Source organism: Vanessa atalanta, chromosome 18 (assembly GCF_905147765.1).
Source record: "Vanessa atalanta chromosome 18, ilVanAtal1.2, whole genome shotgun sequence".
In the NCBI taxonomy this organism is placed as follows: domain Eukaryota; kingdom Metazoa; phylum Arthropoda; class Insecta; order Lepidoptera; family Nymphalidae; genus Vanessa; species Vanessa atalanta.
In genome coordinates this window covers 5169895-5695310 of record NC_061888.1, presented here as the reverse complement: position 1 = coordinate 5695310, position 525416 = coordinate 5169895, and the positions used below count along the sequence as shown (strand labels likewise).

Below are 525416 nucleotides of genomic sequence, written 5' to 3'. Positions count from 1 at the left end.
GGAGAAGTTCCTCCAAGGTTATTTTTAAAAAGCGTGACGTCAGCATTGCTGACGTCACTTTCACCAACATGATCTTGATGGCTCATTTTGCAATGAAATAATAAAACTATTTCAGCAAAATAATAGGTTTATTCAACAATCGATCAGGACACAACGTTCGTCTGAACAGTCCGACGGCTCGAATGAGAATGAACCCCGAGCAACCGTCGCACTGCTTTTTATAGCAAACATCATAATAACAACACAAATTAATTAGAAATAACTTGATTAAATAATCAATTTAAAGCGTTTGCGCCGACACGGCCATTCTGACAGGCGGTGCGTGCTCTGCACCTGCCTGCGTTGTGCGATTTGAAATCTGAGAATCAAGAAAATGATTTTTGAAGCAGGTATCTGTAAGCAACACATGTTGGTCTTTGAAATAGTTTTGTAAAAGCAGTACACAAAGAAATCTCTCATGCACCGGTTTAATAAATATGGGCAGATTTTATGAGTACCACTCATAACTGTCATAATGTCTAGGTCATTTAATAATGTAAAAGATTCTGGTAGATCTGTGGTGAATACATGTCTATCACGGCTCCACAAGGCTTCCCAACGGTATCTCATGGTTCTCTGTGGATACATCAAGGATCCGTGGTTAGCTCGAGGGTAACACGTGGTTAGCTCAGAGGTATCACTCTCCAGATTATGTTGTGCACATGTCTGGTTGTGATTCCACCAGGTATTTCAACGGTATCTCAGGGTTCTCTGTGGATACATCAAGGATCCGTGATTTTGGCCAGTGGAAACACAACCAGCTCAGAGGTACCAATCTAAAGCCAGTGTGTAAGTGTCTAGTTACGGTTGCATGAGGAATCTCAATGGTATTGAATTGTCGTGGTTTATAGCACAATGGTAGCACATTACTAGCTCAAAGGTACCACTTTCGTAGATATTGAGAGGTAAAGTAAGTAAATTTTGCCTCACAGTTTTAATGCGATGATGAGTGCTCGTCTTTGTGGACCACTGGATCGGAATCAGTTGTGGCAACACTGAAGAATCTCAGCATCTTCTTCCGCCGACACGGTACCTTGGTTGCCCGGCTGCGATGCACGACGAAGCTGATCACGAGAAGCCTGTCGGAGACGCCCTCTGCCGACCACCGTCTGCACTTTCGTCTTTTTTATGAAACCTGAAAATCTCAAAAGGCTCACTGAATTAGTCAGATCAAGTAATGGTTAATTACGTGAATTCTTAATCTTCATGCTGAAAATAATAATTTTTAGCTTTGTGGGAATTGAAACGTTGTCCGTTATATTACGAGTCATTCGTTGCTGAACTTGTGTTGTTAGCGGTTCAATGTCGACCGTTTTATTATTGATGCCGACCAGGAAGCTCAAATGCTACGCAATGTATTCTTTACGTAATGAATATGAGCGGCGCAACTCCAGTTACTCGATGCACGTTGCAATTCATTGCCAACTGTAGTTAGTCCAGTACACTGTGCCACTGTTCGGTCTCATAGTTCTTGATTATTATTAAAGCGTTTTTTTAGTGTAGCGACAACTCTTTCCACATAGCCATTTGCTCGGCTGATTCCTGGCGTATTGGTCATCTTGAGTGTACTATTTCCCCGTGATATCTATGTGAATCATCTGGAAAGCTTCCGATGGTTTTTCAATTGGATAAAGAAGTGCTCACATGATGAACCTTCGGTTGGTGCTTCAGTTTGGTACTATCTGATGTTATTAATATGCTGAGGTTTGTACTATGAACCACAAAGAACAGTATTTGTACCCTGATGGAGTCAATGCTATAAATCGTCTTCAACTCGATCAATGATATGACTGGATATTGGCCAAACCCCTTTAGTTGGTTGAATCCATGAAGATGTGGCTATTAACCAATCATCAATCCACATCTTGGCACGTCCTTTCATTGGTCTTGGGTCTTGGAGCCGATGAATGATTTATTGGAGCCATGGCTTCCGGCATTTCCACCAGGCAGGTGTGTGGTGCTTAGAGATACAGCACGTCGTAATATGGTTCTGTCTTGTAGTGATAATGATGTGACAGGTGGAACCGTAGCTGATGAGGATGTGGCTGAGATCGGAGCTTGTTCCGATCCCACTTCTGATGACGGAGAAGTTCCTCCAAGGTTATTTTTAAAAAGCGTGACGTCAGCATTGCTGACGTCACTTTCACCAACATGATCTTGATGGCTCATTTTGCAATGAAATAATAAAACTATTTCAGCAAAATAATAGGTTTATTCAACAATCGATCAGGACACAACGTTCGTCTGAACAGTCCGACGGCTCGAATGAGAATGAACCCCGAGCAACCGTCGCACTGCTTTTTATAGCAAACATCATAATAACAACACAAATTAATTAGAAATAACTTGATTAAATAATCAATTTAAAGCGTTTGCGCCGACATATATGTACGAGTATGTTGTATAATAATTAATTAATCATATCTAAACGACAAAGATGTGTCTACAAGAGTTTAGTATCCCCGAATGTATGAATATAAAATAATTATTGTAATATATCATTGAGTTTAGATGTAATTGGCAAATAAAATTCAGTGTTAGTTCGTCAAACTTAATGAGATGCGATTAATTAAAAGTTGAAAATTAGAAGTCCAAAGTGAGACCCTACTGGAACTACTGTAAGTATACTTAAGGTATCAGGAGAGAATCTTTTCACTGCTAATACAGTTGACTTTCTGCCAATTAAATATGATTTAAGCAAATTTAAATAAAATATTATATGGAAATTCTTCTTAAAACTAACCCAATCCAAACTTTTGTCACATTCACTTGACAACTTCGCACTGGGTGCTATAAAGCACTGCCCGAGAGCTATTAAAACTTCTTTTCGTCTCCCCATATTCAGAAAAATATATTGAATCATAATACCACACATTTACTTTTAATGAATAATATATATAAATCATTTGGTCATTTTTATTACAATTATTATGGAATATAACAGTAGGCTTACAATATCTAACTTGCCTTGTCTTGTCTTAGTAACAAACAAACGTTACGTTACACGTTAAACGCGTTCTAACCACTGGACCATATGGTGAACGAAGAACGCGTGAATCTGTACCGATGATTGTGGGTTCAAACCCAGGCAAACACCATTGAATTTCTCTATTTATAATTCATCCCGTGCTCGGAAAAACACTGTAAGAAAACCTACACCATATTTCAATAAAATTCTACCACCAACATGCATTGGAGTAGCGTGATGGAATTAGCTCCTAAACCATCTCATCAAAGAGCACCATCTAGCACATCATCATCTAGCACAGAACTAGAAAGTTCATGCTGTACCTTTACTTTATGTAAACGTTGAAATTAATATATTTTTATATACTGTCTTAATAAGTTATTCTTAAGAGTAAAAGTCACAGGCAGGAAATATTCAATGTTAGCTGGTAATCCGACACCTGACTCATACAGATTTCCTCAAGATGTCTTCTGTCCCTACCAAGTGCGTGAGATAATAATTATAAAATCAAAATATGACAAATATGTGAAACCTTCGGTTATGCCTGCCAGATCCACGAATCTCTGGCACATTTCTTAAATATAATTCAAAATACAACATAATTATTATTAACATTAAGCCCTAATTATATACAAATAAAAAAAAAGTTACTGTACAAATCATGACCACGTGGAATGATAGCAAGAATGCTAGCAGCATTTCTCTGTTGAATCGCAATTTCGATCCTCGGCCCAAAAAATGATCCAGCCCTTCTGTCATCTGTGGAGGTAATAAATTAATGTAATTGTTTATGTTATTGATGTGATTATGAGTTGTTACTTTTATTTTGTAGGCTGTTTATTGCAATTTATTGCTTATTAATTTCAGTGGTACCTTATTTTAAGGAAGTATAATGTATAATGTTTTTTTTTTTCCTTGATTATTATGAATAAAATAAAAAAAATAACATAATAATAACTGTGTGAAAATCAAGTTACGTAGTTATTTAAATTTCTTATACATGCTTACACATACATAAAAAATCAACACATAAAACGATTTACCTATCCCCTAACAAAAGGATTTGTAGTCTAAAACAATATTAAGGTGCCGAAATTGTTTTCAAAGTCATTAAAAGGTCAAGTTCACTGAACCGTCCCAGTCTGACACGGAACAAAACCTAAACGCTTATGCTGTTATTCTCATATAGTTAAAAATATTTTACTTATAAGTACTCGTAGTACAATTAAAAAGAGGTTTTATAAGTTTAGTTAATTTTCAAAATGATAATGGAAGAATTTCCGTTACAGTATCAAAAATTTTGCTTTATTTATCTAAGATATCTCAAGGGCTCAACAATGCTCTACGATAAAATTATGAGCTACTTCGTACTACTGATCAAGAGACGAAGAAAGGATATTACTTTTAGAATTTGTTCTGCGAAATCTTTGTGCTGGCTTTTAATTATAAACCTCTAAGCAAACATCGTAAAACCGCTGTATAATATTTATTAATATATTACATACTAGCGATCCGCCCCAGCTCCGTCGTGCAATCTATACATATTATAAAATTGGAGTGTCTGTTTGTAATATAAAAATAATCGCTTTTTAAATGCATTTGTATGTATACACGGTACATATACCAAATAACATTTTTTTTTTTTTCAATTTTGTCTGTCTGTCCGGCTAATCTATGGACTGTTCCATCGACCGATTTTGACGAGACTTTCACTGGCAGCTGATGTAATAAGGAGTAACTAAGGCTACAACAATAACTTTTTGTTAAATACAAACGCACGAAGTCGCAGGCACAGCTAGTTTATTAATAATAAAAATATAAGTGACCTAAGCAAGAAAATATTAAGTAGTAACATGAATTACTTTATTTTATGAAGTTTAAGTATTAATTTAGTACTTTGTATAAGTGTAAATCGATCAGAACGCCCATAATTGTATTATTACAGCCAGTTATTAAACGTAATTTATCTATTTTTAATTAATAAAATATAGCTTAGAATTCTTATCGTGATTGTGGTACATTTACTTGGTGGTAGTGGCTTTTTGCATGCCCGTCTGAGTAGGTACCACCCACTAATCAGATATCGCTAAACAAGATTACTCAGTATCGTTGTGTTCCGGTTTGAAAAGGACATAATATCTGAGTTCCCAAGGTCGGTGGCACATTGGCAATATAATGAATGGCTAATATTTTTTACAGTACCATTATGTCTATGGGCGGTGGCGACCACTTAACATCAAATGGCCCATATGCCATGGTGTATGCAGTGGGCATATAAATATATTTGTAATTGATTTTACATGCATGGTGCATGAAAAAGAGTAACGATAATTACTTTTCAGCTTTTCTCTTTAAAAGTTACATTATCAACAAATTCTTTTTTTCTGTGATCCTGTAAAATGTCGATTCGATAGTGCTTGTAAAAGTCTACTTGAAGAAAATATGACTTAAATTTTGTTAAAATAAATTCAAAATGGATCTCAGCACACTATAATTGTTTACTGGCGTTTGAATATTAAACAAACGTTTGGGTGTTGTTTAATGGAGTACGCTGGACGCATGAAAATTACATCTAAGAGACCCTCCCTAATGTCCTTCCCTTATCTTTTCCTTCAGGATTAGCGAGAGAATTTATTACTTTAATAATGACATAACTGAATCTCCACAGATTGGAAATGTGCTAATGGTGTTTTTCTTTTCATTTTATATTTTTTTAATTTATTTTCTGTACATAGAAGAATCTATATTTTTGTCAGAAATCCATAATATATTTGCAAAAACATAAATCGGGAGGGTAAAGCAAGCAAAATTGAACGAAATCAAAATTACTTAACGAAAAAAAACTGAAAAATATTTATTTGTATTTGTATTTAGTAAATATACTTTCTCAATTAATATGATAATTAATATGACTTTTTATATGTACTTGCAAAACAAATTACAATAGTCTACTTTATTAGCAGCCTGCTAAATATCCCACTGAAGGGCTAAGTTCTGCTCTTTTTAAGGTTAAGACATTTCTCCGCTACGCTGCTCCAATACGGGTTGGTGGATATTATTGTATGTTTATATTTGAGCAAATATAGTGTCCATTGAAATCCGGATAGAGTTAGGTTAGTTGTATCAGCGGTGTGTGTTTCATTCAGTAAGTTGTATATATAACTCACCGCATGTAAAATTGTGGGTAGACGTTAATAATTGCACCCAAGAGACGTCTCAGAATTATTGTTAGCCGCACATTGACAATTTAAAATATGTTTAATACTTTTTGTTAAATTAATGTATATGGGAAGAGATGACCAATTTTTTGGCTCATTAACCCGATTTTAATTTAAAACGACAGCATTGAAAATTTCCGTATAATTTTTGTATTATTTATAAAAGGAGAAAATAACACATAGTAGTCGAAAAGTATACCGTTAATTTTCCCTCAAATAATTTGGTAAAATTCGATACAATGAAGCGAATCCTGACCACGGAAGATTTTTGTATAAATCTCGATCTGGTTTTAGGACTATATGGCGTAGATACGAACATATATCGGATGAAGGTTTGCCACAAGTATATTCAACACGTAGCTGAAGTAGCGTGATGAAATAGGGTAATACCCTCTCTTCCAGAGGCTAGAAGCACTTTCCCAGAAGTGGAAAACTGAATGGTTAGGTTAGTTCCGTTCAGGTTATATAGGCTTATTTTTTAAATAGTAATTTATTATACACCAAAAAAAATAACATAATAAAATATCATTAAATTAAATATACATAATATGTCATGGCATTTATAAAGTTATCATTGATTTTCGTTTTAATAATAATAATTCTATTGTAGTTTATAAATGTTTTAAATATTTTAAAAGTAACAACCGGTTTTCGTGACAATTTCTCTCGATATAATCTGCATCCTAAACTGGCGGTAAGATAAAATTTAAATTAATCCTACAAAATGTAATATCAAGGGCCTACTTGGATAATGTCTGTTTTGGTTTCGGTGTTTGATTGGAGAAAATATAGATACAATTAATCTTTTCAAATAATAAAAGCGTTTCAAAAAAACCGATGACATCATCATAAGGACAGGCCCAATAACATCCACACTAACCTAAGAATCCAAAGTTCCACTAAGGTCAATTGTGTTCCAGTTTGAAGGGTGAGTTCGACATGGTAACGACAGGCACATGGGCATTGGTTATGTAATAAATGGTAAAATTACATACGCTGCTAATGCTTAGAGGCAGCTGTGACCATTTACCATCAGGTGGCCCACATGAGATACCGCCTACCGATGAACTTAAAAAAAATGTCACAAAATACCACAGGAGCAAACTGTAGTCCTGGATTTTTTATGTTTAGTTTAATAACAAGAACATGTAGGCACATCAAACTTATAAAAAAAAAAAAATTAAAAATACATCGGCAAGAACAAAACCTATGTGAAGAGTAGAATGTTTTTTTTTTCAACTGTATATATAAATATGTATATAAAAGACTTTAAAAAAAGTCCTTAAAATAAACGTTTTTACTTGAAACAATATAAAAATAAGATTGCATTTTCCTATTCTTACAAGCGTTGAAAGTAAATTCCTTAAGAGGCCATAACTAAAGATTAAACCAATTTGGGGTGATATCAGCTCATGTGACCCATTTGGAGGGTGGGGCAAATGGCTTTCTGAACATCACTGGGCCTAGGGAGCCTTTATTGTGAGGGTTGATTTGAAAATAATACTACGCTATGTGTGGCGTGCGTAAAAGTGTTCATTTTAAGGTAATATGTAGTAGGGATGGAAGGGTATTTACATTGGCTAGTTTCAATGTTGTGATAACTAATCGTGAAAATTCGTAACGTAACGAAGAAGGAAGGTTATACAGAGTGTTTTATTTTACTAATATTTAGATTTGTTATACGGTCTGTTTTCTTTTAAATTTGTTATGAATTTGAGCCGAGATGGCTCAGTGGTTATAACGCGTGCATCTTAACTGATGATTTCGGGTTCAAACCCAGGCAAGCACCACTGAATTTCATGTGTTTAATTTGTGCTTATAATTCATCTCGTGCTCGGCGGTGAAGGAAAACATCATGAGGGAACCTACATGTGTCTAATTTCAACGAAATTTTGCCACACGTGTTCCACCCACCCGCATTGGAGCAGCGTGGTGGAGTATGCTCCAAACCTGGAGTAGTTTAAGGGAGAAGAGGCCTTAGCCCAGCGGTGGGAAATGTACAGGCTGTTAATGCTCATGTTAAAAATGAATTTTGTGTTTTTAGATTGATTTACTTGATCGCACAGATATTTTACTTTTGATGTATACTTGTAATCGTATGCGGGTTTATTTATGATATAAATAAAAACTGTCATCTGAAATTTACCAGCAATGCTATACTAATATATGCGCTACAATTCCACACTCTTATAAACTAACGGTGGTGGTAATTATTTTTTCTTGACAACCAACAACTAAGTGTAATGCTTCTATTGTATTAAGATTTTTGACATTGATTTTCTGATCAAAGAAGCCTTCTGGTTCCAAACCCATAACTTTTTGTTCCAATTACTTGGAGTTCGAACTCGGACTCGGAATTTATGGCTTTATAATAGATTATGAAGCAACAAATTCCGAGTCCAGCTAGAGCTGGAATAAGAAGGTACCTTTTTTATGATATTTGCCTATCGCAAACGGGCCACCTGATTATGAGTGATCAACACCGCCCACAATCCATGCCGCTGTAAGAAATATTAACCATTCCTAACATGCCAATGCGCCATTAACCTAAGAACTAATATGTCCCTTGTGCCTGTTACACTGGCTCACTCACCCTCTAAACCGAAACATAACAATACTGAGTACTGCTGTTTGGAGGTAGAATATCTGATGAATGTTTGGTACCTACCCAAACGGACTTGCACAAAGACACTGGACAAAATCAAATTCAAAAATACTTATTGAACATGGCATAATATACAAGATTGATGAATGGAATAATCGTGTCAATAGAAAATAACAATTTAACGTGTTCAATCGTTACGTACATGTCAGCTACATATCTAGAACGTTCTCCAATATTCTAGAAAATGTTCGATTTTAGTAACATTATTGCTATCAAATTATATTCAGCAACGGTAACTTATTTACCGACACGAAGGTATTATTGCTTGCTTCTCATCAGTGACGCTTGATTGAATATTAACTATAAATGATTAGTTTTGGATTAATATTGAAACTTCGTATGATATTGGTAGATGATTAATAATAGATACAGGGAATAAAGCCTTGTTAGTATTAGCCTTGTCATTATTATGCAACATTTTGATTTTGATTCAGGGCACACTAATCTTATAAAACAGGGAATGTCCCAGTAGCTAGAACACGTGATTTTTTACGAAAATAGCCTGTTCAAAACCGGGCAAGCGCTAATAAGTTTCCATATGATTAATTTGTGATCAGATTAACAATTCTGCCACATGTGTATCTACTCCTCTATCTACCTGCACCATTGCAGCAGCGTGCTGAAATATTCCACCAGTTAAGTTTATGCTACTGAAAATTGGAGAAGGTCTTTGCCCAGCATTGGGACAAACTAAGACCTTTTTATACATAATCAATAACCACAAATAGTTTTTACAGTAACCTCAAAGCTATTTTCTATTTACTTGGTGGTAAGGCTTTGTGCTAGCCCGTCTGAGTGTTTTTTTTTTATTTACTTTACAACATCCACGGGCTCACAGTTGCCCGTGCCTTTTTTCACATTTTATTTTTATTAATTATGGCGTTATTTTATATTTTAGCTGAACATTAGCAGATCTTCGCTGGACTTCGAGCTTGTCGTCTTCTTGGAAGATCCCCTCTGAGTGTTGTTTTGTTCCAGTTTGAAGGGTGAGTAAGCCAGTATAACTACAGGCACAAAGGACATAACATGTTATTCCCCAAAGTTGGGGGCATATTGGCGATATAAGGAATGTTTAATATTTCTTACAGCGCCATTGTCTATGGACGGTGGTGACCACTTACCATCAGGTGGCCCATTCGCTCGTCCGCCTTACTATATCATTAAACAAATCGAACATAGAAATAACAAGTATTTATTCTTACTGTATAATTATTGAAATTAATGGAAATATCAAACTTCTTGGTCTAGACTTCCTACTAAATGTATTTTTTTATCATAACTCCAAATTTATATACCATGTCGTGATAAGAGCAATTTAATGTGATTGTAACTCGTCATAAGGAAAATTTATTTATTGCGTAACGCCCAAAAAGCTTCGGTATATTAGCAACGGACTTCGCAATAATATAAGAAATAATCACGTAGAAGTATAGGGGTTGCCTTTTGGGAGTGGTACTATGCCTTATATTTAATATCGCAAATAATAGCATATTCTAATTTACAGCTTAAATATAACCAAACTTATACCTCGTCAGCCAGACAAACTATATCTTTTTGGATGAATTCAAATAAAACTATGAAAATAAAAACTTCATAAAATTATATTCCCCGCGTGAAATTTTCAATGTTCAGCAATGTTAACTAGTTATTAATACAATACGATAAACGTAAGTTAGATCATCGATTGGACTGTGCAAAACTTGAACTGAGTTCCTGACTTGAACTGAGTTCCTGTTTAGAACATATACTACGCTCCAAGTTTGGAGATAGTAGTATATGTGCTAAACAGACTGTGACTCCTCAAGACGAGAAACACTTAACCAGTTGTACTTGACCTTTACTTAAATGTAATTCCTCAATTGACGATCTCACATCTAATTGGTTCTGTCATATTATCAATATAATATGTATATATAATGTACATAGTTTCATTGTTGTTCAGTAAGTGTGTATTTTCATTATAATCATTATTTATTACTACATTGCTTAAGTTTAGAGCGGAATGAAATATTTCTTTGGAGTTACGTTCGTTATATGCATTTGCGTTAATCGAATCCACTCAACTGGAAGAGACGTTTACATTTTCAACTTATTTATTAATTATTATTTTATCCTACCCGTGCGATTTAATTTAACAAATATTATGTAAAAAAAAATTATAATTTTGTAAACATGAAATAAATTATTTTTTTCATGTCTATTGAACTACCCTACCAATTCTTCTCTAAGTCTGTTAATATTTGTGTCTGGAGGTTTCAGAAATGAAATCTTACACAGAATAACTTTGTGCTTTTCCTGAATAGTGAACGAAACTGAACGGTTACGTTCGATTCGATGACGCTGAATCGGATATACTCAGCCCCATTACCACCAATAAATGTACCACTTCAGAAGTGGTATAAGCATCTTACCATCAAGTGGCCCATTTGCTCGATCGCCTACAAATTAAATAGTTATTGTATAAATGTACATACACTAATTAATTACAAGAAAGTTATTAAAAACATACTGGCTGGTACAAATTACTTAAGTGAATCTACTTAAGTTATGAGTCAATAAATTGTGGCGATATTTCCATAAACATTGGAAAACTCTATACATTAATTACTGTAATAAAGTTTAATCACGATGATTTAATGTAACAATAAAACCACACGAGAATAAAAGATCAAACGAATAAGAAAATAATAAAAGTTGCAGTTCTGTACAGTGAAAAACCTTCCCGCAAGAACGCGTTGTAATGTCTACGGCGACCACCAGATGGTCTCGTTTCCGAGAGACATTATACTCTTTTGTCTTAAAATTAATCCGTCCTTATTAAAAAGAAATTCTATTTTTATCGTGCTAAGGTCTATTATTGTAATGTGATTGCAATCAGACACAATACACTATATTATTGAGGTAGATAATGGTTCAAAACTGCATCGGTCTGGTCATTTTCGCAACCCTAATAGCTCAAAATAGGAATAAAGCTTTGAACTGAATACTAAGCTTCGTAGCTTGGAATATTTAAACAGTGGTACAATTATCCCTTTAAATTGTAACCTTAATTTTACAATAGATTTATTATTTTTTTTTTTAATAACGAATCTTTTTTAACGATCTACGAGCTAGAACTTGTAAACTTTAACCAAAGATTTGAAAGGTTCAAACCCGTCTGAGTATGTTGTACCATGCGTGGTGAAATAAACCATCGAGAAGTAGCCTAAATCTTTTTTTATCTCGCTGGAAAAACGTGTATCGCGTTTTCTCCACGTCGAAGTAGGGGGGGGGGGGGAGTGTTACTCACCGGCACACAATCTTCTTACACACATCGGCGCACCCTGTTAGAATAATTAACAAAAACTATCACCTCAAGAGAAAATGTCATGAAAAGGTCTGTGGGATGTCCCATATCGTAATTTAATTTTATATCTTTCTCAGGTTTTTTCTAAGCATGACTATAGAAGCAAAAACTTAAGGTTAATGAAATACATCCTTTCTCTGTAACCTGTTCCGAAAGACACTGCCACTCTTTCTTCAAACTTTTATTTATTCGTTAGTATGTGCATTTCAAAACTCGCAAATGAATTTTAAACCACTTCCATCCAAACAATTGAGCAAAAATATTACAAACACTTTTGGTGCAGCAGACCGAGTTATACATTATCCTTATACTAAGCAGGTTAGTGTGCTGTATTTCTCAATCGAAAATTACGAATGCAAGTATTATGTACATTTAATACAAAAAAAAAAAACTTTTTAATATATTTTTATTAAAATTACGTTGATTTATCTTTCTGATTAAACTAGATGTGTTATCTTTTATATGAAAATGTTATCGTTAATTCTGTCATATCCATAAACCTATCTTTAAAGGTTAAAATTTTTTTGTGAATTCGTAAATACAACCAGAAATCCTTGACGAATACCGTAAATATATTAATATACTTTGTAATGCAATTTCATTAGTATTATATAAAGTTTCATAAATATCATAAATATTGATTGTTATTCAAAGAAACCGAAACTTAATTACAGAAAATGTTTCGTTATATCGACCGTGTCCGTAGCGAAGTTTGCTAAACCCGTTCTTAGTGCTTGTAAGCCGATAACACAAAGCCTTCAAATCAAACAAGTGTTCCCAACAAAGGCAATTCCTTGTGTATCTCCTATATACCTACGTCTGACATCCATAGTACAATTAAAGTGATCCAAATCAAATCGAAATATTTTTATACAAATAGTATTTATTTCCTTTTGCTCACATTTGCTTCCTTTTGGTAATTACTTCTCTTATTATTACTTTTTTTATATTGTTTCTTTATTATTGTTGTACCTTAAATATCTTGTATACTTGTATCTAATTCGTGATATGGAAGAGCGGAGTTTCCTGGCACAGGCTTTTCATATGCTTAAAAGGAGACTCCAACAACTTTATATTTAAGTACAAACTTGTTAAATAAAACATACATTAAAAAAAAAAAAAAAATTATCAAGAACGCGAAATTACGTTTGTTTATTTGTTTGTTTGTGTTACCGTAAATCATGAAATTTTGCATAGGTACACGTTTTGTTGGGAGTACAATTCCAACGTACAATAATCGAATATATTTTTTAAAAAATAGAACCTTATAAATTAATAACATATTTTTCTTTTTATTTAATTTTCTTGGTGGTAGGGTCTGGGTAGGTAAGTACCACCTACTTATCATATATTCTACCGCCAAGTAACAGTACTCTGTATTGTTGTGTTCCGGTTAGAAGGGTGGGTAAGACAGTGTAATTACCGGCACAAGGTATATAACATCTTAGTTCCCAAGGTTGGTGCATAGGTTATGTAAGGAATGGTTAATATTTCTTATAGCGCCTTTGTCTATGGGCTTTGGTGACCACTTATCATCAAGTGGCCCATATGCTAGTCAGCCAACCAATACCATAAATAAAAAAAATATTCAAATTTATCCCTTGAAAATATTTATGAAATCAAAACAGTAAAACAATTTCTCTTCTAAGTTCATAGAATTCCATAAATCAACATCATAATAAGCTGTATTATACAGCCCGACACGGAATTCGCTCGTAACACCTAAAACGCGAAGCAATTTCGGGATCAGAACTAAAAATAGACCTATAACAATTTTTATTTGACAATAAAATTACTAGTAAAATTATTTTTACGGACTCACATCTCAAGTTAACGTTGCATTGAAACACTGACTGTATATGATTGTATAAACTTGAAACAAATTGACTGCGGATTAGCCTGTAGACGTTTTTAGGACATTCGTCGGTTCATCGATGTGTTTCCAAACGTCAAACTCCAATTAAAATTCCTTTATTCAATAAAGAAGCATTAAACTTACTTAATGATAGTCAAATTAAACACTACCACCGTTTCGGAAAAGGAAACACCCTGACCTGAGAAGAACCGGCGCAAGAAACGGTTTTTTTTTTGTCAACCTATTTAAATACATATATTGAATATAAATAGAAATCGTCTAAGCCTATATGCTGTATGAACAGAAACTGTTGTTTGTAAAATTATGCGCATTTTTGTCTCAAACGTAGTTAATTTATATCATTGTGTCTATTCTATTTAATACATAACATATATATATATATATATATATATATATATATATATATATATATATATATATATATATATATACAGTGGCAACAACTTAATTCCAACCAGGTGTCCAGCAACACCTCTTATTTTTTTTATTGGTTTTTATCCAAAAAGCTCTGAGGGAAAGTCAAATGCCTTTTACTTAAAGATAATAAACTTAATAATCAACCTCGGACGTAATCGATTCAGATTATCATAAAAACAAGCAAGGTTGCAAAAAAATACATTGAGGTATAGCTGACTTCCAAATATAATTAAAATAGCATAATCGCAAGAAGAAAATCGTAATATATTATTCAGTTAAAGAAATACTCTTTTGACACAAACCATCTGTGATTAACATTTAAAACGCAACAAGTCGTTGCGACAAAAGGTAGGTAGTTTGTAAAAATCTTAATCAAAATATATTATAAGAGGCAGCGTAGATCATCCTATGCGTCATCATAAGCAAGGACTCACCAGAAAATCGTTTTGCTGTCGCCTGGGTGAGATTAAGAGATAAAGAAATTTGAACTTTTACCAAGATAAACTTACTAAATTAGGCGATGCGGTTCAAGGAAAATGACCAAATTTAAGAAAGGCCTTCAGATATTTTGTCTCGCTCCACATATAGACAGCATTTCACATCCTTTTCGCGATAGCTTGTCTCGGTAATCAATCTCCTATTATACGTACTCTTGTAAAAAAAAACTTTTTTTTTTTGAAAAAAAGGAGATCTTTTATTTATCAATCAACAACAAATAGATTTGGCTGTTTTTAATGAATCTGAATACAACTCCGATCTTAAATTAATTTTAGAGGCTTAAAAATTAGTTACATTTGTTTTTTATAAATCCATAATGAGAGATGAAGTCAACTATACACATTTTCGGTCATTTGGGATAAAATAACATTTGAAATATCAATTTACTTTAAATTCAAATAATTGATCATATCGAACATGAATATTTAGGCACCACTGACGATAAAATGATTGTATATTTAGTAATTTAGGACACCAGACCGGTCATAACTCAGTTTGTACGATGGACTATAAAATTAAAACAGTATACCTAACACCAAATTTCACAGGGATGACCTCCTTGGATTAACACCAGCAGTCCATAGTAACTAATTTGGATACCCTCAACCTGCTAACTGCAGGCGTTAACACTGATGTATCAAAACTGAAGAAAGTTCTTCTTGAGGTTTAAAGTTTTGCTTACAATAAATGACAATTTCATGTCCATAGAATCTTTCCACGGGGCACCGTAGATGACAGAAAAAGCGTGACTACTATTTTTGCAATTGTATAGAAATATTTTATGCAAAAACAAGAATGATAATCTTGCGCTTGTTTAGAAATCGGTTCCTATCGAGTATTGAAATTTGATAAAACTTTTTTAACTCTTCATTATAAATATATTTCAAAATTAAAATACTATTCAATCATGAACTTCTACAAATTTTGAATGGCTTAGGGAGTGTGAAAGCGCCAATACAGAGATATTCTAAATGAAATGGGAGTTATGAAAGAAAAAAAATATGTACTTAATAGCCCAGTGGTTAGAACGCGTGCATCTTGACCGATGATTTCGGGTTCAAACCCAGGCAGGCACCACTGAATTTTCATGTGCTTAATTTGTGTTTATAATTCATCTCGTGCTCGGCGGTGAAGGAAAACATCGTGAGGAAACCTGCATGTGTCTAATTTCAACGAAATTCTGCCACATGTGTATTCCGCCAACCCGCATTGGAGCAGCGTGGTGGAATATGCTCCAAACCTTCTCCTCAAAGGGAGAGGAGGCCTTTATCCCAGCAGTGGGACATTTACGGGCTGCTAATGCTAATATACTTAATAGTAAATTAAATAAATATAAACCGATTATAAGGCAAATTAATCTGTTATAATATGTACTACGCCATTTGTTCATACAAACACTAACCTTTGTGATATATGACGAGAACAAGCGATCTAAATCAATGCAAAATGACAACTAAACTAAAGAGTTAATTGAATTAGTTAATAAAAACGTATTACAATTATAATTTTACTGAACCATTAAGATAAATTGAATTTATTTTATTATTTTAATTATAAGAATATGTAAAAAGAAAAAGTCAATTAGCAAAACCAGATATTATTATTAAAAAAATTGTTTTTAACGTAACGTAATTATAATAATTAAACATCTATTTGATTACCTGGCTTCGATATATAGGAGCTTTATACATCTATAAGCGAATGATCGAGCGTGATCATGTTTTGAAACAATGCAAGTCATCAACATAACTTATAATATTTATTTTAATAAAAATATAATCTATATAAATTTGATTATTAATGCATAAATGCCGGTAAATATTGAGCATATTTCAAGTACAAAATTTATAGGACGAAAATTAATTCCCAGTTTGAATTTACCAATAATTCCGGGAAGTTTGCAATCAGTTTACTTGTATCGAAATTCTGATGCATCACAACACGAAACGTAAGTCTAGATTGAATATCCCATTAGGCAGTAATATGCCTTGTTTTTTATTTCTCTTATTCATGGTAGGACTTTGTGGAAGTCTGTCACTACTTAGGATTGTTTTGTTTTGGTTTGAAGGATGAGAGCCAGTGTAACTACATGCAACAAGAGTACACTACACTTAACAATTTAGTTCCCAAACTCAGGGCCGCGTAATAGATACCATATGGTAGATCCAGCCAAGCCAAGTTAATTCAAGTAAAAGTCAAAAATAGACAATAATGCGAAAGAACCCATAACTTTATTAAATTAAACAGATCGTATGGTTTGCAGCCCTGCGAGTCCTGCAATTAATCAAACCCATTCAAATAATTTAATTCAAGTCTTCGTTAAGATATGTCTTAGGTTAGGGCCCCCTAAACTAACGGTCCGGCTCTGCCCAAACTGATTGCGCTTTGAAAATTTAAAGAATACTTTATACTTCTCAGTATTGACCACTTACCATAAGACGGCATAGTCAGTCTGCCTACCAAACTCTAATTGAGTAATATTAATTAACTTAGAGAAAATAAATATGTCAGATCATTTGTTTCGCAAACTGACACAATCCCTGATCCTTTTTCATTTGAAGTATACTCAAAGTCTACTTGAAGTTTACTTGGTAGTAGGGCTTTGTGCAAGCCCGCCTGGGTACCACCCACTTATCAGTTATTCTACCGCCAAATAACAGTACTCCGTATTGTTGTGTTCCAGTTAGAAGGGTGAGTGAGGCAAAAGGGACATAACATCTTAGTTCACAAGGTTGGTGGCGCATAGGTGATGTAAGGAATGGTTAAAATTTCTTACAGCGCCTTTGTTTATGGACGGTGGTAACCACTTACCATCAGGTGGCCCATATGCTCGTCCGCCACCCAATACCATAAAAAAAAAGTTATCAATCCTGGTAGAATTCATTTGAATTCACTTCTCCAATCAGACGTCATTATCCACATTTTAACTTACGCGTATAATATTTGTGTTGCCAACGCATGCCTCTTTAATGACTCGATCATAATACGTCGGTGCGCAAATGATTGAAATTCCGAAGTATTTCTAAGTTTAAGTGACGGTATGGTACGAGCAAAGCACAAGGGAAATGATTACCATATTCAACGTATTTCAACGCCACCGGAGGTAGGCTTCGGAGGAAATTATTTGTCATATTAACGTCACTCGCGCCGAGTTTCGAGGCTGTAATGTTAATATATTAAATCATGCCAACGTATTCTAAAGTAATTTGATACGTATATATCAAGATGCATTTTCATGTTGCGAAATTATTTTATACTCGCGTGTAATACGAGTAATTCATAATATGATTATTCTGTTACGAATATTCCCGTTGATCATATGAAAATGTTTATATGACGTAATCTCGTCGATGTTCAGTGGCAAAAAGTAACTTAACACAATTTATTTTTACTTTTATATCAAAAGTTTTACCGGCGATTTAAATTGAGGAATAATAGTACATTTTATTACATATTCATTTTGTTAGAAGTACGATTGTAATATTGTAAAAGCTTAAGCAAAATGTTTATGTTACGATTCTGGTCAATTGGTCGTAAAGTACCCATCTTAGAAGATATATTCAACAGATAATGCTATCCAATATCGTGACGCGGCCCTCAAGCATCACTATTACAAAGTAATTTATAGATGTTTTTAGGGCAGCCTCCGTTGCGGTGGGTCTATTAATCTCGCTTTATCGTCCATCTGTCTGGCGTTTCACAGGACGAGCGCTAACAAACCGTTACTTGGTGAAAAGTGGTCGTTGTCGGCAAACGAGGAAAGCATAACAAGGTAACATTTTTTCCACTTTAATTAAACCACAGTTGCCGCTACAAACAAAACCACGAAGCCAACAAATCAATTTCGCGTCAGGAAATTACTTTGTAAAGTTGAAAAGGGTTGCGCGATACGGTACCAAATTGAAATTCTTTTGTGCGTCGCGCCTATACGTGTCCGAAACGCTACCTGTTCCAAAATCATAACGTAATGTTTTTCAGTAAAATTATAAAATAAAGTAGACTCGAGCAACGGAAACGTAACAAACTCCGTTCATACGTTAACGTAAAACATCATAAGTTGTGGAAATTTTACTTAGCAGGAAAGTAGGTCGGAGAACGTCACGCGTATTTAAGTTGTGGTTCTTTTAAAAGTTGTTTAATTCCCTGAGAAAACCTAAAAAAACTACGTACATTTTTGTTCTAATTTTATTTTTAAATAAATTTATAGATGTTATGTAAGTACAACGTTTGAATATTAAACGTTAGCGACGAAATCTTTCTTATTGTAGATTCTATTTTTATTAATTTGAATATCTTTTATATTTCTCAAGACTACTTTTGACTAAGAATAATTTAATTCATATAACGAAATGATTTGCTTTTACGATATAATTAAATTCTTAGTATATTTAGCAAGTTTAGTTATATATTTTGAATATGTATGCTCATGATATTTATATTAAACTCAAAAAGTCGTGACTTGAAGGGAAAAGTTATGACGTTCTGTAATTCATTAACAAAATAAGCAATTTCACTAAAAGCATGAGCCTATCGAGGTAAAAAGCAATTAAAAAGTTATGGAGTTTTCTTGTCGATTACGTCTTCTGTAATACTTGATACCGCTCCGGCCTGTCTGAAATATCTTATCACAATATGCTCGATTCTTTTGTCTTATGTTGACGTGGAACGATCATATGAATATTATATTTTTGATAGAAGCTCAAAAGAAAACATTAAGTCATTTCTATTTTTTGACTGATCGCGAATGCCAAAGTATGTTGCCCGTTAGATTAGACCTCGGATCGGCGAACACAGCGTAGGAGACCCTTCAGACAGGTAAACGGCGACCTAAAGAAGTGAGCGTGACCCATCTGAATTCACGTGGAAGGCTATAAGCTTTAAGGTACTTTTTGCTTTGGTGGGTTGATGATTATGATAATAAATATTCAATTTGTGATTAATAATAATTGTACCTTTTTCTCTCCTACTAAAAAATGAGTTTTTTTTTGTATTGTATGTTTCGAAGATTTAACTATTATCAAAAATATACCTATTTACATCTAATATTATGATATTATTAATTATACATAATAATAAAACCGATCAAAAGCATTTTATTTATAAACACAAAGAATATATATCAACTCAAAGAGGTCAACCACCTAGTTTTTACTTGGAATGTAATCAAATCACACGAGTAACAAAAAAGACGTAAATATTTAATAAACAACAAAATAAATCAAATGAGAATAACCACTTGTGGCTAAAATAAAAATGAGTAATGAACATTTCTACACAATAAAGCGACAATCATTGGAAAATATTGGCGTCTTTACGAGAACCGTCGCAGCGGGGTTTAGCTCCCAATATACGTATACGTCGTCTAATCTTTGTATCTCCTTGCGCAAACTTAATGTGCTTAATACCGGATTCATTTAGAACCGACGATAAACATTTCCTTTCCGTTTGTACGTCTAGAGCTGCTGAAAAGTGCACTACAAAAATACATCGTGAGAACTGAATTTCAACGTTCAATATTTGAGCTGAATATAAAAGGATGTTTGAACGTTTCTTTCAACATATTTTTTATACGATCTTATTTTACGTTCCATTACATTATTATAAAAAGAATCATCTTTAGGTGCGATGTGGATGAGATTTGAATTTAAAGGTTAAAATTTAATATAACATATTTGCAGATAATGTGTCTCATGAAAACAGTTTGAGTTAATTCCTTCGTGTCGATGTCACTGAGATATGGATAAGTTATTGTGTACAAAATTGCTTGTCAAATTCGTCATTAAAAATATTACTTTGATTATTTTCAACACGTTAAAGTAAAAAAATTAAAATCCGACTTTATTTTTATAAGTTTAACGTAATCATGGAATTAATTAAAGCAAAGCAACAAACAGGAGCTATATAATATACAATATACAAATATTTATTAAGCCCTTTCATGTAATACCCAAACAGCACATTTTTTTTAATACAGGACCTTATGTATTCTATCAGGCGGCCTATTAAATTCAAAATGACGTCACATCGTCTATAATTAGTGGACGCACAAGACGCTTCTAACAATACCTCATTAATTGAATTATGATTAGTTAAGGTATAATCCGGGATCAGGTAAATAAACTTACATACATATATGTCTGCCGAAATCATATACCTTGTGTGCGGTAAAACTAATCAATAGACTAGACGAGTAGATATCCTTTCGGATAAAATATTCGGAATTCAACCGGTTTTTTTTTTTTAAGTATAAGGTTAGTTTTTATCCTCGTTTTACCATGACACACTATAACCCTGGAAACAAAAAAATTACTGCAATTAATTAAATATAAGAATCCACGGAAATTTTGATCCCAGATTTGGGAGTAATTAGTAAGTATGTGTGGTAGTGTCCGAGTACACTACCACACATACTTACTAATTACTAAAATGCTAAACCGAAAGGAAGCCTACTTAGTATACGTATCAATTTACGGCCAACGATAATCAAATGACGACTGAAATATGATCGACGTCGATATTTTCACACCCCATTTCACCCTTCTGAAAGGGTGAATTTTCATAAACAGTATAACTATTGCCTATTATCCCACTCATTCATAATCCACATCTCATCAAAAAAGCCTAAGCAGTGATTTCCAGGTTTCGATGTTTCTAACATTAACCTGTTCCTGTAACCAGAACTAAATTCGCTAAGATTTCTTTCATTAATAGGAGTTGTTCTAAATATAACCAGATGTTTTTAGATTGTGATATATTTTATGTCTCTTTCAGTAGCTTTAATCGTTATATCAATAATATCTTATCAAATGGTAGTGCTGATTGAATTAGTTGTCATTAAATGAATTTGTCATCTCGCCCAATCTCTCTTTTGTACCTGTAATCTCTGATTGATCGTTAATTTTTTCCGTTATACTATGCATCTACGCCTGTTATGTGTTAATTATTGGAAACTATTTTTGGTAATGATTTGTCAATATTTTTGATATGTATAAAAATTATTATGTACTGTTTGTTTCCATTAAATAAATAAATAAATAAATAAATTAAAAATGACAAACTTCCATCCCTCATCATTTCAACGTCAGAGATGAAATTTCGAAAAATACACCGACAGTTTATTTTGAAAACAGAAGCCTGAATACTAATTATTTATTTATGAATTTAAAAAAAAGGATAATATGCTTGAAATGTCATATTACTGACTGTCAAAAATGACAAAGTACCAAACTATCTTTCATCCCAAATTTCGGTGCTGAATAAGCTTTTCATAAAAGCTTAAATGAAAATGAGCCGAGATGGCTCAGTGGTTAGAATGCGTGCATCTTAACCGATGATTGCAGGTTGAAACCCAGGCAAGCACAACTGAATATACATTTGCATAATTTGTGTTTATAATTCATCTTGTGCTTGTAAATGTGTAAAAAAATATCTTTAATAGCTCAACTCATTAACAATACCTTACGTTTTAGACACCTCAGCATCTCCATATATCCATATGACTATATTATTAAAAATGGACGGCGTCGCCGGAGTTGGTCATGAAGAAATCATAACATGTAGAGAACTCAATAAAAAATACTATTCGCAAGAAATAAACTGAATCAAACTCATTTTTCATTAAAGGTAACCCTAAGCGGATTTTCTTAATAAATCATTTTGGAATTTAAATGCAAAATGATATTGACGTTTATCAACTTTGACTTCAGATTACCTCACGAACATGTTATGAAAATTATAAATTCAAATCAGTCTGTTATTCCACGCCGTCATAAAACTCGCGACGGCATTTCAAGTCTATAATAAAAGGCCTACGGGATGTCTACAACGTATTAAATCAGATATGCGTGATTTGAAAATTTTATTGTTTCTCGCGACAGGAAGGACGATGTATGTTTACGACTTTCGACTTAAAATACTCGATTCTAATTAAAAAGAAAAAAGGATGTATTCTGCGTATGTACGTGAGAAATTGTTTTTCTACTTTTTCTATTAATAATATTATTTTTATAAATAAAATCTCTTTATTTTTTACAACTACCATAACACTCACAAATTTAAACATTCGAAATTTAAATTTTTAATAAGATAAGGTGTGAAGTTGTCTATTTCGAGCGACTTCACGCTTAATGGGCGGTTAAGCGAGCAACTTCATCATGTGGTAATCTTGTCACCCTGCGCGCGCGCATCGTAAAAATAATTCTCATATTTTTTCATAACGCGCCAAAAGAATTATAAACAATTCACTGACCTTTCTTAATTTAACATATCTATGTTTCCTCGTATAGTGGAAATATTATATTATTAATATGAGAGACTTACATTTGATGCCAGAGATTTCGAATATTCAAAAGAATTATTTTTAATGTCCATATCAACTCAAATATTAATATCAACGAATCCTAAATTTAAGAAGCGAAATTCTAAGAAATAGCCCTGTAAAACATTAAAATAAAGATTGAATTACGATCAGTGTCGGAATGTAGACACAATCAATCAACAATTCCCTCTTTTTATAAAAAATGTAGGCATACGGCAAAATGGGCCATCTGATGATAACCGCGGCCCATAATCAATGGCACCGTACATCACTTGTGCGCTACCAACCTTGAAAACTAAGATGTTATGTCCCTTGACCCTGTAGTGTACCATTCGACCTGTAAATTAAAATATATCGATACTTAGTATTACTGTTTGCTGGTAGAGTGACAAGTGGACCAGACTGGATTTTACAAAGAGTAGACCTTTGTAAAATCCATTCTAGTCCAAGTGAGACCCTCATTATCTCAATTTATAATATGTATATTTATTATTTACATTTACTTATATGTAATAGTAAATAAATGCACGTAAATGAATCCAATAATGTGGTCGTGTACATAAATCCACGATTATTAAAGTTGCAATGTAAACATTAATCCCTTAAGGGGATTAAATAGACGGTTAAAGTTCGATACAGAAATATTGGCATTTTTTAAATTTAGAAACTCACGTGTGGTTCTGTGTTTTTATACCTACCTATATAAAAAAAAAATCCAAATATATGCCATTCCTTATATCACCAAAGCGCCACCAATTTTGGAAACAAAGATGCGATGTCCCTTGTGCCTATAGCTACACTGGCTCTCTCACCCCTCAAACCGGAACTCAACAATATTGATTACTGCTATTTTAGCGTAGAATATCTGATGAGTGGTGGTACCTAACCTGGCGGGCTTGCACAGAACCATACTACCGAATATGTAAATGAAAGTTAGATCTATAAGCATTTTTGAAAATTAATATAATAAGAGATTAAATTAAGTTTGCACAGAATTGTGTCAATTTGTAATTAGAACAGTGGATCTAACCGATTTTTTTTGTTTTCTTTATTACCTTTAAGTCTTTTTTAGCTTATAGTATTTTACGTAGAACTATATCCGCCGACCAGAATTGTAAGTTATAAGACTGGGTATAGGCAGAGCACGTTACCCAAGAATTATAGAGAAATAACATTGAGTACAGTCGGAGAGCCAATGAGAAATCCCATTGGGCGTACTGCTAATCTATATACATATATAAAAGCGAAATACTACTCACTGATTAATCACGAAATCTCAAAAACTATAACATCTCCAAACTTGAAATATGCCAGGTAGGTTCTTCTTCTTCTTTATATGGGGGGGGGGGTAAAACGGGGTTTGGAAGTTTTTATGAAAGTACTGTAGTCGGGAACAGCTAGTTTTATATAAATGTAATACCATTTACCTTGGGTAACTAAGTTTACAAATTTTAGCTTAGTTACGTCCCTTTTGTCTGTAGTTATACTGGCTCACTCACCCTTCAAATATGAACACAACAATACTTAATACTGCTGGTTGGCAATATAATATATGAATAATGACTGGTACCTAGCCAGACGAGCTAACACAACTAACCTACATTATTTATATAGAATATGATGTGATTTTCCTTACCTACTTTACTCCACAGTTTATAATTAAGATATCCATATATTACATTATAAAATCTTCAAACTTAATTAACCATCGTAAAAGGTCCTAACTGTAGTTCGTCTCTCAAATATACTTCAGCAAAGCGACCATTAACAAGCTGTCAGTTGAAACAATGCTAATTATTGTACACAACAGAAAACACCAAGGAAGCTCAGCAGGCACATAACTCAACGTCAAGTTGCATCGCTTTCGTAGCATGTAGCAGGTTTAACTGCAAATAGTTTAAATCTTTAACACAATGTTATCCGGCGCAAGCCGCAGGAGTCACACTAACAAGCTTCCAGATTCGAACGGCGGAAGTTAGGCCAAGTCAGACGAACTCGCTAATGCAAGCGAACCGATTCCCTTTAGCTGTACCAATAACTCAATGTCTGCAATAACATCAATTATATATCCGATCAAAATTGAGTATAACATAAAAAAATACTTAAAAAAATATATAAATATCATTAAAAAATGAGTTGATATAAATAAACATAGAATAAAGACTTGACTTGAGAAAAGCATGAAAGCATTCGCTCAGATTTTTTAAGTCCTTCTGCTATTAACGAGGTTTGGATTTTCGAAGGAAGGTTTTGCCAAAATTTTGCCAACGCTTTGATTTTTCCGGCTGTTTTTCATTTAAAAATAAAATGAACGGAGCAAATACAATAAATACAATGTCCAGTAGCAAGTTAGATTGGAAATTTAAGATACTTTACTTTAACAGTGATTAATTGTTAAACGTATTTAAGTGAATAAAAGTGTACTTAAATCAACATAAAGAAATAAAGTTCACATAATTTTTTGCAAAATAACTTTTTAATTAAATAAAACACTTTTGTTTTACTTACTTCAACTTAATCGTTATTAACAAAACTTGAACAAAAGTTCTTAACTTGTATAGATTTATTAGGTACGTACACCCAAAAATTTCTAAATCGCAAGACAACGTCGACTTTAATTTTTTTTAATATCACATTTTCATTAAAGATACTTCCATTATCAAAATCCAAATATACTTTATTCAAGTAGACTTTTACAAGAACTTTTGAATCGTCATTTAACAAACTATTTAAAGTGAAGCTACCACCGGTTCGGAATGTAGATTCTACCGAGAAGAACCGGCAAGAAGCTCAGTTACTCTTTTTCAATATCTAATTACGAAAAGCATATCATATTCAGATTAGTAAAACGGACTAATACCAAAAAGGCTTTCGTAATTTAAATCAGCGTTATACGAGAATAAAGTTAATCTCTTCTACCTATTGGGTACTTTAAAGACGGAGCTGAAAAGTTTCTGAAAGGAACGAATAAATCGAACGCTTATTCGATTTCGATTCGTGTTTACGAATAAAAATAAATTACATAGAAATGTGAAACGGTTTTTAGGAATCACGAGGATTTTACAAATATATGAATATGGGCTTTCATATATTCTATTTCGGACGCTGATCCGAGCGCGTTCCGACCTCTATGTTCGATCGAGCGCACACAATGTAATGGCGGCCATTAGGAACATCAATTTGCTCAACCGTGACGCTACACTTGTCCAACTACTTTCATTCTTTTACATGCTCTGTTAAGCTCGTATTACAGTTTTCAGTGACATCAAGGGGATACTGAGTGTATTTTATGTTGACACATCTTTGCCACAATCGTCAAACGTACTCGTGCTTCAATAAGGTGCATAAATATCGCTATAATAAATTGATTGTGGTCGTAGATTTCTTTTTTAATCTGTTTTGTTTTTTTTCTGTCGATGATCTAAAATTAAACGTGTTATAAAAGATTCAGAAACATTGACTATATTTTTCATTCTCTTATATTCTCACCAAAACCTAAGTCCGAACTCTTTAATTTCTTAAAAGTAAATTAAACATCATATACAAATTCCAGCTTCATCAACATTGCTCATATTGAGTTAATAGAAATTCTGTAAAATATGGAAATACGTATAGATATATTATTATAAAATTATACAGAACATCTGATTATTGTAGTTCGATTCGTACTTTTATATACATTCGTTATATTCGTAAATTGGATGTTAGGATCTATAGTGTCAATATCCAATTGATAAGACTTACGGCCGTCTCCCGAACGTAATAAGTTCAAGTCTTTGAACGATTCTTCATGACCAGATAATATGACAGTAAGGGTCGTACAAGTTAAGCAATAGGAAAATCTTATAGATAAAAAACGTGGTCGAGGAGTATATCAATCAAATGAAATCGATTACGCACTAAAAAAGTAATCCATAGAATATTCAGTATTATTTGGAGAAGAGAACTGTTACTGTTAGCACAAACTTAAATGTGTTGTAACGATGAAAAAGACTCATATCACTTATGACATATTACTACTATACAGCAATAATGAGTTTTGCTTCGATTTTAAGTGAGATTAAGCAAGTTTAACTAGAGGTACGAGGGACAAAACGATATCAGGGATGATAGAATGTTTATGCGCGGTGACCATTTAGGGTCTATCTTCTCGTGGGAAGCAAAAGTCGGGCGGATTTAATTTGACAAAAAAATTCAGATGAGATTTATTTAAAGTACAAATTTAACTCAATCAGTATCAGCTTAACACTTTGGTATACCACATTAGTTAGCTCGTTTGCAAGTCTCCTACCTAATTTAAATAAAAAACAAAACGGAAAACTGCGTTTATTACGCAGTCACCTAAAACGATACAAATGCTTTCTTCATCCAGAATCAACATTATTTGAAACAACGCCACAAGAGATCACGAGATCCATATAACCCTAAAGGCTGTGGTCGAGAAACTTACTAAAATCTTCGCGTTAATCTCTTTGCGAGGCATCGGGCACATTGAAAACAAATGTTAGTAGAACTTAAAACGTCTTAATGATGGCATAGATAAATAATGTATAATTTGTTGATATAAATATTAAGAAAAAAGAGAGTCGTGCCACAAAATCAAAAATCAGAATATGAAACGTACGGTTGATTTAATGATTGATTTATATTTGTATTAATGACCTCTAGATACGTTAATGAAATGATGGCGAAGTTCGTTAATCTCATCGGTCTTTGTCGTCGTCCGGCTTATTCCAATAATTTATTTACAACTCGATCCAATTTCGTGTCTCGTCATAATTAATCTTTATTTATTTAACTTCTTTCAAACCTCGTATAATAATTACTCGTTTAATTATTTTATATATAAACGGATAATAGGTATATTTGTAAATAAAATACGTATATGATAAAAGGATCCAATTTTGACAGGTCGATTCAATTAAAATTAAATTATAGTTTATTCAAATAAGGTTATATAATATTTTCAAAATATGTTCCAAAGTGATCGAATTTCAAAGTTTTTTACAATTAGTTCCTGCATCGAGTGCCTGTTATTATTTGTGTACAACTTCATAACTCTCGTAATTACGGAGATCATTATTGTTCATAAATATTTGACCTATTTTCTGCAAGAACATTTATACCTTCAGTGGAATGGCAGAAACATAATAGTTTATTTATTTAATACGTTCACTGCACGCGCCTTGCATTAAGTGCGTTTTGGGATATGGTACGCCCCGTATTTTTATTTCACTGTGGGCTACAAGTATAAATATAAACCCAAATGATTTTTTTTTTCATGCCGATATGATACTAGCCCAATTGGTCCAGCCGTTCCTGAGTTTTGTGTTTAGCAACATTAATTTTTATATAGTTAAAGTGGACTGACTGATCCAGCGTTCGCGTCGCACGGTTATTCCCAGTAATATTTAAGGCTATGTGTATACACACGAATTGTACCCTTACCGGTTACGTACTTATTAATTTACCTCACTCTAACGTAAATATGTAAGTACGTCTTTTATCAAAAATTAAGATAAGTAGATTATTTTCTTACTTGTGTACTAAATTTAATTTATTATTTATTTATTGAAAAAGTTACATCATAAACTTATCACTAAGCACTTAAAATTAATATCTGATGTGTGTACCATTCAAAGTGATACGTATTTAAAGGTGCAAACAACATAAATACATTTTATAACATTTTTTTTCTGTAACTTTAATTTGGCAATTTAAACAACAACAACATCATCAAGAGTACATTGGTTAAAAATTGTTTTAGAAAGTAATGCAAGTGCACCATGAGAGCATCACGCAGTTACAACCGTAATTAATTTTAAGAAGTTCCGTGCGATACTGTAAATAAGTAGCCTAAATCTACTTAGCATTCTAATGTGCAAACCCATAATTACCAATTTTGGTAGGATTGACACAAAAGGATAAAACTGATAAACAGAATGATTATATTTTTATAATTAACACTTTATTGATAAGTAAGTTAGTAATTTATAAACAATATTTTATTGACGTAGTTGTTATGTTACGTTAATAAAACATTGTTTACAAATTACTTGTTTTAAATATTTTGTTTTTATGTTATACTTTTTATTTTCAATATAGACTGTTGTTACTCAATGATTTTTTTTTATTTGTACTATTATTATTCATACACACTGTATGTAGTATTTGATTCACGCTATTTTACAGTAACACAATTTAAAAAAAAATATTTTTTGCTCATGTGCTAACCGATTTATAATAATGACGTGTGCACTGGCCGCCCTGAGTTTGAACACTGGCCGAACCGCAATAAACCGCTCACGCACACATGCGTCTTGTCCTGTGTTTAATGTCCTTGAAGAATGTTCACGCCATAGCGAACTATACTATATAGCCTTTGAATTGTTATTTTGTTGAATTATTCATAGTTTGAAGATTATTTTTTAAGGATGTTTAATTTTTTCTTTTTTATTTATCAATGAATGGTCTTGATTGATGAAGCGAGTAAATAAAATCGTGATAAAATGGTACCGGGGCGCTCCTACAAAGGACAAATAATCCCGCTATGATCGTAACGTAGTAAGTGATGACTGATGCGGCATTGTTGTTTCTATAGTTTAGTGAAGTAACTAGTTTTACTTTGTTTTAACTTTCATGTAGTTTAGTTCCATCGTTCCACGTCACCGCCACTCCGTATACGTAAACCAAAATTTTTCTAACCCCTATAAAACCGGCAAAATTTTAATGAAAAATCACATGATCTAGCTATTATGCTATTTCAGTTCGCAAATTATTATACAATAATTTAAAAAATATTTTATTTTCTCATTTATTTAAAGAGATGAAACAAATGTAAATACTCTTAGATAGTTGAAGGATAGCTGGTATAATATATTCATAATACTTAACTCGATGTGACCAAGTTTGTTGTTTGTCACTAATTTTCTTCCTGAAATCCAACAATAATATTAATAATTTATCAACCAACTTTCTTACAAACTTAAGGGAACGGATTTCAGAGTGATAAGTTTTGATAGATTGAACCTTAGAATGCTTTGCAACACTGACATTTGACACCAACTAAATACAGTAGATATAGCTATAACCAATTACCAATACTTATTACCTTCTTCTTATAATTCTCTCGAAAACTCCAATAAAATCATTATTAAATATTGATGCAATTAAAGTTGTTTATTGATTGTTAATAATCTACTAACGCGTATTAGCGGTCTTGTAAATTATTTATATAGCAAAGCTAAAAGTTTAAATCAGGATGTTTCTTTACGACTTCATATCATTACATAGTATAAAACAAAGATTCCAGCTTTCTGTCCCTATGTATGCTTAGATCTTAAAAACTACGCAAAGGATTTTGATGCGGTTTTTTTTTCATTGATAGAGTGATTCGAGAGGAAGGTTTATATGAATAACAATCATTATATAGTTGAGAAATACTGATAATTTTAGAGATCTTCAATGTGATGTCGTAAATAAGCACTTTTTTGCGCTTAGATTGCAAACACTGGCTGAACCCTACGAGATAGATCAAAATAATGTACTTCAGTTTGGACACCATAAAATGGTCTTCAAAAAAGTCCGCGATGGTTATGGTCCGCCTTAGGGATAACCACATTGCACCGGTGCGAAGCTGGGGCGGGTCGCTAGTTTAATTATATAAGAATCAAGATCATTACAATCTCGCACTTCGCAATTGTTAATACTGATTAACAAAAAGAAAAACAATCGTTCATTTTATGTCCTGTTAGATATATTTTTGGAAAATAGTAACTACTGGGATTCTTGCCAGCTTGTTGTGTAAAATGTCGATTCAAAAGTTCTTATAAAAACATACTTGAATAAAGCATATTTTGATTTTGACTTTGATACATATTGGGAAATATTTTTAAATAACTAAAATTTTAACAAAAGTCTTCAAAGGAAAGAAGATTTTAATTTTGTTCAACAAGATGTTTTTCAATGGACATCATTCGAAGGTGACGAAGCCAGCTTATGTGTGAAATTTACTCTCATGAAATCTCTACATTAACATAAATAATAGCGAGCAAGTTGTTTAACTATTCGTGATTAATGAAAATGTACAACCCAAGCCCAAATTTTCGACTACATATAGCAAAACTACTAATCAGGTGTTCCGACTGGCAACCGCACCTCAAAATCCGCAAAGGGGCTAAAGTGACCCTTTGGCAAATTATTCATCCGTTGACCTGTGATGGCACTGGCCCTTCCTCTCGGGTGATTAGTCTGAAACTAATTGATTTCGGCAAGCGTCGAACACTTGAAAACGGTTCTGTCCGCTAATGGACGAGGTTATTCACGGATCACTCAACAATGCGGTTTTGTATCGTTAACCGATATCAAAATTGGTTTCAAAGGTTTAAACGATAATTACATTTAGATATTCTAGAATATTCCGATAAATTTCCGATAAATGACAACGATGTGAAATTCGTTTTATTTAGATTTATTTTAGCAATTGTTGATAAGGATTTTCAATTTTGTGTTATCAGTCTCTGTTCATGAGTTATGTCTTACTCGATCAAGAAATTAAAAGATAATCAAAGAAGCGATCCTAAAATTCGGATATTAAGGTGATATACGGACAAATAACAAAATTCTTAAGAATAATTTATCTACATCTCAATTAGAACAAAACAAAATTCATTCGAGTTTTGAGTATTTTTTATCACCATAAAACCTTGAATCGATATTAAAATAATAATTGTGTTTGACTAAATTAAAATAAGCGTATGATATGGCTTCGTAATATTTACTATCAACGTTATATATGAATAATTTGGGTCATTAGCATTATATACATTAACAGCCTGTAAATTTTCCCACTGCTGGGCTAAAGGCCTCCTCTCCCTTTCAGGAGAAGGTTTGGAGCATATTCCACCACGCTGTTTTAATGCGGGTTGGCGGAATACACATGTGGCAGAATTTCGTTGAAATTAAACACATGCAGGTTTCCTCACGATGTTTTCCTTCACCGCCGATCACAAGATGAATTTTAAACACAAATTAAGCACATGAAAATTCAGTGGTGCCTGCCCAGGTTTGAACCCGAAATCATCGGTTAAGATGCAAGCGTTCTAACCACTGGGCCATCTCGGCTCTTATTATTGTAATTTGGATCACGTTAATATATGATAATTATCAATATAAAAAAATATCGAACCATAACAAAACCTACCCTAATTCCAATCTCTTATAATTAAGTTAAGGTTGACAAGGGTTATTAGACTTATGACTTTTCCTTATATCTTAGCATTTATTTATGCTATAATAATAACAAAATTGTCTCGATCGTGTAACGATACACGATCACCTGCTGTATCAATAACGCATTTGCTTCTCGCATTTTCTCAACGCTTTAACAAACTACGTATTGGATATCCACCGTGGAAGGAACACGATACCAATTATAGTTTATAGAAGTTTATTTATATGCAAGATTTAACAACGATTTTGAATTTACTGACGTACCGTAGCCTAGGTGACCTAGTTATTTAAACAATGGGAATCTGACCTTTTGCGCACTACTAGATTCCTATTTGTTAAATTTGTGTTAATAATTCCTCTCATACCTGCACCTTCATTCGTCGGATGAAATTCTGCTAGATGTGTATCCAACAGCTAGAGTAGCGTGGTGGATTAACACTAAAAATCTCCCTCTGAATACAAGTTTTTTAATTAAACAAATGAATAAAATTGAAAAAGGTTTAAATTTAAGGAATGGAATGGCTTCATCGTCAATGCAATGGAATAGGTTCATACGTAATCCAGTGGAAATATTATCGTGGTTACAAAAATTTCAATCATTATAGGTGAAAAGTTTCGTAAACTAGACAAAGATCTCACTCATCAGTAATTTATGGTTCATTTGAAAACATATGAATGTTAAGTGTCATCAAACAGACGATCCTGAATTCCAGAACATATTTGAGAAGCCTTTAAAAGTTTCCCAGCGCTTGTGATGCAGTCGAAGTTTTAATTGTTTTACTATTTCATAAGGCGGAGGCCGACAAACTCGGCTATGAATTTATTTGTAGAATTAGTTTTTCAAGCTCTTTGAAATTTACAGGACATTCTGTACATAAACAAAGTATTTTTTTCTTTTTAATGTTTCTTAAAAAGATAACCGGCAGATTGAAAGCAAATAAAACTTGAATAAAGTAAATGAAATCTTTAAAAAAAAAGGATAAAAATACAATACAAGTTTTTAAAAAAGTCATTCCAAAATACATTAAAAACGTTAAATAAAAATATATCTAGCGATATGTTATACTTTCAACGAAATTTAATTTATTCTTAAAATGATAATAAAGACAAATCACGATGTAAAATTGTATTCAAAATTACAGCGATTTACATAAAATTTTATTCGTGGGACAGATAGTTAGTTTTAAGGGTTAAATAGCGAAAGGTGCTGTCATTAATTAAATATCATGTTAAGAATCTACCTTAGTTTCATACCTGTATTAAAGTTTATTTTAATACATTTATATTTTTTATACATTCATATTTCAACGAATTTTCAAGCGCGGCTTCGCCCTGGTATTGGGGATTTGGTGTTTGGTACGCTATGGTAATAGGTAAGGTGTTAGTTAAGTCGATGTCCTTCCTTGGAGTTTAAATTACATCAAACTCGATTCAGTAGTTCAGCCGTGCAAGCGTAACAAACAGTTACTATTATACTAGCTGTAGCCCGCGGCTTTGCTCGTGTGAAAGTTGAATATATTTACAGATTAAACAATAATATTACGTTAATTTAAGATCTCTTTGTGTCCCAAATTGGTGCGTAAATCACCCCTTAGGGAAGAAAATCTAGAAACGCTTAAATACGTATCTACTCATGTTTAATCAGTATCCCAAAATTAAAGTTTCATGTTTCTTACTTAAAAAATGACGGACTTACATACAAACTTTCAACACCTTAGGGGTCGAATTTCCAACATACCTTTCTTAATGATGTCTACTCAATAAAATGTTCCTACTCACCTAATTTCATGGCCCTAACATTAATAGTTTATGCTCTACGCGATGATGAGTCAGTCAATCAGCACAGGACAGGATTATTTTTTAAATATAGATATGTTTGAAATTAAAAAAGTGACACAACGAAAATGTTTAATTTAAGAATTTATAACTAAAGATTATAATATATATATTATACTATAAATACGTAATAAAATTAATAAAAATATAGAGTTTAATTACTAAAGTAAATATATAGCAACGAAATACTAATAAGTAGTATAGCATGGGTGGTACTACCACCATGCAGGCACAAAGGAGTATAGGCTGGCGCTGGAGAGTGAACTTCCACGGTCAAAGAATCAATCTTAACCCCAGATCTCGCCATGAACATACGTTTCACATAAAAAAACAATTTCTAATCATAATATCGTAATATTATTAAAAATAATGTCACGGGGTAATGCCCCAGTTTGTCAAATGCTTTACTACCCGTAAATATCTCATAAATAATATAATCGTAAAATATCCCTCTAAGGGCTCTGTAATCTTCAGATTACAATCTGACGCCAAGACACCGAATGCAGCATCGCCCCGCTTCGCACGGGTGCAAATTCTAAATAAAGAACATTTTTATTTGTTATTATTACGCTTATTATGTAATTTATTAAGTCTGCCATAAGTTAATAAATATGAAAAATTGTTTGAGTAGTAATTTTACTGTAAAAAATAGATTAAAATTTGTCCACGGCTTAAAGATTCAAACTCGGATAACGTTCACAATTTATAGCTACACCCATTTATCCGACCATCCGTTTTAATTTGAATGTAATTTAAATGTAGTATAAAATACAATCAATTTTTAATATAAATTAAAGCGTTGTTAATTCTGAATAGTTATTTTAAAGTCACGTACAAAATACGGGTAATTGAATATTATAGTCTCAGACACCTTTCCAACGGGCCCATTAAAGTGTGTACGCTTACCGTTTAATGAGATTGTGTTAAACAAACATGCTAATAGGCGCTCGGCAAACAGCTAAATACTCAACTCACGCGCGGGCGAGCGTTGAGCGACCCTCCAGCAGGGTTGCTTGCATATTCTTTGCAATTATAAATTTACGTAATTACATTATAATTTATAGTAAAATATTATACATCGATTGACAATCACAAAGAATCCATTTAAAGCTATTGTAATCCAATTATGTTCTCCCAGAAACTGTTTGTAATGTTAATGTTGCCAAAATAAAACAGAAATTGTTAATAAACATTATGGACGCTCACATTGGAGATAAAACCATCGAGATATTAAAAAAAAAAACCAATAACAATCAATTTATTATTTAATATAACATAATTACGATAATTCATTAAAAATATAGGATATATATTCAAAATCAAAGTATTATTTATTCAAGTATAATAAAAACTATCTCGAACCGTCATGTTACAGTAAATTAAATGTAAAAATTGTTAAGGAACGCTTGTGTGCGAAAGGTTACTATACAATTAGTGAGTTTATGATTGATAGCACACCTTGGGAATGAAACGATCGCCTCCTGGCTATTTCTATTCATATTCAATATATGTATTTAATTAGATTGACAAAAAAAACCCGCTGAGTTTCTTTCGCCGGTTCTTCTCAGGTCAGGGAGTTTCCTTTTCAAACCAGTGGTAGTATTTAATTTGACTATCTAAGCGTAATGCTTTTATATTTAATATAGGAAAAAATTTAAAATCGTATAATATAAATTCCAATAAATAATTACAAGCAATAATTCATTATCATATAATAATTACATATATATATAGTTTACAGAATTAAGTTCTGCCAGCCCTGCCCTTTCGACCCGCGATGGTAATTACGTATGATTCCCACATTAATTCATCAGACATTTTTAATAAAACAAAAGGAATGAACATAGCTAGCCACATTCAAGAGATACTCTTTTGTTTGATTGTTTTATTGTCGAATGTCTAATAATAAGTATTTTGGATATCGTTGTCATTCATTAAATAAACGCTTATAATTGTTGGAACGATCGTTTTGAAAAAAAGATAAAACTCCTAAAACGTATGTGACTAAGGCAGATTATAGTAGAACTATTATAAAATATTTACATTTTCTCTTTCCTTATGTACATAAAATATTACCAGTAGAGTTTTATAAGTTTTAATATCAGTTTCAGTATTTTCTCATTACAATAAATATATCTTAAACTACGCCCTGTATGTAGTGTATGAGTTTGTAAGTTGTAAGGAACCATTTCTAAAAACTCTATATAAATTATATTTATATTTGAACTAAATAAAAAGAAATACTCAAAATCGGACGAGCAATGGGCCACCCATAAACGTAATAACCATAACGCCACCCATAACACGCTGTAAGAAATTTTAACTACTACTTACATCGATAATGCACAACCAGTCTTGGGAACTAAGTTGTGACGTATCTTGTGTCTGTAGCAACGCTGACTCACTCACCCTTCAAACCAGAACACAACAATAAATATCGCCGCTTGGCTTCAGGATATATGATGAGTGGCTTGTATCTACATAACTGAGCTTGCACATAGCCCACCAAGTATATTATTTTAGTGCGTGATATAATTCAACAGTTAAAACATAACTTATAATATTGCCCGTATTAAAACAGTCAGTTTCAACACATGCAGAATATAACATTTTCCAACACAATATTGCAATAACCGTTTGTTCGAAGTATGTAATTTCAACAAATCTACATTTGTAAACATAGAGTATCACTGGCAGCTTGCAACACGCTTACACATTACGCGAAAGCTCGAATTTATCGCTATATTTAGGTACTAATAAGCCTTTCATTATTACGTTTTAAACATTAATAGATTTATTCGTTGTTTTTTTTTCGGTAAAATTTTATTTTAAGTGTCCCTAGACTAGACTCGATAACTCGCAAATTTACACGAATATTACATTACTAAGATATATCATAATAACACTTTTATTGTTATAGTTTGTAAAAACTATTATTAATAAGTTTGTTCAATATATGCTTAACAGTAGAATGTGTATTAGTTTCAGACGAACACAAATATCCTTACACCAAACAGACAGTTTTGTTAGTATGACGTAGTAGCGAGTTCCATCCATTCAACATTTATTATATAGTAATAAAATAATGACGTCATGTCCCACGGTGATACTGACATATATTCATTTTAATATTCCTACATATATCGTTGCAAATTTCCATACGACACAGTGTGTTATATAGGTTTTTTTACGATGTTTTCCTTTATCCTTAAAGCCGCCATGCCTTAAATCTATACTAATATTAAAAATGCAAAAGTACCTACCTACGTCTTCCCGTTTGTGTCTGTTTGTTACTCCTTCAAGGTCAAACTAGTAAACCGATATAGATAAAATTTGATATGACTTGAACCTCAAGAAAGTCTGATTCTATTCGTAGAGCTCCATCGCGCGACTCCTTCAAGCGCCAAGTAAAAGAATTTTATTTGTCGTCTGTCAACACTATGTGATGTCTTTTCATAAATACTATTATCATAATTGGCGTCTCAACTTTGTTCGGGTAAAATAAGAATTTTATTAATTTCCCGATTGTAGCGCCACCTACTAAGTATAATTTAAACCATTCGGTCCATTCAAATATACACAAAAAACAATTGAAATTGATCCGGTCGATGATTTATTTATTTTATTTTAGAGAAAGAATACAATTTAGTGATACTTATAACGTATACATATATAAGCTATAGCGCCTAGTATACATACTTATGTATATATGTTAAATATTTATGTACTTATATATGTATATGTTTGTGCATATTTATGTATATTATGTATATGTATATTTATGTATTATATATTATGTATAATATCGAAATGTACTGTATTATTATTATATATTTTTATAGGCATGTATTGCTATGTATATATTTTTTAAAATTATTCTTTAACTTCTGTGCACACCCTACTGACTACTCTCCTACACTATTCTGGGTTGGCTGGCAGAAAATGCTGTTATAGCGTTAAGTCCGCCCTCTGTACATGTTTTATTTGTACAATAAAGAATAATAAAAAAAAAAAAAAAAAGTACACCACTACACAAGACAACCAATCCCAAACCTAAGGGATTGAGTCGTAGACCAGTGAATAATAAATACAAATCAAGTTCATAAAAACTCAGTGAAATAATTACTAAAAAATCTGTTTTTGGCTATTTTTATAAATTATATCATCAATTTCAACTATAGTATAAGTATATTTATAGAATCATTATAAAAGAAACCGCGTTAGATAAAACTAAAAGTAATTCTTCATCGAATAGATTCCTTGACATTTGATATATATGGCTTCGTTCTTCAACCGAAATTGATGTGATATAATTCCATGTGAGCTATGTGACTCAGAAGCCTGGCGTGGTGACGGCGACATCTTTCGAAGAGTTCGATTTTCAATTTCAAGGAATTCAATCAAATCTGAGTGATGTCTTTCATGATCCCGTCATCTTACTTTGAATGAACGATTAGGCCTTTATTTAGATACAAATTTAAAAATAAATTCTCATTAGAGAGACATAAATATTTATCGACTACATTGAACCATTGATCTCTAAAATAGTCACAACAATTTAATAACAGAAGTTGAATTTTACTATAAAAATATATTATTATTTCTATCTAGATTATAAGCCTGCTTTGCTAATTGTATCAATTCTTTGTAATGCTTGTACCGACGTTAGTTAGCCAGTGTAATTACAGCTGTAGTTTGTTTGTAGCATCAAAGAACCCGTTGTTGGAGAGTCTCCTTACAGTGATTATATGTATAGGTAAACGTGATCACTAACCATCAGACAAACATTTCCTAGTCTACCTTTATACCTTATATGTGCGTATATATGTATACGTTATAATTATCACTTAATTGTATACTATCTCTAAAATAAAATAAAGAAATCATCGACTGGATCAATTTCAATTGTTTTTCGTGTGTATTTGAATGGACCGAATGGTTTAAATTATACTTAGTAGGTGGCGCTACAATCGGAAAATTAATAAAATTCTTATTTTACCCGAACAAAGTTGAGACGCCTAGTTATACATATCAATATCATAACATACATACATACATACGTTTCAAATAAAAACGCCATTTGGACAACATACATTTCTCATTTGTACCTTTTTAAATAAATTGCCGAATAGGTCTTTCAAACTCTCGATCAGGCCAAAATCGATGGTGACGATATCATCATATCATCATCATCACCTTCATCATCAATAGATCAAGCTTCGTAATTTCTACAAGCCCACCAGGATAGATATAACGTAGTTGTCACAAACTCTATCACAAAAATCTAATACTGGTTTGAAGGGTGAGCGTGCCAGCGTAACATTGTACACAGGCAAGGAATATAACGTCTTAGTTCTCAATATTAAAAGCGTATAGTTCAAGAAATTTGGTTTATTTTCTCACAGTGCATCTGTGAGCGGTTGGATCGGCTGCCTATCTAATGTAGATAAAAAAAAACTATTTGTGTATGATAAGTACAAAAAACCAATTCATTTATATGAGATTTTAACTATGTAAATAATTTACACGCAAGCGTTTACAGGTCACATGTGGAACAGCGATAACCGAAACAACCCACACTAAAAGTTCACATCGTGTAATAAAGAACTGTACTTGTTACGAATAATGGGCAATAACTCATTAATACCGCCCTAAAATGCTACAATTTTCCGTCAAAGAGATTGTTGAGACATAACGGAGGCTGTTATCTGCAACGAGCTATCATTCGAATGGGAAACCATTACAAGTTTATGTTCAATGGTTATTTACAACTCCTCATAAATTAGTATCGTTTTATATTTTATAATTAATCCCGTGTTAACTAAATTGTCCATTATTATGAACACTGTACAAATTACCGCAATAAACTCTTCGATGATGGTAAAACAACATTTTCATATAACAAAAGACAAGCAACGGTGAAGCTCCAAACGCACTCTTAGAGTAAAAAGTAGGTCGTCCAAATGTATCGACTTGATATGATTTTAATTTTAAAAGAATATAACTAACATTATAGTATTAAAAAACATACATTAACAGTCTGTAAATTTTCCACTGCTGGGCTAAAGGCCTCCTCTCCCATTGAGGAGAAGATTTTGGAGCATATTCCACCACGCTGCTCCAATGCGGGTTGGTTCAATACACATGTGGCAGAATTTCGTTGAAATTAGACACATGCAGGTTTCCTCGCGATGTTTTCCTTCACCGCCGAGCGCGAGATGAATTATAAACACAAATTAAGCACATGAAAATTCAGTCGTGCTTGCCGGATTTGAACCCGAAATAATCGGTTAAGATGTAGGCGTTCTAACTTTATCTCGGCTCAGTTCTAAAAACATAATTACCGTTAAATTATAGTGTAAATAGCGATAAGCTTGATGAATAAATAATGAGTAATATTTGTTAACGAAAATTCACGATATGGTGATAGCGAAAAAACTGAAACACAAATCCTTATGTCACAACGTATGAATTCAGTAGCCCTAGGCCATGCATCGCCCGCTCGTTTGTTATCATCGTCTGGCTCATTCCCTACATCTTTTATATTCTTCTATCGTTTATTATTCGCGCCCAAATTCAAATTTCACATAATATAATTCCTAGTCGATATCTTCGTTGAAATCCTATTTTAGGCCGACAGAAGTCAGAAATAAAAAGCTTAGTCTATAATTAGCTCAAATTATTCTTCTATACAATATTAATGTGCTGAAATAAACAAATAAAAACGTAGATACTTACCTTTTTTTGACGACCGCTGTGGTCGAGTAGTGTATACACCGTTTTTCATGGGTACGCCACTCCGAGGTCCCGGGTTCGATTCCCGGCCGAGTCGATGTAGAAAAAGTTCATTAGTTTTCTATGTTGTCTTGGGTCTGGGAGTTTGTGGTAGCGTCGTTACTTCTGACTTTCCATAACACAAGTGCTTTAGCTACTTACATTGGGATAAGAGTAATGTATGTGACGTTGTCCAATATTTATTACCTTATTTATTTTTTATGATATAGGACATGCTAACGGTACGCCTGATTGTAAGTAGCCACCACAGCCGATAGACATTGGCGTTGTAAGAAATATTTAACATTCCTTTGATTGGAAACTAAAATGTCATGTACATTGTCCCTGTTTTTAACTGGCCCACTCATCATTTAAACTGGAACACAATAATATTAAGTATCACTGTTTTGCGGTAGAGTATCTAATGAGTGGATGGTACCAGACAGACCTAACCTCGACCAAATTCGGTCACAGCTATGCTACAACAAACCGACCCTGTATCGAGATCAGCCTATCGACAAACCAACGAGATAAGATTTGACCTTGAGACTGCCATATCTACAGCAGCACAAACTAGCCACTAGACTAACAAGATATTTAAATAAAATATAAATTAATTGAATCGACTATGAGCGACTAAGTAAAATATACAATAGCGAGATCAAACAAGTTGATTTTAGTCGAATAATTACTGCCAATTCGTAAGAGATTTCGACCAACTGAATAGAATTTTAATTTATCTTATGAAATTTAGGACACAAATATATTACTTCGTGCAATAAATATTCCATTATACATTCAATGAAAAAACAAATTCTTAACGCCTGCCAAATTAATTCAACTTTATACAGTACTTTTTTTACACATAACATACACTACTAGTAATTTCTAAAATAGCATACAGATGTGACTTTTACACAGTACCTTGATTTTTTTAACGTAACATCATAATTATAATCTTTTAGCCGAAATGAAATATGTCTAATTTCCAAATAAAAAAATCTTCTACATAAATCTTTATTACTTTGCTAACTCACGAATATGTAAATTAGAAAACATTATGCAAACCGTACCGCATGTATCCAACCTATTCTGCGGACGGTACTCCATTTTAGTGCTACTTTTGTTTCCACCAATCTCCGCCACCTCACTCGGCTGTTTTAAATTTAAGTGCGATATTGGTCTTTCGCAGTAGGAAAATTTAAAGTGCGTCCCGCGAATGAATGCTCCTAGCATTGTGTCGCTTTTCTCGAGATATCGTCGGATTTACTGCGTCGAAGGCTTTGTGCGGCTAAAATAAAACGGTCCACGGAGAAATTCGCATGTGAAGAAAAATGTTTCATTTAAATCGTCTATTCAATTTGTGTGAAAGCTATCGTTCCGAGTGGAATCTATATTGTATATTTGATACGAACGAAATTAAACGAAACTTAACGTTTTTTTTATTATTATTCTCTCTAAATTTATTTCGCGAAGCGTTCTACGTTGTGTATAAAACTTAATGGTCTCATAAAGTTAGGAATGAAAGTATAAAACAAATAACCTCATATTTATTTAATGTTCCTCTTTGAAATATGTATTATTTTAACAAAATACGAGCTCCAAGCGCTGCCATCACGGTGTAGTCTCTGCGACTTATTGCCGTTTTGATAGTGTATATTTATCAGCCTCATCTCGTTTGAAGCACAGAACGGTAATTCACTAAAGTCATCGAAATCGGACTATTACTAAAGAAATGCATTCGGTACAAACAAAGGAGTATAGGAGAGTAACATACTTGGTTATAGGGCTTTATACAGGGTAGGGTGGGTAGGTACCACCCAGGCGGACTTGTTTTTGTGTTCTAGCTTGAAGGGTAAGTGAGCCAGCTTAACTACAGGCATAAGGGACATAACATTTTAGTTCCCAAGGTTGGTGGCGCATTGGCAATGCAAGGATAGGTTAATATTTCCTACAGCGTCAATGTCTATGGGCGGTGGTGACCGCTTACCATCCGTGACCCATTTGCCTGTCCGCCTTATTATGTCATAAAAAATTAGCAGAAGGTTCTCCTGATGGAAAGTGACTACCACCGCCCAAGGACATCTGCAATAGCGGGGTGCCTTGCTGGTGCGTTGCCGTCCTTTAAGAAATGAATACGCTCTTTTCTTGAAGGTTCCCGAGCCGTAGCGGTTCGGAAAAATCGCCGACGAACGCTGGTTCCACAGTGTTGTTGGGACATATTTAATATCTATTATTATTGGAACCAATAAATAAATATTAGGTAAAAATAAATATAGAGTAAGGACTTTGGAGTAGAGCTAAGGGCATGAGCGCATAATAAAGTGTCAAGCCGTTTGCTAGTAAGACAAAATATTTTACCCGCCAAGGCGTGCCAATAAATGTATCATATAAAAATATTGTAACTATCAGAGTCTCAAAGGCGTTTGAAAGCGTTAGCAATTACTCGCTCATATTGAGATGAGTGTTCTTAATCTGTTCTCTTGTTAAAGCAATTGTTTTCATTACCGCATCACAATAAGCCTCACAAAGCTCAAGGCAACGATAAATGGATGAATTGAAATCTGTCAGTATTCGTCAGTATTATTGTTTGAATATGTATTGCTGTACATACATTTCTTTTGTTTGATTATTTGTAGTAGTTTATTTTAATAACAATGAATTTATTTTTTCAGTATATATATAAGGTGCACGTTGCTCTAGTGGCTGGTTTAAAGGCAGCAGATTCCAAGGTTCTGAGTTCCAGTTCTGGAAGTTACCACTGTCTCCACTCCTGTGTCTCGAAAAACGCGTAAAGCCTTTGGTCCAGCAACTCTGATCTCATTATTAGTGTGGCGGAGTAGAATGCACTAATGTTTGTGCACTCACTTATATACTTACTGTAATTTGTCCTTTGCAGTTGGCTAAGCTCTCTTGGAAAATGGCGGTTAAAAGGACCTATCACATTAAGATACTACATGATTTGATACCATCTGCTTTCTGCGACTCCGCTCATATTGAATTTTTCGCTTATAATCTATAATTTATTTGACTGTTTTTATTCAGGTTGTTTTCAACTCAGTAAGATAATTTCAGTTGCTTGATATTATTTTCTATATTATTGATGAACACACAAACATAGCTACTTTCCAATTATAAAGCAAATTAAAATATAAATATATCTATTATTAATTTTGTACAAACGATTTCATTGCTTTTGTTTATTGTGAGATCAATAAGATCTTATTAAATGTTCGATATAATTCCGTAATAGTCTGGTATAATAAATTATTACTTCCCAGAGTACTCAGTACTTATGTACTATATTTTTATTCATATTTATATAGTTACATATATATATTTTTAATGATATAGGTTCGGACGGTCGGACAAATAGGCCACATGATGGTAAGTGGTCACCAGAAATACTATTCCTTGCTTCGCAAATGCACCACCAACCTCAGAACTAAGATGTTTATGTCCCTTTTGCCTGTTACACTGGCTCACTCACCCTTGAAACCACACCACAACAATATTGTGCACTATTGTTTACCGGTAAAATATCTGATGAGTGGGTGGTACATACCCAGACGAGCTCGGACAAAGCCCTACCACCAAGCAAAAATGTACTTGTTTATCGTTCTAAAGTACCCTAATGCGGTTAAAGTTTTTCCGACACATGTTTCCTAACAATGTTGTACTTAGTTGAGCGCGAGTTGTATTAGGAACCCAAATTAAGGACATAAAAAAGACAGTTGTGTTTGGACGGATTTAAAACCATTCAATTAAATTCTACACGTTATTTTCACTAAATCTTATCGATCCGTAATCAATTCATTTTAATTTTAGTTAACAATACTCTAATATGTTTATCTAAACACTATAAAATCCCACAAAAGCTGCTTATTTCAAAAGAAAATCTAAACAAATAAACTCTCTTTTAATGTAATTAAGACATTTTTTTTGTATAATTAAACAAAATAAAACCTTTGATGGCAAAAGATTAGTTAAAATTGCTTTCGAGACGTCTATAAGTACAATTTCTTCCAATTGTCTTTTTAATTATCAATTTCCGCGGAACAATGAAGTTGTTCAGAGCGACGTAGAGCGTAATCGCTGCTCTATTGTTCTTAATACTTCAATTATGTCTCGATTTTAACGATTGCGAAATAATCTCAAAGTGCTTGAATTGTAAAAAGTCTAATTAAAACACAAACTCAACTGACTTCTTGGTCTACCTTAAACAATCCGGATGTCCGGAGTTCCATATTCAAAACCAAGATCAAACAAATAAAAGTTAACATTTATTCTATAAAAAAAAAAAAACACTAAAAGCCCAGACTTAGAAAACCTGGAAATCAATATTTATATCGGTTCGACTTGTGTTTGAACCTAGGATTGATCTGCTTTGCTTACTCTACAGGAAAACGCATTAAGTTTTGTATTAAGTGCCAAACTTGGGGACCAAGATGTTATGTCCCTTGTGCCTACACTGGCTCACTTACCCTTTAAACTGGAACACAATAATTCTGAGTACTGCTGTTTGGCGATAGAATATCGGATGAGTGGGTACCTACCCAGAGGTGCTTGCACAAAGATAGCAAGAGTAGATCTATGCATACTTACAAATATAACTTAGGGAATGTTTATTTTAAGAGAGATTGATGTCTTTTTACTTGGTTTTATTTATTTATTTAATTAAATAATATTTTATTTTATTTTATATTGTACTAAAAACAATGTAACAAAAACATTTTCGTCATCATTGTTTTCACATTCGAAAGAATACACAATATTGTTCAACTAATCACCCCTCAACAACATTTTAGGTAAAGCCCGTAATCGTTCGAACATAAAACATAAGATAATGACCATTATTTCAAAATCCGCTCCCCAATATAACCGAAGCGTTACAAATTAGATAGTTAACAATAAAATAGTAATGGTTTCTCATTCCAATAATAGCTCGTTACAAAATAATTACTTCCAGAAAGAGTTTCGTTAGAACGATATAAATAAATTGCCTTTTAATTACTACATTAACTGGTATTTATGTAAGCCTCGTCAAATCTACCACAGTACTTCAATACTTTATGTTGCTGCATTTAGGTTTAAGGGTGGGAGAGTTACGTCCTAGGGTTTTAGAAACATTTAACAAATTACCACAGGTTAGATTATTTTCCAAAATCCAGTAACAAATACAAACAAAAAATATCCATCACGGAACATTCACTATATTTGAATCATCAAAATTCATGGTTATTAAAATAGTTTATTATATTTATCATAAATAAAAACACAGAGTGCAGTTACTTAAATAAATATACATATTCTAGTATTATTATAATATATAGCCCCCGAAGTAAATGGTAATCGCGCCAGACAGTGGCAGTGTGGGGGCTAAAAATGAGTGTGATGTTTTAAGAGCACGTCATGCCAATAGCAGCTCAGCATTTGATTTTACCACCAAGACAAGCCAATAGAGATTTCGCATCAAAACACAATAAACCTGTATTATCTACGGCACCAAATATACACTCAAACATACTAACTACAACATTATAGCAGTTGTATTAATAATTAATATTTCGTCGATGTTATTCTAACACTTCGATGACTTACAAATTATATTCTTCATGATATTTTCTCTGATAACATATCGAATAATAATCATCTTAGCCGTTAAGGAAAAAGACACGTTAATTATTATATATTAATGAGTATATAAAACGAAATGAACCTTATACCGTTGTGATAGAGTCATTTATATCTATATTATTCCGTACATATTGATTTGAAATAAGGCACACATCACGAATTTTCCAATATCTACCCCTTGTGACAACATAATTACGCCTGCTTTGCAACGGGGTTGTAATTAGCTGATAATGTAATCTGAATATTAGCCTAAAAAGGATTCAAAGTGGGTCAATTAGTAATGAGCGAAATTGAAGTATGATACACCAAAATCCACTGACTCTAAGCTATAGTATACTAGTTTCTAGCTGCGACTTCGCACGTATTCGTGGATGGTGATATCCTTTGTGCAACTGTCTAGGTGTTTGTAAATTTAAACGTAACAAAAAAACTCATTATCACTGTAATATAATAAGGATTTTTTAAGTATAGTTGTAAAGCCCCATTGTAAGGAAGAAGAAGGTTACTAATATTAATCTTTACTCTTTCAATTAAGCTAAGAGTTCGTGGTAAGTGTGGGGACGACACGGTCAGGATCCTGTGACTTTTAACGTCGCTAGGCGGCCATTGCGCTATTAACGCTTATGATGTACAAATTTTATTCCCGTGGCTTCATCGACTCAGATATTCTCCTCTCAGGTACTTTCATATGACAAATTATGAGATATTTTTTACATTGATCATACTTTCTTATAAATGACTTAAAATTTCTTAGAAAAAACATCTTATTTATAACAACGACACTGGCGTTTCCTGAACGTCAAAATCCAAAGTCGAAATGACTCTGTGATGACATCGACTGTCACTTCTCAACAATTTGAAAGAGTAAATTGCAGCAGCAGGACGGTTCCGATGAAATTATTAAAAAAATATATATTAATATATTGTTTATGACATTAATAGCAAACTGAAAATAACAATCTCCCCTGGACATCTGCAACACCAAAGGGAATCTTCCAAATGCGTTACCGGCCTTCAAAATATGATAATAATATAATTCCTCGAGCTTGAAATACTTATTATTTAAAAAAATTATATACTATCAACATATAGCACTGGTTGGAAATGTATATTCTATCGAAAATAATCGTCAAGGGACTTAGTAGTTACTGTTTTTCTTAACATAAGTACAAGTTATAATAATATATAAATAAATGTAATCTTTATTTTCTTCTAGAAAAATCGTCGAATACTAACTCCAAGCTCTTTTATCGTACAATATCTGGTACAGAACAATATGCCTTATTTATTACGATTTGTCTAACACGAGCTATAAGTATATAAGTAAATATATATAAATAATCAATGTACAAATTAAAAACAATTACATTAATTGCTTACAGCGGTATAATTTATCAGTAAGATATGATTTCATGACAGGCAAGTTAGTTTGAATCCGTTTATGAAATGGTAAAACAATTAAAACTTTGACGGCGCCCTAACCAGCCGGAAGAACTTGTAAAGGCTTCTTAAATATGTTACGTGCTTAACTTCGACGATCAATCTCCGTTTTAATTGCTATTTTAAAACATCAGGAACTTTGTATAGTTTATGTAAATGTTATCGATGACATAAATACGCGTTATTGACCGTCTTTGATGTTTCGTTTACAAAGATTCGTGTAATATCTAAAATTTTAATGATGAATATCTTTTTTTATTTTTGTTTTAGAGTTGATTTTATTCTAGCGTGTTCCCGATTAAATATCCCATCAGAAACATTATTTGGAAACCCAATTATTTTTCTTAACTATTTGATTTATTTGATAAAGCACATTGGCACAACATTTGTGTATTAACAAAATGACTGCAATTAAAAAATAGATTCCACGATCATCATTTTCTAGTCATCACATCAAGTCTAGATTCGGGAATCAACCCCACATTGATCGTTAAATAATACGAAGAAACGGCTTTATAAACTTACAAAATGACAAAACATATATTATGTTTCACTTCTACACGCAACTCTTAATACCTTATATATATTTTCATGCTATTAAAATAAAAATGTCAAACTGTTAGAAAAACCTCCGTAATTTCACACGCTTAGATGATTTTTTAAAAAAGTCTAAAGTTATAGTAAGTCTTATTCTCACAAATAGAGGCCTAAACACATAATTTCAATTTTATTATTTAAAAAATGGCAAGTTCAATCGTACGTACAATATCAACCTTTAATTTTAACCTCTTAGGTGATTCCCAAAATAATTTGTTGCTTATGCTCCGTACGCTCCATCTGGCTTTTGTTTTAGAATCTGAGATAGCCGTATTCAATTCACTGGACAATATCAACTCTAACGAAAACTTACTTTGAAAAACGAATCACGTTCACAGTCCAATATACATTATTTTATTAAATCTATCGATTTAATAAATTGGTAAGTTCTCACACATTAGTAAATAATATAATAACACATCGATAAGAAATTGTATTAGCGATAATGTGTATTATAACAATAGAGTTAAATGTCAATATCGCGTGCTTCGAGCAATCTATTAATACTTATCACTTCGATCCCTGTTCGTTACCAACTTTACTCGATAATCTATTCGTCTTGCCCTTATATAAGAAAGTTCGTTGATAAATTATTGATCTTATTGTGGATTTCAGACAGGGAGCAATTAGCGTGACTGACACAATAAGAGTACAAACTTCCAAGAGTTGTAAATGAAGGACGCGCTTCTATGAGGCTGGAATACAATAACTTCTTCACTTATATGTATTTGATACATATCATAGAGCTTTGTACAGGTCTCAGAATACCACCTGATCATCATGAGTTAACCAATGTACTTGAAGATACAATGGACATCTTATATGCCGACTAGTGACAACTCAAGGGTGTAAACAGTATTTTGAGATAATATACCTACAATACCTGTCAAGAACCGGCAAAACTCAACCAACGGTACTGTTATCTACATGTGAAAGTACTTACCATCAGGTGATTTGTGAGCTTGGAGAATAATAAAAAATAATAATAATATTTATCCGGTTTCATATTAAATTTGGACAACAAGTAATGAATCATAAATTATTTGTTATGTGTAGATTACTAACTAAATACTGATATAGTTCACCAGACTGGTTGACGTTTATGGTCTCCGCTCCGGTCCTTTGAGTCGTAGCGTTAAGTTATATAGCCTATAATCTTCCTCAATAAACAGGCTATCTAATGCACAGATTATTCTAAACTGCAGCAGTAATATATAAAAAATCAACGCATATCTCACTAGGAAATTTTGGAAAACTTACGGTGATAAACGATTTTGATGCATTTGGCCTTGAAATTTTATTAGTATTATATTCAAATTTGCATATCGATTGCTATTACTCTTAACACTTTTTTGCTATTTCTAAATATTTTTCCAAATTCCAAATCTTACAGCACAGCTATTCTATACTGGTAGATCTTAAGATTGGCTCAAATATACGAATTTTCAAACTAATACTTTTATAATTGTACACATATATTTTAAAAATTACTCACACATAAAAACATTAAGATAAAACATTAGCATAAATCTTCTACGTCTAGAATATTCCATTCGTAAATAAAATTTGAGAACATTTTAATAAAACTCAAGAGTTGTAGCGAGGAAGGGTCCCGAAGATAAGCTCGGTCGTCCTTACGAGTATGACAAAGCATTGATTCCTGTGGGCGCACAAAGTTTCTAGGGCGCTTTTTCCCGTTCATCTGGGTCCGGACGCTCTCGCCGTTTAAGGTCTCTAACGAGCGATAAAATTCCCCCGAATTCCTTTTTAACTGCAAGCGAAGTTTACCTGCGGGTTGGTAAATACAGACCCACATTTGGTCGCTGAATTGTGATTCACAATCCGAAAATAATAAGAAGAAATTTCCATCTATTCACTAGTCGCTCACTGTTCTTGAAAATTTCATCATTTCACGCATTCGCTTATTACCTTTGAGGCTGATTGAACCTTTGGAAAAATTACGCTTTGATATATTCATTCGGTATAAGTATTTCTTTTAACTGGAACGTAATTAAACAGTTACTCGTAATTAGTTCTATATCATTTAATTTCATTAAAACATTATATTTTACGTAATTTCAAAAACAAGAAGATACTAGTTATATTTTTGTTATGCTTTTCATAAATTCATACAAGAGTATCCTTTTTTTATTACTATTAATACGAATAATTTCGTAGTATTTAGATTGAGACTTGCAAATGACTGTCATTACAGAAGACACGTGGATATTGGTAGTGTATACTAAACACGTTAAAAAGAAAATATTTGGACATATGAATCGTCACGCTAGACTAAATTGATGATTCTAATGGCGACTATTACATGTATAAGTCCGCTCAACCTCATAAAGGTCAAAGAACACGCCCGGGTTTGAGACCAAAATAGGTTGTATAAAAGCGGTAGTCATATAACCGTACTTATTTTATATATACTTATATATATAGCTTTGTGACTTTTATTTAGCGTATCTTTAACGTTATATTGACTCAATAAGTCCCCTTATATCTCATTATAATGCCGAAAAAAATATTTATTCCGCCTATAAAATATCCGCCGATTCAAATAAGACATTATCTTTATACGAGAACGCTGATTAAAATTCCGAGTACCTGTTCGGTCTTTTGCTCCATTTCCTCGATCTGAATATGATAATTTGTGCTAAAATATATTCATGTTAAGCCCGCGTTACGAGAATGTGACTAAGTAATAAGAGTTGAAAAAAGAACGTTGCAACGAATGGAACTAATTTAAGTTTTGTGGAATATCGTCACAACGCTGAACAACGCAGCGCGCTGTAAAATGAAAGTCTTGTTTAGCTCAGAGTGGCAGATAAAAGTTATCATGAGAAGTCGTCGGCCGCAACAAAGTTCCCAACTGTCTTCAGGTAGGATAAGAAAAACTCGATTAAAAGAAGTGGAAAAAGTAATTGGGGACGACGAAAGAACAGTTCGGCAAGTATAACTTTAATTAACCATTAACAGGAACGTGGTCTGCAATAGAGTTCGCACGTGACGTATATTTAGTAAAACAAACGATATACGCTAACGAGCGTCAACAAACCGAAACAAAAAATATCAACAAGACAAGAGTATACCGTGATGTGCCAGTATTTTTTGTGATCTTTGGTTTAGTATGATAATATTGTAATGAAACTTAAATGAGTTTAAACTTATAATCAATTCCAAATGTGAATCCCGCAGTAAATGGACTAAGAACCAAATTTTAAATATTAAAGTTCGTCTACTTTTTCGAACCGATGAAAGATTCTTGGGGCAAACGCCTCATCTTCAGTTAGGGGGGAGGAATAGAACTATTTCGGAAAGTTAGTCATTGTTTTCTCTTATGACACTCGTATAATTCGTGAAAACGTCAAAAATATATATATGAAAAGTTATAAAAATTTAAAGCAAGTTGATTTCGTTCGAGTATTTTCTGGATTTTTATACAAAGGTGTGTATTATTCCGTCTATAAAATTGTCACAATAAACGAGGAAGAAAACGACGTAGTCACCGAGCTAAGTCACGTTTGTCTTTGAGTTTTCTCTTCAATTTTCTCGATACAATTCGTTTTTGATCTCTATAACAAGAACAAAATTTATGTCGTTTAAACATTCTAGATATATATTATATACATTTTTATCTTTGTCCAGCAGTGAAAAATTTACATACTGCTAATTAAATAATTTTTTAAATCATCTAAAAATATAATCAGTATAAAAAAATCGTATATAATTTTATCATCACAAGCGAATATATGCATCAAATATATGCATATAGCATTTGACTTAAATTACACACCTTTACATTCAATATAATTTTCACAACACATACATAACATCAACAGGCCTTTGAGGAGAAGGTTTTGGAGCATATTCCCCCATGCAGCTCCATGTGGTTGAAATTAGACACATGCAGGCTTCCTCACGAAGTTTTCCTTCACCGCCGAGCACGAGATGAATTATAAACACAAATTAAGCACATGAAAATTCAGGGGTGCTTGCCTGGGTTTGAATCCGCAATCATCAATTAAGATGCACGCGTTCTAACCACTGGGCCATCTCGGCATTTAGTTTTCATTTAGCATAAAATAAAAGATATGATTAAATTTTATTTAACAAACGACATAATTCGGAATGACTCTTAACAGTAATCACAAGTTCATACTCTAAAATATAACTAGGTATAAAAGACACAAAAAGAAAATTCGAAAGAGAAACTTTTCAACAAAAGTAGCTTACAAACTAAACACAATTGCAATTGAAAAATGAAAGCCGTAGTTTTCATTTTATGAACGGCAGCGGGTTCCTGAAGTTATTTACGGAATAAGAAAGTTGAGGTTGAAGGGCTATTATACATCCATTGCTGGACCCTCTCGTCTCTCATCCTTGTTAAAAGTAGCTTCATCTGCATTTCTTCAGCTCTATATTAGATCACTGACATTGTTTACATTTTTTAGCATTAGCAGCCTGTAAATTTGCCACTGCTGCGCTAAAGGCCTCCTCTCCCTTGAGGAGAAGGTTTAGGGCATACTCCACCACTCTGCTCCAATGCGGAATACACATGTGGCAGAATTTCGTTGAAATTAGTCACATGCAGGTTTCCTCACGATGTTTTCCTTATATGTGCCTGCTTGGGGTTGAACCCGAAATCATCGGTTAAGATGCACGCGTTCTAGCCACTGGGCTATCTCGGCTCTTTATTGTTTACATTAACACTTAAAAAAATCATCTATGTTGCTTACAACCTAAATACAATACTTTTGGTATTTCCCCAGTAATGGTGATAACTACGGTACCAGGTACGGTGTAAATACATTTTAATTCTAAATCTATAATTTATTTTTTAAGATTAATGAAAAAAGTGTATAACGTATAATTGATTTATCATTTTTACTATTCTTACAATGTTCAACTAGCGGGAATTACTTTATAATAAGTGTATTCTGACGAGACGTTCGTTATAGGAGTTCAGAAATAGACATTTGGCAGTGTAATACGCCCGTACCTCGGAAAACACGGAAAGTTGTGCACCCGTTCTATATCCGATTGTGTCGGCTTACTCACCAATCGAATTATATTATCATACAAAATTATCAAATATAATAACTGAGAACTTTGTTAATTCCTAAGATTGTTCGATTTGGTCGAATTTCATTCATGAGAAATTCTATGCCAAGTTCGGTATAAAAAAAAATCAAAATATACTATATTCAAGTAGGCTTTTACAAGCACTTTTGAATCGTCATTTAACAAACTATTTAAAGTAAAGCTACCACCGTTTCGGAATGTAGATTCTACCGAGAAGAACCGGCAAGAAATTCAGTAGTTACTCTTTTTCGACATCTAAAAATACAGTCATGTTAGTTAAATACAATTATGTATGTTATGTCTCCTACCTGGAGGTCAACAAGCATTAACTGCACGCTTTTTTATCATCAATATAATCTTGTATCGAATAATATGCCTTCTTATATAATTTATAGTATAAGTTGTCTATAATATAATTATAAGTAGTCAAATGCCTAGTTTTACTCCGTATTTACTTGTTATATTCATTATCTTAATATCAACAAAATATTTCAAAATATAAATATATTTTAATTTTTGACGTACATCGATGACTCACAACACCGACCTCATTTTCCCTTAAATGCACCGTAAGCATCCTACATGCATATTTTTATCGAGAGTCACCTACTTAGAATACATTTTCTGAAATTAAATTCAGTTCAATTTTAAGCAGAGTATGACACGGTAACATTGTCGTCGCTTCTTTGAAGTCCTTTTATTACAAACTAGACTATTTTAAAACATCACTTTATACATATACTACTATATTTTAGTATTCCGTTATTTCAAATAAGAGAGATCTTGCAGTTAACTCGGATATTTTTCTTAACTATTATTTTAAGTAAATGATTGGGTACGGTCCTAACCTACGGTGACCCAAAGTTGTATGAGGCTTAAACTTTGATATGTAAAGCTAAGAAATATTTCAGCTTCAAAATATCAATGAACACATACAGATTTCCTCGCAATAATTTTATTCGGAGGTGAACACGTGATTGTAAATACCAATGGTAGAATAATCCAGGCAGGATTTGACTTCAAAATCTCTCCTTAAGTGACGTATTTTATCCACTGAACCACCTCAGCTACAATCATATCCAATTCGTATTCATGTTATTACAGAACAGCCTTCATTAGATAAGTAGAAAGCTCGGACATAGTAGTTGGCTTATATTTGCGAGTTCGGCTTACTTACCCAAACTTGCGCCGCCCTGATCTGGAAGCTTGTTAGTGCCACTTCTGCGGCTTGCGCCGGATAACATTGTGTTAAAGATTTAAACTATTTGCAGTTAAACCTGCTACATGCTACGAAAGCGATGCAACTTGACGTTGAGTTATGTGCCCACTAATCTCGCTTAGTGTTGCCTTAAACGATAATTACGTACTGCCATAAAACAAAATTTGTTTTCTATTTGTAAAAACTTTTTGAAGAAACAACATAAATTGCATTATATTAAAAACTAAGGTGCATAATTAAACGTTAAATTTATTACGTACCCATACGCCTTTCAGCGTCTATTGTACAGCGGATAATCGTTTCAAGTCGCTCTTATCTCTATATTGTATTCAGCTCTCTTCAATTTTACTCGTTTGTAATTTCATTAGACATCAATAAAGAGAGAGATATCCTTGGCATTTAAAAACAAGTAACAATTACGGCAAAGTGAAATCAAAACTATTTTATTGTTCAAAGGTTGTTCAAATACTACTGAATCGTTAAAGGTTACTTGAATTCTTTATTAGAATTTGGGTGAAACAATTTAAGTAATTACTAAAAAAAATACAAACATTTAAATTATTTATGAAATATACAAAATTAAATTGTTTTATTTCGTATATTTATTATATTATTGTTATTTTTAACAGAGTAATAGAATTTATTGTTAATTTAAATGCAAAAAAATAACGCTGCTAAAATATAATAAATAAAAACACAAAATAATCTTTATTAGAGTAAACACATTTAAATTACATTGATTCAAGTCATATTTTCAAGATGACATTAACTTTAAGGTATCACTCGGCATGGCATGTAGATGTGCTCACACTTAAATCTTAACCGAAGATTAAGGCGACACAAGAACTGATTTTTCATGTACTCGACATTAGCCTATAATATTTCATCTCGTGCTCAACCGTAAACTAAGATCGTAAGGTCTACACGTGTATAATTAGAATCTGCCACACATTTATCTACAAACCCCATTGGAATAATGTGATGGAAATTAAACTAGGCTTACGCGTCCTCGTTAAAAGCAGAGGATTTAATCAAGCAAATTTTTTACACATCATTTACATTAGCAGGCTGTTAGTGTAAATTTAAAAAATCAATGAATACTAAAGCATAGTCTTTAAATGTTATTAAACTTTAATTCCAACAAATGTTAATATGTTGTAACTTCAAATATAATGAAATATTTAAATTTTTTCGTGTTGAAATAAGTCGACCCTTGACGAAATCCGTCTGTTACCAATTGGGAAAATGTAAATTTATATCGTATATTTAATTTGTGGGAGAGTCATCTGTCCTTAGGGAGCACAACATTATCCACCGTACATGTTTTATTATAACTAATGTTCGTCCATTAGTATAAAATCGTGTGAGAAAACATACGTAGAGGAATTTTTAGGCAATTATTTTTCTTGCAAATCGCTTGACGAGCAGAGAAGAAAAAGTTACTTAACTATTTTAATTTATCTTTTTATACGTTATTATTACAAATATACAGACCAGATATGGTCCAGAAAACTAAATAACAACTTAATGGTGCGGGTTCAAAACCAGCAAGTATCAATGAGTTTTCCTGTAAAAATGATTTGAAAACATGCGTAAGTCGAAGTCAAAAACATTTACTCAATATAAAAGCATTACACTTACTTATTGACAAACAAAAAAAGTCTCCTGCTGGTTCAAAAAGAAACCCCTCGAACCTGAAAAGAACCGACGAAAGAAACTCAGCGGGAGTTTGCTTTTTTATATAAAAAGTTCCAATGTTAGTGGTCCGAAGTGTCAAAAAATTTCAAAGAAACTCCATATAGCCCATTCCAACCACAGAAGAAGCAGAAGACGGATTAACAACCTACTATGCATTATACATTATAAAAGATGCGATATCTGGTCTAGTCTGGTCGAGAACTGGTATATGATATTTATTATGAATTAGCGAAAGAATTGCATTTTGGAGATCAGCAAAGTTATAATCGGAACTTTGGAGGTAAAATTTAAATAGATAGAAGTAGTGATGTGGATTAGTCTTTTATTATAATAAAATATATATGAATCTACTCTTTGTAGTTCATAATATAGAAGAGCTATTATGCAAATCTTAGATTTGTTTATCGTTAATACTTCTTTGATTGGAATAGGCTTGAGCTGCTTCTGAAAAAGGGATTTTCCCTTTTTTTCCCTTTATTAATTTACAAGCACTTGAGTAATTTAATTAAAATAGTTAAAAGACCTCGCCTTATTGCGTGCACTGGCGACAGTGGGCTGGTTCATTTTTAGCCCAGAGGATCGGAATTGCGATTCAACGGGTAAAGCTGCTAGCATACTTGGCACAATTCCACGCGATCATGATTTTTTTAGAAGCTATTTTAAAAATTTATTATATATATTTGTATATTTATATAAGACCTCGACACAAATAATTCTTACTTACCTTTATAAATATAGACGCAAGGTTTAATATACTGTGAAAAAATAAATCAAAAATGTTCCTCATCGACAGTAGATTAACTAAAACTTATCCTAGTCAATTTTAATATATAATATATATAAACCACTGGCTGATTACGTTAGGTACATAACGCTACGAATATTGGATAATATTCTAAATGTGTAAATATGACAATTACTGCTTCGTAGCTTAGCTTAGCTTGGTAGCTTTATGAAAGCCAGTCTAGGTAGGTTGGTCGCATCGCGTGGTAGTAGATGGTCCCAAGCATCTGCTATCCTGCCACCAAACAGTAATACAGTATTTTTGTATTCCGATTTCAAGGGTTGAATGAGCCAGTGTAACTACAAAGGACACAATAACTTAGTTTCCAAAGTTTCCGTTGTAAGGAATGATTAATATTACTTAGAGCTCCAAACCAGAACACAACAATTTTAATTATAGTTTAGTATTGAAAGATATTTTCCCTCACACAATCCATTACTTTCATATTAACGGTATCAAATGTATTAATCTACGAAAAAAATAGCCTCATCAAAGCGTTATTCAGTCGTGAAGAGGTCCACACTAGCATCTTTTCCGAGTCATTTACTCGGTTCGTGTCACATATACGATAACAAAAAGCTTCTATATAATATGTCAGACGTCGCTAATTCTACCATTATTGGAGATTCAGCAAGAAAATTATACAACCTTGCCAAATAAATATTTTTTAGCGCTTATGTAATGCAATGCAATTTCATTAATGAATTAATCAATAATATTTTATATATTTACTAGCGACCCACCCCAGCTTCGCACGGGTGCAATGTGAGTAATCCCTAAGAGATAGACATATACCATCGCGGACTTTTTTGAAGACCGTTTTAAGATGTACAATACTGAAGTACATTATTTTGATCTATCTCGTAGGGTTCAGCCAGCGTTTACAATGTAAGCGCAAAAAATGTATAAATTTACGACATCACATTAGAAACTTTTAAAATTATCAGGGTTACTTAACTATATTTTGTATGTATTATAAACAAAAACCTATCTATTAAAAAAAACCGCATCAAAATCTATTGCATAGTTTTAAAGATTTAAGCATACAAAAGGACATAGGGACATATATAGGGGAAAGCAACTTTGTTTTGTACTATGTAAAGATATAGCCATGGAATAGAGAAGAAAAAATATATATCCAAATTTTATCGCTACGGTGTAATCGTTGTTCGTTGAAATTACTTATTATATTTAGTACATTTTAGGAAAGTTTTCAGCGTCCGAAGAAATTTAATAATACAGGATTTTATAATAAGGATATATATTTTTAGATTAAGGTTAGTTTAGTCGATTTTATCAATAAGAAATAATCATAAATAGCGTATTAATTTTTTTTAAGATAAATATAAAATTTGCTATTTTAGTTTCGTCGTCTCGCTTGAAATTGAATTAACAATTTACGTTCTGCGACCGTCTGGCAGTAGTTGCAACTTTGTACGTATTGACCATACTGTTATTTCCGACGTCGGTCGAGATCGTTACTGCAAAACATTTTACTAATTGATATCTAATATGAATTTCACTAAATTACCATTTTTTTATTTTTATGGTTTGCATAAACATAATTAATACATGATATTAATAGATGATAAAGAGCTGTGATGGCGCAGTGGTTACAAGACGTGAATCTTAACCGATGATTCTGAGTTCAAATACGTGGCAAGCATCACTGAATTTATATGCTTAACTTATATATATATATTCATAGATATATATATATAGCCTATGTTGGATGAGAATCTGACACATGGGAGCAGCTGCAACACCTTATGTTCAAGAGGGAAACGAGGCCTGTGATTACACTGGTTCACTCACCCTTCTAACCGGAACACAACAATACAGAGTACTGTTATTTGGCGATAGAATATCTGATGAGTGGGTGGTACCTACCCAGACGGGCTTGCACAAACCCCCACCAAGAAAATCTATATAATAATAAAAAAAACATGTGTCTTATTCGCTGGAACATCGACCTAAAACAAAATTGTCCAAAATCTGAACAAATATCGAAATGAAAATAAGTCGAAAGAGCTCGGATGATAAAAACGTATGTTATATCGATAAAATAACGATAGAGAATGTAATTTAAATTAGACTGTAGTTCCGTGTCGTTTGCCTCACGTAGCGTCGCTATGCTCAATAGAAGTAAGCGTTCGTCACTGACATCGTTAGCTCGAGTTGCCTGCGTCGCCGAGTCACGAGTTATTGGAAAGAAAATTGTGATGAATTCGCTATTCTCTGATTTTACCTTCCATCTACTAGATTCTATTATAATACGTTGTCGCGACTAAATTTTCTAGGATTACATAAGCAAGTAGGTTTCAAAGAAATTATTATTATGTTCATTCGTTTTAGTGGTTAACATGTAGTCTACATACATAGGTTTAATTGTGACATATGACGTTTTAAATTGTTTAATAAAATATTTTTTAAAACGTTCAAATGGCCAATAAACTATGAAAATCCTAAAATAATCGATAAAATATTTCATCGTTCTTGAACATGTTTTAAAGTTGAAACATAAATCCATAAGATTTTACAGAAATTACTTTAAAAGCTGAAGCTTTCATTGAAAACTATCCAAACAAATTTGCATAATGAAAATTCAGAGGAAACCACAGCAGAGGCTGAAGAATTTGCTATCCCTTGATAGTAAAAGTTTAACTCCTTAAATTTATCTCTCAGTATGACATTTACCTTCAGTATTTGACGTAATAGACTATGAATATCCGTCTGCTGGACTGTCTTCTTTTAAAAGAAATTCTTGGAGTTCATTGAACCACGCTGCTCCAATACGGGTTGGATACACAAGTGACATAATTTTCATCCATACATGATTCCACGCAATTTTCCTTCACGTCCAACTCAAGAAGAATAAAAAAAATTGAACACGTAATCTTTTGTTTAGACTGAATTATTTTATTTATCCACATAAATTTGACTCCTCTTGTTTCTGAAATAGTTGTCAAATTCAGATCAACTAATTTCATAGCTCACTGGGATGGTATATGCTGAACTCGTTATGCGTCACTGGCTGCATGGACCAATGACCATAAAGATTAAAGTCGATTTGGTTAATTTATTTTTGATCAACGCTTCGAAAAATAACAGACTAATAATAAAGAAAAATTGTACCTCACAAAAAGCTCATTAATAAATATTAATTTAAATACTAACATTTTTAATTTTTACCGCTTAAAAAAAATTACCTTGAACAAAAAGGCGGACAGAATTAAAATAAAAAAAAAAATTTAAATAGATTTATTTATTTTAAAAATGGAAGTTATTTTAAAATAATTTACACAAACAATATTACAATCTAAGTGTATTACATACCTACGATATAATACTTACAAGACTATGTCGTCGAGGGGTCGTGTCGCTCCCTCTCAATAAACCACACCTGAACTTTTGCTAATGACTTGTTTAATATTTGATTATGTTTACGAAATTTTATTGAAGGTATCTCATCCAGAAATGTTTTATTATTATAATAAAATAACAGCTTATAAATAATATTACAATACTAACTAAAATAACTAAAATTGCAGGTTTTATACTCATCCAAGAGAGCTAATGTCGTAGCCAGTTCTAAAACAATTTTCACGATCAATTGCAGGGAAAAGTAGAAATATTAATAAGTCCAGACAAATAGTTTTCTATAAAAATCGGTGTAAACTGTAACTGTGTGTGTGTACATTACTGCTCCCTGTGCAATACAAGGTTGGAAATTAATTCTATATTATATTTTCTATATCGATATGTGTTATTAGTTAGAACTTCGTCCGCGCGTAGAATATTGGCAGGTACCGTATATCCTTTTTTTCTTTGAGCACAAGTACACCCTCTATACCATATAGACCAAGGGCTCTAAGTTCTCTCAGCGGTTCGAGTCTGCAAAAATATCACGATGGAAAAATCCAATGACTTTTTCAGTGGCCCAACCAACATTACACATTTCTAAACACCCTTGATAAATAATTTCATTTATATTCATGCTATTGTAATAAAAGTTTTTGAATGCTAAAATCGAGCCCTCAATCAAACTAAATTCTATTTTAAATAGACATTACACTAATTAATTTATATCAATATGTTTATATAATTATAGATAGTAAATTACTTTTTCACAAAATGCCTCTCGTCGATAGCGTCGACACAAACTACCTGATGTACCTTTTTTAGAATCTCATTCGTTATGCATTAAGCCTTAGGTTGATAACAGGTTTAATCGACAGCCTATTTACATGCATCTGTATAGAATTAGTTTAAGAAAAATAAATTCGTTAATGTATATAAAAGTTAGATACAAATAAATTTTATAGAGTATACACTTATCAATTATTCAGGAATACAACAATACTGAGTTTGGCGGTATAATATCTGATTAGTGGGATATCTACCCAAATCGGCTTGCATAGAGCCTTACCACCACGTAAATTGTATTATATGTATTATGGATAAAAAAATATAAATACTCTACTGTTGCTGATCTGAAGATATTAAAAGGTCGGGTGGATATAATACAGAGTCCCATCCGAAGATTGCGAGTTCAATTCCATTTCGAATTTGCACGGTTCCTCTCAATATTTTGCCTTATAACATACGCAACATACTAGATCAATTATAGCTATATGAAACCTATCTGCCCAAATTTCAAGAAAATAGACAATTAACTCACTGGGATAATAAAATCACCGTCAACAATATTGCAATATATGTGTCAACAAAATATTAAGCAAATAATTTAAACAAAGGGAATTTTAACACTTGAAATTCAGTGATCGTCACGGCGACCTCTGCTTTTTTCCAGATCATTTGCGTGGGTCGTGTTACGCTTGGATAACACGTTCGTATCTGTTTACATATCACTATTAATACCTCGCAGCGCTGAAGATTCAGCACTTAATCTTGTCAACGATGCTTATTTTTATTACGAAATCTTGTGCTTCCGTGATTCGATAATTATTTAACTAATAAATATCATTTTTTAAGAACCAGTTCTTACTTAAAGGTTTCCTTACACAACCGTCTTGTCAAATATATATATATAAAATATACGTGTACGAAAACACAAAAAAAACGAAAATTGCATTCCTGAAATGTTCTTTACACTTTTATATCGCTATGTGAAGAAAAAGCGCTATGCCCAAAGCGACCTTTCTCTCATTTTGCCTTTTTCTTTCTATTGTACATATATAGTTTTATATTATATCATTTAAATTTATTTTTTGCTAATTTTTTTAATTCACACGGGATTTTTATTAACATTTTTATTTCTTATCATACATTACATTACATAATACACATTTAGAGAAAACGACTTCTTTCTAACCAGATGCCTCACGACCCCTCTGCTTTTTCAGAAATATTATCGTAATTTATCACAGTCGACCGAACTTATGTAAATACATTCATTTTACTATCCGTTATTTCTAATATATTGTTGTAAATTATATAATTTCTCTTGTCTAGATCAGAGATAGTCTTCAATTAATCGCCGTGTCCGAATTTCGGTTAGAAGCTATATTATATATTGACGGCCTTACAAACGCCGTTTAACTGGTGTTTGGTGAAACATGGTTGACTCTCTTTCTGGTAATATTGATTTCATATTCACCAGAAAGGAATAGTATTATTTAATTAAACACAACATTATTAATTAAAACATAGAGCCGTTAATCTTTTAACATAAGCGAATAATCTAACAATCCACAATACTATGTAAATAAATAATAAAAGTTCGTTTTAACAAGTAAATATCAACAAATGAAAAAATTATACGAGGAATGAAAATTTAGGATAAAATCTTTATTGGATTTTTAGAAACCGGGGTATCACTGGTTGATAATAATTATTTCTGCCACATCAATCTCTATGTTCGAATACATTAAACTCAAAATTTCTGGAGAGAAAGGAGAGATTCATGAAGAAAATTTAAGTATCATTTTAAATTTTATTTATTGATTGTTTAACTTCTTATGGGAGTAACCCTCCCATAAAAAGTCATCATAGAAGGCTTCGCAATAGGCAGTCTGTCTAGCTTCCCTTTTTCTTACGCATGCGGCAGCGATTGGCAGCCAATAATTATACTCGTAATATACAAACACAAAATTCTAATATACATATTCAAGAGACGTAACTAAGAATAAAATATGTTTTATAATCAAAAAAAGATTTTATTAATAAATAAAATTTCCTTACATTATCATAATAATTTACTTAAAATTCAAGAAATAACTTTTTTTTTAATCTATATATATATGCATTGAGGACCTTTTAAACTATCCACTTTTACTCGTTGCTAGAGGGCAACTAAACAAAATCGATTGATTGATTATAGACCGACCATGTAAACCAACCGCTAATTATCGTCTAGGTGTTTTAAATGACGGAGTTATTTTTAAAACAAGTAACGGTTTTGTTAAACAATTGTTGTAGCATAGCATGTTTATATATAAATCTATAGCTTAGCTGCTGGCTGTCATAAGCTTGTAAGTATTCAATGAGGAAAAGCATGACTGAAGAGCTGAGTTCAAAAAGATTTAGTGTCTTACGAAAACTGTATTACACATTTACATTTCGTAGACAAGACAATAGAAGTGGAACCTTATTTCTTCTACTTTTGCATCCATTTTTTTTAATCGTTGCAATCAAATACGTTGTTCTCAAAGTTTTGATTGGATTCATATGGATTTTAATTAATTAAAAGAAAATTTGTGCCACATAATATTTATATGTATATAGCTTAAATTAGCTCAAATTACACGTAACGGAATAAAATTAAATAAACTGAGATTAGAAGAAAAAATATATATTGTCATTATATTAAAAATTCATTAATTAATTTATTTATTTATTAGATCACCAACAAAATAATACTAATATATTACAAACAACATATTTACTGAATAGAAAGTACAACAAAATATAAATGTAATCATGAACAATGAACTACAAGTAACTAAAATCAATCTTCTCTCCGCATTGCATTTCATTGCATTCTGTATAAAAAGGCGTTAGAAGTACTTAAGATCGTCAATCAACTGTAATTGAAAAATAGTAAGAAAAAGAAAAACTGAAACCGTATAAGTTCGCCAATTAATTTCATCCCAGTATTTTTTTTAATTTAAAAAAAAACGAAACGCAGATAAAAAATACCGAAAGTATATGTAACAGAGTTTAAATTTCCCAATTTTAAATATATATTCTCCATTGTAAAAAAAAAAAATATTTTTATTAAATATTATTTGTTAATATTATTACACTTCTGTATAATATTCTTCATTACTAAATAATAAAGATACCAGAAGTATTTTATACAGTCGACTTTACAATAAAAAATAATTAAAGTTTTGATATAATAGATATTTATTTTAAGTTAGAATAAGAGCCAAACCTCTATACTTGTAAGATGAATTTATAAATGTAGGCACTGAATTAGCAGTAATTAGAATTAACTCTCGCTTTCCAGCTATCTGTGAGAGTGATTTCGAAAAGGGACGGAAGTGTGTAACAGAAAGCCGGGGAAGCGCGCGCTATTTGATTTAACCAATGAGCGCGCGCGATTCTAGATTTGGCTAAATTCAAAAATTATATAATATAGATTAATTTCAAGGTAAGGTGTTAAATCTTCCAAATCTCACTCTACTCGTATTTTTTATAATTGTTTTTTTTTATATTATTTGGTTGTATTATTTTTTCTACCATCATTAATTTAAGTTTAGTGTAGCATTAATAATTGTATTAAAGTATAAGCGTAGCGTCATTTAAATATATTTTTATAAATATCTATATTATTGATTTACCTCTCTATTAGCCTTCGATTTTTGGTCACTTTGTGTATGCCTGGCTATTCTATATCAATAAGTAAATAAGAGCATTGTAGTGGTTACGGATAGGTCGCAATAACTTAACGGGTGCACCTTAGTTGGCTTGCTTTAAGTTCAAATGCACACTTGACATAATCTGAAGACAAAGGAAGCACCGTCCGTTTTACAGTACCACAACATTCTACAGCCTCAAAGCTAATTAATTATTTGCTTTTAGTCCTGTCTTCACAAGAGCTAGATGAAAGAGAAATAATACTCTTAATGAATTCATAATAATATTATTTACGTTTAAGGTTTATATAAGGACTAGAATGTCTTCTAAGTATAATACAAGAATGCAGTCGAAAGAATGGCTTCTTATCGTGTGAAGTACCGGTATGATCTATGTTAATGTTTTGTTTTTACTTTTAGTTCAGAGGTTTAATCACAGATACGTTGTGTAAGTAAATTTGTTTGTAGTTATTATTAGAGATTCTATTAAGGAGCTAATCAATAATATATATTAAGGCTCTTTGTATGTTTGTTGTGCAAGATCTGCATAAATTCAACCAGTTCTACTCCAACCAAGCCGAACTATTGTACATATTTTTTGTTGTTTGCATTGCAATTTAAGGACTTGAAATAACTTAAATATTTTTAATATGGACTTATTTTATGCAAAATCTTTTTATAGTAAATCTCCTAATTTAATTTAAAACTTTGATTATTCTCTAATGATAGTAGAAAGTATTGTTTGATATGGATTCGTCTGTGACAGTTAAAAGAATTATCAGTTTCGATATAAAGACGATTTTTTTCATTAATTATTTTAAAACTATATAAATCTAATTATAAGAAAAAGAACTTTAATAAATTGATTTACGTATTGTACAATCACAAAAATAATTTAAAATAAAATTTATTAATTCTTACAATATTGATAGATTAAATAACTGTAAAATTCTATAAAATATGTCTATTTTAATTATTTTTATACTTCATATACTAATAAATCAATCCGAATATATATTTATTGTAAATCAATTTGGATATAGTCTGATAAAAAAACAACACACAATTCTGTTCCATCTCGAAGAGGCTGCTTAAAACAATATAACATACTCAATAAATATTGATATACATTTGAATTCCGAAGCGAGTACAATCAAACGGAAAAGAATAAATAGTCGCGTTCGTGTCGGTGAAAAGACGTAAAGATCGTTAGGTGCTTGCATCAGTTCCGCATCATTTGCGCCGAGCCGCGCTCACTCGCAACACTCCAATGGATAGGGTAAGCGTTTGTCACTGACGTCGTTAGCTCGCGTCATCCCGTCTCTCTTGTCACCCGCTTCGTCCGTGTCGCCAGCGTCGCCAAGTTATTGGAAAGAAAATTGTCCTGAACCGATTGTCCGTCACCTCTATCCGGGTTAAAAATAAAGTGTTGTAAATTGTTCGCAAATCGACGATTTTTTGACGGATTAATTGATCCTCCAGTTGGAAGTTATTGCAATAGGACATTCTATTTTCAAATATCAGAATGTATATGTCCATGTTGTACTTTAACCAATTATTGTCTCACTACAATTTGTATCGTCATAGAACTGGTTTAATTTGATTATTATATTGTAAGGAGTTTTCATGCATGTTTAAGGAGTTTTTATGCATCGCCATTAACCACCCGAAGAAAAATAACTCAGAAATAACGTGACATTTGGTTTGTCATCGGTGGTATGGTACGGACTATGGTGATAATTAGTGTTAGTCGTGATTAAGGTCGCGTACGTCATTTTGATTTGACTTGATGTTATTTTATTATTGAAGTTTGCAGTATTTTTTGTGATATTCTTTCTGTGTTACCTTCTGTTTGCTACAAATATTATATTACTAGCTGTTACCCGCGGCTTTGTTCGCGTAGTATATAAATATATATTAACAAATAAACTTAAAATATTACGTTAATGTAAGACCTCTTTGTGAACCACATTGGTGTGTATTACAGCCCTTAGGGTAAAATAACCAAAAACGCTTAAATGCGAATCAACTCATTTTTAATCGGTAGCCCAAAAACAAAGTTTCATGTTTTTAACTTAAAAAATGACGGTCTTCCATAAAATTTTTCAACCCTTATTTCATCCACATAGTGGTAGAATATCAAATAACACTAAAATTCGTATTTACTCGTTTTTAATCAGTATCCCAAAAATAAATTTGCGTGTTTTTAACTTAAAAAATGACTGACACCGATAAAATCTTTCAACCCTTATTTCACCCCCTCTGTGGTAGAATATCAAAAAACACTAAAATTCGTATTAACTCGTTTTTAACCAGTATCTCAAAAATAAAGTTTCATGTTTTTAACTTAAAAAATGACTGACTCCCATAAAAACTTTCAACCCCTGTTTCACCCCTTTAGGGATAGAATATTCAAAATTCGTGTGCCATGATATGTTAGTTTATAAGTATACAGATTAAAATATAAGTTTTATGCTTCTAGTCTAAAAATAACAATACTTTCAACAACTTACAACCTTCCATCCCTCTTTTCAACCTTTTACAGCCTTTTTTTCCAAATAAAAAGTAAAGGCTCTAGACTATTTGTGTACCAAATTTCATTAAAATCGGTCCAGTAGTTTTGGCGTGAAAGCGAGACAGACAGAGTTACTTTCGCATTTATAATATTAATTTAAATATAAAAATATATAATATATAAAAATAATATGGATAACAAACTAGATTGTTTTTTATGCAAAAATATCAAAATATGAAAACAATTGTAAATAAAACAATTTAAGTAATCGCATATGTTACTCCGTCAGCTATTATATAATCTACATTTTAGCATTGATTTTATACTAAGAAGTTTCAGGCCGATAATCGCTTCAATAATACATTAAAATTAATTTAATCTTTCTTCATGATTAAAACTTACTTTCTTTATTAATAAACAATGATGTATATTTAAAATACATATGATTAATTTTATTTTTAATACACAACAAATATTAATAAACAATTATTGTCAATAAAATCTTATACATAAAAAATATGTATTGAAAATCGTTCTCAGGAATCCATGATACAGATTAGCGAGTACGCAATACTATGCATTAATCAAAATTAACTGAATGTCTAGCTTTAATATATAATATGCATTAGTCCTTATTTATTTACACGAATAAAAAAAATGATAACAATAACTACGTTAAATATAGGAAAGTTTTCAAGTTCTAGTTCGATATTTAAGTGAAATTTCTGGAGCCATCGTTTTGTTTAGCTAAGCTTTAAAGCTGACGTAACCTGAAAGTTTACGGTAAAAGAAAGCTATTTTTCTCACGCTGCTTTAAAATATCGATACAAACTTCGTGTAATTTATTAGTAGAGGTAATCTACTTAAGTAATTAAAGTATCACACTAACGGACTGACTGATACAATGCATAGCTAAGGGTACCTTACATAGAATGGTTAAGTATCAAGATAGGATTTTTAGATGACTCAAATTTAAAAAGGTACATAATTTTTTAAATTTAGTAACTTGAAAGTCTCCGCGGAATTCTTTTAAGACCTTTTACGTGTTACTGATTATTCATCGCAGAGAAAAGGGTAGAGCAAATTTTGTAAAAATGGCAAATTTGAGGAAAAAACCAGGCACGGCTGTAAAGAAATCAGAATTAACAAACAATAAACAAAAGACACTTAAACCCTTTTTTACTTACACTTAATTGTTTAATAACGTTTTATATTTTGTTTTTAATTGAAAACATTATTTAATCATAATAATGTTTTATTTAAATAGAACTTACAAGAACTTTTCGATCATAATTTTACAAGTAATATAATATAATGTTCAATAAAAATTTACATTGACTTAAATTCAGCTACATATGTACTTATTTACTAATCCGCATTGAAGCACATGGAAATACAGTTAATGACAAGTTCTTGGTGGTAGGGCTTTGTGCAAGCCCGTCTAGGTAGGTATCACCCACTCATCATCTGAGAATATCTATTCTACCGCAAAACAGCAGTACTCAGCTTTGTTGTGTTCCGTCAAAACATCTTAGTTCCCAAGGTTGATAGCGCATTGGTGTTGTATGGAATGGTTAATATTTTTTACAATGCCATTGTCTATGGGCGGTGAAGACCACTTACCATTAGGTGGCCCATTTACTCGCCCGCCTACCTATTTAATAAAAAAAAAAAAACAATAAATGACATAAGAATAAAATAACCTGTTTTTTTTAACACGTGTATATACTCTTACGAATGTGATTTTGATATACCCCTTGGGCTATCGTCGTCCCCACTGCTAACACAAGTGATAAGCCTAAAAGGAGGGGTAAATAGGAGTATTAGTAATTATTCAAGACCTAAAACTAAAACAGGTAGGTCTATAATCTTTAAGAGTGATATGTCGTTTTCAATTGTAAAAATGTTTTTATTTTCTGAAGAGGGCGAAAACGTCCTGTTGGTCAGATAAGGGTTAAGTCAAAAGTTCATTAGCACTGCGCATCGCTTTCAATCTAACGCTACACATCTAACGTAGCGACAACTAACGAGTTATTCTTGCTTAAGACGAAACATTAAACTTTGATAGACTTTTCATAGTCTAAGGGGCAGCTTGAGAACGTCGTTAAGTTTAGTGTTGCCACAAATCGACCGCTCATTGCCTTGCAGAACACTCATGGGTCATAAAACCCACCCGTATAGACAAGACACATTACTGCCCTCATGATTCTAACGGAATTTTAAACTTTTCATTTCGTTATTATTGTATTAAATGTGGCACATCGTAATCGCGAAATTGTTGACTTATTATGCTATCCAAATACGGATAGGAACGTCCATGAGCTCGACCTGTCAACTGGCACTTGACATGTACCGTTAGCAAAAGAATATTTTCTTTAGATATGCATGTTATCAAACAGCGCTCCCTTGATCATTTGGTCTTTATTTTGTCTGTCATAACCATACGTTTACATATTCGTTTATGATATACGTTTTGTTATTTAAGAAGTTTAGATACAATTTCATTGTTGTAGAATTCATTTAAATAAGTCTTTGTCTTTGTTTCTGTTTTTTAACAGGATCTTTAAAAATGTAACGTATTAAATAATACACAAATAGAACTTACTAGAATAGTAAACACACCTTACTTCCATTTCGTAATTTTGTATTTTTATAAAATGTAATCTACAAGAAAATGTTTCAAAAATAATATTTTACACCCGACCGTATTTTATTTTTCACATTTCGCATTAATTTATTGAAACAGAAAGAAAAATCAACTTTTAATATATGTACATATTTCACAAACGCGAAAAAAAAATTATGTCAGTTTATTTTACTTAACACTACGAATGGTGGAATACACTATACAGAATTGGTAAATATTTTAGTGCATAAGGAGCAAAAGGACCTCAGTCGATACTAATATTATAAATGAGAAACTAACTCTATCTTTTACGTTTACACGGCTAAACCACTAAACTGAATTCGATGAAACTTGTTATGAAGTAAGCTTGAATACCTACTTTTTTTGGTGGTAGTGGTTTGTGCAAGCCCGTCTGGGTTCGTATTGAATATTCGTAGTGAATCACCCCGTCCATAGATGACTACTATATGAAAGTCAATTTTTTGTTTCTTGAGTTTATTGAAGATGGATGATAGGCATATATTTAATAGGATTTTGTTTTATTACAAAAGCCCTATTTTAGTGAAATTGTAAACACACAACTATCCGTAAGAGTATAAACATTAATTACAGTCATCATCATGCAACATATGATTGACATACATATAATTTGATTGTTGAAAACGATAACTATTGAGTTTCTTGGCTAACCCATGTTAGTAAAACTTTTGCTGTTGAAACACCTTTAGACCTTGGAGTAGTTGTGCAAAAAGCTTCATTAAAGTATAACACCTCGTCTCCACTGATGACAGGAGGACTAGTTCATTTCATAGGATCGGAATTGCGATTCACGCGGTCGTAATTTATTAATTAAATATTTTAAATTCATATCTGTATATATTTAAGGACTTAATGTTAAAAAATCTTGTGATTAAAGATTAGACCAACTATATTTAATAACGCCGGTAGTAATTACGAAAATGAGGATTTTTAGGAGCCTACTAATAAATAATAGTGTATTTTTTTTATAGTATAACACCTCGTCTTATTGCCTCTATTGTGACAGGAGAGCTGGTTCAGTTTTTTGTCCAGAGGATCGCAATTGCTATATCGCAACGGGGGAGTTCTGTTAGGGTTCTTGCCACCATTTCACACGGTCTACATTTGTACAGCAACTATATATATACTTTTATTTTTTATGTGTCTCAATATGAATATCCCTTTAATTAGTATAAAGTATAATTAAGATAATTTCAATTTGGAATGTTATCATTAAGGTACGTACATAACTGAAATTATAAGAGATAGAAAAAAATCGTTCCAAGAAACCACGTCCTCGATTTTAAAGTTAAGAAAATTTGCATCCAAAGATTTTCATAAAAACTTGATTCAACTCGGGAATTGCATCCGGTAGTTTTTTTACAAATAGATAGTAGTCGAAGCGGAAATTGATAGTGTAAGCTATAAAACAATCCCATTTCTACAGTTTAAATAAATTATCGGAATAAAAGAAAATAGAAAAAATATATTAAGGTGTAAATATACCGTTAAAAGAAGATACATTAATCTCAATAGGTAATTTAACAACGGCATTAAATAGAGTCATCTATTCATATTTGTCAAAATTACAGACCGTGCTCTACCACAAGTATAATAGAGTTCTCAAACTTCTTGACGGTTTGCACACAACTGAAACTATTAATTACATTTTCTTTCAAAGCAACACAAAAAGTACGGCAATGCAAAACTCACCCCCCCCCCCCCTCACTTCGGATAACTGTAACTGGATTAAAAGCTCTATAAAAGCCAGTGCTGAGTTGCTTCAGTTTCGCGGCAAAGTTTTCGACAGATTGTTACGAAATTAATTAATTTGCTATGAGTTTATGTTTAACGAGAAGCTTTGTGAATTAACTTTATCGTCATCCTTTCAATGATATTGCAATAAATCATAATTTTATTCATTGCTTTATTCGTATTATTGCGTTACGTTATATACAAATACAAATACAAATATTAATACATAATATAATTAATCATAAAACCAACATAAATATTACAGGGATTACAAACCGGATTGATAGCATAATATAATTTTTCATCACAACATTATTATTTGAGACAAACAAGGAATGTTTTCATAAATATTTACTACGAATAAAACATTCAAACTAGTAAAGATAAATATACAATAAGTAGCTGATTTTCATAGTTTAATTCGCGTTAAGCGTTACTGCTCTATGACTGTTCTCAATAAATTGACTTTCTTTCTTTCTTACTTGCTACCAAGAGGTTTTTTTTCAAATAGTATTGGTAGATCTTGAGATTACTCTTCAGCTCCAAATACATAATAAAAATTCATTATATATATATATATATATATATATATATATATTATAAGCATTTAAATTACTTTTATTGTATAATTAACTTCATTTACAACAACTTCAGAATACTTTCAACAAACCAGCATAGAACTTGTATCAAGGAGCCACATAAATGTTTATTTTATTTTGTTTTTTGTATTTGTTGTTACAGTGGCAACAGACATGGATGGTGGAACAGATGGTACCATCTATGATAATTTAAAGTGTCTGACTATCACGGTTGATGAGATACAGTCTGATGATAGACGGACAGACATCATATGCAATGACTGTTAAATCGCAGAGTTAGTTGATATCAGATTTATTTTATTACTTCCTTTATTTGCCACACATAACTATACTGTACTGATACTTTCGCAATTTAAAATACAACTACATATATTTAGAGACAATATACAAATTCATTCATAGTATTCAAAATTAATCTGATACGAATTAGCTGTAAAAAAATAATACAACATTTTTCCGTTTAACGATACAAACGTATAGCTTTAAATAATGCAGTCATTTTTAATATTGATATCACTTTGAAGCTGCTTGCAATTTTTTTACGTTAATCACGTTTCCTATAATTTGAAAAATTTAGAGATCAACCGCTGTCAAGAGACATTCATTATTTTTTAATTTATTATGAGGTCGTGAAGAAGAAGGAATAAATAAAATAAGGAATAAAAACAAAGGGCCTATATGCAATCCTTGAGGGACTCCTAAACAAGTATTGCTATTTATAAGCATTAAGTAAGATAAGATTTTATTCGACGTAGAAAGTCTTCATGTGAACCAAAGATTAACAATTTCAGACATAATATGTCATACTCGTATAGAGTTAATCATATCAAATGCTTTTAAAAATCAGTATAGATTTCATCTAGTTGTGTTACATCTACGTAGTCTTTGACTATTGCTGATAGTGGAACTATTTCGAACGAAGCTGTTAATCACAAATAGCTGTTTTATCGTGAGTGTACATTGAATCATAAATACGTGAATCGAACCTCTTGTGATACACGATAAAAGGCTTATTGGCTTGTAGTTCTCACATATTGTTTAATCTTCCGGCTTGAAAATAGGAACAATATTCGCTCTCCGTTTTATTCGGAAGTAGCAAGTATCAAGTGACTTGTTGAAATGAATGAAAAAAGGAACTGAAAGTTCAATTGCAAACGTTTCTAAAAAGAGTAGCTGAAGGCTAGCAGACGCCAGGCCCTTGTATGGATCAATTTACTGGATTGCAAAATATTTCATCACGATTCAACATGTATAATTATTATATAGTTATGTGAAAAAATAGGAATTGAATGGTATTTTCCTTTTTCTAGAATCGATCTTATAAGAACTTATAAGATCGACAACCATGGTAACATTTTCAATTTGTAATAAATGAAAAAGTTTTAAACTAAACCGACTTTAATTATATTATAAAACTAGTTTCAAGCTGATCGCTTTATATGAAAGGATATTTATTACAATCGTTTATCTGTTAAGAGAGAATTACAAAAAAGGTTAGAAACTATCTGTACCGGAGCGAAATGCCCACTCGTTTGACGCTAAAGTCATTAATCGCAAAGAAAGAAAGGAAGTCGTGAGACACAGTCTAGAAACGGGTGCTAAAAAGCATTCTCAAATAGATCTGCTTAATAGAATTTAAAAACAAAGGATATTAATGGATAAGAAAATCATTAATTTAACTCTCAAACAGTTTTCGTATTGAATGAATTTTAAATACGTTCTCAAAATTATTGTAGATAACAAGAACTTAAACAAACACGCGGTTCACGCAAATATTCCACAAATGGACAAAGAACTTCATTGCTCTTTAAAAAAGTGTTGGAGTTTATTTCAACAACCTGCTCCAGTATTTGTACACACCAGAACATACCCAACACTTGAAGGTTTCCTCGGATGAGCAATAAATGACAACACAATGAGGTTTGTCCAGATTTAAAACCGTATTCTTAATTTAAAATTTTAATTTAAACTCCCCACGAGATTCAGCTCTTCTGGAATTCGAGGTCATATAATGGCAAGCAAACTCTATCTCTATAGAATTATAATTCGCGTATTCGTATTCCATTCATTTCAAATCATTGCATGTGTTATTTTTAATATACTCCCTTGAGGTCACAAATGAAACTTACACATGTAAATTAACCTTGAAATCACTGGACGTGTAATGGCGCTGTTAACCAAAGGACATGTTTTAATGATCTATATATTTTGTAGTTACAACATACTGATTATCACTATTCTATTCTATCCAATTCTGTACTTTAGTCACGATTCCACTATTTTCATTAATTGTTGTTGATAAGTATAATAATAATGATGTGAGAAATTAAGCAACAAAACTGTCTGTTTCATACGTTTAAATTCAAATTGTTATTTTGTTATTAGAAAACCAGCGAAAGTCATATATTTGATAATAATTGATAAATAAGCATCAATTGACATAGATATCGTAAAAGATATACACAACAAACAACAATTAGAATTGCCCCAAATTAGAAACTTTATATGAATAGGCAAAGACAAATGTTCAGGGGGTAATTCTACTAACTAGTGATAGTTATGTTTCCATTCCGATCCCACTTCGACAATTCCTCACAAAAATAAACCACAGCTTAATCGTAATTAATGGCCAATACTACTTATCTATATCAGTTATGTTATTATTACGATCTCAATTATATTCTGATCAAACTACGACCGAATCGCAACTAGGATTTTGTGTAGTAGTTGTTGTGTAATGATTATAATCGACCACAATCTTTAGTTTTACTAAGTAATCAAAGCGATCATCGAATCAAAGCGACTGCTTTAAATTCCTTGTCAAGGTTAAAACACGTTTATTATCAATATATTTTTTACATATAATAAAACTAACTATTTGCGTCCAGTTCGTGGAAGATATAAAAAATATACATTATTGTTGATATTTATTAACGTCATAGATCGATCCCATAACAATGATGTTCAGAATTTTTGTCTTTTTACTGCGTACGGATTTAATTACTGTTTTAATAAATGTATTGTTTAAGCTTGAGGAAATATTAATCCCATCAAAAACATAAATGTAAAAATGAGAGCCAAGTCCAATATTATGATATATACCTTGGTTGTTGACTTCAACGATAAAAGAAGTGAGATCTAAGTGGGTGCCAAGTACAATGGTCCTTCCTGAAATTTATTTATAACTACATAAAATATAATTTCTTCTTATAACTTAGGATAACATATTGTAGCCTATACTAACATATTTTTTTTCTTTGTATTGGCCTAATTATCTACCTGCATGCCAAATTTCAACTTTCTAGGTCACCTGGATGTAAGTTATAGTTTTGATCTATAGGTCAGTCAGTAATAAAAATGACGATTTTAAACGTTAATATCTAAATAACCGTTTGAGATGCGTTTATGAAATTTGGAACACATATGTATCTCGCGAGTCTCAATATATGGGCCAATTTTGACACGTTTATGTCAAATAGTTTTTGAATTATGAGGAGGTCAAAAGTGATTCCAAATGGTTCGTGTAATATTACACACGGTGCTGCTCGCCAGTTCTGTTACTTGTACTTGGCTGACACGCTACCGCGTGTCTATATTAGATTATTTTATTTTAATCGGTTCACAACTTATAATATGTCAATTGTAAGAATCCCGTTTAGACATCTTAGGATGAAAAATGTCTTTAAGTTGATTTTGTTGAAACAATAGTCAACTATATTTTGTAAAACGATGATGAATTAAAGTTTATGTAAATTTAAAATTAAAAAAAGCTGATAATTTCGAGCTGATATCTAATTTTAATCGTCATTCAACAAAACATACCTTGTCAAGGTAGAATATTATAGATACTGATGTTTCGGATTTTAGGCATCAAAAACCAGCTGTTATCAAGGTTTGGCCTCCACAAATGAAGTAAATTATTATGTCAATTGTTGAAATTAGTAATTTATTGATTGATTTATTTTAGTGATAGAAATAACCAACTCCATTTTAAACTTTTTGCCAATTCCATCCCAAAATTATTTGGGATTTTTATTTGTATGAAGTTTTCTTCGTTTTTATTAAAATCAATTTGAACTATCATTATTACTTATTTACTAGCTAGACAAGAAAAAATAGACATGCGATAGCTGCAATGCCTAATAATTATTGTTATACGTCTACGTCTACGTCGTACGTACTACGTCTTCTTAGTATGAGAGGGGCAATAGTCCATCTCGACCAGTGCAGTTTGAAAGCGAGATATAACTTCAAAAAGTTAGAAATACTTGCCGTGGAATCGAACTTTTACGTTGCAGACCAACAGTCTCCACAGTGCACTATCGCTGTTTCCTATTAGTTTTATTATTATAATTCTTTAATTCAAATAGGTATTATTATTATAGATTCAAAATACCTAAACAAAAAAAGCCTTTCGGTCACTGACAGCAGAATTTCTTGCCACAGGTAGTTTTAAATAAAACTACTTGATACACTGACGTCTATAGACAAAAATCTGTAGAATGTCGAAAAAACTTCCTGGCATTTTTTTTCCTCGCCAAAGTGATTCAAAATAGTACCGCAGGCTTTTGTTTTTCTTTTTTCTTTTTCACGAAATTGGAAATTCCGAATTTTTCATTGTACTCATAGCATACATCACAGCGCCTTTTTCATGATATAAGTCTGATTCCTCTTAATATAAAATACAACAAAAAAAAATGTACAACGATTTTCGATCTTCCAAAGAAAGATATGTATGTAGATTCCGAAAAAGAAATTGGACCACCACAAAAATAACTGAGGAAAACTATCTCTGTAGGAGATTTTTCCAGCTGATACCTACATCTACTTTGTACCCGTACAATGTCGACCCACTTTTATTTATATACTAAATACGAGATAGGATTTACTCAGTAGACAATAAGCTACCATACACTTACTTTATTTCACATAAAATATCTAAATTTATTTTTATGACAATTTATTTTTACCAATATCTACTTAGATTCATAACCGATGTTGACATCCAACTAATCATTTATTTTTTAAGAGTTATTTACATTAAAAAAATTAAATAATATAATCTGTCTGTCTGTCTCGCTTTCACGTCAAAACTACTGGACCGAATTTAATGAAATTTGGTACACAAATAGTCTAGAGCCTGAGAAAGGACATAGGCTATGATGCTGATAGGGGTTGAAAAGGGGGATGAAAAGTTGTAAGTTGTTGAAAGTATTGTCATTTTTAGGACTAGAAGCATAAAACTTATATTTTAGTCTGTATACTTATAAACTAACATATCATGACACCCGAATTTTGTAAATGCTACCCCTTCTAATTAGGGGTAAAATAGGGTTTGAACGTTTGTATGGAAGTCCGTAATTTTTTAAGTTAGAAACATGAAACTTTATTTTTGAAATACTGATTAAAAAGGAGTAGATACGCATTTAAGCGTTTCTGGATATTCTACCCTAAGGGCTGAAATTCACAGCAATGTGGTATACAAAGAGATCTTAAATTTACGTAATATTTTAAGTTAATTTGTATATATATTCATATCCTACGCGAACAAAGCCGCGTGTAACAGCTAGTAATTACTATAATATATTACCTCGTGGAATGTTCGCAAGAATTCTAGTAGCATTTTCTAGTAGAATCGTAATTGAGATCCTCTGAAAAAATGTATCATACCTACATATTGTTACCAATGGAGACAATCTAGGTCTAGGTCAGTCAAGATATTTAGAAAGAAGATACATTTATTCAATACATTTCATATATTATCTGGTATTTTTTTGTCCATTTATAATGATTCTGTTGGTTTTTACTTTTTAGAAAGGAAGACAAGCAAATATAACTCGTAACAGATCAAACTGATCGATAGATACTGGTATTAATAGAATTGAAAATTTCCTCGTAACCGACTTCTGCCACGCGGATCTTTCCTAGGGAGATTAACCTAACCTAACTTCGCAATGACTTAGGGATGACAATTTGACATGACTGAAAAACTTTACATGCTTTACGAGGCATACAAATATCAACTGTTAAGTTCCAAACTCAAAATACACAATTGCTTTAAAGGTAAAACTACCAAAGGTCTGGAATGTAGATTTTGCCGAGAAGAACCGGTACGAAACTTAGTAGTTATAATTATTCGCTTGACCCAAAATTTTAACTTATCATCTTGGGGTCTGTGTTCTTCCAATGTTTCTACCAATTCCAAGTTCACAGAAGGAAGAGAACGCCATTGCCAAGCACTGGGATATTAAGAGGTTGTTACTTACTTTAGTGCGTTATTTTAGCTCAAGATAGATTATTCACAGTCTATTTAAAATCTTAATGTATTTGGCATGTCCATGTCTTACTAGAATACTTAAACTCCACAAATATGCCAAAGTCCACAGAGCGAACTCGTTAATATTGCATGATGTCCGAGGAACTCGATAAATCGTTTATTTAAAGTACGTTGGGGTAAAGCCAATGTGACTACTGAGGAACTGGGATAAAATTGGATAAATCCTGACGAACAATCGAAGACGTTTATTTGGCCTGAATTGAATATAAATTCGAATGAGAAACTGCACAATATTGAAACTACTCATTAATATGATATTACCTGGTTCACTTTTATAAGAGGTTTCGTTAATTATAAATAAGTACATGTATATAAAAAAAAATGCTTGTGTAAAATCAAACTTGAATTTTCTTAAGATGACTGATATTTACTACAAAAGGAAACGGAAGCTCGTCCTCCGAGGAGACGCCATTATCTGCACATTTAAGCCTTTTGTGCTTGGTCTATTCACAAGAGAATAATTAATATTGTGATGCGATTGTGTTGATGGCAAACGCAAGACCATAGTTTCAACGTTAAAATACAACAATTGCTTTGTAACTAAATAACAAACTCGTTTCAAAGCGTGCGGTTTATATAACTTTTCAATATATAACTGATATGGATGAATTTCCCGTAATGAAAAATAAATGCTCACAAATTGGAAAAAAACACAATTAACTTCTGAAAACATTCTGATACAAATGTATATAATAGTAATTTTATTATTATTATACACATTTCTATCAGAATTGATATTGACTTAAATAATTATGTGTCACCGTAAAATTGTAAATACCGTTAGATTATAATCTATCTCGCGAGATTGCAAACTCGAAAGATTGTGAACCGTAATATACTGCTTACGATTTTCATTATTTTCCGGAAGGTTTATCTATCGAAAAGTTTTTTATAATTTAACCGACATTTACATTTCATTATAGAATATAAGCCATTGAAATTTTATACACTTTATTTTAAGTTATATATATATGTATTATAATTTCGAGATATTAGTATCTCAAGATTATAATATAGCAGAATTTAAAATTTTAGGGTGACATATACTAATTAAAATATAAAAATAGCTACCGTATAAATGATAACTGCATAGAATGGAATCTAAAATGCTACAAACTTTTCGCCGTTTAATTACAATTTCAATTAACAAAAATAATAACCAGTTCTTTTAACAGTGAAGGCAATAATATGGCGTTTTTGTGTTAAATACAAGTTGATTTTATAAAAATATTAATTTACTGTTCTCGTATATGTGCGCATGCGTAATGGTGTGAATGTTTCTTTATAAAAAAGGATAGATAGATTGGTTTCTTTATCTTTCTACAATATATGACAATGTGTAAGCATTTCATTCTCAATCTCAGGATAAATTTGTAAACAAAAATAATAAACTATATTACAAAATCACACTGAGATACATATGGAGCAGTAACACTAAACACGTGTGAAACGGCACATAGCTTGATGAGCGGAGATGGGCCAATGATAGAACTTAACCGATGATTGAGGGTTCAATCCCAGACAAGCATCACTGAATTTTCAAAGGCGGTGGAAGAAAAAATAGCGAAGAAACATGCATGTAAATAATTTCAATGTAATTTTTCACACGTACCCACCAAGCGACATTAGAACAGCTTGGTAGAATCAGTAGAATATTAAGAAGCTGTTAATTGACAACAATAAAACTTTATAATTTTAAATTTAGAAATATAAAACGCAGCTTGTGACTTTACTGATTTTATTTCAGCTCATTTTAGAATCACCAAACCATACTGAGCCGTACATTGGATTAAATGATTACTTTAAATGCTGATTGTCTTCAATAATGCCTCATTTGTTTCTGCTTCGAAAATCAACCGCTGAGATAAGAATCAGACTCCAAACATTTTCACAGTACTTCAGACTACGGTACCCTTCATTGGACCAGGTTTGAATAAATTTTACATTTGACGACGCAACGTTTTTTTTCTCTTTAAATAAAAAATTCGAGATAATAAGCCTCTAGATTGGCTAAGAAAAAACGAGATTCCTTAATACTGAGCTTTCAAGATTCTTTATAAAGAAAAGCTAAGATTTTTGTAACATGTCTTACGTTTATAATGTTGCTTTGAGTGAATTTAACGAAACTTAAATTATAATTTCGACATTATGATTTACAGATTTTATGAAATGAAGCAAGCGAAGAATATCGATTATTTTTCGTTATAAATAAAAAAATATCGGTTTGAATTGCAGTAAGTTTGTAATATTAACGCAAATGCTACTAAAACAAAATGTAAAAATCAAACGCAATTGGTTCAGTAGTTTAGTACGCGAAACGTAGCTAGATATAGCCGCAGATTTCAAGGTCTTGGGTTTAAACCCCGGTCAGGTCGATGAATAGTCATCGAGTTTTTCCATCAAAAAATTCTCATTAAAAACACATAGTTTATACTAATTTTAATATACTAGCTGCCCTGACTTTGCTCAGTTAAAATAAGATAACCTTAGAACAAAAAAGAGGGGTGTTAAAAGTTGAACTTGTGTGACCTTTGTATAGACATTTCAGTGACCTATAAACCTCACAAAGTTTTTGTGTATCTGTTATAGTTTTGGCAGCGCTCGCTTCGAAAGCGTCTGAACCGACACATTTTTATTGATAGATTAAATCAAATAAAATTAAATGTATCTAAAATATATATTCAATGTATTATATGTCATATGTATTATGATAGTTTTATAGCAACAAAAATCGAAACAAAAAGCGAATCTTACCTCTTCATAATATTAGATTGATAAGCAAATAAATCTTATCTAAGCAATAAACAGTGTCATTAATTACAAATACAAAACATATGAAACAAAAAATCAATGGAATTTATTAAGTGAATGTTTAGTAAGGCTCATTAGATTGCAGTTAAAAAGTCATTAATCGGGTTGTATTAATGAATGTGAACAAAGGATGGATTCGATAAAGTCGGCGGTAGGGATGCCTGATACGATGCGATAAATCTGAATATCGATAGAAATACAATATATTAATATTAACCAATCGTTGGAAATGTCATATGCGCTTGATGATAATACTAATATTAAATGTTAACAGTGACATTAAACATTTCACAAACGAAAATTACTAAGACTCATCAACGACTTCTTAAAAATTAAAAAATATGAAAAAAAAAATCCTGCATCGAATATCCATTAAAACTTATGTGATACGATATATCGATACAAAGTTATGCGATAATATCGATAAGGTAATGTGATGAGGTTACGTGATATATCGATATAATAGGGCATTTGGGCATCCCTAGCAGAGGTGGTAATGAACTGAGGTGGTTTGCTGTGCCAACGATAACGTACCGATTACAAAGCACTTGTTTGCTCATAGTACGGAATTTATTTCAGGATTCTTTATGAAGTAATTTTAGTCGAATTTTTGAGTTTATGATTGTGTTTAATACATTTAATTTTTAATTGATTAAATTGATCTAAATTGATATAAACGATGATTTTGTAAGGATATTTTGGAAACAATGCAAGTGTTTTGAGTTGTATTTGACCTAATGACTAGAACATGTGAATTGTTCCCCGTGCTTCGATGATTTATTTAGTGACTTCAAAGATAATACATTGCACCTTGAGACTTATGAATTAGCCCTTCTTATTTAAAAGAATTGTATGCAATTATATAGTTACAAAAAAAAAACACAGAACCTTTCAACACATTTTTCTTGGTTCCGAATTTTCTTTTCCGATCCGATTGCACATTTTACTTTGATCATAATTAAGGGATGTTTCTATGAATAAGGGAATTTGTATTTAAAACAAGTTTTAAAACTATATTGATGTGTGAATATTATTATTATCCCGGATAAGTAATAATAATATCCAAAAAAAGTAAATCCTTATTCAAAATCCACAATAACAAAGGCATACTTAAAATATTTTTACACTAGATAAGAAAATCCAATAACATACAATTCGAAATACGAATCAGGTCTATTTAAAGCACGCGTTTAGCATCAAGGACGCTTTCAAATACAGAAATGTTTATTTAGGTTCTGATTGGTTAGGATAGTTGTGTCCCACGATCGTTTACATTTCCCATTGGCCTAAATCACGTTTACGATAACATCAACATATTTTATTGATTAATAGCTTATAAGAACTTAAATACCTAATTATAGATTTTTTTTTCACAATAATTTTATTAACATTGACGCCTTAATTATATACAAATTTTTAGAATGATATAAAAGTTGTAAATTATTATTAATGATTATAAGTTGATTAATTTAAATATAAGGTCATGACAAACTGACAAATTAATTAAACAAACTTACTCTCAGTAGTAGATTTCTAATATAGTTATATCATACTAGTTGTAGTGTGTCCAAGCTTGCTTCGTACCAATTTTCATCATATTCGATTTATATCGGACAGACAAAGTTAATTTCACATTACTACCACCGCCCACGAACATCTGCAACACCAGGTCGTTTACAGGTGCGTTTCGGAAAAACCGCCAGCGAAAGCTGATCCCGCACAGTGGTTATGCGAGCCAGAAAATGCCCTAAAAATCGTGCTGTCTTGGATTTTCATAAGTCTAGATGTTGCGAATATATATCATATTAGTATAAATATTACGTAGATATTTTGTATATCTACAGTCAGGAGCCACATTTGTTTCAGAAATATTCGAACCACATAATAAATAGCACCTATCACATTATAATCAATAAAAATAACACCTATGTATCTTCCTTTACGTCATTTAAAACTAAGATTGCCATAATAAAAAATATTTACAGCGTCGCCAACTTTATTTAAACTTTAAATCATGAATACTTCACAATATACATCCTCTTTAACTACAAATAAAAACTTTTGAAACGCTCTTAAACAACGCGAAAAATATAAAACAGGCACACGGCGCATTTTATAAAGTTAACGACAACTTGATTAAGAAGCAGTGAAAGAAAGTTTTAAGAGTGAAGTTTAGTTGAGAGGGATTTGATAGAATTGAAGGGCATTCTACGTCATAGTTACTAGCGAATCAGATTAGCATTTTTATTTAGCCCATTTAAAACAATTACGCGACCTTACTACATTTTCTTGGTAATAGGTTTTAGTGCAAGCCCGCCTGGATACGTCTGGATACTTTTTTTTTATGATGCGATAGATAATAGCATTTTAAGAAATATTAACCGCCTGACAGAAGTGATAACTTAAACTAGTCTAAGATAAACATGCGCAAGGGAAAGGGAAACCAGACAGACAGGCGCCGTAACGCGTTACGTAACGAAGCGGTATACTCTCCCGTAAGAAGTTATCACTTCAATAAAATTCAGTACTTAACATTAATGAGGTTTCCAGCCAAGTTAGTTAATATAAAGACTTGGATAATATTTCACCGATTTCAGACAGATCACACATATGAGTATTTTATTTTATGGAATGGCTCGTCCAATATTTTTTCTAAATTTATTACGAATACAATATTATATAATATTCCAATAAAGCATACAATTTGTTTCAATCATTTCTTTTACATTGATTTCCTCCAATAATATTATAATGTATTGAATACATTCGTATGTTATTGTTTTATGTGTAAAAATACTGAAATATATATATACATATTAATACAAAAGTAATAAATACTTATCAGGTCGTCATTTTCCTCAAAATTAATATTCTTTTAGAAACGCAAATGCATTTTAAATAAAGAGAATTCAAGAGCGTTACGAATGCTTTTTTCAAGTAGAATTGTAAGGACTTTGAATCGTTATCAGATATGTTTAAAACCACCATCAGTTCATAAAGTAGATTTTACTTATAAATACGATCTTGAACTTCGTTTCAAATACAGTCAACTGCATATACAATTAAATGAGGTTGATCTCAAGATAATGTACTTTACAACAATGATTATAGTCAATTTTAACAAATATGAATTTGTAGCTAATTTTGGTGTGGTGTCTTGTTTTAGGTTTTATAAGTTGATTATATATCCAAAAAAAATTAGGGGAAGATATACGTCTTTATATTTTTGCGTCATGGTAAGTGTGTCCCCACATTGTGTTGCGTAATAAACCTTATTTAATTGGTAATTTTTTAAGATAAGATTTTAATTTATTAATAATCAAGTTATTCCTACATAATTATGTAAATATAAAGTTTATCAGGGTTCCGAACCCAAAGGATAAAACAGGACCCTATTACTAAGACTCTACTGTCCATCCTTCGGTCCGTCTGTCACTAGCTTGTCTCATGAAGCGTGAAAGTTAGACACTTGTAATTTTTACAGATGATGTATTTCTGTTGTCCTTATTAAATATTAAAAACAAACACATTAAATATTTAGGATAAAATAAATAAATATTTATTAAAACATGATTTTTATGCCATTTTTATATATAATGCTACGGAGTCCGACTCGCACTTGGCCGGTTTTTTTTCCTTTGTGTTCCATCAATCGCAATCGACGCGGAATCGTCCGGTGATATAGGCTATTAATTTTCTGGAATTTCATTGAGCCTTTTCCGTTTTTCTAATTAATGCCCAGGGAGGTAAGCGGGTAATAATGATGGAATCAAGCATGTGCTACATACACGACAAAGGATTACTATGATTCGCTTTTACAACAGCATCCTAGAGAATTTTAATTAATTATTAATTGTTTATATTGACCTTCAAAATAAATTAATCGCCTCCAACCACGCCAGGCGGCAAATTTTTAACAATTATAAAACAATTATTATAATTAGAAAGCATTGATATTACTTGCTAGCTTTGAATAAGATTTTGTCTTATTTTAAATAATATAAATTTAAGCTTAAATCCAGAACAATGCAACAGACTGTTAATAAACATGTCTGAATTCAGAATTTACGATGTCTAAACAAAACCAAATGCTAAATGTAAATTCAGCGAAATAAGTCGAAGACGGCGATACCTATCACCAAACTCGCGTACGAATTGAGGAAAAAATCTATTTAAATGTAGATTGTCTCCGGTAATACTTCCATTTGTTTTTGTCACGAGAAGTCACCGCTGAGATACGATTCTAGCTGGCAAACCGTTTTATGGCCGCAACAGTACGTTTTTAGACCCTACCCATCTATTTTCTTACGCTTGAATAAATTATCTTATAGATATTGTATTATGATTTGATGTCAATACGAGATATTAGCGAGGTATACCGAAATAAAAACATAACACAGAAAAAGAAGATCCATTTGTTGAATTGTTAGTTATGGTAAAGTTATTACATGACTATTCAAAAGTGCTTAGATTATAAGGAAAAATTAGAGATTTATTTGTATCCTTTGGAAAAAGTAAAGAATGATCTCTTTCAAAGCGTTTTACCTATTAAAAGTAATAGCAGGTTCACAGATATATACAGATTTAAACTAAGTAAGCGAGGTCGAATCCGGGCGAGAGCCAACGAGTTTACCATGTGCTAAATTTGAATTTAGAATTTATTTTATGTTCAGCGGTGAGGGAAAACATCGAGAATTGTAAAACATATACACAAACCACAGTATGGTGAAAAATGTTCCAATTTCTTCCCCTTAACAAGAGGGGGATGCCTTTATTTAGCCATGAAATATATGGGGCTGTTTCTTGACAGACTGAATTATTGAAATTCATTTCACCAACTTAAGAGATCGTTCAGGGCTCATTATGATATATTTATCTGTTCCCAATCAATTCTCTCCTTCGTTTTGTTTATCATACAAAATAATAACTATACTTCATGTAGATAGAATGTTATTCATTTATTAATTAATTTTAATTATAATGTAAAGATTACATCTTTTTTTATTAATTAATACTATTTTAAAATCCAACTCATATTTATATATATACAACCGGTTGTAAAACGTGTTCTAGAGTGGAGACCGCGCCTCGGCAAACGTAGTGTAGGACGTCCTAAGGCATGGTTGTGACAGTTTGCGCAAGACGGCTGGCAGGAGCTGGATGCGAGTTGCCGAAGAAAGACCACAGTGGCGTGCATTTGGAGAGGCCTACGTCCAGCAGTGGACAAGTATGGGCTGCTGATGATGATGATTTTAAAATCTTAATACATCATTAATCTTTTTAATAGTTTGACGTCCATGACTTTGTAAGCGTTGAGGGGGGTAGTAGATATTAAGTATCCTATAGTCTACTCCAATCACAAGAGGATAAAAGCCAAATAAACAACATCTGACAGCGAATGGGGGCGATATCATTGGACGAGAGCTTGAATATTCTATGAAATTCATTATGGGTTTGCGAAGTCGACGTTCAACGTCGACGAAACTGTTATCGGAACTTTGGAAGAAAAATTAAAGTGGATATAAATACTTTAGTGGAATATTTGTATTGTAAATAAAAATATATTAGTCGAGAGCTGTTTGTAGTGTACAATATAGTTGATCTATTAGGAAATCGCGTGGCATACGTAAATCTAAGGTTTGTTTATCTTTATCGCTTCGATGGTAATAAGCTGTATGTCTTTCAGTACCCCTGACTAATTGCATTAAAAACGACTTTATAATCAATTTAATAGTTAAGCCTTTAAAGCTTAATCAACAAATCAATGAACGAAATGAATTTTGTATTTATTATATCAGTTATAATGGAAAGGTACACGTATCGTTTATTGATTCGTATAAAATACTGTTTCTATATTAAGGATAGACAAATAAGTATGTAATGTAAAAAAGCGCATAACTCTTAACATAACTCTCAAGTTAACATTCTCATATTTTATACTAAGTTATCGCCCGTGGCTTTCGTTGAAGGGTCTATAGTCGTCGCCTATATCCTTCCTTCAAGTTCAAGCTTGCTTTATACCAAAGTTTATTACATTCTGTTCCATGATTTTGCCATGAAATAGCAACAAACAGATAGACTTACTTTCACATTTATAATATTAGTATAAAATTAAATACATAAGAGAATACATTACAAAATATAAGAAAAGTTTTTGTTCATTTTATGTATACATAAAGGTAAATATATAGTCAAGTCAAGTGCTGGCGTCCTCAATAGCTTAATATCTGGACGAGAGTAATTAATTGAGTCGCGCTCTGAATGGATAACAACATTGCTGTGTTCGGTGTTCAATTATGTACATTGATTATGTACTTACCGGCATGTACTAGACACATTATAGTGATTTATAGGACATCGGGAAACCACATGCTTCGTCTTCATTGAAGTATTGCGTTTCAATATTTATTTTCGTTTACAAACAAACAGGATTTATTTCACATCACTTGGTGGTAGGGCTGTGTGCTAGCCCGTCTGGGTTGGTACCATATACTCATCATATATTCTACCGCCAAACAGCAGCAATCAGTATTGTGGAATTACGGTTTGAAAATTATGTCCGTTATTTTTTTATTTATTTGTTTCTTTTATCTTGTTTATTCTATCATTGTTACGAAAGCCTTTTATTTATATTAATTATGACGTTATATTACATACTTTGACTGACTCGCTTAACCAGTGGCTTGATATAAGGACATAGATCACGAAGCTCAGCGGTCAAACTCCCAGGCGAGCCTATAAAAAGTCATTGAGTCTTTCCGTCGAAAAATTCCCTTGCCACGGAAATCATGTAAATCTGTTTGTCCTGAGCTTGAATTCTTTGCAGTCGTGGCGGATATCCCTTCCATCGGATTATGAGAGTGAATTAAAAGAGAGTGCGCCAATGTCTGCACAATCACTTGTGCACGAAAATATGTCCGGCGAAGTTGGGTGGTCAAATGGCTATTGAATTTTAATTATAATCCTCTTTTTTTATTAAATCGGTAGGCGGACGAACAAATAGGTCACCTGATGGTAAGTGGTCACTACCGCCCATAGACAATGGCGCTGTAAGAAATATTAACCATTCCTTACATCACCAATGCGCCACCGACCTCGGGAACTAAGATGTTATGTTCCTGGCACCCTTCAAACGGGAACACAACAATACTGAGAAGGTACTGCTGTTTGGCGGTAGAATATCTACCAGATTTATTACAAAATGCGAAAATGATTTCGTTTATTGGTTTGTTTATTAAGTTATACTTCTTTTGACGCGTTATGAAGAAATTCTGAAAGTGAATTTTAATGACGCGAGCATAGGGAGACTTGTACACCACATCATTAAATTGCTCGCTAAAGCCCCAATGAGGTGTCAAGTCGCTGGAAATAAACATTTTCACACATTATCTTATTTTACAATGTTTATTTTATTGCAATATCAAATGTAACTATTTATATCGATTGACTTTTATAGTAAAAAAAGAAGAAAATACATTTATAATTATAATAATTATTGCTTTATAATTATTAAGTGAATGATTATTATTATATTAAAATTAATTATTTGCATGCAATCAAAAACTATTTTAATTACACTGAAGAAGTAAAACTTCTTACGTACGTACATAAATACATGTAACTTTTGTTTCGCTTTATTGTCCTCACTAAAGATACCCACTCACCGCCTCAAACGCGATCGAAGCCGCGGTCGGTAACTAGGAATACAATTTAATTTAATAACAACGATTGCCATTTCGTTTTTTCAATATAATATAGTAAACCGCGTTGTAATTAAAAAAATATATTTGAAAACATTTTTTTTTCAGCTTATAATCCCAGCTACATATTTATGAATAAATAAATACGCTCTAGTTTTGAATTTAACGAAACAAGTTCGTCAGGATTCAACTCGAGTACATATTTCTTGATTCGCGTTGAAACGTTTCGTAAATTATTCTCAACGGAGCATTGCTATTAGCTGTGAACTTATTTATTACCCGCTTTGTCTCAAATATCACATTTACATATTCATATTTAAAAAATAGTAATTATATAAAATCTACTGAATGCTGAATTAAGAGATGCATTCAATGTTCGTCAATATCATCATTTGTACTTACAATACCAAAATCAAAATAATTTATTAAAAAAAAATCAAATATATATTCGAATGCTCTTATAAATTATTTTAATTTTATAATCATTTTTCAAGATTTTATTAAATGTAAAACCGACTCGTTTCGGACTCGGCTTGGAATATAGTTTGTATCGAGAAGTTTCGGCAAGAGACTCAATAGGTAATCCACCAATTAAGTTATATGGACATATCAATTAAATTTAATCAAGTATATAATATATAATACGTGAAAATAAACAAATTACTACACAGTTCACAGTTTTTCAGTCATTAGACAAAATGAATCGCTATGTCCCTGCGTTTGAAATCTGTAATATCTTCGAAAATATTCATTTAAATTACATGCTGTAAAGGGTATGTCCCTTGGTCTATATTAAATTCACAATGTATTTAGGGTACTTAATTGGATAAGGATTAATGCTGTATTGCTTAAAATCGTAAAGGACTTAAAAGTAAAATAAAGGATTAAAAAAGGTTATCGTGGGTTATCCCTAAGAGATAGACATATACCAATGCGGACTTTTTTGAAGACCTTTTTATGGCGTACAATACTGTAGTACATTATTTTGATCTATCTCATAGGGTCCAGCCAGCGTTTGCAATGTAAGCGCAAAAATGTGTTTATTAACGACATCACTTCAGAAACCTCTAAAATTATCAGTGTTTCTTTGTTATCAATATAATTGTCAATCTTTGTTATTTTTCTGTTGAGGGTACCAAATAGAACTATAATTTAATATTCTTGCCGTAGACACCATTAAATTACACATTGTATGACAACGATAAACAACAAACGACACGAAAATTTACAAGGTAAAGAATTGTGTCCAAATATTTTAAAGCCTATAACTTTAACTGAACACTTTAAAAACGTTATGCAATCGTGTATTTAAAATTTCACTGAATAAATAACAATATCAAAATTTTTGTTAAAACGAATTAAAAATTCAAGGCGTAAAGTTGATTGCGTTTTAAACTTAAAATCCATTTTGCACACATTTTCTATCTGGGTCAACGAGGGCGCGGCGCGAAATGTTCAACGTACCAATGATTCATCGAATTGCATCGTAATTGAAAAAAATATGTTATTGGCGTATGTCGTACGTCGGAATGTTCGAGAGAGCGAAATTTGTTTCCGATCCAATCGAAACCTATTCCCGTTGACATTTTCCCTATCTGCCAAAGTTTGATTTATGTTGCCGATTATTGTCCATAATCTAAAATTCTCTGACTCTGCCAAGATTTTATTAATGCTATTTTTTACCAAATCGTTGCGAAATTGTAGGGAAAATTATGTCTGCGAATTCGAACGCCGTGTTCAAATTATTTAAAAAAATACTTATTCTTCTAAATTGGTTATTTATTTAGTGTTCTATTTTTGAAAAGCTTTGACATGTATTTATCAGCCCCTATTTCGCCTGTTAGTAAATTTTCGTTTTAATATTTTTTTTAATTCAATTATGACATGATTTACCTTTTGTCTTACTTCACAATAATTCAGATTATAAAACAAAAGGAGGAAGCGTACAGAACATTAACGGGAAGATAGAAAAGTGAATACAAAATCAAAAGCGAATGAATATTATCGATAGTATGAATCGACGCGTCTTTTTTTAATACTTTCAATAATCAAAGTGACAGCACTTTTCACTTCACTTTAATGTCCTTTGCGTTCCATCAACATTTTATTTTATAATCTGAGCCCCAGACATACATTGAGACATACCTTTGGATTGAATTTAAACCAGTTGACCCAACCGATTGAGCTAACTCGCTCCACTCTGTTGGTACTGGTATCAATAGTAATTCACGCTTATATTGGTTAATTAGTTTTTCAGTTCGGCATTATAAAAAACGTTCATTCATTCTTTGTTTAAATTAAATCTTTAAATCACTTTATACAAACAATCAGAATGTCAAATTTCTTAATAGTTAAGAATATAAAAGAGCCATGAGCCATTGCTATATTTATTTTTAACATACAATCACGTAATACGATCCAATAATATTTTAATGGGTACAAAATTGTTTGTTCATATGCAATGTCCGAAACTACTGATCCTATTACTTTATTTTCATTGGTAGGAAGCAACATTCATGCTTTAGGCTATATTATAAAACATATTTATATCATATAATTTTACTTATTAATAAAATAAACCCGAGCGAAGCCGGGGCAAGTCGCTAGTTGTACAATGAAACTAATAATATTATACTTAAAAAGATAGTGTCCTAGTAGATCTGTGTTTTGCACTCTCATCTCGAAGACGGGTTGGAATTGTTTCGTTAAAGTAATTGACATTCTACGTAGACTTTCGTTTAGAAAAAGAATCGTACAAAAGTTAATTTCGTCTTAGCAATAATGTTTCAGTACTACCGAATGAAAACGTTTATTTACTTTAAACTTTGCATTGCTTACTGAGTTGACAAATTGGGTCGAATTTTTATATAAAAGTCATAACATATTGCAAATATAAATCAAATGTACGAATATATGTATATGCGCAGATATACGACCTTATTATAAGTGATCACCTCCGTCAATAGACGTTGACACACCAAGAAACTCGATAGCTTTAATAAAGATCTAAGATGTTATATTACTTGTACCTGATTACTGGTTTACCCAACAACAGCAAGATAGAGTATTGATGTTCGGTAGTAGAACAATTGATATGCCGGCCCATATGGTCCTGCACCAAGCCTCACTTAGTTTTGCTTCCAACACCGAAAATCTCATCATCAACAACGTCATCGCCGATGACTGTGGGACGTGATTGTGATACTTACCATTCAAACCGGAACACAACTATGCTGAGCACCGCTGTTTGGCTAAAGAATATCTAATGAGTGAATGGTATCTTGACGAGCTTGCACTGAGCCCTACCACCAAGAAGATTTTTTTTCTCATTCTACGTTTCTCTTGTATATTTATGTGGATTTGTATAAATAATATTATCTCTTTCTGGATCAGATTTAAAAATGTATAGTTCAGTAAAGTAACAAAAAACAATAAAGACGTATTTCCAAGGAAATTGTGCGAAGTATTTCAATACTGGATATTGAAACACTGAAAAATATTGTTTCGTTTGGTTTCAATCGTATTCAAAATCTCCAACACTCCGTTGCACCAAGGCCTTTAAATTTGGCCTCTAAACCTGAAATAAAATCCTTTGGCAATTGGAAAACTAGTAACTGGATCTCACTAAACGTCATGTCTTTTATTCCATTAAAATTTTAAACATAGTATATATAATTCAAGTAATAGGAAAAAATGTTTTGTTTGTCAGGTTTCATAGATTTCAAATTGACTCCTTTTTTGGCATTTTTTAATATAAGAATCAACAGAAGTTAGTGACAAAAAAAAAATTCAACTGTCAAAAATATAAAGTCAATTTATATTAAAAGAAAAATTATTAATAATCTTTATGTTTGAAGTCCAGAAAAGACTGATATATGGAGATCTTATTGCATTCATAAAAAATATATTAAGTAAAGATATTTCTCCATATTTCACCCACAGTAGTGCTAGTTTAAATTGAATAAAATTAATAAAATACAACTAAAGTTGCTTAATGAATTTCATGATATATTCGTGTATTAGAGTCTAATTTATTACAGCAATATTACCCTGCCTCATTGGTCTAGTGGCTGGCTTATGAGCTTGTAGATCACGATAACCTTCAATCCCCGGATCTTGCCACTAAAACGTCATTCGATTTTTCCGTTACGAAATTCTCAATAAAAAGCCGGAGTTTGGAATTTTTGCACTCCCTTATATTGAAAAGCACGAAAAGCTGTTGCACTTGAATTATCATTGATTGTGACGGTTTCTGTCGCCCCATCGGATTATAATAGAGAAAGAATGGAGTCCGCTTATGTTTACGGACACACTTGTACTCTATGATATACTTCATAGTTGGCCCCCTTGAGTACGACTGCCAGACGGGCTTATACAAACCTACAGCAGTTGGTGGTAGAATATATCATGCCACTCATTATATATTCTACCGCCAAGAAGCAATATATTATGTAAGAAATGGTTAAAATTTCATACAGAACTATCGTCAATGGGCAGGGATGACCAGTTACCATTAGACAATTTTTTGCTTGCTTTTGTTTTTTTTTAGTAACAGTAACTCGATACCTATATTAATAAAATTAACATTAAAATATATTCAAAGACATTATTGTAAACACGTTTATGTCGTAGATATATCGTGCGGTGATGAATATATCGCCACGACATGAAACAGTCTCATAGTTTGTGACTCGAATGCACTTTAAATTCTTCGACGAATGCACTCTGTTTTTATTATTAAATTTCAGACAAAGATCTTTTGTAATACTTTCTTGTGTTACAAGCAGTTTTTGATATTGCAGATATAGCTTGAAGTGTCCGCAAATAGAAAACAAAATTAAACAAAGTTTTTAGCGATTATAAGAATAACAAAAGTGCTTAACTAATTAAACATTGCCTTACATCCATAGTATATAGGTAGGTATAAACATGACTAAAAATACACACTCACACACTATGAGTAAATATGTATGAATCCTTATTTTATTTTGTGCTGATAAATATAATATCGTTTCTACTAGCAAATTCTTATTATTTATATTAATTCATATACAGACAACATTAACATACATGAACAATTGATTTGTTACCACTATGAATATCTTAGACAAGTAATATAGTTAAGGTTGTCGTCGCTTAAACAACATTTTTTTTTATATTTTAATAATATAATAATATTATATATCTTTTATCTTGGTGCCTATCATCATCATCAACAGCAAAGCGTATCTTGTACGGTTCTGGTGTGTATATTACAGTTCGCAATAGTTTGTTTCGTTACCATGGATTTTTTTAAGAACATATTAAAACTCTGTAACTTAACAAAAAAGCACCTTTCTTCGCAATATTTATAAATATTATCAACCTGTTAAATTATAGCTCTACGTCTTAATTTTTCAATCATTCATTTATATAGAAAATAAAAACTTCAATTCGTGTAGAAAAGGGAGAAGATCCTCTAACCTCGCAATTCCAGTCTTCTTGCTACCTAATAAATATAATAATAAATAAATAATATCGACACAATACAACGAATAATAAAATAAAATAACACGAGCGAACAAATAGCATTTAATCATGTAAAATTTTGCAATAATTTGTCGAAGTCTCTATTTCCTGAGGACGCTCCGGTTTTGGGAGTGAACGTGTGTTGAATGCATTATAAGTGAACTTTATGGTCACGTGTTGTAGAGATGTGTTGTTCTACGTGCTTATGCAAAAAATATTGAACTAGTTACCAGCTGATTCTTCTCTGTAGAATTCACATTCGAAAGCAGTTATATAGCAGTAATATTATTTTAAAAAAGATTTTGACATATTTTAGAATAGTTTTTGTAGCTATTCTACACTCTAACTCAATTCATTCAAACAACATATCAAACAGTTTCTGAAAGTAATACAGTGGATACTTTTACGATTGCCAATTTGAATCACATTTTCAATAAAGCTTTGGCATTTTTAGTATTTATGTTTAATTTATACTCTTTTTTATTTATTATTTATGTAAAAGGTGCCGGCAAATGGACCACCTGCTATTAAAAATATTAACCATCCCTTACTACTTACGCCAATGCGCCATAGACTTTCGAAACAAAGATGATATATCCCTTGTGCCTGTAGTTACACTGGCTCACTAAACCTACAAGCCGGACAAAATATTATTATAAGTATTGCTGTTTGGTGGTAGAATATAAGATGGTACTTGTTACTTAGTAGGGCTTTGTGCAAGCCCGTCTAGGTAGGCACCACCCACTCATCAGATATTCGGCCGCTAAGCAGCAATACAAGGGACATAACATCTTAGTACCTAAGGGTGGTTGCGCCATATGAGTACCAATATCTGAGGGCAGTGGTGATCAATTCCCATCAGGTAGTCTATTTGCCAATCCCCCTACAAAAATGACATATTAAACTTACAGTGACAAGGAGACCCAATATCGCCTAAATTGTCTATAGCAGGACTACATAATATAGCCTCAACCTAAAATATTTATTGGGCCCACAAAGAGATTTTAAAATGTCAGCTTGTAATTAAATTAAAGAAAATTGTTTTAGATTCAGCGATACTACCAGGTCTAGTCTACGATTGCCAAATATATTCGAAACAAAATCTAAGACAAAAATTCAAGCCACACAAAGAGCAATGGACAGAAACTGTTTAGGAATCACCTTAAGACAGAGTGAAATCAATGGACATTCCCAACAAAACTAAAGTGACTGATCCCGTACTCTTTGCTAAAATACTAAAATGGAAATGGGATAGTCATCCTGTAAGATACGCCGAAAGATAGACATTTACAATAACAAAATGGAAAAGACTAGGCTAAGATCCAAGGGAAAACTAAAAAGAACTCGATTTTATGACAGAGATGCCAAACTTTCTAGACTCGTTTCAATTTAAATCATCGAAGTACCATATAACCTTATATTAAGGTATTTTATTCGTTAAATCGATATTACGTAAGAAACCCACATCAACTAATTACACGAGAGATTAAAGGGTAATATTAAAGTTCAAATTCATTATAATTCGACAAGCCTTGAATTTTAATTAGTAATATTCCATTATATAATAATTTGTCGATGGTTTTTAGCTGAGTTGAGACTAGGTTTTTCTTGAGGAGTGGGGGGGGTGATATTACCTTCATCCCTGAGAGCTACGCCGAGTTGATAGCTGAGCATGAAAGGGAACTCGGATATGTTATATCAACGCAATCCCATGGCCACTCAAATCCCGTCACAAAGTAGGACAACGCAGCGGGTAAGAGTCCCAATCCCCAACCCGGTCACCCTCCCAGGGCCTGGTAACCGAAACAATAATGTCATGCTTTTGTTTTTGATTGATAAAAAAACTTCACCTACGTGTGAGAGGGGAGGAGGTGTTAGGTACCCCATTTCCTTTTTCGTATACTTGTGCAAAATTTCATGACGCTCAGTTGAGCATTTAAAACGTGAAAGCGTCTTAAATACTCAACTGAGCCCTATACTCAAAAAACCCTTTCACATTTAAAATATTAGTTCATATTGTAACATAGCAACATCGCCTTCAGGGTACTGGAGAATTTTCTATGTTAAATAATAAGTACAATCTAAGTTTCACGGGTTAAATTTATTATTAGATTTGATTAACTTTAACATAATACGAGCCTATATTCTGGATTAAGTTAACAATGTAATTATATTCTTGGAATTAAATAGATACCAAGTAAACTGTTAGAACAATACCTTGGATAGATACGCAGAATTATAGGCGTTCATTAAAAAGTATAACCATAATCTTTTTCTGTCTTTACTCTTTTGGTGATCATCTCACGCACACTGAGACATTTTGTAAGCACTCATACTCATACTAATGCACGATAGCATAATTATATCATGGAGGGGAGCGTCTTCGTAATCGAATAGATCTATAATAACTTAATATTTAACGTACCAATTAAAAAACCAATTCAGTACATTTTCCTCTTTTGTTTTTTAAACAATTATCTTATCGTTATCGTTAGCTACTGATGAACATTGTTATTATAAAATATTGAAGAAATGAGAATTGAAAAAAAAATGTTCGAAACAAACAAAATCATAAAAGTTTTCCGAAAATTTTCAATAACGATTATCTCGGTCGAATTTGAGGCTTGTATTGAGGCTTCTTGTAGAGTGTTATAAATTGTAAAAAATAATCTTGAAATAGTGCAATGGTCACAACATGAGTCATATTAACCTGAGGTCGCAGTTTCAAATCCTTGAAAACACCTTTGTGTTTCATTAAATTGGGTTAGAACGCGATAAAGGGCAACATTGTGCGTGTGCATATGCAACACGTGAAGTGCTTTTTAATAAGCTTTCAGCATTTCTCATTTCTCTTTGCAGGATAAACTTTTACCTTATGCAATATTTATTTATTAATATTTATTTGCAGTTACTTTTTTTATTTTAAATAGATCGGCAAGTTAGCGAAAGTGTGACCTGTGTATAAGGTCGCCTACAGACTTTGCTTCTGTAAAAAATATTAAATTACGGAACGTCTTAGTTCCAAAGATTCACCTTTGGAACTAAGATGTTATTTACTCCCAAACCATACTATGTACTGCTGTATGACATGCGATTAGTGGTTGGAACCGACCCTGACGAGACTGCTCAAAGCCCTTTTAAACACTGCACTACTAATTATATAGATAAATATATGCTTCTAATTTACTTAAAATTAAAGTATATTTTATTTAAGAAAGAGTAAGAGCCTTACAAGCAATTTTGAATTGACATTCTAAAAGTCAAAAGTTCTATAATATAATATAATATAATATAATATAATATAATATAATATAATATAATATAATATAATATAATATAATATAATATAATATAATATAATATAATATAATATAATATAATATAATATAATATAATATAATATAATATAATATAATATAATATAATATAATATAATATAATATAATATAATATAATATAATATAATATAATATAATATAATATAATATAATATAATATAATATAATATAATATAATATAATATAATATAATATAATATAATATAATATAATATAATATAATATAATATAATATAATATAATATTGGACAACATCACTATATCACATTGAAATTAAATTTCTAAGTTTTATTTACTTGTGATAAAAAATAAGAATATATGGAATGATTCCGTAATACAGCGCTTGCTACAAATATTTTTCATCGATAGAGTAATATGGTCGACTCAAAAAGTAAGCGCTCATATTTTCAAGTTATTTTATTTCGTCTAGACTGGTTTGATTGTATACAATTTTAAAAATGGCTCAAAGTATCGTTTCAGGATTCCATTTATTAAGTTCTTATCACATAAAATATGAAATATCTTGGAAAATAAAATAGGTATTATAATTAAAGGATTTTTAAATAAATGTCATTGTTTCATGGTAGGTTTGTTATAAATAAAGACGGAGGAAGTAAAGAGGCAAAGAAACTCACGCATTGCGCTCTCTTAGAGCACCAATTTATGAGGGCCATTTTTATTTTATAACATTATGAAACACAGCTCGGGTATGGAGAGTATTATTTACTTTTCTGAATGTAAACATTTTATAATATTTACTCGTTTAACCACAACAATAAAATAAATAGACTATTAAAAATTATTTGTTTAATTAGCTTATTATAATACTACTTGCGGACCGCGGCTTCATGTCATTTTATGTAGGAGACTATGTCATTCCTTTTCGTCATTCATTGTCGTTCGTTTTCAGTGATTTGGACGTGAAAGCGAAAAAGACAGACAGACAGATCTTTGCATTTATAATATTCGTATCGATTAAAAAATAAATAATATTTTTTAAATGTAAATGTAATGTGACAGCATGTGTATGTTGGTCTAAGGCCTGCTCTCCTTCTGGGAAAAGGCTTTGAGCTTATTTCACAACGTCGCGCCAAAGCGGTTTATTGGTGGTGGTTACACATGAGGTTACGTATGAGATTTTCATTCACCGCTGAGCACGAGATGAATTATAATAAGCACAAATTACACATAATATTTCAACCGGATTGAACGGGATTTACGAGTTCTTACCACTAAGCTTAAAGCAATAGCACTTAATTAAAAAAATATATAGCTATTCATAGTTCACACTATTGAAATTTTTATTATTTAAGCGCATATTTTATTCATAATAGCACCTTTTTTCATCATCAATTTTTTAATATTAAGTAAAGTATATAAGACGCTGTATCTCATCTCATTTGATACATCAGACATACAGACAAGTTGTTAATCAAACGTCTTGTATTATAAAAATGAAAGCTATCCGTCTCGAATTCGTTAAAGCAAAATTGTGGTACAAATATTCTTTTAAACGAAGACGTAAATGTGGATGAACGAATGGACGAATGAATGAACGGGCAAAAATAATAATGTGTTATCTGTATGCTGACGAATGAATGATTAACGACAGGCGGAGGTTGGTTGCTATTCGAACAAGCGCACATATATACTTGTATTTTTTAAATTAATATATTTTTTTAATAATTCGTAATAAATTTTTTGTTTGTTTTCAAATAAAAAATAATTAAATAAAATAATGACTATCTTTACTAATACGACGGAAGATGCAGATGGTAAGACATTATAATGGCGGTTTAATTATGCAACATTTTTACTTTTCTCATATGTGGAAATATACTCGATGTCCACTACATTACTCTGTGGCAATCCTAGATACACAATCGAAGGACCGTTGCCATTCATCCCATGCCATTTTCTATTTTAAATATAGGAACTCAAGAATAAAATCGAAAGATTTTCCTCTTTTGCCCATAAGTACATAAATACTCTCGTTTTATGTCATACTAGCTGTGCCCGCGACTTCGTGCGCGTTTTAATTTAACAAAAAAGTTATTGTTGTAGCCTAAGTTACTCCTTATTACATCAGCTATGTCAGTGAAAGTCCCGTCAAAATCGGTCCAGCCCTTCCAGAAATTAACTAGAGCAAACATACAGAATGACATTTAAAAAAAAAATGTTATTTTGGTATATGTACCATGTAGACATACATGTGCATTTAGTAAAAAGCGGTTATTTTAATATTACAAACAGACACTCCAACTTTATTATATGTATAAATAAGTTTATCGAAACTTCTAACGTCACTGCCCATAGACATTGGTACTTTAAGAATTATTCATCATTCCTCATGTCACCAATGCTAACCTTGAGAGCTAAGTTATTCTGTCCCTTGTGCCTGTAGTACTGACTCACGTTTCAACCCGAAAAATAACAAGAGCATTGCTGTTTGATAACGTAATATAACATATAACTCCCCATGTTCATTTGCATCCAAATAAAATGGCTCTGTTAATCAACCAAAGACCTCGTAGTTCAAAGGAAAAATGAAGCTTGGACTCAAGGAGATCCAACTAATCTACCTTCATTCGTAAGCGAGTAAGGCTGCGAAGTAGTCAGCTAATTAAAAAGTTCCTTTGTCATGCAGATGCGTTGAGCAATCGAATATCCAAGAAATAAACTCACCAAATTCTATGCAAAAACCCTCTACATTTTCAAGTGGATTTGTATTTATTTCCAAGTTCACTGTTACATTGTTTACTTAAGGTAAAGTAAAAAGTAAAAATAATAGTCTTTAAATGTAAAGACTATTATTTTTACTAAGATGCTCATTTTGAGGAGAAGACTTTACAGGTTATTTCACCTCGCTTCTCGAAGACGAGGGATACAGATGTTCATCCAACACATGCCAGTTTTCTTAAGATTTTTTACCATAACCGAGAATGAGGTGAATAATGAACCTGATGATGAAAACATCAAGAAGAAAATGAAGCGTATGAATATTCAGTGGCGCTTGCCAGGGTTTGAACTCGCTTCCTTAGCTAAGATTCACACTAAAGTAAATTAAACTTGAAACAAAATAAGTTAACTAATAATATATTCATTAAAAACTTATGAACTTATGAACAGATAAAAGAACCTTAGTTTTTTAACCACAGAGTGAATGTTAGTTCAATGACCTTTTGAAAGTTTTTACGAAGTCTGTTACTGTGCAAATTACATTGCAGGAGACTTTACGATGTACATAATATTGTAAGCTTCTTTGCAATTTTAACGTGATTGAGACTTGAGAATAAAAAAATCAAATTATAATACCGTATGTCGGACAGCTGTTCATTCTAGTTTATCGAAAATTGTATGTCTTTAATGACCAGCTTAATATTTCAGACATTTTTTTTTAAATACTAGACGTTTGTATCTCTGCAGCTGGAAATATGATTAAAGCAAAAGATGTAGATCGTTAAAAAATTCTGGAAGTGATTTTCTAGAGGTTTTCTTTAATATTATTTACAATGATATATTTTTTACCATCATATTACAAATCTAAACACAGAAGGCTATTCTATAACAACAAACGTAAAACCCCTTGATAGCTTAATCGTTAATGTCAGAAAGTCATATGTGACAGTGGCCTTAAAAGATAAATTATAATTGATAATACTTGCGTCAAATTAGTATATCACCGTAGTAAGGAGGTTTTAATTTCATTAGTGAGATTTTCAAAATAGTATTGCTCTTTAATACATTTTATTTTCACCTCTTAAATTTAAATAATTTATTCTAAATAATTAACTATTAGATTCTATATCTACTTCAGTGCTTCAATTAATTTCTATTTCAATCCATTTAAAACTATTCAATATTATTTTTTACCATCACTAATATACTTCCATGTATACATATTGCGCACACATACTCATAGACACACACACACATTTCACAATCGCACAAAGTCATACTGTTTCAAAAGCAATGTAATGTCTATAATATTAATCCATATAAAACTAAATGTGTTTATTTACTACATAATAAAATTAAAGTAACTAAACTATACAAGTTGTTTTTATATAAACTGAAGACATCATATAAATTGCAAATTTTGAAAGAGTATTATAAAAACGCAAAGTTCACAAGACAGTTATGCAGATGCAAAAATTCTTACGGGTTGCATGTGCTTACAAACTGTCCAAGTTGCGAAGACATTTTCATAAAAAAACTTTTGAATCAGTATTTGAAGTCTTTGTTTTATCTTGATTTTATATTAAAAATTATTATCTTGTATACAATGTATTATTATTTTTAATAGTTATTCTTTTATGTTATTACGACCTCGTTGGTTCGCTAGCAAAGAGTTTCAGATCTAGGTTTTGGGTTCCAAGCCTGAGTCGACCCAATTTAAAAATTAAACGGTGTTAATGCAAAAAATCTCAATAACGGCCCATACAGATGTAAAGCAGTACCTCACGTGTCACTGTCCCGTCAGATTACAAACGCAATGAATATCTTCTGCATACTATATGTCTGTGTATATATTATCACAATAAATAAACCACTAATGTGTTCAATTAAAAGGATAGAATATCATAAGTATTATCTAAACCAACATTGCGCACATCGCCGAGCTATCAGACAGGTATTTACCCACAATGACATCCGCCTGCGAGTGGGTTTACGTGTAATCGGCCTCAACATAGTCCATTTGCATAGCCATCGGCCTATGAGATCCGGCCAATTGGATAGAATATTCATTAGTAATCCGAGCGCGAGAGCGTCTGTTCGCTCGTCTGCTTCCGATATTAAACTATCTTACGAGATTGCTCATAGTACGATTGATATTGCTAATTGGTTAATGAATTCAAAACAATACATTGGTTGTGTGTTTATCACGATTCTGCATTCTGTTGACAATATGAAGTAACTAGTATCGTACTTATTTAATATTTACTGTTCTTTGTATATTTATTCAAATATATAATAATGTTAAGCAACATAAACAAAATTTTTAGTTTATGTTTTAATGTTAGGTAAAATCAGTGTAATGATTTTTCTTGGTGGTATGTCTTCGTGCAAGTCCGTCTAGGTAGGTTCCACCCACTATTCAGATATTCTACCACCAAATAACAGTACTTATTTTTGTTGTATTCCGATTTGAAGATTTCGTGAGCCAGTATAACTAAAGGCACAAGTGGCATAACATCTTATTTCGCAAGGTTGGTGACGACCACTTACCATCAGGTGGCCCATTTGAAAAGCCATTTTGAAGATTTTTTTGAAAAGAGTAACTGGACGTATTTCTTGCCCTTTCTTCTCGCTAGAGGCAACTTTCCAAAACTGTGGTAAGGTTGAAATATTGACGAATTAAAAATGCTTTATTGTAAAGTTTACTTAAATAAATTACGTTTGATTTGATTTATGCGGCCATATATAGTCTGCGGTACAAAGTTCGTTCTTGGAATAAGTGTACTGTGTTTAGATTTGATGGGTGATTGATTCACTGCAATAACAGGCACAAGGGACATAGTATCTGAGATTAGCGGATTAAGCTTCGTCTTAACGGTATGAGGAATGATTTACACTCCTTAGGATAACAATAATTTTGGTCAACAGTTCGGAGATCGAAACTTACTATCAGAACTTGACCCATTTACTCGTAAAAAAATAAATTACCCATGCAAGGTGATATTTTATAGTATATTAAAAAATATATATTATACATATATTCAAGAACATTTTTTACACATAAATAATTATTCACTAATGGTCTCCCGCGAAACTTTCGCGTTCGAAGGTTTTTTAGGAAGTTCGAAAGGTTCTGTTTTGATTTAATTTCATTGTAAACTGCAAGTCACTTCTACATTTGGCGCCAAAATTATGAAACGTCCTTTAATTGAGAATTTTTAATAGCAAATAGTGTACATTCATTATTCAGTTCAGTTAGAATGTTTACGTTTTCATTTTTTTTCTTATACAGCCGTAGTACCGCTCTCTAACCGGCCAGTAACTTATTTTCGCTGTCTAAAATTAATTCTTTATCAAATCGGAACAATTTAGTAAATTGAAATCAAGAATCCGATTTATTTTTCTGCACATCTACGACTGGAGCTCTTCAAAATGAGACCACAATTGTTTTTTTATGTGCAGTTTTTGTCCCATAAACATTGGTACAATAATCGGCTTAAGTTATTAATAACTAATATTATAAATGTGAAAGTTATTGGCCAGTTTACGGTTTGTCTGTCTGTTGCTTACAGCCAAACAACAGAACCGAATTTTATAAATTTTGATATGAAGCATGCTTGAACTCCAAAAAAAGGACATAGGCTCCTTTTTATACCTAACTATGACAACTAGCCCCTAAAAAGTGAGCAAAGCAGTGCGTGATAACTAGTACAATATATAATTGTTTGAGAAGAACTACTTTCGTAAATTTATCTAATTATAAGATAATATTGAAATGAAAATTAACTCTCAACCGTTTCTGGAAAATTCGATATTCGAGTAATTAAAATAATTAATTAGACTAAATAACTTTTGTGAGATTGTGTTATTAACTACAAACACTGAAAATATTTGTATCTAAACTTACTTTCTAAAATTCAGATAAATGAAAAACGTATTTGTTTATAAATAGCTGCCACTATCCGTTCTAAAGCCTACAATTATACCACAAATCCACATTATCGCAATTTTTAGGGAATTTTCTGCCACGCACAACCACTCTTTGGAAACATCTTTCGCTGGCGGTTTTTCCGAACCGATATGCATTGGAAGCCTTCAAGAAAAGATCCTACGCATACCTAAAAAGCCGGCAACGCACCTGCAAGCCCTTTTGGTGCATCTAGCATGTGTGGTCATATTGCATAAAAAAACATACGATACGACTCACTGATTGTAAAATAATATCGATATAAAAATTTGCAGACTTTTATTCTATAACAGAAAATCTGCTAAACCAATATAAGTACACAATAATATAACTTATACCATTTTAGTAAAATATATCGTCAATAACTGCCGACGATCTTGCTTGTATCAATTCAAACTGCTCGCAAAAGTCATAAATTTAAGGAGTTTTATCAAATCAATATCCTAAACAACCTTCATGCAAGTTCCAACGTCTTAACAATGATAACTCAATCGTAGGAACGAAACGAGAAATCATAGAATAAAGACAAAAAAATAAAAAGAAATTATAAAGATTTACATATAAGATGTTATTTTAAAAAGTAAAAAGACAGAAATACTGAAAAAAACGTTTGTACTATAAGTTCGCAAAATTACGTAGTAGTAACAAAATAATATAATATTTCGATTTATAACTCGGCGATAAAATCGAGATTAGATTGAAGCGACATTGTATCGTATTTCTTCTAAATTGAAGTGAGATTTCTACAATATTCCTAGAAAGTCGATTTGAAATACTATTTTGACTGCCTTTTCGGTGTAATGGCTGTACATAATGGCCGCAGATTTCGAAGTCCTGGATGAAAACTCCAAATCAGGTCAAGGTCAATAAAAAGTTAGGTAACAATAAGTCAGCCAATATAACGTTCTCTGTCAAAAAATTCTCAGTAACAGCCCTGGCTAGAAGTTGAAAGTGTACCGTGCCTTAGAATGCAAGTAAAGCCATTATTCCTGCACCCGAACTCTTTCCGGTCGAGTCGGATTTGCCGACCCATCGGATTATGAGAGTAAGGGAATAATAGACAGGACACCTGTGATGGCGGGCACACTTGTACACTATCTCGCGAGGTTGCCTAGTCTCCCTTGAGATTAGCCGCAATGGCCCAAATCAGTTAGGACGACATAAAAAAGTCTTCAAAAAAATTTATATTTATTAATCATATTATTTTACTAATCAAATTTTTTACATCACTGCTCCCGTGCCTTTAAATTGACTGCGCATTTTTCTCCTTCTTTTATCTCTATATTAATAAAATAAAAGAACCCATTTTAATTAACGTTTCGGTGTTTGACCACGGAATCCTAAAAATATTAAATGTTCAATCGATGTAGTATTAAATAAAGCATGTAACGACAACACAACAATGTTACGTATATCGCAAGTAAAAGTTACGAAGAGTTAGTTAAATTTTAAATTCAATTCGTAAGTCTGTTGTGAAAATGAAAGCGCATTAACGTGAGTGGTAAGTTGTCTTAATTAAGCAAAGTCAACGTTCCACGTTCGTAAACAACGACACTTGGCGGGAAACGCGGACGACAAGTGCAAACTGGAAATACAATAGGGATTTCCACACAGACACGCTTTTGTTAAACAACACGTGAATTTTTGTATAAACACTAATTCGTTCTACTAGTTGTTTTAGCTATCAAAACGTACTCTTCGCCATTTTTGCTATAATTATTTTTGACAACTTCATTTTTTAATTTTTCAATATGGAATATTAGCGATGGCTTATTTATGTATAAGAAATTAGACTAATTTTTTGAGTGACTACAATAAAATGATTTGTATATTTATAAATTAATAATGGATTATTTAAATTGTTATGAAACTGTTTATATAATAATGAAAAGTATTCTTTATACAAAGTAGCTGTTATTTTGAAACGCTTAAACCGTTTAAGCCGATAAAAGTTGTGTGTTGTTTCTGAAATGTAAACCAATCAGCTCAATAGATTCATTGATTGGATGAAACTGACTAAAGATTCAGTCGCCTGAAAAAAAAACGTACACTATTCATTACTGTATAATAACTTAAAGCAATCAATTAAAAAAAAAAAATTCATCGGATGAGTATAACACCACGAGATCTTTTTGAATTTAAGTATTCTATTTCGTAAGTATTCATCATAAGATCTTTAAATTTTACGGTAGGATTTCTTATAGAAGTTCTCGTAATGAACCCTTTCATTTTATGTGTCAGTCTCTTGAAAAAGCGAATACGAAGAAATATACCGGTAAAATTAACGGACTGATTTCGAATGTACAATAGGCCAAAAATTACAAACAAACAAGTAATATTACTACGAATGTTATAGTTTCAGTGGTCACAATGTTCATGGGAGTTGGTATACGGGGCTTTTTAGGGGTGATAAATCTAAATCTAAAGAGATTATCCCATGGAAAATTCGCCACGAACTAAGCCCAGTACAGTTCCGCGCATTATTCGGTCATGGAACTTTTGTATGTCAAAATAAAATACCCGTCTTGACTCCACATCGAAAAGTGGTACTTATGACATATATATTTAAATACTGAAATAATTTAAAACAATTAATAATATGAAAACAATAGTGTTTACTAATCTATCTGCCAATGATAAGCATGTCTCATACCTTTTTTACGAGATGACTCAGATTGATTTGTAAAGCAGGATAAGTAGAACTGAATTTGTATTTGCTTAATTTATGTTTATTAGTTCATCTATACTTGGTGGGAGGACTTTATGCGAGCTCTTCTAGTTATTACCATCCACTCATCAGGTATTCTACCAACAAACAATAATACTAAGTATTGTTGCGTTCCCGTTTGAAGTGTGAGTAAGCCGATAAAACTACAGGCACAAGAAACTTAACATCTTAGCTTTCAAGGTTATTTTTGAATCGATATAATTATTTCTTGCATCGATAATGCTCGGTGGTGGTGACCACTGACCATCAGGTGGTCCAGTAGTCCGTCCACCTATATGTATTAAAATAAAATCCCTTTCAAAACAAAGTTCATCTCGAAAATGTTTGGAAAAATGTATTTAACATTATTATACCTTTTAAGGCCTCTTTTATGAATGTAATCAAAGAAAACCAATCTGTTTATGGATCGCGCACAATGGATAACTTTGATAAAATATAATTTTATCCTTTTTAGAATAATTTAATACTTTGGCGACCTTCCACGTTGGATTGAATCATTCTTTATTAAGATAAGTCAAGCAGTTACCATTAAAAGAGAACAGTCATGTTTTATTTCTGTACCATCCTGTATTTGGAAACCTAGGTCCTTTACTATTAAATGTATATCTTATGACAATAACTCAGTTTTAAGAAAACTTAATTTCTACTATATGCCGATGAGAATAAAATATTATAGCTAATTAAAAATACTGATAATTATATAGATTTCCAGAATGACTTTGATCGATTTATTTTTACAAAAAATTTTTACACGCAATTACATGTATTAGAAAATAATCGGTTATGAATTAATCTTCTAAATATTTTTTAATATCATTTATAATATATTTGGCATTTTTTATAACTCTGTAACAATCCCGAATCCATTGGACTATGAGAAAAATTCGTAAAGAATTTAACACGAATACCGTAACGTATCCGTGTAAGGCAAATTCTCTGCATTTCAATTTATTCGGATATCCTCTCGAAATCGGAATGACACAAAGCGTACTGTTATAAGGCTTGTATGTATCTGTTTTGCGGAAACCTTCAAAGATATTGTGTATCAATCTACGATATCCCATGGAAACTTGTTGCTTTTGTAAAAATATATCTATTTTTTTTACATTATTTACTTCGCACAAAAGCTTATGCTACATCACTCCTTGTGTGATATTCACATGAAATGGGAAGGTTTGTGAGATTCGCCGGTACCCAGGACTCCTACCGCTTCCGCTCCCTAGTACACCGGAATACCCACTAAAAAACGAGCGGTACGTCAAACGTCCGTCTACTCAGCGGTCGTCACAGGAGTGCTTTTGCATGGTACTGAGTACATACATTGAAGAAATGTGTCAATTTTTTATTTATTTGTTAACTAAGAATATTTATGTTGGACATAACAACGACGAAGAGACGCTAGCGTCATAATAAAGATAAATATTATAGTCTTGCTCTTTCGGTTGGTTATAAGAAGTTAGTTTAGATTGAAATTATGTTATCCTTTAATACTGTTTATAACCAAAGCGCTGTCCACCCTAATGACCACGCCCTACAGACTGACCTGAGACAAAACGTCAAAGTCGTTCAAGAATCTAGTAATAGTCATAGCCCCTCGCCCATTGTAATGAACAACAAGTCAAAAACATTATCACAATCAAGACAAAAACCCAGTTAACCGTAATTCAGGACATCAAAAATATGAACGCTATGGTATCGAATATATGTATGTAAACTTAAACAGACTTATACAAAGGAGACAATGTAACAAAAATATGAACGATGTATAATAACTTGAAAGTGTCGTAAACTTAAAGGTTCGTGTGTATGAGGGAACATAGATTGCACTCGTTAAAATGCAATCGTCGTGTAAATCTTATTTACGATCCAACAAAAATCTTATTGCATTGACGAGACGTAGGGCATATATTTCAGTATGTATTTAAACTCTAAGTTAATCTGTGTATAAAAATAAGCTTAATGAAATTGTAAAATATAATAGGTTGATATTGAACACATGTCATCCTGTTTTGTTCATTTTATAAAAAATCCTTTGAAATAATGATAAAGAAGTATTATCCTGTGTGGTATTTAAGTACCGTAGCTTAATGTTAAAGAATACTCATAAGCTGTCTTAATTTTAATGGCAAAATAGATAGAACGCATTGATCTTAAACTGTAACCGAAGGTTTAAATATAAAAATTATATATCTGCTAAAGCTGTGTTATATATAAATTGAATTATCATATTGAAGAAGTAGAAAACTCCCTTCGTTGGACGATATTCTGAAGCATGCAGTGGAGCAGAGTGAAGAGAGTATTGAAAAAAGTAACTCAATATTATTTGAAAAGACTGTTGTATATATAGATACAGTAAGAACGATTATTTTACTAACCATATGTACATATTTCTTTACGTTTTATTACAATAATCGATCTCATTTGAGATTATTTTAATTTAATTTTATATTAAGCTCTTATACTACAATTATTATCATTCAGACGACGCGTGCACCTGTCGTTGACGGCAATTAGCCACCGCTGATATTATTTTGACATTGCTTCGGATAATATTCTGATTTCCACGTGAACGCGCCTCGAATTCGGATAATCAAATCTTACTTTATAATTAGATTTCTTAGGGAGTTGTGTTATAGGCTTTAAATAATTTAAATCTATAATATTATTAATTAAGTTTGAGTGTATGTTTCTCAATCACGCCTTAAGGGTTAATGGCATTTGATATGTCAAAAGTAAGAGACACGACACCATTTCTCGAGTATCTTTGCTTTGTGTGTTAGTTAACTAAGTAAAGTAAACGAAAATATATCGAATCTGGTTTGAATAATACATTCAAAATATTCTTTATTCAAGTAGAATGATAAAAAAAATTTGAATCATCATTCGTATGAAGAGTGGAGTCAAATAAGTCAGTAGTTACTATTTTCCACTATTTAATAGTAAGTTTATGTTGATAAAGCACAGTTAGATTCGTTATATATCCCGCCTGGAAATCGACAAATGCACCTTCACCTTATACATAGTCACCTTTTTCTGCACAGTCTTTATAATGTATGTGAATTGATTTTCTTTACATTACAACAACATAAACAGCCTGTAAATTTTCTACTGCTGGGCTAAAGCCTCCTCTCCCTTTGAGGAGAAGGTTTGGAGCAAAGGTTTGCGGCAGAATTTCATGAATTTAAACACATACAGGTTTCTTCACGATGTTTTCCTTCACCGCCTAGCTCGAGATGAATAATTATAAACACAAATTAAGCACATGAAAATTCACTGGTGCTTATTTGGCTTTGAACCCGCAATCATCGCACGCGTTCTAACCACTGGACCATTTCAATATTTCTCAATTTAGATATTTCACATTTGCCGGGTGTCTCGTGACGGTTTATTTATGGAACACTGTATAATCATAATGTAAATTTAATGCTACGCGTTCAGTGGACGTTACGCTTTAATTTAATTAGTACCGCTTCTCATCTCCACTCTAATTAAAGTAAGGAGGTGCTCACTCCCATTATCTCTGTAATAACTAGTTTCAGTAAGAAAGGCGACAGTACGTGACGCCCGCTAACTGCTTGATAGTTCATTCCGTTGCACTAACCGACCATTTAATTAAAATAAAGTGTATTAAAATCCAACTCTCAAGGGCGCATTTCATTCCATTTGTTAGCAAAAGCGAAACTATAAAATTTTATTTTATTTAATCAAATAATTAAAAGAGTTAATGAGTGTAACAGCTCTCTCCCTTACGTGTGTATGTACGTGGCGCGTATACTATATTATACTCCATGGCTTCTCCGTTTGAGTATGAGTGCCACAATAGTAAGGTTATTCGAGAACTGTATACATACTTAACACTTTCAATCGTTTATAAGATTTATATATTGTTATAATAAGAAAAATAATATTATTACCAACTCTAAGTTTTTATTTATTATACTTAATTTAATGATTGCGCTGTTTCAATCATAAAGTCTTTTAATAGCCGTCAATTACGATTTCTCATCTGACGGGCGTTGTGTGACCACCATTTTGTTTTCTTGAGTTTTCCAAAATGGTCGTTAAGTATATAGAGTAGACACAATGCCACTGCAAAAATAATAACTTCAGTAATGCTTCACCAACAATCAGAACCAATGTTTTATATCCCTTAAAATCATATAGGTATGGTAATGCTATATTAAGACAATTCTCTTTACGTTTTCAAAACCTTGTATACTTCAATAACTAAATTTAACGAGATCGTGTTTTATCTTTTGCGATATATTAAATTTTCCAAAGTATGCTGGAGACATTGTCAAACTCGCTGAATTCAAGAACGGCGAAAAACTTCAAAACTCGAACGTTGACTAACGACAGTTTTGCAGAAAACCGAATTTTTCGGATTAGTTTTGCTCGAATTGAATTTGTTTGAGGACATTCTTTTATTTACGCTTGTAGCTAAATAAGATACTTTTAAGATCAACAAAGGCTTTGCTTGCACGGTTAATTATTATCCGCAATAGTTTATACGCGGATTCAAGCCAAGAAAAATCTATACATACCTATAATAAAATTGGAAAGTCTGTTTGTAATATTAAAATAATCGCATTTTATTAAATGCATATGTACGTACATGCGTGGCTGCGACCGCTTATCATCATGTTCTCCATTTTTTAGTAACACGAACTTAATAAGAAAATTGGAAATGCTTCGAGGAATTGTGGATTAATCCTGCTGCTAGCTGCTGAATTTCACCCTCGGATATCGCGTCAGAATTCAAAGTTTCATCTACACCATCTTCACGTCTGAATATCCATAACAGCGCGCCGTTTAAGGCATTTCTGACTCGCGCAATCACTCCGTGGAACCAGCTTTCGCCAGCGGTTTTTCCGAACCGATATGACTTGGGAACCCTCAACACCTGCAAGCCAGGTTTTGTCGATGTCCATGAGCGATGGTTCCTTTCCATCAGGTGAGCCTCCTGCTCGTTTGCCACTTAAATCAAAAAAATAAAAAAACCAAAACATGACCCGCAAAATAAATTGGACATTAACTTCATATATAAAACAGATGTTTCACCAGCAAGCAACAACGGTAATTTGTTACAATCATAATCGACTTTTGTGAATTTGATATTTATTATTAAAATACCAATATTAATACTGTGTCAGTTTTATTTTAATCGTTAAAAGGCACGCATATTTATTTAGTGTTGCAAAAACACTGATTTAATTTCAAACAAAGCAATTATTCAGAACCGTTGTATATGAACGAATTGGATTTGCAGTTTATACGAATATCAGTTTTCAACTAATATCGTTTTAGTTTTTATTTTCAGTTATAATGTTGCCATATTATTATTGCTGGCATTTAATAATTACATCATATTTATTATTTATGGAATTAAATTCGAATCTTAATATTAGAATATATTTTGATTATATATTATTAAAATATTTAATAATGTATGCAAAGGTTTGATTATTTAAATGTTTGTCAAAGCTGAGAAATTTATTGTCAACTCGTTCGAAATATGAATTAATACCGTTTTTAACAGGATACAGGAAGGAAATATAATGAAACACCGAATATTGAGTTTAACTGACTATATTTTAATAAACGAACTTTTTAAAATCCGGTTCAAAGCCATGGTTTATATTTCTTACCATCGTCTATGGGGCCATTTACTATAAGATGGGCCATTTGCTTGCCATCCTGAAATTGGATAGAACCCGACGATATTAACAAAGATGGCTTCAAGACCGGGTCACCTCCACCCCTGCGTTGAAGGATAACAGCGTGAGAAAACCAGCATTTGAAGATCCGCTAAACTATTTAGGTTTAGCTTAGAAGAGTAGGCTCCAAATCTTCCTCACAACAGGAGACTGTTATTTTCACTCTAGCTATTTATGAAACACAATATGTACGTACTGTAAGTAATGTACACAGTCCAAATGATTCAGCATGAATATTAATGCATTTCTTTTACCAGAACATCATATATCGTGTTTCGACAAATGTATCTGTAACCGCCGATGACGCTGTCATCCATCATGTGCACAATATTTTCTCCCCGCCTCTTTCAAATAGATGATCCATCGTAAAATACATCTGTTGTGCGATGCATATTTATCAAATGCGCTTGTGCCGCAACTCCTCGTGGATTTTGAATATGTACAGTTTTTCGAGCATCTCTCGAGAACGTACTATGCTATCGTAAATATTGCAAGTAAATACGTCCAGTTGTTTTTGTTATATACAGGTCTGTGAAATTATATATTTTGTATTATATAAAAAGAACGCATTTTTTATCTTTAATAGGTGCGGGAAAATTTTGTAAACCTTTTTTCGGAAATTTCGCAGAGGAGTACTATAATATATGGCAGAGTTAATGTTTTTATGAGCAACGAGGGCAGAGCGGTAATATTTTTACATAATATGCATAAGAAATACATTAATTAATTTAAAAAATATATTAAATTCACAACCACGTGATTGACACACTTGAATACTAATTTAAAAACAATTATAGTTTACGTTCATACTCTCCATTACAGCACATGTAATGAAAAATATAAAACATGTTTATTTTTTCATTTGATTTTTTTATTGTGATAATGTCAATGTATACAGCTGGGCTTAATTTTTTCTAAGTTTCATCAATGTATCGAATATTTTTGGTTATGTTATGATCACTAGTTTATTTAGTTAGACAGACATGACGTTACCAATTGGTATTGTTCAATGGTGTCATTGTATATTATATTGACAATTCATTTAAAAAATAACAGAATATTCCTTTTACATATTACCTAAATCCATTATGAAAACTTTTACCAGATTAAATAAGTACAATCTAAACTTTAATTAATTAATACAGGTATAATTTTCTCAAAATAATATATTTTTTTTTTATTGTAATACATACAGTATGGAACCATAACTACTAACCAAAGGGACCCCCGTTCGTAACAACAACTTAACAATGATCTTTAATAAGGATTTTTGCAATCGATATTTGTAGCAGTTACTGCTTGTTATTCGCGTCCCTACCGTCCGACCGATGTAACATTGTACAAGCGTCTATTATTTACAGTGTTTCTATTTAAATTTTACTTTGAAGCAATAATATATAATAGAAAAAGTCTTGAAATTTTCGGATAACGCTTGAATCTTTAGGAACTTCTGTATTATATGTATTTTTGTAAATGTTTTTACAATTTTTAAAATCATTAAATTATGAAAATAATATGCTCGTCATTGCAAAGTTATGACGATCAGAAAAAATTACATCTGTCAAAAAGATCGAGCTAACTTGTACAGGGTATAGTTATCTCAGCATGAGTTAAAAAATACAAGATTATATTTCCACACTTGTGAGTTCTGGCTTAATATGCTTTGCTAAACTACCTTAAATTGTCATCAAAATGTCTTATTGCGATCGTTCACATCTAACAGAGAAAGATGAAAGTTAATCAATTATTTCGAATATTAATTTGAAAAACAGATAAAAATATAAAACGCCTATTAATATTTAATCTTAATTATTATTTAATGTAAACAGTTACGGAATTTTTAGATTATACATTTTAACTTTACGAAGCTCAGACAAGTTTCGCTGATGAATAAAAGATAAGTTTTACCTTGATCCAAGACTGGTGGTGGTTTTAATATAAAATGTGAAGTTTAATTTCTTAAAACATGGATACTTGTTGAAACTGGGTTGCATTAAATGGCACATTATGAAAGTATTTTACGTGTTACAATTCCTTCTCGATAATTATAATACGTAATAATAGTCATACGTAGTAATCGTCGTATATCTAATAATCATTGGTTTGAAACGGACACATTAGTGACGTGTTATTGTTCTTTGATATAAAAACCCTGATTTAATCAAACCCAAAGGGAATTATTATCATTATTTAATAAGAAACAACTTTTACGTGTTTCTAATGTATCAATTGAGGCCAACACTGTAACCTTGTGTACATCTGGTTCGTGGGTTTGAAACCCATGTCGAATTCAACAATACATGTTTTCGATTGTCGCACGGGCTTTACCAAGCCGAGTGGCTAACACCGAAGATTGCGGGTTTAAATCCGGGTAATCCTACATGTTTCGGATGACAATTAGATATTTTTATCCGTAAGATAAATCCGCGTACATCTTAACCGATGATTACGGGTTCAAACCTATCAAGCAAGCACGCCTGAATTTTCATTGTGCTTATAATCCATCTCGAGCTCGGCGGTGAAGGAAAACGTGAGGAAACCTGCATGTGTCTAATTTCTACCAAATGTGAATCCACCAACACGCATTGGAGCAGCTTCGTGGAATATGCTCATAACCTTCTACTCAAAGGGAGTGGAAATTGGAAATTTACAGGCTGTTACTATTATTATTTCTATTATATCTACAACGCATAAGCTGTTACCGAGTAACAATTTGGAGATAAATCACAAACTTAATTGATATATATATTTGATATTTATTAAATGGAGTAAAAGACGTGTATGATTCGGGTAATGAATGAGTGGAGTGGTGAGCTCGGGCGGTACAAAACGGCCCACGAGGCGGTAACAAAACGCCTGACGTGTTGACACATGCAAAATTACGTCATTCCCGAATGCAAGCTGTGGCAATACTGAGCTTAAATTATTTCGTTTTGAATTCATTCAACAATACGGTTTTCCCTCAAACATATTTCTATTTTAATGCATTTGAATATTAAGCATTATTGACATAGTTTATTGAGAAATATTGTTATACTAACGAGTGTCTATTGTAACTAGAGGCAAAATTAGATTTTGCTAAATATCAGAACAGCAAATGTTGGAATAAATTACCTTAGAATCTATAAATAATTTAATCAAATTGATGATTCTGGCTGGGCTCAGGTCTACTCTTTCGTCTGAGGAGAAGGTTTAAGATCTAATCATTTATTTTTCTTATCATTTAATTTTCAAAATCCAATAGAGCTTCACGACGCTCGAGTGAATCGCCATTTAGCACTAAGTCATGAACGATTCTAATCGCTTTTTTGGTTTACAAGTCGAAGTACAAGTAATACAATATTTATAAAACATAAATCAAATGCTTCAATTACAGGAACAAATTATTTAAAACATATATTATAAAAACTAGAATATTTCCAAAAAGCCACAATTCCAAAGTAAAACGAATAGCTGACCTATGTTACGTTGTAACTAAGCTGTCGAAATCGTCTTCGATTCATTTAATACGCTTTTATAAATCGAAAGCGACCCACGATTTCTATCACACACATACCCTTAAAGGAAAAACCATTTATATGTAGATTTATCTAAGGTGCCATCCATTTGTGTTCCAGAAATGTATTACTGAATGTCTTTGTTATAATTACTACAAAAGTGACAATCCGTAAATTCCAGGGATGTTATGGAGCTCCGTACCCGTAATCTAAACTATAGGATATCCGAAATACAAATGTATCCGTAACCGTTACCGAAGCCGATAAAAAATATATATTATATTTTTTTGTACATAGTCTTATACTTATAGAGAGTATGTAATTGTATTTTAAGATGATTTGCTTTTTTCCAGTGATTATACCTAATACCAAATAATACCGTACTATTATTATGACTTTAAAGTCAAATTGATAACTTGTAATTTTTCTTTTACAATTTCTAACTAATCTAATATCCGTAACTGAAACTATCCGAAACAATCGGATAATCCGGAATAATTTCGTATCCATAATCCATATGAAAGTGAAATCTAAAGTAGTAAAATATTATTCATTTATCCGTATCCATATTCAGATCCGAAATTTCAAATCTATAGCATCCATGCTCTCCATCTAAGGTATAGGTTTTAGGGCTATCAATTTAGTGACGACATTAATATTATTAATATATCCGCCATATATATATATATTCCGCCAACCCGCATTGGAGCAGCGTGGTGGAATACGCTCCGAACCTTCTCCTCAAAGGGAGAGGAGGCCTTTATCCCAGCAGTGGGACATTTACGGGCTGCTAATGCTAATGCTAAAAATTAATATTATATCTTATAATACATACCTATGCTGATATTTTTACGTTAACTTTTAATTGTGACCTATTAAAACTGTCAGTTTGTGAACATATGTCCCATAGCTGGACAACGGCCTTCTCCTCTTGAGGATACAGGAAGGAGTTTATCCCACACCGAATGTGGGTTGGCGGATACACAAGGAGAAAATTTTCACTTTTGCACAGAAGCAAGAGAGAACGATAATGAATTAATATATAGTTTGGCAAAGATTTTATCTTTTTTTAATAATTGACTATCCTACTCATTTTGAGGTCGTTCACCCCTAGTAACAATTAGTTGTATTCGGGGAATATTTCCGTGTTCATAATAATCGATAATAGTTAAATCAGCAATTAACGATTGATCAGCATTATTTGTTTGCCATAAACCTTCACATTATCAACTACCGGGCATTTTCAATAACCAATTTCACGTACAATTTACTAAATGTGCGATTTTAGGTTACTATTTACCAAGATGGTTACAATACTCTGTCAAAATTCAATTCCATTCAATTCCCTATTGAAACACCCTTGATTATATATAAATTTTTAATTATAAATTTATTTATTTTTTTTAATCCTGGGTGCCCATCACCGTGTCACCTACTGGGGCATATCTATGGCATCCGGAAACCATCAAATACACACAAAAGCATTCATAAAAATTGGAACTTACTTGGTGGTAGGGCTTGGTACAAGCCCGTCATGTAGGTACCACCCACTCATCAGATATTGTACCGCTAAACAAAGGTACTCCATATTGTTGTGTTCCGATTTGAAGGGTGAGTGAGCCAGTGTAACTACAAGCACAAGGGACATAACATCTTAGTTCCCAAGGTTGGTGGCGCATTGGCGATGTAAGGAATGGTTAATATTTTTCACAGTGGCATTGTCAATGGGCGGTGGTGACCACTTACCATCAGGTGGTCCATAGCTAGACAGCCAACCAATTAAGATGGGGTTTAGTGTAGATGCCCAATACACAAGCAAAATAAATGTATGAAGATACAACAGTATTGTAACGGAATGATGACAGTTTTTTACATGCCTTTAAATAATCAAAAACTAAAAAATATATATATTCATTAATTTTATTACTATAAATTTAATTAATTGTACATCTATATGTACACGATACAGTCTACATTTCTAACCAGTGGAATTATTAAATTTGATTTAGATGTAAAATGACAATTCCATTGCTTTTAAATGTCTCAGCGCTGGATAAGTCTTCCCTTTCCGATTAGATGTTTGGATGATTATTCCACTACGCTACTCAAATGCATGCGTTTGATTTCAAACCAACAACTACTGGTTTCCTCACGGCGTTTTCTGTCACCCTCAATTACGAACACAGACGATTAAAACTCATATAATCTAACGACATACCTAATGGCCAAATCAAATAAGTGTACAAATAATCTTCAGTTGTAACATTTTATACCGGATTCAAAGTCGTATGCATCATCTAGTTTTGTTTTAAACCTATTTCAGCGCTGGAACTGTGACCTCGCGGTTGCCATCAGCACAATCGCGTCACGATATTAATTGTTCAGTTGTGAATAGAATTCACACAAAAGCATTACCCGTGCAGATAATGGCGTCTAGGGGAGGAGTCTTCCGTTTCCCTCCGTGTCCGCTATCAGTCATCTCAAGAATTTTCCATTTATTGTTTCACCGTAAGACTAATTACTTTGATACCTTTTTAATATAATGTTTCATTGTTTATTTTTATATTCTATTTATTAAAAAAAAAAAAAAAACATTTATTCTTTTATCTTAGTTAATGTATTATCACTTTGAAAAAGCTCTAAGTATTTTTTCTAGTGTAATTCAACTAGGTGCATACATTTTCCATGTTACGATGTTTTTATAAAATCACTACTAATTTAAGCATCTTCAATAGGCTATTTGGCTGGTTTTTAAAATCCATTTTATATTATTTAGTAGAGATTAAGTAACCCAGTAAAAATATTTTTTTTTTTAATTCTAGTACATATTTGCTGAAAAATATCAAATTAAAAATTCCATATTTAAATAGCGCGCGAAAACGCTACTTCGACAATATGGCGCTGCAATGGGGTCGGTAACGTCACTTGCCTATATTATAATCTGTGGCACATATAATCCACATACAGTAGGCAAACGAAATTAACAAGCAAGTGACGTCATCATAAATCCGACCAATCAGATGCGTTTTGTGTCACGTGGCAAACGTTTAAAAAAAAGCATTTTTATTTATGGATTTTTGAATAAATTAATTATAATTTTCCACTTTTGTTAATAAATAACCATTTTTAAACTCATATTATATATGTACTGATTACAATAATTGACACTTTATTTTTCGCATTGTCAAATAGCCTATTTTGTATAAACTAATACTAAAATTGAATAGGTCCTAAGTAAATGCTACGAGCACAAAAATATAATATCAGTGAAAAGCGTGTTATGAAATGAATTCACAACGAAATAATTTAGACTTAGTGTTGCCACAGCTTGCATTCGGGAATGACGTAATTTTGCATGTGTCAACACGTCAGGCGTTTTGTCACCGCCTCGTGGGCCGTTTTGTACCGCCCGAGCTCACCACTCCACTCATTCATTACCCGAAATAAACGCGTCTTTTACGCCATTTAAGTGGAAATAACAAACGTGCGGAATGTATTTCGTTTTACAATTCATAGTTTTAAACACATAATATAACTACATTAAGTTAAATTTGCAATATAAGAGATAATTAATGCACACACTATATTCAAGGGACATTTAAAATTTATTTAATGCACATATTAAATATGAGGAACGGTATCACGTAGATGCTCGCGGCGTAAACAAACACCAAGTTACTTGAGATAATCCTTTGTGTTAGAGTGGTCGCAGTGATCCGCCTCAGCGCTTTATAACGACGTCCCCGGGCGTCTCCTCTCACATGTCATCTTCTGGAACATTCTATATTCAGCTTGTGTTAATTTGACATATTACGTTAATGCTTCTAAACTAGTACGTTCAACATACTCTAGCTTGTTTTATCGTCAAACTTATCTTTTGGATATCTTTAGAGTATTCAGGGATTATATGTACACATGAACATGTTCTTAGTAAATATTGGTCGAAGGTCAGGTTGAAAGAAAAATTAAAACTCTGTCTAAAATAAAATGGAACACCATTCCAAGGCTCTTTCCAGTGTCCATTAAAATATATTATCTCGTATAAATTGAGCATCGCCAGCGATTTATTTGGCTCTCAAGCGATACGCTCTCGCAGTAAACAGCGCTCATCAAACGCGACGGATTATTGCCGACATGCGCTCTCGTAAAATAAACTCACTTTTATAACGATCCACTGAAATGAGGCTGAAATACGTAAACTTCGTAATAATAACATGTTTGAATATTTATCATACCGACATTTTATTTGAGCATGTTTGTGGTTTTGGTTGTATAAAACGAAATAATTGCTTCAATTTTAGACACCTTGCTTTATTAAGAATAAACTACATAAAAGCAAGAGTGAATTGTAAATAATTAAGAGGATCTAGTTTTACTAGGTGGTAGGGCTTTGCGCAAGCCAGTCTGCGTAGGTCATTAATCAGATATTCTACCGCCAAACAGCAGTACTCAGTAATTGAAGAGTGAGTGAGCAAGTGTAACTACAGGAACAAGGCCAACATCTTAACTCCCAGGGTAAGTGAAGCATTGATGATATAAGGAATGGGTAATATTTCTCACAGCCATTATCTATAAGCGATGGTGACCACTTACCATCAGATGGCCTTTTTGCTCCTCCACCTACCCATGTCATAAAAGTTATTCTCAATGGAGTTTACAGATACAATTTTCTAGCTTACATCGAAGAAAATACATAACGAAGATTTATCATGATCTGTAAATTCGATTCGATACTTTAAATCGTTCGATCGATTTAATTAACATTAGCAGCCTGTAAATTTCCCACTGCTGGGCTAGGGTCTCCTCTCCCTTTGAAGAGAAGGTTTGGAGCATATTCCACCACGCTGCTCCAATGTGGGTTGGTGGAATACAAATGTGGCAGAACTTTATTGAAATTAGACACAATATGTAGGTTTCCTTAAGATGTTTTCCTTCACTCCCGAGCACGAGGGTATTTAAATTTAAATTTGAATTATAAGCACAAATTAAACACATGAAAATTCATGGTGCCTGCCTGGCTTTGAACCCGAAATCATCTGTTAAGATGCACGCGTTCTGGCCATATCGGCGGCGATTTAATTTGAAAGAAGGTAAATTCAAAAGCCAATTAACTAATATCAAATCGTCGATCATACAAACATTCGTTAAGAAAATACTATCGGTCAAAAGTAATAAAAAAAAATATTTAAGAAGTTTTCGGTGCGAAATTTAAAAATTACAAAGCTATTTTATAGATTATTTCACACCTGGGTATGAAACGATCGATCCAGGCCAGTTCAAATAATAAATAACTATTGTATTGTATTGTAAAAAAATTGGTGACGAAAGTTACTTTAGTCGCTTCTTTTCCGCAACAGTGATATAGTTTTTTTATAATCAATAAACAAGTATATAATGCTTTTATATATTGAATAAGGATTATGTTTTTCAACTGTTTGTTTATTCACCGAACTTCTCTTTGTTGTCCGCGGGTCCTGGGATAAATTGGAAATAAATTATTTACGGCACATTTTCATTGGTTGACAGCTTGGTGGATAAATAGCAAGCGATTCCCGCCGATGAGTTAACGACTATTGACATATCCGGTCGAAAACACGATTGATACAAAGCGTCCCTGGTCATCTTAAGCAACGTAACATTCAATAGATTATAAAATGTAATGTATTCTAGAAAACTCGCGAACTCTGAACGTGTTCAGTATTAACAAACAAAACTAATTCCTCTCATGTGAGCCCTTACTTTTATATTCGCTGGACAAACGCGTTTACACGTCTCCCCCGCTTGTAGCGAGAGGGGTATGTGATACTTATCGATAACTGAGAGCTGCAATACCTCCCAAAAAACAGCGTTATCTTCTCCGTCCTTTCGGAGGGTGCCACGGAAACGCTTGTGCATTCAACCGTGACAATCATGAAACCCGTGTGGAATGCGTGTTAGAAAATTCTCTCACAACGACTTGGTTTTCTATTAACCAATTAAAATTAAGAATGATAAATATACGTACACGCTCTGCGATATTGCAGCAACGAGTTGCATTTATATAAATAGTTTACATTAAGTAATTAATGTCGTCACTTTCTGCTCATATATGAAATTTAATATGATGCAGATGCACGAATTTTACTTGAATAAATATTGGAGAATTATCTTACTGATTCAGCGTGATGCAAAAAAAAACGACGACCCTTTTTCATATTTCTGATAACATATACATTGCTACATATGTTTATTTTAACATAACCATTACCATTTGCCAATAACACACCTCTAAGATTTCTTAAGCAATCATTCAAATTGTGACGAACGATAAATTTGCATAGCTTAACAAATATTGTTCGTATATTCTGATCAATCCATTTGTAGACGCTGAGAAAATGTTCGTGTGATGGATGGCGCCGTCAGCAACGTCAGACCATTTGACGAAACACGATATATGATGTATCGATGAAAGAAAATGCATTCATATTTATTCTGAATCATTTCGAAACTCACACATTCATATCACGATGTGGATAGTTACGCGGTGTTAGTATAAGCTACCTAAATTGAATTTGGAATAATATCGGTCTGGATGAGACTGAGAAAATATTTGTCGTGCAGCCGACATTTAACAGAATGAACCTAATATGTCGAACCAGTACAATTAACTAGACCAACGAGGAACTTCAACCTGTAATTCTAATGTGGGTATACTACTAAGATAGCCAACACTGGGCAGTGTTTAGAACGCATGCATCTCAAAAGATGATTAAGGGTTCAAACCCAGGTAAGCACTACTAAATTTTCATGTTCTTAATTTGTGTTTATAATTCATCTCGTGCTCTTGCCTGCAAACCTGCATGTGTCTAATTTCAAACTAAATTCTGACACATATGTATCCACCAACCTGCATTGGAACAGCGTGGTGAAATATGCTCTAAACCGGAGAAGGTTTTCAAAGAGAGACGAGACCTTAGGTCAGTAGGGGAAATTTACAGGCTGTTAATGTATACTACTAAGCTTCGTATTGGCGTTCAAACTATGGCAAATTAAAATATCACAATAAATGAGGATTTTTATGGTATACATAGAAAAGCTCACTCACCTTTCAAACTTACCTAAAGAGGCGAGCTTGCACAAAACCCTACCACCTAGTAAAACTAAGTCCTCTTAATTATTTACAATTCACTTTTTCTTATATGCAGTTTCCTATTTATAACATTTCGGAAGAAGTATATTATATTCAAAATGTAAATTACGATACCGAATTTAATTAAAAGCAATTCAGGCTTTGATTTTCGTATGTTGTATACGCAGCCTACAAACTAACGAGATTTATAAAAGTCGTTTTTGTCAACTGAAAACTAGGTTACTCATGACGTAACTTAGTATTTTGTTAAAAAGACGAAAGGTGTATTTTTGGAACGAAGTTCTTTAACGCGGCTTAACGTAGAGAGAACTAGCAGAAATCATCACATAAGGAATACCCCCTACATGCAACCTATCTCTAACTCTCGTTTTAATTCATTTAATAACATTTTATTAATAAAAAAAAGAACTAAAGAAATTCAAATTGTTTAATACATTTAAAGAACTTTCTAAGATTACGAATATCTTCTCAGATATTTTAAAACGTTTCGTTAAATTAAAAACTCCTTCAACCGTTACAAATTAAAATTACATTATTCAAAGCACGACAGCAATTCTAAAATAGAAACTAACAATTTGTATTAAATAAAAGAGCAAATAGAATGAAATAAGCCCTTGGGAAGTTAGTTTCATTACACTTTGTATTAATGAGACCGGTGGTTAGTGGAGAAATAAACTATCACGCAGTTAGTCACGTCGTCAGCCGTCACGTTCTGTTAGCATGAGTAAGACTGCCTAGTTAGACTCGTCTGGCTATCAAGTCGTAGAGGTCAAACCAGAGCACTAAAATATATTAGTCATGTCCAGAAAATCGCAGAAATTAACAGTGTTTACATTCCCATGCCTCGAAAACCACGTAATAAAGCCTTTGATACTGTGCTTGAACTTCCAGTCGTGTCAGATTTTATGTCCGTTTAGATTATCAAAGTGAAGGAATCGAGAATGTAACTGTGTTTGAATAAACACTGGTGCACTAATATATTCAGAGAAGTTGGCTTGTCTCAGGATAATGGCCGCCGTGGATCATAACGATCACAGGTAAGAAAAATAATCGCAGAATCGCCGTAATATGATTGAACCAGCTCGACGATGATGTTACGGACAAAAAATGTATGTTGCTAAAAGACAATACTACAAACGCCAACCCATAGGAACAGCATGATGGAATAAACATTTTCTCAAGAGAAAGATTGTTTGTCGAGCAGTGAGCCAATGCTAATTATTTTCGTAATACAAATTATATAAAATTTATGAAACATATAACAAAACATTCTAGCTTTACGTCAGACTAATATTATAAATGTAAAAGTAACTCTGCGATACGTCATAACCACTAAACCACTAAACCAATCCTAATGAAATTCCCCTAGATAAGGATAAATAAATTACGGGATTCAGGGCCAAATACGAGATCTTCCGGTGAAACAAATTAGACGCGGATGTAATAGAAATATTAAACATGTTTATTGCTAAAGGTTCCACTTACAAAATTATTTTTTTTATACTTTACTAATATTATAAATGTGAAACTAACTTTGTCTGTCTGTCTATCTGATACGCTTTCACGGTCAAGCAACTGAATCGAATTTGATGAGATTTGGTATAGAGAAAGCTAATTTTTCATACCTGACAACCAACCCCCAAAATACGAGCGTAGCCGCGGGTCACATCTAGCTGGTGATATACATGATAAAAATAATAAAAACAACCGTGATAGTTAATATTAGTTTACGACATTTTTTTTTTCATTATAGCCTGTAAATTTAGCCTGTAAATTTCTCACTGCTGGGATAAGGCCTCCTCTCCCTTTGAGGAGATGGTTTGGAGCATATTCCACTAAGCTGCTCCAATGCGGGTTGGAGGAATACACATGTGGCAGAATTTTGTTGAAATTAGACACATGCAGGTTTCCTCACGATGTTTTCCTTCACCGCCGAGCACGAGATGAATTATAAACACAAATTAAGCACATGAAAATTCAGTGGTGTCTGCCTGGGTTTGAACCCGAAATCATCGGTTAAGATGCACGCGTTCTAACCACTGGGCCATCTCGGCTCTCAGCTAGTTTACGACAGCAACCTAAAATATTTAAATCTACTCGGATGAAGGCTAGACTAAGTAAACAACAACACGAAAATGTGCCGCTACTGGACAAAGACTATAAGAAATTGTTTGGAGTTTCTACCTCATCGCACCACAGCCTAGTTGGCATAATTTCACTGTGTGTGTAAAATGTATTCAACGATTGGAACCATTGCAAGTAGGTATCGATGATCAATAAAATCGACATGAATATTTACAAAGTCGCTTCCCGCCGTCGTGTACGCTTTGATCTTTTAAACAACGCAATGGATTTTAATGCGGTTTTCATAAATAAACAGAATGATTCAAAAGAAAGGTTTATATGTATAATACATTTATTTACTCTGTGGAACCAGCATTCGACGGCGGTTCGAACCGACACGACTTGGAAACCTTCCAGAAAAGAGCCTACTCATTTCTCAAAGGCCGATAACGCACCTACAAACGCCCGGATGTTGCAGATGTCCACGAGCCGTGGTAATCGGTTCCCATCAGGTGAGCTTCCTGATCGTTTACCACCTACAGCTTAAAAAATTCATATAATAGAAAAGTGCCAAGAATTTCAATAATCCTAGCAGGAAAATGCAAGACTTTTTATGTTTTTTCTTCTATATAAAGGTTGTATATATACTCTTATTGTAATTGTGTGAGCCCGGACGGGTAGCTAGTTAGCAATAAAATGTGACTGTCACGCGGCGCCCGACTGATGTGAAACATCGAAATTGATGTTCATTGAAATAAAATTGTAAAAGAAAACCAAAAGAAATAAATCTAGTGAAGAAACAATTAATAATAAAAATAAAGACATTCGTTACTAAATGACCTTTTCTATGAATTATAATGTCAATTAACGAAGTATACAGTATTTGCGCCTTACGCATAACACAAAAAAAGCAACGAAGAATCAGAGTCACGCCTTGTACAATACGGCATAACATAGCATTGCCTTTTTCCGTCAAGGCGTACGAATCGATCTCATCCTACATAACGCGCCAGTTAAAGATAAAATTTTATTTGACACTTCTTGCACTCCATATTTGGAATACATTCGACCCTTCCAGTATTCATATTTCGAAAGAGTTATTAACTAGTAGCATGTAATGTGTCCGCAGAGAGTCTAGCCTTCGCCGCGAGGCAAGTGAACCGCCTAGACCGCAACTGAGAAAGTTTTTAATCTTTTAAAGTTCCCAAGAGGTTTACTGAACATGTATCTGGCTTACGGAGTATGCACGGAGATACAAATTGACTTAACATCAGGATAACTTTTAAATATATCAACATATATGATAAACATCTTCGAAAAATATACTCTAAAACTTCAGTTCAAAATGTTATCGCTAATATTATCTTTTTTTGTTTGTTTAAGTTGTATTGTTGTTGATTATGGAACTGAATAAAGCCTTTTTTATATCAATAAGATTAAAGTAAATTAACAGACAAAATATTTTTCACTACTAAAAAAAATCTAGATCAAAATATACTTTATTCAAGTCGACTTTTATAAGCACTTTTTAATTGACATTTTAAAAAACTATCTTAAGTTACCACCGTTTCGGAATGTAGATTCTACCGAAAAGAACCGGGAAAAAACTTACTGGGGTTAACCTCCCCTTTTGAGAAGCTTTTGGGGCTCTTATATTCCTCGAGGCTGCTCCAATACGATGAGTAGATAAGACGCGTATGTGGCACATTTTCATGTAAGTCATTCAGGTTTCCTCATTTACCGCTGAGCAATAGAGGTATTATAAACATATATTATAAATAAACAAAAAAACTAGTAGTGTTAGCCCGGGATTGAACCTAAACTCTTCGCTTAATATTAAAGTGTTATAACACCTTGACTTCTAAATCCTAAAGTAACTAACGCCAATATGTAAAAAAGCGTCGATATAAAACCTTTAACTTCTTTTAATTCGGTTAAAAAATAGATCTCACAAAATTTCAGCTATTAATATAATTGCTTTTTAAAATTTAAAAAATGGAATATTGCTCGTCAGTTAATCCGGGATCAATATCCGGCCTATGTAACGATCACTATGATTTATTATTTCAAAATGTAGTTAGTGTAGGCTACATATTATATGTTGTATATTTTATAATATAAAAATTAATTACATCAAAGCTGACAGAGAGATAATCGTTGATCGAAATAAACAATTTATATAAATTACTGCTTTTACTTTTTATGCTTTTTTATTATACCTACATAATTATATACAATATGTAATGTGTTTACTCGTAGTAATTGGGATGTTTTTGTGGGATTTTATGCGATTTAAAGGATTATGGGATGTTGAGCCGGAAAGGACTCCCTCCCCCCTAAAACTAGCCCTGAAAATAAATGAGTATATAAAATCAAATTTATTACAAAACGACAAATAAATCAAAAATCTTTGTATAAATAAATCTACATGAGTGTGTGTACTTATTAGATTTCGACGTGTATTGAAAGAGGATTTTACGTTGAAATAATTAAAATAATGTCGTGTGAATCCTATTGGAACAATTAAAAAAAAATTAAATAATTTGAAATTAATTGTTGCCAGAGTATTGGCGCTAAACACGCAAAAAGATTGTTCATCGCAATCTGTAGTTCACTACATCGTACATTCGACACTTACAAAAAGTAATATTTTTAGTTAATAAGATGATAAGATTTACTCAATGAAACCGCCACTGAAGATTGTCTTTTCATGACATCGGTCCCGAAATCTGTCGAAATGGTGAAGACTTATTCGTCCAAAAGTCGTCAGATGCTTTTGCTTTAATACTTGGATTGATTTCCAAGTATTCCATATCAAATCGACTAATGAAACTTTTTCTAAGTCCGGCAAAAAGGCCTATTATAAATTGCCTTTTTATAAAAAACATCAACCTTAATAAATATTGTGTACCAAGGATCTAACAAAAAATAAATTTTAGGACTTTTTTTTACGTCCCTATCAAAAGAAAAACGAAGTGTGAACATGTCGGGATAGAACTAATCTGCCTTCATCTGTTTGTGAATAGACTTTCGAGTAGTCTTCTAATTAAAAAATCCTCTTTGTTATGCAGATTCTTTCGGGGATCAAGTGTAGACAGAACAGATCAATATTTAGATATACATATTTAGACCTAGATGTATGATGAACCGTCTTTATATTTTGGTACTACTGTTAAAAATAGGATTTTTTAAACCTTATCTCTATTTATAAATCTACTCACATACTTTATACTTCTACTCTTCTATACATATAATAAAATTGGAGAGTCCAAAATATTTCTTTTTATTTTTTGTGTGTCTGTCTGTTTGTTCCGACTAATCTTTGGAACGGCTGGACCGATTTTGACTGGACTGCTGATACTGAGGAAACGATGAGCTGGTGTAATAACGAGCAACTTAGGCTACAGCAATAACTTTTTCGTTCATTTCAAATACGCACGAAGCCGCGGGCACAGCTAGTATCTACTATAATTCTTTAATACTAATGTAACACAACAGGAGACAATTCTACTAATACTACGATTATGATACGTTTCCGATTTATTCCGATCCAACTTCAACGATACAAATCGTGACAACACAAAAATAAAACTCACCTTAATCTTAACTGAGGGTCAAGTCTACTTATTTATATCAATTATGATACCAACCCGAATTTCCGAACAATAGCTAGTCTTCCGACCCTAGCAAAGTCAACGGGGAGTTTGGTTCTTTGGATTATATATATGTGGTCATTTATATTGAAATATTTATATGTATGTTTTATTGCCAAAATAATTTTAACGAATTGAGTTTTAAGATTGTACCTCTCTCTTAACTCATAATAATTGTTCCTAACATTGAAATAGTCGAGTGAAAATCATTAAACTCTCTCACACAGACCACAGAGCTTATCGACGCTACCGCTGCCGGATGGTCCACTCGTGCCTCAATTGCTAAAGGTCGCGCCCGGATTATTCGTATAATTGAATATGACGCGTACTACGTTCGTCAGACAATATTTTTCCGCAAGCTTCTCCTCATAATGAAATAAAAATGTTACTTGTGCTCTTATCGTTCTCGCTTTCATTGAGTGCTTAAAAAATATTTCAATGTGGGACCTTACATAGGTAAATATAATTTTATATCTTGTTTCAAAATTTGTGTTTATATTTAAAGCACTTATAGCTTAAAGAATGTTCACATGTAGTAATGTTACCGCCACTAACGGAGGAGGTTAAATAGAACGATTAATCGGTACGGATAAACGAACAAAGCAAGCTACATGTCATTGTGTGTGTAGACAAATACTTCAGATTCATGCGTACAAACTTTATCGTAACAAGAATAATGGCAGATGAATGAATGAATCCTGAATGAAAAACTAAAACAACACGCATTTCATATATAAAATTTATAAAACCGTGATATATAAAATATATAAAAAATCTAGTATTTTATAATATTTTAATAACTTATTTCTTATATTAAATTTCAGTATAAGTGAGTATCTGGAAGTAAGTTCAATGACCTCTTTGAAATTGTAGCGAAGTTTATTACTGTGCAAATTACATTGCAGGCGACAGTTCCATACTTAGATTGAATATATTTCTTCTAAACCGAAAAAGAATTTCACTCCGAAGTGATGAAACATTTTATGCTCACTAATTTAAAAAAAATAGAACTACTGCACGAAGATTTTACTATTTTCATTCATGTTTTCAGACAAGACCAATTTTGATACTGTATTAAATATTTTAGGAGTTTTCAACGACCTTATTTCGTGCAACGCCAGACTGTCTTTTTTCATTAGCGAGGATCTATTGTATTAAATTGTGAACTTTATGAGCAATACTTTCATACATTGTTACAATTTCTCAACTTTTATCTCATATCTTTAGATAAAATAAAACAAACTCTGTTTCTGCGTCTGTCTGTATGTCACTGCTAAGCCACTCAACGGATTTTGATACGGTTCTCACTGAAAGAAAGATAAACCAGATATATTTATTTATTATTAGTTTCGTATAAAATCTACAGCACATACTCGTATACCAAATAAAAAAAAAAAAAAAACAATTTTAAAAATTTTTGAAAATCTGTCCGGCTAATTACCGCGGGACCGATTTTGACTAGAATTTCGCGGGAAGGTTGCTGATGCTATGAAAATTAAGCTAGGCTATTTTAAGTATAGAAAAAGAATTAGGATAACAAATAAAATTGTATACGAATATCTGATTCAAATTCAAACGTAGTCAGGAGTAAATTAATGAAACCTTCACATAAACGGTTATGGTTACCTCTCAAATTATTAGGATTAAAATGATATAAAAAATTAAAGTGAAATTAACTTATATCATCTTAGTCAATAAAATAAATTAATCCTATAATCTAAAATAAAAGTAATACATATTTCGACACCCTCCACGCAAAAAGTCGTAACATGATTTTTGGCCAAAATGAGATTTTGATATACTACATACATATCCGTGAAAACCATGTTTTCATAATTTCTCTAAATACCGAGAATTATCTCGCTAATTGTCTAATCATATTTAAACTCCGGCGCATATACTCATGTCCTCGGCTGCGACGATTTGCGTTGATCTATTAGAGCGCGCACAAGTAAAGCATGGCTCATTTCCTACGTCGTATGTAAAAAGAACAAAATATTAGTACGGTGTTTAAAAATCTAAGAATACAAGAAACTGTCTTTTATATTTTAATGTTTTGTGAAAAAATTAATAAGTCCGACGCACAACGATGCAACACAAGTTGCGACTTTATGCTTGGTCGATGTTTGTGGATTATACGTCGTAATTATCTCGTGCCTACATGTGCAAAGCCACCAAAACTGTATGGATTACCTAAGATCCATAAAACTGGTGCTCCGCTGCGTCCTATTGTAAGCCAAATCGATACACCAACATATAGATTGGCTCAACACATAGCAAGGATATTATCACCCCTCCGAGGACACACTGCGGCGTATGTCAAGGATTCTTACCAGTTTGTTGGTGAAATCAAAGACCTTAAATTAACCAACAACGAGACAATGGTTAGTTTTGATGTCCAGTCATTGTATACCTCCGTACCCATACAAGACTGCATCGAAATTGTCAAGAGGAAGCTACAGACACACAACATGCCTATTGAATATGCAGAGCTGTTACATCACTGCCTCACATCTGGTTATTTATTGTGGAATGATGAATTCTATGTACAAGTTGACGGAGTAGCCATGGGTTCCCCAGTATCCCCCGTGGTCGCTGATTTATTCATGGAAGACCTAGAGGAGAGGGCTCTTCACTCCGGACCAATAACACCTAGGTTTTATAAACGGTACGTAGATGACACTTTCACAATACTACCTAGTGATCTGACATCTGCATTTTTAGTACATCTCAATTCTATAAATAAAAACGTTCAATTTACTATGGAATTAGAGGCAAATAATTCTTTAGCTTTTCTTGACATCCTTATCATCAGGAATCCTGACAATACATTAAGTCACACAGTTTATAGGAAACCCACACACACCAATAAATACCTCAATGGTGACTCGCACCACCACCCTAGTCAGTTAGCTACCGTTGGCAAATCTTTGTTTCAGAGAGCCCACCATCTCTGCGATGCTGAACACCTAGAGGACGAGCTACTTCAGGTCAAGCTTGCACTCCACCAGAACAAGCTGCCCGTGCCTCGCCAGCATCGCAGAAGCCGTATCAAGCCACCCACAGTTGAGCGACAACCTGCATTTCTACCATATGTGAAGGGAGTTACAGACAGGATTGGCAATATCTTGAAGCGAGCTTCGATTAAAACCATTTACAAGCCTCATAAGAAAGTGAGCCAGTTCTTGAGACCTATCAAGAGTAATATCCCTTTACAAACTGCGGGAGTATATAAACTCGAATGTGAGTGTGGTTTATCTTACATAGGTCAAACAAAGAGAAGCATCGGTACTAGGGTCAAGGAACATATAGGAGATGTCAAAAATAGGCGTTCTTCAAAGTCTGCAGTCTGTGAACATGCTCTGGATAAACCCAACCATTTTATTCGATTTGATAAACCACAGATCCTCGTTAGAGAACACAGATTCATTCCTAGAATGATACGCGAGGCTATTGAAATTCAAAAACATCCGAACTTCAATAGAGAAGATGGTTGGAGACTTTCTAACACTTGGGATCCACTTATTAAAAATTTAAAATCCCAAATCCAACAGACTGCAAGACCTAAAGATACAGTTAGTGCCTTCTGCGTGCAACCGGAACGCTACTCAAGATACCAATTAAGAAATCGTTGGCGGTAGTTGTAAATAATATTTCTTTTTAATTCGAACAGACAAATGTCACCTTAGTCTGCCCGTGACCACGAACACTGCAAAGTGCTCGAAACGTCGGGATGTTAAAATAAAATAATTAATATACGCGATTAAATCCGTTAAAAAAAACTAGTTTTATTTCAATGTGTAATAATCGCGAAAATCTAAGACAACTGTTTCGTTAAACTGTAATGTGCGAACGAATACAGTCGGAACGAACTCTTACTGTATAAAATATTATTTTATTATTTCGTATTTATAAACAAAAGCATTGTTAAGATTCAATAAGACGGTAAAGTTTAGTAAAATTGTTACGGCTTGCATGCGCTCCGAGATGCCGCAATGACATTTTCATAAGAAAGTCTAGAAGCATTCGCAATTCGACTCTATATTAACTTTATTCTATTACTTTCTTCTGTATTCCGCATGATTTTATTAAATTTCTCTCCTGATTTTGTGTTCGAGTTCTTTTACGGAATCTAGATGTTTGTGAGATCTTACCAAAATACAGCCATCAGTGTGTAATACTTAGTTTACACATTATACGGCCCTGAGTGAACAGTGTAATGTTTACATGGTTTCAGTGATTATGTCGTTAGCGAGTCTCAATAAGTTTGCGAAGTTATTGGTACATCTCAATAAATTGAGTTGTAAGGTTTATTTTATTTTATATAATTTCAATACGGTAGGCGTGCAACTCTTTATCTGTAAGTGGATACCACCACCTATAATATATATACTGTAATAAATATTAAGTATCCCTTACAGAGCCGAGATGGCCCAATGGTTAGAACGCGTGTATCAACCGATGATTTCGGGTTCAAACCCAGGCAGACACCACTGAATTTTCATGTGCTTAATTTGTGTTTATAATTCATCTCGTGTTCGGCGGTGAAGGAAAACATTGTGAGGAAAACTGCATGTGTCTAATTTCAACGAAATTCTGCCACTTGTGTATTTCACCAACCCGCATTGGAGCAGCGTGGTGGAACATGCTCCAAACCTTCTCCTCGAAGGGAGAGGAGGCCTTAGCCCAGCAGTGGGAAATTTACAGGCTGCTAATTTAAATCCCTTACATCGTTAATGCACCACCAATATTGGGAACTAAGTTGTTATGTCCCTTGTGCCTGTAGATAAGTATTCGTGTTTGACAGTAGAATATATAGGAGGGTATCTACCCAAACGGGCTCGCACAGAAACCTACCATCAAATAGATTTATCAATATTATGAAAGCGTTTTAAAATTATTCTTTTTGTTTTACTGTTGAAGCTTTTACTATTAATTTAATATAACCAATATCTAAATTTTAGTCCTGAATCTACTCAAAATAATTATATTTCGTTACTTACAACACAAAACTTGAGTAAATAATTTAAAAATCCAATGACACTTTAAGATGAATAATAATTCCATAAAAATACTTGAAAATATCCTTTTAAGTTACCTATATTTTAGCTAAAACATATTTTTAAAAGTAAATGTAGGAAGTTCGGCGGACAGCGGTGACGCCTTCCGTACTAATGAATATCATGCAAATGAAAACCTAATGAAAGCCACTTTATATTTTCTTTTTATAGAAACACTGTATTGGGAGTCATTTTCATTCATTTGAATAATTGAAAACTTCCTTTTTTGTGTATACAATTGCTATGGAACAGAACGGTTCCTTTTTTGATTTTAATTAACAGCATTAATTGAATGCGTTTTACTCGTTTATATTTAGTTCCAAGTTTTACCGTTATTTTATGATATATCTAGTACTAGCGACCCGCCCGGGCTTCGCACGGGTGCAATGCTGATACTTAAGGTACTACAGAATGTCTTTATGTAGAAAGTTTAAAGCTATGTCAGTCAGTTCATGGCCATATTGATCTATATTAAATGCACAATGTATTCAAGATACTTAATTGGATAAGGATTAATACTGTATCGCTTAAAATCCTTTCATAAATAAGCCATTATTTCTATTAAAAAATAAAGAATAAAAAATGGTTATTGTGGGCTATCTCTAAAAGATAGACATATACCACCGCGCGTATTATTTTCTGTATACCTTTCTAAGGTGTATATTACTTCAGAACATTATTTTGATCTATCTCGTAGGGTTCAGCCAGCGTTTGCAATGTAAGCGCAAAAAATGTGTTTATTTACGACATCATATCAGAAATCTCTAAAATGATTACTATATGCATGTATTATACATATAAAACTTCCTCTTGAATTACTCAATCTATTTAAAAAACAACATCAAATTCTGTTGCGTAATTTTAAAGATCTAAGCATACTTAGGGACAGACAAACAGCGGCAGCGAATTTTTGATCTGTGTACAATCATGTACACAGATTAAAAATTTTAAGCAGACATTCGATTTTCAAATAACGCATAGCATATCGATTATAATCTTTTGAGTTAAGTTTTATTTTGAATATTTATAATTTAAATGAAGTTTGAATAAAGCGGGATTTGTTATTAAATATTAGAACGTATAAATTACCTACCTCTATTTTATAAGAAATCACTTCGCTTTTCACTCGTGAAATATAGATCTTGCGATGCGAGTATTCTTTAAATATTCTAATTATTATAGACAATGCTACTTTTTGACTTAACGGTCGTACTCTATAAAGTCCCGCGTTTTTTCTTGCAGATAAGCTCTCCTGTCCTGATAAGTAATATGTTCAAAAGTATGTAAAATTAAATCTACTATTTATACAACAATAAAATTGTCTTTCTGATTTCTAACATCAGAAGTGACAAATATCTATACAAAGTTTCATCCCCCCATTTAACCTCCTTAAGAGATTAATTTCCATAATATATTTAGTTATTATATACATTTTTTATACACCAGTAAAAAAAAAAACAATTTTAACAAGTGTCACGTATAAATAACTGTTAATATCATTTTTATCTAATTACAATAATAAAATTGTATCGATAGTCGTTGAGTGACAAAATATTTTATATATTTAATATTTTATACTTTCTCTAAAATAAAATCTTATGAAATAACAAAGCATAAAATTATATATAATTTTATGCTTTGTTATATATAGTACTAGTACAAATATTTTTTATCCTTACACATCATTATCTAAATTAGATCATGAGATTTTTACGCTCGTATGATTGCTCACGATTTACGTACGTATTACGTACATCGCCGAGCAATCAGACAGGTATTTACCCACAATGACATCCGCCTGCGAGTGGGTTTACGTGTAATCGGCCTCAACATAGTCCATTTGCATAGCCATCGGCCTATGAGATCCGGCCAATTGGATAGAATATTCATTAGTAATCCGAGCGCGAGAGCGTCTGTTCGCTCGTCTGCTTCCGATATTAAACTATCTTACGAGATTGCTCATAGTACGATTTATATTGCTAATTAGTAAAATGTAAATTTATATACTGTTACCAACTACTCTGTGTCAATGAACTCATATTCTTCAACTTGAGCATTGTATGGTAGATGGATAATGGTTATGTTGTCTTAGATTTTCGCGATTATTACACATTGAAATAAAACTAGTTTTTAACGGATTTAATCGCGTATATTAATTATTTTAACATCCCGACGTTTCGAGCACTTTGCAGTGTTCGTCTGTCTGCCCGTGACCACGAACACTGCAAAGTGCTCGAAACTAGTTTTATTTCAATGGATAATGGTTGTCATTAATTGTGAGAACCGATCGATGACAGTATTAAGAGATTTATGTTTTGCGACTTAAAATTTCTTAGGCCAAATATGACTTATGACTGATCGATTAAGATTAATTTAATACGTATAAAGTTCATGTTTTCTCTGTAAGTGGATGTTTCGATTCTTTGAGGAAATAAACTCTTAAGCCAAAAATGTTTTGGGTTTTATATATAGAATGTAATGATGTAACATTTGTTTGAAGCCGAATTGGATCAGCGTGGTGGATTAAGCACCAATGCTTCTCCTCAATAGAGACAAGTGCATTTTTACATTTTTTTATCCAAATTTAATATTGAAAGTAAGAAATGTCATTCAATTTTATAACCTACAAATACATGTTGAGCTAGCTATGTCATATAAATGTCATTGAATGTGTTCATTGAAAATACATAAAATAATAGTAAAAATAAATAAATCGGCTTTGTCACTGGCCGAATCACCCTTCAAACATTGCGTTACAGGGCGTTTTTGTTTGGCGGAAGAATAGTGATTAGTGTATTCATATGGGATAACACTTTGAACCCAGACAAACTGACTTGCGCAAAGTTTCTTTGAGCGCAAGAAAGAACCGGGTTATGTGAATTTTTCTCACTAAACCTCTGTGATAGTCGTCCTTGAAGCGGATCAGAGCGCCCGCGGGTTCGTTTTCATATGGTTTGTTTGTTCGTGGATCGGCGGAGCTTGCCTCAGGGGCGAGAGAATTTAGAACAGCTTATCCATTGCTGCGTAAAAAAATTGTTTCATCCTTCATAGTTCTTCATAGTTAACTTCTTTTGTTGACAGCACAGTTTCGCATTTACATTATGGACTTCGTGTTCGAGTAATATCAAAATTATGATGTAGTACTTGATGGATATCCTGTAATATGTCAAAAAACCAATTTTAATTTATTTTCACTTGAAATATATTCCAATCTCTTCAATTTGATAAACTTAACTCCAGACATACTTTGCATATGTATGAAGTTGGTGTTATATTCGATATTTGTTTTCCAGAGAGATATACATACATATTTCATATTCTTCCTACTCATTTTGATTACAAATCACTTGAAATCTTAACCAATTTAATCCAACATCAAAACGCATAAAACACACCTGATTAATCTCCAGTTTCTGAAACACTGATCAAAGCTAAATTTACTATTTTGACTTTCAAGCATAAACTATTCAGAGTAGTATTGGTCGATGGCAGCCGATGACTCTATAGGCGACCAATGAGCGTTCCGCTTTTAGCCGAATTAGTTTGTCTGATTTTGGTCATAATTTCCGTTTCTGGAATAAAATGTTTTTTTCAATCATAGCTGTTTTTTTAATGTATGAAATTGCATAAAGTGTAGATGAAAACTGATTTTGAAAAGGTATTCAAGTAATTTTAACAGATATTTTTTATGATATACACATCCTGATGGTAAGTGGTCACCACCACCCATAGACATTGGCACTGGAAGAACACTTAAAATTAATAAATTAATATATATATATTCCTTACATCACTAATTCACCACCAACCCTTGAAGCTAAGATTTTATGTCCCTTGTGCCTAGGTACACTGGCTCACTCACCAGTCTTCAAACCGGAACACAAAATACGCTGTTTTGTAGTTTGGTAGATATATTTTGGTAAGCGTGTAATACCTACCCAGACGAGCTTGTACAAAGCCGGTAGGACTTAATACAGTTAATTAGAATTGTACATTAAACATTTAAATTATCCCAATATAAACAGACGAAAGCACGATCGTATCTATATGATAATAGAACTAATATTGAATTATTGAATGACATTGCTTGGGATTATATTGTGTAATGCAAATCAATGAAATTAAGATATAGTTAACGAAGCGATCATCCAAGGATTTGTGTACATGGCTTGGATTAACAATGATCGACGATGGACAGCATCTTGATTCAATATCGAACTGGTAATTAATACACACAAACGTTTCATACTTTTCAAAATCGTCTGAAATTAGTTTCAATGAAGTAATTAAATTTTATTTGATATTTCCTTGGCAGAATCGTAAATGTGTTTAAATAGTCTGGGAAGAGGTGTGTTTACGAGAGTTTCTATAATGACATTACTCTGGATGCGAAATAATAACTTTCGCTTTTCAAGCGTGAGGTACGATATGAGTCCTTGCAGAGTGCAAAGAACAATTTTCTACATTGATGTATAAGTTTGAAATGTTGTAGACAAAAAGATGGATATCAATAATAATAATAGTATTTAATTAAACTAGGGGGTCGCAAGCGCGTTTATTCAACGGATTTTTACAAATTTCGAAACCTATGATAGATTTTGTTTTGGTCGAGTAGTGTGTATACCGGTTTTCATGGGTACGCCACTCTGAGGTCCCGGGTTCGATTCCCGGCCGAGTCGATGTAGAGAAAGTTCATTAATTTTCTATGTTGTCTTGGGTCTAGGTGTTTGTGGTACCGTCGTTACTTCTGATTTTCCATAACACAAGTGCTTTAGCTACTTACATTGGGATCAGAGTAATGTATGTGATGTTGTCCAATATTTATGTATTTATTTATTTATTTAATTTAATTGTAAACTGACGACGTCTGTTCGCAAGTTTTTCATTTGTTTTTATTTTTCTATATATACAGTCATAGCGCAGCTCTCTACCCTGCCAGTAACTTTTTCCGCTCCCTAAAATTAATTCTTTGTTAAATCGTAATAATTTAGTAAATTGCAATCAAGAATCCTTTTTGATTTTTGAACATCTAAGGCTGAAGCTCGTCAAAATAAGACCGTAAACGATCTTTTATGTGCAGCTATCGTCCCATAATCACTGGGACAAAAGTCGGCTTACACTATTAGTATATAAGATTTGAAAAGCCTTGAGAAAAGAGATTGCTTGCATGTTTTTTTTTATTTTAGCCTATTGGGCGTGTAAATTGTATTCACTTTTATTATTTGGTAATTAGATCTTCGTTTACCTTTTACTGCAATGACTGTAACGTTTGTGTTGGCAGCATGTGTACAAGGCGTAGACTGAAAAGCAGCCAAGCTGAGACTACGACCTTTTCACCAAATCATCAAATATCATATTGTTAACTTTTTTTTTATGGTTTTGTACCTTAATTTTGTCTTTGTTTCTTCTTGGTGAATAAAGTTACTTATTATTATTATTATTATTAGATGGTCGTGTGGTTAGAACATGCAGGGGTAAGCACCAGTTAATTGTCATGTGATTAATTTAGGTTTCTCTTCCATCTCATACTCGACTGTGAACAAAAACATCAATATAGCTGCATACATCATAAAAATACACTACATAAAAATAAAAATACACTACATACAAGTTGCATTAGAACAGGATAGTGAAATGATCTCCAAATATTGACGTCAAAAACGAGACGAGGTTTTTGCACAGCAGTGAGATATTAAAGGATTATTTCATTTACTTCATACACTTAAATTACCAGCCTTTGAAGTATTTTGTATTTGTAGGTCATGTATGAATTTCTGTTGAACAATATTTTTCGTTAAAATTTACAATAGCATCTTTTGAACGCCTTCTTGACCTATTCGTCATATGACTTATATTTGTTGGGATCGCGATCATACAAGTAGCTCACCTAATGGTAAGTTAACCTTATACACTGTGGGATATACTTCTAACAGGAGTAATGCACTGCCAATCACGGAATATAAGATCATATGTTATGTGCCTGTAAATAGTCTTGCGATGGCCCAGTGGTTAGAACGCGTGCATCTTAACCGATGATTTCGTGTTCAAGCCCAGGCAGGCACCACTGAATTTTCATGTGCTTAATTTGTGAAGGAAAACATCGTGAGGAAACCTGCATGTGTCTAATTTCAACGAGATTCTGCCACATGTGTATTCCGCCAACCCGCATTGGAGCAGCGTGGTGGAATATGCTCCAAACCTTCTCCTCAAAGGGAGACTCTTGACTCAATCACCATTCACAAGACAAGACAAAAAGACGGACAAAATTGTTATTTAATGGTAAAATAACTAGATAGTGGGTATGAACCTACTCAACCGTCTTTGCACGAAACCCTTCCAGCCGTAAATTCCAGCCAATATTTCTTCTTTTTCTATAATATTATAGTTTTTCTGTAATAAAATTGTATTTGTAAAATTTCTTATATTATTGTATTCACTCACTATTCATACATTTACCGTTATGTTATGTGAATATAAAAAGATAAAGAAACATTACCGGTATAAGCGGGCTGTTCAACATTAACTTCGAACTCGTGTAGATTGAATTTCAACTGTATGGTATTTTGATAAGGTCTATTTTTATTTGTAACGTCGTTGTACGTGTATGGTAATAGGGGGTTGTGTGATTTGCGCTCATGAGATTCAATTTCACGCAGCTGTATGATTGACGCGAACATTATGCAGGTGTTCGTCCTTCCACGTAATTTACTATTTTATCTTTTAACGTTTTTTTTTTTCAGCAGTAACAAATAAGCAATGACATGATTACTCAATGACGTTATTTTCGTAAATTTCGCGGGAATTCTCGAACGCACCCTAAAGTTCCTGCAATTTTTTTATAAAGAAGAATTATTTTTTTAAAGTGATTATGTGAACTGATGATTAATTATATGTCAAATCAAGTCAAATTAATTATATACATAATTGTATATGAATAGAAACAACCAGGAGGCGATCGTTTCATTCCCAAGGTGTGCTATCAAACATAAACTCACAAATTGTATAGTAACCTTTCGCACACAAGCGTTCCTTAACATTTTTTTTTAAATTTCGCAACAGAAGCATTTTGATCCCCCTTTCTGGGATCCTGTTGTAGAAGCGTATACATTGCCCCACAAAAGAGTTACTGACTCTATGCAGTCGAGTAACAGGAGTACAAGATTGTGTTTGTTCCTTGTACCAATGTTTCACATTTTCTCATAAAAACATTAATATTTTTCCGTTCATACAAAACATTACAGAATATATATAGAGAAGCAACAGTCAATACCTTAATTTCTTTAAATTTATACCTTAATGAGTCCTAGGTTATAGATTGCGCGAATAGCCCTCTTCTGCAGCACAAATATAGTATGGATAGTGGCTGCTTTACCCCAAAGCATAATACCGTAGGACATTATACTGTGAAAGTAACTGAAATAAACTAGGCGAGCCGTATCAACATCGGTTAATAATCTAATTTTTTTTACCGCAAATGCTGCAGAACTCAGTCTACCCGCCAATCCGTTTATATGAGGGAGCTACTGTAACTTGGCATCAAGAGTAAGGCCAAGAAATTCAGTTGTTTCAACTGGATCCATTCTATAATGTATTCTAATGCCATGTAGTAAATAAACACATTTTTTGAGCTTACTTATTATTTTTATTAGTGCAAAATAATGTACTACAGTATTGTATACCTTAAAAAGATCGACAAAAAATCCTCGATGGTAAACATCTATCTCATAGGGATAACCCCCAATAATCATTTTTATCCTTTATATTTTACGATAAATAATGGCTTATTTACGAAGCGATTTTAAGAAATACAGCATTAATCCTTATCCAATTAAGTACCTTTAATACATTGTACATTTAATAAAGACCCCATTTTACCCTTTACAGCTTGTAATTTAAATGAATATTTTCGAAGATATTATAGATTTGAAAAGCACGGACATAGCGGTTTGTATTGTCATGTGTAATGTATATTGAGGTATTTAACAACCCACACAGGCTGAAAATTACAAATTAGACGAAAAATTACAAATAAATTAATTAATTAGTATTAAAACTGTAAATACTATTCATACATACTGAATAGAACGTTAGACATTTGTAACTTCTCCAATTTTGTTGCCGAGATGTTGTTCCGTATTCTGTACTGTAATTAAACATGAGATTCAGAACCCTCATTACAAGTTGAAATAATAAAACTGACATGAACGATTCATGTCTCGCTCTTGACTGGATATATTTAAATTTCAATACAAGCATTCACTGTCTTCGCACACGGAACATGTTTGGATGAATACCATTGTTATTTTTACAAAGAAAACTCGAGACGACAAACTGCAACGGCAAACTTCAGTCAAACTGACTTGAATACATCGCTCATTGAATTATATTTTGATGAAAAGTAATTTGTAGCCTTCCATTGATTTCAAGTACACATTGTGCTTCCTCTGTAAATCTGGTAGTCTAATCTGTAAATATCAGATCGGAACGATATAGAAATAAATACGCTGCAGCATCGTCTTCTTGTGGGATACTACACAGTGGACAGAATAAAAACCCTTTCCACGAAAAAAAAAAATTTAATCTAATAATTTTATGGACATTGGTTTAAATCGTAGAAATTACAAGATTAATTAATATGTCTCTCTATTGTATAAACATCAGTTATTATTGCAAATTATACATATATAATATTTTATATTTATAACTTTGTGTTTATCGCCAGTTCTTGACTGTGAAAGCAAAATTGTATCTACTTTTTACGACTGTTTCTTCCAATCCCTAATTATACTTGGTACAGTAAGCTCAAAAATTATTTATTCATCTGTTATAGGTTGTTATATGCTCTTTGAATAATTTAAAAAATATATTCCATTTATCTCAGCTAGAGCCGAGATGGCCCAGTGGTTAGAACGCGTGCATCTTAACCGATGATTTCGGGTTCAAACCCAGGCAGGCACCACTGAATTTTCATGTGCTTAATTTATGTTTATAATTCATCTCGTGATCAGCGGTGAAGAAAAACATCGTGAGGAAACCTACATGTGTCTAATTTCAACGAAATTCCGCCACATGTGTATTCCGCCAACCCGCATTGGAGCAGCGTTATGGAATATGCTCCAAACCTTCTCGTCAAAGGGAGAGGAGGCCTTTAGCCCAGCAGTGGGAAAAATTTACAGGCTGCTAATGATAATGCTATGCTAATGCTACCTGAGCTACGGTGAGCGGATGCAACATTTGCTTAGGCTTGTTTAATTCAAAAACATATAAGAAAATATCTAAAGTATAAAAAAAAAATATACTTAAATTTTTGGATCGTTCAATAAATGGCTTTTTTGGTTGCAACATAGTACATATAATATGAAGCTTTATCTATAAGCCTAACTTAATTCTACAATATAGAGTCAAGTCTTAAATTGCTTCATCTACTTTTATCCAATACAGCTTCATCAACGATGTTTCCTTAACAGCCAAACTCTAGACGAATCATAAACACAGATATGTACTTACCTACATAAAACTCAGAACTTATCTTAATTTGATTCTGTCACTGTCAAAATACCTACTGAATGTGCTTTAACAAACCACTAGTATCAAAATTATAGGAATCTAAATTATAGGAATTTATATTTATTATTTTTTTTCAATCATAATGGAGATTAAACTGAAGTAATTCTCGTAAAAGATTGTATATTTAAATCATCTGCCTACGTACGTGCTTTCGTTTAATTTATGATTCACCCACGATGAAGACTTAATAACGCTAATAAGTTTAAGTCAATGAAGCGTGAATTGCGAACGACATATTTGTGTCCAAATATTGTTTATGATCATTATTTATTTATAAATAGGATTGTGTCACGCTTGTCACGTCTATGGTCTAATTTTAAAGCGAGTGAAAAAGCGAGACGTAGCTACTTATGTATATATTACTTCTAATTTCCACCCACAGCTTAATATGCACGTGAAGAGGTTACGCGAAGGTGTTAGGTACATATTTCGATATAAAAAATGCTAATATAACCTGTGCTATAATATCTGTGGGCCAAACTTCATTCAGATCCGTTGAGCCGTGTTTGCTTGATTGATTAACATCCAACCATCCAATCTTTTGCATTTGTAATATTACTAAGATTAATACTAAGCCTCCGAAACGCGCTGCATCTTTTATACCAAAATAATTTATATGAATCGTTTTTGTTTTTTCTTCTATTAAGCTTTACAAACAATCGTCTCCTCGTTCTATATGTACCTGGTATTGGGTATTGCATCATATGTGTAGTGGTATCTAACCAGACTAGGGTTGAAAATAATGAAATGAATATTCAATTTGAAATGAACAAAACAACAAACCAATTTATTTATCGTTTCATTCGAAAGTCGGAAACATATTGAAAGTTTATTTTATTATTCCAGAAAGAATTTCATAGGAATATCCTCCAGGATCGGAGTGAGTCAAATTCTCTAGAGTTCAATACATTCGGATATCCTTTTGTGATTGGAGCGACGCAAAGCGTATTGTTACAGTGAGGCTTCTGTTCCGAGCAGTTTTGTCGGAACTTCCACGGATATTGTCTCCGTCGATCATTCCAGTCGCTCTACAGCCCTTTTAGACGAATTGCGATCGATTTCATGCGTCCGAATTCCTTTTAAAGGTATCGTTATAAGTTTCATTCCTAGTATTTAAAATAAAAATCAGAATATTCCATATCGTCGTATCGTATTCTATATACGTCATGTCGCTGGACCAAAATGAATTAATATTCCTTTTGGTCCATCGCCATTTGGACTAGCACCGGTTCCAATTGATGTTGTACTTAATTTGAATATATATACCAATGTTTCTATATTAAATGAAGTAATTTGCTTTGATTATATTTTATTTGAATGTACTAAAAATAACTGACAAGTTCTTCTGTCTCAAAATAAATACAGAGTCAAGTGAACATGTTAAGCGCCTACGAATAAATTTCATATTTTCGTAATTTACAACTCAATTACGTTATTTTAAAAATGTTTGTATTATATATATTAAGGGCGAAATGAACTAAAATGGTTTGAATTATAATCATAATATTAATTAATGTCGTACTTATACCATAAAATACGGTAAATCTTGTCTTAAAAAAAAAAAAAACTAGTTATGTCATCTATTATAATATTATAAAATTTAACAACTTATGCTATGTCAATCGGAAATAAATTATTATTTAAAATAAATCTGAAATAAATATTTAGAATTTAAGTTAAAAAAAATGATATTATGCATAAAAACTGATTTATTTAGGTATGAAACAATAAAAATTGATTTTTGTGAAGAAATTAATGAACGAAAATTACAAAATAGATATGGAATAAAAACCATAGTTTCGGTTATTAAATAAATTTATTTTTGAGAGTGGTGTCATATCGATCGCCGTCAAGTCACCAAGGTGCGACATTAAAACTCTCACGGAAAACTAATTATATTTATTAGGAATATTACAAAAATTTCACAATGTTGCATGTACCCGTGTAAATTATTTAATGGTTCTCTCGCGATTGTCGTAAACCTAAATTTTTGCGAGAGGGTCGGACCTCAGACTGCACTCGTTAAACTCCGATCGTCCACTAAATCTTACGGGTTTACGATCCTACAAAAATTGGGGCACCTCACACCGCAGCGGACAAAGGAAACCTGTTACAGAATGTTAACGCTTTTGTCTTTCGTAAATGGTTTTAAATTGCGACTTTGTAAGATAATCGGCCAGGCGGAAAAGTTATCTTATTAAAATATTTCAGCGTTTATATTTTTGTTACGATAAATATTTTGTTTAAAGTTAGGTTTGAAAATATTAATATATTATAATATACCATTTACTAAGGTATTGAAAAAGTATTCACGAACGCTTATTAGTTAATAAAGTTATAATTATAGTCTAGCAAAGACAAAAGCATTAATAAACTCATAACTGACAATTCAATTTTTCCTCTTTGTCAACCGAAGACGGCTGCTTTTCACCCGCGCGTCATGTCTTTTTTGATACCTCTTCGTCTGACCGGTGACGCCACTTCCCTGACCACGTCACTCAGTTTTCGTTACAATAATAATATTAATAATACTTACATAGCACTAGCGAGTCGACTTGCGTCGCTAAATTATTAATAAAGTAAATAATATGATATAAATATAATTCATATCGTATATCACTCAGAAAGGAGCTTGCACCCAGTGAAAATATTTTTAGTATCGGTTCTACCCCTTACGCATTTTATATTTTTATAATATTAGTAAAGATATACATATAAAATACATATATCATACATACATACGTATATATCATATATACTTCCGTCATATTTAGACTCATAGATCTAAATATTTTATTTGAATCGTTATCATATTTTCTTCGAAATATTTTATCAGCAAAATAAACCCTTACCAACATAGACACATACATATTCACAAAACCCACACAATCACAAATACAGATATATTCAGGATTATTCTCAATTTTCCTGCCAGCTCCGTGAGTATAACTCAGAATTCAGACTACGCGTACACCTGTCGCTGACGGCAATTAGCCGAAACTGACATTATTTTGACATTAGACATTATTGCCGATTTTCATTTCACATGAACACACGTCACTAATACGCAATGTAGTCCTATTCTGTGCAGAGTTTCATATAAAATGTTATTCTTATTGTAATTCCATTCATCATAAAATTATGCATTAAAGTTTGAGTTACATAATACTCTTTATAATTACATTAAACACTATTTTCACTACCTTTCTTCGGTAAGTTTTAACCAGCTAAATTGAGTTTTTCAGTAGAGAAATTCCCAACAACAGCCCGAGGTCTAGAACTTGCTTGCCAGTAACACCGGGAGTGTTATCACTGGCCTTGGAGCCCGCGTAAAGCCAGTGATACTGCATCTGAACTCTCAGTCGTGTGGGATTTGATTTTGTGAGTATAGAAATCGATAAAGCACACTGTGATCGCACGTGTGAACTATAATGTATCCTGCACAATTAGCTAGTGTCCCTTGAGAATATCCGCCATTCTGAAAATTATGATGTCAGCCACCATAATTTCCAGAATTCATTCCACAACCTCTGTTTATTCGACTCACAAATAACTATACAGTAAACTGTTATTTGTGAGTCAAATAAACTTTTAAGGCCAACCTAATTTAGTGGCTAGTCCGGGTTCGAAGCGTATTTGAGTCAACATAAGTTGTTAAGTATTTCTCTCACAATCATACGTACTGTATCGGATTTAGGAAGTTGATTGTTTTACACTAACGGGCATGGAAATCACGTGAAGCACATGTTTTACAATATCATTCCTTGAAAGCATTAAATAGAATTGAAATGTGAAAAAAACAGAGGGCAATGAACTTTGTGCACACACTCTTGTACAATGATACATCATAGTCAGAATCGTTCAGAATATCCTTTTTATCATCATCATCAGCTAGTATCAGCCCACTGGACATAAACCTCTTCCATGGAACGCCACTTTATTCGATCTTGAGCTCTTCGCCTCCAATCCGACAGGGATTAAAGATTCTCCCTTACAAATTCTCTATGTTATTGTACCTTGTTATTTTATTTAAATCAATTATGAGTATCTACCATGATTTACTACGAATAATTTGCGGTTTAAGGATTTCCCTTAATCTCCTATAATGACCCATTTAAGTGCCATGGTTACTGTATTGATATTAATATATTCCTAATGTGTATTATAATGTCGATGTGATACAAAAATATGGCGAAAATACTGATAAGTTTACCTTTTAGTTATATAGCCTGGGTAGTATAGAAAAAAAAATAACGATAATATGTCTGCAAAAGTTCCAATTTGAAACTGCAAAAACTCTTACAGTTAAATTCATAATAACTAATGTCATATTTTTATTATTTAACACAATGGTTTTATTTTATTATTTAGTTATATATTTTGTCACAAAAGTGCATATATCTAAAAATATTACACACAGAGTATCTTCTGTACAAAACCGCGTGCCATAATTTAAAGCAAAATAAACAGGGTGTTCGTAGAACGTATTGTTATGCGATAAATACATTTTATGCACCTGCTATTTCTAAAATATAACTTTAGTACAAACTGCCACATTCATCACGGAATTATATAAGCTTCTTTATGCTCAAGTAGGCTATAGCTTGGTTATTTTAGGTTAAAAGTATACCAGGAAAAGGCTATCTCTTTTGTTAGGGACAAGAGGCACTAGCAAGAGATTGTTTATTATCGAGGAAGACATATATAATCATTATAAATAATAAATTATTATTATTAAACATTTATGAAAACAGAAACCAATCAAGACTCATATATTTTTGGAACACAAGCAGATGTTGACTTAAATTTTAAATGGATTAAGCTACTCTAAGATTTCACAAAAACTAATTCAAATAAAATAAATTAAGGCTAAAAAACACTGACATTGAATTATTAACAAAAAAAATACTACCGTAATTTCTTATCGAGTAAGTATATTTTGAAATTTATTAAATAAATCCTAAAATGTATAAATATCATTAAAAACATTATTGTTATAGTTAAAAGAAGTTGAAACGTTGATTTATTAGCCGTATACCAATGTATTAATTTTATTGTGAAACTAAAATTCTAGCCATTGTTAAACATTTATTCATACCCAAGCCATTATTACTAGAAGAGTGAATATAATAAAATAATCATTTGGTTTTTTTTATGGTATAGGTAGGCGGACAAGCAAATGGACTACCTAAAGTGGTCAACACCGCCCTGTGCTGTAAGAAATATTAACCATTCCTGACATCACCAATTCGCCACCAACCTTAGGAACTAAGATGTTATCTCCCGTGTGCCTGTAGTTACACTGGCTCACTCATCCTTTGAACCGAAACACAGCAACACTGAGTACTGCTGTTTGGCGGTAGAATAGAAGGCACCAATAAAAAAGATTTTTTATAAATGTTGTGGATCTTACAGATCAATAGAGTTTTACCTCACCCGTGGGTGTAATAAGAGCGACTAAAAAAAAAGTAAAGTAACATCCTGTAATATGTCCAACGGCTGGGCTAATGCCTGTACTCCCTTTGAGGAGAAAGTTTGCAGCTTCTTTTACCAAGCCGCTCCAATGCGAGTTGGTTCATACACATGTGGTAGAATTTCAAAATGAAATACATGAAAAATGAACCCTGAACCCAATCTAGCGGGTAAGATGCACGGTTTCTAACCATTGGGCCATAAATAAGAGTGACTAAATGAATTATTTTAAAGTGCCTTTACGATTGTCAAACCAACCTAATAAAAAAAGCATTCCCAGGATGTGTTGGCGTCAGCCAGACGGCTGGCCGTATAAGTTTGCCAATCCTTTCCGTGCAGTTTACAAACTGCACCGTATCCAAATAAATGGAATAAGGGGAAGAGGGTTATGGAAATAAGTTACATTCTTTTCATTTTAAGCCACAACCTCGTGAGCTATACTATAGTTCAATTTTTTTTTTATATTTTGTTTTATACCTTGTCAAAGTGTAGCGAAATTTCCTGTTATTGTTTTTTACATATACACGTGCAAACAAATGATAGTAATTTATAATAGCTTTATATTTCGAACCAATAATAATAAATAAATATGTCTACTTAAATCGAATTATAACCTAATCTACGATTTTATTATCTGTGGAAAAAGGATAAGTAGTTTTGGCGGGTTTTTAAAAAAGATTACATGAGAGAAAAATATAATGGTGTGTTATATTATGAAATAATTGATGAAATACCAGTTAAGTAACTAATGTATCAAATATTCAATTGCTTTTAAAAGTTTTGTTAGATTTAAATATAAATCTTTAAGTATATACATAATAAAATAATTGTCATGTTTTAGTTAATAAATTAGTAAGCCCACCCCTGAAACGCGAGTTACAACTAATAAAATGTATAATGATATTTTAAACAAATCAATATCCGTAATAATATTATAGATTCTACTGAGAAGAACCGGAAAAAACGCAATTGTTAATTTTGCACGCGATTGAAATTAAATCAATTAAACTTAAACAATAATACTTACCTATAATAAAAATATCCTGATAATCAAAACGATAAAATATGAACGACTTCTCTACAACTTAAGATAATATCTTAAAAATTAGATAAAGATCGTGATATAATGTTGGAACAATACATTACGATCACGGTCCAAAAATTTAAAAAGTTAATGGATTTTTAACTTTTTAGCCAATACTTGTGCTCATAATTATACTGAATAGCTTGTAACTGTTCCGCGTTGATATTAAGCATCTAATATATCAATTACAACAGCACATAGTCTAAATTGCGGTAATTAATTTAAAATTATAACGAATAACGAATTTCAATTAAATCTTCACGGATCTAAGATCTATATGGCGTCGCGTACGTCAGATGTAAGATAAATTATAACTTCTTCCAGTCATTGTCTGGCAGACGACATTTATTGGTTTGTTTGCGTGCTCTCGGCGCCATCCCCGACAGGTATGTCCCCCTTTACCAATATTACCGTTAAAATATACCCATAGCACATTACTCACTGGTAATAAAGATATTACCTTTATGTACATACTATAAAAATAATGGCTGGGGTCATTTTGTTTTTATATAATGTATGTACTTTTGACACAAAAACAATCAATGAACATTGATAATATTGTGAAGAATGAACTTCGTTTTCACTGAAGATACCTAAGCCCATACTCTTGAATGGAATATTATAATTGATATTAATTGTAGAAATATGTAATATAAAGGAATTATATTATTTAATGTTCCATCTATTGTGGATTATTTAATATAAATTACGTTTTTTTTTTCATACTGCTTTTATATATTTTATAATACTAAAACGTATTCTCCTGCAATAAATGTGTGTAAAAAATTTCATTCATTTCCTTTGGGTAAATTTGATTTAAAAATTCGCGTACAATATTTAATCCACACATACTAAGAGATGAAGTAAAATAAAATAAATAGTTACATATAAACCAAAAACAAATTGAAAATTATTTAGTCCACGTTTAATTGTAAAATTTTACAAAATAATCCAAAATACAAGCTAAGAACACTATTTCGTCATATTAGTAGAATAAACCTCTTTATGAATATTTTACTTTTTGCATAGGAATATTAATTTCGAGAAAATAACACCAACGTCAACGATGAAAGCATTTAATATAACTATATATTCATAACGTCCCAAAATTAGTCTCTGTAAAAGTGTACCAGGCATGGCAGGCGTCAAAGCAGGCGCGATTTATGAACGGCAAAATGAAAGTTTACACGTATAACACTAAGCGGTATACGATAAATATTAGCCTTTGATGCGCCTTACACAAACAGGGCTAATTCAAAATCACCACCGACATGCACGAGATCGGCGTATAACGTCCCATTTACGATAGTTCCAGGGAAAATGTTCAGCATGGAATGCTATTTTAAAGGTTAGGTACACAGCATTCAATTAACGTAACTACCCTTTTAGATGCAATAGCGCTTTTAATATTTCGAAATGTTTCTTTAGCCGAGGACTGTTTATTCGTCCGTGGAGCTAGTTGATTTGTTTTTAGTCTTATAAACTTAAAGACTAAGAAAATATTTTTGGTAACATATTCCTGCGTTTGTTTCTTAAGTTAATAAAACATTTCGTTTGTACTACCCCAAAGTATGATGACGTAGAACATTACTTTATGGTATAGTAACTTTAAATAAATCAGACGAGCAATATCAACATAAGTCAACAATCTAATATTCCAAACCACGAATGCAGGTTAATCCATTAACTAAGGTTATCTTATTAACTTGAGGGCCCCGTTGCAGTTTATTGTCAATAGTAATATTAATGAATTACATAGTTATAATCTATATATACATATATAGTCTGCATACAATATAGTAAACATAAATAAATGTATAGAACAGATTAGTATTAATCAAGGGACGTCGGTTCAAATTCCTGCGAACAATTAACGATTATGAGACCTTAATCGGCTTGTATTTCTAATATACATACATAGAAACATAGTTTGATGTGCCTGGGAATAAAACTGACTCGTATGCCGTGAGGGCAAACGGTATGGTGCGCTATAATGCAGTCATGAAACCTCACCACCACCACTCTCTAGTTTCGAATTTTCGTATATTTTTATAGTAATAAAAAAATAAAATATATTCCTCAGTTTTCTTTAATTTCAAATTATTTCAATAACCATCATTTTCGGTCTGTGTGTCTTATCTGTAGTGCATCCCGTGACGTCCGCGTTTTATCCCCAGGAGGAGGCCTTTGCCCACACATACTATTAGAAAAAAATAAAGGAAAATATCAACAAGTGTTACCGATAGGCTATTTCGATTTATAGCATAACATTTAAGATACCAATAGCTTCAGGATTATACCCGTGAGCATTATACTCATAAAACATCGAAAATTGTTATCGCTATCCGCTGAACGTTATGTATAATTAACTTTTAGTGGTGCGGGAAGTCCCAAAGTCTTCGAGGAAAAAAAGAAGTTAAATAATATAGAGTTAGGGAGGCGAGGTGAATGAGAAACCAGGAAGTTCGGCAGGTCGGCGATAAATGTGGATTTATGACTGTGCCACAGTGACAGCGACGAGCGCGTAATAAGAAACTGTGTTGATTTAGAATGCGTGATAAAATGGGATAGTGTTTTTTATCCTAATACGTAATTACATAAATCTATTCTCTTTGCGAAATGCTTTAGTTTTTAAAACAGACACAACAAACTCCAAGAAATCAAACCGGAAAATACAGCCAAATTTAGAAATTTCGTAATAAACTATATCAAAGGTGAGATAAATTGGACGTCCCGGAACTCAAATTACATTTTAATACAAACGCATAAAGACAATATTTTTTGATTTATATAAGTATTATTATTATGTATTAGGTACACAATCGGTAATACACTCTTGTTATCAATGATTTGATTATCTGTGATTGTGATAAATTAATCTACAATAAAAAAATCATCACGCGTATCAAGCAAAAATATTTTGACATATAATTTGTACCATTGTATTCTGCGTGTTTCAGAGGTGTTTAGCTAAATATTTTCATACAATATTCAACGAATGACGTAACCACATCAACACGTGGCTGGATGTGCTTATATGTTAAAAATATACAATTCTAAAACAACTTTGTACTTAGCATATTATAAAAAAAACTTCAGAAATCAGTTAATCTAAAAAGCTTTACTTCGTGATATGGCTTTGTGCAAACCCGTCTTGATAGGTACCACCCACATATCAGATATTCTACCACTAAACAACTGTTCTTAGTAATGTTGTGTTCCAATTTGAAGGGTGAGTGAGCCAGTGTAACTACAGCACAAGGGAGATAACATCTTAGTTCTCAAAGTTTCTGGCGCATTGGCGATATAAGAAATGGTTAATATTTCTTACAGCGCTATTATCTATGGGCACTGGTGACCACTTATCATCAGGTGGTCTATATGCTCGTCCACCAATCTATCCCATAAAAATAAGATAAAAATGTTTATGTAATAGATAAAAATGGGCCACCTCATAGGAAGTGGTCACCATCATCATCATCATCTCTCAGCCGAAGGACGTCCACTGCTGGACATAGGCCTCCCCCAAAGATCGCCACTACGACCGGTCTTGTTCAATCCGCAACCAGCGGCTTCCGGCGAACTTCACCTGGTCGAATTGCCACACTTAAGTGGCAGTGTTCACCACCACCCATAGATATTGCCGCTGTAAGAAATAATAAGTATTCAATGTGCCACCCTGGAAGCTAAAACGAAGGAACACAACAATACTTAGTATAGCTGTTTGGCAAACTGTTCTACTTCAAGTAGGATGTGTATAATATGCACATATATCTAAAGATTTCTCCCGGGACATTCATCTTTCTTACATTTTCACCGGAAAGCATCACACAAGATAAATTAGAAGGGAATACGAATATTTCAAAGCCCCATATTCGAGTTGTAATGTGAAGCGTAGTGTTGAAATTTGCAAAGTGTTTGGTGTGAACGTGGATCGTACTTACAGGCAGTTTTTAATTTTACAATATTGCATTATCCACCAATGAAACAAATATAATTGGTTCATAATAATTTATCCTGTTTAATCAAAGTGTATCACGCTTTTTAACGTAAAATAACTGGTGCACCTTGGGTATGTCATCAAGTCGTAAGCCGTTACGTCAAACGGCGTGACTCCCTATAATACCCACATACTCCTCTCTTCACTTCACTACTCTCCAGCCTAATATGTAAACGAGGTGTGTATTCTACAAACTGTATTACTTTATCATTATATTTTAATGAAACTATACTAATTTACTTTTAAAAAAATAATTACTATTTATTGTTTCTTTTTGTATTTAAGTTATTTTATTAAATACATTAATGTGATAAATGCACTCTTTAATAATAACATTATTTTTTTTATTTTCGAAATGAAATGTAATCTCTAATATTTTAGTAATATAAAATAATTTTAATAAAAATTATATATATTTGTTTTAGTATATTAAGCTTAAATATGTTTTTATTATTACATAAGTGTAGTACTACTGATAGTCCGTACTAAATAAATAAATTAATTAATTAATTAACATACTATACTAACTAAAGTGTACTTATTTATTAAGTATGTGTATATATATATATATATATATTTTACTCCGTATCTTGTTATTGAATTCCTTTAATTATAAATCATTTCAATAACTATACATTTCGATTATTATCAAATATATAATATAATACATATATGTTTAAGAAGAGTAATTAAACGTATAAAGAGGTAATGAAATTAAATTATTATTATTATATATATAATTAAACGTAGAAAGAGGTATATGAAAGAAAGAAAAAACACGTGCCTCGGCAGGCATAAGTCAGAGCAAGCAAATAAAGACGATGATGATTTGAATGAGCTGATAATGAAATTATTTTGCTACAAGCTCAACGAAGATGATATCCTAAGGTGATTGGATATTTTATCTAACCGATATCATCAAAATTGGTAAAAGTTTTCTGATTTACATCTTATTTTCTTATCTAAAGCTATATTTCACAATTGAAAAATTGTTCTTGAACGAAGTTTCGTAATAAAGATAGCTCTAAATTTATATCATAAGATTGATATAGATTTAATAAAAAATATCGTAACTCAGTTATTATAACCATCTTATAATTAGTGAGTCTAATAAAATGTTAATTTAAAAAATATATTAAGATATTTATAATATTATTTGATAGTAGATGGCATGGTTAACTGAGCCTCTCTCGTCTCTAATAAAATTAGATAAAATAATGGTGTATATTTTGTAAAAAAATATGTTCTCAATTCAAAAATTAAATATAGATTTACCTAGATAAAGTTAAAAAACTAAACCTTACCTAAATACAGAATTTGAGCCAAAACGTTTTAGCCGATTTCGAGATACAGGAAATAAAGTTATATTCACATACAACAATAATAATCTGTGGCTGTTATTATTCCTTGTTTTTTTGGATGTGCTGGAAAAACTATCTTCAAGAGCCTTGCCTTTTATACTAAATTATCTTTGAAATTTTCGTCACGACCGGAAAAAGCTTTATGCTTTAGCTCCAGGTGATGCTTTCCCTCTCTTTTATTTCTTGATGTCTCCTTCTATTATATACAGGTTTACATATTACTAATTCTAGGCCGCGGCTTCGCTCGGGTTTTAGGGGTTTGTATTCAAGTGTTAGGTATAAAAAAGTTGCCTATATATAATACGTATATATATATAGTCCTCAGGGTTCAAGGTTGCTTTATATCATTCTCATTATTCATTTTTATCAAATTCAGTCAATTGTTTAGCCATTAAAGTATAATAGCCAGACAGAGTTACTTTCATATTTATAATATTAGCATGAAGTTTTTTAAACTTCTTTTTTATTATTGTTTTAATTCGCATAGAATGTTAAACAAAAAAGTCAGTTGCTGATTTATTTAATACGACTAATATATAGCGAAAGGTACTTCTTTCCAAACGGGTGTCCCACGACACCTCTCTTTTTTCTGATACGTATAATAAAATATCAAATTAATAATTGCTTATTTAACACAATAACATTTTATATTAAGAATCGATTTACTATTCGAGAATCGAATTTATATATTCAATAGAATTACATATTGATTGGAGCTGACATGGCCCAGTGGTTAGAACACGTGCATCTTAACCGATGATTTCGGGTTCAAACCCAGGCAGGCACCACTGAATTTTCATGTGCTTAATTTGTGTTTATAATTCATCTCGTGCTCGGCGGTGAAGGAAAACATCGTGAGGAAACCTGCATGTGTTTAATTTCAACGAAATTCTGCCACATGTGTATTCCGCCAACCCGCATTGGAGCAACGTGGTGGAATATGCTCCAAACCTTGTCCTCAAAGGGAGAGGAGGCCTTTAGCCCAGCAGTGGGAAAATTTACAGGCTGCTAATGCTAATAATGCTAAACATATTGATAACCAAAGTACTGCTACTAATAATTAATAATACCTACTACTCGAGAACGAACAGCGAAAGTGACTCAATATTTAATCATTAGACATATTTTCACATTGCTTCCTTTACCACCGAGCACAATATGAAATAAAAACACACACTAAACACAAAACTCACTCACTACTACTCACTTGTACTTGCTCTGTTTGTTTGTTTATATTTTAATTTAATCTCGACAGACTAAACGTCCGTGTACTTGTAAACCTAATTGAGTTTTATAATGTATTTTTCACAACTGTAGAGCTCTTCTACTAGAATAAATACGAAACTCACTGCAGAACACTAGCGTGAAATATCAGCATGTGACATTAACTATAATTATAAAATAAGGATACATACATATATCAAAATGGCATTATTACCGTAAGTGGACTGTCAATATTTCACGATTGAGATACGAAGTGAATTATTTTATAATCATACTGCTGTTTTTTTTAAAAAGTAACAATTTATATACACTATTGTCACTTTAAGTATGAACACTGTATTCTATGAAGATTATTATGAATGTTTTTGAATTATATTATGAATTTACTCGGGCGGTTTAACTGCAATTACAAAAAGGTAAGTTCTCAAAATATGGAGAGACGACGTTTATAATTTTACAAACCATTTCTTAACCAATCTCTAAAATGTTAATTACCTCGTGCCTATAATTACATTGGATCTCTCAGACTTCTAATTGCAACTCAGCAATACTAAAATACCTGACGAGTGTACCTGTATAGATGCAATTTTACATAAGTCGAGCAAAAATAGACATTACTATTGTAATTCACACTTTTTTTTATTTTTTTATTAATTATTAAAATTAAGTCGGAGAAGTAATTGCAAATGATATTATTTTTTAGACGTAATTTATTAATGAAAACTATTCGCACAGTGGTCGAAATTTGACCATAAAAACATTATTTAGAATTTAAGGTAAACTTAAATTAATTAAAATTTTTCGAACATAATTTTTTCGACTCTTATGTACATTTTTTACAATTCCTATGTTCTTCAGTAGCTACCGAATAAAAAAAGATAAAAAGAATAAGTCGGTTCACGCACAGGAGGAAAAGTTACTGTTTTTTCTTTGCCTCTTATATTAAGGTGTATTTTCCCGTCCAATAGTATCGATAATAATAGTACAATACTTTTGACAATAGCTCAAGGGATCAGGATCAACCTACGTCTCTCACATCGCTTGGCTTTTGACGTGCTTTGCAATTGATACGTTACAATATATTGTAATAATATTATTTGTATCGTTAATTTATTTTTAGTTAAATATTTATAAAAATCAGACATGTTATATTATATGTTATAAAATTTAAAAAAAAACATTACATTTTAACAGTCAAACTTTTTTACGTTTATCAGAATAACATATCCAGTACAAATTAAAACGTAACGTTTCCGTCTGTAACTTTCTGACGCGAAAAGGATTGTCCGTTCCGTAACGTGAAATGATTTTTATTTTTGATCATTTTTGATATCCCTATATCTAATTACCTAATCCACTACGACAGATTTTAAATACAAATAAACAAGTTCAAACCAGTTCAGACCGGTTTGGAAACCTCGGTTGTCAGGAAAGGGAATAATCCAAATTACTAAAAACACGGTACACTACTGTATAAATAAAAAAAATTTAGTTAAGAGACAAAGCCGACATAAAGTAATCCCCTTTCAAAAGTTCCGTTCAGCAAAATGTGAGCTAACCGACACAGGTAAACCAATGTAAACAGAAAATAACTTATTTTTTAAACTTTTTATTTAACTTCGCCTGTTAGTACGAGTATGTGTGGATCAAATCTTGCAACTTTAAACAAGTTCCACTTTAACCGATTTAGCAGAAATTTTTCAAATACTATAATTTCAGTATACGTATCAAAATGCAATACGATAACCAGAACAAACTCTTGTCTGAAATCGAGTATTTGTTAAACAAAGTCTCGGACCGGCGCCGGCTAAACCTAGTCCAATTTAACCCCAAAAAGTCACAAGTTTGGGCGTAAACCACCAAAAATTTACCATTTATTATATCTCCACACTTTGAGAACATTCCTCTTGTTGCCAGACAGTATCGGAAGACTCAGCATTGATGTTTCGGGCCTCGTTCAGTTCCACGGTCAATTGGATAGTAAAACCGAATCGGTATTTAAAAAGCTTGGTGTGCTCAGTAAGGCAAGACGGCACTTCCCGTCGGCCCATCGCCTAAAACTAAAAACAAGGCTTGAAATCGGCCTCACATATAAGTACTGTTCGACTCGAGTTATATGGACGCTCAAGTCCTTTCCTTTTATTTATCCAATTTTGCATTATTCCAAGAATTTATTAATGCGTTTTTCATCAATAAACAGAGTGATTCAAGAGAAAGGTTTACATGCATATCTTAGTAGGGAAGAGCCAACTTTCGAAGCGAGAACATAAACAAGAATTATTCTTTTTATGTTTGTTCTTTAATCTACATGTTGTATGTAAACCCGTGATTGTGACCCCATATTTAACCCGTGTGTAGCGGGGACGGATAGCTAGAGATTTTTATATGATTAACCCTTAAATTGGTATAGTATGTCCGTTCATACAAAACGAGGGTATTCTTGGCACGTTTTCGTGGCCTTGAAGCTGAGACCTAAACCCAGACCCTCGAGATCAACATCCTTATAAACCATTACAAAAAGGCAGTGGATCGATGTTTTTTTTTTCATTTATTGTTCCACAAAGAGTACATTATGACACATAAAGGCAAATGTAAATGTTCCAATGTGATCCGAGTGATACCTCTCCTGACACGGGAGGAAGCTGTTGTTTTATTTATGAAGCCCTTTCAATTCATTTGGACGATATTCTTGAACCTTTGTCCTTTCCGGGCAAGTTATTTATTGCTGTTGTTTCGTATATTGACAAAGTGTGCGTTCCTCCGAACGTTTGTCTTTGGTTTCTCTATGACCTCTATCAGGGTTATCTCCAAAAACACAAACGCCACATGACTTGACGTACAAATCCTACCGGGATTAGGCTCGATGTAATTGTAATCCTTTTTTCAGCATACTAACAAAGTCTCTCCCAGACATATATATATATGTAATAAAGTTTTATTTAAATGTCAAAAATACTGGCAAGTAACACGCATTCAAGAGTAACGTAAAAAGATATATTTATAAATATAAAAAAAAAATTATATCTACATATCTTACTAATACTATTAATGCGAAAAATCATCCAGGGTGGATGTTTGTTACTAGATCAGAAATTTAGCACCAAGACAGATGATAGTCTAAAATAGCTAATAGCTTTTTCAATAACAATTGGGACGGGCGGAAACTATTGCTACGGTACTAATATAAAGAGTAAGAGAAAATTTCACATTAACAGCCTGTAAATTTCCCACTGCTGGGCTAAGGCCTCCTCTCTCTTTGAGGAGAAGGTTTGGAGCATATTTGATCACGCTGCTCCAATGCGGGTTGGTGGAATTCACATATAGCAGAATTTCGTTGCAATTAGACACATGCAGGTTTCCTCACGATATTTTCACGGTATTTACAGCCGAGCACGAGATGAATTATAAACACAAATTAAGCACATGAAAATTCAGTGGTGCTTGTCTGGGTTTAAACCCGAAATCATCAGTTAAGATGCACGTGTTCTAACCACTGGGCTATCTCGGCTCCCAAGAAAACGTTTGTTAGTGTATTATTTTTACGCGAATGCAGTAAAATATTTAAAACAATAACCCTTCCTACATACGACTTGTAGTAGATGCTCCTAAAAGTTTAAAGATAAATGTAAGCACATGTTTGCCTCGAAGTCTCAACCATCTTTTTCCAGTCTTAACCATCGTTAATTTTTTATTTTTTATTTCGGGAAATTTGTTATATATATATATATATATATATATATATTAATTTATTTATTTTCAGACCCTCCAGCAGCACAATCCATCAGAGTGTGACGCGCCGTGTTCAAAGGCGCGCCACACTCGTGGCAGGTGGGCGGCATCTCCCGCCTAACTGAAGCAACCATGTCCGGTAAGCACCTGCGTCAGCCTGAATGTGAGTGCATGCGCCACCAACCTTGTGAACTAACTGATTTTGTCCCTTTAGTTACACTGGCTCACTCACCCTATAAACCAAAACACAACAATTTACTAAACCTATTCTATTTCATCAGCAGTACTAAGTACTGCTAATTGGCGGTAGAATATTTGATGAATGGGTGGTAACCTACCCAGACGACCTAGCACAAACTCCTACTACCAAGTAATAATATCAACGTTATAAAAATACAACAATATAAAAAATTATACTAATAAATGCATGCTTACCATAAATGTTCCTGATTTCTAGCGACTCATTAAGTAAGTCGCGTATTTCAATCGAAAAGCACTAGTAATAGCTAACTTCGGAACAGTGTGACGGCACTAATGTATTATTATCATCAATCAATCGTGTTTTAAAGAACGTAAATTTAATAAATACATCCGATATTAAAACCTATAAAGTTAATAAAACATAAAAAATTCAGAGTAAACGTACTCGTAGTCCACAACTCTAAGTGATATTTACTTGAAAACTCGTTGCGAATAATTTGAAATTCATAACACGCGCAATTGTGAACACCGTTCGCAAAATAGGAAGTGTAATAAAATATGACTGACTGAAATTTAATAACTGAAATAGAGTGCACGCGTCGCGGAATGCAAAATGACGATGTACTCGCAAATATCTGTTTGTACATGTTCGACACAAATCTAGACACGCGGTAGCGTGTCAGCCAAGTTCTAGTAACAGAACTGGCGTGCAGCACCGTGTGTAATATTACACGAACCATTTGGAGCCACTTTTGACCTCCTCATAACTCAAAAACTATTTGACATAAATGTGTCAAATTTGGCTCATATATTGAGACTCGCGAGATACATATGTGTTCCAAATTTCATAAACGCATCTCAAATGGTTATTTAGATATTAACGTCTAAAAATCGTCATTTTTATCACTGACTGACCTATAGATCAAAACTATATCCTACTTCCAGGTGACCTAGAAAGTTGAAATTTGGCATGTAGGTAGATAATTAGGCCAATATAAAGGAAAAAATCTGAAACTGGTAATTTTTTATCATTTTATTATAATTTTTCATTTTATTGGGTCTATAGGAACACTTATATACTTATTCGTTCCTGTAATAACTGTAATAAAAAAATTATGTAAGAACCAGCAATCAAAACTTATGACAGCCGGTCTTAATGTGGATTTTAAGGTCTTCACGTAAATATATAACAAGTTGAATACCACCCTTAAGTTTTTTAAATCCAAATATTTCCGTTTTATTACTTATTAGTATAGCTGACTTTGGTATTTATTACGTTATTAACTAGCATTTAGCGCACATCAATGGTGCAAAATCTATATATATACTTTAAAAAAAAAATAGGTATTTCGTTACACGGCGCGCGACGTAACGCCGAAGCAGCGGGATAGAAGCGTTGTGATTAAACCTTTACGCGGACGTGTCTGAGCGAGTGGCAACCGCGCTCATAAGAATTATTTCAATGACTTCCGATGGAAGCTGCCTAGTCTATTCGACTGCATATTTTTTGTTTGAGTATACTAGTATACAACAATAAAATAGGTTTCGTGAGACTGTAGTAGAGTATGTATATCGTAACGGGAATGATTTAAGTTTGTACTCTAGCGCAACAAACGGGGATCCTTATTGCTTGGAAGAACAGTATCGAGCGAGCATGCTGATGTCAGCAAAGGACTGGTAAATGGGTCCAATGGCAAAATAGAGAAAGTACATTGAGGACGTCGACAACAGCAATAGCGCACGTAAAATAACAATTCAATTTAAACATAATTTAATTTGCGAACTAGAAGCCAAACCAAGTTACAGATATTAAGTAATGTACATATATGTTCAATGGAAACAATTCTCTATTTGCTTAGCATATTCTATTACTATACACAAATCACAAAGCCTTCGCCTTGACGGTGCTCTTTTCGACATAGGCTCCTCTATATTAAGTAAAGAGCAGGCTTACGTTGGCCTCTCTAGAGTTAAAAACTTAGATGGAGTACATCTTATCAATTTAGGTCCAAGTCAAATCAAGACACAAGAGAGCTCTATTGTAGAGTACAACCGTCTGCGCACATTATACCACCCCTACTTGGGCAAATTAAGTATAAGCAGAAAACGCGTAAAAATATCCGGACACTGAATGGGCAATTCACTCGAACATTTAAGAGGTACCTACAAGAAAAATAAGAACGTATCAAAAAAAAGACAATTATACCCCGTAAACATGAGAAAATAGAATAGCTTAACAAAAACCATTTGGTATTAATTTTGTTATTAATAAGTACCTACTAATAATTTATATACAAAAAGTAGTGATATCCCATCAAAAACATAAATGTAAAAATGAGAGCCAAGTTAAATATTATGATATATACCTTGGTTGTTGTCTTCAACGACAAAAGAAGTGAGATCTAAATTTGTGCCAAGTTAAATAGTCCTTTCTGAAATTTATTTATAACTACATAAAATATCATTTCTTCTTATAACTTGGGGTAATATATTGTTGCCTAAGGTCTGACTTGGCTAGTTCTCATATACAAATTATATTATAGCCTTCGTAAGTTCTAAGCCTGTTACAAATGAATTATAAACACAAATTAAGCACGCAAATATTCAATGGTACTTGTGTGGATATGAACTCGCAATATCTGGTTAAGATTCGTGTTTTCTAGTGACTGGACCATCGCAGCTCTTAATGTACGTTAATACTAACTAAGCAATACTGAGCTGTCCTCCATTCTTCTTAGATGTTCTGAGTTGTAATTTGTTATTCTAAACACAAACTACAATTTGTGTTTATAAACATATAAGAACTAGCCAAGTCAGACCTTAGGCAACAATATATTACCCCAAGTTATAAGAAGAAATGATATTTTATGTAGTTATAAATAAATTTCAGAAAGGACTATTTAACTTGGCACAAATTTAGATCTCACTTCTTTTGTCGTTGAAGACAACAACCAAGGTATATATCATAATATTTAACTTGGCTCTCATTTTTACATTTATGTTTTTGATGGGATACATATTTAATGGAACTATTTCTAAATTACTTCCAATATATTTGAAATGAAGATATATATATATTTTATGATGCAGGTAGGCAAATGGGCCACTTATATACTGATGTAAGAAAAAGAAAGAAATAAAGAGAAAAGTTATAAATATTAACCAGTCCTTGCATCGAAAACGTGCCACCGACCGGAACATAACAGTACTAAGTATTACTGTTTCGCGGTAGATTTTTTGATGAATACCCATTCATCAAAAATACATACAGGTACCAACAAATAGGAGCTTACACTAAGCTCTACCATCAAGTAAATATCTATAAACGCACTTTAATAGACCTTTATTATCTGCATGTTCATAGTCGTTTGAGATTCATAAAAATTGACAAAAATACCCCTTTAGTAAGTTTCTACGTTTAAACATCGTAAACTTTTTTTTTCTACTTATGGAGTAGGTTTTATTTTGACGACAGGCTTGCTATCTTCTAAAATATTAGAGATATCGCATTTTCTCACTGCACATTTTCGCTTTACTTTTGTTTATTTTAATTAATTTCATCGTTTATTTCATATTTTTTCATATTTTTTCACATTTTAATTTTTCTATTATAATTTCGCTAAGTCCTATCCGTTACGTAGTATTAGATTTTTTCATATAAAATTTTTGTTCGATTTTGACCGCAATTTTTCGTGAATCCTACTCGGATCCACCCCCAGATCATCACCCCGCACTCGTTTTCTCGATTTCCACTCGGGAAATCGGAAAAGTCACCCACTCTCAAAACCGAGGTTACCTAAGCGATCGTAACACGGTCTCCTTACAGGCTTGCTATCTTCTAAAATATTAGAGATATCGCATTTTCTCACTGCACATTTTCGCTTTACTTTTGTTTATTTTAATTAATTTCATCGTTTATTTCATATTTTTTCATATTTTTTCACATTTTAATTTTTCTATTATAATTTCGCTAAGTCCTATCCGTTACGTAGTATTAGATTTTTTCATATAAAATTTTTGTTCGATTTTGACCGCAATTTTTCGTGAATCCTACTCGGATCCACCCCCAGATCATCACCCCGCACTCGTTTTCTCGATTTCCACTCGGGAAATCGGAAAAGTCACCCACTCTCAAAACCGAGGTTACCTAAGCGATCGTAACACGGTCTCCTTACAGGCTTGCTATCTTCTAAAATATTAGAGATATCGCATTTTCTCACTGCACATTTTCGCTTTACTTTTGTTTATTTTAATTAATTTCATCGTTTATTTCATATTTTTTCATATTTTTTCACATTTTAATTTTTCTATTATAATTTCGCTAAGTCCTATCCGTTACGTAGTATTAGATTTTTTCATATAAAATTTTTGTTCGATTTTGACCGCAATTTTTCGTGAATCCTACTCGGATCCACCCCCAGATCATCACCCCGCACTCGTTTTCTCGATTTCCACTCGGGAAATCGGAAAAGTCACCCACTCTCAAAACCGAGGTTACCTAAGCGATCGTAACACGGTCTCCTTACAGGCTTGCTATCTTCTAAAATATTAGAGATATCGCATTTTCTCACTGCACATTTTCGCTTTACTTTTGTTTATTTTAATTAATTTCATCGTTTATTTCATATTTTTTCATATTTTTTCACATTTTAATTTTTCTATTATAATTTCGCTAAGTCCTATCCGTTACGTAGTATTAGATTTTTTCATATAAAATTTTTGTTCGATTTTGACCGCAATTTTTCGTGAATCCTACTCGGATCCACCCCCAGATCATCACCCCGCACTCGTTTTCTCGATTTCCACTCGGGAAATCGGAAAAGTCACCCACTCTCAAAACCGAGGTTACCTAAGCGATCGTAACACGGTCTCCTTACAGGCTTGCTATCTTCTAAAATATTAGAGATATCGCATTTTCTCACTGCACATTTTCGCTTTACTTTTGTTTATTTTAATTAATTTCATCGTTTATTTCATATTTTTTCATATTTTTTCACATTTTAATTTTTCTATTATAATTTCGCTAAGTCCTATCCGTTACGTAGTATTAGATTTTTTCATATAAAATTTTTGTTCGATTTTGACCGCAATTTTTCGTGAATCCTACTCGGATCCACCCCCAGATCATCACCCCGCACTCGTTTTCTCGATTTCCACTCGGGAAATCGAAAAAAAAGCCCCCCCACCCTCCCTCTTGTCATTTGGTATATCGACTCAGGTGACCTTGTAAAGGAAACTCAAAAATATTTTTCTATTTTTTCCAAATTAGACTCGTTTCAGTTACACATTAGGCAAACTTTTAATTTTTAATAAGGTCATTTTGTTCTCCAGCTGATGATCCCTACACAAAAATGACGTAACAGCATAAACAAAACTATGGACCGTACCTGTCGTGCGGGATAATCTAGTCTGGGACCAGATTTGTTAAATCCAGATGGACTCGGAGATGGAGACCGCTTCGGAGGCCTCTGTTAAAAAACATCGACCGCTGGAGACGGACGACTCCGACTCCGAAAACGAGGGAGTCAAGTCGGCGAGACCCGCTGCCCACCGCCGCGGCGAAGTTAAAGGTAACGGCCTCACCCGGGCTAGGACCGAATTAAAGGAAAAAGAGGAGGAGGAACGAGAAGTTGCCTTCGAGAGGGCGCTCCGTAGCCGTGCCTTTAAAAAGGCACCAACCGAAAGAAAGGACGCAGTAGTGCCATCATCGTCGGTAACAAAAAGCATGGCGGACCCGGCGACGCTCGGAGCGGAGGAGCTGCACGCGGAGGCGGAGCGCAACGTAGCCGCTATCCTCACGGTTGCCAAAAAATCGGGCAACCTCAAGTTCGGCTATATTAAAAGCCTGAAGGAATCGGCTGCCGCCCTACAGGCTATAGTCGAGGTCCTCTCTTCTCGCACTGAGGCGGAAGAGACACGGCGTCTGCAGGCGGACAATAGGCGCCTGCGCCGGGAGGTCGAAAACCTCAAAGAGGACCTGAAGGCTCACAGGAGGGAGTTTGCCGACATGAGGGCGACCATGAAGGCTTCGAGTGGGCCTTCTCTGGCCACTCCATCCACCGATGCAATGATTGATGAACTGAGAGAGTTCATCACGATCTCGATCGGTGCGATGCTGGACGCCAGACTCCCTCCCCCGAGAGTAAGCAGTCCACCAGCTACAACCGTAGAGCTGGACGTGCCGAGGCCTTCGATGCCACCCACGGCTTCTGCTCCCAAAAAGCAGAAGCAGTCCAAAAACAATAGGACAACCCCGGCTGCAACGGTACCACCGGCAGATAGGACACCCATCCCTTCAGCTCAAGCTGGTACGGGGCAGGAGGAAAGTTGGGCCACTGTTGTCCGGAAAGGGAAAAAGGATAAGAAACCTTCCCCACCAGTGGCAAGCAAGCTCACAACCACCCCGGCGGTAACATTGAAAAAGGGCAAAATATCCATGCCCCGCACCGCTGCCGTCATCATCTCTCTGCAGCCTGAGGCAGAGGAAAAGGGAGTGACGTACGCCCAGGTGCTAGAGAAGGCCGAGCAGAGCGTCGACCTGGCGCAGCTGGGCATAGGGGAGGGCATCAAGATCCGCCGCGCTGCCACCGGTGCTAGGGTCCTAGAGTTGCCTAAGTCGCAGAGTCAGGAGCAGGCTGGGCGACTGGCGGATAAGCTCCGCGTCGCCCTGGATGGAGTGGCCAACGTCGTTCTACCCGTGAGGATGACCGAGTTGAGGATCACGGGGCTGGACGACTCGGTCACAAAGAGCAAGTTGGCCGCAGCCATAGCCAGGGTTGGCAATTGCCCCGTTGACTCTGTCCGGGTCGGGACTGTCGGCACAGGTCCTGCGGGAGTGGGCATGGCTACAGTGAGGTGCCCAACGGTGGCGGCTAAGACTCTCGCCAACAGTGGCAGGTTCCTAGTGGGATGGAGCTCTGCTAGAGTCAAGGTACTAGAGCAGCAACCTCTTCGCTGTTTCCGGTGCTTCGGCCTCGGGCACACGAGAGCCCTCTGCCCGTCAAAGGTTGACAGGAGCTCGCTGTGCTACAGGTGTGGAGGTGCGGGACACCTGGCACCGTCGTGCTCTGCACCAGCCCACTGCGCAGTCTGTGCAGAGGCTGGGAGGCCCTCAGGGCACTCGATGGGTGGCAGGGACTGCAACCCTCCCCACACGAAAGGCAAGGCGGTCCAAGGAACCAGGGCCGCCCCAATTGAATGTAGCCGTCAGGCCTCGGAGGAAGCTCAACGAACCAAAAAATGCACGGACAACTGAGCTTCCTCCAAACGAACGTAAACCACTGCGCCGGAGCGCAGGACCTGCTGCTGCAGTCCATGGCGGAGTGGCAGGTAGACCTGGCGGTGGCCTGCGAGCCCTATTTCGTCCCTCCCCTACCTCACTGGCTGGGGGACTCGGACGACACCGTGGCGGTTCTCACGAGGAGCGGAACGGCCCCCCCCCTCTCACTCATCGAGAGGGGCTCGGGCTACGTAGTGGTGGGGTGGGGGGAGTACGTCATCGTCGGTACGTACTTCTCCCCTAACCGCAGCCTGGCTGAGTTCGAGACTTATCTCGGCTTAGTCAGAGCTGCGGTGGCCAGGCAGTCGCCGAAACCTATACTGGTTCTCGGCGACTTAAACGCAAAGTCGCGTGCCTGGGGCAACCCCGCCACGAATCCGCGAGGGAGGGCCGTCCAGGTGTGGGCCCTGCTCTCCGACCTGTCCCTTCTCAACAGGGGGCAGGTACACACCTGCGTGCGACATCAGGGGGGTTCCGTGGTGGACGTTTCGTTCGCCACCCCTGTCGTTGCACGCAGAGTGGTCGACTGGAGAGTGGAGGAGGAGGTGGAGACTCTATCGGATCACCGGTACATCCGATTCGAGATCTCCACCTCTCGCAGGCCGGCGGAACCCCAGAGGGTGCCGACTACGCTGCCGAGGTGGTCTCTCGGCCAGGTCGATCGAGAGCTGGTCAAGGAGGCCGCCATCGTGCAGCGGTGGGGTTCCGCAGGGAGGACGGAGGGCGCCAGCGCAGAGGAGCTGGCGGGCCGCATGCGCAGTTCTCTCAAGGAGGTCTGCGATGCGGCCATGCCTCGGACCCGGCGCAGGGTTCCGCGCCGGCACGTCTATTGGTGGTCGCCCGAAATCGCCGACCTTCGGGCGACGTGCTGCCGGGCGCGGAGGGCCTACGTCCGCTGTCGAAGGCGCAACGGCCTCGACACGGACCTGGAGGGACAGATGCTGGACGCTTATCGCCAGTTGAAAAAAGATCTGCAGCTGGCGATAAGCAAGGCCAAGGAGAAGGCCAGGGAGGAGCTTCTGGCGGGTCTCAATCGAGACCCGTGGGGGCGCCCGTACCGCGGCGTACGCGGAAAGTTCCGCACCCAAGGCGCCCCCGTGACTGAGACGCTGCCACCGAGTCTCCTCCTGCGCCTGGTCGGGGAACTCTTTCCCCATCCAGGCGAGCATGTCCCTCCGCAGATGGCCCCCCGCTCCGTGATCGAAGACGCAGTGGCTCCACCACTGATCACGGAGCGGGAGATGGAGATGGCCCTCGGCCGCTTGAGGGCCAAGAACACGGCGCCGGGTCCGGACGGGGTTCCAGGGCGTGTTCTGTGCGACGCCCTGGAATTCCTGGGTGCAAGGCTTCGGGAGCTGTTCGACGAGTGCCTGTGCAGCGGGCAGTTTCCGAAGCCTTGGAAGGAAGGAAAGTTGGTCCTGTTGCCGAAGGAAGGTCGGCCGATGGATTCCCCTTCGGCATACAGGCCAATAGTGCTGCTGAACGAGACGGGCAAACTCTTCGAGAAGGTCCTCGCAGCCCGTCTCGTTCAGCACCTCGAAGAGGTCGGTCCGGGTCTCTCAGAGGCTCAGTACGGGTTCAGGGCGGGCCGGTCGACGGTCGACGCCCTGGACGCCCTGAAGACTCGGACGACGGAAGCGGTGGCCCGGGGGCAAGTCGTCCTGGCGGTGTCGCTCGACGTGGCGAACGCCTTCAACAGTCTCCCTTTCGAGACGATACGGGAGGCACTCCGATACCATGGGGTGCCGACCTATCTCAGGAGGCTGCTGGAGGCGTACCTCCAGGACAGGGAGGTCCTCTGGGCGGGGGTCGATGGGAGGTTGGTCCGGCGTCGGGTGGACTGCGGCGTTCCACAGGGGTCGGTTCTCGGCCCAATTCTGTGGAACGTCGGTTTCGACTGGCTCCTGCGAGCTCCCGTCCTTCCCGGGATGGGGGTGTTGTGCTACGCTGACGACACCCTCGTCACGGCGACTGGGCGGGACTTTCGGGAGGCGGCACGCCTCGCCGAGGTCGGAACGGCTCTCACCGTGGACCGTATGGGAATGCTGGGCTTGAGGGTCTCCATATCCAAAACGGAGGCCCTCCTGTTCCACGGTCCACGGCAAGGACCCCCACGAGGGGCGAGTATCACCGTCCGGGGGACGGTGATCAAGGTGCAGGCCCAGATGAAGTATCTGGGCCTCTTCCTGGACGGTCGATGGAGCTTCGGGCAGCATTTTGTCCATCTCGGCCCGAGGCTCATCAACGCCGCCGCCGCTCTCGGCCGCCTCCTTCCGAATGTGGGGGGGCCGGGATCGCTATGCCGGCGTCTATATTCCGGCGTAGTGAGGTCGATGGCGCTGTACGGTGCCCCGATCTGGGTCGACGCCCTCACCGCTGACAACCGGGCCCTGCTGCGTAAGCCGCAGAGGGTCATAGCGGTGAGAGGCATCAGAGGGTACCGTACGGTGTCGTGGGCTGCGGCGACACTTCTCGCGGGCGATCCGCCCTGGGAGCTCCAGGCGGAGGTGCTCGCGGAAGTGTACCGGTTCCGGGTCGAGACGAGGAACCGCGACGACCGTCCAGGGTCGGCGGAGGTCGGGCGGATCAGGGCTCTAGCCCAGCGAGCCCTGATCGCCCGATGGCAGGAGGATCTGGGGTCACCCACGGCGGGCCTGGCGACAGTGGAGGCGATCCGGCCCCACTTGAGTCGCTGGGTCGAGAGGAAGAAGGGCACACTCACCTTCAGGATGACGCAGGTACTTACCGGGCACGGATGCTTCGGTAAGTACCTGCACGGGATAGCGCGGCGGGAGGTGTCACCCTCCTGCCACGAGTGTGGTGCGCCAGTCGACACGGCGCACCACACCCTGAGTGAGTGTGCTGCGTGGGGGCCCCAGAGGCACACCCTTGCGGCGACTATGGGCGGAGACCTCTCGCTGCCGAGCATCGTCAACGAAATGCTCGGTAGTAAGACGTGTTGGTCGGAGATGCGCTCCTTCTGCGAAAACGTGATGTCGCAGAAGGAAGCCGCGGAGCGGGAGCGGGAAGAGGATGCCGCTGCAGACCCGCTCCGCCGAAGACGACCGGGGAGGAGGAAGAAGCGCTACGCGCACCTTCTCCCCCCGCCTCAATAGGCGTCGCGGGGACTAGGGGGGGTCTCAGTACCCCGAGAACCCCCCCTAGGTGTTGGAGGCCCGCATAGGCGGGCCGACCGTCAGGGCGTCACGGTAGCATGCGCAAGCGATCCCGTGGCGCCCGCCGAAAGACGGAGAGGGTACCGCTGGTTTTTTAGTGGGTAAACCCGGCGTACCTGGGCGCACTCGGCGTCCAGGGCTCCGGGGAGTCCCACACACCCCCCCACCCTCCATCACGTGGGGGAAGCGCGTAACGCGTTTTTCCAGCGAGAAAAAAAAAAAAAAAAAAAAAAAAAAAAAAAAAAAAAGGTTTTATTTTGACGCATTATTTTGTTTACTGAATTCATTTACCTAAGTACACTCGTTTTTGCGTTTAAAAAATGTTACGCAAAGGTCTAATCGCTTAGAGCGATATCTCAAAGAAAACATTGATGAAAGAAGCTTTGATTTATTTCAAACAAATAAGAAAAATGTTAGCAATATATTTTTTAAATATTAATATTGAAAATAAAACACATGTATTCTATTAATTTATATTCGTAGTTGTTATGTGTAGGATTGTACACGTGCGATAAGATCCTCCACCAATATGTTTCAATTTGAGTTAAGTCGCTTGTCGATACGAGCTTGGGCGGGACTTCTTTACAGAACTGATACTGTAAAACAACGTAAAACTTGATCGTAGCTAAGTAAATGAATATTAATGTTCCGAACTTTAATCTATATTTTAATATTTGAACATAGTAAAGTAACTTATTTTATTTTAGTGTAAAATAAAGTTAATGTAACATCGTTTGTTTATTCGTCCATTTCCATAAAATACAGGGTGTAAATCGTTGAAAACTGAACCGTATTTGTTAGAAAGTTTCTAAAACACATTATAATAAACATCATATTTTTACCGTGGTTTATTTAAATTCTTAGTAAACAATGTAATTTAATTAACAATGAATAATTAAGCAAGGAATTTATTTGACAAGGAGGAAGTAACTAATTCAAAGGAAAACTCATCTTAAGGCGCATTTGAAGTAATATAATTCCGGGTTGTAGGACATAAAATGAAGTCATATTTAATGGCCTTATTAATAAATATAAAAAGAACCAAATAAGTGTTAATTACATAATATTATCGTAAAGTCAGAAAATGTATTAATATGAATAAAGCTCTTTTTTATTGGACGTAGACCACATTTCTCAGACTTGCATTTCTCTAAAGAAAATTCTAATTTTTATAACAAAAAAGCGATCTGTTTACAAAACAAATATTATAGTAACCGAACTTAACTGTAATATATAATTACACAATAACAACTATAAGCTATATGTATTTACAGACGAATTGATATTGATTGACCTTATTCTTGTTTGAAGTCGATAAAAAAGGTTATTTCTTTAACCCAATAGCCTACAATCGATTACACATATAAGCGAAAAGTTTCCTTTGCAATCGCTCCCTAACCAATGGCTCTAGTCTCTAAGGGAAATAAAAATTTTGTTCAGTCAACAACCAATCAGTAGCATTTGTAAACACACGCTAAGCAAACACTTGCGCCGTTCGTCGGAGTGCTTCTCAAAGCCTCAATTTTCTCGCTCAACATTTCGCAAAAATACGACAATTATTTGTCTAATTTTGTATAAAAAACATAATAGCTTGTACATTTGACTTCTTGGTATATCAGCCAGCTTATAAGACTTTAGATCCCAAGGCCCAATTCCTGAGTTCAATCCCTGTCGGGGTAATAAAAATTTACTGGGTTTATCCATCAAAAACTTTTTAGTTGTAGCCCGGAGCTAAGTCTACACTCAGAAAGGACATAAAACCGTTTGTCAACTATTTCCGGTCGCTTCTTATTTTATTCAAAAACTAATACAGATATAATAAATGAAAAAAAAATAACGTTATGTATAAACGAAATTATCCTTTTATAATTAAACCTATAAATATAATGTACATAAACATTATATAACTCTAGCGACGACAAGCAATGCAATAACTCTGTAATTTAGACAATACTAACACAAGGCTAATAATGAATTATTTTATTAATTAAAACTTTGTTAAGACAACATCTCTACTAATATTACAAATGCGAAAGTAACTCTGTCTAATACCTCTTCGCGCTTAAGCGGCTAAAACGATTTAGATGAAATTTGGTACGAAGATAGTTTGAGTCCCGGGAAAAGGCATAGGCTTTTATTCACCTCTCTAGGGTATAATATGGGGAGTGACGGTTTTAGTGCTATAGGTAACATTATATTTTTTACATTAGTAGCCTGTAAATTTCCCACTGCTGAGCTAAAGCCTCCTCTCCCTTTGAGGAGAAGGTTTGGAGTATATATCACGCTGCTCCAATGCGGGTTGGTGGAATACAAATGTTGCAGAATTTCGTTGAAATTAGACACATGCAGGTTTCCTCACGATGTTTTCCTTCACCGCCGAGCACGAAATAAATTATAAACACAAATTAAGCACATGAAAATTCAGTGGTGCTTGCCTGGGTTTGAACCCGAAATCATCGGTTAAGATGCACGCGTTCTAACCACTGGGCCATCTCGGCTACAGGTAAAGTTTTATAAATTTGGCACGGGTAATGAGCAGGTTCAACCAGTACAATATATATTTTATTTATCCTTTACTATAAACTTGTTTTAAATCGAAACAATTTATACTACAAGTAGGCTTTTAAAAGTATTTTTAACCATCAATTTAGAAGACATACGTTCTCGGTTTTTGCAACTCCGATCAAAGTAATCTAAGTTTAACGTTATCTGTTAATCTCAAATCTTCTTCTTAGTAGTTTTGGACCCTTAACAGAACGCTTGTGGCTGCTCGGGTGATGTACGAACAAATACACGGAATCACTTACTATCGGTTCTTGGGTTTAATTTGAATGATTATAATTTCAATTAGCCGAAATAGGATACAAAGACGATTTGGCGTTCAATCCCGGGCAAGCATTATTGAGTTTTTTGTGTTTTTGTGGTGATAGTATATTACGATTTAGTTTGGGAACCCAACAGCACTGGACCAGCGTGGTAGTATACGGTGTTAATTTTCTGAAAAGTAGAGAAAACCGTTGCCCAGAAGCAGTTATGAACGGCCTGTTATTATATGTTAATTTAATTATAATATTTTACTTTATAGTTTGAGGTCAGACATATGCTAGCATGTTATGTGTTTTATGAAAATGCATAATATTCCAAAACTATAACAGAGATACATAATATACATAAACATTAACAGCCTGTAAATTTCCCACTGCTGGGCTAAAGTCTCCTCTCCCTTTGAAGAGAAGGTTTGGAGAATATTCCACTACGCTGCTCCAATGCAGGCTGGTGGATTCACATGTGGCAGAATTTTGTTAAAATTAGACACATGCAGGTTTCCTCACGATGTTTTCCTTCAACTTTGAACCCCTTCAAGTAAAGTTGGAGTTAAAGGCTTTTATATTTCTTCAAAAGTTAAAAATGAAACCTTCCTTCAGAAACGGGTGAGGCCGCGGGCGTTCATCTAGTTTATTATATAAAACATATCTGTCACAGATAATCTGTGAGCCGAGATGGCCCAGTAGTTAGAACGCGTGCATCTTAACCGATGGTTGCGGGTTCAAACCCAGGCAGGCATCACTGAATTTTCATGTGCTTAATGTATGTTTATAATTCATGTCGTGCTCGGCGGTGAAGGAAAACATCATGAGGTCTCTCGTTCGTGTGACTAATTTCAACGAAATTCTGGCACATGTGAATCCACCAACCAGCATTGGAGCAGCGTGGTAGAATATGCCCCTAATCTTCTCCTCAAAAAGGGAGAGGAGATTTTAGCCCAGCAGTGGGAAATTTACAGGCTTTTACTATCTGTATATAATATAGATGTAAAATAAGTAATTCCCTTATGTAAAATTTTATAGGCACAATATTCGTGTTTACAGTAATCTCTATTGAAAATGATATTATTGTTGATTACTAATTTTTTAAACAAATTTAATTTTCTTAATTCCAAATACAATCATTACAACAACTCATTAGTTGTATTAGTTAAAACTAGAACAAGTTCGGTTTAGAAAAAAGCCTACGTCAAGAAAACTGCCGTGTGAAAGTAGGTGAATGTTTTCTTATATAATTTTGCATCTGCTTACAAATTATCAATACAACTCATTACAATATAACATAAAGATAAAAATAATACTGAGCTATCATATTGCTACCATAATAATATTTAATGTGTGACGATATTTGCGGCAGAATAAGTACCGACCATATCTCAAAGACACCCGGTGTAATTAAGTACACAAAGCGAGTTCATATTCGACGGTGGGCGGGGATGGCACCATTGTACTGTTATCTACACCAGGGTCTCTTACTTCGTAAACAGTCTGCTGGAAATATCTAACGCGTTCTGTATTGAAGTGAGTTGAATAGCCAAAATGTCTTATTTGTATCTTTACTGAAAATTATTTATTCATACTTATATTTAGTTAATTTTTTTCGTAGTTGAACGAAATTATCCTTCAGATATAGTTGCGTAAAAATCGTGCGTGTGTAGACAATGAAATTTTTCAAGTAGTTTTATGTTTATTAACTTACGATTCAGAAGTAATCGCGTTCGATTTAAATTTTGACGAATTTCCACGCTTTGAGATCCCAAGAGTCAGATTTGCAGGATGTCTGAGAGCGGATTATGTAACAGCGGGTCTTATTGCTTCCACTGGTGATAAGAATGAGTCATTTTTCGCCCAAAGAATCGGAGTTGCGATTCAAAGAAACGCTGCATCTTGCCACAACTCCATGCAGTCATCCTGTGTTTTGTTATGTCCTCGAAGTAAATAAAACTATCGGTGTCATGGGTTGAATGAAGTTCGATTTATAATATTTTATAAATAACAGACACAATGAAATAGATCAACATTTGAGAACAATTAAATGACTATATCAAAATTATTATTATTACAAATCCCGTGTGAATTAAAAAAATAACAAAAAGTAATTTTAAATAATAATATATAAAACCGTATGAAATAGAAAGAGACTAAGCCCAATAGAAAGAGAGGGAATAGTCGCCTAGAGGGCATAACGCTTTTTCTTCACGTGACGATTTTCGCGAGTTTGCTGTACAGTAAGCCACAGGAAAGAATTTGTGTATCAATAAATAATATTTTTATTTATTTTTAAACATTATGCAATCAATTTGAAGGGCGAGTTATTTAATATTAAACTACTATAAACTTTTTTCCAATAATAAGTACATAGCTCTTATTGAACCAGAATTTCAAACTAGGAACTTATGATTTGATATCAACACTTTTTTTACTTACTTGTTGCTTGAAATAAATCTATCTAACAAGTTTATTTTTTTGTAATTCTTCTGAAGTAACTTCTAAACCAATATACATAAAACCTATACCAGAAGACGTTGCGCGTTTCGGATAAGGTTTTAGTACATAATACATGGTCAAGCAAAACAACGTGTACCGACGAATTTGATTTTAATATAACTTATTTCACATAGTTTGTAAAGTATTTTATAGTAATTACTTTACATGTGTATATTTATATAAATATATGGTACACACATAAATTTATATATTTTATAAACATTTGAGAGATTTAAATGTAATACGCCATCGTTACAACTTGTATCTTGGAAGAAAATAACGGAATTTATCTCAGATATTTGTCCCGGAATATAAAAGGATTCCAGGGAAATAGCAAAATAAACTGCATCTCTTTGTTTAAATTCCATACAAACTTAACGAATAAAAATATATCACTAATGTAGTTACAAAATGTCGTAGTGGCTTATTGGCAATAGAACAGAGAAATTATTAACGAATTTTTATGTGCTTAATTTGTTTTTATAATCTCGTGCTTTGCGGTTAATGAAAACGTCATGAGAAAACTTGCATGTGTCCTATGAAATTCTGCCACATGGATGGCAACAGCCCTTTATGAACCAGCATATTGAGATAAGATCGAAACTTTATCCTTGAGAAAATATTGGAAAACTTAACTTTTGCATTTGTGTTGCATACAAGACGTATAATTTAATTGCTTTTCAGTTTGTTTATATTAAATAGGAACTACGAAAGTTGACAGAAGATGAGGACGAGTCACCACTGCCCATCGACATTGGCACTTTAAGAAAGATGAACCATTCCTTACATTGGTGGGAACCAATGGGCCACCAACCTTACCTGGGTTGGTTGCCTGATGGTTAAGATGTTATGATCTTACAGTTACACTTCCTCACTCACCATTCAAACCAGAACACAATAATACTAGGTATTGCTGCTTGGCAGTTTGATATTTGATGCGTAGGTGGTATCTCCCCATTTGGGGAGAGTTTGCACAAAGCCCATCCATAACAATTACATGTAAAACCAACTATCGTTATTTTTATGTTGATACGTTCCGATTTCCCATCGACAAAATTAATGTTTCGCTCCTAGTACACTTATTATCGTAACAAGCAAGCTATAATTTTATTGAAATTTTCAAATTGCAATAATGTTATCGTTTTTTAAACATAACAAGTAGAAGTTTAAAACCGTCTACATCAAAATCGCGCCCTGAAAAGTACGTTGTGATTTTATACATTTTACCCTATTATCGAGTTGATTCTAAGCAAAAGCTAACTATATATATTGAAATCAGCTGATAAAGCCTTTTCCTTTAATATCCAATACAGCACAATTCAAAACATATTTTCTTTAAATTCAAGATCTTTCGGCCTCTAGAGGACGCCATATTGAATTTAGAGTGACGTCAAATACCCCATAAGCCCCTACTGCGGACGATACAGACGCTGCTAACGATATCTCATTTGTTATGATAAGTAGTTTAGAAATTATGCGGGGATAGATAAATAAACATATATACTGGCTGAAATTATGTATCCTCCCTCTACGGTCGGGTAGAAGTAAATTATCTTTAAAAATACATATATTATAGAAATCAAATAAAATCAAAATATTATTTATATAATTATACTCATAAAAGCACCGTTTCGGAAAGTTGATTCTACCGAGAAGAACCGGCAAGAAACTCAGTAGTTACTCTTTTTCACCATTTTAAAAATATAGTATGTCAGTAAAGTACAATTAAATATTTATAAATTCGGCCTAGAAATCAATAAATACTAAGACCACGCTTTTTCATCAACAAAATAATCTTATATTGAGTAATAGGCCTTATTTATTAACTTTTTTTTTACATGAGCTTTAATTTTTTTTATTAGGCAAAGTTAAAAAAATCTGTGGAAACTTACAAAAGAAACGAATACTTTGCCCCAGGAAGGATATATGTAGAGCTAAAACTAATAAACTAGTCCAGGGGATAATAGTGCATATGTGTATTCAAGTGCAACCAAGACCTTAGAGTATATGGCCTTATAAACAAACCAATAGACCAATAATAAAAAACGTATATATCGCAAGCGGTTGTGTATAATTATTAGATCTGCGTATAACTACTTGTATAACATGTCCCACTACTGGGCTAAGGTAATCATTATTAAGGTAATTATTATTGGTTAAGATGCACACGGCCTAATTACTCCGGCCATCTCTGCTCATTTACGATTTAATCGTTCACTTACAATTAGATGTTTTATTGATAACAAAAAAAAAACATGATAATATGATGTAAGTAGTTGTATATTATGTCTGAAGACACTTCTTACACAAGTTAAAACATTACAGTGGCAGAAATGTAACTGTGATTATATAACTGATATTTGCATTCGATAAACAAAACGTCAAAATAGAACAAGCGCTTTCGTGAACTGTTTGTCAAAAGCTTTTCTTTAACTGGCGCACATCAATAATAGATTATGACCCAAATCGTTATGCCTAATAAAAAGTTTTTAAATTAGTTAGTGAGTTAAAATAAACAGGGTTTTTTTATGATTAATACCTTACGAAGTGCGTATGTATAAACTTTAATTAATTTTCATTTAAAAAAATTTAAATGAAAAATATGATGAGAAAATATATGCACGATTATAGAATTGATTATATAAAGACTATCATTTCACGGAATAAACATATATACTTGATTGACCATAATTGTCAGCAAATTGTAATTTTTTCACTCTAGCATCGACGTTTAGCCTTCCCTTCTGCTCGATACAGTGTCTTCATTTGCGATTTTATTAATTCTAAACTGGTAGGGCCTAGAAGACATTCAGGATTTCCTGAGTCGATAGCACCTACCTCTACATAGTATGAAACAAAGTCGCTTCCCGCCGTCTGTACGCTTAGATGTTTTAAACCACGAAACGAATTTTAATGCGTTTTGCGACAATAAAAACATGATTAAAATTAAAAAAAAGGTTTATACATAACAAATGAATATTGCAGTCGAGAAATGTCGATAATTTCAACTTTCCTAGACGGAAAAAAATCAAGAATGTTAGTTTTTTTTTTTTTTGCAATCAATCAGTTGTATTACCTACCTATTACCCTTATTGTAGCCATGTAAAGCAAGACGAGTAACCAGAAAAATTATATACATATATAATATATTCCAGGTCCATTTTAGACAATAGAATATATAATAATAGAACACAGAACACGCATTAATTAAATTTGTAAATAGTGACATTGACACATGACAACATTGTGACACGTGTTCCACAATTTCGAATCCTTGTCACACTGTTGATATGATTATTTATGTCCAACCGCATCACGACGTATCCGTTTAGTTGAACTGTCAACAAACAATTTCTACTTATTGATCGAAACAAGCCACAGCACGATTTGGACAATTGACTGAAATTGATTGAATGATATTCCATGAAATTATCATTCATTTTATGACGTGATCAATTCGACTAACGTGCTACGCTATGTCCAAACTATGTATACAATAAATATATGGCATTATAAGTTACACTGGAATTAAATGTTGCTTTGTGCTTCTGGATGGATCAACTTATCCAAAAAACTACCACTAAACATTAATATCGTGTAATATGTTTCAATTGGACGGATGAGTGAGTCACTTTACAAGCATGATAATCATTGAGATGAGTGGTTTTTGCGTCTTATAATGATCATGTATACGAGCGAATATGTCTAGTTATTATAAAAATCGCATTAGCTTAGATATTTTCCTCAAATTATTAAAAAAAACAAACTTCAAGGGGTATAGACATGTCAAACTGGTGGTAAATGAGTGGAGTATGTATTGTATTATTTTGACATCATTTTATTTTTTATTATTTATAATACAAATAACGAAGTTTTGAACAAATAATTTTAATAATATACCTTAATTGATTATTTTACATCCAAATTAGATTAATTAGTGTCTCCCTAATTACTGATTAACTAGTTTGGAAAAACATGAGAGGTAATTTTATCCAATTAGCTACATATATTAACGAATCCGTTAATTATGCAAATTTAAACATAATAATTGCCTTGGCACTACATTACTTGTTTGTTTTTTTCGAATGGCAATAAATTTTATAAAATGCCCAAACTATTATTTTTATTTTAATAATAAATTTTACAATAATAATTAGCTTAGATTATTTTAATGGATATCAAGATAAAGTGTTACACTACAAAAGAACTAAAACAAAAGCGTAAACTTTATTATCTTGGTGTGTGTGACAAGGTCGTTTGACATACGCTTGACATATCGTCATACGTCATAATACTTTACTAGTGTACATGTACTTAATGGCTACATATTGGTCACTATTATTACAACGCGTACAGATTTAAGAATCTAGATATAGACATTTATGTAATCAAAGAATAATTGTTTGAAAAATCATCATCAATCAAAAATTACAAAAAATCGAATACATTTCACATTTCTTCTGACTAAAATTTACAATTACATCCTCATAATGTTCAAACAAGCAATCAAATGGTTCCTTCTATTTCTATATACTAAACAAAATTGCCGAAATATTAATACATATAATATATTTTATACATAGTATAAAACAAAGTCGGTTCCTGTCGTCTGTACGATCTTTTAAACAACGCTTTTAACGATTTTAATGCGGTGTCAATAATTAACGGAGTGATTCAAGATGAAAGTTTATTTGTATAATGTATGCATATTATAGCAGAGAAAAGTAGAAAATTTCAACTATGCTAGCCGGAATAAATTACTAGAATTTTTCCTTTTCTTCGATTCAAAAGTTGTATAAAGAACCTTTTCGTACACGCGTAAAGCCGTGTCTGATAGCTAGTATGTTATACAATAACAAGTACAACAAAGAATAAAACCAGTCGAATGAAAACGTATCTCGGCGAATTGCTTCACAAAAACGAGTTGAAACGACTAATCCTAAGAAAATAAAAACTTTACTCCTCTTTAAACGCACAAAGGGTGAGCTGGCCCGGATTTTAGGCCCAAATCAATACAGATTGGAAGAAAACATTTAGTCTGTATACTATAAATCATTGAGTCGATCTAATTAATTATAGCAATCGTTACTAATTAGTTATAAGTAAAGTGATTTATTATTTCGACTCGAATTGATAAACCGATCTTCATACCGGTTATACTTAAGATACTAAATGTCTCAGTAACGGTAATACAACTAACACGATTCTATTTTCCGTTGACATTCTTTTGGCTATAACAATCCCCCCCAACAAACAATTTATCCAACGTCCTCCACAGCTAACACTTAGATTTTCCGAATACATCAGCGTCGTTGTATCATCGCTGAACTAATGGTTTCGAGCATCGGATATACGGCGACTTCCTACCGCCGCGACCGGAAATTGGCGCCCGACTTGATCCACTGACCGATGACCGCGTGCCCCTCTACTTTATAGCCATCTCATGCTTATATTTGTCATGGGAATCTCCTAAGTCTCGCCATTTGTGTTTTAAACGCTCTAGTGATAATATATACAACGATTAGTTAATCTTGATACTTCCAGTTTTTTCGTAATAAAGACGATCTATCATCCAAACGAATTATTTTTTATTAACAAAAATATGTAACATGTTTAAACGCACGCGGAGTTCACACAAAATAAAGAATATGTCATAAAAATACCATTATTTGACATTCGGAGCAGCCAATTTATTTCAGAGAAAAAAATAATGATATTAATAAATTTAAGGCTTCATTTTTCAAATGGCTTATACGACTGCAAATACTTTGTTCGAATTCCCAGATCGTTAATGTGTCGGATTCCCATCTGATCGGACTTTAAGCTTGCACCTGTATTTTCGAACACATTTATAATATTCCCTGTGTCATTGGCTAGTATAGATCTGTTAAATTAGACTAGATGAAAACCCGGCTTCACTCGGGTAAAATTAATTAAACTAAACAAATATGTTTTAACATTTATTAATAATTTATTGTGAATAGGTTTCCATTGAGTTTACCGTACGTCTACACGAAATTATTATTTGACACTTACTGAACGCACCCGTAAACGTCAAACATGGCCGCCCGTTGAACTTCACGTCATTTTTAATATGTTGTCGATTAAAAAATAATTAGTTTTTAACGATCTATAATTGTGGATAGGTTTCAATAGGTCTATTGAAGACCTGCACGAAATTATTATTATAGAAGATAAGTGTCTTACATGCATACGAGATATACAATTAATTAGAAAACAAAGATACTGGTTATATTATTACAATATTATAGCTAGAATAAAATATTTCACTGGCGAAATAATAAGTAGATCATATAGCTAGCAAGAAAAAAAAACATTCTTCATAAAAATAATGTTTGTTTTTGTCAAGCCTTTGTAACGGAATTCTCACCGCTATACATCATAAGGACCCTCTTTAATTAAGTGCACAATAAGAGTTCATATTTGGCGGAAGAAAAACCATTTTGATTGCGTCATCTGCGCAGAGCTTTAACCTCATTAATATGGGACATATTTACTAAGAAAAAACGAGATCTTTTATACGTTTAATTGCATTGAGATTGTAATATTTTTCTGTAATAGATGGATAGATTTCGCTACGTATTTCTAGTAAACAGCGATCTTTATCATCCCATTGAAAACATTAATATCCTTCACAATATAATTATTTTAAATTAAACCCATTCGTTTTCATTCCTGCATTTAATATTATAGGATAATTTATTATCAATTAAAATGTTGTTCATTAACAGTATGTTTTTAGGATTAACTAAAATTATATTTATTATGACAACAAACTGATTATTTAATCTACTTCTACATGATGTTGTGAAAAATGGTTATTATTGCTTTATATACTAGTTGATCCAGTGGTCACCACAATCAGCTACTGAGCGTGCAGTCACAATTTCGATTTCAAAGTGCGTTTATCATGATAAGCGTATTCGTTTATGCATCCAGCACAGCACAACACACTTTTTGCAGCACAACGTTTGTATTTATAAAAGTTATTTAAAAAATATCGGTAATTTAGAAACTTTTCATTTTAATCTAACCGCTTTAAGTAAATACGTTGACTCTCAGTGTTTTTCACAAATATTCTTTAACTAAATAACCGCACTGCAGCACACCAACCCTATATAGCTGTTTTGTTTTGGTTTTGTATGAAATTTCCAGTCAATGCACCTCGCCTCTGTATCTTTTTTATACAAAACGTTCACCTCTTCGACCATCAAACTCTCTCAATATTTATTCGTTATTGATTCGATTGCGACCGTCATTGTTATTGTCTTCGTTAATGATATTACATAATTACGTTTCCCCCAAAAGCGACGCTATTGTTCGCATTTGGTCGCTCAATAAATGAGATGCTATTTCAAAAGCAGCAAACGCAATCAAGGCTGCCTTTTAATCGAGCGAACGTCATTGTACTTGCGATACAATTGCCTCGTATAGTTTGCAGGTTATAAGACTGCAGATACCGAGGTTCTGCGTTCAAATCCTTAATCAAGCCATTAAACATAAAAATTTGGCTTTTTTTTTTATATTGGAATTTCGCTTTCGGGCCTTGAAAAGAAGGTACGTAAAGTAGTGTAAGTATGCACAAACCAAATAAGCATGGAAACACAAACTCACGCTCACTAAGAATTTTCCCATTAAAAATATTTGGTAGAGGCTGGATGATATTAAAATTCAAATGGTCTTATAGAAATGACCCCGAAAAAAATGTTTGACTACCTCAATGTCATTATGAATTAATTTAAACTATAAATATTACTACAAATTTATAATATCATAAAACTATCAAGATATCCAAGTAATACTTTCTGGTGGTAGGATGTCAATCATCCGCCTGGCTTGTTACCACCGTACGCATGGTGAAACACTCGTGAAGTGGCTGCTTGCAGCCGCGTTTCGAGATCAGCCGGCGTACAGCCAGTGCCCGAGCGCGCATTGTCGCGATAAGTGTTGGTCCGGTGGATGTTGCTGTTAAACCAATGCTGGAGGAAAGTATATTGACCCGCCGGTCAGGGAGACCCGTAGAAACGGTTGTTCCGCTGGCCGCCCGTGGCAGAGTACAGGGGCCCAAGCGTTCCTAACCAGCTCTCGAGGCTGCCCCACCAGGCCACGCATAATCCCGGTGTAGACCGTCGTGGCGGTTGGTGACCGGACGGTGGGGTCCCGGCGGCCACTACCGGGAGGGTTCGGGGGCCCTTCCGCCCGGCGGGTCAGTTTATTTTCTCTTCTGGCAACTTATTGGGGAAACACAGCTCCACACTTTGACCGTCCTTATCGTGGCAATGCATCGCTCGCTTCACGTCTCTTCCTCTTTTTTCCCCCTGACATGACATGACATGACAGTGCATAAAAGAAATGACGGTCGTACAGCGGTGCACACCCCCACCATTCCCACGCTGTTTGAGGTTGAGTTCGTTAACATCCGTGGACTCCACGCTAACCTCAATGCTGTCCACCACCATCTCGAGACAGCACGGCCAGCAATGTTGTTTCTGACGGAGACTCAAATACTCCGTCCTGTCGATACCAGCTACCTTAATTATCCCGGCTACATGCTTGAAGAATCCTTCAAAGCGAAAGCCGGAGTTTGCTTGTTCGTCAGGACGGATGTTTGTTGTCACCGTCTGCGCTGCTGGGAGGACCCTTCCTTCTCCCTGTTAGTGGTACGAGTGGACTTGGTTCGTCAGAGTCGGGTCTACGTGTGCCTCTACAGATCCCACAATGGTGACTTGGAGACAAGCCGACTATTTGACCATCTTAGTCGGGTGGCAGATGCTGCGCAAGAGCAGTTTCCTAACGCGGAACTGGTGTTTTTGGGGGACTTTAACGCTCACCATGAATCATGGTTGAAGTCCTCCAAAACTGACCATGCGGGAAGGACTGCCCATGCTTTCGCTCTCACGCATGACTTGACCCAGTTGGTTGATCAGCCCACCAGGATCCCAGACATTGACGGGCAAGCGCCTTCCCTACTGGACCTTCTGCTGACTAGCCACCCGGTGGAATATCAGGTTGAGGTTCGGGCTCCACTTGGTTCTTCGGATCACTGCCTGATATCTACCAAAGTGCCACAGGCCAAGCTGCCGCCACCAACGGTAAGCTAACGCCGCATTTGGCACTATAAGTCGGCAGATTGGGACGGTTTGCGCGATTACTATGCGTCAGTCCCTTGGAAGGAGCGTTGCTTCAGTGAGAATGACCCGACAGCTAGCGCCGCTGCTATTGCTGGTGAGATCCTGTTGGGGATGGAATACTACATTCCTAACTCAGACCTCGCCAGTAAGGGTACGCGTAACCGTTGGTTCACTCGTGAATGTGCCGATGCTGTGTCTTCTAAGCAGGCGGCATATCGCGCGTGGATCAATGGCTGCGTTAGTGGGGCATCTAACATTGACTCACTGAAAGCAACCTACAATAAAACTTCCAAGTCTTGTAGGAAGGCATACACAAGAGCGGATGCACAGCGCATTGCGCGGTTTGGCCATGACCTTATTTCACATCCTAGAGGCTCCCGTAGCTTCTGGCGTCTGACCAAATCTGTGCAAAGCAATTTCTGCCAACCTTCGCTGCCACCGCTCAGGTATCCGGACGGATCGCTAGCTCACAGTCCGCAGGAGAAAGCTGATCTTCTGGCAAAACTCTTTGCGGATAATTCCGTAATCAATGATTGTAGTGCGCTGCCACCAACAATTCCTTCATGTGGCTACACGATGCCTGACATCAAAATCAGGCAACGTGATGTACGTGCAGAGCTACAATCACTTGATGTGCGGAAAGCTAGCGGTCCCGATGGAATACCAGCCATAGTGCTGATGAAGTGTGCAACGGAGCTGTCTCCTGTGTTAACGCGCCTGTTCCAGCTGTTTCTTTCTACAGGATGTGTGCCGGATTCTTGGAGAGAAGCTAATGTGCAAGCGGTTCCCAAAAAAGGGGATCGATCTGACCCGGCAAATTATCGGCCAATAGCTATCACCTCAGTTCTTTGTAAGGTGATGGAACGGATCTTAAACAACCAACTGATCCATTACCTAGAAGATCACTGTCTAATTAATGATCGTCAGTACGGGTTTCGACCAAATCGGTCCACAGGTGATCTTCTAGCGTACGTAACACACCTCTGGGGTGAAGCTATCGATAAGCGTGGAGAGTCGTTGGCCGTCAGCCTCGATATCTCCAAGGCTTTCGACAGAGTCTGGCACAGAAGTCTTCTCTCCAAGCTGCCGGCATACGGTCTGCCGGTTCAGCTCTGCACCTGGATTGCTAGCTTCCTACACAAGCGCAGCCTTCGCGTTCTAGTTGATGGTTGCGCTTCAAAATCCCATGTAGTGAATGCTGGAGTCCCCCAGGGGTCTGTGATATCCCCCACGCTCTTTCTTCTGCATATCAATGATATGCTCTCTCTCGGGAACATACATTGCTATGGAGATGACAGTACAGTGCATGGGGGATACCACGGACGCGCAGCGGCTGGACGGGCGGAAACTGAGGAGAGACGGAGGGATCTTGTTGTTGAACTCGATAGGACGTTAGGACTCATCGCCAAATGGGGCTCTGACAATCTTGTTGAGTTTAACGCCAAGAAAACACAGGTGTGCGCTCTCACAGCGAAAAAGTCACCATTTTCTCCTCCTCCTTCCCTCTGTGGCACTACGCTGGACATACATAGCAAAGTCGCCATACTGGGAATCAACGTTCGGTGCGACCTCAATCCAAAGGATCACATCGAGGCTGTTATAAAAACAGCCTCACGTAAACTCGGAGTCCTGAACAAGGTGCGGCGTTTTTTCACGCCAGCTCAACTGCTCCTGCTGTATAAAACACAGGTACGGTCCTGCGTTGAATATTGCTCGCACCTCTGGGATGGCTCCGCTAAGTACAAGTTCGCATTATTGGCGATGTAAAGGTCACCAACACCCTCGAGCCTTTACAATTGCGTCGAGAGATAGCGGCACTCAGCGCTTTCTATCGAATGTGTCACGGCGAGTGCTCAGGGGAACTATTCTCCCTTATTCCTGCTTCCCCTTTCCTTCACAAGTCCACGCGTGCTGGTTCTCGATGTCACCGCCTAACTGTGACATCAATTCCATCGCGTACAAAGAAATTTGGCAACTCTTTTCTTTGTCGCACTTCCAAAACATGGAATTCTTTACCAGCGCACGTATTCCCCTCCTCTTATGACCTGGGTTCCTTCAAACGAGGCGTGAAGAGGCATCTTGCGGGCCGGCAAGGCGGGGGCGGCTAGAGCAGATCACCTTTCCCAACTGCACTAGCCGTCGTCGCGTTTGGACTCTACTACCACTTACCATCAGGTGGAGCAGAGTCATTTGCCCTCCCGGGCTATAAAAAAAAAAAAATACGTTAATCAGATTATTTATTTTGGTCCTGATTATTTTAAGAAATTTGGTAAAGATAGTCAATGAAAAAGTATCTGCCTTTAATTATCCTATAACCGGTGAAGGCTTGGAGCTTATTCCACCCAACTGTTTCAATGCGTATCGGCTACACATATGGCAGAATTTCAACGACGATGTTTCGAAAACGAGATGATTTAAAAAAATTACTATATTTTAATTTAAGAATTTACACATGAAATATAATAATATTAACTATTGGATTTGAACTCGCATTGTCGGTCAACATTAACAAGATTTAGCCATTAGGCCATCTCGGTTCTGACTTACTATACTTAGTATAGAAACACAATATATAATATATAATTTATCGTATACGAGTGAAACAGCAAATATTTGCAAATGACACATAATCTTTTTAAAAATGTGATTAAAGATAAACTCAATTTGAATTTGTATCTGTCTTGATAAAGCAAATTCTCATACGCTTTCTAAATTCTGTTTCAAGAAAAAATTGTGTAGCAAACAAGCAAATAGCAATCAGTAGCATTTGCGAACTCAAACTAAGTAAACATTTTCGAGCGAGCCCGCACCGTACTGAAGTTGTTGTCAAAGTACTTCAATTCTTCTGCTCTATTTTTACACAAAGTCCTATTAGGTATGTCAATTGGTACTCGAAAGAAATGATTTCTGTGCATTTTATAAAAATACGATGATATTGACGATATTTATTCAAAATCAAAATTTAACAAAATTTATTTTATGAGAATAGCACTTTCATCTCATCTTATAAGCACTTTTGAATGCACACACTAACATATTAATTTTATTTAAAAAATACTATCTCTAATACTTTATTACTATACTATATTTATTACATGTATAATCATTTATAGTCATGCCTTATTTATTAATTATATATATATATATATATATATATATATATATATATATTTTAATAATTTAATTTATTAAATAGCAAAGATATAATATAATATATTATTATTAATTTATTTTTCGTTTTCATTTACGGCATTTCAATAAATCATACCACCATGGAACGCATTATTTTAAAATGCTTTAAATATAAAGCTTTATTTACATTGAATTCAAAATATAAAATATAAATTTAAATAGAATACAGTTTAAACTGGAAAACGTAACAATTGTTTTATTTATTTTTTAAATAACGGGACTTATAGAATATAATCCGAATGTTTATAATTTTCCACAAAGCACTCGCCAAAGGAACCTGGGCCAAATCTACTAACTTTTAGCATACGCTACCGATTCTTTTCTGTTCTAACTTCGATTATTACTCACTAAAGAAATCTCAGCTTAATAAACGTAACGGAGGGGCAATTCTACTGATTTTTATCGGTTACAATACGATCTCCATTATATTTCGATCCAAGATGAAGTGACAATTTGTTCGCAGAATTGGCACCCCGGACGAAACGAATATTTACTTTAGCCATTTTTACATTCGGTTCTCGTACTAAAAGATTGTTTCGGAAGACCATTAAAATGTAAATATAGAATCCTTTAGAAGTTATAAAAACTGCCATTTAAACGTTTAATAATATATTCTAATAATAATGAATCCTAAAGCGCATCTTTTGTGTGGATACTGTATATTGAATTTAAAATCGGTTTTTTGTATAATTCATACGAAATTATTATACTTCTTAAGAAGTTCATATACCAATACAGCGAAAAAAAAAATGCTTTTATTATTGTACTAGTCTTTGCGCCATCTTATGAACCGTCCCATTATTCTCGAATGTTCTAAAACTGATCTGACTAGGATATTTAATATTGATATTTAGGTATAACGGTTTCATCCATTATTTAACCAACATAGGAGGTGAATTTCCCAACACAACGGACTTTTGATCTTTAATTGTAATTTTTGACAATTTATTCTTTCTTATTTAAATAGGTTAATCTTTCTATATTTTAAAGACAACTAAACCAAGCGCGATTCAGAACACAAGAACTAAAAAGATAAATTAAAATAACGCGATCGATGCAATTTGATGAACAATTCCACAAAAAAATTAAAGATAATATAGATAACCAAATTTTAATTCAGGAATAGATTTAAACTTGAAAATTCAATCAATACGTCATAAAGTAATATATTCTTTTCGATTGCGATGCAATTTCAAATATCGATGAATCATTGACACGCAGAACGTTTCACGCCTTGCAATTTTGATCTAAATTTGAATTATTTATTTGTTTATCACGTTGAATGGTTATTACTATGACTATTGTATAAACATATCAGGGCAGAGAATTGAATACTTTGATTATTTCATGAATATACGTACGTACGTTGATAGTAACTTGCGTAAGTCCGTCTGGGTGGGTACCAAACTGCCATCAAGCATCGCTTATACCACAATAACATTACTAAGTATTTTTGTGTTCCGGTTTGAAGGGTGTCAGTCAGTGTTTTTTTTTTGTTTTGGATTTTTTTTTGCCAAGAGGGCACAGATTATTTCGCCAATGTCACGTGCGATGGAGAAGACACGATAGAGATTGATCGGTTCAGTGAGTGTAATTACAAGTACATATAATACAAGGATGTAACTTCTTAGTTCCTAGAGTTGGTAACGCATTGACAATCTGATGAATGGTTAATATTTCTTACAGCGTCAATGTCTCTATAGACATTGACGCTAACTAAAGTAACTATTTACTTACCATGAGGTGGCCCATATTATTACATTACATTACATTAACAGCCTGTAAATTTCACACTGCTGGGCTAAGGCCTCCTCTCCCTTTGAGGAGCATATTCCACCACGCTGCTCCAATGCGGGTTGGTGGAATACACATGTGGCAGAATTTCGTTAAAATTGGACACATGCGGTTTCCTCACGATGATTTCCTTCACCGCCGAGCACGAGATGAATTGTAAAGACAAATTAAGCACATGAAAATTCAGAGGTGCTTGCCTGGGTTATTCCATTATTAACAAGTTAAAAAATCAATTTTAAATTTAACGTCGTAATTATCGAGGAAATTCAAACATGTAGGGAACAATTTATCTAACGTCGCAGAGCAAACACGTACGTTTCCCGGTGCAGTATCTCTGAGCTAATCGTAGCGGGCGTGCGGGTCGGCTTCCTACCGCCGCGTCCGGAAATTGGCCCCAGACTTGATCCGTTGACCGATGACCGCGTGTCCGTCTACTTTATTGCTGTCTCATGCTTATATTTATCGTCGGATACTTGTAAACTACAACAAGATACCTTAAGCGGTTTGGTATAAATTGTATAAATACTGACCTAACCCAACCTAAAAATATAAAAAGGTTCAAACCACGAACCAATTAATTTTAATGTTGTTTACACCTTTACAGACGTATCACTTTGTATGTTACCCAAGTCAGATATTAATTTTAAGTGCTTAGTGATAAGTTGATGGTGTAACTTTTCCAATAAATAAATAAAAATAAATAAATAAATTTAGAATACTTCAAGGGTAGCTTTTTATGTAATGTCGGTCACCATTGCCCAAAGCCATTATCACTGTGAGAAATGGTAACCACTGTAAACTAACAATTTAAGTCACTCTTAATGCGTTGCCAACCATGGCACCTAAGCTGTTCACATACTTCCAACCGGAACAGAGCAGCAGTACCGTACCAGAGTTACACAATTCTACCACTAAATAAAAACAATTCCATTCAAAGTTCTATTGAACATTGTAATGACAATTTTGCGTTCTTTTTTTAAACGGTTTTTCAGAATTCTCTGTGACTACTTTGAAAAAATTTTTGTGCCTAATTTTTTCAAACAATATTAATTTTAAGTCACTTTTAAAAAAAATAATCAATAATACCATATACATAAAAATTACCTTATTTTTTATATTAAATTGTTGTTATTTTTACAAAAATTGCAAGTAAGGCAATTTAATAAGAATAAAATATTGAAAATACATAAAAGGACTTGGTTAAGTGTAATTTCCTGGTCGCCAGAGCGGGACCGTTCTTTCAGGAAATCGTAAACGATTAATACTGGTCAGCGTATCATCCTCTAAGCGGCACAAGGCGTATGGCAACCAAACGTAAAATTTTCGATTATGGTCCTTTTAGCTGGAGAATATCTTGACAAATGCCCTAATAAAAAGGCTCGCCGCGCACCCGAAACGTTTGGAAAACCATTTACAAGGTTTATCGACGCTATGGAAATAATAACTGAAGCCGTTATCGTCCTAAATCGATCTAATTTAAAATTATTGTTATAGTCAGCCCTTTATTTTTATTACGCGCGTCATATTTTTGAGCGGACAAAATATATTTTTTTCGTTAATTGTTCAAGCAAAATTATGCAATTAATTAACGTAATAGCTGAATATAATAGCTACAGCACACATATTATCAGCCCCTATTTAACCCCTCTAGGGGCGAATTAAAAATGTATATCTCTATGTTCCGCCTCGGGACTTTAATTATAACCATACTACCAAATTTAATCAAAATCGGTTCAGCGGTTTAGACTAAAATATTATTTGTAATATTTGTCTTTACCTTTGTCATATTTTAAAAAATAAAAACTAACGGTGACTTTATTATCTATGACATATTTTTTAAATTGTATCTCAAAGTTGAGAGGTAAGATACAAGTTTTTTTGAGAATAGTATAAATGGTTTCCTGCAGCAGTGCACCCCAAAAGACGCTGGAGTTATTGCCTGAATGGCGTCATTTAGACGATAAGTTAGGTAAGCGCATGGTTCCATTCACCAACTCATAGAGCAGTCTTAAAATGTTTGATTATTTTTTTATTTTTACTAATTTATAAAGCATTTTAATATAAATATGTTGATAGCAGCTGAATTTAAATTACAAAACGAACTATTATGTATCCTTCGACAATGGGCGAAACTATGAAAAAATCAGTTAAACATCTGCTCAATGACTAAGGTTATCCAAACAAGCGCGGCACTATAAAGAAATTGTCGGAACATAAATGTTTACAAATGTTCCGACTTAACAAAAAAAATAAATTAAAAATGAAAATTGTTGGATTGTAAGATTTTACTTTTGAAGTGCGATAATATTTCTCGATGGGATAATATTTACGTAATAAAAATTCAACTTCTTTCGAACAATGGCAAGATTATCCGGATTTTAGGGTCGACATCGATTCTATACAGCAAACAATCGTCTTTTGTTCTGTCGCCATTGAAGATGGGTAATTAATTATAGGGAGCGACCGTCAGTTCTCAGGTTCATTCGTCGGTTCCGCGAGATTGACTGATCACCTCAACCCGGCCTTTATAAGCTGAAGATTATACCCGTTCATCTTTATCTCGAAAATTAAACCTATTCATTTTCATTATCGGGATGCTTTAATTATGATTGGAACAGATTAGAGGGAAATTTATTCGTTAAAACAAAGTTAATCATGTTATCTTATCTTATTTATGGTTTTAATGTAATTGAAATGTCTTTATATATTTTTTTTATATCAATATCACTCAATAGCTCACAAATATTGTTTTTATTTCACAAAAGTCTTTGAACATATTTTTAAAACAAGTCATTATTTAATGCAAGTCGGTTTTTGCTTAGTTCTATTAAATGATCCATAATTGATAGACCGTAGATTTTACCGTTTAAATTTAATTATTTAATAAAAGATAAATTTGCTAAATTTTAAGGAAATTAAGGCTTAAAATAATTTAATATTTGAATTAACGAGATAAGCTGCTACTGAGTTTCTTACCAATTTCTCTCTGTTGAATATACATTCCGAACCGGTGATAAATTAACATTCAATTGAATCAGAACGACGATTCTAAGGTACTTAAGAACCTACAATCTAGCTATTATTTTAAATCATTAAAATTTATCATATTTGACAAGTGTTCTTATACACCAATTAACTTAAAGCTTACGCCAGAAAAAATGATTCATATGATAAGAATCGTCCAGAAACTTAGTATTTACTCATTTATACTAAACGTAATTATATTAATAAATAATTTAATTAAGTAATTATCCATATAACGTGAAATCTGCATTAGGTATGATTGAAACTTAAAATAAACTTAAGTATGAAACATTTAATCAACCAAAATTCGCTACATGTTACCAACATTACGAATACTACTAATACATTAAATATAAAGAAATGAAAGTAAATATTTTTCCAGAAAATATACATTCAATTTTGCTTTTAACGAAGAAAATGTGAAACTAAGGCGCTCCTCGAACCAAACCTGAATGGTATAAAAGCGTAAGGAAGGCATCCAAGATAACAGACATTCAAAAAAGGGAAATGTTAAAAACAAATTCAAAGGGAAAAGTGAGTAAATTATAAAAGTGCGGAGCGAGCTCTTTGTCTTCGAGCTGCTACTGTCAGTTATCGCCCATTGTTAGACAAAGTAACCACAGGAAGGACGACTATATTATACCTTGATGTCAGAAATAAAAATCCTTAGAGAATAAGAAGCAAGTTTATAGTACACACAATTTTTGATCTTGTATAATAAAAGATTTTTATCTCGTGTTTGATTTTTAATACAATATAGTAAAAATACCAACACATAGTTTGACAAAATATTAAAACTAAATATATGTACAAAATAATTGAAATTATATAAGTATCTACAAGTAATAAAGGTTAAAATAGGTAAACATATTAAATAGTCTATAATATTAAATCATAGTTGTAAAAGCAAAGTCCCACGTGAAGCGACAATTATTTAATTTTATTATCGAATAAAACTGAGAAATTATTAAGTTTTAACATAATATCAACACAGATTGTGGAAGTTGACAGTGTTTACACTTCCCTGCTTGAAAGCACGTAACGCTGCATCTGAACTCTTTACGGCGGAGTCAGACTTGCAGTCCCATCCCAACATTAAATTATTAGAATGAGGGAATAGTGAGTGCACGTTTTGTGTTCGTACACAATTATGCACTATAATATGTCCTATGCAGCTAACAAGTCTTCTTTACTAGTTTAAAAAATCTGTACGACTTAATCATCATATCATCGTTTCAAAAATAGAGAAAATTAAAGATTATTTTAAGAACATTCATGAAAAAAACAACTTTTGGAAATGTATTTCGCTAACATTCTGTTACCATGATTCACAAATAGAAGAAGACTCAGTATGTATATAAAAGCAAATTTAATATAAATTAAGCGGTTACCCGTTGATTATAATGCAGGTATAAAACCTGTAATAGAGAAGATGAAAGATGTCAGCGCATTAGCCAACACGCGATACCGAATAGGGTGCGCGGCCGTGCCAAAGATACGGCAGTACGAGCGTTGAATGAAAACAACTTGCTAATGAACATCGCGAGTTAATTGCCACCCGGGCAACACTATTCAGTTAAGGGTTCCTTTAAAATACTAATAAAACAATTGCGAAAATGAAACTTTTAAAAATGAAATAAAGGAAATTATTTTAAAAAGAACTATAACTACAAAATTTGTCCACAACAAAAAATACAATATATATTTTATTAATACTACCTTATGTTAAATGTATACCAACATTATAAATTTACATTAGTTGCAAAGTCAACGTAATTGAAATTAATAATAAGTCTACGTGCTTTTTATGTTTCGTAAATTTTCTGTTTTATCTGTTCTCGAATTAAAATTTTGCTGTTATCTGTAACTCACTTTTGGGCGGAAAGCGTTGAGTTTTTTTAAAAAAGAAAGTCAAACATAGAAAAAAAAATTCAAATCGAACTGGTATATATACTTCAGCATCATAATATAAAAATAGTGACATATTTGCTTACAAGTGTGTGTATTAAAATATAATTCGCAGTCATCGTGTGCATTGGTTAATTAGCGCAACTTGACATGAAATTTCGTGTCTCTTGAGAGCTGAAGCGCAATACATTGGTAGAGTTTCATTAGAGACTGCCATTTGCATGATATTCATTACCTTTGCTTCAACATAATACAATATTCATACAATTTTGGAATACTAAATGCCATAATTCTAGTATCAAGTGTATAAAATCTTACTATCATAATACTACTGATAAAATAGAATTCATATCATATTCTACATTTAAAAATTTAACAGATATGAATTGTATATTTGGGATATTTTATACAATATTTATGATAAATGGAATTCAGTTATACATTGGATGAATACAATAACTCCTTAGACCAATATCGTAAGAGAATTATTTGAATCTAACAGCTTGCCCGCTGTTGCGGTTTATATATCAAACTATATTTACGTACGACAAAAAATATACTCCAATATAAAAAGTTTATAAATTAATATCACTGCTGTAAACATTATGAACTTCTATGATACCTGGGATGAATGAACTTCAACCAATATTCAAATATAATGTAAAGATAGGATGTAAGATTATAAAAAAAAACTTTCATTGGTAGCGTATATTATTCCGTCTGCATCTCATACAACTTGTTAAAATAGAATTAAATATTAAAATTGTTACAAAGTATGAAATTTAACAATTAACCAAAATTAGGATCTTTTCAGATATTAAAATCAAGAATTATAAATAGTTTATAAAAACACAGTATCAAATGATGTTTTTTTAATAAGAATGATACTAATTTCACAGTCCAAACAGTCTCGAAGTCGTCGAGATTCTTTATTTGTGTTCGCGTCTAAATTTATTTACCGGAGCCTTTTCCCCCAAGAAGGCAAAAGGATGAATTAAAAGGTTTTCAAAGAGTCATTTTATTAAGCTGAATCTTTTAACTGCTTTTAAATAAACTCAAAGTTTTGATTTGAATATTTATTTTCCTTATATTTCTTTTAGTCTGTCGCTTTAGCAAAGAATATTCGTATATCATTTTATTCAGTATACTATAAATCAATGATAAGTAAAGGTTAATAATTTGATATCAAAAAGGTAAAGATTAGAAAACTACGGCTTGTTAACGTCAGTCAACTGATTCATCAAAGTTGCAAGCGAGTTAAGAAGTCACGCTATCAATTAAGCGATTGCTCTATTTGCGCCTTCTACGCTGAGCGAGCGTCAGACCGCGAAATCCTTGCGTGCTACAGTTCTGCGTTATTTCTGAGATCCTGCTACTTTACTTTTCAAACATGTTAACCTGTCTTGATAATAACTTCTTCATAATTTCTGATGTCTTAATCCTCTACATCGTTGAATATTTTGTTATATCAGTACTTGCTTGCATTTTAGAAAATATTCGTCGTGTGTTTTATTTTATGATTGTCGACTGTATTTAGGTAAAACGTATGTCAAAAGTATGTAAGTTTTGATTTATTTATTTATGTTTTAGAAGGTCTTATACGGAATAGAAAAACTTGGGGTTTCGTACATGCATAAGAACACTTACCATTTCTTATTATTTTTTAATATTTTATATAGCCTCTTTATACGAATACTATCGACCTTCCGGCTTCGCTAAAGTACAATTTATTAATAAAGAAAATGGTATGATGTAAATATAATTGTACACCTATAGGGTATAATAATTATTTTTATACTATAGCACTCACTCTGAGATTACCTCCTAGATACAAACAAAAAAATTGTTATCTTTATTTATATATATATATATATATATATATATGCCTATGTCAAATTCTGCATTGTCTGTTTGTATACATAAAATAATACTATTTTCAAGTGTATTGGTTAATTTTACAATTTTGGTCCAAGCTTAACTTATGACGTTTTATATGTAAGATCAAACTTTCATTCGTCTGCATTGCACAATATCTAACGCTGCGAGTTCAGTACATCCGTATCCCAGAGCAAACTGCGACGTCGTGCTTTTAATAAAGTTCAGAACTCCCAAAAAGTTTAATTCAGCAATATTGTTTACCTCTTTCGTTGTACAAAGTATATTTTTCACTGACTCTCCTGCGGCGTAGCTTATTTTGAATCAACGTTAGTTATTTTTGCTGTTATTTTATTATAACTTAGCTTAACTTTACTGATTAATATTATTCAATGACAAATTACTGATTCTAGTGTTTTTTTTTTATTATAATATTCTTAGTTTAAAAAAATATTATTATACCAAGAAGATTGGTAGGTGACTGATTTGTTGCCAGTTTTAATAATTAATATTAAGAGGACTAATAGGGCTACCCTACTATAATAGTTAATCTATATTCATTAATATGATGCTATTTGAAGATTGTAAAAAGAACGCAATGGTTTGATGGTTAATGATTTCAGATTACCGCATAAACTTCAAAATTGATATGGAATTTTTACATAATAATAGTTTGTTATATCAAAGGCAATCAGACTATCAAACGATACCTTACATACAATAAAATACTTTCTCTCAGGAAGAGCTGTCTGTAGCCAATTGTATTATTCCGATAGGACAAATATTCCATCACATTTCTAAATAGTAAAGATAAAATCTATATAGAAAATTTATTCACACATTATTATAATTAGCTAACTATAAATTATATATAAAACAACAATCATGATAAATAATAAGTAATGAACTCGGTTTTTTTTTTTATGGCATTGGTTGGCGGACGAGCATATGGGCCACCTGATGGTAAGTGGTCACCACCGCCCATAGACAAAGGCGCTGTAAGAAATATTAACCATTCCTTACATCACCTATGCGCCACCAACCTTGGGAACTAAGATGTTATGTCCCTTGTGCCTGTGATTACACTGGCTCACTCACCCTTCTAACCGGAACACAACAATAAAGTGTACTGTTATTTGGCGGTAGAATATCTGATGAGTGGGTGGTACCTATCCAGGCGGGCTTGCACAAAGCCCTACCACTAAGTAAACTATACGTTTCGTATACTATAATTTTAGATTAATTAATACCTACACTATGCAACAAACGTAATACAACATATTATAGAAGAAATGTATATTTCAATGAGGCTCTAAAGTATTGGAACTCTGTTTGGTTAGTATTTAAATTCTAACAAGAAGAAAGTAACTCAGTAGCTAATCTTTTCTACTGCAACTTTGACTAGAGACATTATGTAACGCTGAACAGTATGAACTGTTTTGTCACGAAATCATTAAAAACCTTTCAGTAGTTAGCACGTACAATATTAAAACTATTATGTGTCTGTTTTACAAAACACTTCTTCAAATTTCCTTTGTTGTAAGGAATTATTGTTAGGTCCTTATGTCAAAGTACGACTCAATATAAAACACTTATATTGTAGAACAAAACTCGAAAATAATCTTTTATATATTATGCTTTGAAGTAAATTAAAGATAATAAATGACAATTAAAGTCTCCAATCATCGTCGGGACTTTGATGGAACTTGCGATAAAAGTAGCATATATAATACCTAGAAGTGGACATAATAGTTGTACTCTTGATCTATGATATAAAGTAAAAATAAATTATACTTGATGGTGTATCGAGCCCGTCCGGCCTACCACCACCAGGTACCACCCACACATCATATTTTCCACTGCCAAACATAACAGACATAACATCTCAGCTCCCAAAGTTGTCGATGTATTAGCGATGTAAGAATTAGTTAATATTTCTTACAGCACCAAAATTCCAGTATTCCAAAATTGGTTTCATCAGCTTTCGAAATCACAATTCAATCAACAACATTGCATACGCTGAAATAACATCTGAATTAATAAAAATAAACGATTTATTCACAAATCAAAGCGTTTAGTGCGCGGAAAAATGGATGGTTGTTACAACGTATGCTACTTAATTAAACGTCGGTCCCAAATAATTATCTTATTCTTAGGACTTAACAGTTACTTATTATTCAGTATCGTATAAAGCTTATAAAGTAAATTGTAGAGATAATTTCGACGGTGGGATAAAAATATAAAGCAGGAAAACAAGGATTCACGCTGAATGGAATAGAATCACATGGCTAAAGTTTGCATGAGTCTGTTTGTCCAAAACAGACTAATTTGCCAATGTCGTCTAGACTTATATTACTGCTACTTTGTCAATAACACATCTATATGTAGACCAATGGCATGTTTTTGTGAATAAAATTCGCATTTACAAAAAAAGTGTCTATACTTACGTATGCGACACTAAGAGCGACGTATTTAGTACTTCCGTATAATTCTAAAAGCAACTAAAACTTGTAGTATAATTTCAATGCTGAAATTGTCACTGTCAGTAGTCTAAGACGCATTTATAAAATGTACCAGGAAAGTAACATCCTGAAAGTTGGACATCTACATCACGTTACTAATCGGCTTAGGAAGAACCGCGCGGTGTATTCACACGACGTACTAGGATAAGGCAGGTGCAAGGCGCAGATACGGGCTATGTTTGCCCGGTATAAATCGTCGACTGTAGGATGGATTGACTACACAACAATGACTATGTTTACCCACCTACCTTTACCTACCTTAATAACAGATTGCCTCGTGCCAATAAAGCCGATATTCATGTTTAAGACATTATGAATGTTATAAGAGATAAAGCAAATGCAAAACTTAAAAGCCAGCTCTTTTTAAAAAAATTTAGAGGTTTCTGAAGTGATGTCGCAAATAAACACATGTTTTGCACTTACGTTGCAAAAGCTGACTGAATCCTACGAGAAATGTAGATTAAAAAAATGTACTACAGTATTGTACACCTTAAAAAGGTCTTCAAAAAAATCCGCTGTGGTATATGTCTATCTCTTAGGGATAGCCCACAACAACCATTTTTTATCCTTTACTTTTTACGAGAAATAATGGCTTATTTTCGAAGCGATTTTAAGCAATACAGCATTAATTCCAATTAAGTACCTTAAATACATTGTCGATTTTATGTAGATCAATATGGCCCTGTACAAAATGTAATTTAAATGAATATTTTCGAAAATATCACAGATTTAAAGCGCGGGAACATAGCGGTTTGTATTGTCTAATAACTAAAAAACTGTGAACGTTATAAGACATTCTGTAGTAAATTTAGTATAAAATATGTATATCTATATGAATACATTTTTTTAACCTTAGAAAGAAACTGTAATGCTGAAAAAACTCATAAATTTTGACACATTATATTCTGATTAATGGAAAGAAATCAATATATGGATAATAATCTATAACTATTCTTCTATTTAGCTTTTTTCTACACCATACATTATACACATAGTTAAATCATAAAACATATTAGGAATACATCTGTACATACACTGGCTGCCTGAGCATTCAAGCAGGAACAGCAAAACAAAGCGTTGTTTAGTACGTAGATTCCCAGGGAGGCGATATCGCCCCCTGGGGGCGCTGGAGTCTTCCAAAGAGATGGTAGCGGATCCAGAGACAAATATATTTTATTTAGAATAGAAAGATTGTCGGTGAGATGTTCTTACAATTTGATAGACGAACAGGAGTTTCATGCAATTTAACAATATACAAAAATATTGGGTCTTGAAATGACTTGTATACGAAGCAAGTGTGCCGGCATTGCAGAGACACAAATAAATGAATACTAAACTGAAATATTTCAAAGTAATAACTTTATTATCATATTTTGCAAATGCAGCAAAATCAGGCCCATATGGTCAATAATACTGGTATTTAGTTAAAATGGGTGCATAATCTCTATGGGTGGCCGATGTCACAATGCTAACCCGTAGGTTAAATTTAATGGATCAATGTGATCACTTTAACTTTCAATTCTAAGTTTAAATACATATGTATAAATGCAGATAATGTTAACATAGGATTTTGTAGTAATAATAGATGTATATAACTAAAATAAAATTTAAAAAAACAGTACAGGGCTCAGCTTAGTGTGAATGAAAGTTCATAGAATTCTAAAACGTATGCAGACGACATGATTGATTAATTACATAGCATTAAATACGAATATGCGTACAATAACCACAACAAACTTAAAGATATATTTCTAAAATACATAATTAATTCCATGGATTTTAAATTTCTCATGCTTCGGAAGAGCATCTGTAAAGTTCAGGGCACTGAGTTTCGCCGCAACCTTTATTCCAAAGTCTTTCGACTTTCTCAGACATTACTGGCCATACGATTAAGAAACTTATTGTAAAATATATCTTTCGTTTTGTATCTTACATAAAATATATTGTTTTTCACAGCGATATAATATATAAATATGTATGTATGTTTAAGAATGGAAACAATGGTAAATTAATTAAAGATTTTTTAAAATGTCTATAAAACGTTTTAAAAGTGTGCCCAAAGACAATAATTTCGAAATTGTTAAAAATCTTTATAACCAAAATATTTACTTCGAACGTGATGCGTTTTTGACACTTAATATTAAAACTTAATATAATTTCTTTGTCACGTCACGATACTAAATAATATATATACCTAAAGAATATATTATGTAGGACTTTGTATGTATAAGATATTGTCTTGTTTTATTTGGCCTTTAAACTAACGAGTCCCACACGCACCTATAAATTTCCAAAAATCTCAGCTCATCATACGGTTATATTAAGCTTTTACAAAAAAAAATACAAGGCTCAAAATCTTAAGATTATTACTATAGAATTCGCGGCCGTAATGTACTTACAAAAGTAAAGCCAGTTAATATGCATGCTATTTTAATCCAAAATTACGGACAGCACTGATACCTGCGAATCCCTACTGATGTTTTATGACGTCTATGTACAGCTAAAAAAGGTTTCACTCCATTCTTTATATAAAAAAATATATCAAAGTAAATTTGGCCACGACTTACTTTGTGTAGACATTATTGATTCAAAATTATATTTTTGACTAAAGCTCTAGGAACTATTTCTCTCATTTTCCAGATTAATAAAAAAATATTTTATTTTTTCAGTAAGACAGTCCTTTCAACATTTGGATTCATGGCTATGAAGGCACGATTGTTAAGCATGTGGATCTTTACCGATTGCGGAAACGAATCCGGTGAAGCACTACAGATTTTATTGATCTCATGTTCGACGTTGAAGAAAAATTTACTGAACCAACAGGTCCCCAATTCTAATAACAAATTGACAGTTTATCGCAATGAAATCGAAGGATAATGATTGCTGTTTTCCTATTCTAAAAATGCAACGATCCAGTTGCGGTTCGGTCGAAGTTGGATCAGAATAAAATCGAAGTCGTGTCGTAACCGTTATAAATAAGTGGAATTCGTCCTCAGTTATGATTAAACTGAGGTTAATTTTTTTGAGGAAGGAAGTTGGATCGAAATAGAATCTAAAACGGATCAGTAGGATGTGAAATGTGAATGTGAAAATCCTTGTGTAGGTAAAAACACATTTGAATGACTGAATGAATGACCTATTCACCGACCGGCACAAAACTAAATAATAATTAATCAATGATAACTAATCTATAGCTTTATTAAGAACTACCTATTTTATATATTTGTCTATTTCTAAAGAATTCTTATTCAAAAAATAGTTGTATACATTAATATTTGTCCGATCGTTTCAAACATAAACAACATTCGAAGTAAGTCAAAAACTTCTAACAACATTAATCGAACTCTTGGCAAAAAGTAAATGGAGACAATTTAGGCAAATAGGTTACGTGCTGTCAATACTAAATACGGCGAAATCACAATAATTGGGAGTCAGCTGCGTGAGACCGAAGTCAGCATGTTAGCACGTGATACAGAACATTCAGTTATATGGCTACACCAAAGAAACGAGATTACGGTCTCTGAATGAAAATGTTCTGCTAATGAGCATAGTAAGTTAATTGATGCTGGACGCCGCTATTCAGCTAAAGGACTTCAACTGTTGATAACAACTATTGTGAATCAAGCTGCAAATAAAAGAAAGCTAACAAAGTAATGCTGCTTTGCAAAGTTTACTAACCAAAAGTTTATTAACATTCTGGTTTTATACTCCATCCTTTTGACAAATTGCTTTCAATACCTAATTAAATTAATGCTATTATTCTTGTTGTAAAAAATAATGGTTGAATAATTTGCTTTAAACAAGCTAACCGTAATATACATAAAATTAACTAACATTTTACCACCGGATCGGAATGAAATAATAAAAATCTTAAGATCGATGAATTAAAATTACAGTTAATAATAATTTTATTATTACTCCCGCGAGACTTCGCGTTTATTCAAAAGATTTTTTAGGAATTTCGAAACCTATGATAGGTTTTGTTTTGATTTCATTTAATTGTAAACTGCAAGTCACTCTACATTGGGTGCCAAAATGATGAAACCTTTTTTAAATGTTTTTTTTTAATGTCAAATAGTAAACATTAGTTAGAATTAGAGTTTGTCTATAACAATTTTGTTTAATTTTGTTTACGTTTTTAATTTTTAAAAAAATACAGTACATTATACAGCTGTAGTACCGCTCTTTAACGGGTCAATGCCCTTTCCTCTCTCTAAAATTAGTTCTTTATTAAATTGTTACAAATTAGTAAATTGCAATCAAGAATCCTCTTTAATTTCATCATCATTTCATCAACACCATGAACGATTTTTGAAGTACAGCTGTGGTCCCATAATCAGTGGTACAAAAATCGGCTTACGCTATTAATATTATATTATTATAGTTTTTAAATAAAACGTCCTGGACAACGATCTATTTTTCAGTTTTTTTTCAAAGAACTCTTAACACAAAAACGTTTATATACATTTTCGTTTTACATTTGAAATATTTGTACGTTTACTATAGGATCCGTTATAATGACATTGTTATATTTTTATTCCACAAAAGAAATACCAACCTTGTTTCGTTTGTAACAAAGTAACTTACATATTATTTCTGTAAAAATAATTTAATGTTTTTAGGAACATAAATAGGTAATCAAATTATATCCTACACAGGTACATTGAGAAGGGACAATAAATTTTAATATCCTTAATTTCATTACAAATGATGAATGCAGCGAATAGCGTATATTTTGCAGCTTAGAATATTTTTCAATGCTGTAACATTATTATTACAATTCCTACCTCTATATACAAACAAAAATAAAATTTCGAAAACCTCTCAACGCTACGAAACAAGCAGTGGGAATGTAATGACCGCACAAAATGTGTGCGTAAGAAATCGGCATTGACTTGGTATGTTTGGCAAATAAGGTCTGTGGCCGAGGTCTGTGCGTGACAGGAAATCTAAAAACCCTCGAACGGGTGCCACGTATAAATTTCTTACATACGTTTCTTTGTCCCTTTGTGGGATTTTTTTCTATGACTGCATCACCCCAATAACCGTATGTTCGTGCCGAATTTCTTTTCTTCGAATAACGAATATTATGATAGAATTTAAAAAATAAAGATTATATCAAATAAATCTAATTTAGTTTTGCTCGCAGCCGTTTATTATTATTACTATTATACTATTATTTTATTAAATATTATTGTATTATTGTATAAGAATTGATGGATTAAATAATTTTTGTAAGTATATGATATCATAAACGATATTTGAAAAATTATATTTGATTAACGAAATTAATCAGTGTTTTCTCAAAATTATCCTTTTGAATATAATCTTACGAATATTTTTTGTTACGAATAACGTTATGTTAGGATAAGAAGGCTTCATAGAAGCAACATTAAAGTCGTAAATAAAAAGGCTCATCCACGCCGGGATATTATACTCCTAAACATTGTTGATATAGAGGAATTTCGCTGTTCAAAGTATGACGTGTCCCTAGATCGTAACTCATCTCAGCCCGTCTCATATTACACATTTGTAGGCCTTGTATAGTTGCTTGTACGATATGATGTACAAAATGTGCTTACAGGCAATGCAGCGATTGCTAGTAATAAATATTTTAAAACTAAAATTCTTTATGATTATATACGTACTATTTTTTTGTGTAAAATTTTATTAAGTTTGTTTAAGTTTTGTGTATATGACCCTTATTATAGCCAAATCAGATCATATGCGACTTTAATACCTATTTGAACCATTTCGTTCAGCAACCTGGCTTTCTCTGTAAAAGGATAAGCTAGGAAGCTATTAGATATTCCTATCTCATTTAAAGATTAAGTGCCTTAATATGCCATGAATGTAATATAATTCAAAAGAACTTGAAACCTTTCCTGTGCTTTTCGTTGCCTTAAAGGTACAGTTAATACCGAATCGTTCGCCGCCATAGAGGCATTGGCAATCGGAACGAACGCTCTCGTATGCCCTCTTCGCCGTCCCGTCTACTCCCTTGCGGGTTAGCTTACTACTTACCTCGTAGCTATTTATTATATTTCAATGTTATAATAAACTTAAATGTATATTTATTTTAGAACCGAATCTCTATCTTTCTATATATTGAACTCTTTCAATAATATTACGAACAGTTTTTTCTTGTGGTTCTTTTTAAAGATATCGCCGCCTTGATTTATTTATATTTTGTTGATTATTTTATATAAATCTAAATAAAATGACATTTAACAATATTTAAGTAGTGAATTTAGCTAGTGGTCATGGTGGTGGTGACAAACTAAATGTAGGTAACGTTTAGTTTGAAACCAGCAAGCTCTTATACACCTTCGCTTATTCTCCCTCTTAATATCTAGGTATGTATGCATTTCTATATCCTTATTTTTCATAATAATTTCAAAATAATTTTAAAATTTTAGTCTCAAAATTTTGAAATTTTATAATAATTTTAAGTATTTATAGTTTACTCTTATGTATACGTATATTCCATGAATATTGAAAATACATATTTCAGCAGAATGAATAAATCACGATTGATGGTCATAACGACGCGATACGATTAGATGCGATCCGATGCGATGTTATGCAAAACAATGCAATATTGCCAGAAAACACGATAGGCATTAAATTAGGCATTTTACATGGTGGTAGGGCTTTATGCAAGCCCGTCTGCACCCATTCATAAGATATTCTACCACCAAACAACAGTATTCAATATTGTTGTGTTCCGGTTTTAAGGGTGAGTGAGCCAGTTTAACTACAGGCACAAGGGACATAACATCTTATTTCCAAAGGTTGGCGGTGCGTTGGCGATGTAAGGAATGGTTAATATTTCTTACAGCGCCATTGTCTACCAGTGGTGGTGACCCATATGATCGTCCGCCAACCTATGCCATAAAAAAAATAAAAAAAGCAATTGTTGTTAGTTTAGTGGCTAGACTATAATAAGCACAGCGCTTACATAGACATTGTTATTATTTTGGTGGGAAAATTCACTGTAGAAAGTGCTCTTAAATTTATAATTCTATTCAGTTAGTAATCTGGATCCTGAGGTCACTTGAAAAAACAATCTTCATCTTTAACTTTAAATGAGACCAAAATAGGACTGATTTATTAAGTACTTATGTAATGTATCCTTACCAACCATCTATCAAGATCAAATAATAATTAGCCAAGTCGGTTCATAAATGACGAAGATCTGAGATAAATAGAAATAGCTAATCTTTAAAATCTTTGTCTTTAAATATATATAAAATAAATCGATCGATTTGAAAATAACCTCTTTCTTAAGTTACTTAATAATTTTCATAAAATAACGTAGTAAGTAAATAGTCGAGTATCAAGCAAGCTTTATACTCATACAAAATACAAACATAAAATTTATTTTTAAGTTTGTAATTTATATTTTGATAATATTAATTACATTTAAATACATAAATTAGTTTAATTTTATAGTACGGTATTTTTTAATAAATGCAAAAAAAATATACGAAATGATTATTCATGATTAGCAATTTGCAACAAATTCACATTTACAAACTGGTACGTGTTTTTATTTAACGCCATCTATCAGTGCAATAGGTAAAATAGTTGAACGTTGAAAAGACGAAAAGTTAAGAGTTAAGACTGCTAGTAACTGTCGACGAACATTCTACTGTTGCCTTTGTAGTTACTAAAATTTATAATAGATGGCACGGAATCCAAACAAAATAACTTAAAATAGAATTATGAAATGAATATTTACAATCTCTATGGGTGCGAGCGAGCAAGTACTTCGTTCAAAATCATTTGACGCAATACAGTAAAATAGAGGTAGTGGTGTTTTCCTGCAAACAAGGTGTAAAATAAATTATGGATAGAATTTATGAAGACAATAATAATAATGTCTCGGCTATATTCTTCGATTTAGACAATACTTTAATCCAAACTAGGAAAGGAGACAGTAAAGCTTGCAGTAAGGTAAGTAATTTTTTTTAATATTTTGACATTGCCACGGTCATGGGAAGTCGGAACGAAATACTGCGCGCGCTGTCATCATTAGGTTCTACGTCGTTGAAATTTTCGTTTTACTTCGACTGCAGCCGCGTGTTTAACGTTCACGTTCCAGTGTATTATAAATAGAATTTTCATAGTTGGAGAACGTGAGCTCGACGTCCAGATTTAGATATTTTGGAACAGAACTCGTGCTAATTATAAATGTGATGTAGACAGTTCGCTCGATTCAACGGCTCCGCGCTCTCAGTAGAGTGTGATCTACTGCGTTTTCTGTGCACACCGAGTGTTTCGTTACAATGGGAGACATATCCGAGCCAATAAAAAAATGCATACTCATTTTAAAGTCTGCAAAAAGTGACACTGAAAAATTTGCTGCTTTATTTATGGTGACAAAACTAGTAAAAAGCAAAGATTGTAATGCTTTAGCAAAGAAGGCTTTGTTTGAAGCGATCGGTTTTAAGTTTTTAAAGAAGCTCTTAACTGGAAATAACATTCAAGATGATTGCCCTCCATCAGTCTACAAATCCGTTGCTCTATCAATACTCACGTGTTTCTGTAATGAACCGGAACTCTCCACACATCCTGAAATGCTCGCCAATATACCCGTGTTCCTTGACATTGTGCAGACATCCGACAATGACGATTATGATGATAACCTAATTATTATTAGTGAAGCATATACATGTCTGCAGTGTATTGCTGAACATGAAGCAGGTCAAAAAGCCCTCATCGAAGTGGGTGCAATAACTAAAATGTCGGAGATTTACTCTCATCAAAGCTTCCAAACTGATGAAGCACTTAATATTCTTGTTAAGTTGGTTAGTAGATATGGACCTGCAGCATGGGGAAGTGATCCCAAACCCTTTCATGCTCTAGTAAATAAAATAGCATTAGATTTTGCAACAGACCAATCTGAAAGGAAATTTGAACTGGCTACCATTTTAAGTGCATTATTATACAGCTGTAACAAAACAACCGTTATACCAGGATCATCAGAAGAAACTTGGCCACAAAGTATTTACAAAGCTCTTTATGATATATTAACAAGTAAAATTGGTAAAAATCAAAGAGACCCTGCATTGAAACTTGCAGCAAATATTATTGACTTGCTCGGAGTTGAGTGGACATTCAATGATGAGGATAACCCTAAAAAATTCTTCCTCTTATTGTTACAATTATGTGCTATTGAGGTACGAATGCAACTTGAGGATAGAAGTTTTAAGCAAGCTTTTGCCAATGCCGAACTCATTACCGCTTGTTTCATTGTGCTGGAATTATCAATTAACTACATGGGCACAGATCAGCTAGACTTAGAACAAAAAGAAAAACAATCAGTTTACACAAGCCTTAAAGGAGCATTCAATGCTGTTGTTTCTATATTAACAAAAGTATCCAATGACAAAAACCGAGATAAACTTCCTGACCCTGAAAAAGTTTTTATATGTGCCATGGTAAGAGTCTTAGTTGCCTGGATTGCCCAAGAAACAACAGCAATGCGAGAGCAGATTTATGCATTGCTTCCATTCATATTTACACTTGCAAATGACTCTTTTCATGCTTATAGAGCAAGAAAACTAGCTGAAAAGAATAAAAGTGATGGTGAGCCAATGAATATTGAAATATCTTTACTGGGTCAAATTGATTTGTTGCGTTTAATGCTACCAGCACTTTGCCATCTTGTTGTGGAAGATAAAGCAAGAGATATTGTTCTAAATCTAAAGCAGGAAGACATTCTCTATGAGGCTATGAACTTTCATTGGTCTATTGTACATTATAAGAAACCAATTGTACCAAAATCTGAAAGAGGGAAGGTTAGAACTCAACCTGAACCAGAATTAGATCCTCAAGTATTAGAAGATATGAAAGATTCAAGAGCTGCCATGGTCAGCCTTTGCAATATTTTCATGAATCTGACTGTATTGGCTCCCAAAGTTGTGGAAAACAGTATGTTATTCAACACACTTCTTAAGTTTATTTTTAACAATTTACCAGAACTTAAAAATATACCTGAAAATCTTGTTCTTCATGGACACCTCGCTGTATTGGGACTTCTTCTTCTAAAACAACAAGCAAGCAAAGTGAAGAAAAATGACTTCTCTATATGTAGATATATTCAGTCAACAATACGATTCCTTTGGGATGCCTACAATGTTGATGAATCAAATGATCCTAATGCCCTTGTTGTTTCAATGACTTATAAGGAAAATTGGAATGAAATTGCAGATCTGTGGTTCTTAGGCATGCAAACTTTAAGCGGAGTTTTGACTACTATACCTTGGATATCCGAGTTTGCCATAGAAAGTGGATGGGCTGAAGGAATAGCTCAAATGCTTGCCAAAGTCAAAGTTGGTACATTGGCCCCAAATGTTAAGTCTGCATTTGAAGATTTCCTGTGTAGATTAGTTGACTCAAATGAAAGTGCTATTCCTGTTTTGAAGAAAGGTGGTGCCTTAAAGATGTGCAGAAACCACAGATTAATGGATTTGGGCAAAAAATTGTTTGGAGATTAAATTAAACTGTTTGTTTTTATATACTTTTTTTTGTACTAAATTAATTTTATACTGAAATGTACTTAAGTTTTTTTATTTAACAAATTGCAATCTTCTTCTGCTGTAAATATAACTAATATAAAGTAAAAGTTATTTGTTACTATAAATAAACTTTATTTTGTAACAAAGTGAAAAAATTGACAATCTTAATAAAAATGGTGTTCAAAATTTTTTGATTTTTTATTCTTTAAATTCAAATCAAATAAAGTATGACAGGCTTCACAAACACATGCTTTCTTACAGCTATAATTATTAGACTAATTTGTTTGTACTCTATAGGAGTAGCAGGCATAATCATTTAATTTATTAGATGTTCAAACACAGTAGTAGTATCAATTTACAAATATGATGCTGTGCCAAGGAACAGGTGAGTGAACTGATCGAATAGTTCAGAACGTTGACCCCGTAACTATTCCTAGACTAGACAGACACTTCCTTATTTCAAACAACACATTCCATCTCTCATTGAGCTTAATGGATAAAATTGAGAGTAAATTTTCTCATGCATTCCATTTAATACATTTGATTGACATTTGAAATTAAATTTTTAATAATAATTAATAGACAACAACTACATATTTAGATTAACTATTGATACAAAACTAAAATAATACTTACAGTAAGATAATATTATAACAAAGTACAAACATCTCATTCTACATAATTATATAACTGACTGACTTGATGAATAACAAGGTCACAAATTCTATCTGAAAATTTATACAAATAAAAAAAATTGAAGTGTGTTGTCTGTGATTTCAAAATAAATGCCTATTTATAGTTACGAAAACATTTTTTTTTTATAGTCACTACCACTGCTACCTAGTAATTTAATTACTTTAGGATTTCCGTCCGTCTCTATGTGAAAAACAAACCAGTGAAGCTGGGTTTTGCTTATTTTAGTTTCTAAAATACAACGAGAATTAATTTCGAAAAATCTTAATTACCTTTAACATCGACACTTAGACAATAAGCCGGAAATTTCCTTTCCTTCAAAAATAAATTAGTTTTAAGTTATTATTTATGTATCTATTCAGAAATGTATAGTGTAACACATTAAAGTATTAAATTATTTATTTTTTTAATTCCGCCTTAATCAGAACCAGTACAAAGTGCTTAAAAATATGGACATTTAAACATGCAAAAAAAAAACATCCGACTACTGTTTTGATCATAAACAAAGTAAAAAATTGATTTTATGTAAACAATTGACACATACAATATTTTCAATTTGAAACTAATGTTTGAAACACTTGATAACCTACGTTTTATATTTTTGGCAGCTCGTGGAGATTCTAGAACATCGTTATGGTCTATCCCACGAAATTGCAGCGGAAAGTGCTTCAGCTTTCTTGCGTGCATTTAGAGCTAAGCCAGATGATGAGTCCTACGCTATAGACGAGTGGCCCACGCACCTATGGCGAAACTCCTTGCCGAAGAATTATAGGCATATTGCCAGTTAGTATATTTTTTGTTACAAATAGTTGACAAACAATTTATTATACGACTTTAACACTGAAACAGACGTTAAAATAGATTATGAGGCATTCATATAAACATCTTAATAAACTGTAAAAATATAAATGTTTTATGTTGGTAAGTATTTATGATTATAATTTTGTCTAATGAAACTATTATATATATATTAGTATATTACTATTATGTACAATTATATTAATATATTTGATTAATAAAACTATTGTAATAGAATATTCCAAGGGTCTTAAACTGAAATACATACTATAACAATCAGACGTTCCAACGTTTTAGAGAAATCATTAGGTATAATATTTTATGAATATCACAGCTAATCAACAAAATTTTCTTGTTACAGAAAATATATCGACTGAATGGATAAAATTAAGGTTTAAGTACTTAGCATTGACGCCAGATGTGATACATCTTTTAGAAACTCTAAGGTACGTTTGATAATTCCATAAAGCTATTTTTATATTGTGCAGAAATATTTATTAGAATCTATACGAAGCCGTTCGAAATATTTCTCCATGATGTAATATGTAATAATATTTTAGGTGGCAATTTCTTTGTAACGTATTTAACAAAACTAGCGTGTTTTATAAAAACCAATATCAAACGCTTACATAGTCATGCGGAGTAATTGCCTATTACACTTACGCAAAAGCTGTTTTAAGATTCCTTATTGAGAAGTGCGAAATAACATTTGGAAGAGTGACAAAATGAAAGATTAAAATCTTAAAACAACTTTGTAATTAATATTGGCATGGTGTTATGTGGTAAAGTTCATCATTTACTCATTGTCATCGTCATAAATGCCATTATCATAGATAATAAATAATATGGCTTGACATCACTGCAATCAAATGTTGCATGCCACATAATACTGTGTACCACAGTTCTACTTTTTGAAACTGTCATACAAGTTAGCTCCAACTTTTGTTGAGATAAAACGTTCGATTATTTAAATGTGCATTGCCATTTATCTCTGCCAATATGTTGGGCTGGCTTTAAACGCATGTCGCTAATAAATGACTTGTTTTTCAACAGTTGTTGCTCAACGAGTGACTAAACTCTGGGCGCCGCGTGCGCAACACTTAGGTTTGAATTGTATTAGTAAAATATGTGAGGGAGAACATCAAGAAGGTAATGTCTATTGCCTCAACAATTTTAATTAAGCAATGGAGATACTTTATCATTTTGTAAGAAAATTTGGGTTATAGGTCATGCTAGTAAACCATTATATCATATTAAAAATATCTCCATTGTGATAACGCTATAGAGCGCTATGTTGAATCGCTTGTTTTGATTTAGAAAATCGGGTTTTTTGTTCGAAATAACTAATATCTCAACATGGCATTAGATTTAAGGACGTTTGCGTATAATTTGCAAGTACTTTAAAAAAAAGGAAATTATATGCAATATGGGTTTAACTTTGATCATCTGAATGCTCCTGCACGATTGTTTTTAAATTAAGCGAATGTAACAATAGTAAAAAGTAATAAGAATTGTTGCTTATATTAAGAAACGTGCAAGCGCGTCCAGGACTTATTCCTATTTGTTGTATCATGTGCTGAGTTTCAGCATCGTATACGCCGTGAAATAACGAAAGGCTGGTCGATGAATGGCACAGGGAGGATTATCTACTCGGTTTGATCACGAACGGGCCATCGCGCGCTCAGTGGCAGAAGATTGAGCGGTTGGGACTACGCAAATACTTCGACTGCGTGCTGGTCTCCGGGGACTTGCCGTGGGAGAAGCCTGACCAGAACATCTTCTTCGAAGCCTGCAAGCTTCTCGACGTTGAAGCCAGCACATGCATCATGGTTGGAGACAAGTTGGAAACTGACATAAAGGTAACAATTAATAGAGTTCACCAAACTCCCCATACATATTTGACTACACAATAATTCAATATCAATGATCACATGGTATTTACAATGAATACTTATTTATACAGGGTGGCAAAGAAGCAGAATTAGGTGGCACGGTATGGATTCCGTTACAATATGACGAAATGGAATCCGATCTACCCGATTTCAAAATACAGAAAGTGACAGAGCTACCAGAAGTTCTACCAAATTCACCAAAGCTCAAGAAGAGGCCATCAAAGCCATCTGTTTGTTGATGGTATGAAAAATTAGACAGGCTAATGTTTTTTTAGTAGTGACACATTAGAGGGATAAAAATTTGGTACTAGTTATATTAAAACCTACAACATAATTAGCCCTTCCGAATCAACACATCAATTAGCCTGACCTTGCCTATAATAGTTGTGATATACTGCATAATAATACATATAATAGCTTAGATGATTTTTTTTTGCCTCTTTGCGTTGTGCCAAGGTTTGTAATTTAGTTGCTAAAGAAGAGGCTAGTCACATTCTTGACGTTTTTAAGTGATGATTAACATTCCACCAACATTATTTTTAATATATTCTATATACAAGCTTATTATTCCTACGGCATTTATTTAGACATACTACCTTATAGACCTATTCGCTCACGGAGATTCGGCCGTCCACGTTAATTTATCATTGGCGTGCATTAGTATGAGTGACTCTCGTGCTCACAAGATATCTTAGCGTGAGCGAGACTGAAAGTTAAAACAGCAAAAAAATACAAATTGTATTATATTTGTTTATTTTAGATATTAAAACGCCGATATTTTAACGTGGAAGTGCCGCCTTAGTTAACGGATAGATCTATGCTTATAAACATTGTTATAAGGGCGTTTAATTGAACACAGATATCTTTCTGACGTTTAATTTGACATTTAAATGAATAATACACAGCAATGTTTGACTAATCATCCCTTATACAATATTTATAAGTAAAACCGATAGTTGTCCCGTAATGAGTTTAAATCTGAGAAAAAAATTGATTTAGTAAATATTAATAGTACCTAATTGGCGCACGTTACTTTTTCGCAATTATAAAACCATTAACCTTAAAGTACAAATTAATATCAGTCACAGTACAAAGTATATTGTTATACTTTATGTAAAATATTATTACATTTGAAAGTAATATATATTATTTTTATTACTAAAAAATATATAAGTTTAAAATATATAAAATTGAAAAAAAAATGTTGGTGTAGCTCGATCTTAAAAATATGTTTTTTTTTTTTATCTTACGGCAAATGTGTGCAAAATACATACCATCTCTACTTAATATAAACATTTTATATCAAACGATCCTTCAATTACCTCGCAATAGTAAGGATTAAGTTTTTAGGTGATATTTTGTTCCTCCAAAAGAAAACTTTCAGCTTTAACAGCAACATATTCTTTTATCTTACACATGTCTATAAAAAATGCTTTGATAGAATTGAGGCTTGAGGCTTGACATGTTAAGGTATTATATTTATATGTAAAAGTACTTAAAGTTCCTCTATTTTACACTGAAAGTTATTAAATATAATTAATTCATTCATTAAAAGTAGTGTATATAAAGAGGTTTTTTTTTTTACTTACTATCGACGTTTATTTAGAAATAAAAAAAAAAAGTAGAACCAATAATGAAAAGGCTCGTTCTGTGCTGCCAAGTTAAATTTCAAAACTATCATGTCAAGCAGCGTTGCAGAACTATCGATAGTTTGACTATCGATAGTTGACCTCGAAAACTATTCAGGATATCGATAGTACTATCGATAGTATCGTTTTGAGCAATACTATCGATAGTATCGATAGCTCTCCGTGAGCAATACTATCGATAGTATCGATAGTTTTGGACTATCGATAGCCAGCGATTTTTTTGATAGTTTTGGTTTTTTAATGTAAGCAATGTATTCGTAATGTATTCTAATCGCTAGACTCAAGATTACTACAAAAAAGTTTCATTGTAATGCCACCAACCTAATAAATTCTTTTTTAATGTTATGATTATTTATAATGTTTATTCATAAATCAAACACAAAAAAATGTTGACAACATTTTTCACATTAAAATTTTTCATTATTCCTTATTCCGCACAAAATGTCTTTATTCTAAAAATAAATATTGTGGTAAATTTAATTTCATTTATTTAAATATACACTATAGTTGGCCTACTAAATTACTTATCTTGAGAAAGCAATACTATCGGAAATTACTGGCTATCGATAGCACAAAACTATCGATAGTATCAATAGTATTGCTCATGGGAAACTATCGATAGTATCGATACTATCGATAGTATTGACACGTGACAACAATACTATCGATAGTCTATCGATAGTATCGCTTATCCTTAACTATCGATAGTCTATCGATAGTGGACTATCGATATGCAACACTAATGTCAAGTATTTTGTTGTTACCAAGTTTTCATGTCATAAACAAGCTATATAATTTTTGTTATACACGTGGAGCATATGCAACACAAAAATTCTTTTATAATGTTCATCTTTATATAATATAAAAAAAATGTAAAGAAATTATTTTTGTGAATATTCTTATAACTTAAGTGTAAGATTAAAAGTAAATTAAATATTAGAAGAAAAGTTATTTTTATACATGAAAAAAATATTTTTTGTATTATGCATTAATTTAGCTTTTTAATTTCATTTCGTGTGATGTGATACCTGAACTATTTCTAAATGTTAATTGACTGGTGGATTGAGAAGTTAATTGTATTGTATTTGACTATGATAAATATCAAACGACTAATTGACAGCAAGCTTTGTACTTGTAATCAATTAGCTGTATGAAAAAGTATTATCAGAAAAAGATCTTAATTAAAAACATCTAATTCTCATATATCAGCTTTTAGATCTGTATAACATAGATTAGCCATAAGCTAGGTGCTAGTTTGTTAATTTTCAAATTATTTATTGAATGTTGTGACTAGTTTTAAATTCAAAACAATAAGTAGACTGATCTGCATAGTATTTTAGATCATGTATAGTAAGCAAAACTAATTCAATTATAGTACTTATCGGAAAATTTGTTTTTTATATTCAATACATATTTTAGGCCAAATAGTTGTTTTATTTGTTTTTTACTATGTACCCCAGTTTATATCTTTATATAAATCCATCCGTCCTTTTAAATTAAAACATTCAAGTTTATATATTTTTTAAATTTTATTATTATTAATACTATAAATCTAATTTATCTACATTTAAATATTATTAAGCAGTTCGTAACATCTTTGCTTCTCTCTTTTCTTGCAATAGCTTCTTTTGCTCCTCAACAACAGACTTCCTGTGTTGTAGAAACTCCTCATACTCCTAAAATGAAAACCAAATTTTTCATATGTTTTAAGTTAATTGTTTATGTATAAAAAAACTTGAAATACCCTGTAATTTATGAGCTATAATTTGAAATGTACATTTACTATTTTTATTACATATTAATTGGATTTTACTTTTAAAAATTTAAATAACTTGTACTTTTATTGGTAGTCTGTTTTTCTTCAAAAAATATTTGTTCAGAATCATCTATGGTTAATATCATTACACACTTTTGAGAATACAAACTTACATGTTTGTTTATTGTTTTTGTTTTGAGCACAATATATATTATTTATTGCAAAAAATAATACTTATTGTGTTTATTGTGATGTATAGTCTAGACTATCTTTAACTATTTCACAATTGAATTGCGGAACCAAATGTGATAAATTTGGTGTAATGTAAGCTTGAACCCAAAGAAAGGTGATAGGCTAGTTTTTATACCTTAAAACAACAACCTCCCCCTTAAAACATCGGAGAAAACTATTATAGTGTAATTTAAATACCTTTGCATTAAGTTCTTTCACAACTTCAATACCACATGTCCTTGCTGTTGCTATTAACATAGTGCAGATGTCTTTGAGAGATTTCCACTCAAGAGGTGGATCTTGAGACTTGATTTTAGCAATTTCATATATGTGCTTTAATGTTACTTTACCACAAATTTCACGTACTGAAAAATAAATAAATTATATAATACTTATTTAATACGTAAATAAACAAAAATCAGTCTTAGTAAAAAAAAAAATAGTTAATAATTAATTTAAGAAGCGCAACTAATATTTACTTGGTTCCATTGCACCACGGGTAACACCCGCAGCTTGCTTAAGAAAAAATGAACTCGGAGGCTGGTGGATAACCAACTGATATGATCTGTCGGGATTGACCTTGACTCGAGTGGGTAATGGTATTCCTGGTTTTATATTTGCAGTTCGTTCGTTGAAATCTTTACAAAACGCCGCTATATTTATGTTACGCTAAAATGATATCCTGAATTAAATTTTGTTCTTTTTAATAACATATTTCATCAAATAAAAATGTAAAATATTCTATAACTCTACCTGTCCGAGCATAGGTCCTAGAGGAGGACCTGCTGCTGCCATTCCAGCAGGAATATCGGTCCTTAATTTTGACGAATGATCTATTTTATCAGCTACTTTTTTCATAGATTTTAAACGAGACACAGATTTAGACATATTGATCGAATGTAAATTGATTTCACAATTAATGTTATTTTAAAATATATATATTAATGAAATATAATTAACTGTTGTACCATAACCTCTACAGTTTACATTTGATTCTCTAAAAGTCAAAACCAGCTGTTTGACAGATAAATCCTTCATGCTCAACGAAGCGTACATAATAACTTAATATATTTATGAAACTATAATAGCATATTATTAGCTATATAACATTTATTCAAATACTTTCAGGTTCAATAATTTTATAAAACTAATTAAATATCTATATATAAACTTTCAAATTATATTTTTCTTATTTACAAAATAATTTGTTTTAACTTTTAATGGTTTAATACCCATGCTATATAAATAAAGATTTATGACGATTTTTCATTGGAGAATGAAAAAAAAAAAATGACTTGGTAGGTTACTACCAAACTCATTTATATATTTATATTTTACCGCCAAGCAGCAATACCTACTTAATATTGTTGTGTTCCGGTTGTAAGGTTGACTGAGCCAGTGTAACTATAGTAACAAGGGACATAACATCTCAGTTGCTATGGTTGGTAGAGCTAGGAATGATTATTATTTTTTACGACACCATTATTTTTTAAAACCCAACCAATGTCTTAAAAAAATCTTATTTTCCGTTAGTCTTTTCGGAATACTCATCTAATTATATTTTAATTACATAGATTTGTATACAATCAAATATACAATGATAAAAATCTGAGTTTTATATGTTCAAATATTTAATCAATTGTTTGATTTTATTCACTGATGTTCATAAAGTTCTTTAAAACCAACGGATATGGTATATTTGTTTAATATTAAAGTCTGTTAATTATTGCATATTGTACTTCAATTTTTACTAATTTTATTCAATATTCTCTTATTTTTTTATCCCTTTAAGGGAAATGTGATAATTGACTTATTTTACACTTAAAATAAATCCATTTCAATAGAATTACACGTTGAATCATCAACGTGTAATTCACATACGTATTTCGAACAATAATATACTAGCAATACTTGAAAAGATATGTCATTCAATTATTACACTGTATTCGTTTTGCCGTCATATTTTTAAAGAATTATTCTATAAACATAATTAATTAATAATTATGATATAGTTTTCTTGATCTTATCTTCAAAGACAATTTGTACATTATTGTAAAATATTATACAAATTTAAGAGTTTTTGTATTATGAAAATACGTGTACCATTGTGATTGTTACTGAAAATATGAACGTGATTTGTAAATAGTCAGTAGATAGTATTGTTCAATATGTGGTCTTTTTTCTCGCGAGATCCCACTAAGGACTTTCCTTACGAAGTGGGCGATCCTGTGCGTGGCCTAGAGGACAGGAGTGTGTGGACATTACACAAAGGCAAGAAAAGGGGCACTCAAGATGAAGTGTCAATATTTTTATTCGATGTTAATAAAAATTCTGAAACTCAATTCGATATAGCAAAAGCCTCATTGAAGAAACTAAAGACTATGAGACATCCAAGCCTTTTACATTATTTAGATAGCTGTGAAACTGAAAAATTTTTATACGTAGCTACAGAATATGTAGAACCTTTAGCTACTAATATAGAAGATAATAAACTAGAGGGTCTGCAGCGGGATTTATTCCTGGCATGGGGTATTTTCCAAATTACTGTAAGTAGAAATTTTGACTTTAACATATCTATCATAATTAAAAAACTGATTTAGCAAAAGAAGTTACCTTTAATAATTTATTAACTTTGTAACACATTATCAACATTGATTAACGAAATTCTATCTTTTTAGAGGGCATTATCATTTTTTAATAATGATGGAAACATGAAACACAACAATGTGTGTCTATACTCAGTGTTTGTAACACTTGCGGGTGAGTGGAAGCTTGGAGGATTTGAATTCCTATCAGCTCATGGGCAGGATAATTCGAGTCCTTTGCCAATAAAAATATTACCAAAACTAGAGATCTATGACCCACCAGAGAAGAAAGATCAAACTAAATTGAAATCTATGACAAAATGGTAAGTGCTATTTGTAAAAAATATAAAAATAAAAAATAGTGGTATAGTTGTGTCACAGTGATAATATTATAATAATTTATTGTTTAGTAAACAATAAACTGTTTTACTGTGACAAAACATTGATATCAATTAAGGTTAATCATTTTAAATTGGTTTATTTTGCTTCTTATAATTCGAGCTTTGTTAGTAAATTTTATAAGATTTGCAATACATTACAGTCATCCTATAGATTAAATAAATTTGAAATCCTATTCATTATTAATTAAATAGGAATAGTAATAATTTGTAATTTAATACATATTTTTATGTGCAATATCATATGGTTCTTTGTTGATAAACTTTCCCAATTTATTTATTTACTAAACACTTAAACATATTTCTATATAGTGTACACACGTAATATATGAAATTCTATTATTTTTAGTGTGTGTAAACCATGTATGTCCAATTGTTTCAACAATTAAATGTAATCTGTTCAATACATTTTTTAGTCATGACCTAATTCAGAACAGTTTGTTATGATTGTTAAATTGAAGTTGACAATTCAGTCCATTTCTCAATTTAAAAAATTAATTTAAAACAATGAAGATTTAAGTAATGTAAAATTACTGTGCAAACGAAAAAATTGTCTATGATTCCTCAATATGTTAAAAATAATAAACCTTACTTAACATTTTTTTAGACTAAAATATTTAATAAATATGTAGTACTTTAGCAACTCGACAATATTGACCAAAAGAAACAAATTAAACTTACTCCAATACATAATAAATATATTTTTACAGCTCAACAGACATGTGGGGCCTTGGCTGCTTAATATGGGAAGCATTTAATGGACCATTGTCAAACCAACCAGCACTTAAAACTGTTGATAAGATACCAAAGCAGCTATGTACTTTATATTGTGAGCTAGTCAGTGCAAATCCTGCTTCGAGACCTAATCCTGCGGATATCATCACAAGGTAGCATAAATTATTGCTTACATAAATCTAAGTTCATCGGTGTGCTTGTATATATCCAATAAATGCCTCCATAGAAGTTATTTTACTGTAACTTCTTGATTATAGAGAGAGTTAACTTAATTAAATACTAAATGTATATTTCAAATTTTCTTATGATATGAGATTTACTTGATTTATATTATATTATAAGTATTTCAAGGATTTAGTATTATTTTTTTTTATTCATTGTAAGAATGTACAACCAAATGGTCATTTCCACCCATAGACACAGTCTCTACACTTGTGCTTTACTTTGCTCATTTATACCTATATTAGAAGGAAGTAAAATTGATGAATGGTCTAAACCTGTATAAAAAACAATCAAAGTCAAAGTCAAAAATCTTTATTCAATATAGAAGTGTATACACTTGCTTATTGACTGTCAAAAATCTACCACCGGTTCGGAATTTAGCACCTCAGACCTGAGAAGAACCGGCGAAAGAAACTCAGCGGGATATATTTTTTTTATTTTATTTTAACCATTTTCCATGTACAATGAAAATTATATTTTAGTTATTTGAAACAGCCTGGAGGCGATCATTTGATTTTATTTTTATAGTAAGTCATCATCGAAAATAAATAGTAATAAACGAAAGTATATATTTTTATCATTATACATGCATAGTTTTAATTGTTTGATCAATTTATTTTATCGCTGCTAATGGGAATAATTTACAATTGCAGATGTCGAAAAATGGGAGGATATTTTAAGAATGATCTCATTGATACCATGCTTTTCCTAGAAGAGATACAAATCAAAGATAAAATTGAAAAAGGGAAATTCTTCTCGACACTGAGCAGCTACTTGGACAATTTCCCTGAACCTGTCTGCGTTCATAAAATTCTACCACAATTGCTTACAGCATTCCATTACGGTGACGCCGGTTCTGCAGTATTGGCTCCTATGTTTAAGGTACATTGTACGATTATGCAAAAGACTATTTCCGTTCGTTATAGAATCATCGCAAATCAGAAAAATTTAATCTCATCAATGAACAATTTTTAATAGTCTATGTGTATGTATAGGTGAATTATGTGCCAATAAAAAGTTATTGCATTTTCTTTCAAGATATTTGCTGTAGCAGTTTGCAGGCACAGTTATTCACCATAATATATGCTTTGGCGATAATTAGTGTTTGAAATTGTTTGCTGTGACTGAAGTCAAGAGGACATATTGATAATGAAATATTATGATTATAATATTATATTCAAGAGTTTGTTAAATATGTATCACATGAGACAATATCGTTAATAATAATACATTAATTGTACTTTAAAAAATATATATTACAGTTAGGAAAACTATTAGAAGATGCGGATTACCAAAAGCAAATAGTTCCATGTGTAGTAAAGTTATTTGCATCCAACGACCGAACCACAAGGTCGCGACTGCTGCAACAGCTGGACCAGTTTATTATGCATCTACAAAATTCTACTGTGAGTAAATTAGTTCTAATTCTAAAATCCAATTTATTTATAAAGGAAATAGCTTTCGACTGAAGGGGATGTCTGATACCAATGTTTGGCAACAAAAGCTGGTCATACTTTTAGCCAAAAAGATTTAAATGTTTTTTTCAAAGCCAAAGCATTGTATTCAACCATTCACACAAATTAATTTAAGTTCATGAGCCGAGATGGCCCAGTGGTTAGAACGCGTGCATCTTAACCGATGATTTCGGGTTCAAACCCAGGCAGGCACCACTGAAATTTCATGTGCTTAATTTGTGTTTATAATTCATCTCGTGCTCGGCGGTGAAGGAAAACATCGTGAGGAAATCTGCATGTGTCTAATTTCAACGAAATTCAGCCACATGTGTATTCCGCCAACCCGCATTGGAGCAGCGTGGTGGAATATGCTCCAAACCTTCTCCTCAAAGGGAGAGGAGGCCTTTATCTCAGCAGTGGGACATTTACGGGCTGCTTATGTCTTATGTAATTTAAGTTTTAGCTTTTTATTAAACCATACAATAAGTAAAATTTATCAAAACAATGGTGATTGGCTCTTTGCATATAATCATATTAAATATATTAAATATAATAAATATACAAATATATTTATAAATGAAATAATATTTTTATTAGACTTTAACTCTAAAATAAGACTTTCGATCAGATGACAGAAGAAAATGACTTGTAGTTTAATTCTCTTTAGTGATGATGTGTCTGCTTTTTACAGGTAAATGACCAAATATTTCCTCAAGTAGTACACGGATTCTTGGACACAAATGCAATCATTAGAGAACAGACTGTGAAATCAATAGTCCATTTAGCACCAAAGTTAAACTATAACAACTTGAATGTAGAGGTGCTGAGACATTTTGCTAGGCTGCAATCTAAAGATGACCAAGGTGGAATTAGGTGAGATTAGTACCTATTGTACACAAAAGTTTATTTTTAAAGTCAAGTGTTAATTTTTATGAAAGCATGAAATAAATGCAGGTATGAGGTGATAAATACTTTATAATAATAACTCAAAAATCTAAATCAAAATATACTTTATTCAAGTAGGCTTTTACAAGCACTTTTGAATCGTCATTTAACAAACTATATTTAGTGAATGTAGATTCTACCGAGAATAACCAGCAAGAAACTCAGTTGTTACTCTTTTTCAACATTTAAAAATACACTCATGTTAGTTAAATATGTTATGTATGTAATATATCCTGTCTGGAAGTCAACAAGTAGGAAGGTTCCATATATGCATTAGCAAAGCTTGAATTTTATTCTTGAGACAATTTCTAAAATGTTAGAAAACAATGACTAAAAATGAATCTCTGAGCTCTTAATTCGGGATAGTTTTTTTAATTTTTAACATTAATTATGCCGGAAGTATTGCTTTCACCCTATGACCAAGAATTTGGGAAAGTTTACTATTAAAAGTTTTTACTCTAGTGAAAATTGATAGATAAATTTGATTTAATAATATTCGAATAATATTATTTTGGCTAGGGCAACGGATTTCTTGGGTTGGGGCTTGACCCTACTTCACTCCTACAATCACTCCAACTGTTGCCGTTTGTAATGTCTATGTACTATTTTCTAGGTAAGTGTATCAATATAATTATTTTCAGAACAAACACAACTGTATGCTTAGGAAAAATAGCTGCTCATCTACACCCTCAAATCCGCCAGAAAGTTCTGGTATCAGCGTTCGTAAGAGCCACTCGAGATGCCTTCCCGCCAGCGAGGCAAGCCGGGGTATTAGCTCTAGCGGCCACACAACAATATTTCCTGTTATCTGAAGTTGCGAATCGAGTGCTTCCTGCGCTTTGTCCTCTGACAGCTGATCCAGAGAAGCAGGCAAGTCCAGTCACCTCAAATTGCTGAATGTTGGTCATCCACAACCAACCAACATTACATTCAACTCATGTGAGTCGCTATCAACTAATATTTGATTATATTTTAGGTTCGAGATGCAGCATTTAGAACTATTAAAGGTTTTCTCGGTAAATTGGAGAAAGTTTCAGAAGACCCCAGTCTAAAAGAAGGAATGGGTAAGTAAAATGGTTTTATTATTGTAGAGTAAAAATGGTATTAGACCAGTTTGTTTAGACAAAAAGTTCAATCACAATGAACAAAGTTACTACAGTGCAGTGTTATTTAAGTCATCAGATATTTTTGTATAGAGATTGAATTTCTATATAATTCAAGTAAATGAATGTCTGCAGAAGCAGACGTCCACACCGCGACACCGTCCCTCAGCAACGCAGCGGCGACGTGGGCGGGCTGGGCCGTCACCGCCGTCACCGCCAAGTTCTACCGCTCGCACTCCGACACGGCGCGCGTGCAGCACGCGCCCAAGTCCGTGCTGTCCAAGCCGGGCTCGCTCGGTACGTACCACCTCGCCACCGCCAAGTCCTGCCGCTCGCACGGAGACGAAGCGCATTATTATATAACAAAAGAGCCGAGATGGCCCAGTGGTTAGAACGCGTGCATCTTAACCGATGATTTCGGGTTCAAACCCAGGCCGGCACCACTGAATTTTCATGTGCTTAATTTGTGTTTATAATTCATTTCGTGCTCGGCGGTGAAGGAAAACATTGTGAGGAAATCTGCATGTGTCTTTCAACGAAATTCTACTACATGTGTATACCACCAACCCGCATTGGAGCAGCGTGGTGGAATATGCTCCAAACCTTCTCCTCAAAGGGAAAGGAGGCCTAAGCACAGGTCTGGGAAATTTACAGGCTGCTAATGTAATGTAATTTTACATAATATTTGTACGCGCGAGAGAAAAGTGGACTGTATTTTTGGTAAAAAAGGGGTTGTTATCTCAAAACTCTGGGCTCGGACTTGTGAAGACACGTTCTTCTTGGGAGCGCTCCCTTGGTCCTCATACACTCGAAAAACACAACCAAAGGGATGGGTGATATTATAGGAGAAGGATAAATCCGTTACACAAGCTAATTTAAAAGGCACGGCGCACTCACATACCACACGTTACCGCGGCTCACACCAGAAGGGAAGAGAGAAGGAAGTACGTCATACGTCAAATCATTCCATAGACAAAACATAGACGTTTCAACGTACGCATACACCTAAATACGCTACAATATTCTTTTTTAATTAATTTGGAAGTTTATAGAATAAGATATCATAAGTATAGTATTTTAATTATAGTTTTTTAATTTTAGAGCAACCGTCATCGAGCAGTATGTCCACTACGACCTCGTCCGTAACATCGATGACGTCACTCGAACACAGCGAGTCCGCTTCGGACTACGATCCCGAACACTGGGACATGACAGCGTGGGGAGAAATTGATTCCAGTGCGGGTATATCAGTCTCTTTTAGATTCCAATCCAATTCGCTTAAAATATTTTACATTAACATTTGCAAGGCCTTCATTTTCTATATTAATTCTAAACTATTCAAAAACTTAATGTGTAAATTTCTTGTAATACTTTAAACAAATATTTTCCTTTACTATTATCACAGATAGATATTTTATCAAAAAGTTTAGCTTCTAGTCGGAGGCTATTAACTAACGATAATGATATTGGGTTACAATAATAATTAGCATTATCACGGGTATTCATAGTTCAGATTTACATTAGATACAATCAGGAAAAACTTCGATGTTTTTAGAAACATAAATTTGTGTATCGTTAGTTAGCTCATTCCCAAGTTGTGCGGTCTACTGAGAAGTCATTATTTTTGTTCTATCCGCACAATAACGCTCTTTAACGATTTTTTTTTAATGAATATTTTGAACGTTCTCTAGACCTGTTGTAAAAATTTTAATCTTGTCCGACAATAATGTTACTAGCTCTGTGTAGTCGGATAATTGAAGTTACAAGCTTATGCTTTCGTTGTATTAATAGTATTTTTGGAAAAGTGCTGTTTTGTTCAGGTACGACGGCCGCAAGCGCCAAGTCCCCGCCGAGCAGCGGCAGCGCGCAGGCCACGCCCGGCCTCGCCGCGCTCTGCGAGGACGACTGGGACAACGAGGAGTGGGGCACGCTGCAGGAGCAACCTGTACGTAGGCCCGCACCTCATCACACCACTTCAGATGATGTCAAAATAAATGCATAGAGTGATTATGTAAAGCAGTAAATGAATAATTTGAGAAGAAATGATACTCTTAATAATTAATGATTCAATAGCGTATAGCAAGCTAAGCATACTTAGCTTATATGGCTGCTAATCTGAATCCTTTTGTTTTAATGATTGTATTCAACAATTGCCAGGCAGCAGAAGCGGAACTGGCGAGCCCTTCAGAGACCTGGAACAACTCTCAGTGGACGGAGCCCAACGTGAACAATGCAAACGCGACGTACGTGCGCGGCCCGCGAGTCGATCATCGGGCTGAGCATCGAACCGAACATCGGCTCGCCGCGCATCAGAACAGCAACGACTCCCTCGGCGGGTGGGAGGACGGGGAGTTCGAGCCCATCGAGGAGAACGCAGATGGTAATTTTTTTTTTTGTTACTCAGAAGCCCCTTATAGACAGATACGACTGTAGTATCCGAATTAACCTAACGGTCTAAGTTTTTCATATATTAGCTTGCCTGTGTTCGAATCTTTGTTCAAGATTAACGTGTTCACACTATTGAGCCATCTCTCATAATGATTGGAAAATACTTTAAAGGTTTTTAATATTTGATTACAGAAAACAATGCATCAAAAATGGATGAAATGAGACGTAAACGAGAAGAGAGGAAGTTACAAAGGCAACGTGAAATGGAAGCGAGAAGAAGCGCTCGTGGCCAGGGACCCATGAAACTTGGTACCAAGATAACGACACCCCCTCCTCCTTTCTAATTACTTCCACGTCATTAATATTGTATTTATCATACGTGACTGTATAAGACACCACAGATTTCCAGGGCCCTAAGTAGAGGGTACGAAGTAGAACTCTAAAGTAAATTTATAATCACACAAGAAATATTTTTTTTTATGTTTGATAAACCAGCGCTCTGATGTCTGGTTACTATATTCATGAAGTTATTTGTTTCTTACGGATACTAGAATTGTCTATTTGATTGAGAAGCTACCGTTGATTCTACTCACAGATAAATACTACGATATATCGGATGGGTATTTGTGATTCAATAACAATTTTTAAATGTCAATAGATATTTGTATTATCTGTTAAAGATCTATTCACTTATGAAGGCGCGCCCCTGCACGTAAATTAATCAGCGTTCATTAGTATTGTGTGACGCTCGTGCTTATAATATATCTTAGTGTGCGTGAGACGATTAACTAAACATTATAATACAAATTATATTATATTTGTTTTAAATTTAACGTGGAGGGGCTTGTGTGAATAGATCTATAGGTTTTTTGGTTTGTATAGTAACTGAGTATTAGTCATACAACACAATAGTGCCTCATTAATGTAAACTTTTTTTCGATTTTTATGAATTAAGACTCGAATTGCTCTCTCCGGCCCGTAGATAAATAAAGTTTTGTTTGTTTCATGTGCTGTGCTGTAAAAGTTAGCTTATAAATACATTTATATTATATATAGGGTGTTCGTAATGAGTTTGTTTTATTTTAAATAAATATTTTATGGCTGGGATAATAACATTCCATGAGAAAATCTTTTGAGTCTTTAATAATTCTTTTTTACTATCAAATTAACATAATTAATTGTTCTTGCTATAATGTTCTCGCTATATAAAATGTTTATTTAAACTGTCATATAGTGTAGAATTTACTAAAACACACAGAGCATGACGCGCATTTCAAGTAAAACATTTTATATGAAATAATAAAATATAACAAAAAAAAACTTTATTAGCAATTGACAGAACTTAACTTGCTTGATTTCACTTACATGTTAAATTCCACCTACATCTACCTAGGTAAAGCTATGATTTATTTTGCTATTCCTGTTGCTAAGGATGAGTGAGCCAGTGTAATTTCAGGCATCATGCACATAAAATTATATAGTTTGCATATAAGGAATACTTTTATATTCTTATATGTGCCTTTCTTTAAATACATACTCCAGTAAAATTATGATTTTTAATCATGCTCGAGGATACAGCTGATTATCTATGTATGACACTGCGAATACCCTATATGTCATATATATGCAATTAATCACTAGAACTATATATGTATTTATTATATATTTTTTAATTTTTACTTATCACATAATGCAGATATATAATATTAGATAAGATCTTTGCACTATCATGTATGATAAATACACTATTAAGGTTTATTGTAATGAACCGTCAACTCTTCCAGTAATGACTGTTCTTAACCAGTCGCTCAAGAAATCAAAACGCATTCGTCGTATTTGTTTATTATAAATTAGTTGTTATTATTTACTCGGGATATTATCAAAGTTTCAAATGATAAAAATTAATTACATTACTCATATTATCACTCGTTGATAATATCGGCGGAGCAAGACTAAAGTTTAATGGTCTTAGCTATTCCAGGACCCTAAATCGTGTGTGACCGTTTTTTTCCAACTGATTATTTTTATTTATAACAATAAATAATATATGATATCCTTTTCGTACTTTACGAAATATTATATTAAAATTTTCAATTACTAAACTAAGGTAACGAATCCAATACAGATAGTTTTACTCTTAACTTTGGAATCGCCGCGGCCGCGGCTTGAGGTGTGAGCGACGTAGGCCATCTAAGGATAATTTAATTATACCGCGTTCATAATTAAATGTACTTACATTGCATTAAGTTTCAACCAAATCAAATTTAAATATATTTCTATTATTGTTTAGAAAATATTATATTAAAAAACCACGTTCCACTTGAGATACCCTTCTTTTTATTTAAAGACGTTGTATTATTAACTACCGACAATCAAATCAATATAATTAATAAAAAAAAAAAACAAGGACTTAAGTTCAAATTGATGACAATTATGAACCAATACGAAATTAAAGATAAAATAATAAATTGCATAAGATGTCTAAGTTGTCTATACTATTATATTATTCAGCAATATTTTATCTTTATTATTAAAATATATTTATCATCAATTTAATCGTGATATTTATCGGTTGTTATCAATCCAACAAATAGATCTGTATCTATTTATGCTACATGCCTATTTCCTGATATAAAACAAATAATTAACGTCCAATAGCGAAGGTCGTAGAATACACTTTAAAAACGTCACAGCTATTGTTTGTTAGATCAAAAATAGTACTATTATAAATGCTAGCTAGGAATGTCCTAAGGAACAACAAGTAATTTATTATGAAATATTCATCCAAAATAATAATAAAGATTACATAGAAGTGGATAATTTTGAAGAACACACCTTTTTTGCTCATCTGAAGCGCATTGACTTAGTAATTATTGAATTTGAGCTGTGTCTGCATATTTCATCTTCTCATTTTTCAATTCGTATATTTTTACCAAAAAATTAAGGTAGGTAGCTTTCTGTTTCGGCGGCCCACCGGTAAATGCAGTTTTTTAATGGCCCAAAAATACCTAGGCAGCACACTACACAGCCCTGCTATATACTTTAAATTATCGGTAAATTTTTGTATTTAAAAAAAAAAACTAGCTTTTTTAAATGTCTAAAAATGCTTAAAATTTGGGAATGTTAAAAAAAATTAAAAACAGTTGAAATCAGACGGAAATTTATCTTCGGAGTCATTCGGAAATACGATGAATACACAGATTCAGACATTAGTGGTTTAGTGGTATAGAAGCACATTTTTAATTGACAAGTTTTGGTCAGTCTTGAGCGACCGGTTAAGCTGTCATTGAAATCTCTATTAAGATTTCAATGCCCTTTCACTTCACTTTACTTCCATATCTATAAACCAAGCCGAATGTTAAGTGTGAACGATTCAAGCATATCGACTGCAGATTTATAACAATCTCGACTATGTTTTCGTCTTTATTCTAATTAAAGATATTATTTAAATTATACATTTTCCAATGCTTATGAAAATTTATTATTAAATTATATAATTTTCAGTATTTGTTTTTTTATTATTAATTACCCTAACCTACTTTATGGATGCAAAATTTAATTTGTAGTTGACATTATTAATTAAATGGTTCTTTTAGTAATATAACTGTAATCATATAAGATTATGTAATTAAAATGCTACATAAGTTATGAATAATTTATTCCTTTCTAAATAATTAAAATATTAAGTTAAGTAATTAATTATGGTAACTAACTCATTACAGATAATTATGATATTACATAACTTCACTTCACTGTTGGTAAGACCTGCAAATGAGACAACATTAATTTATTTATTAGTAAAGGTACGTTTACAATATGCATATTTTACAATTAAAAAAAAACCTATATAAACCAGTTACAGTATACAGCAATAATAAATATATAAAACATATACAAAGTATAATGTAAACTTAATTTTAATCTTTTATGTAAAACTTCCGTTTCGACTTTGACCGAGTGAAATATAATTAAAACAAAAGATGTCCTTAAGTAGCTTGAAAGTTATCCTTAACATGTACCTTTTACTATCTATGCATTTAATTATCTTCATATTATATGTATCAAAATAATAATAAGGAAAAACAAAAGTCAAACAGATTAATAAAGTTGTTAATTAAATGATGGGAAATAAAATTATGTTTGTTAAATGAAACACAAATTGAATGCAAAAACATTTAATATGATATTTATCAATATATGTATACTGCTAATCGAAACTACAAAGTAATTAAGTCACAATATAAAGCAAATGTTAATTAAGTATGAATGATACAAAAATATGAATACTATGATGAGCAAAAAAAATCTTATAAGCTAATCAAAATCATGTGCTAAGACATCCAAAATCAATCAATAACTCCATCAAATGCAGGTTTTACAGTACCATAAAGTCCTCCAGTAAAATATACCTTTGATGGATAAAATAATTGACCCTGCAACTACAAGAGCATGAACAAACAAGCGGTTATCACAACAAAACATATATATCGCCAATAAAATCAATTACAAATAAAACTTTTTATTCTAAGCATTATGTAATGATGATAAGTATGTTTGGAGAGTGGTGATGCTGCGATGACCACTCGACTGTCCATGCCTACTTACAGTTTAGAACGCAGGTCGGATGTCCCAGCGGCTAATTGTCAGGATGGCTCTTCAAAACTATAAAAAAAAAGGATTTTTTAAATATTTTATAAGTAACGTATTCAATAAATAAAATGTTTATATATAAATTTTTAAACTTACCGCATATTCATAGCATTAGAGTTTCCGGGCTCCAGTTTGTAACCGAGGCTTTCGTAGAATTTTATAAGTTTGTCCTTGCAATCTAGTGACATCTTATAACATCCCAGTTCTTCTGCTAGAAGTGACACAGTAACTACAATTCTGTAAAAAAATATATAAGCTTATTTTTTATATCAAAAAAGGAATTATAAATCGAATGTTACCAATAACTTACAATTTGCCCAGCTGTTTGCCTCTGTATGTATCGTTAACAACAACATCCTCCAGGCGGCCCCTCTGAAATTTTTTTATTATGTTACTTATATGTACATATTTTATTTTTTAAACTTCTTCTTTAAATAATACATACAACAGAGCAATTGTGTATAAATTTTTGTTCAATTGTAAGAGTGGCTGCACCGATGATTTTCGAAATACGCTTGTCTTCAATAACTGTTACATAGTATCCACCTGAACTCTTCATTTGGGTAAATCGCTCTGAAAAACAAATACAATTTGTAATATATATTAAATATTATAATTAACTTATAAATGTTACTAAATACTAATTATACATAATTTACTAAAAGAAATTGGTTGTTGTTACTGTCATAAACTTAGTTGAAAAATATTTTTGGAATTATTTAATGGCTAAATATATATTTTGCTTATTTCAAAATATATATTTAGTGTATATTGAATTAACAGGAAGTGTAGAAGTTGTAAATGTCACTAAACTCCACCTATACAGGTTTTAGAAGGTCACCAAATAAACTACACATCTCTTGCATACCTAGAATTGTTAAATAAAGAACAGGTAGCCACAAACTTGAATAGTGAAAGAATGCTAATTAGTATGGCTGAACTATAGTAGGCATATGTTCCATACTTTACATGATATATTTAAATATAACCTTTATTTTATGTATATAATGTATTTAATTGTTACATGTTAGATTTATATTGCACTAATTGTTTTGAAAAATATTATATTTCTATTATATAAGCTCAAGATAATAATTTAAAATCAATTAAACTTACCATCAAATTGCTTTCTTGAAATATTTCCTGTGCTTGTAAGCTGACTGAGCAGTTGCAAGAACCCTTTATTATAATCAGCTCGTTGTAAAGGTCTTACAACCATCCAATCTTCACCAGGTTTAGCAGCACTTATTGGTGGATTAAACTTAGCTGGACTTTTATTAAAATCCAACTTTTGAAGAATCTCCGGTCCGTAAAGATACTCGGAATTATCATCCTGAAGTTTAATTTAACATGTTTTTAATTAATTCCTTTTAAAATTATTTTATTTAATACAATATATCTTTTAATAAAATAAATATATAAATACCTCATTATACTTCTCCATGCCCATTTTCACTGTATCCAAATCACCAACTAGTAAAAATTATTCTAAGTTCATTGTTTAATATTCTTAAAAGCTTATGCCCGATTGCACGGAGTTAACTCTGACAAAGTCGTCGTGGCAAAATAAGAACAAACGATGGAGAACTAGTTTATTATTAAAGGCGGTGCTATTTTATATATTGATTGGTTGTATCTCAAGATTTTAAGCTTTTGAAGTACAGCTATTGGTCACTGAAAATAAGTGAAAGTACAAATATGAAAACACTCCATCTCCATCATTTGATGTACTATAATAAAAAAAAAAAAAAAAAAATACCCTGACAAATAAATTACATGCACCAAGGTTATTGTTGAATTCTAATAATATTAAGATAAAGATTACTTTCACGTTAAGTTTACGGATATTTATTTGTGTTTATTAATGTAAGCACTTACTGTCAAAATATTGATGTTTTGACATTATCATGTAAGATTCCATTCGCGTTCAATGAAAATTTAATATTTAAATTTTTTTAAAGCGAAGTAAGTACATTTATATAAACTTTAAAAGGCTGTAATTATTTTAGTATTGATTTAGTTGGCTAACTCAATTTTAATTTAAAATATTTATATGACATATATATATAAATATTTAAATTAAATTACTGCGTTTCGTTATTGCATACATAATTTTTTTAATAATATGTCCACCTTTCAAAATTATACTTGGTTCCACAAAAACTAGTATGTATTAGATACATAATATAACTACTATAACATCCATAATAAAAAAAATGAAATATCATGCAATTAAAAAAATATTACAGTAATATATTTTATTTAATAAGCTATTGAATTGTTATAAAATCAAGTTAAATACGATACGCACGTGAAGAGTCGCATTTATGATTTAAGTACTCCATGCTTCTTATCATCTACTTTATCCTGTCTCTAGTAAAATAATTTCAATCTTCATAGAATTTTAAAATAACCAACTGCTTCTGTTTAAAAGTAAAAGACCATCTTCAGGTGTATTTCGGATTTTTCGTGTTTTGCTGGAATACACGTGTACACGGCTAGTTGAATAATACATATCAATTAAGTATGTATGTAGTAATAATTTGTAGGATTTTATTAGAAACGAATACCATGCCATGCACTTTGCCAAGTTGCAATGGGTCCCCATATTAACGGCTTCTATATTGCATAAAGGAATTTGAGTTTGAGTTTTGAATTTAATATAGTGTTAAGTCATCCTTTTTTATTAAAATATTTATTATTATAGTTAAATGTACATTCTTAATATTTACTAAAAAAAAAAACTTAATGGAAAAGACTCAGGTTATAACATAATGTCGATAGACATAGAACGCGCTTAATATTATTGAAGCAAAAAAAGTTAATATACAGTCAAGAGTGAATGCAAATTTGCGCTAATTTCCGTGTTCGAAATAACATTTATTAATGAATAGTTGTAATGGTTAATAAAACTGTAGACAGTTTTCGTGTGCAGACCGTTGAATTCGATCCCAGACCACGCACCTCAGATTTTTCGAAGTTTTTTCGGTATAAATTACATAAGTACATAGGTACCTAATTTCTGCTTTAAGTTATTAGGATTGTTCAACTTAAATATATACTTATTTCAATAATTTTGGAGTGAAACTATATTAAAAAAAAGATCTGGAGGAATAACTGATTATGTCTCACAGATATCTAAAGTAAACACCTTCTATAAAACCATGCCTGTTTTTTAATGCGGTTATCACTAATAAAACAGCGGTAAATGGTTTTATCTATACTTATATCATTTGTAACTGCACTTTAAAAACATTATTATGTACTACCTACTATTGTTATCTAACTAAAGCTCATTTGCGAAGCCATTTTCTCCAATACATTATTATTAATCTTTCTTCTGATAAATTTTATGTAAGTTACTATGTGAATTAAATATAAATAAAAATTGTATTTTATATAATATTATCATTCCAATGAATACTTCTTAGTACTTTGGTTGGTTTCGTTGGTTGCATTTTCATTTCATCATTTTCATGCAATACTCATTTAGATCAAAATTCATAAGGGTAAAAGTTCGCTCTTAACTCGAAAAATTATCTTACTTGGAATTTAACAGGTTAAATAATAAAAATAAACGATCACGAGCATACTTTATCCTATTAGGATTATGAAATGGTTATCATACAGTAAAAATGTCTAATTATTATTATTTTGTTTAGTATTCCTATTCCTAATTTGTTTCTTCTTTACTTTCCAATAGCTTAATAATATGAATTAGGTTTCGAACGTTAATTTCGAATTTTATAATTTCGTATGTAACACACTTATGTTATAATAAAAAGATTGATAAGAATTCATTCGTTTATTTCTAAAACAAACGTATACAACTTCGCATGTAGCAATATACAAAAATATATTCTTCTTTATTTTTTCTTTGTCTTCATATATTTTTGCTCCCCTGCTTATGTTAGTAATTACCTGAAAAAAAAAAAACAAATTTGATAAAACAAAATGAATAAATTATTATTATTATTTAACTATTATAAAATTGAGGATTAAGGTAGGGGAAAACTATCTTAGGCATATATAATGTGTATAATTGTGATAATATATTTTTTTTACTTACAAAGTAAGTTTAATTTAGTATATTGTTTAAATTATATGTGTCAAATAAGTATATGATATTCTTACCTCTTGGTGTGTGTTTATTGTTTTCATTTTCATTTCTGCTAATCGCAGTTTTTTGTTGAGTCATCATGTAGTTTTTCCTAGTTGTTGTTTTGTGCGCTAACGGTCCATTTTCTCTGTTACTTCATTATTATTATTTTATGATTATATCCTACTTAAACACTTTTTTCTTAGATAATTCGTTCCTTTATTATTTTCAACATTAAGGTCTGTCTGTGTGGTTGTGTTTATGATCTTAATTTTTTTTGGTGTTTTCATTTAAATTGGTATGGTGGTGATGGTCTAATTATTTTGGAGCGATTTCGTCTCGCTCTTCATGTCTAGTCCTATTGTTATCTGTACTTTATTACACTTCATCTTATGCAATTATTATATTAAGATATTCGATATTTATGGACGGTAGGATTTTACGTTTTACAAATTTTCATCATCATGTTAAATTTTCTGTTTAATTGGTGGTCAGTTTCTTTTTGTAAAGTAGTCTTGCTATTTATCTTATCACGCTGCTAGGTTCTTCCTTTTAATATTCAGTAACTTTAATTTTGAGTATGAGGAAATCATACATTGTCCGCTTCTTCTTACCTTATTTTTCTTCAGATAATTATTTACTTTGTAGCATTCTCTTGTTTCACACCTGCTGCGCCTCCTCATGGTCATACTAATTCTTCTTATGTTTATTATTTCATTTTAGAACGTTGAAATATTATCTTTAATGTTTTTTATTTGTTTTCTATCTACGTCTTAAGGATTGTTTTGTTTCTTAATATTCAGAATTTAATTTTATTGACCTTATGAACTTTAGTTTCAATGCTTTTTCCTCTTTACAACCATTTCCGTGGTTTGTATAATTCTCGTAGGCTTGCTTTTTTTGCTTGCTGATCATACATTGTCTTCTTATTTTGTCCTCATTTTTTTCTTTTTAATGTTGATATAGTGATACTATGCCAACATAGTCTATCGTTGAATGTAATAGTGTTTTAATAATATTTGAAATATTTTCAGCCATCGCGTTAATTGTCGTCATTTATCTATTTTTTTTACTCAATATATATTGTTTGTATTTCATCTAGAATTTTAGTTTACATCCTGAAACTGTCTCAGTATTGAACACTACTTTAGTAGCAAACTACTTGAATTTATTATTTAACTTATATATATTTCACTGTTAACGTTTACAGTTCTTTCTTCATAATGATTGCTCGCTATTCGTAGTCTTCATCTTCATGTATGAATTATGATCGTTATTCTTCTTACTACATGTTTTCATCTTCAATTTGATGGCTAGGTGGTCGTATTCTTCATCTTAAATGTTGTACATTAAGTGTTCACGGTCCACTCGCGTTCTCATTCTTCTTTCTTCATATCTTAAATCTTCTGTCTTCATTCTTCTTTCGTCATATCTTGTTATCATATTGTTAAATGTTTTCGCTATTATTATCTTCTTTTCGTCAGTCTTCACGGTCAATGTATATCTTAATATTCTCCATGCTTCTTTTCTCGTCTTGATTATTAGGTGGTCGTAATGCTCATCTTAAATTTTCTAGCTGATCTTGTTTATGTATCTTCAGTCTTCACGGTCATGTATTCACATTTGCATTCATCGCGTCCTTTATCTTAATTCTTCATTATCGTTATGTTCATCTTAAATGTTCTCGCTGTCCTTTTATACTAATCTCAGAATACACGGTCCATGTATGTGTCTTCGTGATCTTCATTCTTTCATATATTCAACTCAAATGCTACGTAGTAGGATGATAGCAACATCCTAAATGTTTTCGCTGTCCTTATCTTCAGTCCTCAAAGCCCGATGTGTCTTCAATGATCTTCATTCTTCGTTGTACACATTTTCATCTTCAGTCTTCACGGCCCATTTATATATCTTCGTAGTCTTAATTCTTCTTTCTACATGTTTTCATCCCTATCGTGGTAGTGCTAGGTGGTTGTATTCTTCATGTAAAATGATCTCGCTTCTCTTTTCTTCTTATCTTCACGGTCCGATGTATGACCTCAGTGATCTCCATTCTTCTTTTTTCATGTTTTCATCTTCATGGTGACTGTTAAGTCATCGTGGTCTTCATATTCAATGATGTCACTGTTCTTTTTTTATCCCCATTCTTCACGACGTCTTTAATGATATTCATGTTCATCATCTTCATAGCTAGGTTTTCGTAGTCTTTATCTTAAATGTTGTCACTTCATGCTTTTCTTTTTTCTTCATGTCTGCATCATCATCGTTATTTAGTTGCTTGTAGTATTCATCTTCACTGTTCTTGCTGTCTTGGTCATAACATCTTCAGTCTTCACGGCCCATGTATGTCTACGTAATTTTTATTCATCTTTATTCTGTCTTTATTTTTATCACGACTGTTAGGTGCTCGTAGTCTTCATCTTCACTGTTCTCGCTGTCCTTGTCTTCACATCCTCAATCTTCACGGCACATTGTCTTCGCGATTTTCAGTCTTCTTTCATCTGTCTTTATCTTCATCACGATTGGTAGGTGCGCGTAGTCTTTATCACCACTGTTCTCGCCGTCTTTTCTCCAAGGCCCATGTATGTTTTCGTGATTTTCATTATTCTTTCTTGTCTTCATCTTCATAGCGATTGATAGGTCCTCGTAGTTTTCATCTCCACTGTTCTCGCTGTCCTTGTCTTCACATCCTCAATCTTCACGGCACATTGTCTTCGCGATTTCCAATCTTCTTTCATCTGTCTTTATCTTCATCACGATTAGTAGATGCGCGTAGTCTTTATCACCACTGTTCTCGCTGGCTTTTCTTCACGGCCCATGTATGTCTTCGTGATTTTCATTATTCTTTCTTGTCTTCATCTTCATAGCGATTGATAGGTCCTCGTAGTTTTCATCTCCACTGTTCTCGCTGTCCTTGTCTTCACATCCTCAATCTTTACGGTCGATTGTCTTCGCGATTTTCGGTCTTCTTTCTTCTGTCTTCATCTTCATAGCGATTGATAGGTCTTCGTAGTCTTTATCTCCACTGTTCTCGCTGTCTTTGTCTTCGCGGCAAATGTATGACTTCGTGATTTTCATTTTTCATTCTTCTGTCTTCATCATCGTGATAGTAGGTGCTCGTAGTCTTCATTTTTCCTGTTCTTGCTGTCCTTGTCTTCACAGCTTCAGTCTTCACGCCCCATTGTCTTCATGGATTTCATTCTTCTTTCTTATGTCTTCATCTTCATTACGGTTGTTAGGTGCTCGTAGTCTTCATCTTCACTGCTCCCGTTGTCCTTGTCTTCACATCTTCGGTCTTCACGGTCCATTGTCTTCGTGATTTTCATTCTTCTTTCTTCTCTCTTCATCGTGGTAGTTAGGTGCTCGTAGTCTTTATTTCATTCCTCTTTCTTCTGTCTTCATCTTCATTACGGTTGTTAGGTGCTCGTAGTTTTCATCTTCACTGCTCCCTCTGTCCTTGTCTTCACATCTTCGGTCTTCACGGACCATTGTCTTCGTAATTTTAATTCTTCTTTCTTCTCTCTTCGTCGTGATAGTTAGGTGCTTAGTCTTCATCTTCAATGCTCTCGCTGTTCTTGTCTTCATAGTCCATTGTCTTCGTGATTTTCTTTCTTCTTTCTTCTCTCTTCATCGTGATTGTTAGGGGCTCGTAGTCTTCATTCCATTCTTCTTTCTTCTGTCTTCATCTTCATTACGGTTGTTAGGTGCTCGTAGTCTTCATCTTCACTGCTCCGCTGTCCTTGTCTTCACATCTTCACTGCTCCCGCTGTCCTTGTCTTCACAGACCATTGTCTTCGTAAATTTCAATCTTCTTTCTTCTCTCTTCATCGTGATAGTCAGGTGCTCGTAGTCTTCATCTTCACTGCTCCCGCTGTCCTTGTCTTCAAATCTTCGGTCTTCACGGCCCATTGTCTTTGTGATTTTCATTCTTCTTTCTTCTCTCTTCATCGAGATAGTCAGGTGCTCGTAGTCTTCATCTTCACTGCTCCCGCTGTCCTTGTCTTCACATCTTCGGTCTTCACGGCCCATTGTCTTCGTGATTTTTATTCTTCTTTCTTCTCTCTTCATCGTGATAGTCAGGTGCTCGTAGTCTTCATCTTCACTGCTCCCGCTGTCCTTGTCTTCAAATCTTCGGTCTTCACGGCCCATTATCTTCGTGATTTTTATTCTTCTTTCTTCTCTCTTCATCGTGATAGTCAGGTGCTCGTAGTCTTCATCTTCACTGCTCCCGCTGTCCTTGTCTTCACATCTTCGGTCTTCACGGCCCATTGTCTTCGTGATTTTTATTCTTCTTTCTTCTCTCTTCATCGTGATAGTTAGGAGCTCGTAGTCTTCATCTTCACTGCTCCCGCTGTCCTTGTCTTCACAGCCCATTGTCTTCGTGATTTTTATTCTTCTTTCTTCTCTCTTCTTCATGATAGTTAGGTGCTCGTAGTCTTCATCTTCATTGCTCTCGCTGTTCTTGTCTTCATGGTCAATTGTCTTCGTGATTTTTATTCTTCTTTCTTCTGTCTTCATCTCTATTGGTAGGTGCTCGTAGTCTTCATCTCCACTGTTCTCGCTGTCCTTTTCTTCACGGCCCATGTATGTCTTCGTAATTTTCATTCTTCTTTCTTCTCTCTTCGTCGTGATAGTTAGGTGCTCGCAGTCTTCATCTTCACTGCTCCCGTTGTCCTTGTCTTCACATCTTCGATCTTCACGGCCCATTGTCTTCGTGATTTTCATTCTTCTTTTTTCTCTCTTCATCGTGATAGTTAGGGGCTCGTAGTCTTCATTCCATTCTTCTTTCTTCTGTCTTCATCTTCATTACGGTTGTTAGGTGCTCGTAGTCTTCATCTTCACTGCTCCGCTGTCCTTGTCTTCACATCTTCAGTCTTCACGGTCCATTGTCTTCGTGATTTTCATTCTTCTTTCTTCTCTCTTCATCGTGATAGTTAGGAGCTCGTAGTCTTCATCTTCACTGCTCCCGCTGTCCTTGTCTTCACAGCCCATTGTCTTCGTGATTTTTATTCTTCTTTCTTCTCTCTTCTTCATGATAGTTAGGTGCTCGTAGTCTTCATCTTCATTGCTCTCGCTGTTCTTGTCTTCATGGTCAATTGTCTTCGTGATTTTTATTCTTCTTTCTTCTGTCTTCATCTCTATTGGTAGGTGCTCGTAGTCGTCATCTCCACTGTTCTCGCTGTCCTTGTCTACATATCTTCAGTCTTAATGGTCCATTGTCTTCGTGATTTTCATTATTCTTTCTTTTATCGTGATTATAAGGTGGCAGTCTTCATTTTAAATGTTATCGCTGTTCTTTTCTTGTCTTCAGTCTTCACGGCCCGATGTATGACCTCGGTGATCATCATTCTTCGTTCATCATGTTATCATCTTTATCTTGAATGCTACGTGGTCGTAGTCTTTATCTTAAATGTCGTTGCTATTCTTTTCTTTTTATCTTCATGTTTTGATCTTCATCGGTATTATAAAGTGCTCATATTTGTCATCATCTTTGATATTGTCGCTGTTCTTTTCTTCTTACCATCGATGTTCATTCTTCTTTTTAGATTATTTCATCTTCAGCGTGGTGATAGTTGACACTGAACTACATTTTTCTTGCCTCAGCCTTTTTGCTGATGGAATAGTATACTTCGGGATGGTCGTTCTTTTTTTCATTTATTTTATCTATAAAAATGCCTTCATCGTCGATGCTGGTGGTTGTACATTTCTTGGAGGATAGGCTGGTTCGTCCAGTTCTATTTATGTTTCGTATTATCGTTTGGATTTTGTATAATTTGTTTGTCACAATTGTTTGTTACAATATTAGTAGTATAACAATTTTTGTATTTTCGATGTTTATTACGAACTTAACACATTGTCCTGCCCTTTTTATCTTTACTAACATTACTTACTAAACAGATTTTATTTTATTTTAATGAATGTTTACTTCTTTTTTCCATCGCTTGCAGTCGAATTCGAAACATGAGCTTGGATTTTTATTTTTTAACTATATAAAATTTTAGTACTGTACTGTGTCTTTTCCAATAAAAATAATAAATGTTATCGAAAGCTAAAAAAAACATTATTACGGTTAACCAGCTTATTACCTTTTCAGCAGTAAACGTGCAATACCAATTTTGTCCATTCATATTTCGGCATTTACATGATTTGTCTCAATTATGGTAGCAAGAATCCTTGTCAGTATAACATAAACGGAAACATAGGTTTTGTTATACTTCTTTGTCATATATTACTTAATTTCGATGAATCACCTGTTAAAATATGTATAGACGAATTCTTACTTATATACATTACTAGATTTGTTTTTACAATTAAAATATGAGGAATGTGTAATATTTCATTTCTAAGAGTTTCTTGTTTTTCATAACATAAATGTCTATATTTAATCTTAATATTCTTTTAAAACTTTTATTGATATGTCATTTCAACATTTTTGTTCTGTGTTATAATTTAAAAGACCTAAAAAAAATATTTATTACGGCTGAAAATATAAGTTAACATTTAAAAAAAAAATGAAACTATAAATTGCCTACTTAAAATATTATGTTACAAAGGATTTGATTAAGATTTTACTTTTTTAGATATATAGTAAAACACTTACATCTTATGCCTGAAAAAAAACATATTTAAGACACAAACAAATCGTAATGACTCAAAAAACATTACAACAGTAAATAAGTGTTACAGACATTTATTATACACATATAAATTTATGTATCATAAGAGTAAGTCACAGCCTGAAAATAAGAATTTGTTGCTGCAAAAAAAGTTTGTTATATACATAGTACATAATATCCATATCAAAAAGTATTTTTCAATTTAGGGTATATTTGCAATATCAGTGAAAAGAATAAAAATAGTTATATACTTACAGTATATATATATATACATCATTTTCTTTTTGGAATTTTCGACCATCTTTGTGTATTTTAAGTTATACTTAACATTTAATTTACATATATTATGTATATATTTAATTAGTGTAAATAAATTGAAATCATTTCTGAAACAAAGAACGATAATTCGGCGAAGATTTAAATATACTTCACCTTTATATGTATATATAGCAAACTAAAGATTAGTCTGCGGCGGTGCGCAGGCTGATTGTTAGCCCGCAGCACCAATAGGGCCAGAACTCGAAGTACCACAGCGTCCGGTTAGTTGGAGAATCTGCTGACGGGTGATCAGTCCACAGTACCAGTGGTGCGCAGACTAGCGGCGGGAACCCGAAGCACCACGTCATTCAGGCTGTCAGAGCCTGCAGACCGAAGATAGATGATCCGCAGTACCAGTGTGGTGCGCAGACTGGCGGCCAGAACCCGAAGTACCGCGTCATACAGGCTAGAGAGCCTGCTGACCGAAGATAGAGATTCGTAGTACCAGTGTGGTACGCAGACTGGCGGGCAGAACCCGAAGCTCCACGTCATACAGGCTAGAGAGCCTGCAGACCGAAGATAGATGATCCGCAGCACCAGTGTGGTGCGCAGACTGGCGGCCAGAACCCGAAGCACCACGTCATACAGGCTAGAGAGCCTGCTGACTGAAGATAGTCGATTCGCAGTACCAGTGTGGTACGCAGACTGGCGGCCAGAACCCGAAGCTCCACGTCATACAGGCTAGAGAGCCTGCAGACCGAAGATAGATGATCCGCAGTACCAGTGTGGTGCGCACACTGGCGGCCAGAACCTGAAGCACCACGTCATACAGGCTAGAGAGCCTGCTGACCGAAGATAGTCGATCTGCAGTAACAGTGTGGTACGCAGACTGGCGGCCAGAACCCGAAGCTCCACGTCATTAAGGCTCTCAGAGCCTGCAGACCGAAGATAGTCGATCCGCAGTACCAGTGTGGTACGCAGACTGGCGGCCAGAACCCGAAGCTCCACGTCATACAGGCTAGAGAGCCTGCAGACCGAAGATAGATGATCCGCAGTACCAGTGTGGTACGCAGACTGGCGGTCAGAACCCGAAGCACAGCGTCCGGTTAGTTGGAGAATCTGCTGACGGGTGATCAGTCCGCAGTACCAGTGGTGCGCAGACTAGCGGCCGGAACCCGGAGCACCACGTCATACAGGCTAGAGAGCCTGCAGACCGAAGATAGATGATCCGCAGTACCAGTGTGGTGCGCACACTGGCGGCCAGAACCTGAAGCACCACGTCATACAGGCTAGAGAGCCTGCTGACCGAAGATAGTCGATCTGCAGTAACAGTGTGGTACGCAGACTGGCGGCCAGAACCCGAAGCTCCACGTCATTAAGGCTCTCAGAGCCTGCAGACCGAAGATAGTCGATCCGCAGTACCAGTGTGGTACGCAGACTGGCGGCCAGAACCCGAAGCTCCACGTCATACAGGCTAGAGAGCCTGCAGACCGAAGATAGATGATCCGCAGTACCAGTGTGGTACGCAGACTGGCGGTCAGAACCCGAAGCACAGCGTCCGGTTAGTTGGAGAATCTGCTGACGGGTGATCAGTCCGCAGTACCAGTGGTGCGCAGACTAGCGGCCGGAACCCGGAGCACCACGTCATACAGGCTAGAGAGCCTGCAGACCGAAGATAGATGATCCGCAGTACCAGTGTGGTGCGCACACTGGCGGCCAGAACCTGAAGCACCACGTCATACAGGCTAGAGAGCCTGCAGACCGAAGATAGTCGATCCGCAGTACCAGTGTGGTACGCAGACTGGCGGCCAGAACCCGAAGCTCCACGTCATACAGGCTAGAGAGCCTGCAGACCGAAGATAGTCGATCCGCAGTACCAGTGTGGTACGCAGACTGGCGGCTAGAACCCGAAGCTCCACGTCATACAGGCTAGAGAGCCTGCAGACCGAAGATAGATGATCCGCAGTACCAGTGTGGTACGCAGACTGGCGGTCAGAACCCGAAGCACAGCGTCCGGTTAGTTGGAGAATCTGCTGACGGGTGATCAGTCCGCAGTACCAGTGGTGCGCAGACTAGCGGCCGGAACCCGGAGCACCACGTCATTCAGGCTCTCAGAGCCTGCAGACCGAAGATAGATGACCCGCAGTACCAGTGTGGTACGCAGACTGGCGGTCAGAACCCGAAGCACAGCGTCCGGTTAGTTGGAGAATCTGCTGACGGGTGATCAGTCCGCAGTACCAGTGGTGCGCAGACTAGCGGCCGGAACCCGGAGCACCACGTCATTCAGGCTCTCAGAGCCTGCAGACCGAAGATAGATGATCCGCAGTACCAGTGTGGTACGCAGACTGGCGGCCAGAACCCGAAGCTCCACGTCATACAGGCTAGAGAGCCTGCAGACCGAAGATAGTCGATCCGCAGTACCAGTGTGGTACGCAGACTGGCGGCCAGAACCCGAAGCTCCACGTCGTACAGGCTAGAGAGCCTGCAGACCGAAGATAGATGATCCGCAGTACCAGTGTGGTACGCAGACTGGCGGTCAGAACCCGAAGCACAGCGTCCGGTTAGTTGGAGAATCTGCTGACGGGTGATCAGTCCGCAGTACCAGTGGTGCGCAGACTAGCGGCCGGAACCCGGAGCACCACGTCATTCAGGCTCTCAGAGCCTGCAGACCGAAGCTAGATGATCCGCAGTACCAGTGTGGTGCGCAGACTGGCGGCCAGAACCCGAAGCACCGCGTCATACAGGCTAGAGAGCCTGCTGACCGAAGATAGTAGATCCGTAGTACCAGTGTGTTACGCAGACTGGCGGGCAGAACCCGAAGCTCCACGTCATACAGGCTAGAAAGCCTGCAGACCGAAGATAGATGATCCGCAGCACCAGTGTGGTACGCAGACTGGCGGTCAGAACCCGAAGCACAGCGTCCGGTTAGTTGGAGAATCTGCTGACGGGTGATCAGTCCGCAGCACCAGTGGTGCGCAGACTAGCGGCCGGAACCCGAAGCACCACGTCATTCAGGCTCTCAGAGCCTGCAGACCGAAGATAGTCGATCCGCAGTACCAATGTGGTGCGCAGACTGGCGGCCAGAACCCGAAGTACCGCGTCATACAGGCTAGAGAGCCTGCTGACCGAAGATAGTCGATCCGTAGTACCAGTGTGGTACGCAGACTGGCGGCCAGAACCCGAAGCACAGCGTCCGGTTAGTTGGAGAATCTGCTGACGGTTGATCGGTCCGCAGCAGCAGTGGTGCGCAGACTAGCGGCCGGCCCTCGAAGCACCACGTCATACTGGCTAGAGAGCCTGCAGAGCGAAGATAAATGATCCGCAGCACCAGTGGTGCGCAGAATGGCGGCCAGAACCTTTGGGTTCTGCACCACGTCATGCAGGCTGGAGAGCCTGCTGACCGAAGTTCGTCCAGTGGAGCGAAGGCTGATGTGTTGCACCCGAAGCACCACGTTTGCCAGGCTTGGAGAGCTTTCCGACTGAAGATGGTCGTCCTGCGGCTCCAGTAGAGCGCTGGCTGATGAGTACCACCCGAAGGCACCCGAAGCACCATGTCTGCCATGCTTGAGGTCCTGCTGACTTAATATGGTTGGCCTGCGGCACAAGTGGAGCGCAGTCTGATGGTCACTACATCCGGTAAGCTGGACATACTGCTGATCAGAGTTGGTCAGGACACGTAGTGCGCAGACTAGCAAACAGGCAATAATGCCTGCTGACCGAAGACGGCAGAAAGGCTACGGCATCAGTAGTATATGTTGATTTTTTCGTACCCGTATAACCACGTTCGGCAGGCTGGATAGCCTGCTGACCGTAGACAATCGTCTTGCGGCATTAATGCAGCGCTGGCAGATGTACCGCACCAGAAGCGACATGTCCGGCAGGCCGGAAAGCCTGCCGACCGAACAGCGAGTTGGGCAGACTGGTGGCTGGTATACGAATCGCCGCATCCGGCAAGCTGGATAATCTGCTGACAGATGATTAGCCTGCAGCCCCTGTTCTGGGCAAACTGGTGGCCCGAACCTGAAGCACCACGTTTGACAGACTTGAGAGCCTGCTGACTGAAGATGGTAGGTCTGCAGCACCGGAGAGCAGGTTGAGGTGTCGCCCCAAAGAACCTCTCCCCCGGTGAGATGAACAGCTTGCGGACCGTTAATAGTTGGCTTTGGGATGATGTGTCGCACACGTAGGTCCACGTCTGACAAGTTGATGAGCGTCTTGGCCGAAGATACTTAGCCCGTAGAAACCTGTAGCACTGACGGCCAGTGCCCGAAGACCACGATAAAAAAAACGTTAAGTCCGTAGCCGATCAGCTGCAAATCGCTTTTATCGCAGATTGGCGGCATCTAAGGTACTACGTCGGGTATGCTGAAGATCTTGTTGACCGAAGATGGACTCCACAATCGTAGAAGTCACTGGAGCTATATGCTTCATTATGGTAAAGGAGCTAGATATACTCAGTTGCGATACCTGTAGCTGATAAGCAAAAAGTCTAGCTCGCCGAACGAAGATACACTGCAGCATCTGTTGATTTAGAAATATTGACTGGAGCTAGGAGCTCTGCCATGTTTTATCATGCTTAATTAATGCGATGGATATCTTGATGGTTCGTGGCACCTCCAATATCAGGAAAAGGTCGTGTGGTGATTTTAAACAGCAGCTACCCCGAAGCGCAAAGTGCCAGCATCTAAATTTTCCACAAATAATTGTTTGGCTACAAGCCGGTGGCATCATGCTCCGGTATAAGAACGTGGCATGCGTGAAAAGTGTCTGTGCAGACAAGTGAAGAAAATAAACGCGCCGCTACTGCAACAGTATGATTCCTACTTATAATTAATTATAATCGTCATAAGTGGTTCATGGTGGTCGCAGCGCGATGACTTATCTCGATGCGTGTCACTTACTGTGTAGATAGTCTGTAGACAGAAAAGTCTAAAGCTAGTCACACGTGCCATTAAGATGGATTCATACGTTGTCCAATATTCTTAGGCCTTACGAAAAGCTATACAGCATCGTTGGTGATATATATAGTATATTTAAATTAGTTTAGTATAAACAACTCTTCTGCAGGAAGTAATCCAACGTAAGCAATATATCGATAGCAGTATGTGTCTTAACATGGGCTGTGCACGACCACGAACATCATCCCTAGGTAGGGTCATAAGTAGGCTAGCTGAGAAGATCCGCAACTGCAACACTTAGACATGTCCACCAAAGAGTGCAAGTAATGCAAATGCAGTGCTCAAGCGGTATTAGACTTGCCACCACAATCTACTAGAGCGCTATGAGTTAGCGCCTTATCGTTTAATATTATAATAAATACATCATCGTTTTGCATCACTTACTTGTTTTTTCGTTGTTCAAAATTGTATAATTATACTTTTTTCTTACAATATAAATATTACTTGTTTCGATCATTATATTCATATCATTTGACCACAATTCATTTTCGTTGTGAATTATGAAGAGTTTTTACAGTTCAGGCATGCGTTTCATTATGTTATGCATTCACTCACGAGCAAGCAAGTATCAGAAATTAACAAGAATGCATTTCACCGTCAAAGTTACATTGACACATATGGCTGATATTACAATATAGCATTTTTACAGGCTTTGATTATAATGCTTAGAACAGTCATCACCATTAATGTGCCATGCAATTTAAATATACACTTCAACTGTTTCACGCAATCACATCATAAGCAGGTCCTTAATACAATTTAGTTCGCTGAAAGCTCATTATTTGAAAACGAAAATACGTATGCTTCATTCGACAAATCCAGTTAGCAAGTAAAGTTTATTTGCCATAAATCGAGTGACCAATACAGTATAAGAAATTAGGTATACACGAAAAGCTAATAATTAATTTCATCTGCTACATACCTTATTGAATATTATTTTTTAAACCTGTTAAATGCATGCTCTTTAAGTAAGGTGCAGGTATTATAGAACTAACATATGCATATTAAGTATATACATTTCTATATTCGCTTTGACTTTTGGCAGTAACCTGGATGTAATCATTAAGTACCAGCATGCATGATATTCATTTAGTCACAAAAATAGATATCGTAGCTAGGTATAGTCTTCACACCAGCAGTCATCTAGCTAAACAAACTTAAAAGAAGGAAAACGTACAGGGATTATGGATATGTGAAACTAATGAGGATAATAACTTAAGAAATAATCTGCGTAAATACTAGTCAATCTCTACTATAACGTATCAAAATAGTTTGACTAACTAAATTTTATTCAATTTAATAAAGAACCATGCATTATGTTCGTAAAAATCGAAATTTCTCTACTATATACCTTAAATTCTGGTATCCTTTGTTTTTCCTTCGTTCATAAATATTTTAATGCAAGAAATAGTTATTGTTTTAAGTAGGTCATTTTCATAGTAACGACCGTATGTTCCAGAGATATTTTGTCTTTTAATATGATATGATATGAATATGATTTTAGAATTTTGCCTCGACTAAGTTATATGTAGTAAGTAGATACTTTCTGAAAATTCTGAAAAATAATATATGACCTACATGCCTTAACGGCATTAAGCAGCTATATGTTATTTTATATATATTTTTCTTCTATTATAAAGTTTTCAATAATAGACTATCATTTCAAATTGTAATTATCACATACTTATAGTATTTTGTTTGGATCATTTGTTCTTAGTTTAACCACTTACCTGCAGCATTATTAAAATTTTGCTGCTGCTCGACGCGTGCTCAGGAACAGCTCGCCGAAAGAATATTTGCGTGTATATTTTAAATTAGATTTTCGTTCTCAATATAATTCTTAATGTATATTATTATATTAACTCGTTTGTTAACATATTGATTACGGAACTCGTACGTAGTATTAGGATGTAATAGTAGCAATAGTTTTCTCCTGAAGGTGCCTGGTTTCGGTAAAGATTTTGAACTCGTAAGTCTAGCTGGCACTTCCAGAAGATAGCTGTGAATTGTACACAGGAATGAGTGATTTACAATTAAAATGTCACCTGCATCATTGATCATTGAAATAAAACTCACCGTTATTTTTATTTGTCCACGTTTAGGAGTCATTCTACTATGTTCTCTCAGGTCATTTCAGTCATATTTAATTAAACTAACGTTTTTAGGTCTAGCGTAGTTTGGAAGAGTGTTCACAGCTAATATTATATATAAAATTCAATGATTTTTCATATTTCCAGTATTGTCTTATCAATTATTAACGTAATTTACATTAAGGATAATGTTCTCATGACGTATGATATTTCATCATTATATATAATTTACTTAGATGTCCTTATATATTTTCCATCCTAAAAAGAACAACTATCGAACGGCTTTGGAGCTAGTCTTTTTGCTAAGCCTCTACATATTACAAAACCTAAGTACCTTTTATTTCGGTGTTTCCCTCAGGGCCCGTGAAGGTAGTATGTTCATCGCGTAAGATTTGGTGCAGTATTAGTGTTACTACAGCTAACTGGTGAGGCAGTTTAACCTGGACTTGGAAGGCACATTAAAATCGCCGGCGGCGATTCAAAATAATTTAGGTTGAGATGTTTAATGTTACCAGCTTCCAAGTCTGCTTCATGTAAATAGTTTGGATGGCGGAGCAGCTGTTCCGCCAAACGCGTGTCGTGTACATAATTGCTCAGTTGACTTATAGAACGCCACCATTCAGATCGGCTGTTTCCGATAGTCCTGAAGATAATTTTAAAAGGCACACACAAACAGCGATAGGACTCGCCACAATATTTATGCATTTTATATATCATAGATTACATCTACGCATTACCCTACGTCATTAACCTTTCTTTATTTTATTGTAAAGATATATTTTAGGATGAAAAGTTTTTATTAAATAATTATATAAAACAGAAATATTTAATTTTTAAGTTTTGCCCGACGGCATGTTTATCAGTTTAACCTTGTTATGTACTGACGAAATATTATGTATGCGTTCAACGTTGTCTGTACATTCAACCAGTTCAGTAGTATTTGAAGTGATCAAAAACAGCACGCCCATTGTGGGAATGACCACTTACCTAAATCTTGCGTCAGTCAGGACCGGTTAGTCGCTTTCAAGTAATAAATTTCGTCCGCTGACTGCTATACTTTCGTTCTTGTATGAGTCCCTATTCAGGTTTAATTATATTCGAAAAAAATAATCGTTTTGTCCGTGATCGTTGGTGACGGCTTGTTGTTAACAAAAATCTGAGTGGTAGCCTTTTGGAAGGTTCCCCTTGATAAGTTATTTAGGCTTGACGTCACCATCACGACAACCGGACCATCGCTGTGAAAGTGCATATACATTATGTTACTTAAATGTTTTTTTATGTCAATACATAGTCAACAAGTAGGGCAAGAGCAGGATACTTGATCACTTACCAATACAATATAATATCCACGTTTAGATGGTTCGATCAGTTTAAAATGATGAAACATAGTTTAATTTATTTGTTAACATATTGTGATTCAGTTAATATTGTATTTTATACTCCCGGAGATAATCAGCCCACACGTTGAAATAGTTATATATTTTCAGTGTCGTAAGTGACCTACTAATTGTAAGTAGTATATTTCCAGAAACTTCTTACTTCTGTAACTTTTGTTTGAGATTGCGTCGACTTAAATTTGGAGCATAACGTTGAAGTATTGTAATAGATGTAGTTCACAACATATGGCGAGCACCTACACTTCTCATGAACTCGTTTACTCTCGGACTGCTCACGTCAGGCCTTCATTAGTCAATGGTGGAAGTCTTACAGTAGCTAGCCTGTTTGGATTCAATGTTATTGCACAACATTGCCCTTTATTTCACATCGAGAATGTAAAGATTATAGACAGCAAAATAAAAAAGGTAGGGCAGTCAAGACTTTCTTTGACAACAACAGTTGACTCACCAAAATGATCTAACTCGTTTGGCCAGTATCAAATGTGAGCGAAGTACGCGTTAAGGCAGCGCTTTTGCGCGGTAGACAGGCTCCATAGACTGCGTCCCGCGTGGTAGTTTAGGGTAGTTGGCAACTCGACCCGCCAGTTGTTCAAGATCTGAGACTCGAAAAGAACACACATACGAAAAGACCCGCTTGCGAGTCTACGATTTCGATTAACACTGATGAAATCATGACGCAATTGCCTAACTTTTACCTAATGTGGGCTGATACCGGAATGGAAGCGTGTTTCGCGCGTCGCTATTTCGGTGCAGGGCCGCATGCCGTGCCGAAGCGAACTTAGCAGCTTTCCAAGACAGCAACTGAAGTAACCGAAGGCAGCATTCACGGGAACTCGGCAGCATCGCGACTGCTACGTCGATCTTCATTAAGTCGGTGATGACTCATGGAATAATACATGTCGGGTGAAATACGGACAAATATACAAAAGAGAAAGATTTGAAATAAAATTCAACAGTCCAATTCTTTTCAAATTATTTTTATTTGCCATACTTAAAACATATGTTACAATTTATTATTCAATATGAATAAAACTTGAAATTCCAATCCACTATTATTAAATAGGAAACTGAAATATTAAATAACAATTTAAATAAATATAAATTAACTAAAAAAATGCATGATACCGTTACAAACCCATATCGTAGCTAGCAGCGACCACGCCCCAGTGGCAGCCAAGATGGCGGCCGTCTGATGCAGACCCACGCGAAACGCAATGGGACTGTAATTTAGAAAACATCCTACATATATCACAGATTCAGTTACAATTTTACTTTACCTAATTATCCTACTTGAGTAACACATATTTGTTGATTCATAATTGGTTTAACATTGTCTAATTCTTTGAAAAAATTATCAAGGCCGCTGAGATCATTCTTCCAGAAATTATTGATTTTTTCACGTTGCTGCTTCGCCACTTCTTCTTCTTTGTTATTTAATCCGAGGTCTGCTTGCATTTGAGCCCACCTTCTAGCACGTTCTCTTTGTTTGGTTAATAGTTCACTTTCAGCACGGGATAACGAATGGCTTAAAATAGCGATTATTCTCAGGTCACGCTTTCTCTTTGTCTTGGCATTTAATGACTTACATTTAACTTTGCGGACCCAGTTAGAGAGAGATTCACTTTTACTTTCACAGAAATCAACAACAGATTTTTCTTGTGCACTGTAGCCCATTTTGTAATAAAGGACTTTAGAATATTGCGAGATGAGACAATATTACACACCTGAATCAGACCAGGCACTAAAGATATTTGTAGAACTCCCAAGCACTTCACAACTCGACGTCCGACCCGAACCGCGTTGAGAAATCAATGATGTGCGGGGCTGACGTCATTGCAGCTTTATATACCCGACGCCATTGGGGCCGCGCAACTGCGCAGTTATGGAACAAAATGGCGCCGTTCCAACGCAATTCCCAGCAATATGACGATCAATACTAAACTCTAATCAAGTATTTATGCTTATGTATTTAGAAACGTGACTTTGTTAGATGTATATAAGATTTTTTTTATATTATACATATAAATAATATAATTAATTTATTTTTACAAATTTGACAGAAATACAACTAAACAATTAAAATAAAAAAAGGTTATATACTTATGCCTTTTTTAAGTTTTTATTTATTATTTTTGTAAATAATTAACTAAGTATATAATATATTATGATTCTTATTATTTTCTTAATATATGTTTTGATATTATAGGATCAAAGCGTTGGTAATATTATACGGATAATAAAGCAATATGACGAAACTAAAAATAAATTAAACTAACAAACGTGTATGAAATTAAAAAAAAATCTATTTAATGATGATGATATTTTGACTATGTTGTGTTATTTATTTTACTATTTACTAATTTACTTTGGTAATTGTTATAATATATTACAAGCTTGATAAAATTACATTAAATAAGTTAGGTACCTACTGTACAAATATTTTTAGTATCGTTTTGACCTAGTAATTATGATTTCAATGAGTCAGGCGAATGGAAAAAGGAAGTTCAGCTCGAACTTCAAAAGGAAATATTTTCTCAATGACGAATAATGGAATATAATAATTAATATTATAAGAGTTAAAAAATGTACATCATGTGTGATATATTTTTTCTCTCTCTTTCAAAAAGAGTAGCAGAAATAACATTATTTATTTATAAAGATTTACTTCGAACTAGTGTAAGGGTTTAGTAAGTACCTAATTATTTATTGATAACACAACTTCTCTTTAGGATGGTTAAGAGTTTTACAATTCAGAATTATTGCTTAAAACCCAGATTCAAGAAGTAACAAAAGAATTTATACCTGCTGTGTTCAGGTAGGAAAATTCCAATATTTTGTCCTCCGAAATAAGCATAATACAAGCCCAGGTAAATTAAGTATTTTAGAAATATAAGACAAAGACAAGGTACATTTTGAGACAAAACTTAGAATAAAAAAGATAATTGTATCTTTACAATTCTGGAAATAGATAGTCCCTATTTCCAGCAAACGAATTGGCTTCTAAAGATATTGGTACATAGGTATCCATTAGCAATCCATTAAACTTTATAACGTTAGTTTACATTAAAAAACATTTCGTTTTACTTATTACCTATTACTTATATAGGTCGCAAAAAAATATTATAATTATTTAATGATACCCAATTTAATTATGTACTGTTGCTAATAAATTATCATTTAGGTAAAATACAACACAAAGCTTAATTTAAATGAAGTTGCTGTAATAGGCTATTATTATTTGAATTACTTGATTACTTGAGATATTAGATAATGAGTTATTTCGGTGAATAGTTACTAAATAGTGAATAACCATTGTTACAAATAAATATTTACAATATTATATATTTAAACCTATTGTTATTTTATTTATTTGTAATAAAGTCAGTTTATTTTTCATTTTTATCTTATTTTATACCTATGTTCCTGTGTTATATGAGAATATTTCTTAAAAGAACAATGAATAATAATAATTATGATTCATGTTTACGTCTGAGCTGAGGGAGCTGAGTCACATGATTAATACGGTTTGCACGGAATTATTATCTATTACCCATATATAGGGTATGCTTCTAAAGTAAATTATGGCTTGAGTTTATTTACAGGAAACAAGATGGCTGCTCGAACGTCCATTGTTCGTGACGTCACCCATAGCCTCGTCGCAACGAACGATCGATAGCTTAGCAGCTGCCAATTGCCGTGCCGCTGCCGAGAAACGAGTTTTGAAGGGCTTCGTCGTTCGCTTAGGAAATAAAAATAATACGTTAAACAAACTCGTTTGTACGGCCACATAGAGAGCGTGTCTAAAGGAAGTAACGAACTTTCCCACATGTTTTAGTTTAACGAACTTTATAATGTAAAAATTACAACATTATTAAGTATTAATAATAAAAATTCTATCTAGGAAAGCTTTAAATTAAATTGATAATAATTAGGTACATATTTCCATTTTTTACAGATTTAATTTAGGATTTCGATTAATAGCGTAATGAAATGGTCCGTCTACCACATGGGACGACGCTCGATGTCAATGACCAGACAAAAATATTTCGCCTGTTGATTGTTTAACGATAACGAAAAAATATGAATAATTTTTTTTTGTAATTTAAACGTATCTTATACATTACAATAATACATATAAAATAAAAAGTAAAATTAAATTGTATTTCTTTGATTTTCTAAAAAAAAAATGATAATTTCATCGGTATGGAACTTTCATTATTCATTGAAACCCAATCAAACTAATATCTACAAGTTCGAATTACAAACATTACGAGAACCGTTAATTTAGAAACATTACGAGGTATTTAAATAATTTGAAAATAATCGCGGGGCGTGTTTTGTGAAGCATTATCACATTACGGGCGAATAGATCGCTGTATGAATGTTTATTTCCCATATAATTTGGGAAAAAAATCATATTTACGCGTACGATTTCGAGACACCAAAAGAAACGTATTTTTTAGCTAAAGCCCATAATATTCATTATTATTTTTGTTTATTTCTCTGATCCATATTAAATTTTAGCGACTCCGATACCTATAATGCAAATTAATAAAATTTCTGTAATATTAATACATAGGAGGTGACCTACCTAAATAAGCGGCATTAACAATAATTATTATATATAATAATTGTAATATTTAATGGGTATAAACCCAGATGTATGAATATAAGCATAAGATATCATTGTTAGAATAAAAACAACTACCCAGCTAAACCCATTTCTAGTACGTATATATTAATATCAAACCCCACGCGTTTTACAAGCTTATATTTAACTTCATCCGTTGGTAATTGTAGGGAATGTTAGAACTAGATAAAGTTTATCTTTGTACTACTTTATACTCTTTTGGTGCTGATGTCAGTATCATTAACAATACTAATAATGTACAAATACAAATATTGTTATTTATTCAAATACATACAGGTTTGTATTACAATTTTTTTTTTAATCTAAATTCTAAATAACTATTCTAAATTCAAAAGTTGAAGTAGTAAATAATATTCACAGTATTTAAAGAATGTATATAATTTTCAATGGGAACCTTTAATGAAATAAAATAATATGTCGTTTAATTTTGTCACACTGTTAACATGAAAAAAATATAAAATGGAAAAATATATGTTTACGGATATACTATTATTGGGGTACAAAATTTAATAGAATGTCATATGGTTCCGGCAGAGCACTATCTCAACCCCTGGGCGTCATATGAGCGTAGTAAGGGACTTTTTGTTATGTCGACTGTATTGTATAGGGGGCAAAAATTCCCAAGAATTCATGCATTTTATTGACGTCAGGTAGTCGACCGACCGTCAAAGCTGTTTAAATCATATCTATGGGTACAAATAATATTCCGAAATTTTATCGCAACTTAAAGTAATCTCTTAGGGCTGAGCCTGGGGTAAAAATAAAAATCAAAATACTCTTTAACTTAGCGTGCACCAATAAACACATACATAGGTCACATTCGAGAAAGATACTGGTAATGTATATTGTTAAAATAAATACACAATATTTAGTTTAGTTCTATATATCTAGGGTACATGTCAGTCACCTCCTCGTGGTGTACCCTGGGCAACGGGGCCGGCTTGAGCTTGCTCGTCGGCCACGGCTAAGACTGGCGGGAGGGATGCCGCGGGGCTGCTCCTGGTACGTCCCTGATCGGCGTCAGGGTGGACCATGTGAGTGGCCTCGTTGGCTAGGAGGGAGTGGGAGGGCTCGCTACTCGAGCCTCCCAGGTGTTTTACACCGGCGGTCAGCGGCGGAGCCTACCATCTTATCCGCCGCAGGGCGTCAGCTTCGTTGACGCCCAGCCTCCAGTGGCGGACTCGGGGGAGTTCGCCACATTTCCGCGTGGAGGATGGGGGGAAGGCGCGCACTAGGCGCGCTTTCCATGAATATTCAGCCGCCTTACGGCGGCTGCCGCTGGTGGGGTCGTGGTTGCATGCCCTTGGCGATCCCGTGGCCTCACCACTCGGCGGCATGGTGGAAACCCGAGGATGGTTTTAGTGGGTAGGACAGGGCATTAGCACTAGCGTGCCCTGGCACGGGGCATTAGTTCCCGGTTGAGTCCCACATACCCGTCCCGGTCCCCCGACCGGGCGGCATGCGTAAATGCATTTCCTCCTCGTTAAACAAAAAAAAAAAAAGTTCTATATATCTAAATATTGTTAGACAGAATAAAATCCAATTTATTATTGATTGGAATAATCAGAGCATTGTATTAGGTGCATATTGCTCTTAAAATTCTTTGTTTCGACAGCGATAATCATTTTACAGCAAATTTAGTATAAACTACGGATATAAGTCCACGATGACGCTCCCTACTGATTTCCCAATCACTACTGTGAAAGTGTGCAATATATACATTATACTGCTTGAATGTGAGTTCAATTACTACGCAAAGGGTATAGACCTGTTCATAAAGGAAGGGGTACGTCTCGGCGTTAATTTATCGACGTGCATTAAAAATATAATTCAATATTTACAGTTTTTCTTTTTTCCAACGCACATTAAGACAATCTTAGCACGAGCGTCACTCATACTAATGCAAACCGGTAATTTAACGTTGAGGTGCGCCTTACGCCTTTGTGTATAGAGGTCTATAGCTAATAGCTATGTGGATTGTGGGCATACGCACACATAGTTAAATAATGACGAGATTCGTAGTCAACTGGAAATATGCTCTACTCATATCACCGCCTTCAAATAACGATGTTTTTATTCCAATATATTTGCATTATTCTTTTATAACAATATTTTAGTGCTTTTATTTGAAATTTCAATATCTGGAGAAAATTGTACATCCTATAAATTAATGATGATGATGATGCTATCATATTTATTTATTTAATTTACGAGGCTCCAACAAAAGATAAACACATACATATTTTTAAAATGAAACAATATAAGGATTTCAAGTTGTGTGCTCCTTCAATTATAGGAGACCACAACATGCACTAAGCTTAAGTAAAAAAAAATAGTTTAATTATATCTAATAAATCTTAAAATTTCGTAGAACACGAACAATAAATAGCTCTTCCAATATTGCATGTTATGTTATCTGAGTTTAGTTTTTAATCTTACCCTCTTCTTGTAAATACTCTTGACTGTGAATTTGAGATGTGCCCAAGAAGTTAGGCTATAGTAATAGTAATTACTCATATAAGTTTTTATATTATTATAGGAAATAAATAATCTTAAAGCATTTAACTAATATTTTAGCATCCAGTATCCTAAAATATTAAAAATAATTGATTATAGCAGGACAGTATGTATCTAGTACCGATCATAAAATACAATTTTATAAAAATAAAATATTTATTAATAAAAACAATTGACGTCTGTATCATCATTTAATTCAGAATTATTAACTATGTAGTACTTGTGCTTGCGTCATTTGTATGCGACGAAGTCGCTTCATTCGTTTCTTCAGTGTTTGTCTTGTTTGTCTGCGCCGTACCCGACTTTACATGCACCTTTCTTTCACGTAAAATTCTAGTAACTGTGCTTTCAGACACTCCAGCAGCCTGTGCGGTTCTCCAGCGTGCATCGGTTAATTTTTCTGCGTAATTATTATTTGCTTCTTTTTTCATGAAATCATATACTTTCCCGATTATATCTCTTGCCTAGAAAATACAATTCCATTGATTTTATATCAATGTATTATATACTATACTGTAGATTATACTGTATTATGTTATTTACTTGCTAAAGTATACCGAGTAGGTAACATAAATATAATTCCAAAGTTTGTTCATACCTGGCTTTTAAGAACAGTACGATCCGTTTTTCTAGGCATTTTAAAAATAATGTTAGTAAAGTAAAATAAAGTTGAGGGAACAAAACATTTAAGTGGAGCAAGTTTCCCGATGGGTCAAAATCCGGGGCAACGTGAACTTAGCCGTGTATACAGAGCCGTGGTCGACTCAACACTGATGAAATGGGGCGCGTCTTCGTGGATTGAATTAACTATACTATTCTCTAGTGTTCCTACTCACACCCACGCCATGTCTCACATAGTAATCGTATATGCATCACACTCGCACTTTGTACATATCGATGAAAGGGGCTTTAAGTCGTTCACCAATAATATCACCACGTGACTCTACAAACACACGAACGTGGCGTGGCTCGTAATTCAAACAAACAAAATGACAACAAACAATGATTGAAACACGAAATAAATATTCTGTTAAATTGCATTTCCGTTAAAATTAACGAAAGTACCATTTAAATTTTAACTTACAAGTTACCTTATTGTTAACTTCATTAATAAACGAGTTAAAGCCCTAATTAGTGATGTCACAGTGATTCATAAAATCATTTTTATCTTTTTAATATTACTATTATATTGAAACCAGATTTAGTTCATATTTTAACTATTGTAATTTTTTTAAACACATTTTACTATATGTATTATAAAAACAATGTTTTTGGTGGTTGGGCTTGGCTCGTCTGTGTAGGTCAAACGTACTCATTATCTACTTATTCCTCTGCTAAACAGCAATACATATGTTAGGAATATAACAATTATTAAAAGTAGTATATAAATGTCTAAATCTCATTGTCTTTGATTAGTTTGGTATAACTTGTGGTAGATTAGTAGTAGTATATAATATATTTGACAGTATGCCAGAAGGCTATGTAATTAATAGTTAGTATATAGTGTCATTAGTAGTTAAAGTATAGTAGTTAAATAACAATACAACTTAATGCTGTTGTTTTCTGGTTTGAAAATTGAGTGGGTCAGTGTAACTACAGGCATAAGAGAAATAACATCTTAATTAGTCGGTTACTATTTCATACAGTTCCAAAGTGTCCATAGACATTGGGATTGTATGAGCGAGTGGTGACCACTTACCATTAGGTGGCCAATTTGCCACCTTCCTCCACTTTTTTAAATAAATAAAAAAAGCAGTCGCATTTTGTCCAAAACTGAAGTGACTACCGTATCAATGTGATTATACATATTTGATTTTTTTATAAACAAAAATGTTTATAAAACGAATATTTGTAGCGGCGGTGTTAGTTACGTGGTGCTTATACTGTGCGTGTATATACTGGTTCGCCACGAACGAATTAAAATAATATAAAAATTGTACGATGATTAAAATGTGATTTACTTCTTATAAAAATTAAAACTCTACTTGATATGCAATTACTGTTTATACTTATATGTTATAACTACTGGTACTTTTACTATTGGTTAATCTCGATTTTTATTGTATACTACTATCGGTTGAGAGATTGAAATAAATTATGTTAATTTTTTTAATCTATTTCATTATAATAAAAATAAAAGAAGTATGCAAAAATATGAAGAATTTATTTTTTCAAAATTACATTCATATTTTTTTTAAATAACAACAATCTTTAAATACTTCAGGCGTGGCTTTTCCTATGCGGCGTGAGACATTATAATTTTCTGAAACAAATAAACATAATTATAATTTATGTACTATAAATTGTGGACAGTTAAATTCCATCCGTTTATGGCAAATATTGAAAACCGAAACAGTTTGTACATAAATTCCATTTCTCGCAAATAATCGTGTAAATCTAACAATTAAAAATAATTATTACAGAAGTTTTAATTTAGAAATTTACATCATGATTATACTGATTTTCAGAATTTCAAATTCTAGTACCTAAATTAATTTGTATTTTGTATCTCTAATAAGATTTGTACGCGTGCCGGGTCGCATCGCTATGTGTAGTGACTGTCTCTAAGTAACCTCAACCTCAGTTTTTAAGAATACTTAAATAAATTCGTTTTTTTTGTTTAGGCAAAACAATAGAACTTAGTGAGGAAACTGGAAGTGGCCGAAAGCAGTTAGCTACACAATCGAAAATACTATGTCTTAAAAAATTCGAAGTCATAACAACAACCAAGGAATATAAACAAAAAATTGATATGCAGGTCGGAAAATACTTTTACGCGACTAACACTCCATTCAATCATGTTGAACACGAAGAGTTTAAAAAATTGTGCGCCCTTTTACGGCCTGGGTATAGACCTCCATCAGCCTATGAAATAGGCAAACCCATTTTAGAAAAAAATTAGGCGTTACTGTTAGAAGTTTTATCACAGACAGTGCTGCAAATGAACGATTAATGCGGAGTCATCTTGAGAAAACTGAAGACGTGGATGTAATACAATATGGATTTTCAGCTCATATCTTAAATCTTCTGGCTATAGATTTGGAGATCCCTACCGCATCGATTGTCAAAGTAATAAAATACTTTCGCAACCATCACATTCCAGCAGCTCTATACAAACAAGCAGGCGGTAAAAAGTTAGTCCTCCCTCTAGAAGTACGATGGAACACGATGAACGACGCTTTTTACTCGTATCTGGACAATAGAGGAATTATAGTTCAAGTTAGCCAAGACCATAAAGACAAAATCGATAGGGAGGCTATTAAAATTGTGAATGACTGTCGGATTACAATGAATGCTGTAGATTTCCTTAAAACATTGTCACCCATTGCAACAGTTCTCGACAGGATGACACGTAATACTACCACAATAGCTATAGCTGTTGAAATATGGAATAAACTCGAAGTTGACCTGTTGGGTAACAGTGCATACCAAAGTGCCAAAACAAAGAAAGTCTTTTTGAGCCGCAGAGCAATGGCGCTGCAAGGCTTACATTACGCTGCGAATATGATAGATCACAGGTTCCTTGGTCGAAACCTAAACAACGAACAGAAAAAACAAGCGTAAGACTTCATAACTGCTGGAGGAGTTGATGAAAACTTCGCTCCTTTCATAATGGCACTAACAGCAAAATCTCACCCTTTTCCCAAATTCATGTTGGCGAATCGTTTAAGAACACCTGCCCTATGTTGTGGTGGACTTCCGTGACTCTAGAAGATGAAGAGAGATGGCCACAAAAAGAAAAGTTCATAAAGTTTTGTGAACAGTTATTAACCGCAACAGCTTCAACTGCACCATTAGAGAGATGTTTTTCAATATTTGGGCTAGTGCAGTCAAAGCTAAGAAACCGACTGGGCAACGAAAAGGCTGCAAAGCTGGTATTCTTGTTTAAGTATTACAACCAAGAAGCAAGATCTAGGTTGGCTTTTAGAAGAACAAATAAGTTCTAGTTCTACTGAAGCTATAGCAGCAATGCCTTCTTTGGTCAAGTAGTTTAGTTGCAAATCTGTCAAATCTGACGAACACCGATTTCTCCTTTAATTAATGACATTAATGTTGATTTGTATTGTATTATGTTATATAAAAAAAATTAAACATATATTTTTTGTTTGTTCTAAGACAATAAACCATCGATATTTCTTAAGAAACAATTTAACAAATGATTTTTTAATAATGGTGATAATTATCGGATGATTATCCGATAAGTATCACGGCTCGTTATTATCTTGATAATTTCGAACCCTGCTGATTATACGTAAATAATTTGAATTTAATGAATTAGTAAATATTTGTAAAATTGTCTATGTCTAAATCTTAATGTATTTGATTTAGTATATTTTATCAGAAAGTTAATATGGATGGTGGATTATATGTGTCACAGATTACAATACAGGCAAGTGACGTCACCGACCCCATTGCAGCGACATATTGTAAAAGCAGCGTTTTCTCGCGCTATTTAAATATTGAATTTTTAATTTGATATTTTTCAGCAAATATGTACAAGAATTAAAAAAAAACAATTTTGACTAGGTTCCTTAACCTCTACTAAAAATATAAAATGGATTTTAAAAGCCAGTCAAATACCCTATTGTTACATACATACTAATACTCCTACATACAAACAAACAAATATTACTTCGTCATAATATTAATAGACTCATATAGATTGTTTACACAAAATTATTTGAGACATTTACCTTATTGTACAGCGATGTTTTTGTCGAACAATTTATATAACTGTTTACATAATTTCGGGGATGTAGACTTACTAAGGGATTTGGGGTTGTTAAGAGTCAAATAAACTTAAAGTACCCGTAGAAGGTGATTCAAACCTAGGAAAGCTCTTAAAGTTTGAATTTTTTTTTCTCTTTTTAAATCAAATCAAATCAAAATCTTTTTTATTTTATTTTTCGTCTCTATAATTTTCGCTTAAAAACGAGACCTTTTTATCTAGAGACAACAAACGTATCATTTTACCAAATGCTGACAAAATATCTTAGTATATTTTGTTCAGTGGAGTTATGAATTTTCGATCGAATAATTTCAGTAGTCGATAATCAAGGCACCTTGATGGGATGTAAAGCGTTAGTCAGCTGCAAGCCGAGGCTGCGTGCGAGGACGAGGGGCGGCAGGTCGGCGCCGTACAGCCGGCTGAGCGCGTCCACGGCCAGCTGTGTGGGCACGTTGTGCCTTTGACGTTCGCTTTCATATTTTTCCATCCAATTTGGATGTGCTGAAAATTCAATGCATAAATATTTCATTAACTTTATTCCTTTGAATTATTTTATATCCTTAACACAGTACTTATATTCGTTTGGTGGTAGGGCTTTCTGCAAGCCCGTTTAGGCATGTATCATCAAGATGTCAGATATTCTATAAGTATAGCAGTACTGACTAACTATTGTTGTGTTCCCATTCGAAGGATGAGTGAGCTAGTGTAACTACAGGCACGTTGGACATGACAACTTAGTGCCCAAGGTTGACGGTGTATTGGCGACATATGGAAGGGTTAATATTTTTCACAACACCAATATCTGAGCAGTGATGACCACTTATCACCAGGTGGCCCATTTGCGAGTCCGCTTATCTCATACCATAAATAAAATATATCAGACACAGACAGCATTTCGCACTTGTATATTGTATTTCTATTGTAATTGAAAATATCTTGAAGAATCTACAAATACTGTAATTAATAGTATTCATTGCATGCATATTTAGTACTTACTGATATCTAGTCCAGTATAAATAGAATCTGATAGGAAACTTATCAGATCCTTAACGTCCCCAAAGCCTAGATTGACTCCTTGCCCAGCCAACGGATGGACTCGATGAGCTGCGTCGCTAAAAGACCATATTTGTTTATTAACCATATTTGTTTAAACCGAACCGACTTAAAGAAAAGTACTTATAATGGTTGATTTTATTTCAATTTATTTAAAAATTTATGTCGTGAGGTATTGGGGAGGAGATCAAATTAATTGGGCACGTATACTCAAGAGTTATAAATATATAAAGGAATTAGGGGGGGGGGGGAGATTAAATTAATTGGGCACATATAATAAGGGTTATAAATATATAAAAATCAAAGATGATTAATTATGATAATTGATTATTCTACCCTATAAGTGCAACGCCCGGAGCGATGTATTTCGTGCTGTGACCGAATCCCAGGGGAAAAGCAGCTCTAGAGCCCGATACTATGGACTGAACACTCGGTGGCAATTGCCTCTCAGCACCGTCTGGTAGATCGAACCGCTTCAACCAGGAACCTAACCAAGACGTACAGGCATCGACAACGCTGCTACGAGGATATTGTTTCCACTGGAAAATATAATGCGGCATATGAATTATTTTCAAAATTTTCATTCGTACAATAAAGATTACCTGTTAAATTTACTTCATTGTTTGACGTTGTATCTGTGTTGTGGATACAAATAAAAACAGACACAGATACAGATAAAAAATATATCGTATAAATAACAAGAAAATATTCAAATAATATCTATACAGGGTAAAAATAAAAACGGCAACATTAATTAATATTTATACACTTGGGGTTCCGTACAACTTATATATGTATATTTAGATTTCTTTAATTGTTATTATTATGGGTAATGATAGTAGCCTTAGATATGGTTCTAAAGATTTAGTCATGTGAAAGACAAACAGACAGTATAACTTAATGTGGTAGGGCTTTGGGCATCAGTCCTGACGCCCGGGGCTTAGAAATAGGGCGCAGCTCTGGTGTCTCGCGTATCCTATTTAAAACGGCCCTGAGGAGGACGGCAGCTGTTGTGGCCTCATTTGACGGGAAACCTATTTTATATAAAAAAAAAAACATAGTAATAAAGTTTCACTCATTATGTACGGAACCCAAAAAATATTCTTCTACAATATTATTATTGACAATAACTCAAAACGATTTTGGGGTAAATTCTTTAAAAAAAAGTTATAAAGACCATGGCATCATTGAGGGCATCCACGAATCTTTCCTCGGGCAAGTTCAGTAATTCTTTCGCCTGTGTATCTGTCATCGACCACACGAGGGAGCTCTTTGTCGAATTTAGAGGTAGGAATGCAATCGGCCCGGTCGGTAGGAACCGCTGCCATGCTGTCGTGTTAGTTGTTTCCTGAAATTAATACGCGAATGTACATAAATCATGTTTTTAATAAAAAGTCTTTATTTTTATTAAAGCCAAAAAACAAAATCGTCATTTATAAAAGAGAAAGAGTGAAGCGTCTGTATCGGAACTAGCAGCGCCAAGACCCAAGAAATCCAAATTATAGCTTACATATAAATAAATATATAATTAATATTAGACAACATTACATACATTACTCTGATTCCAATGTAAGTAGCTAACGCACTTGTGTTATGGAAAATCAGAAGTAACGACGGTACTACAAACACCCAGACCCAAGACAACATAGAAAACTAATGAACTTTTTCTACATCGACTCGGGAATCGAATCCGGGACCTCGGAGTGGCGTACCCATGAAAACCGGTGTACACACTACTCGACCAACGACGGCGTCAAAAATAAACGCTATATTTAAAATACAAACCAAAATATCTACACATAAACTGATTGCAAGTGAACCTCGCCGAGATATACGTGTGAGTGTATGTGTGCGAATCATTACCGTCTTTACCATAGGGCACATGGGGCACGTGCCCAGGGCCCCCATCCTGAGAGGGCCCCGAAGAACCAACAATTTACCAAATTAAACCAAAAAATATCTAGCAAAAGGGCCCCAAATTCATGGGTGCCCAAGGGCCCAGCATAGCTTGAGACGGCTCTGGTGCGAATGATTTATTCAACAGGCAATAGCAGGAAGTATGAACTATTTATTTTTACTAGAGTTCGTTTGTAAGAATATGCATGCGCGCTTCAAACATTTTTTTCTACTATTAATTGATAACAACAGCTACCGAGCTACACGAAAAAAGGAAAGAAAATCGGTTTATGAACAGAGGAGAACGTGTACTAATATGATTTGTCTTTGTCTATTTATATATGGATTATCTTCTAGTTAATGCTCAAAATGCGTTGCAATCCGTTTATTTTATCGTAAACAATTATCCGATACTAATCGCCACTAATCGCCAGCGATTACATCCAATTGTGAACAATAACTACACGTGTGAACTAAATGGTGTACATTGTATGGGAAGCCGGGAGAAGCAGAAGCAATATGTTACAAATTTTTTGTCTCAGAAAAGATAACTTCGGAGTGATACGGTAGTAAGCAAGCGATCCCGTGATACCCCGAAAAGATTGCACTGGAGTAGCCATTAATAAACCCACCTCGGGTTTATTAATGGCTACTCCAGTGCAATTGGCTCCGGAGCGTTTCACATACTTCCATTTCATTTGGGGGAGAAGAATTTTTCTAGCAAAAAAACAAAGGCTAAAAATAATACTAAGTAATGCTGTTTGGAAGAGTATCTGATAAGTGGGTGGGTGTGCTAACGATGACAAAATATATCCATTTTTTGGTTTCAAATATTCATGAAAGTACAAAAGGACGAGTACTTCGGGTACTCGTGCTTACCCAATAGTAGTAGAAATCCTTTCCTCATATTGCGTTTGCAAAAGCGAATATACTTATTAAATTTAGTTTGGTTTTAAAGTTTCAGCTATAATAGTATATAATTTCAATTCAGAATATATGACATAAATTTGAGTTTTTCAAGCAATTTTAATGGCATATCAGTGTTTCTTTACGTTAGTTCGATATGAACTCACTTGTAGTTCGAGTATCGATATCGGATCTATATAATGATTCACATCATGTACCTATTCTTATTTAGAATCTTTGTTTATGCTGTCAGCGTTATTACCTCGGCCAAGTGCAGTGTAGCAACAATACCCATTTGATCGTAGTTCCAGGAAACATATTGTACTCCCATAGCTTCGCGAACCGCTGACTTGGCGCCATCTGCACCGATCTGAAAAATAGTAAATCTAAATATTTATTTGAACTCGACAAATGGCTCGCCAGTACTGCGGTTTTACTGACAATTCAAATCTTTTAAAGTCAATAAGAGTTTTATATAAACATATCAACAATAATATAGACTTGTTGTCGCCCGCGACTTTGTTCACGTTTTAGGGGTTGATCGTCAGTTATTTATATAAAATATAGATATATAATAATATTTGTATACAATATCGATAATTAATAAGAATTTAAAATGAAAAAATAAACTATTAAAAGGACTTGATAATATAATCAATTGCTTATCTAAAATTCAATTACAAATTACTTAAAAATTTAATAAACAGCCGAATTGAGAATCTTCCTCGTTTTTGAACTCGGCTAATTAATACAAATCGTTCGTACAAGTACAGATGACGGCATTTAAATATATTAAACGAGATAAAATATATCTCTAAAGAAGAGCATTCCACAGCTTGAGAGCATTATTAATATGATTGTATAAGGTTTACTAACGCAATACATTACTTGAGTCATATTGACTAAAAGCAATGGCCCAGTGGGTAGAAGACGACCTTAATCTGAAGATCGAGGTTGTGTTTGGAAATGCTTAATTTTTGTTTGTAATTAACATCTCATGCTCGGCGAAGAATGATACCATCTTGGGAAAATCAGCACAAGTCCCATGACTGCTGCATGTTGCTAATCCGTACCGTAGCAACTCGGTAGAATTAGTTCCAAATATTATTTAAGAAGAGAGTAGACCTTAGCTGAATTGTGAAAACTTACTTAACTTACTTTACTTTTTACTTTATGATGCTGATGAACTCCACTTACAGTATTGTTTGAGTTCTTGCATTTATTCAATATTAGTTACTTATATTAAATCTTACAATATAAATCAAATCGTTAAGCATCCCAATACTCTCAGATCAAAAGGTCTTTTTTTTAATGTATTTTTTTTATTCAAATAAACAGTGTCACTGGAAGGCGAGTACAAATATCAAATTCAGGTGATAAATCAGCAAGCAAAACTAATAAGTGTCGGTGAACTTATGTACTTGAATTACATAATGCAGCTTTCCTTACGCTAGTTTTTATATCGCAGAGCAAGAAATGAATTTAAAACAAAATTTCGCACGAAAAACTCACACACTGATTATTTCATAGCGTTTAACCGCGATTCTTATTCTTTAATCATAGTATACATTTAAATAATAAACAAACTCAAACGCAGCGGTCGAACGATTTCAAACAAATGCCATTCGAGTAACACCAATCAATTGAAATAACATAAGGTTTGTATTCTCATTCAACGTAGGAAGACATTTATTCAGAACAGTAGCCTTAGAGATTTGTGGAAGAGTGAACGATGCTTAACAGTTTTGCGCATATTTAAGTGTTCCTAGATTAAAAATATGAAACAAAATATCTTCACTGATGTTGGACTTTATTTGAGTCTTTATACGACAGTCGGATGAGTTGGTTGTTTTCTAATTCCATTGTATAAACTGCACCATCGATAATTTTTAATTTAGTTTTTTTTTTCGCATAATTCCGCTAAATATTCTTTGTACAAAAGAAACGTTGGAAATTTTATTTAAATATCATGTGGAAAGAGAATTTTAAATAATGAGGCATCTTCTTATTTAAATTTTCCGTAAACGCAACCGATTCCTTTGATTTCTGAGAAAAATCTTGTTAAAAATGTTAATTTCCGTCGTTTTCCGGCGAATTGCGTGTATTAAAAGTGGAGCGCTCGGTATTGGTGCCAATGGGGTTAAATAAATATATATTTTGGGTGGAAAAGTGCAGGTATCGAGGATTCATCAATATATCACAACATTTAGAAAAAGCGAGTGAGTTCGTTTAGGAAAAATAAAGATTATTTAAGTAATGTGTGAAACGGCTACTGAAAATACTCAGGTAAGCGACACCTTTCAATGTAATATTGATAAATCTTAGATGTTGATAGTTAATATAAATATTTTAAATAAATTATTAAAAGATTATTCTCCAAAATATAAAAAGTATATATAATGTTTGTTTTAGGATATTTTTATTTATTAATTAATTATATTTAACCTTCTTGAATTCTACAGTTATATGGTATCGTAATGTTTTTTATCAGTGAATATTTAAAACGATCGCCACATTACATCTCAATTAGATAGAAAGTAAATGTTAAGAAAAATCCAAACACACGATGCTCGTCAGCGAGACGGATGTCTAAACACAGTCTAAAACAGACTCAAACCGCAAGTAATATAAACAGTGGAGCTATAATGGTAAAACAATCACTTTTCTGAAAATTCATAACTACGATATCTTAATAATTTTTGACAAGATTTTTAACCTCACTCCCGTGAAATGCCTATAGCAGCCGCGATAGGATAATGATTAGAGAACCATTAAATTTTTATGGATAATTGCGGGATAAAACCCGGGCAATTGCACCACTGAAATTTCATGTTATTCATTTGTATGTACAATACATTTATTTTTATATGAAATGGAAAGGAAGACTAGAGAGGTCAAAAAGGTCACCTGATGGAAAGTTGTCAACATCGCCCATAGACATTGGGAGACGTAAAAAATATTAAGCATTCCTTATAACATTGAGATGTTATGTATTTTGTGTCTGTAGTTACACTGGCTTACTCAACCTTCAAACCGGAACACAACAATACTGTGTATTGCTGTTTGCCGGTAGAATATGAGATAAGAGGGTTTTACCTATCCAGACGGGCTAGCAAAAAGCCAAGATAATAATTCATTGCGTCAAGAACATCGCAAAAACATTAATGTGTCGGATGAGAATCTGACACATGAGTATCCTTCAAATTGTATTGGAGGATGTGGTAAAGCTCAAATTAAATCAATACTCAAGACGAGGAGAGGCCTTAGCCCCATAATACAGTTTTGATTACTTGATTATGTTGTCAGTATCAGTGTTAAGTTCAAAAATCGCAATAATATATTGTAAACTCTTCGCTGGTTTAAATATAAGAAGTGTTTTTTCACGTCGTTATGGACGTCTGTTATTAGGTGAAGGTTTGATAAATAAAACAAACTAGATAGTTTAAAAATAAAAACTACAACCAAAGAGCGAAAACCTCTTCTGTCCATCTGTTTCAATGGATGTAATAAAAATATATAATGGTCAAGGTTTTTTTGAGTTGTTTTATTTAATAATTACAATATTTAATGTGCAGTTTTAACTTTAAAATGTCAAATAAAGAATAAGTGATGATCTACTATTTTTCGCCCGCGTTTTATGGTACGTAGGCTTTAGTTACAAAAAAAAGTAACCTAGTCCATCCTTGAGCCTATAAGCTTGCTTCATTTCAAATTACATCTAATTCGGTCTAGAGGTTTATACGAGAAATCGTAACACTCAGACATGCAGACAGACAGCTCCTTTAAGATTTTTAATACCAATATAGCCTAGTCTATACTAGGTTATAGATCATTTACTAAAAATATATATTAGTATCTCAGAATACATTTTTTAAAGTGGTCAGATGAAATGTTGCGAACGTTTTAAAAGCTTAAAACGTAACTTATTACAAAAACACGTGTTGGAAAAGTAATTTCTGCTAAAGTTTAGCCACCTGCACTTAATAATTCTATTTCTACGGTACTAACTAGACTGTAGCACGGCTAATGTGTGGCACGTACCCGCACAAAACAGGGCTGGTTAATCGCGTGTACATTAAAATAAACGCGACTTAGATATTTTAAAACCAGACATTCTATTAGAGTTTTTAAGACGCCAGTTAACATCTTTAAATTATGCTATCATTTTGTTTTAATTTCTGTTACTTCTTCATTATTTTAAGCAGAATAAAATTGTATCTTATTAGTCCTTCTATTACATTAAACAATAACATAAAATGTAAATAGTCTAAATTTAAGGCAGGTGAAGCTGCGATGTGTAGTTGTGTCCAACTACTTATAAATATATTTATATGTGTGCACTTTCTTCAGAACGTGTTGCGTATTAGTTTTTTCAGTAACGCATTACAGAACAGAACGTCTCCACGTGTGTTAGTATAGATTTTACATGAAGCCCTGAATGATTTCACCGTTGGCAACCCTAACTTAGCTGTACTAATAATAGAAAAGAATTTTGGACCAATTGTTTGCATATTTGTTCCATACTGAAGATTTCCGTAAAATGAGCTTAAATATTTAGTTAGTATGTAATTATTTATTCCGGATTAAGCGATGTTCAAATGTAGACATTCTATTCAAATTAAAAATCAGTATTTCGAAATTTGTAAGATTTCGTTTTTCGTTAACTAACTATATTTAAATTTACAACTACTCATATTACCACTGTTGATTATTTTGGATTTTCTAAGTGTACTATCATCAGTGACGGGGCAAACTAAAATTTTACGGTTGGCCATCACAAGCCATTCAGGGCACTTTTTTTTCAATTGTCAATTTTGATACATAACAATGCAAATATGATGTTAAGTAAGTGCACTTAAAATACGAAAGATACATCTGTAAACTTCGTTTCGTAATTCATAAAATTGGGACCGGACCCTTTAACCGTGAGCCCACGTCTTCGGCTCACTCTTTACTATCATTAATTTAAGGAGGCGGAAAAAATTAAGACACTATAAATTGATGTAACAAATAAAAAGCATTAAATAATGTAATGGTTTAAACAACGCATACAGAGAAGCTAGCTCAGCTATTCCTAAAAAGAAATTTGTAAATAAGCAATCGTTGGAATTTTCATAAATTACCGTTTCGTCGAATGTGAAGTTATCAAAATAGAACGAAAGTCGATTATAAACTAAAACACAAAATAAGCATCATCTAATCTGTTCGCTCAAACTATCTAACGCAAAAAAAATACTGTGATCAAAAAATAGAAAAAGAATGTCACCAAGGACGTAGGTTAAGCAATAAAATTTATGTGAAACGCATAATGAAATTTTTTATTTACGTTCATCGACTAGACGCCGTAAAATTAAGACGAAAGTTACATATTAATATAATTGGTTATATAAAGAAATATTGTATTCCATTATTAATATTTGCCGGCGGGGACGATTCGGGAACCAAAGTTTTCAGTTTGATACGAAGCGCGGGCGGACGCTGTTTTGATATGCGTTCACGTTTCCGTAAATCGTAATGCCTTCTGTGAAAACCAAGAATACAAAGAGCAAAAAGGTTTTATATCTTATTTATTCATTTTAAATTTGTGTGTGTTTGTGTACAGCAACATAAAATGTTATGCATTTTTTATTTAAAGATGAAAAACTAATGTATCAACATTGCGTTATAATATCGTCCTACGCAAGTATTTTAAACATTTTTAAATTAGGCAACACGTAAGTGGTGTATTCTTGTATAGTTATTGAATAAATGTGATCAAATAAAATAACTTTATATCTCAATAAAGGTTTAAGGGCTATAAACTGGGTAACAATGAGTTACTGTACACTAATCAAGTAATGCTCGACGGCATCGTAAATGATGATAATTAAGTAATAAAATTATAATAATTATCCATTTTATGAAAAGATTTAAAAAAAAAAACCTTTTTATACTTTTATGATAATCTTTAAAAAGGTTATTATTTAATAAGTATGGTAGAGATACTTAGTATTTATTGTTTTAAAGATAATTTTTCGATAAAGAAAATTATACAATATCAGTAAATATTTAAGTACTTTAGTATTGGAGTCTGTTTTGATTCTTTTTTAAATATATTTTATACATCATTTTACTTAACTTTATATTTTACAATATTAAGATTTAAGACATATCATATTAGAGTATGTTAATATAAAATTTGTAACAAGCTCAATGGTACGATGAATTATAGAAATAAAAAATGGAGAATTTCAACACGCAATAGTAGTTTCAATAAATATTTTACCTCCAAACAAATAATATCAATCAACAACTACACGCGTGAGTTCTTCCTCGTCATGCTATCAACAAGTGTGAATCTATTAAAAAGTCGACCATCAAATTTTTCTTTTAAAAATGCTGATCATATCTACATATAAGAACATAACATATAACATTTGACGAAACAATATTGCGACCGACAAAAACAATGTAATATTTAATTTTGATATTAATTATAAGTAGTATATTAGAGTTTAAATTTGTATGATAAATAGGTATTCTTAAAATTATTTAATACTTTTAATTCCCGTGTACAGTTTAGAGGAAGAAAATAATATTTATATATAATATTAATTTCATACTTTTGCAAAATTTTAAATAACAATCTAGAAGAACGCTATACTTGTACCGATATAGAGTCATAATATACTTGTTATAGGATTTTCGCGAAGGTAGTACGCGATGGAGAGAAGACATATGTGAGGTAGCTGAGGACTCGGAGGAGGGGGAGGCTGGTTACATTTCTAGTGACGAATCTGCCCATGCCGCTGATCTTGGAGATCGATTGAGAGTTAAGTCCAGAGACATTTGGGAGTCAGGTAAATAGTAAAACATTTTACATTACTCTTCTCAGATTTATTTTAGTAAAAAGCTAGCTCCTTCGCGAGTTTTATCTGCGTTATGGCTCCGCTACCGGGGATCATAGCGTAATTTTATATCATAGACTATAATCTTTCTCAATAAATGGGCTGTCTAACAAAAAATATATTTACAAATTGCACTGGTGAATCCTGACCCTAGCGCAAGATGGATTACGAACGTAAAAGTTTAAATAAAAAAAATATATATTTATTTACAGACGAAATACAATATGCACTGAGGCATTTACCTTACGCTGATGAATTATCAACTCTACTAGAAACAGCACATTATGAAGACGTTATATTCTTTGTGTCCCAGTCGGACACCGATAGAATACGTACGGCAGTTCTATGGGCTTGTTGGTTCGGGCGCAGTTCTTTGCTATCGAAACTATTAAAAGTTGGTGCCGATCCTAATAGCTGCGATGACGCCGGGAGGTAAAGATGTTTTATTTATATGGAAGCGGTTACAGTAGTAAGAAACTAGCTGTCTCCCGCAGCTTCGTTCGCAATTCAGAGATTGGTTATCAGGTGTTAGGCATAAAAAAGTTATTTATGTCCTTCCTTGGAGTTCAAGCTCGCTTCATACCAAATTTCATCAAATTCGATTCAGTGGCTTAGCCGTGAAATAGCAACAGACGAGACAAACATAATAACTTCTATATATAATATGAAAACAACAAAGAACTTTGATCGAACTTTTAAAAGCACTTTGCAAAATTATCTTGTCAGTACTAAATAAAGCTACTATCTGCTTGGACTGGGGATTCTGCCAAGAAATGGCACGACATTCAACAATTATTCTTACTATAATGTTGTTCAATTCGATTAGCTAATTTTTCCATTTGCAGATCATGCCTTCACCTCGCTTGTTTAGTGGACAACGAGGAATGTGTAAAAATTTTATTAGAACATGGTGCCGATCCAAACATATGGGATTCGAAGACTGACAGAAAAGCAACACCTTTACACTGCGCAGCGAGCGCTAAATCTTTGTCTTGCGTCAAGGCACGTTCAATATCATTCTAATAATCGTACATACCGGATAAAATAAGTCGTATTGCCATCTGATTCGTATCAATATCCAAACATTCAGTATAACTGACAATTATACGTTTAAATAAGTATATCATATTCATGTCTGTGCTTATATATTAAACCTAAACATGAAAGGGTGTATGCGAGATAATTATTTATATAATGCTCTTTTTATTACATACAAGTGTTAATTTTGTATCATTGTTTTCAGGCCTTGATAAGCCACGGGGCAGATGTTAATGCAGGACTAAACGAACATTCTCCCTTACACTACGCGGTACTCAGTGACGCGCCGGAAGTAGTAAATGTGCTGTTGGAAGCAGGCGCGTGTCCTGATACACCACAGGTGCGTCTGCGCTTAATCGTTTCTTGTCAAACAAAGTTCTAAAACAAACAATTTAGTCGAACAAGGCATTGAAGTTGTATAATTCGAGAAATCTGTAACATGAATCATAACGAATGAATAATAAATATATTTGTAGAAATAATCTTCGTAACAAATACAACGTTGTTTTATAGGTTTTTACTGAAACACCTCTACACGTGGCGGCGTCTTTAGGATCTGCTTCTTGTATGAAGCTACTATTAGACGCGGGTGCGGACGTTCGAGCTGCATTAGGTCCTGGGCGCGCTACGGCACTGCATTTGGCAGCTGTGGATGGTCACGCTGAGTGCGCCGGTCTACTTCTTGAACACGGAGCACATATAGACTGTACGAATTCAAGAGGGCAAACGAGTCTTCATCTAGGTAATTTATATTTTAATACATGAAGTAAAAATGTTGTACAAATCCTTTTAAAGAAAATTACGCGGAAAGAGGAGTGTGAAATTTGGCACAATTAAAGTCTGTATAGAAGAGAATTAAAAGAAAACGTTTAAATTAAATATTTTTATATAATACGCACACTATGATGCGTTCATACTGCCAAAGAGAAATTCAAATTCACGAGTCAAAAATCAATAACATTTTTTGACATTTCATTTCATGACACTAACTCCTTCCCAAAGTATGAATTGAAAAATATTTTTGCTTTAGCTAGTACGTTTAATTAAGAGTCAACTGGTCTTTAATACTGATACACCGAATTCATAGAAAGAGGCATGTATACGCAGAAGTTAACGCGAGTGACACTGCGGGCTTGATGATATTATAATGTCATGTATACTTTGCTTGAGTTTGTATAGTTTAACATGATAATTTCAAAAAACTAATAATTCATTTTGGGGTCAGCTTTCAAATAGTCAAATTATTGAGGATGAAGCTGAAAACTAAGCATGAACTGCATGAAGTACGTAGTACGCATTATAATTATATAAACGACAAAATTGATTATTTTTACAGCGGCATTAGCTCAATCTGTTGAAGTAGTAGAACTTCTAGTGACTAAACGAGCAGATGTGCGCTCAAGAGATGTTGATGGCAGAACACCACTACACGGAGCGATAGTCAGAGGAGCTCGTGCGTGCGATGTTGCTAGGATGTTGCTATCGGTGGGAGCAGATCCAAATGCTCCCGACAATTTTGGATACACTCCAGTCCATATCGCTGCATTAAATGAGTTCTCTGCGTGTGTTTTACTGCTATTGGGTAAGATGCTGAATCTTACAAGCTATTTTTCTAAATATATTGTTCATTTTCATTTAGATGATTCTTATATTTGGGTTAATCACCATAAACATAAAACGCTAAAGAATAATTTATATTTACATACCTAATTTATGTTACGGTTAGTAACGCATTGACTGTAGTAAGCGGTGGGTGTTACAGATTATGGGGGTGACGTAACATTGCGAACAAATGGTGGTGTATCAGCATTATCATTCATTGTTCGACGAGTTCCTGATGTCATTCCTCGATATCTATGCAAGTTTGATGATGCGGTACATGTAAGCGAACACGAAATTGGTGATGTTGACTGTGAACTCACCATTGATTTCCGACCGTTGGTTCCTTGTCTCTCGAGAGGAGAGGCTGAGTTACTATTAGCGTTTGTGGAGGTAATCAATTATTTTTATTAAATATTGCCTTAATCAAAAAAAAAGTTTAATGTGAAAGAAAATGTGTATAATATGTGGTTATATAATTAATCTCGTGCTGGGCGATGAAGAAAAATATAATTAGTAAACTGCATAGCATGCATGCATGCACTATATCGGATTAAACTCTGCTAATCTTCTTTCCTAATCTTTTCATCCAGAGACGATGAGGTGCCCAACAGTGAGACATTTATAGGCTGTTACACTAACGTCTATAGTCTATGATTACGATTATTTTACTTTCTAAATATAAAAATAAATATTATTACCTATAGTAGTGTTTGAATTTTTGATTTGTTCAACAGGTCGGTCGTAAAGATGTTTTGAAGCATCCAGTAGCAGAGACATTCCTTTTTTTGAAATGGCGAAGAATAAGAAAATTCTTTGTATTAAGTTTTGTTTATCATGCGATATTCATAACATTGTATAGCCTATATATACTACGTATGTATCAGTTTATCAATAGTCATATAACGTAAAATTTCATACGTATCTTCTGATAGTATCTGTTTTTCCAGAGTTATTCTTATGTGAAGATGTAACTTGTGACGTTCCGAGTTACTTACGGCCTATACAGTATTTAATCGTCCTTCTGAATGTATGTTTCTTGGCGAAAGAAATTTTTCAAGCATGTCTGGATTATTCGGCTTACATTCGACAATGGGAAAATTGGTTGCAATTGCTTATCATTATTGGTGTTTTTCTCTGCACGGTAAGTTTCCAATTAGGTTCAGTTGTTTGACCATGAAAGAGCAACATACAGACAGTTACTTTCGCAGTTATATTATTACTATAGATTTAAAATGTTTTATTTAACTTTTCAGATACCAACTTGGTATCGAGGAAATGGAGTAGCGAACGCGAACACTTCAAATTGGCAACACGATGTCGCAGCCATAACGATATTCTTTTGCTGGCTTGAATTAATGATGATAATTGGGCGCTTTCCAACATTTGGGCTTTACGTGCAAATGTTTACAACTGGTAATTAAACCCTTCTACTATTATATTTAAAAATATTTGAAGATTCTAATCAGATAAATATTGCTACTTGTTAAAAATAAATTTGATATTTTTTTCAGTGACGGTGAATTTTGCTACATTTTTATTGGCTTACAGCTGTCTTCTCATAGCATTTGGTTTAGCGTTTAGTGTACTGTTCAGCAATTACCCAGCATTCCATTTGCCAGCTGGCCTTGTCAAGACGGTCATGATGATGTCCGGAGAATTGGAATACGAAGATATATTTTACAATAATTGCACAAATTCCCAAATACACTATCCACTGACCGCTCATGGAATGTTTTTGGTATTCGTGTTGCTCGTGACAGTTATATTGACTAACCTTTTGGTTGGATTAGCTGTAAGCGATATTCAGGTAAAGATTAAAATATAGAATATTTTATTTTTTTAAACAAAAAAACGATATCAAGAAATGCCGTAAAAAATGTTGTCCATTCAACGACGGACGATCTCAAGATATAGTTAAATGTACAGAAGATATTATAATGCACATATGTGTGTACAAATCGCAAGTGCTTGCTGTATTCCTACATTATCTTAATCCGGCGAGACAGCTATTCGATGCGACCAAGGGAAGATCAAGCTTTCCAAACATATAAGCTAGCCTCTAGAGTTTAGTAATGACGTAAAGTTTACGACCTCTTCTAATTACCAATTAATAATAATTATTATAGTTGTGTCGGAAATGTATCATTAGTTGAATGCTCTATCAGCTTTATTCTAATATCATAAAGCTGAACATTTCATGAATTTTTCATATCAACAATACCTAAATTAGTATGACTTAGGGACATTAAGAAATCTATAATTAGATAAATATATATAGTATATTCGATTGTTTTAGGCATTACAAGAAAGCGCTGGACTCGACCGTTTAGTTCGTCAAACTCAATTAGTAGCACATTTGGAGAGTATGCTCTTCAGTACTCTACTATCATGTGCTCCGCAACAGCTCTTAGCGGTGCTTCGTTGGGGTGCATTATTGACGGCATCACATTTGCGAACTTTGAATATCAGACCGAACGATCCAAGAGAGAACAGGGTAAGAAGGTTTCATTCATTCTTCAGAAAATGCAACCAAATATCTACAAAGCTGTTCGTTTTTTTATACAAATGATTTCTTAATAAAGTTAAAAGTTAGCTTATTTATTAGCAACTGGATTAGTCTAACTATTCCAACCACAGCAAGAATAAAGACAAATAAATAATTTTGACAATAAATTGACGCGGTATAAGTCGTAGAGATCTTGAATAACTTATGTATTAGGGATTCGCGAAGTTGTTATCGGAACTATTGAAGTAAAATTAATGTCGATTTAAATAGTTAAATGGAATAGTGTTGTGATATAAATAAAGATATATCAGTAAAGGACTGTGTGTAGTGCATATATTACGCACAGTTATTAGAAAATCGCATCGTTTTTTTTATCAGATTATACGGATTTGGTGCCTCCAGATGGTCGCCAATGATTATGTAATTTGTATTGATTCATTGTTTAAATTTTAGATACCCAGAGAATTAATTGCTTCAATCTACAAGATGGTGGCAAGTCGTAAGGATACAAAGAAAAGCATTCGTAAAAATAATAATTATGAATGTCGAATAAGAAAATGTAAAGATGACGAAGACATCGAAAGGCAAATTGTCAAAAGGAAGAGCTATCTTTATGATCGTTTCTCATTAGAAAGTCAAAATGTAGAAAGACGAAAAAAAAACACAACGACATCCGTAGAAAATCGAAATAGGCCGATGTCTTTTACAATTAATGCTATACAGGAGATTTGTATGGTTGATATTAAAAACCAATTAGCAGATTTGACAAAGAAAATAAATAAATTAACTGAAACGACAGATTCTAGGTTGAGTTTGATTGAAAAAAAATTGGATGATATTCAACCTCCATAGATGTTATGAAAATTATTTATAAAAATTTCTAAATTTTTATATCATAATAAAATGATAATAAATTGTCAATTGACAATTGTTAATAAATATATTTAAGAATATAATAAATTATTTATTTATATATTGCGTTATTTAGTTGTGTTAAGTTTTGTGTATAAATGTAATATACACAAACATTTACACTGTATTAGCTTATGAATAAAATATTTAAAGTAATCTATGATTATATGGCAATGTTTGAATTTGATTGACCTTAGTATAAGATAGTGTGTAAAATACACTCAATAAAAACGAGAGCTGTCATGGAACACCCAGTTGGAAAGAAGTTGCTTTCGCTGTGTACTACTTATTAAATAAAAGACAAAATAAAATTAATAAACTATTTTTTTTAAATAATTAAATTATTTAATAAAATTTGGCAAAGACATAAATATTATTATGCCATGCTTTTTTATTTGCTATTTGCCATTTCTTTTTTTCTATGTTACAATTTCTGGCAGTTCACTCTACTGTAAGGTGCGTACAATAAATTTGTTCCAAAAACTGAACAAAGAGGGAATTATTTGTGTCTTAGAAAATTAGAATTTTTAATTTAAAAGAAAAATATTCTAAATACATTCTAAAATTACACATTCATTTATAAAATTATGCAGCTAACTATTTTATTAGTCAGCTCTAGCTGACAATGTTCTAATCAGTTATATTGATAATATGCAAACCATTCATTAATATAATTACATGCATGCATGTACAAAAGGTCACACACACAGATATCCTCCTAAGATTTTTAGATTTTTACCAATAAGATTTCTAGCAATTGTAATTTCCATAAAAGGATATTCCATAGAGGATATTTAACATTTACTTAATAATTAAAATGATTTAAACTTAAGAGGAATCTTTATCTTCACTTACCAATAGATCACATGAGTAGGTATCACCATTATGCATTTTGACAATATGTCCATTTGAATCATGACCTCCTTTTGATAGCTCATATCCAACTACCTTGGCTCCATAAACAATATCTACATTTTTAATTGTTGATGATTTTAATTCTCTATTAATACTTTCGAGTAATACATCATTCTCTACGATGTATGATATATCATCATCTAAAATATCAGAACTGCAAAATGATATTAAGGCATCTGAACAAGCATCCCAGACCTAAAATGAAAAAAAAAAAACATCAGAAATTACCAGAATTAAGTTGCTAATGTTTTGTAATTGTTACAGAAAAATATTTATTTATTTTTAAAGTTTCATTATGAAAATTAAATCAAACAATTCTATTAAAATTCCAAAAAACAAAAACTTCATTTTATTTTGCTATGATACTACAATATTAAATATATTATTTAGAATTGATCTAATTCTATTGTACATAGAGACTCAATAAGTTTTTTTTTTTTATTACAATTTTTATTTATTGTCAGATATTATGCTTCAATATATATTCATTTCATGTGTAATTTTATTTAACTATCACTTTATTCATTGAAGTATCTCTAATTCATGTATTTCTAATTATTCTAATGGTTGATTGTAGACAATGTTTTCATACAAATTTAAACAATATTGTTTTTCTTTTATCAACAGCATTTTAAGATAAACTTACTTATCTATTATAGTAATTGTACTAGTTTACAAGAACTACACTATCTTAAAAAGGTACAGAAATATAGTGGTAGAGTTACAAATTACAGAAAGGACAAGGACATGTGCATTAAAGTCTTATATCAATAGTAAATTAATACTCACTTGCATGTGCCTTACAGGTTGTAGTCTCATTTTTTCTACATGTTGCCAGACTTCTAAGGACTTCATAAGAGATTTCGTGCTTTGATTTAATGCTACCACTCTATTGCTATACTCTGGTTTAAGTTTAAATTTTTTATCCGGACTACCTTCTAATAATAGAACTTTCAAATTAGAAAGTAAGGATTTTTTTCCTTAAATGAAAAAATTAGCTTGATAAGTATTTTGAGAATAACACTGTAAAGACTTTGAATTTTGTTTTTTATAAAAACTAAATCTAATACATACCCATAGCACATGCCAAAGCGCAGCCAACCATTCCACCACCAGCTATTATAACGTCATATTTCCCCTTAAAATTTTGCTCATTATTATTACTATATTTTCTATACGAAGCTAAGGACCTAATATTAGTAATTCTTGTTACTAATATATTGTTTAATTGAATACTTTTAGTAATCAACATTTTTTTAAATTTTATGTTGTACGTCGAGCGATATACCGATACAATTAATTAAAACAATTCTTGTTTTAACGATATTTAGTATAACTTATAGGTTTTTGTCATAATTATGCGTTTTTTAGCATTATAATTACCGACGTGAAATAACCATTAATTATAGAAATAATGTATAATAAAAATATATATTACATTGACTTTTGGTTTACATTTGGTTTTGACGTTTTGCTTTTGATTTAAATTTATAAGAAATGTCATTTTATATTTGTCAAATTGACAATTATCTTTATTAGAGTAAGCATTTTAGGATGCGTTCCAGTAAGCCCTCACGAACGTGTTTTTTCCAACTCCAGTTTCTTGGGAGCGTTGCAATCGAAAACTCAAGTGTACAAGACTATAGCGCGTTTTAATATTTAGTCGTTTACGTAAGTATTACAAATAATGAACGTGAACTTTTTTATACTACATTTTAGTAGATTTATGTTTTAAAATGTAGGCAAAATATCTTTTAGATTTGGATATTTTTTTATTCATTACATTATTATTGATGTTTGCACCACGACCATAGTGTCGTCATGTAGAACGATTGAAAAAATATTGGTCGTTGTAAGCGGTTAGTAGAACAAATCCATTCATTATTAAAATTTTTGTTGTAAAATGTTTGAAATAATTCATTATTGATGATTTATTTTAATATCGATAATTAGTTTCATCTGTTTCTATATACATAAACTCCATGTAACGTCATTCGATTTAACGACAAACTCCCTAAAGCGTCGAAATCTCGGCTCTGGTTGGTTCAACTTGTTTTCTATAGAATGATACATTATATATAGCATATAGTGTGAGTAAACACACTCTCAATAACGACAAGAATGAAATAATAAAAAGTTCTGTATTAGTTGCCAATATAAGTAAAAATTGCGCAGATGTTTACGTTCTTTATTCGTTTTATTATCCTAGCCCGTAATAAACAGTCAGCATCATACATACAGAACTTTCTAAGAAATCTGTTCTTTTGTTTACAAATTAGAATTACTTGCACTTGTAGACTGTTGTTATTAGTCATAGTTTATCTATACGTTATCATATTCTTAGTTAAAGAAAGAGAGTTAGCTAGAGTAAGAGAAAATCATTGTGTATTGACGAACAAGTTTTACTGGTACTTGCAATGGAGGCGGGAGAGAAGATATGTGATGTTGGCAGATGCTTTGAATTACAACAAAAAAACTATTCAATATTTTATTTTTTTAATTTACTTTCTTTGTAATTTGTTTCGTTGTTTGATTTAAAAACAATAAATAAACAAAAACTGGCGGCATACAAATCCGGTGCGACACTCAACTCATTTGCGATATGATTCAATTGAAATACTCAATGTATCTATAAAATAACTCATTGTAGTGAGAAATATAGTGTGTATATCGTTATCCTGGTGTTTTCTTGGAGAAGAAGTGGTACTACATACAATAAATGGTATGGCATGCTGTAAACTCAGCTCTTAAAAATATTCTAAACGCAAATATATGTTATTAATTGAATAAAAATATAATAAACAACATTTTACAGCAAATTCACGCAATATCATTGGTTGAGAGCTTGATAAATCTATGATATTCACTATGGATTTGCGATAAAATGGCATTTTGAACGTCGGTGAAACTGTTTTCGGAATTTTGGAAGTAAAATTAAAGTGAAAATAAGTAGCTAAGTGTTGTAGTGTTGTAATATAAATGAGTGAGAGTGAGCTAGCGTAACTATAGGCATAAGGCACAAAATATCATAGCTCCCAAGGTTAGTGGCGGTAGGCTATGTAAGTAATGATTAATATTTGGCGATAATGAGCGACGGTGACCAACCTCAGATAACGCTCGGATTAGTAGAATACCGATTTTTTTTTTTATATTTTTGAAAATACGAGAATAGAAGCATAAAAGATTGCTCAGTAACACTCAGCTATTTGACCTACGAGTTATTTTCTGTTTATGTATGCTTTTTGTTACCGTGACAACAGTCTTAGTACACAAATACTTTGTTTTCCTCTAATGCAGATACTTTGTGAATCACTATGTTATTAAAACGTTATGCATCGTTGCAGTGTGTTTAAGAATTCTTGTATTAATGTTCCACTTGATCCTATTAGCAAAATGCCAAAAACTGCGTACGAACGTAATGAAAAAAATACAACTGAACAGTGCTCGATGGAATCATCTACGTCTTGTTCAGTCACAGGAGCTGACATTGATGCTGAAAAATTAAAAGATTTTTACCGAAGTATTCCTGACTATAATGATATTAATCACTTATCAGAGAGCGAGTTTTATTCAACTTTGAAAAGTTTAAGGGAGAAAAAGAAATTGATGCTTGGCATCGCTGTCGAACATATTGACGATGGTATTGACGATAAAATATTTGTGAAATCAGAAAGAGATATTTGTCCTGACACAAATTTAAGACGTTATAATGAAACGATTCTCTCAGATAGACGAAATAATGACAAAATAGAACATATTTCTAAAAATCATGTACCAAAAAATCCAAGAAGAGGAGTCCGAAAATTAGATAACACTGCCATTGAAAATGTAGTAGAAAAAAGTGATCAAATGGAGTCAACTAAAGGTAATACATTAACTGTGAAAGGTAATCCTAAATTAAGCCGACCTAGACGTAATCATTCCGCATGTTCTATTTCTTGGCATGATGATAAAGTAGAAAATAAAAATGCTGAAATCGATGAAAAATTTGAGCAGTATTTTGAAGGAAACCGAAATTTAAACGATGAAGATTTATATAGAACGCAAAGTATGCCCTCAAGTCCTCTTCGAACAAGAACAACGGGATCGAGTGTACGACGCCGTCGAAAAAGTATTACTATACCGAAGCCATTCAAAATGACGGAAAGGTACTTTAGACTCCTATAGCACACTAGTTTTAAATTTGACAATCAATAAGTAAGTGTAATGCTTGTATATTGAATAAAGGAAATCCTTTATCCTATCTTAATCCTATTGAAACTTGTGAGTCAGATTAAATGAAATGATTTGGTCTGATTCACAAGTACAGTATTATCGGAAAACCCCAATATATTATCTTACAACGTACATCGTGAATTGCAACTGTACTGCGCTGCGTGTTTGTAAATTTAATGAATCAATAATAAATAAACACATATTTAACAATTTATTGTTAATAGGGTATTTACCATACCAAATATTTACAATACCAAATATTTTTTACGGAACGACTACAGATTTATAAAACGCGCCTTATGATATAACGGCCTCAGTTTCGATTTTGATTTCTTGTCTATGTCGTCCCCATTCCTATAACAAGCTTTACAATCAAATGCCGTTAAATTTATTTGTAATACTAAATTAATATACTATTTTAATTAAAAAAATTTTTTTTTGGTTAAAGAGATGAAGAAAACCGCATTGTCAATGAACTTAGAAGTCTACAGAAGTCACTGTCGGAAGACATGCTTCATCAAAAAAGGGGAAGAAAAAGGTTTCGGGTGAAGCCCATTCCCATAGAGTCCCGCATTCCTTTATACGATAAGATATTAGAGGATCAAGCTATGAGGTATTGCTAGTATATTGTAGATTAAATTTATTAACCTTAATTATTAATGTCAAATTAGTCTGAAAATAAATGCTAGAATAAAATTCTGGCGATCTCGTAACAATCGACTTAATCGTTTTTGTATAACTGCAGTAAATTAGGTATGGAGTAATTGTATATTTCTATTATAATATCATTCTTTAAATTTAGAATTAGAATTTAACGTATTTTGATCATTTATCTTATTAATATTATAGCGGTAACTTTGATTCGTTTGGTTCTCCGAACTCATAGACTCTAACATAATTGGTCCCAATGATATGGGGGTATGGAACTTCCGTATCAATATGTGATCGTGTATTGTTTCTGGAGTTAAAAGTAAGTTAAAAAGGGATAAAAATATTAACACATAATCTTTAGAATGTTTACAGAAAAGTCCGGAACATTATACATATATCTGTCTTTTATTATATGGACAAGTAAAAATATTGTTATAATTGTTATGGTTAAAAAAAGAAAAGAATACAATTGGTGTTTACATATTTCGCTAAAAATGTATATATTGCAACGCTGTATCTACGTTTCTAAGCCCAGACAAAGTGACTATTTGTAAGTCAAATAATCTATATGACTCGGAAAAAGCCTCTTCGGAACCCGTATGACGCAACTTGGATTTGCCAGGCACTTTAGTAATATAAGTTTTTATTTTGCAAACGTGAAGATGGGAGCGTCCCTAATACCGCCTCGATGGCTATCTATTGTTGTACTTATCTAAGTACCTACCTTAATATTTCTAATAGGATGCTTGGTGTAAAATGTTAATTAAACACGCCCAAATTCGGGACAAGTAACTCGTATTGACTTATATTTTTTTCCCGTTTTTCTCAATGCCCTCTACTTTGATAGCGATTATAAAGTTTTACGCATTGCAAGTCTCAAACCATGTTTATTGATTTTATGGATTAAAAACTCGGCCACGTGCCATATTAAGACTTTTAGTTACGTAAATTTACCGCACTCACAATGTAGGTACTATGTATTTTGTATCAGGCCAACTAAATAAAATAATTTATTAAAAATAAACACCTCTTCTAATTAAAATAATAAATTAAATAATTTCAATTTGATTTGGTATTTCGCAAAATTTATAACTGTTATATAGGTAAATGGCTATACTACGAAGAGTTTTTTTATTGTAATAGTTAGACGGATGGACAAATTGGTCACCTAATGGTAAATAGTTACCAAAGTCGTTGCTTAAATACATCCATCAAAGCATCACCAACCTTTGGAGCTAATATGTTATGTCCCTTTCGCCTGCAGTTACACTGGCTTATCTATCCTTCAAACCGGAATACAATAATACTATACGTATATACTAACCTACACAGACGGGCTTGCACAAATCCCTACCACCAAGTAAAAAAATAAAAAGTTAAAATTAGAACATTAGAAAGACAGCGTGGACATGTCTTGAGAAAATTAAATTTACCTTAATTTCGAACAACGTGTTTCACTACTTTTCAGAATTTGATCCTCATTAGCGACACTATCGAATTTTAAAATAATATCGGAGTATTTTTTTATTAAAAATCATCGGTTTCGAGTCCTGGATAGGAATACCAGTTTTTTTTTTTTACATGTATTATATTATTACATATTATGTAGACATATTTTTCTGATTAATAAACAAATATGTCATTCTGTCTGTCTTCACCTTAAAGTTCATTTAAAATTTAAATGACTTATACATTTTGTGATCATTAGGTACTACTGGTACTAGACTTATATAGTACTAATAAGGGGCCATTAATAAGGGGTTTATTACGTAAGACGATTTAGAGGTGTGGGGGTCGAACATGACTTATGTTTTTTTACAAGGGGGTGGGAAGGAGTCTCAATAGTTCTTACGTAAGATAAAAAAAGAGCGCAAAGTTAATTAATTTCAAAAAATTGAATCTTTGAAACATAAATATTAAAATAAACCAAACGTGTATGTTTTTTTCCTTTAGATTCTTACTTAATAAATATTAAACAGGGGGGGAGGTGGTCTATTCTTATTTTTTCTTATAATAAGGGAGGAGGGGTCAAAAACAAGCGAAAATAGTATTAAATGAATGGCCCCTAAGGTATTACTTATAGTAATATTATTGTAAGACTATGCAAGACATGCATCCATGTAGGTAAATAAATACGTATTTAGTAGCGAGCGACGCGCTAAGTCGTCATTTGTTTCTTTCATAATTTTTTTGCTTCGATTTTTATGAACCAGTTCTAATCTGATAGATTGTAATAATCGAATGGAAAATTTATAAAGGCAGTTATTTTCGTATAATTTACTTATACAAAAAATGAGACGAAGTCAGGTAAATCAACTCGTTCGATAAAAATCAAAATGTAATCGGTCTGGTTGACCACATCCTGTTATTCTGATTGCAACTCCAACACATTTAAATAGTGTACATACAAATCTGGAAAAACCCAGTAATCTTGTTTAATATAACCGACATACTACACACACACACACACATCCAAACGTACACTGTTACGATACATTCGTTTATCATAATTATCTTAAAAGTTGTACATGTAGAGGTCGTCTATATTATGTAGGTTACATTTGTGTATATGTGATATTTTAGCCAAAATTTAATCATGATTCTCTACCCAAAATAATTTTTTAATATTAGTAGGTATATTTAATAGTATACAATAGTCCAACCTATTATTTTTATTATTAAGTAAATTAATTTATTTTATGTGATAAAACTTTTTTTATGTTTTATGACGAACGCTTAAAACTTAAGTTCTACAACTATTAAGAGGATTATTTTTATGTCGCCTAAAGTATTTAGTATGTATTTATAATTTAATTGTTAAAAAATCCTTACGATGATAACATTCAGTTTATTTTAAGTTATAAGTCTTTTAATGACCGTAACTATTTAAAATAAAATATATTTTCAAGCTTCAATTAATTATTATTTTTACAATCTTTGTATATTAATATCATTGATTTTTGTTGCCTTACGCGTATTGAGGTTCTATATTTAATCAATTGTGATAAAATTCTACTTTATTAATAATTGTTCGCCTGCTGAAAGGTTCTAATATAGTACCCTATACCATAGATGTAAAATTATGAGGGCGAAAGTCAAATTTAAGGGAGAGAGTAAAAATTTAAAACATGCCAGTAAATGCATGATGTAATGAGGTATTTACTTGTGACACGTTACAAGGTACTTTTTTTTATAAAATACTAGTTTTCGACCGGTTTTGGCTGGATGGTGTAACAAATCGAGTAACAAAAACGTGTATACAAAATTTCATGATCAATTGTGTAGTTGGACGTGAAAGCGTAAGCGAGCAAATAAATAAATTCACTTTTCATTCTCACTCATTAAAAACTGATATAGGACTATATCTTTAACTAAAGTCATCTATTTAACAGACGAGCAATAACGAAGATAAATAGTGAAGCAGAGCTAAGGGCGCAAATGAAACCATTCAGTTTTACTAAAAAAGAAGAAACCGGTGCAGGTGGTATGTGCGCAAGAACTGCAAATATTTTACCAAAATGTAAGAAGAAGAAACGCTTCCGTGCCCGTCCCGTCCCTAAGAATCTTTTTTCTAATTACTTTTATGAAAAAAATAAAGAAGATACCTTCTTTCGGTGAGAAGTTTATGTATGAGAAATTGTTTTGAAAATAATTTTGAACGCACTAATTTTGTTTTTACTATTTCCAGCAACATGAATCGTCGTATACGCGCAGAAGAAATGTTACGTAATTCTAGTTTGCCAGTTAGTACCGCTTTACGCGATCGAAGTAGATTATCGACGCCTGCAGCACACAGTGATCTTCCCATCGATCCGTCACCTGCAGTACCCTCAGTTTCTTCGTCAGACAAAAACAGATCGACAAGTCCGACAAAAGATAAAAGAAAAACTAAACACTATAAAGACGACTTCATAACGACAAGTCCTAGACCCTTCCGATTTAACACAGCTGAAAGAGCTTCTAAAAAGGTTTGCAAAGTAAAAGGCGCTAAAGAAGAATATTAATCACGTTGTTGTTATTATTATTACTAGTTTAAGTTTGTAATCGTTGTATGAATTTACTGTTTTATATTTTGTTTTAGATAAACGATATATCAAAGAAAATTTCCCAACATTCTAGTTACAGTGGCGATGACAGCTTAGAAAAGAATAATACAATATTCGATAAAACTGAAGCATATACTGCTTTGGACTTAAAAGGAATTGCTGCAGGGAGATCCAATTTGGCTGCTTTATTAAGAGCAGAAGCTGTTAGGAGAAAATTTGAAGTAGAAGCTGCTAGACATTTAGCTGATCAACGAAAGCGAGCTGAAACAAAGAATCGTGACCGCGTACTACGGGCTAATCCCGCTTGGCATTTAGTTAAAAATAAGTAAGCATTATATTTTCCAAATAACTTGTCTGTAATAATGGTCTTATTTCAAACAATATATTTTCATTTTTCAATAGCCACGAACAGGATATCGCGATGCGGCTACAGACTAGGCGTGATGAGGAAAGAATGAGACGAGAAGAGTTTCTCCATGAAATGGAATTAATGTATGGTAGAGTGCAACAGCAGCCCATGTTATTCGAGAGGTATTATGCACCACGATCTGGCGCAACCACCATCGATTCTATTCAACTTTCACCAAGAAAAAGTCCTAGTAAAAAAAGAACCACACGAAAAAGCAAATCCTACCATTTTCCGAACCCTAGTATATCGTCCGAGTTCTGTGGCGATTTATTGAAATATTTGGACAAAATTGAAAATACAAAGAGAAATAACCGTTCACAATTGTACGAAGGCGACGAAGCTATAGATAGCTTGGAAAGAGAATAAACGTGTTATATTGTCTTCTATATATAATTATCGGATCATTGATTGTTTTAAGTATAAAAAATACGTTACCGTTAGAGCTAGTGCTCAACCGAAACTTCGGGTTGGGCTATGTGCGGCCAAAAATCTATTTTTGACCAAACCTTTGGCATTTGTCTAAATGGGCCAGTTCTGATCAAAGCCCAAGTAAACGTCGAATGACCTGGTACTATAGCATGAGAGCGCAATGTGTGCACCAGCAGAAACAAAATAACTTCATACGCACATTCGATTATCTAATCAATGTAACTTTAATTACAAGTTCTTGAGAAGGTTAGTACGAATATTCTGTAGCGAGCTTCACTTAATGTAATTGAATGATAAATTAAACGGCTGTAATTTGTTTTTGGTAAAACACTGATTTATATTGTACCAAATTATTCTTTATATTTATTTATGTTTAGTTGAACAAAGTTGACAATTTTTTTTATAGAATATCTAGTATAGTTACATACCATTATACTTATACTTGAGAAAAACTGAAAGTCATTGTGATTGTTAAATTAATTTTTAGGTACTTAATATTAAAATTTCAATGTGTAATTGTTGTTAAGATGTAAGGTGATTTTAATCGTCTCGTCAAGTTGTTAATATAGTCACGATAAACTTTAGAAAACATTGTTTTGTTCAATTTCAGCCAATCTAGAATAGTTTTTTTTTATGGTTATTAAGTCTTCGGTTTCGGTTACGGAAGTTTTTAGGGTGATAGCTGATTAATTGACTTTAACTTCAGTTATAAGTCGACTTTCGGTCGGACTCTAGTTACACATATATATACACTATAGATATCTGAGATATATGCAATCATTGCGTAATTATAGTGTCCGAGTGTCGCGGTTCGTACAGCTAGATCGTAAGCAGTTTTACATCATATAGAATTTTGGAGTAATGTTTTTTTGGCAAATAATGTAGTCTCATACAATTTGTTCTCCATATCATGCTTAACACAGATCAGTTGGTGAAAATAAAGGGATTGAAATGGCAGTAAATATAACTAACGATATATTAGACAAATAGGAATGATAATAAATATATCGATAAAATGTTGTTATACATCACGCTAAGGACTACGGAGCGTTAAACCGCCAAAAATAAGTTTAATAATAGATAGTGCAACAGTTAACTAACTGTTTATAAATGTTGATATTTGTTGGACGCTTTGTGCTTGATAGTAAATTCTTTCAAAACATTTTTATAACATTTAGAGGGCTAATGTTTAAAATCTAAAATAAATACATAAAAATTTTATTTCATAAATAATTTATTTTTTTATAAAACAATGTATTATATAATGTACAGAAGAACTATTATTGCCATGGTAACTTTTTAATTATTTTTATATTTATATCTTACATAAAATGGCTTAAAGTTATAATTTATACATTAACCTAACTTAACCTATATAATACTGTTCAATGACTTTATATGTCCACCATCGACACCAACTATTGACATCACTGTTCCCTTCCAGATATTATCGAAATAATTGCAATATGGTCTTATTTTACACAAACATTGTTCATATAATAGGGTACTTTCGGTAGTGAAAATAAATTATGAAATTTGATAAAAATTAAAATGCATTTAGAAATATACTTAAATATTCCGATTTTGAATCATAAAAGCACATTAGTTTTAGTATATTATAATTAAAATGCGTCATTTTTAATCTGTATATCACGTGATCTTAAACACGAGCCGCCATGGTGAGACGTCATATAGGCAAAAACTGTCAGTTCAGTGTAAACATCTAGGTAAAACATATCCATCAACTTTCACAGTAAATTATGTTACCATCAAATTTATATATACGAAAAAGGCAAAGTATTATTAGATTTAATTAGGGGGTTTTACTTATATTGATAGGATCCTCACATAAATACAAAGACGTTTAGTTGATAAGGATCTCGTTTTTCGTGTTCCAACCAAACATTCCTCATTCCAATATCATTGATAAATAACTGGAGTTTTCATGCTAGTAATTGTACAAATAATTGCTAAGATAACGATTGTAATTCATTATTATCCCAATAAACACCACATATATACAACTGTTAACGTTGAATGAGTGCCGGTCCTACATACACGACTGTTGTTTTTATCAATATGACGTCACTAAAATCACTGACAGCAATTTTTCGGTTTAAAATTTAATTTAATTTTATGGCAAGAAAGGTGTTTATTTTGTCGAAATCTTTTTTTTGTGGTTTTTTATTAGGAAAATCAACATTTCGAAGTACTTTTTCAAACTTACTAGAATACCCTATTTCAAATGAAATAATTTTCAAGTGTCAATTTCGATTTTATCATACGTCACTTCTACATCTAATAGGACTCAAATTAGTAATATATATACTATATTCAAATGATAGGAGTAAAGATAACAAACTTTAGTTTACATATTTTGAATATGATTTGCTATATGCACTGCAAAAGTTCTTGATTAATATATTATTATTTTAAATACAACACTATTTCACTTAAAAACTTTAAACCACTTTAATTTCACTTCCAGTTTCAAAAACTTCACCCAAATTTAAAAAATCATTGAATATATATGTATATATTCAATACCACAAATATATCTATCTCAATAATAGCATGTCAATTTGAGGTCAAAGTAGTTTCTATATTGTTACTCCTGTCATTATCTATATATCTTTGTTATAAATCTTTGTCAACTCGCTTGACACTTTATTTTGTACTCAAGTAGCAACAATTTCTCTTATCCAATCCATGTATCTGATGACCCTCGTGTACACTCCAGGTATACCTTCAGTACCACATTTGGTGGCACCAACACTAGTAATTCCAAATAGGTACCAATTGCTTTGGTAATTTTCCATAACTTCTCTAACTAGTGGTCCACCTGAATCACCTTTACAGCTGTCTATTCCCTGTCTACCACCAGCACATATCAAATTTGAAAATGATGTTTCTGGGAAGCTTTTTAATATTCCCTTACATGTATTTGAGGGTACAGCTTCCAACTTCACTTTACGTTTAATAGGCGATGTGGATCCTGTAATTGAAATGAAAATTATGATATTTATAGTTAGAATCTCTAATAATTTTTATTAGCACCATATTCTTTAATTATGTTATTGGCAATAGTCAATTTTCGGAATGTTTTTGAGTTTCTCTTTTGTATTTCCAGGACGTATATATAATCATTCGTAATTTGAAAAGTGTACAAATAATGTCTCAGAAGCTTAAGTTTAACTACTATAAATCATAAAAAAAATATATCATAAGACTTTAATTAATTACCGAATTCTGTCAGACCCCAGCCTGCTACCCAGTAAGAGCTTTCATGCACATAGTCTTGCATCATGATATATTCGGTAGTAGGTAAACATACTGGCTGAATAAAATCTGTTAAGAAAAGAAAATAGATTAGATTAAGAATATAGACTTCATTTATACATACGATAGATATTACAAAATATTTACTTGTAAATTTGACTGGTTTCTCTAATTGTATCAAAGCTATGTCATCATGCGTTACATTATTTATGTTGAAGTTTGGATGAGAGATGATTTTACTTATTTTGATATCAACCGGTGGAGAATCGTTACAATAATCATCGTTACAATCTTTATCCGTTTGTTCGTCCCATTCACCTAAACGTACGCTTACCCTGAAATTATAAGAATAATTAATAAATAATTTAAATTGTGCTTAATGACGTATTTGATTGAAAAAAATGTTATAAACTTACGGAATCAACGGTTTGCCACTTTGGACGCAATGAGCAGCAGTTACAAGATAACGATCCGTAATAAGCGATGCTAAACAAGCGAAAATTAATTTGTTTTCTATAACTGAAAATGAAATGTACAATTAAGTAGGTTATTAATTGGATCGGTATTCTTTCTAAAATTTAATCGCAAGTTCGTAAAATGTAAACTAAGAAATAAAAAAAATGCTAGATATAATTACAGAGTACTGTTAAGTACAAAAATTGTCTGTTTTTGTCAGGTCATAATAATCTATAGTAATTATTCAACTTACCACTTGAGTAACTGATGCGGGCTAACCAAGGAAACTCATCAAGATCAGTGATAGTTCCACCAACGATTCTATCAGTCGCTTTCACTTGACCACAAACTTTTCGATCTGGAAATGGATCTGAATATGTTTCTGGAATCTTCGTTGTCAATTCGTCCAATTTCGTTTCAGGCTTATTAGGTCTACTTGTCGCAGTTTCATCGGTTTTATTATTGAATGTTATAGTATTTCCTGATGCAGGACAGCAAACCTGAAATTGATTTATAATATTATTTATTTTCATTGTTTATGACTCTTTTATTATTAAAATATGTGTAACATGTATTTTATAAACAGAGAATTATTAATTTTACCTTGGGTTGTTTGTCACTGAATCCACATAATAAGATCCTTAAGGTTTTGATATCTTTGATCTGTACCAAAGCCATAGCTGAATTGCAGTTTTGTAATAAAACACATGTTCCGTTATAGATTTTTGTTTCGCAAGGTTCACCAACTTCAATATTTTCTGAAAGAGTTTTTATTTCTATTAAATTGGTAGTTTAATTAATTTTATTTATGGGTAATTTATTGTTTGTTTTAAGTTCAAACTATATCTGGTTGGAATATAAATATGACATATTATTGAAAAGGTACAAATTGAATTTTAGATAGATTCTATAATATGTATGTTACACTTGTAACATTCTAAGTTAGTAAATTAAAATGGATGCAGGCAATTGGATCTGTCAAAAATGTAGATTTCATTTTCTTGTGTAATGAAAGTAAGAGTCTGTGGCAAGTTTAAAGCCTCGCAAAAAAAAAGTAGGGTAAAGTAATTGATATAAGTGAAGTCAAAATGACAGCTGGAAAATGTATTTGAAAAGTAAGAGTTTTTGTAATTTACCTAAACAATTAAATTTTGCACTAAAAGGTTTTATAAATATGCTTGAACATTATTGTAGTAAAGGTAAATCTCTATTATATTGCTTGAAATATACATAAACATGAAAGAACTGAGACATTTTTTCGTTTTATTATACAATGCCTTATGGGTTGCCTCTGGGCTATGAATAGGGGTTCCACAAGGGGCAATTTTAGCATATTTTCTTTATTAATATATATATACCTTTTCACAGTGATAAGTATAATATATTTGTGGTAATCTATTGATTGATGATGATATTTTATTATTTTTAAAGTTGAGAAAAAAAATTGACAGTGACAAAACTAATTCTTTGCAAGAATTACCTCTGATACTAGGTTTATAATACATAATAGGTTTTAAACACTCATAAAACAAAATGTACAGTACAATTTCTTTGGTAATTTTTAAAATATGTTTTACAAAAATATATATGTGTGAGTGGAGCGACCAAGAGTTTTTACCTGATGACATTTTCTTTTTTATGCTATAACTTTCAAAGTTTACCAAAAATTCTTTGTTGCTTTTTAATTATTTAATTGAAAAATGATTACTGTTGAACTTCTGTTCAAGATATTTTATTTATTTGTGTGGTAATAAGGTAATATGATTAAAAAAAACTGATATTCATATTAAAGAATGAAATAATTGATAGATGATTGAAGGTCAATTTAATTAAAAAAATATAAAAATGAATAAAATGTTCTAAATATTGGTAATTTTTATTTATTATAGGTTTCAAAAAATGGATAAGCCAGTGATGTACTAGTATCATGGCTGATAAGCATAGTTGCATACTATGTAGTAGTATTGTAGTTTTGAAAAATAAGGTTCATCATCCAAAATATTCGGGTGAAATTATAAAAATAAGCAGAGGAGTAACCACTTTAGAGCTGCTTCGAACTAAATTTGTTTATGTCCATGCAAGTTGTCGTCAAAAATATATTGAAATATATAAACTTCATGGCCACCTCCGAAAAAAAAAAATTCGAAGTAGCACTGATGTATTAAACGTCGATTGGGAAAATAAAATGTGTCTTTTATGGGCCATTAGCTGATATAGCAAAGGAAGTAAAATTGAAGAAATATCGTTGAAGACTAATATAATGATAAATATTTGATGCTGATCAATGATGTTCCATTTTTAATTTTTTTTTTTCACCCACTGTAACGAAAGACCGAGGTTTGTTTGTTTTTAATACTCTAGGCACTCCACTATAGTCAATTTGAAGTTTTTCTGAATAAGATGGCAAAATAAAAGCTTAATATAGGGTTGATAGAATCGGTTTTGAATTTTGTTTGAACTTTAATAATTAAAATGTTGTATGAATTTATTTTTTCAATTACCTTTTATTTGACCTAACTGTCACCTAAGCTTATTTAGAAATAGCATGATCTTACATGATCTTGCACGATCATACATTCTACTAGATTATGCATTTGCAGTATTGTATACAATACAAAATTTCATTATTTTGTCAACTATTTACAAAAACTCAACACCTAAGGAAGTATATAAGTTTTATATATACATATAAGTTACATACATTTTAATATTAATTTTTTATATGTATAATTTCATTTATCCCATTAAATTAAACAATATTTCATGACTTTACTAATTAAATAACCCAATTCGATAAATGCAATATTAAATCTCTATGGAATATTATTGTATGAAATGATTAATTGATAAAATTATTATGTGATATTCAGTTTTGCGTTTATTATAAGTAAATTCGCATTGAATTGTAATTGCAAGAGTTGGATATTGTAAAATTCTTCATTGTCTTTATATAATATAATCATCTAAACAACATTGACTCGGGTTTACGTAAGTTTTATATGGAGTTTGTAGTGATTAGGTCGTTTTAATATATAATATGTGTTTATATCTTCAGATAAAGATTTAACCTGCATCTCTCTCTGAGTAATAACTCGGAGAGAGATGCAGGCAGAGATGCATGATTAGGGCTATTGCCCTCAACGGTTTATAGTATGAGAGTGAGAAAATATCTTATATCCTTTTATTTGTGAATTGTGCAGTTTAGTTAGCTACTCTTTGATAGTGACTGCCATGACAGATAATATTAAAATTAGTTAAATCATCCCTTTGAAAGATCTGTTTTTTTTTTGTTTTCAACTTAAATATAATATGTAAAATGTCATAATAAAAAATAAATATCATATTAAAATTTGGTAGTGTTTTGATTATCATTCAACTTATGTCACAAAACTTTATTTTACGAATTTTTAAGCTTAACTTTACCATGACACATATTTCGACAACTATTAATTTTTATGCAAATGTCCTTGTCCCCATATACTATAATTTAATTATATTAGAAGTACCTAAAATATAAGCAAATAATTATTAGTTGTAAATACATTAAAAATATATTTAATTTAAGTAATCTATAATAACAAAAAAGATAGTCAAATTGCTTAGTTTTGCAGCTATAGTACATTTGAATGGTTGTGTTCCAATCCTGTAATTGTTCAGCAGAGGTTTGGTTTTAAGGGAAATATTCAATACTGGACTTTAATTAAAATCTAAATGTATCATCACTAAACTTTAGCCTTTCAACATTTTAAATAAGAATTGGCCTCTAGAGACAAGTATTAATCCCAGTTGATATGTAATATAACCTTTATAAATATTGTTTATTGACAATTTCCTGTCCACTATTACTTTGAAGTATATTAATATAACTTCCTAATTCGAATGTATCAAATAATATACTCAACATGTATTTCATTACACACACATACATATCTATTTGTATACAATATTGTTAAATATTTAGTTTATGAATATTAAACCCGTTTATTGAATTACCAATTTGCAAATTAAAAATATTTAAAAATATAATTATTATAATATAAATAAAGAGCAAGATTACGTATATATTTACTGGTTTATGTAGACGTTATAATGCACTAACAATGTGAGAACAGGAAAACCTGATCTATGAGAATAAAGTAACATTGAAATATTATTAAATAAATTTAGACTTACGGCAGAATCCTGTGATTAGTAAGACTAGAAAATACGAAGAGGTCAATATAATTTTGTCCATTGTGTAGTATGATTTCATATTTTTTTGTGTTCACGAAATATTTTGTTATGTTGTAGCTTTTTCCACATAACACCACTGTACTCAGTTCGTTTTACTCATACACTGCACTGCGTATTCAATGACGACCTGATTGTGACTGGTCAATGAATCTGTCAAAAGCTAATATTATATATAAAGCCTCCAGTACACGTTCGGCTGACGTAAAGCCAATATATAAATATACATATATATATATATATATGAACACAATAAAGAACATACATTATTTCGGTGTGTGTCGCATTTTGCGTTAGGCGTTAAATAAGGATTGTTGGATGGATTATTGCAGTTGTCAACAATATACGTATTGACTCACATCACGTTATATTATTATTTAAATATACAACAAGGGCTACTAAAAGTACGATTCCGAATTATATACATTTCAACACGGATGAAATTTCTGCTACGTTTAATCGATTGAATTTAAATAAAGACAAGGTAAATATAAATAAGGCAATTGGAGGTAAGTTTTTATGTTTCTCTAGTGATCAGAGGGGCGTATTTTAAGAATTGTCCCTTAAATTTAGATGATTTATTAAGAGTAGGTAGTTAGCTAATAATGAGTTTTAAAGTAACCTGGATTATGTTCTTCAAGTTTCTTTAGAAAAGTCAAATTAAAAAGTAACAAAAATGGAAGGCGAATGATTCTTGTAGTTGTCTGTCACACCGGGAACGTGTACTCTTAGCCACATGGCAAATACGCCTGTGAGCAATCATATTATAACGGTTTAACTTCCCGTACCAATCAAACCGGAAGAAAGTCCTTTTCACTATATATTATGTAATAAATAACTTAATTCTTGTATGATTTGTAGGTATAGAAGCTAAGTTATAACACTCCACCCAGGATTTGAAGATCAAGTCCCGGGACTTGTCGTGACAATAATAAATTAGAAGACGAGAAATTAATAAATTATTGGCTTTTTCTGCCAAACAATTCTCACCAGCAGCCGAAGTCTAATACTTTTGTCAGCCTATCTCCAAGTTTTTGGAGTGTACCGTGCGAATTCAGTTACAAAACTTTGTTCTGGTTAGAATTTTTTTTTATATCATACTCATCATGCTGGGTACATTTCCATGGATTTTTATGTCAGTTTACTTTAATGAACATTTAGATAACATGAGCACGTGATATAGACATATGTATTAACGACAAACGGCCGATAAACATAAATCAAACGGGTAATACCGAATTCCAAGACATTCAATTTCATTGGTGCAATATCGGCCGGACGCACTAGTCTAACGTGTACTGGATGCTTTAAGTAGGTTTTTAAGATATCGATAGTCCACTACTCAGTGGCCACTGGCCAGTTCGATATTTAAAAGCGTCTGCGCATAGTTAACGCTACGTCTTCGGGCCTAAAGATATAGATTTTTTCGTTTGTTTTGTGGATGGATTTCTGATGCGTCATTTTTTACGTCATACGTAACATACGTGTGACGTAAAAAAAGTTGATGTCGTCATGGCTTTGGTGAATGGGAAATTTATATTATTTCTTCACGATCGTAAGAGTTCATCACTTATTTATGATTGGTGATTAAATTTATTAAAAGTTGGGTACGTTGTTGACTCGTTGACATTTCTCGATTGTTCGTTACAGATGAATGTAAAAATAAAGAAAAAATGTCACAAGTCGATTCAGCACAATATCTCGCCTCGCACTGATTTACTAGGCGATTTGCGAACATGCGTATAAAAATCGTTAAAAATATTTTAAAAGACGTTCTGCAAAAATATTCTGGCGGTTTATATTTCTGTAAGAGAAAAAGGTAATAACTAAGTACGAAAACGGAGCGTTCTCAGATTATTTATTTCTTTTACATTTAATTACTTAGAAAAAATATTGAACCGAAGGTGCCATATAATATGAAGTAGAATTATATACATTTATTTTAAGTTTTTTCGATGACCGTTATAAAAGGTACGGTAAATTGGTATTAAATATAACTAAAATGATCGATCGGAATATAATCGGGGTTTTATCATAACTCAAATAAATAAGTTAAATTGGTCCTCAGGTCTCACTGACCATCATACGCGACCCGTTATTCATGTTAGCACAAGAAAACAAATCAATGATATGATGCTCATAACGTTTGTCAGATTACACAAACATCATAGAGGAGGAGGACCAACTTATTTTTCTATTTATTTATTTTATGGTATAGGTTGGTGGCCGAGCATATGGGCCACCTAATGGTAAGTGGCCACCACTGCCCATAGACAATGACGTTGTAAGAAATATTAACCATTCCTTACATCGCCAATGCGCCACCAACATAAGAAACTAAGATGTTATGTCCGTTGTGCCTGTAGTTAAACTGGCTTACTAACCTTTCAAACAAAAACACAACAATATTGAGTATTGTTGTTTGGCGGTAGAATATCTGATGAGTGGGTGGTACCCAGACGGGCTTGCACAAAGCCCTACCACCAAGTATAAACCAAGAGATGATGACACAAAATATTAGGTCATTTGTACCAGTATGGCGGTTCTTCAGGGGTCTAATTACGTTATGGCAAAAAGGAAAATGATGGCCATAGCGCTCGCACCGGCGGCCCAAACGCGTGGGCGTTAATCGAACGCGTCGGATAAAAAACGAGTTTTGAACGATTTGTTCAACAAAAATGCTTGTATTTTCAGATAGTCGAAAAAAAAGAAGTAGGCGGTAGCGTAATGCCATACTTCTCGGGCGTGACTTACAGCCCGCCATACCGACGCGAATACATTAATTTAAATAAAAACATTCAACCATTTGTACCAGGCTAATTTTTGCATAGCTAATCATCTTCGAGTAGCCATTCACGAAAATCACCTAGCCATACTTTTCCGATAGTTCCCACTGGCCGCCATACAAAGGAGTAATTTTTTTTTTCGTCAAACGATCATAAATATTCCATTGTTTCAACCATCATCTCGTTTCTCGTTTCTCAAATTTTATAATTCAGATATTGTTTTTCAAATTTTCAAATGTTTTACTAATATAATCTTTACTAATATAATTTTTTTTATGATATTGGTAGGCGGACGAGCAAATGCCACCTGTTGGTAAGTGGTTAACCATTGGTATGGTATTGGTATTGGTATGGTAACCATTCCTTATATCACCAATGCGCAACCAACCTTGGGAACTAATATGTTACGTTCCTTGTGCCTGTAGTTACGCTGTTCTGCCATTTCGGATGCGCCGGCTGTTCTCTATGGAGATAAGTCAGCTGTTCAGGACATATTCCTATAACTCCTGAACAGTTGACAGTACTCCTGTACAAAAAGTTGTAAACAAAGATAATTGAATTGCACTCACATAATCTGATCGGACGGTAAATAGATATAAAAGTATATTATTTGGTAAATACTATAAATATGAATTTAATTTGGATTTGTTTCTATATTTGGTTTAAAAATATTAAAAAAGGAAATAAATTTAATCGAATTTATTTATCGGTGTAAAATATCGGTTCTATGCGGATTTAATCACATTAGAAGTGGAACAGAAACGTTATTACTGGTGTAACATTACTTTCGGAATCGATTGGAATAAATGCCGGCTTGAAAAATTTTATGCAATCATGCTTGACGTTTTGCTCAATGATAGGTATAAAACATTTTATTCTTATGATCATAATGAGTCTGTTTAAATTCTGAGTGACATAGTGCAATTAATTATACGAATGTTTAAATCAGCAAACGTCCAAAACCGTTTCTTGTGTATCGGCGAAGACTCATCGCTATACATTCGTACCACGCTCTTCATGGTGTATTTTGAGAGAGCCAGACAACGGTATAATCCGCTGATAGCAGAGGGCTTTCATTTAACTCTCTCTGAGGGAACCTTCATGAGAATTCCGAACGACAAAGGCGACAGGATTACTGCCGTAAATGCTCCCTTTGTCGGGAAAACTCTCCACACGAGACATACTCATCTCTTCACCGGTATATATATATATATATATATATATATATATCGATTTACAAGTATAAATAAATCAATCAAAGTTACACTTCAATGTTTTATTTTACCAAAATTATACAGTAAGTAAATAAATTAGTTATTAGTTTAAAAGTGGCACCGGTAACCGAGAAGCTATCTGGAAACCGGCTGTCTTGGTATGGGCATGTTATGCGGAGGAATGAGGACCATGTTGTGAGAAAGGTTTTGAGTATGGATGTGGATGGATATAGAGGTAGGGGACGACCCAAGAAACGATGGATGGATTGTGTGAAAGACGATATGGTTAGAAAGAATGTTACTTGTGAGATGACGTCTGACAGAGAAGTATGGAAGAAGAAGACATGCTGCGCCGACCCCAAGTAAAATTGGGATAAGGGCAGGAGGATGATTATACAGTAAGTAAATACAAATACTTATTTGTTTTAATTTTATTGTTAAATATAATGTTGTATTGTGTTATGGTTTTCTATGAAATAAGTACATTCGAATCGAAATTACGTATTAAATCCAATAATAGTATCATATAAGAAAAAACCTAATAAACGTTATCTAGAAATAAAAATTATATCGTGATAAATAAAACCATTTCAGTAATTTTTCCATATTCAATTGTGATGATGACGTTCTCTTGACCGATTTCGGCCAAGGTCGTCTTCGAGGTAGACTAGCAAATTACGTAGGACATATTTATTATTATTGCATAAGTGTGTGTGCAACTACATTTGCACTCTCGTATACCGATGGGGCGCAAAATTGGACACGATTGGAATGAGTTTAGGGGCAAGACTATCGCCTATGCATTCCGAGGCATGGGAGTTTAACTATTTCCAGAAAAATCTAAAGCTAGTCTAGTCTAGCTTGCGCCCGACCCTGAGTATGAACAAAAGATCTCGCATTCAGCCACTACACAAAAATCTTTTCTCAGCCTTTCATTGTATAAAAGCACTTATAACAACTATTATACAAATACAACTTTTAAATTGTATGTTATTGTATCTACCCTTTGTATCGGGCACAGGGAACTATTTTCCCACTCTCCCAAGCTAGCTAAATTTCATATAATAAAATCTACTGAGTTTCTTTCGCCAGTTCTTCTCAGTTCAGTGGTGTTTTTTTTCTGAACCAGTGTTTTTTTTTACATACAGTAGGGAATATTTTGTGTTATAGTACGACGCAACTTCGATGTAGCATCGGCAAAAATCGTAAAACTGATCACATCCGAATTAAGTACGCCTTCAAAATCTACAATGTTTTGATTTCTTTGATGTGAAAATGTTCTTTACGCAAACTTATTAACTTGCAATATCATATAAACAAATATATTCGTCAAATTGACGCGTAGATTTACATATACTTCATAGCAAAATAAATGGTCACATAATTAAATCTTTAGTAATGAAATTTATTTGTTTTTAACTGACTTAAAAAGTGGGGTTATTTAGATTTGGTTTGAAGGATAGAAGACTAAGTAAATACGATACGGCTTTTACAATAAAACACCTGATATTATAAAAACAGTTTATTCTTATGGTGGACGTCTCCTTTATTAGTTCTTTAACTAACGTGACCTTTTATTTGGGCCTACAAATATTCTCGATTGGGTTAAAATCTGGATGATAAGGAGGTGACCGTAAAACAGAATGATCATGTTACGCCATTATTTGATTATATGAATATTTAAGACGATCTGCTTTGTGGCGTGTAATTATTTTATAACATTCTGGTTTCAGTAGATTGAATGCAAAGGGTATATTTTTAGCGGTATTTATGACTACGACTGTTTAAGCTTTTTAAGACTGTTTAAGATTCAGGATGAGATGTTGTTTTAACTATTTTTCGTAATTTTTTTATATCTCATTTCGTGATAATAAACGCCAGTTCTTTGGGAAGATATATAAACTAAGAGAACGCCATATACAAACCATGTACCTGTAAGGTACCTTCACTCCTAAATCTTTGTAACTGTCTATGTCTTCTTTAGAAGAAAGAGATATTATTTTACTTTTTTTATTTTATTTAAACCCAGTTCATGTAATATTCTCCGCAGTTTATTACCAAAAAATGTTTAATATTGTTGGTAAATATTTTGTCACAGGCTACCTTTTTTCGGTGAGATGAAAACCATACATTAATCTGTCTAATCTATATTTTTGTCTCGTCTCATAAATTGATAAATGATGGAAAATTATTTCACGACTTTGCCTATTATACGGTCTACCCAGTTTCAAAGATTCATATTTAAAAATATGCCCAAAAATAAATAATATTTCCTTTATCATTAAATTGTCACGCAGTGTACGGAATGATTCACACACGTTGCTGGCTCGGGTTGAACTGAAGCGAGAATCTATAGCGTTCAATAGCGTCGAATGGCGCGATAGGGAGCTTTTTTTATTGGTTGTTTAAATCGGCAATAATCGGTTTTATTGAATTTCCCGATGCTACATCTAAATTGTGTCTTACTATACGCGTGTACAAAAACAGATCGTACCAATACATTTCTTTTTTCGTGACAATTATTTAAAAGTAAGCGAGCGTTCACACCTAACATAAAGTCAACCGCCGACTGTCAGTGAGCGTAACGCAGCTTACTGCATACGTATTAATATTAAATATTTCATTCAAACCAAACCGATAATATGCTTTAAAGTTGTGCCTAGTCATCGACACTCGGCGGCTAATGTAATACTACGCCACTACGCGCCGCAGACGTCAATTGACTACTTAGCAGAACTTTTTGTAAATAAACAGCTTTCGCAAAATGTGAACGCAAAATGCAGTATCTACGTTCACACTAGGGCTGAAACAGCCTTTTTACAGTCTGACGGTGGCTGACCTTACGTTCGTTGTGAACGTTCGCTAAGCTTGGATCCGACAAGTAGCAGTGTAGTCGAAATTTAAAAATTATAGGTATAAACATTTTTTTTGTTACTTAATTTATAAATAGTATGTATTCTTTATAGCAACGGCTGTAATTTATAACCAACTAGCTTCCGCCAGCCAAGCTGGGAGAGCCAAGTTGGTTACCCTGCTTTTTTTGTAGAAAATGGTGTGTATTTAAAATATGCCCTCAATACAAAATCTTATTCGACACATCGTAAGGAAAAGAGATTTGAGCAAAATGCTCAAATCTCAAATACAAATACAAAATGTATTTGAAGTTTATTTAGGTTGAACTAAAATATAAAAACAATAAATAACTTAGAAGTTTTATTTTACAAACACGTAAATTACGATATAACGTTATTCAATATCCATTTAAGATAATAGGGGATAGAGGTATAGACACCAGGTTTTTTAATACCACAGATGGTTGGACCGAACGACACAACGCCCATCAAGAAGTTTTTCGGTCCATCTGGCGTGTCAAAAACCTGAAAAAACATTCACCAGTAATATTATCTTATCAAAGTTGATAAACGTCGAATTAGTTAATACATTTTCCTTGCTTGGTGGTAGCGTCCACTCATGACACATTATACCCTCAAACAGCAATATTTAGTAGATATTGTTGTGTTCCGGTTTGAAGAGTAACGAATTAATAGTATTACTGACAGTTATGGCGATTACCATTAGCTATCAAGTGGTCATTTGCAAGTCAGCCTACCTATTTTAAATTTATAAAATATTATTATTATATTAAATATTTAAAGCTGAATTGTACAGGGCCGATATAGTCAAATGGAAGGAACATGAGGATCTTAATCAAAAATTAAAAGTCGGTCAGTTATTTTTAATATCATCCTACTTTCGGCGGTGAAGAAAAACACAGTAAGGAAACATATATGTCAAATGATATTCTTCATTTGTACCACGCCTTACGGGAACAGCGTAGTGGTGAACTCCAAACTTTCTTTGGTTATAAGAGACATTTGTCCAGTATTGGACATTTAAAAATTGCTTTGCTGTAAAGCAACATAATTTCTTAGTCATCGTGAAACATAATGAAGCCGATTTCGGCATGTCTGGGATCTTTATTAGTTTCAATTTAAAATGCATTACTTTCATTAAAGGCCCTCCTGAGTCACCGACGCAAGAGTCTTTGTTTCGCTGACCTCCGGCACAGATTTGCGAAACAGCTAATTTGAATCCTTTTCCGAAAGAGTCGCAAGACTCAGGTTTCACTATTGGTATCTTAAAAAAAAATTTAAAAATTATAAAAATAGAAGTGAACTAATTATAATTTATAATAATTATTATCCTAATCTTAATCATATAGATAATATCCGTAACTGGTGTTTAAATTGAAATTTCGGAAATAGGAAGAGGGTGATTTAATGAACCGCTAACCTAGTTTCGATAATTTTGATTTTTAACGATAATTTTGACATTTTTTTTTAATTTATATAACTGGTGCATATGTAAGTGATCTTCTAAATGATTTGACCGATTGAGTTCTTGAAAATCAAATGATACATCATCATAATCAAGCGGGCTCGCAAGCACTTGAATAGCCGTTTCACAAGATTAAATCAAATTTAAAGCAGCCACTGCTTCGGTATGTACATTTTTTTTAGAAGAATCGGGAAGAAAAACATTTGACTTCTTGTTCATTCTGTATAGAAAAACAAAAAGCTACAACATCTACTCTTTTATCGAGTAATACGACTTAATAATAAAATATTTTTTAACATGATATATAAATTTATTTATTGACATGTGTTTGAGAATTTTTATTTTACAAGCGAACACCTTGTCAATAGAAGGATGTTTGACTTTACGGAGACGGAAGCCTGGTGTTTTTTTTATTTAATACACATTTCATAATAATAATAAAAAAACGAATTCAAATAGAAATCTTACTTTTTTGAAACTATTTAATAATTACTATGAACGTACTTTTTGCTGCTACAATATTAAAATACGGAATTTCAGAGATAGATTTCAGACTAAAATAAAAAATGTCATTAGGTTATTTTTGAATTGTCGCGTCACAGGTCATAATACTATAGCAAATTATCTTACTATGATCGGGTATTACTACTATATATATTATAAAAGGGAAAACATAACGCGTAATATAACGAACGATGATATTTATAAATAAACACGCTTATCAGATTCATATTGAACATGGTATTTTTCGTTACGCATGCGTCTGTATTTTTTTATTAGAACAACGTACATTTGCGTCGTTTAAATTTACCACATAGCGGGGTTATCTGCACAAAGTTTGTAGGTAGAAGCCTTGGGTACAATAGTTCTTTATCGAATTGGAAAATAACATAAAACTTGTTTGCTTGTAAAAATGTTCATACTAGTCTTCTTTACAATTAATTCAAGTTAAATATGATTTTCATAAATAAATAAAATAAATGTATACATATGAAAATTGTGTAAGTTCACGCAGACGTGTCAATTCTATCAGGTGTGTATGACCAATGATTAATGGAATTAAATCGGTATTATTTTCGTGTGCCGAATAAACTGTATAACTGCCGTAAATAAAAAATAATAATATAAAAATAGATCAAGCAAAATGCAAGCAGTTAGTGAAAATTCTAAAAAAAGGGAACTATTTTGGTTATTAAGGTAGACTTATTATCTGACATACGGAACTCCCAAGCGGATAATGGCACGAATTGCACGAATGATTCAAGTTTTGACAAAACCTTTAGTGATATTTCACTCAAAATAAGTAATGTCATGAATGAAATGAAATTAAATAAAAGTAAACTTTACTCTTTATATTATATACTAATTTTGAATCATTTCACAAAACTACAGTCATTTTACAAAACTAAGTATATAAAGTGAAACTACAACCGGTTTGGAATGTAGATTCTACGGAGAAGAACCAGCAAGAAACTAATTCGAAATAACTATTTTCAAACATTTAAAATACTAAGTTATATTAGTTCAACACAATTATATAGGTATAAAATATATTCTGCCTGGAGTCAACAAGTACGAAAATCACGCGAATAATCTCCAAACAAATATTTATCACCAATAATTTCAAGTGAATATCATTCAGTCATCGCATTAGACGTGCATCATTAGTCAGAGCGCTATCACTAACGTGATAGCATAACCTGTCGTCTTATGATAACAAGATAACAATGATTTGAATGATAATGCAATTACGGCATCGTGTGACGAATGACATTCAAGGTGGTTGATACGATTATGGGAATTTTAGGAATTGATTACTGTTTTTATAAGATACTAGAATCCCCCTTTTTAATTTGCTTACTTAGAGAGAACGAAAACTGTTGAATAATTATGTCGATTGCTTATACGATCATTCTATATATAATGTAATTATGTAAGATTAATTATTATATGAATATGTTGATAAGAAATTCTATTGATTTAAGTCTAACATAAATCAATAGAATTTCTAACTTTGTTGTTCTAAAGAACAAAAAGAGACATACAGCCATTATGAATACTGATAAGTCATATTTTTTATAAGGTCAATAAATAACTTACAATCAACTGAAGGACAATTAAACGTTCAATCGTTCGAATGTACGTTTTGTTTTCATTTTAATTGCGTGACTTGTGAAAAGTGACTTTTATGTAAAAGAATAATTAAAGAATTTGATTAATACTTATTTTATAACAGACCATTCCACTCAGTAGTTCCTCTTTCTTTATAGACATTATTACATCCAACTACCTATATTTAATCATATAAAATTAGGCAACTAATTATAAGGCACTGTTTTAGATGTGTGTAGCGGAATTTTTGGGTACAGATTTTGTGATTTACTTTGCACTAAACCAACATTTTATATTGTGAATCAGCTTGGTCGATGATTTTTAGTGAAAAAATTCTACCTACCGGAACCAATAATATAAGCATTGTGTCATCTAAATAATGCCTATTGTGTGAATATCCTTTCAATCGATAAAGTCATTTAGTTTCATGATTAGACTCACCAAAAATTATAATATAGGTAAAAATGTTTTACATAATCATTTCCCTGTGCTCGTATATATATTATATGTTAGTAAAAATCAATAGATTTTATTAATTGAAATTTACTTTACCTTGTTCAAGTTAGCTTGATTTTTTTGAGAAACGGGCTAGTGATGAGAAACAGAAAATATAACATATGTAGGTATATAACAGTCGATGGAACGATGAAATGCGTAATTCAAATAAGAATTCAATTTTTTTTAACTTCTTTTTCTAAAAAGAGTTATACCAGCTAAAGAGCCCCAACCTCTAGCCAAAGAGACCCAAACCAAAAGGATCCCAGTTCGTAACAATAACATAACAATGATCTTTAATAAGGATTTTTGTTAACAATATTTGTAGCAGTTACTGCCAGTTATTCGCATCCCTACCGTCCGACCGATGTAACATTGTACAAGCGTCTATTATTTTCAGTGTTTCTATTTAAATTTTACTTTGAAGCAATAGAAAAGTCTTAAAATTTTCGGATAACGCTTGAATCTTTAGGAACTTTTATATTATATGATTTTTTTTTAATATTTTTACAATGTTTAAAATCACTAAATTAAGAAAATAATATGTACATCATTGCAAAGTTATGTCGATCAGAAGAATTTAAATCTGTCAAAAAGATCAAGCTATCTTGTACAGGGTATATTGAATTGCATGTTCGTGACTTAAATGACTGGCTCTGGTCACTCTGACTCCAAACGACCTGTTACTGATGTACAATAACGAATCGGCTAATCTACGAACCGGGTATGAATAAACAACTAGTCAACTCCATTATAGATCCTAATGTACAATTATATCAAAACTTATTTATTTATTTATTTAAAAACTTTATTGGCCAACAACAAAAGTTGGAACGAAAGGCGGACTTAATGCCTGAAGGCATTCTCTACCAGTCAACCTTTAGGCCAAACAGATAGTCATGAAGGGGGTAACAATAAATTTTACAATAAATACGATAATAATAATAATGAAACAAATACACAGATAAAATATTATATATATGCATGAGAAAACACATTTATAATTATATATACATTTATGATATATGATAACATAACAGAGACATAATAGAAATTTTAAAAACACAGCGTAGTGAGAGAAAGATGGAGAAACTTAAAAGAGGTTTTTAATAAGATGATCCTGTAAACGACGCTTGAACAATGCCTTAGTAGGAGCCTTTCTAATTTCTACCGGAAGTTTATTTTTACTTACCGAGACATATTGCAATATTCTAGCTTTCGCTTCAGTGGTCATGTTCGTTTTACCCCAGCCAGCTACGGTCACAAATTCGCTTAACTCAGCATTACAATGCTGATGACTACGAGGCAAGCAAATTGGTAAAACGTAATCTACAAATAAACTTACTTATTTCATAAAAAAATCATGACATGTTCAAAAAATTCTAAGTTTTCATATATATCATCGAATAATCTTTTTCTTCTTAACATGTCAGCACTATTGAAGGAATCTCAAATTTACGAGTTGTTGAGGATGAACTAAATATTAACGTAGTTGGGTTTTTTCTAATAACAAAACATTTGGTACTTATTTTTTCCTTCAGTGAATTTTAATTATTCTTCTATCGTAATTAGGTACTGTTGCATAATTTTCGTCATAAATTTAATTCAATTCAAATTAGTTGTTAAATTAGGACAAATCATAAATGTTATTGTATATAATCACCATTAATTTCCACAGGCTTATCCAGCAAAATGATGGCCAGATCATTATGGAAGGGCGGCTTGTCGTAACTCGGGTGTGGTATAACTTTTTTAATCTTTCTGTCTTGTACTGGAGGAGCACATAGATACAATTGACAATCTGGATTTGTCATCGTGTCATATTCTCCTATTCGAACTAATGACCTGTATACAAATTATCTGATTATTAAAATAAAAAACAATGATTCTCAACTAAAGGTAAAAATTAATAATTTTGAACTAAATGTAATAATATTTAATTAAAAGCAAAGTCAAGTCAAGTCAGTTGACAATAGCGTCGGACGTTTTGAAATTAGTTTTAAATTTTGTAACTTTATTCCGTTATGGCTTAACAACGCATGGATATCATGCATTCTATTCTTTATTTATTAACAATGAAGATAACAATGAAAGAAATGAAACTACAATGATTAGCACACAGCTGAAAATTGGTACATTGGTTATTAATGAGCTACAATTATTTCTTTAAACGGTGACGTCTTCGAGAAAAATACACAAACATCGATGCTTTAAACTTTTGACCTTGAATATTTTTTGGCAGACGTGTCTTCGGTGAGTATATTTGATATTTCATTTGTAATAAGTATAAGTACCTAATATCTGTATCAATTCTCAGTTCCGTGTCAATTATTGTTAATTGCAATAATCTTTTCCAATTTTATAATTGGATCATTTGAATAGTGGATGCAATGAACATTCCGATGCACATGCAATTCATTTCAATTTATTTGAATATGCCTATCGGTAGGAACCAGGACGTAGATTGTACGCAACGATATTGCTAATATAAATTCCATGAAACTTGCTGTGACGAATTGCTAAATGGTAAAGAATCAATGAAAAGTGTTGGAGGGCACTTTTATTGCACCGTCATTGAACCACCTGCTGTATCTACAGTTGCCTCATTCAATAATCGTGATGCAATATTTGTAGTATTTGTGAGCATTGGGTAGTTCCATCAATCAAGAGTGAGTATGTTTCATAATTGCTCTAGGATCTGACTCAGGTCGTAACCACGACAGGATAAACATCACGTAAGCATGATATTGAGATCTTCTCACTCACAATTCAGAATCTTCTGCAATGTTCTTTACGCAGTGAGCTGCTGTGAGGACGTAGCGGTCGGTTATGAGAGCGCCACCACATAACCAGCCAGGTTCCTTCTCGCCAGATGCTGTAAAAACAAGATTCTATGAACATACGATAGGTAAGGCCTCTTCAATAAATTTAACCAACATTTAGCTAATTTGTTTATAAAATCTATAATAGCTATGTTAATTTCATAGTTTCTTTAATGTTTTTTTTCTTTCTGTGTAGTTGAAGCCGAGTAAAGAATGCTTTGTTTAATTTAATATTCATTTTTATGTACGTACTCTATTAAGGTTAGTAACAACGATAGTATTGACTTCCAATGTGATTCACTGATAAAGTTTTACGTATGTGTTACCAATAATTGTAATAAAATAAATATTATTTTTGCTTGTATCATAATTTTTTACTGATTTTTGTAAAATATTCTACGTTTATTGTGTTTGCTTTTGTTAAATGTACTTATAATAATAATAACTCCGTTTTAAATATTTAGTTTTAGTTTTTTACGCAGCTAACAGCATCTTATAACTAATATATAAATTTGAATTGAATCAATAACCAAAACATAATATAGATCGATAAGTAAAAACTGAAATAAGACTTTAACTTGTTTAAAAATAGCTTGTTTAATCCGGGTTGGATACCACGCTGACGCAGACGACGAGGGTTTGTACGCACGCGCGAGATTTTCTATTTCCACGAATCCCTACCGATCTTGCCTATCCTCTTCCTAACTATTATAAATAAATTAGGTTTGTTTGTTACGCTTTCACCTGATAATCATGAAATTTGTTTACGGATAACTTAACAGTGAACGTCACGTGCAACCGAGAACTGGCTGTTTCAAATAACTAAAATATAAATATCATTGTACATGGAAAATGGTTAAAAAAAATAAAAAAATATATCCCGCTGAGTTTCTTTCGCCGGTTCTTCTCAGGTCTGAGGTGCTAAATTCCGAACCGGTGGTAGATTTTTGACAATCAATAAGCAAGTGTAAACACTTCTATATTGAATAAAGATTTTTGACTTTGACTTTGACTTGTTTTTGAATAATTATAATTGATAATATATATTAGATTGTTTTTAATTACTGGTAAGGATGCTAGGCATGAAACATTGCAATGTGATGCTATGATTTTTGTGCGTCTGTAAAGGGTTCACTGAGAACCAGCGTGAGGTCAGCTGTGTGTGTGTCACCTGTAGACGCCTGAAACGACGCCACGCTTATTACTTTAAGATTGTTAAACGTGATTAAATTTTTTTAGGAACAATTGAAAAATAGAATAATTACTGAAGCTTATGTATTTATTCTACAGACGTAAATTATGGTAAAAATAGACGTCCAAAATTGTCTGAAGATTATGACAAAACATCCTAAAATTTAATTTAAAAAACCTATGTCGTGTGCTCTTAGCACGGTTAAATGAATGTTCCAGATGCCACATCTGGCTATTTGTCACATGATTATTTATAAGTTTAAAAGAGCCATTCTGTTAGGCGGATTGGTATTGGTCACTTGATAGTAAGTAAGTAAGAATGGTCAAACTACCACCGGATAATAATGGTTATTATAACCTTATATCGCATGCATTGCATCACTAACCTTGGGAAGTAAGATATTATGTCATATCCCAATTAATTACAATTACTTACTCACCTTTCAAACCGGAACACAACAATACTAAAAATCGGTGTGTGGCGGCAGAATAAATGGTGCATACGTGGTACCCAGATAGACTAGACTATTCTAAAAATTATTTTAAATATTTTGTTTTGAATAATCCGAAAATCCATTTGATTTTGAAATGCGTAGAATGCAAGGAGCTTGCATAATACGCATTACACGATAATCGGGGTCAAACGTAATTCTGATCTTAAAATTAACAAGACCGCATGAATTGTTGCTTGTTCGCAACCGAATGGGAACGTAGTCGTTGCCATTTACCCATACAAAAATGTATTTTGTTATTTCGGCCAAAAAAAGAGCGTTACGTCAAATTCTCAGAAAAAATATTTGAAAGCGAACAGATGTTGGTTTTCCCGATTAGCAAAACTGATATTCATGGGAAGTCCTAACTTTTAAGTAGTCCACATACTATACATATATTTTTACACAACCAAAATGACTCTTTGAGATATTTGTTTATATCTGATTTTATTTTTCTTAAACCTTACTTAAATTAATTCTAATAATGTTAAATATAGGTAGGTACCACCCACTCATCAGATATTATACCGCCAAACAGTAATACTCAGTATATAGTTCCCAAGGTTGGTGGCGCATTAGCGATGTAAGAAATGATTAATATTACTGACGGGGCCATTGTCTATAGGCGGTGGTGGCCCATGTGCTCGTCCGGCTTCTTATATCATAAAAAAATATATAATAATTTAGTCTTTGTTACTTAAGATACTGCTTTACTCATTATACTTTGCTATGTACTGTATCGTTAATTAGTTTGTCGCTTTTAATATTATTTTTAAGGATAACCCATATTTTATGTATTAAAATTTAAATATAACTTGTACGTACTCGAATCCTGTAAATTTGATATTTATTGTGTTTTTCATTCAGGGGAATTATAATTCTTAATGAGAAATATGGACTTCTTAATCAGTATTTAATTAGAAACATCTTATTGTAACGATAATAATATCCTCCTGACCGATTTCAGTCATGATTTCCATTTTTCAATGGAGACAAACCAACTGCGGAATTTATAATATTGTTAACATGATGGAGAGAATTCAAGCAAAGGGTCAATGATTTTACTTGCTTTATGAGGCACGGGTATACAAAATAATTTACAAGCACTGGGCGTTTACTGAGTATTTCATGAGTTCTAGTCTCATTAGTCTAGAACTCAAGACGTTATGCTTTCAGTTGAAATTGTAATACAAATATCATAATTATATTATCCACGTGTAAAAATACATATGGGTAATCACATTCCCCATATGTCTTTAATATTTTTAATGGTCCCAGATTAGATTGAACATTTGTTGTATATATTATAAAGTAGCTAACCGTCCAGACTTCCGTTCCGATAAATTAATAGAATAAATTTTATATATTCGGGTTTTTCTGACGTGTCTATTTCGTTACAAGGCAAGTATCGTGGTGAAAACCCAATTTCAGCTTCATCTAAAACCATTTGAACCTGAGACCGCATGATTTGCAATCTTATAAATAAGTCACGAGTACTTTATATCGGGTTGATCATTTTTTAATAATCGACCACTTTTGTTAGTTTTTCATCGCAGATGTATAAAAATGTGTATAATTACTGGACTATGCTATAAATCTAATATCTATAATAGTAATATCTTGCTATCGTTTAACGTAGCGAGCTAAGTCGAGTTCTAGGCGCTCGGGGTGGGACACGAATCAAAGACGGAACAGTTCGGCCGAATTTTTCACGCATGTAGGCGCTCGTAGCGTTTGACGTTTGTTTTATATTCAGAACTTTAGTTATTTGAACGTTTTATATATTTTAACTTTGGTATTGAATGACTTACTATAATAGCCCAACTGTGTTATCCATGGAAACTGTCCTAGAGCTGCATTCATTCCTCCGATGATTCGGTCAGATGCACTAAAGCCGCACTCGAATTTGTCTATTATATTCCACGCTGGATGTTGCTCTACGTTATCCAACGCATCTTCTGTAAATAAAGAAAAAAAATATGTTACTAAAATTTTGCTATATTTATTGTGACAAAACGGCATTCACGGCTAGCTGAGTGTGCGTGTCATAAATATTTTCTCTCATACGAGTATTAAATTAAATAAGCAATTATAAATTCGTTGCGCTAGATTATTACATACTGAGATCTAGCAAATAAGTGTAAAATAAATTATAGGTTAGAAGTGGAACTAATAAGGTATAAGTTCTATGTAAATAAATCGGGTACAATACACGAATGGCAATTATTAAAAAAATAATAATAACACTGTGTAATTTTGAATTTCGAAAACAATCAACAGTTCATCTACCAAGGGATAAAGGACAGCTGAAAGTGTGGCTCGAGGAAGTTGATACGGCCATTTACAATAACATGTCGTCCCAAGCATTAAGTGGGCAAATTACGTGAATATTATGGTAGTCTATTAGAGTGACGAGAGACTTTCTCAAAAAAAGTTAACGTCGAAAGTGAACCCTCAATCATTGCGTCTTCCAAAATTTATTAGTAGTGGTAGTAGTAGTCGGATCATTTCCTTTTACTCTGGAAGCTACGTCCTAGAAAATGGCAGTGGACTCTCTCTGACTTCCGCTGTTGAACTCACTTTCACTTAGCCCTGTACGGCAGACAGGACTAAGTGAAATCGGGGTGGACCAAGACGATTTTATGACGATATATTTTCGAGACCCACAACTTTTGTTGGATACGCTTTCCTCTGTGATAATTATTTATCTATTATTGTAATAGAAAACACATAGCTTCTTTTTATACATTTGACCTTGAAAATGGAATATGCGGGTATTTTGCCTATCATTTACCGATACCGATACCAGGGTGTCGAAATGAATATGTTTACCGAAATTCAGATCAACTGGCGAAAGTAGGTACCTATATCCTAATTAAACCAAAATATTAAAAAAAACGGCATATTCCATTGATGTTATTTATGAACTGTTAATATTTCTTATTGTGCCAATGTTCTCTGTGCTCACAAACAGCCTTTACCGATGAGACAATGCTTTTTCCTTCCTTGAATTTTACAATAGAAAGGAAGATGATCCTTTCTATTATAAAATCAAAGAAGAAAAAAACCCTTTGCATAGACTATAAGTATAAGTTACGTCAAGCATGCTTACTCATTAAACCAAGAATAGTTACTAATTTTATTATTATTAACCATACTGTTCCAAGTGATAAAGTGGTGCTAAAGCTCAATTTACATAACCCACAGAATTACTACACTTTTGTGGTCGCATGATGTACTATCTTTGCTTTTGAAAACCCGCTGACGTCATAAATTTAGAACAATAAATTAATCATAGTTCTAGCTCTGATAGGTATCTTTTTAGGAAGAAAAGTAGGCACAATAAGGGTAAAGGAGGTTAATTTATAATAAGATTTTTAGTTCAAGAAGGATAGCAGACAAGAACTATGGACAAGCAGATGGGACGGGAATAGGTCTATCGTTTATCCATACACGATGAATTATAATACCGTTAAACAGATCAACTTGCTTGCTGTTATTATACCAATATAATTATATAGCAATATCTAAAATTTTTAGAAACAAGAAGTAAGTCAGAGTGGGCTACATTTTTCAAGAAGGACGACCAGCTCCAACTTCAGCGAAGATCTGCTGAAGTTTAGTAAATAAGAAAAATGTTAAACCGCTACACCTAACTAAAACTAAAAAGTGAAATAAAGTCATAGTCAACTGTGAGCATGTAGATGTTGTTTAGTAAAAAAAAAAATAGGTGTAACAATGTCAAGTCATATCATATTTCTATGATATGACTACCCGTCCCGGCTTTAAAAGGGTAAGGGTCTTAATAAGACGTTTGTATCGTAATAAATATAACTCTATTGGTTTACACGGCGCAAGCCATTAAAGCTCCCAGTCGGCATGATCTTTTCGATAACAATCGTCGTAATATTATAGCTAATTTATACAAGACCTTAACTTAAAAAATTAAGATCTTCTTCACGAATTACTTTGTCCATTTTGTGAAAATCGTCAGGTAGGGTAAGTTTGTGAGTTTGTTTTATAATATAATGATGGCTTTGACTTACAAATATCGAAACATCCTTTTGAAGTTTTTTGTCCTGCGCCTTAACTCTTTCCTATCGTGTTGGATTTATCGTCTAATCGGATTTGAGAGTGAGGGAATAGAGAGTGCAGAGTTGCAATTTTGCAGTGTAATATTTCTTGCAGAGTAGGCTGGACTCTTTTGAGAGTCACATCACAATTTTTTATACCTATATTCAGTATATACGGGTTATAACATTTGTGCCTAGACAGTAAATAATTAATTAAGAAAACTTAAAATGTAAGTTTAAATGTAAGAAATAAATTATTATGAAGGCATATCGAATGAGCTGTTTTAAGAGCAAACCGGCGCGGACGCGAGAAAAACAGTTGTCCTTCGAATTTTAAAAGTTTAGTATCCGAGAAATGAAACAGTATGAGAAAAAAGATTCGTATTTTTAGTTTGTTATATAAATTTCAAACGAAACAAAAAAATATAAATATCTGCCTGTAAAAAAGTCGTAGATTTCAGAAACAAATCTAGACGTTAAGGATACAGTCCGAATGTCGAATGTGAAAGGGTTTATTTGACTTTTTGGGGTTCTGGATTGCTTGGCCGGTCTGAGTGGTATTTGGTTAGTCTGTTTATAGTCGGATCATCTCTTCTATGGATGCAATTTTCAGATTGTAATCGAGAAATTCCTTGGTGGTCGCCATTTGTGGCCAACGCGTCCTCGCTATCATCGGTATAATATATGAATCTTTTCGTGTGACGCGATATTGCAACACTGGTTATCCTAAGTTATAAGAAGAAATTATATTTTATTTAGTTATAAATAAATTTCTGGAAGGACCATTGAACTTGGCATCCATTTAGATCCCACTTCTTTTGTCGTTGAAGTCAACAACCAAAGTATATATCATAATATTAGACTTGGCTCTCATTTTTACATTTATGTTTTTGATGGGATATCACTACTTTTTGTATATAAATTATTAGTAGGTACTTATTAATAACAACATTAATACTAAATGGTTTTTGTTAAACTATTCTATTTTAATACGTTTACGGGGTATAATTTTCTTTTTTGTTATACGATCTATATTTCCTTGTACCTCTGAAATGTTCGAGTGAATTGCCCATTCAGTGTCCGGATTTTTTTTACGCGTTTTCTGTTTATACTTAATTTGGCCAAGTCGGGGCGGTATAACATGCGCAGACGGTTGTACTCTACAATAGAGCTCTCTTGTGCCTTGATTTGACTTGGACCTTAATTGATAAGATGTACTCCATCTAAGGTTTTAACTCTGGAGAGGCCAACGTAAGCCTGTAATCTTTACTTAACATAGAGGAGCCTATGTCGTGAAGAGCACTGTCAAGGCGAAGGCCTTGTGATTTGTGGATAGTAGTAGAATATGCTAAGCAAATAGAGAATTGTTTCCTTTGAACATATACATTACTTAATATCTGAAAATAAGTTTTGACTTTGACTAGTTCGCAAATAAAATTATGTTTAAATTGAATTGTTATTTTACATGCGCTATTGCTGTTGTTGCCGTCCCAATGTACCTTCTCTATTATTTCATTGGACCCATTCACCAATCCTTTGCTGACATCAGCATGCTTGCTCGATACTGTTCTTCCAAGCAATAAGGATCCTCGTTTGTAGCGCTAGAGTACATACTTAAATCATCCCAGTTACGATATACATACTCTACTACAGTCTCACGAAACCTATTTTTATGTTGTATACTAGTATACTCAAACAAAGAATATGCAATCGAATAGACTAGGCAGCTTCCATCGGAAGGCATTGGAAAAAAAAAAGTTTCTGTCTATAGTCTTATATTTCATGGTAAACAATATTTGATCATAAATGTCTGTCAAACTTAAATGTAGCATATAACATATAATATAATAGTGCAATGAAATGAAATTAGTCTGATATGCGGTTCTAATACGTATTTGTTGGCCTTATTAAATATTATCAGTAAGTAAGTTTTCAGCTTATCGGTTATATTTTATACTTCCATTTTTTTATTTGTGGTTGTATTTTGTATATAATACACCCAGTAAATAGCTATTGTTTTGCACCGAACAGTAAAAGCGGCTCGAATTATCGAAAATCAAGCCCTTTCCGACCTGGCCTGTGACCTGGAGTCTTTGGTTTTGCGTAGAAATGTTGGATCACTCTGCTTCTTCTACTGCTTTTTTCACTGTTCCCAAGAACTCTTTGTAGTAATCCCGGCTGTCAAATTTCACCTTAGGACATCGCGTAAAAATTCGAAGTTTCATCAGTACCACCTAGGTGTTCAAAATGTCTCAAGAGCGCAATTAATGCAATTAAGCATTTTTTGTTGCAATGTATAGTCTATCTAGATATAGTATACTTCGCATTTGGTTATCTTCTACAAAACCACAGTGTCTCTATTCTGTAGGGTCATTTGGATCAAATCAAAATATACTTTATTCAAGTAGGCATTTTCAAGCACTTTTGAATGTCGATTGTACCGAGAAGAACCGGCAAGAAACTCAGTTATTACTCTTTTTCAACGTCTAAAAATACAGTCATGTTAGTTAAATACAATATATATATATGTATGTTATGTCTCCTACTTGGAAGTCAACAAGCATTAACTCCACGCTTTTACTTAGTATAGTGTTTTCTGCTGTTTAGAGATATGTTTGCCGCAGTACACTTTAAGCCATGAGGACTGTAAGCACAAGTGGGGCCATGATCAAGTAATCTTGTACATTTCGCTTTAATATTTTTAGAACGGATGCGGATGGGCTATATTCTTTACAAGCGTGCATTATTGTGTGATGATTAGTTCAATATGTATTTATTTTTAGCCCGCCAAGTCAAATAATTATGATCATATTAAAACACACGTATCTCTGAAGCCATACGTCATTTTATGACGCATCCGTTGCATTTATGAGCATATTTATACAGAGTGAAAATATAAAATGGAGCAGCCAGCCTGCTTTATTATGAAAAACGATACATCTACATTTGTTAGCTTAAGATTTTATTTTACGAATTTGTTAGGTTAAATTCGAGAGATTTTTTTAAAACGTCTAATTGGTAATACATTATATTGGAGTGACTTGGTATATAGGTGTCTAGCTCAGGTCATCTCTTCAAAAGTCTTTTGATTTATATAAGAAAAATATATCAAATAAATATTCGCATGACATTAAATATGTTTATGAAAAAAGGGTAATTTTGCTATCGTACATTTTCAAAATCCTTAAATGAAAATATAGTATACAAAACTTATTTAAAAATGCTTTCTATAATCAATAATAAGTTTAATATAATCTGTATATAATTATATTATGATAATTTATTTCAATAACTTGTACAATTATAATCAGTCTAATGAACCATGCGCAATAGAGGCGTCCAATGTTTTTACAATCTCGGAGCTCGGGACTACCTTTGAGATGTTTTTAATAAAGTGGATATTTCACATTTGCGTCATAATATGTCTACGACAATATTATGTACCTTCACAATTATATAGATCTTTTTGAAAAAAACAGTGGTAATCTTTGTTTATACATGAAAAATAAAGGTAAACTTTTATAAGTTAGTTAGTAGTTAGTATAGAGTTAGTTTCCGTATACTCGAAGTCATTACATCGTTCCTGGGTTTCCTGTTATTTTTAAACGTGGCCTGTTAATACATTTAAATCTCAATCGAAAAAAACATAACGTTAAGGAGGCATATTACTAAATACAAGGTTATATTATTAATAAAAATGAGTGGTGTTAATATTTGCTGATTTCTAGGCAGGATATACATATGTACGTGTATTTTAATTTACTTGATTGACTCGGTTATTAAAATGATAAAAAAGAACTACTGAGTTTGCGGTTTCTTTTTGATAAAATCTACTTTCCGAACCGACGGTAACTTCATTTAATTCCAAATCGTAGCATAGCGATGTCAAAGGTGCTTCTATGAGTCTATTTAAAGAATATTTTGGTTAAATAAATAAACACACACTTTGGACTGTCTTAAAGACCGTTTAATTGTGTGTATAACAGTGAAGTAGAGCTAGCTATGATAATTACACAATACATACTACATCCTGTATATTAGGCGCCGATAACGTTCGAGAATATCATTAAAATTATATTGCAACTTACTCATAATACTCAGAATAACAGAATTACTTACCAGTTCTTACATGACGCATTATAATAGCAACGAAGATATAAATTCTTGTAAATCGGCACATTACAGGTATTTTCGGATAATCGTAGTCTTCTCATTTACAGTGTGAGTAGCGTATCAACATAAGAATGTACTCTTTGTTTGAATTAAGTATCATGACTGTTAGTGTAGTCAAATAACCGAAGGCAACTAATCGAATGCGTTCAATTGTGATTTGTTACGGAAGACATTTCTTTAAGCCTATTATTGCTATACATAGAATTGACAAATGTTGGGTTTTTTTAATTTAATAAAAAAATTAAATTAACTATGTTGTTTTATGTACGTTTAATATATTTATTAAATGATTCGTTTTGCTCAGGGATAGTTGAATTGTCTATGAGCCTTATTTAAATCGTCCTCGCATGTCATTTGTGATGTAAACAGTATAGGAATGACACTCGTAACTCACTCCTAATATCATGATAGAACATTTGATTTGAACATGATACAACATATTAACGATTATTTAAGCAGAGTAACCGGGCTCATAGTCATACATAAGTATTCATTCGTTTAAATTATAAATTTTATAGTACTATAGACATATTTTAATATAACATAGCTGTATAAATGAATAATGTATTAATGTATCTACAATGACCCTTTAAATATAACAGTTTTTAACCGAGGATTTCCATAAAACTATTTATATAAATCAATCATTATTCTAAACATTATATAAATATAATATTAGCAATGATAATATTTGGGATGCTTAATCCATTTTCGGCGAAAATTTACCTTCAAATATTTACCTTTCAGCACTTGCCTAAATCCGTTGGTTTGTAGTATACGTAAATAAAGATGACTGTCACAAAAAATATAAAATCAGATTAATTTTGAGGGGGTCTTAAAATGACGTAAATTTTACTGTTTTAATGTATTTCAAAGTATTTTAAGATTTTTTTTCTTACAAAAATCATTTATGTTTGTTTCAAAAATAATTATTATATCGATCTCCTACGCAGTTCGCTAATTGTCATTAAAATATATAAGGTAAATTCTACTGTAGGCCTATCTGACGTTTTTGTTTTACAAAAATTGTATTTTTTCTTTTAACAGAATTGGTTGTGAATTATCAGAAATGATCGTTTTGCCTATAGGCATTTCCAATTCGTCGTGTCTTCTAGAATTAGTCGTGATTGTGGCAAATGTCTGAACCTAGTTTCTTGGTGTCGTTAACAGGTCTTTTCTCATTTAACCTCTCGAGATAAGCGAAAGTGGCTATCGTAAATGTAATTTAACTTGTAATTCAACCGCAGGTGTAAATCAGTCAGCTACATGTGTTGCCGCGTCCGCTTCGTGATGATGGGAAACGTAATTTAAACGAAAAGGGTCGAGTGTTCCTTGATAAATAACGTAAGTGAAATATTATAAATACGAAATATTTAATAATAAGAATATCGCAAATGTATATATTTATGTATAGGCAAGCACACACATACACATAATCGAAATCATGCGACTTTAAAATATACAGATTTTCCAATACTGGAACTCCCAAATTTTCGAGAATGTAATCGCACGAAGCATGTAAGTATGCCCAGAGGAGTAGGGACTTACCCTTTCTTTTATAATTTATTATCACACATCGTATATTAAGATGAACTGAGAGTCATCTTATTTTTATTGAAATTCATGCCGTCAAAGAAGTTTTAGAAATCAGATTCATCGAAGGTAATTGTTTTAATTATTAAATTATTGTAATAACTGTAAATTTCCGCTGCTCACAGTGACAATGAAGAAATCACCTCGTATAGCAACATCGCTGCAGATCCTTGACCTTTAGCGATTGCTAGGTGTACATGTTTTATAATATATATATATTTACATATATTTTTTTATTTACTTTTATATACGTAATATTTGCTAAATTGCAAGCTGGTCGCGGGTAATTACTAATGATAAATAATTATTATCAGCTTTTATTGTTCTGTCAACGTCGACGTTATCACCGTACTTGGGACTTTGGGTCTGACCATTATTGCGACGTCGATATATTCTGCAAAACTAAAGCCAATGCGTAAAGTGATTTGCGACATTTACCAATATATTTTGTATTATCTGGCTTGAGTTTCAGTATTCTTTACTTCACTTGGTGACGCAGTCGAGACCATTAGCAACAACGATATAGCTACATAATTCGAAAAAATAAATAAATTGTCTTTTATTGAATATAGGCAATTTTCAAGATTTTTATGTTAAAGTGGAGCACCGAATACTGCTAGAATTGATTTGAAACAGTCAATTGCTTGGAGGTTATTCCAATCGTTGAAGTAAAGATACATTAACAACTTTGACAGTTACGGCACAATCTTCATGGCGTAACTAGATATTTTATAGCCTAATGCAAAAAATTTAAGTGTCATCATGAATACGAACTTGGCCTTCCAAACGTTGGACAAGAAGTCGCCTAGTCGACAACAAACAACTGAAAACTGGATATTATAATGATTTATTTATTGAGATAGTCACAGCACCAACTTTTAGAATCGAATTTGCAATTCTTTTTCAGATCATAGGTTATACGCAACACAGTCACGATAAAAAAAAACACTGAAAACGCTGAGCATGATTCTCTATCCTTTCACCGTTTTAGAGCATATCTACGATCATACGTATACCTCGTTGTTTTCGTAAAAAATAATATAGTTTCAATTGCGTGTGTGGAAATATAGTAAACGTTTTTTCTGGCGCTTATTTTGTTTATCATCAAAGAAGGCCTTAAAAAATAGTTCTGAAATAAAATTATCGGTTGTTGTTTGCTGGCGTACCCTTGAAACAGACCCTCATACCACCAACGAGGTGGCAACAATTCTACCACGTTTTTCGCTTTTGGTCATTCCACGAGGTCGGATAAGACATCTCCCTGCGAGCAATCTTGACGGTGATGCTTAATAGGGAAACAGCTAAGAAGACCGTAGCTTTCTTCTTTTAGACTAACAGGGTCCAGAAGAAGATATCTTATTCGAAATTCGAAGTAAAATTGGAGTGGATATATGTAATTGAAATTAATATATAAATGGTATAAGTAAATATAAGGTTTATTTATATATCTTCTATTCTACAATTGGTAGAAATGTGCAGATTGGGATAAAAAGTAACCGATGAGCCTTTCCAGACTATAAATGAGATCTGTTCGGCAGACTTGGCGAGATTGAGTAACAAACATTCATACAAACTTTCGTATTTATAATATTAGTAAGTAAGATAATCCAGTCACATCTTTCCTTTTTGTATAAAATTTCCCTTTTGTTTGCCAAAAATTTTAATATTAAATAGCAAATATTATACAAACAGACCGATAAAAAAATTGGTAAAAATTTAAATTAATTAATATAAATTTTAAGAGTGTGGCATATTTTCAAAAAGTTTACTGTGACTTTTATCTATATATATAAAATTAATTAATAAAAAAATTTTTTTGAAAATCTATTTATCTGTGCATCCTCGTAGACGGCACACCGCGTATACGGATCAGTCAGCGCAATGCAAGTGTTCGTACTACGTGTGCGAGTAGGTATGCTCGGAGACCGAACAGGTTGACAGATTTTTAGTATTGGTTACGTGAGCGTACACTTACCGCTTTACCCATAGCAAATATTGTTAATCTATTTTTTTTCTCTTATTTTATTTCTTTTATTTTAATTTCAGGAGAAAGCATTCTCCTGAAATTAAAATAAAAAGCGCAACATAAAACCTTTATTTCCTGCATAAATAGCTATTATTTCCGTTACATAATTTTTAATAAAATAATTTTGTATTTTTTGCCTTTTCTATTCAGTCATCAGACTTATCTTGTAAAGACGAATGTCACTTACTCATAATTGTTTAGTAGTGTAATAGGAATTTAACGTTAAGGGGCGCGCCTTCATGATGTCTACAACGTATATAATTATAAATAGTTTAAAAAACAAACAAACACGCTTTTAGCACGCACTAAAAATTACAAAAGCAAACAATTTAATTTAGTGCCCATATCATGGGGGTGCATTTCAAATTGCCAATCCGCCATCTTGGATGTCCGCCATGTTGGATTTAAGTCACATGACTATTTTTTTCGTATTCCTGACTGCAAATCCTTTCATTTGATATCCATATCATAAGGGTAGATTTCAAACAGCCTCCCGCCACGTTGGAGAAGCCGCCATATTGGATTTGTAATGACGTTTCTTAGCTCGTCATGTATTGTAATCAGAACTCAGAGCGTGTGCAAAATTTCATCCTAATCGAAGACCCGGAAGTAGGTCAAATTAAGATTCCAAGATTTTCTTACATACATAACTATGTAACTTGTAACTACAAGTAAATATAAGCGTGTTAATAAATAGGTGAACTTTATTCCTAACAAATTTTAACAAAAAAATATAAGTGGATTGGTTTTAGATAATAGGTGCCTAGCAGAAATCTATATCGATCAATATTTACTAACATACACAAAAAATAACAGGTTTTTTAAGTTATGACGCAAGTACAATTCTGTAATGGTAGAAAAAACTTTGCTTGTTGCGTTTGCTAACTAACACTATTGCTGTGATTAGTTGGTGGGAAAATGTATCCGCTTTTACCTAGACTCCCAGAAAATGTTCATTTATGTATATATAAATCAAATGCTGTTCGTAAGTCTCGTTAAAACACAAAAATAGCTTGACTGATATGAATATTTTTAGTTTTAAATGCTGTGTTTTTAAATATGCAACACAAAAAAGCTGCTTAAAAATCGAAAAATTAATATCAGCTCATCTTCTCCTCAGCATTTTTTTACAGACAATTAATTCCGTGAATTTGAAAAACTTAAATTATTTTTCGAGTCACACTAATTTTGTTATAATATGTCTAAATATAAAAATTCAATATACTTCTATATTGACTTGGAATGGAATTGTCGAATCAAATAAATAATGGCCAAGTATACCTTAATTTTCTGTTCTCACTTTTTTTTACTATACCCTAACTCATCTTAAAAAGTATATGCTACATGTTTTAAAAGAGCTCTAATTACTTTCCCTTCAATAAACAAATTAATATTTAATTTGTCTTTATAATAACAGCTACTACTCAATACAAAAATGCATGTTGATTTACAATAACTGATTACATAAACTGGAGTACGCCGAGTGGTCGAAATTCGATCATGTAAATGTCTGATAAAACATTTATATATATTTCGAAGAATCATTTTTTCAGATTTTCTTATTCATAAGTTCTTTAATCGGTACCAAATAAAAAAAAAAGAAAATCGATTGACAGATAAAAAAGAATCAGATACGGGAACTGTATTGTCTTTGCCTATTCATATATAGATAATACGTAATAAGGTAATAAGGTAACGTGACAATGATACGAACAATTGCTCTTTTATATTGATTAGAGTCTTGAGGATGAACAGTAATACCCAATGTCAAGAACACGTATTCTAATTAATATTCATTCTATGCGCTGACATAAACACTGGATGTATCGGTTGTAAAACATCAGAATACCAATTACATTTGCAATTAAAAGGGAAAAAAGCATAACACATTTACAAAATATATATTATAGAAAGTATGAAGTGGTTATTGGTATACATAGTTCTTATAGATTTATAGTCTTCGATGTCGTCGTCGGGGGCAGATTTCGAGGCCTCGAGACCATGGGGCAACAACGGAGTGGATGTCTTGGGGTAACAGGGTTATGAATATTTTTATTACAGATGACCTTTTTTCTCTTTCTTACTCTTCTTTTAGTATCAGTAACTTTTAAAACTATTAGGTATTCATAAATTTCAAAAATGCGTAACATATTTAATATATAGGATATTACTATATATATACATACCAACATAGGTAGAACAACGTTTGCTCTGTTTAACTAGTATTATAAAAAAAAACAACTATATTTTTCTATACTGATGTTATTATTAATAAAACAAGTAAAAAAATAAAATAAAGCGGAGGTACCTACTGTTTGAAAGATTAAAAAAAAATTATAACATCCATTGTCATTAATATTTCTCAACCGTGGTCGAAGGTCGCGTAAAGACCCGCTGAGTTTTATTTATCACGTCTTCTTAGGTCTGGTAATAATTATTTCCGGATTAGTGTCTTTGAACTTACATTCTCAGAATCAAAATAATATAGGTATTTAAAATACAAGTTTTAATTAAGCTGTAAAAAGTATCTCCTTTATTCATTTTCTATATCAAATCGGGGCTTATTTTAGTTTAAGATTCAGATTTTAAGTACTAACCCGTAAACTTTCTACGGGAGCCACCGTACTACGCAATTGTGGAATTTTGAATATGGCTGTGTTGGAATTTAATTTCAGCACGTTTAGGGTTTCTCCTTCATTGGTTTTGTTGATATAAACACTAACTTAATAGAATAGAAAAACTCAGTCACACATCTTTCATCAACAAAATCTTAGTGTGTTATTTACTGGACCATCTCAGCTGTTTCAGTTATTTAAAGCATGAATAAATGCGCGCGGAATCAATTTAAGAGAATAAATAATAGGTTTATCATAAAACAAAATTTAAATAATTTATCTAAAATTCAAATCATTTATAAAGCTGGCTTTTTTATGATATTCTTAGGCGGACGAGCAAATGGGCCTGAATATCTGATCTGGTGGTACGGTACCACCCAGGCGGGTGTTGCAAATGTCCATTGGTAGTGTCACATATTTAAATCGAGTTCAAGTGCAGTCTTATCTTTAATGAATGCGTGAGTGCATTCGTAGGAACTAATCTATTCATCGATTCTTATAAAAAATTTACGCTTTTATGCTAATGATTAAAAAACAAACCGAAATTAATTCGATCCAAGTGTTTACGATCATTCCGTGTCTCGGTTCGTTGATTTTTCCGACATAACTGGTATCGGAACTGTACCTACTCACCGTCTCTGTCAATATGTTTATTATTAAACCAACTACGTCAAGTTTCGACTGTAACAATAAATTCGTTCAATTAATACGTTTGAAAATAATCACGATAGATAAATAAAAACTCGTTTATAATCAGATGACCTCTCTGTCTTGTTCAATATGGTCTAGAACGTCATTTTATTGACAAGATTAGTTGAGAAGAGTCATCAGTCCGCTTGATCAGCGTCGCTATTTGAGTACAATTCTTTAGCACATGATCGACTCGTGTCAACGGTACTCATAATGTCATACACAATTAAATTAAATTGTTTTTAATTTATTTTGTTTGTAAAACTCTCTATCTGCTAGTGAACCGGTGTGTAGATTTGAACCGTGATAGTATAAAAAGATATGTTAGAGTGAGACGGAAAATATTACGATGTTCAAGTGTTTGTTGTGCGTTGTTATTGCTTTTCTGCCGGTAGAATGCTGTAAGTATAAATAAATTGAACTACATACCATGGACAAAGAAAATGTGATAATAATAACCGCTTCTAATTCGAAAACGTAATTAAAATGAAATTTTAATGGCTTTTTAAAAGGTTTAACATAAGTTATCGTTTGTCAATTTGGTGTAATTGATTTCAATGTGTTTCGAATTTCGGAATATTAATATATGCAATGAGAGACAGTCCATCACAAAGTTAAGATATTTATTGAAGTGCTTAGTTATACATGTAATACAAAATTAAATAATTTACTTTTACCCTAAATTAAAGAGGTGGGTAGTCACAGTTACAAAGTTTACGCAACTGAATAAAATAGTATTCCATTGGTGGTAGGATTGTGCATATGGTACGGTTTACTTATCAGTTAATCTACCGTTAATTAGCTGTTTTTCGTAATATAATATACCGTTTAGAAGAGTGTGCCCGAGTAGTTATATGGACAAGGGACCATATTAAATACCATGACTGGCGAGGTATTGACGGCTTTGAATAAGGATGTCTCAAGATCTTTTTATTTTATATCAAGAAATAGTATTTTATGTAGACAAACCTAAAAACGACATTAGTAACGAAACCGACCTAGAATTGAGGTATAAACATTAATTTGTGTTTCTAATGGGTTTTTCCATAAATAATAAAATTATATAAAGTTAATTTAAAAAGTATATGTATATTAATAATAATACAGAACCAATCAAATTAGTACACCACAACATATTTATTGTATAGGTTTCAAATCATAGCTTATTATTACATTATTTGTGGCACACGTGACTCATTAATTATTTATTATAATTGATAATTAATTATGAAAAATAATGAATGTTCGATAATTTAATTTTAATCATGTTTGTATTATCATTACGTGCCACATAATTATCACATAAAATAAAAAGCCAAAAGACTACTTATAACTAGTCTTTGCCCAAGGCTTCGCGAGTGATGTTTAGGGAGGGGGGGGGCGTATATGAGGTGTCAGGTATGACGTACCTCATATCCTTCGTCGTACCCCTGTAAATGCCCCTTTAAATTTAATTCAACTCTGTAGCATGACCATTCAAAAGTGCTTGTTGAGTCTATTTTAATAAATAACATTTTGATTTTTTTTTTTATTTCTAACGTACGTGTATGAAATACTTCATTATGATCAGTTGCGTAGTTTAAGCGTGACATGCGTAACAAATAAACAAACTCATTTTTGGATCACTACATAGTATAAAACAAAGTCGCTTCCCGCTATCTGTCCGTCCCTATGTATGCTTAGACCTTAAAAACTACACAAAGATGCATCAAAGATTTTGATGCAGTTTTTATGTATATAATACATGCATAATATAGTAGAGAAACACGGGTCATTTTAGAGGTTTCTGGTGTAAAAGGTTTCTGGTCGTAAACACAATTTATATATATTTTACATTGCAAACTCTGGCTGAACCCTACGAGATAGATCAAAATAATGTACTACAGTATTGTACACCTTAAAAAGTCTTAAAAAGTATGCTATGGCATATGTCTATCTACTGGGTAACTTTTACTTTTTACGATAAATAATGGCTTAATTACGAAGTGATTTTAAGTAATACAGCATTAATCCTTATCCAATTAAGTACCTTAAATATATTGTGCATTTAATATAGATCACCAAGGCCTTTTAAAGCAATTTTAATTTAAATGAATGCTTTCAAAGATATAACAGATTTAAAATGCAGAGACATAGCGGTTTTTATTTCTAATGACATAAAGCTGTAAACTTTGTATATAAAGACCTTCTGTATTTAGTATTAGCATTGCGAAGCCGGGGCGGGTCACTAGTATTAAATATCTGCTAGTCGACACAGCTCTGCAGCATTCGTGGTTAAAAAATAATACTGTTAATTGATATGGATACGGATTGTCTGTTGTTTCTTTTTCTATAATTAATTCTTAATAGTTTTTTAATTGTCCGTATATTGCTATTGGATTTGTAAATAAATGATTATAACATCTAAATGTCTGTGGAGGTATTTAGAAGACCATTCCAGAACTGTTATTAACTCATGTACCGTAGTTTATATCTGAGGTTTAATTCAAAACATCATACAAACTCTTTTAAATGAAATAAGGAAAACGAAACGATCATAGTCGGGTCATATCGATCTTGATCGAAACGGTCAAAAATTTTGACAACTTACCGAAACAAATACATTTACGGAGTAACTTTGAAATAACAATAATTTATTATAAAAAAACCCGTTTGCATACGAAGCTTGAATGTTCTAAAACAATTACATACATATATGAGGAAAACATATACCTATATATTCTTAATGTAGGTTTATTGAGTTATTAAAAACGAGAAAGATGGCTTCAAATATCGAGTCGTAGTTAACTTGTAGTTATTATATTATAGTATGCGGACTATTTTGTTGTTAAGCTAATTGCAGTAATTAATATCAATAATTACATTAAATGAATTTTATTTTTATTTAAGAAAGAATTATGTGACGCACGATGATGTACGAGTATCTCCATCACGCCATTATATAAATAAATTACATTTCTGTTATATGTTATCTAAAGGTTACACCTATTATTTACATTTTAGTGATATTTTTTACATTGCCTGCTCTTGAGATAAGAGTGAAATACAAAAACGAGACACAAAAACCGATAGATACGTATTACATCTCCGAAAGTTCAAAGATATAGTACGTATATGTTATATGTATAGTATGTGGATCTTCCGTTGTCTCGAAAAATATTTGAGTATGTTATGATTTTATTATTCGATGTTTGTTTTATCTTGTGACATTCTGACATGATAAAAAAATATGGATTAATCACTACATATTATAAAACAAAGATCCGGTCGTGTGTCTTTGTCAATAAACTATTGCGTTCAGACAAACAGACACCTTTAAAAAAGACTATGAAACCGGAACGGGTTAGGTTAGGTCTATTACATTATGAAACTTAAGAGTTTCTTTTTTCGAATCTTATATTCTAGGTACCAGTATACTTTGGAAAGCTTAGAATATATGGAAAATCATTCTATGACCCAAAGTGAATGAAACCGCGCAGAAAGGCTAGTACTATAATATGATGATATCTTAATGACTGATCTCAGCGACGACGAAATCTCAACGGAGACTAGACTCAAGACTTCATCATCCGATGGGACGGCCAAACCGACACAACCGCAAAGTACAGGCGCAGGACACACAGGAGAGTATACACTCTTCCAGACTCCAGGCTTTTAACGAAAAATGCTATAAAAAAACCCAATACTTGTTTATCGGCCCGACCTGGGGTTTGAACACAGGGACATTTGACTGTCTCGTTCTAGTGCCTAGATATATCTAGGCGAGACAATCAAATATCATTATAGTATAGAACACGGTAAAGAACAGTAAATCAAACTCAAACTCAAATTCCTTTATTCAATATAGAAGCATTACACTTACTTATTGATAGTCAAATTAAACACTACCACCGGTTCGGAAAAGGAAACACCCTGACCTGAGAAGAACCGGCGAAAGAAACTTAGCGGGTCTTTTTTCTTTGTCAAACTAATAATATATATATATTGAATTTGAATAGAAATAGCCAGGAGGCGATCGTTTCATTCCCAAGGTGTGCTACCAATCATAATCTTACTAATTGTATAGTAACCTTCGCACACAAGCGTTCCTTAACAATTTTTTAAATTTGGCAACAGAAGCATTTTGAGCGCTTTCTGCGATCCTGTTGTAGAACCGTATACATTGCTCCACAAGAGTTATTGACTATATGCAGTCGAGTAACTGGAGTAACAAGTTTGTGCTTGTTCCTTGTACCAATGCTATGAGAATCACATTTTCTCATAAAACCATTAATATTTTTCCGTACATACAAAACATTACAGAATATATATTGAGAAGCAACAGTTGATATCTTTAAATTTATACCTTAATGATTCTTTGGCTTCTAGGTTATAGTTTGCGCGAATAGTCCTTCCAGAAATTCAGTTGATTCAACTGGAACCATCGATTCCCCATTGATAAGTACATTGGCTTTTACATTTTGCACATTTGGTGTACTAAATTTTACAATTTTTGTTTTTTATTATTCAGCCTAAGATTATATAGGTACGTTAAACCAGTGCACTATATCAGAGATAGCATTGTTTACATCGTCATTCTGTACCTGTTTTCTATTAATTTTAAAAACCAAACAATACTATTTCATGTTTATTTTTAACAAATATAAAGAAAAACTACTAATTAATTACAATAAGCTATACAATTCGTTACGTTCTTACTTATTGTGCGCACGCGGCTTCTTTTAAGGAAAACAGCCAAACTAATCATCCCAGGACAATGTATTTTATTTGGTTTGCGGTGATATATTATTGTTTCTATGCACGTAAGCAAAGTCGTATCGTAATTGTTTCGATTGTTGGAGAGAAAAAAGAAAAAAATAATATAATTATTTTATTCCATTTGGTCTTTCTAATCATAACAATTCTAGAGGAATTACGTTACTTTGCATGGGTCATTGGTACGAAAATGGCATTGCTGGGAATCTTAAATATATTATGAATTTATTTTATCTATGCTGCATGAAATTATGTTTTTTTTTTATATAGTTGCCATTCAAAACCGTAAAGTAAATCAAAGTCAGTAATTAAAGGAAAATTCGTTGCTTTATTATCAAATAAAATTAAATAGCGTACGGGCAATGAGCCTAACGCTCAAAGACATCGGCTCCGTAGGAAATGCTAACCATTCCTCACAATTAGAACACTGTTGACCAACCCTGGAAATTAAGATTTCTTGTGCCTATAGTTACTGGCTCGCTCAATCTTGATGTTGAATGTTCGGTGGTAGAATATTTGTTAAGTACCTACCCAGATGTTCTTGCACAAAGCCCTAGCACCAAACGTCGTTACTTATGTTGTAAGCATTTTGAACCCCGTTTATTACTCATCAAAAAATAAACCTTCAATTTGAAGTAAAGTAACAGCCTGTTGATGTCCCACTGTTGGGCTAAAACTTCACCACGCTTTTTGGAAACTTGGTAGGTTAGGTATGCAAAACTATCTGCGTTACATTCAATGAGCGAATTTAAATTTTGTTCGAATACGAATTTCCACCGGTGTCCTTTGTGGTCAATATCGTTTTCCGTCTGTAATTTTTAATTTGGACCGATAATTATTGTTTTAAAATTAATATTTTTTTTATAAGTCAGAAGAAAAAATCAGATTTAAATTGATACTTTTTTTTTAAATAAATTTTTGAAGTTGCATTTTTGACTTATTTTGTAAAAAGGTAAAAAAACGTGATAACTCAAAAATGGTTCACTTTTGCATTATGCATAGGGGGGTTAAAATTATTGCAAATAGTCACATCTATCACCTAATAACGGAAAAACGTCGAATTACCAATAACCCTGTATAATAATGTGATATAATTAATTATAACACCCTATGATATAACACCGTAATGGAGGCTAGGGCTACTCGCTAACAAAATTTAACATGACGTTTCGAAATTGCTTTTAGGAATAATTTATATATATAGACATATTTTTGTCATTTTCAGGGTATTCTGGAGAAAGTTGCTTTGCCGGCGACCGAGCGGGCAGCTGTAAGCGTTTATCCAACTGTCCCAGTTTAGTTAGGGAGATTAAAAATGCGGGAAATCCCATGCCAAATTATATAAGAAAGAAACTACAAAATCTGGGATGTGGTTTCGATAATGATGAGCCACTCGTAAGTATTAAAAATGGCGCCTGGTGTTTTAAGAATTTTAAAAATATGTTTAATTTCCATGATATCCTAATATAAAATTTGCATTAAATTATCTATGGCGTTAATATTTGTAAATTTTATAGTAATATATGTTTTCCCATTTTTGTTTTCCTTTTTTCAATGTATTTTGTTTTCATAAACGATTTACTTTACTTTCCGGGGAAGCTAACCAATTACGAAACAAACAATTGTGCTAAGAGAATAATACAAATAGTCGTAGGTACTTCTTACGTAGAATTGGGACACCTTTAAGTTCTACCGGTAACTTGAACTAGATATACTTTCGAACTCTTTATATTTTACTTATATTTAAAGTTTTACATTTTAAGTTTAACTCCTTTAGTGTTCAAATATTAACTAGAAATAAAGTGTTAAAACTTTCAATTTGAATATAACGAAAAATATTTTCAGATTTGCTGTAGTTCATATTCAAATGTCGATGAGAGCGAACAGCAAGATCAATCGTATAACAATCCCAATCCTTGGTCATCGAGACCAGTTGACCAAACAGGTGCAAATGGCAATAAAAATCCAAACCCCATAAATTTTTCACACAATGTTGGAGCCGAAGAAGATAATAATAAAAGGGGCAATGATGACAATGAATCAAGTAACCCCGCACCAAATATACTATATCACCGCAATCTAGATCTTTTGCCAAACGACTGTGGACCGATCGAGGGCGAGAGAGTGTTTGGAGGCAATAGGACTAGACTATTCGAAATGCCGTGGATGGTTCTCTTATCGTACGATTCTGGTAAGGAGTTGTATAAAATCTCACTTTAAACTCATGACCAGTGGTTCAGAACCCTAGGTCCTAACCCAACACACCACGTATTCTACCGACAAGCACCAATATTTAACATTGATGTGTTTCGGTTGGAATGGTGGTGTAAATATATGCAAAAGGATGTTCTTATTCGTTTTTCAGTTGATTCTCTTGGTGCATTTCATTTTAATATTTTTTTATAATCATTTAACAATTGGTACCAATTGTAAATCACTTTTAAAGTGAGACCAATTTATATTTTGTATCAGGAACAATCAATAATGTGTCATTAACACACACAAGAGTATAAAAATTTAAAATGCGTTGATTGTGATTAATATGTTATGATTAATATCATTATAAATCGATAAAGTTATTATATAGGTACTAGTTGTCCCGACAGACGTTGACCTGTCTTGGCTATGATTATTTAATTCAGAGTCGAATAAATACTAAAATAAACAATACTCGTGTAAACTGCTAATAACTATTTTTTTGCGATTTATTCATTATTTTACATTAGCTGCCTGTACATTTCCTACTGCTGGGCTAAGGCGTCCTCTCCCTTTGAGGAGAAGGTTTGGAGCATATTCCACCACGCTGCTCCAATGGTGGTCGATAGACACATGTGACAGAATTTCGTTAAATTTAGACACATTCAGATTTCATCACGACGTTTTCCTTCACCGTCGAGCACGAGATGAATTATAAACACAAATTAAGCACATATAAGTATTATAGTATTACAGTATACAGTATTAGAAAGCATTTAAAAAAAATGAAAGAAATCCGTAGTCTTTCTGTAGCTATGACGGAAATCATTAATTTCGTTTGAATTTTAGTGGATTATGGATTCGAATAACATCACCTCAATAACCATAAGTGTCATAATATCCTGGAAAATCGACGAAATGCTGCGGACATGATGTTATGACATGCTATTTATTCTCTTAAATGTCTTGAATTAATATCTGAAATATTGTAGCTATATGTTCCTTAGACTATTAATTTGTTTAATGTTTCGATTCGATCGAATTATAGAAATAATTCGGTCACATATCGACTTCCATGGCAATATAACAAGCGATTCGACGCTGTCGATCTTTGTTTCACGACTTGCTTTTAAAAAACTTTGATATACGTAGGTAATATAAGGATAAAAATACGCTGTGTGCGTATGAGCCCGAGAGTTTGTTTGTGTTACGATTAACGACCATGGACTTTCCCATTTCCGATTTTATAAACCTATTAAGTTTTATTTTTACAATTTTGTATGTATCTTTATTTATAATAAATATATTTTAGAATTTTAATACAATTCAGTTCAATTCGAATTGTATTAAAATTCTGACGACCTCCGTGGTCGAGTAGTGTGTACACCGGTTTTCATGGGTACGCCACTCTGAGGTCCCGGGTTCGATTCCCGGCCGAGTCGATGTAGAAAAAGTTCATTAGTCTGGGTGTTTGTGGTACCGTCGTTACTTCTGATTTCCATAACACAAGTGCTTTAGCTACTTACATTGGGATCAGAGTAATGTATGTGATGTTGTCCAATATTTATTTATTATTTATTATTATTTAATAATTGTACCGTACTGTTTAACTCAAATTGTATCGACAATTTGAGTATTTTCAGTTCAAGCTGTATACAAAATCGATTTTATATTGAATTTGTATATAGCTTGAAATGAAACAACTCAATTTTATTCTAGATTAAATGACTACCACTTAGAACCACTTCATGAACTATGTTATTATTAAATTACAAACAAATAAGTACATATGTAGCTAGTATAGCTTTACAGTCGCAAAAACTATCGTGTACAATTATATATATATATTTGTAATTCAATTAAACGAACTAAAATTATAAGCTACATAAAGTTATCTCAAAGTCTTAAACAATGCATCATTAAAGTTTTCACGTAGGTATTCTAAAAATAACTTTTTAACCTTAAAATTTCCATTATACAAATTATTTAAAATAAATTTACCTGTGTCGTGTTTAGTTTATGAAAAAATGTTTGTTAAAACAATTTCAGCTCGCGGCATTCGATTAAGTTGTGGTGGTACACTCATCACTCAGTGGTATGTCCTCACTGCAGCGCATTGTGTATCTTTCTTGGGCTCAAAGCTTAAGTTACGAGAGGTCATCTTGGGAGAATATGACACCAGGAAAGACCCGGACTGTGAAAGGAATGAAGGAGAACAGTTTTGCGCACCGAACGTACGAGTAAGTATCTTCTTATCTGAAGCTTTTACGGTTCATAAATTAAAAGATTAGGTAAGAAAATAAGGATTTATTAATAAGGCTTATTTACACATTGTATAGAGCATATTCCAATCACAGGAAAATACATTAAAATAGAATATCAATTACTATTTCTAGTGTTCAAATATAGGAGCTATTAGCAATTCGCATGGAGTATTATGTACATCTAATCTGATAAATGCTTCTTCCCCTTTTTGGATTGGGATATGCTATAATTCGTATTTTTAAATACGAATAATAAAGAGTGTGAACTACTGGGCTTAAAATGGTCTGATACCCTTTTAAGAAGAAATCCTACTGTGGGTTTAGAACTTCATCTTATATATCCTGGTTTTGCCACGTTGTATTCTTAAAGGCCGAGCACGAGAATTATTATAAAAAAAGGAAGACTTTTTACAAATCTATTAAGAAAGGTACAACCAGTATAATACTGGCAAAAGTCAATTTAAATTTTTTTTAACACTAATGACACGGTCTGAAAGCCCCGTTTTCGTAACATGGACCCGATTTTGTTTTCCTTTTGGTCGTTTTTATTGGCTTATTAAGTATGTATGTAAACCCTTGCATATAAACAAAATAGTAATTCGTATTTAAAAATAACTATATTCACTTTAAGGCCTTAAATATGTACAGATAAATATTAAAAATAGCGATTGTACAAACCATGATCGCGTGGAATGGTGGTATTTCCCCGTTCAATCACGATTCCGATCCTTCTACCAAAAAATAAACCAACCCTATGTCACCAATGGCGGCAATATATTCACCATATTCATTCGTGTCAATTTTTACAGAACGTTAGAATAGATTCCGTGCTTCCGCATCCAGGGTATACTCCGAAGACATTAAGAGATGACATTGGTCTGATACGTCTTGCAGAACCGGCAGACTTTTCATTAGGTAAGATACTCGTAATCCAATATTCATTATAATGATCAATTTAACATTGACAAATTTATAAATAAAACTAATACTAACATATATATTCAAAGTTACAAAATGGATTTAAGAATATATTTAAAAGTTTCGCTCCTGTCAAGGTATTCTGTAAGATTAAACTCACAATACTCAGAACACGAGTGAGGTGAGTGAGTGTGTGAGTGAATAAATATACATATATATTTATATATATATGTATATTTATTTATATGATGGTAATGGGTTCAACGCTTGTTTAAAATTATCATTCGTAAATCCTTATATAACATTATTAAGGTAGGCCAGAAACACAGATATCTGAGTCAGGATTTTGAGAAAATATAGGTTGTGTTACAAAATAGAAGTCATACATGATGGTATTGTACGACTCATGACACGAAGCTCCGGAGTTTGCTTTATAATCGAACATAGTTTTCGCCTTTTTAATCAACTTTTTTATGAATCAAGATAGCTTACATACCTTCACATAGATGATTTAACGAGGGCATGCATTTAAGGTTATGGTAAAAGTCACATACACATAATTGTAGCCACAACGATTTGCAACAAATTATATCTTTACAAATTTTCCGTACAATTAATAGTTTCGGAGATATAGTAAAAAATACGTTTCCACCCCTTTTTTCAAGATGGCGGGCGGGGACAGAGGCCACAAACTTGGAGTTACGGTTGTTTTGACCTCCCTTACATGTCTTACAAATAAAATCGCGTCCTCTTGAAAATGTTCAGTTTGACCCTATAATTGTAACATTTCAACTAAATAGTTACTGATAGGATATGCTTATAAGTGTGTAATGACTGATTACGCTTAAAAGACGATGACATATATTTTTGGAACAATTTAAATTTTTTAATTAGTTGTGTGTGTACTAGTGATTTTTTTAATTTTCATTGTAACAAATATTAATATATAAATATTTTTAATAAATGTAACAATTGTATAGTTATTTCTTATTCATAAACAGTTTACTATAATTACATTTAAGACTATTTTTTTCTCATATACCTACATCAATTAATTTGCAGATAGTATGAAACCAATCTGCCTACCAAAAACTCCAGAAATTCTATCGCAGAAACTAGAAGGGTTGCGAGGAGTGGTGGCTGGTTGGGGCGCCACAGAGGATGGACTGCAATCGCCAGTACTACTCAGTGTCGATCTGCCCATAATCTCTAACACAGAATGTCAGAATATTTATAACGGGTAAGTTTTAAGACATTAATACAGTGACGTAATGGTAAATAAATATATATTCTAGTCTATTTTTAAAAACTACATAGAGGTGACGGATTAAAATAAGACCAAACTCTCTTGAATTTTCATGAGCTTAATCTGTTTTAATAATTAATTTAATGTTCGGGTTTCTTACAGAAAATATCATTTGGGAACCTGACCTTCTATAAAGTTCTTACATGCATATATGTATCTATAAACCCTTTGTTGTTGTTGTTGTTGTTTGTAGCAAAAAATATGATATTAAAAAATTTGATATATAAGAACAAAAGGTTTTAAATATAATATTGAATATTGAAATCTTATTAAGTATAGCATCGCAGAATTCGGATAAATTAGAGCCTTCATAAGCGTAGTTTTGACATTCGCTGAACTTACACAGCTAGGCTGTCTCGTAAATAGGCAATAATGCCAAGACTATATACTATATAGTCAGTTTCTTAATTAGTTTACACTGAAAAACAAATATGTATCATTAGCACTCTGCTTGATATTGATACGACGTTATCACAAGATCTGTAAACAATTTGATATATTATAATAAAGACTTCACTGTAAAATTATAATTAACGTGCTCATAACTTTACCAATCCGCCTGTTTGTATTTTTTAGCAACCGTATCAGTTTGATTTATTTTGATTGATGACTTTTATTTTAAATATAATTTTTTTGCTATAAACGCGTTAAATATTTTATGGTTTTCAGTATTCGTGATTTATTAAGTCTCAAGATCGCTATAAATTATAATAGTTATTCAAATATTAAATACATATTTAAAGTTACTTAATATATTAGGTACATACAATAATATTATATTTTGTATCGAATGGATATATTCTGTTATTACATATTATTGTTTTTATTTTCATTTTAAAACTGTTTAAAATATTAATAGGAAAACCGCTTTTTATCATGTTTTTATAGAAACTATTTCACATAAATATTAAATTGAATATACTACTTTGTCTTATGGGTTATGTACGATTATCACTATGTCTAAGTCTTGTTTATGTAGTTGTTATTAACACTATACTCTGATTATTACTGCACAGTCGCCCCGCATAGACCTTACTCATAGCCAACTGGGTTAATGTCCATTATTATTGATTCCTAATCAAAGATAATAAGATTTAGACATAGACAATTTTACTACTCCTTACTAACATACATATATATATATATATATATATATTCGTAATGGGGTATTCATGGAATAACACAGACTCGCCATAGACAAAAACTATAGTTTCATAATCACTAGTACCAGTAGTGCGATTCTGTAAGAATTCACATCGTATCTCACTTGTGAAATGTTGAGAACCGACTTATGTTGATACGTGATTTTGATACGTATTGTGCAAGCCAGTCTGGGTAGGTACCACCCACTCATCAGATATTCTACCGCCAAATAACAGTACTCTGTATTGTTGTGTTCCGGTTAGAAGGGTGAGTGAGCCAGTGTAATCACAGGCACAAGGGACATAACATATTAGTTCCCAAGATTGGTGGCGCATAGGTGATGTAAGGAATTGTTAATATTTCTTACAGCGCCTTTGTCTATGGGCGATGGTGACTAATTACCATCAGGTGACCCATATGCTCGTCCGCCAACCAATGCCATAAAAAAAGTATATTCTTTGATTTATATAATGTTTATAGTAAAAGTCGCGTATCGCTTTCTGTTCTTCAGGCTCTTGTTCTGAGATGATGCTCCACAGTTCCTAGTTGTTTCGATTTACGATCATATTTTACTTTTTGGTTAGAACGCGTGCATCTTAACCGATGATTTCGGGTTCAAACCCAGGCAGGCACCACTGAATTTTCATGTGCTTAATTTGTGTTTATAATTCATCTCGTGCTCGGCGGTGAAGGAAAACATCGTGAGGAAACCTGCATGTGTCTAATTTCAACGAAATTCTGCCACATGTGTATTCCGCCAACCCGCATTGGAGCAGCGTGGTGGAATATGCTCCAAACCTTCTCCTCAAAGGGAGAGGAGGCCTTTATCCCAGCAGTGGGACATTTACGGGCTGCTAATGCTAAAAAAATTAACAACTCTTATGTTCTTATCTTTTAGTTCACCAGAGATATATGACACACAATTATGTGCGGGAGGAGTACCAGATAAGGATTCCTGTGGTGGTGATTCCGGAGGTCCTCTCCTATACCCTGGCAAGAATAAAGGCGTAGGAGTCCGATACATTCAGCGAGGTATCGTGTCGTACGGATCAAAACGGTGTGGAGTCGGTGGATATCCGGGAGTTTACACAAGAGTCGTGAATTATATGGACTGGATATTAGATAATATAAGCGACTAAAAAGTATTTGACGAAATAAATTAGCTATGTAACGTCCAAAGTACATGGAAATCTGTAATATAATTTAACTATTACATTAGGTATGTGGCTATGTTATAACTTTAACCTAGGACTAATATTTAAATAATAATAATTTTGCTCAAATAGTGTTTTTCAAATTAAAAGTATATTGTAATATCTTATTTCTAATTAAGAAAGTGAGATAGTAAGCGATCATAAGAATGCACACTTATGTACGTATATTGATAAAAACAGGGCCGGATTTAAGAGAAGGAACTACCAAGGAACTTCAACTAAGGTTTTCTAAAAAAACATAATTCCGACGAGTTAACAATATATCATCTATAAATATATTATTGAAAAAACTGAATGGCAGAAATGGAATCGTTCAAATGAAATTAAAAAAATAATTGGGGCCTCCACTCCTCTGTCCTAGGGCATGCACTCCTTTCTAGGCCAACCCTACTCTAATGATAACAGCAGTAAGATTCATGTTATAAAAAATAAAGTTATCATTTGATTTCAATTCTGATGATTTATTAAGAACACAACTACGAACAAATATAACACCCTGTCAATATTATACCAGCCAGTAAAGCATTAATATGAGGATTAGGAGGATTCAAACATTTTTAACCAGCATACTCTTTCCACAAACAATATATATATATATATATTGTTTGTGGAAAGCATACTCTTTCCACAAACAATATATATATAGAGTATGCTTTCCACAAACAATATATATATATATATATTGTTTGTGGAAAGAGTATGCTGGTTAAAAATGTTTGAACAAGACTGTTTGCTACCATGCTACTTAAAGATTTGTTTTTGTTTAAAATTATATTTACAGTTTATTTCAAAACCTAAGCGACTGATATTATAGAAAATATTATAAACTCTGCTGTTGAAAAATGTATTTTAATATTTAAATAAAATCTTAATATGTCTTTAATATATATTTTGTTTCAATAAGTCTTTATTGTAGCCCACGAAGCTATGCTCCATATTGCGTTATAATTGCCTGCTCAGGCAACAGAGACTTTATTGTGGCATAGGTAGGATGGAAAAACAGGCCCCCTCAAAGCCACCTGCCGTATTCCTTACATCGTCAATGTGCCAACAATCTTGTGAACTAAGATGTCATTTTTTACTGGCACACTTATCCTTCAAACCGGAAACCAACAATGCAAATACTATTGTTTATTAATATGTGATGAGTGGGTGGCCTAGGTCCCTCACGCCAAAAAGATTTTTAATCTTCTGGGGCGCTCTACAGTTGTTCAAACGGACGATGGACTTGACAAGGCACTCTTCAACGTGTGGGGGTTGTTTTTTGCACCCCTGCACTCCATCTGGCGAGACATCGATACGAAACATAATATTCAAAATCGAAGAGACGAAAATTGTTTTCATAATTAAAATCCAAATATATTTTATTCAAGTAGGCTTTTTCAAGCGCTTTTGAATTAAATTAAAAGTAGAACTATATTAAACGTACAGCTACTACCGATTCGGAACGTAGATTTCGTTTCCATACCCCGCGAGCAAATGTCATTTTATACGATATAATATACCTGAGATTAATGCTAAATTTGATAAAAGCGTAGTTCGAAACCGAAGTTACCAATCATATTCGTTTATTGACAAAGATTCGATTATGTGACTTTGCTATTAAAAAGCTCTTAAAGATTTAAAAATTAATTCATCATTATTAACAGACAATTTTGAAGTACTGAAACAAAATTATTATGTATAATAAATAACACATAAAACTTGCTTAAAATTTACTTTGTGGTAGGGCTATGTACAAGCATGTCTGGTTATGTACAGCCCACTCAACGGATATTCTACCGCCAAATAGCAGTATTCAGTATTGCTGTGTTCTGGTTTGAAGGGTGAGTTACTGACACAATGGACATAACATCGTATTGCCTAAGTTTGATGGCGCATTGGCGATGTAAGGAATGGTTATTTTTTGTAATAGTACCATTGTCTATTTTACCATCAGATGGTCCATTTGCTCGTCCGCCTACCTATATTATAAAAAAAGGTTTATAATAATTACAAATGATATAAAAAAATGTTTTATCTCATAAATATGTATATAAATAAGGAAAATGCAAACACATAACAAATAAACAATCATTAGTGCAATACGATCGCTTCTCTAGAGACTAAAAATAGTTTTTAAGTCACGTTATCCTTCTGAGGCTAGACAACCTGCAGTCACCTTACTCTGCATTTATTGAAGGAGTTTATACGACTTGGTGTAAAATATAAACAGTACCATAGATAAATTCAAATAATTTTTTTTTATTAATATTAGTTACGATGCCCGATGAGCTAGTGTTGATAACCCAGCTCAGCTCAGATAATCATTTTACAAGCATTTGTATATATCACATTTATATATTACTAGCGACCCGACCCGGCTTCGCACGGGGGCAATGCTGATACTAAATATACTACAGAATGTCTTACAACGTTCACGGTTTTTCAGAAATTAGACAATACAAACCTTCGAAAATATTCATTTAAATTACATAGCGCCATATTGATCTATATTCAATGCACAATTTATTTAAGAAACTTAATTGGATAAGGATTAATGCTATATTGCTTAAAATCGCTTTGAAAATAATCCTTTATTTCTCGTAAAAAGTAAAGGATAAAAACATAGTTGTTGTGGGTTATCCCTAAAAGATAGACATATACGAATGCAGACTTTTTTGAAGATCTTTTTAGGGTGTACAATACTGTAGTACATTATTTTGATCTATCTCGTAGAGTTCAGCCAGCGCTTGCAATGTAAGCGCAAAAAATGTGTTAACGATATAACTTTAGAAACCTCTAAAATTAGCAGTGTTTAGCTTCTATATTGTGCATGCGTTTATACATATAAGCCTTTCTCTTGAATCACTCTGTCTATTAAAAAAAACCGCATCAAAATCAATCAAGAAAGGTTTAACTGCAAGGTTTAAAAATCCGATGTCCTTCACGTATGCTTATGGTACTAGATTTATAAAAACGATAAGTTTATTGAGTGGTAGTTATATTAAAGAGCCTACTTGAATTAAGAATATTTTGACGGATTTTGATAATACAATTTTATTAATTTATTATGTATTTGATAAAACGAGATGGTTTTGCTATTTTTGATGTTTATTTTTCCAACTCTTTACGCATAAACATTTTTTATTTAATTGTTGTTATTTTTGAATAAAATTATATGTAAATTTATTCAAGTGTTTAAGTTTAATAACATGGGTTCATGTTCCGAATAGTGTCAAAAACATATTTCTCAAGTCTGTAAGTATGATGAGTATAATAATAGGCCGGTGGCTACAACACGTGAATCTCAAACATAAGAGTTGAAGCCTGGGTCAGCGCCACAGCTGTTTTACTGACATTCCAGTTTATAATCGATTTCGTGATCGGCGGTGAAGGGATCATCAAAGTCAAGGGATATTGTGATCCGCATGTATTTGCCGGATTAAATTGCTACATGTCTATCTACCAACATGCATTGAAATAACTCCATACACTCTTTACTACAGAGAAAAATAGTGTACCATTTATTTGAAATTAACAAATTGTGTTGACTTCGCCTTACCTCTAGTAAACTCTTTCCTTGCACATGTCATTCCTCTCTGTGATGGTTTTTTTTTTCGGTTTCCATCTTGCTTAGCAGCTCGGACATCCATCTTCAGTTTTTATTATAACAAACATCTCCCGCTTCACACGCATTTTTTTTTATTCCATTTCTATTGTGATAGCTTGATAATATATATCATAATTTGCCTCAAAGTAAATACCTCCTCTAGCTTCAAGATAAAATGTCTCAAATCCAATTGAAAACAAATATTAGCGATTCAAAAAAAAATCTCTTCAACTTTGCTCTATTACGAATATAGATTTTATATATATTCTGTTGTTCTTAACCAAATATTCCGATAAAGTAATATTGGATACGCAACAAATCTTGGAAAATCCATTAAAAAGTATTAAAATATTTAGTGTCTCTTTTATTAATCATAATATTATTAATGATGGTGGATGTCAACATGTCATCAGTCATTTTTACAAAATGCGACATCAACAAAATCAAATTGATATAATTTCGAAAATTTATGTAGAATATAGATCACGTTTGGGATTGTAATGAGTGTCTGCAAGCTATCTTGTACGAGGGCGAACATTGGACCAGACACAACACAGGATGAAGCGGTGGAAGGAAGTTTGTCGCAGAAAACAGTGACTTCAGACTTGGTGTCAATCAATACAAGATCCAGCCGTGGTTCAGATCAGACGCGGTGCTCTAGAGCACCATCAAATGTTAATACGAATATGTTTTCACGTATATATAAGAATAAATTAGTCGTCTAAGCTTGTAATAGCCTATTTAAATCACAGGAGGAGACAACAAATAAACAACGTTGCTATTGATTAAAAGTCGAGATCTTTAAAATAAAATTAATGTGTATATATATATTTATATATAGTCTTTTTTATATGAAAGGTGACAAACGAGCAGGATGCTCATCTGATGGAAAGTGACCAAGGACATCTGCAATACGCTTGCAGATGCGTTGCCGGCATTTAAGGAAAGAGTACGCTCTTTTCTTGAAGGTTCCCAAGTCGTATCGGTTCTCAAAAACCGCCAGCGAAAGCTGGTTCCAGAGATTTGTTGTACGATTCAGAAAATGTCTTAAAAATCGCGCTGTTGTGCATTTACGGTCATCTAGTGTATTGGTAAAGTGTTGTATTATATAAAAATATATCAAGCAAGAACTTTTTGTAGTGCATTATGCACATGCATAACAGAGATATTAGCAAATTGCACGGAATAGGTAAATATAAGATTTGTTTTATATACTCCTCCTTCGATTAGAGTAGGATATATAATTGTGTTGCCGTATTTATCGATGTTTAAAGTTCTGATAGGTATAATTGAATCATCAGTATCTTTACTCATACGCTCTACTGCTTCGTAAGTTCCTTATGTATCTTTAAAAAAGTTGAGAAACTACAAATAACTATAGCAACGGGCTAATACTGAGAATTATCTGAAAGATCTGGCCTAAGTTCTCGGGTTGTACATGTACATGGTGGTAGGGCTGTCCCTCTGGATAGGTGCCATCCACTGATGACATTCTACCGCCAAATAGCAACACATATTTAGTATTGGTTTGAAGACTGAGTGAATTGATTGCATTGGCGATATTAATATTTCTTAGAGTGCCAATGTCAATGACTCATCATCAGATAGCCAATTGCTAGATTGCCTACCAAATTAAAAAAAACCAGCTGTAGCCTTATAAGCCAGCTTTTGTGATAGTAAAGTATATGTAAAATATTTATGTACGTATATATATATTTAGTTTCCTAAAGATCTTTCAAAAACTAACTGCGATGTTTTCTATTTCAGTTATCAAGTAGGATTAAACAAAAACTTATGATCATATGGAAGAATGCTTACAATCTGTGGAAAACAACCAACGACCCGTTTCACTGGCAACTTTTGAAGAGCGTTGTAATGTTTACATTGGGCCTTAAACTTTTCAATGACCTCAGACGACATATGGACAAAAATTCTTAAACACGCCACAAACGGAAATTAATAATCACAACATTATTATTTAAAATAAATTTCATATTCATTCAGTTATTTATGTAAGTCACTTTATAATAAACCAAGAAAAGCAAACCATATATACTCGTAATAATGAATTTGAATAAACTCTTAGGTTATTAAAGTAGTTTTAGTCGATTTATTTTGTCAAATATATATTATGCATAGTATATATTATCTTTTGCTAAATGGGTTTTTCCACAATGAAAAAACAAATATATTTTTTTCGACAGCTTCTCGTACACAGTCAGCATTGTTGAGCAATTTCTTATCCGTTACATAAAATAAGGCCACGGCTATTTTGCTCCGCCCTACGATAAAAGATGAACTGCAATTTTGTGTATAAAGTATTCAGATGTATGAAGTATAGGTACGTCTGAGGAATTTCAGAATTTCATAAAAGCGTTATGAAAAATAAAAGATTTTATCAAAAAATTGTATTTACTTAGATTAATTACTTTATATATAATACATTTGTTTAAATTATAACGTCGTAAAATTCGTATTATGAGTATGAATACGAAATAGACACAGCGATATTATATCCATCGGGCAATAAAAAACCCGTTTGGAACTGTGATCAACACTTTTATCATTTAAAAAAACGCAATAGACCAAGAGCCTGTGTCCGTTCACAAAAGGTTTTTGTGTAGATTTTATACTTTTTGCTATGATATTGTTGGGTTTTTATTTCGACTGAGTAAAATTAACGTTTGGACTTCATAATACATTTTAGAATTATTATAACAAACAGTAATGAATTAATGTTTATTATAATTAGTATAGTTTCAGAAACAAATATGAACCATAATTAATATTTTATGAGTTCCATAGCCAATAACAAAAATTGAAATTTGTATGGTTATTGAATATCATCCATATTTAGAATTTCACGTCAAAACTGTAAATATATATATATATATATATATATATATATATATATATAAATACAACTTAACAAATAACAGCTAATTTTTTATTAAAAGGACTCTTCGAACTTATGTCAATTCTCTAAATTTTTTTTTGTACATTTACTTACCCTGTTAGCCCGATATGCGTAGCCTATCGTTATTATTTAATAGTATAATGATCGCTTTATTATTATTAGAGGCATAAACTCAATTCGTACGTAGGTACTCATACTCTGTCATACTCTGTTCAATTGGTATATAATTCTTGACCGAATAGTGATTGCGGCAACGTTATTTTTCGATTATCGATTCGATTATTGACACTTTTATTTGAATGTACAATATCGATTTTTGCCATTTGAAAAAAAGGTGGAATTTCTATACCTAATCATTATTATTATTAAATAAAAATTAATATAAATCTGACGCTTTTTTAACTCATAATTCGATTTATGATAAAAATAAAGTATTTACATGTTTGTCAAATAAATTATGGACACATATATAAGGGGCTTACAAAATTGTAACTCACCGTTTGTTGTTAAGCTAGGAGTAGTGAAAAAGGCGATGTTTATCTTAATTTTTATGATTATTATTAACGGATTGGGCACATATCTTTCGACGTTAATAAATTCATGCAAAAACTTGTCATCAGATTAGGTCCATATCGGAAGACGGCGTATAGTACACATGTATTAAAGTATATTTTACTTTTCAATAAATATATAATTAAGTTTATTTTACGTAAATACATATTTACTGTAATAAAATTTTGAATTAAAACACAAATCTAACAACTTATAGCCTTCTGACATCCTGCAATATATATAGGTTTATAAGATTATTATTTATATATTTATATTTAAAATGTCAAATATTCTTTTTTTTAAGTATACAATTACGATATTGTTGTGTGTGTATGCTTGTACATGTGCTTTTATTACGCATTTAAATTTATTACGTAATTTGAAATAGTTACGTTCTAAGGCTGACGTCAAAAAGTTTTTAACCAAATGGACAAAACAAATATAAAATAAGCTGAACAAAATCATATCACAGCATCAGTTAATAAAGCTGACGTGCTGACGTGGTAGCGATTCCAGACTTTTTTATTTATCATTTACTGAATAACTTAAGAGCTCGACTCATTTCGCTAATAAATGAGGAAAAGTTTCATTATATCTTAACCTAACTTTATAAAAAAAACTACTAAGTAGTTTTTTTTATACATAAACTACAAGATGCAGAGAGTTTCGTAGAATGTTTTCACGCAGTTTCACTTGTTTTAAATTTTGAGTTTTAACTTATTAACAAGTATGAATTTAATGTTTCATTTACTTTAAACATGAAAAACACTACTACTACTGAATAAATAAATTATTTAATTTATAGCCAGTATCACTCGAGATTATATAAGAATTCTAACAATACACCATAAAACCAAATCTGTTAGATGATGTAAAGGGTATCGTAGGATAAAAAACCCACCTAAGTACTTGAACTCTGAAAACACACACTCCTTTTTGGGCAGTCGTGTAAATGCGTTGAAATAAGCCGCAAGCATATATCACATTAGTGAAGTACATGCTAACACAAGTACATATAATATGAAGGAATATTTCCATTCGCTACTGTTTGAAAAATATATTACACTTTATAGGAAATGCCATGGCATGAAATATTACTCAGAACCGTACTAAGTCACAACTAGTATTTTACAATATAGGTACGAGTAACGAGTACTTAAATGACGATTCCCATTTTAAAATAGCCAATTATATACAAAGTATAAACTTTATTTGAAAATCAACACGAGAACCATTACGGACATTACATACAAGAGGAAAAGAAACAAAAGTACAACTAGCTCTTGTATTATAAGCAACGACGCGGAAAGTACAAGAAAACCTCGTGTCGTATCAGATGAGCTTAATGTCGTGACGATAAACCACGCTCGCACGGCTTGTCTGCAAACAGAAGCCTCTTGTTATTAGTGTTAGTGTTTATAATTGTGATAACCTTTAGTGTCGAATAATAAGCAATCAGTCGCTTGGTCAGTCTCGCGTCTGACAGTACGCTCGTTTATTTATAAGCGACATTACAACACAAATGGATGTCATGTGCAAAAACATTATCTTCGTAAGTTCTCTCGCGGTGTTGTCAAGTGTCCTCGCTAAAGGTAAATACGAATATTATATTATTCAAATATTTGAAAGTCTTATTTAAAAACCATATAATGTACGAAACAGTGAAATCGTTAAATGTAGAATGATAATGTCGTTATAATTGATGAGTTTATTGTTATGACGTCGTTTATTTATTGAAGAATTTCAAGTATTTGTAATATTTTGAACGAATGAAACGAAGCAAAATGTATCTTTATGTTGCACAGTTTTTTATGCAGTGTGTTAATGGCGATTAGTGAGTTAAAATTACTGTTTAATGTAAAGGTACGTATGTAGATACCTACTTACTTGTTAATCTTAGCATTGATTTTGTTATTTAATATTTATTTGCATTTGCTAGTATATTATTGAAGATTATGTTCGACTGGATTTTGCTCCTCTTTCAAAAGAATATGTATTTTTTATCTATATTTTATTTTACAATGTTTTATATAAAATAAGGTAAAGTAATACTATTGGTCTCTCCCAAGAAACCTCGTTATAATAGGTTTTTATCCGTGTACATACCTACCTAGAGAACAAACATGAAATATTCTTAATTACATGCGTATAATAAGAACACTGTTTTGAATAAACATTAAATACCGTATTTATACTTGCAATTCATACAAGGATATATTTTAATAAATGATATTTGTAAATATGTTAAGTAAATTATATTGATACTCGTTTACTATATGTTTTACAATTATTAAATTAAAAATATTAAAATTTGACCAAGTTTTTAGTTGAATGTACTTAAGGAAAACTTGGTTATTAATGAAACTGATTCTGATAACATAAAGTATAATAAACGCTATCTCGCTCTCGCGTATAGTATTAGTAAAGAAAGGAAATGTTTTAGTTCTGTCAAATTGATTGAAACGAAGAGTTTTTTTTTTTAGACCACAGAAGCAAAGAATGAGAAACGACGTTTTTATAGAACTCTGTTTTTTTTTTGTTTCATAATTTAGTAACATCCACGGGCTCACACTTGCCCGTGTCTTTTTACATTAATACATTTTGGCGTTTTATATTATTACATTATTAGTGAACAGCAGCAGATCTTCGCTGGACTTCGAGCTAGTGGGTCTCTATCATTCATTTCATGAATAAGCATTTGTATCATTAGTATGTCTTCGTACTCAAGGATAGGTATCATTAGTTGGTTCTTAAAATGTAACCTTAGATAAATTAATGAATTGACGTACGAAGATTGTGAATCATTATAGATTTTCACTTTTTGAGTTAAAAACACTATTACGATGGTACTCCATTGATGTCTAAAAGAAATCGGTAAAAAAAAAAACGATTTATGAATAATTTACATAGTTGTACAATTGTGCTCGGGAAAAACACACGTATAAAAATCATTTCATTCCTTGTAAAAAACATTCGTTAAACTCTACACGGGAAAATATAATTAGAGAGATACCTTAACCTCAAAACCGCTCCAAGTTTACCGTGTATCGTACAATTGTTCGTCTTTGTTTTATACCTAAATAACTTTGGAGACATCTTAATATTTTAAATTAATGAATAAAGTCCTAACCTAAGCGAACACACGGCCAAATTTACATGTGAGAAATGCGTTAGAATTATAATTAAACAGAAACGTAGGCGATAACACAGGCACTCTCTGTCACTCACCACTCGGCGGCATGGTGGAAACCCGAGGATGGTTTTAGTGGGTAGAAAGCGTGCCCTGGCACGGGGCATTAGTTCCCGGTTGAGTCCCACATACCCGTCCCGGTCCCCCGACCGGGCGGCATGCGTAAATGCATTTCCTCCTCGTTAAACAAAAAAAAAAAAAGGCACTCTCTGTCAAACGCGGCGGCCGAAAATTCAGTTGCAGGTCCAACTTTTAGCTACTAGTATAAAGCCAATGGTATATTCTTGACCTAAACCACGATTCGAACTTTAGGCCACGAGACATAAAGCCTTTTAAGCTAGCCGCTTGGCCCACGAGGTGTAAACTATAAACTTTAAAATATTTGTAAACCTGCCCCCTTTCACTTTTGAACCAGTCTCGGAGGAAACTGTTAAGAGGAATGTCCGATCTATCTCCACAAAAGCCATCGGTAGCGATAATCTAAGCCTGTATATGATACTTCCTGTGTCGGAGGATATTGCACCTGTGATCACTCACATTATTAATTTCTCACTTTCGTGCAATATCTTCCCAACACTTTGGAAGAACGCCTACGTTATTCCGCTACCGAAGACCACCAATCCTTCCTCTTGTTCTCAATACCGTCCCATATCTATACTGCCAATCCTATCAAAAGTCCTAGAATCTATAGTTCACAAACAACTGTACTCCTACTTTACCATCAACAACCTCATGTGTCCTTTCCAATCCGGTTTCCGTCCATCTCACAGCACTGTTGGAGCACTGCTGAATATAACTGAGGACATTCGGTATGCTATGGATAACACCAAGCTTACTGTAATTGTTCTTTTAGACTTCAGCAGTGCTTTTAACTCTGTAGATTTTGACATTCTTCTTGGTACCCTCCGAGCGGTTAATATTTCTTCCTCTACCATTGATTGGTTTCACTCTTTTCTTTTCGGGCGCCGGCAGTGCGTGAAAACAGAAAATTCATCGTCTGATTGGTCTAACTTATCTGCCGGTGTTCCTCAAGGCGGCATACTCTCTCCACTTCTCTTTTCTGTTTTCATTAATAACATTTCACGTGTCATCTCTTCTCCCTTTCATCTGTATGCAGATGACTTACAGCTGTATCGTCATTGTCAGTTGAGTGAGTTGTCTGAGACTGTTGACTGCCTAAACGAAGACCTTTTGGCTGTTCAGTTATGGGCCAAATCTTATGGCTTACTGGTTAACCCTGCCAAATCACAAGCAATGATCATTGGTAGCAGTAGGCTAAGAAGTAAAATTGACTGGCCATCTGTGCCCTGTATCAAGTATGGGGTTCCAATAGCCTATCATGAAAACGTAAAAAACTTGGGCCTGATCATTGACTGCAACATGTCTTGGACGTCTCATCTCAACGATATTAGTAAACGTATGCATTTCACGTTTCACTCTCTCAAACGTCTCCAATATTTTCTCCCTTTCAACACCAAAATTATGCTCGCTCAATCTCTTCTTCTCCCTATTCTCGACTACGCTGATGTTTGCTTTCTGGATGTGACAGAGGAACAGCTTAATAAGTTAGAGCGCTTACAAAATCTTGCTATTCGCTTTATTTTCGGGCTACGTAAGTACGACCATGTGTCTCTTTTCCGCGCTCAACTTAAATGGCTGCCTATCCGATTTCGCCGTGATATGCACATCCTTTCGGTCCTTTTCAATATTCTCACAAACCCTAATATTCCTGAATACCTCAGCTCCCGCCTCAACCTGCTTCCTCCTTCAACCCGCTCCAGGCGTTCTTGCATCACTACGATGCTCGATGTGCCTCGGAGTAACAGCAAATTTCGACTTCAGTCGTTCACAGTACGAGCTCCGCTTCTATGGAACAAACTTCCTAAATACATACAGGACAGTACTACTATTGATATATTTAAAAAACGATTAAGACAGCATTTCCTGACACAAGTTTACCCTTCATCATAAACTTTGATATTAATATGTGTGTGTATCTATGTATATTATATATTTATTTATATATATATATATGTGTATTGGTGTATATATTTATATATATATGTCGGCGCAGCAATAACACCAGATGTTTAAGAACACGTGCATCTCGGCTCGGAAACAACAACAGGTGTTACCAAACACGTGCAAGTGCAACAAAAGTTGTTTACAATCGCTTATCGCTCAACAAATCAGGCGAGGTGGGGGACGACCTGATATAAGCCGACGTACTAGGCGGCCGGGCACCTTTTGAACGATAGCACTAGCTCCGTTCACACCTCTTAATTGTGATATTGGTCACTCCTGAATTGTTTCTAGCTTAAGTTGTTTTCTTATTAGTAAATTAGTAAAATTAATAATAATTTGTTAAAGTGGTTAAGTTTCTTTAATATTAAATTTGTTGATATTAATGTTTTTCCAATTAATAGTCAAAGTAGTTAAATTTGTCGAATACTAAATTACTAATTTATGTTAAATTCGTGATTTTAATTTGAATTATTAAATCTTAGATTGTGATTTATTATAATTTATAATTATTATTTTTAACTATCAATTATTTTGTAATAAATTGCCTTTTCTCATTATTTTTGGTAGTTTTCAGTAGAATTATGCCTGGGGACGAACGTCCATGTTCACCTATTTTACAAAACGTTACGGCCTCAGCCGAAATCAGAAGTGGGATGGACCTTGGGAACTCTTCAGGTCCATCAGCCCGCACAGAAGGAAATGGAAATAATCAGGCTCTGTCTGCTTTGGCCAGTATTATAGAGAACTTAACGCGGCAACAACAGTTAAGTATGGATGCTAATCGAGAATTTCTAGCAGGACTTCTAAATCAGGCTGTGGCTCCAACAAAACGGCCGCGACTCAGCGATATTTATATCGCATCATTTGACCCAGACGGCGATGTACCAATACGGGACTGGTGCGAGCATGTAGATAGGGCAAAGGATCACTGGCAACTAACTGATTATGAGGTATGTACGAAAATAGCTGGCTTACTTCTAGGGCGTGCCAAAACTTTGGGAGAGACATGGTTAGTAAAATCACCAATATGGTCTGAAATGCGAGAAGCATTAATTCAAACATTTGAACCAGAGGCACGATATTCTAACGATATAGTGAAACTACGAAACTTTAAATTCGATATGTCAAATCCAGCTGATTCAATTACTAAGGCTTGGAGTATATGGAAAAGAGTCATCAGTGGTGATAAAGACAAGGATGCGGTAGAAGCTGTAATAGGCTGCATAGACAATGAGTTTATTCGACTTCGTTTGTTGTCTAGTAAATGTTCCTCTGTGCCCGAGTTGATTTCTGTTGCAGCTACGATTAAACAGCGAGAATTTCGACAAGGCGAGCCACCTGCCAAACGACCGAGATTAAGAAACAATAGGGACGACACCGTGCTTTGTTTTAAATGTGGTAAAATGGGACATGTACAAGCCAATTGTAACAAAGGTGATAAGAAAATTACTGATCCGAAACCTTTGCTTAGCACAACTACTACAAGTGAATCCCTGAGCCGAACTGAACGCCCTAGGCCAACGTGCAGCTACTGTAATAAAATTGGCCACACCGAGTCTGTCTGTTTTAAGAAAATGGGAGATGAAACCGAAAAGGTTAATTTAGCCAGGGAACAAGAAGAAATTTTAACTCCAATGAACGTCAATATTAATAATTGCAAATTTACAGCGTTTTATGACAGTGGTGCAGCTCGTTCCTTAATAAGACGTTCCGTCAGCCAATCTGTTCCAGGTAAACGAGAAGATTATCCTTTAATGCTTAAAGGTATTGGCAATGACAGTATTCCAATTTTGTCCTGCCAGAGGATCAATGCGACCTGCGATATAAATGGCATTTTTGTGGAAGTTGCCTTTCACATTGTCGAAGACCATGAAATACCCTGTGGTCTATTGATAGGCGCAGAAATAGTGAAGGGTACAGGCTTAACCGTGGTCATAACTGAGGCTGGTGCTACGATAATGAGACAGTCAACCATTCTTAATATAAATGTGATTGAAGACTCCTTTACAGATTTGGACACTGATTTGACGGATGCAAATGAAATATGTGAATTAAAAAAGGTACTATCAAAATACAGCGAGATATTTACTACAGGTATTCCAAAAAAACAAGTTACCACAGGAAGTCTAGAAATTCAGTTGAAGGATCCAACTAAAGTAGTGTCAAGAAGACCATTTCGAATGGCCCCAACTGAAAGACAAAAATTAAAAGATATTATTAATGAATTAATAGGTCATGGAATAGTCAGGGAAAGTACTTCGGATTATGCTAGTCCTGTGATTCTTGTGAAGAAGAAGAATGGGGAGGATCGAATGTGCACTGACTACCGAGAATTGAATAAAAATACTGTTCCCATAAAGTTTCCACTACCAATAATTTCAGATCAAATTGACAGGTTGTCAGATGCCGCCTATTTCATCAGCCTAGATATGGCTCAAGGCTTCTACCAAATTCCCATCAAAGAAGAATCGATACCTAAGACAGCTTTTATTACACCTGATGGTTTATACGAATACGTGAGGATGCCGTTTGGTTTGATGAATGCTCCAGCTGTATTTCAACGTGCTATAATGGCTGCATTACGACCCCTATTGGATAACATCTTAGTTTACATAGATGATGTATTGATAAAATGTAAGACGTTCACTGAAGGATTGAAAATCTTAGATAATGTTCTGGCAGCCTTAAACGAATCCGGGTTTACTGTAAATGCGAGAAAGTGCTCATTTTTTAAGACATCCATTGAATATCTTGGAAATTTGATTTCAGAGGGGAAGGTTCGTCCAAGTCCAAGAAAGATAGAGGCTTTAGAAAAATCACCAATTCCTACAAACGTAAAACAAGTACGTCAATTTTGTGGTCTGGCTGGTTATTTTAGACGCTTTATTCCGTCCTTCTCCGAACGCTTAATTCCTCTCTATAATTTAACAAAAAAGGACTCTAAATTTCAATGGACAGCAGAATGCGAAAGTGCTAGACTTGATATCATTCGTCGATTAACTTCGGCACCGGTTTTAACTATTTTTCAAGATGGACTCCCCATCGAACTCCATACAGACGCTAGCAGCACTGGGTTGGGAGCAGTCCTTATCCAAATACAGGATGGACGACAGCATGTTATTGGTTATATGAGTATGCGAACTACTGAACCCGAAAGTCATTACCACTCCTACGAGTTGGAAACTCTTGCTATTGTAAGAGCAATAAAACATTTTAGGCAATATCTGTACGGTAGGTTCTTTACAATTATAACTGACTGCAACGCCATAAAGTCGTCTTCCAGCAAACATGAACTCTTACCCAGAATCCATAGATGGTGGTCATTTCTGCAACATTATGATTTCAAAATAGAATATCGCCAAGGAAGCCGAATGAAACATGCTGATTTCTTTAGCCGCAACCCTATAGTTTGCATTACCCTGGCGCAAAATGTTGACACATGGTTGAAGATTGAGCAAAGGAGAGATGCAGAGTTAGCTCAAATCATAAAAAAGTTGGAACACAATGAGGAAATAAGTAAGTACCGAATTAACAATTTCGTTTTAGAATACAGTTACGATGAAGAAGAACCTGGAAGTAGAAAGTGGAAGAAAGTGGTGCCGAAATCATATCAATGGAGTATTATTAATGCCTACCACACTGCGCTTAAACATTTTGGATGGGAAAAGACTCTTAGTAAGATTCGAGAAAATTACTGGTTTCCTGAGATGTCCACAACTGTAAGGCGTTTCGTAGATAATTGTGTGATATGCAAAACTAGTAAAGGACCTTCAGGAGCCAAACAGGTAGAAATGTTTCCCATAGATAAGAAATCTATTCCCTTTGATACTGTCCACATAGACATGACTGGTCATCTTACCAAAAGAAATATCAAGCATGAATATGTTGTAGTGATTATAGACGCTTACACTAAATTTGTAACTTTAACTTACGCGACTAATAAAACCGCTCACTCTATGCTACAAGCTCTTAAACATGTTGTATCCCTGTTTGGAGCTCCAAGACAGGTAATAAGTGACCAAGATACGGCTTTTAAAGCAGAGTTCGAAGAGTTTTGTCAAAACCATAACATTCATCAGCACTTTATAGCCCCAGGTGTTAGTAGAGCCAATGGACAGGTGGAAAGGATAATGGCTATTGTGAAAAATGGATTAACTATCATTCGCAATTACGAAACTCAAGACTGGAAGAAAGGTTTGGAAGCCCTCCAGCTAGCTATTAACTGTACAAAGAACAAAACAACAAATGTTAGTCCAATTAAAGCCCTTACTGGGAGACAATGTGCAGTACCACCAGAATTAGTGTCTTTAATTGACGAGGAACAGGAAACAGTAAATCGAGGCCAAATTGACAGTTATATGCAAAAGAAAATTATCAACCGAGGTAAACAAGACAAAGCAAGATTTGACCAGAGTAAAGCCAAGGTGAAACCATTTCAAAAGGGGGACTATGTTTTATTCAAGACTAACCCTAGGTGCCAAATTGGACTTGATCTAAAATACCCAGATGCTTATGAAATCTGGAAAATATTACCAAATAATCGTTATCAAGTAAAGAAGGTGACAGGTCGTGGACGCCCAAAGAAAGTAGCCCACGATCAACTTCGGCTTGCACCTAAGCCAAGCGAAAATATAAATACAGATCCCACGTCGGCGCCAGGTGAATCTAATGCGACAGTAGAACTAAACGATATTAGTTTGAGCAACCCTGATAATGTAGAAATTGCACAGTAATAAAGATATAAACCTTGAATTTTTTTTTCATTCATTTACTTCTTGATTTATTTACTTAATTAATTTTCTTAATTTATTTAATTTATTTCTCAATTTATTTATTTATTTGTAAAGTCAATTAAGTTGAGGACAGGGGCCTCCTTACGATGAGTAACTAAGTAGAGGACAGGGGCCTCCTTAGTTTTATAATGAGTAACGTAAGTTGAGGACAGGGGCCTCCTTACGAAGTGACTAAGTAGAGGACAGGGGCCTCCTTACTTTTATAATGAGTAACGTAAGTAGAGGACAGGGGCCTCCTTACGAAGTGACTAAGTAGAGGACAGGGGCCTCCTTACGAAGTAAATTAAATTGAGGACAGGGGCCTCCTTACATAGACGCTAATGACAGCTTTTGACGATTAATACCATGCATTTGCCATTCTTGGTTTACCGTGCTGTTGTTGTTGTTGTCTGTAAGCAGGTCGAAGGCGACCATCATGCAGAATGGCCGTGTCGGCGCAGCAATAACACCAGATGTTTAAGAACACGTGCATCTCGGCTCGGAAACAACAACAGGTGTTACCAAACACGTGCAAGTGCAACAAAAGTTGTTTACAATCGCTTATCGCTCAACAAATCAGGCGAGGTGGGGGACGACCTGATATAAGCCGACGTACTAGGCGGCCGGGCACCTTTTGAACGATAGCACTAGCTCCGTTCACACCTCTTAATTGTGATATTGGTCACTCCTGAATTGTTTCTAGCTTAAGTTGTTTTCTTATTAGTAAATTAGTAAAATTAATAATAATTTGTTAAAGTGGTTAAGTTTCTTTAATATTAAATTTATTGATATTAATGTTTTTCCAATTAATAGTCAAAGTAGTTAAATTTGTCGAATACTAAATTACTAATTTATGTTAAATTCGTGATTTTAATTTGAATTATTAAATCTTAGATTGTGATTTATTATAATTTATAATTATTATTTTTAACTATCAATTATTTTGTAATAAATTGCCTTTTCTCATTATTTTTGGTAGTTTTCAGTAGAATTATGCCTGGGGACGAACGTCCATGTTCACCTATTTTACAAAACGTTACGGCCTCAGCCGAAATATATGTGTATGAATGTGTATTTATATAAATATTTTTTTATAAGCAATGATGCACTACATTGCCCGCTGATTGACTCTTATCACTCACCTCCATAGGTTGACTGGAAGAGATCTCTTTTAGAGATAAGTCCGCCTTTGCTTATGTTTTCTCTATTTTGTTATTTTCTGTAATGTCTTTTTAAGTGCAATAAAGAATATATATATAAACTCTTCCCACAAGCATAAAAATCTAAAGATCCCCAGTAAATAAATAAAAATAAATCGGTCGTGTACTCATTCGTTGTTAGGTAGATTAAATTTTGTCTGTTGTTCAATTAACTTTAGCTAGCTAGTTGAATGTTTCACGACTAAGATGCTAATTAATTTAGTGTCAATTTACTTCAGTTGAAATAGCCCAAAAACGAAATGTTACGCGAGTCTATAATAATTCTGAAAGATAAGTCATTATTATTGCAACTTGGTGGGAGGGCTTTGTGGAAGCCCGTTTGAGAAGGTATATTCTTCCACCAAACAGATAATAAACTAACACTTAGTAATATCGTGTTCCAGTTTTAACGGTGAGCGAGCCAGTTTAACTACAGGGACAAGGGTAACATCTTATCCCCAAGATGGGTCACGAATTGGTTATGTAAGAAATAATAATTATTTCTTACAGTACCTTATAGTTCTCTCAGGGAGCAGTAAGTAGTGGACGCTTACCATCAGGTTGCCAATTTTCCAGTTAATATAAAAAAAACAATAGAAACTCAAAGGATAAATACGTAGATCTAACAACATGCTCTAAATCTGTTCATTAGAAGTTGTTATACTGATTTATTGACAAGAAATATTATGCTTTAATAATGCATGATTATTAAATAGCTTATTTAGTCGTTATCGTAGTCGATTATAATTCGAATATAATTGTCAAAATATAATAAGTACGATAGGAGTGGACATGTTAAACTCAAACTCAAACTCAAATTCCTTTATTCAATATAGAAGTATTACACTTTCTTATTGATTGTCAAGTCAAACACTACCACCGGTTCGGAAAAAGAAAACACCCTGACCTGAGAAGAACCGGCGAAAGAAACTCAGCGGGACTTTTTTTTTTTCTTTACGTCAAATTAATTATATACATAATTATATATGAGTAGAAACAGCCAGGAGGCGATCGTTTCATTCCCAAGGTGTGCTATCAAACATAAACTCACTAATTGTATAGTAACCTTTCGCACACAAGCGTTCCTTAACAATTTTTTTAAATTTCGCAACAGAAGCATTTTGAACGCTTTCTGGGATCCTGTTGTAGAAGCGTATACATTGCCCCACCAAAGAGTTACTGACTCTATGCAGTCGAGTAACAGGAGTAACAAGATTGTGTTTGTTCCTTGTACCAACGTTATGAGAATCACATTTTCTCATAAAAACATTAATATTTTTCCGTACATACAAAACATTACAGAATATATATTGAGAAGCAACAGTCAATATCTTAATTTCTTTAAATTTATACCTCAAAGATTCCTTGGCTCCCAGGTTATAGATTGCGCGAATAGCCCTCTTCTGCAGCACAAATATAGTATGGATAGCGGCTGCGTTACCCCAAAGCATAATACCGTACGACATTATACTGTGAAAGTAACTGAAATAAACTAGGCGAGCCGTATCAACATCGGTAAATAATCTAATTTTTTTGACCGCAAATGCCGCAGAACTCAGTCTACCCGCCAATCCGTTTATATGGGGGAGCCACTGTAATTTGGCATCAAGAGTAAGGCCAAGAAATTCAGTTGTTTCAACTGGATCCATCGATTCCCCATTGATAAGTACATCGGGTTTTACAGTTTGCACGTTTGGTGTGCTAAATTTTACAATTTTAGTTTTTTTATTATTCAGCCTAAGATTATTTACGCTAAACCAGTGTACTATATCAGACATAGCATTGTTTACATCGTCATACTGTACCTGTTTCCTATTAATTTTAAAAACCAAAGAGGTATCATCAGCAAACAATACTATATGTTGTTGTTCATGTTTGTTCCCAACAAGAAAGGGCAAGTCATTAATATATATGAGGAATAGAAAAGGTCCAAGAATTGATCCTTGTGGGACCCCCATACCAACTAAGACCCCAGGAGACCTTGTCCCTTTAACGTCAACCCTCTGAATTCTATTGTTAAGATAAGAAGTCAGAAGGTCGAGTGCACATTCTCTAATTCCATAGTGATATAGTTTCCTGACCAGAGTTTCATGTTGAACAATGTTCATGTTAACAGATCAACATATATACATATAAGTATATAGACTGCTGTTCCGCTTCGTCGTATTTAGATAACAAGAACATAGTAAATAATACATTATATTATGTACTAATTGAATAGTACCAATTACTCACATATATAATAATTTAGTAAACTATACTATTAAGTGACTGAAGGAACTACTAAACGATGTATTCGTAGATCAAACTTAATTACCAGAAACTGAAGTGCGTTTCGGAGAGGATCTTAGCACTATTAAAGCGCTTCAGTTTAATCCTGTAGTACCTGAATTACGACGTGTAGCCAATTCTACTATCCATAAGAAAATTATATGATTTATAATATATGTCGGCGGAAAATCACGTATTTAAGAAAAACACGTACCCGGAAATTATTGTTTTAATTATTTTTAATAATTGAAAACTGTTTGTTTATTAAATTAATAATATTTAGTTAAATTAGTTTGAAATATTTTACCGTCCATTAATAGGTTATATTAAGTGAATAGTGCCCCCACCCATTTTTGTTATAAAAGGCCGAACGCCCGCCGGTATTCAGGGGCTCGTTCGAGCCGTCGGAGCGATCGGACCTCCTCAGTTTGGAACAAATCAGAGAAGAATATTTCCTGAGTTTAATTTCATACCTTCGAGGATAGATAGAAATCCAAACCCTGACTTTCGTGACGTAAGCAATGCTGACGTCATGTTTTTTAAAAACTAGCCGGGACAAGCCACTCCGTCATATACATATATAATAACTGGGCAACAGGCATATCGAAATGCCCAGGCTTATTTACTGATTACTGGCAAGTATTTAAAGAATGTACTATATCTTAAATGTCTTAGACTTCGCAATGTGTACCTTAAAACTGATCCAAGTACCATTTGGATAACTAAGGAAAGGTAAGGAACAAACATCAATTATGGTTGTTCACTCAAACAACGCTGCTTTGTGTTGTCCATTTCTAGAATATAGAGTGTAGCGACTAACCACTGTAACACAAATAACAAAATAACGTCACAAATGACGACAACTTAGGTGTTATGGTCGAGAGCGCATGCCGATGATTAAATAGCTACTTACGTTTACAATACATAATGGTAGGACTGTGTGCCCACCTGGGTAGATAACTCCCACTCATCAGATATTCTACCGCCAATCAACAGTGCTCAGTATTGCTGTGATCCGGTTTAAAGGGTAAGTACAACAGTTGTTGTACTTACCCTTAAGTAAAAAGGTAAGTACAGCAGTTGCTACAAGGGACATAACATCTTCCTTTCCAAGGTACATCGGCGATGTGAGGAATTTTTAATATTTTTGACAGTGCCTTTGTCTTTGGGCATACCTACTCCTACCCATATCATAAGAAAAAGAAACAATACAAATGTTATAAGTTAAAGTAACTGTGGATCAGAATCACGAATATACATAAATATTGAAGTCATTATTGTTCTACCAGGATATAAAGTACTGTATCGAGATTACTCAGAAACCGTTTCTACTGGCATATATAGGATTTTATATTTGGTTAGCATATAAGGCCACTGCTGAGATCCTGGGTTCAAGCTCCGGGTCAGTGTCAGGTTCAGATCAAATCAAATTCTCAGTAGCAACCCGGAGTCCATGTCACGGACAGCACGGATAGCTGTTTTTCCCACCCTTGAAAATTTTCCAGTCGTGAATTATGAAGTAGAGAGATGAGATGAGATGAGATGAGAATTAAAGAATCGAGAGTGCACATTTATATGAACAGATACACCTGTGTACTATAATATGCCGTCGGCTAGTCTGCCGCATTGCCTCCGTGGCCAAAGTGCTCAGGAGGACATAATCATGGAATGGAATAATAAGTAATTATGGAGGTTATCTATTGCTTTTATTATTTATGATATTTAGGTCATAAGCTCCTACTATCATTGGCATCGGTCAATGGCAATCGCCGTTTACTACGTTTGACGACCACTGACCATAACTGAGACAATTTATCAGTACCTACTAAAATACATGATATTTCTTTTTAACCCTGTGCATAAGAAAGAGATAACATTATTTATTTTCCTATCAATTTATTTTAGTTTATATGTTATGTACAGAATCCGAACTTGTGTAGGTTTAATTACTAATTCCAATGATTTTTATTCTGTTGACCTATTATGTTGCGGTAGGGCAAGTATTTCCGCTTCTAATTGGGTGATGTAACGATTATTCTTAGTACTAATATATAAGTGTGTGTTATTGTTGAAATACGTTATAATATATACTGTAGGTATTTACATGGAGTGGATTATTAATTACTATTCTTCGTATTGGCTTAAACAAGCATGCGTGTAAAGTACCGTACATAGTAAAATTTGGTTGATATCATGTAAAGTATTTTAACTGTATAATTGCTGGGCTTAAGAACTTTTCGGTTTCGAAGTATAGGTTTGGAGCTTAATCCACCCTGCTGCTCCAAAGCGTGTCGGTAAATAAATGTGTGGTTTCTTTAAGAAGATTTCCTACCATCCGCAATCTTTTTAGAATACATAATAATAATTACTTTAGCTAGTACTATATATAAAAATAAAAATCTAGTTAAACATAGGCCTCTTCTAGCTGCTAGATAGCACTACACAAATTTTGGTTCATTGAGCTGTCAGGTAAAATACAAGCACCTACTAATTATATTAAATTTTTGTTAACTTTATGTTGTAGTGTATATTCCATTATGGTCTTTTATTTATTTTATTTATTTAAATTCTTTATTGACCACCATAAAGTTAATGGGACAAAAGGCGGACTTAATGACTGAAGGCATTCTCTGCCAGTCAACCTTTAGGTCAAACAGAAAAACCATGACGTTTACGTGACTAATAGGATTACCATCGGACATTTAATGACGTTTAAGAAAGCTATTAGTTATGTAAAAAATATTTTGAATGTCTTATATAGACAACGAACCAAAGGATTTTAATGAATGTTTATTACGATTTATATTTACTGATATTTAAAACTCATGTTAAATATATCAATTGATAATTATTTATTATATTGTACAGTATTATGTAAATGATAAAAGAGTTTGAATTCGTTCATACATATGACGTATGAATTTAATAACTAATAAAAGTTAAATGTAATTATTACACGAAATTATATTTGATTGATGAAACAATAACTAACCGATTTATGTTAAAATAATGTTGAAAAATGCTCGCAAAAGCGTTTTTAAATAAACTATAATTCCATTGTTGCGATTCAATTAATGTAATAGATCGCTAATGCCTGTATATAAAATATATGTCTGAATATTTTTTTACAGTATTATTCCAATATATATGTACTTGGAATCAGATATTGATAATAAGTACATATTACATTTTAAATACTAGCTTTTTTCATATTATCTGCTGTTACAATTTCCTGCCGCATATATATCACATATATGATATATAATACGTATATACATACTACCTATGTATTTTTAATATTATATAAGCAACTGTAGGTATTGTAATTCAACATCTATTCTAAAATACTTACAAACAACAAAATGCCGATTTATACAATACTAGGCAAAGCCGCGGGATTGTCTCCCTTGCGTTTTGTGGGTCGATATAAACAAGACTATATCCTTCCCTGGAGTTCAAATTTGTTTCATACCAAATTTCATTAAATACGGTTAAGTGGTTTGCCCGTGAAACACACAGACACTGTCTAAATATATACTTATATGTAGACATACGTATACTTTCGCATTTATAAAAGTAGTAGGTATACTTAGTTTAATTATCATTAGCCAAAATATTTTTAACAACCATATCTAAAATAAAAATTGTATCCGTTTTATACGATATGACGTCATTTAAGCAAAACAAAATATACATTTAAAAAAATATACACAGCTTCGCTTCATTATTTTTATCTTAACTTCGGCTTTGCGCAGATCCGTTTAGGCGACTTGTTCTCTCACCAAATTATCAAACAAAAACAGTAGTACTTTTTATTGCTGTTCCTGTTTGAATGGTACCTAAGTGTGTAAGAGAAATAAAGGCAAACGGGATCTAAACAGAACATCACAGAACATGAAATGACTATTTAAAATTCGGTTTATACCTACTCCATATACAGCCAGTGTCTGGGCGAAGGTTATGTGGCCCTATGGCTTCCTATAATAATAATAATAATACAAAAGTTTTAATTGTTCCACAAACATAAATTGTAACCAACAAATTTAGTAACTTGAACCATTTTGATTTGTGGACCCCCTCAGGGTAAAAGCCTCCTCCAAAGAATTCAATTTATTTCTGTTTTTGGCAGAGGACATCCAGTCCCTTCCTATGTAGGGGACTGGATGGCTTCCTATAATAGTAAAATAAAATAATCACAACTCATATTACGAATCTATATATACATTTAAAATGTTAACTTTCTCATAATTCTTGAATATGTTTAGTGTCAAATAACCGGCTTAATCGAGGCTACAAGATACAATATGAGGAAAATTTCAGCTGTCTAATACTAAACACGAAAAGATTAACAATAATTAATACATCGTATATTGCACAAGCGCTACTTGGTTACCACCACTTGGCATTGTGGTATCCAGTATGGGTATGCAACACCTCCTCATCACATATTCTACCGCCAAACAGTAATACCTTTATGTTTGTCTTTCGGTTAAAAGGTTCAATTTAACTATGGAAACAATTAACATGTAACATGGCAATGTAAGGTATGGTTAATATTTAAAACATTGCTAATGTCTATGGTAATCATTAGGTGAATTATTAGCCAATCTCACAAAATATAAAACAAAAATTTAAAAAAAATTGAGAGGTTTACGTTCAGCAGCAGTAGGTAGTAATCTACTCGATCGTTGTCTATAATCTATTAACTGATAATAAAGAATAAAGTATTTATCAATTTAATATATGAACTATGTAGCCCTATAATGATATAGGGATATGTGTGTATATTTTAATACAAAGGTACATTTTATTTATCTTTTCAGATATTTGCAGAAACGATGCTAGGTGCATGCCCCTGGAAGAATGCACCGATCTGTATAACAGGTTACAGAGTGATCCTGATGCATTCATAATAAACCTTTTAAAAAAATTACATTGTGGCTTTGACGCCGCCAAAAAACCACAGGTAACTATGATTGACTTACTAAACTACTTAAAATCAAGTAGGGCTCAATTAATTATTCGGCTGTATTTAAACATTCTAAGTATTTATCTAGCTTTTTTTAATATGCTTAAAGCGGGTGTTTAGAAATATAGTAAACATAAAAACACGTGAAATTTGTCAATTTAATGTAAATTGGTCACAAAAACTGTTTTTACGGAAAATTTACACAGATGAGTGGCAAAGTATAAAAAATCGATAATGATATTTATTCTCGAGCGAATTAATGAGGTGTGTTACATTTGTAGCGTGCCTATCTGGAACACTTTCGATTCAATTAAAAACATTTTCTTCTCATATACGCTCCCAGCCTCTAAGATTTCTTGTTGGCTATTCACATCACTGCAATTCTGCATTAAGGTAACCTTAAGGCGAATTTCAATCGATCCCGTAAATGTTCAATTGGACCACGAGCAGGCCACGGTAAACTGTCTATGAAGTTTTCACCTACACTTTTCGAAAATGGGGTGGAAATGAAACATGGGGCTGGATTATAGGCTCGGTGTAGGATGTAGGAGGAAGTTACAGTAGCTTCTGCCAGAATTACCGACTACTTTTCACCAAGCAAACTTATTAGCAACAAAACGGTCTATTCCGTGAATGCAGAGTTACGAGAATGGTTCGCCTACTATTATCCATACGCGAACGCGTAGATTATCACTAAAAACTTTACTTTAGTTTCGTCCATAAACAGTACAGTTCTCCGGTTATATTCAGTCAGGTCCAAGTGGTCACGAGTGAAGGCTTAGTTCGTCCCAGGTCTTCTAGCAACACTCGTGATAGCATTTCCACACGTCCCGGATAGCTTATGGCGTCACACCAGACACCACGTCGACTAATCATAACTACCATTATTGTTGCGGTTTCCTCCGTTTGCCGGCGAGAATGAGACAATAATTGGGAATAACACCGTGACAAAATTAAAAGAAAGTAACGTCCAACTGTGCCTTTCAGAATATAACTGGCTATTTAATAATTAATGCGGCATAATTTGCGGTAAAAATAGCTTTAAAGTTATCGCTTAAAACATTGATAAGGAGTCGTAAACATCAAAATGAATCGAAATGTTTCTCTTCGCAAAGCATTATATTAGAAATTATTTTTTAAACTTATGAGGGGGGCGGTGTTTTATTTTAGGTAGTTTATTTTAGCTTATCGATTAGTTTTATTTATATCTCGACTACTATAATTGTACTTTATTAATATATCGTTACTACTACATATTTTCCAGTTTATTAATTTCATAGAAAATTGTGATTTACATAATTACTAAATCAATCAATTAACAAAAACGTCGTTAACATACGACTTATTGAACGTCTAAAAACAGATACACAGAAATTATTTCTGAATTTTTCGTCTGCTTGTCGGTAAGAATTCACTTGACTCTCACTCGTGGAAGATTTAAAACAGCCAAATGGAGCGCAGTTAAAGCATATTATCTTTTACATTTTTTTATTATTAATATCAATGTTTTACATTACTCCGTGACATTTCACGATCGTCTTCTTCGAGTTTGTTCTTACAGAATTACCAAGGAAGCACATTTGTTTTAGGTATGCTGTCCACCGCATTTTAGAAGCGAAGAGACAATGTCCAGACTCCCTGAAGTCAATTTTAATCCTATGGAATTAATACCCGATTGGAAAACTTGTGGTATTCAAAATAACGATCGGATTGTTGGAGGGACTGAAACGGAACTTGACGAGCATCCGTGGATGGCATTGTTGCGATACGACAAACGTAAGTTATTGTTTCTAGTAAAACTCGACACTGGTATTAGGGAGATTACTAGGTAGGTAAATATAGAAAATATTAATTTTTCCTCGTCTCAATTATTTTAACGTGTAAAATCGTGTTTACAATAATGTATCACCGCATGAGTAGGTAATAATTTAATAACAAAATGTTCATACAAAATATATACTTTTCCTGCTATTTTAATGATGTTTACGCGTTATGTCTATCATTTAAAAATTTGTACTGCAGCTAAGGGAAGCGGTTTCTACTGTGGTGGCGTATTGATATCTTCGAAATATGTTTTGACGGCCGCACATTGCATTAAAGGTGCTGATCTTCCGAAAAACTGGAAACTGTAAGTCTACAACACTCTGTTCAGAAAGACTACAAAAAAATATTATAATAGTTATTAGACATAATACATTATTCTATATAGTTGTCTGTATGCACCAATCTGTATGACTGTGACTAATACTATGTTAAAGTACTGACTGACTATGAAAGCCGGTAATTCATGTCTGCATCTGATGTCTACATGTCTTCTAATTACATACGTCGAATAACGGAAAATGTTTTGAATCATAATTTATGGATGTAAAAACATCTATTTCAATTCAAATATAATTATAGATCTCAAGTTAGACTCGGCGAGTGGAACGTGACCAGCAAGAAAGACTGTTATTTAGACGATTGCAGCCCGCCAGTTCTTGATATTCCTGTAGAAGAGGTTATTGCCCACGAAGGCTACTCCGCCGATGATAATCACCAGCAAAACGATATCGCTTTGCTTAGATTATCCACAAAAGTTGAGTTCAATGGTTGGTTGCCTTCTATTAATTTCAATTTAAAATTTCTCTGTCTCCTCTTTTAGAATTTATGTTTGCAAATATGGTTTTATTTTTTTTATAAATAATGTAGCAAACGTATGATGTACAATCATATTTTAAAATATAGTTTACTTTCAGATTTCGTTAAGCCCATATGTCTTCCTATTACTCCAGAATTGCGTAATAATTTATTTGATGGATACTATATGGAGGTGGCGGGATGGGGTAAAACGGAAACTAGTAAGTACCACATCAAAAAAATTTCTTTTGCGAATTAACATATAAGCTACGACGATCACAGAAATATTTCTCTGTTACAATACTTACATTGGAATTATGTCACTTTTATGAAGTATTTAGCATTCACGTGCCACTTTTTGGCACATTTCATATTCTATCGCCAAACAGCTATAGGTACTTAGTATTTCGGTTTAAAGGGTAGCTAGCGTAACTGCATTCACAAGGGACATAACATCTTATTTCCCAAGTTTGGTTAATGCGCCATTAGTAATATGGGGAATTATTAATATATTTTATAGTACCAATATCTATTAGCAATGGTGATCACTTACCATATTCATTTAGCCCATTTGCAAGTACGCCAACCTGTACTCTAAGAAAACCACACATTTTTAGAAAATTATAGGTATTTTTTAATTATACGATAATGATTTTCAGGGTCAACTTCGAATATTAAATTGAAAGTGCGCGTGCCAGTAATAAATCGTACGGACTGTCAGAATATCTACAACAGAGCAGGACGTACGATCACTGAAAATCAACTTTGCGCCGGTGGTCTGCAAGGTCAAGATTCTTGTCGTGGAGACTCCGGTGGTCCACTTATGGGGCAATTGTCTTCAATGGAGAATTGGATGGCAGTAGGCGTCGTATCCTACGGTCCATCGCCTTGTGGTACCCAGGGCTGGCCCGGCGTCTACACGCGAGTCTCCGCTTACGTCGACTGGATACTTGCCAATATCCGACCATAGTTTATTATTTTTTTAATAATACGAACTTGAATTTGATTTAAATCGTTCGTTGAATGGCCTTCTTCTAAAAATAATCTAGGTCTTAAACTTTACTTAAATGAGAAAATCAATCCATGTTCCTTTCTTTTAAATAATTTAGTATTTACGTACAAAAATATGACAATAATTAAAAATACATAATCTTTATTGAATTTTGTAGTCGGTCATTTCCGACTGAAGATACAAAAATACATTCAATTAATATTAAAAATCTATATTTTAATACGCCATAATGTGATATTTATTTAGAACTGATCAATAGTTATTATATTTTGTGGAAAGATTCATATATTTTTGATCAAACATATGAAAATACTCACCGCCATGTGCCATGACATGTATAAATAAATTTTATGAAACAAATACTAATTTTAATATAACTGTAATCATTTCCTTTGGCTATTTAAATTTATGTAATAATATTTGACATTTTATTTTTTATGTATAATTTGTCTCTACAATTATATACATCAAAAAATATGTAAGATGTTTGAGCTAAACATGGATATTACAAATGAATTCACTAGCATTCACTAGTTAAATGTAATCGTCATAGAAATTTTGAGAAAAAAATCACAACTTAGTATGATTCGATTTTTTTTTTTTTTCGGAATGAAATATTTTGCAGAGAAATGCTGAGCTATTTAGCTTATAAACATTATATCGAATATTTGGTTTGAAATTCGATATTTCTACATTGGCGGGCTTTTATCTCAAACAAAGTGTACGCGATAAAGAACAACACCGCTAGCATTACATTAGCTGGCTAGCGTCATACGTGATTTATTTAATCGGTCATTCTTTCATTCATTCGAACATTCTTTTAATATCACTTTAAATGGTACAAAGTAATAGTAACTGTAATACAAAAATATTAATAAATATAAAATAAAACACTAATTCATATTCACGACATATATATAATTTTAATATGTGTACGTATGATTTAATGAATATCAGATGCCTTTCTCTTCAATTGCTAAGCACCAGCACCTTTCTATCACTCGAACCGCTTAACAATTTTCTTTTTTACCTTAATACCTAAATTATATTTTAATAATAATAAAAAATCACTATGCGTATAAAGGAATACAAAATCTTGGCACTATATTGTATTGTTTGTACTCATTTCCTATAGGTCTTTGGAACTGAAGTTTGCTTTTAGCTTATCGGTTTTTATTTCTCAACAGATATAAATAATATGTTTATCTTGTAAATAATTAAACCAAATTAGAAGACGGGTTAAATGGCAATATCAATTTCAGCTCCAGTCTATTTGTACAAAGTACTTTATATTGAAATAAATGCCTAATTCCGATTTTATTTCTCAATAAAACTTACACATAATTCTATAACATTAACACCATAAAAAAAAAAGCTAAAAAGTGTGGTATATGGTAACAATTTGAGCTTTTTGAATTATTTTTCTGCTATGAAAACATAAAATTTAGCAAATCTCGACTTGTTGTACACATAATATGAAAACTTCATTTGATTTGCAAATATTTGCGAAAAAAGAAAATACAACCATTGTTTATTTATATATCACAAAGAGTATTTTATAAATATATTTTGATTATCAATATTTAATACATAAATGTATCAATATGTTTATATTAATATCTAAATACTGATATATATGGAATAATATAATGGAAGAAAGATATGATTTATATGAGATTCTAAAACTGTAGGAAACTGCTAAAATAGCTAATGGAATGCTCTAAATATGGAATGTTATAGACATATAAATCCTTAAACCTAATAGTTTAAATTAATAAAATTTCATCCTTATTTCAACAACAAATAAGATCTAAAATTCAGGTACAAAGGTACCAAAGTATAATTACTTACAAAAAACATGCCTCACTGACATATGGCATTTTTCTATAGTTATATGAAAAATATTTTTACTATAAAAATAAATAAAATAATACTATGAAAGTATCCAAAATCAATTTTTGTGCATTTTAGGAGGCAGCAGCGATTTCTACATTGCTATTCTCCTGTGAAACTGTTAATGTTTCACTGTTTTCATTACTACCAGACTCGATTAGGTCCTCTTCAGGCTGAACATTTTCTATCCCAAAATGCAACTTATGTTCTTCATCAAGGTCACCATTCAATTTGAAACCATTCACAAGTGCATCTTGCAGTTTAATACCAAATTCCGAATCAATTTCAGATACAGCTTTTACAAGTCTATCCCTTTCTTCTTCTGCCCAGGTAGGAAACCATTCATTAAATAGTTTTATCTGAAAATATATAATATCAAATTATTATTATTTTAATAAACACAGCCATATTTGTGAAAAGTGATGAAAATTATGGGTTTTTGCAAAAACACATCTTTCTTTGTAATAAAAAGTATTTACTGACCAGTAATATTAATATTTGTTCAAAAGTAAAAGAGCAGATATACAAATAAATTGATAACTAGTAATATCTCTGCCCATGGAAACAGCCATTATAAGAGTCATCTTCACTTTAAAAGTTATGTTTTTTCACTTAATTACTTATTCATATATAATTTGTTATCATAAATAGTTTGGCAAATCCATAATGTATAACAAAGATTATTCAAAGGTTTGATCAGTGATATTGCGTCAATTTAATGTCCAATTAATTATTTGTCTCTAATGGTTAGAATAGGCTATATATATATTTTAATTTAGCTTTAATTATTGATTCAGATTATAATTATTTCTTAATAAACTCACACGACATTGAAACAAGCTGACAGGCTTATCGTCACAGGAAAGAGCTGCTAGTGTACTAGCTAACTGGTCCGGCTTGCCACCGTGCGCAGCTGCCAATACTGGTAGAAAGTCTTCCCGCTGCAGCTCACTGAACTCCCCAAACCATTGTAGAATGTATCGAAGTTGAGCTTCAGATGTTAATCCTGGGTTCGACATACTGCGAGGAAGTTGACGATATTCTCTGCCTGAAAGTTGATATAAATGAATAAGTAGTTTACAATCTATTAAGAAAATTAAGCTGTGCTGAAAGTTTTCTAATTTGCATTTAAAAAAAGAAAAAAAATTAGGTATAATATACAATTTTCATAAAATATCGCTGTCTTATTTTAATATTAAAGGAATAACATCAAATGAAAATAAATAAAGAAAGGATAGTTGCAGCAATCTTCAAATATTATGTGTATTATTATAGCAATGTTTATATTTGGTTTGGGGTTGAAGAGCATAGTAAATTGTTTAATCTATTGATTAGTTCAGAGATTATGTACAATAGAGTTCCCACAAATAACTAATATTTTTATATTGTTTTAATATGAATACTTACTTTCAGCAGTGATTGATAAACAAACTGTAGTTTCAAGTAAAAATGCCATTGAATGAAATATTTAACAGAGGAAAATAAAAAATTTAATACGATCGCTAAGAACGAACTCTGTAGAGAAACTAGCTAGTAACTATCTATCTAGTTTATAACAACTTTCCAACACCTAGCATTGGTCCGTGCAAGGTTAAATAATCGTTGTAATTTCACCTTTCCACAAGATTATATCATAACACCAGCAACTTTCTATATTATAAAATTAACATTTTATTTAGTGATAAATGGTAATTTTATGTCGAAATGCAAATATTTATAGCAAATACTTACACCAATAACTTTTATCGCGTCTGCAATGTGGTTTTAAGTATTGTATACAGATGGTTTTTTCACTTCCAGGGTGACAAAAGTTATTATTTTGATAAGAATGGTTTTTGTTAATGCTAATTTTAAGTCAATTGTAATTTGTATTTATTTTGTCTTTGTGATAATAAAAAACTCGAATGAAATTCAAACATTGAATGAGATTTAAAGTTGAGTCAGTTCACGGTTCGGATGCCATTTGAATGAATGTGAATGATACGGTTAACAGATTATCGAATATTATGTTAGTTATGATTGCCATACGTAATATACTTGCGTCAAACTATTAATTTTAATATAGTACATTACGACGCATGTAAGCTAAGCTTGAAAGGTAATCTTTAATAATATTAAATTTATTTATATGAGAGATTTTTCTGCGTCGTTTAGTCTAGGTGTCATACCTCTACAGTCTACAAACTATTTCTACTGTCGCTTAGAAATTGTGTGATTTATATAAAATCACCAATCTACTAAGCGACAAAACTATAAAATTTAGGTACTCAATGTGGCTTAGTGAGTTCGGTCTTTCAAGTGTCGAGTTATTATACACTGACGGACTTATAAAGTAATTCAATATTCAAGACGTTTTTGAAATAAACATTTGTACCAAATATTCAAACTTTTTATATAAATTTAAATTGAAACCTATAGTTTGGTACGTTCACTTCATTACAGCGTAGTATTATATCCTTAAGTTAATATTGGTTTACCAGAAGGACTATTAAATTTTTTTGAACAAAAACGAGAAATATAACAAATTTTGGTTGGTTTATTAAAAAATTGATTTTTACAATAAAATGGAAGAACAGTTTTTTTTTTTTGTTTAATAAGGTGTATTGCTTCCACGTGACCTTATTACGGATTCTAATCTAAACTTTACCTGTTTTGTTAAACCGTAGACTGGTTTCAATTAAAATTTCTAGCATTCTATTTAATAGGTAGGTACTTATGGTTAAAAAAAACTAGGAATTGCATAGTACTAAATAATAGCGATATTTTATTTAAAGCAAAATCCGCCAAATTTAATAAATGTATCAATTACATAAATACGAAATTGTCGCAACCAAAATGAGTAAATGAAAACATTACTAAGTATATTAATTCAATATCAATTTAAGCTCCAGTTCAAAAACGATTAAGTCGAATTAATTTTAGGACGAAGTTCGGAATGAATGATTGATATCGAAGATTAATCTTCTAGTAGATGTGTCAACTGCATCAAACAAACGAGATATGTAACTGCTAGTGAAACATAATGAAGCGGTAATCGGGAATCGACGGGGATTGCCCGGAAAATACAATACTTCAATGGTTTCTCTCGAAAATATCTTAACAATTGACGTAGATTTGCACGTCGCCTTTCATCTGAAATGTAATGAGGAGTATTACAATAATTAGTCCTACCTCTTCTGGCTGAATATTAAAACATTATAAAAAATATACGTTTATTGCTACAAACATAAAACAAGTGGTCACGATGCCATTGTGTTTATAGTAGGTATACATTGTTAATATTTATTTCGAATAAAAACTATGTACCATTACTTTTTAGTACATAATAAAATAAAGTAAATCTAATATCATAGAAAGCTTTTGATATATGGAATAATGAACAATACGGAACCGATGGTGCGACTCGATTTGAGTATATGATTTGAAACTTATACCATGCCGCTCCAGTTCAGGTAGGCGGATACACACGTGATTTTTTTCAGAGAATTAGGTTTCCTCAAGATGTCACCTTCGCCGCCAAGTACAAGATGAATTAAAAAGACAAATTTGCTACAACTAAAATCACATCCCTAAAGTTGCCCTACTCAACCTGCTGAAGGATATGCCTTATGCCCTTTTAAAAAAAAAAAACTGAATACCTTTTGAATTCTCAAGAAAATTTAATTAAATTTAGTAAAATTAAAAATGTGACATAATTTTATGAACTTACCAGTACACGTTATGACTCTATTGGCAATATCGGTTTTCAAGATATTTATTTGTTCAGAAATCATTTCCATTATTATTGACGGAAAAAATAATACAGCATAATAATAAATCAAGTGAGCTATTCCAAACGATAACTTGACATAATCTTTAACAGCCTTTAAAAGAATATAATATTTAAAATTAGTTTTACTAATCTAAACACGTAAATAAAATATATATTTGCCGTAGGATACTCGGTTGCAATGAACTTGCATTCGCTATATATTGTGTTTTGAATAACATACACACAAACACACACCCACAGATAAAATGAAATATATGAACAACATTACAGAATAATTTAATGACAAGAGAAGATATTTTTATTAAGAAGAAAGAGACAGCGAGAAAGAGAAAGATAGGAAACGGTCGCCTGAAGGAGCATAACGCTTTTTCCTTACGTGACGATTCTATCAGTCTAGTTTAAGCCGCGTAAAAGATTTTCATTCCAAAAATCTATGATGTTTAGTAAATTGTCTATTAAGTCATAGATCTCGAAACCCTGATTCAAAATTATGCGTCGGGCCAACGCTACTGGGTTTTCTACCAAGACATTCCCAGTAATTGGAGTACAATATTGGTAGTATCCCATTGCTTCGGAAAGGATGTTGTTTCTACTATCCCTGGTTGATCTCACTCCGATCGTGTCTCATTTCCGTGACCGTGCCCATTAGAACTATATATATATATATATACAGCGACTCGCCTCGGTTTCGCACGGGTGCAATGCTGATACTACATATACTACAGAACGTCTTACAACGTTCGCAGCTTTTTTGTCATTAGACAATACAAAGCCCTATGTCCCTGCATTTCAAATCTGTAATATCTTCAAAAATATTCGTTTTAATTACATGCGGTAAAGGGCCATATTGATCTATATTAAATGTGCAATGTATTAAAGGTACTTAATTGGATAAGGATTAATGCTGTATTGCTTAAAATCGCTTCGAAAATAAGCCATTATTTCTCGTAAAACAAAAAAGGATTATTGTGGGCTAGCTATAGCTAAGAGATAGACATATACCATCGTGAACTTTTTTGGAGACCCTTTGGAGGTGTACTGTGGTACATACTTTAATCGATCTTATGAGATAGATCAAAATAATACGGCAAAGCTAACCAAATCAACATTAAAATATTTTATACATGTAACTCGAAGGTATGTTTATCTTTACTCTTCTCCCTTCGTTTTAGCTGTTTCCGTTTTTATAATATTTTGTTTTTCTTCTTAATGTGCCATCTTTTTTCGATCGGCGAGCTATAGGTCGGCGATCATTAAGGCTACTTGTATCTTCGATGCCACGGCTCTTAATAAGGAACGGGCGCCTTTTCCATACCATTAGCGTAAATTTTTTAACCAAGATTATCTTGTTCTATCTGGATTTGCCCGAAAATACGAGCTACAATAACTCATCATTTGTTGTTTTCGGTTTCTCATAATGTGGCCGAGATATTCAAATTTCGTTTTCTCTACAATATATGAAAATACTGCTTTTTTTTCTTTACACGATCTAGCATAGCGTTATGTCAGTTATTTTGTCTCTCCTGGATACTCTTAACATTCTTCTGTATACCCACATTTCAAAACCTTCAAGATTTTTACAGCTCGATTCTGTGAGCATGCTTTAATCCCATACAAGAGAATGGAAATGGAATGGAAAACTTAAACGCGTGCTAATCTCGTTCGTAATTAGATGTTCAGCGTTTATTGCATAGAAGTGACTTTTAAAGAAAGAACATGTAAAATTTTACTCACATTTTTCTTCAAAATTGTTGCCAACTGCAATTGGAGAACTGACATATAAATAAACCCAGACGTCATATGTACGATCATCTGTAAGTTTGACAAAATTAAAATTAATATAATATATTTTTACAACGGTATTAACAGAATGAATGAAAGACCTCGGACATATGTACGTGCCATTTTAGTCAGAGAAAAGTGTCACAAATCTGCCCAGCACTACGTATCCTCATACGTTGATTTATTAGTCCGCGACAGAAGAGATGCCTATTGCATCTCAATTAGCGCACATCAATGACGTAAAAAAATCGTTACAAATATTTATAAAGATATATTGGAAAATAACCCGAAGGTCCCCTTGGTATTGTATTATGCAATAAGTTGTTTTCAAAAATGTTGTACTTAAATAACCACAATACATAGATGCGTGTCTCGATGAAACTAGAGTAATGATCATAGCACTAGCTGTCGAGGCTGACTGTTATCAAGGGACGAATAAACGAACTTGTCGCATATAGAATCGTTTTATATTATTTTGCTCCTTTGCAACATATTCCACTTTATTTTACAACTTTCGAATGGGTATTTTTTGGAGAACTACTCATAAATGATTGGTCTTAAACTAATTTAAAAAAAATATTTTTAAATACCTTGAATTTAATTGGCCAGTCCGTTTTATTCAGCGATTCCTTCATTTTAGTGTAATTAATGGCATATTGTTTCCAATTAAACGTGGTCGACGTGTTATTAAGTACGTCTTCGTTTATAATCTTACAAAATATTTTGACACGATAGTAAAATAATATGAATGTCATCATTATAGGGACTCTACCAATTTCGTTGGCTATACGTAGAGTGTTCGCATAAATAAAATTTAAACTTATTCCCTGAGAATAAAACAGTGCATGAAAATTCAACAGGATATGAATAGCAGTAAACACAAAAAAGTAACACGGAATAAAAACATTAAGATTTCGTGAAATCATTTTTAATAAAATCTTATTTTCAATCACATCAACGGTGTAATATTCAAAGAGATATTCGTCAGCCGTTTGTAGAGAACAAATAAAATAAATTACATACTCCACAATTCTCACGATACTAACAACTCTGCCGTTTTTAATATTTCTTAGATCGATCATAACAGCCCCATATACGCAAAAAGATACGAAAATTAAATAAAGAGACTTCATTATGTATCTCTTATAGGTACAATCGCACACATTGTGGTAGAACCCGAATAATAATCGTATGTTCATCATATATTTTATATTCGCAACTGTTCCTTTCGAAGTAGCCATGTTTGTTTTACAACGACGTGCGCTCGAATGGACGAATTATATTAAAAAATAATTTTGTTGAGTAGGCACTCATTTAATGTAACGAGTCGGTCCTCAGTTCTATACAAATTGAGAAAACGACATTGACGGTTCCGTATAAATAATTTAATGATTCATTACAATCACTCTAGAACTTTTTTTTAAATATTTTATATATAAGACTTCACTCCACCTGATGGTAAGTGGTAGTGGAGTCAAAACGCGGAGACGGCCAGTTCAGTCAGAGAGGATATATTTATATTATAATATAAACCAAAACTATATGTTTTGTATTAAAGATAACAATCTAAAACATAAGCGGAGTCTCAATCTTTAAATATCCAACCCTAAATAGACTTTATTTCAATATTTTACATTACAAAAATAATGTCGCCTAAAGATTACTACAAAAACCCTGCATCGAAAATACAAAGTTTTTTTAGTAAGTATCTGATGTTATAAATAATAATGTAATCACTTAATAATACGCATTTTGAATATTATAGGTAGGAACATCTGCCATCCGCTACATTATTGTTTTTTTCGTATAAATTACGAAAAATACAAAAATTATTTGACTGTATTACATATAAGTATGTATAATTAATATCATGCACTCACATAAATTACATTTTCCAATAACATTATAACCTTTCTATTATTGTATTTTATAGATCATATCATCCTCCTGCCCTCATCCCAATTTTACTTGGGGTCGGCGCAGCATGTCTTCTTCTTCCATACTTCTCTGTCGGATGTCATCTCACAAGTAACATTCTTGCTAACCATATCGTCTTTATAGAGTTAAGGCAAAATCAGCATGAGGGTAAGGCAAGATCGTATCGATCGAATTTGTAACTAATTCGTGCAATTTTTTATTGATATTGTCTCCAGGCATCACAAGCTAATAAAACTGCTTCTATTGACTAGAAAACGACTTACAAAAAGTGCTTGAATCAGCCGAAAATTTTAATCGGTACGATCCCCTACGATGTCCCATTTTCAATCTTGCCCCTAGTTACCCTACAAATATATAATGTCTTGCATCTTCATACTTTTTATTAATATATTGGTAATAACTTATAAGACTATTAAAATACCCAAATATGTCGTATATATGATAACATAGACTAGATTCCGCGCGTAGATTCGCTTGCGTTTGGGGGGAGGCGAGTGTCAGGGGTTAGGTACTATGTTATTTCCTTTTATCACTTTACCCAAGACAACATATATACTAAATGATGATTGGCCGAATAGCGAAAGTGTGACAGACATACTTTTGCGTTTAAATTATTAGTTATGAGTTAACTAGTACCGCTATTTGGTAAACCTTTTTTATATCAATGAATAGTTTCTGAGAACGTAAAAGGCGAACCCACTATTGATTTTCATTTTGAGATAACGTTGACGTGATAATGCCCGTTCCCTTGCGAGGGTGGGGTAGCTAGATACTCATAACTATAATATTTTTTATGTAAGTATTATACGATCTGTATTTACATTTTTTATAATGATTTGCTTTTACAAGCTTTTATTTGAGTTCACCTGCTAGAATGTGGTACCGAATCCAGTCTCAAGTACAACAAGCTCCCGTCTGCATGAAGTGTTTTTTAAATCTTCCCCAAATAAAAGTTTTCTAAGAGAGTTAACGATGAGTCTCACCGGCGGTACAAGACTTGACTATCATAGATGAAGCGGTCCAAAATTGCAATTTTCACTTATACGATCGCACTATATTTTTGTACACTAAATATCGTAATTTCATTAAACATCTCTCTAAAAGTTTTATTAATGCATATTATTTATTTATAAACTGACGTGTAGCTTTTTCCTCAATGATTAACTATGTACATGTAAAGTGCCGGATCTACCATATAGCTTTTTGGACTTCAGCCCAGGGCCCCATGGATTCAAGGGGCCCTGATTAGTTAAGTCAAAATCAAAAATAGACGATAATGTGAAATAATCCATAACTTTATTAAATTAAACAGATCTTATGGTTTGCAGCCCTGCAATTAATCAAACCCATTCAATTAACTTAATTCAAGTCTACGTTCAGATATGTCTTAGGTGGGTCCCTACGTAGTTTTAGCCCAGGGCCCCCTAAGCTTACGGTCCGGCTCTGTAAAAGTATATAACTATTGAGCTATTTTGAAAGAACAAGATAAAAATTCGCCGCAGAACACGATCGTGAAATGTTAGAATATTATAAACTATTCGACATTGACTGTGAGAAATATTACATTGAAAGGGTTATTTGTATAGCGTTACAGCGTAAATTGGTTTTGAACATTTCACAAGAGAGATCGGTTCCTTACGAGTGAGTTTTCACAAAAGCTCTATCGGAGCCGGTACTGTTTTTTATTAGGTTTTTGCGTATTTTAAAACGTATTTGAGGATTTGGTGTATAAATTTGCATGCTATTCAACACGCATATTTAAAGCGAGTCATTTTTCTGTTGCTCCAACATTGTATACAATCACTGAGTAGAGTACCTAGGACATAATGAAATAAAACACACACGTTAATAAAACTGATATATTTACACAAATTACAAAATATATTTACAGTTTACGCTATCTTTAAAAACTGTGCACGAACTGTGTGGTCGAACACGACCCTCAAGAGGTGTTTGATACTTTAACTTCTATTAATAACGCCACGCCACCGTAGCCCTCGTTACTCATATCACAGACACACGTTTTGTTCTACAAAACTGATCTAATATTTTCATATGGTTTTTGTAATTTAAATTACAAACATAGTGATCTCCTGACACGGTTGTGTTAATACATAAAAACTAATGTTTTTTAAACGATTATCAGCGTTTTCTAGAGGCAGGAATAAGTACTGGCATGGCTTGGTACCATTCACTCCCTCGTACAGTATACGTATTATCCTAAATTTCGGTATAAAAAGTGACTAAAAAGTATAATTATAGGCATAATTGACAGAGCATTAGGATTTCCGCATTGCCATTTGCCAATGACAGAAATGTCAAATCTATCTTACAAAGCCATTGTCTTTGGACAGAAGCTATAATTATACAGCCCAGCTATTAACTTTTCTTCTTTAAATAAATTACACTAAAAGTATTTTAATATCCTAAGTAAAATAATTTGTGACAAAAATACGATGTAGTCTGTACAATAACGATCTTAAGTTTTATGTACAGCCATAAAATTGTCAACGAAGTTGATATCTTATTACAATAATATTGAAAACCTTTTCGACATCAATTATATTTGGGTAACACAGCTAAGTTACATGTCTAGACGGTTAAAGCCGACTTAGGTAAGCTGGTAGCCCGGTACAGGGTGAAATAAGGCTACCCAATTGTACAATTGGGTAGGTAACCGTTTTACCTACTCGTTACATTGTAATGCATCATTATATATAATTTGTATTGCGAACAAAATCTGTGGCTAAAAATGCTGACTAGACTAACATTTGTTAATTTAACATGCTCTTATTATCTTTATATAAATATTGTTTATATAAAGATAAAATATACTGAGAACAACATTTGAGTTGCTATTTTATATAATAGTAGGTCCATGAATTATTATAACATCAATACTTATAATGATTTCAATTAAAAATATTTATAATTTATCTTAATTAATACGCCGTTAAAATTAAGTACTATTTTAGCGTTTTCGGTCTATACAATGACGTAGGCTTAATGGAATGGACATATGATATTTGTAATATATAAAAAAAAAACAATTACTTTCATAAATTTTCGACTGTCATATTTTTTAATGGCTTAACTTTTCGTTTATCGCACGTGACATTGACGAAAAAAAATTTAGATGCCATTTCAATTCTATATCGATTAAAACACTTACTAAGATTATTATAAATAAATCTTTGATTATTGATATGTCTAGATAGTATGTGAAAGCTGAGAACACAAAGAGTTAATAGCTACAGATGGCTACTAAGTACACGCACACCAAGATAATTCAGTTGGTGTGTTTGTTTTAGTTTTTTTCTGTACAACTCACTATCTAGATATAGGTATAAATAAACTAATAAATAAATGTTAAAATGGGAACTGATTGTATGTATGTGTTGTTGGTGTCTTAACGGTCGTGACTGTGTCCGTGGTCAGAGCTGTCATTACCGCCACCGTGGGAATGGCTGTGTGAATGGCCAGCTGTGAAAAAAAATATAACTTTTAGATTCAGAATTAAAATAAATAAAATTTTAAATGAAACTTAAAAAAAATAAATTTTATTTTTATTTTTATTTATAAATTTCATCAGAGGCAATATGGCCAAGTACTTTACTTCATCGAAGTCCATGATTTAAAATTAACCTAACGAAATTCTGTCACATCTAGGTACATATATGATGATGCATATCCTGGATCACTGGATCAGAATAGAATATACTCTGTCAATATATTGAGTGAGCCAGTGTAACTACAGACAAAAGAGAACTAACATATTAGATAGGGGTAAATAACATATTAATTCCCAAGGTTGGTGTCGCATGGGCCATGAAAGGAATGGTTAATATTTCTTACAGCAAGTGGCCCATTTGCTCGTCTACCATATTATATCATACAAAAAAACTCTCGCTTTCATTAATACAGTACATTATTAGGCAAAGGCTTCTTCGCCTAATAATCTTTCATGTACATACTGTTACTGTTATTAAACTGAATAAATTTAAAAAGTAAAATAATACTTACTAAGAAGCTGTAATCCGAACATTAGACCGAAGCCAATCAAAGCAGCTATGTATTGCAGGATGCCCGTCCTGTCACTCTTCCAGATTTCGAAGAATATGACGTAGAGCAGAGTACCAGACGCGAGTCCTTGGAGAACAACAGAGTATACTCCAGCCGCAGTAGCACCTTCACCACCGACCAGGATCAGACCGATACCAATACCCAGTGGTGATACGATAGCGAATGTTGTTATGTACACAACAGAAAGCCATGTCTTGGTACGAGTGGCAATCAATTCCACACCAATACAAAACGCGATGACCAACTTGTGGGCTGATACAGCACCTAACATGTACCTGTTAAAATATAAAATTTAATAATATTTTTGTACTAAATTATACTAATAATACAAACATTATTATTTCAATATTAAAAGTGTATAAAAGGTAAGCGTCATCTAATGACAGTTTAAGTAAACATGAAATTCTACTATGTTTAAGGCTACTGAACGACAGATGGCGTTTTATGCAAATATTAAAATTACACTTTAAAATATGTTTTCAATAAATTCTGACTTACCAAACATGAGAAGTGCTGGATTCCAGACCAACGGCTAACCCTTCAAAGAGTTCATGGATAGAAAGAGCGAGTACAATGAGTAGGCCACGTAAAGCAGAGGTCACATCGTCAGCTGCGGCTATTGGCAAATGGCTGTGTCCATGCGAATGGGAATGCTGATTGTGGTTCACCTCTACATCCTGAAAAGATACATTTACACTGTTGCCATAATTTTATATGTATAGTTTTTTAATAATTCTGGTCGATCATATAATTATTTAAAATTACAAACGCCCAGTCATACATTCTATGTAGGTAAGTAATTTCATAATCAAATGTAATAAGTGCATAGTTTCATTAACGTTCAACGCAACTCGCTATTCAGTGATAATTTATTATCATCAACGTAATTGCTTATTTTGAAATATTGACATATGAAATACTATAAACTCATTTCTTTTACATTGTCTCTGTGATATTACGCCACAATCTTGATTATGAACGCTAGGTAAAAAAGTACAATCTTTTACCGACGATTACAATAAAATGTATATTTCAGTAAATATATGCATAAATTTCATTTCCATTTTCCCATTCCCTTTTTAGGAAATGTTATAACTTTGGGAAAGAAGTGGTCGAGCTTTGCGCAACGTAAAACAAGTACCTACGTCATTACTTTGGGAATTTAAGGTCAAAAGGTAATTGATTAATTAGTAGGTACTAATTAGTTTTTTTTTAGTATAATACCTAGTATAAGTAGTTTTTTTTTTCATTTTAATAACTACTTAGTATTGTTCGCTCAATGATAATTCGACTATAATCATTTTTAGTTAAAATTTGAGGAAAAATAGATACATTTCCGTTATTTGTCAGTTTTTATATTGATAGTTTTGTAGTAATACTTAACAATAGCGATAGAATAAAAGAAAAACGATAGACAAAAACGGAGATAAGTACTGAACAGTTTATTATTGTTAAAACATTGTACATTAGGTAAGATGACCTAGTGGACAGTTCTAAATCTTAAACGAAACATCTATCAAGTCATATCCTTAGAACGACCTTAAAACCCCCAAATCTGATAAAATTCTGACTCACGTGTTTATCCACCAAACTGCGGTGGAGTACCGTACAAGAATAACCTCTTCTCTTTAAGAAGAATGTAGAGGCTTTTGCCTAACAGTGAGGCATTAACGGACAATAATTACTTTTATACTCATTAATACTTAGTTAGTGTTTATTTTAAACATTAATTAATACTAGTAAGTTTTAAATTTTCACACACCTTGCCTTTCGTTATAGAAGCCGGGTCAATGAGATCGGCTGTGGAGTTAGTCGCACTCTTTTCACTCTCTTTTCCATCGCTGTTCGCTCGACTCCTTCGCACACTTAGATTCCTCACTAGAGGGGAAGATTGTCCGTTCTTCTTCTCACGCCTATGGATGTATATGTGAACCAATTCTTCGACTAAGTACATGATGAAGAAACCGCAACACATCAACAAGGCAGCTAGTGAGAATTCAAATTCTTGCATCTTGCCCGATGCTGAAAAGATATTTATGATTTATTTTATTTAATCGGTTTGAATTCACGTGGCAAGATTTAGTTGGTGAAATCAATCAAAAACTATTTATATTTTTTATATATAGTGTTTGCAAATTTTTACTTTATTTTTTTATTAATATATCTTTATTTATTAATCAACTAAAATATGTAAGAAACATGACTAAATAAATTGGTTATAATTTCTCGTAGATAATTTTTACACTTATTGTAATAGTAGTAATCCTTAGTAGTCGGTTATTTTTTAAATTAAAATAAATGAAGCGGCGAAACTTTTAATTACTATCTTCCATTTTCTTTCATTTTTATTACAAAGGATATTCAGTTTCAATTAAAATCAAAGCTGGACGTCGAGCAGTATCAGAATTTGATAAAAAAATTACATTAATCCAATGAAGGAAGATTATTAATTTTTTTACTTGTTTAACTAAAATTAAACGAATTTATATTTATAGAGGAAATAGTTTAAGTTACTTCTGACAAGTTGCTTAAACATTTTAGTGTTTTTTTTATTACAATTAATTAGTTTTTTAGATTTACAACGACATATTGATGTTTGTAAATTATGTATATAATAATAAAGATATTACATGTAAAAATATATATAATATTAAGTAATTTAAATAGTTAGTTATTAATTAAACAAAAATAAAGTTCCGCCAACTGTGCTAATTTACACAACTTTATACGTTGTACATTACTCATTAAAATATATATACAAAATGAACGCAGCAAAATTAAGGAATTTTCCTACATTACTTTATTTTATTACAAGTGCCCAAAATATACTATTTTATATTATAATTTTAACTCTTTATATATGTTGTATCTATGTTTGAGCAAGGCTCGAATTTGGTTATTTTTTTTTAATTTTACTTTAATTCAATATTTTATTTTTCCTCAAATGTTAAAGTAGTTTCTTTGTCGTCCTGTCTTTATCAGAAGCGTAGATATTTTAATGTATAAAGCGAATATTCTATCATACGCAAATAAACCAGGACAAGTGACATTGTCAATTATATTCGCATCTGTCCAAACAATGCTTACGCACGCGCACTGAATCTTATAATCAATTGAAACGCTATTGTCAAGAAATGTATTATGTATCGAAAAATATACATGGATGCTAGACGCATACATATTTATTTTCTTGACGTAAAAATATACCGGAATGTCTGGCTGGGTTTAGTATAAAACTTATATTTTAATATCCGCATTGCGTAGTAGGTTGTATATTTGAATTCGTTTTGTTTCCTTGTATTAATCGTATAATCGAGTAAGTTTTTACGTGCAAATTTTCCATAACCCTTGAGATTGCCATTTTTAAGTTAACTTAGTTAACTTGACAACCTTTATTTGCAAAGTATAATATTGTATAATGTGCCCCTCACAATCAGGAATGTCTTGAGCATGGACGTGGATGGATATAGAGGATGGGGACGACCAAAGAAACGATGGATGGATTGTGTGAAAGACGATATGCCTGGAAAGAATGTTGTGAGAGAGAAACTTATGAGATAAAGACGGAGAAGTATGGAAGAAGAAGACATGCTATGCATGCAAGCAGACCCCAAATAAAATTGGGATAAGGGCAGGAGGACGATGATGTGTTCCCTACTCTCACAATTCAATGGGAAACAGTCCAAATTGACCGAAGACAGATCATAATATAATCTATTTTTAATAAAAACAGATTATAATATAATCTATTTTTATTACATAATTAAATATTACAATAAAAAAAAATTGTTAATAACTTATGTTTGAAACAATGAAGATAAAATGCTAAAATGCTTGCGATATGATTTACAATTACGACAATACAAACCATTATCAAAGCTTCAACCTTGACATATACCATTCGTGTCAGAATCCCTTTATACATACAGCCTACGCAATATTTCAATCTACAAGTAGAGCTTATTTTAAAATACACCCGCACGGAGAATGTGAAGTTAGTACCACGATAATATAATATTTAAAAACAAAATAGATTTTATGTAGTGTTTGTTTTTTATAGGTAGTATGGAATAAATTATGACATTCTTTTTAATCCTCATATAAAACATTCTTCTGTATATATATGTACATATGTCATTGATCTTCTTCATAACCAATAGACGGATTTCTATGATTTGTTCTGTGTTTGTTTAAGTGGGTTCCTGATTGGTTTGAATTCGACATGATAGTTCGATCAGACTTAGATTTCTTCAATTAGGATCCACGTGTTCTGTTTATTGGGATGTCAAGACTTGCTTAGCTCATAACATTTCTAAATATCACGTTGGTTAAGTAGCCAGTAAGGCCGCAGATTCTAAGGTAATGGTTTTGAGGTTCAGGCAGATTCAATTTATTAATACATCCCCGTAGGTAAAGTCAGCTTTAGTGGAAGTCTTTCCAATCGTGTCGGATTTACGAGCGGAAAGAAGCTAATCCTGATCGGTATCGGGTTATGAGAGCGAATAGAGAGTGTACTTGTGCTGGCGCACAGGTTTGTGCACCAACTGAATAGTCGCTGTGACAAAAATCGGCAAGAAGAACATCAACGTGTGTTATATTAATAAATATATGATGAGAAAATAAATAAAAATAAGAATATAAAATAAAAATGTTGTAATAAATTATAGTGATATCATATACCTACTTAATAAAAATTACATCACTTCGATTATACCTACGTTCATGTCCTATTGGAATTTCGAATATTGTACTTTTAATAAAACTTGTAATTTCTTACTATATATTTTTTCTTACCATCATTAGCTTTACTAACGTAAAGGTTTCTTTTTATACAGGTTAAGGAATTATTTTTACTTTACAAACTATAATGACAAAACAGGTAAAGTTTTTACGGTAAAAAATAATAATGGTTAAACCAGATCTTCGCAAAATTCTATAATGATCTTGTTTTTGCTCAGTCGCTTGCATTCCTTACTTCGAGTCAGTTTTCGATCGAGTCCGGATTTGCAGTATACGTAATTTTCATTTTTATTTAAACTAAAAGCAACTATAAACTCAAGTAAATAAGGATCATATTTGCTTGCAAATATACGCTATACCTCGAGGGCTTGAACACTAAAGAGTTTTTATATCTGTGGCGTAACACAACACGCCATCTCCTGTTTATAACCTTGAATTATTCTATACGATTTTTCATTGACACCAATTTAAATCTGACACAAAAAAGCTTAAACGGAAATTGAAATATAGAAAGGTAAAATGAGTTTCATTTTCATAATCAATTGTATATTTATTCCATAACTTTTCCTTATTGACAATATCTCAACTACTGATTCAAATTATCTATAAATATGAAAGACATGACTAAACTACAACAAGAAAAAGTTAGTTGCATATTATGTATATAACACTTTTAAATAAATTGTATCTTATGGATGTATATAGCTAAACAAGAACCCTTGAAGAACACGAAGGTTAAGTGGTTAGTCTTTAGTAGTTAGTTAACCTTTGTCCATAAATATAGGCACTTCCTAGAGCCATTTCTGCAAAATACTTAGAAAACTTAATTATACCACAAAAAGCAAGCCGTATAATGTTTTGCCTTTACCAGAAGGTCATGATAAAAAAAAATGTTTTGAATATAATGTTTAAAATTTGTCGCAAAATATTAAATTTCTTTTTGGACGTATAATTAGTTTTTTTTTTATACCAATAATGTTTTTTTTTTAATATTTCTATCTATTCGGCATTATTTATGTTATCTAAGACTAGTATTTATTCAGCTACAATAACACTTACCTACTTATATCAAAATAAGTGACGCTGATGTTATCATGGGATTAAAAAATATTAAAGTTTTTTATTTAAACATAAGCTGGCATTAGTTTGAATGTACTATGGGAAGAATAAAGAATTACACGTATGCAAAGCGCAATTTCAAGTAATAAAAAGAAAAATATTTTTGAATAATGCAATTAGCTAACACTAAAAGAAACATCGTACACGTGGAAAATCCCAAAGCGTGTTCGTGATCATCTAAGCCACGCTCGAATAAGCTGTATCGATTTCACAATAACAAAGCTGATTTTATTGATATAATCAATAAAACAAAATGATCTGCAATATGAAATATTGTATCTGAAATAACACTTTGAAATAAAAAAAAACCTTATTTATTTAAAATATATTCATTAATGTGTTTATGGTTGCAACAAAAATAATATTAAACTTGTATACACGACCATACGTTTAAGTATTGATTATACGAAAGAGACCTACCCAAAAGGTTTACCTGAATACGTTACTCACCCGCATTTTAGTGGTCTATCAAAGTATCAAGCATCTACTCAGATTTTTATTTATATCATTGAATGCTGCGTTCGCTATTCTGATACAATTATACATAGCTTCTATTATCAGGTCAATTTCTAAATCACGCACTGGGTGTGCATGATTTAGATAATTTAAATAATGCAGACATTACAACTAGGTATTTTTTCTAAAATTAGTTTTTTAAGTCTACTCTTTTTTTGCTTAAAGTGTTAATAATAGAAAAATTTGGAAATAAGACTAGAAAAACATATCTTGAAACATGGGAATGTTTCAATAATTATTATCTTCTACTGAGCGTACACTAGTTAAGAATATGACAACCTCCAAAACACAGACTAATAACATATTTAATAGTTTAATTTTGAATTAACCGTAGGGTACTTATATAACTATTACGTATATCCTTAAACACTCTTTGCATAAAACAGTGAATTTTATTTTTAGGTTTTAGTTAAACAGATAACAAGTATAGAAACAGCACTAAATATTCATGTCGTACAAAGCGTGAAAGATTTAGATTGTCGTCAGTGCATACTAGATTGTTTTACGGTGTTTAAAATTCAGAACTTGCGCCATGATTCCACTGAATATGTTAAATACAAAGAACCAAAGAAATAACAAGGAATTCACACCCTTATTTGAAAGTGTGGAGAGTCGATTATAACAGACAAAATGCGTGTTGCAGTCAGGTATTTCTCTAAGCGTCGGCACTACGATGTCATTACATAATTTTTTCTTTTCTATCTTATGCATACAGGACATTTATTGGAAAGTTTTGATCGTTATATTTCAAATATAATTTCTATTATAAGAGCCCAGACGACCTGATGGATTGAACACGAAGATAATGTATTTGAATCCACGTCGTCATTGAGATTTCGTCAGCTTAAATTGTGTTTATAATTCATTTTGTGCTCGACGGTAAACTAAAACACGTGCCAAAGAAAATGTAGAAACATGGTGAAATAAACCGCAAGCTTTTTCCTTAACAGATAGCAAGCCTTTGTTTAGGACGATAGTAGAATAGTTTTAGACTCTATGACGATATATCACTATACTATTAGTATTTATTATACAAATGATCATAAACTTAAATAACATAGGTATATATTCAATATCAAATAAATCAGACTAAAATTAAATGAAGTAGATATGCTAACATCTCGCCAACGCCAACATAATTGTTTAGTTGACATATATAATTTTACTACGTTTTCAAAATATACTCTACTGGTGTATAATTTCCAGGTGAAATATAAATATGAAATAAATTAAGGTTAGAGTTAAATTGAATGGAATCAAAAACAGATACTGCGATATTCGACGAATTGACGAATTGATTAAAATTCCGCTGATTGGTTCCGCGGCAGAACTTTTTACGTAACAATTAGCATGTTTAAATTAATTATATCATATAGAACATTGATTTACGTATGTATAAATTAATCTAAATTTTGTAAATGATAAAGGTATAAATATATCATAAGAACTCGTTAAAGGAAATGGTCGGTGAGGCGGAGTGTGGTAATGTCTTTATAAAACATAAACTGTATTGAAACTTATTATTAATAAACTTTTTTTCAACGCGGGTATAGACCGAACATAGACCGAATGACCTAATGATAATCAACACGATAAAGGTAATCTAAGCTAGTAATTCGAACACGTTATATTTACATGTACATATATGCTAATAAATTAATTCATTATTTTCCTTTTCCGTAACGAAATTTAAATAACAGCAAAACGAATGCCTTAAACATTGTCTTGTAGTGCCGGAAATTGTTTTTGAAATAAAAATGTTACTGTCAGCGGGCACACTTCATTGATTGTTTTTTTCAATATTACATTCGGTACTATTAATTAGCCAGTAATATAATGGCATTGACCGCTTTAACACGTAGAGCCTCAATGAATCAATTAATTTAAATAATCGAATATTATTTGTATCTATAAATATGTTTATATTACTGTATGTGCAATAAATAAAAATATAACAATATTAGAAAATATATTCAACTGTAATCGTCATTTTGATGAAGTTTGACATTTAGTTTTTTAGTCTGTATTTTTTTATATTTATGTTATAGTGATCCATCCAGGCACGGATGTAATTTATTAATCTCGTCTATAGCTCTTTCTATAAATGTAAACTACATCAAAATCCATTGAGCGATTTAGAAGTCAGGAAAATGAAAACAGAGTTAAAAAGTGACTTTGTTTTATACTATTTATAGTTATAGAAGTAAACTAAGTGACGTTTTACGTTAAATTTTATGTTCTATGTTCAACTAATATAATCTACTTATTTTTTTATCTAAGATATAATAAGTATTATTTACTGGTTTAATACAAGCATTATTTATAAATAGACGAGGTCCGTATAGATTTATATTTTTTTTTTTATAAAAGGAATATTAATGTTTGCTTAATAGTTATTATATTTTTAAATCTTTTTTTTGCCATGTACAAGCAACTCTACTCTTTTGTAGTATCTTATTTATTGCAGTATAAATAAATATACATAGACTTCCGAAACTTAAAAAAATAGAATATTTAATTTTGTCGGACTGACATTTCATGTTCCATACAAAAGCGTCGTAGCGAATTAGGTTAGTTTGACCTAGTTTAAGCGTAATCTCGGAAGAACAGTCGAGTGGAAATAGCATGTGCGTGGGCAGAAGTAAAACCAGCCACGGAACTATTTATATGAAAAACGTATATAACTGATGTATACAAACTACATAACAATATTTTTTTTTAATTAAAAATAAAGTTAATGCTTTTATTAGAAATAAAAAGAGGAAAATGGTTCTGTGAACGTTTTTTATCTGGTCACATTTTACCTTATTACACAGGTAATATATATTTTACAAAAAAATATTTTAGTCGCATTGACGTATTAATGAAATAAATACCTATATTTTATTAGTACAAATGTATTGCCACACAAATACTAATAAAAAAATTCTGTAAGATACCTGTCAAGTAAGATCCGAATTCCACTAAATTACTACATAAGGTTTCAGAATCGAAGGCTAATAAATAAAAAAAAACGGTACGCCTTCTTTGAACGGCTTCGATTTGACTTCAGTTTGTGACTATAAGTGTACAAACATACATACTGAAATTTATTCGTCTACTATACTAGTACATAATTTCAGAAATAAAATACTCGTAATTTACTTCTGTTGAAAGAATTTTTAAAAACGGCTTAGCAGTTTCTGAGGTGATCGATTATAAACAAACAAACTTTCTTTATAATATTGTTATAGATTGCAGTATTTTTATGTACCTCCTTTAATTCTTTGAGCAAATTGAAACTATAATAATTGCCATAATTTTTATCTTTGTACCAAAGCGAAGTTATATCAATTCTACAACACGTTATTCTGTGGATAGAAGAATACGCAGCCCTGAAGCACTTTTAACTTGTACCACTTTTTAAGAACATAATTATTTTTATTTAAACGACAAAGAAAAATATAATAAAAATTAATTCGTAAAATTTTCAAACCCAATAACGGCAATTACAGGGGTTTCCCCTATTATACGTCACACGTCGTAAAAAATTATATTTATTCAAGTAGGCTCTTACCTAACTAGCAATTTCGAATCATTATTTAACAAAATTAAATTAAATGTAAATATCTATTTACCGAAAATAGCAGATCAAATCAGTAGCTTACAATTACATTATTGTGAAATCTATTATAAGTAGTAAAATTGTCTATGACTAAATCTCATTATCTTTGATAGTTAAATAAGACTAATAACTCAAACGATTATATTAGATAATATTTAAAATAAAATGTAGTCGTACACTACACACTCAATATATGCCAAGAAGATAAATATAATACATATATTAAATAATGGGCAGCCTTAAACTCTTGTCTATCAATAAAAACATAGGTATAAATTTAGTTTTTTAATGTAACATTCGGATATATATAAGAATGTTATTTATTGATATGCTAGTCATGTATTGCGTTTGTGAACCGGTAATCTTGTGTTACTCATTCATTATTAATTCAACTGTTTTTGGTACGATACAAAGAGGCGTGCGATAGACTTATATAGACGTCCGTGACGTAGATAATAAAGTAGCTCTTATATTATTTAAAATCAAAATACAGTTTCCTTGTTTATGAATGTTCATTAAAGTGAAAAAATACCGACAAAAGGCTTAATAAGTTTTTAAACTGATTTAAAAATACATATCGAACTATAATAAAATGAAATTGTTGGCGATATATTTTATCCGTTAAGATTTTGACCAAATTCAGAATACAGCCAAATCTGGACACTCAGAATTTCTTGGAAAAAAAGCCAACGAGATTTTATTCGTCGGGATTTGACTCCAGAACATCGAAATACGCCTTGTAAACTTTTATTTAGCTAAACTAGACTAACTAGACAATAATGCAAGCAGTGACATAAAGATAATTTGAATTAATTAGTCAGCGAGCGTGAAGATTACTTATTCGACCTTGACAATAACTGTTTTAAAGGTTAAGAAACGGCGAGGTATAGATATGTATGGTAATTTTAATATTCTATTCAATATCGTCGTCATTTCGTCTCGTGTAAATATGTCTCTGTTTATATAGCAGATAAGCTCCGACGTTCAAGCAATCGTGACAAATAGGTATTATGTATTCTAAAAATATTCTCATTTAATTAATTTTCGTCTGGTATTTTTCTTTATTTACATACATTTATCTAACGTTTCTGTTTACTGTATAATATATACACTAGGGCGATTCTGTAAGAATTCACTTCGTATCTCACTCGTGTAACAACCGACTTACGGTGATATGCCATTTTGATACGTATATCATATAAATTTTAAAATGATTATGGTCAATGTCGCATATTACCTTCTGACATTTCACGCTCGTGGTCTGCCGTGAATTTTGAGTTTCTTTTCACAGAATAGCTCTTAACTATACTGCTTATGATCTGTACAATAAGTTACTAAGTCATCATTAAGAATATATTATTTTCTTGATACTTTAAACTATACCAAGAAATAAATAATATTATGGCGGATTTACAATACTATTTCGATTGATTTGTTATATATAAATAACCGCTATTTGAATATTGTCTTACAGTCTACTTGGCTATATGGGAAGTCATAAAACGAAGTTAACGTACATAATTGTAATTGGAAAACTTATATTTTGGGGACCAACGGATGGAGGACCGGGGGAAGGCTTCATAATTACTCTTAAACTTGATCAATGACAACCAAAAGTAATGCTATATTGGACTACAATTAATTGTTAAGCGTATTAAATTACTACCTAAGTTATGAAAGAATCGATACAATATTGTCTTATTCGTGATTCTACTGCTCTACGAACCTCAAGAGTAACTACGGTATTCAGACTAGTTTTTTTTTATTATCAATCGATAAATGTAGTACTATCTTCGCCCTGTTTAATCTTTTGAACTTTTATTAATAACATTTGACATTATTATAGAGGTTAAATAAACATATACTTAAACATCAAAATTATTAGGCATCACAAAGTTTTTAAACGTCCTTCGAGAACAGCAAAAACATCACAACATACCAAATAGGTTATTTTATCGAATATTTATCGCATAATATAATAACAATTATAAGACGTCTCCTACGGTAAATGTCAAGTTCACGGCTACCTATTGAGCGACGTTCAATTTCAATCGCCGATTAGAACTAGCGTGACCTAGTCGCGTAATTTTGTGTCTATAACGTCTGCGTCTAACAAGCTAGAAATACTAATGATTAAAAACTATGTCGTCAAAGCAACCTTGGCTTATTACTTGTCGTTTTCACTTTACCCTCGCTTTTTATTTTTAACGAAATGAAAATCATGCAATAGGCGAACAGCAGTCTTTTGTTGTGCCACGAAATTAATTTATTATATTTTACATGGAAGTTTAAAAATAGGTTTTATTTTAACTTTAACACGTAATCTAATTGTATTTAAAAAAATAAAAATTTAATTGTACTAAAAAAAAACTTTTCGAATGTTCGATAAGCATGTCGCTCTACATTTTCCGTGAATAATTCTTATTTTAAAAATAAACTTACTTATAATGTCAACATTTATTTAAGATAGTGATGCTTTGAATAAAGAATATAAATTAGCAATTCAATAAGTTTTAATAGCTACTTGCTTTGATCAAAGTACCGAGATGGCTAAGTGGGGTGAATATGCAGATTTTAACAATAATTGGTTGGGATATGGTACATCTGATTTTGTCATGTTTTTAATTCTCCTACGTGTGTCGGCCAACCTGTATACATCATAATTCGTAATGGCCTCCTTTCTTTGGTCTCATTTTAGGTATAATAAGCATTAGCAGCCTGTAAATATTTCCCACTGCTGGGCTAAAGGCCTCCTCTCCCTTTGAGGAGAAGGTTAGAAGCATATTCCACCACGCTGCTCCAATGCGGGTTGGCGGTATACACATGTGAAAGAATTTCGTTGAAATTAGACACATGCAGGTTTCCGCACGATGTTTTCCTTCGCCGCCGAGCACGAGATGAATTATAAACACAAATTAAGCACATGAAAATTCAGTGGTGCCTGCCTGGGTTTAAACCCGAAATCATCGGTTAAGATGCACGCGTTCTAACCACTGGGCCATCTCGGCAAAGAGGCCATAACAAATAATTAAAAAAAAAAAAAAAATCATCCATCACTTACAAAATAAAAAAATTTTTGTTCGTTGCATTACTTGTAACCCGATCAGCACGGCATTATAACATAAAACTTTATGAATAAATTAAATTTATCAATTATAATATTAATTTATAGACAACATACAGTATATACTTTATACAATACCAGGATGTAAGGAGATATTATTTAAAATAATGTTTATATAATTAAGTTGTCTCCCTTAGTGATACCTAGTCTATTGCAACAAGTTATGCTTTTATGTAAATAAATAGATTCAAATATTTAATAGCAACGATTAAATTATTCTATTAGTATCGATTGCATTACATATAACTATTTCTAGTTTTAACTTCATAATATATAATAATATCCATAATATATAATTCAATTCAACAATTAAAATGATATTGTGAAATTTAATAATTAATTTTAATTGATTATAAACGTTTTTTTAAGTAATATAAGAGATGAAAATTACAAACTGTTACAAACATTTGAATAAGAAATTGAATAAAACTAATTATTTATAACTTCATACGGTAATAATATCAGAATTTTGATGCCCCACGAGTGGGCAAGTCTCCTCTCTTGTTAAAGAGAAGGCAAGGACTATATTATCCCAAGGTATAATTGATAGTGATAATGAAGTAGAATTTTAAACGTTATACAAGAACAATAATTAGAATTCAAATCGTGCTAAGTGCACTCATGTTGGATTTACTCTCCTATCGGGTTATGAGAGAAGACACCAGTATCATATTATAATGAAAAATTCTCATTTTATTTTTTATTTTTGGCAGTGTTTAATTTGACATTTAATAAGTTTTCATTTGATTTGATTTTGCTTGGTTGTAAGGCTTTGTGCAAGCCTCTCTGGGTAGGTACCATCAGATATTCATGGAGTTAAAAAAAAACAGAGAATGTCCTTAAACGTGTCAAATGACTCAGCTGGGCTATTTGCTAAATGGTATTATATATACTACAAACGGTGAACGGAAGTCGGTAATATATCCCAAAGTATTAGTTCATATTGTAAAGCGTAAACGACAATTTTAATAATAATAACGGCTATTTCAATAATTCGTTTAGATAAGGATTCAAATTGTGTTTCAAATCATTTGAAATAAATCTATTGGGAGTTGAAAGATAGTAGCTGCATGACTATTTAAGTGATAACCTCAAAAAAGATTTTAATAAATAAAAAGTAAAAGTAAAAATCTTTTAGTATTAGTTAGTACTTTCTAGATAGTTATACGTGTGTCACATTTTCATCCGACACATGAAGGTTTCCTTAAACGAATACGAGATGAATTGTGGACACAAAACCAATCAACATGAACAAATACGACGGATATTAATATCCCATTTTGAAGTCGTTTAAACATATAAAATCAAATAAGTTGTGTTATCCATTATAAACCTTCTACTTAATAAGTTAAAACCTGATGCAAAAAACTGTATATTATAAATAATAATCGACATTAAACTATAAATTTGAATATATTACGAATAAATATAAATAAATACAGTAATTACATATTCAATCAGTATAATTTACACCTAAATTTTATGCTCCAAGTGAGTAATTAATTGTAAAATATGTTATAGTAACAAAAAACAATGGATAGTAAAAAGGACGGCTTGTCCATGGGTGCCATGAGCTTTGTTCTAAGGCGGTGATGCATGGTGACATAAATAACATTGTTTAAATTCAATGGAAACGTACATAGACTATGCACAAACATGTACCATGTGTCACGTAGGTAATATTTAAAAGTTTCGTTTATTTACAAACAAAACGTGTTAAATATGCTTTCATTTTAAACAAATTAAAACCGAGTCATTGAAAACTGTATGTTTTGGGTGAAATTGCCACTGTTTATCTCCTAGTTCGCTTTGGAGCAAGATGGAAATAGTTTTAAACATTTTCCACTAAAAAACAAAACTAAGAGGTGCCTCAGCAACAATTTTTCGATAGCTTCTGCAATCTGCCTAGTAATATATTTTGCTTATTAATACCTATGACCTACACATTAAATAATACCACTTCATAAAAAAATATTACGCGCGCGGCTTAACCCACGTGTGAAAGAATGATAGGGATGCATCCCGTGTGGTCTTTTTTTTCTTACGACGTATGTTGTTAAGACGTGAAGGCCTAACAAAAAAAAACGTTTGCATTAATAATATTAGTTAGGATAGCGGATTTTACTGTATTTATCTAGGAAAGGATCTCTAATACGATATGTATTACGATAAGATGATATAATTACAGATTGATCATGTTTAGACAGCGTATAAGGCGTTTCTATACGTATAAATGTAGACTGTATCGTATATCACTAATGACACAATCATAATAACTAAGTATGCCAATTAATAAAAAAAAGTTATATTACTCAATAAAATATTATACAGATGATAAAAAAGCGATTAAATTTTAAAGCAAGTTAGTATTACTTGATTTTCACGCAGAATATATATTTTTAATGTATTTATTTGCATCTTATTGACGTATGAGAGATGATATTTAGTTAATGGAAAACAGTATGGCTATTCTATAAAAGAAATTCGAATCTCATCCCAGAACACGAGTGTGAAATGTCAGAATGTGATATGTGACATTGACTGTAATAATTATAAATTCTATGGGACTTCTACGTGTAAACATATCAAAATGACGTATCACCGTAAGTTAGTTGTCAACATTACACGAGTAAGATACTACATAAATGAATTCTTACGGAATCGCTCTGCAGTAATTATAACGGTTCTTCTTGGTAACTCCGAACAAGGAGAAATGTGTCTTTTGATTTTGATTATATTCTTAAAGAATTTATTTGAAAGGAGCATATATTTTATAAGTCTATATTAAAATCATTTACCTAATAACCTTCAATAAACAATGAGGTAATAAAAATCTAAAGTTGCAAAAGTAGACTGAGGGTCAATGAAACGGCTGTTTTCATTTTTATAGACAATAAGAAAGTGCAGGTCCGTTAAATGTCCCAATAATTGATCAACGAACACATAATATGGCGTACGAGACACTATTACAAATTCCTTCAACGTGCGATGTGATATAGCCATATATATCAAAGTCTATGTTAGTGCATTTAAATTGTATACTAATATTTTTACTTTAATAAAGAGTAACAGTCTGTACACACAGTCGAGCTCAAGTAACCAATTGAAAGAGAAATGTATTGGTATATATTTCACCATACTGCTCCAAAGCGGTTTGGTGTTTACATATATCTGACGAATTCTTCAAGAAATTATTTTCAAGAACTAACTATGCCCATTGAATTAAGTCGGGTTGAACCCGTATTTTACGCATACGATTCACATTTTTTAACGTCTGGGCCATCAGAGCTGTATATTATAATAAATATTTTACAGCATTTACATGGTATAGAAAAATGCTTACAACTAATTGTTGTACGTGCTGTATATGTTGTTATATGTATTGTAGCATGGATGGTCTTTCATCTTCCAGATAACCTAATCAAAAAAGAGATTTTGCCTATAATATATGTATATACTTAGTATATATTATATTTTATATACGGTTGTGACGACAATCCGAAACACTATCAGAGAGATTACAAGCGCTTGTCAAATTTCCAAGCTCCGGACTATAAAGAATTTCTTGTCAAGAAATACCTAAAAATTTTATTAGTGTTATTCAGGAGTTAAACTATAAAATTATAATCTATACACGTAGCATCTAGCCACTAAACCAACATATATGCATGTCCGTATATAAGGATGCCATATCTCTTGTTTATTTAATGAATTATGAGGGGAAGTACTGAATAAGACCGGTTTAAAATAAGTTTATTTGTGTAGAATATTAATTTCTGCCATTGTCCGACCCCTATAAAAACCCCAGTGGGGTCGGTTGAGTTGGTTCTAGCCCTTATTATTATTTAGCCTTATTGAGCCTATATTATTTGTCAGTGGTTAGATTAGGCCACAGATCTCGAGATTTTGGCTTCAAACTTTCAGGCCGGGCCGTTAAAATTTTATTGGCTTTTTCTGTGAAAAATGGTCGGTCTGAAAATTGGAAGTGTATACACTTACGGAAGAATGAGGACCATGTTGTGTGGAAAGGTCATGAGCATGGACGTAGATGGATATAGAGGAAGGGGACGAAGAAGAATGTTACTTGTGATATAACGTCAGACAGGGAGCATGGAAGAAGAAGATATGCCCCAAATCAAATTGGGATAAGGGCAGGAGGATGATGACGATGACACTCACGTGCCTCGGAAGGCACGTGAACCCGTTGGTACTGGGACTGAACTCTTTCCGGTCATGTCAGATTTGCCGTCCAATCGGATTATGAGAGTGAGGATTGAGAATGCACCTGTATTTGCAGACACTTGTGCAATTATACATACTATGGCAGACGTAATTCCCTTAAGATTCGCCGCCGTAACCGGTCAAGACATCTTATTATAATAGTATGCGGTCTCTGGACTATTCTTTTTAATTTTATTTAATATATTCTATTTTATATATTGATTAAATATATTCAATAAAATTTTCCATAACTTTTCTCTATCGTATTCTAACAATATCGAAATAGAAAGATAAGTAGATATCTTATAACGGATTTTTTTGGCGTTAAAGTTTAGACATGACAGTTGGATTTAACGTAATCTGTATCTTACTTTTTTATCAAAGAAAATGATAAACGAAATGGAAATTCGTTTATTTATTCATATCTTATCTGTAACGGCTATTATCTAACAGTTACGACGTTACGTCGCCATATTATTAAGAAATGAAAAGTCATATCCAGTAATAGATTTCAGAGATCAATTGAAAAATAAAAAATAGATTATGAAAGCATGGTTTTTTGTGACAGCTTTATAGCTTTTCCTTTACCAGGATAACTTAAAATGTTTAAAAAAATTGTTTAAATAATAAAGAATTTGGAAATTTGCAAATGCACTGCACTAAAATGTGCCATTTTTACGTTTTCTAATCAAAACGTAAAATTAAAATTAGTGTAACAGCTGACTAGCAGCCGTCTGTCACTTTGACATTTGAGTTTACTATTTTTGTTTCTATGACCCGATTTAGATGAAAAACCTTGATATATTCTAAGAATTATTATTGAGGTCGTTCACCTAACAACGATTTTCGAGAACGATCTATCATTGAATTTTCAATATTCTATATTCAGAGCATCAACAAAAAAAATCGCGTTTCTAATAGTGGTTAGTTATATCAATTCTAGTTCTTGTTTTAATAAACAAAGTTTTCGCATCAAAAATTATTAAAGGTGTAATTAATACCAAAACGGTCCTTAAGTATAACAAGGATATATAAACGGATAATTTTGAATTAAGGCAAAACATAAGCTGGTAATTACAGATTAAGTAATCAAAATAAATAAAAAAAACTGGCCAAGTGCGAGTCAGACTCGCGCACGAAGGGTTCTGTCCTATTATGTATAAAAACGGCAAAAAAAATCATATTAGTTGTATGGGAGCCCCACTTAAATATTTATTATATTCTGTTTTTAGTATTTGCTGTTATGCAAGAGAAATTTCAAGTGTCTAACTATCACGGTTCAAGAGATTCAGCCTAGTCACAGATGAAAAGACGGACGGACGGATGGACAGCGGAGTTTTAGTAATAGGGTCGCGTTTTACCCTTTGGGTACGGAACCCTAACGACGGCCTTTTGTAATGCTGTTAGCATGATATATCTAATCATAAGCTTAGTGAAAATAAGTGTTTCGAAATAATCCTAAACGCAATCGATTGTAATACAGTTATATCAGTATTGTTTGTATACCATTAATTGTGATGTCGCAAGAAATAAGTAGGCTATAAATAGCAAATGATAAATAAAATTAAGAAACCATAAAATATATAAAGACATTTCAGCTATAACGTATATCGTATATATAATCAATTTTATTAAATATGAATTTGTATCACAATATACAGAACTACGATGACGTGGTAGTTCTTTGTGACCTGGTTGGGTTGCGACCCGTTTTATAATCTACGAAAAAATAACATTTTATTGTTGTGTTTTGATTTGAAAGGAGACGAGCCAGTGTAAATTCTCGCACAAGGACAACCTGTACATTGTACAAGGCCAATTGCTGGTCCTATGCCCTAACTAACGTACTAAAACATAACACAATAACATTTAGAATCACAGAACAATATATACTAACATGAACATTAGAAATGGTTTTTTTTAATTTAATCGTAATCAAATTCATTTAATATTTATTTATAAATTATTTTCTTTTATCTCAAACCTATGTTTAGAAAGAAGGTTTGTTTAACAAAGCTTAGCTTTTTCCACCACGCTGCTCCAATGCGAGTTGATGGATACACATGCGACAGAATTTAATTGAAATTACATACGTGCAGGTTTCCTTACGTTTTCCGCAAAATCAACGCCGAACACGAGATGATTTATGAACACAAATTCACCACAGTATAACCAATTACAAAATTCTATGTAATTTAATGTTGTATTAATTTGTCAATCAGGAAGTTAATTTTTTCTCGCATACACGTAACGAATTGAATTCATTCCTTGTTGTCACCATGATCGTCCGATAGTCTGTTGCGAAATCGCAATTTCTTTACATTGTGGTCAAATCATGGCGATAATACGAATCTTTGTCTTTGAATTTTGCCTTCAAAAATTTTAAAGTAATCGATTTTCATGTGATTTTATATTACGTGCAACTTATGTAAGGTATCGAAATTTTATAAGAACAATAGGTTTGGATTAGGTTAATATTTATTGATTATATTATTCTTAACCTTTAGTTTTAATTATGAATGAAGTAGTAAAGTTATACAATTCCTATATAAGCTACCAAAAAACTCAGTAGTTAGAACTCTTTTTCACGTATGAAAAAAAATAATCAGCTTAAACTAAATACGATTTTATTTATATACCCTAGATAGTCAAGGAATAGTAACTCAGTAACACGTTTATTTACATTGGGAATGGAGATATATATAGTCTTGTATTGCATAATGTTATTTATTGATGATTTTTCCAGTTGATTTATTTTAATAATATTATTCGCTTATGTATAATAATAACAAACGGATATGCAGTGTATATGTAGTTCTAATTCAAATATTTTTAATTCCCTTAAACACAAAGTAAATTGTAAAATTTTAAAATCTAGCTTACGTTACTTAAACAAGAACAGATAAAGTTCATTGAACGCGGATGAGATACAATTTCGTAGAAAGGATTTTATGTAATACTTCATTAGGTACGGCCCATTATCGTAACTTAACATTGTAATGATTTAAGTCACATTTACTTGCAGCAAGTTGTTTCAATTAAGCAAATGAAATATTTTTCAAAAAAGCAAGTATTGTTACTTTTCCTTAATTACTTCTTTAAATATTTTAATGTATTATTAATGATTGGTTAATGGAATATATATGTATATAAGTGTTTTATGTATGTCTATCTTACAAATATACATAACAAAAACAACATTTACAAACTGGTTTCTAAGACGGAATCAGTGGCCATGTATGGAAATAAGTCATTACGAAATACGTTTTAGAAGTAATGTAACCCGGTAGTCGATACTCTTAGGTTTAGGTAAGGCTATAGCTCACCTAAGCAGGTGAATTCCCACGCTCAGACCTAAGATTTCCTCATAGCGAATGAGTAAGCATTACTCACCTTACAACTAATTATGTACAAAACGTTACGCAAATATTATTTAAGATTATTGACATACTCGTAATAAGTATAAGTTCTCAAAAATCTACATATTATAATAAATTAATATTTATATATTATAATTATTAATATCAATTTATTATTAAACAAATATAATTGCACTATTATAATTGGCTACGATTTTCGGACTAAGCTTGATGTTATTTTTTAAGTCTTAGGAATGTAATTTACATATTTTACTGTTATATTATATACAGCTACCAAATTTCGAACAAATATAAATACTGTATAATGCTTAATAATAGTTGTACGAAATGTCACTGGCTGTTTAACGACATACATTGTGCCATGTAAAAAAAAAATAACAATAATATTTTCTTGGTTCAGTAAAAAAAGACGTTATTGTAACAGTGAACGTTTGTCGGCCCACTTTAAATATAGAACTCCTTATCATAAATACTAATCGTCATACGATTGAATGATTTTGTATGCAATAATCACCTGATCAAACGCTTTCGTAATTATTTGCATAATATGATATTTTATAATAATTATCAAAAACAAACATCTTTAAAAAAATGTAATGTTGTTACGAATGTAATTATCAAGGGATCGCAATTTTATAATGCGACGTGCGTGCGCCTTGCTCTGTGTTTCCCTTCATTGAATTGGTAATAAGTTATTTGTTAACGTGTCCGGTCTCAGCATTTGCCATAAGGAAAGTCGACTAGACGTTATAACGATAAACATTACCAGATAAAGTTTATTTATAAACGGTACCATTTTTAAATATATTCATATCGAACGACGGGAAATCCTAACCTTGAAATAATATTATATGGTCGGGTTCTTTTTGAATTATTAATGAATACAAAATAGTTAAAGGGCATGCTATTGACTGATTTGTCTCGATATCGTTAATAAAATATCAGCGAGATGAACTTTCCTGACGAAGGAATCGCATCACGAAGTATATCTCTATACCGTTTAGGGAGTAGTGAGTCCTTTGTCTAAAAATGGGACTAACTTGGCTGTTAATAATAATAATTGTGACAGCATGTTATGTATCCGAGATCTTCTAGTATTATAAATGTTTAAATGAAAAAATATCGCATTAATAAAATTTATATTACACACTATAAACTCCGGCATCTTTACTATTTCATAATAATAAATAAGTACAATAGATATTTATTTATCAAGATAAAAAATAGTTGAAGAACTAATGAAATATTGACAGTGCTGAGGCCTGAGATGAATGGTCACTGGCACACATACCCAGTACGCAGCGAGTTGCGCTTGCGCAACCGCTTTGCCACTATTAGATAATGTCCACTTGAGTAGGTACATTCTAATAACAGCCGCCGAAACAATCGAACCTTGAACCATTATATCAAGTTCCGCAATAATACTTTTAGTATTGACTATTATATACAATTAATGAGTTACTTATGACTTTACAAAAGAAAATTGGAGATTAATAAATAATCTATAAGTTCTATAATAATCTAAGTAACTGCAATCTAGATAAAAAAATCTTAGTTAAAGTAGTAAAAACTTTTATTAAAAAATACCAAGCTTTTAATGGCAAGTAATGCATATTACATTTGCCATTAATGATAAAACCCAAGACACATAATTCGTTGCTTAGAATAACAATTTGCGTTCAATAAAATTAATTAAAAGGCTTGTCCTAAAATTCACCAAATTTAACTTAACCGAGCTCTTGTATTTTTCTTTCTTATGTAAATGTTTATTTAAGGGTCGGTCTCATGTTTCAGAGGTTTTGAATGACTTAATAGGACAGACCAACTGGCGCACATCGTAGGACAACAGAAAAATAATGGTTTATTCTATTTTTAAACGTTAAAAAAGGAGACTTAAATGTTCGACACATGTGTTTTTAGAATCCAAAAGAAAATATTTCATAACTCTCCGTTATAAAAAATATACATAATGAATATTTATTTCAAACGTAATTTCCTTGTAAATCGTTAAAGCCGTTTCGTCGTTATAGTTCGGTCTTTCCTGTTATATAGAAACAAACAAATGATTATACATAAATCACTGCTGATATATGTATATCTTCCGTATATTAGACAGACAGACCCCCGTAATATACATTTTGTTTGTTTTATTCTTCAAAGTTTTAACATTAAATTCGCGATAACTTTTGTTCAACTATGTTTATAAATTATGGACATATTTATCAATATAAAAAAATATTTTAAGCTCAACCTATAATAAAATATTTTCCTATAGAATTTTTCGAATGATCTTAAAACAATTAACAATTTATAAGTATATTAAAATATAATTGCAAAGTATGTACTCGTATATATAATAAATTATGTGATTGTTTATTTGCATATCTTCAAATTAACATGTCTAAGTGTCGTATGTATTACAATGTTTATTTATTTAATAGACTGTTTACATAGCTACAAATTTAACACAGATTAAAAAACAATCTTTTGCAATTTAATAACTTGAAATGTAACTACAAAAATACATATGTAACAGGTACATGTAAAGGGCAAAAATACTCACATTGCAAGTCTTCGATATTGTGGTCGACCTCGGGAAGTAAATGCAGGAAGGTGGTAGATAACAGCACACCTCCACCAAAGGAGAGTAAAGTCATCACCACCCTATTTTTGGACTTCAAGTTCCCCGCATCGTCAGGTGAAATCCATCTGAACCGTTTCGCCAAAAACAATGGTATAATACCACAGGTCATGGAGGCACAGAATAAAACCGCCATAGATACCCCCTTGGCGATGACCACTCCCTCTGTGTCATTTTCACCATGAAATTGAAGAAAGCTTGGCAGGGAGTCCATTTTTAAATATTAGGTCGTACTTCTTTCAGGTTCGATGTAGAATTGGTCTGCATCAAGGGCACGTGCTCTTTTATACCGATTCGCGGTATCAGCGATATGCGCGTGCGCCGGCTTGGAGCGACGCGCTTGTACTATAAGCCACCGGCTTTTCTGCTTCAGTTCGTTCCACTCCCGCGGAGCCTGTGAACAAAGCCTTCGAACGCGGTGTGCTAAATGCCTTAATTGAGGTATTAGTATATACACATGCAATATGCCTTAAATTATTTGTAAAAACGACTCTGATACTGATCATGTTGCTTCTAACATATTTTTAATTTACTCTTGAAGAGCTCTTGTATTTCATTTTATATTTAGACTCGGTCATTGGGGAAATAGAATATAATATTGTTTATTGTTATTATTTGTGTTATTTTTAACATTGTGTAGTGTTAATATAATGTTTTTTTTTTTTACGTTCAATGAAATATTCTTGGTTTTTTTAGCCGAGTGAATGTTGTGAATCCGTCCTGTAATGTAACGTGAACAGATATTCGAAACATTTTTTGGAAGTAAAATAACTCTTAATCAGGTGGTATTTATATAGTTCAGTGAGAATGTAAATAATGCAAAATGAATATTTCGAGCAAATAAAATACATACTCGACATAAAATCTATACATTTTATGTCGAGTATTTTGTAGAACTGTTATTTTAATTAAAGTTAAAATTATAAAATTTTATTTATATAAGACAAAATAAAAAATACGTAATTTTAAAGAGGAATACGAAGTAATTGCGTTTTTTAACCAAAAAAACTTTAAACTATTTATTATATGAACATAATATGCTTATTTTATACTTAAATTATACTTTGACAGGAGGCTTTAAGATATCAATATCAAACCAGTTTTGTCCTGCGACTTCGGCAAGGTAGTAGTAGGCTATCGCATATCCTTTTCTATACCCTTGACAACGTGTATGCAATGTTCCATGATGATCTTGATTTATTGATTAGATGAGACGTTAAAGCATTACAAACAAAAACACTTTCACATTTATAACAATAGCTAGGATGTAACTGTCTAGTCTATTTATTATACCAATCAATCATATTATAGGTTTTTAAAAGAAACCCAAAAGAAAGTGAAATAATGCAATGTATAAAGGCCATGTTTAAAGTCCGAGTGAGTCGCGAGTACAACTCATAAATTGATTAAATAAGATCTCTACAAAGGGTCATACTTAATAAAATACACATACATGTGTTAACTTTATTTACACTAATATTAAAACAGAATCATTTTTTTAAATTTAGAGTGCAATAATATCAAGTCTAAAGAATTTATACAAAATAGATAATAATTTAATAAAATAAGCAACAATCGTTGTAATAAAATTGAATAGTAAGACTCGAGTAGAGACTTGAGAAGAGACTCCTTTTGTGGGGCAAAGTATTCGTTATTATAAGGTCAGAGTATCAAGTTCTGATATTTTAAACCTAGAAATAAATTGTAAATACGGGAACAACAGTTTGAATTGACGAATTCGTTTTATTTGTAATTTACAAAAAAAAAAGTTTAAGGAAAAAGTTGAGAAAAATGCTGATAGTTTGTATTTATAAAGCTATAAGAAAGCGAAAATATGGCTACCTCGCAGACAAAATAAATATCGTAATTGAGTCTTAAATAAGAATTAAAAATATAAACTGTACGTGATTAACGAAAAATAACGAACGAATTGATAATTGTAACGATTTTCAATTCGTATTACAAACACTTACCTGACACTTATAATTAGACCGATTAGATGTTATCAGATAAAATACATGTGAGGATTAATGTATACGGTTGATATTGTGAACAAACGTGATATTGAATACAATTGTAAAAATACTGCATCTCATTATTCATTTATTTATATTTATTTGAATCACCAATAGAACTACAAGTATTATGATGTACAATTATGTTATATATAGGAACTAAATACACATATAAAATTCTTTTAAATGCATTTATAACGTTCATTTTCGACAAAGTAAGTCTTACGATTATTAAACATGACTACAATATTAAGATTATGCAAGAGACTTAGAAGAATTTATGGTCAATTGCGCGTTACAATACAAATGGTTAATATATCATCAGCCAATGTCAATGTTGCTATACAGAGGTGAGTTTTCAAAGGTACTCGGGGTTATGTACAATTCTTACACACTTAACCTGTGATGGCCATCTTTATCACAAATCGTTGCGGCTATATCGCTTCAATATAACGCCTCTCCGACCTTCTCCTGTTCTGTTCTCCTCTCGTGTCATGGCGGAGTTTTCCCCAGCCATATCGCCAAATAATGACTATGGTAGTAGTATAAATATCGAATATTGTCGTACTGTTGGTATTTACTGATTAACCATATATATGGTAATTAAATTTACAAGTATGCGAATTGAAAAGTGCCTTATATATGGAATGTCAAAGGAATAAAAAGTGGGTATTTTTTAACAAAACATTCTCATTCATAGCATAGTCTAGCACAAATATTTTCATATTAGAACCCATAACCTAAAAGTTATATTACTATAAAAACCTCTTTTTATTTCTAATTAATGTAGTCCGATGGCAAATATGAAATTGCAATAAGTATATTATTTTCTGTATTTTATCATCTCTCTCTCAGAATCACTTGTTCACTATAATTTTCCTACACAGTATGGCATATCTACCTGCTCTGACTTTTTTTATTGATACTACTGAGGATACTTGTTGTAAATCATCATTTGTAAAAAATACATTGGTAAAGAAGGCATATTATTCGATGCAAGATTATATAGATGATAAAAAAGCGTGGAGTTAATGCTTACTGACTTCCAGGCAGGAGACGTAACATACATATTATATAATTGTATTTACTAACATGACTGTATTTTTAGATGGTGAAAAAGAGTAACTACTGAGTTTCTTGCCGGTTCTTCTTGGTAGAATACATTCAGAACCGGTGGTAGCTTTACTTGAAATAGTTTGTTAAATGACGATTCAAAAGTGCTTCTAAAAGCCTACCCGATTAAAGAATATTTATGATAGATATCCCTGCTGCGTTGTTTCTGATATTAGCTAAAAAAAATTTAATGTAATTTATATGTAAAGACGTTACATAAACTAAACAGAACCTTTTCAATTTATCTCTCAATAAGTCTCATAAAGGAACTGAGGGGTCGTTTAAAAATACATTCACTTCCCATCCTGTGTCGTACTTGGTTCCGGAAGTTTTCGCAGGAGAAAGCGATTGGTCATAAGGTAGCCAGGTTAGCATCACAAGCCAGCAAGAATAATGAGACTGATAAATATAAATACTTTAAAATGTTCAATCACTTATAAAGAGCGAGGTAGAGTAAGGATCATAAAGCCATATATTTAAGCCCAAACATATACAGCAAGAAAGACCACAGTGGCGTGCATTTGGAGAGGCCTGTGTCCAGCAGTGGACGAATATGGGCTGATGATGACGATGATGATGATACACAGAAAGATTTTAATTTTTGTGCCAAGCACCATCGCGTGTCTAACAATTCATTCAATTCATTCATATATATTTCGAACGGAAGAACGGTTAAGGAGCGCATTAAAGACCATCAAAGATTAAAATATAAAAATTCATCCAAGGTTTTGCGTCTTTGAGACGAAATAAGAATCTTTAATTTTCATTCGAAACGAATTTCAAATTTGAAAAGATTTAACCTATTTTATGGATATCAAATGTTATAATCGAATACCAATAAATAATTTTAATCGATTATTATCATTTATGAATAGCGTGGACGAGATATGTGGCACTGAATGAACAGTACATAGGAATTTATTCATGATTATCACATCATTGGCCTATGACATTTTCAAGGCCACACGGGCCACACGCGGACAACTGTAATAAGTACTTCGAATATAACATATCATGATAAAGTTTATTAAGATTCTGTGACCAATAATGATACATATTTTTTAATTATTTATAATAGGTACCTAGCCAATAGTAACTGTGCTAATTGATGGTAAGTGGTCACTACTCATCGGCTATTGGATGCATAAAGCCGTAAAACAAGTAAATTAAGTGGTACCTACTAGTGGTATGATAACGGGCATATCCTCTTGTTTCATTCATAATTTGATCCTACGACTATTTCAGTGAAAGTAAACAACATTTGAAATAGTATAACCGCTCTCTACTTCACAGAATGAAGTTGATTCAAAATTAATATCAAACAAGTTCATTGAACTTGAACTTTTATTTATAGATTATAATTTTTTATTACAATTATCGTGACATAGGTTGCGAATAAATACAAAGATTAGCACTTGCACAAGAATTAAGTTGTTAGTTATTGTGTCGAAAGCAAAGTAATAAGCAACTCGAATACTTGACTTACTTTATGTGTAATACACCTATAATGATAAAATAGCACTCTCTACAACTTTCGTAGTATATATGCCTACCACATAAATAGGATATACACAGACATTCTAAAAAATATCACTCTTAACAAAGCGGTTCAAAAACGCACCTAATAGAATTGAATGATACATAAGAACTGTAGTGGAATTCAACCTTGAGAATTGACCCTCACCGCACCCAAAGAAGTTTCACTATTAAAAGAATACAAAAGACACCATTGCTTAAAACACATGAATCCATTTCGTTACTCACTATTTTACTAACGCAAGTGTACCCAAAGCTATTCGATTACAATATCTTATTTATTTATTTTTACTTTATTAAACATATTAAAATGAAGAATACATGAAATAATTGAAACAGAAGATTAAAATGATGCGCAAAATGAGTCTTATTACCTGTAGTACCAGATATGACCTTTAGAGAAAAGATTGGTTAGAGAAACAATGGAGACAGTCACATTAAGTGAAAGATGAATACGATAGTTTTCATTATATCATTTTAACGATAGAAATGTCTATTACAATTTTTTTTTTTAAAAGTGATTCTGTTGTACACACATCCAATAAAACTAAATAGATTTGACAGCACTGACAAAACTTATCTCAATTCAATTAGCGGTACTGCCAACATTACCAGAAATTATTTAAGCCGAAGTCGCTTATGCAATTTGTAAAATATTAAAAAGGCCCATATGAAAAACGTCCTAATATACTGATTTGTTTGATTTAATTTTTACATTCCTAATAGAATTTATAAAATTCTCGACATTAGAAATAAATTCTAAAATTATAGTACTAACTATAAGGTAAATCTTTACGGATGACGCAACTCTTCCGCTTTCGATAAAATGTTCATTTTCTCGTCCGTTCTTATCTCTTACGCCCTAGATGACAAATCAGAGAATTCATTGTGTGGTTATTTATAATACATTAATTTATTTCCAATGTAATTAACAAGCCATTCGAAATCATTTAGCGTTTGATAATTTATGACTGTTTATGAGCTAATAAGAATTTTAAGGTAGGTACACTTCATCAAATTAATTTCATTATCTTGCTGGTAATAGAAATAATGAAATTTTGATAGCTCGATTTTAGACTTTAAGCCCAGGAGAGTTCTTTTCTTGCGAATACATTTTTGTACATTATGTCGTACTGATTCGATATTTTTAAAATGAGTTGTAAACTCGAAAACGCAGGCCATTAGTTCCGGTAAGCCTGGATAAAGCCTAGAAGCTAAAGGATTATCGTACCGTCTCGCTTGATAGTTCGGCCGGTATGTTTCGGAGACTCGACAGTAGGAAGACTCTAGAAGTCTTCATGACTGATCCCAATAATTCAATAGTTTTGTGAGAAGCTAGAAACTACTTTAAAATTATAAAGAATTAAATTGTTTTCAAAATTAAAGTGTATTCTACCCACGATACTCAGGGATCATGTATAACCTACACTACATACAAATATAAAAAGAGAGGAAGTATACAGAAATACCTACAACCTGATATTGCCACCGACCGACCCTGACGTGACATATATATAGTCACTAACATTCAATAAACACAGGATCGAGCTCTGCGAACCAGTCGACGAACTTTTCTCCAATAACTTAACAATAACTTGAAAAGTATAAGTAAAATAGAATATCATGATATCCCAACTATAAAAGCAATTAATATAGATACAATTTGAACAAAAAAGATAACAGACTTGAATTGATTTAAAGGACCAAAACGGGAAGTAAGTATACAAAGTAAACCAAATAAAAAAAATCCAATACGGGTTATAAATGCTTCTAATACTATGTAACAAAAATAAAAATAAAATACAAATCATATTTATAATCTCATGATTTCTCTAATCACATATTTCGCTTTTTTATTGGTTAAAAAATATACATGTTTCAGTCAGCTTCGTTTTACAATTAGACATATCATATACATTGAAAATTTATATACATAACTTAATACGCGTATTCCTAAAAAGCAAATTCAAAAATGGGCATATATATAGAATACACAATGTTTAAATTCTTTGATTCTATACACGTATTTATACTAAGATAACATATTTCATAAGTTTAAAAATATATTTTAGTTAGATAATATCTATGATAAACAATTCGTCTACACAATATATATAAGAAAACACATGCCAAGCTTTAGAGCTTATTTTTATAATATGGAAAATATCTTAAAATAAGAGGAGGAATTAACCCAGATGTGGGGTATATACTCGCTGCTACTTTACTTTTTTTTAATAAAAATAAATTTTAAGCAACCATTTTTATTGCACATCATTTCAACGTTTCAGACATCATTTAGGGATTTCCAAATCCTTATCAGTTGTATGATGACTATTAAAGCGGTCGTTTTTCATTGAAGGTTCACAAATTATTTCTTTATTGTACATTCAAAAACTTTAACTTTGCAAATAATATATAAGATAAATTACAAAATTTAACCTTTGAACCCAACTTACTGTGCAATCTCATATATACATTGAAAAGTCTCATAATTCTAATGGATATATTGTTATTAGTTTAATAGTAATGAATATTAAATGTTATTAAGAGAATTAATAGCTGTAATTATTAATTTTTGATTATTACATAAAATAGTACCAGACTGCATTGATATATAATTGATACGAGCATGCCGTGTACACATGCTTAGGAATGTAATCTAGCTCAAAATTGTGTAATTCCATAATTATTTATGTATGTTCTGATTGTATTCTGTTTGTTTACCTATGAATAAATAAATAAATAAATAAATCAATTTTTACTACTGTACCACAGGATCATGGTGACAAATAAATAAAGCTAACTATTGCGTTTAAATACCATTCAATTATATGAATAATATTTTATTATATATTATTTATTTATAGATTTCTTAAATTTTAAAACACTCGTTTTATACTTAAATGAAGAACATCAAAATAAAAAAAGAAATTTGACAATAAATATATATGTATACAAATATTAGGTTGTAAATATTAGTATAGGTGTAATCGCATATATGATGTCACAAACACATAGCGATCACATGTAAATCAAATAAGCAAAATGCCGTAAAAGCTTGGACATAACGTGTGTGTTTCCAAAGTTGGTAAACTATTTAAATTGCAAGGGATGGTTAATATTTTTACAGTGCCAATACATCTGGGCGATTCTGACCATTTACCATGAGGTGACCCATTTCAAATAATAAAATATACTGTTATGCTGCCGAATGATTCAAACTCGGTCTGTCAACCCAAATATTTGGCTCACTTGACCTCATTATGTATATGTATAAACTGACAAATTGTTGAAGCAGCATGGATCCTATATTCCTCATATTAGAGGAAATATAATTATATACAGAGATCCTGTTTGCATTGTCCTCGTGGAAAGTTATCATCATCTCTCATAGACAGTGACACCGTAAATAATGGAAATACGTGATACGTAAATTCGATACACACAATATCATTTACACATGGTCGATGATTCAAAAGTCTCCATATATAAGGCTCTTATGTTTTATTTAAAACTACACAATAAAAACGTATTTTGTTTTGATCTTTATGTTAAAAACCAGTTCCTCTCAACCTTGCACAAGACAATTAAACTTCGAGCTGATGAAAAGAAAAATAAATTATCATATGGTGCACGTTTTTGTGAATTTACATATAAAATAATCAAGCAAAATTATAACATGGCTGTTTATTATATTATTTTTATTTCTCGTCATAATCTCATTACCTATGAGATTATTTTTGTATTTTGTATGAACATGAAATCAAAACAATAAAATAAATTTGGCAGTTTCTTCCGTGGAATGAATATATATAACAATGAAATGATCAGGAAGGAGTGCCCCCAGGTTAGAAAATTTGGAAGGTGCAGAAAATTTGAAAGCAGAGTTTTTTCCCTAAATCATATAAAGGCTATAAAGCCTATCTTATTAAGCTCCTGTATTAAAAGCAATCGAAATCCTGTGTTAACCGGTCAACAAAATATTATTTTTCAGACATAAAATGGATGGAACAAAGAAGTAATGTTTATACTTTATATATTTTATATTATACTAGTCTCGCGTAATGACTCCCCGATGAGAACAGCCACTGTCAAGAGAACGTCATCGTTAAAATCATTTTTTGAACAATATATACAAAAAAGACATAAGAAAGATATGAGTTGTCAGTAATGTTGCGTTTTGATATTTTGCTGATAATCTTTGTAATTTCTTCTTGATGACTATCACTTATAATGCTCAAAGCTATAGTAATGCTAAAGTACACTACATGGGACTAGAAAGTTACAATTGCATAGATAAGTAGCAAATTATTGAACACACAATAATCCTGCTAACGCAAGATAGAATACAATTTTCAAGAAACAATCGAAATGTGTACTCCACTATTTTGTTAATAAAGCAGCAAGTAGATAATTTTATTATATTTTAATTTGTCTTTGTCTTTTTTCGAATTTGTCTTTTATTTCGAACCGATTCTCTTTTCGTCATTCGAGGCCTTAACCTAGTACTGATGATATGTATTTACTAAAATATATTATTAAATATATTTCATATATCCAAGCCTTTAGCGACTAATTACCATTGAACATTCAGTTCTATAAATAAAAATAACCATGAAGTTAGTTTATTTTATTGCCTTTAAGGAATTTAAAAAAAATCTTCATAGCTTAACTGGTGACATAAATATATTTATTTTAATATACATGATGCATTATATATGTAATGTGAGTTCTTCGAGTTAATTCGTTCTATTTAACTTTAATTAAATATTAATTAGGAAAACCGCATAGCGCGATGAATTTTCTATAATTGGTAATATAAATTCACCAATTTTAGGTACTATTTATATTAGGTACCTACTCCTCTATTGTATAATTAATATATATATGTATATTGAAAATAAATAAATTTTAATATACAAATATACAGGCAGAACCACGTCAGTCGGATTTTGCTAGTATAAAAATAATTTTCTTTAAGTAGACCTTATTTTAAAACGGTACTTATAATTGCAGTAATTTTGTTAGTAACCTGCCTCAATAAAACGACTTGCACCACGTCAAAGTAAATGGAAATACATATTGCAATTAGTGTTACCATTCATATGGTTTTATACGGATTAGCATTAAGAACTATTTATATAAATTTCATATATATGTAATATTTTGTATGTTTAAAAAAAAAAATAACTATTAATTAGAAAATTAAAAAGTACACAGATTACTTAAAGAAAACAACATTCACGGAAGTTTCTAATCAAAGATCCTTTATATAAGGTTTGTCCGAGTTTAACGTTTTTAAACATGGCAACCCCATATTCACTTAATGTTATTAGTTTAAAAACTGGTTTCGAGCGTGCAGCGTGAAGTCATTTTGTTTATCGCATTTGGGATTCCCAGACTTAAGGATCAGAGAAAATCCGGTTCCATTTTGTTTCACATATTTTCTCTTTTGCAAGCTTTCTCAAGTCCCAACGGTATTGTCGACATTAAATTTTATCACATATCGTATTATTGTTGTACAAAAAGGCTAAATATTGTACTTTTCTCGTACCTATATGAAAAGTTGCCATAATTATAAATTCGTTATTATTTACCAATTTTCTACTTATGTTAATGAAGTAAGAGGGTATGAAAAGAGCCATCTTTTGATCGGAAAAACCTATCGTCGCCATAGTAAGTACTTATATTTACTACCTTTTTATTGTATATGTTTACTTATGACTCACATTTCAAATGCTTTAGAAATCGAAACAACCGGGGACATCATATTTTACTTTGTAAATATTCGAGATGATTCTCCAAGTACGATTTTCTTCTATTTATTATATGATGTTTATATTTATACAAAGTTTTCCAGAATCCCGTTGTCAATGTTTGAACATACGAATCACGCACTGAGGAAATTAAGGTTTTTCAGACGTAAAAAAAAATAATCACCGCAATGCAAAATATATTTTAAGGGTAAAAGGACTTGGTGATAGGGTTTTGTGGTTAATCATCTACCGATAAACTCTTAGTATTGTTATGTTCCGGTTTGAAGGGTGAGTGAGCCAGTATAACTCTAAGCATCTTTGTTCTCAAGGTTGGCGATGCATTGGCGATGTGAGGAATTATTAATATTTCTTACAGTACCAATGTCTATGGGCAATGGTGACCCAGTACCACCGACTTGCCAGTAGACCAATATAATACAACGGCGCCAAATGCGCCGGTGAAACGTATACGGGCTGGCGTAATTTTAGTTTTTACACTTTTTGCCGACTTTTTCGTCGTCATTCAGACGAGCCTAGGAATCCAGATTTCAAAGAACAATAGCTAAACTTCCAATCACACAAAGTCTGTTTCAAGGAGGAAGTGACAATGTTGTATTAACATAAGAACATACATCAAAAATAAAATCAATAAAAATAATACAGAGACATAGCAAAGGCACGAACACCATGTCCGTGATAAATTATTTAATTATAAGAAAAAGAGTAAAAACTACAAACAACAAAAGACTGATTTTATAGCACTTCATACTGCCATAAATAGCCATTACAATGATCACAAAAACAGCAAAATGCATAATTAAATCAACGTCGAATAAAAACTCCACGCCTTTTGTTTCTGCAGCTGCGCAGATTCCGTCGATGTGATGGTACACTTATGGTAACGACAGCGTGCATTTTCTTGCGTCAACACATGAAGTGAACCTCTCAGATTTTGCAATGTAATAAAATGCAGTACATACGAGTAAACCAATGCAGTATTGCGTTTATTTTACGATGGTAACATTAATCAGTAATTTAGTTAAAAAAGGTTATACGTAACGATGTAATTACAAACGAATTAGGAATCAACATGTTAAATTATAAGACGCAACTGGAAAAAAACGTTAATTACAACTGTATTTAATATTTTCCTTATACTTTAAAGCGTGGAATTTTTCGTAAAAATATTTATAATGGTCATCTATTATATCATGGGGTATATAAGTAAAACCATTGATCTAAGAGCCTTGAACTCAACGATCATATCGAATTACAAGACATTATAGAGTCTAAAAAAAATATGTTGTCCGGGTCTTAAAAGATAGGACGTGACCCTGGGGCCGTGGACGCGAGACACTTCACGCGGGGCCTCACGTTGCCTATTTCAGACGGCCCTGAGAAGGATGGCAGCCGGGATGGGTTCGTGCTGCCGTACGCACTAGCGAGGAGTGCTGGGGGGCGAGATCACCGTCGCCCCCTGAGGAGAGCTCCGTCGAGCCATGAGCGGAGCACTGTTCGGGATGGGCCGCGGATGCGTTATATCGACACGATCCCGCAGCCTCTCCAATCCGTGCCGAGGACGGCCGTCGCAGTGGTTTTAGTGGGTAGGAATCCCACATAATCCGGTTTCCCCTACCCAGGGATTCTCATACCATGCCGAAGGTTTCCACTGCGTGAAAAAACAGACTATACTCCGTTGAGTCTGACCGCTGAGACTGAATTCAAACTCCGCAAAATGAACTCATTGTTATTACATACAGTATATGCATTAATATGAATATACGTAATTTATTTGGGAGATTCAAAGGTATTTGAATAAAGTAATTTTTAATTTCTATTGAATTTATTATAAGATTCTTATTAATAAAGTATTTTAATGAATTTGATTTTGAATAAAGTTTATTCATTCATTCATGCTCTTTTACCTATTTATGGAAGCATTCACTTCCAACTGACAGAAATGAAGCCATTTTTTGCAACTGAAGCTTAGTTACATATTGAAAATTTGTACGATCTTATACTTCAAAATTATTAAAGGATGCAGTATAAGTTGAAATTGAAAAACATAATTTTCTCAGTCTTAAGAAATATATATATATTTTTATATAAAGAACATGAAACACAATAGATTTCTTACAAATGAACATATGACATTTCTACGTATTATAAAGAGTATTGAATGAATTTTTAATAAATAGTATTTTCCCCTTATTTTGCGTGATATCGATTTTCAACGAGACGATATTTTATGCATAACAATGTACATATTATAAGTATATATGTATGTATATTTCCTTTAGGTGATGTGTACTAACTTCGTATATTATGAGAAGTACATTAATTATATATAGCCTGTTCAATAAATAAATATAAAGTTTTTTTTAAATTACTTATTCAGTCTTTTACTCTCATCGTCTTATAGCGATTTTTTAAATTTCTGTGGGATAATCTGTCATTTATATAAAGTACATATTAAGAGATACATTAGAGATTAATTGAGATAACAATAAATAAAATATATCAATAACGTTGCGGGCAGCTTTTAACCCCCCCCCCCCCTCCCTTTTCACACCTTTAGCGTTAGAATTTCCAAAACCTTTTAAAGTGAGCGCCCACGTCGTGAAAGGTGGATTAGGATTTATACTAAATGTCCAGTTAATCGCACTTATAGTTCTAGAGATCTCTTAAAGAGTTAATAGTAAATCGCTTACATACATACAATTTATAAGTAAGTCGTAAGTACGTATAACAATTTACGTTTTCTTAAATAGAAATTTGGGATGCACAAAATAAATGTCTATCTTAGAATAACTAAAAAAACAAACCATGACTACAAAACATTTTCTAAAATCAATACTTCATATAAATTATAACTCAATGCATAAATTATTAAAAGCACACGGCGTCCAATAGATTGTCGCTGCGGTATTGTGTAATAAAATCAATACGCTCGCGATATTTCCTTTCAGAATCGCGGGACTCAATCTCTAAGGTATACGCCGCCTCAGGTCACCAGTTTGTATAAAAGTCTCGATACTTTAATCTATAGCGATCAAAATTCATTTTATTTGTAGGACACTTTTGAATTGAATGAAATTTACTTCGTAGTTGGTTTTTGTGTAAACCCTTCTGAATAGGTTGCTAACTCCCACTCATTAAATATTCTACTGCCAAACGGTAATATTAGTATTATTGTGTTTCAGTTGGAAACTTGAGACATAGTAGTTACAGACCAATTTAACTTCTTAGTTTTCAGGGTTTGGGGTGCGTTGGCGAACACAGGAACAGTGTTGACACACCACCAACTACATACTACAATTTAAAAAAAAAGCAATTGATTTTATTCATGTCACTAACATGAATAAAACCAATTCCCTGCCGACTTGATTAATTGCCATTATTTTTACCGAGGGAAATAAACTCCAAGATTAAACAACTTTAGGTAAAAACATTATACAGCGTGACAAACTATAATTATTTTTGATCGAATTTTATACCTTAATCCCAATTTCGACAAAATCAGTTCAGCGGTTTAAGCGTGAAGAGGTAACAGACAGAGTTACTTTCGCATTTATAAAATTTGTTTAGATATGCTCTTACTACTATTGAGCTTATTGCCAGTTCTTGTAGATTCATAGGCCAGCAGTTATATCAATAAGGACTGAAGACTGAATCTGAAAAAAAACATTGCCTATATTCTCCTTAAAAATAAACGATAGACCAATGTTATGCCGTAATTGCTAGTTAAGCCAAGGCCTCTGCCAAAACTGTGCAAAAGGAATCCCCTCGGAGCGCTATTCAGTTATTTCCTGGGACGTGATCGGGTTCCTTAACTCACTCTAATTATTCGCAATTCACTCTTTGTAATTTTGTTCGTGACACTAATATTAAACTAATGACGGCTCTCCTTACTTAATTATTATTTATGTTACAAATTTAAGTGTCGTGGTTTGAAAATAACAATTATTATAATAATAGTTGTATATTGTGAAAGTTTATAAAACAAATTTAAAATTTATTTTTGTAAATTTTACGTAGTATCTTTTAATCTAAAGCTGTTTTGTCTCACAATAACAATGTATGATAAAAATAGATACGTTTAGTGCCACTGGCCATTATTTTTAAGCATGATTCTCTTATATTTTTATCTGTTGATTCTCAAAACTCCTTAAAAGTACTGTAGGGCCGTTGAGTTCTTAAGAAATGATTCCTTTGTCTATATCCTTTACTACATATACATATTTGATTTAATACATTTTTGTACATATATGTTACTGTAAAAGCTCGAACTAAGGTAAATCTTAAGATTTTCCAGTAAAACCTAAGATTTACCGACATAAGTTGGTAAATATAGGTATTTTTTATAAAGGGACGACTTTTTCTGACTATTACCATTCCAACCTAAACTAACCTAACATGTAAATCTTAAGATTTACCGTAGTTCGAGCTTTTACAGTAACATATACACTGTATCATTTGACGTTTTTTTAAACATTCGTAAAAATATTATCAGGTACTAATTACATATTATTTCGAATAAATCGTTGTATAGGTAAATCATGAGTCCTTGCATTTATGCAATGACACGTTCAGGTGACTACAATATTCAAATTTGTATGAAATAAATTTTTAAATACTTATTTCGTATACGATACAATGTAAGCAGTCACTTTTAATAAACGAGTGCTGACGGCGTATTCACCCACTTGAGATGTTAATATTAGACTTTGGAGTGTGGATGTCAATCTCACCTGCATCATTATATACGAGTATGAGACTCGAAATAAAAATACGCTAGTCCTACTATTATTAAAAATTAGTCATTTGTTTTTGTGACGTCACTTTCTCCGATGCAAGGCTAGAGTAATCATTGAAACATGTACCGGATTTGTAAGAGATAGTGTGTTCACAATACATGTGACGGCCGTTATCGCCTCGGATTTAACGGGCAAAATCATTTTCACATCGCATCGTTGTTATTCCTTTGCTCGTAAGCAACGGAGCTTTAATCTCTACCCGTTACCACGATTATGCGTATAACACGTAGTCTGTTGTAAATTAAGTTTTTTTATGCAATATTCCAATAGTATTAATTATTCACTAATTGGTATCTTCGTTGATTTTGTAAATATATAAAGAATAATAAATAATAACAAGCATTTTCTAAAACAACAATGTACATGTACAGTAGGTAGATTGATTTTTACAAAAAACAAAAAAATATTTAATTCTTTGTTTATTGTGACTGTCACGAGACATCCAGCAGATGACAAATCTGAAATTGATTGTTTAAAAGCGGCTCAGCATTGGTGCAGATTCCAAATTAATCGCCCTAAAATTGTTTCAAATAATTATTAAAAATCATGATAAAAATCACAAATCCCAAAACAATCAACATATAATAAAACTATAAAATTACGGTGAATTACGTTAAAGTTCCGCTTGACGTCTACTTGTGTAATCGGCAAATCAGAGATAAAAAATATATTTTGTAAATAATTCCATCAATCACAAATACAAAATAAAATTATCTATTCACCTCCTGAAAAAGAATATTTTTTACTTTTCACCTGTCAAAATAATTTTACATGAATAATTTCAATTCACAGATTAAAAAAACTATTCTTTGTTTTTTTTAATTACATTTTTATAACAACAAGGAATACAACATTACTGTCTAAGAATCAAAGATTTATAAATATGCATCTTTAGTGTTTTGGTATGTATAACATATTTTTACTTGGTTTACATTATATTAAATATCTGTCGTTAATTCCTTACACGTGTAAGTTTATATTCAATACGTAATTTTATAGTCCGTTTATATTTTCAATAATCTCTTATTGAGATATTGTCATATCATATGATGTTATGCATATCGCGACACGACTTGACGTATCTTGTTTTTAACGATTAACGACGTTAAGGTAACGTCGTATAGCGGCCGTTACTTACCTAACGATAAGCCTTATCTCGACATGTTAGATACGGTCTTTGTTACCGACGGGTGATAATACGAGTGCGCATTTTTTCGCAAATAGGAACTGATCGATGAATTCGCTTCGATTAAAATCTTAAACCTTGAACCCGAAGGTTATTTATTGCAGGCTAATAAATAATGATATTTAGATTATTTATATTTCTCTGATGTAATCTTTAATAAGAAGTATTTATGATGAATAATATCTATATTATATGTCCCTAACATTGCAAGGAGAAAATAATGTATTAAGCCATGATATGTATTTAAAATAACGACTTAAGTATACAGAAATCAAAATGAAATAACGAATGTACAAATCATCACAGATTAAATGGTGGCAAGAATTCTAGCTGCAATTGTTGAATCACAATTTCTTGCGCGTTAAAAATGTACCTGCCATTCTGCCATAGGTTTATACTGTTACGTTATTTACGTTTTAAAAAGTTTCTTATAAGTGTGTCAACTGTGAAAAATATTTTTATCGTCGGCTTGCTTCAGTATTGCGCGGGAGCCTCGGGTTGGGTGTGCATTCAGTGCCCTTTTATATTCGACCAGAGCCGGACTGAGGAGGTGAAAAACAGCCCCTAGGGTATACAGCACGGGACGCAGAAACGCTGATCCTCCTCACAAATATTTTGTTCAAGGCCGTCGCCCCATCGCACCATCCCCTAACGCCGGCACTGATCGTATTAGAACCCCATCAGGGCACTAGTGTCAATAGAACATGTTATTTGTCATCATAGCTACTAATTTCAGAGCCATATCGTCGTTCGGCATTCAGAAGTACGAATGTGAAAATATCAGTTTTATTTTTCTTCTTTTATCGATAGTATTTATCTAAATAATAAATAAGAAAAAAAAATCAATATTTTCACATTCGCGCTTCTGAATGCCAAACGACGATATATTTCTTCTTATATCGATGATATATTTAGATAAATTTAGAAAAATACTATCGATATAAGAAGAAAAAAAATGCAATATTTTCACATTCGCGCTTCTGAATGCCTAACGACGATATATAAAAAGGAACGTCGGTGCTGTCAAGAACCCTGTTTTTTTATCATTAAGAAATTCATGTCGGGAAAGACGACCTGAACCTCTTTGATAAGAAAGAAAGTGTAAGCTAAAATTTCCCGAAAATAAGTACCATTTCCACAGGGGAATCTGAAGTCCAGTCCAAGTGTTATGCGAAAACATTCACACGGCACATGCATGATTTACAAAATTAATTGATCATTAAATATTTGCACCGACAGTAATATAAAGAGGCATAGCATCTAATCTACGACACGCCCGACTTAGGCGAATAGGTAAATCAATAACAATTCACATATATGTATATACTTTACTAATAGGTCGTCAGCGTCGTAATTTAAATAAAACTACATAGACAATTTCTATTTTGTCTTATTAAAATATTTTTATCATATATAACATCTGATAAAACTATTTTTGATCAAACAAAGGGACTCCGCTAGTACTTTGATCTCAACATTAGATAAATTGGACGTACATGAGGTATCAATCGATAAGAGTCTCATCTTGAAGCAAAATTATTAGAAAAGTTGTTTAGCAATTTTATTTGCATAAAACAAAATTATACTTCGATGACACGATCATACAATTGTAATGGTTTTTCTCTTTAGATTAATAAATGTAAGGAGAATTAAAATGCGTTTGGACTCTGAGTTGAACATAAGGTTGTATCATAGAAAAATATGAAATGCATCTAAGTATTGTCTTCGCTAATAAACTTATAAAAAACAATTTTATTTATCAACAATATTTAACTTATCTTTGGTAATTAATTGGCAATTTTCACAATACATATTCCGAAATATAGATAATGAAAAACATATAAATTATTTACTTTAGTTCTGAAATATCCAAGGCTGTATATTAAAAAGTATAAAGGATTACGAAGGTATCTTTAATCTGATTTTGATAATTTTATCAGTAACGAATTTCGTTGTAATTAAGTCGTTATGATAATATAAAGGTTTTATTACTATTATTATTATTGGTGTTTTTTTTTTAATTAGTAATGGGAAAAATTGACACAAAGGAATTACGTATCAGGTTTACTTTTATCATTAACTTTGTCTTAAATATTTAGTTATTCATGTTTAAATTACTTCAGCGTACATTCCTTATAAACCGAACTAAAAAGTACAATCACGTATATGCAGTTTATTTTATTTTGTGTTTTAAGCACTATATAATGAAATTATATAAATGTAAAAAATATCCCAAGTAGACTTACTTAAAAATCATTATTCGAAGCTAAGTAAAGGCAAGAAGGCAAGGCCCTGGTTTGAGACGTGACTAAACTAGTTTTGACTGAACGCCTGAGTCAGATTATTTTTATGAGTAACGGATTGCTATGCTTAAATTTATTTTAAAAAATGATCTGCATTCTGCACCACTCATAAAATCCAGCTCAAGTTCACCTCTCATCGTCTTATTAGCGATACTTATGCGTTGCTGTTGTACAATATTTATTAAATTAGAAGTTTTAATTTAATTATAGCTACCTACAATATATATATATATATATATATATAATAAAAGTTTGGTATCGCATTCTTCATTTTCTATTTATAATGAATAATGTAAAATATTTTTTATTATTTCACTTTATTATTAAAAAAAAAAAATTAAAAAATTGTGATGTGTACAGTACGGTAATGCGATGTCTTCGTTGAACTGAACAATGCGTATTATAGAGTATCTATATTGTTTTTTACTTATTAAATAAGTAATAGACTATGAATTGTTATGATCGTACCTTACAAGTGCATGCTAATGACTCGACTTGTTTTTCTCAGATCCTTTCAAGACCTAAAATTTTCTAGTACATTGTTTTGATGTATCTTCTAAGATTTAGACACCGTTAGCCATCTAAGCGTACGAAAACCGATTTTTGATAAAACACTGCGTAGTTAAACCATTTTGTAAAAAATAATACAAGCCTTCTTCGTTTATCGCTCATTCTATTAGCGAAAACCGTAAAAATTCCTTAAGTGGCGTATAAGAAGATATGTATAAATAAACTTGAATTACAGAATTAATAATAACTATTGTCTCAGATGACACCTGAAACAGTAAAGTTGTTATTGTCACGTATGTAAATGGTTCTGGTATAATATCAATGGACAATATCATTGATGGCACTATACCAGAAACCGATCACAGCTCAATAGGTCGTATCGGCCAATTGTTTACAAAAATATTTAAAGAGGATATTGCAACCGCTGCCAGACCTACTATATATGTCCAATGTCCATATTAGTAAGCCTGGCATCGGTTACAAGTATTTTTTTTTTATTAAGTAATTGATTATTATGTGACGTTTCATGATATCAAATATTTCGACGATAGTCATCATAATTAAAAAATATCATCGATATTTATATTAGATTAATTTATATAAATAAAATAAAATTGTTGAGTAATTACTTTCGTTCGGTTACGTTTCGATTCGATTGCGATAAAATGTTGACAATTTGTTGGCAAAATGTACTCATGATTAAATTTAAATACAAACTATGGATATAAAGCGAAGATGGCCCAGTGGTTAGAACGCGTACATCTTAGCCGATATTTGCGGGTTCAAACCTTTTTTTTTTTTTTTGTTTAACGAGGAGGAAATGCATTTACGCATGCCGCCCGGTCGGGGGACCGGGACGGGTATGTGGGACTTAACCGGGAACTAATGCCCCGTGCCAGGGCACGCCAGTGCTAATGCCCTGTCCTACCCACTAAAACCATCCTCGGGTTTCCACCATGCCGCCGAGTGGCGAGGCCACGGGATCGCCAAGGGCATGCAACCGCGACCCCACCAGCGGCAGCCGCCGTAAGGGGGCTGAATATTCCTGGAAAGCGCGCCTAGTGCGCGCCTTCCCCCTCATCCTCCACGTAAGATAGTAGCGAACTCCCCCTGAAGCTGACGCCCTGCGGCGGATAAGATGGTAGGCACCGCCGCTGGCCGCCTGTGTAAAACACCTGGGAGGCTCGAGTAGCGAGCCCTCCCACTCCCTCCTAGCCAACGAGGCCACTCACAACATTGGGAAATTTACAGGCTGTTACTATAATATTATACAAACAATGGCGATAATAATTTCACAAGCGTGAAAACGTGTAAGATTGTCAGACATACTATTTTTTTAAATTATTATTTGTTGCCGTTGAGTTCATATTAAAATTATGTACAGTGCCAGTATAACCTAGGCACTCGAGGCTAGTGCCCAGGGCGGAAAATTTTCAGGGACAGCAAAATAAAATAAAAATCGTTTTATCGAAAATGTTTTTCTTATCTAAAAAATTAATAATTAAAAAAAAAAAAAAAATCTGCCATTAAACATTTTTTTTTTTACGTGTGTTACGAATTTACATATTGCTTTAATTGAATTATTTTTTATATTTCGATCGAATCTTTTCTTTCTAGCTAACTAATTTTTATTGTAACTAAATTACGACTGTTTTATAAAAATAAAATTATAATGAAATTACAAATTTAGAAATTTTATCTATCTACGTCGATAAATCTATCAACTAGTGATCAAGGACAAGTGAAATTGATTGAGACGAATTGATTAAAATGAGTCTCCTCCACAAACAATAGTGGGCATCACGCGTTGTGGTTTACGTTGCGTATGTCACATGTCATGCTAATCATTCACACTGCATCAACTTCAACGACATCGTTGCTTCATCTTTAAATCCCTTTCCTAATAAGAGGGGAATCTCAGATGATGTCACTTTTTACCTTTGAAATTGAATTAGGTACGTCATAATTCATATCCAATCAAAATATAAATAAGTACAGAAACAAGAATTTACAATAGTTCTTTATATGTTAGGAACTTGAACTGAACTATTAAAGTAACCATTATTTAAGTTCAATAGCCTGTCTGACCCAAGGACAAAATATGCACGTCATAGACAAACTCAGGCTGCACTCCGAGTATTGAGTTCATAAAGAGCTCAAGTTTAGACTCAAAATAATTATTTGTTAACCAATACTATTTAATCCCAGAGGCTGCTCCGCCCGTGAAAGTAAAAGAGTTATAATTTCTAGAATAAAAAGCTATACTGATATCATATCTAATCGATTGATATCCGTAATCGATGGCCTAAGTCGTATACAACCTTCATAATATTGACGCACGGACAAGAAACGTGATAGCAATTGTTATTTAAAGCCTATTTCTAAGTGAAAATTAGCGGTAGACGGATATATTTTATGCTTATCAATTAAATGCCTAAAACATATCTCTGTTTTATAAGTATTAGCTACTTTTATAAAAATAGGCATTAATTTTATCAATTTTTATTTGATATACTTATGAACATAAAGACAGATTAATTTATTGATTATGCATTTTTATTAAATTGTTGAAAATGTCTTGTAGTTTTGTGGAATAAATAAAAAAAAAATGGTCTTAATGGTTTTGTACTTTGTCTCAGATAAATGTGAAATATATTTAAAAAAAAAAAAAACAAATTTCCATCATCGATCGAGCAAAAAGTCGAAGAAAAATAAAATTATTTATCGTCGCAACACTTTACTTGGCATGCTGTTGGCTTATTTACATTGATTGTTCAAAAACCGCAATTCTCAGAGAACGCATTCAATTACTTTTGCGTCAGATGCATAAAAAAGCAACTAACATTTTCCTATACCCTATACGAAATGACTTGCCTGCCAGTAATTAGTGATGTATTATTGTATTATAGTGTTCTACTTTTAGTGTATGAAAACACTAAAAGTAGAACACTCAAAATTTTTTTTTGTCATTCACTTCTTTTGCTGTTTGATTATAGTAATGAGCTGGTAAGGAATTCATCAGAGTTATGTAATTTTATAAATTTAGGGTCCATTGTATCCAAATTGCAGCGAAGGACTGTCAATTGTGCCTTGTGGCGACATTAAATTTAAAATAGTTTCGGTGTAAATTAGGCCATACTAAGCTTGTATTAACTCTGGACACCTCTTTGTATGTCCGCCGTATCTAACACCATCAAGAAACCACCTTAAAAACCCATAAGTTGAGTCTCTAACCAGCACCCCTCCAAAGAAGTGAATGACAAAACAGAGGAATGCCAGGTACGGGTCCTGGCATGGCATCAATTCACTCACGAGAAGCCTCGCAATCGTCTATATTATTAAGTGTCAGGTTCAATCCGGATGGCCTACATCTATGATACATCCCGTTACGCACATATTTCCACGGCCTTGTCCACTCCACTCAAACGTCAAAACAGTGGGTAGTAAGCACTGCACTGAATGGTTTACAATATAACGTGTCTTGTGCGTACACTCCACGCTCACCATTTCACTTCCGTGCCATATCGTGTATTTTTTTTCAAATTATAATTTACTCTTCTCCCCCTTCGCTTATGCGCCCCGTCTGTCACGTTGCTTTTTGCGACTGCACTTGCAGCCCTAATGCATCACGGGCTGGCTGGTACTTACAGTATTGAAAAACGACTAAGTATTGCGGAAAATTATCGGTATAAGACCAATCTTAAAAAATCGACTTATTATTATGGTGATAGTATGGTTAAAGTGCCAATATTTCAGATAGAGTTGTAAAAAATAAAGTAATATTGTTAAATTAAATAAAATTATTCACACCAATTATTCATTATACTAAAAACTTAATATTAAATTACATATTTAAAATTAAGTTACCGGTAGCGCTGCCTGGTAGATGCCATGTACTCGTATATGTATTATTTTGTGATTTTACAAAACTGCTTTATAAAATTAAATATACCGTTCTCAATGTTAATTCACCTAATTGTTCGCGTGATATTATTGAATTATAAAACAATTTTAAATATTATAGTTAACCTACAAAATTTTTCATTGTCGATAAAGGCCTTGGTGTAGTTATGTTAATACAGTTAATGATGCATTTGTTTTGCAGTGATAAAAAGATGCGATTATAGTGTCATATTTTTTATAATATTGAGTAAGCAATTTTATAAATGTTAACGCCACCTTTTGTTAAGTAGCAGAACTATTTAGCGGATTTTACAAAATTATTGTAACTATTACAATTGCTCGCACGATGTCGCTGTTTTGAAAAATAAAAAATAATGCTATTATGTTAAATAAATAATTTTAATTTTTTTTTAACATACAGACAAACATTATAGGCCACATGATTTAAACGTCCTGAATAATCTGTTCTTGTTAGTTGTTACAATTAGAACGGCTATACGCGCATGACAATGACAACAAATTTCAATGCGCATAGTCAAAACATTGCGCATTTCGTTGGCTAACCTCTTCGAGTCGATCGACCGAGGTTCCGTAGCAGAGAAGAGAAAGTCTTTCACTTCATAATTGTGCTGTATTTTGGTGCTTAGTGCGTGCTGAGTGACATCAACGGGATTTGATTTTATTGAACTGTCAGAAACAAAACTACAAGTAAGTTGTATTTGAAATACTAAGTTGCGGCATTGCATAAATAATCAATAATCTTATTTTTTAGTAGAATAAAATACTTATACAATATTTGAGTATATATGTTAATTTTAACTAAAGTATCCCAAAAATGAGTTTCAATAATTGAATATCGAATGTTTTATCTGAAGTGATGTCATAAGCTGATTAAAGTGACTGACGTCAACTGTTCATTTTTTTTTTGTATATAAAATTCATTCATGGATACTTCATCAAGTAATAATTATATATTATTCTATTTCTTAAATATATATAAAAGTAGCAAGTCTTATTGTAACTTAAAAATGATACATAATTATAATTAATATCCTTCTCCTTATTCGGTTTTGAAATCTCCTAAAAATAAAATCTAATTATTATCTAAATTCATAAATTTTATGAGTTTGGTATATATAAATAAAATAATATGAATAAAAATAATACTTTTTTAGTTTAATAAATTAGTAGACATTCTGATTACATGCTATAAAAGATTTGTTACAATTATAAATTCAATCAATTTCATATCAATTAATTAACATGTCAAAACAAAATATATTATTGATAAAATTTTCATTATATATGAAAAACAACTTCAAAGTATTGTAACTGGTATTCTCTGTCCGTAGATATTAGCATGAAAGGTATATGAACCATTTCTTACATTGTAAATTGCATATATGGTCAAATTTTTTATGTCTCTTTCGGCTGCAATTATACCAGCTCAAACATATTGATACTTGACAGAAGAATAAAGATTGAGTGGGTGGTTCCTACTGAGACTTGAACTCATTTACAAATTTATTAGTAAAATAAGTTCAAGTCTCAACTTACTGTTTTGTAATCACATTATCCAATATAAAACAAAACAGTTGTGTAAAATGTACATAATTGATCGTACATCTAGGTATAGGTATAGCCCATCATTACATAATCATATTTAACACTTTTTAATCATCAAATATTTTATATGCAACTTGTCTATTTATTAAACAATTTCAAGCATAACTTAATAAATAATTTGAGCTCCAGTTATCACATACTAAGTCTTTTAATTGTTAATATTGTGCTTCAATCTAATTTTCATATTAAAATTATTTAATAAAATGAAATAAATACTTGATTAAGTATAACATAGTGACATATATTTATTAAAACATAAATGTATTTTATGAATAATAAGTTCAAGGTTTGTTTAATTTATTTTAAACTACTGAGCCTTGCTATGTGGCTACACTTTGTTCTTACATAATGTGTCCTAAACCGAAATTGTATTGCAGTATGCAAATTACTTTTTCAAGGCTTTTTCCTTAGAATATTTTGAGTTAAAATCCAATAAAGTTTATATCCAATAAATATATATATATATATAAAGGTTAAAAAAAAAAAGTCATTGCCAGATACACGCTCTAGGGCGTTGTCGTAAACCAGATCCTATCTAGAAAAAAATATATCTATTTTAAAATAAATGAGTGATCAATTACATTTAAAATCAATTTTCACAAAGCACGCCTCGCGTGTTGTCGTCCTGCTGCAGCCCACAGCAATATTAAAGAACTGTAGCAATTACTATGTATAATGTCAAATAAAATAAAAAAAACCGGATACCTAGTACCTACTTCGAATGAATTGCAAAATATAGTAATTCAATTCTGAGTTTAATGGCTTTTAGTTGTGCTGACAGGGCACAGATAATTTCACCAATATCACGTAGGAAGGAGAAGACACGAATGAGATTAATCAGTATGATTGAGATAACAGACTCAAATAAATTTTGAAGACAAGTATTGTAGTAGCAATTTCCCAAAATATAGTAAATACCTCGAACAATAAGGGCGGGAAAAAATTATCAGCCTAAAATTGGACGTATAATTTAATACCTCTGTTAAATTGGGCGTTGAAACATTATACAAGGAAAAACAACCGAAATAAACACTTTTTTCGAAAACTTCATTTTATAAAACCGTATGAATTTATTTTGAACTAAGCAATTTTTATGCTAGTAACTCGTCATAATTAATTATTTTAGTGTATTTATGTTTGCGTGAGTTTCGTTTCGTTACACTCCTGCCTTATTTAGGTGGTTAGAAGTGATGACGTCATGCAGCTCCGTCTGACTGAACAAAGTTAATTAAAACAAAGCAAAACTATAACAGTAAACTTCTCTCATACATCGGACATTACGACGTGTTAACCACGGTACATAGTTGCAACTTCGTAAAGCAATTCTTTTAAATTCTAATTATTGTTTTTTACTGACGGAACCACGAAATATACATTCTAACGGTGAATATCAATACTTTCATGTTCCAATATAATGGATGATTGATCAAGTATAATTGCTGGCATACTCATGCATATTACCTATCAGGGTCAGATACTTATTCTATGTTTCAACGATTGCTGTCAATTTACTGCCAATGTCTATTATCTATAGGTAGTGGTAACCGTCAGGATGCATTTTCCTGTCTTCGATCTATATAAAATAAATAGTCCAGAATTAAATAATCGTTCTTGTTTTTAATAAATATTTTAAATTCTTTCTGAACTGCCTGAAACTTAGTTATTATAGTCAAGAAGATGACACATTATTTTGGTTATCAAATGTCCAAGTATTTTGGACACAGATCGAATAACATGATACCAACATAAAATAGAAAAGTGGGCGTAAATAATATCATTTATGATGTAGGTGTAGAAATTAGACCATTAACTATATTATATTAACGAATATTTGAGGCAGTTCATTAATACAAAAATATGTACATTTTATTTAATGACCTTAAACTAAAATGTACGATAAAAGATGAATAACATTTTCCCAGTTGACTGCAAGCCAACGACATGCTATTAACCGTTCATATGCTCCATAAATTGCGTTTCCAAGCATGAAATGTCTAGACTGCCATACATTGCTGATGGATACGAGCTATGTCAAGATTAGGTAGCGTATAAACGAGCTGTCTTAAACACTAAATAAGTTAAAGTCGTATGTGGTGGTCTGGGTATGGGGTGAACCGCGGGAGCATTGCGCGCGTCTATTGATTTTACCCCGACCAAAGCATCGCTGTCTCCGCAAATGCCAAGATTATGGCCACAATCTGTTTTTAGAGCAATGCAAATATATTTAAATAATAAATACTTTAAGAGAAAAAAATAATTTATAGTAATTTTTATTTTAACGTATGCATGGTAAAAAACCTCACGATTTGACTAAGGAATTCTCGATTGTAATTTTTTTAGATTACTTAATTTTTAAAAAAATCTGAGGACTTAAAATGCAAAAACTTAATCATATAACTCTTTTACGTTAATTTGTGTGAAAATATAAAATGAACACTTTCAATTTCATTTCATTCGCAACATTTATAGTAGCTTATCCCGTAACAGGTCTGTAGTAATACATAATCTGAGGTTAACATTAAATTCAAAGGTTGAAACAGCTCACGCTATTGCTTGCACGCCAAAGGTTAAAAAATAACGACTCGTCTTCAACGGTTGCTTTTACAGATTTTAATTACACTTTTGCTTTCATTTATCTTTAAAATCTTTTTTGCGGATTGGATTTAAAACATTGATAGCAGTTTATAAACGGGGAAGTGATGATTAAGTACTCGTAACTATCAGTAGAATCGAAATTCGACATTGGAGTAGCGCTTGACATATCAATCGTTTTTAATAACTTATTCGGATTACCGAGATTCAAAAACATAAATCTACAAAATATTTTTTTTATGTTTTTACAACAGTGACAAAATATGGTTATTAAATTACAGCGAAATTTATTATTGAAGGTAATACTTAAAAGAAGCCATTATTTTGCCTGACTGGATACTTTACATCCAATAAAACTTGAGCTTGCCAAATCGGCCAAGTTATGGCCTGCCAAGTCGGTCAAATTTTGAATTACTTGTACGTTCTCATTACATAAAGCTAATAAAGACGAGCTGATTAAATTATAGCTTGTTTTATTATTGGCTTACACGGGGTAAATACATTGCGTAACGATTTATAATGGTATGATCAAGATCGTCAATACATAATATGGATGCTTGTGACGCAAATCGTAGTGAGGTGCCCCCTTTCTTTGTTTTAACGTTCAAGGTCGATTCACCCACCTCCCCTTTATGCCAACCAAGTTCAATGCTCACTGACGATAAATCCGTGAAAATATTTTACTGCAGAAATTATAAACTCCAACTGAGTTAAATTCTATATCGATATTTTAATTATAATACTTTTTAAAATACATGTTTTACTTGGTAGTAGGGTTTTGTTGGTTTGGCTAGTTACTCTTCGTATATTCTACCGCTACGCAGCAATACTTACTATTGTAACATGCACAAGGGACGCTATATCTCAATTTCCTAGGTGGGGGCATTGGTTATATAAGAAATAGTTAAAATTTCATTAGCAATGGGCAGTGGTGTCCACTTACCATCAAGTAGCCCATTGGCTAGACAGACTACAGCTGCCATAAAAAATGATCAAAATTTGAAGCAAAAAGTTACCAAACCAATGTTTTTAGTGATAACATTATAATAGTATAGGATCTAAGATGGTATATCTCGTGTGCCTGTGCCTTGAACAAATCAATACAAAGTATAGTATTAATATGTTGGCTGGATAGACTATTCCAATAAAAGGAGTAAAGTTAAATAAAGCTTATATTAATATATTCTATGCTATTTGCTATTCCACTAAACTAGTCATATTATCCATTTTCATTTGGCTCCCAAAGATCCGTCAATATCAATAAAGTCGCCTACATTTAAATCGCAACTTTTTCACATGAATACCATACATTATTCGAGATTGACTAATTATGCTTTGTAAATTCACCTTAAAATGTTTTTGTTTATCTTTATTTATTCTATTTACACAGGGTTGCCTTTTCAAAATACAACTGCACAAAGCCTTGTAGCAGAATAAATTTGAAATGTTTGTTATAAGTTTCACATAAGTATACTTTAAATATAAAATAAATTTTGTACGAGATATTTTTTAGAAAAACTAGCAACTAAAACAATTATTTAAATATGGCTCTTTTTTTTACTTGAATAATCCATTTGAAATTTTTGGTTTTTATTCTTATACAAAAGACAGATATTAAATAATTGCTGGACAACTAAATCATTTAATCTTTACAATATCGAAGGAAGGAGAAGCTTTTGTACATACTCCACCATTCAGATCAAATAGTATTGTTAACATATACATGTGGGAAAATTTTATCAAACACATAAAGATTTCTTAAACTTACAGGTGTTTTGCACAATTCAAGCATGAAACAGCAGTAGTGATAGTACTCTATTACTGAGACAAACTAAAAATCACAGTTAACTCATCTTTATTAAAACAAAAATAATTTATATTATAAATAATTATAAACCTTATTCATATTTGTATATATGTATACATATTTTAAGTTTCGTTGTACGAGCAAAATGTTGCAACTGAAATTGAATAATAGACAATAATTAATTTTAATCCTTTATTAATATTTATTAATTAAACTGCAATTACATTGCTTAATTTAAAACATGTACAAACATATCAAATATTCTTTCTTAGATTCAATCAAATGGTATCAATAATTTTCAATATATAAGCTATTACAGTACTGTTTTGTTTAGTAATATGCATCTCCTATACTCTCATTAATTTTTTTTGGAAAGGGTCACAAGAGGCAGATTAAGGCAGAAGCCGCAAGTTTCTTTTTAAATTAAGAATTGATGTGAGTAATCATCTTAAAAACATATGAATGTAAAATTAAACTATCTGCACAATTACATTGACTGTAAACAATTGTTCAATTTATTTAGAAAAAATTAGGGGACTCCAGTCCTTTGTTAAACCTGGGTTTGGAAGAGAAGCGTAATTAACCATACACAATTGAGAGTCCATTGAACTATGAGATTGCTTATTAATCTATGCAATTAATTATTACAATGAAGTTGTTTATTGGTATCTTGACAATTTCTGATTTTAAATACTAAACTTACTTTAAAAACTAAAAACTAATATTTGACTAGTTTAAATTTTTATTAATAATTATAAATACATATATTATTTGTGATCCCTATTTATATAGTCTACTATTCTCATCATTCAACACAACTTCATTTAATATTGATAACATCTTTATTTTTACTGCTATTTTCTTTGTTTTCGGAATTCTTTGTAAAGTTTTGTGTAAAGATAGTAAAAATAAATGGTCCTCATCGTCTTCCTTATTACTAAATGAATCTACATCATCTAAAGTTTTACGTTTACACTTTCTAACGTTTTCTGAGACTGTTGTCTGCTGTAATTCAATGTCATTATCGTCATAATACATATATTCAGGCTCTTCGTCAATATCTTTCTCTACGATGTTCATAACATTTGTTAGGAAAAGTAACTGTTTATAATACATGTATTCGCTTTTTCGTCCAACTCCTGATCCATAATTTTTCTGTCTTTTAAGCTCTCTGGCAAAACATGTTCTGATATTCTTCCATCTTTTTCTTAGTGTGAATCCTGAAAGGTGTAATGGAACAATTTATAGTATCTATCAACCATTGATTATGCCAGACTAATAAGATTATAAAAAGATTTCATCCTGATGAAATCTTTTTAATACAAGACATATTATATTATGACATTAAAAGCAACTTATTTTTTTAATAACAAATTTATTATACATAACTGTTAGGCCTATATATATAACTACCGACCTAACCTAATATTAATCGCAAACTAACAAGCTGTTAACGATAGAATAACTTGATGTAAATTTAGATTTTATTTTATTAGTTAAAATAAGTAATTTTATACCGCTTGCATGTCCAAGTTAGTTGAGAGACAAATCTAAGGCTTGTCTACAATTTCGATGCATTTTTCAATGTAATTCAAGACGATATCTACGTTGTTATTGCTTACCTAAAACATGTTTATCACTCGCAGACATATCATCTACTGCAAATATATCAATAACTTCATCCCAATCCCTTCTTTTTAACTCTTTGTTCGTGTGTTCCGGAGACGACGTATCCCAAATCGATCGCCGCTTTTGTATTTCACTTATAAATAGTTCAGTATCAAAATTATTCATCATACTGTGAAATGAAATTTATTTTTGTTTGGATTTGACAACAACAAAGTCAACAGATAAAGATAGTCTTACTGTAATACCGATATGCGTCATGCGCAATGGAAAAGAGGCCGATCGGTAGCGCAACCGACTAGCGATTGTGTTAGAACGAGATAGCTGAATATATCGTTCACGAATAAATTGCGCGGTAGAACTACCAGTCACGTAGGCAGAGCGAGTCATACGTGATACAACATACTTTTAATTGTACAACCGATATATTATAAAGTGAATACAGGTATATCAGTACATGTCACTGTTAAGCAATTAGTCAAGCTGCTGTTATAAAATAATATCCAAAATATATTTAGATGTTTTGTTGAGATATAGAATATCAATTGACTAAGGAAAGATGTAATCTTATTTATTTAAATATAAATATGTCCAGAAAACATATTGAATATTATATCTACTACAAGTTCTTCATATGAATTTATTTTACATTAACAATACGTATGTGATATTATATTTATAATTTTATATGCATCAAATTCACTACAATACAACAAATGATGGACGGATGATTTTCATAACTTCTATAACTATCGGATAAGTAGGTTATGCAATTAATATAAATAAAAAAAAAAAACATGGCGTAGATTAAAACAACTAAATTTTAACTGCATAGATTTGAAACTTTTCTTGTCATAGCAATCGAGTAAATAATTAGAAATTTTATTTTTGAAATTTCTATTCGGCGCGGCGGGCGCCTGACGCCTGGCTTATTATTATTTTATAGGGATTTTTTGATTAAAAATATAATAATTATTATTTATTTTATAACTATTTTGTCTCAAGGTGTATTTAATACTCATCATATTTAAAGTTAATATGAGAAATGTTCGTTTGCCATGTACGTTCAAGCAGGAAGCCGGAAGTTATAGTCACGCACTTACTTGTCGCGCAGAGCGCAATCGTAAAATTTTAAATTGATGTGCCTTCGGAAAACATACAGCATTGCTTTGAAGAAGCAGTGTATACTTAGCCTTATATTTGCGGTCTATGCTTCCGAGTAGGGTAGTTCAACATCCCTCTCACCAGATGGCGTCAGTGACGCACCAGCAAGACGGGAACCGTTTTCATTTCGAATGTCATAGCGTTGTGTACTTTCGCCGCGTGCGGTCGTTCTTAAGACGTCTTTCTTATAATTTATTGTGCTTATTTAGTGTTAAATCGTATTTCGTTATGAATTTCGCGTCGAATAATGACACCGATGAGGCCCTCGGAGCCGATCGAGTGGTCGTTTCGGATGCACCGGTGTCCGAGAGGAATGTGCGCCGTGACAACGAGGAGGCATCGGGGGCTAGTTCGAGCAGCTCATCGGACAGCGATGATGAACCTCCACGAAAGAGACATAAGCGAGAAACTTAGGTAACGGTCGATCCTCGGATCGACGCGTTATATGACCAGGTCAGTCTCCTTACAAATTTTATTATGCATCAGCAATCTTTACCGAATATAAACTCGAATAAAAGTGATATAATTGAACAACCCGATAGAAATGATCATGATTTTTTGTGTAACCCATCATCGAAATTATCAAAATCGCTTGACTTAGGCTCATGTAAGACAGATTTTGACGAAAGAAAAGTTCTTAAACCGGCTAATGAAAAACGCTTAAGTCAACTAATAAACCTTCAACAGTTTAATACTCCCATGTGGCAGCATATTCGTTATAAAAAGGCGTTGACAGATATGCTCGCATACCCTGGTTTTTGCAATTTAAAAATTAATGACGAGTTGTATTGTTTAAATAAAGGAAAAGATTTTTTGGCCCCAACGGAAGAAATTATGGCGGCAACTACCAACGCCTTGTTATATCAAAGAGAATTATTACAATCCGGGTTACAAGGAATAATTGATTGGGCTCATAATAATTCATCTGAACTAACACCTGACAATCTTTTTAATAAAATTTCTGAAACATTCGGGATTTCGTCTCAATCGTACAAATTATCCGAACAAACATTGCAATTAGTCTGCGGCAAAAGATCAGAATGTATAGAGACTAGACGTAGAAGAATAGTCTCCGAAATACCAGATAGAAATATTCAAGTTGCTCTTAATAACATACCTCCAAGTGAGGAATTTTTGTTTGACAAAACAAAACTAATGTCACTTATACAATCTCTCGGAGGGCCCCAATTTTGGATGTCTCCATCTACGCTTTCCAAAAATAGAGAAACATTAAGAAACAAATACAAAGGGTCCGTACCGTCTACATCCAAATACCGACATCAAACACAAAATAAAAATATTTTTCGAGATACCCACAAAAAACAACAAAGGTCAAATCAAACGTACAAAGGAAAAACTGACACTTACAAACAAAATAAAAATTCCTCTTTTCAAAAAGAAAGGAAAAAGTGACTACCCGACTCATTTCAAGGGGGGTTGCCTAATTATGTACAAAAACCGTTGGCAATCACTGGGTGCAAACAATTTTATAATTTCAACAGTCACTGGTTTACCCTTTTACAAGAAACCTCCCTTAATAAAACCGAACAAACGTGTCATGAGGCAATATGCAACCAAAACGTCACCTGCAATGTCCCAAATAATAGAAGATCTCATAAATCAGGGTGTACTGCAACGTGTTGCCCCAAAAACACCCAGCTTTATCTCCAAGCTTTTTCTAAGAAAGAAAAGCGACGGATCAATGCGTCCAATTTTCGATCTTCGAGAATTGAACAAATTTGTCAGAGCAAAACATTTCAGACTCATTTCCCACAGCTCAGTTCCAGATTTTCTTCAACCGGGGGACTGGATGGTAAAGCTGGACATTTCTCAGGCTTACTTTCACATACCGGCAGCAAAATCTCACCGACCGTTCTTAAGGATCAGTTACAGCAATCAGCTTTACGAAATGATGTGTTTGCCTTTCGGCCTGGCTTCAGCGCCGCATCTATTTTCTTCCGTAACATGTTGGGTCGCGGAGACCCTACGTGCGAAGGGATGTCGGGTTCTAGTCTACCTAGACGACTTCCTTTTGGTCAACCAAGACCAATCCAAGTTATGTCTTCAAGCTGCGGAAGCTGTGAGGCACTTGGAATATCTCGGCTGGCAAATCAACTACCAGAAATCAATATTAACACCGACTCGGGATTTAGAATACCTAGGTATTCGATGGCAAACTGCAATCAATACAATGTCACTGCCAACAAAGAGGCAACACAGCATCAACAGTACGATAGACAGGTTGATCGTAAGAGATCGAATCAACCTCAGAGAATTACAAAGTCTGCTGGGACAGTTAAACTTCGCCAACTTTGTAATACCTCGGGGCCGATTGCATTGTCGAAAAATTCAAATATTCTTACGTCACTACGACAAGAACAGACCCCGACAAGCCCAGCCGATTCCACAAGCTGTTTATCGAGAGATGACGTGGTGGCGCGGAGCCACACGTCACTCAACTCCTATACACAAGAAGCCAGCAACCCATTTCTTAGCAACGGACGCTTCAGACACGGGTTGGGGAGCCCATCTAGACGGTAAACTAATGTCGGGAGTGTGGTCATCTCGTCAAAAAAGTTGGCACAGCAACAAAAAGGAGCTCTATGCAGTGATAGCATCGATCGAGTTGAATGTGACAACATTACAAAAATCACATGTCCTAATTCAGTCAGACAATCGGACCTTAATTGCATACATTCGGAAGGAAGGGGGGACCAGATCGTTAGCATTACTAGCACTAACTTACAAACTCTTGAGCTTGACGGACAAGTTCAAGATAATCCTATCAGCGCATCACATACCGGGACGGTACAACGTGATAGCAGACAGACTATCACAAGGAAAACAACCCGCAGAATGGCATCTCCTGCCTCGAGCAACCACCGAAGTTTTTCGGAAGTGGGGTCGCCCAGAGATAGACCTGTTTGCGACAAAAGAGACTGCTGTGGTTCCCAATTACGTATCGATAGACTGCAGAGATCGATCAGCAAATTATATAGATGCATTCAGCAGACCATGGGTCCATCAACTGGCATGGGTGTTCCCCCCTCCCGCCCTAATACCCAGAGTCTTAGCACACCTGAACAAAGCAGTGGGAACATATTTGATAGTCGCTCCGGATTGGCCTCGAGCTTTCTGGCTCCAAGATTTGAAATCGAGAGCTTTAGACGTTCCGCACGAACTTCAGAACCTGACAGAGAACATGATAGATGTAGTGACATCGCGACCTCCACCGCAAGCAGAGACATTGACCCTGAAAGTTTGGAAAATTGGGGGTGGGGTGCCCAAATAAAGGAATGGTCCACACAAGAGAAAGAACTACTGAAAAATAGTTGGCGACAATCAACGTTATCTACTTATTTACCAGCAATTAGAAGATGGATTAAATGGTGTTCCAAATCTGAAGTAGATCCAAAATCCCCCCGACCTGCTGATATCGCTAAATTTTTAATACATCTTTTTATTCAAGAAAAGTTATCCCATAGTACTATCCTAGTACATAAATCAGCAGTATTAACTTTTTGTGGCCCACACGTAGAACAACAAATATTTTCTAACTTTATAATAAAACATACCCTTAAAGCAATAGGAGTAGCTAAACCGAAAATAATAAGACCATTATTTACGTGGGATCCACGAATAATCTTAGATTGGCTCTCTTCAACTCCACAGAAAGACACCCTATTTGATGTAGCTCGTAGAACTGCCACGGTATTATTATTAGCATCTGGTCGTAGGATTCACGATCTTACCTTGCTCAAAATTTCTAACGGTAGTTATTTTGATAATGGTGAAAATATAATTTTAATACCAGAGTTTGGATCTAAGACGGATACACATAATTATCGTCAATCCGCCTGGAAGCTTTCTAAGCACCACGATACGAATATTTGCCCAGTTACGCTCGTTAGACTTTTAATAGAAAAAAGTAAAGTACGAAGATCTGAAGTAAAAAATTTAGATAATCTTTTTATTACGGTCAGTAATAAAATAATAAAAGCAGCTTCGCGTACTGTAATTGGCAACTGGGTGCGCACTGTTCTTAAAGATAGTGGTATTCATGCACCCCCAGGTAGCTGTAGATCCGCAGTAGCTTCTTTAGAATGGTCACTTAATCAATCAATTGATGATATTTTAGCACGTGGTAATTGAAAATCTTCTAATACGTTTTTTAATCATTACTGTCGCGCGATAGACCTTCCTAAAGATAATTGTAATGAGTTCTTCAAAACATTTATGCCATCCTAAATCTTACTTAATTATCTTATGTAATAATCTTATGTAATAATCTTATGTAATAATTAGAAATACTAAATAAAATAAAAATTAATAAGTTACTATTAATATGTTTTATATTTAATTATGAATCATTCCTAATCATCATAGCGTTGTGTATTTATGTTTATTTCACCAGCAGATAACAAACACGTCTTCAAAGCAATGCTGTATGTTTTCCGAAGGCACATCAATATAACGGTTTTACATAACAATAAAACCGATATTATGTGCCGAGAGGAAAACATACAGCATTGCAGGAAGTTCTTCCTGGTGAAGACTATGACATTCGAAATGAAAACGGTTCCCGTCTTGCTGGTGCGTCACTGACGCCATCTGGTGAGAGGGATGTTGAACTACCCTACTCGGAAGCATAGACCGCAAATATAAGGCTAAGTATACACTGCTTCTTCAAAGCAATGCTGTATGTTTTCCTCTCGGCACATAATATCGGTTTTATTGTTATGTAAAACCGTTATACTTTCTAGGTCGCTTTTTCTCTGAGAGAACATCGTTAAACGTTTCATTTATACGCAAAACATTCAAATGAATGCAAAACGACAGAAACGCTGTAAACTGTAGCATACAGGAACTTTTTCATTTTTCTGGCAAATAATGCTAATGATGTTACTTTTAAATAGATAATAACAGACAAAGTTTTATTTTAGGAACGGATAAATGATTATTACGTATTTGAATAATTTTTTGAATATTAAATTAAATATTTAAGAAATATTTTTTAATGATTATTTGTTTTGTTTATTTATATCTATTTAATTATTTGTACATAGAATTGCCATAATATCTACCCTACGATAGAGAAGAACGTAAATAATTTATTGAAATACTCTCGGCAAATACTGGTAAGAGTTAGAACTAAAGGTCACTGCAGCGGTTAATTTTACTTACTTTATACTTTACTGTACACCATAAAGAGAACATAAATAAATAAAACATGGATACAGCCTAAATAAAAGAAGCGCACAATTTTAGTACCCTTATAACTACATAGCAATACCTTCAAGCAACCAACAGTGTAGGTGATAGCTCTATCTCCATTATATAATTTAAATACACTCTATACAATAAGTAAGAATATAAACGATAAGTCCTCAAATATAGTGAGAAAGAAAAAATAATAAAAATAAAAGAAATGATTCGTGATAAGCCATTTGAGACACAGGTGATCCTTTACACCTTTTTTAAAAATATCTATGGATTTGGCTTCCCGATTATTTAAAGGAAGGATGTTTCGGAGTCAATAGCCTGAATTGTAAAAGATTTTGTATAAAAAGATGATTCACGTTTGGGCACCATTAAAATCCACCTCTTCATAGAACGAAGTACATCTCGTTCTCTAGCTTTATCTTATTGTAGTTCGGAAAAAAATACTCCCTGTTTTCATCCTGTTTCATACACACGACAGATAGGTATCATATGTTATCATGTTTAGATGTGATGGATAACGATAAATTTGTAATTTTCAGGATGCCGTCAGCAACGCCACCAGCAGAAAATGGCGCGCCGCGCAGCGAACTCGAGCAGCTGCAATTACGCGCGGGCCAGGTGACTGATGAGGTCAGTATCAAAAATGCGTTTCAATTATCTTTGAGAATATTGCTGGGATTTGAGATAATTGATTATTAGAACCAGAATATCATAAGGCTTTGTTTCATAACCGATTGTTGCGAAGAAAGCACAATTCAGTTTCCTATGTCCAACCAAAATTCGAAGGCAACTGGATCGTTGTGTTAGTAGAATAGGAAAACGGCTAAACAATAAAAAGTTTACGTTTCGATTCGTTTGGGATAAAGTGACAATTTATTAGTGGAGTTAGCCACATTACCTATTATTGGTAACAATTGAAGAGAGGTATTTTTTTATCAACTCAATTATTTTGAATTAAGCCCTTTTCAACAACGCTAAAAGTCAAATGTGTAAATTTAAATTCCTTTATTTGACGAAGAAGAACTTATTTATACTTAGTAAAAACTACCACCGGTCTTTTCCCAAGGCGTGCGATCATCTAATCTTACATTTTATTTACAATTAAACGGCAAAGTAGTTTATTCGTTGATCCTTTTGTATGATCACATTTCTCCACAAATAAATCAATTATACAATTATATCTCCTTTTAATTTCAGTCCCTGGAATCCACTCGGCGTATGATGATGCTTTGCGAGGAGGTGAGTTTTAAACAATCATTACGTATAGTTTAAGATGTAATGTAATAAAATGACGCCTTAACACAATTTTTCTAATTAAAAATAAATCTTTCGATCCCAACGACGAAATTAAATTATAAAAATTATGTTACGGCTATTTTAGAAGATACTTGAAATTATTTACTCAAATGTCGAGAATACCTTCTAAAATGAATACATGACTCAAAACATGTATCCATTATAGATAATCCATAACTTGGTCAGATATCCGGATTTAAATGATTGTCATAAAATTGGCATCGTTAATATAAAATAAATTCACTGAAAAACTACGGTAACCCAATAATCTACATAATCGTAAAAAAAAAATATATTATTTATTTGTACATTTCAGATGACGAATAATTATTTAATTATGTTTCTTAAAATTTATGTTATTGAATTTACAAGCGAACAAATCACTGGAGAGAGTTTCTATTGGCAATTAGTTAAAAATAGATGTGACATGCGGAGTCGTAACTTAGACGTGTTTGATTTTAAGAACCATATGTTAACCTCCCACCCCCCTAACCATAGTATTGAAGATTTATGTTCAGTTATTCCGTTGTGATTATTTGTAAACATCTGTGAGAGAGGTGTTCTCGATGCGAGGGAGTGAGGGGTATAGCGAAGTGTCCCGGAGAGCCCCGAGCTCGGTTTGATCTCCGAAGCCCCCCAGAACCCTTTAGGGCGCAGCCTTTGCTATCCCTGGCTGTTGTGTTTCGATGTCGCTATTGTTATATGTTATTCGGTGTGTATGTATATCTATTGTAGCTATCCAGTTTTGTTTTCCTTTTATTTATTTATTTTTATTTTACATCCTTATGCCAAAGAACATATTATTTATTTATGATAACCGTATTATGGGTGTTGCATGATCCGTGCCTATATGTATCCGACATTGTTAGTGACCTCTATAGCCCTTTGTGTTGTTCGTAGCATTTTAAAGTTTTATGTGAGTGAAAAAACCCTGATTCCAGAATTTGGCGTTGACAGTTAATTCTACCAACAAATAAGGTGAAACGCCTTAAAAATCGTTCAAGAGTTATATTGGACTTATTTTTATAAAATTAACTGTCAGCATCCAACAAATCTGCCCCAAGTAGACAGTTTTAATGTTAAATCATAGCATGAAAGCCCATCTTAACTAGATTGACTCCAATATCCCCGTAATAGATGATAAACTATTCGGCCCTAGAATTTATTTATCCAGACATGCTTTCCTGTCAATATAGTATGTTCGGTTGTGCTTGGGCTTGCTTTCAGAATAATATTCCTTTTCTGAAGTGACAATTCGCCCTCGTGGCTGTAATCACTACTTCCAAAGCACGTTCTACTTTCTTACTTCCTCTTTATAATTATTTGTTTTAAAACACTAAGCCATTTTACTGCGAATATATTACCAGTAAACAGATAAAATCTTCGTATACTTCATAATTGGACATCCTAACTAACACCTACTAAATTTTAAAGACGGTTTTTTTTAGTTTGTGTTCTATCTCTCTCTCTCTCTCTCTATACTTTTAGTTATATCTATACGTAGGTCTCTGTGTAGTGGCTGTTCTCTGTTGTTGACTGTGTTACTATTATGTTGTATGATTTTCGTGCCTTCTCCAACATTCACAATACTGCAAATATGGGCGTTATCACACGCCATACCTACTACTGAACTCCAACAGATATATCGAGCTACACCTTTCAAACTCTCACAACAAATACAGACCAACTATCAATATATAAATTATTGTTTTGTTCGATCCTATTTTGATTTTGTTTAACTTACAATTTACAACATATATTTCTTTGTAGTCTATTATACGTTTACGCATCTACATCGCAACAATTTAATTTATTTCAGTTCTAATGTATAGGTCTGTACCAAATCTCAATTCAAAATTAACACAGTACAGAATATCAATAACTACAAAGTGACACTTCAGTTTTAAGGAGGATATCTTTAAATACGCAAAAGCTTTATTATGTCAGTAGAAAGTCTTAAGAAATTAACTCATTTACTAAAAGTTGAAGGTATCCTCTTGACACTTGTATACCGTTACTTAACACGCAGTCGTGCTCGCGTGTCGCCATCCCCTCGCGGACGACACTCTGGAGGAGTCGCCTCGAGCGATTCCCACTCATTCTCCACTCACTCCACTTTACCCCTCACAACTAACATGCTCTCTGACTTTTTGTTTCTGCGGCTGGTGTAGAGCAAGGAGGCTGGCATTCGTACTCTGGTCGCTCTAGATGACCAGGGAGGTGAGTGAACTGCAATTGCAACACTAAATAATTTTCAATTTTATCTAATTTACTTTTGCTAGCCTTATTGGAGCATCGTAGGGTTTTCAGCCCGCCCGTAAACGGGCTCGTCGATATTGAAGAAACGAAGGGGGTATTTCATATAAAGTATTTTTAAATTACATCTAATGTTCCAATGCAAAGGTGCGGGCATCCTTAATATTAGCTCATACATATAGTAACCCACACACTGAATTAATCACGGAATACCCACATCTTTGTATCATTATGCGTTTGTAGCTAATATACACCAATTTGCACTACTTATCAGCGAACGCTATTATCGATGACGCCGGCTAGTCCAGACAAAATGACATTACCAACCGATAATCTTCGATTGTACGAAACTTTATACATTCTGCATTTCAGATGGTCGTACTCGACTCTTAATCGACAACTTACCTAAATCACATGAAACGATTAAAATAACCGAGCGAAGTAAATTCGAAACGCTTCTCCTCAACGCACGACTCTTTAACATTACACAAAATAATCATGATTCATAAGAAACTGAGCACAGATAAAACTGAATCTGGTTTTACTTGCAAGCTTCACTGCATGCATGTCGTTGTTCGAGTAGTGTGTGTTAGCGCCGCTCGGCCGCACGCCGCGCACGCGCCGCACGTCGCCGTAGCGCGTCACGCCGCCGCCACTTGCCACTCGCCACTCGCCCGCCGCACGCCCCGCACCCGCGCGCGTCCCGTGCGGTCCCAGGCACCGCGTGCACCTGCCCCGCAACCCACACACCCCGATACTCTCTCCTGCGATATATTATTTTGATTTGTATTTTATGTATAGAGCGAGGACGCCGGGGGGCAAGCGCTTCATATGTTGAGTCACCAGGGCGGTAAGAGTTAAACTGAACACATGGGTAGTCGAGCCGTGAGAACGTCTGTGTTGAATGTGCAGTTAATAAATTAATCTCTTTGTTTTTCTTTGACGTTTCTCTTGAATAACGACTTATCTCAGATCGATGTTGCGTATGTTTCTATGTTTCGATGGGGATGATTTTGACAACATAGTGTAAATAGAAGCCCGATGGCCGTTCGTTGCTAATTGTCGCAAAAGACTGTTTCTATCTTTTGCTGAAGATTTAATTTGTATGAGCTGCGCAATCTGTTTATTTCTTCCGTTGATATTATCTATCGGAACGCTTTTTATAGGTATATTTATTTATCTTTCCGACTCTACTCCTCTTCTATTATAACCTGCGGTACTGAAATGAATGCGCGTTTACCGAGTGTGTCTGTTGACGTATAGAGCAAATGGTATACGCCTTCATCTCCATGGCTAGCAGCGTATTGTTAATGTTAGCGCCGTAGGTCTGTAACTGTTAGCTCGATGCGATCTGTGTCAGTGCGAGGCCGGCGGCACCGCCTCCGCGCACTCGCTCCTCCACGCATAGTTTGTTCATTTCCTCTTCGTTTGATATAATACTTTGCTATTTTCACTTATCATTTAGGAATGGCTTTATCGAAACGCTCATTTGCTAATTTATTTTCATTACTCACTTATTGCGGAGGAGTGGCCGCCCGCCTCAGCGCGGCTCACCGTGACCATTTTCATGTATTATTTTATTTTCTCTTTAGTTGTCAGTTTGAGTTGTATTGAGTTGAGTTGTCGAGGCGTAAGGTGCGAGGCGCGCGCAGGCCGAGCCGAGCGCGCGCGCCGCCCGGACGCCTCGCCGCATTCGTTTGGCGAGCTATAGTGACATCATTATTGTGTTGTAGAGTCACGAGGTGGGCATGAAAACCCTGGTCATGCTGGATGAACAGGGCGGTAAGCATCCAGTAGTACTTTTTACATCACTCATAACTTAGTAAGGCTTCTGTCTGAAATGCCAGTTCAAAATGTTTATGAAAAAATCATTGAATGGCAATAAGTTTTAACATTTACATGTCGATTGAAACGTGCTAACAGTTAAATAATAATGGATAATTAATAAAGGTAAAATGTCACCACCATATAATTAAATAGTATGATAATCGTATCTCCATTCACACTAGCCTCGACGTGAATGGAGACCTGGAGATTAAACAGTTTATCATTTGTATCGTTTTATTTAGTTTTTTTCACGCATCTAGCCATGCACGTATACTTCAATCTTGCTGTTGAATGCATGAATTTAGTATTTATTAATGTTCTAAATGTTAGTCATAAAGTATTTTTATATTATTATCACTTAGCCTCAGCACATACATCATCTAAATCAAAGGTAAAATTAAAACTAGTTTTCAATTTTGATCGGATCAAGTGTAAGACAGACGATACGAGAGGACAGTGGCAGGACTGCTTTAAAGTAAAATTAAAAAAAAAAAATCAAAAAAATATAGATGCTTTCTTTAAAAATATAATTGCTGTATATTATGTGCATGGTCCATAGACAATTAGTAAAAACTTTGCAATAACCAATATTTGTCTTACACTTTGCTCCGTTTTTTTTGTCGAGAGCGTTGAGAATTTACAAGAAAAAATAAATAAACAAAAGAAAAATTAAATTATCGCGATTAAATATTGAAATGTTTATAAAGTTTGATAGGAGCTTGACACAAATAATATTAGAACTCGAGTGCGGTTTTAAAGCTTATGATGGTGTGTGTGGACAGAACAATTGGACAGGATCGAGGAGGGAATGGACCAGATCAATGCGGACATGCGCGAGGCGGAGAAAAATCTTTCGGGTATGGAGAAATGTTGCGGCATTTGCGTACTCCCCTGCAACAAGTACGTATACGTGTTCATTAATTTGTCCTAAGTTAAAGAGATCCTCATTATGTTTGTTTAAACGCGTAAATCTTCGGATCTACCAAAAAAATTTAGTGTAGTTTTTGATGAACCTAATTAAATTAGAATATTGGATTATTACCTTTTTTTTCAAAATTCTTAAAACCGTTACTGATAACCGTACTGTTTTGATGCTTTGTAATAGATGACGGAACATACCTGATAATTCTTTGTATATTCTAAGTTTACTTGGTTAGACGTATGATTTTATAATTAATGATTAAATTAATGATAGGAAATGTCTTACCATTTCAGAGGAGCATCATTCAAGGAGGATGATGGAACATGGAAGGGGAACGACGATGGAAAGGTTGTGAACAACCAACCTCAGCGAGTAATGGATGAGCGTAACGGCATCGGTCCGCAAGCTGGATATATTGGAAGGTAAGTTTTTTTTTACATTATAAAGGTAGGTCGATGGGTAAAAGGACCTGGATGGCAAGTAGTTACCACTGCTTAGACATTAGCGCTGTAAGGAATATTAAACATTACTTACATCGCCAAGGTAAGGTGTTTTGTCGCTTGTACTTACACTGGGCTCACCCACTCTTCAAACTGGAACGCTACAACACAAAATTCGATTCAAATTGACGATTGATTTATTTTGTTGTCGTCCAATACTTCTTTATTATCTTTAGAGCTGTATTATCTGTATGGCTCTATAAAAGCCCATCTACTCATTAGATATTCTACCGCCAAACAGCAGTACTCAGTATTGTTGTGTTCCGGTTTGAAGGGTGAGTGAGCCAGTGTAACTACAGGCACAAGGGACGTAACATCTTAGTCCCCAAGGTTGGTTGCGCATTGGTGATGTAAGGAATGGTTAATATTTCTTACAACGCCGTTGTCTATGAGCCGTGGTGACCACTTACCATCAAGTGGCCCATTTGCTCGTCAGGCGGATGATATCATAAAAATAAAAAACACTCCACGAGTGCACGAGAGCAGGAAAACATTTGACCTTTGCCTTTAAATTCCTGCGACGTAGTTTATATTGTAAAATACAAAGGATCTAACTTAAGAGAAAAGGTCAAGCGTGTCACGTTGGAAAACTTACGTACAGTACGTTATCGCATAAAGGTTGGACGGCTTGCCACGACATTTGCTATAATATTATTTACTTAAATGCCAGAATTTAGACTAATTCGAAATACTAACTCTAAAATAAACTTACCTTTGCCCTTTGACACGAGTAAATGTTAATTAAATATTCGAATAGGTTGACCTTTATGTCTGTAATAAAAGTACCCCTGACCTTTGAAGATCAACAACTTTAGCAATATAGATATATAACCGTTAAAAATATACTGTTGAACTGCGTAAGGATAAACAACTCCTAAAAAATTGTGAAACCTTTTGGAAATTTGATTTAAAACGTGTTGCATTCGACAAATTAAATTATACTTGGAGATTCAATACTTTGTTATGTTATTCCTTAAATGAAATATTAAAATAATTATATATGTAATTGTAGACAATGATGTAATTAAAAACACAAAATGACACCGATAAACTTCAATAGCGCAATGATTTACGGACCGCCTAGCGATGTAAAAAGTCGCAGGATCGATCCTGACCCTATGAGCTATTGTCGTACCAACTCTTAACACGAGTTACACAAGATAAGCTTAAAAGGAGGCGTTAATAGGAATATTAGTAATTCCTCAATTAATTTGAGGCATTTCTATAATTCTTTAAAAATAAAAAAGTCATTATAGAAATATCACAATGTTAAGGTAGAAAAACACTCAATAACGTATCGCTAAAATCATTCAATCTAAAACTTTAAACGACAGAATATACTATACATAAAAATATTGACACGTTCAATTTTTTCAGGATAACAAACGATGCCCGCGAAGATGAGATGGAAGATAACATGGGACAAGTTAACACGATGATCGGCAACTTGCGCAACATGGCCATCGACATGGGCTCCGAACTCGAGAACCAGAACCGTCAGATCGACCGCATCAATCGCAAGGTATGGAAAACAGTTACCAAATATTCCGCTATTTCGATACAAATAAGCTAACATAAAAGGCACTGTATCAAGTTTTTTCGTGATTCGCGATATAGAGGTCTGTACCATAGAGTATAAATATGCAAAGTTATAGAGCGCCCACACCCGAGTGGAAACAATGAGCACAAGTAATAACAGGGCCATAATATTTAACCTACTTTATATATTACTTAATACGTCTGAGTACAAATCTTGTATATATTTTTTTTATTTCGAGCGGAAATTGTAATTCATATTAAGTAAAGTAAGTTGCAAGAACGGTGGTAAATCACAGAGATGGGCACAACGGACTACCAACGATATGCGCGCTCTATATATTTTTACTCTATGGTCCATACTAATTCGTGACAGAGACCTTCGTCCAGCTAAACTAATAATTTTCGACGAGGAATTTTCAAAAAAATACTAACATTGGAACGATTCTATTGAACAATATTCTTAGAGTAAACTAATTTGACATTACTAAAGATTTCTATCTCTTTCCTTTGTGTGGGTTAAAATGAAAAGCAAGACTTTTAATGTAATCGAATAAGTTTAATATAGAGATCATGTACAATAGAATTTGAACCACTGTATTGATTTAATGTTTATTCCTTGTCGTGTTGTTAAAGGAAGTGCATTTTATGTGATATTGTTCAATGATTTTTAAACAAATTTTTCGGTGGACACGCGAGTTCGTCTAAATAAACATTATATATATGATGCTAAATAATGTCTTTTTGATGATTTTAATTATGACTTTTAATAATACGTGTTATAAATTATAGTTATATAATTCCATTTTTTTAATAATATGACAGTATTACCATGCCAAAAAATACGGAACTTTTAGATTTTTCATTGCGATTTATTCTGCTATGTAGGCACGAAGAGTTACTTTAACAACTAAATAAATTTAATTAACATCTACTTGAATAATGTTGCCATGAATAAAAATAAAGTTCGTTAGCTAATACTTGGTTTGAGCTGCAATACGTAGCACTTAATTTTTATTTTATTTTATGAATTTTTCTACACGCCTCGTATGTTTTTCTTTACGAGCTAAGTCAAATATATTATTAAGGTTTTATTTGAAAGACGAATTCGCGTGTATATTATAAAAAATGTACCTTTAATAAAATTATATTCTTGAAATATTTTATATTGATTAATGCTTTCGATATTATCAATATTTGTTTTTCGAATTTATTCATAACTATAAAATCGCCTTGAACATCATAACATTTTCACAATTTTAGTGTTTGATTCACCTTAGCCTTGACTTCAATTTCTCTAAACTAACCGTGTTTGTGACATATCTCTATCGCTTATTGGCCTTCCAACGTTTCAAAACGCTTTCCTATGGTCTATTCCATGAGTCGAAATCCTAAGGAACAAAATACTCGCTCCATATTGGTCGATGCACGTCGCTACAGAAGCGAGTCGAATCCTTAAATAGAGTTGGTTTCATTTGAAGGTCATATTAACATTAACCAATGAGCGCCCAAGGGAAATTTCCTTTGGGAGCTCGTTTCGTGGAATGGACTTTAGAATTTGAAATTCACTTAGACCTGTTCTCACTAAGCATGTTCTTTATCATACATAAGTAGTGAATGTGGTTAGAGTTGATTGGATGTTGTGAAATTCCTTTCTTACAAACATGGTCACTAAACCCAAGGACACATTAACAATCATTATAGATCCATTCAGTAACGAACATAACCTCAGTACTAGACCCATCAGTAACACTCATTCCACTCATTACCTGCGCATTATTATCAAATGAACTGTAACAACTCACAAGAAATATTCAAAATAACGATCCTTGTACATGAGAAACTTTTGCGCCCGTGTGACACATTTGTACATTTTCAATTCTCTTCTATCGTTATCTCTTTCTTTCTATCTTTGTCTTTTTCGCGTAAAGGTTTCAAAATGTAAATGGATTGTATGTTACGTAAAACAAGACAATCGTTCTGTATCATAGGGCGAATCGAATGAAACGAGGATAACGCTGGCCAACCAGCGCGCGCACGAGCTCCTCAAGTAAACGACGGCAGCACACACAAATCACACATGTCTCGTGGTTCGGCCGGTTGCTTATCCCAAAACACTATAAACAAACAAAATACTTTAATAAACCTAAAATTACCTTTTAAATTTTTTTCCTGAGGTTCATATTTTTATTTCACTCATTCTTTTTTTGAAACTGTCTATTTGAATGTTTAATCTGTGGCGTCTTAGATTAAAATGATATTTTTGATTAAATTAATACCACTGCAACTGGCCAATTAAATTAGTTCGAGTAATAACCTAGTGTTTACTCTTTCATATAACTAATTAATAATTAAAAAGACCTTGATTATTGTTAATGTATTTATCAAATAACCTATTTTTGTGCTCTCCTTTGTGTAATCAACGCTCAACATAAAATATATCAATTTGGTGTCCAATCTATGGAGACCAAGGCGTGTTAGAAAAAAAAAAAAAACATGAAATATACCTTGTACTAACCTTGACGTAGAATGTTGAATATTAAACTTTATTATTTTATTATAATGCATTTACCTATTGTTAATGTTACTATATTAGAAAATAAAAACAAAACGCATGTGTCTATAGTTAAAAACATGATAACCAAATTAATTATCTTATTCGTGTTAAAAAATATACTTAAAATTTATATAGAAATTCAATTATAATTGTAATCATTGTAGCTGTAACGATAAGAATAATTTAAGATGGTTAGATCAAATCGGATGAGTTGATATGTGATAATAGTTCGAAATTAAGATATTAGCGTTAGACAGACATGTCTCTGGGAATATTTGAATCTGACTAACAGATCTTGAAGACATTTCATAGGAGCATTTATGTAAAAATGTAATTTAGTTCTGAGCTTTAAGAAGTATTCAGCAATACGCCGTTTTTTAATATTAAATAGTCTAAATATTCTTATTGTAGTTTTTTTTTTATTTATTCTGTCTATGGACATTCCATCTGAATTGTAGGACTTTTATCCACTTCATGCATATCCTAACAACATATCTGCTTCTATGAATGGATTAAAACAACAAAACAATTTATATATAATTAGTAATTACAAATAAATAATCGTAGAAAATATGAGAATCATATAAATTCAAACGAATTCAAACTGTCTGTGACGTAACTTGTTTTGTTAATGACTATTTTATGCGAGATTATCCTTTAATTTAAATGAATTAGTTAATCAATGAATACATTAATACTTTAAGTAATAAACCAAATGAAAAGAGAGATTCGTAAAAAATGGTAAATAATCGAAAAGGTCTTACTTAATATTCTCATGAAGCTAACATTAATAATAATTAAAAAGAAAAAAACGATGTCCCTTTAACACGCTTGACGTTTAACATAATGCATAGTGTATACCAAAAGTTTCCATTACCTCAACCACGAGACAGACACAAAAACACAAACACAGACAGATCTGCGTCAAATACCGTGAGTATAATATATTTTTTATCGCACTTTTAAGCCATGCAATGCACAGCTTGATAATTCAAGCTTTTATATGTGTAAATTTAGGCGCTATTACGGAAACAATCAGGTAAGTTAAGCTTCTGCATAAAATAAGAGTGTACATACTATAAAACATAAAAAAGGTTTGATATTTACATACATTTGAAATTTAGTACTGGTAGGAGCCAATTATTCAAATAAAAAAAAAATACGTGATCACTTATCATATTAGCGAAAAACTAAATACAAATCAAGTATCTTTAAAGAAAATATATATGTATAATTCGTTAGTAGATTTTAGTATCTCTTGTCTGATGACATAACGAATATGTACAGGTTAAAAGCTGTAGAGTTTGTTTGTTTTCAATTTATTGATAAATTTTAAATAGCTACATTCATAGAATAAACATACTTAAAAAATGGCCGCTGGATTAAATATCCGGAAATCTACCATTATTTAATCTTTATAAAAGACATTTAAGGTCCCCAGTTGTGAGTCTGCTTGACAGTAATGTTGATGCATAAATAAATTCTTCATCGAGTCAAAATATTGTTATTTTTTATTATATGAAATACTGTCACTGGCAAAAAACAATTACAGCTGATAAATATCTCATCACATTTTTATTTCATTAAAATACAGATACAGATACACACTTGATACTATTCCATATTTTACTATAGTACCATTATTTGTATAGTTACTATTCACTTTACAAAAGCAGCTTGAAAAGGAAAAACGGAATCAAGAGAAACGTCTTAACAATATTATAAAAAAATGTAATATTATGTTGATCGTAACTTCTACCTAACCTAATTCAAACGTCAAATAATGTAATTAAAAAAATATATACAGACAATTACTTTCGTGAAATAAACCTTTACAAATATTTTTCTTTCTTAAGCTGCTACATACTAACATATCTTTTTACCGATTATCGTTATATATGTAATAATATGTTTTTGTAATATTATAGGGTGAGAGTAACGAGACACGTATAGCGGTTGCAAATCAGCGAGCGAATAAGCTACTCAAATCTTAAACAACACGTCTCTAATGTTGCACGTTAAATAATTTGACGAAATGATGTTGCCGTATTATAAAATTTCCCCTTCCATACAACAACGAATTCCGGCTGTTCGCAAACAATAATCAAATTATTTGTAATTATAATAGTCATATAGTAAAAGTTATTTAAATTATGGTTTTATTTTAAAAAACTTTATGGCAACATCTTTTTGCGCAATTTTTATTTTTAAGTTATAAACAAATATATAAATACATAACCGTTGTATATTCACGAAGACAAAATAAACTGTAATAAATCATTTTAATGCACTGGTGACACTAGTAATGTGACGTATTTACCTTGTTGGTTAGTAAAGTGTATCGAAAATATACTTTTATGTGAGTTAATGGTAAGAGATACGAGCCGGAATAATGTAACTCTGTCTTGCCATATGAGTTTTGTAGACGAACAAAATAAATATTTAATTTGCACGTATTTTTTACTTTAGGTAATGTGCCAAAATTCCTTTCTATTCACTATCGTCTGTAGACGTGTTTAAAATGACACCAATTTCAATGTACCTTGAGTATGTTATAAGAGTGAATTATAATACTTAATTATTTGCTAGAAACAATAACATTGTAAGGAAGTACCAATTTAGCTCAAATATAGAACAGATATTTTCGATAGAAAAAAAAATAGATATCCTCGGCAAAACTCGCTGATATTTTCTCGAACGGCATTTAAAATAATATCTTAGATTATAGACATTTGAATATCTAAAAATATAGTGAGATAACGTTTACTATTTTTAAGTTTGGAATGTAAAGATGGCGTTACATGTATGACATACAACTATTATTTTGTAATTAACCGTTAACCCGTATTAATATTTTTTAAATATAAATTGTTTATTACGAAATTATAATTTTCAGAAAGATGCTTTTTATTAATTTATAGATTAAGATTATGGTGCCTATAATACTTTTTGTAAGTTTAATTTTAATCTGTGCTATAGAATAATTTATATTTTATCTGTTCTCTTTGTCATATTGCTTCACAGTTGTAGTTTTATTTGAGGAACGGATTTGGCGCAGTTTTCATTTCAATCGGTGTTAACTAACATCTACAAAATTACTATAAAATATTAATATCTTGTAATTCTCGTAACTTACGTTGTAACCAGTTAATAAGCAGCGTTGTAATGTGATTACATTAATATGCAATAGTCTATTTAATAGTTGAATATTTAAAAATTTATTACTTAAAGTATATTGTTGTAAGTATGATTAAGGCGGTCGCTTGATTTTATTCACTGTCGCTATTTAACAAGTATTGCCATAACGAAATTATGTGTATAATTTAAAGTATTAAACGACACACCAATGTGTATGAGTAGACGCGAAGTAGCTTATTTATTTTGACATTATAATTTAGAGTTTAGCTCGAAATTTAATATATATAATCCTGACATTAATAAGTGAGAAAATACACAAATTCTTTTTATTATCAGATCTGTAGCAACCTTTTTTTAGCTTTAGGACGTGATAATAATTGTTGATTAAATTAAGAATTTTAATTTAGAAAAAAGGTTGAGCAATTTTTTTATGTTTAAAAGTGGCAGTGAACGAAACTGTGCATACCGCCTTATAAAGATGTACCGGCCTTAGGAATAATGATAGGAATGTTAAAAGGAATGGCTTGACTTATTATACTCATGTACAGGGGGCCACTGACCAAAGCCATGGTTTCAAACTATTTCCAACTCTATTAAAAAATTAAAGTTTTCAATATTTTGTAGAAATTTTGACACTTTAATGGTGGCCCTCTGTACGGGCGTTAGTTTTAAGAATTTTCAAAATTTTCTCTATTCTCTCTCGATCGTATTAGTTAAGTAGCGTGGGCCGATAACCGCACGTTTTGTCTAAGTACATATTCCAATAATAAAATATTTTAACTTTATCTTTATTAAAATATAGTATTGAGTTATTAAGATCAATTTAATCAATAGATGTGTATACCGCCTGCGCAAATATATTCATTTATATTCAGCCTAATATTATCTATTACAGTATATAGATAAATTATATCTATTTTCTTTAAGAATAGTATAGTTAGTATAAAATGTTAATTTCTAATTAAATTATTGATTTGTTAAAATTACCTATAAAACGCTGTATCATTTATAAGATTCCCCTTCCTTCATAATAAAAAAACCCGACTTCAAGAAAATATTTTAATAACACAAACATTTAAGCAAAGAGTTCTTATATAACAAATTTAAGTATAACTATGTGAAATAATAACTTCACAAATCTTGACCACTTCTATTCATCAAGTCCACCTTCCACGAAGAACATTTCTGTGTTCTTTCAAGTTTTTTGGTTTGAATCAGGCGACTGTAACAAAAATCATGTATGAAGTAAGTATAAATAAAATAAAATTAAAGTAAAGTATATTAATTGTAAGAACTAACCACCACACATTCTTTTATTTTATTTACAGCTCCTCATATCAAAATCAATATATACTTTATTTAAGTAGGCTTTTACAAGCACTTTAAAAATACAGTCAGGTTAGTTAAATACAATTATATGTAAATTATGTATGTTATGTCTCCTGCCTGGAAATCAACAAGCATTAACTCCACGCTTTTTTATCATCTATATAATCTTGTATCGAATATTTCTTTACCAGTGTATTTTTTACAAAATATTTTAATTTATGAAACGACAAAGTTAAAAATGTCTGCGGAATTTTATTATAGAAACAATTACCTTGCCTCAAGAATGATTTATTAACTTTGCGGAGTAGGAAACTTGGTGTTATAAGCTTATCCTTACTTCTTGTGCGCATACAATGAGTATCACAGATTTTTATCAAAGTGTTATAAATATATTGTGACGCAACATTGAGTATTCCTACTTTGTTAAAAACATCCCGTAGAAAGTCTCTAAGCTCCAAGATTATATATAGACCGGATTGCTCTCTTTTGTAAAATAAAAACAGATTCAATATCTGCAGCATTACCCTAAAGTAATGTGAAATATGACATAATACTGTGAAAATAACCAAAATATACTAGACGAATCGTATCAATATCAGTTTGTTGTCTAACTTTTCTAACCGCGTATGCTACGGAACTGAGTCTTCCTGTCAGGGACGATAAATAAGGACTCCACTGAAGTTTGGAATCCAATGCTATTCCTAAAATCACCGTAGTATCTACACCAAGACGGTCACCATTTAAAGATATATAATAATTTTGCTTTATAACATTGTGTAGGGTAAAAACTACACATATTGTTTTTTTAGTATTGAAAACTAAATTATTTACTGTAAACCAATCGTGTATCTGTGATAATGCATCGTTCAGATCATCATAGTCAGTTTTTTTTTATATATACTGGAAATAGAAAGGGACCCAAAATTGGTCCTTGTCAATTTTATTATTAGTCCGTTCGTGCTCGTGGAATGTTACCAGGCTAAATATACTTATTAGTGTTACAAAACAAGGCATAAACACGTTGACTGGACAAACTAATATGTCAAAATAGTTGCATATCATGTAATTACAATATCTTTCAGATAAAAAATAGATAAACAAAGAGAAGAATTGTAAGATTTAGAGTTCCAAATTCTGACCTAATATGGTCTTCAGTGATTATCGATAAATCTCAGAGAAAGGAGTCCTTTGCTCAATAGGTAGACATTCGACTGGTACTTTATTAATATACATATTTATTCGTTATGTTCTTAACTGTGAGGTAATATTCAGACAATATAACATTGCTTTCGTCGAAAAACGTTATCAATTTATTTAAAAAAAAATGATTAGCTATATAAATTAATATTGATTATGAGTAACTAAGGACCCGATACGCGACTGTGATCGAGTTATAACAGAGCCGTTTTATAGTATCTACCTACTAATACCTAAAACTATTTAAATAATAATAAATCAGATAATCAATCTTTATAGCAATTTACTGTATCAAATAAGCTGAAAATTATTATTTTTAGCAAAAAAGCAATACAATAAATCAATCTTTGTAAATAAATATATATACAAATGCTTTGCTTGACAACATTTGTTGTTCTAAATATATCATGTATTTCTGAAGATTTGAGATTTATAATCTCGTTGGAAATACGTGACGAGATCCATATAGCAGATTACATCTATAACGGAAGATAGAAAGTATTATCTGTAACGCCTACTCTTTGATATCTCCATTACTTGAGTTCGGTTACTAAACGATCACTTAACAATTGTTATTATCCATAATTTAAATTGATAATTTTACCATTTTCATTTCTATAGAATAATTAAGAATAAAGTTACAAGACAATTCTTGGCGGCATATCATACTGCTAGACAATCACAAAGGGTTATTTTGTACACATCTGATAGAAATTTATTAGAGCACGCGAATATTCTTTAGATTTAGGTCTATAATCTTTGATTAAATCCACATTTTCCTTCGACTGGATATTGTTCCGTATGAGGGATTTCGTGTTTTTTTTTCGTGTGTTTTTGTTTATGAATTTAATGTTTTACATACCTAATTCCACAACTGCTTCAAGAGAAACCATCAATGCAAAGCCAAGCACTGAACAGACAAACTGCATAAGTCCCGTTCGGTCTTGCCTCCAGACTTCAAAGAATACGACGTACACCAAAGTCCCACATGCCAGACCCTGGAAATTAATTGATAGTATATTAAATTATTAAACAAAATAAAATACTACTTATGAAAAACATTTCGATAGTGTTAAAATAAAAATGTGACGCATACTGGGATCAATTTTACTATTATAATGTTAATTTATGCAATCGAATTAAATCGTAATCGTTGCCCTTAAAACATTTTTAAATTCTACTAACACAACGATCCAGTTGAGGTTCCAGTGAATGCTTAATCGTTATAAAATCGTCCCCGTTCGTTCGAAGAATAGTCAAAGGCGAATCAGAATAGAATCGGGAACGTATCTTAACTTAGTACAATTAGCCCCTGTATCCTCTGGGTCAAACTTAAAAAATACATTCAAAATATTGAAGTAAATGGTCTGTTGCTTGTTTTATCAAAACCGATACTACCGTCATTGTTCATTTTAAACAAACAAATTTTTCAATAAAGTACTTTAATAGAGTTTTTTCGTCTAAATGGCGAGAAAAATGAAATCTCAGCTACCACTGTTTCTGAACTTACGTTCAATTCATAAGAGAGATACCGACAAGACATGCAAACAAATGTGAAAAGTTAATGTCAAGCGGAAATATGAATCGAATTATGAATTTCCTGATATTTATATGACAAAAAAATATGTATAAGAATCACGAAATAATATTCTTTGGATTAATTATCTTATATCGCAAATATCTGTGGCGTTTTCATGGAGATCGACATTATCTAAGATAAATCGATTGATTTTGATCATGAAGCATCAAACTTTCATATTTACATCATTAATAGGTACTTGTAGATAACGAATACGTGACTTTTCTTGTCGGCTCTCCGTTTCAACAAGAAGTGCTTAAATGACTTTCAAGTACGTTTCTAATGCTACTTATATAATTGCGGTTAACAATAAAATACTGTTGTTAGGACCATTAACTAGATGTTGCTTAGATACTTAATTAATTATTATTTAGATTAAGACACGCTTTTGAATTTAAGGGTATGTTTCCAATGGTGTTAAACTAGGTACATGAATAAACTATGATTGAAAGCAGCATTAAATAACATCAACATGCGATGGACTCAATAATTCCAAACTATCATTGTTGTATTTACAATTGTAATTAGTTTTATTATAATCCTATTGGAAAAACGTGGAAAATAATGGATTTAAAATGATCACTTTTTATATAGCCTCATTCTATATTATATTTTTTATGAATTTTAAAAGTGTAGTCATTTTTCTTCCAGTGTCATAATAGTCTGATTATTCTTCAAAAGAATTTTATCTAGGAATTTAAATGAAAAACTGAAAATAAATATTCCAAAGAAAACAATTTTTACCTGCAACACAACTGAATAAATCCCAGCTTCAGTAGCGCCAGCGCCACCAACCAACATAATCCCCACGCCGATTCCCAGCGCTGACACGAAAGAGAAGGTGAAGATGTAGACAATGGACAACCATCGCTTTGTACCAGCTGCTAATAGTTCAACACCGATACAAAAGGCGATGATGTACTTATGTGCAGACACTGCACCAAACATGTACCTAAAAATTTTGTTCGAATTTTAAAAATTTTAATTAAATAAGACTGAGCCTTTAGTTTTTTTGGTATGTTCTTAAATAGCGTATTTTCGATAGTGAAAAATAAATTATCAAATTTGATAAAAATTAAAATAAGTGTAGAAATATACTTAAATATTTAGTCATAAAAGCGCATTATTAATTTATTATATTAAAATTAAAAGGCGAAATTTATAGTCTGTATCACGTGCCCTAAAACACGAGCGGCCATGGTCAGATAGGCAAAACCTGTCATTTCAATATCATCTGGCACTATGATAAACAACTTTTCTGGAGTTTTAATGCTAGTATTTGTACATTACACTCCAGTGATAGCAATTGTAATTCATTATTTTCCTAAAAAAAACAAATATTTATAGCTGTTAACGTTAAATGAGTACTGGTCATACACGACTGTTGTTTTTAACAATCTGACATCATCAAAATAACTGACAGCGTTTTTGCGGAAATAAAGAAGGTTTAAAATTTTAATTATATAAATTTAATTTTATGGCAAGAAAGCGTGTTTATTTTGCTGATTTTTTTTCTGGCTTTTTATTAGGAAAAACCACATGTTGAAGTACTTTTTCAAACATAGTAGAATATTCTATTGGTGGTGTATTTATCGTTCCTCATATCACCAATGCCTCACTAACCTTGTGAGCTAAGATATTATGTCCCTTGTGCATATAGTTACACTGGCTCACTCATTAAAACACAACAATACTAACGCTTGCTGTTCGGCGGTAGAACATCAGATGAGTGGGACCGACGTTGTGTTAAGTAAACCTTATGTAAATGGAAATATATGATAATATGATCTGTTTTTATTTATTGTTTGATTTAATTACATCTAATTTTGGTCTGGATGTATTATACTTACATTAATGTATCTTTATTATTGTATTAATATTACACAAGAGCTTCCGCATAAGCGTACTCTTCATAAGTACTACGATAATCCCATAGACAATAGTTAAGTTTAAGCTAATAGAACATTTTGCAAACATAATTAAATGAAGACTTGTTTCTTACGTATTTTATTACTTAACCTTTGAAAAAGAATAATGTAATATTTTTTTTAGAATTTAGTAAAACTGAGAATAATTAGATGATCTAAATCAAACTTAACTAAAAATGTGTAATAGTATGCTTCTCGACGCCGTTGTTCGGACAATACAAATTCATTTTAATTTATTTTATTTTTAAATCGTACGTAAATGGTATTTTATGTATATTTCTTTGAGCAGCTTGCTAAGATAAATTAATAATTTTAGTTGTATACGTCAACATAAATAAACCATTTATCTCAAAAGTATTATGTAGTGTAGAATTACATTTATTTGAATTTCTTATACGTGTCGTCGTGTTGATTCAAGTGTTATTTGCGATTAAAAGCAATGAATAATGTGAACAACCGAGACGCGATGATAACAAAGTTTTTTTTGTATTTAAATTGATTGATTAAAAATACTACAGGTAATAAATGAAGTTTGATAAATGTGCAAAATATATTGCGAAAATAACAATTTTAAATACCTACGTAATGAAAGTCAAACACTGACTAACTGATTGACATACGACGCGCCACCCAAACCGGTGGGTTTCTGGGAGCATAAAATTTTGCGCGGGAGTTTTTCGTGGAGTTATGTGATCATTATTTTCTAACGTGACTTAACTTATTTTAAGAGTGTATTAGTAATTAACACGTCATTGTGGACACAATTAAATAGCATGCATATTGAACGAACACAACGAGCATAGTTATGTTTAAATGCTATATTAGGTAACCACCACACCACCACCACAACCACCAGCTTAATGTTCGAATTGTGGTAACCAAGGAAATAAGTATTTATTAATACACTTCATTTTTAAACAAATCCTGTTTTAAATTGACAAAGTAAATTAAAATTCTCGAACAAAGTAAATAAAATAGTTATAATGATAGATGTGACTCAAATAAACATACCACACATTTCTAGCAGATGATTCTAATCCAACAGCCAATCCTTCGAACAGCTCGTGTATAGACAAAGCTAAAACAATTAGGAGTCCTCTTAAGGCTGCTACAACTGTGTCATCAGACGTCACCGCGAGATGACTGTGCCCGTGATGATGCGCTGCAGCCTCCAGCTCCTTTATAGGCTTGTCTGAAGAAACACCGGCCTCTTCACTAGACCTTCGTATACTCAAAACACGTGTAAAACTAGTGTTTGCAGTCTTGTTCTCGCGACTATTAATGTACACGTGGACCAACTCCTCGACTAAATACATCATGAAGAACCCGCAGCACATGATCAGCGCAGCAAGGTAAATTGGCATTTCTGGTATTAGTCCGGATTCTATGAAAAGATAACATTAATAATATTTGTATTTTTTCACAGTAGTAGTTTTCAGACTGATAAATGGGCAATTTGATAACAAGTGGCGGTATCATGGACCGATAATTATATAGCCTATTAAGCTATTGGTTCTGAGTTCTAGCCCCAGATCGGGTTGGTATTATGTTATTGTGTTTCTCCGTCAAGAAAAACTCAGTAACCATCGAAATTTTATATTAGGCAGTGGTAAGATTATTTATCATGCCTCGAAGAGCACGTAAGTACGCACGAACTCCTAAGTTCCTGCGCTTCAACTTTTTCTTTTCTGTCTCATAGGATTATGAGAACCAAGTAATAGATAGTGCACCTTAATTTTCGCACACACCTGTGCACTATAATATTCTGCACAATTGACTATTAGGTATACGTTGAATATGGGCGCCGTAACTAAAATCGCCAGAAGGACATCATCACTGAAGAGAATGTAAACTTCCTACAATATTAGAGTCAAAATATTAACAATAATCTGTTACTGTTAAAGAACTTTCATCAGCTTTGCCATAATTATGAGTAGGTATATAATATATGTATATAATTACAAGTTTAAAATAATATAGATAATAAATCTATTTAAAACCTTTCCGCAAGTCACGCTTTTCGACTAAAAATAGTTTGTAATTTATTTATTTTTACGTTATTTGCATACCTATTTCGCTCAGACCTCTTGGATTTAGTAATCAATTCAGATGTCAATTCAAAATTGTAATTTATAGAGGATAGTACGTGAGTAATTCCCTGTGATAACTGAAATAACATGTCGTCCTGGACTTCCCGGGAGAGAAATTAGAGAATACAACAGGGAGCAATTGTTTTAAGTAGTCTAAGTATCAATAACCGACGGCGTAGTCCTGTGGGATCCCCTGCTTTATCGAATGCGTTATATTAATAAATGTACTAAGGAGCATATAGTCCATAGTTTAGTTGAACTTAATTGTTTAATTTCATAATAGCTAACTTATGGAGTAACAGTCTTTCTCCTTAGTTCAAATCGCGATAATTAGATATTTCGATGAGCCAATCATTATTATCTGTTCGTCTATATGTTTAATATTTATCTTATATTGCAAATGAAACAAACATTTTTGCTTATTTTATACTCTTTAACATATATTTATTTACTATAAACATCCTTCAAAAGTTAAAGTATCTAAAGTATTTCTCACCTTATCGTTATGTTAGGCAATCTGTCTCTATTAGTTTATCGAAAATACAAACAAAAAAAATCGTTAAAGATGTAATCTTATCAAAACATGTCAAATTTTGTATTATATGGATATTATTGGTCTCCAAACACAGTTTAGATCAGTTAACTTAGATCAGTAATGACGTATTTATAAGAAATAAAACCAAAAAACCGTGATGTCTCAAATTCGGATTAGATGGTTTAAGGATACGGTTCAGTTTTAATAGAATTTGCTTACAGTAACTAGAAATAACAATAATTATAAAGTAATATTTTTTTTCCGTACCTAAACATTTTATACTGTTTAACTTTTTTAAACGCTACATAATGAGCGTCTATTTATGTTGCCACCTTACATCACCCTTTAGATGCCCATTGGCTATAATTTTATTATCAAAACACAACTTAATATATTTATTTAATTGTAATTCCTTCGCACGTGACACTAATAATCAAAATAATCTGTGCGTTCTGGGCACAAAAAAAATGTATTTCCATCCTTATGAACTAAGTGTCCGGAAAATTCGGGTCCGAATTATCAAGTCAACATAATACGAGATGTTACTTTATGTACTTGAATACTATTTATTCACTAATAATAAATAGTATTCAAGTACATAAAGTAACATCTATGTATGTCTCACTTGGTTAAGGGTTCCGCTCCTTGAAAAAGCTTGGAATTAGTCTGAGCTGCTCGAGTGTAAATTATTGGATTCGAGTGTTAGATATTCATCCAAGCACGAGATAAATTATAAATTTAGTATACGGAAACTCATTTTTGTTTCGTTTCGTTGCTCGTACCGAATAACGTAGGAAGGACTTCAAACTTACGGTGACATACTTTTTCTGTATATGTATTGGAATACTTAATACTTTATATAATACTAAGAATCCCTTATAAATTCGTGTACACAGGCAACGAGCCAGTCGATGTAGGTGGTTGATATGATATTTGTAGTTTAAAACAATGATTTATGCGTCGGACACTACTTATTGCTATTTAACCCACGCTCGCGAATTAGCCGGTAACACGTTAGTTTGTATCATTCAATGAGCTATTTAAAACTAAGATTTACATTATAAACATTATCATTATCAACTTTTATGACATGTATTTGCTAATAGTACGTGTTTACCGACATATAAACATATTTACATATATACAATTCGCGATTTGATCCTGTCCTTACATTCGAATTTCATTGAACACTAAATATTTAAATATTAAAATATATGAGATTTTTTTAAAGTAGTTTATTTTTAATTTCAATAAAAACCTATATAAGTTAACAAAGCATTATGTCCCGAAATAAGACACTCATTAAATGTTTTTTTTTTAATTAAAAAAATCGCCTATATATTGTATTTCAATGTATATTATTGTTATCTATACTGATATATTAGGTATAGGTAAAGAGTTCGTCTGCTTATATGCTCCAAGTTCAGGAATGACCTAACGATTTCAAAAAAAAATGCGTTAACTTTATTGACAACGAAATTTACCTATAGAGTAATAAAACATCACTAAGGACATGTGTCCTAATACCTATAATGTATAGGTCATATTCGCATAGGTTATACTTCACTACTATATACTACGTAATAGGAGAACGTTCAATATACCAATTGACTGAATTTTTATGAGTTAGTAACTTTGTAGGTAGACGATTTATTAATAATAATTAAAATCCAAAATCTACTATTAAGTATTTTAAATTAATTTTTACTTTATGTGATAATATTAACCATTATATTGTGCTCCATAAATAGTAAAATTTAGTTTTAGGTATAATAAATACATTATCTATTTTGTATGTCATGTAACCCAATAGCGCTTGAAAAACTGACTCCTTCTTAGGAAAGCCATGGGCGCTCACTAGTTTGCCATGTGTTTACATTCTACACGTTACCTTTAAATGTCATAGTAAAGGTTATTGCCACTACCTCTCCTGTTTAGATGAAATTTATATTTATAGCGGATGAAAAAAATTACAATTTTAATGCTGAACCAATTTTAAATAAACGCCTGAACCAATTAAAAAAGTTTTCATAATTAGTATTTTGTTTATTTTAGTGTCCTATTAAAATGACCCTCCTCATATTTAAAGAATTAATACGTTTCAAACCCCCATGCTAGTAGACTTAACCAGATTAGAAATCTTTATGAAGACTTAAGTCTCCGCATTAGAAACAAAAAAAAAATCTCACCTTGTAACAGCTCTATATTTTCATCGACCTCCGGCAACAAGTGCATGAATGTAGTTGCGAAAAGAACCCCACCTCCAAAAGACAGAAGACCAATTACAAACTGATTCGATGCCCTCATATTATTTCCATCAGATTTCGTGAACCATCCGAATTTAAGCGATATAAGCATGGGAGAGAGGCCGAAAACCATCGATACGCTAAATAGGGAGACCATTGTTATTATTTTCGCTCTCAATGCGTTCTCCTCATCATCGTTGGTAAAATTTGTTATATTCATTGTTCCACTCATTATAACGTCAGTTTTAATTGAATAGAAGTTCCTGGCGGTATACGCGCACTGTTTGTATCCTCACCGTCTCCTCGCTCGACTGATTACTGAATATCCTACGCCCCAGTCGTAGGTGGACTGAGATAACGTTGTAAATGATAAAAATGACAGTGCCTGCTTGCTCTCAGACGCGATGATTATGTTCCGCTCCTGTCTAGTACACTAAGAAATATGATACTAAAACAATTGTATAGAGGTATATATACCTAAATACAATCGTTTTAAGTAATGATAACAACTTTTATGTAGTTTTCTCTGGCTTATATAAAACATTTTATTTCATCAGTACGTTTTTATAACAAATATATCCCCTAAATATTCTGATTACAATTCATCAAATAGCTATCATGTATATCTGTTAAAGGTGTATGTATTTAATTATGAAATTTAAAGGTATATTAGCCCATACATTCAGGGCCGGACCGTAAGTTTAGGGGGGCCTGGGCTAATACTACTTAGGGGCCCACCTAAGATATATCTGAACGTAGCGTAAAATTAAATTAATTGATTGGGTTTGATTAATTGCAGCACTCGCTGGACTGTAAACCACACGATCTGTTTAATTTAATAAAGTTATGCATTATTTCGCATTATCGCTTATTATTGACTTTGACTGGATTTAGATGGGGCCCCCTTCAATCCACGGGGCCCTGGGCTGAAGTCCAAAAAGCCATATGGTAGATCCGGAATCCTTAATTAAAGATAAAATAATACAAAGTAATATGACGTCACAAATTGGTCTTTCACTGATATTGAAGTTCGAATAGTATTCCAAGCCTTTATGCAAAACAATAACATCAATAAAACAGTATTAAAAACTTAACAATTATAATTTCTTATCACAATCTATCTTATTCGTCTAGTATGACGAGATTTAGATAAAGGTTCATTATCCTTTATAAAAAATATTGAGCATAAACTCACTTATATAAAACAATGTAAACGCTGTCACAGCGAGAAGAATTATCTAAAACATGGCAAAAATCGAGTACCGTTAGTAAGACTTTTGGTGAAGATTTGAATTTGATTCTCCGTTTTCACTAGTCTTCAACTACACTACACTGCACTAAGAAAAGAAAATGACTAATTCATACTTATTAAAAAGCTGTAAATATTGCATTGGAGTTATCAGTTTTATTACGGTTTTTTTCGCATCGCTCGATTTATTGATTTAAATATTGATGTCAATAGTAAGAGCGAATAATGAAAATTAAAAAAAAATAACCGTCAATGAATTATTTCAGGGTTCAATTGTTTGTCTGTTGTTTCTTGAGTAATATTTTCGACTTTCCACTGATAACTAACACAAGATTCAAATTTGATGATAATTTAATGATTATTAAAAAAAAATCCTTTAATGGATTTTAATTAAAGTTTTATAACTGTTGGCTTAGCTGCGGCTTTAATCTTTCAAACTTTCTCGTTAGAATAGCTAATAATTCCAAGGCGTAAGATTATTATTAAAATTACCTTATACGTAATACAATAAAAATCATAATTCTAGTTGTGGCCGTCTTGTGGCTTGCGGGTTCGAACGGTTTGAAGGGGCCTCGCCCCTCCAAAGTTGAGGTTAAAACTACTGGTTTTGGAAGCGATTTGAACACTTGATCAACAAAAAATACTCATTATTTTTTGTTGATCAAGTTAAAGTTTTGTTTATTAAGTTTTTCTATGAAACAGTGGTATTACTGAAAAAAGCAAGAAGAAAATGCGCTACCATAAAAGACCACCACAGAATTTCAAATAAAATGATCTTTAGCTGATCTATAAAAAGTATACAGAACCATATAACTATCCTATAATAAATAAACCACCATAACGGTCTTTATATAAAATGTAAGTTCAAAACAGCGAAAAATCAATAATCGATACGGACCTAATCGATAAGTCAAGTGCGTGCAATCCGATCGATATATATTATATATAATGTGCATTATTTTTAAATTGTATGTTACTTAACCAATGAAAGCCAAGATATTTCAACAAATACAACACGAACACGAAAGTATTTATTATTGGTCCATATAGACCGGCTTAATATAAAACCTTAAAACCGCGTTTATCAAACTGCGGCTGCATATCCTGAAGTCTCTGCTTTCATTAATATCACAGTCACAACAGCAAACAGCACAACACCGGGCACAGTCGTAGTATGTGATAGTGTAGTTCCCACTACTAGACTCTTTTTTAAAGAGGTAGCTGAGAGGTAGGGTGTGTTTATCTATTAATCCAAAAAAAGAGAAGCATCATCTGTAGAAGGATTTTTTTATCTTTTAAATATTAGACTTTTAGTATTATCATGGTTTTATTTATATAAAAGACATAATTATAATATTTCATACCTACTTCTTCTTTGAGCACTTACTGGATCATCTAATAAAGTAAATAGTTTAATTTAAACATTTTTTTTTATATTTTAATAGTGCTGCCATGATTTGTGAACAATCAAGGTATAATCGTATAATATAATGCGAATTGACAAAAAACTTAAAAAAAAGATATTTTAATTTGCCGTATAACTTTATGTATTACAGACTTTGAAACATCTAAATCGATTCATTTTTATTAAATTCCGACTTGAAAAGTAAATGCAGCGGTTAACCTTAAAATCGTCCATAATGTTTGGAAGCTTTCTCGTTTTGAAACGAAGCTTACAACTGTCATAAAAGCATAAGAAAATCGTTAGAGATAGCAAATATCAATAAGGACCCGTCAGTGTCAAATTTCATAAAATCACAAATGGAAAGTACAAAAAAACAAATGAACTTTATTAATTTAATTGATTTAATGTGCTTGTAAAAAGTAGTTACTTATATAAAATGTTTAAATGTTACAGTTTGAAGTTACGATTAAAAATAAATTAAATAAATGACGCACTTTTTTTACATTAACTAAGCAATCAATTTGCAGCACAAATATTCTTAAATAACATAATGTAAATATAAATAAGTGCTTTATTTTTAATGAAAATGCCAAAAAAACTAGTCTTCTTAATTATAATTGCTTTGATATCACTGTTAATATGGATATACCATACTTCAAATTTCGATTATAACAGTTCAGTTCTCGTCTTAAAACAAAACAATTATTTCCGAAGTACTCTTATACAACCATCTAATACCTCCTGTAATCGTAAGTAAATTATCTAAGATGATATTTTATTATTAAAATGCCAATAGTCGTTTGGTATTTTTTTTAATTTGTAGCAATTTAATAAAACTTCTGTATATTCTGAAATTGTATTTGTTGTTATTTAAAGTTGTACATTATTTTAGTATTAACATAAAAAATTATTTTCTAATTTTCAGGAAATCCATTTCTAGTGATTATTATTACTTCATATGTAGGACATGTTGAACTCCGAAGTGCCCACAGGCGAGCTATGCCTCCAGATTATTTAGCATCACTAAGAGTTACAAGAATATTTTTGCTAGCAAAAATACCGACAAATGAAAGGTAATCAAGTATAAAGTTTGCATATAGGAAGAAATATTATTTTAGGATTATCTTTATGTAGTAAATAATGATTTTATTTAATAATACCATAAAATTAAATTAATTAAATAAAACCATATTGTAATAGTCAAAATTTATTTCAGATATATAACACAAGAGGCCATCAATGATGAAAATAATACATATGGTGATATACTCCAAGGTTCTTTCTTCGAAAACTACAGAAATCTTACACATAAACATCTCATGGGACTAGAGTGGGCCTCTAGTATATGCAAGAATGCTTCATTTATATTAAAAGTTGATGATGATACAGTTTTCAACTTCAATCGAACATATAACTTCCTTAAAAAACTACCAAAAGGAGATAAAAATTTATTAATGGGGTATGTCTTAAACAACACTCTACCAAGAAGAAATAAACAAAATAAATGGTATGTCACATTTGAAGAATATAACAGGAATATTTATCCGCCATATTTGTCTGGCTGGTACTACATTATAAGCCCAAAAATTGCATCTGTAATGTGTGAAGAAGCCATGTACAATACATATTTTTGGATAGATGACATCTTTGTTACTGGGCTACTTTCTGAATCTCTTGGGTTAAAATTAAAGGAACTTCCTAAAAACTTCTGGTTGGAGTATTATGAACTACTTGAATGTTGCCTTCGAGACATGGTAACAAAATCTATGAAGTGTGACTATGTCGTTGGCCCTAATGGTGGAAGAAACAATCTGATTGTGGAATTCAATGAAGCTTACAATAACTGTCAGGCGAGAAATTGTACACAGAGACCGAAAGATCATGATCTGAAAACTGATTGTATTGTGGGTAAAGAGAGAGCAATTTTTAGTGACGGACAAGCAGAAGTACACCATATTAACTTGTAGATACACAGAAATTTTATGATAACATTTTTAAAATAGAATAAAAAATAACGAATGAGAAAATTCTACTCCTCTTACAGAGCCATATATAGTGGTCTTAATTAATGGCTTAGTAGAATCATAATTAACCAGAGATATGCTTTTTACAAACATTTAGCTATCTAAATTCAATTTAATAATCAAGTCTCTATTTTTCCAAGTATTCAAAAGAACAACTTATCAGGTTTTAAATAATATCTACTATATGTAAATTTTTGCATTTTTATCTTATTTAGAAATTATAATCAATTTTACAGTAAGTATAGAAAAAAAAAATATTGTTTAGTATGTACTTGTTATATTATCTCAATTAGTGTAACATTAGTTTCAACTTTTAAAATAAGACAACTATAATAGTTTAAAATAGGTAGAAATTTGATGCTTTGAATATTTAATAATTTCTGGGATTACCCAAACATAGTTATAGTAACCTCAGGTCCATGGACTGTCTTCAAAGTTTATTTTTACTCTATTGTCATAAGCATTCCAGAATTTAATTCTTAGCTTTAAAGGTTGTATTAGTTTAATAGTTGATACAATTAATTAAAAAAGGTTACTTGTAGAATAGAAAAATAATATATTTTAATTCAATTTTACTAATATATTTCAGATTTTGAACTAGAGTAATTGTATAATATGGCACTACATGTCAAAAATCAGACTCATGTATGAATTTTTCTGATTTTAATAGATTAAATTACATAAGAGATATAACTACTAAAAATTGTTAAATACAACATATTAAACTATATGTCAACAGATTAATATATAACAGTCAGTCTGTCAATAAACAATTGAACATTAAACCAGTCAACACAAAAGTGCTTTTATTTTGATTCTAAATAATAATTGTCCTACATTGCAAATACATTACCATCAAGACTCGCACCAGGCATTGGTGACTGAGCTACCGTTAACAACGCAATCCTTAAAACCTTTCATTATGTAAGAAGATTGAAACCATTTGATTTCATCAGTCGACTCTATACTATTAAAATTGTGCCCAGAATCATCACTATTTATGTTAAGGTTATCTAAGTTTTTACTGATAACATCACCAAATACTTGAAACTTATTACAACATGATATATTTTCGGGATTCTGTGCTTTAAAATCTAAAACAATAACTTTACAACTTCTGGGTAATTTGTATCCGTTAACAAATACAAAACTGTCACTGCAAACAATATCTTGATTGCATAAAGGATTTTTTTTTAAGAACACATACATGTTGGTCGGAGATATTGAATTAAAGAAAACTTCACTTAACTTCTCTGATGTCACTAAATTTCTGAAACAAATTAAATATTTAATAAAATGGTACTTGTAAAAAAATACAAATCACAGAATTGCTTATACTGCAGTAAAAACAATTACACTTACTTGAAAACAGTTCTTTGTATTTTCTGATCACTTGCAATATTGCTTGAATGGCATTGTGGCATGTGACAACTAGTTGGCAGAATAAGGCGGTATACTTCTTTGCAAGTAATAGGTGTTGAACCTAAGGCTATGCAAATCTCTTCAGGTACACTTGCACCACTAATTTCTTTTAAAAGACTCTAAAATAATAAAACAATTATACTTTGACCTTATGTAAATACTATAGCGTTAGTCCATCGTTGTTAGTACAAAAAAAAGTACTGAAGAGAAGACCCCTCTTTTACCTTAATAATAAAATCAAGGTTATCCAAAGCTGCAGACGCTGTACGAAAATGCCTTTCAGACTGAAAGCCTTCCTTTATATTTTCACAAGCCTTTCGTTTATTTACAATTTCTTTTAACCACTGATAAGTATAAGGAATTTGAAGTCTTTGATATGCTAAAAATTTTATAATTTCTACTACAATATGTCCACAGGATATAGACGTTAATTGATCCCCTATGTTCAAATCAATTTTAATATAGTTTTTTACTGTACTCATATTTATTATTAAATATATCCTCCTGAAAGTGTTCAGAGTACTTGTCCTCGAATATTTTTATAATTTATTTTAAAATATAACCGACAACCGGTGCTGCTAGAATAAAAAACCTTCAAAGCCAAACTTCAAAAGTTCAAAGCGCTAATAGACAATAGTGATGAAAAAGGCGCTTGATTCGAGTATTCTATTTAAAAATGTTACTTTGAAAAATTTAATATTATTATTATTCATAAATATTAGTTTATTCACTAATGAAATTAGCTATCACATTTAACGCTAAAAGATGGCTAAAAAATGGAAACGCTATTCGACAAGGGATAATGTATCGTTTGGCAGCACTGCCGACAATATATTGACTTAAAATAAATATTCTTGGCCAATGAAGTTTTATAAATGTTTTTATGTGGTATTAGATGCTATGTTTTTTTATTTATTTTAGTGTTTTAAGTTATACTTTTTCTTTCACACGACAGCATTTTAGTTTTTTAATGTTGCTGGTCACGCTCGTCCCTTTGATTACCGCAAGGCTTAGTAAAATGCCCAATTAAAACGTTTTTAAGTTTTCAGTTTACGATCGCTATAAGTAGCATACCAGCTTCTTGTAAAGTGTACAATATCAATAATTGTTGTAATTATAATTATGATTACATCTGTCGGGTATTGATAAATTTATATAAATACATTTTTATTTTATTTTTCTCTCTGACTTGCTTCTGCAACTTATCCTTATGAAGGAAAAACAGAAACTTAGCAGAAATGAATTCGAGACATTCAAGTAAAATTTTTGGATAAAATATTATTTAATTCACAACATAATAAAGCTTCTATAAATAAATGACATAATTTAAAGGAAAGTTAAAATAATAAGTTCAAGTTCTGTCTGTCGACTCATATTACATATAAAACAAATAGTTTCAAATAAATCTTTGGCAAAAATCTTGAAATCATAATCCAGTCATTACAGATTATAATACGAGCTAATAATTCTGGCTTAATTAAGCTGAAGCAGAAATAACACAAATTATAACGTTCCATATTAGAATGATGTGTCAGTTTATTTTTTGAGCTGAATATTATTGCATGACATATTGTCTTAAAATTCTATATTTATATCAAAAAAGTAAATACATCGATAATTTATCATTAGAAAATGTATCGTATACAAAATTTATTAAAAATATTAAATCAGAAATTGAGTTATTCAATTTCAAGCCAACGTTTCTTCGCGAAGGAAGTGCGTTTCGGTCCAGATGTAAGGGCTCTTATGTTACAAGGGGTTGATATTCTAGCCGATGCAGTGGCAGTCACATTAGGTCCAAAAGGAAGAAATGTAATTTTAGAGCAAGCATTTGGACCGCCAAAAATAACAAAAGACGGAGTTACCGTTGCAAAGGGAATCGAACTTAAAGACAGATTTCAAAATATTGGTGCAAAGCTTGTTCAAAATGTTGCGAATAAGACTAATGAAGAAGCTGGGGACGGAACAACAACAGCAACAATTTTAGCTAGAGCTATAGCAAGAGAAGGTTTTGACAGTATTTCGAAAGGTGCTAATCCTATTGAAATTAGAAAAGGTGTTATGTTGGCAGTCGAGACCGTAACGGCACATTTAAGGAAAATATCTAAACCTATTAAACTTGCAGAAGAAATTGAACAAGTAGCTACAATTTCTGCTAATGGTGACAAGAGCATAGGAAAACTTATAGCAGATGCAATGAATAGAGTTGGTAAAGATGGAATTATAACTGTAAAAGATGGAAAAACATTATACGACGAAATGGAAGTAGTAGAAGGTATACAAATTGAGAAAGGTTATGTGTCTCCCTATTTTATAAACTCAAAAAAGGGCCCTAAAGTAGAATATAATGACGCTTTAATTCTCTACTCGGACAAGAAGATTTTTACAGCCAGCCAAATTGTCCCAGCCTTAGAAATTGCGAACACTCATAAGAAACCATTAATTATTATAGCAGAAGATTATGAGGGCGAACCTTTATCAGTATTAGTAGTAAATAAATTAAAAATTGGCTTGCAAGTGGCCGCTATTAAAGCGCCAAGTTTTGGTGAATATAGAAAAAACACATTAATTGATCTTGCTATCGCCACTGGTGGTGTGATTTTTGAAGATAATGAAAATTTAATACGACTGGAAGACTGTCAACTTGAAAGTCTTGGAAGAGTTGATGAAGTAATAATAACAAAAGATTCTACGCTTCTATTAAATGGAAAAGGAGATAAAAAGGAAATAGAAGAACGAATTGAATTATTGCGATCTGAATATGACGAAACTACAAAAGAATTTGATAGGCAGAGAATATTGGATCGAATTTCAAGGCTAAAAAGTAGAGTTTGCATTTTACGTATTGGAGGATGTAGTGAGGTAGAAGTAAATGAAAAAAAAGATCGAGTAAATGATGCTCTCAATGCAACTCGAGCGGCAATAGCTGAAGGAATTGTCCCTGGGGGCGGCGCAGCTCTAGTTCGTTGTATACCAGAACTAGCAAACTTAAAACCACCTAATTCTGATCAAGCAATTGGAATAAATATAATTAAAAAGGCGTTACGTACTCCATGTTTAACAATTGCAAGTAATGCTGGTTGTGACGGTTCTGTCGTAGTATCAAAAGTTGAAAGTATGACTTTGAACTACGGATACGATGTACTTAATAATGAGTACGTCGATATGATTGAAAGAGGTATTATAGACCCAACAAAAGTAGTCAGAAGTGCATTGACTGATGCCAGTGGGGTAGCATCTCTATTGACTACTGCTGAAGCGGCGATTTGTGATTTGTCATCAGAAAAAGATAGTCCAAGTCTTGGACGTGAGAGTGCGGGTGTTACAATATATTAATATTATGTAGCAAGCCATATACGATTTTTTAGTACAATATTATGGTATGTTTAGCGAAAGGCGAGGTAGCTGTTATTGTTAAAATTGTTAATGTAACTGTTTCTAAGTAATTTAATAAATAAATTGAGTAAAATTGTTAACGTTTCGTAAATTTTCGTGAATAATAAATAAACACTACTTGAAACTATTTCACGAATCATAAACAGCAATTCCTTTCGTTCTTTGATAACAATAAGATTTTGAAGAAACAATATTTTGTTGATTATGAATATTTAAAGCACAAATCAGTAGTTTTCTGACGTTTACAATTGAAAATTACGTTGAAACTGTTCAAAAAAAAGTATGTAACTGATTTTTTTAAATAATACCGTTGCCTTCAATGATATTTTAATGGACTACTAGTCTACTAAAACATCATTGATTGCCTTTTCCATAAGGAAATGTTACAATAAAAAAAAATATAATTCATATGACATGACACTGACATTTGACAATTGAAACTTGACGGTGATAACGAAATAAGGCGCGAAATCGTCTACTAAGCATTTTAATAAAATAATATTTATTAACAAATTTATATTTTTATAATGATTACTAACACTGACTCGGTATTATAAATAAAAAATATGTAGGCCAAAACACTTTTATTAATAAGCATTTGTTGTTTGTTACTTCGTTTTAAATATTTCTATCCTAAGTGACTATTCGTATGTGAAACGTAGACACATTTTACAATGACTGAAATTTTTAATTTAAATGGGGATCCTTCTGGTGAGAATTATTTAGAAACAGACATGAATACCGAAAGCCGAATAAGCAAGTCCCCTACCTTTAACTATGACGAAGAAGTCTTTCATGTAACAAAAAAACGTATTCAAACATTTTACGATAGTGATAGCGACTTAGACAAGGAAAATGAGGAAGTTGACAAAATAGTCAACACATCAACAAAAACTACGGAACAACCTCTTAATAAAGAAGAAAGTATAAGCCATCATAATACGAAAAGATCGAGAATCAAAAGTATCCAAAACTCTGAAAGTGATAGTGAAAATTCTTCCGAAGAACTTGATCATAATGAAAAACCTAAACAGTATGAATCAATCAGAACGGAAAATAAAAAGAAAACCCTCAAAGATAAATTCAAAACTTTAATTTCCTCAAAATCTAAAGACACAGATATAACGCCTCATTTGAGTTTAAATGACACTGATGATGTAAGTGATGATGAGTATAGCATTGAAATAAAACAAGTAAGTTTGATTTTATAGTTAATCGTACAGTTTCATGCAAGTAATAAATTATTTTTAAAATATACTTAAAGTTAGTCTAAAGAAGTATCTAGTGGGAAGTGAATATGTTATTAATCTAGCTAGGCTACAGCTACAGCATCAAATATACATTAAATTTGTTTCTATTGCATTATATTTAATAGAATATTTCTAGATTTTCAGATTTTCGTTTATTATTTTAATGTATAAAAGCCACATTTGTAAATTGTTCTTTGTATATATATAGATGCTAGAGACTAAAGAGTCTATTATATTTGTAGATATTGAAAACATCTGTTACCACAATGAAATCCATCTGTGACCCTGATACATCTGATGAAGATAGTGACAGAGAAGAAAAAACAATAAAGAAGACTCATAAGTCCAAAAAAGTAAAATCTACATCACCAAAACCACTCAGGGTAATGTAAAAATCAAAACATTATTACAAATTATTTGTTTATAAAGTGTGTTTCATCCTCCCATAGTTGGTTTAGCAGCCAACTTCAAAACATTTGAACATTGTTAGTAGGTGTGCTATTTTCCTTAAATTGTTTCAATGTATTTTTATATGAAGTCATAAAAGAATGAGTATATGTAAATATTTTTAATCTCTTTTTTGGCTATAAAAGGCACTTTAATTTTATGTAACAATGATTTATAAGTCACTTTCCTTTCTTCTTTTGTAGATCTTTAAAGATGCTAGTTAAATAAACCATGTTTAAAACAAACATAATTCAGTTCATATAACAGTGTAATTTTAAAAATAAATAGATATATATTACTTAATATTAAATATATATCTTTCTAGATGACTGCAAAACAAGCCATGGAAAATATGCAGAAAATAAAGAGTGAATCAAATAGAATGTTAAGAGAGAAGGAGGTGTCGTTGCCCTATCACAGGCCAAAGGCTTTATCTCTTAAAGATATTATGAGCAGAAGAAAGCTTGCAGTTACATCCGATGGAAAGGCAATGCCTATTAAAATGAATGGTGAACAATTAAAACAATATGCGTAAGTATATTTTAAAAATACAAAAGTAAAAGTAACTCTTCTTATTTTGAAGAGAAGCTTACTTTAGCCATTATTATTCCACTATTATATTGCTCCAGTGCAGGCTGGGGATACATAATTAGCAGAATATCACCCACATTTCTGGATAAGACCATTTAGTAATGTTCATCATAAATGTCATAATTATTGACATCCATTTTGTTTATACAGAGGAAAATCAACCTGTTAATGTCGTAGATTTTTGTACCTATGAATTTGAATAAACTTTAAAAAATTAACCTGTAGCCTTGTTTTTCTCTGTGCAAATTATCCATTTGTCTTTTGTAATGTGTGATTAAAATGTTTTCAAATATATTTCATTGATTTTCATGGCTACACTTATGTATGTATATTGTAGATTTATGGAACTTATATAATATGGCCTATTAAATGTGTTCAAACTAATATAAAATGTATTTTTTATTTAATTATAGTACCCAAATATATTTATTTAAAAGCAATTTGACCTTTATTACCTTTGTTATATTTCAGTATGATGTTAGAACAAAGACAAAAAGAAGTTATAGAATTGTGTAAAAGTGACACAGAAGATGAGGAGAATGATCAAGAGATTGAAACAGTTAAAAATGTAGTTGAGTCTGATTGTGAGAATAAAATAGAACTCACAAATAACCTGCAGAATATTATTGATGAAAAAGATATAAATAACATTGATAGTAAGGAAGAAAACAGCAAAGATAATAGCAATCAGATTAATTCATCAGTTAATGTAAATGTTCAAGAAAATGTTGATGAGAATCATTCTCAAAATAATGATGAAATGGAAGTAGATGAAATTACAGAAGTTAGACATAGTTCAATAGATAAATTGAATACATCAATTGAAGAAGACATAAATATGTGTGTAGGCACGACAAATGAAAAAGAGGATTTTCAACAAAATGAAATTACTACAGACAGCATAGCTATTGCACAAAATGAAAGTCAAACTTTGGCTTTACATTTTGACTCTGAAAAAGTTAATAGTTTCGATCCTAAAGAATCTAATACAGTAGATACCAATGAAACTGATGGAAATAATATTAGCAGCAAGAATAATGATTCCTTCGATGATGAATTGAATTATGAAGAATTAGATACATTTGTTAAAAAGGCCGAAATGTTAAATAGTAAGTATTTATTTTTAAAAATTTTATAACAAATAGCTTCATACGTCGCGAGTTTAACCACGACAATTTAAAAATATATAAGTAAATTTTAGCCTCAGCCTGAATATGACTATTTAAATGGTTGAATTGAATTAAATTGAAGACTAGGCAAAGTAGAGGACGAATTAACAGGAATAAAGCCAATCAATTCCCGATTATATGCCATATAATTTGAGCTATTCATAGATAATCTTTCAGTCAGATCATTGCCTGTTATATATACTTATTTTTGAAAGTTTATCTAAATATACATTTAATTTTTTTACAGATATTAACAAAAAAGCAGAAGACATATTAGATATTAATATTACTATAAATACTACGCCAAAATTGGATGGTTGTCCAGGTTCCCTTATAAATTTGGATGATAGTGATGCTTCAGAACCGCATAGACTAAGTGGTGTAGAGATTCTGAAGGAAAGATTCACATACTTCGCTAAACTCAACTCTCTGGAAGAAAAGGAAAAAGATAGAGAAAAGAAGTGAGTAAATGATCTAGTACTTCCTATGCATTTTATATTATTATTAAAGTTTGCCAATCAATTTAAGTAGTATGTTCTTGTCTTGTTGTCGTAATATAATTTGATACATTTTTCTTGTTTAACGTTTATGATTAGATACAAACCAGGAACTCAGCATTTAAAACTAAAACAAGAGTTAGAACAGCAAATATCTGAACAGAGGGCAAGTGAATGGGAGAAGCGTATTGAAGAAGAAAAACAACTGAAATCTGAAGCAGACGGGAATTTGTCAGATGAAGATATCGAAAAAATGGAGGCTAAACTAGAAGCTATTGATGCCGATCATAAATCTGATATTGAAAGTTCTGAAAGTGAAGAAGAACCAATTGAAGATGATGTGATTTTAGAAGACAAACCAAAGAAACGTAATCCTATGGTTGATGATGAAGCAGAAGAATCGGATTGTGATGATGTGATTAGTGATAAAGAAACATCCAATGCTGAGCTTGAAAATAAGGAAACAGATTGTGATGCAGATTTGGAAGACTGTGATGATGAATCAAGTGATAGTTCAGAATCAGATGAAGAAATTGAACTTAAGCCTAAAAAAGGCCGCATATTGAAAGCATTTGAAGATTCAGATGACGAATCTGCTTCAAATAATCAGCAATCTGCAATAAATTACGAGGAAAATAATGCTTCATTTAAAGTATCTCAAACTATAGACGACAACGAAGTTATCAAAGAGACCCAAGGTATTATAAGATTTATATTTACATTTTTTATACATACATATATCAACTAAGATTTTACTAATTCATTATTGATAAAATGTAAAAATTTAATTTTATTGACACTAAGTGATGTATCAGGTCGTCTGGAAAGTTGCTAGCGAAATCCTCTACTTTACTTATTTGTTACGGTTTTAAAACAACAAAAACCTATCCCTTCAACCCAATATTTCAATTTTAAGATTTCATTCTCAATCTCCCTACCCTAAATAAACAAATACATTTAAAGCATTTGGTAAATAGAAAAATAAATATCGTAACACTTACTCTCAGAAGTCTCGTACATCTTACTTATTATTGTTATAATATTGATAGTTTTACAGTTGACAACTACAAAAGTTAATTGAAAACTACTAAATTGTACACAATTTAATCGTGTAACATTACATTATAAAAAATATGTCTGTTTTAATATTTATAATCTATATTCAAGACAATTAATCAATTCAAGGTAGGTTTGAAAAATGAGAAATTAAACTATGTGTTTCATTTACAGATGACGATTTGCAATTGGCTCAAGCAAATAAATCATCGGATGACTTATTTTCGACTCAAGAATCCAATAACCTAGCATTATCCACATTAAATAGAAACAATGAAGATAATATGAGTTCTGATTTGGGCACTCAATCATTTTCAATTATGAATTCTGTTGGGACTAAACATCAAGCATTGGATCTAAATTCGCCTGATAAGATCTCTGTTGTTTGTGAATCGCAAGAGGATGTAAGCATAATTTTAAAATAATAAAAAAAAAACATAATTATTATCATTTATTCAAAAAATATTTAATAAATTATAATATAATTCAGTTTTTAAACAGTCTGTTACCCTAAGCATGATATATATAAAATTGTAGTGAGTAAGCTTGTCTAACGCAATAATTGTACACAGAAAAATATATTCAGATCAACTGCTTTTTATTATTTTTCAACTAAGGTTATTTACTTAGCTTATGTAATTACCATGATATCCTGAAATAAATATAATATAATGCAAAATCAGTAAATGCAAACTTAGATTTGTTAAAAAAAAATGTGTGATAAGTTTACTAAAAATTCAGTTGTTGTGTCTGATGCTATTTAATAATAAATAATACTAATTATACTAAAAAAACTAATATTTTAATTTCAGGTGAATTTGGATCACATTGTTGGAATGTGCTCTGGAAGCTTTTCCCAAAATCTCGTGAGCTTACCAAATCCACCTCCTCTATCACAGTCTCAAGAAATCGGGGATGATATAGTGAATTTATGTACCGGGAAATTTTATGATAATCCATTTGTATCCCAAATTGATAAGGAAAATATTGATGAAGAAAACAAAAAATCTGTTCCTAATGAAAATGATCAATCCCAAGAAATTAGTGATGATGTAGCAGCTCTTTGTACCGGAAAATTTTACGATAATCCAATGGTATCACAAAATACTGGCAATGACAAAATGATCAGTAATGAAGTGACTGAAACTTCTGAACAAAGAGGAACAAAAGAAACAACCATCTTAAATTCAATACTTGATGAACTAGATGAACCAGAATTAGATATTCCTAAACAAAATAAGTATTTCTATAATAGCCAACCCAAGAATAAAATCAGTATTGATAATAGTCAATTGAAAAAGAAATTCGTTATAGACTCTGATGATGAAAATATCGAAATGCCTGTCAAAAAAATTAAAAAGTTGAAGAAACGAAAAGCTGAGGCGAGGGCACTTCAAATTTCAGGTAAAGTATATCAGAAATATTTATTTCTCAGCAACATAGAATTAGTCATTTATGTACATTAAATATTAGTGATAAATAAAGGAGGGTCAGAGCGTTTTCACATTATCCGATCCGATGACGGTGTCGGAAGACGATAGCTGACGGCCGATAGCTGACACCATGTGCGATTTTCACATTTCCGATAAAATCGTTCCGATTTGGCCATTTGCTCCATATCTTGCGGGCAGGTCATCATAGCAAAATACAATAGAAAACTTTATTTGCTGTGTTTATTATATTTGAGACGCAAAAAAAGATCTGTAGAAAGAAAGTGTTGATACATCCCATTGTGGAAGCTAGATATTCAGAGGGAGCATTTGATACTCGTTTTAGCAAGCTACAAACCGCACATAAAACAAAAACGCAAAATGGCCACAAACATAGACAATTTAAATGCACGTATGTGCTATACGTCTATACTTACAAACAATATCGTCCGACAGGTGGTGCCGCCAGCACATCGGTGTCGGCTCCGATATTCGATATCGGATTAGACTATATGAAAGACAGATACATCTTTCACACATTTTGCTTACTCCGATATCGGATCGGATAATGTTAAAACGCTCTAACATAGTTGATTAATGCAAATAGCATAAATAAAGTACTTCATAAAGTTCACAATAATTATAAACGACAATATTTTGACTGAATGAATCTTGCAGATGATGAAGAAGATCCTGAAGAGGACCAAGATGATTTTGAGTCAGAAAACGAGGAAGAAGATAGAATTGTGGAATATGATTCAGAAGAAAATGAGGTACAGTAAAATTAACAATAACTTTCTTTTTATATACATAGAACATATAATTTAATTTGAAAATAAATAATTATAGGTAGAGGTCCGAGTAAAACCTCTCAAGAAGAAACGAGTTGGCGAGTTTTTTGAAAATGAAGCAGAATTAACTTCTGAAGATGAATGGGTTGGGTCGGGCGATGAAGATGAGAGGGGGCTGGACCGCATGGAGCGGGAGGAAGGAGATGACGACAAGTTCCACCAAGGCCAGCTGCAGAGGCAGCTTGGTCAGATTCATATGTAAGTATACTATACTTATATACAATAAATCTTTATGAATTGTTAAGTAATTCGTTGTAAATATATATCAAGCTAATAATTGAATTTTAAAAGGTGCTTGTAAGGGCTTTTGTTGTATGTTAATGTATGTTTTAAATTTTTGAAAAACATGGATATTTAATTTTAATTCAGTCAGTCAGTTAATATGATGTTTTTATGTAAAATGTATGTTACATTATACACAAATATGTAATTGTTTGCTTGTTTTTGCTCATATTTTTTACATTTTCACGATTGAGTTGATAATTGTACAATATGCAACCGGTGGTACTGGTACTGTTATTCTACCATCAACAGACCATAATATGTAGCGCAGGAGTTGTATCAAATAAATATCGACAAAAGTTGATATGTAAATATTATGTAATTATTTTATTTTGTACAGGCGTGAAGTTCTTGATCAAGATAAACGCGAAGTGAGATTATTGCAAGAATTGCTGTTTGAAGATGGCGATTTAGGCGATGGACATCGACAGCGCAAATTCCGATGGAAAAATGCAGGTAAAGTTGATAGATGATATATGACATACTCTTATTATTTTACCAAAGAAGTAGCCTGTAAATTTCCCACTGCCACCCTCCTTTTGTATATAGTGAGTTTGAAACACAATCTTCTATATTATCCAAATTCAAAAACAAGTTAAGTGGCCTTGAGCCCGCTATATTCGGTATAGATTCCCGTGAACTAAATTAAAAAGCATACTTGTGCTATTTATGTTGGTAATTAAACATGAATTATATAAATATTTTCTGACATATGTATAGAATATGTTGTTTTTTTATATTTTATTAATGAATTTCAGACGGTGAAATGGAACCCAGTGCGAATCCTGACGAATTTGCTGACACTCAAGAAGACGAATTCGAGTCTGAAGAGCAATGGAGGAAACAGAGACACGAAAGGGAAATGTTCTTAAGAAATATGGTCAGTATTATAGATTTTTTTTAAAACTGTTTATCAAGAGAAGATTTATACTAAGTAATTGTGTGATATAATGTTAGCTAGTTTGGGGATTTCTAAAGCAGATTACACAAGAAAATAATCAAAGTTATCATATTTACTATACATTTACAATACCTATACCTTAGAATACCTTATACCAACATCGTTGAACAGTCTACCTTACAATTTCAAACGGGAAATAAATGTAAAAAACATTAAGATAAATACCCTGTATATTTTGCAAATATAAAATAATTACTACAATTTATGGAACTATACTAAACAATGCTGTTCTAAGCCAGTTGATGAATAGTCACTGCGACAATCCATTTATCACTGTTTCATGGAAAAATACAAACAACTAATTATAACATTATGTATTTGCTATGTACCTGTTTTTTTGTTTCTTTTATATTTTTATCTTGTTATTATTGTATAGTTTTATGTCTATAAGTGTTGACAACAAATACCGATGTATGGATGAATCCAATAGTTTTTTTACATAATTATTAATAAGTATATATGCAGAACATGAAATAAAATGTATGTGTAATAAATAAATAATTATTTAAAAAATAATTAAATAAATAATACAATTGTTATGTATATAAATAAATAATACAAAATAATTTTTGTTAACCACTGGTTTGCGGGTGGGTTGACCTCCATTTTAAAACAATTTCTTTATAAAATAATGAAACACGACCCATTACAAATATACCACTCCATTTCGGTATTACCGTTAGTGATCATGTTTAAGAATGTGTTGGAGTTGCTCTACAACCTGCAAACTAAGGATGCCTATATTTTTTTACATTGCTCTATATAAACAGTAACTCTATATTCAGCATAACCCTGATTCTTGAAGACATACTTCATTGGTATTTTTTTAAGATTTAATAAAATACCCTGTTTTACAATTAATTTTAATTTATCGTTTACAGCAAGAAAAAGATCAAGAAAATCTCGATACAAGCATAAACAGAACAACAATCATTAAAGCGAACCTGAATTCTCGAAGTATGTCGACTTTGTTATCTGAAACGAAGTCAAACTTGGTTGAAAAGGTGGACGCTATTATACCTGAGAAAAAAACGAATAAAGATATTCCTAGTCCAAAGAAGTCATTTACTATTTTCCAGGTATGTTTATTTACTTCATTCAATTTACAGAGAACGAGTAAGTTAGTTTTTAAAAACTAAATTTTATTTATTATCAGTATTTAATAAATGTAATCAGGAGGGACTGACTTGACTTTATTTAGTCTAAATTCTGTTTTAACAAAGAAAATAAAGATCTGGAAGAAGGCTGTAGGTGCATATATAGCATACTAGTTTTCGCTCTCTGCTTCGCCCGCTTATAAGTGTGGTAGGTGTTTCTGTGACCTTTTTTTGCTCCTGACAATTTTTATTCAAAAATTCATAATGATTGGTTGAGTAGTTAAATGTGAAAACGTGATAAACAACCAAACTTACTTTCGCATTAATAATATTAGTTAGTATTTTAAACCCGCTATAATAAGTGTTTCGAAAAATGTTGAATGTTTATCTTATTCTGCCGTTACGCTACAAATAACAGTTTTAGTTATCCAATTTATCAAAGTCAAATTTAATTATTTTTTAGCAAAACTATCATGGTTCTCTATTAACCCGTGGGCGAGGCGCGCTCGCTCGTCTCGCAGCTCTGGCCACACCACTGGCTACTGACAACGACGACGCGCCTAAAGTCATAGCTTCCTCCAATCGACGCAACTTTGTCTTCACAGCAGTCTCAAATGATGATGAAACTAAGGCAAGTGTACTGCTCCAATATACTACTGTATTAATCAGGACTGAGATTCCATAGGAGGAAAGCCTATACAGATTTACTCTTTCTGGCAAAACATACCATGTTATCAATAGTATGTTATAAAAAATCAGCATTTTAAAAATGTTTTTTTTTTTCAGGTAACAAAACGAAAGGCTGATACAGTTAATACACCAAGATTAATAAAGAAATTGAAGACTGAAGAAACAGCTAAGTATATTAAAAATAGTTTATTCGATCACTTGAAAACTTAAATAGCCAAATTCATACAACAAAACAATAACTGTTAATAAGTATTTATGTATAAGATATTAGTAAAATGACTTAATTTTATATAAATAGTTTAAGAAAAATATTATATTTTGACAAATAAAAAAATAAGTATATAAAACAATGGTGTATTATTTTTTTTTCACTCTAAAAATTTTTATATAATTAAAAAAAAATTCACCGAATCTAATAAGTGATCCGACGACGATCGTAATCTTAATTTACTATTAGGTATCTTACATATAAGTAAATTAAGAAAATTAATTATATTAGATACCTAGAGAGGTGACCTGGTCTACTACTATATACTAGTCTCTACTAGTAATATATATTTCTTCTATAGTAGACTTAACTATAAAAATATCTAGTATTTCGGTGTTTTTTTTTTAAGTCAAACTTAATTTATTTGATATGATTTAAGCTATTGTAGATGTTATAGCAACAGTCAGCATTATGAACCTGAATTGACCAATTAATATTGGGCTTATACCCTTTATAAAACTTGTTATATATACATATTGTATGCACATGAGCTTTATACTTTTAGAATTACACCCTAAAGAAAACCTAAATTAAACAAGAAAATCTTTGAACAATAATTGTCAGAAAAGTAAATTGAAATATAAATGAATGAAGAAGATTAGACAATAAAGTTGATTTAACAATTTACTTAATTCTTTTCTTTCTATACTTTTAATAAGATATAAACAAATTATTTGTGCATTGAAACTAATTCATGTCTTTAATAAGACTTACTTTGTAGATTTAATAATATATGATACCTAACTAATTTCGAATATTTCATTCCAAAAATTAGAAGGCAGTATATTTTTATAAATTTCTATATTAAAAGCGAATACTAAAAAAATGGTGTCCGGTCTTGCACCAACCTGTAATTACTGGCAATATCAGATAAGCTATGTGTAAGTTGGATGCATTGATATTAGCTACATCCTTCCGCTCTTTTATCTCAGTCTCTCTTTTGATTAATGCATGCATCCCGCTCTCTCCCGCTCCCGAGCCAGCACCCGCGCGCCCTTCAGTACGCCGTGCCGCCGTGCTCTCGTGTCTCGTTCAATCAATGCTTTTTTTCTGTGGTGTGGGGTAGTTGTGTGGCGTGGAAGAAATTCTAGTCAAGTAAAAATAGAAAATAGTAACGAAAGTACGCCTGATAAAGGTAGTGCTGAGTAGAAATGGCTAATGAGAATAAGGAAATAGGTGACATCGTAAAGAAATGCAAAATCTTGCTTTTAGACATCGAGGGAACAACAACATCGATCAGCTTTGTTAAGGTAGGTCTAAATAATTTACCGGCCGGTGTTTTGTATTAACACGTGATAATTTTATGTTTTTTTCTGTTATTAAACTGCAAGAACTATTTGCTATACTTGTATTATATGCCTACCATATTATCTACCTTAATTCCTAGGTTTTGTCATTGGCTGAGAAATGCAAAATGGTCGCGTTTTCAGATTCGCAACATGGAGGACAAATTCAAAATGGTACCTCTTTTATTCATCAATTTCAATTGATAAACAGTATTGATGTCCTTATGTTAAAAAAACGTGGTGGACATCATTTTATGTAACTGATAATTTTAATATCTTCAATTAATTAGTATTTATAAAGACTTCATATATCATATTTAATGATATATAATATCCTTGTGAAGAAACATTTATTTATTTTAATAATATATAGTTTTTAATAAACGTGTATGATAAAATTACAGTCAACGCCTACCGGCATAAACAGCTGTTCGGCGCAGCTGGCTGGTAAAAAAATGTGGAACAGTTAACTGTCCTCTTCAAGCGAACGTCAGGTTAAGAGAGCTGTCTCTCTTGCACTCGTCATACTAGTAGTAAATCAAGACTGAGACAAAAAAATAATTGATGTTTTGTTATTTGGACTGTGTTACATTATGATTTCTGACTTTAATGATAATAGTGTTCAAACTACAACACTTATGTCTCTTGACACATTTTTTTATTAATAATAACTGAAGAATTATTTTATTATTATTACATACGGATTACCCTTACCCGTCGGCAACAAGCGCGTTTGTTGCAATATAGCCTTTATTTTCACATTGTGAAGGGGTATATTTAAATGTATTCGAGACAGTATATGATTATATTGGACTGTTCCGCCGAAAGCGAAATTCCGGCGCGTGGTTAGGCAGGGTCCAGTTTTTATACAATACCTACTTTATAAATGGTGAAATACTATTTGCGTATGTATGTATCTTTTTGACATGCAAAAATTTAGGACTTTTAATTAAATACTTATTGTGAGGTTATGTTAAATAATATGTGATTTTGTAGTCTTTTGTAATTTATATTCTACTGTATGCTAGTCGAAAATGTTTATCGAAACAAATCATTAAAGCTTAATTTCAATTTAATTTTAAACGTGAGTACATGCAACTCAATTCCAAGCTAGCAGTAAGCTGATAAAGTAAGACATCATTTCTATACTTCGCTTCATTTGTGAGGCTACACAGACGTCAAACAGCTGATACGCCTTTCAATTTTGAATAACCTGTCAATCTGACGTTTACAAACTTATCATCAAAATTTATCGTCAAGTTAAATAAATGACGTCAACAAAAAACTCGAAATAAATTTCGGTCTTATTTTTTTTTCATACTGATTATGAAACAGCTGTGTGCAAAATATCTTGGAGAAATTTCGGTTTTTATATCCCCTTTACAAGTCTTCGATAGATAGAACACACTCATCTTATTAAAAAGTTTGTTTTTTAATTTAGCATTTGCATAATTATTTTTTTATAACAGGTATTATAGAAAATTCTGACGTTTGTCGTTTGTTTGTGCGCCGCGTAATTTTTTACAACAAAGAAGAATCATATATAACTCAAACATATAAACATTATACGATTTTAAAACTGAGACACTAAACCAAAAAAAAAAAAAAACTAGAACTATGTGGCTGTTGCTTTTTAAAAAAGTATAAAAATAGATTTAATAAAACAACTTAAACTAAATGTATAGACTTTAATAAATTCCATTATGGAATTTCCATTCGAGAGTATATTTTTACTTTGTGTTTAGAATTTTTAGTTAATATTCTGTCATTGCATTGACATTTTAAAATAGTAGTCACTCATTTGTGTTCGGTGCCATTCGGTTTTTGTACACGTTACGTTAGTGACTACAATAATAAATAGTAATTTAGAATTAGTCAAATATAAGTATTATTGCTGAGAAATATAAGAACCATTTATTAATTGGTTTTCATTTTAGTTTACGTCGTAAAACTAAATTAATAACAAAAAACGGTGATTTTTATTATTTGACCCGATTGCAGCAATAATTAAAAGTCCAGACGTTTGTTATAAACACTATAATTGGAGCATATACTCGTAACGCTTGAGAACAAAGTGGCTATCCCTGCCCCGGGGCCGGTCGGCTGTCGGCTGTCGGCTAGGCGGGCTATCCGGTTTGGACAGCGATTCGCAGTTCGTTCACCCATTATGCCGCATCGTAGACTTGAGTTTCACTAGCGTATCACGTTATGTTAAACGACAGAGTTGGTTTTCATACCTCTATACCTACAGCAATTTATGTAAATAAAGATTAAATTTTTAAATCGGTTTTGTTAACCAAAACCCAGTGGATTGTAGACTGATTCTCTGATGATTTCCCAATGACAGATTCGGCAAATGTGGGCATTATCAATGGAGACTAAACAACTACACAGGTGCACAAATATCATTGTGATAATTCGGTAATCTGACACGGCGTTAGTGAGTTCAGGAACCATGAGTTTTACATGCTTTCTGATACACGGAGTATAAATATTTGCCATTTCCGAACTCCTTGCATGACACCGAGAATTTCTTGACAATAATAACGAGTAAATTATTATTGTGTCGACCCAACATCGAACCCAAGGCCTTGAGGTCTAAAACCTTAGAAGCAAGAAATTTAACATTGAGACATTTAATATTCTGATTCCGTCTACCCTTAGCAACCAATATGCTATGTACAATAATTTCATGCTTTGTTCTGTTAATATATGTATATTTGTAGGTTCCAACCAAGAATGTTAACGCCTCTTACCTCTTAGATGAGTTCTTATTGTCGTTACTTATATATGATAAAATTGACTATAATACCAAAACATTTTCTCACAAGAACATTTATTCCAAAAAATAAACAAATTATATGTTTGGTTTTATTATTTTTCCTAAGTTAATCTATTGTTCAATGATCATTAATTCTCAATAATTTAGCATCAGTTTCAAGATCAACAATAATTTACGAAGTTCAACGTTTTAATCACCTTTAATATTCTGATAGTTCAAAGAGAATGTTCAACCTTTAAGTAAGCGATGTCTGGTCTGACAGACACCGTGTGACCGTTCGATCTTTAAATTTTCACATTGAAAGTATTGTAACCCTGTGTCACTTTTCCTTTCTTTATTTCGTCATATTATATCAACTTATTCTGTGAGGAGATCTAGTATGTTAAGAACGTCTTGATTGCATTCCCTGTATACTTTATTAATTCTTTTTTTATTGACTGGTGATAGAACTTTTTGCAAAAGCTCTTCTGCAAAGCAGCAAACTTGATTTTCTATTTCTATGTTCTAATTTGATAGGCGACTAAGTCAATTTAATTTTAAGCACACACATCACTCGGGGCGTCGTCGTTTAATGTTTGGCGACTCATTGACGGTGTAAGGAATGGTTAATATTTCTTATTGCGCTCATGTCTATTGATATCACGTTCGAATTCAGTATACCACATTTGTTGATTATTCATGGATATAATTTATTATGGATATAAATTCTGGTGAAACGTTTTTAATACCCTTACATGAAACGAAGTTCTGACATATTCGTCAGTCTACTTCTTATTTGAACTTTTCAAAATGTGACAGTTTTTGACAAGTTTTCGGACAAATTTTAATTTTAAAAAACTATAAATTGCCCGAGAACAATTATACGTTATATAAGTTTATATAATTGTATCATGCTTTTGAATTTTCTAATATGAATATTATAATTACTTATTCGATGGTAGGGCTATGTGCAAGTTCATCTGGGTAAGATACCTCCCCACTCATCATATATTCAGTTAAATGCAAAACAGTAATACACAGTGTTGTGTTCCATGTTCAGTAGTTATTAATATATTAATCGACTATATGTATATAATAATTCAAATCCGATAGTTTGTTTGATGGTTTTTATTGGGAAATCGCACAGGAGAGAAACCGCGAGCAAAACTAGCCCCGAATAATTATTCTAATTTGTCAGAAGTAATTTTAATATATCGCGTGTTATAATACTATCAGAAATTTCTGCATTTATATTAATGTTTGACGAGACATCTCGTATACTTTTATCGTAGCATAAAAATATATTATCTCAAGTCGAACATTATGAAAACAATTCAATTGGAAGAAAGTTGGCAAAGTATAATTTTCCAGTAAATGATAAATTATTTGACAATATAATTGTATAGTATAGTGAAGGGCTAGGATTTACATTTATAAAATTATATCACGTTGCAATTGGCCTGAAAAATGAATAGAAGACAAACATTTAATATCTCTGTTGTATACTAAGTACCATTGTATATAACATACGCAATGAAGACTTATTTCGTTTTCTTTGTTCGTCATAAGAATTTTATTATGTACATAGTTTTCCTTCTTCAATATTATTGTTTTGGCCAAACATTTGCTTGGAAAGGTGCAAAAAGGGAATGCAAATTCTACTTATATATCGGTTTCTCTATTTGTATCAATAAACCCATCAAGTGTGAATCGGCCTAGCGTGAACAAGTTTCTCTTGTTACTCGATACAAATATTTCATGATAATCATTTAATCAAACAATTATTTGAAGATCGTGCGATAAGAAAGCGACTTTAGCTATTCTTAATACTACCTTGGGTAGTATTCAACCGATAACCATTAATAATAATCTGTGTTGCTATGTTCCGGTTTGAACCGTCACACAATACTACCTTGTATTGTATGGCGAATTTCCGGGTCAGATTAATAAAATAAATTAATGGGTTTTCTGTCAAGAAATTTAAGAACTGTCAAGTAAGAGTAGCTGTCTGGCTACAGAGGTTGGCTGTGTGTCCCATGTCCGAAATACAAGTAAAGCCGTTGGTACTGGATCTAAACTATTTCCGATCGTGGGGAGTTGCGGTCTCATTTGGACTATACTAGTCAGGGAATAGTTAGTGCATCTGTATTTTATGCGTATACACATAAAATATTGCACCAGCGCAAATTATCGTATTTGCTCATCTGTATTTTTATTTAAAGTAAAATCAATACAATTAAACGTGTATTTGTTTACAAGTATGTTGTATTAGGAACTTGCCTTTCATACCAAAACTTGAGTTTGTCTCCATTTTGGAAGGAAAAGATATACATAATTATTTACATATAACAATATATATCAAATATATTATAACTCGTTTTTATGATTAATAATATTATACAATGACGGACTCAAAAAGTACATCAATGTTCAAGACGCCTTTGAAATAAACGTTTTAACCAAGTATTCAACCTTTTTATACAAATTAAATTGTAACTTACAGTTTGATTCGTTAACTTCATAACAGCGTAGTATAATATCATTAAGTGTATGTTTGTAAACTGGATACCATTACATTGTTTTGGATAAAAACGATAAATGTAACAAACCGTGCAAATTCATGGTACGTATCCTAATCTCTTCGCAATATTGTCGAACTTGTGCAGCAGCGTGGGTTCGGGTATTATCCTGCATTACAGTAAAATTTTCGCTTATTAATTCCATGAAGAGGTACCACGTGATCTTCTAAAACCTCTGCTGTATAAAGCGTTGTACCATCAAACCACCTCTTCTACCGTTTTGACAAAACTTGTCGATGAACACATGTTCCTTTCACCCGATCATCAAAATGTCATTCCCCCACCATACACGAACCGCCTCCGAAAGGAACGCTCCTACACGCAACATAAAGCATATTTCCCCCCCACGTCGACCATAGACTCTTCTGTGACCGTCTGCACTATGTTCTACACTCATCGGTGAACAATATGGAGGCTCATTGCTCTTCAGTAAATCTTAAAACAAGCTTGTCTGTGAGGTGCAGACAGCTTTGGACTACATGCTGGTCTAAAAGTGATTGCTGCGTCCTTATGCAATATTGTTCGTGCACTCTTTTACTCCACGCACTTCATTCAGCTCTGTTTTGATGTTAACTGACGTGAGGAAACGATTTCGTAGGGAAGTTGAAACAATAAATCGGTCGTCATGACGGATGGTTACTCGAACTCTGTCGGTCCTGCGTCTCCTTTTGTAAGAACTTGACTCTACAAACCTTCGGTATAGTCTAGAAGCTGTAGCAATTGTTCGTTAATCCAAGCCAAGGCAACAATAATTTCAAATCAATCGCAAAAGAAAAAATAAAACAAAAAGAATTAATTTCAAACTTTACTCTAATAACAGACGAAGTTGAGATTATGCATAAATTTTATTTTCCCGGCAATATTTTAATTTTTACTGCAGTTCTATTTCTAAATTTTGTTTTTTTTTGTGTGATTATTGGACAGTCTCAACATTTTCATTTAGATTAATTTCAAAAGTTTGCATTTTTATTAAAAATTTTAATTCGAAAGTAATCCTGAACGATACAGTTTATGGGTGTAGTTACTGTGGAATTAGGTTGTAACAGATCATCGAAGTTACACCATAAATCTTCCTATTTTAATTTTAAGGATATTTCTTAAATATTCTGTATGTACATTGTGCGGTGCCTGAAACCTCCTAAATTCAAAATAAGAAAAGTTTAAAAAGACTATATATCATAATTATCATTTTCAATATTAAACGTTTACAATACCTAATCTTGATCAGCACACTTATTTCTATTGCTTTATAGAAAAGGTTTTCGAAGATTATCAAAGAATTGTATTGAAAAAGGTCATCAGTAACTTAATCGTGTTACATCACCTTACTCTGAGTTGACCGCTTCATTGTGTCAGCATGGTTGGATAATCGAAATCTCTTTGGTTTAGATATTCACCTATGATAACAAAAAAGAAAAAAGGTACATAACATTAAATAGTTAAAAAGATATAATCGTATACAATATAGTACGGAAGGGTGCAATACCCGTAAGAAATGAAGAATTTAGGATAATACATACATACAAGTACAGTATCTTTTAATTATGTCCTAGCCTAGGACTCCTAGGTAGGTGGATGAGCAAAAAAGCAACCTGATGCTAAGTGGTCATCACTGCCTATAGACATTGGTATTTTAAGAAATGTTAATCATTCCTCATATCACCAATGCGCCACCAACTTTGAGTATTTTATGTCGCTTGTGCTTGTTCCACTGGTTCACTAACCCTTCGAACCGGCACACAATAATACTAAGGCACCTATCTAGACGAGCTTGCACAAAGCTTTACCACCAAGTGAATATCTACCACCATTTATATAATATACTAGTTATAAACTATAAAAACATTTGCAATTCAAATTCATTTGTATACAAATAAAATATATAGATAAATGATGTGTCGAGATGGCCCCTAATGCTCAGCAGATATAGCAATAAACTAAAATTTAACCGAAATATCGCGTAATGGAAGCCAAACCTTTGTTTTTCACGAGCTTTATTTTTGTACTTTATCTCGAGCTCAGCCGTAAAGGCATGGTGAGAGAACCTGCATTTTTCTTATGAAATTCAATGAATTCGGCCGTCATGTATATGAAAGTTTGTAATTGTCCCAATGCTGAGCTACACCTTCTGCTCCGTTAGAGCTTATTCCACCACGCAATGCAGATAGCTAGATACATGTGTCAGCTTTTCATTCATCTCATACTAGTTTTGTCGTGATGGTGACCGCTGTACTTATGTACGTGTGTATGTCACTGAATTTCTAAGCGCTTTCGATTTCTATAATTTTATTTGTTTAAAAATTAATTAAAGTATACAAGTTATAGTTTTTCGTTTTAAAGTTGTCCCTCAGTCAAAGCGGGACGAAAAAAATCCGCGGTGTTTATAATAGGAATTTGATAAAATTCAAATATCTTTATTTAACATAGAAGCCTTCTTATTGATTAACAAAATTCTACCACCGGTTCGGAAAGAAACACCTCAGAAAATCTAATAAGAAACGATGAAAGAAACTCATCGGGAACATTAAACAGGGCCCATCATTGAAGTAGGCTAGTTTTCAATGAAACAAGTATACAAGATTTTATCGCGATAGCACTCTATTTTGTTTTATGAATAGTATCAAATGACGCTATCTGTCTCTAATGGATTACATATGTTACGTGAGGCCTATATGAACGTCAAAGGTGAACCGAGTATACAGAAACCAGCTGTTTTGGAAAAGCTTTTTATATTCTGGGATCTGGCAAATGTATGTTTAAATGGATGCACGAACCTGATTTTCAAATGCAGAATCCAAAGCTGAACCCAATAAAGTATGTATTGGGTTCAGCGTTGCGATTCTCTAAGAATTCACTTCGTATCTCACTCGTGAAATGTTGACAACCGACTTACGATGCTAGTCAACGCACACATTGCACTTTGACATTTTACGCTCGTTTTCTGTGAGTGAGATTATAAGTGAGAGAGAGAGGTGAGATTCGAGTTTCAGTTTCTTCATCATAGAATCTTCTTTATAAAAGAGCCCTACAGCTAAAATAAAATGTCACAGTCCGATGTTCCGAACGTAAACATATATAAAAGTGACTAGAATATTATTGAAATCAATAAAGCAATGTCTCTGGGGTCAGTCAAAAGCAACGGATACAAACCAATATTTAGCTTTATAATTTAAGAGAAAAAGCAAATATCTTGAAAGTATGTAATTTTTATTTAAAAATAAATTGCATTTTGCATTTGTTAATATGTTACATGTTACTTTCTACTACTAAATTAACTGTTGTTTCATAAAGTATTTAGAAAATATGATTTTATTAGTACTTTTCAACAAAAAAACAACCCTATGTGGGTTGGTTTTTTGTAAAAAGGTAAGGATCATTCGTTGTTGCGCAAAAAAGGGACAAAGCAGCATACACATTTTCTCATCGTAACTAAGTAATTTACGGTCGCAGGGGTTTGGGAGGAAAATATGTTGTATTTGTTGGAGGTATTTTGGTTGCTAATCGTATCCGGTTAGGCAACATTTGAATTACAAACTTATCATTGTTCTCTTATGAATCAGTATCGTTAATATAATTAATAAATTTTATAATCAATTTAAAGCGTTATTATAATAAGGTACAAAACATGTACAATAAATAACTTTTTTCCCCATACTCCTGATATTAAAGTCAAATCTTCCCATTTGAATGTGTAATAAAGAATATTAAGGATTTAGTTTTGTAAAGTCATCTTTGTAGGAATATAAAATATTTTACGCTGTCGAACAACCAGTTATACCTTGAACTTTACTTGCGTTAAAGAAAGGGAATAAAAACAGTGTTTAGTTAATTAGTGTCTGAATATGTGGTTATGCATTTATATTTAAAACAGATTTTAAACGATAGATACACGACAGTCGCTTTACTTAAAGATACAAGCTAAATATGTATAGTCCCTTCTATGAATAAAATTAAACTTGAGGTATAAATTAAATTCAATTGATATTTTAAACACACACAAGAATGTACTTTATAGTTAGTATTAGAACATAAGTATTTTAAATAATTTTCTCTTTGTAGGACAAGTTGTTCCCGTATGCAGAGGAAAACGTTAAGCAGTTTTTGGAGAGTGAATGGGAGAACGGGGATGTGAAGGAGGCAGTGACTGCGCTTCGAAAACTGGCGCTTGAGGACAAGGAGAAAAGCGTCGAAGGACTTGTCCCTATTCCTGGAGAGGTGAGATTTATTTTGCACTTTTCAATTCCTATGGCCTTGAAATGTAAAGACCATTGATTGAAACAAAATCTAGACAGATTGTCAGTCAATAAAACGCCTAACATTTCTATATTTCATAATAGTCTAGGTTATGTTACTGTTTTATTTCAATATAAATAATATAAAATTTGCCCGTTATATCGTAAAAATATTATTTATTATCGTGTATAAATCAATCATTTGAAAATAGCTTCTGTACAAATAATGATGGCGTGGGTTTGGTGGTAAAAATATTAGCAGTGGGTCTCCATTGAGTCGCCTATTTTGACCTTTTGGAAGATCAATAAACCAGGCTGTCTGTGACAGTGGTGGCAATAATACGGGGTATTATAATATTAAATGTTAGTTGCATTATTACTAACATAAGGTTCACGTGGTTCAATTATTATTAATATTACTTTGTATATACGGAAAAAATATAAAAAAAGTATTTTAGTAGTCGTAAACTTAGTTCTAGTTCATAAAATTTATATAATTACATATTTCTGTTAAAATTTTTTTTCTTTGTGCCGAGTTGGCCCAGTGGTTAGAACGCGTGCATGTTAATCGATGATTTCGGGTTCAAACCCAGGCAGGCACCACTGAATTTTCATGTGCTTAATTTGTGTTTATAATTCATCTCGTGTTCGGCGGTGAAGGAAAACATCGTGAGGAAACCTGCATGTGTCTAATTTCAACGAAATTCTGCCACATGTGCATTCCGCCAACCCGCATTGGAGCAGCGTGGTGGAATATGCTCCAAACCTTCTCCTCAAAGGGAGAGGAGGCCTTTAGCCCAGCAGTGGGAAAATTTACAGGCTGCTAATGCTCTTAAAAACACCATCCACTAATTTGTATAAAACATGCGCTGGTTCTGATGTAGGGTCAGCGAGGACTCTATTACATGCCCCTACCTCCCCGCAATAATTGATTAAGCGTAAAAAAGAAGTTCTATCAGCCTCATTCCGAGCACACTTCATTATTACATGGTACGTGTCTTTATGATGTTACATACACTACAGTTAGGTGAAGGTGTTTTACCCATAAGAAAACCAAAGTTATTTAATGGAATGTGGCTGGAACGAAGTCGAAAAGCTGTGACAGTTGAAGACCTGCTCATATTGGCTCAATCAAACCAAAGACTTTTCCGTAGTCCAGGCTGCATAGTTCTGTACCAGATCCCCTTAGTCAGCGATCGCTCAACAAAATACTCTTTCCAAAATTTGTAATATTTTTGTTTAGCTAGATATAATAATTCCGTATGATATGGTAGGCAATGGTAGTAAATACCATTTCGTGCCGAGTATTTGTAAATCTTAATAATAATTAAATATTTTTTTAATTATAAGCAGTAAATTAAGCTATAATATATTGTTTATTTTTTCATGTGTAGAGTACACTGGAACTTGGCACTTGAATTATATGTTAATAATTGTTATTACATGTATTTATTCATTTAGTCTATTACTAATATTGGCAAATTCAAAATATTTCAGGATGCATCAAAAGAAGATCAAATTGAGGGTTTGGTCAAGAATGTAAAGTGGCAGATGTCGTCTGACCGAAAGGTGGGCCCCCTCAAGCAATTGCAAGGTCTTATTTGGAAGCAGGGCTATGACAAGGGAGATATAAAGGGCCAGTAAGTATTTCTTACTTTATATTATGTCAATACTTATAAAATAATTGTTAATATAACAATCAAGAACTATGATAAGATAAAAGGGAAGATAGGTGACTGTATCAAATACTTTATATATTATATTGTTTGTATTTCTTTATGTTTTTATTTTTTAATGCTGCTTCCACATTTTTCTTTATTTACATACATAGCCCTAAGGTATGTTGGACAGAATTACGATAAGGTTAAATTAAGTCTAAGAATGTTAATTAGTTGTTATGTGGCTCTTGATTTCAAAATATTAATGTATATATTAATTGAATTGTTCATTCTTGGCTTCATTCAATTCTTGCAATTATTTATTAGTAAATTGAATGTAAATTTATCTGAGTGGATATTATTCATGTATAAATCTAATTAACTATTTATTACTTTACAACAAAACTAAAAATAGTCAATATTCTTAGATAAAATTTAGAGGTTAAGAGTTCATATTATCTTGAATGGCAGGGCTATAAACGAAAATAATAACTTATTTATATAAACTTCCTATTTACAATATTTTATCTTCCTTATATCTTTTTTGTAACTAATTTAAATAAAAAAGCAAATATAAAATCAATCAGTCTAATACATATTGCTCTGTTTGGAAAATGACTTATTTCATTTTAATACCTTATTTTTTTTATTTGTATGGATTATGAGGTAGTCCCGGTCAGAACAATAAAAGGTATTTTTATGAAGAAGTTCATAGCCATGCCCAGAAAGGCACGTCGTTTCGTATAACCGTCGCCACTAAATATGAGAGTGATAGACTAGAGAGTGCTAATGAATTTACATACACTTTTGCACCTATGGTACGTCCCACATGGTTGCATAGTTTCATTTGAGACTGCTGTGAGCTATAAACCTATGGCTTAAAATTGTAGGATACATTTTTACGTGTTTAAATAAGTGTTGTCCAACTATAAATATTAATAAGATTATACAATTTCTATCATTTGAATAAATAATAAAGCTCAAAAAGAAAGTGATATACTATACAATTTACCTTTTAAATCTAAATACATATTTCAAAATGAACAGATGAATACTATGCCATCTTAAATTATCGATTTAATATATTTATTACTTTCATGTGAAATAAATTATTTTTACTTTGTTATTTATCATTTCAACATTTAAAACTGAAAAAAATCATAATTCTTGAAAATATTGCTTATTCACAGTGTATACGACGATGTATCTTCTGCACTTGAACAATGGCACTCTGTGGATGGACAAAAGATATACATATATTCATCTGGTTCAGTCCAAGCCCAGAAACTTTTGTTTGGACAATCACTCGCCGGTGACTTGCTGAAGTATATTGATGGTCACTTTGACACTGCTGTTGGAGCTAAACAAGAATCAGCCAGCTATACTTCTATTGTCGAGAAAGTCGGCTGCAATGCTACCGATATTCTATTCCTTACTGATATCGATAAAGGTAAGGAAATATTATTTTAAATTAATTTAATAAAATTGTTAAGTTTTTCAAACACTTTGCAGAATTTTAACTTAAAATTTAATATCAGAAAATAAATGTTATATATAGTGCTATATGTTTTATGATTTTCATTTTATATTACTCATGAATTAACTCTTGCTTACATTTTTTAAAATAAATAATTACAGAAGCTGAAGCGGCGAAAAGCGCTGGATTATGCGTGGCGCTCGTCAGCCGAGAAGGCAATGCTCCTTTAAGTACAGAGGCTACAGAGGCCTTTGCAGTGATCCACTCCTTCACACAACTCTCTGTCTCCAACAAGCGCAAGACCGATCCTCAGGTGCTACCCCGATGATGTTACGATGTTATTCACAGTAGCCAGCTTGCATGCACTATGTATTTTATATGTTTATATCGGGAATGGAGGTTAGTATAAAGCTTGTGAATCTTAAGGTTGTGGTTGCATTTTGTAATATGAGAGATTGGTTGGTTGTAGTAGTTAGAATTTTATTTTGCGATTATTTACACTACTGACAATACTAGTAACAATTAATGTTAAAAAAAGTTTTATACTCTGTTCACTTAAGGAAAATATTTTTAAAAATAGCAATGGCTAAAATACTTAAATACGTTACAACCCTTTGAGATTATTTTAATTTAATGAAATTGACATATCATTGTAAGAAATAAATATTATACAACATAGGGTTTTTTTTATACTTCTATATTTTTTTCATTTAAACGATTTTAAACTTACTTTAATCTCTATAATATATAATATATTGTTTCTATGAGATAGCAGAGTTTTCATTAAGTAAAAATAATGTAAGATTCAATTAATTAATGTTATTTGGATATTTTAAATAACAAACTGCATATACTTCTATTAAAAATAGCATCTAATAGGATAATAAATATATAAAAGAATAAAACTTTAATTATTCTACAGTGAACAATTTATAAATAGTGTTAAATTACATGCTTATAAAACAAGCTTAACATCTTGTTTTTTAAGCTGCTTTATATTATTTACTACATTAAAATAATATGTTAACTAAATATTTATAATCATAAAACATTTTCCCACAATGAGATTAAAAAATAATAAATATAAGTATGAGGCAGACTCTGCATTATTTTTAGTAAGAGAATTACCACAGATATCCGTTTATTGATAATAAAAATAATTTTAAATTTGAAATTTAAATATTTGTTTCATTTAAAATAGATATAAGCAAAATCTTTGACTGTCCTAAATTTTAAGTGACAATATGATCATTAATTGAATTCAGACAGTTCAGACTTCCATTTAAATTTCCCTGAATAACTTGATAATAGGAAATTGAAATATTTTGTGTCATAAACCTATGTATATGAATAATATTGTATTTTTATATTTAAAAAAAATGATTTACTGGTGATGGTAATGGCAAGAAATTGATATGACATTTATTTATTATGAAAGTACATATTTGCTTCTGATATAATATAAACATAGTTTTCTTTAGTAATGAAATAAATCTACATCATATCAAGAAGAATTATTAATATTGTAGCAATTTTAAAAAGTGTAATGTTACCATATTTTTTTTGGGAAATAGTGATTTATTTATTTGCAATTATATAAGATAGTTTTTCATTGAAGTTATTTTATGGCTTAATAAGTGGTATTGCAAGCTGCTTATATCAATATACTAACGCATGAATAACCTTGAGCATTGATAGTGTTTTGACATACATAGATGTATTTTTAAAGATAAAATTACACGAAATATTTAATTTTATCTTATTTAAGTGTAATAGGCATAGTTAAGTTAAATTATTTGCTATTAGCTTCTTTTTAATATATTTTGCGCATGATATTTATAAAATACTATTAGAATATTATATATTTTAATTGTAAAAATTGTCTAATTAATATAAAATATGAAAATTATATCAGAAATTAATTGGATAAAAATGTATTTGAATGCATCGATAAGCCTTTTAGATTTATATATGGATAAAATAATTATTATTGCAATCTGTAAAGATATTGTACATTTGATTGTTAATATTTAAACTGAAATTGAAAATATGCATGTGAAACGTCTTTAACATAACAAACTGTAATATTTGTGAACCTATGAAACTAAAAATTTAATGATATTTTGAATTAGATACAGATTCATTCCATATACTTGCTATTGATTAAATATTCTACTGGAATTTTAACTAATTTATAATACTACTATAATTATAACAATTGCTTTTCTATTGGAATTAAATATATAATATATTGATTTTAATCGATTAAAATTCAGTATTCAGTTGTCGAAAATTTCAGTATGAGTTCCGCATTTTTCACAATATAGAAACAAAGTACAGATCAATGCGAATCTATAAAGTTTCCTCGTTACAGTCCTCTATTTGTAAAAAAAATAAGGGTAACTGTCATACCTGCAATTGATTAATACCAGACATCCAGGGCTGTGATCAATCAATATTGTACTATAAAGTCAGAATATCTATCATAAGCGAAATAATATTCGATTGTGATATGAAAATATGGGTTTTATCATTAAATTATGGAAGTTACAAACTGTTCTCTTGACTTATATTATATATAAAAATATATAGGATAACAAATGACTGTTTTAAAAATGACATGATGTTTAGTCAAGAAAATAATTGTTTTTCCACTATACCTTAGATAGATTTCTAATAAATTTCGTATAAGTTCGCCGGTTGGAGGCTATCTATTTTCTTAAGGAGGTTTATTAGAATGAGTTCTTTTAAAACATTTCGACGAAGACTTATTTACAAATTCAGGCTTAAGTTTAATTTGGTAGAACAAATTGGGTCCTAAATATCAGACTTATCAACATTTTTGTGCAATAGGGGATTCCACTAATTGTTGGAAGACAAAAACGGAGGTCTGGAGGCTTACCTCATCAGTCAACAGTCTGTCCAGAATATAGTCCTCTGATTATCACCGATAATAATAATAATAATATTACATATCCATTTAAAACAATGTATGTTATTGTTTCAGGATGAACAACCGGCTAAAGTTCCTAAAACAGATGTAAGCTATGATGTTAAGACAGAAGCAGAGACAGCTGCTAATGAATCTGCCATTAAGAATAAAGAAAAGGAAGAACCTGAAAAAATGGATGTTGAAGAAGAGAGTCAACCAGTGAAAGATGCCACAAAAGAAGAAAAAATTAAAGATGAACCCATGCCAGTTATTATTGAAGAAGTTACTAACGATGTCGATGCCCCAGGTTCTAAACCAATTGTAACTGAAGTTAAAGAAGATAAAGTTGAGAAAAAAGAAGAATCTGAAAAAATGGAGACCGATTCTATTGAAAAGGCAGAAGAGTCTAAAGATAAAACTCAAAAAACAGAAAAAATAGAAAAAGATAAGACTGAACCTAAGGCAACCACAAAAGAAGCAAAAGAAAGCATTGCACCGGAAGAAAAGACTGATAATGAAAAAACTGATGTGCCAAAAGTAAATTCTGAAGAGAATAAAGATGAAAAAACTACACCAATTGCAAAAGAAGCTATGTCTACTGTTATTACGGAAATAGAGGAAATAAGTGATAAAGAAAATATTGGTGACATGGCAGAAATTGTTGACGATATAGAACCAGTAGTTGAGGAACCTAATGCGGCGGAAGATATGGAAGATTTGCAGAATGTTGGTGAAGTTTTAGAAAAAGAATGTGATGAAATTTTATCTAAAGTACAAGACGTTACAAATTTGGATAATATTCCACTTAAACCCTTATTAAATCCTATTGTCGAAGAATCTATGGAGACCGAAAATTTAGACTCTAATGATATTGTTGAAAGAATATTAGAGTCGGAAATAGAGCTTGAAATGAAACAGCAAGATGAGAATAATAAGAAATTAAACGAAGATACTAAAGTACCATCGAAAGAAGATTCAACTATTATTAATGATAAAAAAGATGAAAAAACCGAGGCAGTAGAAGAAAATAAAGAAAAATCAGAAAGCTCAGAAACAAAAGAAAATAAAGCCAGTTCCTCAGAAACGAGTTGTAATTCAGATGAAAAAGTAGTGGAAAGCAATGTTGAGATTGAAATTACTCCTGAAAAAACGGATACAAAAAGCAGTCTACAAGAAAAAGAACCAATTAAAGATGCTGATGAAAAACTAAAACCCGTAATTGAGAAGAGTGTTGAGTCTTCATTAGAAGATAAATCAAGTGATGTCAAAGTAGCTGATACACAAGTAGACGCGGTTAAGGCAGAAGAAAAATCTAAAGAAAGTACAACAGATGAGTCACAAGTAAATGGCAAAACAAACGGTGAAGCAGATAAAGTGAATCAAAATGGAGATGCTAGTACTGATGAAGAATTAAGTTCGCGACTATCAGTTGAAAACGTTAAAGAGGTAAATGGCTCTAACGGAGATTCTATGAAAACGGAGAATGGTCAAGAATCAAAGAAGTTGGAACCAGAAGTATCTGATATTAAAGTAAAGACAGTTACAACAGAGGAAAAGCGCACCGAACTTATAGAGCAACCTACTGAGGCATAAATTGGGTAAGTTAATTTATTTTACCCATGGCTTCCCTCCGAAGTCACTTATGCTTTATCTGCTCGCAATAAAATAAACAATTTCTCGTTTGACGGTAGATTGTTTTTGGTTCACATTTCATATTCGTATTCTGTGTGTAGAAAAATATACTGGAATATTTTCGTATTCAGTTTTCTGGTATGTATAGTGGAATGTAGTAAGTCATATGTAGCAGTGCTCAATTTTGGGTCGGAGAACGCCGGTCTCAGTAATTTGACCAGATTCAAAAGCGGGCAGTTGATTTGTGGATGAAGTTTACTTGCAAGTTGGACTCCTTAGAGCATTGAAGTGATGACAGTTTTCTTTTTGTATTCTATCGACTCTACAACGGAGTGTTCCGAAGTGCTATTTGAATGAATATACATATTACAAAATTGCTAAACCTAGCAAATAAAAACTGTTTTCAGTGTCGGGCGAGGTGTTTTCTGGGCGTCTAAGCGTTGGCTCACATCAGATGATTGACAAGACTGAGGCTGCTCCCAGGCTGACATCACTATCTAGTTTATATGTGTATTGATAATGAACATTAAATGTACCGCGCGGTGACTGTTTTGTACATTGCCAACGTAAAGCAATACTTATAAAATGTGTAAGTGCGATAAATGATTGTATAAGTGACGCATATTTTCTACTCATGATGAATGTGAATTTGTCGCCTTCAATGAATTCTTTTGAAATATATGATGTCTACGCTTTTTAAGTTGTACACTGTAATTAAATATTGTCATTTAATCCCATAGACGTGGTATGGTTATTATTCAATAATTTATTGAGCTTAGATATTTTATATTCATTTTACTTATCTGTGGAGTGTCTTACAAGATGAATGTTGATGTGTTATACAATTTGCCGAATTGTTTTTTTTTTTTGTAAAGAGTGACAGTACAATTATATAATCGTAAGAGATGGATGAAATGGTTATCGCACAATTTTCATCACATTATAATAAGCGTATGGAACATTCCTTCACAATTGATTGTTTTAAGGAAATTAGTTAGGACGCTTTTTAGATTAATTCCTTGTATTCGTGCTCTTTTCCTGTGATGTGTGGATTCAAGTGTTTTTGGACTATATTGTAATAATGTACGTTGGAAGATTTTACGGTCCTACTCCAATTGACATTATTATTATAAGAAACTATTTATAGGTTAACGATTTTTTTATTGAAAAATTGGCCGCTAATAGTACCAAAAATACGTTATGACTACAACTTATTAACTTTTCTTTTTACAAATATATCACTAATATTTGCGCGAGTACAAGGCAGGCATTGTACAATTTTGTCACCGCTTGTCGTATTTGGCTAAGGTAAGTTTTATTCCTAAGTATTAACTGTATTGTGATCTTAATTAACGTACACATTACAGAATTTTCGTATTTTTCTTACACTGCCAAAACACTTGACCGTCTCTCGTTCAACGTTGGTTTGCCTTATACATTGTGATATTGACATGACAAGACTGTAATTAAATAAGTGATTCATTTTTGGGCTGTGTAAGTATGGTATAAATAGGTGCAGAAGGGAAACGACTGAATGGAGATGGTATATTGGTTGCTGCGTCACTAAACACCACTACGGATCTGTAGAATTGTTTATTATTTCGCACAGATATTGTTAAATTGTATTTTAACTTTTATGTATTATAAACCGCCTGTGATTTTTTTTTATTTCTATTTTAATATTTATAATTGGTATGATAAATTACAATCAATAATTTAATTTTATACTGTAGATCAAAAATTAAACCCAATCTACATTAAATAACTAGTCATGGTGTCTCAGAATCTCGAAGTACTTGTAACGTGTACGTAACATGCATATTGGTACTATTTTGTCTATAGTGTTCAATAATACTATTTTGTTTTTAATTATAAGTTCTAAATTTATGTTCCTTTAGTTTGTAAGGTCGCGGAAATGAGGTCGATTTGGCAAACCATCGTTGATTGGGAGACCAAGCTCCTTTACGTAGACTGATTTTTTACTAATATTTACTCTCAACTTCTATTCAATATCTCAAACCAGATTTTTTTATCAATTTTATTTTTGCTGAACAGTGTCAAATTGAGATAATTGATACATGAGAGAAGCTTAAGTATTATGTAAGTTCTTCAGTTTCCTAGGATACCTTGTATAAATAACAAGATTTTGAACGCGTCTGAAATGTATTAATTTGAATTATCACCACTAATGACGTTGAAATATAATGGATGTAGAATATTTGTTTTTTTATTTTCGGCCCTTCATCATTAAATAAAATTACTTATTTTGTAAGCTGTTGCTACACAGACAATGGACATAAGGAGCGCAGCCACAAATAGACATTGCTATTGTCACGTTAAAAAGGATATGATCAGATTTGACGTTAGAAATTATTGTTATAATAATCGAATTTATTTTAAATAACCTAAAACTGGTTTCTTAGTCTAACTATTATCTAAATGGTAAATCTTCAACAGATAATATTTTTAATTCGAAATAAAAGTAAAACGCGTCTGTTTTTACATCATCGTTACTAAGTCATTGAAAACTGGTTGTAATATAATTAGACAAAGGAAGCTTAGGACGTAGACCTGTATACTGGATCACAACGAACTGCTAGTTTAACGTATTAGTACTAAAAAAACTATTGATTTTCATAATGGTATAACGGAAACCACGAATGGATACGCTAGCTATAATTACGAATATTATGATACATAACCTATTTTATATGTCCTAAATAATAACAGGATTCATATTCAACAGATCACTAAACTGCCAAAACATTTTGTCTATTCTTAGAAGGTCAGTATTACACATTTGATGGAAAGTCAAATCTGAATTAAAAATAACATAATAAGTGCGTCGTTTTAAGCCTTATATTGAAAATATTTACACCATCATCATCCCGGGGAGCTCACAGGAGTCAGTCGAAGCCGACGTTCCACAGGAGTGAGCTGAGAACCACCAACACCTACGGGTCGCCGCAGTCTACCTGACGCCGAACAAGTCGCCCATTGTCCCTCATAGACGATCACCTGGTCCTGGAGGTATGTCTTCATCAGCCTCCAAAGACTGGAAGGCACCCCGTGTTTTTGGAATGCTCCATTATAGTTTCTCGTTCGCTACGTCCTGCGATACTGCCAGGCATATGTCTCGGACCATTATTTATATGTCCTTAGATGAAAATGTCTTTTTTAGAAGGTTACGATGATGATCCCTCCGACCACGCCTGATTGGACATTACACATAATTTTTTACCTAAGTATATAGGTAGGTAACTAGATATTAGGCATATTTACCCTTGTTATTGTAAATTATTCTGTAAGTTTTAACTTAAAATTACCAGATAAAGAATATATATTTATTATTATTGATCTACTTATATAACTGTTGAAAGTACAGAAACCCTATATGATGATAAATCTAGAGACTGAAAAGTTTAATATTTAAGATTCAATAACACAATAAAGGAGTTTTTAATAAACATATATCGTAATTTTTGCGACTTTATTCAGCTTAAACAATTACGGAAGGTCGTGAGCAGCGGAGCGAATTCGGCGCAACACTTCGAACGAGCGAGGTGATGTGGAGGTTATGAATACAAAAGATATAGAAACTCAGAACATTGCGGTCGGAGAACGGAACGCGACGGGCGTGAACCGGCGCGCGTTGCCTTGGGTCCTATTCTGTTAACGTCGAAATATTCCTTAAGTTATAATGTAACGTTACTTTGTAAAATAATGTACAGTTGTAAATGTTTTATTAAGTCTAATGATTATTGATATTCAATGCATGCTATACAGTAATCACTTGAAGGAATTTAGTTTTCTTTTTGTAAATACTATATAGTAGTCAAAATAAAAAATAAAAATATTTAATAGAAATAAGTCTTTTAAAAAGCTCCATTTTTATCATTTAAATTATTTTAAGAAATAAGACAAACAAATTCGATATATTCTCGCACGGAGTAGAGGATAAGCCCCGGACGCAAGCTGACGTCAGCGATTCTTGCGTTCGCGCAGCTTGGTCTCTTGTGAATCACGCGGCGATGTGATGTGTCACCGACGCCGACGACGACCGACGCCCGCTTCATTTGCTGTTTACGATCTGCTCTCAACGGAGATAATAAGCGGTTCCAAGAATGTCGATTGCTTATTGCAGCTAGGTAGACTTATACTTATCATGTTATAATCAAATGCATTAAGGATAGTAGGCATTACTATTTATTGAAAAGAAATATTTTGTTCCCTTTTACTAATATTTAAATACATATATACCTACCTGAGTGTACAATTTCGGCACGACTAAATAATGAAGTAAAGAAAATAAACTATTAATTAAATTTGAATAAGAATGCTTATGAGCATCGGTTTTAACAAGTCCAAGTGATCTTAATTAAACGGTTCTAAAAATATACTAAGATTTGTAATTCTTTCGTGGATTTCTTTTATAATAACATTGGCCAATACTACTGAATATTAAGGAATAATTTAACTAAATCTTGTAAAATTGTATTTGAATAAAATTATAAATGGTATCTATATTTACTTTATTTTTTCTTCAAACAATTTAGACACTTTATTAGTATCATAGATTTTCTTAATTTGCAATTTCAATTGATTTCTATTTTATAAATAAGTCATTACAAATAATTGCACTACTATATATATGTTTTTATATACAAACTAGTTCAAGTTAAATACTTTCGTACAGTGAATACGTTTGTTTAAAACAGTGTGCCATATTCATGGTATCTTACTGTCGGAGGGAATTGAGGGCACTTTGATAAGCACTGCCTCGCTTCCATTACATGGCAACCAGCTAGAGGTTATTTTTTACATATTAACTTTACCTTACTCGATCTAAAAAATAGAAGGAAAGTTTTTTCTAAAGTATTGTAGTTTTTTATACGTTTTACTTCTTGATTATACTTTCAGTTTTTCAAGTCTCGGCCTTTTGAATTTCTTCCTCCTGTATTCGCACGCCCCGGTTATAGCAACTTTCATATGAATTATGCTCCTATATTAAAGAGTTTTAATACTTCACTGTCACAGGACTTTAGTATTATTTTTAATAAGTGATTAAAATGTGTAAGTGAAAAGTGATTAAAATAGTTTTTGTTAATAACAGTGGTGGTTTTTATTAACGGTACAAATTTAGAGTTAGAAATTATTATAAATTTAATTTAAATTTAAATACATGTAACATGATTATGTTACTTTACGTAACAGATAACTTTTAATTGAGGAGTGAGTACAGAGTTGTCCATTACGCTTCCGACTGATAGGTACATCTCCTAATTTCTGATTCCGTAAGAGAAGTCTGAAGTATTTTTTTTTAAACTTACGTCGTTCTATAAAAAAGTGGACGGCGGAGTAGTGTGGAGCAACCGGTAGCTCTGAACCACTCGCTGGCTGACTTGTATTTTTATGTAACTTGTTACTCCGGCATGTTGCGCCATGCCTCGATCTACGATGCGAATAATGAATTATAAGGCTTAAACGAAGAAGAAATACTTGCACTATTTCTCTATCAACAGGTAAAATGAACTGAGACACTACGGTACCTACTTATGCGAATAATTATAAATTACCTGTCGCAGTTTATTGTTATCCTCGATGTATAATAATTTTATTAGTTTTAATAGGATTATATTATACAGCAGTTATATTTAAAAAAAAAAATATACATTGAAGTAAAATTGCTTGCTCAGTTATTATTATAGGTACGAGCAGACTCATACTCGACTTGCTTGGTGAGAGTGTTTGGTGGCCACCAACCAATATATGAAATAAATAAAAAACGTAATGAATTCTTAAATTGATCCAACTAACAGAAATATAAACAAACAAAAAAAAATATGACGTAAGATTGTTAGCAATATTTTGTGACAATTGAATTTTTTTACGCAGTTTCTCACGGCTCCCGCGTACAGTAATTTAACCATACGCCATCGCCATAGAACTTAGCGTATATAGGAGAAATATTACGTTATAGTGTTTCATTTAGATTTGGTATAATACTTAAGTGTTTGATGACTTTGCTGCCGGTGGCTGTTGCGTATCTATTCTATTTATATCTTTCTATTCTGTGGCTTATAAAGGGATGAGTTTGTGTCTTTGTCTGAACGCAAATCTCAGGATGTACAAGTCCGATTTGAAAATATATTTTGGCGTTAGAAAACTCCTTTGATGAATATACTATAAAACATCACGCTACAACCTACGAGGATGGAGCAGGAACGTTTAACGCGTGAAACCAAGCAGAGCAGTCGATAAATTAATAAAAAAGTATATGAGAATTTGAGAAGTTTAAGTGATAGAGCATATACTTCTGAATTTCGCCAACTCTTCCTCTGTTAAAAGATCCATTAATGGATCCTGTCCTAGTTTGAATGAACATTAAATATACATTAATAGTTTCAAAAAATCTGATTATAGATTTTATTAATTAAAAATTTCTCCCTACATAGATAGCTTGTAACCAACAGGCAAGTTGAACGTCCACTGATTGTGCAAATGTGCTGTTTTCCTAGTGTTTTATTTTCCTCCTGAACACTAAGTACTTATATTGATAGGAAAATATACGTAGAAAAATGCGTGCATAGCATCAGTTACTTACACGTTTATCTTATAGGAAAATATTTACCGAACCATAATTTGTTCCTTTGCATCTTGTAAAGAGAATTGAGACTTTATTTTTATCAGGTATTCAAGTATGGAGTTACTTACTTAATTACTAATAATTTATATCATACCACAGGTTCATTCATTACTATTTGAATGACTCTATTTTAATACGCATGGACACGATCGTGATAGTTTTAAAGAAGTATATATTACATTTTTCTACATAATTTCAAGACTCAATTAAAATCTCTAAAGTTTATGATATGATACATATTTTTATTTTCTATCACAAATTTATATGTTAATTTAATATTTATATAAGTTTGTATAGTGAGATTTGTATAGAGCCGAGATGGCCCAGTGACTAGAACGCGTGCATCTTAACCGATGATTTCAGGTTCAAACCTAGGTAGGCACCACTGAAATTTCATGTGCTTAATTTGTGTTTATAATTCTCGTGCTCGGCGGTGAAGGAAAACATCGTGAGGAAACCTGCATGTGTCTAATTTCAACGAAATTCTGCCACATGTGTATTCCGCCAACCCGCATTGGAGCAGCGTGGTGGAATATGCTCCAAACCTTCTCCTCAAAGGGAGAGGAGGCCTTGATCCCAGCAGGGGGAAATTTACGGGCTGCTAATGCTAAAAAAAAAAAAAGTATGTATAAATGTAATTTTTTTATTGTTATTAAATTGAATGCTTCGGTTTTTTGTTTTCCCTGACCGTCCCAAGTTTGGCCAAAACCCTGGACTTACTAGTCGCAATTATTCGAGTTAAAAGCTCAAGCTGAAAGTCATATTAATTATTTTAGAAGCATAGCTTGATTATAATATTATTGTAAACAAATTACGATTGAGTTTTATTTCAAATTCATAACGTCAAACATGAAATGATTTAACTATTCACGCTTAAATGTACTGATGTCATTGCCATGCAGTTCTAATTCCAATACGCTCCAAGCCGCAAGACACAGTTAGGTCTCATACGTGTACTTAAACCTAAAATTTAAGATGTTCTTGTAATGTTATTGACCCAATCTTTAAGGCGAGCATTTATGGTATACTATAAAATACCTGTAGTACATATTTAAAAAAAATATAAGTATAACTATTGATCGCTCGAAGGAATTCAATGAACCAACGAAAATGAACGTTTTTTTTTATAAATGAACAATGTTTTTATTGTAGAGTTTTAAATGTCTTTCAGGATATGTCAAACATTTGTAGCAAAAATAATCTTTAAGCATTAGTAGAGCTAAAATATATTAAAATGCTTGCAAAGTTTTATCTCGAAGCGGTCTCGGGCCGCGTCCTACGTACCCTTGGCCTGCAGCGCCCCTACGACCCTTCGCCCTTGCGCGTCGCACCCTTGTGCGAGCGTCTCCCTTACTCTGTCTACTTGCATAGACACTTTCTATACTGTGCATTTGATAAAGGTTATATTAGACCTTTTATAAATTTTGTAAACATACTCATCTCCAGTTTATTTTAACTTAATAAAAAATATACTTTAGAACAAATATATTGAGTAACACAAACGCAAAAAGATTATTTGATTTCCTCCGTCTTAAATTATTATATCTATTCGTATAAGTACTCGAAAACTATTTTTTATTTGAACTGTGGGTGATCAGAGTCAGGCATCAACTGTATGTACCTGTAAACGGGTAGACCCTTGTTTTCTCTGGAAGCCGTTGAAATTACCTAATCCTTGCGGCTTAGCTTTAGAAAATATATAATAATATATATTATTACTATGTTGTAAATAAAACGCAGACACCTTTTATTTTGACTTTTTTATATTATGTAATAACATTTTTCCTTTATTACAAAGCTTATGATACGCGTTTAAAAAAATTAGGATGTTATAATTTAAATTTTCTATGATATTGAATTTATGCAATGTAAATAATATACAAAATGTATTTTGATTTGACTAAAATAAGAGAAACAGAAAACAGAGATGGCAATATTTTAAATTCTATGAAATTAGTCTAGATCGTATCCAATACTGACATTGTAACTTATTATAAAATCTCAACTATTTTAACGTCAAATTAACTATATCGCAACACGCAGCTTCACTCGCGTTGAATTAGTTGTACGACATTGAGAATCTAGACGTTTTCACGAAGACTCTTTGCTGTAAAGTATATAAGTAACATAAATTCTATACTCTATATACAAAGATTTCTAAATGAAAATTAGAAAATTTAGACAAGACATGTATCAAAATTATAATGAATAAAAATACAATATATTTTTTTTATAATTAAAAATGAAAGAAAAGTCATAATTAGAAATTTTAAAAATATTGTTGTATAGATATAACATTCATAATCGTTTTCATTTTAGGATTTTTATTTTGATATTTTTTTTATTAATGAGTAGGATAAACTAAGTATTATATATATATAATACTATGAAAACTTGTAAATATTCTAATTCTGGGTAATTTCATCCTCTAATATTGAAGAGAGGTTTGGATATTATTCCACTATGCCACTCCAATGCGGAGTGATGAATACTCACGGGAAAGAATTTGGAACTATCAATTCGGGTTTCCTAACGATGTTTTCGAGGTCAGGATTAATATAATAAGCACCAATTTATATGGAAATGGTGCTTACCCAGGTTTGCACCCACAATCTTTGATTAGAATAACCACGGGGCATTTCGATATTTTTAAATATCTATTTATATCATTATCTATTTACAAGTATATTTATATTACTAATCTGAAATTAATTAATGAACAAAGGAGTTAAAGAATTTTAAATGTTCTATTTATAATCGGAAACAAATATTGCTATTAAACAAAATATTTTTATTTTGTTGCCAGTAGGTATTTACCTATTATTTATAACAGTACCTATGATATTTTATTCTTATTAATTAATGTTCGTTATATTTACAAAATCTTAATAAACAAATATCATATATATTTAGTATTTGAAATATTTAAAATTACCAAAGGATTATTAAATGAAAGCTAACACGAAAATTATGTTTACAAGGTACCTATTTATAGTTACTACGACATTTTAAAAATGTCATGAGACTAACGCTAGATGGCGCTGCTTTTATTCTGCGGTATTATAATTATTTAACATAACAATATTAAATTTTCTAATTATATTATAATATATTAATTCCAAAAATGCAGTATTAATATTAAATTATACCTTCGCGTTTTTAATGCACTTTTTTAAATTAAATATTTAAAGAAATTGTTTATTATTTGTAATGCAGTTTGGTAGTTACCTATTTTAAAAACCAATAAAGTATGTACGCAGATAGCCACTGGTACAGTTGTTATAAAATATAAATTAAATCATAATTGTAGAGGCTTTAGCGGTCTACCACTACGTTAACATCACTGTGCTAATTATTTTATATTTTAATTTCAATACCTGTACACTTTATAAAAAAATATAAGGAAAATTTTCACAATACCTACCGTTCGACGTTAACTTTACCTTTCTAATTCCTACTAAGCAACGGGTTCTATTTAATTCAGTGTTGCCATTGCTTCTGCAATTGCCGTACTGTAGCACCCGTAAATGTCCAATAGCTAGAAATGGCTGTTCCTCTTAAGGAGTAGGATTTGTAATCTATATATCCATTGAATCACAATTGTAATTGTTATATGTCTGTCTCAAATCTCGGAAAAACTATCCATTGTTGAACTAGCATACGGCAGTTATATTCTTCTTTTAATATATTAAAAAAAGGTTTTTACTATTTTTACACGAGTAAATAAAGTATCACTCGGAACTTCGTCTAAAATACATTATTAATTACGTTAATAGGCTGATATTTTGTTTTAATTGCATCTTTATATACTTTTTTAATATAAAAACGTCGCCTTATTTTTTTATAACAATGACAGCCGATAATTTATTTTCCTAAAGACAGCAAATTCATCATAAAACGTAGCAGTCGAAATATAGTGGCTAGCAACACTGATTTATTCTCAAGCTTTCTAAATTTTCGTCTATTGACCTTCCAACAGTTCCAACGCAAGTAACCATTTCACTGCAACTATCTTTTTCACGAAATAATACACGTAAAATCAATAACGAATTCAGATACATGAGATACGCATTTTGCGTCAATGTTGAGATCAAGCGAAACCTTAAACGATATATTTTTAAGCAATAATAATGAAATGAACTGTAATATATTTTTCAAATAAAAAGTCTAATGTCCTTTCTGGTTCTGCTTATTGTCGACTTTAAAACTGTAATGTTCGAAATGTTGCCTCATATAGTCTATCAGCTTTTGTGGCGTTAATACCAGCAAATTGGTGCTTGATAAAATTCGCGGCGTTATATAAATTTTTGACGCCGAATTTGTGGCACTCTCGGATCATGCATATCGGACACCTTGTACCACGAAACTGTTGTTGGAGTTTTAGTCGTTTATTGGGATGTAGATAATGTTGGCTTATTTGATATTTCCTATTCGAATAATTGTACGTTGAACTTAAAATCTTAAAAGATGAAGACAAATGTAGTATCATAATTCATATGAATTCATATGAATGAAACTAAAAGACGCTAAGTTTAATTGTGAAATTCTTCTATATAGAAGAGGCCGTCTTTGTCTTTTAGTTCTCAATCAATTCATTTTACTTAATCGAATCAATAATACTTTTTATCTGTTACATAAAAAAATGAACCATATAATGGTTTGTAAAGTATTTTTTGATTTTTAAATAAATAGTTATTTATTTGGTATAACAAATTCCACAATGAAGGTTAATAATAAAATGAGCCTGAAATCATATAATTGAGAATTCTGTAAAAACTGTTCTACAGATGGCGCTATAGTGCATGCATACACGCTATGTTTTCCCGTATAGATAGATAGCGGAGGGTTAAAACTCGAGGGCTACAGGTTCGATTCGTACATCAAGGTACAACAGTACAAGATATTTAAGTTTAGAGGAACCCTTTACCCACTACATTTAATTAAATACTGTAAAATGTCGATTTAAAAGTAGTTTTATGACTTTACTTAAATAAAGAATGTTGACGATACGTTTATTTTAATTTAAGTTACTCGTAAATGTTTCCGAAACATTATAAATGCATATGTAATTATAATTATTTTACCAAATCATTAAAATGATAAAATGTAAATAAATGATTTAGTTTTAATGTAATATCCAGTTGATATTTAGTTAGTGTCGTGGTAGAGGCGTAGCTGTTTTTCTGATGCGATCACTAAACCGGTTGGCCATCGTAATGACGAGCCGTGGTCGAGCGCGGTATCGGTAGATGAATGTCGAATTAATACCTACTTTGCATTAGTGGGAATAGCGTCACATTTTTCTTTAGATATGCTCCACAGTTACGAGATATGAGTTGACAAATGAATAATTAGACGATTCGGTTTTGATAGCTGCAGAAATGTCGGATTTTTTTAAAGTAAGGTTTTCCTTCTGGTTTTGTTCCATCTACGCATTAAAGTATTATCGTACGATACCGTACCGTACCGTTCCGTACCGTATGCTTAATCAATTGTGTCTTAGGATATGCCATAAACAAGAATTTCACGCACTAACAGAACGAAGTCAAAAAGTATCTATTTTTAGTGAAAACTTATTCACGGATAGATTATAGATAATATCTAGAGATAGTACATTAGTTATAATATATATATCTTACTTATTAGATATGTAATATTCTATTAACTTATTTCCTATATATAATTAATAAAGGTATATAATCAGTTCAAGATAAATTCGAAAAGAAAGTTTTAACTAAGATATTTCATTTTTTTAACTTATTTATAAGTATATAGGATGCGATCAGAATTTAAAATCATAACATTATTAAATAATTTAAAGTTTTAACTACAATAAGTAAAATATTTTAAATATCCATTTAATATTTTGTATAATTTTATCTTGTCGTTGTATGTTGTATGAATTTGTCTATGATATAATTATAAAGTATTTTCTATGTATAAAAGTATTTGTATAATTATAATAACACTAAAAGTTTTAGTATACAACAATTCAATGTAAAAATTCGGAATATTCTAGTTTAAGTACTTAACTAAATAGTTAGGTAAGTATATTTATTTTATAATGAAGCTTATATTTATCTTACATCTTGACCGAAACGCTGATCGTATTTTTCCCTTTCCCTATGCTGTAGTACGAGTTTACATAACTGAGTCAAATGGGTCGTCGACCACCGTAACCCAGTTTAACGAAAAATCTTTTAATGATTTCAAGTATACAGATTAAAAATAAATGTTTATGCAATTAGACAATCATTAAAATGCCTTCGATGATCTATTAGCTATAATAATAAAAATGAATAATATTCAGTACTTTGTGTTGTTTTTTTTTTAAATAACGATTTAGACTTATGTCATAAGGTCACAATTGGATTAGTTCATCTAAATAGGTTTGATATACTAATATTTAGAAAACAACTGCAATCGTCAAAAAATTGTCTTGAAATATTTTAAAACAAATTAATTACAACTTTAAAGCCTCTATTTAAACAAAATTACTTTATGATAATAATTATCCCAATTAATTTTAAGAGGTAAAGAGCATAATTGACATATCACTTTTTTTAAATCATTAATAATAAGTCAGTAATAATAATTATTAATGAATATTTATTAATCTACGTTAAATACGTTGTTTATCGAGAAGTGCTCGACAAATTTAGAGACAAATTTAGTTAGTGTCGATCTAACATGAATACTGTGTTTGTTTTAAAATAAAACAATTATTGCATGATCCTCTGTAACTAATATATTAGATACTAGACTTTACCTCTATTGAATTAGTTCGGCTCATAAAAAAAGGAGAGGGTTACTTTGCATAGGCAAAGGTAACTTAGAAGATGAAAAACAAAACACACATACATATATTATATATTAGATATATACAATATATCAAAACGTACTCAAAAATACATCTACAGATATCGGTGTATATCGATAGTATTTGTACCAGTGTTGTCTGTATATGATCTAACAATTTGTACTTTCGTCAATAATGAATTGGCCTCTATTAAAAAAAAAAAATCTGTTCGTATTTCTGATAATATTTAATAATCTTTAAACTTGAAACTAAAGGATTTGGGCAACCTTTTTGATACTCATCCACACTAAACAGATCGTATTTAATAAAATTACAATTACTTATCGTAGGAGATTCGCAAGAATTTTCTGAATCTTATCTACAATTAAAAGGTCATTGCAAGCAACTTGACCTCTGCAACACGTGAAGGTTGTACGTAGTATTTATCTGTTTGCGACATGATTGCGGCGTTGTTCTTGCAACCGCCTTCAGCTCCGAGATTCCAGAAATCAGGTGATGGTATCAAATCTATCAATTACATCTTAGAAAAGATCCTACATCTTTTAATACTACTTTATTTCAATAACTCCAATACTTATTTAATACCAATAAATTAATATCTATAAACCACTAACCTTATATATATAAACATTTTATTACATAACTAGCGACGTACCCGGCTTCACATGGATTTAATTAATTACTAAAGAAAATGTTTTGATATAAATATAATTTATTCATATAGTTCTCAGGAGTAATGTTGCTTTGTTCCAGAGAAAAAAAAATTTACATTGGAATATTAGTTCCTGAGATGACCCCTACAAACAAACAATCAAATTTTACCTCTTTTATAGCATTAGTATAGTATAAGTATTTGTATCTACGAAATGTATAATATACTTTATATTGCGATTACTCCGTCTATGTATAATATCATCTATATATTTTGTCACGGCGCTCGTTCTAGGTAAAACTATTAATGTATCGTAATTGCCTAATGCTGACCATGGCCTCCCCTCCATTTTAGGCGAAAGCTTGGAGCTTATTCCAACACG

The 525416-nt window shown here is 32.6% G+C and overlaps 28 protein-coding genes and 2 long non-coding RNA genes across 45 annotated transcripts; 14 read left to right on the top strand and 16 right to left on the bottom strand.

Annotated features, from left to right (window-relative positions):
• The first annotated feature begins 167244 nt into the window (after positions 1-167244).
• LOC125071119 lies at positions 167245-169065 on the top strand. The gene has a single exon (XM_047681209.1). It carries the CDS (start codon positions 167245-167247, stop codon positions 169063-169065), a length of 1821 nt encoding a protein of 606 aa, XP_047537165.1.
• Positions 169066-208804: 39739 nt separating this feature from the next.
• LOC125071197 (N-acylneuraminate-9-phosphatase) lies at positions 208805-215381 on the top strand. Its single transcript, XM_047681306.1, has 5 exons — positions 208805-209003; positions 212872-213046; positions 213423-213507; positions 214698-214920; positions 215025-215381. The coding sequence occupies exons 1-5, from the start codon at positions 208896-208898 to the stop codon at positions 215190-215192; spliced, it is 759 nt and encodes a 252-aa protein (XP_047537262.1). The 5' UTR covers positions 208805-208895; the 3' UTR covers positions 215193-215381.
• Positions 209050-211662, top strand: LOC125071196 (neurochondrin homolog). The gene has a single exon (XM_047681305.1). The coding sequence runs from the start codon at positions 209336-209338 to the stop codon at positions 211547-211549; it is 2214 nt and encodes a 737-aa protein (XP_047537261.1). The 5' UTR covers positions 209050-209335; the 3' UTR covers positions 211550-211662.
• A 2751-nt stretch (positions 215382-218132) lies between the features above and the next one.
• Positions 218133-219601, bottom strand: LOC125070918 (39S ribosomal protein L11, mitochondrial). The gene is made up of 4 exons (XM_047680936.1): positions 219343-219601; positions 219069-219258; positions 218788-218954; positions 218133-218278 (listed from the first exon to the last, which is right to left on the bottom strand). The coding sequence occupies exons 1-4, from the start codon at positions 219475-219477 to the stop codon at positions 218180-218182; spliced, it is 591 nt and encodes a 196-aa protein (XP_047536892.1). The 5' UTR covers positions 219478-219601; the 3' UTR covers positions 218133-218179.
• Positions 219602-220536: 935 nt separating this feature from the next.
• On the top strand, positions 220537-231535 carry LOC125070840 (N-terminal kinase-like protein). 2 transcript variants are annotated; one of them, XM_047680828.1, is made up of 13 exons: positions 220537-221135; positions 221268-221497; positions 222283-222459; positions 223183-223411; positions 223792-223935; positions 224675-224856; positions 225570-225798; positions 225905-225992; positions 226167-226328; positions 227133-227267; positions 227852-227976; positions 228189-228411; positions 228612-231535. In XM_047680828.1, exons 1-13 carry the CDS (start codon positions 220758-220760, stop codon positions 228761-228763), a joined length of 2454 nt encoding a protein of 817 aa, XP_047536784.1. In that variant the 5' UTR covers positions 220537-220757; the 3' UTR covers positions 228764-231535. The 2 variants fall into 2 exon arrangements, with proteins under 2 accessions (XP_047536784.1, XP_047536783.1); XM_047680827.1 differs by having other exon boundaries at positions 220538-221135; positions 227133-227273.
• A 525-nt stretch (positions 231536-232060) lies between these two features.
• On the bottom strand, positions 232061-234803 carry LOC125070806 (probable glucosamine 6-phosphate N-acetyltransferase). Of its 3 annotated transcripts, XM_047680785.1 has the most exons (7): positions 234496-234803; positions 234186-234402; positions 233515-233642; positions 233380-233441; positions 233166-233306; positions 233025-233081; positions 232061-232184 (listed from the first exon to the last, which is right to left on the bottom strand). In XM_047680785.1, the coding sequence occupies exons 1-6, from the start codon at positions 234517-234519 to the stop codon at positions 233063-233065; spliced, it is 591 nt and encodes a 196-aa protein (XP_047536741.1). In that variant the 5' UTR covers positions 234520-234803; the 3' UTR covers positions 232061-232184; positions 233025-233062. The 3 variants fall into 3 exon arrangements, with proteins under 3 accessions (XP_047536741.1, XP_047536740.1, XP_047536742.1); XM_047680784.1 differs by lacking the exon at positions 232061-232184 and having other exon boundaries at positions 232579-233081; positions 234496-234798; XM_047680786.1 differs by lacking the exons at positions 232061-232184; positions 233025-233081 and having other exon boundaries at positions 233162-233306.
• A 2056-nt stretch (positions 234804-236859) lies between these two features.
• Positions 236860-241914, bottom strand: LOC125071038 (protein TIC 214-like). 2 transcript variants are annotated; one of them, XM_047681095.1, is made up of 3 exons: positions 240890-241914; positions 237204-240424; positions 236860-236990 (listed from the first exon to the last, which is right to left on the bottom strand). In XM_047681095.1, the coding sequence occupies exon 1, from the start codon at positions 241912-241914 to the stop codon at positions 240892-240894; it is 1023 nt and encodes a 340-aa protein (XP_047537051.1). In that variant the 3' UTR covers positions 236860-236990; positions 237204-240424; positions 240890-240891. The 2 variants fall into 2 exon arrangements, with proteins under 2 accessions (XP_047537051.1, XP_047537050.1); XM_047681094.1 differs by having other exon boundaries at positions 237204-241914.
• Positions 241915-245058: 3144 nt separating this feature from the next.
• On the bottom strand, positions 245059-246797 carry LOC125071039. 2 transcript variants are annotated; one of them, XM_047681096.1, is made up of 4 exons: positions 246754-246797; positions 246390-246659; positions 246184-246295; positions 245059-245363 (listed from the first exon to the last, which is right to left on the bottom strand). In XM_047681096.1, exons 1-4 carry the CDS (start codon positions 246781-246783, stop codon positions 245125-245127), a joined length of 651 nt encoding a protein of 216 aa, XP_047537052.1. In that variant the 5' UTR covers positions 246784-246797; the 3' UTR covers positions 245059-245124. The 2 variants fall into 2 exon arrangements, with proteins under 2 accessions (XP_047537052.1, XP_047537053.1); XM_047681097.1 differs by lacking the exon at positions 245059-245363 and adding an exon at positions 245515-245828 and having other exon boundaries at positions 246193-246295.
• Positions 246798-246974: 177 nt separating this feature from the next.
• LOC125071041 lies at positions 246975-254383 on the bottom strand. The gene is made up of 5 exons (XR_007119900.1): positions 254213-254383; positions 252422-253708; positions 251078-252326; positions 247210-251000; positions 246975-247023 (listed from the first exon to the last, which is right to left on the bottom strand). It is a non-coding gene; the product is annotated as an uncharacterized LOC125071041 (long non-coding RNA).
• Positions 253715-254216, bottom strand: LOC125071040. The gene has a single exon (XM_047681099.1). The coding sequence runs from the start codon at positions 254160-254162 to the stop codon at positions 253770-253772; it is 393 nt and encodes a 130-aa protein (XP_047537055.1). The 5' UTR covers positions 254163-254216; the 3' UTR covers positions 253715-253769.
• Positions 254384-259828: 5445 nt separating the features above from the next.
• On the bottom strand, positions 259829-260616 carry LOC125070936. The gene is made up of 2 exons (XR_007119898.1): positions 260255-260616; positions 259829-260120 (listed from the first exon to the last, which is right to left on the bottom strand). It is a non-coding gene; the product is annotated as an uncharacterized LOC125070936 (long non-coding RNA).
• A 1186-nt stretch (positions 260617-261802) lies between these two features.
• On the bottom strand, positions 261803-283561 carry LOC125070954 (ubiquinone biosynthesis monooxygenase COQ6, mitochondrial). Its single transcript, XM_047680982.1, has 9 exons — positions 283175-283561; positions 282890-283080; positions 282041-282295; positions 268503-268610; positions 266616-266786; positions 265775-265977; positions 265382-265497; positions 264720-264886; positions 261803-261919 (listed from the first exon to the last, which is right to left on the bottom strand). Exons 1-9 carry the CDS (start codon positions 283350-283352, stop codon positions 261893-261895), a joined length of 1416 nt encoding a protein of 471 aa, XP_047536938.1. The 5' UTR covers positions 283353-283561; the 3' UTR covers positions 261803-261892.
• LOC125070953 (transient receptor potential channel pyrexia) lies at positions 273710-281125 on the top strand. Its single transcript, XM_047680980.1, has 14 exons — positions 273710-273793; positions 274920-275079; positions 275340-275559; positions 275973-276129; positions 276371-276505; positions 276679-276907; positions 277502-277747; positions 277928-278157; positions 278502-278640; positions 278715-278908; positions 279021-279180; positions 279279-279574; positions 280064-280261; positions 280727-281125. Exons 1-14 carry the CDS (start codon positions 273755-273757, stop codon positions 281123-281125), a joined length of 2802 nt encoding a protein of 933 aa, XP_047536936.1. The 5' UTR covers positions 273710-273754.
• A 1720-nt stretch (positions 283562-285281) lies between the features above and the next one.
• Positions 285282-292173, top strand: LOC125070734 (protein FAM161A). The gene is made up of 6 exons (XM_047680679.1): positions 285282-286248; positions 286764-286928; positions 290359-290580; positions 290655-290934; positions 291048-291337; positions 291415-292173. The coding sequence occupies exons 1-6, from the start codon at positions 285431-285433 to the stop codon at positions 291785-291787; spliced, it is 2148 nt and encodes a 715-aa protein (XP_047536635.1). The 5' UTR covers positions 285282-285430; the 3' UTR covers positions 291788-292173.
• A 917-nt stretch (positions 292174-293090) lies between these two features.
• LOC125070736 (CLIP domain-containing serine protease 14D-like) lies at positions 293091-299952 on the bottom strand. The gene is made up of 7 exons (XM_047680680.1): positions 299759-299952; positions 296189-296343; positions 295839-296085; positions 295546-295648; positions 295277-295464; positions 295094-295198; positions 293091-294845 (listed from the first exon to the last, which is right to left on the bottom strand). Exons 1-7 carry the CDS (start codon positions 299835-299837, stop codon positions 294529-294531), a joined length of 1194 nt encoding a protein of 397 aa, XP_047536636.1. The 5' UTR covers positions 299838-299952; the 3' UTR covers positions 293091-294528.
• Positions 299953-307015: 7063 nt separating this feature from the next.
• LOC125070737 (melanization protease 1-like) lies at positions 307016-323648 on the bottom strand. 2 transcript variants are annotated; one of them, XM_047680681.1, is made up of 7 exons: positions 323457-323647; positions 317076-317222; positions 313527-313635; positions 312424-312605; positions 311953-312089; positions 307821-307952; positions 307016-307192 (listed from the first exon to the last, which is right to left on the bottom strand). In XM_047680681.1, exons 1-7 carry the CDS (start codon positions 323515-323517, stop codon positions 307049-307051), a joined length of 912 nt encoding a protein of 303 aa, XP_047536637.1. In that variant the 5' UTR covers positions 323518-323647; the 3' UTR covers positions 307016-307048. The 2 variants fall into 2 exon arrangements, with proteins under 2 accessions (XP_047536637.1, XP_047536638.1); XM_047680682.1 differs by lacking the exon at positions 307821-307952 and having other exon boundaries at positions 323457-323648.
• Positions 323649-330468: 6820 nt separating this feature from the next.
• Positions 330469-344764, top strand: LOC125071072 (CLIP domain-containing serine protease HP8-like). Of its 2 annotated transcripts, XR_007119905.1 has the most exons (8): positions 330469-330835; positions 336415-336584; positions 337035-337380; positions 339435-339625; positions 340459-340564; positions 341630-341807; positions 343915-344235; positions 344411-344764. XR_007119905.1 is itself a non-coding variant. In XM_047681155.1 (7 exons), the coding sequence occupies exons 1-7, from the start codon at positions 330784-330786 to the stop codon at positions 344153-344155; spliced, it is 1284 nt and encodes a 427-aa protein (XP_047537111.1). In that variant the 5' UTR covers positions 330469-330783; the 3' UTR covers positions 344156-344764. The 2 variants fall into 2 exon arrangements, 1 of the variants encoding a protein (XP_047537111.1); XM_047681155.1 differs by having other exon boundaries at positions 343915-344764.
• Positions 344765-352623: 7859 nt separating this feature from the next.
• On the top strand, positions 352624-374663 carry LOC125071073 (CLIP domain-containing serine protease HP8-like). Its single transcript, XM_047681157.1, has 7 exons — positions 352624-352883; positions 369572-369714; positions 371307-371493; positions 371740-371845; positions 372121-372308; positions 372456-372557; positions 372996-374663. The coding sequence occupies exons 1-7, from the start codon at positions 352814-352816 to the stop codon at positions 373304-373306; spliced, it is 1107 nt and encodes a 368-aa protein (XP_047537113.1). The 5' UTR covers positions 352624-352813; the 3' UTR covers positions 373307-374663.
• Positions 374246-377193, bottom strand: LOC125071074 (uncharacterized protein C14orf119). The gene is made up of 3 exons (XM_047681158.1): positions 376973-377193; positions 376066-376289; positions 374246-375600 (listed from the first exon to the last, which is right to left on the bottom strand). The coding sequence occupies exons 2-3, from the start codon at positions 376258-376260 to the stop codon at positions 375316-375318; spliced, it is 480 nt and encodes a 159-aa protein (XP_047537114.1). The 5' UTR covers positions 376261-376289; positions 376973-377193; the 3' UTR covers positions 374246-375315.
• Positions 377194-378171: 978 nt separating this feature from the next.
• Positions 378172-381491, bottom strand: LOC125071027. The gene is made up of 4 exons (XM_047681079.1): positions 381386-381491; positions 380748-380825; positions 378951-379104; positions 378172-378373 (listed from the first exon to the last, which is right to left on the bottom strand). Exons 1-4 carry the CDS (start codon positions 381428-381430, stop codon positions 378198-378200), a joined length of 453 nt encoding a protein of 150 aa, XP_047537035.1. The 5' UTR covers positions 381431-381491; the 3' UTR covers positions 378172-378197.
• Positions 381492-384578: 3087 nt separating this feature from the next.
• LOC125070783 (zinc transporter ZIP1-like) lies at positions 384579-410730 on the bottom strand. The gene is made up of 5 exons (XM_047680748.1): positions 410084-410730; positions 388579-388838; positions 387315-387493; positions 386757-387091; positions 384579-386216 (listed from the first exon to the last, which is right to left on the bottom strand). Exons 1-5 carry the CDS (start codon positions 410373-410375, stop codon positions 386143-386145), a joined length of 1140 nt encoding a protein of 379 aa, XP_047536704.1. The 5' UTR covers positions 410376-410730; the 3' UTR covers positions 384579-386142.
• A 23017-nt stretch (positions 410731-433747) lies between these two features.
• On the top strand, positions 433748-462319 carry LOC125070786 (synaptosomal-associated protein 25-like). 4 transcript variants are annotated; one of them, XM_047680755.1, is made up of 8 exons: positions 433748-434008; positions 447878-447968; positions 448536-448577; positions 450806-450854; positions 453500-453617; positions 453933-454061; positions 455517-455661; positions 460161-462319. In XM_047680755.1, exons 2-8 carry the CDS (start codon positions 447879-447881, stop codon positions 460224-460226), a joined length of 639 nt encoding a protein of 212 aa, XP_047536711.1. In that variant the 5' UTR covers positions 433748-434008; position 447878; the 3' UTR covers positions 460227-462319. The 4 variants fall into 4 exon arrangements, with proteins under 4 accessions (XP_047536711.1, XP_047536710.1, XP_047536713.1 ...); XM_047680754.1 differs by lacking the exon at positions 450806-450854 and adding an exon at positions 452624-452672 and having other exon boundaries at positions 433751-434008; positions 460161-462316; XM_047680757.1 differs by lacking the exon at positions 460161-462319 and adding an exon at positions 457667-458633 and having other exon boundaries at positions 433755-434008.
• On the bottom strand, positions 439536-441237 carry LOC125070787. Its single transcript, XM_047680759.1, has 2 exons — positions 440948-441237; positions 439536-440545 (listed from the first exon to the last, which is right to left on the bottom strand). The coding sequence occupies exons 1-2, from the start codon at positions 441120-441122 to the stop codon at positions 440106-440108; spliced, it is 615 nt and encodes a 204-aa protein (XP_047536715.1). The 5' UTR covers positions 441123-441237; the 3' UTR covers positions 439536-440105.
• LOC125071117 lies at positions 442344-445407 on the top strand. Its single transcript, XM_047681208.1, has 2 exons — positions 442344-442516; positions 443892-445407. Exons 1-2 carry the CDS (start codon positions 442344-442346, stop codon positions 445405-445407), a joined length of 1689 nt encoding a protein of 562 aa, XP_047537164.1.
• Positions 462320-462415: 96 nt separating the features above from the next.
• On the bottom strand, positions 462416-473636 carry LOC125070784 (zinc transporter ZIP1-like). 5 transcript variants are annotated; one of them, XM_047680749.1, is made up of 6 exons: positions 473538-473636; positions 472218-472707; positions 468415-468787; positions 466220-466427; positions 464759-464894; positions 462416-462592 (listed from the first exon to the last, which is right to left on the bottom strand). In XM_047680749.1, the coding sequence occupies exons 2-6, from the start codon at positions 472504-472506 to the stop codon at positions 462585-462587; spliced, it is 1014 nt and encodes a 337-aa protein (XP_047536705.1). In that variant the 5' UTR covers positions 472507-472707; positions 473538-473636; the 3' UTR covers positions 462416-462584. The 5 variants fall into 5 exon arrangements, with proteins under 5 accessions (XP_047536705.1, XP_047536707.1, XP_047536708.1 ...); XM_047680751.1 differs by having other exon boundaries at positions 472218-472699; XM_047680752.1 differs by having other exon boundaries at positions 472218-472623.
• A 1670-nt stretch (positions 473637-475306) lies between these two features.
• Positions 475307-477573, top strand: LOC125071036 (beta-1,3-galactosyltransferase 5-like). The gene is made up of 3 exons (XM_047681091.1): positions 475307-475677; positions 475854-476001; positions 476145-477573. The coding sequence occupies exons 1-3, from the start codon at positions 475509-475511 to the stop codon at positions 476893-476895; spliced, it is 1068 nt and encodes a 355-aa protein (XP_047537047.1). The 5' UTR covers positions 475307-475508; the 3' UTR covers positions 476896-477573.
• A 12-nt stretch (positions 477574-477585) lies between these two features.
• LOC125071037 lies at positions 477586-478935 on the bottom strand. The gene is made up of 3 exons (XM_047681092.1): positions 478599-478935; positions 478315-478493; positions 477586-478222 (listed from the first exon to the last, which is right to left on the bottom strand). Exons 1-3 carry the CDS (start codon positions 478854-478856, stop codon positions 477808-477810), a joined length of 852 nt encoding a protein of 283 aa, XP_047537048.1. The 5' UTR covers positions 478857-478935; the 3' UTR covers positions 477586-477807.
• A 1071-nt stretch (positions 478936-480006) lies between these two features.
• On the top strand, positions 480007-481775 carry LOC125070872 (63 kDa chaperonin, mitochondrial-like). Its single transcript, XM_047680870.1, has one exon. It carries the CDS (start codon positions 480007-480009, stop codon positions 481708-481710), a length of 1704 nt encoding a protein of 567 aa, XP_047536826.1. The 3' UTR covers positions 481711-481775.
• Positions 481776-482227: 452 nt separating this feature from the next.
• LOC125070756 (claspin) lies at positions 482228-492365 on the top strand. The gene is made up of 15 exons (XM_047680711.1): positions 482228-482963; positions 483263-483403; positions 483793-483998; positions 484530-485167; positions 485475-485688; positions 485824-486422; positions 486955-487184; positions 487593-488184; positions 488889-488983; positions 489060-489259; positions 489684-489799; positions 490102-490223; positions 491186-491383; positions 491865-492032; positions 492188-492365. Exons 1-15 carry the CDS (start codon positions 482445-482447, stop codon positions 492299-492301), a joined length of 4152 nt encoding a protein of 1383 aa, XP_047536667.1. The 5' UTR covers positions 482228-482444; the 3' UTR covers positions 492302-492365.
• Positions 492366-493359: 994 nt separating this feature from the next.
• Positions 493360-513134, top strand: LOC125070757 (enolase-phosphatase E1). 2 transcript variants are annotated; one of them, XM_047680713.1, is made up of 7 exons: positions 493360-493609; positions 503045-503200; positions 504715-504857; positions 506066-506325; positions 506514-506665; positions 509360-510547; positions 512396-513134. In XM_047680713.1, the coding sequence occupies exons 1-7, from the start codon at positions 493511-493513 to the stop codon at positions 512423-512425; spliced, it is 2028 nt and encodes a 675-aa protein (XP_047536669.1). In that variant the 5' UTR covers positions 493360-493510; the 3' UTR covers positions 512426-513134. The 2 variants fall into 2 exon arrangements, with proteins under 2 accessions (XP_047536669.1, XP_047536668.1); XM_047680712.1 differs by having other exon boundaries at positions 493361-493609; positions 509360-510882; positions 511324-513134.
• Positions 513135-525416: the final 12282 nt, after the last annotated feature.

Bases quoted from the DNA above. Each gene is read 5' to 3' on its own strand.
- LOC125071119 (XM_047681209.1), top strand. From the start codon at position 167,245: ATGGACTCGGAGATGGAGACCGCTTCGGAGGCCTCTGTTAAAAAACAT.
- LOC125071197 (XM_047681306.1), top strand. From the start codon at position 208,896: ATGGATAGAATTTATGAAGACAATAATAATAATGTCTCGGCTATATTC. The intron at 209,004-212,871 runs GTAAGTAATTTT...TATTTTTGGCAG, and splicing joins ACAGTAAAGCTTGCAGTAAG to CTCGTGGAGATTCTAGAACA. The intron at 214,921-215,024 runs GTAACAATTAAT...TTATTTATACAG, and splicing joins AGTTGGAAACTGACATAAAG to GGTGGCAAAGAAGCAGAATT.
- LOC125071196 (XM_047681305.1), top strand. From the start codon at position 209,336: ATGGGAGACATATCCGAGCCAATAAAAAAATGCATACTCATTTTAAAG.
- LOC125070918 (XM_047680936.1), bottom strand. From the start codon at position 219,477: ATGTCTAAATCTGTGTCTCGTTTAAAATCTATGAAAAAAGTAGCTGAT. The intron at 219,259-219,342 runs GTAGAGTTATAG...ATATCATTTTAG, and splicing joins TAGGACCTATGCTCGGACAG to CGTAACATAAATATAGCGGC. The intron at 218,955-219,068 runs GTAAATATTAGT...TTTATTTTTCAG, and splicing joins CCGTGGTGCAATGGAACCAA to TACGTGAAATTTGTGGTAAA.
- LOC125070840 (XM_047680827.1), top strand. From the start codon at position 220,758: ATGTGGTCTTTTTTCTCGCGAGATCCCACTAAGGACTTTCCTTACGAA. The intron at 227,274-227,851 runs GTATATCAGTCT...TGTTTTGTTCAG, and splicing joins AGAAATTGATTCCAGTGCGG to GTACGACGGCCGCAAGCGCC. The intron at 227,977-228,188 runs GTACGTAGGCCC...AACAATTGCCAG, and splicing joins GCACGCTGCAGGAGCAACCT to GCAGCAGAAGCGGAACTGGC.
- LOC125070806 (XM_047680785.1), bottom strand. From the start codon at position 234,519: ATGGGCATGGAGAAGTATAATGAG. The intron at 234,403-234,495 runs GTATTTATATAT...ATTAAACTTCAG, and splicing joins GCATGGAGAAGTATAATGAG to GATGATAATTCCGAGTATCT. The intron at 233,643-234,185 runs GTAAGTTTAATT...TTTGTTTTTCAG, and splicing joins TTCAAGAAAGCAATTTGATG to AGCGATTTACCCAAATGAAG.
- LOC125071038 (XM_047681094.1), bottom strand. From the start codon at position 241,914: ATGAAGAGAGAAAAAAGAAGAATGAAAATCACGAAGACAATGGGCCGT.
- LOC125071039 (XM_047681096.1), bottom strand. From the start codon at position 246,783: ATGACGCGGTGCTTCGGGTTCTGGCCGCCA. The intron at 246,660-246,753 runs GTCTGCGCACCA...TCCGGCCGCTAG, and splicing joins GCTTCGGGTTCTGGCCGCCA to TCTGCGCACCACTGGTACTG. The intron at 246,296-246,389 runs GTCTGCGTACCA...TCCGGCCGCTAG, and splicing joins GCTTCGGGTTCTGGCCGCCA to TCTGCGCACCACTGGTACTG.
- LOC125071040 (XM_047681099.1), bottom strand. From the start codon at position 254,162: ATGGGCTACAGTGCACAAGAAAAATCTGTTGTTGATTTCTGTGAAAGT.
- LOC125070953 (XM_047680980.1), top strand. From the start codon at position 273,755: ATGCCTTCTGTGAAAACCAAGAATACAAAGAGCAAAAAG. The intron at 275,560-275,972 runs GTAAAGATGTTT...TTCCATTTGCAG, and splicing joins AGCTGCGATGACGCCGGGAG to ATCATGCCTTCACCTCGCTT. The intron at 278,158-278,501 runs GTAATCAATTAT...TTTGTTCAACAG, and splicing joins TACTATTAGCGTTTGTGGAG to GTCGGTCGTAAAGATGTTTT.
- LOC125070954 (XM_047680982.1), bottom strand. From the start codon at position 283,352: ATGTTGATTACTAAAAGTATTCAATTAAACAATATATTAGTAACAAGA. The intron at 266,787-268,502 runs GTAATAACGCTG...TATTAATTTCAG, and splicing joins CTACACTGCACTTGGCCGAG to GAAACAACTAACACGACAGC. The intron at 261,920-264,719 runs GTGCCTTGATTA...TATTTGTTTCAG, and splicing joins ACGCTTTACATCCCATCAAG to AAAATTATAATGTCTCACGC.
- LOC125070734 (XM_047680679.1), top strand. From the start codon at position 285,431: ATGCATCGTTGCAGTGTGTTTAAGAATTCTTGTATTAATGTTCCACTT. The intron at 286,929-290,358 runs GTATTGCTAGTA...TCTATTTAACAG, and splicing joins TTAGAGGATCAAGCTATGAG to ACGAGCAATAACGAAGATAA. The intron at 290,935-291,047 runs GTTTGCAAAGTA...ATTTTGTTTTAG, and splicing joins CTGAAAGAGCTTCTAAAAAG to ATAAACGATATATCAAAGAA.
- LOC125070736 (XM_047680680.1), bottom strand. From the start codon at position 299,837: ATGAAATCATACTACACAATGGACAAAATTATATTGACCTCTTCGTAT. The intron at 296,344-299,758 runs GTAAGTCTAAAT...AAACTCTTTCAG, and splicing joins ACTAATCACAGGATTCTGCC to AAAATATTGAAGTTGGTGAA. The intron at 294,846-295,093 runs GTAATTAATTAA...TTTCAATTACAG, and splicing joins CTGGGGTCTGACAGAATTCG to GATCCACATCGCCTATTAAA.
- LOC125070737 (XM_047680681.1), bottom strand. From the start codon at position 323,517: ATGTGCCGATTTACAAGAATTTATATCTTCGTTGCTATTATAATGCGT. The intron at 312,090-312,423 runs GTGATTATATAC...GTTTATTTGTAG, and splicing joins TAAGCCTGTGGAAATTAATG to ATTACGTTTTACCAATTTGC. The intron at 307,953-311,952 runs GTAAGTAAAAAT...TTTTTTTTTAAG, and splicing joins GAATATTGCAATATGTCTCG to ATACCAATAGTGAAACCTGA.
- LOC125071072 (XM_047681155.1), top strand. From the start codon at position 330,784: ATGTTCAAGTGTTTGTTGTGCGTTGTTATTGCTTTTCTGCCGGTAGAA. The intron at 330,836-336,414 runs GTAAGTATAAAT...TGTCATTTTCAG, and splicing joins TTTTCTGCCGGTAGAATGCT to GGTATTCTGGAGAAAGTTGC. The intron at 336,585-337,034 runs GTAAGTATTAAA...AAATATTTTCAG, and splicing joins TCGATAATGATGAGCCACTC to ATTTGCTGTAGTTCATATTC.
- LOC125071073 (XM_047681157.1), top strand. From the start codon at position 352,814: ATGGATGTCATGTGCAAAAACATTATCTTCGTAAGTTCTCTCGCGGTG. The intron at 352,884-369,571 runs GTAAATACGAAT...TTATCTTTTCAG, and splicing joins GTCAAGTGTCCTCGCTAAAG to ATATTTGCAGAAACGATGCT. The intron at 371,494-371,739 runs GTAAGTTATTGT...TTTGTACTGCAG, and splicing joins ATTGTTGCGATACGACAAAC to CTAAGGGAAGCGGTTTCTAC.
- LOC125071074 (XM_047681158.1), bottom strand. From the start codon at position 376,260: ATGTCGAACCCAGGATTAACATCTGAAGCTCAACTTCGATACATTCTA. The intron at 375,601-376,065 runs GTGAGTTTATTA...ATATATTTTCAG, and splicing joins TCAGCTTGTTTCAATGTCGT to ATAAAACTATTTAATGAATG.
- LOC125071027 (XM_047681079.1), bottom strand. From the start codon at position 381,430: ATGAAGGAATCGCTGAATAAAACGGACTGGCCAATTAAATTCAAG. The intron at 379,105-380,747 runs GTGAGTAAAATT...ATTCTTTTAAAG, and splicing joins CAACAATTTTGAAGAAAAAT to GCTGTTAAAGATTATGTCAA. The intron at 378,374-378,950 runs GTAAGTTCATAA...ATTACATTTCAG, and splicing joins TAGAGTCATAACGTGTACTG to ATGAAAGGCGACGTGCAAAT.
- LOC125070783 (XM_047680748.1), bottom strand. From the start codon at position 410,375: ATGGACTCCCTGCCAAGCTTTCTTCAATTTCATGGTGAAAATGACACA. The intron at 387,092-387,314 runs GTAAGTCAGAAT...ATATTTTAACAG, and splicing joins TCCAGCACTTCTCATGTTTG to GTACATGTTAGGTGCTGTAT. The intron at 386,217-386,756 runs GTAAGTATTATT...TTTTTTTCACAG, and splicing joins GTTCGGATTACAGCTTCTTA to CTGGCCATTCACACAGCCAT.
- LOC125070787 (XM_047680759.1), bottom strand. From the start codon at position 441,122: ATGATGAATAATTTTGATACTGAACTATTTATAAGTGAAATACAAAAG. The intron at 440,546-440,947 runs GTAAGCAATAAC...TACACCTTTCAG, and splicing joins GAGTGATAAACATGTTTTAG to GATTCACACTAAGAAAAAGA.
- LOC125071117 (XM_047681208.1), top strand. From the start codon at position 442,344: ATGAATTTCGCGTCGAATAATGACACCGATGAGGCCCTCGGAGCCGAT. The intron at 442,517-443,891 runs GCGAGAAACTTA...CATTTCCCACAG, and splicing joins CCTCCACGAAAGAGACATAA to CTCAGTTCCAGATTTTCTTC.
- LOC125070786 (XM_047680755.1), top strand. From the start codon at position 447,879: ATGCCGTCAGCAACGCCACCAGCAGAAAATGGCGCGCCGCGCAGCGAA. The intron at 447,969-448,535 runs GTCAGTATCAAA...TTTTAATTTCAG, and splicing joins CGGGCCAGGTGACTGATGAG to TCCCTGGAATCCACTCGGCG. The intron at 453,618-453,932 runs GTACGTATACGT...TTACCATTTCAG, and splicing joins TGCGTACTCCCCTGCAACAA to AGGAGCATCATTCAAGGAGG.
- LOC125070784 (XM_047680749.1), bottom strand. From the start codon at position 472,506: ATGAGTGGAACAATGAATATAACAAATTTTACCAACGATGATGAGGAG. The intron at 468,788-472,217 runs GTGAGATTTTTT...ATCTTTTCATAG, and splicing joins AAATATAGAGCTGTTACAAG to AATCCGGACTAATACCAGAA. The intron at 464,895-466,219 runs GTAAAAATTGTT...ATTAATTTCCAG, and splicing joins TTTATTCAGTTGTGTTGCAG to GGTCTGGCATGTGGGACTTT.
- LOC125071036 (XM_047681091.1), top strand. From the start codon at position 475,509: ATGAAAATGCCAAAAAAACTAGTCTTCTTAATTATAATTGCTTTGATA. The intron at 475,678-475,853 runs GTAAGTAAATTA...TCTAATTTTCAG, and splicing joins ATCTAATACCTCCTGTAATC to GAAATCCATTTCTAGTGATT. The intron at 476,002-476,144 runs GTAATCAAGTAT...AATTTATTTCAG, and splicing joins AAAATACCGACAAATGAAAG to ATATATAACACAAGAGGCCA.
- LOC125071037 (XM_047681092.1), bottom strand. From the start codon at position 478,856: ATGAGTACAGTAAAAAACTATATTAAAATTGATTTGAACATAGGGGAT. The intron at 478,494-478,598 runs GTAAAAGAGGGG...TTATTATTTTAG, and splicing joins ACCTTGATTTTATTATTAAG to AGTCTTTTAAAAGAAATTAG. The intron at 478,223-478,314 runs GTAAGTGTAATT...AATTTGTTTCAG, and splicing joins ATACAAAGAACTGTTTTCAA to AAATTTAGTGACATCAGAGA.
- LOC125070872 (XM_047680870.1), top strand. From the start codon at position 480,007: ATGTATCGTATACAAAATTTATTAAAAATATTAAATCAGAAATTGAGT.
- LOC125070756 (XM_047680711.1), top strand. From the start codon at position 482,445: ATGACTGAAATTTTTAATTTAAATGGGGATCCTTCTGGTGAGAATTAT. The intron at 483,999-484,529 runs GTAAGTATATTT...GTTATATTTCAG, and splicing joins GAACAATTAAAACAATATGC to TATGATGTTAGAACAAAGAC. The intron at 488,185-488,888 runs GTAAAGTATATC...TGAATCTTGCAG, and splicing joins GAGGGCACTTCAAATTTCAG to ATGATGAAGAAGATCCTGAA.
- LOC125070757 (XM_047680712.1), top strand. From the start codon at position 493,511: ATGGCTAATGAGAATAAGGAAATAGGTGACATCGTAAAGAAATGCAAA. The intron at 503,201-504,714 runs GTGAGATTTATT...AAAATATTTCAG, and splicing joins TTGTCCCTATTCCTGGAGAG to GATGCATCAAAAGAAGATCA. The intron at 504,858-506,065 runs GTAAGTATTTCT...GCTTATTCACAG, and splicing joins AAGGGAGATATAAAGGGCCA to TGTATACGACGATGTATCTT.